The 571,076-nt window shown below is 38.5% G+C and overlaps 2 protein-coding genes and 1 long non-coding RNA gene across 6 annotated transcripts; 2 read left to right on the forward strand and 1 right to left on the reverse strand.

Moving 5' to 3' along the window:
• The first annotated feature begins 4,604 nt into the window (after nt 1-4,604).
• DSCAM (DS cell adhesion molecule) lies at nt 4,605-466,497 on the forward strand. Of its 4 annotated transcripts, none has more exons than XM_052674351.1 (33): nt 4,605-4,722; nt 88,917-89,234; nt 93,174-93,320; nt 291,640-291,786; nt 297,139-297,417; nt 299,741-300,016; nt 302,509-302,805; nt 303,602-303,877; nt 316,710-316,988; nt 324,870-324,989; nt 329,371-329,544; nt 362,917-363,113; nt 366,154-366,250; nt 367,719-367,847; nt 372,730-372,897; nt 376,775-376,845; nt 382,354-382,594; nt 384,268-384,414; nt 386,117-386,272; nt 394,616-394,749; nt 405,626-405,779; nt 413,168-413,285; nt 414,087-414,250; nt 418,724-418,822; nt 419,415-419,603; nt 422,489-422,779; nt 427,944-428,120; nt 434,161-434,191; nt 440,079-440,194; nt 443,361-443,510; nt 446,725-446,922; nt 450,308-450,610; nt 465,527-466,497. In XM_052674351.1, exons 1-33 carry the CDS (start codon nt 4,680-4,682, stop codon nt 465,865-465,867), a joined length of 6,027 nt encoding a protein of 2,008 aa, XP_052530311.1. In that variant the 5' UTR covers nt 4,605-4,679; the 3' UTR covers nt 465,868-466,497. The 4 variants fall into 4 exon arrangements, with proteins under 4 accessions (XP_052530311.1, XP_052530313.1, XP_052530314.1 ...); XM_052674352.1 differs by lacking the exon at nt 4,605-4,722 and adding an exon at nt 19,473-19,569; XM_052674353.1 differs by lacking the exons at nt 418,724-418,822; nt 419,415-419,603; nt 422,489-422,779; ... (5 more) ...; nt 450,308-450,610; nt 465,527-466,497 and having other exon boundaries at nt 414,083-414,199.
• A 26,803-nt stretch (nt 466,498-493,300) lies between these two features.
• LOC128076568 (uncharacterized) lies at nt 493,301-504,186 on the forward strand. Its single transcript, XR_008204447.1, has 3 exons — nt 493,301-493,353; nt 501,925-501,984; nt 503,947-504,186. It is a non-coding gene; the product is annotated as an uncharacterized LOC128076568 (long non-coding RNA).
• A 734-nt stretch (nt 504,187-504,920) lies between these two features.
• On the reverse strand, nt 504,921-556,542 carry PCP4 (Purkinje cell protein 4). The gene is made up of 3 exons (XM_052674363.1): nt 556,439-556,542; nt 536,605-536,656; nt 504,921-505,276 (listed from the first exon to the last, which is right to left on the reverse strand). The coding sequence occupies exons 1-3, from the start codon at nt 556,445-556,447 to the stop codon at nt 505,149-505,151; spliced, it is 189 nt and encodes a 62-aa protein (XP_052530323.1). The 5' UTR covers nt 556,448-556,542; the 3' UTR covers nt 504,921-505,148.
• Nucleotides 556,543-571,076: the final 14,534 nt, after the last annotated feature.

Consider the following 571,076-nt stretch of genomic DNA (forward strand, 5'->3'; position numbering starts at 1 on the left):
AAAACAGCTAATGCTGCCGGGGTTGAGATAACCTTTGCATGTCAGTGATGCCACGGCTCAAGACACTGGCTATTCTGGTTTCAGGCTGGAGTAAAGCCTCAAACTGAGCTATGTATATCAGCAAAGATCAGCAGGTACAGCTGACAGTGGAGAATTTTTGTTTGGCTTTGGGGCTTTCTTTAGACCTCTTGGCCTGGTTAGGTATAGCTGATGTGGCCTTTTCTATTATTATTATTTTTTACTTAAGAAGTGCTAGCAAAAATCACTCTGCTGTTTTTTGGTATCGCAGGGAACGATACGGCATAGTTGCTTACCTGCCCTGAGGCTCTGCTTGATGAGAATTCACAAGTCCGAAGCGATCCCTCCACTCCTCTTGTATGTTTAATGTGTATCTAAGGCAGCTAAGGAGCTGAATTGCTTTTTTTCCCTCTTTCTGTCTTGGATTTTTTTTCTTTTTTCTTTCTTTTTTTTTTTTTTTTAAAGGGCAAGTAGTGCTACCGTAAGCTTACTTACAACACCTAGCTCAGATGTTCATCTAATCCAGCTCCAATGCTTCGAATGAACAATTTGGTTGGAACCTAAGTGATGCTGGGGCTTGGATAAATGCCATCTTGCTGATCCTCTGTCTGATGAATACTGAAGAAAACAACTGGAAGACTTGGCAGAAATTACATCAGCATCCCTGATTGAGAGTGTGCACCTGCCACTTGCTGTTCAGGTCTATAACTCAGGTCTTTCTAAAATTCCACCTGCTCCTTTTGCATGGTTAGCTGTTCACAAGAGTGTGTTTTACTGTCTGTGCAGATATTTTTTTCTCTGAATATGGGACAAAAGGGCTCAACGTGAAAACTCTTTGGAGCTTCAGCTGGCATGAGCATGAGCAGAGCCTGGCATGACTTGCCACGTGCTCACATTTAACTAGACCCAGATGCTATGGAAAGAGGGGGGAAGATGACAGCCTTGCACATGAGCATGGATGCTGAAAATATTCTCATCTGGGGATAGGAAGGGCCTTGTTAGTTTACCGAAATAGCTTCTGTTCCAGCTGAAGCTGGAACAAGATATATAAGATCCAGATATTCCTATCCTTCTGAAGAGGATCTGAATTAGGAGCTATGGCAGAAGTGAGAAAGGATCCTGGGGAATACCTGTAAGCAGACAACTACAAGGTATTTTAATGCACACAGACGCTGGGAAGGAGTTAGCTTGGGATGGACTGTCTGTCCTTATCTAGTATCTTCTTTCATTCCCTCTTCTCTATTCCCCACGTTTCCTTCTTTTAACATATGTAGATTCACAATCATGAATACTTAAAATAACAGTATTACATGCTGTTCATTCTGACTGAAGAGAAGGCTGAGGTAATTTTAGGTAATTACAGAGGGCAAAACTGATCCCCAGTTGCCTTTGGTTAGGTATTAAAATAACTTTCACATGAAGATAAGATCTTTCATAAGATCCTTCATAATGTTATCTCTTAGAACTATCTCCTTAACAATATATATAGAATCAGAGAGGTATATATAGTTATACTTGCATTTGTAATGACTTAGGTACTTTCAGGAAAAGTGCTAGGAAAATGGTAGAACTGGAAAGCAAACTCAGGAGTATGATTTCATTAATTAAAATTGAAAATCATGTTTAAAAAAAATCTCAGGGAATGGAAGAGTCTCTATTGTCTAACTCAACAAACAAACAAACTCAAAAGAACTCCAAAACCCATCAGCAGAATGCCAATGTGGGACTACAGTGTGGGACTACACATGATTATGTTCATTCCTGGCTTTTTTTTGTTCCAGAGCATACATGAAGATGCTCAAGTATTAAGGATACTAGTAATGTGAAAGCCCTGACTCGTTCCTGGTCTAAAGTGATCTGGTGCACTCATGCTAACAGAAGTATTAGAACAGTATGGAGGAACTGTCCTTCCTCATGATAGTATGTCACCACGTACCCTAGTGCTTAGAGCACTAGCTTAATGGGAGATCCACGTTCTCTGCTTGCCTAGGAAAAAGACTCCAACTCTTGCCTCAGAGGAAGATAAGGTTACAATAGCACTGCATGACTCTTTTAAGTAGCCCTTGTCCTTGCTGTGTGAAGAGAGTATGGAAAAGTACTACTGTGAGAAAAAAAATAATAGTGATGTTTCAGTCAGCATAGGCAAGTGAAGAAGATAGAGTAGCAAGGGTCAAGGTTTTGTTTAATCTTTGTTAGAGAAGGATTTGAAGCCAAGTCTCTCACAACTGTTGGTTGTTGAATAGATGCAGAAGCCAATTGTGTCCACTTTGCATCTCCTGAGAGAGAATAGAATCAGGAATTTGACTATCTGATATTTTGTCCTCTGATGGTTTGCCAAGCCATTTTGATAGTGCCAAGTCAAGAATAGAATATTTGTCTCACTATGGATCATTATTTCATCTTCAGGAAAGCATATATAAAATTGCAAGGAAATATTTCTGGATAAAGGATTCCTGCTATAGATCCTATAAAAAGAAAATAGTACTGGTCTGTACAAACCTTGCTGTTATTTTTGTATATTTAATTTATGTAAAAGGCAAGAGGAAGCCAAGTCCATGTTTAGAATCTTACAAATAATTAATTCAGTGTTTCTACAATTAGTCTTAATTTGAAATTTTAGTTGTTTTTCCCTTTTCCCTTTCTTCTAATTCAAGCATCCATTTTGTAAGTAATATCAAGAATGAACTTTGTTTGCATGGCTAGTAATTCATTGTCTCAAGTAGTCTTGTCTCATAGAATTCCACTTAATTTATTGCCAATGAACATAAACTTTTAGTAACTGATTTAGGCATTAAGCAACAAAGAAGACAATCAATTATACAAACACCTAGGGAAACACCCTTGTTCCCCTTCACAAAGTTCATCTTTACTTCAGACAAGTATCTTCCCTCTTCCTCGACGTTGCTCTTCTTGTTTTGCTTGACATTACAGTCAATCCCTTCACTGATGTGATAGCACAGGAGGCCAGGATTAGCGTGATATGATGTTTTTGTTTTGTTTTGTTTTACTTTCTTTTGTGATAGTTCTGGTTTCCTACTCTTTTCTTTCATTGCTGCTTCCTTCTTACTCATTGCCAATGCTGTGTCATGGATTTATCCATAGGCTGCATTCTCGCAAAGAGTGCTCTTTTCCTGGTGTGACTTGCCCACCAACCTTCAAATACAGGCCTCCTCATGTCTCCCTTTGTGCATCGTCCTTCAGTGTATTTTGTGTGTGTGCTGTCCCCTAGCAGCTACTACCCCTTCTTAAACCTGAACAGCAGGACCAAATGCTCTACTCTGCACTGTGAGGCCTCACTTCCAGCACAAGATGTGGTCTGGTCACCACAATATAAGAAGGCCATAAAAGCTGTCAGAAAGCGTCCAAAGGAGGACTGCAAAGATGGGGAAGGCTCTGAGGGGAAAGGTGAGCGAGGAGCAGCTGAGGCACCTCGCTGTGCTCAGCACAGAGCAGAGGAGCTGAGAAGAGGCCTGATGGCGGCTGCAGCTCCTCACAGGGAGCGGAGGGGCAGCGCTGAGCTCTGCTCTGTGTGACAGCGACAGGGCCCGAGGGAACGGCATGGAGCTGCGTCAGGGGAGGGCAGCTGGGGGTCAGGGAAAGGGGCTGCACCACAGGGCGGTGGGCGGGGAACGGGCTGCCAGAGTTCAGGAGCCTTCAGGATCCGAGTCTGGAATCTGTGATCTAGATCTAAAGCCAAACAAGAGACATTACTTGTCTAGAAGAAAATATGACATTCTGGAGAGCTCCAAACACACTCTGTCTTGTATAAGTGGGAAATGAAGCTATTCCTCTCACTGAAAGATTTATGACTCGGCAAGGATATTGCAGGTAAAGAAGGTCGATATTTGGGATCCTTCTTTTGAAAATACGATTTTATATGACTGAACAAACGTCCTTAAAAACAAACACTTGTGCTACAAACAATCCAGTGTAATACCTTTATGTAGTGATCCCCACAGAGTTCCACCTATAACACCTTGATCACCATTAAGTACTCATTACCTGTGCATGTACAGTTGGCACCACTGATACCTTTATCTATTACAGCAAAACGGGTTGCACTTTTTTTTTTTTTTTGGTCAAGTGAGAGAGCTGCCTTAAGACGGCAGAGGGCAGGGAGCGAGCGGGGCTGGCTTTGCCACTGACGGGGAGCAGGGGAGCTTAGTAGCGAGGAGAGCGAAGCAGAGGAGAGGAGAGCACAGCAGAGCAGAGCACAGCAGAGGAGCGATGTGCCCGGCCACCCGCCCGCCTGCCGCCGGGCCGACGGGCGCTGCGTGAGGAGCCGGCCGGCCGCGGGCTCGGGGCTGGGGGCTCGGGGCCGGCCGCCGCCGGGGATGCTCCCGTGCCGGCGCCGGAGGAGCCGCTCACCTGTGGCCCTGCCTGCGCGGCCCCGCGGGCGTCTCCCCGCGCCGAGGACGCACCTGGGCGCCGCGCCCCCGCCGCTCGCCCCCGCCGCCGGCCGCCTCTTCCCCCGCCCGAGAGCCGGGCGGCGAGCGTCGGCGGAGCCGCGGGGCTGCAGGCGGGGCTGAGCGCTCGCTGCGCGGACCGGCGGCCCCGCAGGCTGCCAGCAGCCCCCGGCCCAGGCGGCCGGACCCGGTGCGCGCTGCCTGGCGGCTCCGGCCCGGCCGTGGGCGCGGCGGGCGAGGGGGAGCGGCGGGGGCATGTGGATGTTGGCCGTCGCCTTGCTCCACAGCATCTCGCACGGTGAGTGCTGTCGGCACCGCGGGGCTGCCCTCCGGTCGTCGTTCCGCCGCGGGAGAGGGGAGCGGGCGGCGGGCTGGATGCGGAGCGCTGGGCGTGTGTGACTGCCGGGAGCGGGGCGAGAACGCTCCGCCACCATTTGTTTAGCGAGGTGACATTCCCAGCGAAGTGACGTCCCGTAACTGTACCGGGCTGCTGCTAGCGGCGGAGTCACCTTCGCGGGGGGAGGCGCGAAGGAGTTGCCCCCGTCCCTTCTGCGTTCTGGAACAGCAGAAATAGCGAACTCTGCGCCGTTTGTCGCTCGGCGAAGGAGAGGGAGCTAACCTATGTGAAGCTCAGGTCTTCATTTAACGCTGTCTTAAAAAGGTTATATCTAATAGCAGTACGCGCTATTTCTGGTGGGCTGCATCTAACGGTTTCCTATTAATCCTTATGATGTAAAAATACATCTGCTAAGAAACCAAATTTAGAAGTGGCTTTTAAAAATATTTATCGCTTTTGCATAAGTATGTTTGCTAAAAGAAATAATTAGGCACAGAGGAAAATTCTGTTCTGGGGTTTAGAAGTATTCAGTCCTTGAGAATTCATTTCTTTATGGTAACTATTGAAGCAAATAAGATCTTCCTCTCCTCCTTCACCACCCCCCCCCTTTCCCCTTCCCCTCCCACTCTTCTATTTCTCCCTCTTCACCCCTGGTTATTTAATCTTGTTTGGGTGAATTTTTTTTCTTCTTTACATGAGAAGTTTGTAGCACTTCGGCTGGATGTATAAATGAAGGCATTTTGCCATTTCCCCACAAAGCTCTGCCAATACCTATCAGTCATGACCTGAAACAGCTGCTGATCACTTTTGAAAATTCCACTGAGTTTGGAGGTTTGTGATCTGAACTCAGAGATGAAAGCTTAGAAATCTGCCCTTGTCATGCTGAAGATATCCAATGAAGATCCCAGTGTGTTAATTAAGGTTGAGAATCGGAGTTTGAATTAATGGCAAATGTAATCATAGTGACTTTTCTTCTTTGTAAGTATCAGCCAATAGAAAGCTCAAAATTCATGTGCAAAGAGAAATTCATATTGTTGCAGTTTCCTCATTCTCAAGCAGTTGTTCTCTTATTGTAATTTGAAAAAAAAAAAAAAAAAAAAACTGAGCAAGACACTATCACTGAAATTTTAAACTTATACATCAGGGCTGTTCAAACATACTGAACAGTGATTTTTGAAAACTGAGTTACTATTATCAATTAACTCTTTGATTACCCTTAACCTAAATGTGAGTTAGTGAAGTTTAGTAAGTCAGCCTTGAAACACGTTGGCAGCAGTAACTGAAGTGGTGACTGGCAGACCAGGAAAGACCAAAATACTAAGAGTAAGAAGTCGTTCTCTCAACGCTGCTGTGTAAGAGAGGCAGGAGATGTTATGCAAGATGTGTGCACCTTTTAAAGTCTTCGGGCTTATTGCTCAGCTGAAAAATGGTTAGAGTTCATTGTATTATGGTTCTATCATTTCAAAGAAAGACATAATAAAATCGGGCAGGATTCAGATATATGTAATAGGAGCAGGAAGATACTGTGTGAGAGGAATTCAAGGTTGGGAGAAAATAGTATACTTAAGGAAGAGATGAATTGGCAAGGGCATGATAACAATGCGTGTACATGAATGTATAAAGTGGGCATCAGGAAATTGGGTGTTAAACATTGCTGTTCTGTGCCTTGTGTTAAACAGTCAAGTTCACCCCATCAGATGACTTCATCCTACACTGTTGCTTCTGTACCTCAAAGTGTGGGGTGCCAGGTGGGGATTTTGTATTTATTTACTGAAACTTTGGGAGGAAAAGCTTTTTCAGTTATTGTCTGCTAACCCGCAGTCCTTTCCAGGCAAGGTTGGCAAACTCTCTTTCTCTCTCTTTCTTTCTCTCTCTTTTTTTGTTCCCCCTACTGCAAAGGTGATATTTATGCTGTTTACTTAGTAGCAGTGACTTTATAAGCAATCTCAGAGGGAAAAACCCAGCTGTGGTAATTGTTGGTAAATGTAGTTGTGTACACCCATACCTAAAAATAAGCAGTAGTGGTGAAGAGGCCATTGCTGACAGGTGGATGCACTTAAAGCAACAAAACCACTTGTATGGGAACTGCTGAGTCACGGCCTGAACCTCTGATTGATCACCTGAGGCGAGCACTGAGTCAGCCAGGGGAGCACAGGTGAAGGCAATTCAGCTGTGCTGCTGGACGGGGTGGAGCCAGGCTGCACCTCTCCTAGACCCATTTAAGAGCTGGCTACCAGTGGGGAAGGATCTCTTCTGGAGATCTGCTCTGCTGGAGTTTTGTAAGTGAGCCCAGGATAGGGGTAAGCTTTCTATCTATTCTCTTCTTGTTATCATTATCTACTTTGCCTAACTCTCTTATTTGTTTTGTAATTATAACATCTTAATATTCATTGATTATACATCACTCAAGGAAAGCTAGGCAAAAGTAACATGGCACCAATGTGACTTGTACTTTTTTTTTTTTTTTAATCTCTGTGAAGAAAAATCAATCATCTTGCCATAGAATCCATGAGAGGCTCTGGGAAATGCTGTCCAACTTTCTCCCCAAAGCAGAATTACATGCCGACTGCAGGTTGCTTGGGACTGTGTCCCACCTGGCTTTCAACATCTGTGAGAAGGAAGGCTTTGCGGCTTCTCTAGCACTTGATTTTAGTGGTTGGCAACCCTGCTTATGTTGGGGGGGGGGAACGACACTGGAATCTGATCATACGGTTTATTCCAACCCAAACCATTATGTGATTCTCTGGGAAACCTGCTACAGTGTTAGACCACCCTCAGTGGTTTTTGTTCTGTTTTTAAGAAAACCAAACCAAACCCAAAGCTCTCATGTTTAGATGGAGTTTCTTGTTTTCTCTTTGTGTCTGTTGCCTTTTGGTTGCTCACTGAATGCTACTGAGATGAGTCTGACTGCATCTTCTTTTCACTCTCCCATCAGTACGTGTTCGCAAGATTGCCACCAGAGTCTGTTCTTCTCCAGGCTGAACTGTTGCAGATTTCTCTTTGACCTCTCTTCATACTTTTGACTGTTAAGTCCCTCGACCATCTTTGTGGCCCTTCACTCAGCTCTTTTCACTATCTCTGTCATTGTTAAATGGAAAAACCCAGAACTTGTACACAGTATTACAGCTGTGATGTTGCCAGTGATTATATGATAATCACGATTTTTTTTTCTCTTCCTCTGATAGCAGTCCAATGTATGGGACTTAAATTTTACTTTACAGGGGAGCACTTCAGTGGACAGGATGCTCCGTGCCTTCTCTATTTCATACTGCTTTCTTCTAGTGCTGAAGACCTTTATAGCAGTGTATTATCAAACTTCTGTCATGAAGTATGTGGAGTTGCTTTCACTCTCCAACCAGTTTCTGCTTGTTTGCCAGATTTTCAGGCAAGTGCTTGTTATAGAATCCTTAGAGTTGGACAGAACATCTGAAGGCCATCTAGTCCCACTCCTGCAATGAACAGAAACATCCACAGCTATATTGGCTTGCCCAGAGCCTTATCCAGCCTCTCCTTTGAAGTCTCCAGGGATGGGAGATCAACTGCATCTCTAAGCAACCTGTTCCAGAGCATCACCACCCTCACTGTAAAAGATCTTTTTCTTATATCTAACCTAAATTTACTCTGTTTGAGCTTGAAAACATTTCCCTTTGTTCTATCACAACAGACGCTTCTAAAGGCTCCATCCCCTTCTTTCCCGCTGCTCCCCTTCAGATACTGAAAGGTTGCTATCTGATCACCTTAGTGCCTTCTCTTCTCCAGGTAGAAAAGCCCCAGCTCTCTCAGCCTGTACTTGTAGGAGAAGTGTTCCATTCCATGGATCACTGTCATGGTTTTTATGATTTCTGTTACCAGCATTCCATGTCATAACGTCACGTAGTGCACTGGGAGTTAATGCTTCAATTCCAAGGATTGTTGATATTTCCGGTACCTGGCTCTCAGAGGAGGAGAACTACATCTCCCAGAAGACTTCACTATTCCATTTCTGTTTTCCATTGAGAGGGAAGGATAAAACTTCTTGCAAGACACAAGATTGTCCCTTTCTTTTTACTGCTTGTCTCTGCAGTGTGTGCTCCCTCGTCTCACCTTCAGCATTAGAGTAAGGCCTTTGGTTTTGGACTTTCTCATTTGTTTGCTTCAATTCCGATTATACTGTATTATCTTGCGTTCTGCCATCAATTTTATTAAATTAGTTTTCTCCCTTAGCTCATTGCCACTGTTTTGTTTTTAGGCTCCTCTCCCTTCCTTTTCCCATTTTTTTTCCCCTGCCCTTCTACCTCTATCAGGACATGGGTTCAGTGTGTCCCTGCACCTCATTAGTCATTAGGAATTGGGTGGAACCAGGCCAAAATGTGACAGTCATTTTTGTGGCCCTTCTCTGGATGCGCTCCAGTAGATAGATCTACATCTCTCCTGTACTGAGGACTCCCCATCTGGACACAGTACTCTAGGTGAGGTCTCACCAATGCAGAGCAGAGCGGCAGCATCACCTCACTTGCCCTCTGGTCACACTTCTTTGGATGCATGGTTGGCGTTCTGGGCTGTGAGGGTACAGTGCTGGCTTATGTCTGGCTTCCCATCCATCAGTACCCTCGGGTCTTTTCTGGCTCAATTCTTTCATCCCTCAGCTTGTATTGATAATGGGGGTTGCCTCAACCCAGGTGCAAGATCTTGTACTTAGATTTGTTGAACCTCATGAGGTTTGCCTGGGCCCACTGCTGCTCAAACCTGTCTAGGTTTCTCTGAAGGCATCCCATCCCTTGGTGTGTTGACTGCACCTCACAGCTTGGTGTCATCACTGAACTTGTTGAGGGCGCACTCTACCCCACTGTCAGTGTCACTGATGAAGATATTAAAGCATATCAGCCCCAGCACTGTTGGGAATACCACTTGTCATCGATCACCATCCGGACATTGAGCTATTGACCACCACTCTCTGGACTCAGTCCTGCAGTCAGTTCTTCATTCTTGAACAGTCCGTCTGTCAAATCCCCAGTTTTCCAATTTGGAGAGAAGGATGTTGTGGGCTACTGTGTCAAAGGCCTTACTGAAGTCACTTTTTTGCTCTTTTATAAGAATTTCTTGCCCAGAAGACAAATCTATGTCAGACTTCTTTAAATCCTTCTTGTGTGCTACTGTTACTTCAAAGCTCAGCAAAGCTTTGCTGCTTTGATCACTGCTCATCTTGCCTGATTTAAGGCATCAGTGGTGTGAGTGACTTTAGCTGCTTTCCGTAGTTAATGGAGAGAGACACAGACACACAAAAACTGCATGTATACAATTTCTTACTTTGGACAACCACTGTAAAATGAGAGAACTAATCTTAAATGTGCATACTCTGTTCAGACAACTTCATTGGACCTAGGCAAGTGGCTGAGATGGGCCTGGACTTGAAAGGTATGAAGGAAGTCTGTGTCTTTTTGCCTTATGGAAACATTTTCCATTAATGAAACTTATGTCTAGTATTCAAAAACAATGTAAATGCAATTTCCTCTGTAGATCTTGTTTTCTCATTCTATAAATGTAAGCAATGATAGATTTAGAACATGTATTATTGAGTCAAAATATTTGTACAGTGGTATATAAGAACGTCGTTCCGTAGTGGTCTGTCACAAAATTACAGAATCACTTGAGTTGGAAGGGACCCTTAAAGCCATCTGGTCCAACTCCCCTGCAGTGAACAGGGAAGCCTACAGCTACATCATGTTGCTCAGAGCCCCTTCCAACCTGACCTTGAATGTCTCCAGGAACGGGTCATCCACCAATATGTATAATAATGTCATAGAATGTATAAAGCATGGACAGGCATAAAAGAGTTAACAAACAAGGGGGGTCTCAGTTCATGTGACCACAGCTGGAAACAGCCAGGGAAGAGGCACAGACTTTGCATCTGGAATGTATTTGTAGAATTGGTAGAGTTGTGAAGAGCTGGCTTAGCAGTGGATCATCCTTGTTGAGAGAGACCTGGGATTCCTAAGGTCAGACTTTGTGGTTGCTTCTGCACTATGTGTGGTCTGGCTCCATGAGCTGTTGGGGTTCTTTATTTTTGTTTTCCGTCTCCTCTCTTAGATTGTCTCTCTTCACCAGAACACCTCCAGCCTAAAGCTTTCACGAAGACCTCCTCCAATATCATGTTATCAAATGTTTATGATCTGACAGTGAATAGTCTTTGTCATCAAATGGAAACAAGAACTTTTTATGGGGGGGAGGGGGAGAAAGACAGAAAGCTATTCAAAGGCGAGATTCACTTGTCATATAGAAAGACTGTATGGTGTGAAGGAAAAAAAGCTTCCATATGTTGTGTGCCTTTCTCTTGAAGGCAAATGATGGCATATCAGAAGGAACATCACCAACGCAGATGTGTGAATGGGGAAAGTCTGGTTTTACTTTGTGCTCCTTACTCATGGAGCAGGCCATCTGGAAAACCTATGGCAGTCTGCTTTTGTTCTTGCTGTATAATCTATGATAACAAGTTGGCAAAGAAAGTGTTCTTCACAGGCTTCCCTGATGTAACCTTCTCAAAGAGCAGCCTGGAACCTTTGATGCAAGAAACACTTGTGGCCAAACCGTTTTGTGACATCCACACCAATAACTCAATGGAAGCAGGAAGAAAAGCAGATGGAAGGGCTACCATTGCCCCACATGAGTAAATGCAATTTATATCTTGTTTCCTTTCCTCATTTTAACACCCTCCCCCAGCAGGCTGTTGCTTGGCAACCCTGCCTCCTTGCTCTACAGCTGCTCTGCATCTCTTCTCCCCCTGGCCTTCGGTCGCAGTGGGGCTGGGAGGAGGCATGTACAGTGGTTTGGGAGCAGAGATGCTGCCTCTTCATCAACACTTGGGTAGGAGGCACATAAGGAAGTTGGGAGAGCATAGCATTTTCTGAGGTATGGAAAGCTCTGCTCTTCCTGTTTCCTTCTGTGTGCTGACTCTCTGTCCAGAAGGGTATTGGCTCTCAATAATTCCATTCTTCTTTTGTTTGTGGTTGCTATTCTGTGTAAGCCAGTGGCATCTGGGGCAGGTAACAGAGGGCAGGGCCAGAGGTGGACTTCTTCTCACATAGTCACAGTCCTTCATGCATTGCATGGTGATTTTATTAGTACTAAAATCAGATCTGTAGAGATATGAAACTATTGTGGTTTTTTTGTCATCGTTGTTATTTTTCAAAAAGGCCTTATGGAAATTGCAGTACTTATATTTTCCTTCTCCCTGTCCCCTTCTTTTTTTTTTTTAATAAGAAGCATCTCTGTATATGTACATGCCCACATTTAAACTCAGAGTAGCCTATATTTCTTGGAAAATGCTATGACTCCTAATCCAAGTAATCAGGAATCAGATTTGAAGGTGAAATAGCACTTTTGACTCAGCCATTTCATGCTGGAACATTATGATATGTACTATATGGCATAGCTATGCCTATGATTTCAATATATGCAATTCATTCCATCGTATCTTGGCACTAAAATCATCTCATGCTTTGATCTTTAATGTCTTTTTGTTATACATACATCAGGAACGCAAAGGGTTTAACTTCAGTTCATCTTCAGACTTTTAAATGGCTATCAGCAGTGCCACATTTCTTGTATGTCATGTTAGACTACTTTCCCTTACGAGAACCAATTAGTACCAAAAGAAGCCTTTCTGCCCTTCTACAAGCCTCTTTTTTTCACCCTAGACTGTTTTCTGATATCTTGCATACTGTGTCCCTGGCTTTTATCTGTAGCAATCTTACATGTCCCTTATACCCCTTACCCCAGTCCTTTCTATCATAGGAACAAACTGGTCTGTATGAATATATAAATATTAAATAATTATTTTTCCTAGCTTCCCCCCTCTGTAAGAGAAAATTATTTTGGCTGTCAATTCTTTAAATGAGTAAAAATCTTACCTTCCTGATTGTTTGTAAGTGGAATGCAAAAAGAATTACAGAAAGCAAGAAAAAAAAAAAAAAAGAGAAAAAATATTGCCTTGTGTATTAATGTTGTTTTAAATAGAAAAGTCTGGTATCCTCTCTAGAAAACATGAATCACACATGCTGTGTTAAAATCCTTCCCACAGACTGGATTTTTCCATGCCTTGCCATAGCATGGTTTTCTAAGAAATATCTCTGTCAGGTCCTCTTCTCCTTCTCTCTAATAATATTTTGATCAATTTCAGTTTGAAAAACATAGTTATGTCACTGCATCTGTGTGTGTATTAATGTTTACCTGAGCAGAGAGGCTGACTCTAAGTTCCTGAAGGCAATGGAAAATAAATAGGCATCTGAAAATCCAAATGTTCAGAGAAAATTCTTTATTTTCCCCACCAATTCTGTGTTTGCAGCACCACTTTAGGGGTTGGCTTGCTTGTTCACATCTTCCAAATGTTGGAATGGGCTGCAGGAGAAAAGACTAGCTGCAAGCACCAAAAAAAAAAAAAATTTTTTTGTGTTTTCGAGCTTAGTAGGTAAAAAATGGTCTACACTGTTTTGTGAGCAGCTGCATACCAAGACTGAATGGTTAATTGTGTGCATGCTGTAAGGACAGGTCAGGCGAGAGAGCACATTTTTGCCAGTTAACTGTACTCTTGCATGTTATCACTCTAGAGTTGTTAGTGGCTTCTGATGAAACCTAGGAAGTAAGCTGTACTTACCCCTAATATTTTAAGGGGTGGACTAGATAGCATGTGTTAGTACTGGTGCCTCTCCAAAAAAAAAATGTATATGAACGTTCAGATTTCTTGGCCATCTTGAGTATCCCTAGCTTCATAGTAATAAACAACACTTCAGGGAGTGTTTTCATAATAGCACTTAAAGAAATAGAAATTGCTTTTAAATTCTTAGGAGTCTCAAGGAAAATATTTAATTTTTGCAGCTTGTTCTGATTAAAATGGCTGACTGTGAGCTTATAAGCATTAAGCTTGGTAGCCAGTGAACATCAGAAGGTTTAGCAATTGGTTTTGACAAGCATTCAACATTTATCTGAATCTTACTAGTATCAAATCGGGCATGAAGTCTTGTGAGGAAAACCTGTTCTCACAAGGCTTTTGATTCTTCTACTTGCAGACTGATGGAAATGACTGAAAGGGTTACCCACCCTTGATTTTCTTCTCCTCTTAACCCCTGGTCCCTTTACCACCCTTTGATTGCATCTTACTTCATAATGATTCTAGTAACAAAAAATCTGAATCACCAGAAAATTTGTAGAAGAGCTGTACAAGCTTGCATTCAGCTTTAGAATAGATTTGATTTAGAAAGAAGCTGAGAGCTGAATGCTTTGGAATGGTATTCATGAGGGCTGCTCTGAAAGTAATGCCTCCTATTTTTTATGATGTTGGTTCATGACATCTGAGGTGAATGTTGTGGTAGAGGCAGTAGAGGTTGAACCTTCCTGCCAGTATCCCATTACATTTTGTTGCCATGTGACAGATGGCAGCAGTGGGGCAGTCTGACCCAGTGGCATCTGCCATAGAAATGCAAATGAAGCAAAGGTGTGAATTCCTCCTGCAGGAAAAAAAATGGCGCTCATTGGCATTGATCAGTGCTTGTTGAACACTAATGCAGACAAAACAGTGGATGTGAACACAGTGAGGTGTGGCTGGTGTGTTTTAGCAGTGGTTCAACCAGGAGTTTGAAAGACAAGTATAAAAGTTTGTATAAAAGACCATATAAAAGTTTGCCAGAACCTGTTGAACAAATATGTGTCTGATGGTGATAGTTTCCTAGATCATGTCACTACCAGCGATGAGAAGTGGTATCACCACTATGGTCCAGTGACAAAACAGCAGTTCATGGTGTAGTGACATGTGAATTCCTTGTGGAAGAAGTTTAAGATGTAGCCCGTGGTAAGTGAAGTGATGTGCACAGTCTTTTGGAATATGAAAGAGGTGATCCTTCCGGGTACTCTGGAACCCCAACAATCCACAAAATCTAATGACTATACTTGAGCTGAAGGCTCAAACTTCCAGAGTCAGGGCAGAAAAGATAACATTTCTTGTAACTTGATAATGCCGGGTCCCGTAACCCTGTACAAGTTTGAAAACTGTAGAGCGCGTTGTCAGCCTTGGCTGGACTGTCCTACTACACCCATCATATAGTCCAGATTTGGCTCCTTCTGAAAAGACTTCCAACTGTTTGAGGTAATGAAAGATGCACTGTGTAGCTAACAGCGCTGACTATATTGGAAAACAGTGTTTAATATCTGAGAATTTACTCTATTAAATAGTGCTATTGTGTTTTTTTGTATCTGTTGTAGTTTCCATGGAAATGGATAGGAGGCATTACTTTCAGCACAACCTACGTATTTCGGACAAATATTTGCAAATCCTTTACATAGCTCCTCTTCACGTGCTTTCATTGAAAAGGGAAAAATAATTGCATACTAAAATGCTCCAGGCTTTGTTTCTTTACTATTGCCATCTCATGGTTAAGGTTTCTGCTCTGCTTTTTTTGCTTGTTTTAAGCTAACTGGGACTACAGCTCCCTTTTCAGTAGAAATAAACTGGAAATGATGTTATTGAAATTCAAATTTTAACTAAATTTAATAAAGTTGGTTTACTTGGATGACAGCCTCTATCAGTTATTTTTACCTGGTCTACAAAATAGAGACTATTTTCTTTCTGATAACTGTGCTAGAAGGATGTAGTCAAGAAGACTACAGTCAAAGAAAGGCATCATAAATGAGGAGGCGCAGAATGATTTAGAAACTGAGAGATGGGTGTGCCAGCACATCACCTCTTCTGGAAACTGGAGTCAACCAGTCATTTAGAATCTTGCTTCATGCATGTTCAATCTTTTTTTTTTTTTTTTTTCCCCCCCTCCAGGTCTTCTGACTGAGAACTTCCTCTCTCATCATGTTTTCCCTTCACTTCTTCTTTCCCTTCACTTCTCTCATCCCTCAGGTACTTCTTAAACTACTTTCGAAGCTGAAGTTGCAGATCAGTTTGTACATCCTGAGTGACAATAAGGGCCTCTGTTTTGATAGTTGAATGCTTCAATGGCAGACCAAGATCCCTAAAGCCCAAAGCCTATGGAACTATCCATGATCTAAATAGAACCAATTACTGCTGATGTCCAGCACAGTCTCTCCTTAGAATATTCCTCTGTTTTAAAAATCCGAATCAATAAGGGTTTACTGTATACAGGCCATTTTATATCTTTTCTTTGAAAAATGAATTTTCCTGCAAGACCAAATACAGAAGTTATGATCTTGATACTTCCTCTTCCAATGTTGAAATGTGAAATATTCATCTCTTTGGGGGGGAAAAAACAAAACAAAAAAAAAAAACCAACAAAGCACCACCAAGAAAAAAAATCCCAACACATAAAATTCCATAAATTTCCAACAAGAACTGTAGGGGCAATTAAACAATGGAGCAGGTTAACCTGTGAAGTCTCCTATGTTGGTTATATTCAGAAGCCACGATCGTGTCCAAACCTACTCTTGGTGGCCCTGCTTGAGCAGGGGGTTGGATCAGGTGACGTCCAGAGACCGTAATCATTTCTTTTATATCCTCTTGCTAAATATGAGTGTGTGATGTATATACATTCCAAAAGTAGTTTGCAGATCTTGCCATTTAGCGCTTTTCAGGTTTGCTTAACTGAAAGTTAATGGCTGGGCTGGTTAACATCAGAATGACCACACTAATGGTATTTCTCTAAATATTTGTGTTGGTGGCTGAGAACATAGCACATCGTGAATGTATATGGCCAGAACTGTTCCAAGTTATGTTGATGTTCTGGATGCTCCTTTGGAACCTGATGGCTGAGATGCACTGTTTTGTTCTGAGGTCCTAATATAGCAGTCTTCTGCTTGTGCTTTCTGCATTATAATGTGAAGTGTTCAAGTTACATTTGGCTGGTGTATACTGCTGACATGTCTTTGTTAATATCAAGAGGTCATCCTCAAAGAGTCTGTGTGGTAGCTGCAGAAAGCTTGAAAGTAAGGATGATCAACTTGATACAGTCAACCAGTACAAGAACTAAAGCTAGTTTAAGAGCTTAATTTAAGGTTGATGTAAGATTTTTGGTCCTTAATCGCAGTTACAGCTGTAATTGCATGGGATTATTATTATTTTCCCAGAGAAGATATAATTACATGCAAATTCTAAATGAGTTATCTTGCTGGAAAATTGTTTGAATTTGTTTTAGGAAGAACTCAGTAATTTCCATCCACCTAATCTGGATAATATCATATTTATTCATATAGAAAACCATAGAAAGGATTCTTTTGAGTTGATGACCCTGAATAACCCTGTTTGCAATTGATGCTGGGTCATCCTTGATTTTTTCAGACTTGAAAGATGATATTCTGACTGACTGCATGTACTCTGAGTGGAAGTTATCATATAGTCCCATTTCTCCACTTGGACAGATTGCTTAATTTTGTTTTGTTTTCTGTCAAGTTATTTGCTGAGCAGCAGAACCTAGTGAACCCTGCTTTCATGCCATAGTATGTCCAGCCTTCCCTTCCTTAAATCTAGCTCAGAGCTATGTATGAATATACTGTGTAGTTGACTGGTGGTTTTTTTAAAAAAAAAAAAAAAAAAAAAAAGAGTCCTATACCCACTGAAAGTTGGTTTCTTGCCTTTCAGAACCACGAAGAAATCAATTAGGCTTACTTTGTCTGCTGTTAGTGCTTTAAATATCTTGAAACTTAATGAAATTCACTTAGAATTCCTGAAATGAAACTGAAGTTAATCAAAGGCTTCCAGAGTTAGGCAGATGAGAAAAGGAGGTAGAAAGGTATAGGAAGGTATATTTATTCTGTGTGGTATAACACTGCATCTTTTAAGCCCAAAGCTTGTTGGGCTTCAAAATGGAAAACAAAGCAATTCTGAAAGAGCTGCAAGAACTTCTACAAAATACTCTCAGATGAATACTTAGGCATTTCTGCTTCTCACTAGCTCTCTTCTAAGCAAAGAGATTTAAAATAATTGTCATTTTTAACAGAGCTTCACTTCTGGTAAAAGTAAACTTTTTTCTTTTTTTTAATTTTCTCCTTTCCTCAGTACATTTGTACTTTATTTTTCTTTTATTTTTATGCATTTATTTAATGTTCTCCTATAAGTATCAGCTATTCTTTCTCACTGAATGACTTTCCTGGTTACGTTTTTGCCTTGAGGGCAACTATGAGCAGCTCTTCATGCCTGGTGATGGTCTCATCTCTCTGACTTTGGGGCTTCAGTGCCTTCTGGCTGACATCCCAGTCAAAATGTGGTGCAGGGCACATCCGTGATGGAGTTTGCCGTGTTTCAGTTCTAACTTTGGTTTTCTCAAGAATTAGAATGGAGGGCTTGTATGGGGCTTTGCAAGGTCATTTTGGTCAGTTCTATTATGTCTTTAGAAATGGCTTCAGACTGATTTTTCCTTCCTATCAGGCTGTCTTGCTGAACTCTCTGCTTATGTTCACCCAACGTGTTATGGAGGGGCATCCATTCTTGGGTTGCATTGTGGAGAAATAAGATTGAATTTCGTAAGGATGGCTACCTCTGCTTGTACATAATGTTTATTTATGTATTTTTAAATTAATGATGTTGACTCCATGGATTCTAGAGATCTGTTACTAACCCCTATACTGTGATGTCCTATAAAGGCCCCTAAATGGAAGGTTATTCTGCTTGGTACTGCATGGGGGTTCTGTGGGTTGAGATGCTTTAGGGCTTTACTGTGTATGCTTTTCATCTTATGGCTTTAGCTCAGAGTAGCCCTAATGCTGTTATGTATTTCAGTATATTGATCTATTTCCAGTTGTTTTCGTTTAATATATTTTCACTCTTCCCCCCCCCCCCTTATCCTTGTTAGACCAGCCTTCACATCATGAAAGAAAGAACAGATGCAGAAAATGCTTTGGGTAGAGAAAGAGTAAATTGCAGTCTCTCTACAGGGGGGAAGAATTTGTTACTACAGAAAAAGAAACACATGAATGGCTGAACTGTAAGCAGTGGGCAATGCCGATGTTCTTCCCCCTCTCGGTTTCGCAGACTCCCAGTCCATTCCCGGCTGCGCTCGCCTGTCAGGGCTGTGACCTTCCAGAAGGGCCCCGTCCTCCGGTCCCCCCCACCCGACGTGTCACCACATTAGTCACATACAACTCAGCTGATGGCAAACGGCCGCAGTTCAGCCAACTATTGAAAGGCAGGATCTTCCGCTGCGTTCTTCTATTGGTCTTGTTTTTTTTTTTTTTTTTTTCTTTTTTTTTTTCCGCCGCGGAGACTTGGTGCTGCTTTAAGACTGCAGAGGGCAGGGAGCGAGCGGGGCTGGCTTTGCCACTGAAGGGGAGCAGGGGAGCTTAGCAGCGAGGAGAGCGAAGCAGAGCAGAGGAGAGCACAGCAGAGGAGAGCAGAGCAGAGGAGCGATGTGCCCGGCCACCCGCCCGCCTGCCGCCGGGCCGACGGGCGCTGCGTGAGGAGCCGGCCGGCCGCGGGCTCGGGGCTGGGGGCTCGGGGCCGGCCGCCGCCGGGGATGCTCCCGTGCCGGCGCCGGAGGAGCCGCTCACCTGTGGCCCTGCCTGCGCGGCCCCGCGGGCGTCTCCCCGCGCCGAGGACGCACCTGGGCGCCGCGCCCCCGCCGCCCGCCCCCGCCGCCGGCCGCCTCTTCCCCCGCCCGAGAGCCGGGCGGCGAGCGTCGGCGGAGCCGCGGGGCTGCAGGCGGGGCTGAGCGCTCGCTGCGCGGACCGGCGGCCCCGCAGGCTGCCAGCAGCCCCCGGCCCAGGCGGCCGGACGCGGTGCGCGCTGCCTGGCGGCTCCGGCCCGGCCGTGGGCGCGGCGGGCGAGGGGGAGCGGCGGGGGCATGTGGATGTTGGCCGTCGCCTTGCTCCACAGCATCTCGCACGGTGAGCGCTGCCGGCACCGCGGGGCTCCCTGCCTTCCTGGCGGCCGGGGAGGGGAGCGGGTCGCGGTTACGCCTTTTGTGCTGTCCGTGCCGGCGGGAGGAGGGCGAAGCCGCGCGGCGGTCATTGAAAGTCGCTCACCTCGCGGAGGGGCAGCCCCGAGGCGACCCGCGCCGCCGCGCCTCCTCCTGCGGCACGAACCGGGGCTGTCGGGCGGGCACGGAGCGCTCGTGATGCCCTTCCTCCTGGAAAAGTGCGGAATTTCGCTAAGTGCCTCGTCAGTCCGTCCGAGTGCGCGGAGACCGGTGGGAGGAATCGCATCCTGAGCGTTCGCACCGAGAGATTTCTGCCTTTGACGTTCGGTGTTTCGTCCTTCCATGCTTTCGCCTGACCGTTTCTTTTTCTTCTTTATTTAAATTTGAGACTTCTGAATGATTTTCTTTTCAACGTTTCGCTACTTGCTCAGTGGTAGTTTTTTTTTTTTTTTTCTCTTTTTTTTTTTCTCCTTGTTCTCTTATGTAAAAATATGCACGGCTAAGCATGACATCATCTGCAAATGTTGAAGAGAGTCAATTATAAAGTTAGCGGGGGGAAATTGGAAGGGAGAAGTGAGAAGGGTAAACCTGACCTGTTTATTTTCTCTTCGTTCTGCAGGCTGCTTCACATACACTTTATGTAGCTCCTGGGTTTTTTCTTTTAAATAGCGGATGGGGGTCTTTTGGAACACTTGGGTATGTGTGCCTGAAAGCTGTTGTGGGAAAACGTGTTTAAATTGCGTAACTTTTATTAAGATCTATGTTAGCAGTGCAGTTTTAGGGACAGAAAACCAGTTATGTCATAGTGCGTGATTCCTGCTATTCCGTTCCATTGCCTACTTCTCAGATTTGAGCACATAGCATTGCCTGCAACACATAACATCCTGACAGTTAAAACAGAAAGATTAAACACACCGTTTCCAGGCAAAGCAGATGCGAGGGGAAAATGTTTCTTGTATTGAATGGATGGGAGAGAAGCACGGGGCAAAAGTATAAGGTTATTCTGGAAGGTACGAATAATTGAGCCTGTGGCAGAAGGTGAGGAATGGATGGTGGCTGAGGGTGCCTTCACATCTCCTTAAGTATACGCTGGATGAGAAAATGCATTGACAGGCATGGCCAGTCCAGCGCAGCTAGCTGGATAGGTCATAAATCAGGAGGTGAATCTTAAGCATGTGTTTGCAGCTATCGTAAAATATTCTCATGTTCCGAGTATTGCTGAATGAAGAATGATTGAAAATCCCCAAATTTTAAGCTTGAATTTTTTTTTTTTTTTTTTTTTTTTGGCATTTCATCTCATAGTGAGACAACTGCAACAAGTTCTGATGTTAAGGGGTTATTTATTTAATTGCAGTTATGTATTTGTTGTCATCAGGCAGCACTCCATCCTTTCTCTGTCCTTTTGAGACAGATGCCTCAGAGGGAGAGATCTGCTATTAGTGAGACAGAATCAGTCCAAAAGTGTGTTCTTTCACCAGTGCTATTCTGTTAAACCTCAATTTGCATAGAAAGGAACCCAGCGTCTGTCCAGAAATCTTACATTCTTCTTTTTCTTTTTTTTTCCTTTTTTTTTTCCTTTTTTTTTTTTTTTTTTTCCAGAAAGAAGAGGCATATGTTTTTATGTCTGCTGTACTGATGCTATAAATGACACAATCTAAGTTAGGCAGTCTCCCTCTCACCCAAAAGGTTTTGAAAATCAGAATGATTTTTGCTTTGTAAGGTTGAAGTGGTATGAAAATTGCTCTCTCTCCTAATTTATAAAGTCAATAGCTATTTCTCTTTCAGTATCCTTGTGTTTTTAGACCAAAGGCGGACACAAATTTGCATTCCAAGTATTTTTCTGTTTCCAGTAGTACAAAATGTAAATGATCCGTCCATCTGCGTAGATTCTGTAGTGGACATGGCAACGTTTACATGCTTGTGGACCCAGGTTACTGAAATAAAATCCCTGCTGTATGATTGCATTTTAAGCTAAAAACAGAATACTTAATGGATGGGTCAGTAATCCTTTGCAAACTTGAATGTTTCTGTTTTGACATCATTCCTGATGTCAAGATGTGTATGTATTCAGGACCTTTCTAAAGGCAAATTTTGAACATGGCGCCTACCTTCATGTTAAGTGCTGCTAATAAACAAAGCCAAGTGGTTCAAGTCTTATTTAATTTAAACTACCGGATCAGAGTCACGAGTCAGAGAGCAGTATTTTTAAAGGACTTCAGGTTTTAATGCAGTGTCATATCAGATATGTATCTTCTTGAAGGAAATGACTGCGTATATAAATAGAAATGTCACATATATATTTATTTTCATTATTCTATCTATATCGGTATCTGAACTCCATTGTGTGAGAGGCTGTGTTCTTTTATGACTGTATCTTAGTGTTGGGGGGGGAAGTACTATTGAAGCTTCTACCATTGCCTTTTCTGAACTCCTTAAAAAGCCATGCCATGTTAGCTTGAAGCACAGGAACATGTATGCTTGGTTTTCAACCATGTCATCTCATTCTGACTTTAATTTAAAAATGCTGTATTTTTCATGTTTGTATTCTGTTTTTCTTTTTTTTTTTTTTTTTTTTTTTTTCTTTTTCCTTCCCTTTCTGAGCTGGGAGATAGCTTAAAAAATAAATTCACACAATGTAGGTTTAACCCTGTAGTTGTCATCTTGGGCTGTATTTCCACTGAAGGTAATGGAAACTCTCTGAATAATAGCAAGCATGGCCCCCATATTTCCCTGCAGTCACTCAGCACAATGCATTTTGTCAAATTAGATATGAATGGTGTTACTGGGTAGGCTTCATGTCTGTAAAGCAGCTTCCTTCTGGGGACAATAAAACACTGACATGCTGTTACATACAATTAGTATTTCTGGAACCTGAGACAAAACCTTCCCAAATACCCTGTTAAAATTCTTCTATTTTATAAAGGCTTCAGACGGTCAGAGCTGTGAGTTTCTTAAAATATAGGTAAACAGGTACTGTTAACCAGAAATGCATTGCATCCTTGATGTGTGCATGGGGCGATACAGGCATCAGTGGGAGCTGTGCAGCTGAATTCACCACTTGGAAAACCTGAGTCATGCTCAGCTACAAGCCTGAGCAGTACCTGGAGTTACCTTCAGGATTGCTGTACCTGTGCTGCCTTCTGTTTCTGCACCTACGTGTTCCAGGGGCATGTGCATCCATTAAACAGCACTGGTGGAGAAGGTCTGCTGTAGCCTGGTCACAGCCAGGAAGAGGGCATTTCCTTGTCAGAGGAGAGAGCAGAATAGGAGAGCAGTCTCCTTCAAATCTCCTGACTGTAATTACTGTGATAAAGTTAGCTCAGAATTAGGGTGTCCTGCTCCAAAATGAGTATCATTCAGCAGGGTTTAATTCTTGGCACAGGTGTGCTGAACCTGTTTGCAGGCTTCTCTCTGGCTGTGTTTCTTATGTGCTGAGTGCCTGGTGCTGTTATGCCGAAATGAAGGGAGCATCAAGAGATGTTCGATGCAGTACAGATAGTACGAAAAATAAATTCCCCCTTAAGCAATTTTTTGTTTGAATCTTTAAGTCCAAAGCGTACCTGTCCCTTTTCCCCCACTATGCCCAGCCATACAGGCTTTCATAGTGCAGCAGAGCACAAAGAAAGGAGCTCGGCACAGAGCTGGGAGCAGGGGTTAGCTGGAGGAGGAGTGGGGAGGGCAGCGAGGTGCCAGTGGCACTCTCCAAAGAAAATGGTGACTCAGTGTCAGAAAAGAAATATTTAAGGAAGAGAGCAAATGGTCTCTCAAGTCCTTGTAGAAACATGCTGTGCTGTGTGCATAGCTTATGTAGAATCTCATAGCCAAACCCTCGCCTCATATGAGGAGAAATGTCACTGCAGGTGCAGACAGCACTGAGCTCACTGCGTATTCGTGGATGGCACAGCAAAGCCGATTGTGTTTGCAGTCCGGTGGAACCCTCGCTACGAACAGCTGTTAGTTCATCACCGATGCCAAACAGAGAAATTTGCGGTAGTTGAGAAAGCGGAGTGCATTGGAGATCTCTATTCAATTTCAAAATAAGCTTTTCCTCCCCTTCGGCCCAGGCTGTGCTCAGGGAGAGATGGAGTCGGGCTGTGGGGAGCGCTGTGCCGAGCGGTGCCAGCCGGCGCTAGTGAGCAGCCGCACAACACTAGTGGGCAGCAAACCACACGAGTCTGGCGGCGTTTCTGACAAGCGCTGCAAGTGCACCGTGCCCACAGGAGGGGTTTTGTCTGCATCGTTTTTTCTTTTTCTTTCTTTCTTTCTTTCTTTTTTTTTTCTTAAGTGGTCACCGATCTTTTAACTCGTGGATGCTGTGCCTTCTTTCCATAGGGACTGAATAGCAGATGTGTGTGACAGTGTAAGTATTCTTGGTAACAGTTTAAATTTATTTCTCCAAGTGATAAAACCATAAACCCCGTTAAACAACTCACAGCTCTGCACTGTTTTCCTTTCTTGCTGATTTCAGCGACATCGCTTCAATGGTGCTGCATCCAGAAAAGTTTGCAAACTGGTTTCAGTTTTTGTTTGTCCTCAAAAGTAAACTTTATCAAAAGTAAAATTTACCATTAAATGAGATTATCTTGTGGATTTTAATGAGCTGCTGATCCGGAAAGTTCCTCCAGCACATGAGTTTGTGCAAGGCTCTGATTACAGCAGCAGCTGTGCTCAGGTTGGACCTTAACTTTTTGTGTGTCTGCCTGGATCAGTGTCCTCATGAATATGCTGTTTTCTCAGGGGCAGCGATGGTTGGAGTGTGAAAATAATCTCCTTTACCTATTCAGTAAACACTGAAAAGATAACAAGCAAAAAGCTATGAAACTAAATGTCCTTGGGGGAGGGAGGGAGTTCGAGAACTGAATCGAGGAGCAAATTGGGTAGGTTAGAGCTATTTCCATTCCCTTCAGTTTCTTCTAGTGAATGTGTAGAATCAGGGCCTCTTCAGATGTACTGCTCATTTAGCCTCTGATTTCAATTGGAGCACACTATGGCTCAGTCTGTCTGCCTAGGGCTTTTTCAAATTTTACACCAGGGAATGCATGAATTCCAACTTTCACTTTAAGGACTAGAGATGGCAGAAAAAAAAATAATCGTTACATTCACCTTTATTATTCTAAGGTACAATTATTGGATTTTCTTTTTTTTTTTTTTTTTTTTTTTTTAATTCTTTTGAGTTACTGAAATGAAAAATATTTTTAAAAATCCATTTAAGCAGTGCAGGGCTTTAGATCAGAATACTCAATTATTTCAAGGTGAATGTGTAGGTGTATGCAGTTAAATTACTTGTTTCACAATATAGTTTGAGATATTTCACAATCCTTTTTAAGCAGCACTTCCTTTTCTTTTAACTTGTTGTGAAATCAATGAAATTAAAATTTCAAACAATTTTGTTATTATTCAGAAGAACCTTATCAGTCTTCATGTGCATTTCTTTAAACAACTACTATTAAAAACACAAACAACACAAAAGACATATTTTATAAAAACCTATCACAAGACAGTATTACAGAATGCTGAAGAGAACCTCTTTAAGAACAAACCATGGATTCAGGGTGAATACAAGGAAACATTTCTTCTTAGCAGTTTCTTCTGAGCAAGAGCGGTGCTGCAGTGGCACAGGCTGCCCAGGGAGGTGGTGCAGTCACCGTCCCTGGAGGTGTTCAGGAGCCGTGTGGATGTGGCACTGAGGGATGTGGGCATGGTGGGGGTGGGGGTGGGCTGACAGTTGGACCAGATGGTCTTAGTGTTCTTTTCCAATCTGGGTTTTAATCACTTTTTTTTTTTTTTTTGTACTGCTGTTGACTAATAAGTTTTTCTTATCTAATAAGGTTTGGTTTTTCTTTTTGGTCTGTTAAAATATTGGAATATTCATCGGAAAAAGAAAACCTAGAGTTCACTAATCTACATTTAACATAATGGAGTGGGCAACAGATGTGATGATATGATGATGTATATCGAGGAAGGGGAGAAAAGTAAATGAATGGACGGACAGGATGACAGAGATGAACAAGTCTTCCTGTTCAAGCTATTTTTACTTAGAAGGCAGGGAATAAGATTTAGGACTGAGCCAGCAATCTTATTTATAGAAAGAAATGTTACAATGCAAAGGCTTTGAGAGTCACCTCCATAGTAAACACCAGCCTCCCTGGAGCTCACTGGTAATTGAAGGAGGGAGCAGCCTGGTGACCCAAGCTGCTTTGCTGATGTGCTCCTACTGAAGCTTCCAGATGGATGGAACCTGTGTATGCCAATGCATGGCCCAAGAGCCTGTCCGAAAATAGCTTTCTGGTGCTTGTCAGTGCAGCAGATGCAAGGGCGTGGATGACGAAATGGAAGTGTCTCACCTGAGAAATTGTTTAACAGATTAATATTCAAAGCCTTTATGTGCATGCCATTGTAGAGCAAAATACCAGCCATTCTGCTCATGGGGATCTAAGTCTGGTATGTTGGGAATACAGTTCCTTCTGATATCTATATCTATACTCATATATTGTTTGTCATTGCTTAAAAGCTACTGCGTATGAAATTTCTGGCACTTGTTCTGCTGTCTAAGTATGTGGATGCTATTTTCTCCTAATTAATCACATGGTAATCACATGAAGATTTATGGCTTAAGATTTCTGTTTGTACTAGGCTAAAAAGTTATTCTCAGTAACCTCCTGTCATCTGAAGAAATTTTTTGAGAAAGTTTTGAGGAGCCCCTCCAATTTCTTAAGAATATCAGGAACATGATCCTGAAAGGACCACACATCTTTTAGTACAACTGGTATATAGTTATGTTGCACAGTGGCTTCAAATAGTCATTTATCTATGTAATCTGCTCACAGTGATCTTGTAGATAAGATCATTGGGCTGCTCTGTTTGTATAAAAATCTGTTTGCATGAAATTCTTGCATATGGTTTTGTCAGGCGGTCACTTATGCTAAAACTGTTTACCTCCTCCATTTTTGAGTGGTCCCACTTTATAGGTGCCACAGAATTAAATGATTTGCTGAAAGTTGTCTTGGAAGAAAGGGTTTACTTTTGCATATTTTCAGTTCTGCTCTTCAGAAACACTTTTGTGATGTGTTGTTCAGTCTCTTAGAGATTTAGTAGTATGGAGTTCAATTACTAAGTACAAGACTTTCACATACAGGTCTTGTTTAACCCGGCAGGGAAGGCTAGATGGGACAGTGAAATGCACAGGCTTGGAGGAAGCCAGATGTTGTTGTTAAAGTGTGTGCTGGACTGAAAGAATCGTGGTAGGATTTGAGTGCACTGAAATGCTGCTTGATCACTTGCTTTTTTTCCAGATCCCAGGAAGGAGATGACAGAATGCATGCTCTGGCTTTTGCTAAAACCACTTGCATGATTGTTTAGTTCACCAGAAATCTTTTTTTTTTTTTTTTTTTTTTTTTTTTTAAAGTGAAACTGAAAGCATAAAGGAAGTCCTTGGGATTTTCAGTGTAGCAGTTGATATTTGGGATTTTGGTCCTGATTTGGGTAAAAAAAACCTCCTGAATGCATAAAGTCAGTCTTGCAAAAACTAAAAGATGGATGTGTGGCAGACTGTTAGACTTCTGTCTTGACCTAAGGACAGGGGAAGTCCTTGACTTTTTTCTTATGAAAAGCTGATTCTGATTTCTCTGATTTGGTGGAAAAGGTGTCATTCACAAAAACAAGGCTCTAGACTTCAGTTCTAACAGAAAGGTTTAGTGTGGTTCATAATCTAGAACGTTTTACATGACAGCACATTCTACAGGTGACTCTACTCTTTTCCTCTCACTAGGTTGCTTTTCTGTGGAATAAAAACAGTTCATGCATTCTGGAAAAGAGAGTTGAACCACAGTTTAGATTGCAACTGCAGTTGAAAAGCATGCAGCCAGACATTACTATGTCATGGTATGAAGTAGTTAGCGTGTAAGACTATCACAGAAGTCCACGTTGCCTAGACATGTCGATAAAGCTTTTGGCATAATACAGTGATCCTAGAAGTCTGGAGTAATGATCTGCATTATACTAGTTCATGCTTTCAGCTGTACATATTTTGGAAGCTTCCTTTTGTACCTTTCTTCCTATTTTTGTTGTGTAACTCTCAAAGATTCCTCCTCAGCTCTGACAGTGTTTCTGACAACTGCTTTGTGTAGGCATTCTAGAGAGCAGATATTTACCATTGCAATGTGAAAAGGGAAGTGAAGAAAATAAGGCTCAATTCACTGTAGGACTTGGGTGATGAGAAGTGCTTGCTATGTTTTACTGTGACATCAGATGTGGCTGGAGCTTTTTTGTTTTGGCTTTGTATGTGTGTATACATATATAAATATAAAATGAAAAATGGATTCTTAAGGGGGAGGTAAGAAAAAGGGTCTGAACAGGATTTTTAGTGGATAGGATGAGAAAAGGAAAAAGGAGAGCTTTGGACTTCATAGAGATCTAGACAGCATTGAAAGAGGTATGATGAGAAGAGAAAAGGCACTCAAAGCCTGAACCCCTGAACAGCAGGAGAGCAGTGTCTACAAACCAACTCTGAACTGGGCTCCTTATTGTGAGTGGCTTTGAAGTCTCTGTGCTTCATGGTCTGCAGTGGGGAAGGCACACTGATCCTGCTCCCCTGCAAGCAAGAGCTGTGGGTATGGTACTCTACAGCTTGTGGCCTTTGGTCTCTCCAGTGCTGAACCCCATGATCCATCCTGTCTCCTGGTCTTTGCCAGGGAGGAAACAGGTGCTCCATATAGGTCTGCCTTTGTGACTGTCTTTGTGCCCTCCACCTACCTGTACTTAGGTTTTTCTACAGTTTGTATCTGCTCATGTTGTTTCAGCTGCGGTTTAGGCTTAATGTGAGGCCAACAGTCCTTTCTCCCTCATTATCTTTGTAGTTATTTGTATTTATTTGGATAGTGAAAATATTCCTCCTGTCCCTAAAAGTTTATCAAATGAGACAACAGATGGATTTGAAGAAGCGAGGGAGATCAAGGACAAAAAGCAATCCTGTGAATGTCAGTACAGCTGTAGGGCAGGAGGTGTGAGTCCCATCTGAGCAAAGGAGAGAGGAGCTGAGCTGCTTTATTGGGCAGGAGGGAGATAATTAATCCTCAAAAAAAGAAGCTGAGCTGTCAGACTTTCTGAAGAGCTCTGGCAGTTGTGATTTGCTGTTGCACTGGAGGAGGCTGCAAGCAGATTTAGCACAACGGGGACTGCTCATCATGTGTGCCCAAGCACAGACCCTGCTGCTTGGACCCTCGTAAGCTGCAGGGTCTTGGTGGTCACTGCATGCAGAGAACAACTTCACAGATATGGTGGGATCACAGCTTGAAGTAAGGAATGAGGATTTTTTGTTGGTTGTTTGCTTTCCTAAGGCCTTGTCTTTTAGCCTTTTGCCATCTATCCTAGTCTGTAGTAAAATACTGACCAAACTCATTTCTTTCTTCCCTGATTTTCACCTTCAATTTGTGTGATAATGTGGAGCAGTGCAACTTTGGAGAGATATGGTAAAGTGGTAAATGCATTGGTAAAGTGCCACATGCATTGAAGGTGAGTTTGCTTTTCTGATGACAGAGGGAGAGGCCTGTTTGTATGTCCTAGCTAGTGACCAATAGCTAACTCTCTGCTGTGCCCTTGTGTGGCTCATCTGGAATACTGAGTCCAGGCCTGTGTTCCCCAGTACGAGAAAGATCTGGAGCCATTGGAGTGAGTCCAGAGGAGGCCACAAAGATGCTCAGAGGGCTGGAGCACCTCTCCTAGGAAGAAAGGCTGAGAGAGCTGGGCTTGTTGAGCCTAGAAAAGAGAAGGCTCCAGGGAGACCTCATTGTAGCCTTCCAATATTTAAAGCGAGTTTATAAACAAGAGGGAAATCAACTTCTAACATGCGTAGATAGTGATAGGACAAGGGGAAATGATTTTAAACTAAAACAGGGGAGATTTAGATTAGATGTCAGGGGGAAATCTTTCACTGAGAAAGGGTGGTGAGGTGCTGGCACAGCTGCCCAGAGAAGCTGTGGTGCCCCATCCCTGAGGTGCTCAAGGCCAGGTTGGATGGAGTCCTGGGCAGCTGAGCTGGATGGGGGGCAGCCCTGCCCATGGCAGGGGTTTGGGGTGGGTGGGCTTTGAGGTCCCTTCCAACCTTAAGCCATTGTGTGATTTTATGATTCAAATGTGAAGGCAGTGCAGAGGAAAAGAGAGGCCCATCTGAAGGCACTGTAGCCATAGCAGTTCAGTGCACATTATGTTCAAAAGTTAGTCCTAGTGGATAAAAGTAATTACAGCATTCTTACTGCATTTCAAAATAGGTTTTTGTAGAACAGAAAAACACTGAGTTTTACTAATTACGAAGGGAGCTAATGAGTTTTTGAAAATATTTCTTTTCAGCTCCATAATAGTAGCTGTTCACTGTTTACTTTTGAGAAATTTTGAGAAGTTTGGATCATTACATAGTGCTTATATTTCAGCTGTGTTTAAAGACAACAAAATGACATGTTTTACCTCTATATAATGTAATTACTCTTTCCCCATATCATCCCCATTGCTTTCAGTCCTTGATCTGAACACATGTTGGAGAAGGGGATTAAAGTTGTCTGATTACCTAAGCTCTGGCATTTCTGAAGGCCAGTGCATTTGGCCTTGTGCTGAGAGAATTTCATTGAAGATAATTAGTACATATAAAATAGCTAGCTAGTGGAGATTGAAAGAATTATGACATGGCACCGAGCTGCTGCTCTCATAAGATGAGAAAATGGAAGAAATGGGGGGCTATTCTGCTGATATGATCGGAGGTTGCTGCCACTTGGCTCAGGACTGCTCTCCTTCCAGAGAGCAGCAGCGGGGAGAGGTTTAGAAAGGGGTTTGGTGGGATCACAAAATCATGTATGTTGGTGAGTTCATCAAGACTGTTACGTAGTCTACCTAGACTTCAGCAAAGCCTTTGATATTGTCTCCCATAGTATTCTAGAGAAGCTTGCAGACCATGCCTTGGACAGGTACACTCTGCTGGGTAAGGAACTGGCCTGAATGGCCTAGAGAGTGGTGGTAAGTGGAGTTAAATCCAACTGGTGACAGGTCATGAGTGGTGCTTCCATGGGGTCAGTACTGAGGCCTGTCCTGTTTAATATCTTTATTGATGGCCTGGATGAGGGCATTGAGAGCACCCTCAGTAAGTTTTCAGGCAACACTAAGTTGGCTGGAAGTGTTCATCCTCCAGGGGGTAGGAATGCCCTATAGAGACATTTGGACAGTCTGGATTGCTGGACTGAAGCCAATGGGATGAAGTTCAGCAAGATCAAGTGCCGGATCCTGCACTTTGGCCACAACAGGCCAAGGCTCCAGTCAGTACTTGGGGTAGAGTTGCTGGAAGTCTGTATAGAAAGAATGGATCTGGGGGTGTTGGCCAACGCTCTGCTGAACATGGGTCAGCAGTGTGTCAAGGTGGTGCAAGGAGGTGATCGTCCCCCTGTTGTCAGCACTGATGAGGCCACACCTCAAGTGCTGTGTTCAGTTTTGGGCTCCTCAATAAAAGAAAGACATTGAGGCCCTGGAGTGTGTCCAGAGAAGCAATGAAGCTGGTGAGGGGTCTAGAGCACAAGCCTGGATCTGAGGGAACTGGGATTGTTCAGTGTGGGGAAGAGGAGGCTCGAAGGAGAAGTTATTGGTGAGGTGGGGGTCAGCTTCTTCTCCTGCATAACTAGTGATAGAACAAGAGGAAATGGCCTCAAATTGCATCAGGAGAGATTCTTTTAGACATTAGGAAAAATTTCTTCTCTGAATCAGTGGTGAGGTATTGGAACAGGCTGCCACGTAGGTGGTGGTGTCACCATCCCTGAAGGTGTTCAAGAGGCATTTAGATGTTGTACTGAGGGATATGGTTTAGTGGGGAAATATTGGTGGGAGATACATGGTTGGACTGGATGATCTTGGAGGTCTTTTCCAACCATGGTGCTTCTATGATAAGACCAAGTATTTACTTACGCTAGAAGTCCAGTGCTAAACGATGTCCCTAGTATAGGTGGTGGTGGTTATCTCGTGTGCCATCCTGTCTCTGACCATGGCACCATCTCAGATTTGTGTGATTTGTGTTACTAGCTCTGTGTTGCTCTGCTGCCATTTCGTTACATTGCATGTTTTCGTGAGGTGAGGCAGAATCTCCCGGCTTTGTTTTTAAGTTATGGCTTAGAAAGAAACATGCTAGATAGTAGAACAGCTAAACAGTAGGAACAGTAGAACAGCTTAAGATATTTTAAAAATGATGAATTTTTTTATTTTTTAGTAAAATTACATTTTAATTAAATGGAGTCCATGTATGCTGGTATATGATCTCTTTCTTTGAGCTGGCAATGCTTGCAGGATGGTTATTCTACCTTTATGCTAGTGAGAAACTAATTTATTTCCTGTTATTAATTCATCTACCAGTCACATTTCTTATTAAAAGCATGACAGTGCCTTAAAGTGGTATACTGTTGATCTGTCACTTCACTTCTGGGTTGTTGTTTTTTTGGAAATGTCACCTGCAGTGGAAAGCTGCATACTACACTTGGGAGAGTTTCCAGGCTGTGCACACTGATTGCGGGTAACAAGGTGCCCGGTGCAGAGAAATCCTAGGTCAAACTGGCCCTGTGCCTTAATTGGTTACCTTGTGTTACTAATGTGCAGTCATTCCTAGAAGGCTGAAGGGTTATTAGTATAGCTTTGTAACAGCAGAATAATCAATTTAATTTAGCTCATATTTGAGCCTGTATGATCTGGCATTTTTAAAATGTAAGCTAGCAGCTCATCATTTTGATTTCTCGTATAATATTGAAGGAATTTTTGTCCAATTTCATCTGTAAACGTTGCAGTTCATCATGTTTAAATATTTTTAGCATCTGGAAGAGAAATCTATTTGAAAAGATAAAAGGTTATTTTAAAGAATGATTCAATTTATGTAGAAATTCAAACAAAAGACACCTCCTAAGATCTTTTCCCCCCACCATTCTGTTTCCTCCCTCCCTCCTTCACACACAATCTTCCTGGTTTCCCTCTGCCCATGCATCTCTTTTTCTGTTTAATCTCCAGACAGAAGCGTCATTTGATTGCTTTGATTGTTTGGGTACAGATCAGGATAATTTTCTGGTCTGCTCACATTTTTGTTTTTGAATGGCGATGTGATTTTACCAGGAAATCTAGACAATATTAGCCAGAACAGTTCTCTTAATATCTCTTTTTGTTCCTGTTCTTCCCTGCCCTAAGCCAAAAAGCCCAGTAGTGCTGGTTTAGACTAATTACTTCAAACATGGTTTGCAAAAGAACATTAATGCTTTGTCATATCTCTGAAGGTCATCTAAGTGACCTAAACATTAACGTGGGAAACTCTTGGGGGAGGCAGCAAGGGATGATTATAATGGAAACACTGTTGGCTAAAATGTGTGCTTATGCTCAAGTCTTCATCTGGCAAAGGACAGTGGAGCATTTTTGGTTGCATCTGAATAAGCTATAGCTTGCAGATTCATCTTTAGCATCTTCCATGCTGGAGAACTGTGTGTGATCCAGGAGTACTGAAACTGCTCCTTCAGCTCTGCAAACCACAATTTCCATTGCGTTTTACGAAGGAAAAAAATAAATCTGTGCATGATCTCTCATCATTAAAATGTGCTGGGTGCTCAAGGTGTTTCTTCGTCTGTTCCTCTAGCAGCTTTTCCCCTCAAGTGATTATGCTAATTAGTGTTTGATCAGATGATTAAATTATAATTCGATTAATCCTGTGCGCTAAACGCTCTGAATGCATTTCCATCGCCTGAATGCCTTGTGCTTAAGCGTTCATGTTTGCAGTGTGATATGAAGCTCTTGCCTTTTCCCGTACCTAATGGATTTTCTGTTTTAAATGCACAAAAGTTCCCTTTGACATTAGGAAACAGAGGAGTGGGCTGTTTGTTTCCTACTGAATAGGATGAGAAATATGTATGTTTCCTGCTTGATGTACTGAATATTTCTAAGGATTAAAAAAAAGAAAAAAAAAAAAAAAAGGATCCAAACTGTTTTTCTGTTAAAATATGCACCTCATGATTCATTCACAATTTTCCAAGGCAAAAACTGTGATATAGCTAAATCTTCTATCTTCTAATAATTCTCCCACTTTTAAAGCTGGAATATACATTGGTCCAGAAGTCCTTCTCTACTACAGAGCATATTGGAACGTGTGTGTTTGTGTGAGAGAGAGGGAGACTAGGAGAGAAGGTTGTTTTTCCTTCTGCAACTTACTTTCTCTTTCCTTTTCATCCAGGTTTATTTTTACGTGTCATCTGTACAAGACAATCTCCATCAGGAGTGTAGAACACAGAACACACAGAATTTATAACCTTGGTGCCTCTCCAAAGCAAATGCTTAGCAGCAACATTGCTTTCTTTGTCTTTGGGGTCCTGTGTTTTTAGGTTATTTCTCATGACTAGGAGAGGAGAAAAACAACAACTTTTGAAGCACAGGTATTTCACACAATCACAGAATCGGAATCACAGAATGGCCCTGGTTGCAAGGGACCTCAAGGATCATGAATCTCCAACATCCCTGCCAGAGGCAGGGCCACCAACCTCCCCATTTAATACTAGACTGGGCTGCCCAGGGCCCCATTCAACCTGGCCTTGAACACCTCCAGGGACGAGGCATCCACAGCCTCTCTGGGCAGTATTAAATATAAATAGGTATTATATATCTAGATGTGCTAACTGACCTCTCCATTTTTGCAGAGGTAGGATGCTGTCTGAAAAACAGTGGCTGAGTTTGGAAAAAGATGCTAAATTTAATATTTTATTTTATTTTATTTTATTTTATTTATTTTTATTCTTTTTTTTCCCATTCTACAGTAAAAAAACCCATCACCACCACCAAAAAGCAACAACAGCAAAAAAACAGCGTAGTGTATCCTCCCTCCCTCCCTTCCTTCCTCTCCTCAATTTTCCTCAGGGGAAGTATGAGACAGATTGAAAATAAGGTTGCCAAGACCAGTCTAGAGGGATTTGGCTTTGCTGTACCCCAGGTGTGGGAAGGTAGAGAAAGGGAATAGGGATGTAAAGGATGTTTTCACTCTTCCTCCCTTTGTTTGCCTTAAAAGCTGTCAGGGATTCATAGCAATCCTGTAACATCTTGTTTTACTTCTTTCAGCCTGTTTAGCAAACAGTTTCACCTGTGAGATGACTAACATGTTACACTGTGTTATCAACTATGAAACAAGATGGCATAAATGAGTATCCATAACAGGCGGTAAAGCAGCTTTGTATGGTCTTAAATGCACAGACGTGTAGCAGTGACTGAATATTGAGATCTTGTCAGGTTTATAGTTGAAGAATACCTATGTCTTGTCAATGAATTGATAATGTCAGCCTCATTCTTTGCGAGCAGTCCTACCCTGTTAATCTGTCTTTCTCCCTTGGCTTTCTGATGCATGATTTTGCTTTGGATAGTCAAATGTACATCTCAGGCAATTGTCCCACTTGCTTATGTTCCCCAACCAGACTGTGGGCAGATGTTCATGCTGTAAACATCTGTGCAGATTTAAGGAGTTGCAGCCTGTGGATGCCTACTGCTGCCTGGCTGGGAGGTGTAATAACCCCTGCAGGTTACCCCTAGAGTAGTGGTTTATATGAATGCTTCCCGTTCTATTTCAGTAACAGGCCAGATTAATGCAAACCTCGTGTTCTAAATTGCAGCTGATACAGTTGTCTGTAAGCAGAACCACACACATGAATCACTCTGCTGTCATAGCCATGTGGGGTTAGAAACCTCCATCTGGAAAGCAGTGATGAGTAGCTGGAGGCAGTAATGCCTTCAACCGATTCAGATAAATAGATCTGGAAGCGGGCTTGTGTCAACATACCCATTTTAGAACTGAAAGAATTAGGCTAAGCTGAATTAAGGCTCTAATTCTAAATGAAAGTGCTAGCTTAGGTTGCTGCTTAGCTCATTCTTCTTTAAAGTTTAATTTCAGATTCGTTTCCTGAGTTTCCCCATGTGGACAGGTCCTTGGACTCTGCCTAGCCTTGGGTAAGCTACTTAAGCTTGTGACCTGAGGATGTTACTGTAAAATAAGCTAAACTGTGTGCAAAGCAGACTAGGTATTCCATGTGAACTAGTTGTATGCCTACTCTTTCTTTATGGAAAATGCCCTTTGTGTGATCTTCCTTATCAGACAGACATCAACCTTGTAACAGTGATCTTAGATTAGGGCAAGAATATTCAGGCAAAATGGCTGTGGAGATTGAGGTGCTCCCAAATAGTCTGTACTTCATCTCCTTATCTGTGCGGTGGGAATACTTTCTGTGCCCAACTGGCAAACCTGCCTTTGGGTGACTAAATATTCTTAGCTCTTCTGAATTACAGATGCAGAGCAGTTCATATTCTGCAACATGCACATCCTGTTGAAAATGCCATCTCTGTGTGACTGAGTAGTCCTTACTTTCTTTCCCTGGCAAATTCACATGCTGATAATCTAGCAGTAGAGGTCAGTACTGATTTGCATTGGAGAAGCAAATCTAAGGTAACGAGGAAGAGGTAACTTCTCCTAACCTACAGAATACAAAAATACACTTTCTTCTTTGTTAATGGTACTCCCTGCTTAAATCATGTTTTCCCGTGATGCTTTCATATGAAAACTGATAGCAGTGAAAAGGATGGATCCTCAATAGCTGTTGCTGTTTTGGGCATATAATCTTTTCTTAAGTAAATGGAGCTCTGCTTTGAAAGTACCTGGGCAGTAGTTTGCCTGGTTTCCTACCTTCAAATAGTTAAAAATAATAAGTAGTGATAGGTTGTGGTTTTTTTTTTTTTTTTTTTTTTTTTTTTTTAAGGGATTAAGAAGGTGGATCTGTCTTGAGGAGCATTTAATTCTTACCTTGTTGGTTCTAAGTCTTGCACAGAAACTTGATTAACTTTCTTTTCCTTTTTAAACATGACATTGAATATTTCTATTCTTTGTTGCAGGGATATGCTGAAACAGCCTGTAGTACCAGCAAATTTGTCAGATTGTTGGTGTTCTGCCTGACATATGTATTGTCCTTTCTGGGAAACAGTCACGCTTCCTTGACTGCTTTTCTTTCATTCTCTCAGCTTTTCTTCCTGACCTTCTCAATGGATTCAGGTTGGCTGGTTTGTTTGATTAAAGCTCAGTGTGCTGATTTAATGCTAATATCAACTCAGTGTCTTCAGGTTAAGTTGCCCTTCCTATTTGCCAGTGCCATAATCTGGTGGTCAGAGGTGTGTACAGTTGCACCTGGAAGGGAGGAGGAGAAAGAGAGCAAGTCTGTGAGCAGGGGCAGCCTCTTCCTTGTCTTAGTGCTTGAAATCTCTGGGGAGAGGGACCACCACCCATAGATTTCTTCTTGGTACTCTGTTCCACTCACCAGCCTGCTTTTTTGCATTGGTGGCTGCTCAGAACTTACTCTTCAGAAACTGCTGCTCCCATATTGCACTCTGAGGTATGTGCTATGCTTGGGTGGTGGTATGCTTATTACCAGTTTGCCTCTTTATCTTGTTCTTTTTTGCAAATATATACAAGGAGTAGCTTCAGGCAAACTTGGTGAATGTTGATGTGACTAATGTTTAAATGGGCATATGTTGGCCTGAGTACAGTATGATGTGAGCTGCTGCCCTTTGGCCCACCCCACAGTGAGCTCTTTTGAGGACTCAAACCAACAATGAGGTAAGTTGTTCTTCTCTTGGCCCTAAAACAGTATACAGGCAAGATTTCTCATGTCACAGGCATCACCAGTCAACAGTGGTCTAGGGTGGCTGACTGCCCTCTTGCAGAGGGAAAGAAGCTGAGCAGAAGCTTATCAGAAGCCAATAAAGCTTTCAGCTACTTTCTTATGCAGTTTTGCTCTTAGCTTTTAGAACTTAATCTTGGAGTGTTCACTTTTTAAAAGCTAGATTGATTTATTCCAAGTATTTTTTTTCTGCCTGTGAAAACATTTTCTGTATAATTCTTAAATCATCAGAGATCTTTGTTTTCAACTTTTCTTCCTGCATTCCACTCCTGCAGATTCCTATTATGGAAGAAGTATGTGCTGTTAGAGTCCTGTCCAGTCTTATTGCCTGGACAATTCTCTTGCCTTGCAAGAGTCTCAGTTCTCTCTCTCTCTTTTTTATTTTTATTTTTTTTTGCAACACCTGTTCTTTATCTATTGAGAGAAAGTGAAGAATAAGTGCTGGAATCATAGAATCAGAAAATGGTTCTACGACACAAACCTGGATCCCATTTTCCTTTTCCTTTTTCCCTTTCCAAAAAAGCCTTCGTCAAAGTCTTGGAGTTGGGTCCATGAGCAGCTGACTGCATTTACCATGAATGGCAATTAGCAATGCTTAGAAACAGCAACTAAACAGAGCAGAAATAAGGCTACCTGGGGACAAGGAAAAAAAAAACCACAACAACCAAAACAAAAAAAGTGGATATCCCATATGCTATATTTTCAGAGGAGTTACTGAATGATTTCTATTTAGCTGTGTATAAATTTAAACATGGTGTACTGCATACACTTCAGCACTATATACTCATTCATATGGAAGCGATTTTCTTGGTTGAAGGGTGTTGTCATTTAGAATTTTGTGCTTTACCTTTCAACAGCTGTTTTGTACCTTAGAAGGAAAGTCAACCACCTTGGGCTGTCCTCCCCTCTCCGGCCCAGGATTATCTGGTGCCATCTCATAGCACTTGCCAGTCGCAACACGTTCATTTGAAAGCTAGGACAGCAATTCACTTGCACTTAAATTTATTTTTCTCCAATTGTTCTCCTTTCTCTACTTCCCTACTCACCAGGAGAGTAAATATTCAAAGATGATCCATCCTCAGAGATTATTAAAAGTGAATAAGAAATGTTACTTTCTCTCTGCCAGAGACAAGCTTGGATTCAAGCACCTGGAGTGACTTACTTATATTCCCTCTTGGAAAAACTAACTTAATCAAAATAAGCGTGCTTCCACAAAGTCAATATTTCTTTCAAGTTCTAAGGTGCTTTCATCAGGCTGTGTGTGTGTCTGTGTGTGTGTGGAGGATGGTTAGAAAGAATATTCAGAAAAATGCTTTCTGCCAAAGGAAGAGATCACAGATCAGATCAATGAAATTTCCACAGAAAAGAGAATTGGAGTGATTTAATTTTATCGGCCAGAAATCTTATATCTGGGAAGCGTTGCGCTTTACTGGCAGCCCCAGTGAATAAACTTATTTGAGAAAATAATAGAAAAATAATTTTGTAAAACCTTAAAAACAAAGACTGGCACGCGATTTCAAAATGAACACACGTATGTCAAAAATCCACTTATATGCATGACTTTTGATCGTGACAGGCTACCACAAATAGAAAGCTCCCAGCAAAGTGGTGGTTAATTTGTTGTGCTGTGGTCGCAGAGTGTTGTGTGATGATCACAGTGTGCAAATGTATGAGCAAATGTGTCCTTCTGCAACTGAAGTTCTCAAGGGACACATTATGTCAATAGCGTTGCATTAGCAAAATAGTGAAAATATGCCTTTTGTGCTCTTTTCTGTTTCCAGTGTACCCAAATCATTTTATTCCTCTTATTTATGAAACACTAACAAATTTATTAGGGTTGACTAAAAGCTGCTGTATTAGCCCTTAGACTCTTCCCAGTTTGATCTGAACCATGAGAAATCTGCTTCTAGAAGAGTCTTTTCAGCCTTTTGTTTTGTGCTCCATGTACCATCCTTGGTAGCCATTTGGGCTTGATACTGCTCCTTTGTATGAGCTGGATATGAGCTGTTGGTAGTGATCAGTATGCACCTTTTTATGTGTCTACCTGATCTTTTGGGATTTATTCCAGAATAGGATAAATATAGGCACAGTTAATGAGCTCATAGTACTGGGGCAAAATTGAGACTTTTGTCTTTGATGCTGTAGCAAATAGTAACACTTGAAGGAAGTGAGTTAGTGCTTCTGCAAAGAACCTCTACATGTGCATTTTGTTCTTTTTTAAATGAAGCAATACATGTAGCAGGAAATGCTTTCCAGGTCCTATTTGTATGTGAATTTTTGCTGATAAGCTGCCATAAGCCCAGATTTCTTCTGTGCAGAGTGAGTGATACATAATTTAGTTCTTATCATAAAAAAGCATGGTGAGGGACATAGAAAGCATGATGAAGCTGTGTTACAGCTTCTTGAGATCCTTGTAAGTAATGAACATTATTAGAGGTATTTGGTTTAGCAAAAAGCATCCTATATTCCCCACTACAGGTTGCAAGTAATTGCTTGATCTTGACTCTATCTTCTTGGTTTTGTTCTCACCACCAGTTGCATTTGCCAATACACAGGTGCTTTATTAATTAAGATATTGGTTGGAATATGAAACGCTGCATTATATAGTATCTGCTAAGGATTCCCGTTGCCAGCCTGCTCTTTTTTTGTTTTTCAGAAAAGAAAAAAAAAGAAGTGAGCTTTCATTTTGTTTAGCCAACAGAATACAAACAAGAAATGAACACAAAAATGTATGACCATTGTATGACCATTTAATAAAAATATTAGAGAAAAAGCATATAGGATTTAGCAGTTTTGTGTTCATAGTCTGCGATCTAATTTGTGTGGCTGAAGAAAAAAATATGCAGTCTATATATATGTCTATAAACTTCATAGGCTACTGATAGACTTTCAGACATACTGATTGACAAGTCATAAGTAGTGCTCCCAGCAACGTTTTAGTTCTGTGGATTTACAGCTCATTATCACTTGTACTATCTGGTAAGGATTTAAAAGTAGTACATTTTTAGAACCTGCAATAGTAAAAAATGTGACTAGAATAATTACCTCTGAAATGTGTATTGCTAGTGTTATCAAATCCTTATTTTAGCAGAAGTATGTATTAGTGTTTTAAAACTGAGTAGTGTTAGACATAAAGTTTCACTTTAAATATTTCTGCATTGATTTTGAAAGTGTGTTTGATCTTAATGGCTCCATCTGAGGCAGAAGAACAGTGCTATGGTGTCTAGGCATAAGAATTTGGAGAGACTTGAGCTCCAAACTGATTATTTGCTGCATGTCTTCAGATGCAATGCCAGGGAATTTGCTTGTCTTAAGAGTTCAGGTTCCTGATCAGCTAACAAGTGCTTTGCCCCAAAAGCACAGATATGATCAGGAACATAACACATGTGTATGTATCCACGTATAGCTGTTGCATGCTATACGGAAGTCCAAAAGAAAAAATAAGTTATTATTGTGTTAATCATTACTAAAGAAAGCAGGACACTGAAGTGCTTATTTTAAGCTATATGGCATTGTTCAATAGGCAGTCCAGAAACGTTTGATGTGAAGGAAGAAAATGATGCAAGGATGAAAGTAACAGTCTGAAAAACCTAGAACACCATAGCTGCATGCACTTCTAACTGTACTGTGCTTCGTGATTTGGAAGGAAATGTGTTATTCAGGTGAGAAATAAGCTCCCAGGTATCAATTTTATTTTTTCTTCCCTGGATCAAGGGAGCTCTTTCAAGATAATCTGATTTCAGCATTAACTGTGAATTCCTCTGGCTGCCTCTGGAAAGCAGTGCTCTTGGCGCCAGGCAGTAATTGCGTTAATCATCCATTTTTAAATAACCACATTTGAAGTTAAGTTGAGAATTGCTTTTCAGATCTTTAATTTGCTTTGGAAAACTGAAATAATTCCCACAAGGGCTGTGCTAATCAATATTCCAAAGGCAAGTAACCTTTGCTAATACTTGAGCATGGGATATTCAATATTGTTCTGCTTAAAGAATACTAAGGGAAAAAATATAGTCCAATTTCATCTGTGATTTGGCAGGTTAATAACTTTTCTGACTGCCAGGCATAGGGATTTTTAGTCAACAGGAGATTCATCAAGTGCTGAATTGCATTGTATTATCTCCTTTCCATTGTTGTTGTTTTTATTTCAAACCTTCTTTCTAGTATAAATGATGACAAATCGCATAGCTGTAAATTTGAATGTCCCTAAATGGCGTTTTTGTCAAAGCCTTTATGCTGAAATGCTTACTTGGAAAGATTTTAAACCTCAGGAGCCGGGGGAGGGGTTTTAATTATTATGCATCATGACACAATGCATTATGCATCATGGTTGTTTTTCTGCTTTTTAAACACTTGTTATGGATGACGAGGCTAATATAAATGGACATACAGTGAGAGCTGCTTCAAAACCTTCTTATGATGTCATATTCTGTTTCCAAGGAATTTTAGCCCCACTACACTTGGAAAACAGAGTAAACAAACTTAAACTGGCACTTGGAAGCACACTTAATCATTAGCTGCCAGGTAGTCATCAAGGCAAAGTCACCTTGTTTTCAAAGGTGCCCTCCTTGTAAACTGGATATCAAACCCATGTGTTAAAAACTAAACATGATGGAGTGAGAGTGCCGCTGTCTAAAACCTGGGCATATTTGACCCTGCCTCCTTGAAACCACCTGCAAATCGCTGCTGTGGTTTAACATTTGGTTCCTTTAACTTGATTTTCTCCACTCAGGCATGCGTGGTACTGAAAAATACATTGGCGGTGGGATTGATTAAAGAACTGATGGGATATGAAATACTCAGTGCTTTTCTTCTTCCCTGCTCTCCAGTTTCATCCCACCCCGAGTAAATGTTGACTTTCCCTTGGAACCAGTCTGATACTTAGGTTTTGCAGAGATGGAAGAGGAAAAAGGGGAAGAATTGTGCATTCATCTCTTTAATAAAACCTATTTTTAATAGTCACATAGAATGCCTGGGCTGCATTCTCTAGAGATTGAGGGAGAGAGAAGCTGGTTTGTCTGAATAGATATTTAAGGAGTCACAGCAGGCAGTGAATCTGAGAGAATGAAAAAAATTACTGTACTTCCCCAAAAGGCAAGTCGAATACAATATTTCTTATTTGAGGGTTGGAGAAATGAAATTTCAGTGTCATTGTGGACATTACAGACGAGATCACTCAGTGACCCATAGACAGTTGTCAACTGCATTTGTTCCTGAGACATTTATCAGGAAAATCTCAAATCCAGCACCTTCTTGCTCCCCATATAAGCAGAATTAATTGGGTTGTAGTTGCATGCACTTTTTTTTTTTTTTTTTTTTTTTTTTAACCTCCTCTAACGGGAAATAAAAAAACCCTTCTCTCTCTATGTATGCTGTTTTTATTAAAGACTGCTTTGGTGGTATATCTTCTGCTGCTAAGGGGAATGCATTACACTAGTGGAAGGATGGTGTCATCTTCACTGTCCAAGCCTGAGCTGTGAAGTTGTGTGCTGGTATCTGGGGAAGGGCTACAGCTTTGCCAGGGGCAGTGATGCCTCATGCTTTGCAGCTGGGAAGTGAGATCTGCCCCCAGGCTGAAGCTGGGGGTGCAGTGTGGGGCTCTGCCATGAGATGGGAGAACAAATTCGGTTTGTTTCTTTTTTATATTTTTTATATATTAACTATTCCTAAATTTGTTTTCACCTTCGTAGTCCCAGAAAGATAATTATTCCTCCTCCCCAATTTAATGTAAATGTAATATCTTTAGTTTTGACATTTTAATGTTGCTGCTCTGCTCTGCAGTAGATATCAAGTACAAAGTCTTAGCACTTGCTTACTCCCAGCAATCCTGTAACCTTCTATAGAGAAATAGAAAGAAATGCTCACCCTTCTTTTTGGTGCCAGGGCAGTGGTTAGAAGCCCATGCTCAGCAGTAGGATCTACGTGTGTTTGCATCTTATCTCACCTGTACTGGGCTAGCAAAATCCCAGCTCTTAAGATGCTATTGACAACTGCTTACAGATGTATTTACATTCTGCAAGAGCTCTGTTCTTTATCTGAGATGCTTAGAAGAGTCACTCTCATGTCAGTCTATGTGTTGAGCTCTTGGCAACTTCCACCTTGTTGCTGGGTCAGAAGGTACTTTCTTTCCATCTCCAGTTATTTTTCTTAATACAAGCCTTTAAAGCCTTCATTCACAACGCTTCTTTGTGTTCTTTCTACAGGATCTCTTCTTGGTTGTCCTTTTGAAGTTCTCTACCATGTCCTATAAATGCAGCTGCTTGCTCTGTCCTAACCTTTCTTTGTGCTTAAATGTCCTTTATTTAATATGCTTAAATGTCCTGATTTAATGTGCTTAAATCAAATAAGATCTTTATTTACATTTTTAATTGCTCTACAGGAACTCCTACATACTCAGGGAATCAGAAAGGAAATAGGAGTGGAGATTATGCAGTAAGCAACAGGATGAGGAAATATATTTTTGTTTTATTTAACTGTATTGCTCTGCATCCCTATCTCACACCAACCTCGCAGCCCTGGATGTCATAATGCCACAGTGTCTCAGAGAGATCTTCAAAGAGAATATAGGTTCACTGTTGAGGAGAAAAGATTGGCAACAAAATTTTTACTGTTATGTTCCTTCCAGTCACTCTTGCAGCATATCCTTGCTGTTCAAAACTAGCATGCTGCTAGATGACGTCGTAGTTCAGATTGTTCTAAAAATCCTCTTCTGTGCTAGGATGAACTGTCACTTTTGCCATAGTGAACTGTCGCCTGGTCAAGTCAAATAAGCATGCTGTGTTTAGCTAAAATGAATGCCACTTGCCCTCTCCTGGTGGATACACCCACTCAGGTAACCTTCCTTCAAAAGAAGGAGGGGCAAAAACATTTTTTTTCCCCAAAAAGACATTTTGTGAGACCCAAGAAGAGAGCATAAAGCCAGAATTACTTGACAGAGGCTAAGCAGAACTTGCTCTGCTTCTTCCTGAAGAGCTTGCTCTTCATTTGTGCATCCTTCCTTCCTATGGCCACTGATCTCCATGGCAGTGAAGTGCATGGAATATTTATTGGAATGAAGAGAAGACTACAGAGCTGAGCCAACTGCGCATCAGTGAAATCCATTACATTTCAGTTTCTCCTTAACTTTAATAAGCATGAGTTGTCCTGCTGCAGTCTGGCAGCCACTCAGTTCTTGCAGGGAGAGGGGTGATTGAAAGGCACTTGCTTGACTTAAGAAAGATAAAACCCTGGGCTTTCTATGTTTTCCTCTTCCTTGTAGGATCTGATAAAGAGATTTATTCTCCTTATTCCTCCTCTTTTTCACTTTCCCATCTCCCCATTCTGCAGTGTGGGTCCTGTTTTATTCCCTTTTCCCTACTAATAACAAAAAAGCTAAATTCAATTCAGTCACACTTTGTCTTGAGCTTTAATAGTAGACAGTTTTTCTGGCATAATCTGTACATTCAGCTCAAAACTTGTCTTTGAATGCAAATGCAGCAGTATTTATGGATGTGAAGTTTCTGCTGTTACTATAGTCTAAAATGTGTACTGTCATAGAGTGGATTCTCTGCCCCTCTTCCTTTTTACTATAGTGCTGGTTGTTACCTTTTTACATCTTCTGAGGTTTTTCAATGCATCCTTTGAAAACCTGAAATCTACATTGTTTTCAAGCTCAACCAGCCAAACCAATGGAGATGACAATGCTATGAAAATGCTGTGCCAATTTATGGGAAGACTCTTCCCACACCACTGTGCCCCTGCTCTTTAGAAGTGTTTTTTGTAGACTGTAAAGACATTTGAGAAGAAAGGACAATTAGGATGTGTTCAGCCGTGCTGTTTACTCAGATATGAGCATATTCAGCACGTGCTTTGTTGGTTTGGTCTTGGTCCCATTAAACTCACAAGCTGATTGTAGTAAATTGCTTTACAGAGAGCCATACTATTTTCTCCTTCCCTTCCTTCCCTCCTTTCTCTCCCTTCACTCCCTTCCCTCCCTACCGTTCCTTCTCTCCCACTTTATACATCATGGCTCTTTAAAATGTCGTAGTTTTGTATAATACACCTAAGTAAGGGTAAGCCTAACAAAAAACAGAAGAAGAGAGAAAATACATAATGAGGCACAGCAAGTTTCTAGTGCCTGGGTAACCTCTGTTATAAGACTCAGTAGAAATTATGCCAGAAAAAGCCTGTTCCATACCATTTAGATTGAATACTGACATGGAACTTTGTAGTTGTAACTATTACTTGTATTTAATACTGACTTTGTCAGGATAGAGGGCTGCAAGTTGTAGTCAAAGATTAAATGACAAATCAAGGCCTGATTCCATTTTTAAAGTCTTGTAACCTTCTCAACTTGGTCAATGAGTCTTTTCCATTGGGGAAAAAAAAAAAAAAAAAGAAAAAAAAAAAAGAAAAAAAGAAGTAAGACTTTTTGTGTTTTGTTGTAGATTGCTTATGAGTTGTCTATTCATATATGTATTTTTTTAATTTATCTTTTTATTTGCCTTTTTATTTTATTTAATTTTATTTTCAAGCCATCTAGGTTCTTCTTTCAGTGAGCTCTTGTTCCTTGTCTGCTTTATGATAAATGTATTTGTTTTAGAATTTGCTCATAATGAGCACGACATGAAAGCATGTGACTGGAAATGAGGATGAAAGAAAGATTTTTTTGATTAAATAAAAGTGTTCACAGAACTTGCATTTAAAAAAAAGAATGGAAAGAGAGAGGTAACTCATTTGGAAAATTTCAGGCACTTCAATATTTACTTTAATTAGAAAATTTATTTGGCATAAGCAAAATAAAGTTTCCAGTTGTTATTATTTCTTCAATGAGCATTCTTCCTAAAAGTTTTAGTCAGATGACAATGGTATACTGAGCATAAGCACTAAATAGTTTTTTTTACATAATTAAGAAATGAGCAGTAGGCTGTGACTTTGAACGTTTGCAGCACAGAATGATGATTCTTCCATTGCTGAGATTCTATTAAATTTGACAATGAAAGAATTCATGGTTGACTTGCTCTTGGTGGTCTGTCAAGTCTGAAGGCAATTCTGTTTATTGAGGTTTAAAATCTCTTTACAGAAGCTAGATTGTCCTTTGCAGACTTTTTTTTTTTTTTAATATGTATTAAAATTGACCCCTTTATCTGACTCATCACATATGCAGTTAAAGTGTATGTAGGGGAAATATTAATCCAGAAGCAAATGCTTGTGAGTGAAGTAGCTTCTGATGAATAAACTGTGAAGCTATGTTAAGATGTAATTGAAAAGACAGAAGACTTTGGGGCATGGAAAACCAGTACCTTTGCCAAACATACTTCATCATGTCCAGTTTGCCAAGTTGAGCAAATTTTTAACAGGAGGAAATAAAGGGTAGAAAGCTGCTTTTCAGAGTGTAAAATGTCTGAATGCTCCACTTACACAGACAAATGTGACAAGGTAGAGGAGAAATCTATATTTGGAGATTTCTGAATCTATTTATTGCTGGAACATTTTCTCCACAAAACCAGGCAAATCTTCATTTATTTACTTGAGGTATTCTGCACTGTATGCAAGGGCAATTTTATTCATTACTGATGAGTTTTACTTGTTTGTCTGTTGTTATAATTATTTAAGCTGACAGTCACTATTTAAAGCTTTAGTTTCAGGTGCATACATGCTTAATAAATAAATAATACAGCTATTAATTAATAAATAAAGCTATATAAAATAGCTTATATATATATATAAAAGCTATATAAATTAATAAATAATAAAGCTAACTTCTTATTCTTTAAAATACTGTTCTCATGAGTTTTACACTTTATCAAAAGAGCTAGGTCTCTCTTCTCCTTGCATTCTTTTTCTTTTGACCTCAAAACTCCCTGAGGTGGGGTTGGAAGGCAAAAGATCTTAAAGACCAAAGATGTGTTTATGTGGACTTCTGGCTAAGTAAGCTAAAAAGCAAACAAGATGAAAACAATAGATATAAAACAGTAGAAATGGGCAGAAGTTACCTTTAGAGTTGTGATCTTTAAGTACTTCTGAACTTCCAGAGGGTGAAAGATCAGTCTTAACAAGCACAGAACCATAGAGTAACATTGCTTAGAATGCTTAACTCCATCCTCTTCAACTACAACTGTATGATTGTATCATCAGTCTTGACCTGGAACCACAATATGACCTGCACTACATGCTTGTGATGTAAACAGCCAGTGCAGAACTGCCCCCCCTTAGCAGTTCTGGAAAGTGGCAGTCATGTGATCAACTGATCTGAGTGCTCTGATCAGGGTTACCAGAGATGTAGTCAGAGATGATCCAACCCAAACACACAGGGTGGTGCTTCTGAGAGGGGGGAAATGGGCTGCATCAGCCACTCTGCCGTCCTGAGATGCAGACTGCCATGGGACTGCACGTAGGATGTAGTGACTACGTCACTTACTGCAGCATCTCCCCAAGAAAGTTTTTTCATCTGCCCAGGATTAAAATGAATACATCAGAATAATTCTCCACATTTTAAAAATGCTTGAATTTATACCAGTAAAAATGCTTTGCATCTTCCCAGTCTCAAAATGTGACAAAAAGTTGTATGTGGTTTGCTGCAGAAAGAAGAGGGAAAAGGATTGAAGTAAAACTATACTTTTGAAAACAATCTGCTTTTTTATTGGATAATGCAAATTATATATGTTCTATAATTATGTTGCCTGGAGCTCTTGGTAATGTTGATGAACTAAATCTGTGAAAAAATAGACCTTGCTTTTTGCATCTTAATAGTTTAATGTTTTATAGGTACAGTTTTTGATTTTTTAAAGGCAGTATCATGTTAAAATGACAGGATGGATGAGAGATGGAATATTTTTCTGGAGCCTATAATATACTATGCAGTTATTTCTTTTAAAGAATAGCTCCTAGTGAACTGAAGCTAGTATTCTGTCACGAAAACTTGCTTCTCTTCATGTGTATGTGAGATCTTCACCAGCCTGTAGGTTGTGTGCTTTTGTGGGAGCATATGAAATAGTGCAACAAATGCTAAGTTGTCTGTGATTATTTAAAAACAAACAATCAAAAAACCACAAAAGCAGAATCACCTCTTTTTACTAAGCAATGTGGCTTTTAATTAGGTCAGGACATTTTAGAAAGCCTAAGTAGTCACAGTATGACTGCATTATAGGTACATGCAAATACATCATCTCTTCAAAGGAAACTACACGGATTCACGTTAACTGTTGATAGTCTTTAAAGCAATGCAGATTTTAACTCTGAAGTAGAACAAGAAGGACTGATTGGAGTGCCTGTGATATTTTGCACGTTAATTGCTTGGATGAGGATTTTAAGAAGTGAATTTTTCTTTGGGTTTCCTTCTTATCTTCCCTGATCCTTTTTTCTCTCTTTTCTTATAACTTGCCCCTCACTACAGGAAAGGCATTGAGGCCCTGGAACATGTCCAGAGAAGGGCAGTGAAACTGGTGAGGGGTCTGGAGCACAAGTCTTATGAGGAGCAGCTGAGGGAGCTGGGATTGTTTAGTCTGGAGGAGGCTCAGGGGAGACCTCATTGCACTCTACAGCTACCTGAAAGGAGGTTGTGGTGAAGAGGAGTTTGGCCTCTTCTCCCTCGCAGCGAACAGGACCCGGGAAAATGGCCACAAGTTGTACCAGAGGAGGTTTAGGTTGGACATGAGGAGAAACTTTTTCTCTCAGAGAGTGGTTCAGGCACTGGAATGGCTGCCCAGGGAGATGGTGGAGTTGCCGTCCCTGGCAGTGTTCAAGAGGCGCCTGGATGAGGAGCTGTGAGATATGGTTTTGTTTGTGGTAGCAGTGGTAATGAGAAGACAGTTGGACTAGATGATCTTACAGGTCATTTCCAACCTTGTGATTCTATGATTCTATGATTCTGTGCAGTAGCTGAGCTAGTATAAAAGATCTTTTCTTTTTCAGCAGTTGAAAATCAGTGATAAGACTTAAAAACTCCTCGTCATAGGCCCATCTCTATCTGTTTGGACTGCTGGTCAACTGTATGATCTAATTAAAAAAAAAAAAAAATTAAATGTCGTTGTCATTTTTTTCTGTAAGCAGAAAAGGTAATGATGATGATGTCTCTGTCTTCCCACAAAATGGACATTGACTTCCACCTCTGCCTTGATTCCCCTTAAAAAAGGGAAGATTAGTCTAACTTTTTTTCAGTGGGAGTTCTGTCTCTGTAGGAGTCTGAAGTGGTATTTCAGATGCAGTGACTCAATTTCAGAATGTCATTTTCCAGTCTTCTTTAAAAAAGCAACTCTCCAAGTGAAATAGTTGTTAGCTCTGTTATACATGAATTAAATTTTTATTTCTGGCATGTTTTAGACTGTTCTGTTAACTATTGCTGTTATCTGTTTCATTAGTCCTCATAAAATTGAACAGGAATGCAACAGCAATCCACTGGGCTAATTTTAGTCTTGGGTATTGCATCCTCTTGTTCCAGATGTTAATGTATGTTTTGCTTGGGTGTTTCCTAGGTTTCAAAGGTGCCTCCATTTATTTGGACACTGGAAGATCCAAGTATTTATGACATTTATTTCCTTTTGAGAATATCTTTTCAAGGAGAAGTGTAATGTATAAATTTAAGCTAGATATCAACATCAAAAGGCTTCTTTTCTTAAAAAAAAAAAATAAAATAATTATCTCCATTCTACCCTCTGTCATTTTTTAATTTCTTTTATGCAGCCCAACCATAAGTGGTTGATCACCTTGAATTGTCCCCCTGTAAGCAATGGGACTACAATTAGCATGTGCAAGTGGGTATAAAACCTTAATCCTGCTCTACAGGGCTACTTGCCAGGGAGCCACTGAGAGAGGGAGGTATAAATCCAACGCCGCTCCCAGAATGTGGTGCTCTTTAATGTTTCAGGGGAGCTCCTGCAGCTGCTAATAGAAGGTTGGTCTAGAATCAAACTCTGAATCTGTCACAATAAGAATACCTGCAAATGTTAGGAGAGCACTTGAAATCTCTCCAGCTCTGTACAGACTCAACAGGCACAGTGCCAAAACCGCAGCTTTTTAACTAAGCAAACAAACCAACAGAAGAAGCCCCTAGGCCATAGAACAAGGAAGTTTGTGCTTCTAACAAAGAAAAACAAAAATTGTTTTTTGGAAAAGCATGGTTTGTGTAACCAACCGAATTAAAACGTTTTAGTACCTGAGGGCATGGGAATCCCTATGGGCTGTGTGCTTCAAGCCTAATTTACACGAGAATCTGTAAAACTATTTTTGACCTACATAAAACAACAACGATAATAAGCCTTTATTTTAGGAAGAAGATTCAATGGGAGTTTGTCTGCTCTGAAAACATTTCTAATACTGTGAGGGAAACATCAAATGAGATTACATCAAATGGTGAAATAGAGCCCCCCTAAGGGGAAGAGCTGCGTGTAATTCTATACAGCTTTCACATTAGAAAATAAACAGTGTAGTATAACTTTGCATAGAAGGGCTGGAAATCATATTTATTTTTATGAAGATTGAATTAATTGTTCTAGCATATCAGATGAGACAGTGTGATATATCATTCATTTTGGGTTCAGATTTGCTCATGTATGACGGGAAGCTCATGTATTCTTGATTACCAAGAATTCTGAGTTAGCCGACAATAAAACATACCCTATAGAGGGCAGGGTCCCAAATCTGAAGTGACCTGTTGTCATTGTCCTTCATTTTGTCCTTGGCTTGACTATGGGCCTTTAGCGTCCCAATACTTGAGTAATTCACTCTGCTCACAGGATGCATTTGGGTGGTGATAGGTATATGGCTGCTCTTTCATTATTTTTTTTTGGGGGGGTAGGGGGAGGATGAAGTTTGAGTTTTCTCTGCATGTAAGATAAGGTGCGGCAAGTTGTTATGGGTGATGAGTCTCCAAAGGTCATGGGGACCCAGTAACTCCCAGTGCTGGGGAACTGTGAGCCCCTGTGGAGGGAACTTGTATGAGCTTCAGTACACCGAAGAGCTGTGGCTATGGTGGGGAGAGAGCAGGCAGCTAGAGAGGACGCTATGGGGGGGTTTGCTGTGAAGTGCTCCCTACTAGCTCAATTCCAGAAGCCACAGAGTTCTTGCAGGAATGGAGGAACTTCATCCCTCTCTTTTCTCATGATGATGCAGTCATTCTGCCGTGCACAGTCATGTTTGCTGGTGTGGCCGTACAGTCAGTGTGTCAGCCGAGCACTCGATTGTGTGCTTGTAGCAGAGGGTATTGCCCCTTCCATTACACCTTGTGCATTAATCTTGCATTAGTTCTACATGACAGGTGGATTTATGTCCTCAAAGCAGTAGCGTGCATGGTTGCCTCCTGGTGCAAAGAGGCACATGACAGCTCAATGGGCTCTTTGGGATGTGCATGGTTTCTCTGCCCCTTCCCATGTCATCTCCATTCAAACACTCTAGGAAGGGAATTCATTTACATGTGCCCTTATGGAAGATCAGCTCTGCAGTTATCAAAAAAGCGTACTGTAAAATACTGCATTTTTTTCACCAATTAAAATTTAATTGTGCAGATTCAAATACTACTTTGTATTATAATTCACATTAAAATGCTGGCTTTAGTGAATTGCAAAATGTGATGCAGTGGCATTATTACACCTGTCAGTCTTTGTTTAAAAAGAGAGGAATGTTTCTGATGCTTGAGACCAGGGACCAAAGCTTAAATCTCTTAATTTTAAGTATAAACATAATCATTATTTTTATTAAATTTAGGGTTTTAAGGCTAATCTTTATAGCTGGGGAATGATGTAAAGCTGAAAACTTTTTAAAATTCTTGATCTTTTTAAAAAGATACCCTTACTGAAATTAAGATTTTATTTTTTCCCCTTTTTATGCTGTCATTATCACGTGCTCAAGACCCTTCTTATTTCCTTGCAGCCAGGACAAACATGCCAGGGCAGCAAGCGTGGTAGCCAATGCTCAAGTGGGGCTGAAGCATATTGGTGTAGTGCAGTCTGGGCACCTGTGAGATGCTGCTCCTGGAGCACCTGATTGAATCCCCTCTGTGCCATGCAGAGAGGTTTTGGTACTTCTCATAGCACCTGGAGCGAACCCGGGTGCTGCATAGGGAGAAGAATGGCCTCTAAGTCCTTTATTCTATTTTCCTTCAAAAGTTTCTGCCTCCCAAGCTTTTTTTTTTTCCTTTTTTTTTTTTTAGGCAGTTCACCCTCTTTATTCTTGCTCTGTATGTGAAGAAATTTCTCACCAGAAGTGACCATGAGACTGTGCGCTGAGCGCAAATTTTACCGCTCCTCTTTCAGCAGAGAGGAGGAGGAAAGACTGTCTTTGCCTTCCTTGCTCCTACGCCTAGATCATCTTGTATACGTGCAGCCTGGCGCACAGCCCTGCCTGATGTTTCTCATAAAAAAACCCACATTTGTAACTATTGTTTGTGCCTTGAGTGGGTTAATATGTTAAAACCAACCAAGATGTGAATGGGAGTTGTCTGAATCTCTAGAGCAAACTAAAACAAGAATTACATGAGAAAAGCAGTCATCCATTGTTGCCTGATGATAGAGGTTTTAAAAATCAAACACTCCAGTATAGCCTGACTGTGCACAGAGAAAAACCTAATTAATTATAAATAAGATGAATAAATAATTTAATTGTATCATTTATTTCTCCTTTATAGTTTAACTCATGAAAAATCATTCCAATTAGAAATTTCAACTCAATCTGAAATGCAACGAGGCATGATGGTTCAAGATGGATATGAAGTCCTTTGTGATTTTCTTCCAAAAATGTGAGCTTGTATAACACTTAGTGATTAAAAAAGGGGAAAAAGAAAAGAAAAAGGTCTCTGAGAGACAAAAACAAGCAAAATTTCCTTTGATGGTGTAACAGAGTGTATTTTTAATGTATGAATTAATAAGCATATTATATGTGATGTCCAATTTGTCAAAAATATCTTGGTTCCCTTAGTATTCATGTTATATGCACAAAATAGATGCTGTTTTTATCATTAATTATAACATCCCATTTCCTCAAGAGTTCCTCTGCTCTGGCTGCAAGTGCCTCCTTGGTATTACCACTGAGTTTTTTTTCCCATTCATTTTCAACCTTGTGCAAGCATTTATGCTGCACATGGTCATGATGAATGCGGAGGGAAGCAGGCAGATTAAGTGAGAGAGTTGATCCATTGGGCTCATATCCCCTATCCTGCGTGACACTGGCTTGCATACAGCTCTTAATATTGAAACATACCCTGAAAAATGTCTGTTGTGTACAACTACGAAAATGTTTGTGATGGCAGTATCCCTGAATCTGATTTTTCTCTTCCCCTCTACTCTTATGACTTGCTTTTAATAATTTAAAGGATGCCACAGCTAGGACTGTGTTTATTCCTGCATGGATCTTTGTCATTATGCTTCACAGTTCGTTTTCCTCAAGTTTAAACAGGTTTGTCTGTGTCTGTTTGGGGATGATTCTCGGTGCAAAATATGGTCTAATTGCTGCAAATTACTGCTTTTCGTTTCAGTAAATCATCGCTTGTTTTGTTTGTTGTGTTTTTTTCTTTTTTTAGTTTCTGCTGTGCATTTCCCCATTCTCCAAGAATGATCACTGCAGAATACGCAAAACACGTATCTGCTTATATCTATGGACAGTTTCAACTGAATGTGTGTTAAAACAAAGATTTTATCAGAACACATTTGGAATAATGACAAGCCTAAGTTCAGTGTAGATGTTTCATTTAGGCAAACATCAACCTGCTGGTAAATATTCTCTGAAGTTTGATATCCCGCCATGTTCTATTTCTGATGCTTTTGAAATTCCAGAGAAATTGGGCTAATGTACGAAATAGTAAGTAAATTTTGACAGCTTAACATCTGACCTTTCAGCGTGTTCAGTGGATCTCCCCTTGCTTCGTGTGTGTTGTATATCAGCATTAGCTCCTGTTCTTTTTTAGATGGTATTGGCATAGCATAGGCAGTTTCTAGAAGAAGGAAAATAGTTGCACATTATACCAAAAACGTGTGACTGGCTAATCAGCTTGAGAGTCCCCAGGTATTAAGGGTTACAGAAAGGAAAGATTTAATGTGCAATGCAAATACGGTAATATGGGAAGAGATTTTAACAAACACCATAAAACTAATGTAGGAAATTGTGTGAAACAGGTAGGAGTCAGATCATTACAAATCTCAGAAAAAATGTTGTGAGCAGCATATAATAATTTTATGTCCATCCCTGGAGGCACTCAAGACCAGGCTGGATGGGGACCCTGCGCAGCCTGAGCTGGTGGGGGGGCAGCCCACATGGCAGAGGTTGGGGTGGCGTGGGCTGTGAGGTCCCTTCCAACCCAAACCATTCTCTGATATAACAATTATGGGAATACTGTGGGAATAACTGAGGAGGAGAACAGGAAAGGTAAAATTAGAAGAGACCCAAACTAGCAGAAATAGAGTCAGAGCAGCAAGGTAGCCATTACTGAATAAAAAGGAATGAGTACATATGACACTTAGGAAAGCAAAATGAAGTTACTTACTATATCTGCTTTAAGGGTAGTGAATGATTAATATACATACATATTCTTCAGATGAAATTTTTAGCACCAGAAAAATAGGCGTAATTTTTAATGTTCTTAGAGAACAGTATGACATTTCTTTCTACGGAGTTGTCTATAGAGTGTTTGGCAGGCAGGTGTTTTGCCATTTTGACCTATATCTTTTTTTTTTTTTTAAGATATTTTAGAAAATACATAAAAGATTCTTCAGATTATCTGATCTGTTGGTTTGATTAAATGTAATAATAGTTTGATTAAATGCAGTAATGAAGGAATGAGAGTTAATTTGAGATCAAATTAAAAGACATTTGTGTGCCTGTCTGTATATAATGATCCACTTGCTAGTGAGATATGTGACAAGCTCCAGTTGTAGTTTGTGGACTGCTAGCTATTGTAGCCAATGGGAACCAGAGAACTACCCAGCTCATCCTGAGGTGGACCTGAAGCTGGGGACTTGGTTGCCTAAGCCTACCTGGTTGGCATCATTTTGAGTTCTGTAACATATCACACCTGTCCAAAATCAGCTATTTTGAAGGGAGTGGGTCCTCCCTCAGGTGCATTCTGTGTTTTTGTCTTTTAGTGTGCCAGATAATGATCTTTAGACAACTGAGTTCTTTCCTCATTTCAATCTCTCCTCCTCCACTTTGAAGAGGTCAACTCCATCTCTTCCTGCACGCACTGGAGAGTTAAATTAGATAGTTGATAGGCTACGATTGGAGTTGGACTGTTTCTGGTCTTCTTAACCATGAATTGAAACCTATAAAGAATTACACAACTTTTTATGTAACTGAAGTCTTTCTCATACTAGCTTACCCAAGACGTATTTGTTTCCAGTCTGCTTTCAGGTGTTGATATCAATCTGAGGATACCAAGTTTTCCATAGATCTCCGGAGATCTTGCACTAACTGTGGTTATTGACATTCCAAGTAAACATTTGAGCTATGCATTCAGTGGTTCTGCAGATGTTTTGCCAGACTCATTGGTTTCTGGGCATGGCTGTTTAAGCAATGAAGAGTGCATACACTGTCTTCAGCCAGTGTTACTTCAGTTACTTCATTCCTATATGATCCTACAAAACAAGAGATTGAATTATGTTAAGAAGTTTCAGTATTCTTTTTCAGTATTCTTTTAAATGACTTTATGATCATTTTCCTATAACTCTTAGACACAAAAGACTTCATGCAAAATTTTAATATTCTCATTTCCTTTTGAATTAAGTCTTGTGCTGCCTCTTTGTTGTACATGGAATTCCTAATGCTCAGCAGGCCAGATGTGCACATCTATGTTTAATGATTTGATAAGCCTCTTCTACCTTTTTCTGTTCTGAGTTTCCCAAGAAAATCTCGTGAGCATGCATTTCTGATGAAGCATTTGATGGAAAAGCATTGTGTTGTGGTTTTTTTTTTTTTTTCCACCCTCCTCATTCAAGGCACATTTTTGCGCAGATCTGGAAAGCCTAATTTTCAGGTTATAAAAGAATCAGAATGGGGGTGGTTGTGCTGTGGGGAACAAGGTTTTAGAATTAAATTGAGGCTAAAGGTGTACTGGTGAAGAAGCTCTAAAAAGTAAAAGCTCTTTGCTCTTATTCCTTCAGCTCTTATCTGATCCTTAGGCTTTTAATTCCAAGCGTTTATTTTGTTGGAGGTCTGAGTCTTCAGCATTTCCCCAAGGATGTATCATGGACTCATGAATAACATATTAAGGCTGCAAATATTTTTGTGGATAATAAAAAAAATATTTTAAAAATAGTTTTGTGGATAATAAAGCAAATGTGAGTTATGGTAATTTATCCTCTATATTTATCTAGTTCAACAGCTGATTTAATGACCTCTAACCATCATATTAGGTCCTACTAGTAGCTTGTGCATGAAAACCTACAAAAGCTTCTCTTTAGATTCAGTTGTTTGTTCATGGGCTTGTGTATCAGCGGACTGCATAGTGATTCTGGTTTTATTATATGATAAACTAGTTGGGGAATAATTTTCCCCTCATGCAGTGATTTGGTTTGGATGATGGGAAGGGAGTTATTGTGTTGTATTTTATTTTCACAAATAAAAATACAGGAGAAAGATGGCTTCATTGAAGAAAAACCAATATAGGATACATAACCATGGAGTTGAACTGATTGTTCTGAATTTGAATGGGATTGCTTGAAGCCCTCATGAGTTCCCCAGTTACAGGGGCAATGTTATGTTCAGTAACTATTTTGGATTCGTTTTGTCTGTGTACAAAGTGAGGATGGAGAGACAAAAAATAATGTTGCACTGATGACAGTGTACAAATGTGACAGTGTACAACTGAACAGCGTAGGGCAGAATCTTTTCTATAAGAAACATTAAGTGGCATTCAGGTATTAACAGTGGATGAAGTTTTAACCAAATTAAAGCACTTGGAACAGGTATAAGTAGAATGTTGTGAAGATTCCAGATGTTCAGAATAAAAAAGACAACAGAAACATTTTATTTTTTTATTTTCTCACTTTATCTGTTTTGTGTAGATCAAGCATTCTGTAAAGAAAACTTTGAATGCCTGGAGATATTGAAGACCTTTGTTAAAGTTTATAACTGAGCTTCTAATTGCTGCTATAACTGCCATCCCCAGCATGTTTTGTGTTAAAACAGCATTCTATTTATGGAGGGGGAAGATGACCTCGCAGTACTAGAGTAATGTTGTACTGAATTGGACTTTTCCCTGTAGGGTGAAAATGAATGTTCTCTGTTATAGTCACAGCCACAGGAGCTGCTGAAACAACTGTGGGAGTTCACTGCTAATAGGAAGGCAGATAGTATTATTGCATAGGAAAAAAATTTAAAATGTAGTTGAGACTCCTACTTAATGCTCCACTGAAAAATAGATGCTTATCTGCTAAATAAGATGCTTATCTGCTTATCAACTACCCAACGTTAGTAAATTGATCCTTCTGTGTTTGACCTCTGGTCTTACAGCACCACAGCTTTGAGAGGCTGTTTTTGCTGTTCTGGTTTGTGGCTCTTCCATTGGCAGTGAATGGAGTGCCTAGTGCCGCCTGAATAATTCCGTTCACAGCTTTGATGTGAGGCTGTTTTATGTCAGGCACATTTAGAGCAAGTCATTGTGTAGATTGTAGCTTCATCCTAGGAGATCTCCATATATTAATTGCATACTCCGAAATAAATTCAGCATAGGCCGGGCCCTGTGAGCCTTCTGGAGTCTTGGAGGTGAAATGTATTTTTGGTCTGTTTCCTTTTGTTTGTTCGTTTTTTTCCTTCAGAGAAGTATGCTCCACGTTTCTGGTAGTGAAGTTTTGTCTGAATTTAGCTTAACGAGTACAGAGTTGTATGGACAATGTCCCTACTTCCAAGTATTTCCTCCTCGAGCTTAGTGAATTTAAGTAAGGTCCCATTAGTCAGAATTAATTGTAAAAGTAAATTGTTTGGCTTCCGTGTGATTGCCTCACTTGTAACTCCAGTGTCATATTCTGGTGCAGTATTTGTGAAAACATGAAACTGAAGAGAATTCCTGTTTCTTCAGTTCCAGCCCTCCGTGGCAACAGGCAACTGTACAGTCATTGCATGATCTACCCCTACAATGTACTGATTGAGTTGGTTGTCTCACTAATTTGTATTGGGAGAACTTGCTTTAGGTTTTAAAGCAATCCTCTGCAGCCACCTTTGTTCTACTGATGTCACATTTGAGCTTTAACACCCTCCTATTTTTCCAGCATACACCCCACTGAAATAATTATGCTTAGAGGAGGACAGTCTTTATATCTTTCTATTGACTTCTATGCATAAGGAATCAAATACCAACAAAGTTGATCAGAACCAGATGCATTTTCTTCCAAAGGAGCACGGTAAACCATGAACCATTTGTTCTAGTTCTGTGTGGGATTTGCCCAGCACCTTTAGACATTTAATTTGATTTTGTTATATACATTATCGAAATATAAATGGATTTTTTTTCATAAAATACCCATCTTTTTTTCTGCCTTTTTTCAATCTCACCTCTGTTTGTGTTTATAGCACTTAATATCCCATTTTATATACCCATTCCAAAATGCAAGGGAAAGGGTTTATTTCCTTTAGTGATGTGTACGTGTACGATTTGGGTTTACAGAGGAATCTGTCAATGCCCTTGTAATGATTCCAGCCCTTAACGTGGAATTGGGGCTCACCTTTGCAGTGCAGGAATGAAAGTATAATCTCAGGAAATAGGGTGGAAAATTTGTCTGTGTCACTGTCTTGTCTGACATTCAAATAATTTAAACAGTAGACCAGTGTGTGTTAAGGTAACAGCTGATTTTCACCCTAAATTGTTCCCAGTTTTACAGCTGCACTTGTTCCCTAATCAGCCCTGTTCCATTTTGTAGTTGCACTGACTCTGGTATATTCATTTGATGTACACTGGAAGAACTTGTGGCAGCCTCTGTCTGCATTCTCATTGCATAACATAAAGGGCACAAATGCTGTAAATGTCTGTGGAAATGTTCATGAAGACATAAAATTATGTCTTAAAACTGAGTCATAAAATTATCACTCAAAGGTGTCCTGTTAAGATCATTTTATATCTTGGAAATATGCCCTCATCCTTCTCCATCCTCCTGTGTCTCAACTTTGGTTTTAAAATAGCAGTAAACGTTATGCTAATACCTCCCTTAAAATCTATCCTTAATATATATGTATTCATCAGGGTAAAATGTGATATCCTAAAACATCATTAGCACTAAGCCTTAACATTGGGAAAAATGTGTATTTTCCACTTAAATATGAAAGCCTTTCATATTCTTAAGACACACCAGACTTGTATATTCTTTTCAGGTGCTTTGTATCTTGGGCAGTTTTTGTCCATATCCTGCATTGAATTTATAGGTAAATTTTTGATAAATGTTGCTGTTGATTCTGTTCTTCAAAGATTAGTGAAATGACGTTATTCAAAGCAATGGGCATTCTGAAGACTCTCTATTAGAATAGATACTTGCATCATAATATAACATGAATTTCACCTTCATAAATCAACATTACAGTAATAATTTTACAAACAATAGTAATGTATCTAACACCTCTACAAGCATCTGCATGTAGCCTGAATAATAACAGGGTGCGTCTTCTGTCGATACGAACATTTCTGATGGTGCCTGAGATGCTGTGTGACCTATATTTGTGTCCTTCTCCCAGGTAATCACTTTTCTTTCACTGTACATCAGCCCTGTTTGACCGTTGGCCTGTACTTTGCTAGGTTTGCCTGTGGAGTTTGAAGGCTCTAATCAAGCGTATATTATTAAGGCTGCCCATTGTTCTCTTTTAGATAGGCACGTAGGAATCCAGTCCCAACTCCCTCCCAGTGGCAGGAATTCATGTGGAATAAAAGATTTGGAATGAAAGCTTTGGAAATGAACATCTTTTAGTAATTTTCTGCTTCTAAATCTTCGTCTCTGCACTTGGAATAACCTAAAAGCATTTATTAATATTTGATGGAATGGTGAAAGCCCTAGGTATGTAGATCTGTGGAAGCTACAAATGTTTCATCTGAGCTTAAACATTCTTAGTCCCTATTCCTTAGCCAAAAGCAACTGTGTCTCTTAAAAAAGGAGCGCCTATAAGCGGACACAGTGTGGTGAGAATATACTCCATGGCATAATTACTCTGATAATTTGTGAATAATTTGTCAGTGACACCAATATGAAAGCCTTTGCATTCAATCAGTGAAAAAGATTTGGGGGTGGGAAGCTTTTTTGAAATACTGTTTGGCAAAACTTTATAAGATGTTGGCTCATTGTCTGAAACTACGAGGGCTGCTCTGAAAGGATTGCCTCCTATTTTATCACACTGGCTCACAATGTCGGAGGTGGATATTGGTAATACGGCTGTAGAGGTTGAACCTTCCTGCCCGTATTTGGTTACGTTTTGTTGCATCATGTCAGTGGTGTCTGACGTGGAAGTGTGTATAAAACAAAGGTGTGTCACTGAATTCCTCCATGTGCAATACATGGCACCCACTGACATTCATCGACTTTTGCTGCATGTTTATGGAGACCAAACTGGATGTGAGCACAGTGGGGTAGCGTGTGGTCTGTTTCAGCAATGGTGGCAGCAACAGTGGGTCACCTCCACTGGTGCAGATTTTTACGAGCACAGCATGCAGACTCTTATTCATCACTAGCAAAAATACAGAGCTAATGGTGGTGACTGAAAAAGAGTGTTTTCTAGCTGAGAATTGGCTCTATAAAATATTATAGAGTTATATTGTGTTGTTTGTATCTGTTACATTTTCTATGAAAATAAACAGGAGGCATTACTTTTGGAGCGGTCTGCACTTATGCTGAAAAAGGGCTTGCTAGGTTTTAACAGCTAACAGTATCCATTCGTATGTTTTGATGGGGATGCACTCTGATTTGCTAAGTTAATGATTTGTAAGAAATTAGATTTGGGATCTGGAAAATTTGGGTTAAGGAAAGGTCAAGGAATTAAAAGATTATTAGAGGCAATGAAAAACAGATGGAATACAACATTTTCAGTGAAGAGGAGTTTCTGCCGGGGCAGAAAACATGAAAGGCAAAGCACCCAGGGTAAAAGCAAATGTGAATTTGCCGGGACTGGCAAAACAACTGGCTTCCACATGAAGTGAGAATGAAGTACCTTCATTTTATTTCTGCTGTGTAGGTGCAATGACCAACCTCAGAGTGACGCCTGTAATATGTGTTCCTTGTTATGTTATGCTATGTTATGCTCTGGCCCCAGACGTACCACTTTCCTCCACTAATATCTTTCCATCCGGATGAACTGTTCATTTTAAATACATAAAAACGCAGCCGAGGCACTAACCTCTAGGGGAGGAAATGTGGTGAGGGACCCTGTGGGCCACTGCTCACATGCAGGCAACACCAATGAGCAGGCAGCCCAGAGATGGGCTCATTAATCTATTCAGCCTTGCTGCTCGTCAAAGGTGAAAGTCAAACTTGCTGTGCAAGTGCTGCCAGACTTGAGTCATCATCGCATGGGGCTTGCATTAGAGAAGATTGCTGCTGGTCCTGAGAAAATTAAGCAAAAGTGACAAAATCATATTTTTGTTCTGGCTGTGCTACACAAAATATTGCTATTACACATTCGTCCTGGTATTTAATTTGCTCTGATGATGAGATGATGTGTATTGCTCATTCTTAATGGGTACGTTTCCTTGGTGCTTCTGTAGGAAATTATCAGGCCAGTATTATGTAATTCTGGTTACTTCAACCTACGTGTGTGATCTTGCTATAATAAGACCAAGAATTAGAAGCAGTGTGTGCTCCAAGACAAACAGAACAAACACAAACTTTGGACTGACCAAGAAATAGTTTATTGTGACCTTATCCAGTGACAGGAAAATTTAGGTAAAGGTTAACCATGACTGATGTTAACTGTAATGTCTCTACGGACTTCTTACTTGCAGAGAGACTCTGTCCTATCAGGAAGAGGATAAACTCTTCATAGTTAAATCTCCTCTCTAAAGTGGAAAATCTATAGGCTAAAACAAAAATGTAACCAAATCATATCCCTGTTTATTTTAGTATAGAATCATAGAATGGCCTGGGTTGAAAAGGACCACAGTGATCATCCAGTTTCAACCCCTCTGCTGTGTGCAGGGTCGCCAACCAGCAGACCAGGCTGCCCAGAGCCACATCCAGCCTGGCCTTGAATGCCTCCAGGGATGGGGCATCCACAGCCTCCTTGGGCAACCTGTTCCAGTGCCTCACCACCCTCTGTGTGAAATGTTTCATTGCTCTTATTTTTATTTTTATTATTTTTTAATTCAGAATAAATGTGTTCTATATGATATTTGCTTGTGAGCAAAGTAATTTTTTGCTTTATACCCTCATTTTGGGAGAGGAAAAGATTATTTTTAACATTGTTAACCCCCTCCCTTCTATTAGTAGCTCTGAATTTTTTTCTCATTAACATTTTAAGTATTGTTTCCCCAGAACTTTTCCTGTTCCATACAGCTATTTCTTGGTTGTTAGTAGCTGAACATATGTATGCAGCCAATCTTGATTTAAAGACTTCAAGTGATTAACAGCTTAGTGACCTGTTTGTTGCATTGCCTCCATGGTTAATAATTCTGGTTTTTGTTTGTTTTGTAAACAGATCTTATTTCTTGCCTAAATTTTGCTGACCTCTGCTTTCAGTATTATGGCTGAAACAACTAACCATCTCCTTTGCTTGAAGTCCTACAGATAGAAAATGTACATTGAAGCAGCTAGTTCTTCATCACAGCTTAGTGTTGAATGTTTCCATGTTTATTGCTTGAACAGTCTCTTTTTGGATAAAATGTTAAGTCAAGAGAAAAAGGGAGATTGAAAAATATTTGTCATTCGTTTTCACAGCAAAGCACCAAGGACTTTTTGTTTTTCAGAAGGTGTCATTTTGAGGACAATCCAGTCCATGTTTGAGAAACAGCAGTATAACATGAAGTAAAGTTTTTGGATATGGTTCAACTGGCCTAAGTCTGAAATTCTGATATATTTTACAAGTAAAAACTGATAGAAATCTTTCACGCGCTCTTGTGACAGTTATTCTCTAGTCCTGTTTTCATTTGCACATTATTTTCCCCCCTACGCTCACTAGTTTATCATCCTGTTCTTTTTGTACCTTCCTGCCTTCCTCTCATCTCCTCACCCTCCCTGCATCTTCTCTTGCTAGCATCCCTTCTGCTTACATCCATCTCTGATGAAGTCACAATTGAGTAAAATTGAACGAATTATGAGTCCTTTATATCATAGTAAACTACATTTTACAAATGGAGGTGAAAATTTCTTTTTTTTTTTTTTTTTCTTTTTTTTTTTTTTTTTTTTTTTATGGATGAACTGAGTTAAGAAAAACAACGTGAAAATAATTTAGAGATGAAACATAAAAATAATATTTTATTTGGTTTGAATGCTATCTTCAGCTTGGATCCTAACACCTTGCATTTATGAGGGACAGTGAAAGGAGTGTAAAGTTACTTCTCTTTATTATTATTTTAAGATAAGAAATTAATGTTGTCTTAAATAATGAAGAATACTACTGTGAGATAAAAGCCACTGTTGTGTTCAGGAAATGTTGAAATAACCTTTCCAGAATTTTAGATTTAAAAAAAAAAAAGAAAAAACCATTATTTCAGTGTTTTAAAATATTTTCCTGTCTTTATCTCTTTTTTTCCCCACTCAGAGCTCTGCAATATTTGACCTGAGCTAGCAAATCCCTCCACCATTCTCTGAGCCCCCCAGAAGGATCCTGGCACTTTGCTATAAAGGCACTTGACAGTTTAGTTAGCAATACCAGCTTTTTCTGTAGAGGAGATGTGAACCTATGCATATAAGGTGCATGGCCGAGGTCAACCTGCTTTGCTGTCCCAGACTCCCTGAGACTTATACTGGCACAGCCTGGGTTGCCTGTGGAGAGCTGGCATCAGTGCTCAAAGATACAGTTACAAAAACCAGGATAACCTGGCATACCTTAGTGAATTTATTTTTCTGACTTGCCCCCAGAAAGATGTAGCAGAATGTAAGTATCTTCTCCGAGGAAATTCTAGATAATCTGGAGTTAAAACACCTGTTTATTTCAAAAGCTATACAGGAGCTCTGGCATAGTTTTTGTATGTGTGTATGATTTTGTATGTATGTTCCACTCTGTAGGTAGCTCTGTCGTATGCTGAACTGTAATGCATCAGAATGAGGCTGGAAAGGGATCTCTGGAGGTCCCCTGGCCCAACCCCACTCCAGCAGAGAGACACGGAGCAGGATGCCTGTGATCTCAGGCACCCTGAAGATTTCTAAGGAGGAGACATGACAGTCTCTCTGGGTAACCTGTGCCAGTACTCTGTTACTCTCACAGCACCTAAGTGCTTTCTTGTCAAACAAAGTCTCCTATGCCCATTTCTGCCCATTGTTTCTTTTCCTGGTGCTGAGCACCACTGGAAAAAAAAAAAAAAAAAAAAAAAAAAAAAGAAAAAGCCTGGCTCCATACTCTTTGTACATACTCTTCAAGTATTTGTGGACATTGATGAGATCACCCTGAGCCTTCTCTTCTCCAGACTGAGCAGCTCCACCTCTTTCATCCTCACCTCGTAAGAGAGGTCCTCCAGTCCCTCCATCATCTTTATTGGCCCTATGTGACTCTTTCTAGGATGTCCATGTAACTCTTGCACTGGGGAGCCCAGTGCAAGAACTGAACTCCGCACTCCAGGTGTTGCCTCATCATTGCTAAGTAGAGGGGAAGGTTCATTTCCCTTGACCTTTTGTCTATGCTCATTATGCAGCCAAAGTTACCATTGGTTGTTCTTGCTGCAAGGGGGTGTTAGTGACTCATGTTCCTCTTGTTGCTCACCAGGACTCTCAGGTCTGTTTGTGCCAGGTTGCTCTCCATCTGGATAGCCCCTAGCACCTACTGGTGCTTGGAATTTTTTCACCTCAGTTACATGACTTTGTCCTTCTGTTTACTAAACTTCATGAGCCTTCTGAGGTCCCTCTGGATAAGAGTATGACTATCTGGTGTACAGGCCACTTCTCTCAGATTTGTATTATCAGCTAGCTTGTTGAGGATACACTTTACCCCACCACCCAGACTGTTAATAAGAATGTTGAACAGGATTTGATCCACTACCAACCCTTGGGATATGTCATTAGTTTCTGGCCTCCAACTAGACTTTATACTGCCAATCACCACTCTCCAGGTTCAGCTGTTCAGCTAGTTTTCAATCCACCTCACTGTTTGCTCATCCAGCTCATACTTCATCAGTTTCTGAAAGATCTTCCAGGAGACAATGTCATAAGCCTTCCTAAAGTCAAGGCAGCCAATATCCACTACTCCTTCTATCATCTACTAAGTCAGTCACTTCATCGTAGGTTATTAAGTTGGTCAGGCATGACTTTCCCATACTGACCTCTCCTGATGACTTTTTTTGTTCTTCGTGTACCTGGAGTGTTTTCTAGGATTAGCTACTTCATCATATTCTCAGGGATGGAGGTGAGGCTGACTAGGTTGGTCCTTCTTCTTGCCCTTCTTGAAGATAGGAGTGACATTTGCTTTCTTCTAATCCTCAGTCACCTCTCTGTTACCATGATTCTTCAAAAGTTATAAAATATGGCCTTACAGTGTGTGGCCAGCCAGCTTTGACAGCACTCAAGCACTTCCATCAGGGCCCATAAATTTATGTATGTTCACTTAAGTATTCCCTGATCTGATCCTCTTCCACCAAGGGTACTACTACTTACTCCAGGCTTTCCTTCAGTCCCTGGGACCTGGGATTCCTAAAGACCAGTCTTGCTAGTTAAGACTGAGATAGAGAAATCTTTTAGAACCTCAGTCTTTACCAATGAAGGTGCCTAGAGATTTGACATCTTTTTTTCTGTAGGTATAAGACTTTCTGGTAAGAGTAAAGACATTTTGGCAAAGGATTTTTTTCTGGAAGAAACATCTGTATTTAAAGATTCTGCTGAGAAGAGGGCACAGCAAAGTGGTGGTTCTGGTGTCAAATTCTTTTTCTTGTGAGATAAGAGCATCTGCTCTTCTGTGTGTTCATTTTGGTTCCTTTTTTTTTTTTTTTTTTTTTCTTTCTTTCCCTTTTTCCTTTTTCTCATGCAGAATTTTATCATTTCTTAGGAAACTGCGTGGCATAACCAGATTTGATACCTCCCTGCCCCTTCTGCATTTTTCTCTACCAAGTTGAAAGTAGTGCTCTTCTCATTTTGCAGAGCTAAATATAGTGAAAATGAATCAATCTACTTGCAACTACTGGCACCCTCGCTAGTAAAATGAGGGTGCATATCCTAAAGGTCATTTTTGGCTAAAAGAGAAGTATAACTGTAACAACATGGCACTATTGTTCTACCGTGGTCTTCCTTTTTAATTAAACACATGTACATTGTTCTCTATTTCTTCTTGTCTATTTCCCACAAACCTATTTTCTGTGTAAAATCTCTACCTTTTACAACTTCTCTATATTGCCAAAAATCCAATTTTCTGTGGCATTTGGCCTTTAGATCAGTCCCGCTGTATTTTATGTTCATAATGAAAGGAGTTGATAACTTACACCTGTAAGTTACTGTGCTATAAATATGATCAATAGCTATTTGCATCCTATTATTTTTATCCTACTTATTTTCCTATGGGCAGGATGTAAGATTCATTGTAGTGTGTTGTGTTTAGTCAATACTACTACTACTACTAATAATAATAATACAGCTTTTTATCTTGATGGTAGCTTCGTGAAGGAATTTGGAAACCATTTGTTGTGTGAATAGTGATGTGAAACCTTAATATGAACACCAGTCAAGCTGCATGTTCCCTTCAATTTTTTTTTGCATTGAGTGTCACCTTCCATTATGCTTAAACATGTAATGCAGCTGTGCTTTGAAGTGCTTTACTTGCTTGTATGTTAAATAATATGAGGCAGATGGATGTTTTGGCTTTCCCATGCTGCCAATGGATCACAGGAAGAATCTAGCTTGGAGTTGTAGTCTAATTGCTACTTATTAAATATAATGAACTATCTTACCAGTTCTACTTTTCTGCTGCAGATTTAATTAGTGTTCACCTACCCCTCCCCACCTCCAACTCTTTTGCTAGGCTGACAGAGCTGAGAGGAGGGAAACCGAAGCAATTTGAAACCTTGTTAGAAATTTATGAAGTGCTAAAATGTTTTATTCCCAGAGGCTGGTTTGCCAGCTGTCACTGGTGAGCCATTCGCTGCCTGCCTCAGAGTGAGGATGTCTATGATAGCAGGGGGAGGCAGTAGGCCACAGCCAACATGAGCGTGTACATCGTTTGGCAGATTATACACTCTGTAATTAGCAGGAAGTAGAGTGAAACTAATTATTTTTCTCCTCAATTGGGCCAATGACATTTGAGAGGAGGATGGATGTAGAGCAGGATGGGGAAGATGCAGAGTGGCTGTGGTTTCTCTCCAGCTACCGCATTGGCACCCTCTGCGCTGGTGGGGATCCCACTGCCGGCTGTGACGTGGAGCAAGGAGAAGCACCTGTACATCTCCCACGTGCACAGTCTGCAGCCAGCATCTGGAAAGTTATGTATTTGCTCCCCAAACAGTTGGTGCTTGTTGTTTTTTGTTTTTTCTCTCCCTGTTGTGTATTATTAGCATCGGTCTGTGAACATAATCCCTTTTGACCACAGAAAAGTTGGATGTAGGCACTGCTGTAGGTGACTCCTTGAGCAATGCTATGTAGGAAGGGGTGCAGGCTTTAGGAGGGAAGGTGAATTTGCTGTCCTTTCAGTAAATGCACAGCATCTCTGCATGTTGATCTGTCAAAATGATTGATTTGGCTGAAAAGTAGACTTCCAGTTGATGATATAGGAAAATCTATTTTGGCAAAGGAGTAAAAGTCTATTAGAAGGTTTAGTGTAAATTTTATGTTTCTCTAACAAAAATGAAAGTCAGCCTGCTTCTATTTTATTGTTCTCCTTTGCAAGTAAAGCAGTCACCTCTTACCTGCACATATTGACTGCAGCTTGGACACCAGATATATTTATTTCCCTATAGGGCTGACCTTTAAAGTTCATTTCTATCTGTGCATTTCCAAGAGAAGACTTTTACAAGGTCAGCTCAAAGACCTTATTATTTACGTGGAGACACTTGAAGTACAGTTCATGAAAAACATACTGCTGGAAGATGAACCATTAGAAAATGCACTATGGGGTTCAGAAACACAGAAATAGCTGCTGCTTTCTATCTTTAGCACCAGGTGAGCATCAGTGTTTTTAAAAAGCAAGTTGTTTTTTGGCTTTATATTTGTTTCTAGTTAGATAAAAATGTTGCTTTATTTTTTTAGTTTCTGGGCCATTTAGATTCTGTTCCTCACCTCCTGGGCCATTTGGTCTGTCCTTTAATTAGAGTAAGAATTGTGATTTTTGTTTTGTGTTTGGGATTTTTGTTTCTTAATTTCTTTTCTGTTTTCCTCCATCCCTTCTTGTGCTAGTTCCTCAAATATTGTACAGATCATACTCTTAACACCTCTAATGACAGACCCTAAATTCTCTTCCTAAACAGACGACTTATTTGCCTAATTGCTGTTAAAGTTAGTAAAAGCAAAATGTGTGTAGCTTTATTATTTTATTCCCTCATTTAATTTCAAGGTGTTTTCTCCTCAGTATGCCAAATAGGCCTGAGGATACAAAGGCTGGGAAAAAGAAGTGTGTATTTATTTGCACTCAGAAAAGGAAGCCAGCAATAACAAGGCATTTAAGTGTTGGCTGTGTACAAATTGAACTGCATGCAGACAATACACATCCTTTAAGAATGATCTACTTGTAAAAATGCTTTAAAAATTTTTTTTATTTTTTATTTATTTATTTTTTTTTAAGAAATACCTTAAGAATTTAAAATAACAATTATTTTGTGTGGAGAGTTAGTTTGTGCTGATTCTACATCTGAGAAGCACAAAGGAACTTCTGAGGAATGAGTCTTGAATGTATAGTATTCAAAGAAATGCTGCATTTACATTATACTGATATTCACTGAGGTTTCAAAAACAGAAGTAGAGTATACTTAAAGACCTTTGACTTTCACCTCTTTACCTACCTACTGGTTCTTTGTATATCTGCAGATGGCTCTTATTTATGGAGTGCTCTTGCCTAGTTTTTAGCTACCAGTGTTTGTGTTGCAACATCTCAATGCAGAGGAACATTAACGTTCTTCACTGGTGTAGGCAAGAGTCAGATGCTTTAAGTCCTCTTCAGGTAGCAAAGTTCACTTTTGCATCATGGTCCCTGTCAGACATCCCTACATGGCTTATGCTGCATAGCCCATGTGACTTTCCTATTCTCTTATGGGCAGCTGTGATGTGCACTTCTTGTCTATGTTTGGCCCCACTACAGTCTGACTTCTTAATGTAGGGTAAAGCTGCCCAGAGAGATTGTGTAATCTCCTTCTCTTAGATATTCAGAACCTTCCTGGATGCTTTCCTGTGTAACCTAATGTGGGGAAAATACTTTAATGGTGGGGTTGGACTAGGCATCTCCAGTGTTTCATTCCAACCCTTTATGATTATGTGAAGGCCATACAGAATAGAGCTAGCCTCTCTTCCATTCTTTCTCCTCTCTCCTTCTTCCCTGCTAGCACATCCCTCTACCAGTGTTGACTCTTCTGCCAGCCATGGAAGGGTTGAGAAGTGATGACTAAGCAGAAGAGGGCACATGGTTTATGGGGCTCACATGGCTCCTTTATGAGCTCCTTTAAGGATAGTAGGAAGAAAGCAGACAGGCTGGGGAGGCTGTTTAAACCAGTGCTAGTCAGGCAAGGGAGCACTGCTCCAAAAGAGAGCACATCTTTATATCCTACTTAATGCCACTTATTAGCTTGTCCCTGTCTTTCTGGAAAACTGGCTGCTCTTCTTATGTCTGAAGCTTGCTTGGAGAATACATTGTCTTGGTACCTGCTGTCAGCACACTTCATACTACTGGAAGATCAGTGCAGCTTGAGGGGTAGGAAAACAGTGAAGGAGTCAAAACTGTTCTTCAGGGGATTGGGTGAGCAGAACAATGGAAAGAAAGGAAAGAAAGAAATTTATCTCAGTTTATTGAAAAAAGTAATAAATTATGGTTTGCACTTGTTTGAAGAAGATCTTTGGTCTTTAAATGAGTAAAAGCATGAGAAGTTCAGAAGTTTGCTCGTACTCAGCTTATATGGGAGATTTCTCCTAAAATGTGAGTCTGTGGGAAAGAAATACCAGCTTCACGTGTGATGCAAGTGTCCACAGAAGGTTTTCCCAAAGAAGCTGAGGAGTTAATCCTGAGTATGACAGACGAACTCCTGATGGCAGTCCAGGATGATACCTACAGGAAGTATAGAGAAATGTAGTCATTAACGTTGCTTCACTGAATGATGGAAATCAGTGCCTTTCTACTGAGGACTGCAGTCATTTGGAGCTTTTCCTTACCTCCAGCATCTCCCCTTATTCACTAGTGACTGTATGTCTCAAACATCTTACTAAAAATGACATTACATTACAGTCAGCTCACATCTTCACTCAGCATTGTAGGAAGCAGGACTGTTCAGAAACCCTCTTTAATTTGAATTTGTGTTGTGCCTCTGTTGATGTGTTCACCTTTGCATTTGTTTTCTATCTTCACCTGTTCTGAGCTTTCTGTTCACTAAATCAACGTTACCTGTGATGGCTTTTGCATAAAGCTTCGGTATAAAGATCTAAGAACTTCACAATGCAAATCTGTCTAGCTTTTAAAATTAAATGTCATTGATAAGTAAAACACTTAGCAATCAAAATTTATGAGAAGTTTTTGAAGTTCTGCAGCACCTCAGTTATAAATATAGACAGAATGATTTTCTTATTGGTGTAGAACAAGAATCAGTGTCTCCTTTCACCACTGGCTCAGCAAGACAGATCCCATATGAGTTGCCATGAGAAGGATAGTCCTGGTGACCACCAGGGGTGAGCTCACTGACACAACTGTACCCATGAATTTAATCATTGCAAAATAATCTTTACAGTAACTTACAGTGGTAACATAACAGCCATATCATTGTGGATCTCCAAACAGCCAAACCTACTTGATTGTCAAAATATGCCATAAATGTGGTTGCTCTGCAGCAAAAATGCTGTTTCTGAGTTGAAAAAAAAAACGAGTCTCATGCAGGCCTGTGCCAAAACTGTGGTTGAAGCAATGACTGCAGTGTAGGCAGACGGCTACTGTTGTGCTTCGCAAAGGCTGTTTGTAGCCCTGGTGTGGAGTGAAGGGAGTTATGCTTCTTTACTTCTTTGCATGACTAGTGTCAGGCTGGGCAGTGCCCACAGTTGGGTTTTCAGCTACCTCAGCCCTTCCCATAAGTCCTCAAGCAATTCATATAGTTTTTGCTCGTCTGCTGCCATTCCACTCCTTTTCATCAATTTTAGAATCTTTATGTAGACCTGAAATAGTGCTGCTTCTCAATTTTTCTTGCTTAGATTGTTGTTCTTGCACTGCTTCTTGCCTAAGAATTTCCGAATGTCTATCACAGAAAGATACCACGTCTGAGTAGATCTTTATCCTCCACAAGGAAGTGTCTTCTTTCATGGTTAAAGCAATGTGTTGCAACTGTAATAAATACAATGCTGTAACAAATTGTTGTGTAAAGATATATCCCTAACAAACCACCCGAATCTCTAGATGGAGACTTGCATATATTCCTTTATTCTTTTTCACTAGATTTAACATCAAATATGTTTTTATCCATTACATGCTTAACATTCATCCTACCATTCTACTGAAAGTTAACACACATGTTTTGCAGAAAGTCAGTGTAAAATTTTAGTTTTGGCATAATGAAATTGATCAATCTACCTTTATCTGTAACCTGAAATTCGTATGAGCCACTTTTGTATGCTCTTGCTTTCTTTTGATAATGTTACCTATGCTTGCTATGAGGAAAATCCCAAGTTTCAGCCCTATAAACAATATCAGTGGTAATTTCTGCATATTGCAAAACTGTTCTTCAGGTCATCAAAATTTGGATTACTTAGAGTTTTTCCTGCTTACTCAGGCCTCCCAGGAAAAACTAGGCTATTATCTTTCTGATCACTGATTTACTTTACTTAAATCTTTCTGATTTGCTTTGTTACATTTAAGACCTATTAGAGAATCATAGAATGGTTTGGGTTGGAAGGGAGCTCTAAGATCATCCAACCCCCTGCTATGGCAGGGACACCTCCCCGTAGACCAGGTTACTCAGAGCCTCATCCAGCCTGGCCTTGAGTGCTTCCAGGAAGGATACATCCACAACCTCACTGGGTAACCTGTTCCAGGGCAATGTTTTGGATGAATAAGAGATTCATGACAGCATCTGAGGAAAGGTTGCTTGAAGCTCCAAAATGGGGCTCACTATTGCCTCAAAAGTAATACTGGTAATCACACGCTATTTTATTTAGGTTTTTTTTGTCTGTAAGATAAACTGATTATGCTTTTAACAACAGCATTCACTTAAAATGCTTAATTTGGTACTAGTGATTGGTGTAAAATGATATATGTACCTTTTTCCCACTAGATCAATCACATTTGTTTATTAGTGAGATGTGTACATAAGAATAAAGATCCCAAGGGTTAGAATTCTGGAAGAAACAAATTATTTCCAAGCTTCCTGAGAGTAATACAGAAATTTAGATACTGTTGAAATCCCTGAGGAAACTGTCATATTATCCTCAGAATCATGAAAGCTTCAGGTTTCTATATATAATATATCTTCGTGGTACAATGCTTCTTACTGTTGTGTTGTTATTTAACGTGATCTGAAAAACTGTTCCTATATGTGTGTGTGTTCTTGGCTTTGGTGCTGATGGGGGTGGTGCTGTACTGGCAAATCGCTGTTTAGGGAAACAAGAAATGCCTGCTTGGTGCCATTGTTCAACCCTTCTGTTGTTTCTTATATTCTCAAATATTTATTCAGTTTTATACTGGATAAGAGAATTGTAAAGAAAATTGCATGCAAAGGTAATACCATTCCCAAGGGTGGCATTTTATTTGATTCTAATGTAGAGATGCTTTATTTCCCCACTCTCAGGGTTAGCGTTCTGGGAGGCTAAGAAGGACACGTAAGCTCATGAAAACTGATACAAAGGTCAATGTCTCCCCTTCCTCCCAGCTGAGTCCTTTATGTAATTAAATGCACAGTTCTTAAAGCCTACCCTACTTATTTGGGGTTTTTTTTTTGTTGTTGTTGTGTGGGTTTTTTTTGTTTTTTGTTTTTCTTTTTTTTGTCGTTGTGATTAAACATGACAACAGATCAATGGGGGAGTAAAAACAAACCATTAAAATTAGGCACAGGCTTAAGCTGAGTATTCATTTCATTGTGGAATAGCAAAGCAAACCAGAACGTTCAGAATTTTGCTGAAACTACCTGTTTGTATGCTATAATGACTGATGTACAAATGGGAATTTTTAATTGAATATTTTTAATTGCAAAAATTAAATGAACATGAAGTGTATGGGGAGTGGGGTGGATGTTTTGATTAGGTGGCTTTTATTCTTTTTTATTTATTGTTATTATTTTTTTCAAGTGGGAACATGAGAACAACCAGAGAGGGAGTAAAAATCTCTGCTGGAAGCAACAATGTACCAAGTTGTGGCTAATACAACCAAATAACAGAGGGAATAGAAACTTTCAATTGTGTTGTGCTGTAACTATAGAGAAGAAAATAGGGTGATGGCCTTTGCAGGGGGGTGATAATGGTGCACTTACTTGTGTGTGTGTTCATGTGCTGTCATCTCCAGTGTGAAGCAGTGCAAGTAGGCCATTAATTTGATCTAGTAAAATAATTATTATATTACCAAACATTGCATGCTTGGCCATTAATTTTCCTGTTTTAGTATACCAGCTGTTTAGTGTGTACACCTTTACAGATGATGAATTAAAAAATTCCAGACTTTTTCACGAGAAATAATGACTGTTTTTCATTTGTTTGCTTAACACTGCAACTATGGGAGAATAATATGATTTCTTCCTTTCTTATTTTACCAGTCAGCTGATCTTATTTATGCTTTCAGTTCATTTAAGGGAATGGTTTAAGGTGATCATAGCCAATCATGCCACATGCGTTTCTACCTTTCATGTTGCCATTCCCAGAACGGTAGAATAGAAATACTGATTTTCCATTTTGTTAAGCTTTAATGGGAGAAAAGAAAATTTCCAACTCCCTTTCTCATCCTCGCCAGCTCCAGATATTTAGGAAAGCAGAAAATTCTGAAAACGCTGGATGAAGAAAGAAAGGGAGAGGTGAGACAGGGAGGTTTAGTTTAGATATGAGAAGGAAGTTTTTCACACAGAGGGTGGTGAGGCACTGGAACAGGTTGCCCAAGGAGGCTGTGGATGCCCCATTGCTGGAGGCATTCAAGGCCAGGCTGGATGTGGCTCTGGGCAGCCTGGTCTGCTGGTTGGCGACCCTGCACATAACAGGGAGGTTGAAACTGGGTGATCACTGTGGTCCTTTTCAACCCAGGCCATTCTATGATCCTATGATTTGAAGTGAAATTATCTGTTTTGACCATCAGAGTTGAAGTGGCTGATGAGCATGCTCTTCATAAATCAAGACTTCTTTATTCATACATGAAAACACGACTTAGGGAGAACTGTGGTATTATTCTGTACCCTGACTTTACTGTTAAACAACAAGGATAAAGTTTCAAATAGTACTTGGTTGATTAAAAAATAATGATAATAAAAATATACCCTTTAACCTGAACATTGTGCCATGGGTGGCTCACTGCTCTCTGTAGTCATATGGAAGTTATGAATCAGAACTCAGCTAATGCTACTGTGCAGTCTGATATTTCTCATGATTAGTTAAGGTGGTTTTCGGTTTATATGCCCTTTTTGTTTGATCTGTGTGAGAGGTTTCCCGTTCACATAAAGTTTTGGGTGAAATGACAGTTAGGAGTCAGTACTTCTAGTCATTCAGATACTTAAGCCTTCTCTTTTATTATCCTCTTTCCTCTCATGCTGCTTTCTTGATGCTGAAGTGAAATAATAGCAATTCCATTTTCAGGACTGCATCGCAAGGGAAATGCTAGTGATATAGATACTGACTTTCAGGAGGCTCCTTCAAGTCAAAGAACTTATTGACAGTTGTAAACCTGCTGCCATGATGCTGAACAAAATGGATACATTTTTTGGTAATGCTTTGAAGTGGTCATCAAATAACATTTAAAAATATGCAAGGTCAAAAGCAACAAGAATTTCTCTTTGCTTTCTTCTACTCTGCCATAATTTGCCTTTCCTCTACAGATAGCATGGCTGGTGTACCTGCAGCTGAATGCACTTTCAGGAGCTGTTTTTAGGCAAGCAGGCATGTCTGCTTATAAGTCTATGAGAGAAAAGAAGTCTAATTTTCTGTTTCTCTACCTTCTGATTACTTCTAGTCAATGTTTGTGTATATGGTCTGTCACATCTACCTATGGATACCACATAAATTATCTGTGGATTTGTTTGTGTGATGGGAAAGCAGATTCTTATTGGGGCTTTCCTATATTAATTTTGTTAATTAAGATACAAGACACTTTAAAAGTATCTTGTACAAATTCCCAAATACAAATTGGGAAAAATATAAGTTAAAACAAATAAATACAATATATTAGACACTTTAACTTCTGTTCATATTCCTGTTCCAGCACAAAATGTCATTAGATTGTGATAGTGATTACACATAATGACTACTTGATGCTTAGATTTTGTTCAAAAGTTCTCTTTTATCTTGTCATTATTTACACTTTAAACTCTGCTTCAGATTGTATATTGCTGTCACTTTGTATGATGCAGACACTTAATTAGCACTGATTAGGAGCAGGAGTGTGTGTGGGAGAAGCTATTTTGCAAAACACAGTCATTTTATTAAGCCTTAAATATTATGATTTAATGTGGTTGATGAATGAAAAGATGCATTTTCAGCTTGTTAAGGCTAGCTAGGTCACACCAATTGGAACGCAGTCCATGAAGCTGATGGGTGAAAGGCACATGTTGTGGTTGGAAGCTTCAAGGGAAGGTGCATCCTCACTGCTTTTGCCTTAGTCTGACATAGCATATAGGAGCTGTCACTGAATTGATTTAAGAGGTACCAGTGACACAGAAAACAATAACAAAAGACTCATTAGAAGTAGATTGTATTAATAAAAAGCTAGACAGTAGGATCTCTCCACTAGCCTTTTCTTGAAGGCTCTTGTATTATCTGCCAGCCTTGGTGCATTGCTGAATAGAACGATAATGAAGGGAAGGAGTAAGATTTCTTCAGGGAAAAAGAATCCTCTAAAGGTAGGCTGAGGGGTGTCATGAGCCAAAAGATGAGGAAAATGTGATGATCTGAAACTTAAAGATGGACGGTGGAAGTTGACAAGTATGGAAGAACATACTGTTTGTGAAGACTTGTCTTCTGGAGCTGAAATCCTGAAGAATATTTTTGTTCAGTCCTTAGGTTCTCAACAAACGTGGTAAAGGCTAGGTGAAAACCAGTAAGAAACAATATAGAAAATTATGAAATTAAACAAATGTTTAGAAATGGCTGTCTGGGCCCAGATAACTCAAACCATAAGGAGCTGGTGCTAGAAAAATATTTTAAAATAATTCTTAGAACTTTTAGGCCAGACATTAAGTGTACTTTATCAAGAATGAGTGAATGTGGATAAGCAGGAGAGTACATAGGACATATTAAAATCATCCTTCATAATATGTATTGTTTCTCAAAATGGAAGAAAAAGAAGTTTTTCAACCTTACCGAGTGAAATACCTGTTTTATGATGAAGCAGATTTTGAGAAGCAGCTTGCCTAAGGCATGGAAGATCTGGTGAGGCTGGTGAAGGAGCAAAGGAAATGTCCAGGGATGCAGAGTTAGCTACCTGAATTTTCTGTGCTGACCTCCTGACTTTGTCAATCATGATACTTCCACCAGCAGAGATGTTTTAAGCCTGGATCTGTTGGTCGCTGGTTGGTCTGCGGTCCCATATAAAGTGTGCAGAAGATACAAAACTGGACATGTCAGACCTACTGCCCATGAATTGGATCTGTCTGCACTGGCAGTTTTCAATACCTGAGCCATGTGCACAGATGTAGGTTTCACAGGAGCAGCTTCTTAGTCCATTGTCAGGACAAGTGCGCTTAATTGCGCTGCACAGCTGAAGTAGAAAATTCGAGCAACTCTGTGCACTCTGTGTCTCAGTGCAGGGAGTAAGATAATCTCTTACTCATTCTCTTTGAAAGGCAGTGCTTAGGAATGATCCAAAAATGCAGTGCACGTGGAAGAAATTCTAGAAGAAACTCAATCATAGATGAGATTCTTTCAAGTGTTAATAAAATTAGTTATATAATTACCTGGAGAAATGATGACTACTGTAACCTTTTGCTTATGTTGACTTATACTTACACCTTTATTTGGAAATTTAATGTCAGAGCTTTTGTTATTTTAGAGGAGTATGGTGGAGGCTAGAAGGTCTTTTTTAATGTCAAACTAAGAATGAACAAAGTTATTAGAGCACATGGGTAAATTCAGTTTGCAAGGCAGGGAAGGAAGTCTGAAAGCCGTGCCTTTTTAAAATGCTTTCTCTCTTTTTTAATTTTTATGAAGAAGAATCAAAGGTGGACAGGGAGAATGCAGTCATTATAAAATAAGATCTTTAAAAAGAGTTCACTGAAGTGTCATGTGAAGAAGTATGAAATGAAGATGTCACAGGATGAGGGAGTCCTCATGAAGACAAAATGGTAGCATATAAAACAGATGACTTTCTTGCTGGAGAGAAGTCACTATGCAAGTGGTTCCAAGCTTGGTTTTGTGCAGAAATGAACTGAAGAGATCATAAATAATTAAGTGAAAAGATTTTCTGATGAAACACCTTTTAAGATAACCCAATAGCATGTAAGTGCTGTTCTCCATAATAGAGATCATTGGGAAATATAAAGGGAAGTGAGTGTTGAACATTACAAACAGAGAAAGTAATCCTGGTTAGTCATGTGATATTGAACTTCAAACTAGCAGTCACTATTAAGAAAGTATTATGAAAGACTCTTTCCTAAGCATCCTTTCCTAAGCATCCACTGTTGGATGTTGGATGATGAGTAAATAGACACTTGTACTCGCATTTTGTTCTGCTCTAACAAGAAGAGGCATGTGTTGTTTTTTTTTTTAAAAGAAATTTAAAGAAATTGAAAATGAAAGAATTTCTTTTCCTTTCACTAGGATAATTTTATCACAGAATCATTTGAGCTGGAAGGGTTCTTAAAGGTCACCTGCAATGAACAGGGACTCCCCTGTCATGATGATGGACACCTACAGCCAGAGCAAATTGCTCGGAGCCCCATCAACCTGACCTTGAAAATGTGTTGTTTTGGAGGAAGGCAAGGAGAAGTGTCTCATCTTCAAGATGATGCACCAGCACAGGGAGCAAATCTGGCAGTGTCATGCCTATACTTTTACAGCAGAATGGCATCTGCCCAGGGCAGTGGACTCAGCCCTTTTATCTTGGTTTGTGCTGTTGGTCAATGCATGCAGCTGTGCCACGAAGCCTGGATTGTCCAAAGTGCCTCGGCTGGATGGTGGCTGCTTTTTTTATGAGGTGCCAGCATGTCTTCACCATATTAGCTCATTAGGCTGCTAGGCTTGGGATATCCTTTTGACTTATCAAATATGTGGTAGAAACAAGGTACTGGGGGGGGAAGTCAAACAAGTGGAGTCCAAGTAGTTGTGCAGGTGTAAAACATTGTCATTCTGTTGCCAAAAATGATTTAATAAAATGATTTTGTGCAGTTATTCTTAAGGCGCGGTCTTTGTAAAGAATTCTGCCAGGGAAGCTAGAAGGGAACAGATTTCTTTAAACTGAACTTAAAACACTATAATAAGAAATACATCTTGTTTTTACTTCAGTTGTATAAGTTTTAAGGAATATTTCACTTAGGTTGGTCATTTACTGCAAGCTATTGATGCTATTTACTATACCTTTGGATACATTTATCAAAAAATCTTCTTTAGATCAACTGTTTTAGAGGATATAATTGGAAAGCAGAGACCACAGTATAAACATGATACTATGGTACTGGTAGATATTTGTATGTTCAGCTATGATGTATGTTACTTTATCTAGTGATGATGTAAAACCTATCTCATTCTAATTTTTTAGATATGTTTGATTTCTTCATCTTAAAACTCTTCCTCTCCAGCAAACCAACTCTCTGAAGCTTGCACCACTCACTCAATAAAAGAATAAAAGAAATGTAATGCTACACAAGGGAATAGATTGTTTATATTTTGAAATACTAATATTTTCTTTATTGGCCTTATTATTTGAATTGTACACTAAGCTCTTGACAAAGAGAACACTAGACTGCAGTTGTTTAAATACTGTGGATTCCAGAATTCATATCTTGGTTGTTTTTGTTAAGAAACAAAATTAAATCCCCCCAAATGTTTATGATCTGCTGTTTTCCTGGTATTTCTTTTTCTTTTTGGCCAAGTGGTAGGTAGAGTTAATGCCTAGTTTTGGTACTTACTTTGTTAAAATTGCAGTAATTTGTCATAGCTCTAATCTTCCAGAGTAGTAGCCGTGAAAACCAACACATTTTTCTTTCTTTTCATTTAGTGAGATCAAAACGAAAATTGGTACATCACGATGGTCTCAGAAGCAGTGTAGGAAAAATGAGAGCAATAACCAAATGCTAATGAGACTTCTTTTCTTCATTAAGCCTTGTTGTGTTGCACTACTTGAGCTCAGTGCCTACATAATTACTGGTTTTATTTGGGTGCTTACTAAAGCCAAATCACTTCAGGCATGTTTCAGATGTTTGATCATTAATATTATATACAACTTCAGTTTTTGTTGCAAAAGTGAGGCTGTCTACTTACACTTACTGCTTCTGGCTGTTTACACTGACCAAAAGTGATTGTTACATTGGGGGTATTTTTTCTTTTCTCTCACTCACCTTTATTTGAACTCAGCATTGCTTGAAAGCCATTCCTCAAGCAAGATGGGCAGCTGTGCCCCCTTCACTCCATGTTCAGGCAGTGCTGAGTGTGGTACCTGGGTAGGAAGCGCTGCTCCAGCTCTGTAGCTGGGATGCTCCTGTGACTCAGCCCACTTTTCAGAAAGGGTGGTCAGGCACTGGAATGGATGCCCAGGGAGGTGGTGGAGTCACCGAGCCTGGGGGTGTTCAAGGAAAGGCTGGATGTTGTGTTGAGGGACATGGTTTAGTGGGAGCTATTGGGAATAGGTGAACGGTTGGACTGGATGATCTTTTAGGCCTTTTCCAACCTTGGTGATTCTATGATTCTATGATTCTATGATCTATTCACTGTCTCCTCCCTTTATTAGTTTCCTTGAGAAATTTTATTTTACTCCCATCTTTGTGTGAAAGAGATCTTTAAGAAAATAAAAGGAAACAAACAAACAAACAAAAAGGAAAAGGAAACAACTCTGGGTTTTTCCTGCACAAGCTCAGTGAGAGGACTGCTGGTCTTTGTCTGCTGCTGTTTGGTTCTAAAGCTGTCATGTTAGGATGTGATGCACATGACCAGAAGGCGCTAGAAGAAAGCATTAGGTCAGTTGCAGTGTTTTTCTAGACAAGGCTCAGACTAAAATTCAATAGATCTCAGCCAGTGGTCCTTGTAAGTAGTTACTCTGTTTATAGAAAATGCGATAAATTTGTAAACCAAAATAAAAGCGATATGAATGTTGTATTTTTCAGAACTCTGTAATGTTACATTCCTGCTGCTCGTTTACAGATTTTTGAACCAGAAATATAAAACTGAGGGCCTTTTTTTCATTTCTGCACAGTTGCTTTTGTTGATCTTGCAGTTGAGAATTTCTCTATGAGAACAGAAAGTGGAGCTGAGGTTATGAGTGGGCTTCTCAAGAAGAAACAATGCGTATGTTTTCGCCCCAGACTGGCAACTATTTGTTTGCCTTTTATTTAGTTTATCTTTGTTCTTTTACACAGAATCACACAGAATTGTAGGGGTTGGAAGGGACCTCCAGGGATCATCGAGCCCAACCCCCCTGCCAAAGCAGGTTCCCTACAGCAGGTCTCATTTTAAATAAACAAGAGAAAAGAACCTACCTGTGTCTTAGTGTGGTAGTTTATAGTCCAGAAAAATGCAATTTTTTTTTTACCTATCACACACAGGTTGAATGAAAGGCTAGCTATTCATTATTGGCAATTAAAAGTAAGCATTTAAATCACAAGTGGGTTATTCCTTTTTAGCTGATTTTTAGCCGATTAAAGGTTCTTATGACATGTGTCTATTGCATTTGCTACTCATCATTAGCCTGTGTGCTCAAGTCTCTATAATGCAGTCTACTAGAACTCAATTTTCTTCCCCTTTTCAGAGATGTAACTCATTTGTGAGTTCTACTTCTTCTTATGGCTTGACCCAAGGACCTTTTCTATTAATTGTGGAGGACTACTTTGATTTAATGGGGGTTGCTGTCCTGTTGGACTGATAATATAAGACTGTGTTGTTTTTTTTTCTGTCGGTGTTTTTTGGCAGCAAAAAAAATATATATAATTGCATACTTAATTATCCTCATTAGTGTTTCTGATTTTGAAACTGATTCAAATGAATACTATTTTGGATTAAAAAGTTGAGCTCTGGCATATTGAAGTAGAGTACCAATTAGAAAAAGCATAGTCAATTTTTTGTTCCTTTTGGGCGTTGTGTAATTTTATACTGTTTAGCTCTATAAATACTGGCTACCATTACACAACACGTTACATAGGAAATAGTTCTGCATTTAGAGATCACATACTGTGGAAAGAATTTTGGCTTCCTAAATGTTACCAATTACATAATCACATACATTATAGAAGTAGAAAAACTAACTGGCTCATCTGTATGTGCTTAGATTACATCTTTTTATTATTTTTTCCCATCGCTTCATACTGCTTTAAGAATTGTAACAATCTACATTACTGCTTGAACCACAAAAAGTCAAACATTTAAGATACGCTTTCAACTTAAAAATTTTTGTTTTATCCTAGTAAACCATTCTCTGGGATGACTACTGAAACTGAGCAAGTGACATTAGTGAATAACTTGATAGTTTTTTTAGATAACAGCTTTGAAATGTTGCATTTTGCAAATTAATACTCCTCCAGTTCCCTTGGAGCCTTTCTTTAGTAGATATAAATAACTGATAACTGGTATGTCCTGTTCTTTAGGCTCTCTGTTCCTGCCTTTATTCCTTCATGGTTCTCCCTTTGGGAGGTGGGAGAAAGATGTTCTGGGGAACAGGGGAAGCTTTCCCCTGAAACTAATCTTCACCTCCTTGTTCCCCATGAAGTCTTCCCCATCTCCTAGAGCACCCTTTGTCATTATACCCTGACATCAAATCCGGGAGAAATCCCTAGCAGGGAGTGAACAGATTCATTTTGTCGTCTGGTTTCATCAGGGTCTCTGATAGCTGTCAGAAAGAGAAAGTAAGGAGCATTTTAGTTAGATGCAGAGATTTCAGGTTTCAAAGCACTATTCTGAGGTGCACTGGATCTCTGCACTTGCCCTCTGCTGATGCAGGTCTGTGCAGGTTGTAGGATTTGGCCTCAAGCCTATTGTCATGGTTTTAGGATTTTTGTTAACAGTATTCCACATCATAACATCATGTAGAGCACTGGGAGTTATAGAGTTAATGGTCTAGTTCCAAGTATACCTACCTGTCTCAGAAGGGAAGAACAACATATCCCAGAGGAATGTTCACTGTTCGGTTTCCCTACTGTGTTCAGAGGGAAAGATAAAACTGTTTGCAGGATACAAGATGTCCCTTTTCCTTTTCTGCTCGTCTCTGCAGTGTGTGTGCTCTCAAGCTGTCCGACCTTCAGCATTAGAGTAAGGCCATTGTGGTTTTTTTTTTTTTTTTTTTTTTTTTTTTGACACTCTCTCTCTCTCTCTCATTTTATTTGATTTATTATCTTCAATTCCAATTATATTGTATTATATTGCATTATCTTGCATGCTAAAAGAAAACTTACTTTCCTCCTCACGTCATTGCCACTGTTTTGTTTTCAGGCCCATTTCCCCACCCTTTCCCCTCTTCCCCTTTTCCAAAGGTATGGCTGCATGGATCCCCCCACCCCATTAGTCACATAACCAGGACAAACCAGCCCGTAAACCGCTGACAGCTATCAAGGTGACTTGTTGAGAACTACTAGTTCGCCTAGGTGCAGCTCTCATTTGGACAAGTTAGTGTTCTTTAATTGAAAAATTGATGGAGAAGATTGTTGTTCTTGCTTGTTCACAGTTTAGGAGGCCTTGGTAAGAGATATTGGTGAAACTTGTTTCGTCAGATGAGTGGGTGCTTCAGCGTTTGTTACTGGAAGATGTATTTTTTGGGGGGGAAATCTTTTCTTCCAACTGTTACCGGGAACACGTGTTGTCTGAGCACAAAAGTTATGTTCCGTTTTGTAGTTGATAATAACTTCAGGCAGTTTTTTTCCCCAGCTTTTTTTTGCCGTAGCTTGTGAGAATGTAGTATTGATCAAGGAGGTCAAAGTGGGTAAATATATTTTTTCCTTGACTCCATTAGTGGCTGAAAACTGTTGTGTAAGGTGGTATTTAGCTGGTGCTTTTGTATCAACTTGTCTGAATGTAGTAATTTAGCATAGTCACCTATTTGTTAATTATACTTGTAATGACATATCAGTTTGTGTGCTCTATTTCATATTTTTTTTCCCCATATTGAAGGTATTTTCACCATTCTCTCATTTTTTCCTCTAGTGTTGTCTTCAGTCCTTTTAGTTGTTTTTAGTAACATATTCTTTGGAGTCTGATCAGAGCATCTTCATCTAGTGCTGTTTTGCTGTACTGCGGGTGTGATGGCTGTATTGTTTCCTCTCGCATCTTAATCCTTGTATAAGTCTTACCTTTCATCCTCTCCAAAAAAAAAAGTTGTGAGGAGTGTTAAATTCTTCTTAGTTTACAGGAGCATATGAGGAGTCAGAATCTGAGCCAAAATTGCAAAAGGTTGTTCATTTTACTCTTGCTGTAATAAAATTTACAATATTTAGCTATCCTGTACTTCAGTCATTAGTTAAAACCCCTAGAGGGAGACATGATCACAGATGGATTATTGTAATTCCTCATTACTCTGATCTTTCCACGATAGCTGTATTTCTCTAGGTCACTTTGCATACCTGTTACTTGATAATTGAGTAGTGATAACAATGTTAGTGTTTGTAAGTGCCCAGTCTTTCCCCTTTTAAAATAAATCCATTTCTCTGTCTCTTCCTATTCAAAAACAGGTCAGTAATAGTGATACAGTAAAGCATCTTGAAAAAATTCATCCTGAATAGAAACACAGATCACTAGCGTGGCACTTTGCAACACATTCAGAGGATCTTTGGCTGAGCTTGCACCAAATAATCTTCATATTTGTGATTAATCAGAGATGGGGAGAAATAAATCTTCCTTTGTTTTTCAATTGCTATTAATTTAGGACCAGACTTTCCGCTTCCATAAACATCACAAGAATAGTATTTAGTTTATGAACGAGGCAGGGAAAACAATGTAAATGTAAGTATCAAATCATTGAGAGACTTTTTCCTAACATTTTTGACCGAAAAGTACCACAATTCCTTCACGGAGATAAAACTGGGGCTTTTAATAGTTATATATAATATATAGTTTCCATATCCATAACAGGATATGGAAAGAGGGCTGAGTAAAAATTTGAAGAATAAAGAGCTAGCCATGAGAATAACAAATATGTTATTTGAACTTCATAAAACTGGAAAGAATATGATGAAAAGAAAATGCACAATACCAAGGTGCTGTACTATATTCTGGCATCCAGTCGTGCAAATAGAAAATTTTCTTATGATACCTCCAATATCTGAGTAAGTTTTCACTTTTGAAGTTGTTAAGGTGGAGATTCTTAAATGTGACACAGTCTGGAGGAGGCAGACACAAAATAAGTGGGGAGGAAGGGAAGAGTATGATCTTCCTTGGACTGGTAGTTTCACAGTTTGCCTTAGCATGTCATCTTTCATCTCTGTTACAGCTGGTGCTGTTCCCTCCAGGGCACACAATCCTGCACAGAGCAAGCCCAAGCCTGACCCAGTATGATAGTTTATGTAGCATCTTCTCCTTCATATCTCAGTGACATATCCTTCAACTCACTAAAAAGGAAGATCATGAAGAAACAGTTTCAGCCTATTTTGTCTTGAGCAACTTATCACGAAACCTTGGCAAGCAATACCTTTGGAGGCAGAAATATCCAAAGTGCTGTGTGCTAGGATATTATGTAAGGCCTTCAAAAATATGCAGCATATGTATATGTAGGTGTTGCAGTGTCCTGGATGCCTAAGGAAAGATGCCTATCAGGTAAGAGTAAAGGTAACAAAAAGCCAATCCAGTCTCAGCCACTGAGCACTGAGGCACAGCAAACTCAAAGCCCAGCCTAGATGTTTATACCTATGTCTGTGTAGTCTGGTTATGTCCACTCAGACTAGCTGGCTGTACAGCACTCAAGCTTACTTTCTGAGTGTGATTGATTTGCAGTCCCACTGATAACCTTGCCTTGAAGTAAACCAGTTTACTTGACAAGAAACTTCTCAACTGCTAAAAGAAATTTTGTGTCCTGCTGATGTATTTAGAACTTTTCTGGCAGAGCATGGCAGTGTTGTCCTCCTTGAAAATGAAGAGAAATTTCCTTGGCTATTATACTCTGTCAGTTCACCTTATCACTTCAAGAGTTGAGTCTAAGGAATTTTGACTGAACTTGCAAAAAGTGCATCCTTTCTTCCTGTTCTTCTAGGAATAAGATTATGGTGTCTGTTTAACCTGAGATTCAAGTTTTTCTTACCCTTTGTCTATCAGATCAATAAGCTGTTTATGTGCACCTCCAACCACATGGATAAGGGCAAAGATCTTCACTTGATGGCCCTGAAATGCTTACAGGTGCAGACTGTTTATTACCTTGAGATTTCCATTGGGACATCCACTTGTTCTGCTGAAAATCAGAATTGCTGTTTCCATCAGCTGCTACTGGTTTCAGTAATACAAAGTCGTAGAATATCCCAAGTTGGAAGAGACCCATAAGGATCATCATTCAGAAGGAATCTCTGACATTCCTTCCCTTGACTACTAATTGATGTAATCTTTTCCAAAGTGCTGATGTTTCTTTGTCCAGGCCAAGTGTAATCAAATTCCACTGCAATTCATTTCCAGTCTGACTTAGTGGTGCTGTAGAGTCCATTCCTGCAGAGCAGACTTTAGGGAAAACCTATGCCTTTTTGCTTGGACCTTTGCCATTTTAGCCATTTCTCTGGAGACAAAGCACTTTAAAACCTTGTTTTTAGAGTAGTACTTAGGTAGTTACTAGAACCAGTCTGATATATTTTTCCCTTTCTATTCTTACGGTTCCTTTTGTCATCAGCTGTTTCTGCTTGCTCTTTTATAGCTCTTTCATCAGATTTCACCTGCCTACCTGTGCGACCTGCTGTAGGGAACCTGCTTTGGCAGGGGGGTTGGACTCGATGATCTCTGGAGGTCCCTTCCAACCCCTACAATTCTGTGATTCTGTGATTTCCCTGTCAATCTCCATTGCAACTTTTAGTTTTCACTTGCTGCTGTTTACTGTAAAATACAGTGTTTAATTGGATTGCATTTTAACGTTAATTAACATACAATTGCATACCATCTTTGACTTGTCTTGGTTTCAGTTAAGTTTTGATATATCACTTGTAGTTAGCTAAATAACCAAACTCTCTTCCTATGGAACACTGCTGAGAAATATCCTTAAAGGATTCTGAAATCTCATTTTTGTCATTGAATGTATCTAAGTAGCTTGTTTTTCACTACAAAATGCATCTGTATTGTCAGCACTGTGCGTGTATTATAGTGCTGCAATTATTTTCCAGGAATCTGAGTGTGTTTGTGACTGCCATTAAGATGAATGTGTACCAGATGCTTCTTTAAAATGAAGCACTATTGTATAGGCTGATGGATGGAAAGTTTGTCAAAAGTATTCAAAGCTTTTACTAGAGATACAAAACAGCTGGAAAAAATCATTGTTATGTGCTAGTAGCATGAGTCTCTAGTTCGGCTGTTCTGCATTTTGATTATAGTTAAATTCCATGGAAGTGTCAGTCATAGCTCCTGTTATTCTTTATTTTTATGGCATTTGGAATTTCATATATACGAATTTATTCTTAGCCAGAAAATCTATTTTTTTTAGTGTGAATGTCGCTTGAGAAGCAGCATGGCATAAAAGTTGGCCAATATGAACTATATTTATTACTTCTATGTAAACGCCTTTTTGGCCAATGGAAAATAGAATGCCCTGTTGATTATTTCCCTTGTATTTGGAAAGAATAGCTTGTACAGCAGATGAGCAATACCAATTTTATTTTTTTTACTTCTCTATTATGTTACCAACAATACTGTTCTCTGCCTCAGAGTACATCTATAATTAGCAGTGTATTAAGTAAAAGTGGCACCATCTTGTTCAGCTGTGCTTCCTCCTGTGCTTAGTCCTATTATGCCTTTTTTCTGCTTTCCAGAAACCCAAGTTTCTACTAGAGTTGAGCCAACTAGGAAGAACTTAATTATTCTGAGTTAGCACCTGTCTCATCTGTATGCAGGGACTTGTTGGCTCCAATGCATGAAATTTCTCCTTTCTAACTTTCCAAGTGCCTTTCAAAATGTTATATGATGTCCATTAATTCAGCTGTCTTTGTTACGCCAGATGTCTTTCTCTATTGCCCTAGGAAAGTCTCTCCTACTTCTTTCATTCTAGGGCTTCCCAGAGCCAGCCCAGCCTCTTCTTGGATGGATTCTTCTGTCTGTACCAGATGATCTCTTCCCACCTTTTATCTCCTTCCCTCTGAATGTCTGGAGAGAGAAGGAGAAAATAGTCCATTTTGTGCTTCAAGCTCACCATAAAACTAAGTGGCAGAGGCAGAAAGTTTACTTCGTGACTTCATGTTAAGATTGACAGTTATTTCTGGAGGACAGTAGGAGACTAACCCTGAAAACAGTCTCACTGGACTGATCCATTATAAACACGTTTTCAAAAACTTCTTACCAGACTTGCATGAGTAAATCATGTCAGTATTCACTATATTCAAGATATTGTGAAATATGTAAGTTTATCTGTGTATCTCAAGGAAAACTGATGGTTTTCAGTAGTTAGTTTTATATACAAATGGACGATAGGGTGGTATTGTTTGTAGTGTCACCCAGTGTTTATGGAAAAACAAAAACTTTGACTTATGCTGGTAGTCTCTCAAGCAGAAGAGCATTAGGGAAGTATTTCAGATGGAATGTTAGGGAAACTGGAATCTTCAAGCTATCTGGGTAATAGCTGAATAGCCTATTGAATAAGTTTCAGAAGAATGAGGGCTAACCTTGTGTTCTGGCCAATGCTAGCTACCACTGTGTGATAAAATCTTTTGTTTCTGGTTGGGAGGGGAACTACAGTTACACAAATGGCAGAATCACCATTACCAAAAAAAGCGTGTCTTTGCTTATTAGAGATACCTGACCAATTAGATAATGTGTCTATTAAATTGCACCTGTATTAGAAATATAGTACATGTTGTTATTAAGGAATGATGGTGAATTTTCACTGTTTGTGCAAAATTTGTGATTACTTCATATGTCATTTTGTCATGCAAATATGAATTTACAAATGCTAATAGAAATAGCTTGTGCTTCAGGTTTTCAAAATATCTCTTTTCCCCCCTTTTTTTGTCTTGCAGTTTTCAGTGAAGATCTACATGCCAGTCTATATTTTGTCAATGCATCTCTGCAAGAGGTAGTGTTTGCTAGCACCACAGGGACATTGGTACCCTGTCCAGCAGCAGGGATCCCCCCGGTGACGCTCAGATGGTACCTAGCAACGGGCGAGGAGATCTACGATGTCCCAGGGATCCGCCACGTCCACCCCAATGGCACTCTCCAAATTTTCCCCTTCCCTCCTTCAAGCTTTAATAACTTAATCCATGATAACACTTACTATTGCACAGCTGAAAATCCTTCAGGGAAAATCAGAAGTCAGGATGTTCACATTAAGGCCGGTGAGTACAGCCTTTTTCATGTCTCAAATGGGCTTGGGGAGCGGGGAAAGTTCGGTGTTTTGAAAAGTAGTAGCAATTGTAAATCAAAAGAGTTAAGGTGAGAAGAATAACCTCAGAAATCCTTACGATTATTATGTGAAATAGTGTATTCTTTTTCCTTTCTTCCTGATTCGTTTTTGCTTTGGTGGTGAAAAATTAGTTTGCCAAAGATCATGATCAGCTGAGCTGAGCAAAAATGAACCAGAAATGAAATTTTTAATCAGACCATGCTTACTGATTAAAAAGCTGTGAGAGATAAGGATGTAGTCTTTGGGTTTTTTGAAATAGTTGGGGAAAAAAAAAAAAGTAAAATGCTTGGCTGATCATGCCTCTTCTTAGGTGCTTGTGTTGAGTTGTGCCTTCTTTTGAGGAAGAAGCTTGTGTCCTTTATAATAACAGCAAAAGGTGTTGATGAAAAGTCAGCACTTGGTGTTTGAGCTAAAACATGCAAATTGGCATAATGATTTGTATCTGTTTTCCTGTGCTGACTGTATGCAGTCTGAGTGAATAAGCAGGGAAATACAGTGGGATCAAAATCAGGCCTTTTGCTGCAATATGTAAACATGATTGCATACTTTCTGAAGGTTTTGTCTCCCCACTTCAGTTAATTAAAATACTCAAACAAACAAAAGCTGCTTTGGAAGCTGACCCTTGCCTAATGCAAATCCTAATAGCCTTTGTTGGTGGTGGAACTATGAGTCTTTTCTCAGAAGTGTCTTTTCTTTTGAGATACGCCTTCACAGGATTCATGGAGGGATAACTGTGAACAGTTACTAAGTAGACTTGACTTCACTTCATCATCTTATGTGGGGATTTATTCTACTCTTTTTAACAATGAACTAACATTCAGATATTTGGAGTTTGTAGGAAATTGGAAGGTAAACTGAAAAAAGAGATTTTAAGAATTTCATTTATCTTATTCACACTAAATTTAGTGTGAAATAGCGCTCATTTTCTTTTACAAGAAATGACTATGATAACCAAGTTTGCATGTTACATGTATGTGGAATTCCTGTAATGACTTATGCTTTCCCTGAAAATACTTCGTTGTTCACAGACCAAGAAAGATTGAATTTTTTTTAGATGTTGTGATAACTTTGATGGATTTGCTAGCAATACATCTGGCAGAATTATATTTTATGAGAACATATTTTTGTCCTTTGCAGTTTGTTAGTTGGGATATCAGTTTTTCCCAATATATAGGAAAATATTTTGGCAGCTTTTTCTTTTTTGAAATGTTAGTTTCCAATATTTATATTTCTTAGATAAATAATTTTGTTAGCTGCTCATTTAGTGCTCATTCAGTTGGAGAAGCATACAGTATAGATGATAGGATATGGCTATATCTGTTGCACAGCTTTCAATTTTTTCATGGAACTCCAGAAGTCTTCCAATTCTGCTTGAGAAATGAACTTTACAAATGGAAGCAGGATGTGCAAAAAGGCTTTACAAGAAGTATGAGTTCTGCTCCAGAAGTAATGCCTCCTATTTTTATTACGTTGGCCCATTATGTCAGAGGTGGATATTGGTGATATGGAAATAGATGTTGAAACTTCCCACCAATATTTCATTGTGTTTTGTTGCTATGTGATAAATGGCAGCAGAGGGGCAATCTGACAAAATGAGATCTGACATGGGAGTATATGTGAAGCAAAGGCATGTCACTGTATATCTCATGCAGAAAAAATGGCACCCATTAGCACTCATTGATGGTTGCTGGACATCAGTGTGGACCAAATAGTGAATGTGAGCACTGTGAGGCAGTGGATGATGCAATCCAGCAGTAGCGACAACAGCAGTAAGTCACCTCCACCAATACAGATTTTTATGAGCATGGCATGGAGGCTCTTGTTCATTGCTGAATGAATGCAGAGCTAGTGGTGGTAACTAAGTTGACAAATAGTGTTTTGTAGCTGAGAATTTGCTCTATCAAATAGTGATATTGTGCTCTTCGTATCTGTTGTAGCTTCCACGAAAATAAGTAGGAAACATTGCTTTTGGAGCAATGTTCCTTGACTCACGTTTTTTAGCCCCCTTTCTTCTCCTTTTTGGCATCTTACCTTTGTTCCATTCATTTGAGACGCTGCTTCATGTGGATAGTGTGCAACTTAGGTAACAAATTAAACATGTTCCCTTCCTTCTTAAGAGCTAGTATTGTGCTCTAGAGCTCTCATTGGGCTTGATAGCAGATAATAGTTACTAGTGTGTCTTACCTTGAATAATTCTCTGTCACAGGAAGCCATAGGAAAATACAATTTTTGAGGAAATTTTCTATGCATATTAATAATTCATTCTCAGTCAGCTTGCAAAAGCCTGAAACTAACTTACTTCCTTAAGATAGAAGATGTAGAAGGTGGATTTGTCTTGATTTTATTTTAAGCGATATTTAGTTAATCATTAAATGCATTTACTTCTTTTTAGTGTTTCTAACTGCCCCATTGATACATCCTGTTTGGGATTGAGACTGGGATAGAGAGCTCCAGTCTTTCTTTCTGCAGTGGTTGCACTGGTCCTGAAAACTTGCTACTGTTTGCATTTGTGAAAAACAGTTACATTCTAGTATGCTGACTTCTTTTTTTCTTTAAAGACATTGAGTAGGAATGACCTTTAAAAATTCTAGTGCTCCTGGCGTGTATCTCTTCAGTCTAGAGTGAATGTGGTTAAATGTAATGGGTAGAGCATTGTATGTGATTGTGGGCAGGGTATATGGGCAGGAAATATCACTGTAATATGGCAATTTCACATTGCTAATTTGGTTATATTGCTGTGCTGGAGTTCTTGCCAATAATTTTTACTTTCAGACCTATACAAGCATTAAACACACATGTCATTTTACCTTGTTTTTTGCTGAAACTGTTCCTCACTCAACTACTGTCTCTAGCTCCTTAAGTACATTGGCTGTGGTAATTTATTTTCTTGCACCTTGGTCTTACAGTACTGTACAGATTTTACATTAATGCTTGTCCTTCATTTCTTACCCACTTAGATGCTATCCCTTACAAGCAGTACTACTTCTCTCCTCTGCCTTCTTCTCCGTTAACCACTGCTTACAGATTTTCACCACTCCTTCATTGTGTTGTTTCAATGTTAGAATTTTCCTTCTTTCCACTTATCTTACCAATGTAGTTTCATGTCTTTTGATTAATGCTAGTTTCACGTGAAGAATTTTTCCTGTTCCTTTTTCTTTTATTTGGCTATTAGCTTAATTTTCTGTTTGCTAGTCAAATCAGATCCTGGATCTTAATGCTTCCATATGTTTTTAAAACAACTCCCAGTCACAGCTACTGTTTTCTTATCACTGTCTTATTTCTCTCCATGCTGGCAATCAAATGCAGTTCTATCTTACCTGCTATAATTTCTCTGTGTTTCTGAAACATTGTTGTTGGTGGGTTTTTTTCTTTTTCTTTTTTTATTTTTATTTTTCTTCTGTCACCTTCATTGATTTTCTCCTTTGTTTTTCACTTCTTCAGAATCCTAAATGACACTGTCCTTCTCTTCTACCCTTTTGATGCCTTTTTTACCTACAGTAGTTGCATGTAATTTGTACTCCTGGATAGAGTAGGAAAACCATTTGTGATGATAAATATGGCACGAGAGACAAGAGAAGTAACAGAAGGTGTAACACAATTTACCCATAGAGTTTTGCAGTAACTGCTTATTTATTTCTCCTTGTTACCAGAATTAGGAGAGGAACACAGAAACATGACGAAATACAGATTCTTAGTAAATAGAAAGATCTGGGAATGCTTTTGTACTAATTCTCAAAACTATTAGTCTTGCAAAACCATCATTTAAACACATTAAAAAAATCACAACCTGAGGAATCTTGATGGGGGAATTTTGTATTAGATGGGATGTGTGATTATGACTTGCTAATGGAACCTACTCCTTTCTTCTCAGTTTTACGGGAACCCTATACAGTCCGTGTGGAGGACCAGAAAGCCATGAGAGGCAATGTAGCAGTGTTCAAGTGCATTATCCCCTCCTCTGTGGAGGCATACATCACTGTTGTCTCATGGGAGAAAGACACAGTCTCGCTTGTCTCAGGTAGGCTCTTATGATTTTCTTTCTCAATTGGCAATGGCAGAAGTGGTTGCTGTCTTTTCCCCAAAATACCTGCTGTTTACTTTGAGTCAGTTGTAGACTCGTATGTCACCCTTTCAGTAACATATTTCATATTAGTGTTGCTGCATCCTTATGACTGTATGTGACATGAAGGTTTTAGACAGGCTGGCTTTTTCTAACATGCTTGAGGGGATACTAACATGGTTTTTGTTTTATACTAGATATAAAATCAGCTTCCTGGTTGCTGTGACAATGGGCTTGTGGTTTAACTTTGATAAGAAACCCTTACATGCCAAATAAATTTGAGTGTCATAAAGCATGTGTTGAGTTGTACTTGTTTTTCAGTAATAGTGTTACTCATGGATTAGAAGAAATTCTGAGTCTAAAATTTGTTTGGTTATCTTTAAATATGCTGTGTAACTGGTATTCATGCCTTCATAGTATTTTTTTCTCTAATACCTTCATAGTTAACTCTAGAGGCTTAAGCACGCTGTGAGCAGTGCTACAAGGCAAAAAAATTCAAGTACAGCAACAAATTCTAAAAGATACATGCATCAATTGCCAATGTGAGGCAATGCTCAAGAAGTATAGGGATTTCATGCAAGGAATATCCAACATTATAAAGCTTATATGTTTTAAGAAATTCACAGGAGGCTGTATGTATGCATAAAAGTATTTTCACTGTGGTACATATCCAAATTATATATTACACTCAGCACTTTTGTTGTTACTCATACAAATGATTTAAATGCAGAAAGTTGAAGTATATTTTTTCAGGGCAGTGAACAATGGAAAAAGTAGTTTAAGTTGAATGTTGCTGCAGAGTGTATTTAAGAATGTGTTTGTGTTTATGATCCTACAATATTTAGAAACATTTTTGCACTTCTCAGTGCATTAATAATCTTTCCTTTCCTTTCTGACAAATGTGACATTGATGAAAATACGTTTCTTTATGACTCATGTTCTAGATTTTATTTCTCTATGTAGTTTATTGATTCCTTTGATTCCTTGTGTAAGCTTTTTTTTTTAAAAAAATAAAATTCTTTTGGGAGTTATATTCCATATAGTTCTCTAAAGATTTTGTAACTATTAAGTACCATTTAATTCATGATCACTTGTCCTACACTTGTGGCACACTGCTTAAGTTTGTCAAATCCGCTTTGTTGTGCTTCTGTATTTTGATCAGGCATATATTTTGCCCATTTGCCACTGGGCAAAATAAGCATTGCCACAAATAGGTTTGTTGTATCTGTATTGTTGGATTCACCAACAAACAACCAACACTGAAAGTTCATAGTTAATAGACAAGTAAGCTTTTCATTATTCTATTCGTAATGGTACAGAACTGTGATTAAGGTTATCTAATACAACAGTGGATGAATGTATTTATTTCCTTTTCTGACAGATGATGCGCATACATCTGCATGTGAAAGAAAAGAATGTGTATATGTACATGGTTAATTACCAAAATATTTTCTCAAGTTTATTCATTCTGTAATAAAATATGCCTGCTTTCTTTTCGGGGGTCAGGATAAGAAGACACAGGTCTATAGGGAGGAAAATCTCTGCAGACCATCGTGACTACTATGTTTAAAATAGTTTATTTCTGGTTAATCTATCTTGATTTTTATCCTTTAAACTTTTGGGGGATAAACATGCATAATGAAATCTAGGTCTATGTACTTGCATCTTTTTTTTCTTAGTGCCACTTCTGACTTCGGTTGACTAAGCTACAGACATTAAAAATCTATTAAAACACTTCGAACACTTAAAAAACAGTTTTAATTATCTCACAGTCCTGTGATTTGACAGTTATAAATCTAAATGGAGATAAAATAAAACTCATTAAAACCTGCTCTTAAAAATCTCTGTTTAATATATTGGATCACGTTACAGAAAAGATTTAGTTTTAGAGATGAAATCACAAGTTAGATTGATGCTACCTGATGTGCAAGGGCAAAAGTGAGATGGGAAAATATTTCTCTAGTGTAACCAGAATAGCTGCTAGATTAGTTTGTTCACCACTTAAATGCAGGTTGATAGTGAGCCTGCATGTGTTTCATAAAACCATTGCCTTGAGTTTTACCTATAATAAATTTTGCAATAATCTGGCCATGAACTCAAATGGTAGATATTGATCAAGCTTGTCTTCTTAGAATGCCAGTGCTGATGAATAGGGTACTAGACCTAACACAGCTATTGAGCTGTTTTCTACTAATGATCAATGTTCTGAGGAAGTGCATATCCCTGCTTATACAGTCATTATAAGTTAGGGCTTTTTGTTTCTTTTTTTTTTTTTTTCCAGTGGAGAAGCTTCATATGAAAGTAGTACACAGTCAAACTTCTGAAAGTCTTAAGTCCCAATGTAGTAATTCCAAGTATAAATTAAATATTTCATACATCTGTCTGTGTGTAGTCCAGTTCTGGCTACTAGAACAGTGAGATTTTTGAACCAGAATCTTTTCTTTCAACAGTTTCTTACTGTTTTAGATGTCATTTCTTTCTGTGGAAATCAAACATTTCAAATAAAAAGCAAATTTTTTAATATTTCTTTACAGCAGAAAAGCAATAATTAAAAAAACAAACAACAATAACAACAACAGAAAAAAACCACCCAAAAGAACTAGTTTTTAGAAAGTGGATTTAAGGGGCATATTCCTTATTTATTTTTTTTTAATTATTACTTATTTATTTATTTTGACGTGGCAGAATACAACTGCCTTTTTATTGTATGCTTAGTTTTCAGAGAGCGCAGTGAAATTCAGTAATTGAGGTATCTAATAAAAATGCCTGGGCAGCTGAACTGTATGTTCTGCCTCCAGGTTGTCGCAAATTGTGGGTTGAAACCTAGTAAGACATGAAGCTAGACTATTTCCAAGGGGTGTGATGATAGATCAGGCTTCTGCTCAATGAAGCGGAAGGTGGCAATGTGGTAAGCCAATAATATTGAAGTCCATGAAATATCCATGTTCAGAGACAGCTGTGGACTAAAAAAGTGTACATGTGTCTGTCTCCAGGGAAATGATCAGGTAGCTGAGATTTGAGGTAGCTGAGCTCCTACACTTTGTATTTCTATATGATAGTAAATCTGTGGCTAAAAAACATTTTCAGGATGTCTTCTTGGAGCAAAGGTAGTGTGGAAAAAGAATTTTAAATCAAGTCAAGAGCGATTGTTATGATGAATCTATTCTGGGGAAAAATGGAAAACATCAACTCAACAATAAAGAGACAAATAATTTCATGCTAGGAAGAACCATTTTGAATAATTTTTAGATTAATTATTCAACTATCTCTGCTAAACACAGCTGTGCTGCACTTTGTCATGATAGACACATAAGAACAGCAGCAGACATGCAGTTATGTCTATTAGAAATGCATGAAATGTATAACTGTCTCTGTGTCTCTTACTAAAATGAATCAGACATTTCAGTGGTGTGTGTCTTGCCTAACAATCTCTTAAGTCCCAGTAAAATAGAAAACCAACACTAATTTTGAGATGTCTTCGAGGGCTTAGAAAGTGCAAGTTATCACTGCGCAAAGATCTGCTGCCGTATCTTCAGAAGCCATTTTCAACTCTTGTCTAGAGAGTTCTATGTTGTCAGAAGACTTTAAACAGAGTCTGAAAGTCATGTGAATTATAAATAGTGTAATGATCTGCAGTTTTCTGTCCTGTATTTGCATCAGTCACCAGCTCTTATTCGTATTTGTTAGATGACACTAAATATAAAAGCTTAAATAATCCTCTAATGCTGTATGACTGATAGCTGCATACATGTTGTTTGTAGGTCAAGTTTCCTTCTCACTCCTCTCCTTTACATAGCATTCCCAAAGAAATAGTCTTCTTGAATCAGCATTGCTTTGATCTTGTAACCTCTGGAAACAGTACAGGTCCTGCAGGACCAAAGAATGCATCAAAGCATTTCTTGCATCCAACAGTCATAAAAACAAGGGGTATAGTATAGAAATGTGTCATGGTGCAGATTGTGCTCCTGCTGCTGTTGAGCAACTGTGAGGCAGATGGGAGACTGGCGCTTGACTTGTAGTAGTAGTTGTTCTTCACACACAAAACTGTGAAGCTGGGATGGAGAAGAAGGCAAAGACAAAATAACTGTTGATTCTGCTTTGTCTGAAAGGAAAGAGCAGAGTCTGTTCATGTGTTAATTAGCTCCAGAGAGCAAAGAATGAGTGTGGGTATAGAGGAAAGGAGAGCAGAAAGGGGTTATTAAAAATAAAGGTTGGTATAAAGGGATAGAAAAAAGGGAAAGGAAGAACAGACAGAAACAAAGGGAAAGACTGAAGAATAAATTTTGGTCTTTCATTGAATACTGTGATACTGTGTTTTCTATCTGGATGCCTCCTGTCTTGGTACTGGTAACTATGAGATGAGTTTTTCCATGTATCTGAATAGCTTCCTGCCAAGGGCAGGATCATGAATAGGTCATGCCCTGACCTTTCTGAATTCCCGTTTTCCTGTCTAATGACATACCTTGCAAGAATCTGTCCAATTTATACACAAAATACAACTGCTTAAAAAAGGCAAAAAAAAAAAAGAGAGAGTTGAATAGTAACGATAGGGCGCAATGGCATATTCAAATCTGCATAGAAAGAATAGCAGCTCAAGTGAAAGGTGTGTAAGCATGAATGGAACACAGCTCCCTGAAGGGTTATGACTGACGTGCAGATGACAGCCGATGAGCCTTTCAGTCAGCACCCTTTGAGTGGGCCAGAAATTAGACGCACTGGACGACGACTTGAAATGTCATTGTTGTACAGTGACCTCCATTTGATTTAATGTGTTACATTATTTATTTACACACCATTCCTCAAATCTTGTCTTAAAAGGCTCGTGGGCTGTTGGATCTCCTCCTGCACAGAGGGCTTTTCTGAACTGCTGTGGTTTGCAGCAAGCACCCGGTGTCTGCCAGAAGTTAGCTTGCGGTGGCATGAGCAAAATACAGTTATGGTTTCTGTTTACACTGGGGTTGGAGATTACAGTGGTGATTCTGTTTATACAGAGCCTTCATTCTTTTTCTTTTGTTTTTCAGCCATGCAGATGGTATGTAGTGAGAGGAAAAAAAAAGTCTCTATAGCGAGTGGCCCTGTGTGCAAAGTCCCACACTTAGAATTATTTGATTGATGATGATCATATGGATTTTTTTCAGCCATTTGCTTGAGACTGTGTCTAGGAGAGATGAGTTGTGGTCTTGATTTGGTTTGGTGTCTGGGCTTGCATAGGGTTGCTAATCATTCAGCAGGCATGTAACCTATTCCACTGACAACTCTAGATGTAAGCTCTTTTCTAAGTCTGAGTGCAGTTGTAAGCAGAGTGCAAGTTTTTTTACACTTTATCAATGTATATATAAGAAAAAAGCTCTGAGTGTGAACTATCTTCTAACAGAAATACGGCAGGTGACACAGAAAATTAAGCAGCCAGCCTCCTGCATCTGCTGAGCTTACTTGACACACTGGAGAGCTACTGTGTGTAGTTTTCAGAAATGTTCAAGTCAGACTATAGATATGTTCTTACAATAGCGTGGATTTTAAGCTTCCTGAGGATGTGTTAAGTGCAGATGCCTATCTCTAAAGAAAATATATAGCTTCTTTGCTTTCTTTTTCAACAAAGCTGTTTTCCTAAGAGACTTAGGAAAAAGTCATTTGCTACATTATTTAAGAAATGTCGTTACCTTATTTTTTCCGGAGAGCACTGTTCTTTTAAAGAGAGTATTTCATAATACTAGCAAGTGAAGACACTATAAACATAGCACTTTCAGGTTGTGCAAATATTTTGCACCCGCTATTTTGGCTTTTCAGGTTGTATATTAAGGAAATGTTCTCAGAAGCAGTTCTAAGGCAGTGGCACAGGATGCCCAGGGGAGTCCCCGTCCCTGGAGGTGTTCAGCAGCCGTGTGGACGTGGCACCGAGGGACGTGGGCAGTGGGCGTGGGGAGGGTGAGCTGGTGGTCGGACTGGGGGATCTCAGCTGTCTTTTCCAACCCTAATGATTCTGCAGTTCACTGTAAACCAAAATTTTAACTGAACAAAGTGATGTACTTCTACTGTTCCTTAGAAGACTTTTCTTTAGGCTTCTTTTCAGGCTACAGTCCATGTTTGTTTTCCACGATGTTGCACTTGGAGTATTTTGATCAGGCTAGTCATCTAAAATTAGTGCTGGTGGCTTGAATGCAAGGGTTTCCTTGGCTTTGTGAGGGCAGCTGTTTAGAGTGATGAAAATGGAAAGCGTCTGACCCACATGTCATAGAATTGTGTTTTGGTAGTACAGAGGAAGATAGGCAGACCGTATGCAGGGAAGCGTGCTGATCATTTAACCAGCACGGGGAAGCATGCATGTGAAACTGAGGTGCTAATGTTAGAGAGGCTATTGTTTCCCTATCGAAGGGATCTTTCTCATTGTGAATGAACATCGTGGCTGCTATGAGGGTGTAGAACATCAGTGGGTATTTGTGACAGAAAGGAGAAAAGCTTGTCTGAGTGGCAAAAAGACCCTTATGTTTTGCCTGAAGCAAAGCCAAAATGTGCTTAGGCTAGGGGTGAGATATGTTGTAATTTTTTTTCCCTCTGCTGCTCTGTTATGGATAGCTTCCTGCTACCATCAATTCAAAGCATCCTTTCCCTCTACTCAGTTTAACAACAAGCAAAGAAGCAAACAAACAAACAAAAAAAAAGTCACAAGAGCCCTTCAATCCTTTCTCTAATTTTTTTTTCCCCTCAATCCTTTTTTTTCCTTCTTTCTACTTACTCAATTAATGAGCATGAAATCATGATTGGATTCAGGCCCCCTTCAGAATTACTTCTTGTACTCTTAGGAATAAATTGAAAAGAGAGTGTAAGAGGGGGATTGCAGCTCTTCTTCCTGCTTTAGGGATTCAGCTACCTGGATGTTTTCCTTTGATATATGTGTCCCTGTTTCTTTCTTTTCCCCTCTGTATCAGTGAGTGTATGTGTGTGTGTATAAACACACATATACTTATCATGGCTATCTATAGGCCCAAGGATCTGTTGGACCATGCATAACATTATCAAATCTGATGCCCTAACTGTTCTGTTTTACCACCTTGTTATTGATGTCGCCAGTCATGAAGAAGTTTCTTTCAGCATGGTTGAATTCAGTGGCACATTTAGCCTCTCACTGGAAAATATCTGTCACATTATTGTCCCTCCGGATGTACTTGAAGTTTCTTTCATTTTCCTGGGGAGAATCTCATTTTTTTCGTCTGGCCAGATTTTCCTAGCCTCAATTCCTGCAATACTAATTCCCTTTGAGGTTTGTAAAACCTCTAAATAAATGCTGCCTACACTTTAATTACTGTGATGTTTACCAGATCTTTATTAAAGGCAAAATGAGAGCAGACTGACTGCTAACCTTCACAGGTATTTGCTAAGCAATTTTCGATTTCGTCTTTGCTCTTTGTTCACAATTCTTCAGGTTTTCCCTGAATTCCATATTTGAAGCGATATATATATATATCACCTTGGTCTAATATGCAGGATTTGTGTGTGTCTGTGATATTTAGATAGCAAGACCTAGTGCTGTCAGATTTGGTAGCAATGGTCTAGGAGCTTGAACATATGCAAGTGAGTCAGTGTGCTGATTTTTAGGTCTGATTCTGTTATTTCCTTTCAGTTTTATTTTTGAAATGGTGGTCATAGCATTTTTTTATACTCTGCTCTGCTAGAGGCATGTGACCTTGTCACCTTCTTGAGCAGTAATGGATAAATATATGACCAAATTAAGCATTGCATGCTCGGGATTTCCCAACAAAACCATGTCTAACTTGAGCAAACTGCCAATGAGCTCTGACAGTCTTGATGTGAGGGAGCAAAATCGATGCATGGGAGTCATTCTGATGAACGCACTCTTTGCTGCCCAGAGCTCATTATGCCATAAAACTTTTGCCTGTGTATGTAGCTTAATTGAATTAAAATGTCAAAACTATCACCAGCCATGTGATATTATTGTTGTTTTGAATACATCAGGGAGACTCCTGATAAGTGATAATGGAAGGAAAAGAGAAGTAGTGTGTTGTAGCAGCTCGCTGATTTCCAGTGAAACAACGTTGTACATTACAGTGCTATCGCTGTCGATAAATCTGCAAATTTTTGAAGGTAGATGGCCATACAGATGCTCATTTGCTTTGTCTTCCCTGTCGAGAGTCCAATTATAACTGGAAGGTTCATTAGAAGAATGACTCACTAGAAATAAGTGTAATGTCATTCTGGTAGATCTTGGATTAATTTCCTGTGACATCAGTGTCTTATCTCTGCTGCTTCACCTGCATTGCTAAACTAAAGAGACATATTTTAAGAGTGGTATGCATGATGTTTCATCAGAGGAAGTTTTAGTTGGAATTAAGGACATTTTTACCATCGGTGAGGTTGGGCTGTGCAGTTGTGCTGTGCTGGTAGATGAAATCTGTTGTGATGTAGAAAAGTGGAAGATACAATATCTAACTGTTTGTTGAAGTAAACAGTAGCTGATCCAGACTATTTGGTTATGCTAGACAAGTTAAAACTAGTGGATTTCTTACAGAAGTCAGAGTAAGAAAGATGAAAGATTGAACCGGTGAGAAGTTCATTTTTCCTACCAAAACTGAACTATTTTCACCAGGAAAAATTTCTGCAATTAAAATTGCAGTTCATGTTTGTGTGGTTTGAAATAAACTCTCCGTGTTTTCACCATTTGCTCAAATACTGCCTGTACTGCAGAAGTCGAAATGCTTAGTGAAGGCCGTGGAGACCAACGTGATGCCATGCTTTCAGCTGGCGGAGGAGTGTGATCCACAGACCTGTCAACAAAAGCAGGTCAGCGGGATTGAGCAAGGAAAAAAAAAATCAATAAATCTTTGAATTAATCATGCAACTGCCGGAGAGAATTATGGGTGCATGCAATGAAGGATGTAGGTATATATCTATGGCAGCTTATTCTTTCCTGCCTCATTGTGTCCTTTCCTATCTCTGCAAGTTTTCTCCCCTTCCCCCATCCGAATGTTCCCGTATTTATTCCAATGCCATCATGGAATAGTTGCTGCTTATTTTTAAGTGACTAATTCAATATGAATCAAAAGAAATCCCTCTTACAGTTCTCTCTCCACAACTGCCACTTTTCTCACTGACTTTCTGCGCACTCAGTATGAATTAATATAGGAATTTCACCTCTGCATAAAAATAAGATTGTACATCTTGTGCAGTGAACTGGACCATAAACAACTGCTGCTTCGGTGAACAGAGGAGTTAAAAATTCATGCCCATACTGCTGATGTCTCAGGTGAGTGGGCATCCTCCCTGAGCCCTTTTGCAGCAGCACGGAGGAGGGTAAAGCAATGACTGGGATGGGGCTCAGCCCCACTCCTGGGTCTGCCACTAGGGCAGATCCCCAGGACAACGTCCTACCCTGGCCTCACAAGCACCTGTGATCAGTAAACATCTTTACTAAGGGAACATCTTGAGCCCTGCTCTTCAAAGCTGGGCTGTGGTCAGATGCAGACACGAAGAACTAAAAAGGCAGCTCTGGAAGGAGAAATCTGACACCAGGGATATGCTTGAGAGGATTGTGAGGAATTCTGAATTAAAAAGACACGTCCTCTTGGTATAGCTTTGTTGCTTTGACTCTATGCGTGGGTTTCATTCTTTCCACTTTGAAGGATACAATTCATTGCAGTGTCCTGGAACTGGGCTCGATACAGCTTCCCCATGAAAAAAAATCGGTGTTCTACTGCTGCTCCACTTCTGGCTTTGGAATTGAGAAAAGCTGGTGAAATAAATGCTCCAGTGCTTTTAAATCCTCACCTTCTCAGAAGATGATGCTCTCCTGCCCCTCCTCTGTGCCCAGGCCAACTCTCCAGCTCTAGAACTTGGTCGTGCTTCACCACAAGGCTGTCTCATTGGCTCTCTGCCCGGGGATTCAATCTGGCTCTCTTCCAGCTGGGGAATAGCCCAGTACTGGGTGTTCACTTTGACTGCAATTTCATTTTCCTCTTTTATCCATTGCTTTCTTTTTGAATAGATGGTGATATTCATAAAATCCCTGAGAACAATTACCCCCCTCCTCGTACAGGGTCAGGGTGGCACTGTTCAGGGATTTCATATTCCTGCAGGGAAAAAAAGATCAAACATACAGCTCTCTTGTTTTTCAATTGCATACCTAGGGAATTTTTTTTTTCCCAAAATGTTTTTCGCCCTTCCTCATCAAAAGATAGCACCAAATTCGTGACACACTTGGAAAACACATTTGAGTTCAGCCATGTAGTAGTTATTTTTTAATGTCTGTAATAAGGAGAGAAATAGAATAGTCTTCCAGGGACAGATAATTTTTTTCTTCCCTCTCTTTATAAAATATCCTCGCTAACTGCCTCTAGTTCGATGCTGTTGTCTAGTAAAACACCTTTGATTTTGAAGTGGCATATCCCATACAGAAGAAATATTTTATTTCCTAACGCTATTTCTGTAAGTGATTCCCAGACACTGCCTGAGTGATAATAATGGAAAAAATCTTTCTCTGTGCTTTTTAGGTTTGCATTTGTTTTGTGCATGTGGTACCATTTTGTCTGCAGTTTGGTCTGAGAGTCCCTTCATGTACCGTATTTTCTCTTGATTTTTCACATCTTTCCTGACAGTTTTTCATTCAGCGTGTACAAGAAAAACATTTAATTAAAAAAAAAACCACCAACAACAACAATTCAAAAACTGAAATGCTGGAATTCATTTCTGGAAACATATAGCTATACTGTAAATAAAATGAAAGTGTATAAAACAGGTTTGAGGGTTTTTTGTTGTTGTTGTTGTTTTAATAGATTCTGTGTGAGGAAATACTGATTATAGTTACTGTATTCTGACAGCAAATTCTGTAAAATAAACTGTAATGTTGTATTTAAATGCAGACATCTTATGGAAGAATCTAGAAAAACAAGGAGATTAATGAGCGACACAATCTTTTTTTATTCACTTAAGTGTTTTTATTTTTATTTCATAAATACACTGGATATTTTGAAATCTTTCTTGCTGAAGATAAATTAAACATGAATTTTCTTGGAAAATCCACAGATTTTCCAATATCCATAGAGAAGGAGAAACAGAACTGTCCTTTCGAAAGTGGATGTTGTTACTTGCAAAAAAAAAAAAAAAAAAAGCAATTTCAGGGCTATGAAGCACAAGTGCACCCATAAACATGAAGTGTTTGGGTGATATGTGCTAAGCCATGGCATACATCTGGCGCTTCTATAGAATGAGGGAGAAGAAGGGAATCCCTCTAAATGTTATTGCTCCAAAAGTGTTTTATGAGATACTGTGTTTGCAGAAGGAATTTAAGAAAAAGTACTTCCTGAGTAGATTTTGCTCTCCTTCTCTTTTCTGTGTCATCTTCGTTATGTGAGCTGTGATTGAAAGTACTTTGCATCTCTGTGAGCAATTACTCACAGCAGCTTCTGGAGCTGACTTTTTTTTTTTAATTTTATATTTTATGTGTTTCAGAAATAATTTATGTGTTTCAGGTATCACAAGCTGTGTAGAAAATCAGAAAATACTGTATTCTGCACATTTTAAAACTTATTTTCCCTTATTACAAAATCCACTTGAGTTAATACAAATGTTTACCCTCATTTTACGTAGAAATGAAGGGAAAAAAAAAAAAAAAAAAGAAAACCAAAACCAACCAAACAAAAAAACTCAAACCAAAAACAAAGAATCTTGAAGATTTCCTGTTTCTTGTGGAGAGTATGGTGAATACTCTGGTAGAATCTCCTAAGCACTGTTCTTCACTTGGACCCATATTTTTTGTTTCTTCGCAAGTGCTTGAATAATGAAATACACAGAGAAAGCATGAAGGAGGTTCTTAGGAACCCTTGCTAGGTCAGTGTGAATGTTTTATTTTCCCATGAATAAATTGATACCACATATTCTCAGTGCTTCAGATTTATTGAGTTCTTATTGCCTTGGACTGGATCTGTCTGTGAATATTTGGTAGATGAGGTTTGGTGGGAGAGTTTGATTTCGAAAGCATTGCTCATAAGCATTGTCAGTTAAAAGGATTAAATATCTTGCCTTTGTCGTGTCATTTTCATTTAGATTTCTTTTCTTACTGTGTCTGTTATGCAAGGATAAATCCTTGCAAGGAAGCCATAGGACTATAAATGTAAATACCCTGAATTTGTTTTTTAAAAAAAAAGGTGCAATATTAATCAATGAAGATTAATTGCGTTTAGAATCAGAAATATCTTTCTCCTTTTTATCTTAAAGATTTCTTTCTTCCTTTCTTTCTTTCTTGTGGAATTTAAAGTCCATCTGAGTTGGCTCAGCATTTTCTCTGTCAATTATTTTGTAAGGAAAAATGTGTATTGGCATGGCTAAAAATGCTTTCCTGTAGAAAAATCATTCTTCAGGTGGAGTAAACAGAGAAAAAGAAGACTGCAAGGGGTGCAGAAAAAGCCATGCTTTTTTCATTTAAAATATTTTCAGAATCAGAAATCTTTCCTTTCCCATTTCCAAGTTAAAACTGCCTCTAAACTTCTGTATTTGTACAGGTGGAAAAAAAATCTTAGGACGAAAAGGTTGCATAATTCTTGATTAATTGCTTGGCTGGGTTGTCTATAATAGCACATCTTGTTTGTTTGCTTGTTTGTTTACTTTTGCTGTGTTGCTTATTTTTCATTGTTCCAAGACTTTCTGTTTTGGGAAAAGGAATAGTGAATATTTTGGGTTAATTTAAGTAAAATACAAATGCTAGCAAACTCCTCCAATAGCAGTCATGCAGGATACTTACTTTCTTTGAATCAAAATTGCCAGAAATATTTTTTGTGTGACCATTAAACCGCACCATTTATCTGAGCTCCTCTTCTTAAGTAAAATCAATGCTATTTTTTGCATTTTCCTAATGGGAATCTGTTAAGCTAAGTACACAGGCATTTTTAACCTCGGACTCATTGCAGGGGCAGGTCACTACTGGATTCAATCCAGCATAATAACAAGGAACATTGAAACGTACGCTCTTGCATCTGGGTATCTTGGCTACTGGGTTTAGAAGCACTTTGTTGATGTGCTGTATCACATCAAGATGCCAATCTCGAGAATAATTGAAACTCTTACTTCTCTAATACTCCAACAGGTATCTGTTTACTTGCTTAAATGCACCTTTTAATGCTTCTGTCCAGAATTTTTATCTTCTGGAGTTCACAGGTGGTCATAAAAAATAAATTCTGGATTGGAATTCACTCCACATGATTTTAACTTGAATGATGAATGATCTGTTAGGCCACTGAAAATTTACTGCCTTTAAAGTCAGTAGGGATGGGAGGGCAAAGCAGAAAGACTAGCTGTACAAATGATACCTTATGATCAGAGTGGAGAGGGAAGCTAGAAGAGCAGGGGAAGGAGAAGTGTTTTATGTTTATTCTGACTTGGGAAGAGTATTTTTTTGTTAGCTTTTTTTTAAGAACATATAAGAAATAGAACAACACAGTCTGGAATAAATAGTTACAAAAAGTGTAGGAGAGTGAAGAGCCAATAGACTGTAAGTAAAAATAAGGCATCTTTGTTCAACAGGCATCTCCGTCCCAATGGAGGATTGGAAAGTAACTGAAGAGAAGGGAATTAGGCCATCTCCTTATAACAGACTGCCTTTGACACTTAGTCCAAATGTGTCCCTCTGCTTCCAAGAGAGAATGTTTCGTTCTACTTCCAGAACATTAGAGGGAGTTCAAACCATGATTGCTGGGGGCTCAGAGGAGCTTAGAATTCGATCAGACTAGTTTATCAGTTGGAAAATTGCCATTGAAATCTTTCATATCTAACCTTTCACATTGTCTTTTTAATCTTTTTTTTTTTTTTTAAATCCTCATTTCCCTTTTCTCTCATCTCCATTTTCTCCTTGTTTTCTCCATTTCACCTTGTTTACAATAAATTGTGAATTTAAACAAAGGCTTTTTTGTAGAAACTCTCCCCAAAATGAAGCGAGTTTTAAGAAGGTACTTGACATCTCTAAATGGGAACAGAGGGTTTGAAAAGGAATAATGAGGAGAAGAAATTGTACATGAATTCTGCTGCACTCAGAACCTGAAAGTTGGTGGGGAAAGCTGGGATAAAATTAACAGCTCTCCATGAGGGCATGTGTCATGGCTGGGAGAGAGCCACAAGATGAGCCTAGGATTGGAAGCAATGCTAAATAGGGGCTGAGTACTCTATGCTGTTTCATTTATTTGTTTTTAGCTATATGGAAGATCTTTGACTTCTGATCCCTTTTGGTATTTACAGGTTGTAATATCTAATCAGTATTTTTTTTTTTTTTTGGACAACTTTTCATCTAGAATGACTTGTATGCCTTTATTTAAAAATTTCTACAATAATAAGACCCTCAATTTAAAAAAAAAAGCTGAAACAAATATATCTTCTCAAAAAACTGAGTAGTGAACTGTACTGTGCACTTTTAAAAGCTGATTCAAAGCCTTATTGCTTTCCATTCTGTTGAATCATCATGTTTCATCAGCAGGGCTTATACTGATAAAGTGTGTTGGCTTGATCTTCCTTTAGTCATCATGATTCCTATTACTTGGAGAGAGTTGGTAACACTGTTACTGCTATTCATAGAAGGGCACTGAAAATCACCATTTGCATTTAGGGGGAAAGGGAATAAACCTCATTAAGAAATATGCCAGATGCTCATGTGAAACCTTACTTGCTGATTGTTGTAAACCAATAACCATCATGGTGAGTTGTGAAGTAGGTTTCAATTATCGCTCCCCTTCTTCAAGCACTAGCACTCCCAGGCCCTTCAGAGAAACACAACAATGTGTCCAATGTTTTGTTTTCCTCAAAAAATGTTGCCTTCTGTCTCCTGGCAGCTTCTGGAAAAGAAAGAAAAATTAGCCTTCTGGATATGTTGGATTCCCAAACAGAAAATCCAGTCTTGTGTGGGCAAAAGAAATGCCAAAGACTTGTGCCCTGTGCAGAACTTCTTTCTATTTTCTCTTTGTTTAGTCAGTTCTCAAGAGGCAGCATGTTCTCAAAAGATTTATGATGTCTTTATAAGCCTAGCACATGATAAAATATGAAGTTTGTATTCAGATTTACCAACTTGGATGGTTTAACATCTGAGAGATGGTAACCTTGAATATGGGGATAATTCGTGGATAGTAATACGGTATTTATAATACAGCCTTGGAGTGGTGAGCCACCACTGGAGGACTGTTCAGCTGTGACACAGCCCTTCTAGAGCTCCTAAAACAATCTCAGGCAGGAAAAGGGGAGCAATGCTGTGTAAGTTCAACATGTGTTGTAGTTTGTTGCTTTCCTCCCACCATCCTGCCTTATAACTTTTTCTCACTGTAGTGTTAGATGGATTTACATCTGTAAATAGCAAATAAGTCATCTTGAAGAAACCATTTCATTGCTTGCTTGCTGATGAGTTCAGATGCAGCTTGCATGTCTGAACATCTGGCAAAACTTTGGGAAATGTCTTTGTGAGATGGAGAGCAAAGCAATGGAGTAAGTTTCAGTGAAGATGTTTGCCAGTGCTAATGGTAGAAGGGCCTGTTGGCTGAAGTCCTGCAGTGGAGTATCTGCAACTCAAAGCAAGCAGCAGCCATCATGGCCTTCAAGTGTTGACCAAAATGTCGATGTACCTCTGTCTAGTGGTGAGGTACATCAGCCCTGTTAGACATATTTGCCAAATGAGTTCCTATGTCTGCTTTTTTTGGGTTATTGTCAAGAAGGAGTCTACGGGACCACAAGCTCTGATGCTGGTTTCGTGTTACCCGAGCTGCCTCAGGTGCCTCCACTCTTTTGCCCCTGTCTAATAGCAATGAGCATGACTCAATTTTTCTAAAAAGCAGGTCTTTCTTCATTTGATTTCCTGAAATTAAGAAGGTGGCTGTGAAGTTATCTTAGAACATTTAAAAATAACAAAAAAACAGTCAGTTTCCTCCCTTCTCTCTCTAGGACACCAGCGCAGTGCAGGTAAATCCTTGGACGTATAAAACATTGATTTTGCAGAAACATGAAAATGCTGTTTTGATAAATCACAAGCATCTCTCAGTGGCTCAAAAGGCTATTAAAATGTCACAGTGAAACAAATCAGCATTGCCATTCTTTCCTTGCTTCTTTGAGGATATGGTTTGAAAACTGTGTAAGAAGCAGATAATTTTGTCTAGAAAATAGGGGAATAAGAATATTGCTGTACAGCAGTGAACAGTTAATGGTATTTCTCTTACATAAGGCTTTACACTTTTCCTATGTAAATCTCTTCCTACATAGTAAGTGGTAATTCAGTAAGTACTATTCTGTGTATTCAGTGCATGAACATGGGATAAAATCTAATGTCTCAAACTCTTTTCTAGATTTGAAGTTCTGTACTTCAACATCTTGGCCCTGCATTGTACATGCTTCAGACTACATTTTCATACTGTTTCCCTTAGTAAGTTTGTGGGTTTTTTGTTTAACTCCATAGAGTTCTTTTGATTTAAACACTTTGGGACTTTGTTGAGTACATTAAGACATGAAAAAGAAAGAAATAACACATTTATGTTCATACATATGTTCATTTGCTCTCCCCTATAAATTCTTATAATCTTAGACAATCTGCCTGAACATGGTAAAAATGCACTGCACGCAATGGAAGGAAGTATAAAAGATATAGTAGTGTTTGCCATTATTTATTTGAATTGAAAAATGTCAAATTATTTTTAAAGTATTTATGAACACTTGTGCCCTTTGAAGGAAGAATTAATTTACATTTTGTCAGAACTGTACTCTCTAAACATGGAGGCACTGGTTTCTGATAGCTCCTTTTGTCTGTAGCTCAAAGGTTTTTCTAGGAAGTTTGAGTAGGGTGGCAGAGAAAAACATGAAGACATGAAAAGAAGTATTTAAAATTGGAATTTTGGCAAGAAGTTCCTCCTTACACACTATTTTTAATATTCATAATTTCAAAAATAAACAAGAAAAATATTATTTTTAAAGGCGTAAGAGAATAACTTGAAATATAAGATACATACCTGAAAATGTGTATGACTGACTTTTTGAATTGATTCTGTAAGACTTAGAGAAGGAAGACCTGTGAAATCCCACAGACACTGAAATGACTCAGCTTTATGAAAGCAAACATTTTACCAGCTTGAAAGAACTGCAGCAGAAGGAGAAAGCTATGATTTCAACTTTTTGCAGGTTGGTAAACAATAAAGATTGGTGGCTTTTCTTTTTATAAATGCTGATGTTGTAGAAGGCACGAACAGTGGCACCCAGTTTAGTTGAAATTGTTAGACAGCAGTAAGCTAGTACCATAACAGCCTCTGTACTTGAACTATTACATTCCCTTCTAATGAAGGAGAAGTAAAAAGTATGGAGAGGATTGTCAGAGCAATCCAAGATAGGTGTAAAACTTGGAGAAGAACTTCAGACTACTCCAGCAGAGAAGGACTTGGGGGTTCTGGTGAATAGAAAGTTTTATACAAGCCAGCAGCATGTGTTTGCAACCTGGAAGGCCAGCAGTACCCTGCACTACATCACAAGAGGGGTGGTCAGCAGGGAAAGGGAGGGGATTGTCTCCTCCTGCTCTGCCCTCATGAGGCCTCAACTGGAGAGCTGTGTCCAGGTGTGGGGCCCTCCACACAGGAAAGATGTGGAGATGTTGGGAGAGTCCAGAGGAGAGCATGATGATCAGAGGGCTGGAGAGCCTCTCCTATGAAGGCAGGCTAAGACAGCTGGGCTTGTTCAGCTTGGGGAAGGCTTTGGGGAGATCTCATGGTGGCCTTCCAGTATTGTAAGGGAGCTTATAAACAGTAGGGAACAACTTTTTACATGGGTAGCTAGTGATAAAACAAGGGGGAATGTCTTTGAAGTAAAGAAGGGGAGATTTAGATTAGATGTCAGGGCATAATTTTTCCCTGAGAGGGTGGTGAAGTCCTAGCACAGGCTGCCCAGAGAAGCTGTGGTGCCCCATCCCTGGAGGTGCTCGAGGCCAGGTTGGATGGGGCCCTGGGCAGCTGAGCTGGTGGGGAGCAGCCCTGCCCATGGCAGGGATTGGGGCAACATCGGCTGTGAAGATAAATCAAGTGCCCTCAGTCTCTCTCTCTCCTCATAGGACGTGCATTCCAGCCTTTCTGTCAGCTTAGCTGCCCTCCTCTGGACGCATTCAAGTGCCTTAATGTCCTGTTTGTGTTGTAGATTCCATACTTGCATACATGGAATGCACCAGCTCTAAATATAGAGCCACCTCTTTTGATCTGCTGTCTGTTCTGTGTTTAATGATCCAAAATGTGGTTTGCCCTCTTGGCTTGGCTGCAGGGCACACTGCTAACTCATGTTGAGCCTGCTTTTGACCAACACCACAGGCCCCACATCTCTAGAGCTTTCTAGAGAAGGAAAACAGATAAAGGAGAGGGGCAAGTTCAGAGATGTGGGCCTTAACTAAGTGGTAGGTAGTTTATTCCTTAAGCAATGTTGCCAGTTCATGCACATAGGAAGTCATAAATGGCACCATGGTTACGTAACTCTAGGTTTTCTATTACCATTGTTTGGTAAAGCTTTTAAAGAAACTCTGCTGATGTCAGTTAGGGAAATTGACATTTTATGGTGTTTCTAATCTAGTAGATTTTGTTGTCTTGATTTCACAATTTCTGAGAATGTTGTGACTTGACAAGATCATAAAAAACACTGTAATATAATACCTGTTGCCAGAACTGGCTAAGTCTCTGAAAACAGTGGAAAGTAAGTACCTTAGTACATTTTAGAGGTCACTGAAAAAGCATATCCAGGGCTGCTGATGTAAAGCAGCTAGATGTCCTGCTATCTGTGGACGTTTTGAGGTGCAGGTTGTTCTTTTCATTGGACTGTCACCATTGAATGCTCTATTATGCATTCCATTATTATACATTTCAAGAAGTATAGCTTGTTCTGAAGAATGATAGTTAAAAAAATTTGAAACCACGAAAGTTTGGAAAAATGTTGTAACTGTTACACAATATGCTAGCTGACTTCCTATTATGAACCAAGGCTGCTATTGTAGAGTGCCTACTTTATGCAAAGGCATAGTTCTTTTGCCTCAAAGGATGTGTAATTTCTATTTTAAAGGGAAAGGATACACTTGACCTCCATAATTGTTTTCTCTTGGAAAGGCTGAATCACCTAGATTTAGGGCTGCTACTAGCACTTCCACAAATGCATGTGTTCCTTTCAACAGAATATGTTACATTGTGGATTGTGCATAACCAGGCCTCTTTTTGATAGGAAAATTTGCATTAGTTGTAGATAAGAGAGAAAAGGAGAGAAGACAGCACTAGGTTATGTATATTGAACATTTCATTGAGACATGACAGTGCCTGAATTGTCTGGGTACAAAGTCATAATAATATAACCTTTATGAACTCTGTGTAGTCTCTTTCTTAATACAAATGTTAAGTATTTTTTTCCTGTGAAAAAGTCAGGATAGTTATTTTTATTTTGTCCAATTTCATCCAAAAGAAGCATCATAAAAACTACATAGGTGCTTAGCAGTTGTTTTATTCTGTGGTTAGTGATTAGCCTAAACATTCATAATGACATCATTTTGCAAAGTTTCTCAATAATTTTGTTGTGCAAAGAAAAATAATTCCTAATTTTTTTCCCCTTGTAGTTAAACACAGGGATGTGCATTATTTTCCACTGCAGAACACTGAAGTAGACAAGTCACTCTTTAGGCTTCTGCAAATGAGACAGCTGCCTAGGGCAGAGTCAGCTAGAAGGAGCTGAATGTCCTTGGACACTATTTCCACTTTCGCACAGCATGGTAGAGTCCTCTGAGTGTCCACAACAGTTTATTTTCCACCATCACATCTACCACCATGTATCCACAATGCAAATTTTTTTTTTTTTTAATTATGTAACACAGAAGTGACTACTCCAGGTGCTGTTATATGATAGGATAGTCTTGATCCAGACCTTGAAATAAATTTCTCTGGACTACAGCAAAGTGTTATTTTTTGCACTTCTGGGAATTCTCTATTTTTTTGTCTTGCCTTTAAGGAGCAAATACAGTATGCTGCTGCATTTCTGAGCTCAGCAACTCTGCCCTTCAGGAAGGGAGCTATTGTATTGCTCTCTGCTGAGCAGACCTTGAGAAAAATCTTTTTGTCTTGTGGGACTACGGCCTATACATGTATATGTGTATAAACATATAGGTAGAAGGAAAGCAGAGGAGAGAGAGATGAATGAGTGCGCTTTCTTATTAATTGCTCCTGCTCCTCCTTGCTGAAAAATATCTACTTGGAGATATGCTCTAGCAATAGAATATGAATGGGGACAATATGGTCTTTATGCAGCCCTTTGTAAATGGATTATTGCCTCTGGCTGTAGTTTACTGTCACTAGCATGTTCCACTTGTAAGCAGAAGGTTGTGCCTTCCAAGTAGTTTTCTGAAAATGGAAAATCTCTCCTGTGCATGCATATTTAAAAGGCAAATACCTGATGTATTATACAGACAGAACACATGAAGGTAGATGGCAGCTTCACAAAATGCAGTTATCTTTGAATTTTGCTTTTATACAAAGCAAGCAGAGTTTGGAGCATATTTCTATGTGGAGGTTAGAGAAATGTGTGTCTCATCTAATGATAAGCAAAGGACATCTGGTTATACTATCCATCAGTCTATTGCCTAGAGCAACAGATATTCAAGTTTGACATCTCTCTCTTTTGGGAGGGGGAGAAAGGAGAGGGAGAGATAGTAGTGTGCTTTATGAAAATGCAGGAGCTGAAGTTGTTTTTTTTGTGCTGTTTTCGCAGAATAATTTCTAGTAGTATTTGCTATGTTTGTTTGTGAACACTAACTATGTAGATGATAGTGAAATACTTTCCCGAATATGAGATTAAAATTAAGATAGTTTGAACACTAAGAAGATTTGAATGTTATTTGTAAAAAAGTTTTCTGACTTTAGGTAGGAGAGCATTGGAGAACCTAAGTTCATTTTCATTAATTTTCCAAAAATACCATAAACAATAGAACTACTTTATTCACGCTGAATGATATCAATAATGCTCCTCTAAATTTTAGAACATCAGCCTGGCTTGTCTGTGATTTATAAATGCTACTATAATTGTTAAATAATTCACAATGTTCATGTAGTATTTCTATTGAAAATAAGAATCACTGATAATTAAAACTAATTTGTCGCTGCTTAAATAGTATTGCACTTCACCAAAATATATGATTTTCTAATTTTCTGTTCTTTGCCATACAAGTAGTTCATAAACATTTCCATTCCTTAAGGGAAAATGGATGTTGAGCTGTCTTTCCACCCCCTCATTTCTCCTATTCCTTCACAAAATGTTCAGGTAATGTTACATTGTGACAATTATTTCAAATTGTTGGCTACATGCATTTTAAGTCTTTTGTAACCAAGAAAATTGTTTGTTGTCTGGGTTGAGTTTTCTTCACTTTTCAAATGAAAGTCTTCTGAACAGACTTTCTGGTTTGCCGTGTAACTCTTTGAATGATTCTGATTTATTTTGTTGAGTTGTCAGTCACAGCAGGCTTTGTGTACCTCGTTTGAAAGCAACCTTTAAGGAAGAAAGTATTTTTAGGAAATGAAGAGCATCTGATACATTCATGTGATCTCTTTTTAAAATTAAAGGATTGGAATTGTCTATATGGTTGCTCTGGTGACTAGAGAGTTCATCAAATAATTGTGGTATGGTTATGAGTAACAGGAATTCAACAAACAAGAGTTGACGTAGTTGGAATTGTTAAACTCCTGTTTATTTTATTTCTTTCCAACTCTGATACATAATGAATATTTGTGAGAGGAGCATTTCACCTAAAGATACAACATCTTATATATTTTGAATGATTGAGCTTAAACTTTAGTTCTATATTTGAAATCTGAAAGAAGACTTTCAGGAAAATTAATGTAAATTTGCTGTTAAGATTAAAGGTTTGAAAAAGGAAAAATATATGAGGAGATATGTATGATTAACAGCAGGAAAAATCTAATGTTTTAAGAGAAGAAAGTGGGATGGTTTTTAATTTTTTAATTTTTTTTAAAATGAAATACATCATTTGTCAACTTCACGTGATTGTCATTGGAGACTCTGTCCGTTGTGGATTAGAGCTAGAGCAATTATTTTCTCTGTAACCCTGACATCTACGAGGGTCAGGGCCCAAAAGAGTAATGACTGCAGAGCTGGTGGGCAGCCATGTTGGCACTTGCTCCATTCACAGTTGCTGACTGGATTTCTTCACCCTGCAGTCTTTCGTCTGAGGTAAAATGAGACGGCTTTTCTCTTCAGAAAATTTCTGCCAGTCCAGTTATGCTAAGTGATAGAAAAAGACTTGAAAATCATCTTGTTGAAAAATAACTCATTTACTTCAGCTAAAATTTCTTTTCTATCTAACTATGTCATGGTGAAAAACTCAAGTACAAGTTTTCATATAGTAGAACTGACCATGGCAATGACTGATCTGGTACTTTAGTAATAGATATAATCAGTTTGTAATAGTAAGTTTTTAATGCAACTGCATAAATAATTAAATTTTGTTCAATTTGGCTACAAAAACAGATAAACATTTTTTTTTAAACAGTATGAATCAAAATTACATTTTTTTTCAATTTTTACTCTGTTTGGGAGACAAAAAAGACAGAATTCTTCTCTGAACAGCACAAAATATTTAATTCACATTGAAGCAAAACCTTTGTTTGCTCTGTGTCATCGTTAAAATAATAAACTACAAAGGAATAAATTTGAACACAACTGCTTGATCTTGTTAAGACACCAAATATGTAACTATTTATTACATCCTTCAGAATTCAAGTTCTTTTGCCTATTCTTCCCAAAGCTATTATCAGCAAATGTCTTTCATAGGCTCAGGCCAATTTCTAACCTAATGCTAATTTTGAGCCGTACATCTCAGTCTGGTTCCTGTGCAGTAAGTGGCAGTTTTCCTATACAAATTCAGTCAGTCTGTATTTTTATTTTTATTTTCTTTCTATTTGATAGAACCATTCATATGTTTCCATTTGTACTGTATTGAGCACATAGAAATTTCTGCTATGGGAATAGTTTTTTGATCATAAATATTAAGCTCTCCTATTTTGCAGATACAAAAATTATAATAAGTAAAGATGAGAGTAAGTCAGTTTTGTTTTTATTCAACATTTGCTGTGGCGACAGGGATTTATAAAATCCTCCCAGAAGATAAGTAACTTAATTTTTGGCCCTTCAGAGTTTAATTGCTGCAGTTTAAATGCAAATGTTATTATTTCTTTTATGTTTAAATTAAGATTAGCATTTCAATAATAGGTGCTGTTTCTTGCAAAACTGGGCTTTTTTCTGTTCCACTGTCGAAAGTTACAGAAATTAAATCTTGAAGGTCAGAAAGCAGTTATTGGAAAGCATCCAAAAACATTACTGCTTCATGTACATTATAAGTCTGGGACGGAGCTTTTCTGACTCAGATTTTGTGAAAGAATTGTTTTCATACACTTCGTTTTCAATTCAGTGTGTTTTAAAATGTATATAGTTCACATTTTCCCCCTCCTTCCATGTTTAAACAAATGAAAGTGCATCTTTTGTATTGTACTGAAATGCTACTGAACTTTTAAATAATTGGTGTTAAGTAGTGAAATACAGGTAATTGGGGGTTATTGGTATGTGATTTTGGGAGACTTTTTTAAAGCTTGATGCATTTATACTATAAAAACCCCTCCATCTAGAAGAAAAAGTGGAAAACACAGATATAAAGATATGCCACTCTAAGGGTCGTATGACTGTGTAGAGAGTTTAGGCTTCCGTAATATGTGAAGGAACAATTTAAATAAGTTAAAAACAAAATTCCACTTACAGCTTAGAAACCTGCAAACTGCAGGTCAGTTTAGGAAAGTTCTTTAGGTAGATATTAGAAGTTCGAGAGTTACTGAATAAACTAAAAATATCCATTTTCCAAGGACAGATATTTTTTCTGACTTGTGTTACTTGTTTAGTCGGTAAGTAGTATACAAGCTACTGTATAGCTAGCTACTCTTCAATGAATCTGCAAGTACCAATATCTAATAGGCTTATAATAAATAAGAAAAGCTTAGAGGTGCTTCATCTTTAAGTACTGCTGCTATGTTTTCGCTAATCCAGAGCTATTTTTACCACAGCAGTGGCAACTTAGGGTTTTATTTCAGTAGTAGAGGTAAAAGCTGGAATCTCCTGGACCCCCAAAGCATCTCTGAACTTAACAAGTCTCTTAGCTGGGGGGGTATATGCTTAGTATGCCAAAACAGTCCTGATTCTGTGAGAGGCTGTGCCCAGTGACACAGGCTTGGGGCAGTTACAGGGTAGGAAGTATGACCTTTCCTCAAACCATGCATCAGCTTCACTGTGTAAATCCACGATGAACTGATCAGGATAATCAGCCTCTTCTCCCAGCTACCAGTGTAGGACCAGAAGTAATGGCATTAAGTTGCATTTGGAGAGGTTCAGGTTGGATATTAGGAAAAACTTCTCAGAACGAGTGGTGAGGCATTGAAACAGGCTGTCCATGGAGGTGATGGAATCACTGTTCCTGGAGGTGTTCAAGAGCTGCATAGTTGTGGCACTGAGGGACGTGGGCAGTTGGCTTGATGGACATGAGTTGGCGGTAGGACTAGGTGATCTTAGTGGTCTTTTCCAACATTAATAATTCTATCCTGAGAGAGGGCAACAAGCAGCCCTCCAGTTAAAACAAAGTGAGCTCCCAGCATGCTCCAGCACAGGATGGTGCTAAGTTTGAAACATGGAAATGGCTTTTTAGCAGTTATTTTACTTTCAAGCTCAGTTCAGCATCTGACACGCAAGTCATCCATTGTCATGCTGCCAGTTAGAGTTTGGGGCTCACTCTCTTGTGGCAAAACACATTAAAAATCTCACAGCATGCATAAGTTAAAAGAAAGTAGGTGAAAAAGAAGTTAGACTATTTATATTTGCGTTTTTTGCTCGTTAGTTGTTATGGCTTTTTGTTTTTTGTTTTTTTAAATATGTGAGTTAAGACAAGAAATGGTGCAAACCATCCATTTTTTTAGTTATGATATTGTGAAACCTCTTGCTCTGCAAATTCACTCTGTCTGCCTTATGAGGAAGGATAAGCTGTTCTCAGAGTGCATGCAAAATATGCACTAACCTTGAATTCTTGAATATTCTTTTAGCACAATTAGAAAATAGTTTATTGCTCGAGATACTAGTATATTCTACAGTCTGTCTTCTCTAGCTTTGCAGAAATGTAAGGAACAGGCATGAGAGAAAGTTACCTTTAAAAATAGACTGAAAAGAGGAATGGGGAAAGGAAGGATGAAAAATGGAAAAGAGAGGAAGCCAGATAAAAGCATATTAGTACCGGTATTTCTTCTGTGGTACCTTCTGTCCCAGAGGATCTTAAAAAGCATTACAAAAATGCAAACTTCTCTGCTAACCTCTGTGTATGTATGTGCAAAGATCATCTACTGAAAGTCCTACAATCCATTTTGAGTCCTTACTGAGTGATAGATGTCCATGCAGAATTATCTTTTTCATCTACAATAATGACTGTTTTATTCAGACCTGTTTACCCAAAGGCTTCGTGCTGCTACTTGTTTGTAATTTGTATTCATAGACCATAGTTTTATCTTCCTAATTCTCTGAGTTCTAAACAAAATGCTTACATGGAGTTAGCAATCAAAGTGGATTACCTTATAAGTAATATTTTACAAATTTATATTTTGGAAAGCTTTGCTAATTTTGAGACTCTGAAGGATGTGTGGAAGCAGGGATTAGGTTAAAAAGGATTGCAGAGCCCAAGGGAGGACAACACACTTACAAGATGATCAATCATGGCATTTAACTCAGAGGTATCTGGCAAAGGAAAAAAAACAGGAAAATTAGTTCTCAGCTTTGGGCAAGGAGTGTTGCAGGATGATGATGAGAACAGGTTAGACTGAATACAAGGGGTGAAGGTAGGATAGAGGGAGTTTCTGGAATGGGTTGGTTGGGAAGAGGGAATCTCCAGCCATGAGGATCACTACTGTAAAAGAGTTATGCAAAGATTAATAATGTTGCTTTAAGACAGCCCTCTTTATAAAATGAAATGCTGATGCCAAAGATTACCAATTTGCTTTGCTTTGATAGAGACAGTGACAGAGATATGTAGGTACTGACTCTAGGGAGTTTGCCTACACACTTAAATTGGACAGACCTCCGTGACCACTGTTCCTGCATTGAAATTTGCATTCTCAGAAACATTCAGGAAAACAAATATTCCTGCCTTACGTTTGCTACTAAGTGCACATATTAACCAAGAAAGATAGCAGCATCTTTGAGCTTTCAAACCTTTGAATTTCCCGTGAAGCATCTTTGTGCCACCAAAGTTGTTGCATCTGGGAACTAATTTTGTTGTCGCTGTTGTGTGTATAGAAAAATTTAAAGGATCTGTATTTCATTAGGTAAAAACAAACAAATAAACAAACAAAAAAAAGGGTAAAAAACAATCACAACATACTTCATTGTAGAAAGCAAAATTTGCTAAACAGGTCAATGCTGCATAGTGAACTGAAGATTGAGACCTCTCTTTTTGCCCTATGGAGCTATTCTTCTACTCCTGTTAGAGCTAATTCTGAGAAGATGCTCATTATTTTTCTTCCATTAATCAATACTGTTGTATTTTAATAATTACTGGTAATGTGGTGCATGTTCTGTGTTTTAAACTTGTGGAACAAATAATCCCCAAGAGGTCACCTTGCTTCTGCTTTTATTTTTTTTTTCTTTTTCTTTTTCCCCCCCTGCACTTATCTACCATTTTCTTGTTTCTCTTGATGTGCTTTTAGGAATAGCAGAGTGTAAGGATGCATTTAGACACCTTGCCAGCAGCTGAATTTCACTGGTCTTAGTTCTAGTTCCTTCTGAAATTATAAGACTTCTGTCTAATTCTTGCAAGTCTGATATTTTTGTTGGTTTTTGTTGTTGTTCATTGAAAGATATGATCTGATAAATATTTTTTTAATCTGAAAATACATATCTATAATAATGTAAGGAATGGAGTATTATATATATTGTAAATGAGAAGGCCTGAGTAAGCAAGAGAAATCTTTGCTTGGAAAGGTGGGTGGAAATCTATTAACTTGAAGATGGAAATAGTTCCATAACCACAGAAATACAGATGCAAATTGTATGGTCCCTATCTCTTTCTAGGATCTGAAGAGCTGTGAAAAGATTACTTAGAAACTTGCTGCTTGAAAACTATTACAGTCAGAGAAGGTATGAGTCATGCAGCTGCAGTTATGTATGACAGATGTTTCTTCTGATTACTGTGAAGAAATTGAACCTGAATCTTTTGGACCAGAAGACAGCACTTGCACATAACTCTGCATCTTCTTCAAGATTTTTTCTTGAACTCATTCATCTAGTGGTGATGTTCTTCTGTTCCACCTGATAGTGGGTAATAGCAGGATAATCCTATTTCTTGGCATCCTCTGAGGACAGTATTTGGTTAAAGGAGGAGATGTCATGGACCTCTTTACTTCCTCCTATGCCTGCCTTCCCACAATTTTTCCTGTAACTGCTCTTCATGATATTTGTTATTAGTTTTTATTGATTGAAGTTTCTGTGGTTTACATATACCTATTCAAGTGCTCTTTGACACCACCAGTATTTGGCCACCTCTAGTCATACCAATTTGGCTCATGTTGCCATTTATCAGTCAACTGTCTGTTTCATTGTGTTTATTTACTTCAAGTTTGGTGTCTCAATCCTGAACTGAATTTTCTACCCCTCACGAATTCACATCTGGCTGTGTGTTACTCCAAAGCCTTTCTCTGGCTACACCTCGGTGTCTTTGTTTCCAAGGCCTTTAGAGGTAAATGAAAAGAATACCCTCTTTGCTCCCTTCTTCCTGTGATCTGTAGACTCACAGTGAGTGGTGCACCTTGTTTAATTGTTCTGTCTTCAGACTGAAATGATGCACCCAGTCCAGGACTTTCATACTATTCTTTTTCAGATTAATTCCTGTCTCATGGCCGACATTGACAGCCTCTACAGCAATGGCAAAAAACTGATGAATCTCCAGGAAGGACATAATGACATCTACTCTTATCCCTGTCAAAAGAGCTTGTATATTTTGACCCATCATTGTTTGTAATCTTTCTGTTTTGTGCTTTACTTTGTGAGTGTTTGGATTTTGTGCGTGTAGTTTTTTTTATAGATAGTAGATATCCCCTACAGTTTCCCCTACAATTGAGGCATACCTCTTATACCATACGTGCTTTTTTTAAAACTCTCTTAATTCCCAAAGGTATAATTTTTTTTTTCCTCCCTTGGCTGCTGCTCTGTTTCTTCCATGTGTAATATCTGTTGATCTTTTTTATTTTTTTTTGCTTACATTAGTGCCTCTGTGCATCTCACTGACGAATCTCCTGGGAAACATCTTCTCTTTGTTCATGTTTTAGTCTTAAAATCAGTACTTGAATATAGCTGTATTTTACAGATTGGCTATTTTGCCATAATTAAGCTTCATGAATATGAAGATTCATGTAGTATTCCCATGGTGTCCTACAGTTAGGTTTAGCAGTAAGATTTTATCTCATCTCACTGTAACCCATTATCATGTCACTTTTGCTAAATTGCAACATCATATTAATTCTCAAGAAGTGTGGAGTATATACTTCCTAATATTTTTATTTTTAAATGTACATAAATGGACTGAAATGGCTGCTTACTGGATAGTGGGAAGGGAGAAGGGTGGAATAAGAGTTGACCAAAACCTAAAAGCCGTTTTATTTACAATTTCAGTGTGATTTTGGAGTTTAATAAGACCTTTAGTAGTAGATAGTGCTGTCAACTGAACAAAGCCATTGACTAGAAATTTTTCAGCCCTGATTGTACTTTTAGGACTATTCCTGGCTTTCTCTATGTTTGATTTGGGCTGATGCCCTTTGCATCTCTGCCTTTGGCCTTGGTTCCATCTATCTCTCATAAGATATTCACAGCAGGTACTGCCTTTCATTACATGTGATACACCATCCAATGCAAGCAGCTCCAGTTTCAGGTGGGTTTCAGGCAGCAGTATCATGCAAATAGTGATAATACTGGAAAACTCAAAGCATATTTGTAAAAGTGATTGTATGCTTTCTGTATGGTGGAATTATTAGTCATTGGCTACTGCAGCAGATAAAATAGAAATATGTACATCACTCCAAAAGTAGTGCCTCCTATTTATTTCCATGGAAACTATTTAGAGCACAATAATGCTATTTGATAGAGCAAATTCTCAGCTACAAGTCAATGTTTTTGAGCACAGTCACCATTGTTAGTTGATTCGTGCAGATGAGCTGAGCAAGGCACTCTTGTTTCATGATGTAACAGCTGTGCATGGTCATCCAGAACATGGTTTGTCTTTCACACTGCTGTCACCACTGCTGAAATGCACCACCCGCCACCTCACTGTGCTCACATCCATTGTTTGGTCTCCATAAGTGTTCAACAAATGTCAATGAATGTCAATGGATGCCATTTTTTCCCTATAGAGGATTAATTTCCACACCTTTGCTTCATCTGCATTTCCATGTCAGATGCCATTTTGTCAGACTGTCCCTCTGCTGCCATCTGTCACACAACAACAAAATGTAACAGGATATTGGCAGGAAGGTTTTACTTCTAAAGCTATACCACTAACATCCACTTCTGACATTGAGGGCAAAACATAATTAAGTAACAGGATTATTTTTGAGCAGCCCTCATAACTCCTAAGTAAACTTTGACACAGTGTTTAGACAGTTGACTGAATACTCCTGAATTACAAAAAAAAATTTTCTGGGCTTTTATTAATGGTAAAATGTAAGATTATCTTTGTTCTTTTCTATATTCCTCTGCCTCCATAACTGCTTTGCAGTTTACCTGTAATGTATTAGTGATTATTATAAGCTCTGATTTGAAAATCAAAAGCTCTGCAATTCTCATTTCTTTGGAATTTTAGTCATATTAAATTTTGCTAAATGTGAATCATATATTAAGAGTTGTATTTAAGCTTAACAATTTGTGACCAAAGTTACATTTTATTTGTTCTGTTAAGAAAGCAATTCCAAATTTATTCAAGTTCTGGGACATTTCTGAATACCTGGAGCATAAATTCATCCTCTGCAGACCTCAAACAAAAGCTCACGTGGTATCATGTTGATATTGGTAGAAAGAAAATATCTTTTTTCCTAACTTTAAATGAAAATATAAAAATGAAGAAAAAGGTTGAGAAATAGGCTCAAAATACTGTATAACATAAAAAAGCAAGTGTTCCATTTTTTAAAATCAAGATATACAATAGCTATACGTAAATTCATAAAAGGTTACTGCATATTTTAAAATAGAATTGTAGAAGTCTTTTTATTCTGCTTTTTTATTTAGAATTATTGACTTCAAAATTTGACCTTCAGAAATTGCCTTCAACCTTCTAAATTTAACTAGCACAAGAACAAGGAATCCTCACCCTTTAAATATAAATTCTGACTCAAATAACTGCTGAAACTTGTTAAGAGATACTTATATATGTTTCAAGATTTACTGATCAGCTCTGGTTTATACTCCACATGAAGTTCTAGCTCTCAGCAATGTGCAATTGCAGTGTATGGTAGAGAGGTCTCATGCTAATCAGATATACTTATTCCCTCAAAATATGGTACGGAACATTAATTTCATGCTACTTCAAAATGTATTAGACAAGCACCAATTCCATTCAGAATCATGGAAAGCCTGATTTGGAAAAAAATAAAAAAATAAAAAAATAAATCCCTGAAAGATGGCAACATAATTTTAATTTTGGTGGAACTCAGGCTTGTCAGAAAACTCAATCTTGCTCTTGGATTCAAAAATATGCTAGACAAGTAGCAGTGATAATGGACTGTAACATCATGTAATTGACTGACTGTCATGAAAGTAATTAAAAACATTTATCAGCATAGAAAAACTACACTGAGCTTTCTAAAGTATTTTACAAAAACCACCCCAGGCCACATGATATGCCTCAAAATTAGTAAGTACCATGACTCACTTCTTGCCTAATGTCTGTCAATATATTTATTACCTGGAAAGAAACAGGAAATGGCTTATGGTAAATTGCACAGGCAACCCAAAGTCCTATACGCTGCTGATGAAGAAGGAATGTCTTGTGCTGATAGAGTGGCTTTTGAGAGCAGAGGACATGTTGTGCACAAGCATGACTTAGAACAAAGCAAGTACTGACTCCAAACTGGGCTCAAAAAGTGTTACAATATTCCTTCATTGTTTGTCAATTTCTGCATAGCCAAAAACAAGATTATAAGAACAACCTTACGGGTTGGATTGAGAAGGTAAAGGAAGAGTTTAGATATCTTTTTATTGCTCTTTGTTTTAGGAAAGCCCGAAAAAGAAGCTAATGAAGACTTACCATGCAATCAGCCATCAAACTAACAACATCTGGAACAAAAATGGTGTTACAAATTACACAGAACAACCATGTTTGTCTCTGTAAAATAGGCTTGGCTTCTTTGGATTCTGTGGTTGTTTAAACATAACTGAAAGCAAGATTATATTGTTAGGAGCAAAGAATATGTGTTAAGCACGTAGGCTGGAGTGGGGTCTCACAGGATGCTAGTTTAAGCTGATGTGTATGTAACTGGTGAAGTAGTAGTGGTGAAACAACTAAGCTGCTACAGTATCAAGTGAGTATGGAGCATGATTGAGGAGATCCTAATATTTTTGCATTTGGCTTTGGTGATGAATTCTATATTTTGGATGATGAAATGTTTGAGAGAGTTTAGTAAATCATTCTGAAAAACAGTCCCCAAAGGAGAGAGACTGAAGAAGCTTGCTCTTCAGCTTCTTACTATCTAGAAGCAAATTATTTATACACAGATGGTGTGTATTACCAACAGTTAGAAGGTAAAATGCAAAGACTGAAGCTAGTTAACCGTAGGAGTGAGAATAAAAGCAATGTTTTAACGATGACAACAGTCCTTTAACATTACCATTTATATCAAGGCAGAATGACTTGCAGAGAGATATGCTCTAGCACAACCAGAAATTATAAGCTAGAACAACGAGGGAAAACAATGAACTGTGCTGAGACAGATAATATTTCTATTCTTCAGATAAATTAATCTCTCTTAAATAATAGTAGTAGTAATAGTAATAGTAATAATAATAATAATAATAATAATAATGAAGTGTGCTGTCCAGGGTACTGAACATAAAAGCCATTTTTTTTTCATGCAGTAGGAAAGATCTGAAAAACTTAAGAGACAAGAAATAAATATAGAAATGCATACTAGAGTGGAAAAAAAAATAATCACCACTCTGTCATTCAGTATTTGCTTCTGTTAATGTTGTTTGTTGTTAGACATTCCTTCCACTCCCTCCTTTCTCCCCAACCTTCCTGCCCATCTCCATGGATGGGAATTTTTGTGTAATTGTTTGTCAGTTCATTGACCAAGCATTGCAAGATGCATAAATTCTGCAAAAACTTAATTTCAAAGTAATAGTCGTAGTTCTGTCGTTGAATGAACAGTTTCTTAAGGACTGACTTTGGTATGTTATCCATGTCAGCTGTAAAGAAAGCTCTGTAGAGAAGATGTTGTCCAATCTGCCATGCTATATTAAAAATAGGCTTTGTGTGTGTGTGTGTGTGTGTGTGTGATATGAACTGGTGTTCTGCAGGGTGGAGCTCATTCTGTTCCTCTCAAAGTAAACTCTAAATTGAATTTCAGAAGTGCTTCCTATTTCTGGGGAAAAAAAATAAAAATCGGACAGTAATTTCTGCATGTAATCCAGAACACTACATGAACTGTGCTGAATTTTACAGAATACTAGTTCTTTGCAGTCCATCACCTAATTTTTATACCTTCTTGGGAAAGTGATAATTTCATTCTCTTCAGAACAAAAGGTGTAAGAAAATGTTCTCTTGCTCAGTTGGGATCATACATCAAACATACTCCTTTATGCTTATATTTTCCTTTTAACTTTGTCATCTCCCCTTGTCTTGAGAAGCCACAATATCTCTGAGCTCAAAGAAGGTCACGCTCTGTACACTTGTCATTCTTGATTGTAATCCCATGCTTCATTTTCTTTTCCCTAAGGACAGACAGGCAGAAAGACCATATATAATATCACAATTATCTTTTCTGAAGCAATTATGCCAGAAGAAAGACGTAGACCATTGATGGTATAGACATTGTTAAAATAAACTGTCCTTTTCTCTCAAAATGCGTGTAGATTGCTGTAGGAATTGTTCAAGCCATCTTTTTGCTCTGAAGTACATAATAATGCAATTTAGTTCAATTTTGTCAGCTTGAGGAAATATTAAAAAAAAAAAAAATAATGCAGCTGCAGGTTGTTTGCCATCCCAGTGACTGTTAGGGTAAGTTACAGTAGCTTTTTGTTCAATGCACACCAGTAAGTGCCTAGAAATTTTGTGAAAATAGATGAAAAACAGTAGTATCAAGTGAGTTGGGGAACTGAAGGGAATGAGGGTGTCTCAGAGGTAAATTGGATAAGTAGCCTGTGAAACAATGAAAACAAAAGGAATTCAAACAAACAAAAGGAAACATTAAAAATTACAATTTCCTGCTTGGATATGATCAAGTTATTTTCTAGGGTTCATAACATGTCATGTTTTCCAGTTAGAATCCTTCAGCCATGTGGAATGAGAGAGAAGTATAATCTGGTTATACTTAAACATATTGAAGTTGGCTTTGTTTGAACATGACAGCATGAGAAGTGATGTAGTGGCCTAGTCTGACTGGTTTAGATAGTTAGCAGTTGAGGATGAAGTTCTGAATAACATTATTAGTTTATTTATTGGTGGGGGCTTAAAGAAAGCTGACATTTTATATGAAACAATAGGTAAATGGTTTTTAAAATGATTGTTATAAAGTTTCCAGTGCATACATTCTGACATTTATTTCAAATTATTTGTTTGCTTATGCTAAATTTCTAGGTCACCCAGGTAGTTTAGGTGAAGAATGTTCCTGGTTTCATGATGCTTATTAAATTCTGCATGCAAATGTGCACAAAGTTCTATTATAAGACTTGATATGGGAATGTGACAGTGTGTGTCACCTCAGATATATAAATGATGTTATTTTCCTTCTTTCTTGGGTGGAAGGGGCAAAGTTTAGTCACAGAGACCTGAATACATCCATCAAAACAGAAGGGTTTGAATGAGCAGGTTTCATATAGCTTGGCATTTCTGAAAATAAGGCTAAGACTGGGAAGGAGTAACTTAAAGACCAAAGGCAGATCTTATGCTTATGAAATATTCCAAATGAATTTGAAATCTGTGCAGATAGGACTTGATAACTTTGAGATGTTTTCCGATAATTCTTATCAGATAGGAAGAAGTAAATTTCCTTGTAGTTAATTCCTAATGGTACTTCCACTCTATCACATTCTCTACACCTTGGTATGGAATTTGATATTGAATAACTCTGATGATCTGGTTACAACCCTAACAAATCTCTGAAGTACACTGAAGAAAATTTTGCACTGCTAAATGTTACAAATGCGTAATTACTCCTGGAAGATCTACACAGGCTGCATTCTTAGTTCTTATACACTGTGCTAAGTCTTTTTGTTATTATATTAGAAATTAAATATGTGAGGTCAGTACAGTGATACAAGCTTTATATTCCCATGTATAACTGTATTTAAAATTTGTTTTTATCTGAATTGCATGCAGATGTTCTAAAATAATAGCTTAAATACAAATACAACATGTAAGCTGGATATTCATGTGACAAAGGGGTTTTAGTAGCATTTAATTGACAGGCTCGAATGACAGGTTTATTTTTTGTTCAAATGGCCACCACCAGAATTGTAACTGATTTGCATCAGATGTAACAGAATTGCATCTGATGTTTTATGATGCTCATGATAAGGCAGAATATTAATAGAAAAGACCTGACAGCCTTGAAAAAAAACTTTGTTTAAACAACTGCTTGAACAAAAAACCAATATTTTGAAGATGTAGCATCTGCCAGACAGGTGAAAAAGATTTGGTATTTATAAGTGCTTCAGACACACTACACTTTCCTTAGTCTTTATTACAGGGAATAAATGCCTGCTCCCTTCTAGAAACTACTGAACTATGCTGAGTTGTTAATACAAACAGCTTAAGAGTGGTTGTTTGACCTCTGTAAGTGGTATAAGGAACATGGGGGAAGGATGGTCCTGGAACGGGGGGCTGACTTTGGAGTGATGCAGTGTCATCATGCAGTGGGAAGGGAGTAACGTGCACTGAGTGGACACAGCTTGGGACTCTTGGGAAAATAATGTCAGGAGAATGCAGAGGGGGTTGAGTCTGTCAGATAAAATTTTGGAACATAGCTTATTAGAGGTATGCTGTTGGTCCTTCCTGCATTAGTTCTTCGTATTTTTCCTTTTCTTGAGCTTAGAATAATAGTTATCACAAATAGTCATTCCTGATGAGATATTAAAGTTAGCAGACTAGTTTAACAGATCTCCTTTTGGTACTTTACTTTTTCTAGGAAGACAACAAGATTCACTCTCACTGACAAATATCCACATAAATTCACTCATAAATCCACAACACACTTATTTTCTAGCATCAGCTCAGTCAGTGTGCATTATTTACCTGAGAGTCAACCCTCTTTTCCTCTGGTTAACCTTGTTTGTCATATTCAACTCTTTCCATATGAAGTATGTTTGAAATCTGATTTATTCTGTACTGGATAAGGAGTGCACGGAGGCTACAATTCTATGCATCATCCAGATTCTTTTTATTAAATCAGCCATGTACATCAATAATCAAAAGAAAGACAATTTTTTCCAATTCTATGGACTACTCAGCTGAATCCCCAGCTGCTTAACGCAGTCTCTGTGTTCAATTTCCCAGTCACCCACTACCTTTCAACTAAGAATACTTTCTCAATTTGACTTTTAATATTACCCATTTTACTTTTCCACAGCACTTTATAAGATACAGAATACACATTGCCCTTTGAAATAGACTTTGTTTAGCTTGGCTATAATTATGTTTCTTCAAGCACCTATTTGTATTTACCCCAATTAATTTATATGGCAGTGGCTCAGGCCCTGACGTGCCATATTTACCAGGGAGGGCCTTAACATTCCTGTTTTCAAGAGTTAGAAAACAATGCAAGTCAATGTGTGTGTCAGAGTGTGATATCTCACTTCTTTAATTACTTTAGACCTCTTCTGCACTGCCAAATTCTATTGCCTTTTTTTTTTCTTCACTGCAACCTTCCCATATTAATTGCAAGCAACACAACCCATGTAGAAACACCACCTACATTCTCTTCTTTCCTCCCTAGAAAAGCTCTCCTATGACAGTTAGGCAGTGGTAAGTTTTTGTATGGATGCCTTTTAGTAAGAAACCTTTGAAAACAGCCCAAATGCTATGGATGTGAACATTTGTAATGCACTCTTATCTAGGAGGATGCTTTGAATTGAAAGATTGCATCTTGATTTGTGAGTTGCTCTTGACTTTGCGTTCCAAATCTTTTGCACAAAAAGTGTAACTACGATTCTGTTTGTACTTGCAAGGAAATTTTATTTTCATCCAGTTATTCTGTTTTAACCTGAAAAGCAAATAATCCAAATATGTATTTTCATGAAAAATCTTTAGGAAAAAACCATCTGATGCTAATTTCTTTTTTTTTTCTGTTGTGAGGTTCATAATTCAGTCTTGATAGGCAGCAAGTGAGTCAGCAGAAACCTTCATCTTTTCCTGGAATAGATGCTGCACCTCTGACAAAGGACCTTATTTTATTTCATCAAGCTCTCTTCTCTGGCTGATTTTTGTACTCCAGGGAAAAAGAAGCTAGTTGTTTTTCTTCATCTAAGACCACTTCTGCTCATAATTCCTTAAAAAAGAATAAAAAACACTTTTAATACTCATCTCTATTTCATAGCAGTGAATAGTGTATAAGGCTGATCATGGGGAAAATAGTCATCATGTGGTTTAGAGCAACCCAGAAGATCTGAGCTTAGTTCCCTGCTTTCCCAATGGTCTTCTCCTTTAGATAGGCAGTTAAATAAATGGAACACAAGTGCCTGGCTGCCTTCAGCTATTATGGAAATCTTGCTGGTTGCCAACCTATATCTCCAGGGGCAAAATATGATCACATCTTTGAAAGTGTTGGCCACCATCATGTGACTGATCTCTCTTTGGAGCTTCTGGCTGTTCCTGTCATGAAAGCAGTAGCTACTAACAAGTGGAATGAAAAATGCCTCTGTTCTACATTTCCTATATCTAATTATTTCCTTTTCTTTTATGATAGCAGACAGGGGAATGAAATGATCTTGAGTGTGACAGTGGACTGGTTTATAATGAAGCAAGTTTTTCAAAATCCAAAGGATTTTGACATTTTTTTCTAGAGAATGGCATGTTAAAACGCTTCTAGCTGGCTGGAAAATGTAAGTACTGTATTTGTCAGAAATTTCTTCAAGGAACCTGACAGAACAATGGTACAATATATGACACAGTACAATTAATAACATCAATAACTTTATATTAACTGTTATTCTGGTGTCTGGCTTAGAGCAGCTATTACAAGAGTGAGTTGGCAAGGCACCATCTATTCCATTTAACTTTCGCCTTCATCCAAGTCATCTTGCTGGTAAAATTCTGTCTCTCTCACTCTTGTAGCATATTTTTTCTCTCCATTCTTTTTCTATGATGTCTATTAGTACAACCTGTACCTGTTGCAAAATTTACTTATGTGCTATTTTTTGTTTGCCAAAAAAGCAAACACATTAATTTCTTTGTACATTTTAGCACCTCTATGTTTTTCACTGTTAACAAAGCCAAAAGTGGAAGGAAAAAATGGAAGAAAATGTTACTGATAAGGGAAGCAAGCAAACTAATTATTTATAAAAGGGAGGCAAATAAGCAATCGGACTTGAAGGACGTTTTACATTTGTCAACTCTGATGAAGGCTTTTCTGATACTAAAAACTGTATTGTAATGAAGAAGGTAGCTTTCTTTTGCTAACCTTCCCTCTCTCCCAGTGGCAGCCTCTGTAAAACTTGGTATTTTGGTTCATTTTTTCTTCTAGCTTCGCTCTTCTCTGTGCAATTCTAAATATTCATTTTCTAAAGAAACTGCATGGATAGATATGATATTCCTTTGGCTTCTCTTAGAAATAAAAGCTGGAGCCTGCTGATGCAGCTGTGCTAAGTAATTAACCAGGACTCAGTGTAATTGATCAGATCGCAAGGTGGTGTCAGAAGTTAGAAGTAGACTCTCCTGCTGGAGTAAGGGTCTGGAATGATCAATGCTGAAGGAAAGAAACCGTGGGAACAGTCAAATCCTGAGTTTTCTCTACAATATAAAGAGAAAAATTGTGTGAGGAAGTATCAGGGAAAAGGAGTTCTTACAGCTCACTAGGGCACGTGGGTACTTTTTACATTCTGAGAGAGGAGGTGGTAGCTAGTTGTAAACATCCTTTTATTTAATAGGGGACATAATACCATCTTGTTTTTCTTAAGCATTGTAATTTGTAAGGAGAACACATACTCTTGAACCCTGAAAACTCTCTTGACCCTTAGTCTTAAGCACCTTAACTGAAATAAGTCATCTTACATTTAAAAAGGTGATATGTCTTTCTGGAGTGGCAAAAAGCGTTAGGTTCAACTGTCTTTCCTTGTCAGCTTCTAGAAAAAAACAAAGAGCTGAAAGCTATTGAAACCCTTTACAAATAATCTTTTTAATGCATGTTGAAATAATGGTATATGATGACAATAATTAATGGTAGCTAACCCATTTTGCCTGTGAAACAAAACTGAATAGCTTTTTGTAGCTTTCAATTACATACAGGTTCCAAGAAGAGAGACCCTTCTTTCCCATAATCCCTCAACATAAAACGGAAGAAACAAATATAAAGGAATGACAGATTCCTCAAGCAGTAAGTCATACCAGAGCAACTGCAAGAGATGTTCTGCTGGGCAGAAGCCAAGGGACTGGGGTTGAAGGTAAAAAACCCTACCGTGAGGAGTGAAACCGTAGTGTGGTAGTATGCATGCATTGACAGTGACTCCTAGCAGCCAGAGGTGACTTAGCACTTAGGAAAGCCATGAGGCAGAGTGAATGAGAACTGCTGAATGACGGCCTGAACCTCTGATCACCTGAGGCAAGCAAGTAGTCAGCCATGGGAGCACAGATGAAGGCAATTCTCCTGTGCTGCCAGAAGGGGTGGAGCCTGACTCCATCTCTCCTTGGCCCATTTAAGAGCTGGCTACCAGTGGGGAAGGATCTCTTCTGGAGATCCTCTCTTCTGGAGTATCATAGTAAGCCCAGGATACTGGTAAGCATTCTATCTGTTCTGTTTTGGTGTAATAACTGTGTAGCTAAACTCTGATATATTTCATAGCATCTGTACATTCATTGATTATATACAGGGTTGAGCTGGAACTCTCAGAAGTTTTTAGTGACTGTCTTCATATAACGTATGCATAAGTAACTAGGGTAGGCTTTCCTTCTTATCCACTTCATTTTAATTTTAAGAAGAAAACAAATACCCTTTAACTTAAATTCCCATAGGGTACCATCTTACTGGATGATGTTTAATAAGGAAAGCACATTAATAAAACAAACCTTAAGAGTGTTTCTTTGGATGAGTATTTGGAAGAAGTTGGCAGTGAAATTATATTGGTCGTCTATCTTTTTAGTCATTGGAAAAATTACTTTGCTCGTGGCTAAATCAGAATCAGGGAATATATGCTTAAATACTGAGAGAACAATTTGTTTAGTTTGGTCAGCAAAGAAGTTAATGTTCTGGCCCAGCCAACCAGTTCGTAAATACACTGAGGCCATCATGTGAGTTTTACTCAGATGAGTAAAGTAAAACTCAAGTGTGGTATGCTTCCATGGAAATAATACTTATTTGTACGTGCTGCTTGATTGGTAACCTCCTGTTTTTTCCTCCTAATAAATTGCAATTTATTCAAGTTTTCATATCATGTAAAACATCTTTTTTCACGTATTTGTGGCTAACCAGTCACGTTTTGACAGTCTGGTTTAGTCTGACTGGATTTATGCTTTACAGATTCTGAATCTGTATAAATGCCCCAATCAGAAAAGGCAAACTAAGTTACTCTAAAGTGTTCTGAAAATATGTTTATGTTACTGATACAGTAAACCACATTGTATTATAATACAGACAACTATATCAACATATATTGTATGTATGTGTATTAATCTTATACATTATATTAATATACAGACAATTACATTATATTAAAGGCAAGGGTTGTAATTGTATATTCCTATTCATGATTTATCCATGTATTAGCTCTGTTTTTCCTATTCACACACTTAAAATAATTTTCTTTGCATAATAATACAGAGTTTCAATGTGTGTGCTGTAACTTGCAGTCTATTTGCTATATAATCATTTTGTTTTCTCAAAGGTTGTTTAACTTGTAGTACAGCTTATAGTGGTGAGACTATAAAATGTGTGTATATAGATTCTGTAGTGGAAATGAGGGGATTTTTTTCTTCACTTTTGTAAGCCAAAATACATTGTTGAAATTCTTGCAAAGGAACCAGACGGTGGCTGCTTACTTCCCAGATGGTTTATTCATCAAACAGATTATGCTTTTTTGTGTGTTTTTTCTTTTTTTTTTTTTTTCTGCCTAGCCAATGGGATTTTGTGAGTGCTGCTGCACGTATTAGATAGGATAGAAGTTTAAAAGAAGGGGAAAAAAAAAAAAAAAAAAGGAATTTTAGTTACTCTTCTGCTTCAGAACATGCATAAAGTTATCTTTGTAAAAAGACAAAATGTTATTTGGTGAAGCCCAATGCTAAAACGTAAATTGCATTGTATCTCTTGCAACACAGATGCAAGAATCGGTCAGCACAAATCTTGTGCAACTCAAATGAGGTTCTTACTCTAGAATCAGTCTTGAATTTTCTTTTACATGGCACAGTGATATTACAGTGAAAGCTTTTTTTCACTACAGTTTTTTTGCTACTTTTGCATTATGTACATCAGCTGTTCAATCCAACCTTCGAAACAAAACATAAAATCTGGTCAAACCAGGTTACTTCTTATGGATAAATTCCAATGTATCCTCCTGGATATAAGTGGAATATTCTAAAAATTGCTCAGAAAGCCACTCAAGAGTACTATTCAAATGTTGTATAATATGTAATTAATGATACATGCTCTTGAGGAGTCAGTGATGGAGCACAATTCCATTCTTCTGAGCATCTCGTTCTGCAAAATTGCTACATATTGGAGAAGAACAGATGTAGTGTTATAATCCAAAAGTTTAGAGAAGAGAGGCTCTCTTTGAATCTCCCAGATAGGAAGCCTGTCATACTTACTTGAGAATTATTGAGTGCAGGGCTATTTTTATTAGAAAATAATGATTGAGTGAGAATGGAACTTCAAACATGGTCAAGTCGTTCTTGATGCCATCCTTGATGACTTGACCATTGGTTCTGATTGTACTTCAGGTACTATCAGAAGTTAAAGCAGGCTATTGAGAATATCATCCAAACACCTCTTGATCACTGACAGGCATGGAACATCAATGATCTTGGTAGGAGATCTTTGCAGTGTTTGACCATATCCATGGAAAAGAATTTTTTCCTAACATCCAGTCTGCCCCTCCCATAGTACAGCTTTGTATCACTCCCAGACATCTTGTCACTGATTAGCAGGGAGCAGAGCCTGGCACTTCCCTCTCTACTTCCCTTTTTCAGGAAGTTGCAGAGATCAATGAGGTCACTTCTCAGCTCTGTTTTTTCCAAACTGAGTAATTCAAGTGCACTCACATTCTCCTCATAGGAGATACCTACCAGCTCTCTTAACAGCGTAACATCCTTGTTATATTATGGAGCTCAGATATTAAATTAGCCCTGTGTAAATCCACTGAACAGCATCTGAAATCTGTTTCAACTTGAGCCTTCATCTAAAATCTAGTTAGAAAATCAAAACAAAACAACAACAACAAAAAAAACCCACCACCAAAACCAAACAAAAATCGACAAAAAACAACCCACAAACAAAGAAAAACCATGAAAAATTTGAAGCATACAGATACTTCAGACTGCTATATGTCAGTACCAAGGTTAAGCATCTTTCAAAGCCCTAGCTTTTGAAATTTTCTATGCTTATATGCACATTAATCATTTGACTAGGAAAATCCTTAGGAGCTGAAGATAGAAAGTGCCAGGTGTAATTAAATTTCATTGGAAGCCCAGCTTTACAACTAGACAGCAATTCTTTTTCTTCTGTTACAATGAAGAAAATTCATTTTTTTCCTCAGATTATTTTTGAAAATGGGAAAAGTGAAACAGCTAGCAGATTTATTTTATTCTTTGTGGAGCGTGGCTAGAGAAAAATATCACCTGCTTTTTTTGTCTGAATGTAATATATAAAAAAGTAGTGCCCTGACCTTGGTGCTATATATTATGGCTGGCAGAAAAGTGCTCCCAAGTGTTCAAGTTCCAATTGCTGTTTTCAGGGCAAAAGCTTAACTTGATTTAGTGGAACACACATTCTATCTGAAGAAATAAGGGATAGTTAGCTTTCAGTTCCCCACCTGGTGCAAATATATTTCCATCCTAACACTGAATAAATACAATCTTAATGCTACAACCTTCCGTTTATAAATTTCCATAGAGCAGCATACACTTGTGTAAATAAAGTACTTGTACCTTACAGTTATGTCATTGCTAAATTGTTGCGGTCCTAAATTATTGCACAGACTTAGCTCCTTCAGACATTCTCTTATGCTTTCCATTTCTTTGTCATTACTGTGTTGTTGCATTCTTTATCTTTACCTCACTTCAGTAGTGACAGTTCTGCTTGTCCATTGCCACAAGACTGCACAGAGTGCACTTCTGAAGCTGTTCTTCTCTGTTGGTGCAGCTGGAAGATGTACCTGGATGTGCTGGCAGCCCAGCATCTTCTGTTTACCTGCAGACCTTATAAAACCAATGCATTGATATTCTTGGCTTCAATGATAGCTTGAAATGGGACTGTGAGGTCATCTGTCTGTAAATTTCATAGCTGCTATTCCTCTCCTTATCTCTACTTCAGATATACAGATATTGTAGTCTCCATGATGACAATTTGTAAATATCTCAAGCCCGCTATTGTGCATGTGCTAACAATGTTCTTACAGATCTTGCCGTGTTGTCTTTCTACTTTTTTCCTCTTTATGATCTCTACCTTAAGAGTTTTTTAGAGGTCTTCCAGATGTCAATATGTAAGAAAGCAATTGTGGGAAATGGCTGTCTGATCTGGTGGGTAGCAGCCCTGCCACTGCAGTGGGTTGGAAGAGTGATCTTTTGAGGTACCTTTCAACCCAAGCCATTTTATATTTCTACATTTCTATGAAGTACCATGTGCTTTTTGTTATAGAGGAAGTATTGAAAATGAAACTAATACTCAGAAATGTTAAAATACCATATACAATCAAAACTAATTTTACCTTTTTGGGGGGAAGCTTGTCTCATGTGTTGTCTCCTATGTTTTAGACTTAGTAAATGCTGCTTCATGTGATGTGAGTGATGCTATATGCTACAGACTTTATATTCACTTTACTCCTATTGCGTGATAGAAAAACCATATCCTTTATGAGTTGCTGCGAAAACAACTGTTTCCGAACTGTGAAGGGAGCAGTTAGAAACAGTTTCTAGTAGGTTTCTACCAGACAAAAAGTCTAAGCAGTCGGAGAACATTCCAGCTGCAGTACTGTCCATGCCACCTGGCTAATATTTGATTTACTAGTAATGCTGAAAAATTGTTACTGCCATAAATGAGGAAACTTCTGTGAGACATTACGCATCTAAAGAAAATGGAAGATTATCCACTGCTGCTTCATGCACTGATAGTAGCTATTATTTATGATGAGACTACTTCTGGTATTATTTATGATGAGAGTAGGTTTTCTTAGGACTCTGTTAGCAACATATATCTTTTCAAATTGTTATGTGTGTCACTATCAGTGTCTTTATATCAATTACTGTTTAGTCTCATCCCCAAAATTCAAATCTCACATTAACTGCTGGGAAATTCATCAGTCTGTCAAATTTGTTTTACACATTATTTAGAGGAAAAAAAAAAAAGTAACGAGAGGTTGGTGAAGGAAATTCTACTGTAAAGAGTTGAAGGAAAGCAGAGGATGTCTTCACATAAAGTACTTCTTTGGACATTCAGACATATTAAATTAACCAATTGCATTCCTGAAGAAAAACAGATTTGTCTGCCTCATGCTTCCTAGCAACATTTTACAAGATGTGTTAAGTTTAGAATGTCAGAAGGATACTGGTACAGGGCAGTCCAGGAACCTGCAAGCATCTCAGTGGTGGAGCTGAGCGTTACTCTGCAGCTGGGACTTTGTGAAAGCAAACAAGCTGTGACCTGAATACTTTTGTCTGTTCTTCTATGTGCATTTCTGTTAAAATCCTTGAAAATCTTCTTGTGAATGGAGTTAAAATATGCGGTTGATATGAGGGATAACAATACTTATAAATCTCTTCAAGCACATGGTTTCTGCTCTGGGTATTTTACTCTACATTTCAGTCCATCCATAGGTAACAGTCATCCATCCTCTTCCTCAGTGTGATCCCTACAGTTTTGGAGTAAGGAAAGATTTGTACAACATAATGACTAAATAAAATCCAGGTTTAGATGGGAGGGAATGGGGAAGTAAACACCAATGACTTGGCATAAATAATGTTTTGCCTCCAGCCTCTTTAGTTTTCCATGCTTGTTTAACTGGGCTAACAGCACTGATGGTTCTTTGCAGCTCCTGCCCTGTGGGCTCTGATCCGGCTCAGATGCCTCTTGACTAAAGCCTTGTAGCTGCAATAAATATAAACCAATTTGTGCAATAGCTTAGCAATATGGAGCAGTGCCCATGAGGGAAGCTGCCTGTGAGTCGAACAGCGTTTGAGCCAGACTTTTTGGAGACGAGTAGCCTTTCCTGCGGCATCTCGCCTCCTTTTCACACCAAGCTCTAATATGCAGCCTGGTTTTAATGAGAGGGTATGATCATCTTGGAAAAGCTACAGGAGAAATCATTGTATTCCTTTAAAAACCATAAAAATGAAAAGCTGTTCATTTCTTTCATATTTTTCTTAGCCTGTAATTATTCCTAATCAAACTACAACAAACAGTAAACACTAAAAATGAAATAAATGCAGTGACAGTTTGCCAATAACGAGCAGAAAATGCTCCATCTGTCTAGCAGTGAGTAAAATGTGTGTAATTACTGCTCATTTTTCTTCTAATTGCTGAGTTATTAGTTTAAAGCTTACGCACAACTGGTGAACAGTGCCGACTACCCATTCTCTAATTACAGCCCCTGCTTTATTGTGCTTGAAATCAAGAAAAGTAAAAAGCACAGAATTTGCATTTTAAAAGAGTTGTAAGAATTAACCCCTCTGGTAAGAGCATCTTTTAAGTACTGACCTTGCAGTTCAGTTCCTTGGCTGACAGAAATCAGCATCTAGCTATACCAGCTGAAGATTTGTGTCTCAGTGGAATTATCACCTCTTTTTTCTCCCTAATTTTTTTCAAGTCTACATTTTAATTTCTAATTCAAAGAAGATAAAAGAATGCTCTAAAATAGATGGTAGATCAGGGAAAGTAATTCCAGTGAGGAAGAAAAAGTCATGGTAGCCATGAGTTAGTAATACTTGCTTCGTGTTGTGCTTTTTCTTTATCTGATTATCACAAAGTGGGTCAGATGACAGTATGTCTATGCTTCTGTCTGCACTGTAGCACCAGCATAGCTGAGCAGTCTTTATCTGCCTTCCCTAGACTAACTGATTTAAAGCTAGTGTGCGCCTGAGGTGGCTGATCTGTGGTCAAAAAATCATTGCCACCTTTGCCTCTATCAGGGTGTCAGACAGCATCTGTCCACAGGGGCTCTGAAGTTCACAAATGTTCTTACCTTTCTTTTTGTTGACAGCTTGGTGTGAGAGGTGAAGGACAGAAAATGGACCCGTTGCTTGTTTGTTTTTTCCTCTTTGCAAATCCTGGAGATGCTGTTATTACAAACAATAGAAATGATAAAAAATAACAGGGAGTAGAAAGAAGGTTGAGGAAGCTGAACAACAGAACTGTCAACTGAGCAGTTACTGGGACCGCAGTTAAAAGAGATGTGAGCAGAGCAGCAAGGCAGGCTTACTAGCTGGTAGTCTGAAATTTATATGGATCCACATTCATGTTGGTGAATATTTTAAAAAAAAGAAAAGATTGAAAAACAAGCATGCTACACTATGGTGGGAAGCCTATAAGCCAATTGCTAACTTGTTTAGCATTGTTATTGGAAAGCAGGATGAAACTATGGGTGTATATCATGGAATGATATTCATGAGAAATCAAAGTATAAGAGCAAGTAATTCATTTATGTGGGTGATCTTTGGGCTGGTATGGCGTAGATGGTGAAATCTCCCACTTCAGGTGGGAGAATGCCACTAGGTGCTGACAGCACCTAGTCCCATCTGTAGGGCATCTGAGTGAATTGCCCATAACTGTAGAGAGTTAAGTTATCCCTCGCCTCCTTGGACAGTGGTTATATCCTACTTGTGGCAGTGGCAAAACCCCTTTCAGAAGCTGAGTAGGTGTGTTGGCTTCTTGTTGTCTTGATCTGATTGTTACCAGCACAACAACCACTCTATTTAAAGCCTTCTGTTTGAATTTGCTAAAAAATAAAACAAGACTTTCCTTTTTCTAGGTGTATTATTGCTGGAGAAGAAGGTGTGAGGAAAATAGGTGAATCCAAACAGTATAAAATATGAAAAATATCCAGCCAGCACCTATGCCTCCACGCAAGGTTCCTTTCAGAGGTTTTGTCCCAGTCTTCTGAAGCAACATGTTTTTAAAAGCTGGGGTGAAGGAGGGGTGTACAACCCATGTCCATGTTCATTGCAGGTTTAAGATGGTGAAACAAAGTATTTAAGAGAAACTACTCAACAAAAAAATGATTGTTGATATTGATAAGACGTTATCCTAGCTGTGGTAATAGTATTTTAAGAATAGTTATAAATAGTGCAAAGTATTAATTAACTGTGATAAACAGCCAACAAAAAGCTAGCAGTGTTTTGTTTTTGCTTTAGATTTTAGAATAGCGTTTGTATGTTTGCTTGCCCATGAGGAAGTTAGAGGAGAAATGACTGACCTCTAGGATGGTGACAGATGTGGATACTCACTGACTTGCCTTCATGTGCCTGTGTAACTCTCACAATGATAGAATCATAGAATCAGCAAGATTGGAAGAGACCTCCGAGATGATCCAGTCCAACCATCAGCTCAGTGCCACATCCACGGCTCCTGAACACCTCCAGGGGCGGCGACTGCACCACCTCCCTGGGCAGCCTGTGCCACTGCATCACCACTCCTTCTGAGAAGAAATGTTTCCTGATATCCATACTGAACCTTACCTAGTGCAATTTAGGCCATTCCCTTTTGTCACTGTTACCATGGAGAAGAGGATGATTATAGAATCATAGAATGGTTTGGGTGAGAAGGGACCTTCAAGATCACCTATTTCCAACCCCCTGCTATAGGCAGGGACACCTTCCTCTAGACCAGGTTTTTCAGAGCACCATCCAGCCTGGCCTTGAATGCTTCCAGGGAGGGGGCATTCACAGCCTCACTGGGCAACATGTTCTATTGTCTCACCACCCTCACAGGAAGGTATTTCTTCCTAATATCTAGTCTAAATCTACCCTTTTCCAGTTTAAAGCCATTTCCTCTCATCCTTTTGCCACATGGCCTCATAAAAAGTCCCTCCCCAGCTTTCCTTGTAGATCCCCTTTAGGTACTTGAAAGCTGCTATGAGGCCTCCTCAGAGCCTTTTGTCCAGGCTGAAGAGCCCTACTGATCGTCAATGACAAATATTTATTTGAAAAGGAGGAAAGGAAATATTCTATACATTTATCTAGTTTTAGGAAACAAAAGGAACCACATCCAGGAACCACACAGAAAAAAGCTCTTTTAAGTATGAACTGTTTTGGCAGGGAGCAGAGTGGTTTTGGTCATGCTTTGACCTTGTCATGAGAACAGAAGTGCAGGTAGCAAGAGGTTGGGATTTGAGGAAAAGGATGGAAGAATCATTTTAAAAAAAAAAAAATTAAGCTTTTTTTGCATGTGACTAGGGAACTGAAGCTTTCCTACTGCTTTCCAGTTCTGAATAAATGTATTTTCTTCATGGTCTCACATGCACATTATGCATAATCCTTTAGATACGCTTGCCAGCTGTGTGGTAGAGATAGGGGCTGCTGGGACTTTGCTGCTTTAAAAATGGTAGGGATACTTCACCAAAAAAGGAGCAGAACTGAAATAATTATTTGCATAATCTTTCTAGAGTCACCTAGATTTCTTGAAAGCAGCTTAACACGTTTGAATAATCTATTAGAGAAATATTAAGGGAAAAATACTCCCTTCCCCTTCTGCCTGTGTGCGTTTTGATTTCTCTCTCTTGGTCTAACAGATTTAAACTGCTTTATACTCATTTTAAGAACATATTATTTCAGAATAGCTCCACTTTTAAAAAGAACTGTAGCTTCAATCTCCTCCTGTAGAACAACAGGAAAAGATTAAAGTTTTTTTTCTGCAAATTTAACTCACAGCTGTTTATTTTGCTATAGGTACTGTACTTCCAAATAGCGTCTCTTTTTGACTCAATACAGCCTTCTGTTCTTTGTTAAATTCTTTGGAAGCTACATTTCTTTGCAGAATCTCAAGGAAGACAGGACAACATGAGCACTATGCACACATGTAATCTCCACTGTGGATAGTTTGATTGCTTTCATAGCATAAGGACTCTTTGAGTGAAGGTCTTTATTTTACTCATCTATGTAATTTTTTTTCCTCCTTTCCCTCTTCCCCTTCTTAAAAATTAGGATGGAAATTAAGTCACAGAGAATTGGATATTTTTGAGATATTTAGATACTTGTGTAGTTTTGAGGAAGAGCTACGGTGAATGAAATCTAGCACTTTAAAGACCAGAAAAGGAAAAAGAAATATGTGATTTTAGGCTGTTTTTTCCTTGCAAAGTAGGTATCTGATATTTACAGCAAAAACTTCTAATATAGCAGTGTAAATATCCAATAAAAAAATCAGGATTTACTAACACAGCTGTTTCTTTAATAAAAAGGTGTTTGAATGCATTTTTTTGGTGCACTGGTATGACTGCATAATGGGTGAATATGAAGAAAATATTTTGCATGGCTTTCCATAGAAAGCCTCCATTTTAAACTGTGGTATACGTGGATATTGTGTTACTGTACATGTATATTCTCTTGAATATGTGTGTAAAAGTGGGTATTGGGTGCTTTTAATAATCTCTGTTCCAAATGCAACAGCTCTAATAACTATTGAATTCATTGCTCTAAAAACTACTACAAGCATCTAAAGCTGATTTGGTCATTCATAAAGTATCATTTGCCATCGGAATGGATCTCCTTTCAAACCACCCTACCTTAACAAATGTGTTTCATACCTCATGGTTCAACAACTACTATGCTGAAGCTTTGGAGAGCTAAAGGGAGAGCTGGTATAAATGGCACAGTGGCCTTTGTGCACAAAGAAGCAGGTCAAGCATTGCAAAGAAAGTACTTGAAAGCATGAAATAAATGCCTGATTCATTTCCATCAGAGGAGTAGGCCTTGGTTTCAGGCACTAGATCATAGGCTCCATAGCTTTCTTGCACCCGCGTAGTTTGCCAAGGTTAATCTGCTCATAGGCTATTTACACAAGTTGCATTTGTCTTAACATCAAGGATTTTTATGCCACTTGACCCATTTAAGTTCCAGATTAGCCTATTTTAGTTCTAACTTGAAGTTAGTCTTGATCACTTATACAAGCTGGTATCAATAATAAAAATGAAAAACAAACTTATAGCAGAATTCTGTGATAGTATCAACCACAAAGAAGGAAACCATATATACATTATTGGAGACTAAGAAAGACTGAAGAATTTAGAGAAAATGGGTATTTGCCAACTAAAGAAAAAGAAAAAGGGGAGGATTTACAAAGAAGAAATTAATTTCAGGATTGTGAAAAAGTATTATAAACTATACAATATTCAGAACAATAATAAAAGCTATAAAAATAGCTTTGTGTCCTCATAAAATTTTAAGAAAAATAAATTTAGGGGATAGTTAATGTCTTTTATAATAGATGATAACTATCAGTTTTATTGTAACTGTAACATATAAGGATGTTTGTTTAATTCTCCAGTTATCAGGCATGAGGTTGAAAGTTTTTAATAGCCTCTGGGTATCAAATCTATAGCCTCAGGCTGCTGTTTGTAATTTAATATGAGTAATTTATTATGAATAGAGAAAAAACATGAATTGCCCAGTAGCTATGAAAGCACATTTACATTATAATTATTAGGAACATAACAGCTAGAAAATAGATAAAAGGAATTTCAGAGTAACATTGGCAGCAGCAATAGTATCATCTGCTAAGATAAAGCAGCGAAATATTGCCCTGGAGAAATTATTGGTGAGGGGAGTGGTGGTGATAGTTGAAAGGTCATTCTCATTTCAGCTTCTGACTTGGTTGTAACATATACCACTCAGAAATTTGTGCTTGCAACAGAAACATCATCTTTATCTTCTATCTAAGGCTGTGTGGCAATAGCTACAGGCACAGCAGAAAGAGTGGTTCTCACAGGGCATGCGACAGTGGCATTGGGAAATCTATAGCTGACTTTTAATTTTGCTTTTTTTTTTTTTTGAATGACTTCAGAAAATTCAATTTCAGTAAATAACTAATATTGTGAAGTATGTAGTATTCCCCTTCTGAAAAGTAAACCCAGTGGACTAGGTTTCCTTGAGGAGCTTGGAACTGAAGAATGTTCCCCCAGGACCCAGGCAACATCACATTTTTTTCCAAATTGTCTGTGTTCACTGCTTTCAAGCAGGAGAGCAGTTGAAAATATTGCCTGTGTTATATAGTGGCTGAATTTCTGCTCTGACTGCTCCCAGAGAATTATGTTGGAATTTCCATTTATCTTCAACTTATTTAAATGACTCAATAACTAAAATAAAACCACCTAAATATTCAGGTATTTGTGTAGATGCCAAGTGCTTGCTTTTTGAGTGTGATGCAGATCTACCTCGCTGTTCATCTGGGTTCTTTTTAAGTAATTGTATTGCAGCCTAAGAGCTTCTGGGATTGTTGCTGGTGGTGATTTTTCTTCTTATCTCCTGTTTTTCTTTCCATTTCCCTCTGTTGTTTCTTGTTGGAACCAGTAATTTGGAAACAATGTCTCTATTTTTTTTTCCCCCATTTCCTTAGGGTAAGAAAAATGCCCTGAGTAGGATGTAGTTGTGCCAACAGGGGAGTTCCTGTCCAATTGTGAGACAGTTATGGAATCATAAATCATAGAATCCTTAGAGTTGGAAGTTACCTCCGAAGGCCATCTAGTCCAACTCTTCTGCAATGAATGGGGATGCCACAGCTACAGCAAGCTGCTCAGGGTCTCATCCAGCTTTGCTTTGAGAGTCTCCACGGATGGGGCATCAACCACATCACTGAGCATCCTGTGCCAGTGCCTCACCACTCTCACTGTAAAAGATATTTTCCTTTTATCTAACCTAAATCTACCCTCTTTAAGCTTGAAATCATTTCCCCTTGTTCTGTCACAATAGACCCTGCTAAACACTGTCCCCTTCTTTCCTGTAACTCTCCTTTAAATACTGAAAGGCCGCTATCAGGTCACCTCAGAGCCTTATCTCCTCCAGGCTGAACACCCCGATCTCTCTCAGCATGTCCTCATAGGAGAGGTGTTCCATTTGGTGGATCATTTTTGTGGTCCTTCTCTGGATGTATTATCCATTCCTTGTGCATTCTGCGGGGAAGACTGAGTTGTGCTTTAACCCAGCATGCGCCTAAGAATCATGCGACCGTGTTCCTTTTCAGGAAACATGGCCCTTACTGAGGGAACATTCACTATTTGACTAAAACAACCTTTGTGCTAAAATTCTGTTGTTGTTGTTGCTTTTTTCCCCTGTTGTTATGAGTACTGCAGTCTGCACGTATTTACTTATGTCAGAATCCTTCAAAGGTGAGTTGATAAGCTCTCAAGGTCTTCTCTGATTTCATGGTTTCTCAAGAATGTGGTACAAAGCAGTATATGTCTATCCATTACCTTGCTACAGTGGCAGCTAAGACTACTCCCTATCAAATAGGTTTATAAAGAAAGCATTATTTTTAAATCTGCAAGAGCTAGAGTGTGTCTGTTTTATTGCTGCAGTGAATCTGTCCTTATGCAACAACAACCTAAGAGAAAGCATATCCAACAAGGCAGTGAAATCCAAAAGTACACATCTGAGGATGGCAAAAGGACAGTAATGTTTAAAAAACAAAACAAACAAACAAACAACAAAAAAAAACAAACCACCACCACCAACAACAAAAACTCAAGCAAAGTAGGCAGAAAGATGTATGCAGTTAGAGTCCTCAATACGGGAGAGACATAGACCTGTTGGAGCATAGGTCCAACAGGTCTTCCTCATCCAGAAGAGTGATGCAAAAATGGTCGAAGAGATGGAACACCTCATCTATGGGGTCAGGTTGAGAGAGCTGGAGCTGTTCAACCTGGAGAAGGCTCCTGGGAGATCTGAGAATGGCCTTTCAGAATCTAAAGGGGAGTTATAAGAAAGAAGGGGACAGACCCTTTAGCAGGAATTGTGATAGGACAAGGGAAATGGTTTCAAAATGAAAGAGTGGAGATTTGGATTGGATAGGAGGAAGAAGTTTTCTACAGTAAGAATGGTGAGGCACTTGAACAGGTTGCCCAGAGATGCTCTGTCCCTGGAGACGTTTAAGGTTGGGCTGGATAGGGCTCTGAGCAACCAGGGGAGTTTGACTAGATGGCCTTTAAAGGTCTCTTCCAACTCAAATAACTCTATGATTCTGTGAGTTCAGAACAAGTGAGAACAATGAAACTACAAAGGGAAAAAGTTAGAAGAAAATAAGATTTATAAAAGATGCTTATCACAGAACCCTAATCAAGATAATGGAAGTACTAAGAAAACTCTTAAAATCATTCTCACAGATATTACACACCACTTGTCACATCATTAAATGCAATTTGGAAGTGGCAAAGAAAGCTGTCAGGTACGCATCTCTATTCTCTTTGTCTACGCAGACTACTCATAGACTTTCAGAAGAAAAAAATGCACTGTCTATTCAAGACATAGAATCTGATTAAGGCATGCAATCCTAACCACTGCAGACCATTCAACATATGCTTAAATTCCTTTCTCACTAGAGCCTTCATTTTTTTAATTCATTTCACTTTTATGAATGATTGTTCATATTTTCTTCTCTTCTGTGCCTTTAACAAGAAATGAGTAATAATGCATGCATATTTTGTCAAGAATTAAAAATGTTTGCTTCAGCTTCTTGTGGTTTAATGTTTTTCATGATGAAAATGAGCATCAAAGAAGCATTTTTCTTGAAGTTCTTTGTTTCCTCCAAGACGCACCATTCTTAAAATGCTAAGTCATTTTTGTGCCATACTAACCAGTTGCTAATAGGAACATGAACGTATCTTGGGTGAGACTTGGAAACAAAAGAATTTCATTTTGATGGGGTGCTTTTATTACTTAACCCCAAAGCAGTGAAGAAGATAAAACTCAGGCCATGGTGCAATGATTTGCTGAACAATAATTATACAATATGCCTTTCTGAATGAGAAGAAAATCATAAAAGAGAATCATAGAATCACAGAACATCCCAAGTTGGAAGGGACCCACAAAGGTTATTGAGTCCAACTCCTGTCTTCACAGAGCACCACCCGAAATTTAAACCCTAAAGAGAGAGAGCACTGTCCAAACACTTCCTGAACCCCAGCATTTGGAGCCGTGCCCACTGTCCTGGGCAGCCTGTTCTATGCCCACTGCCCTGTGTTGAAGAAGCTTTCTCTAACCCCCACCTGACTCCCCTGATGCAGCTCAACTCTGGCTGCCACGGTGAGCTGAAACCTCAGTGTGATAGTGCCCGCTGGCACCCCAGTAATAGCTGACTTCATGCTGAGCTGATTATTCTCAGAGTGTGGAGTTTCAAAACAGTAGGATAAAACATGTATCCTGGAGTTTCAGTAGCACATGGAAACTGAAGAGGTTTTGGTATCTGAGAATATATCAGCAGTGTACTTTCTGTTGTCCAAAATTTCTGTACGTTTGTTGTCATTACCATCTGAATTCCTGTTATGGTCTCAAACTCTGAATATACAGCATTTAGAAGTTGCCCTATTTGCTTCGGATATTTATCTCTGTCAGTGGAAAGAGACCGCTAAGTACTCATATTAATCTGATACAGCAGATTTTTATATTGCTTCAGAGTCTCAAGACCAACTGTTGACTAATGGATTTTGGTCGTTTGCTTGATAGTGGGAAAACCAATCAGGCATTTGTCTGTAAGATGCTGACCTTTTGTCCATGTATGTTGTGGAAGAGTCTGGAGTCACTGATGAAGGATTTGCTATATTAGATTTGCCTGCAAACATTTTCTGTGAGCCCTTTATTAACAGTACATAAGATTTTAGTTGGTGACTTGAACAAAGATCTAAGAAAGGTGGATGCTGGCAGTATGTCACACAGGAATTTGGTTGAGAAGTACCGGAAGAGGTGGAACTGTGTGCTTGTATGTGTGCCATGAAGGCAGCTTTTATGTCACTGGGTTCCATTGGCTTTTATTTGAATTATGGTGTGGGTCTGGGAGCATTTACTATATTGAGAAGGTCGCTCTGTTCTAACTGGACCTGCAGTACAAAGAACTGCAGCTTTTTAGAACTGGGGGACTGATATAAAGTCCCCTGTTTATCTTGCCTGCAACGGGAAGTTTGTGAATGCTGAATTAACTGTGCCCAGAAGCTTTAAAGTAAAACACCTGTAATGCCAGTCTGAGAAAACTTGAGACTATTCTGGGAAAGCAAATATGCTTAATTACCCAAACCTCAATTACAAATAAATAAATAAAGAGTCTGTGTATCCCCACCTCAAAAAAGCTTTAGTGATAATCAAATTGTCTGTGCAGTAGAAACTACTTCAAAAATGGGAAGATTTTCCTTTAATGTGAACAGCTATGAAAATAATTTTTCTGAACTAATCATTATAGGTCAGGATCAAAACGTGAGTGATACTTCAGACTATTAAAAAAATAGATTAAATTATTTAAAAAGGAATAATTTGCATAAGAGCAGCTTGGGACGGAGGAAGTTGACTAATGTAATGCCACAGAATTGCCATTATAGGATGATTGCTGTTAATTTCTTGATTACCCGGTAACGGAACAAGCAGTACAGTGATTAACTGTCTCATGGAAAGACAGGGAGTAGTTAATCTGAAGCAGTGCTGCCATAAAATCCAGAAAAAGTCTGAGCTGGATTGCTCCAGATAAGTAGCTGCTGCATAAGCATATAAACTAAGGAGTATCTTAGCAGCAAAATGAATGTAAGCCCAGCGGGGACTCAGAGCAAAAGAATAAAACGAATAGCACCGGGCCGTTATACTGTAGCATTTTGTCAGAGGTTTTAAAACAAGGGTGTAACAAGCATCTTTCTACGGTCTTCTGTGCCTACTGTTTTACTCTTTTTTTTTTTTTTACTGCAGAACCAAATGTTTGCATACACAGAGCTGATCCTTTTGAGTCTCTCTCTCTTGGATTTTTTGGTTTTTTTTAATGGTAGTCAGAAGTAGTGTGACAAAATCAGTAATTCCTGTCTGACTAGAGATTAATAAGCAAATAGGAAACAGAAAAGAAATGATGAGTGCTTAGGGTTCTTTTTATTTCCTTTTGATTGAAGAAAACAGTTCAACTTGTATTAAGTAAATTTTTTTTAAGTTCAAGAGATACACTTAGATGTTGTACTAAAGGACGTGGTTTAGTGGGGGAATATTGATGGTAGGTGGATGGTTGGACTTGATGATCTTGGAGATCTTTTCCAACCTTGACAATTTTATGGTTCTATGATTTTGAACGCCAAGTAGATTTCTTACTTTCTTCCACCACAAAGTATTGCTACTTGTATTTGAACTGAATGGCCATATACAGGTCATTGGAATGTAACTGAGAAAATAATATATCTCTTTGTAGCCAGAAGGGATCCATTGTATTGCCAGTGAAACATTCTTTGTGGATGTTGGTCTTGCTCAACTGTGGGGAGCATCAGTGGAAACTATGACCCTGCTTGATGCATCTTGTGCTGTTGTTATTCTGTCATAAGCAGAGGATGCTATTACCTTGCTCCCCATCCTACTCCTCACTGGAAGAGCTCTGACCAACATTCCTCCCTTTGCCACACATGATGAGGTAGTAAATCAGTCTGATCAAAGGTTATTAGAAGGGAGGACCCATTGTTGAAGACATAACAATCTCACACAGAAAAGTTGAGTTATGGGGGTATAGAAAGAATGTCAGGTGATTTTGGCACAATTATTGTGCAGTTATGGAACTTAATTGTCAGTGTCTGAATTCCACCCATTTCAGTGCCATGAACGTGCAGTAGCAAAGGGGATCTCTGTGACCTCCAGTGGACAGCAGTAGCCAGCAAAGATACAGATGGCACTTCAGGTGGTTTACTCACCTTATCGCATTCTAGCAGTCTTGCTTTATCAGCTGTGTGTCTTGGTGGGGAAACATACTTTTAAATGTCCCTTATACAACTATATATAATGCAAAAGTGTAATGAGGACTGCAGTGTTAGGCTTTGTTAGCCTCAGAGCTCAGTTATTGGCCAGTTAAGTGAATGATGAATGTTCAAAAAATAGCCTGTTTACAACCCAAGGTTGCTCTCGCTTGCACCTGTGTGTCTGTTCTATCAATCACTTATGCCTATATGCACTGGTGACAGAGTTTACTTGCACAAAACTCCTTTAGAAATAGTGAAGAGCACATATTTACCTCCTGTAACTTGGAGGTTAGTATGGAGTAAGGGAATGAACAGGTGTTGGTGAGAACAACTCCATTGAAGCATAAGTGAGAGCTTGGTTTGGAACAACTTGAAAGTACTTCGACATTCATTTTTTCATATTTTACAGTGTAGTATGAGAACAAAACTAAGTAACTTATGTTCTGGGAATGTAATTTTTATAGTGTGGCTTCAGAAGTTGGCATCTTTCTAAACTCTCAAATATCCTTGGAAGAAATGATTCATTTGCTGCAGATGAAGCCTCTATTATTTTTTTCTTTGTTCAAATCATATTGGCGGAAATTTGGAACATTCATTTTACTTCAGAACGATGCAAAGAATTATGAAATACATACAGTAAATAAACATTAACCTTTTTAAACTTCTCTAACTAGTAAATAAATGGAGAAGAAAATGCTGTCTTCTAGCAAATTCTTTAAAATATCAGTATCTGGCAACATTTCCTTCTAATTTATTTCCTCTAAATCTCTAGAAGGTCTCCCTTATTGAAAAAATGCACTCATTCATTATTTATTCTGATTAACTGTGAGTAAATTCAGCCAGAAACACCTTCAGGGACTGTTTTCTCATTTTTTGTCAGGTAAGATAGAAAATTAGTATAGTAAAGAGCAAATTTCAAATGTTAAGACAGAAGGTTATTTTGAGATACCAGTTCTCAGCATCACATTCAGCTTTTTATTTCAGTGAAAAAAGATCAAATTAGGAAGGGATTATATGTAGGCAGAAATGCCTTCGTCTTTCTGAACTGCAGTATTGTAATTGAGAATAATTGAGAGCCTTCCTTTTATCATTCAGAATCTGTGTTCTTTTTAATGTTGGGCTGAGATTCTGCCAACACTGAAAAGTGAAGTGAATCTCAGTGTATATTTCCTCATATCAGTTACTTTATTATAGTTACTCCAATTGGAAACATTTGAAATTGTCTTGTGTGTGCACCCTGCAAACATGTTAGGAAAATATGGCAGCATTCTGCTACTTCCCTATTCACTTACTGAAGTGATTTTGCTCATGTATTGATCAGTCCGTTGCACCATGAAGGAACAGATGCTTTTGTCCCACAGCTGCCAGTGCCATCCACATATGGGATAATCACAGAATTGTAGGGGTTGGAAGAGACCTCCAGAGATCATCGAGTCCAACCCCCCTGCCAAAGCAGGTTCCCTACACCAGGTCACACAGGTAGTGTGACCTGTAATAACACACAGATCCCAAAAGTGCATGCTAGCCACATGCGGATAAATACTTTTAGAGTGCACTTTAAGTGCTTTATTAAATAAGTGGAAAATGGTGATAGAATGAAAATGCATTAGAAAACTAGCACAGAAAACTTGGTGGCCTGGCAATTTTATACGAGGTTGACAAGGAGATTTTATAGAAAGAGTTGAATGTGCAGTTTGTATCAGACCAATTAGAGAGCCCTTGTTTTGCAGCTGCAGAGGAGGTGCACTCTCTACTGTGCTGATAAAATGTCACCTGTTGAGCTGTGTGCAAACTGACCTTTTTTGGATGGCCACATAGCAGCTGGGATGCCATCTGCATGAAGTGAGACTGCAGGTGATAGTGAGAGAAGAGCAAATACTCTTAGCAGCAACAGCTAGGACCTTTCAGTTCTGTTTGTTTTACTTGTCCCAGCATTTGTCAACAGCAGATGTGCCCATCAAGTTTTGATCTTGGAAACTCACTGGAAGAGATGAGACTCATTGTGTGATATTTGTAATATCGAATAAAAAAAGTCCATGCTGCAAAAACCAGCACAAGAAGAGAAAAGCCAGTCTGAGAATACTGTGTTCTTTTTTAGTGGTCTTTTCTTTCGTGCTGTTCTAATGCTTTTATGTAGAAGTAAGTCATTGCTTATTGCTTTGCCCTTCCAATTATTCTTATTCTGTATCTATATGTATCTATCTATATATCTATCTTATTCTGTATCTCATCTATAGCTTATTCTGTATATTGAGAATTCACTAAGAATGATCATTGTAAGTTATGTATTTTAACACATTCATACATTTTAGATTACTGAAGGAACAGAAAGCTCTATTGCTATCTAAACAAAAAATATTCATGCAGACTTCACCCTTGGAAAAATAGTATCAGCCAGCATTTTCACCTCAGAGAAACTTTCAGGGAAACTTGACAGTTTCCCATTTCCTTTTAATTATCATATAAATTAACTAAAGTTTCGGGAGGGGTGGTGTTTGGAGGGGACGGAAGGGTCAAATTCTAAAGGTTTTGGTCATTTCACTCAGTTATTAACATTTTAATATGAGCTACCATCTGTAGCAGAAAATGAGAGAGTAAATATTCATGTTGAGGTGTACTCAAATGCACCAATGACATGTTAGGAATAAAAATTGAACAGATCTTTAGCTGCTGCAAGACCATGCTATATAATATGTTGAAAGGTACAGCATTCTTTGCAGCAGGACAGAAGTAATATGAATGCCACAATTAAGAGTATAAAATATGAAAATGATAAAACCTCGTTCTTCAGTAGTTTGTTTTGCAAGTGAGGAGAATAGTTGAAATGTCATCGACTTTATGGAAAAGTTACAAGATGTTCAGGCTGCAGCAGTTAAAACCCAATTTTCAGTATTGATGTATAACTGCATTTAGGATAATCTGTCTTGGGGTTTTGGAACGAGAATGCATTCCTTTATCACCAGCTTCAAAAAAGAACTGAAGCATGGAAGGAGTATGCAGAAATAAAGTAGGGAAGGAAACTGTATCATCTTAATGATTGCTGCTCTGCTATTGCGTATTAGAAGTAAAAGCTTTTTGCCAAAGGATCTTTCCCTATTCCTTATCACCTGCAGCAAATTTCATGCACAATTTATGTCACAAAAGTTAGTTTTCTATTATGTATCACTGGAAACTTTCACTCATTTTCTTTGTTTTATTTTTACAGTATACAACTGGTTAAAGCAGCAGAGATGCTGCAGGCTTCTAGGAAAAGGGAAAATGAACACCTTGTGCATAAAACTGTTGCTTTATTCTTGTTCCTTTACCTCACTCCATGTTTTCATAGTGGTGTATTGCTTTCTTCCTCCAACATCCCCTGAAAACTCTCTTCAAGGTAAAAGAAGGCCTTGTAACATAAATTGTAATAGGAAAAAAGAAAGGGAGTGTGTAAGAAGGGTTTAATAGAGCTGATGAGAAAAAGAAATAAAGCCATAAGCTTGCAAAGTCAATGAAAGCATGAAGGTCAATTGTATTGAAGCAAAAAAATTATATTCAACTCCTGCTGGACGCTTGGCAGAGATGTGTACATGAGTGCAAACCCACACACATGCCATGTGAAGCAAAGTCAATCTGCAGAGAGACAGGAGAGGTAAAATTTAATAATTCCATAAAAATACCTCTATTTCCTTTTCCTTTTGAAGTTGTTGAATTCCACAGAACTGGTGTGCAGATGTTGTCACCAAAAAAATCAGCAATCTGCAAAGTAGGATAGTTCCTTAGACTGTCAGGGTGGGATTTAGCTTATCTCATATAAACATCGATGGTGTAAATGCTTCCTCTGAGCAAGTCATCTTATGTTCTTATTAAGATACCAGAGCAAGAGACATTTCTAGGGTGTGATTAATCTTTTCCTGAGGAAGGCATTTATGTCTGGTCAGAGAAATCATGCCCTAAAAGCATCTGTTTTTATCCATTTGCTATAAAACAAGCCTGGGCTGAAGAGCTTTAGGCATAGACATTAATAGAGAAGCTGTAACATTAGAGGCGATGAATCCTATGTTAGTGTTTAGTTCTGATTATCACATGAAGAAGGGATCATCTGACTCTCCTACAAGCACTGTGAAGGCAGATAATGGGACAAGAATTTCTGATTCTCTTTCTGGTCCCTATGGGAACCCTCCTGTGCACTACTGCCAAGAAGATTTATACAGCAAACTACGTTAGTACAGACGGGCTAAAGCACTAAGGAGAATGGAGGAACCTCAGCCTGCCTGGCCTTACATGAATAAGTTTGCTTTATCAGTACTCCTCTAACAAATGCCATGGAAAAATACATTCTCTCCCTTACACTGCATCCTTGGTTTCAGATGCGCGCAACTATCCTGACTGCACAGATTTTGGAAGTGGCTGTAGGTAATTTTAACTGATGGGGATTTAGGCAGGGATACTTTGTGAGCCAGCACTGTTGTTCATTTGACTGTGTAATCTGAAGATGTTCTGAGAACACTGAATTTCCTTGCTCCTTTGGAATGATCTATAGGGCACTGTGGTGGCCCCAAGCCACTCACTACCTTTTGCATAAAAAAACCCACAACAGCAACACAATGAAAAGAAATAATTCCTAGAGAAAGTGTAGTATATTGTAGTTACTCATAGCAGATGCTTATACCATCAGTGGTAATTGTTAGGACCCAGTTTTATTTGTAAGAGAATCTTTTGAGTAAAGGAGGGGAGGAAAAGGATGTGTTCTCTGTCGTAATCTATCGTTGCTGTCAGTTATTTCTGGGTCAAGCAACTAAATGCCTCCTGCAGAAACAACCCCTTCTGCTTCTTGCTCTCCTGCCCATTATTGTAGATGAAGCAGCACAAGGTCCACTTGTATAATTAGGGTCAGTACTTAGGTGGATGTTTTATAGTATAATTAGGGTCAGTACATCGGTGGTATTTTATTCTATTTGAGGATGTGATTTGCACCTTTTATTGTCTCTTAAATTCAAAATAAAGTCTTCTATTTTGAGTTTAGTGTCGTCTTCATTTGAAAATGCATTCAGCTCTAATACCACCGGGAACAGAACATTTTCCAAAGTGTGAGACTTGTGGATAACATCAGTAACTTCTCTAGGGCCAGCTGAAATCCTTTTCTGCCTTCAGCATTTATTTGAATCTGCTAAAGCCAGACAGAGTACGTTCCTCTTTTCTTACTCATCCTGTAGAGGCTATCACCAATGAGCTACAATTTTCCTTTCCCAATTAAAGGGTCCTGTGCTACAGGCCCCCTTCTCTCTATGTTTCGCTTCTTTTATGTAGGATTCCAATTCAAAGGAAGAGACTTCACATGCAGCAAAACATTTGTTTGCACAGAACAATTCCTCCCTGTTGTTTGCCACATATTTATTTTGTCTCAGCATTATAAAAAAAGAGTCTTGTTGCTGACTCAGAAGGAGCTCATTATGGAAAGACTTCACCTTTCAGTTGCAAACGATGTTTCCTTGAAATGATAATGTAATGACTGTTAGATCAGCGGTATGTAGCCGTTAGGCTATTCTTTTGATCGGTTGGAAATGCATTTGTTAAAAAGCTGCTTTATTGATTTCCTGGCTGGTTTTTGTACAGTTTGGATCATCTGTACACACACACACACACACACATCATGTTTTTACCACTTCAAAGTAGTTAATAAATTCACACTGCTCAGGAGATTGAACACGAAATGGAGTGAACCCTTTCTATACAGAATTCTGTTGTTCAACCTTTGATAGAAAGAGTCTTAACTGCACGCTGAGGGTCTCCTTTAAAATACTTTTAACACAATCTGCCACAAAGGGAACAGCTTACATTAAAGCTAAAGAATGTGGCTCCTTGGGAAATAAAGTGAGGGGTTGTGAGTAAGACGTCAGTAACAAAATTGGGTGAATTTATACCAGACTCCATACTAACCTACCCGTATTTAATTTGTTAGTGACTTTTTTGTGTTTATGATGTATTGACAGTATAAATTTGATACATGGTACTGTTAAAAATGAAACCTGTGCTTCTTCACATGCCCTGCATGTTGCAGGGGGGGTTGGAGATTGATGATCCTTGAGGTCCCTTCCAACCCTGGCCATTCTGTGATTCCTATAAATGGCTAAGAGCTATGTAAAATATTTGTGGTTTTGGGGGCTTTATTGGCCTTGTATCTGTCTTGGCTCACAGAATTTTTGATCTCTAAGCTCCTATGTGTTCATATCTCCCCAATTTTGACAACACCAAAGCAACTTATTTCACTGAAGTATAAATTAAAATTTGTTGTTGATAGAGTTTTAAGATGCAGCTTCTATTTTTCTTCTTGTTTTTCCTTTTTATTTTGTTTTGATGTACTAAACCACTAATATCTTTTTGGATCACAAACCTGAAGAGCCATCCTTGAATCATTTAAATGAATGGAAATCTTAAGGAATTGTGTTAACTACTGTATTGCAGTTCACCTTTGATCCCCCAGCTAAGGATCCCATTTGCAGTTTGTCTCTTGATCTTCTCCTTCCAAGAGGAGTTGCTAAACTATTTTTCATTGCAATGTGATGCTTGCATTAGCAGCCAGCTCTTACGCTCGTGTGAGATCCATGAAATATTATCCACACCTTGACAGCGTATTTAACAGGCTATTGAAACAATCATGCTGGTTATCTGAGTGTTTGGCTGTATTAATATTGAGGGTAGGATATCAAGTCAGAAACTGCTGCCTTAGCATGAGTTTGAATTATGTTCAGGTGGTTAAATTAAAATGCAAAACCTGGATCTTTCAAGAGTTGTGAAGTTACTGAAGTTATCAGATATAAAACTACAACAATGACACAATCAAGAGGGACTTCAGGATTATTTAATATTTTATGCATAACTGTCCATATAAATGCAAGGGACCTTGAATAAGAAAAATACAATTAAAAATATTTGACAGAAACCATTTACATTCCAGCACCTGAGTCCTCTATCTGTGAATAAGGATAATAGACTTTCCCACCTCTCAGGAGGATTGTGAGAATAAATACATTAAATATTGTAGTGTTATGGTAATTGATACCATGTGCCCAACTAAGATAGCAGGGAACAATTTCTGAAGAGACAGTTTTTATCCTGGAAACACAGAAGTGTTATGGTTGTTGGAGAACTTTGGAGATTATCTGATCCAACGCCTCACTCCTAAAACAATAAATAAATCTTTAGCCAGTTTAATTCTATGAATTGTAGGTATCTGACATTGGAAAAGATAAAGAGTCACTCTAAAAAGTACTGTTTAATGAACTTTAATTTTAGGTAATTGACAAAGTTTAAAGAAACCAGAAAATAAAGCATTGTTTTCAGTTCTTGAAAAAATATAGCAAGCAATACAGGATCAAATTGGTTGCTTTCTTTCTTTAATTTTTTAAAATATTAAGTACTACTCTTAAATTAACAATGAGTAGTTATTTTTTCTTTTACAGTGTTAAAACTCTCTTTCCTATTTATTCTTTAATTTGAAGAAACTGTAGCCTAGTGAATGCAATCTCAGAGCATTTTGGTGTCAAAGTTGAATATTTCCACTAAAACAGAAAAAATATTGCCAGTTTCTGTCCCTTTTTTCATTTTTTTAAAATTTTTCTTCTAAAGTAATTAAGGTCTATTTTCTTCTAGATCATTACTTCCTAAATACTTTTGGAAGTATATGAGGAACGAATTCTTTACTGCAAGGGTGGTGAGACATTGGAAGGAACAGGTTGTCCGGTGAGGTTGTAATGCCCCCTCCCTGGAAGCACTCAAGGCCAGGCTGGCTGGGACTTTGAGCAGCCTGGTGTAGAGGGAGGTGTCCCTGCCTATAGCAGGGGGTTGGAACTGGATGATCTTAAAGGTCCCTTCCAACCCAAACCATTCTATGATTCTATGATGAGTTTAGTGTGCAAACAGTGGTAAGGGCCTTAAACAGTTGCTATATTTGTCAGTAGATAAGAGGGAAATGTAAAAATATCAAATATGAAGTAGAGAACATTGGAACCAAACCTACATGTGCTTACTAGTAATTTAGTTCTAATAAACTGGCATTGATCTTGAAATAATTATTTAATACTTATTTATTCCTTAATAGCTTCCTTAATGTTTTAATGCAGTGATACTTTTTAGGTTTTATATAGCCTTTGTCAATTACTGAATGTAAATACTATCAAATTCTTGAAAATACCGTCAATTTTTTTATACTTTTGTGTCACCACCATCTATCTAATGTAACTTAGTGTATTACTCATTGTCTTTGATTAAAGTAGTTTCTAGGTTAGCTCTCACATTAAAACAAACAAACAAACAAACAAAAAGTAATTAAACAAGCAAACAAAAAAATCCCAAACATAACAGTGTTCAGTTTCAAGAAATATTTGCTTGATTTATATTCAGCAGGGATAGTAGATGATAAAATTATTTATCAATTGAGTGTACTTTTAAAAAATGCAGTCTACTTTGCATGTTTTGAAACATGCAAAACATGTTCTTTGTACACTTCTCGGACACTAAAAAATCACTTTTATCTACAGTGTTTTTATTAATTGATCACCTGTCAGTCTTATTTACCTGCATTTTATTTTAGATCATTGAGTCCTTTGAAAGCTTAGTGATCTGTACAGAGCTCCAGCTCCATATTGCAAGCTCTATTCTCAGTTGCTGGCTGCATAACAGTATATGAAATATATCAATATATATTAAAACATTTTAAAACATGCAGAGTATTCCCTGTACGACTTTTCCATATAAACAGTTGCTTTGCTTGCCAAGGTGTATCATAAGTCTAAGGCGAAGTTTCTGACCCTGAGGTGGGAGGAATGACCTAAGAGACAATCTCTCTCTCACTTGCATGCAATTCATGATATTCACACCAGGAAGAAGTTTTTGAACCAATACTTCAAAGGAAAGGGGTTCATTAGCTTTGGAAATCAAGACATCCGATGTATTATGAATGTCCAAACAGTGCTCATGATCTAGTTTTTTATTAATTCTTTTTAGGTTTTGCATTACTGTTACTTCATCATCTTGCTTATTCTCATCACTGTTCAAGCTATACAGGAAGTGCTGTGCATTTCCCATCAGAATTTGAGGTGGGATTAGGCCATGTCATCTTGTTCTTGACAAAACAACTGTTGTTTTCTGTTCTGACAACTAAAAATTGTGATATGTCTGATCATTTTACAAACACCAGGGACTGTTTATGAATGTTTCTGTGGCTTGGAAATACAGAGTGAATGCTAAGTAGAGTTTCAGATGTGTTTGTTAACCATTAGAGGGAGAGAGGAAAAGAATACTGGAGAGAAAAGTTGGCTCTGTTGACTGACGTGTAGTGACTACTGAGAAGCGGGAAGGCAGCACAAGCAGCAGTAAACCTCAGCTTACTTACTTACCCCAAAAGGGTCTGGACCTCAAAGGTTGCAAAGCTCTGAGTGCTCAGGAGGAGATGGAGAATCAAATAACACCAAGTGCACGGTGGTGGTTTAGCTGAGGACTTTACTGTCATTCTCAGACTTTGCAAGTCTCCCTACTGATTTGTTCTGCAAGTTGGTTTTCTCAATCTGCGCACCTGAGGCAGAAGGAATCGCTGTTATTTTTGAATTGTCTGCAGCGTGTAATGAACAGCAGAAGTCTGCAAGCAGCACTGCTGAGATCATGGCTGAAGTTGCATCTCACTCAGTCTCTATATTAAAAAGAATGTGGAAAATTAGAGCGGGGAAAAAAAAAAAAAGCTCTGCAATAACCTAGTGTGGTGGAAATGCTAAGTCACAGCCTGAAGCAGTGATTGATTGAGCACCTGTGGGAAGGCAGGGACAACTCCAGGGGAGCTCAGGTGCATTCAATGAATCTGAGTGACCAGAAAAGGTGGAGCCAGGATCCATCTCTTCCCAGGCCTCATTTAAGGGTTGGCAGTGGTGGCAAAGGTATCTCATTTGTGATCCCACATGATCGTGAGTGCTATTCCAAAGGTGAGCAGCTTGTTTACTTTATTTCTGTGCCCATGGTTGTTATATATGAGCAAATCCTTTCTTGCTGTAACTGAAGACTTTGCTGTCATTGCTGCACTTGCCATCATATTACGTCTAGTGTGATGAAAGCACGTCTTATTTTGTGTAAGTTAAAGAGCAAGATTTATTTTGTTTATTTTATTTATTTATATCAAAGATGGTGTTTGATTTTTCAATAATGGCTTCACCCTGATAGAAGGATATACTCAGGGAGAAACTACAATTTCGTGAACGTACAATAAAATCTGGAAGCTATGGGCTTGTTAGAATATACTTGTTAATTTTTAAGGTAGCTGTATTGTATCCATACTGCAAAGCATTGCAGTTGTTTACACAACATTTCATTTTTCAGTCCCCTCCTTATATAGCCTTCTAAAAGATATGTTTGGGATAACTAAGAGGTACTCAAAAGAGTGCAAAAATCACTGAGGCAACATTTCTGTGCTTTGTAATAGGAGGAATGAGGTGAAGTGTTAATGGTGTTCCTGCAAAATGCTCTTACAAGGATTAATTTCTCCCCTAAAACAGGAGTGACAATGTTCCTTACTACATCTGGCCTATTTCCAGTTTGTTTAAAGTAACCTGAGTTGCATGAAAGTGAGCAGAATGATTTGCAGCTACTGCAAATGGTTGTTAGATAGGGCTCAGTGGCCACATCTGTACTACTAAATAAAATAGCTGAGGTACCAGAATGTCCAGTGTTGATTGTGCAAATGCTACCTAGCTGTTAGCGGGGTCTTGGGCATGACTTTGCCTAGCACCAGCCAGACATTACAGTCTACAGAGCTGAGATTGCACTAGGTCCCCTTACCAAGTAGGCAGTGGGGACAATACTGAAGCTGGGATGAATCCTGCTGTCTTATTGTGTTCTGCCTCTCCATTCTAAAAGGTTTTGCAGTTTCAGACACTACCAAGTTGAATATCATGCAGCTCTACCTCTCAGTTTTGAAAATACAGCTGTGGTGAGCGGCAGGCAACCTTTGCACTGTGTCATGTATTTGAAGTGGGTAAATACCCGGTGGAACAGGAAAGTCATCAGCCATAGAAAAACCATGCAAGGCTTGGAGGGCATGGAGACCAAATCTTGCATAGCATGGATGCAATCGTGGATTTGATTGAGGAGTTTAAATATGAGGCCTTGCCCTTCTGTATTTATCAGCATAGATACGGTCAGCTGTGACCCTTTTGTGTCTGGATGGCTGCTTCTGCTGCTTCTTGACCATCAGTAGTGCTGCAGGGCTCCCTGCTTGTTCAGTTTGTCATTGTTTTTGTGCAGCTAGTGTCAGACTGGTCTTAACAAATATGTCTTGGGGTCAGGAGAACAACCTGATGACATAAATGAGTTACCTTCAGTCAGTTTAGTATGTTCTTTCACTGTAAAATGCTACTGAAATCTATCTTACAGCAGCTCAATTATTTTTACTCCTTGTACTCCTTGTCTGAGACTTTTTTTTCTATCTGAAGTGGGCTTTCTTGAAGTCAACACTAAAACAAAAAAGGCAAAATATCATTTCTGTATAGAGCACAGTGAGCAGAGAGGTTGCTCTTCTTTCATGACGAAAGTAACTTTAAAACCTTCAATTATACATCTGATTAAAATTTAAAGGCACATGAAGTCTTCCCTAAATTCCTGTTTTTTGGAAAGTGGTGAAGCTGAAGTAACTCGTATAAAATGTTCAAAATGTCTCCAAAGAAATTGCAGAAGAGGAAAATGTAACTCCAGGAATCTGGTAAAATATCATTATCCCATAAGAATGTTTATTGTTGAGGAAGTCACTGAATTGATGAATATGTAAAATCCCAGGACACTGATATTTTTAAAGTCCACTTTACATGTTCTTCTCATACATAAATATATCATATAATGTACACATTGTAGCAGTACACATCTGCTTTTCAAGTTCATAGGAAACATTTACTGAAAGTGAGCAATAGAACCCTAGGTCAGAAACCTCTTGGTATTATATTGAAATGTTTTGTTTTTCCTAGCTCTTTGTCTTCAAGAGAATATTTTCTCATCCAAGGTGATATTTTGGAAGTGGAATGTATATGCATGTGCTTGTGCAAATGATGAAGATCCTGTATTGAATTCCATTCTGTTAATATATTCCAAGCTGAAATGCACTGAATTAACAGTTGGAAAATTCACTGACCTGGAAATGGGGGGAGGGGAGGGAGAGAGGGGAGCAAAACAGTCAACCAGTGAGTCAGTGACAGTTGGTGAATCTGATGAACCTCTGAGCACTGTTAGCATGGATGGTACTCTCAGCTCGCAGGTTCAGCCTTAAGGATAACACCAGTAGGGAGACAAAATTGGAAAGAGAATGCTGTATCTTTGCCAGCTCTCTTCCCATGTCCTGCCATCAGTGGAAATGGATCTGGGTAAACAAAATTTCCAAGGCTAGTTTATCTGGCAGATTAGGTTTTTTAAAAGGAGTGGTTTCTGTGCCTAATACCTTGAAGGATATGTAAAATTAAATAGTATTCTCCTCTTGTTTTCCTTATTTTCTTTTTCCTGAGTTACCTTTTTATTTTTTGCCAAACAATGATTTGAGAGAGAATCTAGTACATACATCATAATGGTTTTAAACTGTAAGATCAATTTAGATTAGACCTTAGGAAAAAGTTCTTCCTGACGAGGGCAATGAGGAACTGGCGGAGGCTGCCCAGAGAAGTTGTAGATGCCTCATCCCTGGAAGTGCTCAAGGTTGGGTGGGACTTTGGGCAACATGGCTGGGGGGTGGGACTAGATGATCTTTAGTTGTCTCTTCTAATCCAAGCCGTTCTACAAAGTGGAAGATTCCTACATCATACAAACATTGGCATCTTTCTGAAAAGGTACCTGCTGTGAGTAGCATTTAAGTGAACAGTAATGCAGTTTTTCACAATTGTATGTTAAAGCATAGCTAGTGCCAGCAAGTCATCAGATAGTAGTGGGGAGGTTGAGAAACTGTGAATATTTAAATGACAAAGTTTGACAGTAAAAACAGCATGTAAATAATAACCAGCAAATGCAGCAAGTACTTCAGGTGGGAGAGAAGAAAATGATGTTTGCAAATTAACTAATATGAAAATAGTACACATTTGCAAAAGATCATATATGCATGAAGACAGCTATAAATTTTCATTTTTCCTTCACCAAGAAAGTAGAGGTTAACTGGCCATATTGTCCTGTCTAATAGCTGACATGTAAACCTCATGCATTTGCATGGAATATTTTTGCAATATCAGTGCCACTGACTTTTCTGGCTCTGAACTCTCATTGTTGCCTGTGAAGAGAGAATGAAGAGTTTCCTGTGTTGCTTAATTACTGATGTACTCCACATGCCTTTCCTTCATTTCTTTCCATTTACTGTCTTTGTGGTAAATTTTCAGATGGGTGCTTTTTCCTATGTTGAATTGATGTTAACACAAGATAAAAACAAAAAAAAACACTGGCAAAAAAAAAAAAAAAAAAGCTGGTTAACTTTGTAAATTCAGTGTGAAACTGTAACTGACTCCAGTATTGGTGAGAGCAAATAACAGTTCTCCCTTTCCTGAACTCAAAAACAGTGATTCTTTTGAAGAGCTGAGCTCATCTCTGGTATTTTTTAACTTTGAGCAAAAAAATAATTGAATGGATGCTAGTATAAATGTTTTCACATGAAGCAGTGTATGTGCATCTGCCGGGAAAAATGCATTAAGGACAGTAGGTGCCTGAATGCATCAAAGAAAATCTGGTTTGATGTACAGTGAATTATGTTAGCAATATGCTTGCTCCTTATACTGTGACTGAAAGGGGAAAAGATCTGTAAGTATGCAAATTGACCTCTTGCTAAACTAAGTATCTTCTGGTAGGCACAATTAAGCTGTGTATGAAGGCTGTGCTCTCATCCAGGTTCAAAGGGGTTTCTTTGAAGTACCGTGTATTCTGTGAACAGACACTACCATGGGTGAGTAGAAGGCAAACATCTGCTGGTGCTGAGCTACGAGGAAAGCAGCTATGCTGGTATATTTTATTAAGAAACAAATAACAGTAATTTCTGACCGAATGATCAGATGCTGGTAAACAGTGTTCTGATACATGTGTAGAGTGTGAAGAGACTAAACCAGGGATGTTGATGACTAGGGAGCAGTAGCAAAATGAGCAGTGCTGGAACAAGTAGTATCAGTAGCACCTTGGCCTGCATGGAAAGAGGAGTTCTCCATTCAGAAAGTGCTGCACAACTCTATTCTGGTTATTTGGACATCTGGGAAATCCTAAATGTACTTCCACTCCTTGAGTGGTTACTGTGCAGATGGAGTTTGTGGTAGAGTAGTACAAACTATTTCAAAGGAAACTGCAGAGGAACTAAGTAAAAGCAGCTTGTGCATCACTCTACGCACATCTTACAAACATAAGAGAAAACCAAAAATCGGATGGCTTTTTGGAGTTTCTCTGGACTCACTGATGAAGGAAGGCAGATACGGTATAGGCTTCTGGAGTCAGAGTATTTCAGTTTTGAGAGCCAAGGAAGTATTTCTTCTGAGTTGAAAGGAATCATACCAATCATACCAGACTAGCAGCTGGCTGGACAAATGAAACAGTCCACAGCCAGAGACCAAAACTCTGTTTAAATGAGTGGGTTTATTTTTGGATCTGTCAGGGTATCTGACTGTTCTTATGCTTTAATCTGCCTTAATGACAGTAGAGCAACGACTGAGTGTCCTCTATTCAGTTGTTTCAGCATGTAAGTATATGGCACAGAGGAATTTATATAGCTATGTGCTTAGACATAAGTTCACAGAATCGTTAAGGTTGGGAAAGACCCCCAAAATGACCCAGTCCAACCATCAGCCCACCCCCACCCACTGTCCATGTCTCTCAGTGCCACATCCACACAGCTCTTGTACACCTCCAGGGATGGGGACTGCACCACCTCCCTGGGCAGCCTGTGCCACTGCCTTGCTGCTCTTAGTGAAAAGTTTTTTTCTGATGTCCACCCTGAGTTCGTTACTCTTCTGTTTTCTTTTGGAGAAAAAAAAGGTGAGATAGCAGCATAATGTGGGTGGCATCAGCTTAATACAGTATTTTGCTGCTTCTTCTGGCCTACAATAATCTTAAGAGCAAGCGCTCATTTTGTGGGAAGAAAGGAGGATTGGCTTGTCCAGCTGTGATTTTGAGAAGCGACATCTTATGATGCCTAAGATGCTGTGGGGAGCAAACTTTTTGCAGTATCTGGTCAAGCACAAAGCAGAGACTCATTATCCCACTTAACTCCCTGCTCTGACAACCAAGCTTTCTATTCTAGTAATAGCAGTTTGTTTTTATGGTACATGCTTTGGGGAGGACTTACCAAACTAATTTAATTGCAGACTGTTATCTCAGTGTATGTCACATCCAGGTATGACATTTTATTTTTGATAAGTGTTCTGAGATAACTTTTTGCTTGCAAATAAGGTAATGTGGTGCATTATCTTTTAGTTATTTCTGGTGCGTTTGTCAGGGTTCATTTAAAAATTACTACAGTTCTAAGTCATAAGCCCTTTCCCTACTTTTTTTTTTTCCTCTCCAGAAATGGTTAAATGACTGCAGGTTGTGAGGATCTGAGGACTTGTGCCTCTTGTAATTCCATTGATCAGACACTCAGAGTTTTAGAATCTACCAGTGGCATCACAGGTTAAATACAGCTTTTGCTGGTTTGTTTAATCATTTTTTCGTATTGCTTGGTCTTACTGCACATTAAATGGTACTGGCAATGTGGAGCATTAGCTTTCATGCTTCGTGGATAGTATTGCCTGAATGACGTTTCATGATCCAAATCATACTGACAAGAGCATAATCAAGTGCCAACAGAATATAAACATTCAGTGACCATGAATTGAGTCTGCGTTATATATGACGTTGTGATGGAAGTGTTCTCTGTTGTTACAAGTGGTTTGCACACTTCAAGTTCTTTTGCCTAATGAGAAATATCTCATCTCTCATGCTTTAGGTCTAAGATCAGCAATCGTTTAAGAGACAGTTAATTAACAGGGTTTAAAAATGAACATAATGCACACCCTGGAATTCTTTTTTCTAGCATGGTTTAATATAGTTGGCCAAAATGCTTGCCGATTGCACAACACCAGGAAGGTGCTTTGCTCTTTTCGTGCTGTAAGTGAATCTTAAGCACAGTAAGGGCTTTAAGTAACTTAATTGACTTGTTTTCTAGACATCCCTAGAACTTGGGTATGTTCAAAATTAGAAAGGCTCTAGCTGTGGGGGAGAGTCAAAGTAAGAAGAGGGGGGTGGGGGGGTGGGGAGAGTAAGAAGAAGGGAATCCAGCTTGTCAAAATGGGGCCATATTTCCATGTTCTCTGAAGATCTGCCTCCTCATTTCCCTCCTGCATTGAGGCCCTTATGGAAAGGTGCTTCCCTGAAGACCATCGTAGGATCTGTCTTCTCTCATCCATAGCAATTTAATTATTGAGCCAGCTTTTTTCTTGAACATTGTACTTCAGAACTTGATCTCTTTATAAGGCAGGTGTGTGTGCATGCCTCTTCCTTTGGACTGTGCAAGTGGATATGCTTAGATTTTTGGTGTCTGAGAGCGATTTAAAGGTTTTTTTTTCCCTAAAATATAGGACTATAAAGTTTAAAAATGATCACTACCAAAAAAAAACAGTTTCATGTGCAGGAAGGTTATTTGTGTGTGCTAAATCCTGGGTATTTTGATATTTATTGCTTCATGTTCCTCCTTTCTCTCTTTATTTCTGGTTTCTTTGTGTTTACGGTCTCCCTGGCTTATTAACTCTGCAGTGCCATCTTACTTTGCTGGTGGTGACAGGCTGTCATACCACTGTAGATTTTCCCATTACAGAACCCCACTAGTGACAAACAGTGACTCATCACACAGCACTGGTCTGAAATGACAATTGGAAAAATCAGAAATGCAACCTCTGAAGCCTCCCTCTAAGGACTACCCTGAACTCCTACAGTTCTCATCCCCTCCTCCTGTCCCTTCTGCTCACTGCCACTGCCCTGACTGTGGCTCACAATGTGACTGGCTCACAGTCTCTGGGCTGCCACAATCATCCCTGTGTGCTGCACAGCTATGCTAAGCCACAGCAATGTGGCAAGCTGCTGTGGAAAAGCAGGGCAGCCATTCATGAGTGTTCATTTCATGTCCTTGTGCTTTTTCCTAGTTCTTCTTAATGCTTCTCTCCAAAGATGAGTTATTTTATAACACTATTTCCAGTATGTTACTGGTAATCCTGTTGGGTGCTAGGAGAAGGGAAGAAGAGAGTTGTGTGCTGGGAGCATCCCTAGGAAGTGTTGCAGACAAGGAAGTTATAGCTTGGTATGGTGAGGAATCAGCATTGGTGCAGACAGTAATGCAGTTTATAGTAGCTGAAGAAAATCCAAAACCATAAATACATTCCATGTCCCTATGACTGGGGAAAAAACAACAACAACAACAAAAAAACAACAAACCACACTTGTGTTATTTCTTGGGTGGTAGTCGTGGGTGGTAGTCATACCGTAGCAGAAAAAAGTCTATCAAGTTGATGGCATAAACCTAGAGGGGGTGAACAGTGTCACTTGCCAGGGGGACTAGTTCTGTCTTCTGAAGAGGGAGAGGAATGGGAAGGTCACCCAGTACTAAGGTGGGAAGAGACAGAAATTGCATTTTGCCAGTTAATTAATAACTAGCCAATCTATGGCCTGTAGCTTTCCTGCAGACCCGTAATTAAGAGCAGAGCCCATACACCCAGCCTTCTGACCTTCCAATGAGTGATGGAAGATACCAGTCTGTGACAAATCGTCAGTAGAGGACATCTGTGCTGTGATGCACAGTACCATTAGCTGATCAATTTAATTCCTTAATTATTGATAATTCTTGATAGTTCCATTGCTTTTTTTTTTTTTAAAACAATTTTAATTACTAGTGAAATTAAGTAGTTTATTTGAAAAAAGTGGGGTAAAAATAGTTTTCCTTAATTAAGTCATGTGTTCAGGCTCTTTGTGGGAAAGTATTTGAATGGGTATTTCAGGGGACTTAATTTAAAACAAGAAGAAAAAACACTCCACAAAACATTAAACTTATTATAAAAACAGAGGAAATGATGAAGAGCACTAAGAAAGAGAGGGAGGATGAATACAAGGGAAAGAGAATTTTAACAAAGGGATCTCTGCTCTCCAAAGAAGGACTGCTTCCTAACCTGCATCTGCAGGCAATGCTGACTGGGGAAATTAAATGACTTTTTTTTTTTTTTTCCCTTCCCCCTCTGACTGTATCCCTGAGGACTTAAAGATGTTTAATTTGGTATTCTTTTGAGTCCTCCCTCCCACCCTCTGAAATCTCCGGGGATATTTTATCATGCAACACTAAAATTTAGATGTTGTTAAGCTATTACTATGGCTGGGATTGTACTTCACAGCTTTCTTCATCAAAAGATAAAACAAGCAAAGGACTTGAAACATATACAGATAGTGTGTTGTTTTTTTTTTTTTTATAGGCAATCTGTGTAGGTTTCAGTAAGCAAAGCATTGCTGCAAACACCCATTCCTGCTTTTCCATGGATCAGTGGGTTAACTAAAGCCTATGAAAAGGCTCTCAGTTGTGTGATGGTTGTGACAGGTATTAGATTGGAGGCAAAAAGAGACAAAAAGGACTATCACTCAAAATGGCACAAGGCTGGAGCTTATAAAATACCAAAAAGAAAAAAAAAAAAAGCTCAGAAGAATTACCTATGGCTATTTTACAGTATCAGTAGGCACTAGTGAATGAATCGGATTCTCAGCTTTATTTCTTCTACTTTGTTTATTAATTCTTTATTTATTTTTTTTATTTTTATTTTTAAGCCTTTATTACCCCCCCCTCCTGAATGAGTGAAAGAGTTAAAGCTAGGAACAGTGAGACAGCCTCTTTGGGTGATCACAAAGACCTCCTGATGTTAATAACTTTTCAGAACACTTGATAATACCATGGGAAGCTCCAGTTTTGAAAGCTGGCAGAAACTGCCCTTGCTGCAGTGAAGACCTGCTTGGGCAGCTGTGGAATATCTGCTCCATTAGCTACTGTTCTTAATGCCTTTGTGTCCTGACAAGAAAGAAAGCTGTTTCTCTGGCACATGGTAATTATGGGAGCGAGCTGGACCTAAGGTTTGTGTAAAAATGTCTGTATCATATGGCTCCCAGCTGTGAAATTTTGCCTGCAGTTTATTTTACCTTGAATTAAATGGACGGTGCATGGAAATGGTGCAGGAAAGTGAACAGCAGCATCTTGCCTGCAGTCCCGTGAGGTACCCTCTATGTTCACTTGCAGCCTTTGTGCTTTGATTTCATCATTTTTAACTCTCAACACACTAATGATTTTTGTCTGCTCAGGATGCAGAGCTGACTCCTATTAAACCACAAAAGAAAACTGGAGATTGGGATGCTATGGCCTTGAGTAACAGTGAAGACCTGAATAAACATCTCACCTGTGCTTTTGTGAAAACAGTTTGTCATGCTTCAAAAAAGCTCCACTTAGCCATTATATTTGTTGTTTAGATTCTGCACCTCACTGAAGTGAATAAATACTCATATGGCTAGTCATATTAAAGTGATATAAATCTCAGAAGGCCAAGACCCATGTTAGCTTGTGGACTTTACAATTTCATTTCTATTTATTTTCTTTGTCTGTAATATTGTGGCATCACTTATTCTGCTGCAGGATCAGAAATGGCATTACCTGAGCTTATGCTCAGCTTTCATTTTTAAGGGTGTGTTTACAGTCTAGAAAATGATCGTGGAGCTGCAGAGGCAGTACTGCTGTAGAGGAAAGATTCGGCAGCAAATTCTGAAAGTGTGCAGTCAGAATATACAGCATTTTTTATCTTAAGTCTTTTTGGGGGGAAATAAAGAAGAGGAGACAGAGATGCATAGTTCAGAGACTTAAAAGAACTCCTTTGTTTGTCTTCTTTGCTTATGTGTTAAACCTGGGTGGATGCAGTGTTTTTTTTTTTTTTCTTTCCCTTTAATACTCAAATATTTAGAGTGTTTAATTGAATGAAGTAGTTGTTTGGGAAATAAGCAGTGCATGCACTGCAGGCAGTAACTGGGCTATGAGGGATGCAGAGAGAAAAACCTGTTTTTTAATTCTGTCTGTAGAGTCTGTTGCAAGTGAGTGGTTATTTCTTTTCCTCCTTTGGAACATTTCAGTAAAGATCCTATCTTTCTTTTGATAAGGTTGAGTGGAAAATGGATTCATTTGAAGAACTAAAAATAAATGAAATCTGTAAGGAATTTTCTTTTCTCGTAGGGTTAATTCCCCCACTCCTCCTTCCTACCCTCTTCATTTTTATGCTGTAATATCAACAAAGACTCTACTACAGTACCTGGGTGGGGAGAATAAAAGAAGACAAACAGAAGGTTATATTATTCCTGCACACATTTGGTTTCTCTCTCCTTATACTTCATATGTTTCTTAGAGGTTTCCATCAGGCAGTGTATTGTCTGATGCAGTGTCATTATATGGTAGGAATCGCAGTAGTTCTACAGCTTTCTAGATGTCATCATGCCAGATATGTGAGCCCACAGCAGTTTGCATTTGTTAGTCTTTCTGGTGTGCTCAAAATATCTTCTGGTATTCATGTACAGATATGAAAGGTTGCTTCACAGAGAGATGAATTGAACCAGCTTGTCATACCTATAAAAATTAATGCGTTTTTGGAAAGGGCAGACACACGAGGGATAAACCCAAATCTGGAGATTCTCAGCTTCGTATAGTTCTGTCAAAAGCCTGAATTATTACAACAGGAGTCATGGGTCTGAAAATGAGAGCATTCCATATAACCTGCATTTTGTTTGAAGGGGATCTCCAATTAGGAGAGGTGGAGTTTGTGATTCCACTGACAATGTCTACTTTTCACGTAAGCACTGCACTGTGTGCTTTGTTTCGTGACACATGGATGTGATTAATAACTGCTTTTCTCATGGCTCAAAAAAGAAATCAAATGCCTGAAAAATAAAAAGTGTTTTCCTCTTACTCTCTTTAGATCTTGCCGGAACATGCAAGTCTGCCATGTCTTTATCAGTACTGTTCTTCCTGTTACTTAATGTTGATGCTGTTTTACAGTAGTAGTGCATGTATGAGCTCTGCAGTACACATAGGTAAAGAAGCTCGTCTCCAGCATGCTCTGTTAGTGCTCCATAAAACTAGAAGCGAGTAGAGAAACAGGAAATAAAGAAAATAATGTATTTTACAAGAGGAAAGCAGTTTGTTGCAACAGATATATCCCATTAGTGTTGTGATGACATTACATGCCAGGATATTCCGTTTTAACTCAATCATAAATGACTTTGCCTAAAGGATTTATCATTGGTGACGTTTCTGTCCCAGTAGCTTCTTTATGGTTTGCAATCTGAACAGCAGTCTCCCTTTTAAGACATCTTTTATCAAGAAATTGGAACTATGTACCCTTGTAAATTAGGATTGGAATCCAAAGCTGAAATTTTGCTGCCTCCCTCCTGTTGACAAATGTTCTTTCTTTTCATCTAACTAGCAGACAAGAAAATGAATTAAACATCAGCTGAGTTGGTGAGCTAAATGTCAAAATCCTTTCAATATGAAGGGAGAAAGCATTTCACCTCACATGTGACTAGCAGCCCCTTGGTTAGTTAAGATTAAATTTGAATAGGATTGTTTTGTTTTATCAGAAATGAATGAAACCTACTTTTTTTTTTTTTTTTTCTTGATTACCTTTTCCTTAGCAAATGTTTCCTTTATAAAAAAAAAAACACCTTATTCTCCTTCAGCAACAACTAGGATCATCTTATCTCCTGAGGGGGAGGGGAGGGAAGCAGACAGACAAGAACTGCACCATACTTAATAATCACTTAATTTAAAGAGAAGGGATATGGTAGAATACTGGTTTTAGACATACCTCACTTTAACTACAGATAAAGCAGTAAAATATTTATCTTAATCCCTTGCTTATAGCTTAAATAACATGACTTAAATACTATTATTTATATGGTTTAAATGCACTCTTGCTTGTACAGCTGCCTGCCAATGTGGAATTGACATTAATTATGGGGGGCCTTCCTCTTGAGTGGGATTTCACAGTGCTTCTATAAATCAAATGTTTTCAGACAAGAGTAATTTCAGTAGACAGATATAAGTTGACCTGTACTAAAGTTGAATAAGTAGAGGAAGATAACATATCTAAATTACGGGTGCCTCCTCCCAAACCCACCTAATTGCCAAAGAACATTTCCACATTTCCCATACAGATGAGCATGGTTTAAATTTATTAGCAGCTTAATTACAATAAGGAAATGAATGAGTAAGTTGGAGGTGCTGAATTCAGAGTTAGGCCAAATGTTGCTATAAGTAGGACTGGATTCATTTCAGTATCATAGAACATAAATATATATATATGTGTGTGTGTGTAAGTGCAGTGACCATTTTCCCAGTGGATAAGTACTGGGCTTTTTCTTTTCCGTGTGAAGCCTTGCTCATGAGTTACTAGAAGCACATAGTTGCTCAATGGGATTCTTCTTGGTTTGGCTTATTCTCATTCCTTTGGTAGCTGTTGCAAGTCCTTTTACCCTGGAATATCCCTAGAAGATGGAAGTTGCACTGGGCTTCCCTTGGAATTCCCTTGTTAAAACAATCCCAGACAGCACAAAGGGAGCTGTTGGAAGCCCACCAGTGCATGAAGCTGTGTGCATTAGTGCTTTGCCACTCCCTTACAGGCATTGTCAGCTCTGCTAAGACCTATGGCACTATTTCTCCTTACAAAAAAGTGAATCAAAGTCTCACTTCTCCATGGGCATATGTGAAAGAAAGGTAGCCTCCAATTAAGATATCAGACAATATCTCAGAGAAAACAGTGATGTCTATACATAAGGGAGAGAGCTCTTGGCAGCTGAATAACAATACCTCCTCACTCCATTGCCTTTTGAAAAGGAAAGACAACTTCCCTTCTTATCCTTATCTGAACTGTGCTTATGAGACAAGAAACATCCTTTCTACTTTTATTTTCTCATGTACTCAGCATAATCTGATAAAAGTGAAAGAATCAAAATCCGCCACCTGATGTGGAGAAGTATCATTTACTGCCTTATTGAACTCTGTTTTGCAACTGCCTACACGGTCTTTTCCATAGGATTTTGTTTGCTTGAGCCTGGCTGGTCCTTTCATGTCTATCTGAGAAATGTCCCATGCTGGTTGTTGCAGAGGTGGTAATCTTCCAAGTTGTTGCCTTTATGTACATGGGCTGTTGTAAAAAACAAAGCAAAACAAGACAAACTGTTTTGTTCCTTTTGAGCATTTTCACAGGAATTAATTATTTTTCTAAAATACACTCAGCTGTGATCCCGTTGGCCCTGGAGAGTGCATGTATTGTGCTTAGCCATTTTAGTTGTCTGCTCCCAAGCTGTTGGTGGAGTAGGGCTTGGGTGAGAGGTAATGACAAGGTGAGGGCTATGTCTGTGTCTCTGAACATGAAATTTTTCATGTTATGAAAAAACAAAAGGATGAAAACATCCTTTTGTGTTTGAAGGGGCTGATGCACAAGGAGTGTGCCTAGAAATGTGATTGGCTCTGGGTCGGACAGTGTGTTGCATGATGACTGCAGCTACCTACTAGTGGGGTTTCCAGACTCTGGTATGAAAAACCATCTGCCGTTGCTTGTACTTGCTGTGTACCTTAGCACTGAATTGCTGCTGTTGGGCAACTATAAAGCTATAGTCTCTCCACAGTATTGATAAGCAAGCAAAACTTCATGTGGTAGCTCCTATTATAACCCTTGATGAGTGGCATTTCTGTCTTTTGGCATGCACTGTAGACTATATCTTCCATACGTAATGATAACCTTTGTGTAAAATACTTTGCCTAGAGAAAGATACAAAAACATTGTCTGTCTTCCCCTCAATCCTGCTGGTCCAGTACCATGTAGAACACATTTTTCATTCTGCCTCCTTGAAATAGCATTTTGATATGAGAACTTTCAGAATGATGGGCAGAAGTATACTTTGTGCTGAACTTTCTCGGCTGATCAGTGTTAAAGATGTTCATTATGTAAGATTGCTACAGTAGGTTTGCATTCTTTCTTCGCCAGTCTTTCTTGGCGAATGACTCCAATTCACATCGGGGTCCAAGAGGTTAATGTGCAACTGCGCTGTGAATGACTGTGTCTGTCGGTTAAGCAGAGGAAACTAAAAAAGGAAACACTGAAAAAGCATTTATTGGAGCCTGCTGGGTGATTAGGTGGACTGTAGACATGAATTAGATTTTAACTCATATTTTTAGAGCCTTGGATGTTTGAATCAAGCCTGCCATAGAGATAACACAGTGTATCTCCAGCAAGACAAATGCTTGCTGTAGAGGAGGGGATCATGGCAGTTCATCAGGGAGCTCTTTGCCAGTCTCTTAGGAGCAGTCAGCATTCAATTCAAAGACCAGCTAATCTACCTGATAACCAGAAATAAGCAGGACAGGAGAAAAAATAATAAAGCTTTTTGTTGAGACTGAGGTTTTAGTTGATATGTACTTAAACATGATGGGATTTTGTTTAGTTTCCAGAGTATCTGCACTGAAAACAACAAAAATGGCTGCATTCTGCTTCAGTTTGGCTCCTGCATTGGCTGAGGAGTTCCTTTCCCTATGTATTTGTACACTAACACTTTATTTAATCATCCACAGAACAAAATCCAGCTCTGGAAAATAAATGACAGATGACATTTTGGCTTTTCTTAGCTACAGTGCCTTGCATCTAAAAAAGATGGTAATATTGGAACAAAGAATGTTTGTTTTTGCTGTAGCTGTGCTATTGATAAATGTTCTGTCTTTTCATCTTGCTTCAGGAAGAAAATATGAATTAAACATTAATTGAACTGTATTGACTGCCAACATGTAGAAATCTTACTGTAGATGTTGAAGAGTGCAGAAGGCTGCAGGGCAGATTGCTGTTTCTTCATTGATTAGTTCAGTGGTAAAAAAGACTTGTTGACAGAGTGATTTTCTTATGAGAGTGATATTTACTTCCCATAATATTGCAACAGAGGAGATAAGTGTAGGAAAGACTGTAATATGTGTTCTATATGTGGGATAGGAAATGCTGATTTCTCTCACTTCTTTGCTTCTAACAGCATTAAGATTTTCAGCTTAAGAGAAAAATATTGTACAAAATTATATTCTACTGGTGGTTGTGTATTTTCTTTCCCTTTGCAATGTGATTTTTAAATAGTTGCTGGTGATGCTGCAGATTTATGTGCCTTTTCTTTCTTGTGGCTCTTCTCTGTGTACAGTAATAGGTTTTCCAGTACCCATAGTAACGCATATTGAAGGTGATGGGCAAAGAATTTGAAAGCTGAGATTCTTGGCCTAGGTGACTGCACTAGAATATAAACGAAACATACAGTAGCATCTTTAAGAGACCCCTTAAGTACTGAATCAGTGGATGAGCAGAGGACTTTAAAATACACTGTGGCTTGAACACGTCTCTATTATATCCATAGAAGGGGATCTTACTAAAGTGATGCTTTTGCTTTCAGAGATGGACAGCCAACATTTGCAAATAGCCCAAAAATAAATATGGCTATGAAAAACTGATGCTCAGAAGAGGTGGCCATATGCAGCATATTAAAAAAAAAAACCTGCACAAAATGAGTTTCCTGCATGGTTTAGTTGACTTTAGTTTACCTGTGAATACTGTAACTATTAATCCTGTATGATGCAGCAGCACACAATACACAGTCTTCATTGTTTCCTTCTGTAATGCAAGCCACTGTATAATCTTTTTGGTTTTTTTTTTTTTTATGTCTTCTTTTATAACATGTAAGCACAAAAGCTTGAAATTTTCAGGCAACTTTGTTCAGTGCCACCAAAATCACTTAACACATTTTTGTGTTGACAAATCCTTTGGAACCACAATAGGAACAAATTTATTTTTTCCCCATCCCTTTCATGCTCATCAACAACTTGCTTAAGCTGTAGCAATGGGTAGCAAGTGAGCAGTGCACCTTGTGTACCTCTATGTATTTTTCATAGTACTGAGACTGAGTTTATTTTGCTTATTTTGTTTTCTCTCCACCCTACCTTGCATTTTCAGATTAAATTCATTTCTTACTGTGTTGATGGAATACTCACTACAATACTAATTTGCTGTTTGTCTCAGGCCAAGGACAATGAATGAAGCAGTGGACTTAAATTTCCCTGCGTGTGTTATGAAATCAACTCTGAGTATAAGCAAACATCGGTAGGCATAAGAAAGAAAGATCACTTTCTACTCTTCATGTCTAAATTTAGAGAAGTCCATCTTCCAAGGCTGTCAGTAATGTTGATCACTGGTGAATTACTGATGTGGAAATTCAATAGTTTCATTTATCTGAACTGCGCTTGCTATATCTCTAATGCAGCTATATTTTATCCAAACTATAAGTACAATAACGTTTAATTGTACAAATGTATTTCTGCTGAGGTGAGATGGCCACGCATTTTCCCATCTCGTGTGGTACTTGATAGAAATAAGTTTTCAGATCTTATGCAAAGGTGAAATTGTCTTCAAAAATTATTTTCTTTCCTTCTGTTGTACGTTATCTCCTCCCCCCTCAGGATTTTAGGATCTAGACTTTAATAACAACAATGATAAGAAAGGGTGTGTGTTTGTGACCCAGGCTTTTTGCAGGATCTTCCGTGCCTCTTGCTGCATACTTCAGGTATCAGGTGCTGTAGCTGTAATGTGAGAACATATTCACTTTGCCTGCCTCATTTTGGGCAAACAGAGGGAATGCCATAGCGTAAAGTGTCAGAGCTAGTTAACTTTGTGCAGAGATGTGTATCTGGTTGTTCAAGTCAAATGGCCTCCTCCTGTGTCATTTCCTACTAGAGGAGAAAGTTCTGGCTCAGATCACAGGTACATTCAAACATACCTGATACAGACAACAGATTAACATCTGTTTCCAGCTCTGCTTAAATCATTCTGCAGTGTTCTGCCTCAGAACATAAATCACCTTAATAAGGCCTTTAGCGTGGATTAAAATCAAATGCATTCCAATGCTGGAAGTTTGAGAGATCTAGACCAAATCTGATTATTTACTTATGTCAGCTGTCTTATGGAAGTGGAGACACATTAGTGGACATGAATGTGTGTTAACTACAAGTTGCACTCTGACTCTGTGCCCTGAGATCAACCAGTCAACATTATGAACCCCAGGTGCTTGAGAGTAGGGGAGTTTTATGAAATACCTTTTTTGCTGTGTGTTTGTTTGTTTGTTTGTTTTTTAAAAAATGAGAAACTCTTACCCTTGGATAGCTGAAGATTTCTCTTTCTTCAAGACTTAATTTTCAGCTGAGTTGGGCTCTGAGCACATCCAAGGTCTGCAGGTGTCCAGCATTGCTCACTGCAAGATCCCTAGAGATATGGTTGCAGTGGGGGCAGCTCAGCTTGCAGCATGGTCAGTCCAATGTCTTATTACAGTGCCACACACGCCAGTTGTGTGCTTTTCTAATGTGTCCTCTTGATTGCATCATCTAAATAATTAAGCACAGCTGATGCTATCAGTAGTTCAAGACAGTGAGCCTTCAGGGGCCAGGTCTCCATGTGGGTCCAGTGACTCCATTACACACTTCTACCAGATATATGCAGACTAAAGCAGAAGAAATTTCCCAATATGTCATCACAGCTGCAGGTTTGGGACTAGCTCCTGCAAGTCTCTCTGTATTCAAGTTTGCCAGAAGAAGTGTGGGTTCCTTGGGAAGCCATGTGCTGTGCTTCAGTGGCTGCAAAACCCTCACCTCCCAGCTCAGCTGGGGCTGTGCCTGCTGGGGAGGGAGATGCAAACCACTCTGCACTGTTATCTTCTCTGTATCCTGCTGCGTGTGGCTTTTTGTTTAAAAAGGAAAATTTTCTGTGAATTGAAGATAATCACACCCCCCTCTGCTTCAAACTACCCACCTTATTTTAGCTTTTGTACTCGCGTCCTTGCCATTATTTAAATTAATGTCTGATAACTCTAAGGATTTTGCTCGCTCTAATTTGTAAAATGCCCAAGTTCATTCAATCAAACATTAATTCAGTTCTCAAAAGATATTTATGTTATGGATTGATAGTATAGTTTGCACTAAGCCAGCACACTGGTGTAACCCTGACTGCTAGAAGCAGCTGCTTTTAATTGTCTCCAATGGTGACCTGTCAAAAATTGATCCTCTTTCTTGGTCTGAAACCACAGTGACTACTTTCTAAGGTAATTATCTAGGTGACTCCAGGAAAGGAAGATAAATGCGTGATAACAAATTCTAGCATACAAAATCTGGTAATTACAAATCATAGCCACCTGTGCCTTTCTTTTTTTCCCCATATACTTATGATAGTGATTAGGATTACAAGACATACGCTAAAGTTTTTCTTTCTACATGAGTGAATGAGCAATAACGTCCTGTATAGCTTTGAAATGTGCAATATATAATGTGCTCAAATGAAAATATTAGGCCTTTTGAAAGCTGATTTTGCAGCATCAGGACTATAGTTATCAAGTAGAGATTTTTTTTCTGTTAACTGCGAAAGCCCTGCGTGAGGTTTAGAAGAGGTGATTTGAATGCAAAATCGCAGGTCTGGCTTCAGGTATGATGTGATTTTCTGTTTTCCCCAAATCAATAACTGTAGCTTACAAAGGGCTCTGGTAATGCTTGTGGATTTTGACTGCCACTAATTTTTAACTCAAAAAGTGTATTGAGCTGTGGTGCTAAGCACTTGTCTTTCTATTACTTTGAAGTCTATGCGTTGTGCTGTCTTAGTTGGAGGAAAAATATTTATTCTGTTCTGAAAATCTTTAATTAATCAAGATTAGTTTTTGTTGCCAGTGCAAGGAAGGATGGTAAAGAAACTTTATATCTGAGGGCAGAAAGATTTCTCTCTAACTGCAAAGCTGCGTCAGATCATTTTAAATATGGGTACATTAATAATGAAAAGCCAAATGATACTTCCTGTCATTTATTAAGCTTTGTTAATGGTTAATGTCTCTACATTTGCATTTGGACCTCTCTATGTGTACTTTTTTCTAAGACCTTTCAGTTGAATTATTCAAATATGAAAGCCTAGAAAATGCAGACATTTGCATTTGAGGAGGCCCTGGATGAGTTAGTGCTGGAACTGGATGCGGTTTTTCTTGTACAGGGCTGAATTCACTCCTATGCAATAACAGTTTTTAAATTTACTAATTAATTTAATAAGGCTCAAATACAGCATGTCAGCATAATGCAACGTATCTCTCACTTTTTGTGTTTCATGATGTGTGCCTTTTAAACTCCTGATGGATAGAAATTAAGTTGGTGCTCTTACCTTATTCTTTGTGTGAAGTCTACGTTCTATAAGTGCATGATTGCCATTATTTTTCTAACACCACACAAAAATTATAACCAGGTCCCTTCCTGCAAACCAAATGTTAATGGAGTTCATAATACAATAGAAAACATTTGATTCTATGATTCTATGATTTGGGTTTGTTGAAAATCTTTTTTCTTACTGTTACTAATTTTGTTAATCTAGTTAGCAATTAGAACGTGGCACGTTTCAGAAAGCCGTACAATGTGCATAAAATGTTCTTGTGTAAAGTAAACCTTCTTGTGATTGATGCTCTTTGGCTTTTAATATTTTGCATGTTTTTTTAAAAAAATAAAAAACAACAAAAATGCATCTCCGTTTCTTCCCCTCATTACGATTCAGGTTTTCTCTTCTTTTTTTTTTTGCATTTTGCTGGCATATTCATTGCAGTACCTCTGCTTCATTGAAATGTTTCAACAGTTTACTGTCTCATCTTTCCACTTATTTGAAAATAAAATTTGTGATCTAAAACTGCAGCATTCTTGAATTGGCTAAATGCGTTTAGTTCTTCTTTCCTGAAATGCTATTCTTTGCTTTCAGCATCAGATTCATGGCAGGTATCTGCTTCTGCCAGTGGCAGCTGATTTCTGATGGTTTTGCATTTGTTTTGTGTTCATTTATTTATTCTCAGCTAGCTTGTGGTATTAAACCTGTTTCTTCTTCCCTGGCAGCTTCAATTTGCAAAGGCTGAGCAGGTCAATCTATTGTCCTTGCTGGCGGCCTGAGATGCTGCTGGCCTCCTTCACAATAGGCAGCCTTTAGGGGTCAGAGTCTGCGTGTGGCTGATAACAGTGCTATTCTTGGCTGGAAAACACCATGATTAGTGAGCTTCAGTTTGCCTCAGCGTGGGACTGAAGCTCAGTGACAAATCCTAGAGATGTCACATTCAGGGATCTCATCTGTCCCGGCTTTTTCTTTAAGAATGGGAGCTGCAAATTCAAATCAAAACACTGCTGCTTTTCTTTTTGCTTCCTTGCTTTTTTTGTTGAAATTTAGTAAGAGTACGAAGGAGTATGGAGGGGGCAGGCATCAGACTTGCTGCCTCATCCCTATGCTGTGCGTATACAGTCTACAAGTCTCTGACAGACAGAAATTATGCTTCCTGATTTCTGCCCTCACAATCTCAACTTCTTTCCCCTGCCTCTGGGATAGTGTGAGCCCTGGTCAGGGCACAGGCTGGGGATGGCTTGGCTGGGGTGCAGCCTTGCAGGAAGGGTGCTGGGGTGCAGTGGGCAACAAGCAGGACAGGAGGCCTCAGTATGTCCTGGCAGCAGCCAGACCTGGGAGCAGGCTGCTTGTAAGTGTCTGGCAGGAGGATGAGGGATGAAAGTAATGAGAGCTGCAGACTGGACATAAAGAAAAACTTCCCCACTGAGGGCAACTGGGTAAGCTGCCCAGAGAGTTTGTGCCATCTCTTGAATGTTTTCAATACCTGACTGGAGCAAGTCTCAGAGTTAACCTTGCTTTTGAGCATGAAGTTGGACTAGGGACTACATGAGGTCCCAACCTAGCTGCATTATCTTGTGTTACTCTTATCTTTCTTCTTTGAGTACCTTTTGAAGAAATCACCTTGAGCCTAACTAGTGATAAAGGTACAGAAAGAAGTGTAAGTCAAAATGTAGGGCAGGACTTAATATGTCCGTAGGTTTAAAATTGAAGTAGACTTTAAAGTTCTCAAATTTGCTACGTGTAGGTGGAAACCATGGAAAAACTATGAAAAACCTTCAAAATGAAATTTATTATGCATGGATTCTGGTTGAATGGCTTAAATGGGTAAAATCAGATAACTTATTCAGGCCTAGAAAAGAGTTGCAATCGCGGACAGCGGAGATGGAACTATCTTCCATCTGCCAATTATTAATGCAAGATCTGGTTAAGAATGTAAAATTTTAATTATAGTAGTCCTAGGTTTATTAAATGCAGTGCTCTAGGCAAGACTGCTTACAGTATCAGTAGCACAGTACAATCTTTCAAGAATTCAAATAGGAATAAATGAATTAGTATATAGAACAGTGATGAAAAGATGGAAATAAATTACAGCAGCGTAGAGCACTCTTCAGTTACTGGTGTTACTACAAAAGAAGAAATCAAAGAACGGGAAGTAATGAAGTAACTTTAAAAAGTGTTGTTGTGAAATCAGGATAATGCAGGTAAGAAAGAAGGAAATGTGGTAAAAACAAAACAAGTGAGTGGATTTAAAGTCTTACATAGGAAAATGAAGTAAATAAGAATGACTTATACTGGTAGGGAAAAGATCAAAAGGAAAAAGCTACATCAAAGAAAAATCACCATATTTTAGAAACCTGTAAATACAGAAGTGTATCCTACAGATTAAAAATTAATCACATTGAATGCACAAGAAAAAACGTAGACTGAACTGATAGTTCCATTAATAAATGAAAGAGCTAAAAATGTAATGTTTTTAGATGTTGAATCCAGTGAGACACTTTTAGAAGTATCTTCACATGTGGTGTGGAGAACGTAAAAGTATGCATGAAGCGTATTCAACATTTTGGTGTGAGGTTTTACAAAACTGAGAAAGACAGTATCTCTCTTTAATAATGATATTGGGGCATCACTATTCTCTTCTTGACTTCTAGTGAAGTTAGGTAATAAAATGTCTTTGCAGGAATGCATTCTTAAGTCCTTGTTTTGCTATCATCTACCAATACACCATAAAGCCAAAGAATTAAAACTATGCTTCACTGGTCAAATAAACATGAAAGAGCAAAATTCACATTTGCTGCACTATTCTTACAAGTTGCACAGTACTTTGAAGACTTTCTTTTTTATAATGGGAAGCTTTATGTAATGTACAAGTTAGACAAAAAATACAGGATTATTGCACGCTACTCAAGATGCAGGGAAGTAGACTGGACAAAGCTTATAAAATAATAAAAGTTCTCAGCACTTCTTTACAGTGAGTAGAGCTGCAGACGTAGAGTCCAAAGGTGTTTGCTTCACAGAACCCCTTTTTTATTTTGATCTTTGATACACTTATTAAACATATTAATGTTGGGGGATTTAAGAGTTTAACAGCTTGTATTATTCCCACATGAGTAATGTACTACTCATCTGTAGACATCTTTTTAAGACATGCCTTTTTATTTAAAAAATGCTGATGACATGACATTTTTATAATGATCTGAAGTTGGTGAAGAAATGAGTAAATTAGTTTAGTTTCTTTGTACATCATGTGTACATGATCGTTATTATCAATAAGCAAATACAGAATATTTAAGAAGTTTTTTCAATGAACTTTCAAATAATTTTTAGACAACAGACTTTCCTTCGAGTAGGAAGGTCCCTACTATTAGTGACTAGGTTATTTCCCATCTTGAATAGCAAAACCTTTAACTTTTTCTAACTGAAATTTTGTACTCCTGATGTGTTGTAATACAGTGTCAACTTCCTGGTCAGATTTGATCACTTTGTACTGCCTGCCAAGATTTGTTAATGAATACTGAATCTAATGTTGTGCATGTTCTCACCATAAGCCTACTCACCGCATTCTCCTTTGTGTTTCCAAAACAAAATATCCACTGAAGACAGGAAAGTAAAGACGTATAAGAGAAGTACAAATCCTGTCAAAGGACTTCTCCAGAACTTTCAAGGAAAATCTTTCCTTGAAAGCTACTAGAAGTTTCTTGTCTAAACCAGTTAACCTGTGAGGGATTGTTGACTGGGGGAAGAAGGGAAGTGCATAATAATATTGATGTTTATCTACAGACTAATTTAATTAAACAGAAATAGAAATACTGAGTTAAGGGACCAGCCAGCTAAGCAGTATTCACATCCCTGGGAAACAAGGTCTAAGAGGGAAACAGCAGTAGCAAGGGAAATCTGTTCCAGTTAGAACAGAGTTCTCTGATCACCTATGATGAGGAATCTTACTACACTGAAAGGTATTTATGACAAAAAGGAAAAAAAAAATGAGGTGGCTTTTTCATTAGAGACGGGGAAAAAAAGCAATCAAATGTTCCCTTTACTGTGTCTAAGTAGAATCGGCATAAAATCTGCTTAAAGGACACTACTGAATAGTTATGAATAAAGTTTTTGGTTTTGATAAATAACCACCACTCAATAAACATCTCTAGCAGTGGTCTAATAGTAGAAGAATGAAAAGCAGAGACCATTTCACATGGCTTTCCACTTCAAATTTATTCTGAGTCAGATTCCACCTCATGCAATTTATTCTGAATAGCAAAATAATTTACAAAAAAAATTATTTGCTACACAGTGAAAGGCTGCTCAACCAAAGCAGGTTAATAAAGTAACAACAGAGAAGCTCCAGATGACCTTAGCTAATCAAATGCATCATGTCTGCTTAACAAATCATTTTGCGTTACAGTGAAGTTGAGGCCTTCAGTTGACAAGCAAGGGAGTTCAGACTGTAGATGTCTATTTAGGTTTGTGAGTTTTCTCTCCCACTGCGGCATTGTCTCAACTGTTCTGTACCATTGTACTAGCCTGTAAGTTGTAGCAGACTACAGTGGAACTAACCTGCAGTCTGATTAAGTGTACAAGAGTTGAGCACTGAGGCAAGAACTGGTCCTGCCTTCTGAAGTAACACATCACTGTTCATCACAGTCTGTTTTTTTCTGCACTTCTATGTAGTCTCTGATTGTATAAGAGGAGATCTGGAATCGGTATTTCCCATTCAGCCTTCTTTCTACACGACTTACCCCCTCTGCAGGAGGTTACCTACCACTTGTGTGATTGCTAAGATCTGAACAGCAAGATGACCAGTTGAAATGTCTAGAGCTGGGCTTCTAAATTAGGGCAGAAGATCACTCCTATGACTTTGCAGGTGAGCATGGCCAGCTTTATTATGTGTTCAGCTTTGTATTATGAGGCTCTCATTACAAGAAGTCTAATTTGTTAAGCATTAATGAACACTTGTTTGAGTTTTACTTTGCTTTGGAATGTGATATTCAACAGAATGCATTGTGTATGTGATAAGGAGACCATAAACCCTTCTCATAAGTAGGACCTCCTAAACTGGTTCTATCAGTTCTATCCTTCTACAGAAGGACTGTAGCATGCAAATTGAGTTTCATGCATTTGAGGGGACTCAGAGACAACATTTAGAGCTTCCCAGCTATCTTTTTTTTCTCTTATTGCTGTGGGTGAATTTGAGGTTTTTTTAAAAAATCTCTGTAAATTCCTTCTCTTTGCAAAGATGTTTTATAATATTCACCTTTTTTTTCCCTCTTTTCATGATATTTTTATAAAGCAATTATGGGGGGGAAAAAAAAACTTTCAACTAAGGCTGTTCATAAAGCAATACTTGTAAGAATGGTGTGAGTTAAGAGTGGGATTTTTTTTTTTTAACTAATCCATCAGATTCTGATGTCTCAAACTGCATTTGCAAGGCAAAACAAAGTCCATTAGCTGCTAGAAGCAACAGAAAAAAACCAGCCGTCTTTATTTAAACATTTAATAATAACACCTTTGAGACCATGCTAATTGGTCTCAGAAATGTGATTGAAGGAAAGTCATCAAGAAAGCATCCCTGACTCATGTCTTTTTTTTTTTTTTTTTTTTTTTTTTTTTTTTTTTTTTTTTTTTACATCTTAAGTATCTAAGTAGTTCTCATTTTTTATTTCACATAAAATATTTCTGGGGAGTCAAATTTGCCATTCTATGAAATATTAAAGCAAAACACCTGTTATATGTCATTTATTCCCTTACGTTTGAGTAAGAGAGCAAATCTGCATAAAAGCCACTAGAAACAAGCACAAAACTGCAGGCATAATTCTCATGTCTGAGGTGGTGGATTGCTTGTCATCTTGAGAAATGTAGTTGTCCTTTAATCCAAACACCAGTTTATGTACATAGTAAAAATGATTTCTACCCGGTAGTCACATCTAGCCGTTGGCTCATAAATTCTTACCAGCCCCATCTTGTTGTCCCTGATGAAGGACGTTCCATTACTTGAAGCCAAGAGTACTTCCAGCTAGCAATCATATGATGAGTTTTGAAATAAGCAACAGTAGGCATCAGAATTAACAGGAAATAGCTGCCTGGGAAAGTTAAAGCAAAATTAGATGAGTCTTGTCCTCTTCTCTGAAGTCTTCTGAAATAAAATATAAAATATTGTGTGTGCTTGTGTACATGAATATCTGCATGAACATGCAGTGCTTCTGCAGTTTTAAAAATTATTTTCACTGAGACAGAAAGATAAAAGTCTTCTGGCAATGTTGTTCATCCGTCAACTGTTACTAAATGGAGAGTGAAGTCAAGTTGTAGTAAATAATAATAATCATACTGTAGACTGATTACTAGACAACTACTCGATAAACCTGGTTTATTGCAGCTGAGAAACTGCTTTTCTGAAGCAGTTATGACCACCTCTAAATCAGCTTTTTTAGTAATGTGTTAATTCAGGTTCCATAAAGCCTGCATTGCTTTGATTGAGAACACAATTTTTTTTTAGGGATGCAGTTAAAACATGACCAGATAGGATTGAATCTCTATAGAAGCTCATTTTCTTACAGGATTCTCTGCAGTCAAAGTTGAGCCTAGGAATGCTGTGTTTGTCTTAAGTGCTGTTGCATTCAAACAGCGTATATGCCAATCATTAAGCAGAAATTCTCTCTTGAAATTCTCTCTTGAAACTCTTCTACTTGATGTGATATCCAGTAGAGAGCCAATTTAGAGAGTAAGAGGACAGGTACATTATGTCCAGGCTGTAGCTTCCTTCAGGCTGGTAGTTTTGTACCTAAGTTGATTGTGTTGTTTTAAGCCAGTCAGGAGATAATCATGACTTTTATAAATCTGAAACTTTTTTTTTTTTTTCCTGTAAGGACAGATGTGATACTAGAAAATGAGTCAGGAGTCATGAAAAAAAATATCCCAGAAAGTATTTAGGGAATGTCAACTGAGGTTAGGAGCTAATTACAGTGGCTAGGTGAGAGCTGATGTTTTCGTTGAAATAGTGGTATAAGCAGATGGTCAGAGTTGTTCTTTCTACTTGTTAAAAAGGTGGGTTACGTTTCTGATGACATGGTTTTAGGTTTTTGTGTTGTTTTTATTATTCTTTTGGGGGTGCTATTCTATTATATTTTCTGCCTTTAAGAAATTGAAAGAAATCGTTCATCTATTTATTTACGTATTTTTAAACATCAATTTAATTGATTTATTACATTGATTTCCAGAATCTTAGCAGTAGAGTTAGAAAGAATACAGTATAAGCATACTAATTGTTGCATTAGTATCCTAGTTACTATACCGTTCTTAAGGCATACCTCAAAAACTGTCATTGTTAGTTTAAATTTGTAACCAATTTTTCTTCAGTTTGTCTCATTCTTCAGTTTCATGAGATCTTAAGTTTTCTGTTCTGTTGGCTTTCCACACATAAATGTGTTATTATCTACTTAGATCTGCAAGATCAGTCATTTTATGACCTTGAATATTTGTGTGTCTTTGTATAGCAGTAAACAGAACAGGATCCCGCTGGCATACTTAGTAATTACAAAGATTATGAGATTAAGACAATATTTAGTTATTATAAGATCTAACTGTAACAGATTAACCCTTTCAAAGTTCCCCCTTAGTAGGACTGTGCTGTCTTTGTGGACCAGCTTTCTGCTCCAGGAGAGGCAGAGGCCAAAGGAAATGTAAGGCAAGAGGAAAACCCATAGCCATGAGTCAGCATGGCTCATTCTGTACCTTGACTGTAGGTCTTGACTTGGAAGGGAAACAAGAGAGTTGGCAAGCTCAAAACTGTATTTCTCAAAGGGAACTCGGACTATAGAGCTCAAATGAACCCTGTACAAAGCCTTGCTTTGACAAGTCTAAATAATTCAGTTGGCTTCGGTTTTTCTTCTGATGAAAGATGTGATCTTAGGGTCAAAATCTTTCATTTAGAAAAGTTCCAATGCATGAAAGGTTTTCATTTTTATTTATTTATCTTCCTGCCAGAAAGCCTTTATTTTTCAGTCTTTTATTTCTCAGTCTTTGATGATAAGCAAATGATTATCCGAATTTTTGAGGACCTTCAGCACTTCTGGAGTAACTTCTGCAGAATATATATATTTTTTCAAATAAGTAGCTGTGGCTAATATCTATATTGAGTAGGGGGGAAATTTTAGAAACTCTAAGTTCTCAGTTATTCCTGAAGTTCATTGAGAGACAAGGTCTTCCAGCCCCTCAGCCTTAAGGGGTTGGAAGCCAATCAGCATCGTGGCTCACTTTCTTTTCTTTTTCTTTTTTTTTTTTTTTATTTAATTTTCTGTCTATATTTTCTTTCCTATGTGTTACAATGATTTTGTTGACAGAAGTGCGGTATGCACATATGGGAACTATAACATTAACTCGTGATTGATGTAGAACATGCATAGCGTAAGGACAGGAGTGAAGCTGCTGAAATTGATTGGGTTTACATCAGCCATATGTATGTGTTAGCCGTGCTTTATTATACAGACATCAAAGTTTTTGATTTTTCTAAGCTTAATCAAATAGACAGTTAATTGTATAGACAGTCTCATATTTCTATATGGAAAAGAAATGCAAGAAAATGATGAAATAACTATATTTAGAAATAGATGAAGTATTTTCACAGAATCTTCATTGTCTAACTGAAAGCAGTTGGTTAAAGGTGTAGAGTTTAAGTAGATATTAACACTAAGGAAGTACTACATGAAATTAATTTGTAGTACTGTTTCTTTCAGTAATAATGTGTAATAGGCACTAAAAATGAAATGAATTATTATAAGAAATTTCCTAGGAGCATTGTAAGTCTTTTTTTTTTTTTTTTTTTTTTTCATCATAAAGAAACATTATTTCTTATGTGTTTTTTAAAAATATTTCTAGGCATGTAAGATTCAATTTCTGTATATATTGCAGAGTAGCGTCTGGTTTAAAAGAAAAGAAATAAAAATTCAGGATTGCAGTCACCTTAAAAATTACTGTGATTCCACTGTCCCATTCAGGAAGCTTAGTCTTGCGCAGGGAACATGGACAGAATCTACTTCCTAAAAACACAGAAACGCTAACTTGTCTTAAAAATGCAGTGTCTCAAAACAGTTGGGCATGTGCGTGTATATATATATATATATATGTGTGTGTGTGTGTGTGTGTATGTATGTACATGTGTGTGTGTGTGTGTATATATATATATATATAGCACATAATATTGGTACCAAACAACTTTGTTGGAAATAGAGGTTATAAATCTGCAGTTCTTCTACCCTGAGGATAATACTGCTTTTTAGATACTGGCTTCTTTAAAATTCAGTTTGAGAATCTAGCTAGGCCTATAAGTTGGGTAAGTTGACAGGGAAGTGTGCTTAAAGTGCTAAATCAGGGTCCTCGTTCTGGAAAAAATCCTCATTTCAGTACACAGAAAAATTATACAACTATATCTGAAACTGGAACACTGTAACATTTCCTCTTTATGACCTTTTCAAAGTAGAAATATATATATATATTTTATTTAAATTTAACCTTGTAGAGACAATTTGCTTAAAAAATAAGGTTTTTTTTCCCTATATTTTGAAACAATTTCTGTTTTATTGAAAGGCATCTACCTGAAATAAAAATAGAACTGTTACTAATAGCTGGTAATAAAAGTCCTTGAGGATGAGGGATAAGAGCTTTCTGTTTGGAGTATTTGTTTGGTTGGTTGGTTAGTTTGTTTTCTTAAAAAAAAATAAATAATAATAATAAAAAAATTCTACCAGTTGCTGAATTTCAAATCAAGGAATATTAAACATAATTCTTAACTGAGGAAAATTAGATGTGGTATTTCTTACTGTCTGTCCTATAAGATATTTGACTTTTTTTAAAAATTAAAAGTAACAAATCATCATACAAAAGAAAAACGTATTGAAAATGTATTGAACACAAATGTGTAATTTGGATTTAGCCAAATGTATGCAGGCTTGATAAGATTTGAAAACAATTAGAGTAGCCTGTATTCCAAGCAAAACATTATTTACTTTTACATTAATAAAAAAGTGCATCTTTAAGTAGTAGGTTATTTAGATGAAACATCTTACTCATCTTTAGGTATTTTACATTTTATGGTTATTCTTAAAGCAAATTCATTTCATTGGCTGTGTAAGACATCCCAGGAGGCATGTCACCTAAAGCTTTGTCAGAATTTTTGATGTGTCTTACAGATTGCCTCGTTTCCTTTTTTTTTTTTTTTTTTTTTTAAATGATATATATTCTTCCAAATAATGTTTTGTTTGAAACAGCTTTGAAAGAGTCTGTGAAGATCTTGATTCCTGCAGTACATTTCCTTCTCTCTCTTTCTCAAGTTCTACAGTTTCATTTTGTAAAAACTTTTCCATAGAGAATTCAAGATTGGATGGGGTGAAGCAGCATCATGGGTAATGAATACTGCAGCTGGTAGCTGAATCTGAAGTAGGAAAGGGGAGACACAAAAGGCGTAGAGATATAATAAAAGAATTAAAAGAGGAGCTTAAAGTTATGAGGAAAGAGCTCCAAAATGAGGTTGCTGTTGGTAGGAGTGCAAATTTTTCTCCACTGCACGTACAGTTTTACTTGGAGAATATGTCAAATGATGTTTTAATGAAGAGTACTATAGTTAGCAAGTAGGCAATCTGCTGACTTTGACTAGTGGTTATTAGTTTTTCATCTCATGTGAATTGTTATTTAATTGCACAATGTTACTTCCTATCCAGTGATTGAAACAAATAATGGCTAGTAAATAGAATAAATTAAAAAGAATGCAAGCGTAGCTGAATAGGCTTGACATTTGAAGAAGCTTTGTAGCTGCTTGGTATATTGCAGGCATTAATCAGGAACAAATCTACGCGATACTATTCATGCTCGAGAATCCATTCTTGGGTGGCCCATTTGCTGTCCACTTCTCCCCTTCCTCCCAACTGTAACCAAACCTCTGTTCCTCACAAGCGGAATTGTTTGTTGCGCTGTATTTGAAGCACAGTATTCACAATACCTCCCATCGTCCTCTCCTGGCCCATTTCTTTAGTTCTGGGAGTCAGTAGAGCACTGGAGGTCAGCAGTTGGTCGTCTTGCCCAGTGTGGACTTCAGGAGTAAATGTCAGCAAGCTCTTAAGCCAGCAGTGGATTTCTCATCAAAGTTTAAGATGTTGGTAAAGCTCCTAGTAATGCTGTGGCAATGATCAAGATGCAGTATGTATTTCCATTTTAGAGGATAAACACAGGGACTTGACTGAAATAAAACAACTCTACAAGAAGCGCTGTGATCTTAGCAGCCTTTAAGTTTCTTTAATATAAACTGTCCATAAGAAGCTTTGTACTCTTAATCCTTGCTGGTTTATAGACAATTTGTTGTCTTACAATTAAGTACAGATGGTTTGGAGCAGTAATGCTGATAAACAAAGATGCTTAGGATTGCTTCAATTTCCGGGTTGGATTTTAACCATAATCCATGTCTGAAACATAAGAAATCTGTTTTTGTCTGAACTTTAATGGTCGTTTACAGATAGCTGACATATTTTTGTGATTAAAGTATGTATGTAAGATAATTCCATAATTATATTTAGTGTAGAAGGAAATCTGTAAGAAGTCTGTATAATAGCTGTTCAATCTGTTCTACATGTGGTACAACTTGATGCTTTTTGTGGTCATGCAAGAAGGGTCTTCGGGGAGGTTTGATTTTGCAGATGCAATGCCACATTGGACGTCAATCCAACCAAGACAATTTTAAACAGCATATGCTGGAGAACTCCTGCTTCTTGGCCTCTCCTGGAAGCTTTCCACACCGGCAGGTGCTTCAAGTCCAGAAGTTTTCACTGCTGCTCTGCAGCGACAGTCATCCATTGTGACAGCCTGTGTGCTTCACTGTCCTTCCATTTTGGTTGGCTCAAGGTCTCTTGCTGACTGCCACACTGTTAGGGACATTCCTGCTAGCAGGACAAGCACATGCAAAGTGAGGAAAGTAACCTTTCCCTTCTTCATTGTTGCAGCAGTCCTCTCTCACTTTTCTCTGCAGAAGCAGATTCTGAGCACCTATTTACTTCTTACTTCCAGCATTTTTCCAGCCTTCCACGCTCACCTTGCTCCCTTGCAGGACCGCTATGGCAGGTTGTTTTTTTTTTTTTTCCCCGATACAGTAATTAAACTCTGCATGTTACAGAGGAAAAAAAATGGCCGATTTCCTTACCTGGCTATTGCAATCAGTATCGGCTGTCCTGTTCAAGAAAATTGCATTGGCAGCAGAATACCCATCATGACCCACCATTCTCCAAATCTGTTTAAGCCAGTGAAGTATCTTCTCTTGTGTGTGGCTAGAGTCTGTGTTTGGACCTGATTCCTGTACATTTCTAGTTGTTATTTATTTCTTCAGAATTGTGATTCAGAGTTAAGATGACCTATCACCATTTGTTCCATTGTAATTAATGTGAATGATTCCCTTTCAGCATCTAGAAGGAGGCTCTAAGAAGGAAGGGAGTAGGCCCTTTACCAGGGTCTGTTGTGATAGGGCAAGGGGAAATGGTTTCAAATTGAAAGAGGGAATATTTAGACTGGACAGGAGGAAGAAGTTTTTTTTTTTTTTTTACATTGAGGGTGGTGAGGCACTGGCATCCATCACTTTGCCCAGAGAAGTGATGGATGCCCCCCCCATCCCTGGAAACTTTTGAGGGGAAACTAAAGGTAATGCAGTTGCCTGGTTTTATTTTGCAACAGTGGCTAAATTATCGCTGCAACATGTACAGCAGCTGATAGGCAAAGGTATGTGTGCTTAGTTTTCCTTGAAGGTAACATTTAAAAAAAAAAAAAAAAGGTCGTATCTGTAAAACACTCAGATGCTCTGATGAGGAGCACAATAAAAAAAAGAGTTTAAAATTCAGAAGATCCCATTTACACGGGCTTACATCTTCAGAGAGCCAGTAACTGTTTTAACAACATTCCTGGGTTTTTGATTCTTAGTAGCTTTCCTTATAAATATAAATAATAGGAAATCAAAAAGAGAGGAAAATTAGCATTATAGCAAAACATTGCCAGAGGCATACTGCTATAATAACCACACATCCATAATTCATAGGGAGCCTGCAGGAAGCTTCTTTCTTCTGAAGAAGGTGAATTTGCTGTGAACTCCATTTATTTGGAAGCTTGCCTGTTTTTCCAACCTGATGCACAAACTAAACAGTAGTTTTCCCTTTCTGTTAAATGGGAGATGTTTTGTTTTATCTTAGAATATTGCAATTAGAGATTTGTGTATTCTGTAACACATCAGAAGGAAGTTATTCTTTACCACTGATTAAAAAAAGTTCTGCTTATATAATAATACACTGAATTTTTTCATTTTAAGTTCAGACTCATTCTTCTTCAAGGCACTCAGAGGTGGTAGCCAGGCACAAATCTTAGAGGGGCATTCACAGTACCTTCTGCAGTGTTTGCTGAACAGTCCAATAGAAACCACAACCAGTTGCTGGGCCTTACGAAGTAACAAAATGTTGCAATTACTATTCACATAGGATGTGCTAAATTATATTCTTTTCCCGTTAGCAGAAAAGTAAGGTGAAGCAAATCTCATGATGTGCTTGTTTTCAACTTAGTCATAGCTGCACAGACTGAAGTACAGTGAAAAGAGGGCAGGCCTCATGTCTCCTTCACAGTGTTTGCAACAGCTCCTTGATGTTTTACAGTCCATGTTCATTTGCTGCGTAACTGGCACTTGCAAGGCTAGCTGTTGGGTCCTGGATTACTGCTCATTAATCTCTTGTGGTTTCTTAGAGGATATATATACAGATATATAATTTTGGTATAGCATTCCAAGAATTAGGAAAGCTGATAATTTTTTTCTATCTGTAGCTGCTTTACTGTACTGTGCCACAAAATGGATAACTGGTTTTGCCAATTTTTGTTAATTATTTCTTTCTTCAAAAGAAAAAGCAGATTAAATTCCTGCTTGTGTAGACATTTCTGTATCTGTTAGCCTCTGTCTCTTACCCAGGACCTGAATTTGTTACAGTACTGTGGATTTCTAGCCCGATCATTTTTTGATTCTTGAGTATTTATTCATAGAATCACAAATTGTTTGAGTTGGAAGGGTCCCTTAAAAACTATCTGGCCCAATTCCTCTGCAGTGAACAGGGACACCTACAGCTAGACCAAGTTGCTCAGAGTCCCCTCCAGCCTGACCTTAGATGTCTCCAAGGACCAGGCATCCAGTGCCTCTCTGGGTGACCTGTGCTGGTGCCTCACCACCTTTGTTGGAAAGAAAAAAAAAAAAAAAAAAAAAAAAAGGTAAGGGGTTGGGGAATTACTTGTTTTATAATGCTTTTCTCATGAAAGTGGCAGAAAGAAATATGGTAAGGTGCTTCAGAGGAGTATTGCAGCCAATACAAGCTGGTTATAGTACTGAAGCTGTGTAAGGCACTTGCAGATGGTGTGTGTACAACAGACTCTTGATTCAGTGATTTATGTCTGCCTCCAGGTAATGATGTCAGACAATCGAGCACAAGAAAGAACGAAGGAAAAAAGTTTTTCTTCTTTTAAATCCCCTTTCTAATTCGTATCAGAGATGAGATGTGTAACTGAGATCTCAGTGTGGCTTGCTGCCAGTGAGATGCAAATTAGAGCTTGGCTTCTGCAGGCTTCAAAGGCGAGCAGAAAACAAGACGCTGCATCTTTAAGAAGTGCTTATTTGGCATTTACTTATTTAGTTAAAGATCATTGCCAAGCAGAACTCCCGTGGGAGGAGTGGATGGCTCATTGGGCCTCATGGGGAGGGCGGTAATTAAACTCTGAAGGCAAGCAATGATGTTAAGCTAAAAGCTCATCTTTAAATAGTAATACACTTGCAGTGTAAAGTGGAAGGCCCTCGGGTGCCTGTTGACATAGCGTTAGGAGCTGGCACTTTTTTATATAAAAGCTAAATTGAAGAAACTGTTATGAGCTCATCTGCATAAAGCAATATGATTCTGCCTGAGGGTGTGGGCAACAGGGAGTGATTAGCAAAACGTCTTTTTCCCTGCTACTCTGTTGCTCTGCTAACATGCCACTTGTCACTGAGAAATTTGAGATACCATATGCCAACCCGCGTCTACAGAGACCTCCTTGCTGACTGCACATTGAAGAATTCCTCTTCAACACATGAGGTGCTGTCAAAAGGCATTTTGGAGACCACACAAAGTGTGCTGGAAAGAAAAATCTTGCATTGCCTTCCTATTTCTTCCTCTTGTGTTACATCAAACCCTTCTTAGTTTTGATTTTAGACTATAGAAAAACAGAGGTAGAGAGGAAGAACTGGACATTCTTTGCTGACCTTCATCTCCTCCTCTTTGAGTGTGGGGTTGGAGTATGGATGAAAACTAACCTTCAGCAGGAGAATGCTTCAGTTCCTACAGCAAAGCCTGAGCCAGCTTGATTTCCATGCAGATCTGGATGGGGGCATTCGCCTTGCTTAGCAGCAGTTTGAATCCCGCATAGCTGTCACATGGGACAGGGAGGGGGCAACCAATAGAATGATATTCATGATGAAAAGAAGATGAACATCAAGAAATAATGATTTTCTGTCATACCAGTTGCAGAACTCAATTACTTAAAGAATACTGTACACCTGATTTCAAGTGACATTTCTTTGTTTGTTTGTTTCAAGGATTAGCTTTTTATGTCTTAACAAAATAACCCTGATTTTCTTTCTTAACACTTCTTAGCATTTTGATTTTCATATCTGATTTTGAGTGGAGGATCTAATTAGTATGTATAATATGTGCATGCAAGTACACGTTGAACTTTTTAGGAACATATTTTAATGTGACATTTCAATATCCTAGATAAGTATTCTATCTACATTTCAGAACTGAAAAAAATCCAAAATCCAAATGTCTTCATATTTAGGTTGTTTTGTTTTTCTTTGAAACCGAATGTACTGATATGGTAAAATGCAAGGCTGTCTGAAGTCTTCACTGAAGATACATGCTGGTGGTTATTCTAAAATTTGACTTGTGAAGTCAGGGAGGTATTTATAGAGGATTGTTGCTGATATTCTGAAATGTACCCTATGAAGTGACTTCAGTACTGTTTGTTTTTTTACGTATTTTGGTATAGACCTAAGCTATCCAAAAGTGAGCCTGCTAGATGACTCAGCCTAGATCCCGAGTTATGCTGGATGAATTCTAGGAAGGTTGTGCCAGTTGATGTGCTTCAAGAGCACCACTGTGCTTGTCTACTGTGAGAATGCTAAACTTGGTCACTTCCAGTATTGGACTTGCATTGAAGCACTACGTACACTGAAGCTTATTCCTTAAAAAGAGTTCTTGGACCTTTCGAAGACCCTGTTTCAATATATAAGCAAAAGTGCATGCTTCTTTGCATTTATATCCACATACTTGAAATTCCAAAGAAAGCATATTCAGTAGTGTAACAGTGATGGCTAGAGACATTCATGATTAACTCTCTGATTCTCATACAAGAATGACAGTGAGTGAACCATTTTCATCTGTTCAGTGTTAGGTGAGCTGACTAAAATGTTCACTTAGGTGGTGGAGGTCATGTTGATAACGACAGCATGTCTACGTCTCATGTCCACCTTGGATCAGGTTCTTCATGACTATTCCAATAATAAATCAAAATACTGTCAAAATAATGAAAGTTTTAATCTTTGGGAAGGTTGGTTCAAGTATTTAGCGGCAATTCATAAACTTGGGAGCATTAAGTCAGTCTGAAAGGAATATGAAAGAGGATCCCCTCATAAATAGGACTGAAGCATAATGACAAGTTAGATTTGGAAAGCTGGTGTAGCTATCACGCCAGTGCTGTTTCTAGTGTATGCGTAGAGGGTTTCAGTGCCTCAGGCTGCCTGTATGCTGAGTGTGAGAGGGAAAGCTTGTTTATTCTTCTTCCCCTGTCATGCCATTTACGACAAGAAGAGACATGAAAGGCTCAAGGGGCTAATGAGTTTTTAGGCACTGACCCACATTTTGAGTTAGCAGTAATTATGAAATACAGGAATTCTCATGTCTTATTATACCCCTTGAAAGGCAGTGATTCCACAACTGCTCCTGCATTAACTTTGTGTGAAAGAGAATTTAACCGGATGAAGTATCTCTTTGAGAAAAACTAAACTGTGGAAAGGACTGAAAATGAAATGCAGGTGGAATTGCAAGTGAAAAGGGTGTTTTTTTTTTCATCCCAAAGCTGTGCCAGAGACATTGGAGGCAGCAGGGAAAGTAAGAAAAGTGCACAGGCTGGGCACGAGCACTTAAAAAAAAAAAAAATAATAAAATAATAAGATCGAGTTGGTTTCAGCAATGGGTTGAACAGGCCTCATAACATGTTTTGTACTTGAAATTGTGAGAAACACCCACATGTCTTGACCTATAATGTTTTCATTAACACATCTGTTTCTAACAGTCTAAGCTGGAACAAGCAAACAAACAAAACTACATCTATTGCAACTATCAGTCAATGTGATTGCTGTAACTGCAACATTCCCCACTTAGGATATTTATGACATGCACGTGACTATAAAAAGGACAAAAACAAAAGCCGCATGGTTGTGTAGATTTATTTTCATTAAAAGGTTCTCTAATTATAGTTGTTTTTTTTTTTTTTTCTTCAGAGGTCTGGGATATGGGTTGAATAGTCCTGAAGCGAGAACCAAAAATGCTCTCAAAAAGGACAAGGAGATTGGTGCCTCACTTTATGCTATGGAACTGTTAATATCATGTTCAGGGGAACTCTGGGAACAGGCACTTCCCATGTGTGGTTTTTTGGGTGGTGGTTTTTTTTTTTTTTTTTTTTTTTATGCTTTTAGACATGATTTTAGAGCAGATTGAGAAAGGCATATGTTCACAGCACTTGTAAGTTTAGGACTTTATATTAGAAGAATAATACTCTTTAATGTATCATGAGACAAAGCTTAAAAAAATCCTGTTAGTGTCAGTGATGGTGCTTATTTCTCTTGTCCTCCCTCTTTCTGTTCTTCTTTTGCTCTAGCAGCTTGGACCATTGATGCTAATTAATACTGAAAAGGACATTTTTGGCAAGGCTTTTAAATACAGCTTTTATCTTCTCTAGCAACAAAGTTGCATTTAATGGTGTTTGACATCTGAGAGAGACTGCAAGGTCTTTTTTTTTTTTTTTAATATATATTTTTTTCCTAAAGGATCTGCTTGTTCTTCCAATTTATTAGGAAATCAAATGTACTTATATTTTTCACATACTACTTTGCCTTGCTGAGAACACAGTGTTTATATGAGCGTATGAGATTAAAAAAACAAATATGAATTATATCAGCGTGGTGTTGTGTTAAACATCAGATTTCCTTTTATCTTACTCTAAATATTCTTATGAGCTGCAACTTTGTTACTTTTTTTTTTTTTTTAATCTAGAAATAGAATATTCTCTTCTTTTAAGGTTTTTAGAATAACTCTCAGCATCCTCTAGTTATTGGCCTCTATACTTGGTATATAGTTGCAAAGCATCTCAGGAGAAATAGCTAATACTGACATTACTGTGGTGCTTTTGAATCACTGTTACTGTTTTATTTAAAGGGATATTTGGGAGTTCTGTGTGGATGTTGATTTTGGCCAATCGATATTGCCAGATGTGAATGTGCCAGTGTTAGATTATGAGTGCTGCCATTGCATGTAAATTCCTGGAAACAGAAGCAATAAAATAACTACAGCCTACAGCCTTCAGTAGACTGACTAGGCGTATAATGTGAATCCTGTTCTCAGCCAACTTTCTGGTGGCTGATTCTTCATCATGACAGGTATACCCACATCTAGTCAATCTACTTTTGCTACCCCAAGCCACTATTTTTTTCCTGGTTTTAATAATTTACTTTGTAAACTACTAGAACTAATCTGAGCGGAGTGTAGAATACGCACACGCGCGCACACACGCACACACACAATCTCTTATAAGACATCAGCCTTAGAGTTACTTTAGGTTGAATTAATGGATAGGTCTGGATATGGTAACTGAGTGTCAGTCATTAGTCTGCAGAAATTCATGCATTCTCCTTTGGCCATCTTTCTCTTTCACTGTTTCCTGTAATTCTGAGTTGCTAGAGCTCATTTTAAGACCATATTTTGGGAGGTGGAAAAAGTGCTTTGCATTTCTATTGCAGAAGGCAGCTCTGCAACATGGAACACTTTCAAATTACTTTCTAAAACTTTCACCTTCCATCTCTGCTATTTATCTGCTCAAATCAGAGCATGTGCCATCAGTGAAAACCCTCATGTGGACTTCTGTGAACTTTTGGCTAAGATTCTTGATCTCCCAGGAGCTTTAGCCATCTGCTATCGGAGGATGATCTTAGAGCAGCAAACTGGCCTAAGGAAAGCTTTCTCTCATGTTTGAATTTTTCAGCTGCGTGGCGTGCTCCATCACAGCCTAGAGCTACAGTTCTGGCACTGTTAGCGTAGATCATGGATACATTTATGAGTAAATCTTAGAATTTTTCCCTGACAGTTTTCTGTATGCTGGTTCTACTGAAGTAATTTCCAGTTAAATTCTGTTATTTCTCCCAGATATATTTTATTTCAAGCAGAAACTAGAAACACTGTTCCCTTCCTTTGTATTTCTTTACTGGCGTTACATATTGGATGCCTCTTCTAAAAAAACTGCAGAGATTTATTTTGGTCAGCTGTTTAGTCTGGTGTGGACTTGATGGACCCTGAATGGTTTACAGCAGATACAGTTGGATAAGAAAGCTTTGCACAGGCAATAATATTGTCACTCAGCTCTCAAATTTCAGTTCTGATTAGGCAACACATAGGCTGTGCTAGTGTGAAAAGAATTGTTCTTCCTGTCTGGACACAGTTTTTCTTTCACAGCGAGAATAATATAATAATTAGCATTTGCCAGTTAGACTCTCCCTATATTCTGGAGTTAAAGCTTGTAACAGTTAACGTTAACTGAGATGCTGAAATGAAGATTGGTTTGCTGCTTTTGGGAACAGCAAAACTTGGAACAGTACAGTCAGTAGAGTGAAATTCCACCATGAAAGACCGTTAAATTAAGCTTTCTGAGCCCAATCCAAAAATCTAATGGAGTCACTGAAAGTTTCTGATTGAGCTTGAATAGGTTTTGGACCATTAGCTTTCAGAGTAGCTGTTCAGCATCAGTGCTTCTCAGAGGTGTAGTAACTAAAAAATTCCTACTGTTAGTTTACAGAGCCATCTTTTCTCCTGGCTCTTAGTTGGGATCATATTTTCAAACAAGTGCCCAAGTTTTCCTGTAAATCAGAGTACAAAGGCATTTTATATGCCTATTGTAGGCACCTGTGTTTGAAAATTTGTTTCTCAGAGTAATTACTCTTTGATTTGTAATACCTTATATATACCAGATAATTTTTTTTTTTTTTTTTGGAGGCAGTTGTCTGCAGCATTGTGACATCTAGTCAGGAAAAATGGAAGGAGAAAAAAGGACAAGAATCTAAATGTCTTTCCACATCCTAATTCTGTTCTGTAAAGCCAAATATTCCTATCTAATACCATATACATATACAAATAATACCATATCCATATTTGAAGCTTTAGGAATGAAGAGACCTCTTCCTCTTCTAAATATCAGACTGCATTTTACTTGTAGGTTCTACTTGATTTCTTCTTCTTTATGTGCAGCAAATATAACTTCCTTTCAACACTTCTGACTTCCCAAGTAAAAGAATCTTGCTTTAGTAAGCACATAATGAGCCCCTTTGGTCTCGGGTGTATTTTGCAAGAATGAGACTACGTATGACTTTTTTCAACAGTCTTTGTGAGTAGATGGAATTTTACATCTTTGTATTTCTGACACTTACAGGTCTGCCACATCTTCAGTACTTTTATATCATGTTTATTCTCCTTGTTTGGGAAAAGTTCTTTTTAATGTATGAGCAAAACAAATATTGTTAAATCTAAATGGAATAGGGTGACTTTTGTCCTTTTCCCTAAATTTTGTTGATTTTTTAGATAAGTTTTCTTCCTGACATTTCTACAGTCTACATAGTAATGGTGTTTCAGCGTCTGCAGCAATAACATAGAACAAATCTTCCTTAGCAAGATGGCTCTCAGCGTTCCAAAGGGCTAATGAAATATGCCATGAATAGGATTTATATAGTTTTCTGCTACATTTCTGAGAGGGATAAGGAATTTTCCTGGTAAGTTTTCATACCTTGTGTTTTGGAAGCATTGTTTTGTTTCATTTAGAAAAAAATATTTGATGTTCAGAGCACATGCCTATATAGGCTACTGAAAAGAACAAATATCTCTTGGTCTTCAAAAAGATTGACTAAATGGTAAATGTTGATTATTTAAAAGAATGGAAATAAGTATTTCAGGATTCTCTCTGGAACACCTCAACACAGGATAAAATGAAATGCTAACAACTTTTTTTTATATATTGAAATAAGGCATATATTTTCTGCATCCATAGTCCAGCTTCTCCGAAGTATGCAATAGTTAAAGAATGCCACCAATAGTTACAGAAAATAGGTTGTGATAGAAAGCAATACATGTTATAGAGAAGAGCAGAGCTTTTATTTCTCTGTGAAATGTGATGTCTGGTGATTTCTTGCAAATCCAGTGAAGCATGCAGTTTGGTTACCTGCTTGTTTAGTATGTGTTGCTAACATAGAAACATTACAACATCTGGGATTTGTGATCCAGATTGATACAGTCTCTTAGAGTGGGTTGCAAGGTGTCCTAATTTCTGTTGTGTGTACAAAGATCTCAATTTGTTTAGAATATTCAGAATGTCTTCATGCTTACGACTCAGGCGGGGAAATAATCCTGAAGTGAGAGGATCCTCCTGATAACTAAATGAAAGTCTCTTCAGAATTGGTTCAGCTGTAATGGTGTGAAGCTCACCCTTTGCAGTAGATGTTGTGCTCCACAGATCTTATTAGATTCTTACTGCTAAGATAAAATAAGAAACTTCTGTTTGCACAGAGTACACCTCAGCTGCACTGAGCCTTTGCAGTGACACACACACCCTACAAACTGTGTTCTCTGGTCTTTCCCTGAAATTGTTAGAGGTGTTAGATAAAACCACTCATATAGTCATAAGGCAATTCCCCAAGTTTGTTAAAGATTGCCCCAGGCTTTTGCTTTTTGGTCATGTCTGGCCTTCCTACAATTTTGGCAATCATCCTTTTAAAGACGTATGTACCCTCTATTCCTTTCCATCTAATGCTTCCTTGGTCCAGTCATATCTGTCTGCGGTCTTGCCTAGAGCTGCAGGTGCCATTTCTGTTGTGCAGTGAAAAGGAAATTGCTTAAGGCAAAAACAGGATATGAGTGCAGCAGCATTTAAGTGGTGTTGAGAAGCTTGGAGAGATGAGGAAAAGGTAAAGAACCAGACCATGCCAACTATTTAATTTCAGGCATTGCCCAAATTTTCGCTTTTATAACCTAAGTAAAATGTCAATATGAATTTTTATATGCATCTTCCTACTAAAATTTTATTTAAATAAAATGAGTTAGTGTTAGAGTTTCGGTCATCTAGCTGCTCAGTAGCATTCTGATTGGAGGACTCATGCAGGAAGTGGTGGCAGCAAAGATGTGTTTTTCTTTATAGGAGTTCAGTGATCAGATGAGTATTTAAAAATATCTTAGTACCAATGATTATGGAGAGGAATTTCAGGAAACCTACAAGTTCTGGGAAGCACCTTTCTGGACTGATTACAGACCTTTTCCACCAGTTTTTATTCTGATTTTGATGCATTTTGACCTTTTTTCCTTTTTCGCCTGTGCCCTTTACATGATCTGCCCTCTAGGAGTTGTTCTCTTTTTCAGACCTGTATATCCAGGTCAGCTGTTTTTACTTTCATTTCCTCATTACCAGGATGGGAAACAGGGAGAAAGATTAGTTCTCTCTATCTGACCTACTGACACCATGCTTCCAAGGAGAAGCAGTTGCAGATCTGCCTTCAGATTGCAGAATGCTCAGTGCAGATTTGAGTACTGGAGGCACAAATGCCTATATTTTGATTTAAGTTAAAAATATACTCTTATATTCTCTTTGTTCATGCGTTCTGTTCTTGTTACTTATGTCATGCTGCTCTCATTTTCTTTAGTTGTCAGAGTAACTATAGTTTTGGGCCATCCAGTCATATTAAATAAATAATGATGTCAAGTTAAGGTGAGTTAAAGAAACTAGACAGGAGGGAGCATTAAAATGGCAAATGATTCATACCAGTAAATCTGTCATGTAAACTTTGATAATTAACTTGCACCATGGTTGAATTTTGTGCCTGGATCTCTGAGGTGCTTTTACTCGAGGACTCTAAATGGATGTCCTCACGTGCACAGGTTAGCTCTGGCTTTTGCTCTAGATATTATGTTCTCGTGGAAGACCAAACCAATAAATTTTGCTATAGGTTCTTTGTATGGGAACTGCTGAGTCACAGCCTGAACCTCTGACTGATCACCTGAGGCGAGCCATGAGTCAGCCAGAGGAGCACAGGTGAAGGCAATTCAGCTGTGCTGCCGGAAGGGGTGAAGCCAGGCTCCACCCCTCCTAGACCTATTTAAGAGCCGGCTACCAGAGGGGAAGGATCTCTTCTGGAGATCGCCCCTCTTGGTGTTTTGTGGTGAGCTCAGCCGAAGGGTAAGCTCTTCCATTTATTCTCCTTTTGTTATCGTTATCTCCTTTGCCTAACTCTCTTGATTATATTGTGATTATAATATCTTGATATCTATTGATTATACAATTATATTGTGATTATAACATCTTGATATCTATTGATTATACACTTGGCGAGCCAGGCAGGCCGAATATACTAAAATTATCATGTCTTTTCTTTGGAATTTCTATAAATGGGTCAAGGGGGAGTACAACACTCCTCTAGAGAAAATGATTCCAGGGCAGATCCCAGGATTTGAGGGATCTCCCTATTATGAGTTAGCTGTTATCATTGAAAAATGGGGTCCCTTACGCGTTATGGGCAATATCTCCCCATATCGTATGGCGGACTATTTTCAAGGACTTGGCAAGGATGTTCTCATTACTAAAGAAAGATAACTGGCTGCCTCCATGGTGGCATGGCCGCTATTAAACGCCTTAAATCATGCGGATATAAGAAATAATACTTTAGAAACTGAAAATCAGCTTTTGAAAGACCGCATTGAAAAGCTGGAGCACGAACTTGGTGTTTTAACAGGGAAGAAGCCAATTCTACATCTTCCCGTAGGCCAAATTCGTAACATTTCAATAAATGATGACCAGACTCCTGGATCAACAGACTTCGTTGATCAGGAGAACAAGAAATCCAAATCAGACCTTGAATGTCCAATTCTGACTGATCCACTGGAAGTCCGTCCTGTCATAACCCAGAAAACAAAAAAAGTACAGGACAGACCGGCAGGGGTGCCGCCTGATCAATGGCCCCCTGCCCAGACTCATTTACACGTAATGGCTCGACCATACATGGCAACAGAATTGATGGACTTAGTACAGCGATTTCGGCAGAAGCCTAGAGAAAGTGTGCCGGCTTGGTTATTGAGACTATGGGATTCTGGGGCAGAAAGTGTCTTGGTGAATGGCCCAGAAATAGCTAAGTTGGCCACTATGACTGTCCATCCTGCTCTCAGACAGAGGTTATACATAGGTAATCAATATCATGATGAAAACCATTCTATACTAGAATGGTTAATGGCAGTCTGCCGTATGGTATGGCCGAATAAATTGGACATACCTCTACATACAGGCATGTGGTCCTCCATGGAGGACCTTCAAAATTATATCCGTGAACTGGGTGTAAAAGAGGCTATCTATGAAGATACATTTGATGGCCCTGATATAGTTAAATTTTCAGCAGGGATGAGAGATTTAATTTTACAGCAACCTCCCTCCCATCTGTACGGCACCCTAGTCTTCATATTAAATCCCCTTGTAGCATCAGAAGCCGTAGTCCAGCAGGCTGCCCAGTTAGTTGCCGACTTAGGAGAAACAGAACGCCTGCAGACTAGGCGCAATATTCGGTTTTTGGAGGAAGCAGAGGTCCTGCCGGTAAATAAAACCAAAATGCCAGCTACTCGAGCTCCTCCATCGGGACCCATAAGGGTATCCCGAAAACAAATGTTTAATGATTTAATTCGGGCTGGGGTCCAATTTGCTAAGATCGACCGCCAGCCCAACCATGTCCTTCTCCAGCTCTGGAAACAACTAAAGGACAATCAAAAATTCCAGAGCTACCCTAAGAAATCAAGGGTAAGAGCTATAGAGAGGGTTCCAACAACAACATGGAACCTAGAAGATTTTATTGTTTCAAATAGGAAAAAAAAAGCCACCTCAGGTGTCTCGGGCCACAATGCCTGAGCCGTCGGAAGCAAAAGAATTGGTCCTAGCACAGTTCATGGAGTGACAAGGGATGTTAGTCCCTGTAGGGCCTCCAGACAGGACCGGAGGCCCTATGTAGAATTAACGATTTACTGGTCCCGAAAAAATATTCAGAGAGTTATGGCATTGGTAGATACAGGAGCAGAAACATCAATTATCTATGGAGATCCGGGGAAATTTGATGGCGACAGAGTGATGATTGGTGGTTTTGGGGGACAGACTATTCCTGTCACCCAAACATGGTTAAAACTGGGGGTTGGGTGTCTCCCACCCCGGGAGTACAAGGTGTCTATTGCCCCAGTCCAAGAATACATCCTGGGCATAGATATTCTATGGGGTCTGGCTCTCCAAACAACTGTGGGAGAGTTCAGACTTCAACAAATATGTATCAGTATCCGGGCAGTGCAGGCAATATTAAGAGGCTATGCGAAACATGAGCGTGTTTGCCTGCTGAAACCGTGCCAGATTACTAACGTTAGACAGTATAGACTCCCGGGTAGGCAAGATGAAATATCAAGAACGGTGCAGGAATTAGAAAAAGTGGGCATTATAAGACCTGCACACAGCCTGTATAACTCCCCCATATGGCCAGTGCGAAAGTCGGATGGCACATGGAGGATGACAGTAGATTACAGAGAACTAAATAAGGTCACGCTGCCTATTCATGCGGCCGTACCCAATATTGCCTCCCTAATGGACACATTGAATAGGGAGATAAAAACCTATCATTGTGTCCTAGATCTAGCAAATGCATTCTTCAGTATCCCAATTGCTGAGGAATCGCAAGATCAGTTTGCGTTTACGTGGGGAGGCAGGCAGTGGACCTTTCAGGTCCTGCCACAGGGGTACGTGCATTCACCAATGTATTGTCACAATCTAGTGGCGTGTGACCTGGCTGATTGGAGAAAACCTGATGATGTTAACCTATATCATTATGATGATCTCCTGTTGACATCCGACTTGCTGGAGGCAGTAGGACAGGCAGCAGATTCATTAACTGCCTATTTACAACAGAGGGGATGGGCTATAAATCCCCAAAAGGTGCAAGGTCCAGGCCTGTCCGTAAAATTCCTGGGGGTGGTTTGATCAGGAAAGATCTAAGTGCTACCCAGTGCTGTTATAGATAAGGTTCAGGCGTTCCCAGTCCCTACAACATCAAAGCAGCTGCAAGAGTTTCTAGGTATATGGGGTTGTTGGCGTTCCTTTATACCTCACCTAGCGCAGCTGCTAAGGCCACTATACAGACTCGCAAAAAAGGGGCAGCTATGGGACTGGGGGAAAACCCAACAGGATGCTTTCCAACAAGCAAAACTGGCAGTTAAACAAGCTCAGGCATTGGGTATATTTGATCCTACCCTCCCAGCCGAGTTGGACGTTCATGTTACTCAAGACAGCTTTGGTTGGGGCCTGTAGCAAGGCCAGAGCTCTGTTCGGACCCCCATTGGTTTCTGGTCTCAGGTTTGGCACGGAGCAGAAGAAAGATACAGTATGATTGAAAAACAGTTATTGGCTGCCTATTCGGCATTACAGGCAGTAGAGCCAATAACTCAAACAGTTGCAGTTATAGACAAGACCACTCTGCCAGTTCAGGGGTGGGTGAAAGATCTGACCCACCTTCCTAAGACAGGGGTGGCCCAAGCACAAACAGTGGCATGATGGGTCGCTTATCTCAGCCAAAGGAGCAGTCTGTCTTCATCACCCTTGAAAGAAGAACTCCAGAAGTTCCTAGGCCCAGTTACGTATCACAGTGATGCACCAAAAGAAATACTGGTTGCTCCACCAGAGAAGAGTCCCGTTCGGGAGGGAAAATATCCTATCCCTGAAGATGCCTGGTACACAGATGGGTCCAGCAAAGGCAACCCGAGCAAGTGGAGAGCAATAGCATACCATCCTTCCACCGAGACAATCTGGTTTGATGAGGGGGATGGTCAGAGCAGCCAATGGGCAGAACTGCGGGCTGAGTGGACGGTTATAACCAAGGAACCCGGTGATGGTATCCTGAACATCTGCACAGATAGTTGGGCTGTGTACCGGGGGCTCACTCTTTGGATTGCACAGTGGGCCAAGCAGGAATGGACTATCCACGCCCGACCGATCTGGGGCAAAGACATGTGGTTAGATATATGGAATATGGTCAAACACAGGACTGTACATGTCTACCATGTTTCTGGTCATCAGCCCCTACAGTCAACGGGAAACGATGAAGCCGACACACTGGCCTGAGTTCGATGGATTGAGAATTCACCATGTGAGAACACTGCCCGCTGGTTACATCAGAAACTACGGCATGCTGGACAAAAGACAATGTGGGCAGCTGCTAAAGCATGGGGACTACCCATACAACTATCTGATATCGTCCAGGCAGGCCAGGATTGCAACGCTTGCTCCAAGATGAGACCGAGATCGTTGCCCAAAACAACAGCGCATCTTGCTAGGGGACACAATCCTCTCCAGCGATGGCAGGTCGATTACATCGCGCCCCTTCCTCGTTCCGAAGGGGCAAGATATGCCCTGACCTGTGTAGATACTGCAAGTGGGCTACTGCAGGCCTATCCAGTACCAAAAGCAAACCAGGCATATACCATCAAGGCACTCACTAAACTGATGTCTGCCTACGGGACACCTGAAGTCATCGAGAGCAACCAAGGGACTCATTTTACTGGTGCAACGATACAGCGCTGGGCAGAAGAAAATAACATCGAATGGCGATTCCACCTGCCATATAATCCAACGGGGGCAGGCCTCATCAAACATTATAACGGTATTCTTAAGGCTGCCCTGAATACAGACTCGCAGTCCTTGCAGGGGTGGATGAAAAGACTGTATGAAACCCTGCGGGACCTGAATGAAAGACCTCGAGATGGCAGACCCAGTGCCCTGAGAATGTTGCAGTCGACATGGGCCACCCCGCTTAGGATCCAAATTACGGGCACTGATCATCAGGTAAGACCCCAGATTGGTAACGAAAATAATCTTCTGCTCCCTGCCCCTGAAAATTTAGAGCCGGGTACCCATAAAATAAAATGGCCCTGGAAGGTGCAGGTAGGACCCAAGTGGTGTGGCCTACTTGCACCTTGGGGGAGACTATTGGAGGTGGGAGGCTCAGTAATCCCTCCAGTAATAGGTACGTGGCCTACTGATATTGTGGCCAACACTCCAATCTTTATTGCCAAAGGGACCCCCATCGTGTCCCTGTGGCAGATCAGGACACCTCCTTTGGTGCCTGATATCGTTATGCAGCCGCAGATAACTGGCCAGAAGGTGTGGTACAGGCGGCCAGGACGTGCCCCAGTACAAGTGGAAGTGTTGACCCAAGATAGAAATACGGCCTGTATCTTGCCCTGGAGAGCAGACCTTCCCCTCCTGGTACTTGTGAAACATCTGTACATTACTCCCCGTGAGTCTGTGAGCCTTCAGGACCACCGGAAGGAACAAAATGCCATCAAGTGTTCCAGTGTTGCTGCCAGATCGCGTACAACACCCGGTGATGGTCTGCATGGGACTGATGGAACATAGAACGGACCTGCAGCTCAGGACCTCGTGCCTCCAGTCACATCATCAAGCACTGGCCCATACAGGAATATGGACATCCACTGATCATCACTCGTCTTGAATTGTACCAACACACGTCGCAATAAAATTGTATAAGCATCGCGATATACTGGATCTCTGTATTAGGGAAAGCTTACCCTTTTGTTAACCTGATCATTGGTTCACGCCGTGAAGGGGTGGAGTGTATGGGAACTGCTGAGTCACAGCCTGAACCTCTGCTTGACCACCTGAGGCGAGCCATGAGTCAGCCAGAGGAGCACAGGTGAAGGCAATTCAGCTGTGCTGCCGGAAGGGGTGAAGCCAGGCTCCACCCCTCCTAGACCTATTTAAGAGCTGGCTACCAGAGGGGAAGGATCTCTTCTGGAGATCACCTCTCTTGGTGTTTTGTGGTGAGCTCAGCCGAAGGGTAAGCTCTTCCATTTATTCTCTTTGTTATCGTCATCTACTTTGCCTAACTCTCTCGATTATATTGTGATTATAATATCTTGATATCTATTGATTATACAATTATATTGTGATTATAACATCTTGATATCTATTGATTATACAGTTCTTAAAATAAAACTTTCCATTTATTGAGAGACTCAAATGAGATCACCTGAATGAAATGAAACATCATCAGAATCCAAGAAAATTGTGATCAACTAAATGACTGAAATAATACTTCTCCTGAGTAATACTTACTCAGATGTATTCTCCTTCTGCCTAATACATACATAGATCCTAATCTTCCAAAGAGTTTAATAGGTGTTTGCATTTTGATTACCAATATTTTTTGTTTCCCTTTCACTTGCGACTGCATATAGTTTCAGAAAGTCAAGTTGTTCCTAAGCGACCTGCAAATGTGATGGCATTTTAGGACAAAAGTAATTTATTCCAGTGGAGGGAAACATTTCTCTTAGATCTGGTACAAGTAAACATGACTGGGAAAGAGGAAAAAAAAAAATAACTTGGTCAATTACTTATTAATTTCCTATGTTCCTATTCAGATTTCTTTATTTTTTTGTTCATTTATTTTAAGGCATAAACATAGTATTTTCATTATGTCCCTACTGGAAATGATAATGTTCACAACAGCTTTAAACTTAGAATCGAAGATTTTACATAGCAATCCAGAGCACATATTTTAAATGAGTAATATTTTATATTGGTTTGGAAATTGGGTTAGAGATGTCAAGTAGTCTATTCTTCAATATGCTTTGTAGCAATGTAATTTATATTGAAAGGGTTCTCCAGAAACTAATCCAACCCAGTGTTCTGCTCAAAACAAGGCTAATTAGATTATGTTTCTAGTACTAGCCATACTAGTCAAATGTTGGATAGCTTTGAGGTTTGGGGTTCCTCAACTTCTCTGGCCCCCTGTTCCAGTATTTAACCATGCTCTTGGTTAAACATTAATTTGTTCTCTAGCTCCACTGGGCTCTTTCAAGACAGTATCATGCTGGGAGCCCAGAGCTGGTACAGCTCTAGGAAGGGATTACTAAATTGAGCTTTTCTATCTCTAATGTCCTACTTCAGAAACTTTCTGTCTTATGCCCTAACATTTTAGTCACTTTTCTTGGCCTTAATTTGTTTGTTTGACCAACTTAAATGATCATTGAAGAAAAAGAAGCTTAAGGTATGTTGTATCCCAGCCTGTGGCTAGGAGTAATACCAGTTGCCACGGAAGAATATGCTGTGTGTGAGTGAAGTAAAGATTATTACGTGCTGGGAAAATTTCCATTAGAAGCTACCAAGTATATGGAATTTTGCTGCTTTATTGCCAAAAAACAAATAGCATCTCCTCCTCAGTGAAACTGATATCAGAAGTTTGAATTTAAGTGTAAAGAGCTGAATCAAAACTTTACTGCAGTTCAATTTTGAATAAGTTGATGGAAAATCATGCTTTTCAGCTTGCTAGGGAGCTGCCTCTGACTCCTGCTTCTTTGTTTTTCTACTCAGAGAGTACTGGAGGTGAGTGGTTCAGAGTTTTGCTGACACACCAATGCCTATAAAATAGTATGTTGTACTGATGCATGAAAAGCACTCAGCATTAAGTTTGTGAAATAATCAATTATTTAGCAGCTCATCACATTTACTGTCCACTGGAGGATCTTTATGGCAATAATGAGGTCACTGTGATCAGATTCTCTGCTTTTGGTGTTTCATCTACAAAGCCTGCACACAGAAAAAAACTTTCTATGGTCTGAAATCTAATTCAGTCTCAGCAAGATATGATTGCTTTTTAATTCTTTATAACTAGGCACCTATATATAATTCTTACTATCTAGAGCAATGAAATGCACAGGTAGGCGGAAGAGAGGATACACTGGTCATTACAACAGTAGCTGCATATTATCTTCACTGGCCTTGCATTGTACCCGTGGAATGGTGTTACACTTGTGTATTCAGTTTGGGATATTTTAAGTAGCTTTCCTAAAAAAACAAACAAAAGCAAAAAGAATATTCACACCCACAGAACAGCCTTTCGGTACTATGATATGTATGATATATCCTCCCTAAATTTAGAAATGGTTTGGAAAGAACAGCAGTCAAAAATGAATCTGCAACATTGTCATTTCCACTTATTTTCTGGTTTTTTTCTTTCTTTCTTTGCTTTAGCAAAAGGGACTCATTTTCAAGATGATATGGTTCACTATTTTTTATTTTGCTAGATTTCTTAAGGGGACTGCATTTACAGTTAGTGAGACAAAAACAGAAATACTATGTGGGATTGAAGAGTTATTCCCACAAAGGCAGATAAGAGATTATTTGCTATTAATTGTTAGATGAAGGCACATGAAAATGAGTTGCATTTGGGAAGGCTATTTCCTTTGTTGCTGTCTATTTTTTTGTTTGAACTTCTCTGGCAAGGGAAGTTTGCTCATGGTGATGTTTCATTTGCAAAATGTGCAGGTGCCTGCATGTACCCAGAGCTGTAGGAGAAATTGTTCTTCATTATGGAAGCATTACAGCATGCTTCTGCAGACCCACCATCATATGTAGCTGATCAAAATGTGACAGTGATTGGTAAGGGTATTTCAAGGAGATAAAAAACAGAGAACTATTGTAGTTTTTTCTTCAGCCCCTCTCCCCTCTTTCCTCCAAGACATATGAGTAAGGTATTAAACTTGGTTTACTCTAATTCAAGATAGTTCTTGTACTTTTCACAGGAGTTCAAGTATTTGACGTAGCATGATTAATGAATGCAGTACAATTAACAGTGAAATGTTGATAGAAGGATTTGTTAAATTGAGAGCTGAGAAATGAAGGCTTGCCTGGAGTTCCTGTTTAATTTGTATTTAGTATTAATGATTAATTGGTGCTTCAGAAACAAATAAATTGTAGAAGTTTTCAGAAACATCTAGAGCTTTCCACTGAAGTCCAAGCTAGAGTTTTCTGAGGTTAAAAAATGCATACAGAGGCAGATGTATTAACTTGTAGTCAGACAGACTGATAGATTGATGAAAGTATGTTGATCTATGGATACGGAGAGAATTTTGCATTGCGTGTCAACAGAGAAATATTTATTGGTACTACATTATATTTATGGATGCAATATCACAGCCTAAACATAGAGCCATCTTAAAATGCAATGCTAGAACTCATTAAATACAAGTAGGAAATTTGAAATACAGTTTTCTTTCAAAGGTGTCTTGCAATTCACTAGCACTTCATGTTAAAATCGTATTAAATCTGGTAGGTTGTATTCAAGTCCATCACTATAGAAGTCCACTGAGAGTGATGAATTTACCATAATAATTTGGCTCTGAATCGGTGGAAAGCAACAAAGGGTATTGGTGAATGTCAGCTCAAGTTCACTGGTCAACAGTTCTAGAGCTGAAATGAAAACAGTCATGCATATCAGGGAGAGTAACCTTGTAGACAATTAAGTCTGAGTTCATATGGATGTTGTCAAGACATGAAAGATTCTAAGTATTACACTGCTCTGATAAATACAGTTTCTTGTTATGCACAGCATGCTGCTATGGCCCAGGATCCTGGGGTGTATGATAAGCAGTGAGGTACAAATATGTTCCCTGGACTCTTCCAAAAGCAAAACCTCTTATTTGCATCATTAGATTAAACAAACAAACACAAAGCTGGTAGTTTTAAAAACGCAGCATTCATATTAAGATATGCAGATAGCTTGAATAGATTTGAAAACTAAACTGAGAATATCAATAGCTTTCATATATACCAGTGTATAGCTTCCAGATAGGCATAGCTCCAGCTCAATAAATGGACCGAATTTGTTTTAAATTAGAGGTGTACCAGAGCTAATTTCAGTCTGTCTTGCTTGAATGATAAGTGACAAAGCTTAGAATCTCAGGTAGTTTTGTTCAATCTCCCTTGGTTTTATGGATACCACTTTCCCTGCTAGACAGAATGCAGCAGCTTCCATTATACCTATGAGTGCTGCAGTCACACTTTAACTTGCACCTAGAGTCCAAGTGTGTGCAGTGCTGTCTTTATCCTTGATGAATCTGATAGAGAATTTATATTGAGAAAGCATGTTAGACTATGATTTCATCCTTTGCATTGAACATGTAGAAGAAAATTATGGAACTTAGCAAGTATACTCATTTGGGGGGAAAAAGTAAGCAAAACTAAAATCGGAATTAAATTCTGATCTTGCTGAAGACACCAGTAGCTTCAGTGTTGATTCCAGTGATGACAATCACAATCATAAATGAGTCCATACAAAATATTTGCAAAAAAAATCTTCTCCTAGTCTTTTAATATTTTCTGTCTCTTAAAGAAAGTCATACACAGTTGTAAAATCTATCCCATTAAACAAATGAGGTAAACATGGCTGTATAGAATCAGAGAATCACAGAGTGGCTGGGGTTGGAAGGGACCTTCAGGATCATGAATGTCCAACCCCCCTGCCACAGGCAGGGCCACCAACCTCTCCATTTAGTACTAGCAGGCTGCCCAGGGTCCCATCCAACCTGGCCTTGAACACCTCCAGGGACTGGGCATCCACAGCCTCTCTGGGCAGCCTGTTCTAAATGCATATATGAACAAAAAGATTTTTTCCCTATTTTTAAGCTGTTTCTTCAGATATCTGCATTAATCTTTAAGCTGAGGAGAGAGTAAATGGGAAGTGCTGGTGCATGTAGTTAAATATTTATTAAAGTAGATGTAGAACTAAATGAGGACAAGTGATGAAAATGCAAAGACCTGGAGGGGCAACAATGTTAGGATTTATCTTCCTAACCCTGAAAAAATATTTCAGCAACATGAATAAGCCTCATTTTCTTTCCTTGATCAGGTTGTAGCTGTTAAAACTCTGACAGCCAGGATATCGGAAGATCTTGCCTCTCCTCTGGGATTTCAGTGGGAGATAAAATAAATTCTGTAGGAAAAACAAGGGATTCAGCTCTACTCAGAGAAAAAAACAAAAAAAGTAAACAAGTTCCTCTTTATGGTGCCACCAAGTGTTTGTCAGTTTTTTAAGTTCTTTTAGGAAGAGCAAAAGCCCTACTGGCTTCTGTTAAGCCTTGTGCATCTAATCTGTTTAGATTCTAATCCCAACCTGTTGTGGATTTGTCTTCCACCACCACTCTCCACCTCCACACAACTGTCTATGGGCCATATTCCTCTTAGTGCAGAAGCCACTTGTACTTACTTAGTCCATGCATTCTTAACTTCTCATTGTAGTCTGCATATCCTATAAGCAAGGCGGGTTCTCAGCTTTAAATCAAACTGAGGTAAATTTTGAGGTTTACAGCTACTTTGCTGTACTCCTTATAGGAGTCGTACAGAAAATAAACATTACTAACAGCATCAACCATACATCCTTTTTCTGCAATCCTTCCTTAGCAAAAGCACGATTTGCCACATTTTCAATGACTTCATACTTAGATAATTCAAACAGTCCAAGGTTAATGTCTTGTCTGATAAAACAACAATGATTTTATGACTGTAAGGGAATGTCTCTGTGACTTTTTTTAAAGATGGAGACAGCCTGGGGCAGGGAGGTCTCCCATGGAACTGCACAACCTCAAGGGACATAAATTTCCTTTCTGAGACTACTGTTCTCATGCAGCTGGAGGTTCTGTCTTTTGCCTGTCTCCGTGGCTCTGAATCATGTGCAAAAGTGTAAATTCACTTCTTATAATTTTTAAATTATAAATTATATTATAAATTATAAATTAAATTATAAATTATAAACCTTCTGTGCCTTTGTTCTATTTCTTGTAATACAGCGTGCATTGAAGGAAGCAAACAAAGCTGTCCCTACTGCCTTTTTTTTTTATTTTTAATTTGATCAGTGTACAAAGCAATGGAGAATGTAGGACCAGTCAATAACAGAAAGAAGAAAATAAAAAAAAAAAAAAAAAAAAGATGAAACAAGGATTTCTATCTTTCACCTACTTCCCATATAGATAGAGAAACAAGTGGTTTGTTCACCAGTGACTATTTTCTGAAACAGGTTGCAAATGCAAATCATTTTTCATTTCTCTCAGAGAGGCCATCTTTTCTTTGATTCAGCTCTTGAAGAATATTCCTAATCTGATTTCTGTTCTAGAGTAAAGCCAAATATGCAAAGACGGAACAAAAAAAAGTTATTCTATTTCCATGGCAACATCAGTTCACATTCTGCAGGTACAACAGCTGCCAGTTAGTCCACTTGCTGAATGAAAGCTCCTGAAGGCTATTTATACTGCAACATTTGGCCAAAAATAACTTGGCATGCCACCGTTTTCCCACAAACCCACAGAAGAGTGAGATTAAACTGACTGGCAAGCAGACTGTCAACTCGTTTAGTGTCTTCATGCTAAGAGGAAGAAAACAGCCTCTCTAAACATTTGAGAGGAAAAAGGAATGTTTATGGCTGGCACGTTATTTTCACGGCCTGAAAGGTAAAATATTTATGCTGTTGAAAGGAATATGAAATATGTTCCTGTTCTGGTTCACCCCAAGGGCACCAGGTAATTTGTTTTCCAGTAGAAAACTATTAAAATTGCATACATTCTGATTCAGAGTTAATTAGCATTTTTGAAGTTACAATGATAATACTAGGCAGTTATTTGAAATGAATTTTAATGGAAATAAAACCGTTCCTCTTAGTCAAACTCGGACTTTCAAGTGGAATTTTCAGAGAGATGCATAAAATTTTTACCTTTCATAACCATTTCATGATAAAGTTCTATCAGTGATCAAATATTATCATATGACACTAAAACTGGTATCACAGTTACCTGTCTTGAGCAGATTTTAATGGGAAACAGGTGTTGTATGAGCGCTTCATAAGAGCATTCAATTCGATGCTGTAAGTAAAAAAATTATAAGGCTTTTTTTGGCAAGTGCATAGGTAGCGTTTAGACTTGTAATTATGTGTAATTAACTTAATTAAAACTGGGACAGACAATCCTGAGTTGATCTGTTGAAAATGTGCAAATAGGCCATCCTCATGAAGGAAATGGGGTGATGGTTTTTTTTTTTTTTTTTTTTTTTTTTTTTTAATTTATTGGTAGTTTTGCAATATTCAGACCACCAGCTCCTGCACGAGGAAAAAAGAGCATTTCACCACTTAAACCGGGACAGAAATAAAAGGTTTCCTTAACGCAAGGAGTTAAAAACTTTCTAATTCAGGTTTGTAAAGCAAATAATTTAATTATCATGCTTTCTTGAAAAATTTTGCCTTTGTTTAGGCAAAATTTGAGGTGCTGCAGATCTGCCAGCCTATTGAGTTTACTGAAGGGTTACTGCTCTGGGAGATAACTGGTCAGACTGCAAAATGACTTAGATTTGGATTTAAGCTATTTGCAGGCCCACATCACAAGGTACTTAGGATGCCAGAATTGCTAGTAGATTTATACTTCATTTTGAGTTACTGTTGTAAATTCTAAAGCCCACTCTGAACATGTTCTGGTAATTAAAAGGCTATGTTCAAACAATGACGTTTACTCCAGCTGCAGAAGAAAGGACTGTTTGCACAGATGCACAGTAATTGTAGTTGCATGTTATGTTTTTGTTTGTATGTATTCATCATTGCTGTTGGGTTATATTACAGTGTTGTACATTATTCTTAAACTTCTATGTTTTTCTAGCCAACAATATAGGCAATAGTAAGCTTCTCACTGTGATATTTTTAATATGCAGTGTGCTGATATCGACACCCCAGCTTAATCGTGTTTTCTGGAGATTCTTCTGTCCTGGAAGATGCTTCATTTTATGAATTGCTTTGGGTGTACTGCTTCTGAAACTCTTCTCACAGACGTGTATACATAATGGTAATACATCCAGGAATTTTAGCGTGCTTATTTTGTTTTAAAATATAACGCACATATAGAACATATTTCTGTCTTCTTCCTCTTCTTTTTCTTTGGTGGCCTATTTTATGGATGGCATACAACACATGCTTTGTCTGAACTGGACGCAACTCAGAAGCGCACATTAAGTGCAAGCCTTCTGGTGTGACACCTAGTGGGCAATCCACATAGATATACCCGAAGTGCTCTTCACATTAGGCAAGGATGATTAGTTTTTATCAAATCTACAAACATGGCATGTGAGAATAATATGCGAAGAAGGCATAAACATTTCCAGGGCATCCTTACTGATGCTCGTGTGTGTTATTTCCATGACCTGTAATGTACCACTTTGCTGTCATTTAAAGGAATATCAGGTACTTCCCATCTTGTTCACACCATTAGATGCTACCACAGGCCATTAGAAGGCACATCAGTGCAACATGGCTGCTTTTAATGGTATCTGTAAATACAGGAGAAAGTCAGACAAAGCAGTTCACATTTTGGTAATGCCCCATTAAAACACAGAAAAAAAAATAATGGTAAAAACAGTAGGGCTATTCACTCACCTCATTTTAATTAGGAATGAAACTGCTGTCTCTCTCATTGTTCTGTGAAAAACATCCTTGTCAAGTAAAGTGTTGGTATCTCATTCATTAAGTAAATGTAACTTGAATGCTACAGGGTACTTAGAAAGATTACAGCCTCTATTTTTGACTTTGGTAAGCCCAGAATCTTTGTATTTTTCAGCTTGTGTCTTTCCTGTTGTTTTCCGTAGTGGTTTTTTTGGATACTTTTTACCAATAGCATTTAATGGACTTTACTGTATTTCTTTTTTTTAATTGAGAACTACTATTTAGCCGTCTGTTTCTCTGAAAAGTGAACTGTCATAATTTGATAGATGTAGAATTGAGGTACAGAGGGAGGAAGGGTAAAAGAGTGAGCCTAGGTTGTAAGAATCTGAGCTCTTGATTCTCATTTCACCATACTAATGCCTGAATGTGCCCCTGTATGTCATTGTTTCCCACACTCCTGTTTTTAACATCTCTTCAATTACATCTACCTAATGAGAAACGTTGACAGTACTGTGCCACACACAGTCACATATCAATGCTGCAGACCCCTTTAGAAGCTGTCTTTTGAACTGTCTTCTATAGAGCTAGGAATAATCTAGCAGGATGATTATTGCTTTGTGCTAGCTCATTTCAAACTACTTCAGGTGTACTTTCCAACTGTCATCTGCAGTGATGGCCCAAAACTCAGAAAATCCTGCCTGTAGTAAGATCTAAGTAAGTAGGGTTATCAAATAATTTAATATGGAACAGCTTCATTGTGATAGTGTTTTGGCAGAATATGTATCTCAATAAAACTTTATGCTGTGTTGTGCACTCTTCAGAGAAGTGTATTTTGAAGGATACAGATGTCCTCTAGAGCAGGCTGTGCCAGGAGGCTAGGTTGCATTACTGAGTAAACCATGTCCACAGAGAGCTGTGGAGTCAGGACTGACAACTGCGGAAGTATGGAAGAAGTCATGAAGCAAGGTTAATATCCCAGCTCACTAAAAGGCATTCAGATCACAACTTCTTAAGTCTTTGATAGGATTTGTGAAACGTGGAAAACAATTAGATTTTTGTGCTGAAAAGGCCAGTGTTTCACTATCCTCTTACTGATGTTGAAGGGTCACCACTGGGAGACATCCTGCTGAGGAACGTATTTCTCTTAACCCACTGAACCTTTATGGTTCCCCTATTTCTTCTGATTCTTGAAAGTTTTCACAGAGAAGACTAAAACTGATGCGACTGGAACTGACTGACATTGTAATAGGGGGTGAACATTTTGAAACTAATATTTTTGAATGAAATTAAATGGTAAAGGAATTATCTTAAAAGCAAAGAGCAGAAATCTGTTGGTGACGCAGGGAAAAGGCAAATTCATGGATGGGTGCAAATAGAAAACTTATCCCAAAAGCCTGAACTTTTGAATTTAAGTCAACTGCAGACATTAAAATGCATACAAAAACAAAATGTGTATTTACCAGTGGGAGGAAGGAAAACCGTTCAGAGGGTGTTCGCATCTGAATTACTTGGAAGTGGAGAGCCTAGTGGAGATTTAGTCCCTAAAACTACCCCCACATCACCTTTTATCTCGTGTCACGTTTGAAAATCAAGCTAGTATCTTCTCCCTTCTCTCCCACATGAGCACCAAATATAGATTGCCACTACTGTTGAGCAGTTGGCAGTCTTAAGTGAGAGACTGACCTAGTTTTTCTTGAGGATCTTCTAGCATATCATGGCTTAAAGGCTATAACCTTATTCTCCCTCCTTAGGCTGCAGATCCTATCCTCCTTGAGGCTGAAAGTCTGTCTGAATTTCTCTAACGTTTAAATCACAAATTTTCAAATCTGTTTTTCTCTCCTTGTTTCTCTGCCACTATGCTGTTATACATCCTCCAAATAAAGACCGGAAAATAAATATCTCAAAACATTGTATTTTTAAACATACAAACTGTTTAATGGTATTCATGAATTAGAAACAAAACTCAAGTTCTCGGGTACATTTAGTGATAAATGAAAGTATTTTACGCCAGGCAGTGAGAAACTAGGCAGAAGAAGGAGATGGACGGATAGAAGAATCCGGTACGGGAAGAATAATTTTCTACAAACTGCTTCAGCTACTCCTAAATATTCTGCTCACTCAGCAAATGTATCATGGAATTAGGAAATACACCCAAGCAGTAGATTTAAGTATGTTAAATTTAAAAAATCCTAAAAGCAAATTTAGGTATCTCAGCTTTAGGATCACCAAATACCTGTTCTTCTATTGTCCCTTCTCTGCTAACACACCTACACACACGCACAAACACACACAATAATTTTGACTGTTATGTATCCAAAGTTGTATTTTTTTTCCAGATGTAGCCTTGTTTTTGTCAAATTTAAGTTTCACATTTCTCCCATGAAATCTTTTGAAATGATTGTAGCAAACTCATGATCATGTTCCCCAAAACAATTAAGAGCACAGTTTTATTTAAACATAGAAAGACTGATAATATGGAAAATAGGATAGAACACATTGAACTACAGCATTCAGTGTTACCAGAAATCAGATATCTGGGAAGTACTGAAGAAATGATTCCATACTGTATTTGTTTCATAAGAAATAAATGGTGCTGTGGGTTTGTTTGTTTGTTTTGCTATTAATTAAGTATTATTTTTATTTAATGAGTTTCCCGATGTGTAGTTATCATTTCCATAACAGGTTGAAATCAAAATTATTTGGCATTTCTATTTTCTGTTTTTGTTTTATTTTTACTGCAGGGAAAGTGAAAAGGTCACTTTTTGTTATAAAATACATGTCTACATGTCTCATTAGTTGATGTACTAAAATAATACAGCATGCTTTTCTTGGACTCAATTCCACAAATCCCTTAGGTGCTCAGGTAACAAGACTGTCATCAGGTTTATGCAATTTGGGCATGCATGCTACATTAAAATTTGTGCTATTAGGTGGCAATCTACAAGATGATGTTAATTTTTGCTCACTTTGAAGCGTAACTGGGCCTGTAGGGAAATTTTCTATTCTCTGAAGGTATCAGTTCCCTGCAGCCCTGGTGATGTAACAGAGATCTCAGTGAACATGCTTTCCATGTAGTCTATTTTGGTGTTTGACCATCACATCCTAAACACAAACATATGAATACAAGTACATAGAAGATCACATAAATTCAAGTATGATCTGTAAGACTTTTCTATTTTTTGCTGTTTTTAAAAGCCACTGCTTTAGGTGCACATTAATATGACCTGACCAAGCATCAAGCTGAAGATGACGGTCCAGGAATATGACCATTAAAATGTTTTCTGCAGAACAGTGCATTTCAAAGTTAATTATGGCTGAATTGTTCTTGACCTTCGACCTTTTCAGTTCTTGAAATTTGGATAGATTTGTTTCAGCTGAGAGAATGAGCTAAAGAAACTGGTAAAAAAAAGTCCCCAGTTGCAGCTGGTACTTTCAGTGACTCATTGGTGAAACCTACAGTACCAGCTCCTGGAAAATTAGATCAGCTGCCTAAATGGAGCAACTATAATTGCATGGAATACTCATTCTTTTATACCTTTACTCAAGAGCAAATGCAACATTGCTATTATTGTTTCAGTGCACAAGCACTGGGGGTAGAGATAAGTCTGTAACTAAGCTCTGACAGTAGTCATTGGTCTTGAAGATTAATGATGCAATTCAATACATTGGTAAGGTATTAATGAAATACGAGTGTGGTACATTGTAATGAATGTTTCTCCACTAGCCTGTAAAAGAGCCTTTGAAGCAGCGTAACTCTCTATTGAAAGTGCTTATTTACTTACACTGTGAGAAACTGTCACCACTACTATTTGTGGGACCTTCTGTCACTGTCTGTGCGAGTTAAATTGAAGTCAATAGTTTATTGTTTGCCCATGGTCATTAATTGCAAAGATGTATTAATTTCATAATTATCAATCCAGTGTGAGGCCAAAATATATTTCTTACTGGCCACTAAGAAACTGCAAACTATACTTACAGTGAGGGGATTTTTTCTTTTGTTTTTAATTGGAAGCATTGTTTGCCACTGTCCCTGAGCAGGCCTCAAGTGATCTTGTCTTGCAAGTGTAAGTCCCAGGGGAGTAGTTTAATTGGAGTACTCGAAACTGAAAGTTACTCTCTGCCCACCATCTGTACCTTATTAGTTTGGTCATTTATCAGCATAGGCTACTGCTGTAAATATAAGCAGGTATGAAATGCTATTATAAGTCAGTTTTTACAATTGTGAATTATGGCTTTGGTAAAAACGGTAGATGTTGCAATCAAGAAGACTTCTACATTTTCAAAATGATGGGAAAGCAATTAAGGTGAATTCCCTGTTTTCTGAAGATTGCAGATATTTGGTGTGAAATTCATTAACAGCTCTGTGAAAGAGCTACCACTTCTTTCAGCCCAAAGGATTTATATAAAGTGTTGTTACAGTAAACGACTTCCAAAAATCTAACTGTTGTTCACATGTTATCATATAGAAGAGGTGAAGTCTCCAGAATAGTGTGGGTCTTTTAATTGAAATTTATCTTTGTCCGTGATTTCTAAGGGATTCTAATTGCTGATGCCAGCCCAAATCCTTTACCTAATTTTAAAGATGAGATATGTGATGCCAGGGAAATAATAATTCTTTTTTCAAAGATGATGTTACTTTTTTTTTTATTAAGAGGAGAAGATCCTTTGGAAAAGAACGTTGAATGATTCAGTCACTAATGCTACCTACTCAAACTTGTTCTTTATCTCCAACGATTATTATTCTAAAATTGTATTTTTGAAATAATGAAAATATGAAAGCTGTAGCATCCTTCCAAATGTTCTCCTAGAGCAGACAAATGATATAAAAATATTCAGCCAGGCTTGTGGCTGTATCAACTCTAGTAACAACATTTTGGGGACTTGTGTGCACACAGATACTACTTGCTGTTATCACATTCATCATAGATGTGACAGAAAACAAGTTCTCTGTAATATGAAAAGACTTTTATTTTGTAGCTAGATGGAAAAGTCATCTTTTGGAAATTAGGGATGAAGAGATTTGAGAAAGACAGTGGAAGCTGGACAGACTGTCCCTGTGCTATTAAAAGGAAGCACATGCCTCCTTTCCCATAGCTAATCTAGGCATTCATCCAAAATGAGAAGGTCTTTGACTTCAGCAGAAAAAGCTAAACTGCTTAAAAGAAGGCACCTGTAATGCTAGCTATATACATAAACCTTGGGAAATACTGAGGTGTGTCACTTGATCTGGGCACTACGCAGTGGAGAAGTTCTACTCCTGATGTTGTCTTTACGTGAATTGTGATGCACCAAGCTTCCAACATTAGGTATAAGTACTATAGAAGAGGAGGTTCAGACAGACATCCTTGTATTACAGCTTTAACCTCCAAATGCCACTTGTGAAATGGCAGAACATCACAAGGTTATGAATGAAATCGGCTGTTTCTTTGCAAAAGTTTTCTAGATTTAGTTCCATGATTCTTGAGGTGTGTGACACAGAAAGTATCAAAATTGGGGTGAATAAAACTGAAGAAGTGAAAGCTCTGTGAGAAAATGAATGTTTGCTTACTTGCTTATTCTCGTTATTGCATGGCAGTGAGAAGAGAAAGTATTTTCATGCCATAAATTTATTAATAGGTTTCCTTTGGTAATCCAGAATGATTTATGACCAAAGTAACTGAGATTTCCCTGTCAAAGCTATAATCTTGACTAAAGCTGTTGTGCTTGCTGTAAAGCAAAGGTAGATCAAGTCAAAATAGCTTGCTGTAGTATTTCATGTTCTGGTGTGCTGATGTAAGGCTTCACAGGGAAAAAAGAAAAAGTGATCAGATATTATGATATGTTAGGTGAATTTATATATTCAGAAATAAAGGTAGAAGAAATAGATGATCATCTTGTTTGCTGCTATAGATTGCATGTATCATATAATTTAATGGAGGTCTTGATAACTCCAGTTTTAACTCAGAATTGAAATATGTTGCCTTGAAGCTATTGATGTTAAGATAATTATGTATCCTTTCATATTTCAGTGTAATTAACTTTTAATTTATATTTTCTAAGCCATTAAATCCGGAAATGCAAATATTCTGAAATTTAATTTACAGCAACAAGTAGTGGTCAACTGGAAAAACACTTAAATAAGGAAAATTTTTGGTGTTTCTCCTGTGAAAACTGCTGAAATGAGGATTAGGGAATAGTTGCTTCTTGGCCTGGCTCCAGATTTGTAAATGAAGAGGAAAAAAGCCAGTATAGTTCTAACAATACTTTCTTGCACCTCCCTCCACTCGCCATTGAAATAAAACACCGAAAATGGTCTGTTGGGCCCAGACCAGCATGCCAGACTTGGAATAGCAAGATATTTCCTCTTTCTTCTATCCTTTGAAGCATGGTATTATAAAGTGGGTCATGTTGGCATGTGTGTCAATAAAGCTTAGAGTTGACAGGTATCACAAAAGAAAATGAAATAAATAATACAGGTTGAAATCTCAGGATTGGACAGAAGCAGCAAAGGCTTCCCTGCTGCCTGTGCTGCCACAATTGATGAAATTGTGAAATTCACCAATTGATGAAAGCAAACCCAGAAGAAGACAGGTCAGTCTTACCTTGGACCTGAAGAGTCTGCAAGCACAGTTGTTATAGAATCATCACTCCCTCGCAATGGCTGTGTTGCACTTAGGCCTATAAGACCGCTTTTGCAAGAGTGATACAGGCCAACAGTCATTTTGCATGTGCTTGAAAGCAAAAAAAAAAAAAAAAAAGGAAGCTAAGAAAAAAAAAACAAAGGATATCTTTAAAAAAGGAAACTAAAAGGGACAGTTGAAAGCATGAAAGTTTTGCAGGTGGTATGCTGACTGCTGAAAGACAACATATTGCAGACAGTGTCATCTATTATAAAGGCTTTAGAAAAACTATCAAAAGCTGCAATGTTTAAACAAGAGGTTAGGGGAGGATGATAGAAGAAGGAAAGCATCCTTCAGAAATCTACTTACTGTTATGACCAAAAGAGGAAATAATACTGCTAGAGGTACAGGTTTTTTTCATAGAAACATAGTGTGTCAGGCTGCAAAGAGTTTTAGCAGCAACTTGAAAAGCTATCAAGAATAGAATAGGTCTACTTTTTGATCCAACAGAAACAGAAATTCTGCCAGAGTATGGAGAGAGCCAGTAGATTAGGAATGTGTGAAAAGACTGCTGAGAGAAGATGAGAGTAGGGGAAAAAAAAAGAAAAAAAAAAGAAAAAAAAAAAGATCAATTACCAAAGATGAGATCTATGGAAAATACAAACAATAACAATTAGAGAAAATGAATGGTACTGAATTATTGCTAGTTCCATGCACCTAGAAAACAAAACCACCAGCAATGAAATAAAGCACATAAGATTGGTGAGATAGTGTAAAAAGAACTAAAAATCATCCAGCTAAGGGGATAGTTCCTTGCAGATATAAAAACCCACCTAAAAATTAAAATGTAATTTTAAGAAACTTCTGTTAGGAAGTCACCACCAAAAGCGTGATAAGAAAAACTCTGTAATATAAATACAGAGTACTGTATGTATACATAGCCATGAGCTAATCATTAATGTTCAGTTGTCAGACCTTGAGGTTATGGTATTGTCAGCTGAGCATTCTTTCCTTCAGGTCAAGGACAAAATTTATTTTAGGGATTCAGAGAGGACTAGACTTCAAAGACTGTTACTGTGCTATTGTCTAAACCTGTGGTGTGTGTGCACATCAGTCCATGCTGCACCTGAATGCTGTGAGCAATTTTGTTCTCTACCACTTCAAGGCAGAAGCAAGAGAAGCAAAACAGATTTATGGGAAGGTGACAGATTTCGTTGGTATGGATCTGCTCATGCACACAGAGAAATATTTCAGATTGAGAAAAAGGCAGCTGGAGGGGGGTCACATGACAGAAGGCTGTAAAATCATTGAGGCCATAGAAGAGATGTGGTAGCAAGTGATTGTTCTCTTTCTCTCTACTTCCTCCTGCTTTCCCATAAGAACAACCCATCAGATTGCATTACCCGATGGTAGGTTTGAATGAGCAATGGGATATGCTTCCTTACACCATTTGTAATGCAGATGAGAATCTTATTGCACAGGACGACAAAGATACTATAAGTGTACATGGATTTAAAAAGTGGTTGGACAAATTGATGGCAAGAAACATCTTACTGTTAAATACAAAGATGCCATGAGAAGCTCCGTAAGCTATGGACTACTAGAAAGTTGTGCCCCTGAAATCATCCTAAATTATTTTGGAAACGGTCAGACCAGAAAACCATTCCCTCTCTTCTCTCCTCTTTGCTTCAGTTGCTCCTTAAATATTTTAAGATTGGTCTGAAGAAAGGGACACCTTATTTAAAAAAAAAAAAAAAAAAGGAAAAGGCAGTAATAGGATGCTTATTGCAAATGTGAAAGAATTATCACCTTCATTTAATCAGTTACACAAACTAGAAATAATCAAATCTGCTTACAGCATTTCTGTCAGGAATTCAAAGACAAAGTTTCAATTACTGTTCTGGCTTAGCTGTAACAACAACATGGAAAATTCCTTCAGCATCTAAAATTTTCAAAACTTTTTTTTTTTAAAAAAGGAGATTGTGTAGTTCTCAGAATTAAATGTCACGACTTTAACACTAATTCCATGGTTTGAATTTTGTCATCAGGTTGCTAAGTGGTTTTTGTATGCTTGTATATCATCAATGCAAGTTTTTATAACTTCATTTTCTTCAGATTGTGCCTTATGTTATCAAAATGCAAATGAAAGCAGAATTTGGCTTCACTTGAAAGACAACATAAATACAATTTTTGATGAACAAACCTCAACCTAATCAGGGATATTTGCCATGGCTTTATTTACTCTCCTGCGTTAGCCTGAACAAAATCTGTCAAAATCAGAATTATTTCCTGACAAATTAGGTTTGATATGACTGGAATCATACAATCACAAGGATCTGTCGTGAAAGGAGATATCACTTCTTTTTTATCTTCTGTGTACCAAACACAAAACATTTGCATTTGAGTATATTTTGTATGCTTCTTTGAAGCTGCTGAACTGAGGTGAACACTTTGTACAGAGCTGGTCACTGAAGTGCAAATGTGAAACTGTCATGTCAGGGTAGTTCCAAGGGTGGCTCTTGAGCCTTCTTAGAAGGTCCTTGTTAGTGACAACTCTTTTCTACAATGCAGCAGTTGTGATCTCTCTGCAGCATTTAAGGCACTTGGTGCATTGGTCCTATGGCACAACTCAGACCTCAGTAATAATCTTTCGTAGAAGTGAGAATAACTTCTTAACTAGTTCCTAGTACTGTGAGATGGTTGAGTGTTCTCAGGTGTCAGAGGTGCTCAGGTGTATGTATACACCCAGGTGGAGGAACGTTTTTACTCTCTTCTTCCAATATGTAAATGCATTGCTCTTGCTAATGTGAAGAAAGTTCCATGAAAGATTCACAAGCATTAATTTGCTAAATAATCTCACATTACCACAGCGCTTGAAGCCTTTTCAGCAAAGGAAGTCAATAAAAAGGGAAAAGCAGAGCTTTATTTGCACACATGAACAGGCACAAAGCAGGATTTTCAACTGGCACTGGAGTGATGAGAGCAATCCCCAAAGAACGCTTCCTCTGGACCAGTCCTTGAATATTTAATAATGGTGAATTACCAGAACCCTTCAACCATAATGAAGGAATAAGCAGGCAATTAGAGCAAATTCCAAATCCCTCACCCTAAAAACCCTCCAGCCTTTTAACTCTCTCGTCACAAATACCATTCCGTCTGATTTCTCTCACTTATTTAAAAATCACAGTGAGAAAACAATTTTTATCATCTCTTAGAAACCCTGCTCCATTGCAATCCTTCTCAGAAAAAAAAAAAAACAAAACAAACCCAAAAACCTGTATTGATATCTTATGTAGTAATATTCAAAGCCACTATTACTTACTGAAGTTTTACTGCAGCATCTTGAGCTGCTATCACAGCCATTCTCATATAAAATATGTGATATTCTTTGGAAACTCCCTTTCAGCTGTAGAAAATGAAATGTTTAATCCTTGCAGTGTACCAGAAAAGGGACTAATTGTCAGCACTGTCCTAGATCATGAGCAGCCTTGTGTGCTGGCCATCTTTCTGTTAGTATTAGAGAAATTAGTTGCAATTACAGCTTCACAATTGTTTTAAAATATTTCTGAGATCCTTATAAGTGAGGAATGGGTTGGAGAGATGAAAGAATGAGTGTTTAGACCTAATCTGAATGTAAGACAGAAGATTCAAATATATGGACTGCTATAATCATTAAATATAATTGAAATGAGTAATTATTCAGTGCATCTATTTCAGAACATTATTCTGTGGGATCTGTCCCTCTAGATTGGTTGAGGGACTTGCTGTCTTAAGATCCACTGATAAGTGGATGTAGAATGGAAAAAAAGCCCTCGTGGCCTCTGGATGTCAAATCTAAGTTAAACACAATTATGAGAAACTGCAGTCACATTGAAGTGGATTTGAATCATTTAGGTAACTGGCCAACAGACAGTAAACATAGAGTGGTATAGAAAAACAGAATAATTAGTTCAGGAAAAAGAAACCAATCATCCAGTACACTGGCGAGGAAATAAGTTGTTGATTATTATGGAAAAGTCAGGGAACTGAGACAGTGCACAGCAGTGTAGATCAACACAAACCAGTCATTAGGCTGATGCAGCAAGAGAGTAAAGAGAAAACAGGCGATCTAATTCCTATTTGTAACATGACTGTTATATATGGCCATAAAATTAGGAATAAAAACCAGTAAAGTGATGCTTAAGACTTCAACTTAATAGAGATGTATTTCATAATAAATATGCACTGTGAAGATGACGCATAATTGCATAAGAAGTTTTTCACTACCATCTAATATTTTGTATGTAACGTTGCTCTCTGGTTAATGGAAGCAATCTCATGGTCTGTGGGGTAGAAAGAATTTTTTTAACATTGTTCTCCTTTTAATGTGCATAGACATCCTCCAAACTATATCAGACTCTTCTTCAGCTTGATGAAAACACAGACAGATGGCCTTTGATTTACCTATAACCATCTGAAAAGTCATGTCCCCTGAGACGAAGGAAAGTGGCAAATGGCACAGAGAAAATGGAGGAGAGGAAACAAAGGCATGCTATTTTCACATGCTGTGGACATATGTAATAAGAACTGTTGGATGTATAACACGTCAGGCACATTTTAGAGTGAAAACTAATGACCAGCCATACAAAGGCCAATCAGTGATAAGGGTCCTAGTATGAGTCCGTGTTTCCAAATGAGAAAATAATCAGCTAAATTCAAAACACTACATTTCCTGGGTTACAGTGAAAGAGTAGGTGTCAAAATAGACATTATGTTTGTCAGGAGACACATAAGACTGTCAGACCTGTCTTATGAATTGCTGGCCTTGATTTTTATTCCCATATGCTCTGCATAATGTCTTTGAAATGAAGTGCTGTTCATTAGTAATACTCCAATACATTACTCTAATATGTTATTGAAATGATTAGCTCTATATCTGCATTGCATTCTCAAGGTGCTCAGATTTCTTAATTTAGAACATTTTGAGTTTTAATTCATTCTGAAAATCATATGCAACAGTTGGCCTAAGCAGAAGTTTCAGTAACTTCAAGTAATGCAAATAATTATCGATACAGGTTATTTTTCTAATGCATTACTTCATCTTCTCAAGCAAAGTAGAAAGGAAAGAAGTATGTTAGACTTTAATTTAGATGAACAGGAGAGTTGAAGCTGAAACTTCAGAAACTGAAGTGATACTATTTGTTATTTGGTTATCCCAAGGATTTTACAACATCTATTAGAAAATAATCATATTATTTTCATCATACATATGATGAAACATATGATGAATACATACGAGGAGTACACCACTCCTTATATTAAGAGTTTGGATTCATTATCTTTAATCAGAAAATATATATGTGAACCTCACGTACTACTTTGCACAAAATGAAGGGTTTTCACTCCCTGCTCATTCATTTGATCTGTGACAGAAAACCCTACTCTTAAAGCTATCGTTGCTGTCATAAACATGAATCTTTATGTTTGCGGTATTTTTTCTGGACAGCAGATAAAATTATTTTCCCCTTGTCAATTTATTAGTGTTTCCCTGTGTGTATTGCACAGTGTAATCTAAAACCACAGAGCTGACAGTGTTGTTACCTCTTATTTTATATAGAGCAAATTATATTTTATGATCCACACTTCCATCTTCTTCTTTAGATAAATAGTAAAATATGCTACAAGCAATTATTCTGAAGAAACATTTTTATTGCTGTTGAAAAGGATTTCTTGTTCCTCTCCTCTGTTCTGTCCTCAATTTAAATCATATTACAGTGGCTATTTCGACCTGTATTTGCAATAATATTTTGCCAGAAATTATATTCCCTCTAAAACTGGTTTGTTCAAGACTCTGAATCTCTCCTTTGACGATTATAGTAATAGAACAATAAACTCTTTTACACATTCCTGCAGCTTGTTTTCATGTTGCAATTGCAGTCAGCTTTCTTGCTTTACTGAAATATTTTGAGTGTTTCACTGTTTTGACCATTAGTTATTGAAGACAGAAATATTAACACTATTCTTCATTTATTTTTTTACCCCTTTTGTTCTTTTGTACCCTTCTTCAGAGCAGTTATGAATGTAGGCATAATGTGGAATAAGAAGATCATTAATGAGACTTTGTTAATGTTGGCAACAACTCCAAGAGACTCTTCTTACTATGTTAAAGAAATACACTTGTAAATCTGCATGAGAAGGTTAATGCTATTGTTCAGTATCTTAACACTTAGCTGCTCACTGCTTTTCCTGCTTCTTTGATAACTTGCCAGGCTGTATTCCAGGAATTAACCCTATGTTGCTATTTTCAGTGAGTTAGGAAGCTGTTTAGCAGTGTGCTTCTATGTACAGAATTGTAGGCTGTGTCTTAAAAAAATGTAGAAATTTTTGGTAGCACTCCCAATGATGGCTTAGTTGTGTCAAAACAGTGACTGGAGAGATGTGTGTGACCTTGGCAAAGTCATTTTCTATGTTTCTGTCCTTTTCCCTCTCTGTCTTTTCCTTTCAAGTTGCAAACTCTCTGAAGGAGATTCCATAACAGACTATTTATGTCTTTATACAGCATGAATGATAATGGTTATAATAATAATTTTATATAAATATATAAATATGTATGTGATAATTTATAATACAATATTAATAATTTTAAAAAATGAATGTAAGCTCGTTTCCTCCCCACAAAAAGACTAACATAATCTGCTACAGTGCAATTATGCTGAAGGAGAAAATTATTTTCATGAGACCTCAGTTTACTGGTGATGTTTAAGGCACTGGGTGAGAAAGAATGGCATGTGGTAGACTTTAAAGGGCATAACATGGTCTCTTGCATTATGTGCCCTTGTGGCCAAGAGGGCCAATGGCATCCTGGGATGCATTAAAAAGAGCGTGGCCAGCAGGTCGAGGGAGGTGATCCTCCCCCTCTACTCTGCCCTGGTAAGACCTCATCTGGAGTACTGCATCCAGTTCTGGGCTCCCCAGTACAAAAAAGACAGGGATCTCTTGGAAAGAGTCCAGCGGAGGGCCACAAAGATGGTGAAGGGCCTGGAACATCTCTCCTATGAAGAAAGGCTGAGTGGACTGGGTCTGTTCAGCTTTGAGAAAAGAAGGCTGAGAGGGGACCTGATCCAGGTCTATAAATATCTGAGGTGTGGGGGGCAGAATGGCGAGGATGGACTCTTTTCAGTGGTGAATGGAGACAGGACAAGGGGAAACGGCTGGAAACTGCAGCATAGGAAGTTCTGCACAAATGTGCAAAGGAACTTCTTTGCAGTGAGGTGACGGAGCACTGGAACAAGCAGAGCAGGGAGGTGGTGGAGTCTCCTTCTCTGGAGATGTTCAAGAGCTGCCTGGATGCCTACCTGTGCGACCTGCTGTAGGGAACCTGCTTTGGCAGGGGGGTTGGACTCCATGATCTCTGGAGGTCCCTTCCAACCCCTACAATTCTGTGATTCTGTGATTCTGTGTAATGCATATGTAGGTATATAAAAACCTAAGGCATAACACCTCCTGGCACACTGTTTAGCTTGATGCTCTGCTTGTCCTTGTCTCTTCATGTCCTAATTTATCTGCATTTTGAGATGATGAAATGCTGACTTCTTTGCTACAGGTAGCAAAGCTCCCTTGTTTAAGTTTCAGTTATGCTAGAGTGGTAACAACAGCTCACTCTTCAGAGGATGCTTGTAAGAGACGAGTATGTTATATGGTTTCATTAGTGAAAAAAATATGCTATGTATGCATTATCTTGCTTTCCTTTTACAATCAGAAATAAAAATAATCCCAGGTGTTCTAGCTAGGATATGTGGATATCTTGCTCTAACATATGTTCAAAATACGTTTAAATGTGGTTATGGTTATGTTTTTTGAAGTCTTTTTTGGAGGACGATGGTAGAATATTTGTCCAAAGGAAAGTTCTTGTTAAATTGATGTATGTGAACCAGAGAGACTCCTCCTTGAAAGGAATACTGCCAGAATATCCTTTTGCTAAGGAGGGAAGTGGCAATTGCTGATCTTCACTTGTCACTTAAAAAAGGGACCAAGCAGTATTTCAGAATTACCACTTCAGTAATAACTTTAAGACAAGTTGCTATAGTAATGATTGTAACACTGAATAAACAAACTGTTGTAGAGGCAGTCAAGTGCTGTTTCTCAGTCTTAATGATTAAGTAATATTTATTCACATTAATGAGAATGCTCCTGCCCAGTGCTTGATTGACAAGCCGCTGAGAAGTCTTACCTGAGAAACAAACTTGCAAATGTCAAAACCTAGAGTAAGAACTATGTTCATATACCATTTCTTCAGAGTTCTGCAGTATTGTGCTCTGTGTTGTCCCGTTTCATATGAAACCTTATTCCTTTGGTCAATAAAGTAGCACTGCAGTGTGTAACGTGATTGTGGTATTTACACTTCCTTTGATCAGGAATTACTTCCCTGCAGTCGGTGGAGTTGTAGCAGTACAAATGAGTAGTGAAAATGTTGGCTTCATTATTTAAAAGCAAAAATTTATGCTAAAACTGACAGTAGAGGATCTAAGTGCATTAAATTACAGAAAATTAGGGTTTTTTTTCCTTTTTTGATGAACAGTTTTCAAAATGGAGTGATGAAATTAGAGATGGAACTCTAATAAGAGGAAATAACATAGTGCAGAAGAAATTTTAAATCCAGCAGTACAAAATGTTACATTAATTTTATCTGCTGTAGGCTTCAGTGTTTATAAAATACAACCACTTCATATTTTTGACATGTTTGTTTGATACAAAAAAAAAAAAGTTATGATGGAGTAACAAAATATTTTGAGGAAAAGAATTAGCAAAACATGAGCAAAATCACTGTTAGCAGCAGATCATACAAAGCAATTACCTCAATATAACATTATTCTACAGGACATAATTTTTTTATTTTTATTTTTGTTAATGTAAATGCTCATGTCACTTGCATTATTTCTCTTCATTTGGGAAAGGAAAAAGGAGAAGAGAGACAGAAATATAAACAAGTGTGAAATATGCTTCTTTTCTTGTGGCATTCTCCTGAACCATTCAGGATTTAAAATTATCAGCAATACTTCTCAAGAAACGCTGTCACTCATGTTTTTTGCTATCTTGGCTATTTTCTATGCTGCAACAGGGCTTGAAGCCCCCTGGGGAATGTAGTTCTTCTCTTCCAGACAGGTACCCAGAACTTGAGTATTAACAGTGTTCTCAAAGACTTTTTCAGCTTGCTCTTTATGAAACTGAACTCACTTAAATTCCATAGTGAAAGACTATATTTCGCATATTTATATCAAGCTCAATGCCTTTGCAGGATTTTGATCATTCATAACAAGGAAGGAAATTTATAGTTCATTCTGTTCTATTTGTCTTTCTAAAAACAATCTTGTATAGCAATATAGGACAAATTATAACTGCAAATTACTTTTCTGCAAAATGATTCTTGAATATTGAGATTTTTTTATTTTAAAAAGAAATCCTAAAGGCATATAAAAAGCCATAATTCTGTTATTGTTCCTACAAATGATTCTAAGGACACTTCCAAAGAAATCGATCTACACATTGCTTATAATTGCATGTTGGGATTTCATAGCCTTCTTGGTCAACCTGATCCACTGCTGTGCTACTCTGTTACTGATTTTTTTTTTTCTTAAATGAGAAGAAACTTAACCAAAGTCAGTGGAGTCCTCTTCGTAGAAATGCCCATTGAACTGGCGCTATGCTTTTATAAGAGGGAAGTGTTTATGTTAATGTTAAAGGATCCAAGTTCATTAAACTGCCTAGCTGATAAAAAGGCCCTTAAGGTGGCAAAGGCAAGAAGCTGGATAGGAGGCCACTGCACAAAAAGAGGTCCAGCCGCACCCTGGGAAGCAAACAGGAACATCCAACACATGGAGGGAAGTGACTATTCCTCTCTACTCGGTGTTCATTAGACCTCATTTGGATAAATGACAGAAATTTAAGACATTACCTATCCTATTGCTTGAAAGGTAGTCACTAAGATGACGGGAAAAATTTTTCCCTCAGAGAAAAGACTCACAAGTTACAACTTGCACCATGGGTGATTTGTGTTGTACATGATGAGGAGGAAAAAAAAAAACCAACAAAAAAAGTAGTAGTGTGGGCAGAATCCTGAAGTTTGAGTAAATTCTTTCATGGATGTCAATGGTTTAAGGGCTGGTCTGGCCCAGTTCTGTGACTAGTGTGGTGAAGGGATCCACAGATACACGCCTCCAGAAAAGGGAAAACAGGACCCCAAATAGTTTAAAACAGAGGCAATGATCTGAGGAGAAACAATGTAATTTACTAAATATGGTATCAGAATGCAAAATAACACGCTCTGGTTTTCTACTCTAAAGCTTTATAACCTTGGAATATTTTCTAAAAGGAAAAATGTGAAAAAAATTCTTCCCTTGGAAAAAAAAACCATCTTGAACTCCAAATTGAACTTTCACTGTGAATAAATAAAATCAAACACTGAGCTATATTAGGAGGATCATAGAGTCATAGAATCACCAAGGTTGAACAAGATCTCCAAGATCATCTAGTCCAACTGTCCACCTACCAGCAGTGTCAACAGCAGAATGAGGAAAGTTTATCCTCTGGCTAGTTTTGGTGAGAATACAGCTTGAAAGCAGCTATGGAGATGTACATGGCAAAGCTGGAAAGGCTGCAGTGGAAGGAATGAGGATGGTCAGTATACCAGGCCATAGAACTCTTCAAAGTACTTAGAAGAAATACATTGGTTGGCCACATGGCACAGATTCCAATTAACATAATTGAGAGCTGTGAATGCATGCAGAGATTTCTCTCCTCCATTGCATTTTGTACACACTGTAACATCATTTATACATAAGATCCCTCTGGGGTTGCCTTGTGGATCGGAACATTCTTCCAGGTCAAATCCCAGTCAGCGCACTAAGATAGTGGAGCTCACAAGTAATACAAAGGAGTAGGGCAGGATGGTCTGCTACCATAGTAATATTGCCCCAAGCTGCCATTTGCTTGTTACTTAACAGTTGCTTGTCACACCAGACTGTGAATTAGTGATGAGAAGTCTTGCAGTTAGTATAGATGCTCCTCCACATAAAGATTTGCAGGATCAGGCTGTTAGTTCAGCTATGTTTGAATACTGAGGAATAGTAAGACAATAAAGTAATGAATGGATTATTTCAATAGGGACATATTTTTCCTTGCCTATACAAGTCACTAACAATACAAGCATATTCTGTTTGTATAACCTGTCTTACAGACAGAGAATGCCATAGAAAAACATAGGCTTCACATAACAAACAAAAAAAAAATTGTGTTTGGGCAAGTTATTCTTTGATATTCTTCATGTAACAATGAAAGAAAAAAGGGAAAAAAAATAAAAAAGAGAGATTGCAATTTCTCCATTACTTTATTTTGCATCTTTCATTTCCTTTTCCAAGTCCAGATTTATTTCCATCTCTCTAATTCTGTCTTTCCATTTTCTATCTGAAATGGTTGCCTGAGTGGTTGCCTGAGATAGACAGAATGTCTATATATATATGGAAAAACTATTTAAATTCGAGTTGATCATGAGAGATATTTTATCATGCATCTATCTTATGTAAGTGTTCTGCTTTTTTTAATGCCTTCTATGAAAAGGGCACTTGCAGACTGTACAGAAATGATTCCTTCCTTTCTTTTCCTGGATAAATTGAAGCACAACTGATCTCATTTGGAACAGGGAGGTAAAGTGGCAGAAACTGAATAGTTTATTTCTGAATATATATATATATACTGCATATTTATTCTTTCATTTTGATTTTTAAATTACAGTTTGATTTTACTTGGCTGGAGAGCATGCTTTTTGTTTTATTGTAAAACAATTTTTTTATTTTATTCTTTTTGTAAATGTGAGAGAAGTAAGCCCAGAAGCTTTGAGTTCCCCCCTTTCCTTTTGCTTAATCAGGTTATGACTGACTATATTCCTCAGCTCTTCAGGGATTAAAAAGAAATTACCTGCTATTAAAGCAACAGATGTCCTGGATTCTGTGATGCCCTCTGCTGTCAGATGTGTTTTAAGGTCTTTGTGAATCCACAAGCCTCTTTATGGCTTTGCAGTTTACCAGTGTCTTCTGGGAATTTCGATAATGTTTTATATTTTCAGCCATGTTTCTTGTCTGGAAAGCAAATGGATTGTGACTTTCTTCAACAAAGAAGTACTTTGAGGACAAACAGTCAGTATTTAGTTAAAACTGCAGAGTGTATTTCTTCATTACCTCATCTGTGGACCCAAGGAAAGATAACTGCTACTTTTTTTTTGCCCTGATACTCCATTTGTGACAGATGTCCTAAGACAGTGTTTAACAGAGAGTTTAGTCTGTTCACCCTCTCGTACTATTGGCAGAACAGACAGGAAACAGGAACTGTCCTCGGACGTTCAGAAGTTTCAACACGACTGATCTTTATTCAACAATTTTCAGTCCTTCCTGAACCCAGACATATCAAGCAAATTTCTGGAAGAAAGTTCTTTCTCACTGTCAGCTCTTAACATTTTACTCCTTCTGTAAGCACAAACATATGATCGACTTTGGTGGCATTTAACATGACCCAGTAGGAATGGAGCAAGTAGAGTTTAAAGGCCACGACAGCCAAATATGCATGTGCATATGTATATATATATGCATATAAATTCTTTTCATGACTTCAGCGAGTTAGAAAGAATTTAAATGCTTTTTAAAAGAAGAGAACGGACTGAGAGCAAATCCTCCCAGTTTTGTTTTTAGAAATAAGAACAAGTGAGCTAGAAAGGAGGAAAGCAAGTTAAAGAGATTTGGGGGAAAAGTAGATAGAGACATCATTCAGCTTTAAAGTGTACATGTTGAAAAAATGATGAGCAGAGTAAGAGCAAAATTCTTGTAAAATGGGCATCTGTAGACTTTTGTGATTTTTATTTAATTCTGCTGATGAAAACGGATTCTCTAAATAATAAGGAAAATCTGTTGTTGTTTCTGGAACTCATGAAACTTAATTTGTACAATATTTTCATGCTCAAAACCAGTCTTCAAATCACAGTCTCCTCAGAGGTCTCTTTACTGATGCTGAAGATGTTTCAACATAAAACGGCACTAAAATAAATTTGGGTGTACAGGTCTTACATGTAGTGTTGAAGGGGTGAGGAGAGGGCGACTGAGAAATGCTGCGTGAAAGCAGAACAATATTTGACAAGCTGAAAATGGAGGAAACCTTAGGCGGACGTACTTCTTAATGTGTTGGATCAGTTAATACAGAGCCAGGGAAAACAGAATCAAAGTAGCTTGTTGGGGTTGAAAATCTCCTGGTTAGCAGGCATGAATCCCACTGTTTGTGGGCTACCATCTCAAGCCTATGACTACTTATCTGGCCTACCTAAAATGTGATTTTTGTCCATTTCTCTCCTTGCCTACAAGTATGATGGGGTGCATTATAAAGACTGTGGCCAGCAGGTCGGGTGAGATAATTCTCCCCTTCTGCTCTGCTCTGGTGATCTGGAAGACTGTGTCCAGTTCTGGGCTGCACAGTTCAAAAAGACAGGATCTTCTAGAGAGTTCACTGGAGGGCGACAAAGATGATGCAGGGCCAGGAGCGTTTCTCATATGAGGAAAGGCTGAGTGACTTGGAACTCTTCAGCTTGGAAAAGAGGCAGCTGAAGGGGGGACCTTATCAATGCTTATAAATATCTAAAGGATGTATATCAAGTGGATGCAGCCAAGCTCTTTCCAGAATTGTGCTGAAGCAGGATAATAGGCAATGGGCACAAACTACAACACAGGAAGTGCCATATGAGCAAGAGGCAAATCTTTAGAGTGAGGGTTACAGAGCACTGGAACAGGCCACCCAAAAAGGTTGTGGAGTTTCCTTCTGTGGAGATATTCAACAACCTGTCAGTACGCCTACCTGTGTGACCTATTGTAGGGTACCTGCTTTAGCAGGAGGTTGGACTGGATAATCTCTTGATGTCCTGTCCAGTCTCTGTAATTCTTTGATTCTGTGACAGTAGTGTTTGCAGGGTCAAATTTCAGCCAAATGTTCTCTAGGAAAGATATTTTTTCCCAGTAGGTATATCTGTGACTGGAAGGAAAAAGAATAAAGATTGCATGTGAGAGGATTTAAAAAAACTGAATGACTATCTGAATGCTTCATAGATCACATACCATCTGCTGTTAATTTTTATTATTGCTTTGTACAGGGAAAAGAAGCTTTCCCTCCGCTGGGAAATTCTGCTTAATTTAAATTAGACAATAAGAGAATTCATGTTACCTGATAAGTAGTTGCATTTGGGATCATTTAAATCAGTCTGAGATCCTTTTATGAAGCCCCATTCTGTCTTTGGAGCCTTTGGCTACTACATGGAGATACTGCAAAGCAAACAGAACACCTCTGTTACAAGGTAATTGGCAGGCCTGAGTGTGGGTGCAGTTGTGCCATACCTCATGATTCTGCTTGCTCTCCATACTATTGGGTGCTAATCCATCCACAGAGCAATATCAACATGAACATACCTTTTTTAAAGTAGTAGACAGAGAAAACTGCACTGAGCTGAGCTGTAGTATGCTTGCTTTTCCACAACTTATCTGCCCATATGGCATGAGATTTTTGGACTTGTAGTAAGATATCAGCACACCTAGGCTCTCCTACTGCAGAGGCTTGTGGAATTCAATCTGTGCACTGTCCCTGCATGACATGTAAGTCTGTTTTTCAAAAAAAATCTTAAATCTGGGTTTAGCTGGTAGTCAGAATCTCCCAGAGCATGAATGTATTGAAGGGTTTAGACAGGGTGCAAAAATTCACTACATATGAATAAGGAAAATCAGCTGAGGGGAAGAAAAGGGTCATGCAAGAACTTGAGTCATGGTATAACAAATACATCTTGCACATTCCAACACTTTCTAAGGACAGATGCTGAGTTCCTTTAACATCATAGATATTAAAGTCACTGTGAAACAGAGACCAAGGCAGTAAATGGATATTGAGAAGAAAAAGGAGAATGTGCAAATGCTGAAATAGGAGTGTAAGATAGCATTAAGATGTATAAATGTAAGCAGATGAAAGATAAATCCTTTTTTTAAAAAGCTAAGAGTTTTTAAACAAAATGTTCTCAAAAATGAGTTCAGCTATGTGTTTCTCTTTCCACACTCATGACTTACGTTTGATCACTTTGAACATTTGGACATTGGGACTGGACTGGAAGGAGGAATAATAAACAATTCTTACAAACTATTTACATGTCCATATTAGGATTTCTTTAGATAAGCTGAACTTCTGTTCTAAATTACTAATCTAAGTTAGTAAGTAGCTTTTCACTGATGGTGGAAATGCTCAGTGCATATCCACTAATGCCAAATAGCATCTGGTGCTAGTTCTGGTTGAAAATATAACTCAATATGAAAGGGCTGAGAGCACCTTTAAAGCTGTCACAGCCACCTAAACTTATCTCGTTGTGTGTTTTGCAGTCTAGCACTCATAATGCACTCCAGAAGCATCTCAGGAATACTTTTTTTTTTTTTTTTTTTCCCCAAATCTGTTGGTACACTCTAAACCCAAAGCAATTGAGTGAAGTATTTTATGATTTACTAGGATCTAGACCTTTTAAAAGATCTAGATTATATTATATTGAAATGGCAGCTTGATCTAACACAGAAAGCAAGATATTCTTTTAATAATTATATCAGCATCACAGCAGCTCCACTTTAATTAAATCTTCACAATTAGTCAGGCTTGTTATTGTATGTCATTAGTCTTCTTAATTCCATTTTACCTATTATCACCTCATTTTCAAGAAGGCATCTGTCAGAGGGAAGCTGCTTTTCCACCTCACTTCATCGCTTACTGATTTACACCTAAAAGGCTTTAGGCAGTTATGTTAACAATTAGGAATTGTCTTGATGAAGGTCTAAGAAATAGAAAATAATATGCTGGCGCAATGAACTGAATATAAACATAAAGAACAGATTCTGGAATTCAGTAAGCTTTTTCCTTTTGGGGTTTGCATAGAAATTTGCTTTAATTCTTTCAGAAATGTTCATTCTAGGAGATATTTCAGCGCAAATTCTTCGCTCAGTTTGCTTTCTGAACACGAGGGATGCAGTGAAATTGTTATATTCATTGGCTAAAATGTTAGCTGAGCATCAGGGTTTTCTTGGTTTTACATGTCCAAAAGAACAGCTAAGATAATGATAACAATGATTAAAAATGTGTGGTACTTTGATTTTGAGCATTTCAAATATTACGCAACCTTCATTCATTCTCATGACTGACATTCAGCTTGTGCTCAGCTGTAAGATTTGTTTGTGGTGTGAAAGCTGAACAGAATTATTGTTCAGTCTGACCTTCTATCATTTGAGGTTTTATTATGGCTGAGAGAGAAGAGGAGGCTCAGAGGAGACCTTATTGCTCTCGACAACTACTTGAAAGGAGGTTGTTGCGAGGTGGGTATCAGCCTCTTCTTCCCCCTAAGTAGAGAAAGGACAAGAAGGAATGGCCTCAAGTTGCACCAGGGGAAATTCAGGTTGGTTGTTGGAAATTTTTTTTTCCGAAAGAATGGTCAGGTGCTAGAATGGGCTGCCCAGGGAGATGGTGGAGTCACCATCCCTGGAGATGTTCAATAAATATTTAGATACTGCACATGGTTTAGTGGGGAAATATTGGTGACAGGTGGACAGTTGGACTGGATTATCTTGGAGGTCTTTTCAACCTTGGTGATTCTATGCTTCTGGTAAAGTTCATGGCAAAACTGAAATGATGGATATGCTCTATTATTTTATTGCCAATGTTTGTCTTCAAAGAATGGAATAAAATATTATACAGAACCTGATAAGCAAAGTGCTGGTAACAGTTTTCCTGCTTGAAAATCTGTGGATTTTATTTCCCTTTGTGCAGGAAGAACTTTTGGTCTCTCTCTCCTCTTGCATATCATATGTGGATATACTTTGGCAGTTTTTTTTCTGATGGGGAAAAAAGCAACAATAGTACAATTGATGTGTTAATTTAAAGTTCTGTAGGAAGTATATGAGGAAGATTGGTGTAGACTTCAATAGAGTACTGAGAAATAACTGGCATTCAGAGGAGAAAAAAAATCAAAGGTATTTTTCATTTTTTACAGTAACTGCTCTGAAATTGCATATTCTGACTGACTTCCAGTCCAAAAGAACAAGTAGTGAGCCGCAGATGCAATATTAATTTCAGTCACCCACTAATGCCTCTTTATCTGTTAACCCATTGATAACTCACACATCTTCTAAGACAGTACATTTTGCGTGTCATAATAAATTGATTCTTGTCTGTAAAAAATGTTTTGCTGGTAACTCCATATACTAGAAGGGAATTCCCCTGCAGTCATTTCTCCTGTTTCATGCTCAAATCTTTTCTGGGATGAGCATTAACAGGAAATCTGGTCCGGGAACGCAAGAAATGCTGAAACTTCCCTGACCTCCTTTGTGGATAAGCTCTAATAGTAGTGTCCTACTGTCAGGGTCAAGATTAAACTGTCTATCAATGCTAATTTTATCCAGAAACTGAAAGTAACATGTGACTTTGAGCATCATAGGTGTCTCTGTAAATAATAATGTAAAACAACAGCTGTTAATTTATTGACCCCTCGCTCCCAAGTAGCATTTTCATCAGAAGCAAATTCACTATCTTTTTCCAGATATGATCACTCTTTTTTTAAAAAAAAGTTGTTTTTGTTTAATTTTATTGGGGGGGGGGGAGGGGTTGGGATTTTCAGTCTAAGGAAGATTCATTTGCTGCATATTCTTTTTACAGCTATAGTGGTGGTTTTCTCGCTCCAATTTATATGAGAGAGAAGAGGTTCTTTTAATATCTGTATACCAAGCGTGAGATTAAGAAACAACGGTTCAAATGTTGGTCCGACCAGTTTATTACAGATCTTAATCAGGGAGATGGGGAAGGGGAGGACGGACACTATTATGAATTAGGGTAATGGGGATGGGAAGGAGGCCAGTAGAAAAGATAGGAAATAAGAAGCAATGAGTCTTTATAGGAAGCAAGAGGGAGATAGTCACCACCATGGATACAGTGTGGTTTGTAGTTCAGTCATTGATCTTCAGTAGTGCTGGGTCGTTGGGCATTGTTGTTCTGTTGACGAGGATGGTGACCATGGCGATGATGGCCACTTTTCAATGGTAGTACCATTCAATGGTAGTACCAACTTATAAATAAGTCCAAAGTGGTCGAGTCAGCTCTCTTTGAAGTGACAGTTCTGGCTCTGGGATCTCAGCGGAAACTCCTTTATTCCTATCTTCCTGACCTTGCCAGCAGATAAGAGGGAGTAGAGAGGTGCCAGCTTGTATCTTGCCTTTACAGGATACAATGGTATCATCCCCCATCTCCCATAGAAGCAGGAGTTATTTGGTCACAGGCTAGATCTTCCACCAGTAAACAGTCCTGAGCACTATCTTCCGAAGGTAAACAGCTCCAAAGAAATGCTTTCAAATGTAAAATTGTCCACACAGTGATGTTGATTACCACACAGCAACACGCATCTCTCATCTCCTAGAGCATTATCACAAGAAATACCTCAGAAAGCAAGCTTTGAGCCAGAAAGCAGAGAAGGATTCATACAGTGATCTTTCATCTATTTAAATGTATCAGAGAGGCAATATTTGTAAAAGCAGAGGTTTTCCTTTAGGCTAAAAGAAGAAAAATGATAGATCTGAAGAAGTATTTGAAAGTTAGCCTGTTTCTTCCATTCTCTTCAATAGATTTAAAAAGATATTACCACATCTGGTTCTCTGAAGCTCTGCACAAACATACAGCAGAATAATGACTGGCCGGTGCTCTGAGCAACCTGATGTAGCTGTAGGTGTCCCTGTTCATTGCAGGAGAGTTTGACTAGGTGACCTTTAAGGGTCCCTTCCAATTCACATGTTTCTATGATAAGTCAAGGCAAAGCAGATGATTTCAAACCAATGCGGTGAACAAGGAAGCAGTGAGATAGTACTTGTCAACATGGTGCAATGTGTAGCAGAAACTGTTAAGTTTCCATAAGCATCAGAGAAGAAAAGCGTCTTACAAGGATGTGTAAAGGAATATGGTGTTTGGAGATGGCTGAGGAACTCCTTCCAAGCGTGAGTTTGTGGAAGGTGCAGGAAGTTGGGACTGCAGGGCAAGTGGATGCCAAATTACCCTTCCATGAGTGAGCAGAGATGAGGAACATGTGGGTAAGAAATAAAACACCTCAGTGAGAATGACAAGTAACTTTTGTTTGATGTGATTAATAAAGTGAAAACCAGTGGAGGGATGAAAAGAGAAAGGTTGTGTGGTGAGCAGCAGACATGGAAAAGATTTCTCTCAGAAGTACTCTGTTTTGATACGAGGAAAGCTACTAATGTTTTTTTTTTAAACTTATCGGAGTGAGGAATTCTTAAAAATTGATATAGAACTGTAAATCTTTTGCAGTAAAAGAGAATGGATGAGTTTGTTTTTTAAAATACTCATTACAAAACTGGGATTTGAATCACTTTCATTACATCATTTCATATATTCTTTTTTGCAGTTATTTTTCTTTGGCCTTGACAAATACAATTTGTCTTTCTCATACCTTACCTGAGTACTTCTAAGATAAAATTTTAAATCATGTGAGGTTAGACAACACAGCTTTATAGCCTCTGCTAGAGGAGTATTTTCTTCCTCTTGAACAAAGCTCTAAAGCCATTTTAACTGCTGTTGAGTATTGTCTTCTAAGAAATCTATACAATTTAAGCAGACATATTTCAGCAAGACTAATCTAAGCCCTTAAGAAAAGTCCTGATATGTCACCATCTGGAATCCCACATCAATAGTGAGCTCAGTAAACAAACACCATCTGTATATCAGTGCATCAGATTGGTAGCCTCTGCCTATAGAACGTAGTAGTGATCCAACACGTCTACACAACACCTAAGATGTCATTGCTAAGATTCCATTGTTTGGCACCCTGTCAACCCCATCAAAAACAACCAGAAATCTTTAAAATGTAAAAAGCTGATGGTACATAACCTGCAATGGCCCCCTATATGTGTTACAGTAAGTACAAGGAAAATCAAGAAAAATATGGGCTATTTCTGTTCTCCAGCAAAGCTTCCTCATGTTTGTTCCATGTCCCACCTATGCTACAGATTCTGGGTGTAGGTTAGGAACTATCATACGTTGAGAATGTCATTCTTTTTTAACAGATAAAGCTTAAATACAAGGGTAGTTGGCTGATGTGGCATCAACTGGAGCTTATGTTGTTTCAGAACAAATCTGGTGGCTCCCAGATGATTTTCAGAAATTATGGTTATTCATCAAAGGAAGGATCTGGGGTTGTCTGACACCTCTTTTACAGACTCCTTCTAAATTTGAAACAATACTAAAAATGCTGTGTTTCTTTTCCTATCTGATGTAGTATGAAGGGATAATGAAACCATTCACACATTAAATAAATCCCTCATAAAACAAACAAACAAATAAAAATACTAACCTCATTACAACTAAGAAAATTCTTAATTGCTGGGGAGAAATGAGAAAAGTGGAGAGAATGGTGAAGCTCTGTAGTGCTCCAGAGAGCTCCACAAACTCATTAACCTGCATAAACAGAAAAGAAAAAAAAAAGAAAAAAAAAAAAAAGAAAATATTTTTACTTTTAGTTGCAGACATCACAATTTGGCATTCATTTGCCAGCAGTAGTGAAAAATATGCTGGCATTCTAGTAGTCAGGTTGTCAAAGTGACCTTTTTTAATGTCACACGTCACAGAATTTCATGTCACACTAAGACAACATGACAGGACAGAGCCAATCTTTTCTAATTTTTCCCCTTCACCTTCTTAGAAGTGCTTTCATCCTAAAGAAGAAGGTATGTGCATTCCTTGATGATTCAGTGGTCACTTCAAAGAGAAAGGTCACATGGCTATGATTTTTTTTTTTTAAAGAAATACTGTAAAATTGAAATAAACTGGGAAAGTAGTTGTGGTGTTTAACATTAGATGACAAGAACAAACTTGAAATGTCAGAGCTGGTTTGGAATGTCACTTGGATTCTATATGCAGTCATCACCGTACAACTAACAAATGCAACCTAACTGAAAATGCTCAATTCCAGCTGCAGCTTACAGCTGGTGACTGAGAACACTGAAAGGCACGGTATGCGCAAATAACAGATCCATTTTCACAAATAGAGGGTATATCTAATTTTATCATTAAATGTAGAAATCAACTTTCATATCTCCTGTTATAGACAACAGATACAGGCAAATAGATTACAAGAATTTCCACTTTTTAGATTTTTTCAGATTTTTTCTGTATTTGACTTAAAACACTAGGAGTGCAATGATGAAACAAAGGAAATTCTTGATTTGGTACTTATTTTTTCATATTAATCACTTAATTGCAAATGCACCATGGAACATGGGTAAAATGTGTAAAATTATCACAGATTTTTTCCTGTTCCAGATGTAAAAAGCAGATGGTCATTTTTATCCATGATTACTATAGTGTATTTATGACCAGTTTTTCAGATAATAGAAATGTAGCTCATCATTCATGCACAAATGCATATTTTTCTTGTGTTGCCACCTGTCTGGATATGGTTAAGTACCACAGAGACTGCGTGTTTCATATGGTTTGTTACGATTTTCTACACTGAACTTGGACTATGAAATTAATTTCTTCCACCAAAGTGAAAGCTCAGCCCAACCTGTGTCAAAGGTAAAAGAATAATACTGACTTCTGAAGAAAACAACTTACCCAGTCTTGTTGCTGATTTCACCATCTCTTCCCATATCCTCCTTCCTAGCTCTTCCTTGCAGGAATGGAAAAGATGAGAGATTTCCAAGGATCTCTCTATGTGTGCAGTCATGTTGTTTTTCCTTCTCTAGGTCTTTGATTGAAATTGCTTTCTGTGTTCCCTGTTTTTGCTCTCACTTCCTTTCCTACGTGGCATTTTAGGATGTTTACAGATGCATAAACATTGCCAGAGCAGAAGCATGGAAATGTTTTAGATCATAACAACTGGCTTCCAGCTGATTTGCAAGGAGGGGTGCTTTCCTATATGTTTATCCTTATTCATCCTGTAATTATAGCAAACTGACGGTAGGAGCTTTAAAAAGCACCAAAAAGAACCATTTGCTTAAGTAACAAATCATTCCCAGGCTTTAAAAAGATCACATGTAATCATCACATGTAATGAAATTTGAACTTTGATATGGTGATTTACAATTAAAAACTCAAAATGTAGTGAATTTGTTTAGTTTTATGAGTTTAGTATTTGGCCTTATTTGAATTAAGCTGTGCTAGAAACAGTTTTTAAAAAGCATACCTTGTATTTCTGTGTTTTCATAGAATCATAGAATCCCAGACTGGCTTGGGTTGGAAGGGACCTCTTGGATTGTCAGATTCCAACCCCCCTACCATAGGCAGAGTTGCCAAGTACTAGATCAGATTGCCCAGGGCCTTATTCAACCTGACCTTAAACACCTCCAGGGACGGAGCATTCACAGCCTCTCTGGGCAGCCTGTTCCAGCACCGCACCACACTTAAATTTTCCCTTTTGTTTTTGCAGTTTGGTATGGATTCTGTCTTATTTGGAAATCATGATACACCCTGGGGAGGCAGAAGAGCCATAATGTCTTTAAAGCTTTGCACCAAACTGGAATTATTTGACAGCATATAGTTCAGTTAGAAGTTGCAGAAGATAGCTGGATCGCCTTTTAAAAATTAGGTTTTAGGAATGCGTGTGCCAGGATCCTGAAGGCAGATCTCCATGGACTGATTGTTCTCTGTTCATTGGATGCCACAATCTGAGCTGCAGATGAGAAAAGGCTGGTGATAGTGGCTGCCAGGAATTTCTGGTTTTATTTTTCCATCCTTTGCTGGCAAAAATGAACAGAAAAATCTAACAGAATTGAATAGCTTGAAAACATAGGTATGTTTTCACTGGTTTATTATGGTATTTCATGCCTGTCAGGACCATCAGTAAACTGTTCCAGAAATATTTATCACACCCTTTGCAGACGGTGATGCAGTGATTTTTAAAAACTAATATTTACATTAGTGCCTGTAACACATTCACACATTCAAGAAATGCCTCTTCTGGTTCATTTTCATCAGATTCTCACAGCAGATACTAAGGAAATCTTGTGTTTTCCATCACCGCTAACGCAGTGAAAATTTGCCATACTTGGGAGCCATTAACATGTAATCATTGTGACATCTGAGCAAGGGTGATCCTGAAGATGACCAGGCTGGCACTACAACAGACAACCTCAACAATCATAGCAACCAGAAACAGTATCTGAAAAGTTATTTGCACCCTTTCATGCAGAAGCATGACAACATTTCAAGTATTAGATTTGCAGCTTGAGGCTTAATTATAGCCTGGGCTGAAGAACTAGTTGCAGATGCAGAATGAACGGTGTTCTCACATCTGTGCCTGGTGAGAAAGGTCTGAGTTTCACGAACAGTTCAGCTTTTCTGTGGTCATCTAAATCTAAGCTGCCTCAAAACTTGGGTACTGTACTTTGTAAGTCTAGATATGGTCCTGGACACACTGCTCTAAGTGGCCCTGCTTGGGCAGAGGGCTGGAACATATGATCTCCAGAGATCTCTTCCAACCTATGCCATTCTGTGGTTTACTTGGAGCTGCCAACCTTGCAACTTGGCATCTAATATAGCTGCTGGAGGTGTAGCTACCTGCCAGCAAGTGATTTATTGACTGGGAAAAATGTGATGCAGCTCTCTAGGTTTTGTTAGAGCTGATTTGTTCCTTGATTGTGCTGTTTTTTATGTCACAGCTAAATTGTACATTTCTTGGCGGTACGAGGGGTTACTGCGCTCTCCTGGTGACACTGATATGCAAAGCTTCTGAATACAGAGATACAACTTTCTGGATATTATCAATGGATACTCATCAGCTTCCCTCACTGTCTGAAAATGTCAATTTTTGGCATTACAATTTTAAAACTCAGATTTTCCCTAGCAGATTTCTGAGTTTGGGCAAGGAAGAGCCAGAGACTCTGTTTGTGTTTAAGGTCAGGTTGAATAGTGTCAGTGAGTGTCTTACAGTAGGTAAGATTCTTTCTGAACTTGTAATACTTGTGGTAGACATCAAAATACAAAAGTGTAGTTTGTCTTTGCATAATGAATAATTTGAAATCTGTTTTTGGCCAATAATTTCACCAAAAAATCTCTGTAGAGCTAGTTATTTTTTAGCCACATGTGATAGGGTAATATTTTGACTACTACCTGACAAAAAATCTTTCTCTTACAAGTGTTAGAACTTCAGACATGAAACAATTCCTTCAGTACTGTGTAAACAGAGTTTTATGATATACATGTGTACTATTCAATTTCTCTGTAGTAAAAGCATTTTCCAAATAACAGTGATGTGCAAAGAAGAACATCAGTGCTTCTGCAGTGTTGTTTTGAGTAATGATATCCAGCAATTCCTTGGTGGTTGAGGCTTTGCTGCAGTCTTTTGTAAGCAAGTTTTATTTTCCACATTTGAGAATGACAACAAGGCAGCCAGACTCATAGGAAAAAGAGCTCAAAGCAGCACCTGCTTTGTGTATCAGCTTAGCTTGGAGGAAGCTTTCGGCATCACGTTAAAGCTGATAGAACCGAATTATGCTGCCCTAAAGAAGAGGGACCTGAATCACGATAGGTGACTAGTGATAGAAGGGAAGGACTGATGGCCTTTAAGTCCTTAAGAGGTCTTGCTGCAGCAAGGGAGGGGGCAGGAGGAGGAAAGTGGGTGCATTCTCATGCTTCCTCTGTAAGAGGTCTCCCTGTACATCCCATTGAGATGGGCTATACAGAGTGGTTACTCTTCAGCTAAGGTTATGAATGGTTGCTCCTTTAAACTGAGTTCAAAGGGGATCCAAAATATATGAATGTAATGGTCTCTGTCCCAAAGATCTGAAAATCTAAATAGGGCTTACTAATACTATTGTTCACTTATACAACTGTGGAGCATAGATGAGGACACTAATTTTAATTTTTCATGAAGCAAACCCAAATTTTGGGGAACAAATGTGTGTTTTTTCAATTCAGTATTTTAATTCTAAAGTGACATGAAAAAAAGCTCTCTTGTAATAATAACTTTCACTGTAAGAAATATGATAGTGGAATTGCACTGTAAATTGTAAGCACTATTGTAATCTTCATTTTCTTCAGAAAGTATTTGGATTCATCGTTTTCTTGTTTTGGCTTGTTGCTAGTTTACTAGAAAGAAAATATAATCTAACAAAATAACTTATATTTCTGCAAATCTCAAATTTTACAAGTGCTTTGACTGAGTTGACTCTTACTAAAAACAAAAAAAAAGTTTATTTACTCCATGCTTCTTATGTATGTATGTATATATGAATTTTTACTTAAGCATCTAAAGTGTAATGTACTTCATGTGCCCTTTCTCTTTCTTAAGCTCTTTCATTTGCTGCAATCCATGAGAGGCAGCATAATGTCATTATAAACACAGAACAATTTCCTCCCTACTGGAAAGAAACACATCATTCTCTCTCAGTGAAAGAAAATTGTAGCTTTCGGTGTTGCAAATAAAACAAAATACATTTAAGTTGCTATTTATCCTTAATTACTGTAGACTTCTGAGAAGCAAGCAAGAAACTGCATTTTGAAAGCGAATACCTTTTCTTAGTCCTTTTTCTATTAAGAATCGTGGTGGTGGTTTTGTTCCTCCCCACAGGGAGGGCTGTATTTGTTTGTGTGCAATGTTTATTTCTTTTGTGATCCACATTTTGTCAACATAGCACCTGGGGCCATTTTGGGTAACAGGATTTTGTGGGTCAAGTACTCTTAGAACCTGAGTAACTACCTGGGGTGACACACACTGTCTCATCAGCATTCAGATTCAGTGCTGAAGTGGGAAAGGAAAAGGGGTATGAGAGGAAAAACACTCCAAAATAAGACAAAATAAAAGGAACTTACTGAGAATAAAAGACAGCAGTTTTCTAATTGAGCTGGGGAGAAAATCACAATGGCCTGTGTTGTGCTCCCTCTGATCTATCCCTTCTTCACAAGAAGAGATGATGTTGTACCTGGTAAGTTGTCAGCCCTGTGATCAGAACAGTCACAGATGTCTTCTGTTGCAGGTGGTTAAAAAATTACTACCATCCTTCTTTGCAGCATTTGCTATTCAAGTGGCAGTGCTCAATAAGAAATTTGCACATAAGCTATGAAATTTCTATTTGAGAAGCCTAGTTCCTTCCTCAAAGTGGCTAGTGTTTACTTAGTGGGTACAGTCAGTATATTAAGTGGGAGGGCTTGCATTTTCTTTCTCGAAGAGGGCTTAGCTATGGATGTGGTGATATTATTTTGACTGTAATTCCCTTATCGTGGGGCTAAGTCTGTGGTTTCCTAATGGCAGCCTGAACCAGCTGAGAGTGTAGTAGTTCTCCATGGTCTTTGATGCCATCCCTACCAGAGCAAGTATCTTTCCATCCAGCTGTGTGGGAAGTTGCCACCATTCCTTGGTGAAGCCCTGCTTTAGCTCCTCCAGTTTACAACATTTTAACTATACTGTATTGAATTACTATATACTGCTTCAGGCATAAGTTCACTTCAGTCACTGAGAGGCTTTCTGCTGCTGTGAACATCAGTAGCCTCCCTCCTACACAAGGCAAGCTGTCACAGCTACAAACCATGTCTGCAAGAAAAGTTTTGATTTTTCTTCTTTTCTACATGGCATACATGCAATTAACCGATTTCTAGGTGGGTGATTGATCTAGTTTTGTTGCTTTTTGCTCTCCATCATCTTAAGAAGAGATTGGAGAGCTGGTGTGTGACTCCTCATTGCAGAATTAGTGTAACTGTTCTTTTCCTGTGAACCTGATTACTTGCTCTCTGGCTGCAAGGAGAGATCACCAAACTGAGAATACATGTTTTGTTGTGACTGAAATTCACTTAAGCTCCATATACAGTATCTGCATCTCTGTTGCTTTGTTATCTCACTTTTGGCTCTTCTAGGCTCTAGTGAACGCAGGGGTACCTATTGTTGTCTGGGGCAGATTAAGATCTTTCTGCTTGTCCAACATAATCATAAAATCATAATGCAGAAAGGTATGAATTGCAAGAGACCACAGATACAATCTGGTTCCAATCCACCAGCTATAGACAGGGACACCTCCCATTAGACCAAATTGCCTAGTGCCCCATCCAGTCCAACCTTGAACAGTGCTAGGGATGGGGCATCCACAGCTTCTCTGGACAGCCTATGCCAGTGCCTCACCTCGTAGTAGAGAATGTCTTCTTAATATATAATCTTCTTAGGTTAAAGCCATTCTCCCTTGTCATGTCACTGCACAGCCTTATAAAGAGTCCCTCCTCAGCTTTCCTGTAGGTTCCCTTTAGATACTGGAAAGCTGCTATAAGGTATCCCCCAAAACCTTCTGCTCCCTAGGCTGAACAATCCCAATAAGACTTTAAATTTGGAAAAAAGTGGGCATGAAAGCAGACTGGCTAAAAAGATATTTAGCAGACTGCCTAAAAAGGAAGAAATTAAGCATATTGTCTGCAAAAATAAAAAACGACTTTCAGTAAAGAACAATAGTGCTGAGCTTACTCTGAATTGTAAAAGCTATGGGAAAAATTGAGTAGGACCTCAATGGGAGATCTCAATCTCTTTTCTGATGGAGGCCATATTAACTACCTCTGTAACCTACTTTGGAAAAAGAAAATAGAACATGCTATATCTTAGCCATAACAACAGAGTGACTAGTTTTACATTGCTGACATGCAGTGTCAAATTAGCTGTAGTGAATCTGAATTTTACCTCTAGGGAAAATGTGCTGCAATTGCAAAGTAGCAGGGCACAGGTCATCTTGTGTGTATTCATAACTATGCAGTGCCGCCGTTCTGACAATGTAATGCAGTGTGCTCATATTTTTGTATTTGCTGTGAGATAGTAAGTTTACTGGATGTACAGGAATCTGACTTCAAGCAAAATAAATATCTTAGTTTGTCAAAAAGTTCAGAGTTGTAAAGCTGGTTGGGGTGTGGTTTATGATAGCAAAATTGAGATATGTGATAAAGAACAGGAAGTATTAAATACAAGAACACGTACTGACTTTTTACGTAGGCAGACACTGGTAAGAGAGAATGATTTTAAACTAAAAGAGAAGAGATTTGGATTAAATGTTAGTATGAAATTCTTTCCTCAGAGGGCAGTGAAGCCCTGGCACAGCTGCCCAGAGAAGCAGTGGTGCCCCATCCCTGGAGGTGCTTAAGTCCAGGTTGGATGGGGCCCTGGGCAGCCTGAGCTGGTGGGGGGCAGCCCTGCCCATGGCAGGAGGTGGAACTTCATGGTCTTTTTAGTCCCTTCCAACCCAGTCCATTGTATGATTCTCTGATCATTTTTTAGGCCACACAAATAAAAGACATGTGATGTAGTTTTCTTTCATAGATTAATAGAATCATAGAATCATTTGAGTTGGAAGGGACCCCTAGTCCAACTGCACTGCACTGAACAGAGACACCTATAGCTAGATCAGGTTGCTCAGAGCCCTGTCCAGTCTGATCTTGAACATCTTCAGGAATGGAATCTACCATAGTTCTGGGCATCCTCTTTCAGAGGATCACCACTCTTATTGTAAAAAATAGACAGCTTGATGATGATTGTGTGGCACTGATTAATTTCCATCACATTGTTTTTAAATTCTCCAAAATTTCTGTGGAATATAAGTCATTCTTTCTTTTTATTTTTATAGGAATTTATGTGTAGTTAAATGTTTTGCAAAACAATCTACTGAGATTTGTGCCAGTTTATCACAGTGTATTTAATATTTCTGTGTGAGTGTTTACAAGACAACACAATAGAATTAGCTGTTTAGATCAGACTCCTGTTTTACTCCTTTAGTACAGGTAAGAACTCATGACACAAACAACCAAGCCCACAAAAACATAACAAGACTAAATTTTCAATTTAAATGATGTGAACAGCTTTTAAATGTATTCTAGTGGGACTTTGGAAAAGCATTGTGAGGTAATTACAAGCTTAAAACTGTTCAAAATAGTTAATTAAATTTTTCTTCTTTTTCACTTTCTTCACTTTTTCACTTTTTTTCTCTTTTTTTTTTTTTTTTTTTTTTTTTTTAAGTTGTTCTTGTTTGATTGGTTGGTTTTTTGTTTTGGTTTTGTTGGTTTTCCTTTTGTCTTGGTCTTACAGCCCTTTTCCTGGGCTTAGCTCTTGCAACTTGGAAGAAACATAGGAGTCACCCTCCTCACCACACAATAGCTATCTCTTTTAACACCTCCACTTCCAGCTTAGTGTACCTGCAGCTACAGCATCACCTTCATGTCTGGGCAGGGGTTTATTCTATTTTTTTTCTGTGGGGAGTGAGAAGAAGAGAGAATAAACACTCTGTTTTATTATTGTCTCCAAATCAATTGCAGACCAGGCTTTATTAGGAAACAAGAAGCTTGAAAAGAGCTGGCTGCAGCAAGTTTCTTGTTGCCTAGTGACACCATTAGACCTATAAACTCAGGCTTAACTCCAATTCTCTTAACCCTCTAGAGCTCAGAGTCTGCATTTTATTACTGAGCAATTCTTATTTTGACCAGTAAGGAATCAGCATTTTTAATAAAAATAGTGCAGTACCACTAGATGCCAGTAAGAATCAGAGAGAGATGGTTGGAAAGCTTGTGAGGAATTTAAGAAAATGTTAGATCTTCAGTGTAAGGCAGATAATAGATAATGTCCTCTCCTGGCACAACTGAACCTGGAAATTTCGTACATATGTAACATGTAAATACAAATGCGAGGCTGTGTTTCGCAAACTACATCCTGTCAATAAGAGACAGGAGCATCATCTCCTGGGATCTGGGATAACTCCTAATAACTCTTAATACGTGTTCCTCTCTTCATCATGTATGTGACAGAATGCTTTCCGTTGTTTTGTTGCTTTGTCTTAACGTGCTCATTGCTGATAAGGGTAAAATTCCTTTGTTTGTTTGTTTGTTTTGTAATTAGCAATTGATGTGTCCATTTGCTGACCGTTGCCAGAGGAAGATTACAAGGCAGAGATGCTCTATATGTGCTTTGGAAAGTTATTAAAGAACAGCTACAGTTGCTAGTTGGGCTATAGAAGCTAATATTTTAAGACAACAATATTTATACAGAATGTGCTTTCATATCAGGATAGCTTTAATAATTTAAATTTTGGGATTTTTTCCTGTTACTTTCAGTTGTTCTACTAAGCTGTATTTTAAAACATTATAGGAAGCCTAGAATCCATAGAAACCCCTCAGAATCACCCAGAGGGATCCAGGTGTGTGGAGACACCACAAGCCCATAGGGACAACACCAAAAATCCCCAAAAGGAACCCAGGTGTGTTGAGATCCTCAATATCCATACAAATCTACAAAACAAAAAGTTTGTAGCTCGGCTGCTGTCTCTCCACAACTTAATATGATTGAAAGTGATTTTGGCAGTACCACTCATTACACCATTTAGATTTGGGAATCGTTTAAATTTGAAATCAACAGAGACACTGTTAGTGGGAGGGAGGTCTGTCAACTGATAGTGGCAGAAGCAGAGGGTCTCTGAAATGTCTCTTTTATAAAAACAGATACATACAACAAGTAAAACCATCAGTGTGAAGGCAGAGAATTGCATCAACTGGGATTCCCTCTTTCCAAGCTGTTCCTGTTTGGATTACCATGTTGTGTTTTGTTTTGGTTTGTTCTCCTGAAGACTTTCCCCTCGCATTACATGAGAAGAGAGGATTTTCCATTTTTACTGTAGCACAGTGAGGCAAGTTTATGGTTCCTGTCTTACTATACATAAATTGCATGGCTGTGTTACCCAAGTACCATGCCAGAGTTAAAAAAACAAAAACAAAAACAAACACACAAACCTCTGCTTTATCACGCTGACAGATGTGGATGGATCTGGTACGCCTGGGCAGGCAGACTGAGACAGCAAGCACAGGGGGAACACAGTTTTAGGTGACTCAAGATGGGAGTAAAGGGAATAGAAGTGTTTGAAACTACCCAAATCTAACTAGGAGCATGAAAATTCATGTATTTGGCCCATGCTTACTGTTAACTGAAATACTTCTCAGAATATTTTGTACGAAATTACCTGACCCAAGGGCTCTGATTCTTATATAACCTAGTGTATTATTTCACACAGACGCTGGTCAGATAGTAACTAATAGAAATTAAACATGGAAGAAGTGATAAACTGAAACTTCTGCTTCATCAATTTTATTTTCTGCTTTTGTAGCCTGTTCCTTTTTGGTGGCGTCTGGTTGGCAATTAAAATGTGATTAGCATGTAATGGTAACTGCTAATGTGGAAGAACAGAAATTCCTTGTCCTGATGATTGCTTTCTCATTAGCAGCAAGAATTATTGAGCGTTTTAACTGCTAGCCAAAACCAAGGAGCCAGCAAATGCTGAAGCTTCCTGTGAAATCATAGAAAGTGTTGATTTCTTTGTCACAGTCTCACAGTCTTTGGGCTTACAGAAGGAGTACAGCATGCTTTTCATTGAATACCAGGCATTCATCAGAGAACAGTGAGGATAATTTCCAGGCTTCTGATGGGAAAAGGGAATTTTATTCCATAAGGGATAATATTCCAGTAAAATGCAACTCCAGAAATCCCTTTGTTCCAACCTCTTCTTCCTAATTCTCTTAAATCAGATGTTATATATTTTGGTATATTAATTCTTTCTCCAGTAATATTGCTCTTGAATGTTCCTTATGGAATTATCTTTGCTTACACAGACAGCTATCACCTGTGGAGGACTTTAGCATGGCTAGCTCATAAAATAACATTAGGAGGCACTAGCCATTCTGAAATCAATCAGGGCATTATATAGGCAAAACTGGATCAAGAAGAGACAGAACTTGCAGAGAAAAGAGATGAATGATGTGATAGAAGAAAAGGAACAAAGTCATTTACATTGTAATTTCATTCTGGTGTGTTCCCACTCATTGAAAATATGAGGAATTCACAATTACAGTGGGATGTACAGTCAAATTGCAAATTAGCTATGAGCAAACAGTTCGGGTGAGACTATGGAAGAAGCAGATGTGATCCTTGTTGAGCAAAAATGAAGTAATGTCTAGTTCATTACACCTGCTCATCATGTCCTGGGTAGCCAATCTGCTTCTGCCTTCAATAGCTGTTGTGGTACCTCAAGTACCATTGGATTAGCTTTGTGATATATATCCATTGATCTATCATTGAACTTAGCAGTTCCATTGCTATAATTGAACCTATCAGCATGTGTTCTATTGACTACAAAGGTGTAATCTGGGTAGTCCTGCATGTGCACAGTCTTTTTATCTGTGAGGGATAGCTTGGATTGATAGATGTTCAGAAAGTCAGTAGGTCACCATCCAAAACACAGAGAGTAACTGGTAGATGTTGTATTTCAAAAAGAGATGGAAGCTGTAGGATTGTTATGTGAAGCAATATACAATTTAATTTGGTATATTGTGTTCAGGATTGGTCATGAACAGAGATGAATTCAAATAGAAATAAATGTAGAGAAGAACTACTGATGGGACTTAGGGATAAAGAACATTTATTAGGAAACTAATGTTTCCTAATGTTAAGAGTGGGGCTAATTTAATTTATTACAACAAATATTGCAGATGCAGGGGTAATACTGTTGTCTTCTCTAAACAGCAATGTGGTAGTGCCAGAAAGGGAGAAACACTTTTAAGCTAGAGGAAAACATCAGCATAAGTTGATCCCAAATGCATCAAGCCTGGAGAGGGAAGAAAGCTGACAGGTATTAAGCAGACATTAAGTTTTGAAAAAGCCTTTCAAGAGAAAGCAGTGCTGACACAAAAGAGTTCTGTATGGTATTTCCTTAGTCTGTGAATGAGATTATCTGATGTGTTTGCCTACTAGAGCAGAGGGAAATGGTGAATTGCGAAGGGAAGTTCCTTCAGATTTCTGCCTTCTTCTGCAAAATTATTAAAGAATTGTTGAGTGAAGAAAAAAAAAAAAAAGTGTACCATAATAACCAAAATGTATTTCAGGTTAAATAAGACATGTTCTTCATTTGAAATGCGAGAGAGAATATGGTATTTACCGTATATAAAAGAGATAAATGAATAGTGAAAATAATGGAAATAATAGGAAATATGATAAATGCAGATTATGTAATTATTTAATTAGTAAACTTCACAACTGTTCCAAATTAAGCTGTCATTTAAATGTTTCTTACATGAGGAGACTTCCTAAATGGCTTACAGACATGGAATATAACTTTGTATGCAAAAAAATACCCCACACCAAAACAAAACAGAACAACTTCTGCACACACACACATACACACCAGATAACTTCAGTATTTATGATTTTTCAATTGGATCTATGTTACTCTCTGTTGTTATCATTTTTCTGCTTTCTGTGGCTACATTAAACATTCATCTAAAATAGATTTTGGTAAGAAATATTTTTTATTTCCTAGAAAAATAACAATTGAAAGTTGTTTTTTTTCTCATCCTATAATGAGATATCTATAGGATATATGTCTAGGGCTGGACTAGGTGCATTAATCCATATCAAGCTTTCAACGTTTGTTTTACAAATTAAAATTCACTATTCCAGTGAAATAGCATTTTTCTCTGCACGGTTCCTAATCGTTTCTATTTGTATCTGTGAACAACTCACGTTCCTCAAATAATTCTGCTTTTTATTGTCTGGACCATCTGCTGTGCTGTGAGCAGCTACTATTTTGAGCCTTTTCCCTTCAAGTTTCAGATTAAATTAAGCCTTTGTAAAAGCTAAAATTATTGCCAAAGTATGTTTGTAAGTGTTGATGTCCTTTTGTGGTTCTTTTCTTCAGCCTTTTCAGAATTTCAGGCTCTAATGATAACACGTCCCTTCTAATGATAGTGGTATGAAGGATGGGATGATGTAATCATTCTTGAATTGTCTATGAGGATGCATTTTAATAAGTTGCTTACAATTAATTTGATAAAAGATGTTAGCCGAAAATCTTAACTCTTGAAAAAGTGTTGTGGTGAAAATCCATCAAGGATTCCAGCTGTTCGTGGCATCACTGTCATAACAAATAAGCAGAAAATTAAGGTGAGAGTAGCAGCTGTCATGTATGTATAATGGTATCCAGGTATTTGCAGGCCTGCACAGCTGGTAAATCATCCTACTAAATCTATCTGTTATGGATGTACTGATAGACACCTGAAGAACGAAGGTAGTCCAGTGCCGGCTTTCGGGATGATTTGCTACTTGTAAAGCTGATAAGATCCTGGCTTGTCAGGTTAAGTCTACACTGCCCAGTTCAGTAACATTTAGAGTTGAGTAACCTGGTCCAGATACTAGAAGCACTATAGCATTCTGAGCTTGGCATTTGGCCTGGGCTAATTTTTCATCCTTCTCTCAGTACTCTTTCCAACATCTGGATGAATTCAATTACAGAGCAGCACACAGTGCTGTGCAGACACACTCACAGTGACCAGGAAGTTGTTTTACCAAGTGTAAAGACCAGATAAAGGTGTGTTTTATAGGCACATTGACAGATTTACTGCAATGGGCCTACGTAAACAGAAGATGGAATAAAATAAAAGGAATTACAGAATTCAGGTCTCTGATATGAGAGTTTAGTTTCAGGTTTTATACGCTGTACTTTAGGTAAAAATTATTCAACTAGATTCAACTAGAATAATGTAGCATCATTGTTTAATTCCCACTACAGTAACTAGGCAAATTTCCTTATTACAAACTCATTCAACTGAATTGCGGTTGTTCAAGTAACACCATTGACTCTAGACAAGAACTGGGATTGAAAGTCCCTCATACCATCATTTTAGACTGCATCTTAGTCTAAAACATGAATTTTAAATTTCAGATGTTGTTCCACAGTTCAGGTATATAATTTAAAAACCTTCCTTCCCCTTCTAGTAGTTGTGTAGTTTCTGTGTGACATGCTTCAAATGAAGGATAACAGCCTGTGTTCTTCCATCTTCTTTTGTCCTCTAAAATTACTCTTCAAGGTAAAGGTTGGAAAACCTGTACATATATTCCAATAAATAACTGATATGGATCTGTTACTGTAAATAAAATTGTGTGAGGATATTGGTCTTAACTTGTGTAATTTTTTTTTTTTTGTCAGAAGATATGTTTTGATATGAATTTGAATGACAGATGAATATTCTCTTATTACTAATATTCTCTGTTAAGGGTACTGTGACATAAACAGTTGCTCTTAGCTTGAAACTAAGAACATACTACTGTCCATGGAAATATGTACTAGAGTACTATATGTACTAGAGTAAATATGTACTAAAGTACCTATGCCGACCTTGTAACCAGAACAATTATTGTAAATCACAATTATAGTTAATGTACAACCCAGGGGAAAAATGGTGCCAATGGAATTGCTTTAATGAAAAGCACTTTTTTTTTTCTGTGGGTTTTGTTTTACTGCAGATTCCTGTCAGATTTCTTCAGTATGTATAAATGTTGATTGTTTTCTATTTGATGCATTAATCTAAAGCTCAGAGATATACTGTGTGTAATTAGAGTACATCCAGCAGTTTTTTCCCTACTTGAAAGCTCAAAGATTAAAACTGTGAATTACCTAGACAGTATCAACTTCTTTAGGCTGCCTATGAGTGGTGAAACATGGTGTTAATTTATCCCTCAGTACTTGAAAATTTAGCTCATCATATTTTGATTTATTTGCCCCATTTGTGGAATTTTCATTGAATGTTTTGCAAATAAAATGCTCCATCACTGTGATTTCAATAACTTAGTGATGCACAAAAAAAAACATAATGTGAAGACATTTTATTACCTTTCTTGATAACAAAGCAAAAAAAAAAAAAAAAAAAAAAGCAACAAACAAAACAACAAAAACACCAAACCCAAAATCCCAAGTAAGCAAAGTATGCTACCTAATTTACTACTTAGTAAATCCACTTTTAATATCAGTATATGTAAAACTACTTCAGCATTTGTCAGGAATGTAGAGGAGATTAGTACACTAAATCCATAAGAATCAAAGTGTTGTTTGGATCTCATCTCTGCCAGTGCTGTTGTCTTGCTACTCATATCTAGCACTACTGTTTTTGGTACCACTTGCATGTAAGCAGTACACACTTGTTTCCAGCAACCTGTGTCTCTTCGTACTTCACATACCTCAAAACTTAAACAGACTCGGTGCATATCAGTACTTGAGTAGGTAGCTATAGAAGAAAATCAATACTACTGTTGGAATTGGAACAGCTGAATTTAGAGATTAGACGAACAGTTTTGGTTTTAGAATTCAGTTACAAAACCTTGGAGAAACAGTGCCTGATAAGAGCACAGCAGCTGCCTCCCCTCCTTTTGGCAGGTGTGGAGAGATAATTGGTGGTAGTGTTTGTGATAGTCACTTATCTTTTTAATTTTACATTTGTTCCATTTCTTCAGATTCTTCAGTATTTAACTGTAAAAGTATCTTGACAGAGGAAGTACTTATTCCACTTGACTACTTCAAGATCATGATAGAATTCATTGGCATTTTGATGTTTATGTGTAATGTAAGACACCACTAATACACCAGTTGGTTTTGGCAAGTTATGTTTGATCCCATCTCAATGCATTCATATTTTAGCAAGAGTTTAAGCACTTAAAAACCATATTATTAGATATTTTCTAAATATAATTTTGACTGTAACACTAGTAGGATGAGTATGTATGTTGAGGATGTACAACAGGACAAGGCAGTTCTTCACATTCCTCAGGTGACCTCTAAGTCTCTAAGTTTCCTTTCTGCTTGGTTATTGTTTTTGAGAAATAACAAACAGATTATATCTAAGTAAATAGCAATGAGTGGCCCTTGACAGCTTTATTATTGCTATTATGTTATGGTACATTAAGTTTTTAATGAAATAAAATATGGCAGATTGCCAAATTAAGTGATGATAATTTCAGGAAGCTGTAAACAGGTTACTCGGTAGTTTCTAATTGCTGCAGGTAATTTAACATTCAAGAAACTTCCACCCACTGATAGTAATTAAGATCGCATTTTGGCTCTGTGCATTGATAATGAGTGTCTGATCAAGGGAAGCTCTATTTTTCTGTCTTGTGGTTTTTCACACTGCTGGGAGTAACTCTCACCATTTTTTTTCACATTGTGGAAAGTGTCAGCGGAAGATATTGTTGCAGTATGTAACCTAACTGTGAATAATCTTACTGCATATGACTGGAATTTTACTGTTGGAAAGAACTGTGCTCGTGCTGGAGACGAAAGTTTCCTCTGTGGGCTGTCACATGAACAGGGGTCTTCTGGAAAGAACAACTTCTGGTTCCAGGCACATGAAAGGCTCTAATGCCACAGTCAGCGATGTCTGAAGGGTGCATCCCTGGTGATGCAGCCTCGAGATAGCTGGTAGGAATCCAGCATCAGTAGCATTAGATGTTCCCAACGAACCAAGCTGGGGAAGAGCTCAACTTGGTGACTGTGATGGCATGTTCTCAACTTTAGTAACTTACTGGAGCTCCACCTCATCGAAGGAGAAATGGCACTGCAATGTTACCGTGGCAACGGCAGGGGCCTGTCAACACCTCTCCAGCTAATAGTGACAAATGGCACTTATTACATCAGCACTAATTTCATCCGATCCCTTTCAGATGAAGATACTTAGTCCTCGCTGATCAAATTGTGTCACTGTAATTACTGAGAGCAGACCTTGTTAAATGACAGTGCTCCTTACTCATGGCCTCGTCTCGTGCTGAAGCTCAATACTTGCCCAGGTTCCCTGCTTTTGGGGGTCTGTGTGGCTTTCCTTGGGGCACATCCTACACCTGGAACAGTGCCAGTGTGTTTAGGTCCCACTAGGTGCATGTAATTGGTAATGTGTTGCATCTGATTCCTATGTGATGTTGTACTTTTGGAACAGATGAAGTGAAACTGTTGGCCCGCAGGCCAGTGTCATTGGTATGATTTTCCTCTACCAGCCAGTCTGCAAAAGCAGTGGAAAGTCCTGAAGGACACCCAGAAGCCCTGCTCACAAATCAGAACCCTCTCGTCATGAGCAAATTTGCCCCCACAGACTTTTCAGTTTAAATTGCTGTTATGGTTTTCTTGCTGGTTATAGAGGTGATGGTTGCAATTGTTTCTTGCTAAGTTTATTTTATTTCCCGTTGGGATGGCAGGTTGTAGTCTGATGCTCTTCTGTGTCAGAATAAACAAACAGTGAACAGAACACGCCTTCAGAAAATGTCTGCATTTGGTTGTGGATAAACAAACTGGAGAAAGAGGGAAATTTAGGAGCATCTGTGTTAGAGCTCAAATTCAGGTTCTGTTTTGAAAAAGATGAGGGAACAAAGTGAGCCAAGTTATACACCAGCTTACAAAGGAAAGAGAATTTAAAAGAAGAATGTACTTACTTTCTGTCATTGTTTCCATACAGCATGGTACTTCTGTTTTACAGATGTCATATTACAACATATGTGCAGCTAATATTTTCCATAATATTACTACCTCAATATTTTAATAAAATGTCAATGTTACTGTTAGTATTATGCTTTGGTCATCCCATAAAATGACAAAATCACACAAGGATTCTTTTTCTGTGTCCATGTACTTAAGCCCATATACTTCTGAGTATCTGTTTAAGGGATAATAACAGTAATTTTGTTATCATATAATAAATAACAGAGCCATTCAGATTATCATGAGAAAAACAGAGGAAGTCATAGATATAATGAAGGTAAATATAAAATCATGGCAAATAATTACAGCTGGGTCACAGCTAGCAAGAGATGGGAGATGATAAAAGAACTGCTCAGGATATAGATAAGTGCATCGTTACTCATTTCATCCTTTTTCAGAGGCATTTTAGCATAGTTTCAAACAATTGGGAAGTTGATCTGAGGATGATAAATCATCTGTGTCAGATTGCCATTTAAAGGTTAAAGTGTCACTAAAATCATCTTTATATATTTTTAAATATTTATACTATACTTTAATCATTTCATGGCCTTCTTCAAGTCTTCTTTTCTAGAATGAATTCTCATTTGTTATATAATACATTTATGGAAAACTTAAAAATTAAAAGATTTTGGAATTAGACTTACCAGCTTATATTTAGTCTTTGAATGTCTGAATTTTTTAATATTTTATTTTATTTTATTTTATTTTATTTTATTTTATTTTTTTTGAGATTCTGAGACATGTTTACTTTTGAAGCAAAATCAACATGGCTAACATGCTAAATTCCTTAAATACCAGTACAAAAAAAGAATGACAGAGATTATGTATTACTTTAATGGAAAATAAGGTAGAAAATGTCATCTTATAAATCTTACTAATGTAATATCTCTATTTTCTTTCACAGCAGAGTATGAAGTATATTTTAAAAACTCAGATAATAGAAGAGAAAAATTGCATTTTTTTAATAAAGTGAAAAATTTATCTGGAAAAAAATAGAATATGTCTCCTAAGATGATATAGTTTATTATAATTCAACAACATTTGAAAGATTTTCATTTGTTACCATAGTGTTGTTCGTGTTTAATTTTCTATAGAACTGTAAACCATCTATACTAAATTCTATTCACAGATATCTACTCACAGAGATCTATTCACAGTTCTTTCAAGGATTTTAGTATTTGCTTGTTTCTTTTAAATCTAGATAATTGGAACAGTTTTGAAATGTGAAAATGTTAAATTATTTAACATACTGATTTTGTTCTTTTGAGAGTGTTAACAAAATTACCCGAGCTATTTCAAACTTCAGTATAGCCAGTTGATAGTATACTTCGTAGCACCAATGAGGGCACTGTGAAGAGAATGTAGCTTGTATAAATTGCACAAAGACAACTAACAGTTTTTCTCCAGGAGTTAGCTTCAGCTCTGTTTCTCCCTATCTTAGCCAGTAAGCTCCACAAATGAAATATAGAAGAATTCCAGCATTCACAGTTATAAATCATTGATACTGAACCTCATTTTCTGTAGATCAGATACATTTTTTTGAGTTTCTCATTTATTTTGTTGTAGTTCTCTAAAGAAAGATTTGTCTAGATTCTCTAGCAGTATCTAATAATCAGTTCACAAATAGAAGGCTAATTTCTAGGCTCTTACATTAGAATTTGCTCTAATTTTCTTCAAAAGATTTATCTGTTCTTCAGATGTCATTTCTTTCCTTTGTTGCCTTTGAGCTTTATCGATTCCAAAAAATAAACACTTCTTTAACAATTATTCAGTGATTTCTCTTAATATTAACATCCTCTATTGATGTGATACTCACTAAACAAATGACTTAAGTTACTCAGAATTAATCTTTTTAGTCTTTTTTCCTTTTATTCTAAGGATGTTTGGTATGATGTCATATAATTATTTATTCAGCATATTTAAAGTCCGTTGAAGTCAAATACTATAATTCCTGTGGTTTCAGTGGATTTTGCATTAGGCTGGTGTAAATGCAGTAAGGGAGATAACTTGAGGTATTTTCAAGTGATTGGAAGATTAAAGCACCTGTATTTTTCATTAGGCTAAGAGCTGCAGAATTTTTATGTTGCACGTTTTCATGCATGTTAAGGAAATTCTCTTATAAGCCTACAATATTTCAGGTTGCCGATTAATGCACACATATTTCATGACTACCGTGGTTTTGTGGTTATTTTTAAATCCTCATTTAATTACTGGAACATAACAATACTATCTCAAGGCAGTGATGTTCAGTCAGTCCTATGGGAAAATACATCCACAAATCATTTCAACCCAAGAGTAGGTCAAATGGTAATAATTAAGTCATATTCATAACTCATTGGAAATAGACTATTCTGAAATTGCTACCTGGTACAGAACGAATGCCTCATTAATCAGAAATACATCAACATGAGAACACTAGTTATGTCAGCTAGAATTGTGAATGAGATCTCAGGGAATGCAGTGAGCAGCGTTACATTTAAGTAGATGAAGTCTACTGTAAGCCTTGTATATGCTTAGAAGACGTGTTTTAACATGGAAATATGGTACAAAGCTTCCATAAGTATGCAAAATATGTATATATATATTAGTTCTATGAGAAGCAATCTATATGATTTTACACACTGAAACCGAAATTTTATTAGATTAGTCTAATAAAGGAAACCTCTTTAGAATATCTCGCCACATGGTGATTAGCTTAATTTCATATCAATGAATCCCAAAGTCCTCTGTGTTAGACTGGAGAAAAGGCAGAGCTTAGCTTGGGCAGAAAGAATCTCAGGATTAGAGACTGAGACTATATATATACACTATATATATAGACTATAAATCTAGTGTAGGCCTATAATAAATATTGTGTGTATATATGTGTATAGATATACATATAGGTATATCTATAGATATATAGTGTGTATAGTGTGTATAGATATACCTATATGTATATCTATACACATATATATAGAGAACAGTTTAGGTAAATATGTAGTTTAGGAGAATATACTGACAGGCATGTAGTTGAGAGCTCACTTTTTCTCTGAACGGAATGCCCTAAAATCATGTATGTGTAAAGGCAAAAAAGCTCTTATGTATAAGCCAATCAATTGCTGTGTTTGCATAGTGTTGAGTCTAACCTGAGATCCTTAATCACTCTGCAAAACTTTGTATCCAAGCTCAGAAAAATCACATGGGAGCAGTGGAAGTTCATATATCTCAGATGATATGCAATGCTTTCTTCAGTGTTGTAATGTATTCAGTAATGTACCACATAGACAGACTGTGGGAATGATAGTCTTAAGATCATTAAGTTGTCTGGTGTTTCAGACCCACCTCTGAAATACATTCCTCATGTCCCTGAGATAGGAAATCTGCAATTTATACACGTGTACTTCACAGCACAAAGTTGCATTTTTAACAAGGCCTTAGACAAATAAGAAATGCAGCAAAACTGCAGTCCAGCTTTCTGTGGACATTTTGGTGACTGAAATAAAAATGGAACAATGTTTTCTTGATTGAGCCTATAGTTATGTTATATATGAAAGATACCTAAATTTTGACCTGCACAGATCTCCAAACATCCAAATTCATTTCTGTCACATGTCCAGAATTACCGTCCCTTTAATGTCAGTGACCAGTGTGGTTCCTATACTGCACCTGAGCTTGCCAGTATCTTCAGCTCCTGCTTTCCAGTCACTTCATTTTCTACATGTCTGTGTGCTAAATAGGACTGTCTCCACATGCTGATGGACTCTAATGAAAACTCTTGTATCTGGGTTTTACAAAGCACCTTCTGCATCTTAAATTCTTCTGACTTTTCTTTGTAATGTAAAAGCTGGGCTTAGAAAAAAATACCTAAGATGACAAAAATATTGAAAGATTAATGACTGAATAGGATTATCTAGAAATAAAGTGGTTCAGTAGTGATGAAAGTCTTTCTGAGCCCCTGTGTCCAGGTAAATAGCCTGGTGGCACTGACTCCAAATCATGCCCGTGTATTTTTTCACTTTGTTTTTCTTTGGTAGTGCATGTTGATTTAATATGTGCTTTGTTCATTTTCTCATCATGTGCAGCATTTCTGAGGAAAAGATGTTCTGTTCGGCAAAGATGTGTTTTGTAAAATATTGTAGCTTTGTATATGTAAGAGAAAAATGGAAACACTGAGAGGAGATTAAAAAAATGCGTAAGAGAACATTCAGAATATGCTGTCTGTTATCTGTAAAGACATGGTGGCTGAATACGTATGGTTTTATACCCTTCATATATATTGCAGAATGTCATGAATTTTACATGTCTTTCAATAAGTATTGTAATACCAAAGTCAAAATGTTGACAATAGTATTTTGTGCCACAGGCATGATGGAAGATATTCTATTGTTGAGGAACTCAAATTATTAATATTGCAACTACTTTTAATACTACTTCAGAAGAAATCACTGATTAAACATTTGCTAAAAATCATCTGTCTTCATCATTTTTTGCTGTGTAGTCCTGAGATTTTGAGAGTTGTATCCTTTTGTTTCAGGCTCTGCATTGCCTGATTTGTTCTACATGCCACTGTCCAGATGTGATAACTACTCATACAAAGGGATGTATATAAATAAGTGCATTCTTAAATACTTGTTGTTCATGCTGCCTTAATTAGGTGTTGTAACTACTGGGATGTAATTAAATTAGGTACTGACATTAAGCAGCTGAAGAATGTTACCAAGTCATGGCTGGTGAAACTCTCCGCAGTCAGCTGCAGAGAAGTGAGTCTGCTGTTTGACTGAGACACATGATGCACAGCCCAAATATGATGCTTTGTCCCAGAGTCAAAATAGCAATACTGAATGGCAGTACCTATGGTTAATGTCCACTGTCGTTCCAAAATGATACCCAAAATGATCCATGCTTACTTGCATAGTGCATTTTAGGAAAATGGGTTTCTTGAAGGCATTCCTTTGTGTGAGGAAAAGTTTACATGTGGAAGCAGCTATTATTCTCAGTTGAATAAAACTGACTTAATGTATTGAAAGTCTCTGATTTTCAACTTTGCATTAGATTGAAATTATTCCATCTGTGTTACTAAAAACTATGGGTGACACCTTTGACCATACTGGAAGATGGTTCTGCTTGTGGTCCCAAGCTGAATCTCAAACATCCCAAGAGACATCATGCCTGTACATAAATAAAAAGAGCTTGCTCACTGTTGCTCTGTAGGCAACTCACTCTGGACACAGCTACATAGGATGTGGTGTTTGGCAAAATATAAATTAGTGACTAGAGTGGAGGACAATGGAGAAAGGAATTTAAATTGAAAGTCAATAGAGAAGATACCCAATGACCAATATTTTTTCCATGCCTTAGAGATATGTGCTATCTAGAAAATTTACTTGCTTAAAATCACAGTGAAATGAATGTTAAATTACTTAGGATTACTAAAATATATCTCTTGGAGAAGCATCCTTTAAAAAATTCAGGGTAGAATAACTGTGCCACAGAATTACAATCTAGATAAGTTTTCAGCACTCTAAAGTTGTTCAGTCAAATAAAGTTGTTTAGTTTAAATCTAATTCTACATCATTTTCAAACCTGATAAAATCTTTTTGAAAAAGAAAAGAGAGAAACCTTTTCATCTTTAAAGGGGAAAAATCATGAATAATTTGAAGTGAAAAGTCGATTCTAGGAGTATCAGATCTTGCTAACGTATTGTGAGCAGGGAAAAAAAAAACAATGAAATTGGATAAATAAATGATTTGTTCTAAATTATTTGTGGGGAATGGTGCATTTTCTAGTCGCTCATCTAGCTGTCTTGCATTTATAATGATTTTTATGATTGTTGTTGCTACAAGACCTCTTCATTTTATGAGGATTTGTTCTGGTTTCTCAATCAGGTGATGATAAATACTCTTGGCATATTATGTTCCAATTATAAAATGAAAAACTAGATTAAAGACACTTCCTACACAAATGAAAAGTTGTTCATTTGTTCAGTTGTACAATAGGGGGAGATGGTAACTGGACTGAGAGCTGAATTTCTAGAAATACATTCATAAACTTTTCTGTTTCCTTTTTTAGTCTAGTGGAAACTAAGCAAGTGGGAGTTTTCTGATTTGTTCCTCTTCCATTTTGTGAATGGGTAATAGTGCATCTTGAACCTTGCAATCTCTGGATATTTCCCAGGTGTTGGGTTCTGATAAGGACTTACATATTTTCAATGGTAATTTTGATCTCTCAGCGCATTTACCTTGCTAAGTGTGAAATCCAAAAACACATTTGAGGTTTGCTGGCTAGTCCTGACTTCTTCAGCTCAGTACCTCTCAATGTTCCTTTCTGAGCTTTTTGTATTTGTAATTTTATGTGTGCTTGAAGTGAAGGCTGGGCGGGAAGGAGAGTCAACTTTTAGGTTCAATTATAATTATGTGCAGAAAACTGTATTCATGCAGAGTTTGATTTCCCAAAATCAATATGTGGCAAATATAAAGCATTTACTGCTTCTCTAAAAATAGTTAATCCAGTCTGAAGTGAATGTTGCTTAGGATTCATCTCATCCATGCCTGGTCAGATAAAGTATAGAAAAAGTCACAGTACACTCCCCAACAGCAACTTCTGTAGGTACTGATACATTATTGATAGGTGTGCATACTAGAAATATGTACATGTGAGCATATCTTTAAAAATGTTTCCTTAATGGTGGCTTTTGGAAAGTTATATTCTGTCTTGTCTTGGAGATTTAACATCACAAATGGTTTTCAAAAGTGTAATGAGTCACCACATAAACACAGAAGCACTGGTGTGGTAGATTTACATGCACTTGGGAAAAAGAGACACAGCTTTTCGATCAGACTAATGGCTTGGAAGTGGCTTCAGGAAGAATGCTGGTAATCACATTTGACGGTCTGAATTGATGGCTGATGGCTTGTAAAGGGCAAAGCACTGGAGTGATTTCAGGGAGCTTTTAATAATGCTTAGCAAATGATCAGGCTGCACAGTCAATCGCTTGGTAGATGCCAATATCTTTCTCCACCTCCCAGTAAGTTCAAAACAGTGAAAAGAATAAAACAAAAGGAATCAGAGAACTGCATGCTTAGTCAAGATAATCGTAACACCTAGAAGGAAAAAACAAATCAGATTAAAGGAATAAGCTTTATATAGAAAAGTAGTAACTGTAATTTTCCCCTAAGATTTGGATGCTATTTATGAATTCTAGTAGAATCCATTTTCTGTTTACAGTTGGTGTGATAAGACTCAAAACCTACCAAATCTGAATTCATAACCAATATTTAGGAATAAAACAGTGTTACCTAGCAAATGGGCTCTTAGGAGCAGACATGGATTTTTGCTTCCCTGAATATGGATGCAGTTTCCAAGATTTTTCATGTACTTCTCTTCTATTGCCAGATAGTAGACTTAGTGAATGGCCATAGTCTCTTAAAAGTAGAATCCTCACCTTTATTCCACCACAGGAGATCTGATAAGTGCTTTTTCTCTCTTTCCATTCACTTACATTCTCAGCGAAACTTCCTGGAGTATCTGAAAACCTAATACAAAGTCTTTGACTTTGTATTCCATGGTCAAGAATATTTAAAATAGTAATGATTTTTTAACACCTCTGCTTCAAGATAAGTTGTAATACTCAAAAAGGATCTTTAGAAAAGCAGAATACTCAACAGGTGATCAACTTAACTGTATGTATTATTTGCTATCATGCTTTGTTCTCAGTTTTAGCTTTCTAAATTCTCTGTTGCCAATAATACTATTAGAGGGACTGGTGAGTACTATATTACCTGTAGGAAATTGTTTGGGGAACAGTCCTGTAATACAAGCTAAGGTATTGCACACAGTATGTAATAATATTTTAATTTCTAATGTGTAGAAGATTTTTTTAAATGGCAACAATGAGCATGTTGGAGTATTGCCACTGAATGAAGCAGATTACTACCTGAGATTTTTGGATCCATTTCCTTTCTTCAAAAATCAGTACAAGACAGTCTAGCTTTGTGAGATCTTTCTGTCCCCAGCTTATTTAGATGATGGACTGCAGAGACATTACGTATTAATTTTGGTTAGCACCTCATAAGACTTAAATCTTCTAACAGTCATTCATTTTGCAAGATTTACAGCTTTGTTTTGCTGCTGATTGTGAGATTGACAGAATTTCTGCTTGCAGAGTAAAGTCTCTCAGTAAATTGCCTTTTTCTCAAAAGCTGAAGTTGGGAGGCTTCACTGTAGATTTCAGTTTTCAGGGAATGTATTGTGAATAATTTTGAGGGAGAGACAAAAACAACTATTGTTGTCCAAGAATCTCTTAGGAAACTTCAAGATTACTCCTGCCAACAATTTGTGCTATAAGCTTGAATGGATAAATATGGTAATTTACTGTATGTTTCTACACATGCTCTGTGTCTCTGCAACTCCAAGAAGAGCATCTGTTTTGTTTTATTTTCCTTAGATTCATGTTTATGGGTTGGTGAAAGGGTACGTACACTCTGACTTCTGTTTCATTAAATGTCCTCTAGACCAGGAGAAATTTAGATTGTGTATAAGAAATAAATACTTCTTGGGAATGGTGGTCAAGCACTGGAACAAGTTGCCTGGGGAGGAGTCCCCATCCTTATGTGAATATTTAAGAGATGTGTAGATGTGACACTAAGGGGTGTGGTTTGGTGATGGTACTCAGTAGATCAGGTTGGTGGTTGGACTTGATGATATTGAAGATCTTACCCAACCTAATTTTTTCTGTGATATCATGTTCACCTGCATTTCCAGCAGATGCAAAGACATTAGTTATTACTAACCAATAGTTGTTAATAGAAGGATGATAAACACACTGGAAATGTGTGAAGTTTCTCTGGTGATAAAACGGGTTGTTTTATATATATATATATGCGTATGTATGTGTGTATATATATATATACTGTCACTTTTATGTTGTATTAATTTCATGAAGATGTGACCATTCATATCAGTAGTTTGAGAGTTTGAGTACTAGTTTTTTGGCAAAATATTTTATAAAGAGTGAGCTTCAGTGAAAATCATAGAAGAACCTTTAGTACTCCTGTGGACTAAATGCATACAAATAACCCTTCACTACATTATTCTGTATTACTTTACAGGTGCATGTTCAGCCAGTCTAAGTTGCTCTTACACGACTGTGCCCTCAAATACCTGAAATATGTTACACTGTGCTTTTACCATCTCCTGGGAATATGGCTACTTCCCTACTTGCTCACCCCTCCAGAATTTTCCTTCTGCCCTGTAATACAAAATAAGTAGTAAATTATCTTCTTGTGTTTTCCACACTTCTTCACTGTAACAACCTCTTATAATGGCAAATCACCAGAACAGTGATTCAACAGATACAACATCCATTGTACATGATCTTCAAAGTCAGAAATCTTTCATGAGCTTGTTGGTCTTTGTTAGTGCTGCTGTTGGTAGATATAATGAAGTGGTAGTATTATACTCCAAATTTATATTTTTTGAAGAGTTTGGAGGCCAAACTGTTACTTTTATATATTTGCTATAGTTTTTCTTCCAGGACAGTTCTGCATCTTAGCCTCTCACATGTAAATCACTAACAGTATTTAAACTGATCCTTAAAGCTGTCTCTAAATTAAGACAACTGTGGTAAGAACAGTAAGCAGAATACTTGTCCATCCAAAATCTTCCAGTGGCTATTTTCACAAACACACTGTGGCATGAATAGCCACAGTATCCAAACTGTAAACTGGAACAGAGGCAAATGTTTTCACTGTGTATGGGCTCTTTTAGTGGCTCTGACTAACCCTGTAGTTTTGCAAAGAATGACACGGTGCATGAATAGTTATATTCATTATTATGTTCTATCCTTTGTAGACATATCTCAAAATATAGCAATCATGTTGTCTTATTTTCAAGAAATGATAGGTGGACTGATTTACTGCTGTCTGTTTCGCCTTTAACTGACTTCAAATAAGTGCAAGAAATATGTCAAATTAGACATTGAGACATTTTCTGCTAGGAAGTGAAGCTCAGATAAGTTCCATGGGCTGCAAAGTGTGCAGAGTTTGAAAGAAAACAAAAAACAATGACCAGGAAAAAAAAAAAAAAAAAAAAAGAGAGAGAGAAAGAGAAAGAAGATTTTTATTTTTTTTTTTCCAGCTAAGAAACTTTTTTCCATGGTCAGAAACTCAGAAACTCAGTTGAAAAGGGGATATAAAAGCAAAAAGTAACTATGGTTGCCATTATAATTTAGGAAAAAAATGACCTGGGTCATCAAGTTCTGTTGCAGGATCATAAATACATAATACTGAAAAGTTCACAGAACATCTATTCTTATTCCATCTCATCCCTCTCCCCACTCAAAAAAAAAAAAAAAAAAAAAAAAAAAAAGAAAAGAAAAATTCCCAGAAAGTGACCTTAAAACCATTGACGTACAGAATCTAAAATTATAAATATGTAAAAAAATCAATAATATGACACAGTGAAAAGCAGGGTTGAAAAAGCAATGTTCTCTAGCCCTCCAGTGTCAGGGTAGTTCTGTCATAAAAAACTTCCAAGTAATGCAGAGGAAAGTAGATCACCCATACACTTTTGCCAGTCTAGTTTGTATCATTATTCTGTATTGATCCCAAATCAGGAGACTTTCTGCAATCCTGAGCATGCAAACAACAGGTGCCAACGAAGCACTTCGAGTTTTCTAAGCACTTAAAATATTGTTTTCTGCCCAGTATCCCATCACTGTACTGTGTGATCAGAAGACAACAACTCATCACAGTACAGTCTGGAAGAACAAATACCCCCAAAGCCTACAGATAATTATTAGAAGATCTGATACATAGGATCAACAAAATGTGATTTAGTAGATGCTGAGAAAGATTAACAAATGCCAGTTTGCTTGCATTGAATGTTCAAAGCTTTTCTTCAGAAGCAATCCTTTCCAAAATCGCCGATTGTCTTAGTCGTTTCCATCTCCTTCTCAGGCTCCATATTAAAACAAGTTAAGTTTTCCCTGCTGCTCTGTTTGGGAGGTTCCAAATCTTTATCTAATCTTCTCCAAATGTCTAGACTCAGTTTTATTCATGACTAATTCAAAGCCATTAAATCTTATTCCAGTAATGCTCTTTAAATTCAGTAATTCTTCTCCTTCTTTCCCTGGTGTATACACTCCCAAACTTATGTATATATATTTATTTTACTATAAAATTGTTTTTTTCACATTTATTATTTCTTTTTATTTAGTAGTGTAAATAAAACAGCTTATTAAGTTCACTTCTAAAGCAATAGGTTCTCTATTTACCAAGGGATATATAGCTTTCTTGTTATTTTTATTTCAGACGTCCTTTGTGAACAAAATCAAGCTGAATTACAGATGATATTCTACAAGAACTCTTATCTACATCTTATTCAATTCTTCTTTTTGTCTATCAAAACTCTTTATCCGTTTAGTCTTAGAATCATAGAATAATGTGAAGAATATTAGGTTGTTTTCTGAGCAAATTATGACTTCTATGTTTACCTGAAAGTCAATTTGAAATTGAAAAAAAAGAAAATATGTTCTTTCATCATTCTCAAAGGATGAGGAATAGGAAATCCCAAGTATCTCTGCTAATTTTGTAACATAGATTTGGTCCTAATCCAGACTGTAACCAGAAACTAAAAAAATTAGAAGGAAGAGTATGAAGAAGATCTGGATCTAAAATTAATTCACCATCCTCAGCCCTGTTCCTCCAAGTCTGAGAAGAATTTTGCTTTATCTTTGAGCATGTTATGTTTGGATTAGCAGCTATTGAGACCAGTTCTTTCTCTGTGTGAGCTAATTTCCTGCTGTAAGTATTTTAAATATTTGCTCTGTTCATTTATTGACAGGCACTTTCAATACATCTTTCAAGCCCGTGCCTCATTGTTATAATATATAGTATTCTGATATTCTCCTGTGAATTCATTTTGATCTGGTCAAAAACCCAGAAGTAATGATAAAGTTAGATAAATGGCTGCCCATGTGTCCTGAGAGTTTCTTTGCTCAAAGAACTGGTACTATGAAAGGAGACAGATGTGAATGGCAATATTCAGAGAAATAATTTCATTATGAAGTTTTTTTTTAAGTCAAATTAATAATGAAAAGCACGTGTCTTCGAATAGTTAGCTGACGTCACATGCAGAAGTTTTCCTTTTTCCTTTTTTTTTTTTTTCCTTTTTTCCCTTTTTGTAGGTCTTTCCTGAATCCTGACAAATATTCAATATTATTTCAGTTTTGTGAAATTAAACTTTTAATATATTTTTTCCATTTCTTTATTTTTTTTCCCCCCCCAAAGTGGAGCACAGTAATTGCACAGGTCAGAGCTATTGTTTTGAACTTACATTTTATTCATATGGCAGCTCTTTCCTGCAGGCAGCAGGTCTTCAACAAGCTCTACCACAAGCTTCTTGTGGACCAGTGATTTTCTTGTCATTAGCTCTAGTTCATATATTATACATCTCATCTATAATTTACCATAAAGAAAGACCTTCTATTATTTATTACCTGCATGAAGATATTCATGTGCACACATGCATACATGTAATACTTTCTTACCTAAATACTTTTATTAATGTATAAATATTTAATAGAGGTTATAGTCTAAGCAAATAATGCCCTTTAAGGTTCTTTACCCCCCTAATTTATGTAATATGTACCACAAGGCATAATCGTGTAAGAAATAGGTGGTGCATCTCCACAAGGTAGTATTTTATATGTGGGAAAGAATTAAGATAATTTAAAATTTTATCATCTTAATAAAGGCAAGTTCTATTTCCAGATATTCCAAATTCTTGTCCAGAACATCTTTTAAGATATGCCATTGGGCTTAAAGTTATGTATTTTTAAAAGAGACAAGATTTTATTTATTTATTTAAGCATTAAGCACTGGAGTCTTATTGGATGGGGCTTTCAGCAACCTGGTCTAGAGGGAAGTGTACCTGCCTATAGAAGGGGGTGGAACTAGAGGCTCCATCCAACCCAAACCATTCTATGATTCTATGGCTTTATTTCAGTTATGTGCTATGATGCATTGTTAAGTCAGAACTAGAAAACAGATTACTATAGCAGTCCTGAACAATTGCATTATATTTCATGTAAGCACTGTCTGTCATTCAGAAGACAAGCTAGCAATGAACCTTTAAAATGTGTAGTATTCAACCAGTCTTTCCTGTGCAGAATAAAATTCAGTGTTAGTTTTGTCTGAATAAAGGGAAATATATGCTTGGGTCTTAAGAAAGCATCTTCTGAATTAAACACAATCCTGAGTTGCAGATTTCCATTTTTAATATCTTAGGTTCCTAAAAAAAGAAGGGCAGATGATATTTGAAATGAGATTAATCACATCACTTGTCCCAAATATTCAAATACTTGCATCTTCTATTTAAGTGGGAAATGTTTCTTGGAAATCTTAGATAAAAAATATCTCAGAAATTACATGAGAAAGGGTAGCTTTTTTTGAGTGGTTTTTCAAGGCAAGAAGATATTTGTTAGTGCATAGCTCAACTTCTGATAATGCGCTTTCTTTACTTGACTGTGTTTGGATGGCTGCATCTGCATAATAGAATTTGAAAGTAGATTTATAAACATTACGTAGGCCTATAATACAGAGTCCTTGTCACCAAGCAAAATCAGGTCTGGGCTTTTTTAGCTTGGAAAAGAGAAGGCTCCAGGGAGACCTCATTGCAGCCTTCCAGTACTTGAAGGGAGCCTATAAACAGGAGGGGGTATGACTGCTTACAGTTGGTAATGAGTTGATAATGATAGGACAAGGGGGAATGGTTTTAAAGTAAGACAGGGAAAATTTAGGTTAGATGTTAGGAGGAAGTTTTTCACACGGAGGGTGGTGACGCACTGGAACAGGTTGCCCAAGGAGGCTGTGGATGCCCCATCACTGCAGGCATTCAAGGCCAGGCTGGATGTGGCTCTGGGCAGCCTGGTCTGCTGGTTGGCGACCCTGCACACAGCAGTTGAAACTGATGATCTTTGTGGTCGTTTTCAAACCTGGCCATTCTGTGATTGTGTGATTCACTTTGTATTATCACATGAGATTAGTCTGCAGCTGTGCCACAGAAGAAGGTAGGTAATAGGTAGGTACTAACCTGGTAACTAGCCAGGTAATAGGAAAAAGTGTAGAACTGTTTCAGTTTTAATATCTCATTTTGAATGATCACATTGAAGGAAGTCAGTGTAACAGATTGTTCACAATCAGATCTCATTCAATCACTTACAATTAATTATTCAGGCCTTTCCTTGCGCTGTTGTCAATTTGAACTGAAAAGCTGTCAGCTGCCGAGTCTCTATTGAAGACCAGCCTTAAATCGTTATTATTGAACTGATCCTTACTAGACTCTTGGGCCAATGCTGCTGCCAGAAAGAGAAAAGAAATGAAGCACAGTATATTGACTTTTGAATCTTTGGGATATTATTTATTTGTTTATTATCCTATCATCTTCTACGCTCTCTGCTCTGCAAGTTGCTCTGCTTTTTACTGTGGCCCTCTTGCTCCAAAAGGAACACAAGTCAATGGGACTTAATTTACAGGGATTGCATGCATGTTACACTTTCTTAATGGCAGTGCTTAAGGGAGGAGATACCACATCTCAGCTGTGAGCATGGTGTGGAATGCAAACCCTAGGGTCAGTGATATAAACTGTTGGAGGTTTGTCTAAGAGAATTTAAATGAAGAAAAACTGACTTTCTCCTTGAAGATAAAGACTGTGAACTGTGAAAGTAATAATGCTGACCCAAATAACAGTTGCTCAAAAAATTGAACCAGTGCAGAATTTGCTTAGAATGAATGTCATGCAGCTGTCAGATTTTGCTACATTAATTTTCTCTTTATGAGATTCATTTATGGCTGTTCACATCTTTAAGCCATTGGCTGCATGAAAGACTATATCCAGATTATAGTTGAATATCAAGAAAAGAGAAGAAAAATAGGTTTAGTTCAGAGCTCTTTCATCGTTACTTTTTCACGGATTTTGAAAAACAGGGATAATTATTTTAAATATTCTCATTTCAGAGACACCAGCATTTTTCAAATGATCACTTAAAATGTCAAATCCACAAAACTGCAGTATGTGTTCTTGATACAAAGAAATGCATTGAAATAATATAGGTAAATACCTCTTTGTCCAGAATACCTTGTAAATACCTTTGTCCAAAAAAGAGTACTTACAGACCTTATGTGTGTAAACCACTGTGCACAGGTAAGAACAAACCACAGATTCATCACTTTAAATCACTTTTAAAGCCCTGTACTGATGACGCGAGTGTCACATAAACATGCTTCACAGTTTTTGTAATGCTTTGTTACACAAACCTATATTTTATCCAAATGAGCTAACCCTTCATAAAAAAAATTCCATGGATGCACTTGATCTTTATTGTTCTGTATGTAGAGTTGTGGAGCTGGTCATGGATGTGTCTGCATAATAGTTTGTGCACTCCAGCAGTTGTACTACATCAACCGCAAGTGCAAAGGATGCACTTTAGATTCTGCACATCTAGGACTGACTGAACATGCTGTACATTTGCAGGCATTTCTTTCAGGTCAGTTCTGTTCAAGCAGCTTCTCTGCTGTTCACGTGTTCTGAGAATGTGAGAAATATTAACCATACAGATCTTCATATATAAATGCTATTAACATGATCAAGGCCATGTGTGCTAATATAGTATGATGCACACAAGCAAGGCTACTCTGAATCAACATGTTTTTAATGGTCTGTGGAAATAACGAAAGAGAGAATAACTGCTCAAAAAGACTGCTTAGGGTCCAGGCAATGCTAATCTCCCTTTGGTTTGCTAATCTCCCTTTGGTTTCTTTTTTTTTTTTTTTGTAATACCATTTTAGAAGTCGAATAACATTGTATGCTATATATGACTCTTAGACAAGGTCTAATATTTAGGATATAAATGGTTTGTAGTAATTTGGTTGAAATGCCACTGCTTTCTTAATACTCACCATTTAAAAGATGCAAGTAATCTCATGACAGTGATTCCGGTTGTTTAATAAATGGTGACGTGCACTTGTAAACCAGAGCTTGAGTTAAAAAAAAATCATCATTTGTAGTACTAATTCTATCTTTAAGCTAAGGAAAAGCAGAAGAAGGTTTAATGCAAACTTGCTTGAAACAATAGTTTAGCAAAAGTCTAGATTTGAGAACTTTATATAAAAGGAACAGTAGCACAGACAAGAAGAGCACAGTGTGCTTGCAATTATCCTGACAACTGAGATAGCAGAACAGTAGTAATATTTAGCTCAAACATAGTTTTACGTGTTTAAGCTGGTATCCTTGTTACGTACCTACACAAAGGGTTAACAAGTATCTGGCAGTTTCTAGGGCAGAGCATGTAAAATCAGAAGTAAAAAAGGAGGCTTCAGTGCTCAGAGCTCAGTGTTGGTATGCAGCATTCCCAAATCTGCCACAAACTTTGAGCTTATTAATCAATTTTATTGTGTCTCCATTTCCCAATCAATTAAAAAATATGCAAATGATGAAAATTACCTGAGAAATGTGTTTAAGCATGTTTGGATAAAGATTCTGACACCTATAAAGGCTTCCAAGTCATGATTCTCTAAACAGGTAATAAAATGTAAAAGTAGTTAAAAACTCTCTACTATTTATTCTTCAGGAATGAGGTACGTTGCGCTTATAATGACATTTTTCTCTGTGATGCCAGTCTAAGGAAAGTAATAAAACAGAATCAAAGTATATCCTTCCTGTTTTTATCTTATACATATCTTTGAAATTAAGTTGGGTTGATACAGCACAGAAGTCTTGAGTTGATATTCAGCATAAGCCACACTGTGAATTTAATCCATACTGAAAATGTATGCCTTCAGACCCTTTTCTTGTTAAAAAGTTACTTTGCCAAAGATGTTAGCGAAGAGGCTAACCTGACAAAGATCAGAAAATAAACAGCATGATAACCCTACCTTCTTACATTAAAATTCACATTCAAAGTCTCTTTGATTATAGAAATGTTGTAAAAATCACAGAATTGCAGGGGTTGAAACGGACTTTAGGAGATCATTGAGTACAACCCCCCGTTAAAGCAAGTACCCTGAAATAGGTCACACAGGTGTCTATACAAGTCTTGAATATCTCCATAGAACGAGAGTCCACAACCTCTCTGGGCATCCATTTCCAGTTCCATCACCTTTACTGTTAAAGAAGTTCTTCCGCATGTTAGTATCAAACTTGCTATGCTTAAGTTTTAGGCCATTACTCCTTGTCCTATTGCTACACACCACTGAGAAGAGCCTGGCCTCATCCATTTTCCTCCCACCTCCCTTTATATATTTATGAACATTTATCAGGTCCCTTCTCAGTCATCTTCTCCCCAGGATCAACAGACCCAGGTTGCTCAGTCTTTCCTCATACAGAAGATGCTCCAGGCCCTTTATCATCTTTGTGGCTCTCCACTGGATGCTTTCCAGGAGATCCCTGTCTTTTTTGAACTGGAGAGCCCAGAACTGGACCTACTATTCTACATGTGACCTTGGCAGGGAACAGTAGGGGAGGAGGATCACCTCCCTCGACCTGCTGGCCACACTCATTTTAACAGCTTTGTAATCCACAAAAAGTAAGGGGTCAGTGCATACTAAGTCCCTGTACACTGATGTAATACAACCTGGAATCAAATTCTGTAGGAATTGTTTGCATTTATTTCAATACAAATTCAGTGGTAATTTTTTTTTCTCCCTTCCTATTGATTGTATGTGTAGTTTATCTAGCATAATACTTAGTTGCTGATTTTCTAATATTCCAATATGTGGTAATTTCATTGAATCACAGTCAGCAGAAGTCCTTTTCTTTCAGAATACAATATGGAACAGAATTTACATGCTTTTGCTGCTGTTATTGTGATCTTGGTTCTGTGCATCTTCTGCTTAAAACATTGCTTCACCAGGAATTAACGTGTTATGCTTTACAGGGACCCTGCAAATTTCCTGTATTGTTTTATACTGAGGAAAATGTATATCAAGTTCTAAAAGGTGGGACTAGCTTGACAGGAGACAATTTTAAAGATGCAAGCGTATCAGCAGTACTCAGAACTGGATGAAGTATGTAAATGAAATAAAGCTCTGTGCCTTGCCTGTGTAAGGATAAACCCATCACAGAATTGGGTTTCTCTCATATGCTGTGGCACAGTGTGCTCAGACTGAAAATCAATGTGAGAAGGGACAAGTTTCTAGAGAAATAATAGTATGCAGCCAATGGTAAGGGAATTAAAAAAAAAAACAGTAATAATTTTAAAGAGCTGTTGAAATGTATCTGTGTAGACTTAACTCTGGCATCTTGTTGAAAAACATAAAAATGTGCGTCCTTAATTGCTTTTTTCTTCCTTTTAAAAATGATTTACTGAACACTGGGCTGATGTCCCCAGGGAACTGACCAAGGGCCTCAGGAGGGAATTATTTAATTCAGATTGAATTCCTAGTGAAGTTACTTCCTCTCACAGCGAATATTTTCAATAATTTTTATCTGAAGGGCAACATGATTTTTCATTTTCAAATTGAGAAAGAAATAAAATAGCTCCTTCTAGCACAATTACCCTACAGGCAAATTGGGTTTCCCTAATTTTAAGTCATAGGGTAACAGTAAAACACTAGGACAGAAGCTTTATCTGTTAGTTACAGCAAACATCTTAAATAAAAATTCTCAGTACTCAGATGTGTGAATCTCTGAATAGAGTTTTTCAGGAAGGGAAGCCAGTACTGTTCTGACTTTCTCATAAAGCTGTTCCTTCAAGGTAAGATGCTTCATTACCTCCAGTTACCTGCAGAATAAAAGTGGTTAAATATGTGGAGCCAAAAAGCTGCAGCTGCTCTAACTAATGAAGCATAATATTGATTATTTGCAGTTAGTTAAAATAATTCTTCTGTTGGTGGTGACTGTAATTCTGAGCATGCAAGGCTGTGATTTATTCTGATCATATTGCCTATAGCAGTATGAATTCTGTGTGTACAATGACTTCAAAGCTATAAACTATTAAGGTGCACACTTGATGATGGTGACATAAACTAACTGCTGTTCAGACCATAGGAGACAAAGGTTCTCCTTTTATTTACAAAGCAAATTCTTAATTGTGTTCATATGTATGTGCAGCTAGAAGGTGAGATAGATTGTTTCTCGACGTTGAAAAGAGTAAAGCACATGTTTATCTGTGCTAAGCCTCTGGTCAGCTGCAGGCCAATGTTTATTTGGAATGCACCAGCAGAAAGCTGAGAGAAAAATTTTAATCTTCTAGACAACTCTATATATCACAAGCAAAATGGAATCCTCTTTAATCAGAGCCCTTAATGCTAGCTAGTGATTTAAAATTATCTGCTTTCTTTCTAGCTGAAATGAGAAAAGTAGCTTCTACAGCAATGTGTGCATAGACCCATATCACCTAAAACTGTGTTATTAAAGATTATGGCAGTTTTATTTAATATCCTGGAGAGCTGACAGTTAACAACAGTGGGCAGAGAACTGTAGCTTCTCATGCCTAATATATTCATAACAGATCAAGAAGGTGAACAATTAAGCATTATGTGATCAGTCACGCTTATTCTATGTAACCATCAAGTAGTAACAAGTAACAAAACATTGTGTATACAAAAATACTTTTGATTATATACCTGTATATACCTGTATACCTGTAAATACTTTTGCTTAATAGATTATGTTTATTTCTCGTTCATAAAACTTGAACACTGCGTACATATTATAAGTGAAATTGGTACTGACAGTTGGCATGAAATATGATTTTGGAGCCTCGGATACATGGAGGGAGCAATAAAATGATCCTCTCTGTGTTCTGATGTGTGTAATCTAAGAATTTGGTTTTCAGAATGGCCATTATGTGAACATCTAAACTTATTCAGAAAATGATACCATTGTGCATATAATAACACTAATGCTTATATGTCTTTCCTTGTTCTGTGGTTACAGAAACACAAATGAACTCATACTACAGTTGCATTTAAAGCAACAGAAACCATGAATAATGATACCAACAACTTTCAGAACCAGTTTCGATTTTTGAACATTGTGTTCAGGTTTCATCCTGTCTGAATTTGAATCCAAGTTGGGACCACAACCATGGTTCCTATGGCAGTTCTGTAATGGAGCCAGCAGATAAACCATCTCAGCTCAGTTTATAAATCCATAACTCCCTCTTTCTTCATCTCCTTTCCTCCATCCTTTTATTTCTTGCTTTATTTCTTCTGCTGCTTTCTTTATTTTTTTTTCTCAATCTCTCTCTTTCATTTAAATTTTATTTCACTTTATATTAAAGAAGTATGTAAGTTTATTGTCTTAGAATTGTAATGCTGCATGTAAAAGTTTAAGGGAGAGTAGAAAAATGCAGCTGTACCACAATCTCAAGTATAAGAGACAGTAAATCATTTTAGAATGGAGAAGTAAAAGCCATGATATCAAGATATGATTAAATCCATTTTCTTAAGAGATATGCAAAGATAGAATTTTGGTCCCTAATAGTCATGAAAAGTGTAGGTGCCAAAGTAATAATAATAACTTGCAGGTGCCAAAGTAATAACAATAACAAAGTAATAATAATAACTTAATACTAATAGTAATAATAATAACAAAGTAGATAATAATAACAAGCTTATAAAGATAATGCTATCTTTACCTCTTTTAGCTTTTTTACTTTCAGTATATAGTAGAAAATATTTTGTGACTTTGTTCCTTTTGTCTCCTGATATTTTAGAAAAATGGTGATGATGATGGTGTTAGACCTTCCATATTTTGAACATCTCTGGCCTCCACTGACTGAGGGGTGGGATGGCAGATCAGTAACTGATTTATTTGCATCTCCTGAGGTAGACTGAGCTGCCGATATAATAGAGGTTTCCTGAGTGGGGATCTGACTGAGGTAGAGGGCATGAGGGGGGTGAAAGGAAGTGTAAGAAAGCGATGGTGTAAGAAAAAAAACATATTTTTAAATAATTTCATTTTTCAAGCTACACGAATTTTGGAAAGTTAAGAATCAGACTGTCTTACAATTAGAACCACGTCAGCCATGATGTTGGAAACTTTCATAAATGTCCTCAACTTTTTGCGGAAAGATAGCCTCAGATATTTTTATTGAACACAAAAGCTTATTTGCCCACAAAAAAAGAGAAAATAATGACTCGTTTGAGGCGTCCAACTTACTTTATAAATACTTGAGTTTAATTTTGAGGGGGAAGGTTGGCATAAGGAAAAGGGGAGATGCTTACTGCTGTGGAAAGCTTCAGACCTACAAGCTCAGTCTAATGAGATGGATATATTTCCAAGAACTTTAAGGTGTCTGGAACAACAATTCAAATGTGCAATCAGACACTTCTCATGGCTTTTATGCTTTTTTTTTTCCTTGTGTCAGGATAAATTGGGGAATCAGTGACCTTAATTCCTTACGAGTGATGTCTCCCTCTGGTGGCACCTGAGAAACTTCATGAGTGATTTTTTTATCTGGAAAGCGAGTCACAGGGTCATGGTGGCATCTCCAGTTACTAAAATCCAGATCTGTGAGAGTTGAGAACTAGGCCGTGTAGTGCAAATAAGTATTTCTTAATTCAACAGGTATGCCTGCGGGGCAAAGGTGCTAACGCAAAGGAGGTTTAATGTCAATGTAATTTGTTAAGGAAGTTAATTGGCTGCAGGGCTATACTGCAGTTTCTCTCCTGCTCCAGTTCTACTGAAAGTTAACTGCAGACTGTGTCCATAATGGGGACTCTGTAGACCCCAGATCTGAGAGAATATGAGGAGACAGAAAAGTTAATTTTATTCTCTGTAATGTCTGCAAGTGGTGCCTGGAAGCTTGGCTACATCTCTAAAAGGGAAGGCTGTTCTGTACAGAGGAGCGTAGCCATGTTTGGACCATCTATACCACTTACTGTGAGCAATACTCCAGGTGTAGGCTGAAAACATTATGTGAGTGGTGCTTGGAAAACTGAAATCCTTACCTTCCTCCTTTCCTACACGTGTCTATTTCCTCATCTGAACTTTGGTTTGTTTATGTAAAGCGCTGGCAGGACTGTGACTTCAGCATACTGTTTCAGGATGGATGCTTCTAGCACGTTTTCCATGCCCAGAGCAGCAGACTGTTTTGTTTTGAGAATGATGTTGCAGCAGTACTATGAAACTGTGGTAGGTTACTCACTGTTTTGGCTCTGTGGGATGTTTCTTCCCTTGCTTGCACAGGTCATGCTAGGAACTTGCCAGCAGAAGTAGTTCTATCCAGTGGGGAAGAAAGGTACAGCTGATAAAAGTTTATTTATTCTATATTATCATTTTGCACACAATCAGAACAGCCATCTGTTCTGTTAATTTTTATCAACCTAATTTATACAGCAATAACATAATGCCATAAGATGTATTTCCAACAAAGGGAAAATCAAATATGATTTTTTAAACCATTTCGAGGATAACATTTCTTCTGTTTAAAGAGTACCAGCATGCTGAAGGGAAAAAAAAAAAAAAAAAAAAGCACGATAGAAGAATAATTAATGTTACAATTTTCAAAATATTCTCAATTTCATACAAGAATATTAGAATATTTTATACTCATTCTATGGGAAAGTGTTCACATTTTCTTATGAATTATACATGAGAACAATTTCACATAGAAAACCTAAACAGAATTATTTTAACTTATTGCTAAGACCTGTAAAATTTTGTTTTAATCTCTGATATCATACAGTTTAATGGAAGGCATTAAAACCTTACATAAGAGCAATTTCATAATTGTTAATGTGACTTCTTCTCACTTAGAGAAATGAATACATGATTTACGAATGCAACTAAATTTTAATGAAGTCACTAGGTTATTCAGAGTGCTAGTCAGCAGATAGTAAAATAAGAGGTATGCCTCTAAAATGTCATAGGATTTGGGGCCCTTGGTTGAGGTTGATCAATCCAAGATATGACCCAGTTTCCTTCTTTTCCCTCTTCAGAATTTTACTGCTTTGAAATATATATTTTCAAAACAAATTATCTTATAATATCTCAGATGAAATCATAAAATTTCATTTAATGAATGTAATTTAGAATCATAGAATCATCAAGATTGAAAAAGATGTCTAAGATCATCCAGTCCAACTGTCCACCTACCATTAATATTTCCCCACTAAACATGTCCCTTAATACAACATTTGAACATTTTTTGAACACTTACAGGGACAGGGACTCCACCACCTCTTTGGGCAGCCCATTCCAGCACCTAACCACTCCTTTGGAGAAGAAATTTTTCCTGATGTCCAACCTGAATCTCGCCTGGCACAATTTGAGGGCATTCTCTCTTGTCCTATTGCTAGTTACATGGGTGAAGAGGCTGATCTCTGGTCTCCCCTGAGCCTCCTCCAGACTAAACAATCCCAATTCCTTCAGCCACTCTCCACCAGACTTGTGCTCCAGACCTTTCACAGCTTTGTTGCCCTTCCCTGGACACGCTCCAGGTCCTTGATATCTTTCTTGTAGTGAGAGGCACAGCACTTGACTTGTGGCCTCACCAGAGCTGTGTACAAAGGTATGATCACTTCCCTGCTCCTGCTTGCAACGCTATTTCTGATACAAGCCAGGATGCAGTTGGCCTTCCTGGCCACCTGGACACACTGCTGGCTTGTGTTTAGCCGAACGTTGGCCAACATCCTCAGATCCATTTCTTCCACACAGTCTTTCAGCCACTCTGCCACAATCCTTTGAAGTTGCCTGGTGTTGTTGTGGCCAAACTGCAGGACCCAGCACTGGGTCTTGTTGAACTTCATCCCACTGCCTTAGTCCAGCTATCCATCCTGTCCATATTGCTCTGTAGGGCCTTCCTGCACCTAGGGAGATTGACACGTCCTCCCAGCTTGGTGTCATCTGTGAACTTACTGATGATGCACTCACTGCCCTTGTCCAGGTCTTCAGTAAAGAGACTGAACAGAACAGACCCACAACACCACCTGTGATCAGTTGCCAGCTGGATTTTACTCCATTCACCACCACTTTGTGCGCCTGGTCATCTAGCCAGTTCTTTACTCAGCAAAAAGTAAAGGAAATACTGTTTCCTGTTGGTAAAGTACACTAACTGCACAAATGTTTTTGTAATGTTAAATCAACGTATGGTTTATTGACTTATGTAGGAAGAACGGGTTGTATGATAAAGATGATAAAGATGACATTGCTTTCCATACAGTCAATACTAATATCAAGAAAGAAAGACGGTAGGTTGTATCTGCAGATTGGAGGAAATCTGTCTTGTAAGTCTGAAAAAAAAACAAGTTTTTGATAAATAATTCAAGCAAGTTAGCATCAATAAGAGGACCAACACAATTTCTGCATGCATAAATGGAAGGGAAATCTCTACGTAAAAGAACAGTGACATTTTGCATTCATTATTACCAGAACTGTTAATTAAGCTAATCCAAACTTGAAAGGAACATCAAAAACTTGTTAAGGTGCTGGTCAAAAACTGCAGGAATATTTCATTATATGAATTATTCACATTAAATGAGTGAGGAAGTTCAATCTATGTAACTAATTAAGGAAAAGTGTGGTATAAGATGTAATTTCCTCATATACTTAAATGGGCAGAAGATTTCTGACTGTAAAATCTTTAATGAAAACATGGTAAGATCCAATAGCTGGGGTCAAAGTCGAACAGACCACAAACAATACTCTAACTCTGAAAAATGAGAATAATTAACCACTGGAATAATTTACCCAGGAGTATATCACATGCTCTCCACTACAATAAGTCTTTAATCAAGACCAGTGTCTTATTAAAAAAGCTACAGCTTAACTTTCAGATATGGATTTGATGCAGGAGTTAATGGGTGAAGCATGAAAGGTGAGAATAAATGACTTTAATGGTTCTTTCTAGTCTTTGGATCTGTATATTTTTTTAGTCTCACAAGGCAACTTTATGTATTACTGACAGATGGGACCTTGAAGAAAGAATGATGGATTCCATCAATGTATTTATCTCAATAAGCTTCTTTGTAAAGCTTTCGAATTTTAAAAAATAATGTTTTACTATGCTTATCTAGGCAAGGCAAAAAGTCTTAAGGGCACTTAATGTTCTTTGAAGCCATTAAATGAAAGACATATTGCAGATATAGGGCCAGATCTTCAAAAACACCAAACAATGAAAACAAAAGAGATGCAAGCTCTCAGCACGTCTGGAAATCAGATTCTGAAATCATTATAATCAAGTTTTCAAAGCATTAATATAAACATTTATGAGAGAGAGTAATAAATGGGAATTATAAGATATATTTTGACACTGTTCGTTTTAGTTGTTCTGGAGGAGGCTTCTCTGTCTTCCTCCCTTGAAGTCTGCCTACAGCCAAACAAACGGAAAGTTCAGTTTATTTGAGAGGATGTTCCACTAAAAAAATACACCTTATTTGGCATATTAAGTAGGTAAGTAAAAAAAAAAATTAGACCTTGTTACAGCAAAGGGAGAGCGATTAAATTAAATGCGCTTCCAGAACAGAACACTCCCATAGATCAACAGGGTAATAAAAGCTTGTCGATCCCCATCCTGGTGCTTTTCTAAACACTTTTTGAAGTGCAGAACACAGAGCGCTCAGCACTTCAGCTTTGTCACAGTTGACAGCCTGTCGTTTTTAATGAAAATACTCTCCATTTAGAAGATGACAGAAATTACATGCATTTCTCCTTTTATTTTTCTGTCATCTTTTCTATCTAGCATTTTTACAGTAGCAGTTGGTTATTAAAGCATTACATAAGTATGCAAAATATATTAAGAAGAGAGGAAAAGAAAATGCTATAGCCCTGCAATTACGTATAATGTGTGTTTGTGAGAAATGTACACTGTAGGATAACATCTGGCATGTGGCAATAACTATTTATTTTCAGTTATCTTTAAAGAGGGTGAGGCAAATTCTCTAGCTAATGCATTAAGTGAAGGTTTTATTATACAATTGCCTGAGTAATTTCCAACAGAGAAAATGATCTAAGCAGTGTTAGATAGCTCAAGTACATTCCTAACTTCTCCAGAAAACACGGAAGGGTCACACTGAACAATTTGTTGGCTCTGCTTTGCTTTTACAAACCCCTTTTAATATGTGGTGAACTTTTAGTAAGTGTACCAGTACTGGTTGACCCAGAGAATCAGATATGTAATTGCACCGGAGGAAACTTGCCGCCTGGAAAGCTGCAAATGTGAGGCATTATTATGTGAGCTAGAGGTAGCCCACAGTTCTGTATATATATATATATATACACAATTCTGTATATAGCCTCCAGCATGGCGGTAGCCACTCTGTGTGTTTTCTTAGTTCAGATTCCAATGTAAGCATTAGTGAGAGCAATGCTTGCTGTGTTGAGGTACTGAGGAAGTGTACTTTTAGCACTTATAAGGGAAGCCATGGATTTGATCCTTAGTGAGAAGCTTATCCTAAGAGTTACTGGTGATAGCCTGTATAGGCTATATATAACTGAAAATTTTGCACGTTTTAGAAAAGCATGGAGAACGGAATGCATTTTTAAGCTTTGGACATGTTTGTGCAATCTTAAACTTGTGCTTACTAGGGACCTCCATTAGTGTAAACTGGAATTATGTTTATTTAGCAAAGCTGAAATTGGAGCCCAGGAAAAGAAAGTTGCGTGAAGCCATTTTACAATAGGCTCATTTCTACTTCTCAGCTGTTTTGGTTCCAGCTGCTTGATACAAATGCAAAATCTGTGCAGGTTTACTGGAGGGACCAGACATACTGCAATCATTTCACTAGCACCTTCTTAACTTACATGTATTCCTGGTCCTGTGATGTTAAATCACCTGAGCAGTCTCTCCACTCATATCCACCCCAGCTTAAAAAATCTGATCTGAGTCTTGATTGGGCTCCAGAGAATGTCTGCATCATATGTACAGCTCCTGTTCGGCAGCCCTGCCAGGCAAGTGGCATTGCTGTGGGCAAGCACACAGTTGACGTGGCTGTGCTGCCTGAAATACAGTGCTATGTAATGCTCACACAGCTGGAAGGAGAAGCAAGAAGAGGTTGCCTTTGCTGAATACCCAGCATTAACCCCCTAGTAAAGTCCCTAATTGTGATTCCTGTCTCCAGAAATTGTGATTTTATGCTGAATGTAGACCAAAGGGGACAACTATGTTTTAATTACCTTTAGTCCTTGTAATATGTTTCTTGGTAAAGGTAGATTTGCTTTTTGAATATTTTAGCTGTGCAGAATCTGTATGTGACACAAGAATCAAATAACCCAGGGTTTTCACACCATAGCTCCAAATATTGTTTCTTATATAGAAATAGTGGTGAACCTTGTAAAGGATACAGATGGAGGGTACGTATGTGATGAGGAGAAGAGGTGAAATAGGCTGAGTGATTATGTTTGAGTAATTGAAAACTAAAAAACGCTCTGCACAAGTTATGCTATGTTTAGAACTTGTACTGTGAGAATCACCAAAAATAAATGTATTCTCTGACCATCAGGTACTATTGCCTCTTTGTTAATTGACACAATGCTGCCCCCATAAGAGGAGGTAGAATTATCATCAGCTGTGGATTTGAAACTGGGCTATATGACTGATGGGGGCTAAAGAGCAGTTCCATGATGGCTGTGGGATGCACTAGCCAATTGCCTGCAATCTTGTGGTCCAGATGTTTTCTGGTTGCTAGTAGCTGTTAGCTGCCAGTCATTTGTAGAAAATGTGATTAATATTTTTGGTCAAGCCAAGCTATTTTTCAGACTGGAAAATAAACAACTTGTTAGTAATTCAGAAGCTTGGTGGAACGTTTTGTTGAATAAATCTATTAATGGTACATACTTTTTTCCTCAAAATATTAGAACAGAACATATTCTAAGATAAAATGCAGGATAGCTTTGCTTTTCTCTTGTAACCTCTACAATGCTGTACTTCAGACACCTGGCTGTAAAACAAAAAATATTACCTACTCACATGCATCTTCTACTATGCTCAACCAAACATTTATTTCCAAGTAATATGCTGAAACATAAGCTTTCCGTTTTGCTAGCACTCAAATTTTCAGGGCAAATAATATCAATATGGTCTGTATATAAGAGGGAACAATCTCCCAGTCAGTAACTCACTCCCCTAGGCAGGAATGCAGTATTACTATCCACTGACAGCTCATGGTTCGGGAAAGTGCTGTTGCCTTCGAGTTTTCCTTCAGGTCTGCTCTCACCCACCTCAGCCCCTTGGTAGTACTAAGTAGCTCAGCATCTTCATTCTGTCGTGCCATGGATTTGTTTTATTAATCCATTTCTTATTAATGGTACAGGCTGTTAGAACAAACCAGGTACTTTAAAAGAGTATGTGCAGCGTGGCATGTGCTTTTCCAAAGGTGTGACCTGACTGCTTCGATGCTTGTGCCTTGACTTTGAGGAGAACAGGATCAGCCAAGACAAGTCACAGGCATGGCTATTTTATAATTCAGTATGCATACAGTGAGAGAGGTGGGCTGAGGTTGCTTTATTCAGTATTCTGTGTTTTAAGGGTCAGTCTTGTCCTAAGGTGTTTTTTTCCTCTTCTTTTAGACTGTGATTTAAAGGAGATTGCTTTCCATAATGATGCCATTTCCTTTCTGTCTTTTATCTGCCAGATTACTTTCCCACTGATGCAATTGTCAGCAAGCACCTTGACTACACTCAATTATTAAGAAGTCACTGCTCAAATGGAGCACTGAAGAAAAAGAAATATTCCTTACTGCATATTACCGAATATGTGTTTCATCTTTGTGTATTCTCTCCCTTAGTTTGGGAGACAGATATTTTATAATAGCTATGTATGGGTATATATGTATTAACACCTATCAGATACTTAGAGAAAAAACTAAGATATTGTGATCTTTTCTTCCATGTTTCCCTTTTGTATATTTTCTTTAGTGTGAAAGTTTCAGAAAACCATACATAGCTTAGACTTCCATATTTTTTAAAAGAAGGAAGTGGTCAGTTGTGAGACTTAGGTTTGCAATGCATTCCAACCACATGATTTTCCACATGTCCTAGTATGGGAGAAGCTTTAGAGCAAATGTAGAGGTTGGCTTTTTTGTGTCCTTGACCTTAGAACAGGCATCTACAACAGAACAGATGTACCTGTGAAGCTGTCAAATGATCCAAACTGCAGGTGTGTACATATGTACCATGACATTTTCCACATGTTCTGGAGTCAATCATAAAAAATATGTATTTTGCTGAGAATTTCAGGTATGTTATTTTCGTTATGAATGAGCACTGGGAAAAATGCTGGCCCTGAACGTATCAGCCTTGTTCAATTTTAGGAGGCAACTGTCTTCCTGGACTTGTTTTTCTTCCCGAAATAAACCTCTCTGTGTAGGATTTAAACAAACAACAACAACAACAACAACAAAAGTAAAACAAACTCCTGGATTATTAGATTACACATTCCATTATTGTATGCTTTTTTAAAGCCCTTCTTTCAGATGCAGAGCCCCTATACCTGCTTACATGTGCTACTCTAATTACAGACTGCAATTCTTCTAATGTGTACATTTCTTATAGTACGTTACCATAGCACTCTACCGTGCAAATTAAGGTGGCTTCAATTTTTTACTCTGTATTCTATTTCAGATACCTCTTGGATGCTGTTTTGTAATTGTGATATGTACCAGAATACCCTTCTTTTTTTTTTCATTCCCCATGTTTTCCTTACAGATCCTTTTCTTTTTAGTAAGAAGTACGGGTATTCGTATCTCTATAAGCATTTGCAGTGAGCAGACCTAGTAGGCTTTTCTTGTTTCTAGACTCTGGCAACGAAATCTTCAGAACACTCTAGCCTGCATCTTCCCTCCTCCAGTGCGAGGAAGCAGAACACATTAACAACTTGTAGATATTTTAAGTGCTGCAAATTATTGTGTCTTTCAGGACCTAGATTTCTCATCACATCCACGGGAGCCTTGTATATTTTAGACGTACAGAATGAAGATGGACTGTACAACTACCGATGTATCACAAGGCACAGATACACTGGAGAAACACGACAAAGCAACAGTGCAAGACTTTTTGTATCAGGTACTGCCTTATAAATATTGTGTTGAAATAAGTACTGTATATGCCTATCAGTATGCTGAACTGACAAGGCATGATGTTGTGCCCATATCCATCAACAACCAAGTTTTCTGTCAAAAGGAAGGTAGAGTTGGACCACTGTGAGGTTATTGCTTCTCTCTGTTTTAAAATCCTTTTTTTTTTTTTCTGTTTTCCTACCATTAGTAGATATTTCCAAAGGGCAGATAGTGTACACCTTCGCTTTGGCACTTAGTACAGTGAGTTTTAGTAGGCTTAGAGTGCTTTGTGAAAGGCCTGTGGATGGGATTTATCCCATTAAAGGTAGACATTCAATGTGAAAGTATCTAGTCCCCTTAACCTCCCTTTTAAAACAGAAGGGGATGCAGACATGCAGACCCTTTAAGTGGTAATGTGTCTGGCCTGCTTCAACTGCCCATATTGGGGTGAGATGAATCGCCCCATGGTGCCTATTTCTCTCTGTTAATCACAGCAAGAGCTCAGGTCTTTTAGCTCAGCTGTAGGTATTTCTGCTGCAGGCATCTCAGGTTAGCTGAGGTGCATTTCAGCCTTCCTTTTCATTTCAAATGCTCCTTCCTCAGTGCAAATAGTGTTTTCTCCTGCTGCCAGGAATCTCCAGCCAGAACAGAAATGTGACTAGGCTCAGGACACTCAGGGTACTGCAGATAAACAGGAGGGCTGGTGGGAGGCTGTTATGGGCAAATGGCCTAATGCAACAGGAAAATTTGAAGGTAACTGAGGTGTTTTCACGTTTTCTTCTAAACTTAAATCATCTACTGATTGTCATGTGTGTGAAGAAGGATCACCCTGTCCCTCCCACAGCAAAACACTTGAGTTGTTAGTATGATATTTCTTCAATTTCCCCTTCTCATTTTTACTTAGTGAGAGAAGGTGCCTTTTGTAGATGAGGTGAGAAGGAGGAGCAGCCCCTAGGCATGAGTTTGCAACTTACTCTCAAATACATCTGTATACAAATAGCTCTTCTCCATCTTTCACATCTGCTAGATGCCTGTGACTGTATTTGCATGTGCACAAATCTGCAGTTTCATTCTCTGATCCACAAAGTCAGCTGACAGTAGACTGTCTCCTCTCTCTCTTCTATTACAGAAGACAAGTCCACCATCATGTTGAATTCCTCATAGAGGTTTTTTCTCCTTTTCACTATAACTAAATTCTACTGTTCCACCAGAGTATCACAGAATTGTAGGGATTGGAAGGGACCTCTGGAGATCACCAAAGCCAACCACCTGCTAAAGAAGGTTCCCTAAATTATCTTGCACTGGAAATTATCCAGGTGGTTTTTTAGAATCTCCAGAGAAGGAAACTCCACTGCCTCTCTGGGCAGCTTGTTCCAGCGCTCTGAGACCTTCAAAGTAAAGTTTTTTCTTTTCACAAGTTCAGATTGAACTTCCTGTGCTCCAGTTTGAGCCCACTGTCCTATCTCTGTCCACCAATTAAAAGAGCCTGGCCCCAGCCACTTGGCTCCCACCTATTAGATATTTACAAGCACTGATAAGATCCCATCAGCCCTCTCTTCCCTAGTCTGAACAGTCCCAGATCTCTCAGCCCACCCTCATAAGGGCCATGCTCCAGAACCCTAGTCGTATTTGTGGCCCTCCATTGGAGTTTCTCTAAGAGTTCCCTGTCTTTATGGAACTGAGGACCTTCATAACCTAACACTGTGGCATTCTCCTTTTGATGTTATCCTCTTCTTTTTTAGTCTTTTTATCAGAAAACAAACAAACCCAGTAATTAGGTCTCAACTCTTATCATCTACCTTGAGAGCCCTAAGGGAGTCAGAGGTGAGCACAAGGACTTGTATAAGTAATACACCTCCTGCCCTTCTCCAGTATGAACATTGCCGAAATATTTTGGAGTCTTCTGAACACATAAATTAGTACTTAAAGATGCTAATGCTAAAAATAGTGTGATTGAACAGGTTAGTATCACTTACCATTCAGATCCTTTCTTTCTTGATGTCTGTCTCCGGTGGCCAAAACTCTGGCTTTTCCTTTTCGCAGGCAGATAAAGAATTTTTTTTCTTCTGCAGAGCAATCTTCCTGCTTTGGTCTTGTCCTTCTAGCTGGCTCCATAATATGGTCTGCTTCTATATAAAATCATACTACGGATGAGCCAGTGGTAACGTAAATAAAATTAGGCTTGTACCTTGGTTACCATAGGAAAATTTTAGTTATTTCACTGAAAAAGTGGAAAGAACTGAAAGCTCAGTATTGTTTATAATTCATCATAAGCGCTCTAAAAGACTTGCCCTCTCCAGACTTGCCTCTTCTGGTCCCCTCAACAGACAAAAACAAAATAAGAAATGTTACCTGTGTACAATGACTGCCTTTTTGAATTCTGTGGGATTAATTGTTCTCTATTAGAGCTATGCTGAGCTCTGGATAGCAATTATGAGCAGAGTTTGACTCTTAATACTTCTCTAACAGGTTTGGTTTGGTTATCTTTAATGGAATTTATTATGTTGTAAAATAGTGAGTCCTTAAAGAATTGAGATCAAAGAATCCGTGAACATAGTGGACCTTGTGATTTTTTCCCTGCCTTTTACATTTCAAATGTAAATTTTTCCCTGCTTTTTACAGCCATAAATATTCTTAGCTTAATTGGAGATTAAATATTTTTGTGGATATTGATTTTATTCTTTTGACCATATTTTGTAGTGAAGTATTAAGCTTATTGACTGTTTGAAAGAGTGAAGAAGAGAATGTGTATATAAGAGAAAATGCACATCTGGATAATTAGTATGCCTATGTCTAAAGCAGAATTCTAAATTGCATTGGCAGTAAGAACACATCTTTGAAATCATGTGGCTTTCAAAATAAAACCCAAGACAAATAACGTGCTAAAGAATATTCCTCTAATGCCCATTATAGTGTGCATTTCCAAAAATAATCTTGTCCAGCCATGAAGCCTGAACTCTGGAACTCCTTCTAACCTTCCACCCTCAAAAAAAAAAAAAAAAAAAAAAAAAACCACTCAAAAACCAACCCCATGATATTGAAAGCATAATGAATTTCTTGCTTTATCCTTAAGAAAAGATGCAAAGGAGAACATTTTAGCATGTATAACAGTATTTTGCCTCATTTTTCTTCCCCCTTGTCCTTGCCAGAAGTTATTTGCTGCTGAGTGTTGAAGCACAGTAAAAAGAAATCATTCAAAACAGCCTATATCAGATATTGTAATTGGGATATATTACTTTGCCTTTGCCTCACTGGAGATAATTGTGAATCCTGGTATTTTTTTTTGTGCTTTTCTTTTCTTTTTATTTACTTAACTAGCATATATGTTATGTATGAGTTCTAACCAGAAGTCTCTTCCACGAACATCCTAAAGAGATGTTTTAATCATCTATTTAAGTATATAAGAAGACAGTGTAAGAAAGCAAGTCACCTGACTTATATTTTGTGCTTCCCTTAATATATTTGAAATATCTTCTCTATAAAATCCATCTCAAAGCTTTGAAAGAACATAGGCAAATCTCAGTTCAGCTTTTCTGCAGATGGAGGTTCTTGAGGATTTTGGGGGATTTTTGAAAAAAACAAATGATATTAATTTGGAAAAGATGACTTGAGGATGGGTGGGTTTCTCTTGAAAGGGAAGAAATGGTAGTTGCAGAGACAGGACATGCTTCCCATGGCAGCTACTGCCATTGTCCCCACCTCCTGAGGCAGCTTAGCTGGCCTTCCTGGCTTCTGCCTCGGTGTGGGAGCCAGGCATGCTGCTTTGCTGCCACCACCAGCTTCTCATTCAAGGTAAAGTCACACTTTACCTGGGCCTGGCATTGAAGCAAGTGTGGTTCTCTGCAGAAAACTGGGAAACTGTCAACACGTGGTGTTTGTTAGCCACATCTTTTCCTTAATGTTACCTTAGTTTTTCCCCTGGTGACCTCTACCCTGTTCTGAAGTCCGTGTGGTACTTCATATATTCATACTTAAGAAGTTGCAAATGGAACCACATATGTCCTCCACACAGTCTTTTGAAATTAAAAACATGTTGGGATAATACAACGATACTGGGAGTTTTGAGAAGTAATGTACAGGCAATAACTCTAAAAGTCAGTTTTACTTTTTCATTATTTAATTGTAATTTTCAACTAAAGAAGCTGTTTTTATGTAGATGCATTCTTGCTAACAGCCATAGCTGTAATTCCACACATACTTACATTTTTATGGAGTTAATTCCTCAGGCTACACAGAGAAATCTGTGCACAGAAAGCATAGATGCCTCATGATCCCAAAGGGGAAAAAGGAGCTGGCTAATCAATTAGTCAAATTGACATTGGCCTTTCCAATAGCATCTTGGCAGCATGTTCCTTCACTAAGCCAGACATAAACAGCATGGCAAGCTAAAAAGTAAATTCCTCCATGCCAAATATGAACCCAGTGGCTACTGATGCATGCAAATTCGTCTGTTTAACTACTGGCTGACATATTTGTGATGAGACAAGCAGTAAGTTACTGTAAACTGAATGTGCTGTTGCCCTTAACGACTCAACTACAGAACAGAATAAAATCTTTTGTTATTCTTTAATTGAACTCAGCATTTGGAATTTTACTTAGCTATCCACACAAAATTTACTTAGCCCATCCATTTAGCATCAAAATTTGAGTTTCTGGATTGACAGAATAACATGCATAGTGCCTCTAACTAATGCAGTATAGATATTTGGCTCTCAAGTGTATCCTCCCAGGTCTGTGGAAGATGCATACATGAGATGAGTTCATGTAGATACAGCTAAGATTTTAAACTACCTATCTTAGGCAGCAATTATACAGTATAGCTTGAATTTAGTACAGATTGCTCATTTAATCTCTTCATCTCCTGCTGCAGCTTCCTTGTGAGCAGTACCTGAGCCAGTTAAGTCAATGACTACTAAAAGGACAAACTGTAATCACGCATACATGTAGACAACTGTGCCTTTAATTTAAAGCCTTCAGACCACCGAGAAATACGGGGAGTGTTGGCTTCACTCTAATTGAGTAGTGGAGGGATAACTGTAGTAATTGGTCAGGCAACACATTTTTGGCTCTTCATTCTTCTCGTAGAGGATATGAAGGATGATCAGAGAAATGGTTGCCACCTGGAAAAAATCCAGTAGGAAGATTTCCTAGTAGTCTTAAGATGATTTAGTAGTATGTGCTTCTGGATCCCAGCCATCACCATTGAGATATTTCAGGTTGATGGCTGGGGCACAGTACCAAACTGTAGTACATAAAACACTGGGCTAGAGAGTCAAAAAGCCAGGAGAATAAATATTGACATACTACTTAGTAAATGCAATAATTCGAATGTTCGCCTTGAAAATCTCTGTTCTTTCAGATCCAGCGAATTCAGCTCCATCTATTCTAGATGGGTTTGACCACCGTAAAGCCATGGCAGGACAGCGAGTGGAGCTGCCTTGCAAAGCATCAGGGCACCCCACACCAAAGTATCGTTGGCTGAAGGACAACGTTCCCTGGGAGCCTGACAGCAGGTTTCGGCAGACAGTTACAGGTCTGCTGATAGAGAACACGCGTCCCTCAGACTCCGGCAACTATGTCTGCGAGGTGTGGAACAACTATGGTACTGCCGAGATGATAGGGCGACTACATGTAAAACGTAAGTTTTGTGACTGACTGAAGCTCTTGCACTGCTTCTTGCCTGGACGTTTGCATGTGGGAAGGTGCTGCTATATCTTTTTGTACCTTCCATTTTGTTATTTTACCTTAGCAATGCTTAAACTTCTCAGAATTTTGCAACGTTAGATATCAGACTCTGGGGAGATGAGTTAGTTGGACAATTGAGTGATCAGAAGTGCAAATAGATGCAATTCATAATGTAGCTATATAATTTATCACACAGAGGATATGTAATTTAGAATCTTCAATTGGATGCTTAAAAAGAAATTGCAAATGTTCTCATGAATAAAGCTACCAAACTCTTGTTGCCATGACTCATGCTGTTCAGTAATATTGAATACTCATACCTCCTCTTAGTTGAGTATTCATGTGTGAATATTCTGAATGTTTCACAAATTCTAGCAAAGATAATTATTACTCAGAAGCACTGCACTGGAAAAGTGTTATTCTTCTATTGTTAAAAAGAAATGATTTCCCGGAATAGAAATTACACTTTGTGAACTAACATTTCCACCTGTGTAGCACAACTAGCAAACGGGAAAGAAAGAACAGTTCAGACCATTAAAATGTCTTCACCAATAATTACCCATGATGGATTTGGGCAGAATAAAACAAAGATTAAAGATCAAAAATTTGTGAGTTATAACTAATGAGCTTATGCATTAAAATTCAGTTTGTCGTTGTGTCAGTATGACACAAAATTAAAACTTTCAGAAACACATTGTGATGGAGTTGCTGGTGGTACTGAAAGTATACCCAGATGCTAGTGATGTGTTTTACATATGGACTCAGTGGTCAGCAAGTAGATATCCTCTTGTAAGCTTGGCAGGAAGAAAGACTTGGGGAAAACAGTGTTATTCTTCTGTGTAACGGAAGATACTCATCACTTTCTTGAATCTGTAAGATGTTGGTGGTACTACTGGGCTGTTCACAGTTTTGAGCCTTTCTGACCTGCTTAGAGTAAATGTTCAGTGATTGGTAACACGCATGTGATCACAGATTAGTTATTGATCTGAACCCTTTTGGACAAAAAGGCTGTTACATAAGAGTCTATGATCTGGAAGGATGGAAGTCATTGGCACGTGTGTTTTTCCAGGCCTCTGTTCATAGCAGATAAGTAATTTTTGGCAATATATATTGGAGAAGCAGTAAAGATTTATTGCAACTTCTGTGTTATAAAATGTTCTGTAAAGTGAATGATTTGGTTGTGGATTTTTTTTATGTAGGAATACACATGCATGTGTGTATATGGAAGTTGGCAAAAAAAAAAAAGAAAAAAAAAGTAGAATAGTACATATTTATTATGAGAGATGACATCAGTGTTGATTATCCACAACTAAAAAAGGAAATATGTTACACATTTTTTTCTTAGTGGCAGAGGTAGTACTGAACCTACACAAGAAGCTAATATGAATATATATTTCACAAAAGTCCATTATCTTTATAAGGATGAACCAAAATACACAAAGCATGAGATAAACTCTGCATTCAGGAGTGTTGGTAATTATTAAAAATGGGATAAACATCACATGTACGTTTATGACTTTTGTTTCAAATCTTTTCATCCTATTTTGTTGCAATATAAAACACGTATTATTAACTAGGTTCTACTCCATTTTAAGACTGACTTGAAAATACTGCAGTCTTTCTGTGTTAAAGCAGAAAATTTAGTGAGCCCACACAAAGAGGCATTTACATGAGGATAGATCCCACACATGTTTATGACTGCATCTGTTGTTAACATTTCAGTAAGTACTTCCACTGTTAAAAACAAATCTGGTACTGTAATTGTCATTTACAACAATTGTTCACATTAGGTATTGTTAACTATGTTCCTTTTGGAGGAAATGAAACCAGAAGATGATCTTCAGAAATGTATCTAATACACCAGTACGAAAGTCCACACTGAACTAATCCAAAGTAATATCCTGCCCTTCCAAAAGATGTAGTATTATTGATTGCCACTTAGCAACAATGCTGTTACTCAGTAGATCTGTTCCTACCATTCATTTAGGCATAGTCTAGGGGGTTATATCATATGTTAAGTAGGTTAATCCTTATGTTTTGTGTCATGGATGTTCTTGGGGGAAATGCTTGTTCAGAGCAAGCACAATAATCTGTGGTGATTTTAAAAGTTTGTTTTATTGCTGCTTTTTTTTTTTTTTTTTCCAGAAGGATATGGATGTGATTTATGTTGTTTGTCTTATCTGAGGGTTAAGGTGTTACTCTCATGTAAATGTAGATGTATACTTAATGTTCTCTATTTCCCTTTCCCTCTCCATTGTTTTGGTTTAAATCTGCAGAACCACTAAAAGCCACAATCAGCCCACGGAAAGTAAAAAGCAGTGTTGGTAGTCAAGTGTCCTTGTCCTGCAGTGTGACAGGAACCGAGGACCAGGAGCTCTCATGGTACCGTAATGGTGAAATCATTAACCCTGGTAACAACGTTCGGATCACTGGGATCAACCGGGAGAACCTTATCATGGATGGCATGGCTAAGAGTGATGGTGGAGCATACCAGTGCTTTGTGCGCAAGGACAAGATGTCCGCTCAAGACTATGTTCAAGTAATATTAGAAGGTGAGTCACTACCTGTTTAGTGATTCTAATCTCCATGTTTTACACGTTGTCTTTGGCAACACTTTTGTAAAGTGAAGTACAGGAGGCTCTAAGCAAGAGAAGAGGGTACCTTTGAGCTGTTGGCAGATGTTATTGTGCCTCCCTACTCTGAAGAGAAGAAAACTGTTGGAAGGTATTGATTTGAAAAATATATCCCTCCTGAATAGTCTTCACTGTCCTTTTTTTTTAGAGATGATGGTGTTGATTTTTTTACACTACTTTTTCAACAAGACATGTGATAAGCGATCCTTATTCAGGACCAGACATTTCCTTCCTGGTATGGCATTTCTGGTTGGGCATATGGGCGGAAGATCTAGAGATCATTTTAAGTATTATATCATATTAAGTACCTGACACAGTGTTCCACATGATAATCAGGCAGTTTGTACAGAGCCAGTTCATTAATGAGAATGTAGTGCAGTTGTGGCATGGACACTATTTTTAGTCTTTACAGAAAAAAGAGGAGATTACCTGCCTGGACCAAGTTACCTCGGCAACCATCTCCTGTGACTAACAAAGCCTAAAGAGCGTATTGATAATCTATCACAATGTCGAGAGAGTGCAGGTTATCAGAGAGTAACAGCAGGAAGATTTCAAAGACACCCGGGTCTTGCTGGGAAAATACTGTCTGCTTTCATCTCCAAAAAAAGCCTGTCACTTGAATTAAAAAAAAAAAAAAAGAAGAAGCAGAGGGATGGCAGAGGTACATGGTATGCACACTCAAAGATTTATTGGTCTGGTGACAGTTTCCTTTCAGGATAAAAAGCTTTTTTCCTATTGGTGTTGTTTTGTTTTCTGAGGGATGACAGTATCTACTGCACAGCAAAGGAAAGGAAGAGAGTCAGAGATGGAAATAAATAAATAAATAAATAAAAACTCTTGTCACACAACTGATGGGACAGAAACAAGACAGGAAGAAAGAGGAGAAAATTATGAAATCAAACCAAACAAAATGCCCTCTTCCTATCTGAGGTCTTTCAGCAGTCTGAGAATGGCAGTACCTTATGATTTTCACTATTTGGAAAGCAAAGGAATACTTTGGCACTATTTTTAATTTTACTGTGACTCAGCATGTTTTGGGGCTGGCTTTATATCTATCATGCCTACTTTCTCAGAGTGATGTTGTACTGAAATTGCAATGTAAAAATTATGATTTCCAAGGGTATTATTGTGGTTTAACCCCTCAAACACGAGGGTAAGTACATAGCAGAGTGTTTGTAAGGAGGCAGTATATAGTACATAGTGCTCTCAAATAGAGCATGAGATTTGTTAATCCTATTCTGGCAACCTCTGGCCTGTATGAAACTGAAAGGAGTTGTCCATAAGGGGCTTCATATACAAGACGTATTTTCATGTTTCTTTGGACTCTCACTAGGTAATGAATAGCCTTTTCCTTCTGTTTCTTGCAGATGCTAACACTGTAGGACAATTAAGTTAGCTTACTTGCCTCTTGATTCTATAAAATCAGATAGTAGCTGGCAAAACTGCTGTCCAAACTTCTAGCATGCTTGCTGTGTTCTGCACACTGCTCTTGACATGTGGCCTCTTGTACTTTTGCCCCCAATTATATTGAAATCCCTTATAGATACAGCTTTGAAAGTATAATTTTCAAGGGAGAGCATGCAATATGTGATTTCAGAAGGAACTTTCTAACTAATAGCAGAGTGTCATCATTCCTAAGTGTTATTCCTCTGAGCTCTCTGGGCAGGTGGTTATTTAATCCTGCTTCCTACTTAAAACCTCAAAGTTTCTGTCTCCATGCATTCTCTTTATTCATTTGTCTGGTAGAGGATGAGTGCATTGTGACACGGATAACAAGAAAAATTATTTGAACATTCTCATCACATAAGGTTATTTATCTGCAACACAAAATGACCACAGAAAGAAATTGGCATCACTATTGTTACTTGCTGCCTCTATTCAGGAAAAGCTTAATTCAGTACTTTTCTAAATGCGATAATGTGGGTCAGGACTAAACTGAATTGACACAGCTGTGTGAAATTAGCCTATGCAAGTTATGCCTGGCTCATTGACAGAATTCATCTTTAGCTTTTAAAGGAGATGAAATGTACCAGGAAAGGAAAAATTCAAAGCATGTGAGGGGTTTGTTGCATGTCATTACTGGTGAACTGTGTATGACTGACACCTCTCTGCAAGAACCTGACAGTTCATATAGCCCTGCAGAGCCCCCATCCTTCCATTCAGGTGCTTTTTCCTGAGTGGAAGTCACTATCAAGTTTCTTAGCGACGATAAAGAAACTTTCAGTAAGGAAAGAATTGCGTAAGTAATCTACCAAAGTTTGTTTCCATCTCTCAATAATTGAACTTATGTCCAGGAATACAGTTATTTACATGTCTTCTAAAAAAGATTTTGTCTTGTGACAAGCTTCAGGATAGAGGGAACAGCTTTACAGCATGTAAGCATTCTTCTCTTCCTTTTCTTACTTTGGCAGATGGTACTCCCAAAATCATTTCTGCCTTCAGTGAGAAAGTGGTGAGTCCGGGCGAGCCAGTCTCCCTTATGTGCAATGTGAAGGGGACCCCCCTGCCTACCATCACTTGGACACTGGATGAAGATCCCATTGTGAAGGATGGCAGTCATCGTATCAGCCAGATTATCACCTCTGAAGGGAATGTGGTCAGTTACCTGAACATCTCTAACACTCAGGTTCGAGATGGTGGAGTTTATCGCTGTACTGCCAACAACTCTGCTGGAGTCGTCCTGTACCAGGCTCGAATAAACGTAAGAGGTGCTTGTCAAATCAGCTCCTCAAAAAAACACACATAACTCATTGTAGTGGAGAAAAAGATTGTTGCATGTGTTGAAAAGAGTCTTGGAATGCCTAAACCAACTTACTGTTTTCCCTCTCCTTTTCTTCCTCTTCTCTTTTTTTCCAACCTGCCTTCCCAGACCCAGAAAATGTATGATGCGGTTAAACTTTGGAAGATTTCTCTTTGTGTTCTGTAGTCTCTTTTTCGTGTACTCATCATTACTAATTCACATTTTCTTTACTTTAGTCCTGTTGTGCATGTTTTTTCTTTTCCTTTCCTCCTTTACTTGTCCAGCATTGATTGTAATTATTCATGTATACTATACTTTACCTTGCATTTCTAGCTTTACATGGCATAATACCCATCGTCATGGTATTATACTTCATATATATCAAAATAAATGCTAAGTTTGTCAGTGTTCTCATGTGTAACAGAATTTTAGCTTTGTATCAGTGCTAGTATTTCACATTGATTAAATCATCCTCAGACTTTTAATTTGTAATGCTGCAAAGATTTTATTAGACGAGTGTTGGATAATGCAAACATATACCCCCACATAATTAGTATGTATGCTGCAGGGTGAGGAAAAACTAGAGCACACAAAGATTAGGGAAACTGCTTAAATGGCTCTTAAAAGCAGAAACTGTCAAATACTAAGTGTTGTACAAGCCGCATTTGTAAATGTCATTAACATTGGTATATTCAGAAAAAAAAAACAGTCTATTTTCTCAAACAAACGTGCCTATATTCACGAGTTCCTTTTTACTTTCCCAGGGCCAGCAAGCATTCGACCAATGAAAAACATCACAGCAATAGCAGGGCGGGACACCTACATCCACTGCCGTGTAATAGGCTACCCGTATTACTCCATCAAGTGGTACAAGAACTCTAACCTGCTTCCCTTTAACCATCGTCAAGTGGCTTTTGAGAACAATGGGACATTGAAGCTTTCAGATGTGCAGAAGGAGGTAGATGAGGGTGAATACACATGTAATGTCCTTGTTCAGCCCCAGCTGTCCACCAGCCAGAGTGTTCACGTGACAGTGAAAGGTAAGGGTAACTTGGAGAACTCGAGCTGGGGTAATGGCTTGTAGTTTATAGAAATGCAAGACAGAGCATGTAAGATTATCTTGTCAGTTAGATAACGAATCCTTAAGATGATTAATCCAGATTTCTGTTCATTTTTAATGATGACGTAAATAATAATCAGGCACTATTTCTTGGTCTTCCTTGATTTTTACCCTCCTTTATTCAATTAAGAGATCATTGCTTATTAACAGGAGACTGCTTCTTAATGGGAAACAAGCTTTCTGTTGGCAGTTTTCGTGACAGCAATTTGGTCAGCGAATGAATACTTTGTGACCTAAATTTCACTGGTGACTCTTTTTTCTGCTAAGTGGCTGTCTACATTTTCATTAGTCAATAACTTTCTAATTTTAAACAAGATTAGAATTTTGAAGCATGTTTTTCCATCAATAAACAAGAGACAGGACCTACAGACATTAATTGTTATTAAGCAGGTTTTTCTGACTGTCCTTGATGCTGTAGAAAGTTAGTACTATAAATAAATTCTAACAGGATGTTTAAAATCTATTAACATAGTCCCAAATGAGGATAAGCTTAAGTACTTCAGAAATAAATGAGAACAGAAATTTTCCTAGCATTATGTTCAGGCTATTCTGATCTTGGTAATGGTCAGACCTATTCACAGGGACACAAAAGACATAAAACCTTAGTGCAGTTGCACTTGGTTTTGAGCAACAGGACCACTCTACAGTCCACCCATGAGAGCCTGTAGGATGAAGTGTAATTTCACTATTCTTGAGGTTCTTTGGAGCTTTTCCTTGGCTCTTTTTCTTTTGGTGGTAGAGAGGAGGGAAGAAGTCAATTTCTGCATCTGTTCTCAGATAAGAAACAGAGATCACAAGTAAAATTGCTTTGTTACAGACATCTGAGCCTTTATTTTCTTTCTCTTTGGTTTGTTTAGCTCTTTCTTGTTTTTAATCTGAACTGAAGTGATTGCTAATTATTTCAAGAGGTCAGGAGATTAGCCATAAGCTACTAGCAATTTGTTCTGTGAAAGACGTAACATCTTACACACCTGAGACCAACAGGACCACTGATCATATCATGTATCATGAAAAGCAAATGTAACCATTTATTTTAACGCATCTGGTGTCTTGCTTGATGTCACAAAAATATTGCAGATCTATTGAGGGAGCTGAAGAAATGTGTCCTGAGTTAGTTAATTGTGTTGCTATTGCACTGAGAGCTTAATGTGGTAAATCTGGCGAGGAATGCTGCCTCTTAAATGATACCTTTCTTCAAGTGATGGTAAAAATGAATATAGCCATGTAAAATAATCCAGTGGTCCATCCTTGGCTTGAGCAGTTATATAACATTACTAGTCACTGGGAATGTTAGGTGCAGTATTGTTGTTACTTCCATTAGTTACAGATTACAAATTTGACAATTCCACCTTAGAATGCAAATTGGTCAGTCCCATCAATGATTATCCCTCTATCAGTGATGTTGCATCCTACAGCTTGAAGATATTCTGCCTCAGTCTGAATATTCAACTGCCAGAGCTGTTGGCAGGTCATAAATCTGAAAGTGACTGTGTGTGGTCTGAGTAACTAATATAAAAATGTGATTCATTCAAAGAGTGGGTGAGATGCCACTGCACCTGTGATACGGGCTTCTCCTGCATGTGGTCTAAAGGCAGATGCAGTGGAACAGTGCAAGTTGCAATATGAATGGTGAATTGCAATGTGATTTGCACGTGCAAAACAGATGTGTTAGTGAGGATCATATGTATTCCTCTGGAGCTGCCAAAGTTGGCTGCAGAGACTGTGCTAGGCAGTCAGCAAGCCCTGTCTTGCCAAGACACTCTGTGAAGAGGTTACTTTCCTGACCTCATATGCTAAACCCAAAATATCAAAGCTTAGCTTCGTATTAATAAACCTCAAAAGTTCTCAAGGTTCTGTGGCTGGAGGTTAGTACTGTACAATGTTTACTGAAATAGATATTATTTTGTTCCATAACCACACTGTGATTTTATCCAACTTATTAGCAGATTGTAGAATCATGGAATCACCAAGGTTGGAAAAGAACTCTTAAGATCATCCAGTCCAACCATCCACCTATCACCAATATTTTCCACTAAACCATGTCCCTTAGTACAACATCGGAACGTTTCTTGAACACCTCCAGGGATGGTTAGTCATCCATGGCCTGCTTCAAAATATTGCTAATGTTTATGCTGTCATTTTCCTTTTAAGACTTCCTAAGGGAATGTGATGAGTTTTCAGACACTTACAGTTTATTCCAAGAAACAAGAACTATGGCTCTGCTTGCATTGTTTAGAAGAACTGTGAGATATGACATTGTAAGAGGAGTTAATGTCAGTGCCAAAATCTCCTTATTTTATCATTCAACTTCTTGTATTATCACTCCACTTATTTAATCTCCAGAGAAACAGAGGGAGGATTATTGCTTGTGTTCAACACTGTGGGTCCTTTGGTTTGTTCTTATTTCCGCTACCAGCTTACTGGGTGACCCCAGACCAGTGATTAAGAATAGGTGATACTTAATGAACTGTAACTTTGTATTTTGTTTCATTCATATTCTGTTACAAAGACATAATTACCAGTTTCCTCATGAGTTTTTCTGAACTGATCATCTGTGGCATCAGAGTACTTCAGAACTGAGTCCCTTTTCAAAACCCACCTGGGCGTTTAGGATCTCTTTGGAAAATGGCAGCTGTGGCACAAACTAAATCTTTATCTACATATTTTTTGTGTTCAATTTCAGAAGCTTATAGCTTGATTTTTATTATTTTTTTTTTTTTTGCAGTTTACTTGCTTTTGTAAAGCATTTGTGTGCACAGAGCGCAGCTCCAGTTGAAATATATATGCTTCTCCAAGTTCTTTGTCTTTCTTAAACAAGTCCCATTATGCAGACTGGTTACTCACTGGGAAAGACGGACTGAAGTCATTTAATTATCATAATCTCAGAGATCCATGACAAAGGTAGATACAGAATTTGGCTCTACAGGGAATCACTTTTCTGCATTATGTATACAAGTGGCCATTCTTGTCTGCTATGCTCTGCCTCATTTACACCCATTTTCCAAATTTTCTAGTATATAAAGCATCCTCTTTCTGTCTTGAATGAAGTTGCATCAAAAGCACCATTCAAATAAAGATATTCAACAGCATGAGCATGTAATTAAATACAAAAGGATTGCCCATTCTGTAGAGTATTTTGAGATATTTATAAGTATCCAAATGAAAGCAAATTCTTGAGGATATTCTTTAGAAATCACTGTAAGATCTCAGAGAGAACAGAAAGTTTCACAACAAACTTCTGAATGAAATCCTGACTGCCAGAGAACCAGAGTTTGCTCTGCACCTGGCAGGCTGTCAGGAAGCCAAAAGGCTGGGCCTATCATCTCCTTATTATTTGACCTTGAGGCAGGTACTTCTTTTCACTGTTGATCAGAGGAATCAATTCAAGATTACATTAAATCTGCTGCAGCATTTTTAGGAAGATCTGATATTCTTGACCACATGGGCACATACCCTAAAGGCCTGCATTGCCAAATGACTGGGCCAGAGGTAGGTGGCATGCCATTTTCTCCATCCCTTGCCTGTTGACGTGAAGAATCAAACTCTGTAACCAACCCAAGTAAGATTACAAAGCAGGTACGGTTTATTCAGTGCTGCACGTACACTGGGTGCAAGGGGGATAGATCCACCTAATTTGCACACTGTGTGGAGAAACCATGGTACAGATATAGGCAAAACTAATATATAATCAATAGTTTTCCCAGAATTCAGATGCATAATCATTACACCCCCGAGAGTTTGTTAGCATGCAGACCCTCCCCTCTTGTGCATGCATAGTGGGTCGTGGGATGAAGATTTGTTGTTTTTCTCGTGAAGGCTTCTGACCTTTCTCACTGTAAACTCCTGGCCTTTCAGGGGGCATCCCCCCAAACCAGTTTCTTCTTGCCCCATGGACATCTAATCACCTCCCTGCTGAATGTCCTTGGGCTGTTCTCAAACCCTTATCTTTATGGCCTTCATCCCCCTTACTATCCCAGTCACAGTGTCTGCCATCCCTTATTTTCTAACAAGCTCTACATTCTTGCTTCTATAAACTATCTCTAACTATTCCTCTTTACCCCCCTTATTCTCAGTCACTGTGAAGCCTTCTTGCCTTTTTACTTTCATTTGTGGGGCCTGTCTCACCTTTCACCTGTCCATTGTCTCTGGATCTGAATCTTGGAAGCTAGCAATCCTGTAAGATAACTGATGGAAATTTGACTGAATATGCTGGCAGGAAAATAAGCAGGTTTCTGCTTGGCAGACGCAGCACTGTTGGAACTGTGCCTGAGTCCTAGAGGAGCATTTTGGAAATCAAGCTATCTTGGCATTTATTTTTTTCGTTTAGACAAATGAATTGGCCAGCTCTGATTTCTGACAACAGTGATGAAATCTACCCACGATGTAATGCATACATAAATGGGTGAGGCTATGGCTCTACATTCATACTGAATTTCTGATATTTCTTACCTGTCAGATGCTTGTCTTTACAGCTGTAATCACCTTTCAGTATGTTTTACTTTGGCCTGTGTTAAATGCAGTTTCCTTTTAGCTTCTTTGTAGACTAAACTGAGCACCCTCTTCTTCTCCTTCTGTAAATGGAAACAGCATTTACTGACATCCTTAAAAGTACTCATCAAGACCAGCCTTGCTAAGGATACAGCATGGGTCCTTGCCAAAAACAAAATTATTCTTAGTAGCACTAGTTTCTCTGTCCTTATTTCACCCAGCTCTAGTGGTTTGCCAGTTCTTATACATCTGCTGACAGCAGAAGACTATTACAGGCTGATATCCTACATATAGGAGAAGAATATTCTGGAGAAGACATGGGCTTTTGATCAAAGTATGATCTGTCTCCAGCTCGTCTTAATCCTTACTCTTCTGCTCTGCATTCCAAAACCAGTCTGCCCTCCACATCTTTCTCATCTCAGCCTTCATTTTCCCAGTGCCTTGTTTCCATGACTCAGAAGTGGTCTTTACCTTCAGAGCTCCCTGCATTCCTCTCTGCCAGCCGTTAGACTCCCTGCTTTCTGCCAGTCTTCATTTTCTCTATCTCCACAGGCTTCTAGTCTCTCTCTCCTTTGTGTTGTCTTCTCTCATTGATAGTTCTCTATCCCACCAAACTGCTTTTTTATTCTAACCTCACATTTCCAGCCATTTTCCAACTTCAATTTACCAGCCTTCACGACCTCTTGAATCCCATCGCAACTTTTCCCAACTTTTGACTTTCTTCTGCTTCTCCTAAGTCCAATTCTGCAAGCCCCTTTTCTTATCCTGGGCAATGTTTTGAGTTTCTGCTCCATTGCTTGCTGCTGTTGTCTGCATGCCTAGTAAGAGAGGCTAGTTTTCCTTTCTGTTTTGTTGGCCCCATGATCTCCCCTATTCCTCTGTACATTCAAATTTGGGCACTCTTTTGATGACTTTCCATAGGAACAGCAAGAGCATTTGATGCTTGTGTCTTCACCCGCTGAACATGAAAGCCATGGTGAGGCTGCTCAGATTTTCACAACGGCTTTTTATTTATTTATTTATTTTCTTTTAAGGTATGATGAAAATGCAGTATATCCTTACATTTCAACTCTCTCTGCCTATTCTCGGAAGTGACCAGACAGTTGTAGCTGCAACCTTCCAGCTGAAATGACTCAGCCTGAGGCAGACACCTGGCATGGAAAAGTGCTATCCAAATAAAAGTCAAATTGCAAGCAAATAAAAGTAAAAATAAAAGTAGTCTTAAAATGGGAAGTGTTGTCAGACAAAATAAGAGGTTATATTACACACCCCATCTGTAAGTTTCATATTTCCACTGAGAAACAATCCTACTAGAGGCAAGGTGGTAAAATAATAATAGCAACATCAATTCTACAGGATTTGTTGGATCTGGAAACGTTTTAAAAGCAGGACTGAGTCATTATCTTTTGTTTTGTTTTGTAATTTATAGTTTTCTCGGCTATAGTAAAAGCCATCAGTATTAAGTGGTGATTTTCTTTTCATCTGTCTCATGAGACACTCTTCTCATATGAACCGCCCGCTGCTATTCACACTTCTCAGACACAAATTAATTGATAAAGAAGCCCCTGTGAGGAAGGATGTAGCATCCAAAAAAAAAAAAAAAAAAAAAAAAAGTGTGGTGCTCAAAAGTGCTTTTTCTGATCTTGCAGAGATTATGGTATGCCATTGATTTAGAAAGTATCTTCTTATCTGATGGTGAAGTGATAGCACTTCACCTGTTGTGAACTGCAAGAAATTGTATCAGCCTGTTTCTTTTTAGAAAACATGCAAACCTAACAGAGGATTTCTAAAAAAAACTTAATTTTTCAACTATTTGAATAGATTCTTTACATTTTTCCCAGGAAGTATCCATCTTTTCCTAATATGCAAAATGTTATTGGCGGATTTGAATTGCAGATCAGTTCTAAGTGGGCTCTTCTGAGTACTGAAAACTGCAGACACAGGAGGGGAAAATCTCCAAGAGGGAGCCTTTCATTGCTCCTTTGGACGATTGTGCACACTGTCATCAAACAGTCTGCTAATTTCTTTATGCTTCATGCAATCTACAGTGTGGATTAGATGAAGTGTGAATTCAGCTTTGTACATATATGTAAGATATAACTTCCCATGCATTATTGATTGAATGTTGCCAATGGTTTGAATGAAAAAAACTTCTGGTTTTGAGATCCTTCAGACACTTCTTTCATTATACTTCCTGCATTTCTTTCTCTCCAGTGCAATACCTTTTTGAATCCCTCCAAGCTTGTACACCCTTCAGGAAGAAATAATCAGATCTTCCAAAGTAACTGGAATTGTCATATGCGTAAATCAGAAAAGTGCTGTGTGATGAGAATGGGTGTCCAGTCACAGAAAAGATCCTGCAAAATCCACTTAAAAGTCCTCCTCAGAAAACAATGTGGAATGAGCCTTAATACTTGAATAAGAGTTCAAGACTTACCTGTATATTTAGACTTGGGTTCTTCCAAAGCTAATAGTCTTCTGTCTTAGAATGCAGCTGTCTTTAGTTTCTGTTTGGAAAAAGCCATGTCTTGCTCTTTTTGCATTCAGTTATGTTTGAAATACTTATATATACGTTTGTTAGAATTGTTCTTAAAAATGCTAATCACTTTATTTCTAGTTGGTTTGTGTAGCAATGTGTATAAGTCCAGATAGTAAGTGTGTATAGAAAGCAAGTGTGCACGAACACAAGAATGGAAGTATGGAGTATGCTGCCCTAACTTGAAATCAGATCATAGTACAAAGGATGCGTAGAAAAGAGGACACCAACAGTGTGGTAACAGAAGGGTGGTGTAAAATTAGCTCCTTGTGTGCAATCATAGAATACTGGTGAAGGAGAAGTTAGTATGAAGCCAGTCAAACTACTTATTGGAATAATTTTCAAAGCACAAAGTCCTTCTCTTTCAGAAGGTTTCAGAAGGTTGAAGTCCTCTCTCTTTCAAATCTGGAACTTTTGGTTCCAGTGATTTAGTTGTGTTCAGCTTTTCACAGTGTTACCTGAGGACAGAGATCACTTTAGATCACAGGGGCTAAATAAGAGCTATAGCTCAGGACAAAGTTCTAAAAGCGTATGAAAAGTAGTGGACTGGGTGAGTGCTTCTAGATAATGCACAGCCTGCAAGATGGGCTTTTTATCACAGGGCACTTTAACAATGAATGTAACAGCTTGTTGTATGTACTCTTGCATTTACCCTATGGCCACAACAAAAATGTTTCCTCTTTAAAAAATGCATAAGCAAATGCATCCCCTTGGGCAGAGAACGTACTGCCTTCATTCTAGGCTTACAGGGTGTGATCCCTTCCCCTCACAGTAGAGGCTAAAATAGGGTGATCTGATAGATAGGTGAAGCACTCTTGGCTTCTGCATAGCATTTTAACTGATCCTTTGTTTTGAGGGAGCTCTCAGAACAGTATTATATTGCAAAGAGGAGAAGTGGGGACTGAGGCTGGAGAAGGTGCACAGCAGCATTTGCTCTGTGATACAGTTGTGGTAAGATTTTGAAGAACTTTGGATATTTGGTCAGTTTTGGTAACTAATGAACCTACAAGCACATGGAAACATTGTGAACAGCAAAGACATTGTAGATGGTGATTTGGTTCTTTTATTTCCAATGCATACATTTAGGACTGTAGAATATAACAGTATTTTCAAGACAGGATGCATTAGCAGTCAACGAGGGAACACACTATGTGTCTCAGATCAGTAAATGCCATTGACAGTTCAGTGAATGACGTGCCCTACTGATAAAGCCCAATAAATAAAAGAGAGAAGCAGAAGAATCCCACAAGGGATGGAGATGTTTAGATGAAACAGTCAATGGCTGGCTAAACCATGACTAGGATCTGTGCAAATACAAAGCAGTTTTGGCTTTTGCAGTCCTAGTGCATGAAATCTTGGTTTACATGGCTTCTTTGAGATCTTCTATGAATGCTCTGAAAGTAATCCTTCCTATTTTACGATACTGGCCTACAGTGTCAGAGGCAGATTGTTAGTGGGATGGCAGTAAAGGCTGAACCTGCCATCAATATTCCATTACATTTTGTTATGGTGTGACTGATGGCAGCAAAAGGGCAGTCTGACACAATGGCATCTGAAGTGAATACTGTGTACGAAGCAAAGATGTGTCAGAAAGCGTGCAGAAAAATGACACCTATTGACATTCACTGACACCTGCTGAATGTTTATGGAGACCAAACAGTGGATGTGAGAGCAGTGAGGTGGTGAGTGATGCATTTCAGCAGTGGCAAAAGTGACAGTAGGTCTCCTCTGCTGATGCAGGTTGTTGTGAGTGTGGCATGCAGGCTCTTGTTCATCACTGGTGAAAATGCACAGCTAATGGTGCTGACTGTGCTGACAAATAGTGTTTTGAGGCTGAGAATTTACTCTATCAAAGTGTGTTATTGTGCTCTTTGTATGTGTTGTAGTTTCCACGGAAATAAATCAGAGGTGTTACGTTTGGAGTGACCTACATAGTTTGTAGCTATTACTTTGCATCAGCCACTGTTGTGTGTATTCATTGCTAAAGTTATGTCATAGTGTGGGCTCCTCCAACAGAGTTATTGCATGAAAATCATTCAGAGAGCAGTTTCTAGTGATAAACAGGAGAGCACAAGAGAGCAATGGTGTGTTCACAAAACTGCTGCAGAAAGCAAAGCATCTGCAGGATGTTTTGTTTTAGTGAATCATCTGAGCAGTTTCTTCCAACATAAATCCCACAGAACAGAGAGCAAGAAATTAAGGATGTTCCTTTCTCATGGAGAGCATCATGGAAGCCTTCTTTTATAATGATCTCCCAAAGGCACAGGAGATGTTGCTAGGGCACAAAAATATCATTTAAATCTTATACATTAACAGTAAAAAGACTGGCCCATAATCCTCTTTTTAAATAGACAATTAATTCAAGCACTCTTCAATAAAGCATCCCCAAGCCATTGCACTCAATTGCATAGAGCACAGATTGTCTTTTGACTGTTGTAAGGGAAGAAACATCCCTTTCAAATACACAACACATATGCACATACAACCCTTTCAGTATATGGGTAATATGTAACATGTTATATGAAGTAAAATAATTTAGCAAACAAAATCGAATAGAAACTCTGAAATATGGTGAAACAAAAGCTACACATAGAAAAGGAAAATACTGTGATACACCTTAAAGTATTTAAAATACATTTTAATATATCTATGTCCTATGGTAACTTTTCTCTAAGATTTGAAGTAGTGTACACCCATCCTGCTTTTTTGTGCTTTTTGTCAATGATACAATTTTTTTTACTATACAATTTTACCATAAATTCTCAAAGTATGCTGGTTAATTAAGCCAGATATTTCATATTGTTTGTCAGCTTTGTTTACTTCAGAAATACCTATGGCAACTTTTGATCTAAATGACTTCAAATGTGTTTTGTTCTCTTTCTATGCTTTTAATAAGTGATTTTTGGTGATTTTTCCCATCTTCAAATTAGCAAGAAGACCTGTGTTAGGTCACATTATCAACCCAAAACAGTAAATACTGTAGCTGAAAAGCATTATTCCGTACTTTGAAGTATGGAGATATCATACTTTGAAGAATAGCCCTTGACTATTCACTTTTTTAAAGTACTGATTTTAAATTACACAATGCTTTTCAAAATAACCTCCTTGTCAGGAGTGCGAGCTGCTGCAGGTTGAATATACATTATATATTACGAGGCAGAAATAAATGTTGGTATCTTCAGTATCTTAAAAACCTGGGCAGAGGGAAAATGTGCTGCCTATAAATATTTTAACCGGTATACGAAATGTTCTGCAGGCTGTTGCTTGAATTTTAGAGTCAGTAAGTGTAACCTTGCCAATCAATATTTTGTGGAAGAAAATACTTCAATGTGACTTAATGGTCTTGCTCGTGGATTTCTTCATTGAGGAGCTGGAGAGTCAAGATGCACTGAACAATCCTTGAGAAGTATGTTATCTTATTCCTGGTATATTTTTGTCTATGAAAGATAAGTTCAAGTCTGTTACATGCTCAGCAGAAAATATTGAAGCAGTTTGCTACTCTGTTCTGAATTTTAGCTTATCCTTGGTAATGATGCCTAGAGAGAAGAATTTAAGGGAACGTGCAGCAGAGATGTGCTGGCTAATACAGTCAGTGCAGGGGGTGCAGATAGCTGCATGTAGCAAGGGAAAATGTGTCAAAACCTCCTGAAAAATTCCTACTTACACTGTAAGCTCAGTGTTGCCCCTCTGCTCCCTGTGAGGAGCTGCAGCCGCCATCAGGCCTCCCTTCAGCTCCTCTGCTCAGGGGCCTCAGCCTCTCCTCACACACCTTGCCCTCAGAGCCTTCACCATATTTGGATGCTCTCCTTTAGACATTCTAACAGTTTCATGTCCTTCTTGTTACTGTGGTGTGCAAAATGATCTGTCAATGACTCAATGATCTGTCACATGAATGTCTTAGGTGCACTAAAGCAATTAGAAGAAGCAGGCAGATATTTTGTCACTCTGTGTAACACTGGGTCCCAAGAGAGAAAGAAAGAAGTGACAGAAAACCTATAAGAAGAAGCTATTATACTCTGCATCTATATATCTGAAGCCTGATTTAACCCCTTTGTGACAGACATGCACTGCCATAACATCTCCTCTTCAAATGGCATCGTGGCTTGTTCTGGAAACAGCAGAGTTAACATCCTCTTGCACTGTTACACTCACATACACCAGTGTATATCACTGAACAACGCCTTTGCCATTCAGAGGGATTGGTATCACTTTTTTCATGAATGGAAGAGCAGCCAACAGGTGCGATGATGAAAGCAACAGCATCAAACTACTGTAATAATGGTTACAAATATCAGTCCCTGTCATCCAGTAGGAAACTGACAGAGGAGTAAAAAAACTACTAAGAAAGTAAAAGAGGTGGCATGCATTGCAACCATTTTTGAGAGCTTTTCTGCTTCTTCTCTACTTCAGTTTCTGTAAAAACAAAGTTTTCATTTTGCTAAAGGGTGGTAGAACAAAAGACACACAAGTAAGCACAGAGCCACCAGCTCTATTTTCTTCTGAAGCTAGCTAATATACAGCAGTATAAATGTTTCTCTGTGGATGTCCTTTGAACTTTCTTGTTAAAGATGTTCAAGTGTAAAGATGTACACATGTATAAGGACTGTATACAAGTAATCTCTCGGTCAAGAACAGGAATTGCACTCCTATTTCTAAGATACATAACTTCTAAGAGCCTTCTCTTTTAATAAATGAGTATCTGAGTATTGACTGCAAAGCTGGTTTTATAGTTCCCTCAGGAGAGACCGATGGAAAACTGTCAGGTCAATCAATGCCCTGGTTGTTAGAGTGCTCCCCTGAGATTGGGAGAAGGTTCAGACTCCCACGGCTGGTTGTGTATTTGATTCCCAATATGCATGACTTTTGGCAAATATTTCAAACAGCTGGGAGAAAGCAGGACATCTCCATTACTTCCTGTTTGTTTATTAAATCCAACTCATTGCTTTATTTGTTTTTATTGGAAGTACCTGAGAACAAAATATTTTCATTAAAGATAAATTATTTCCTATGATGGAAAAATAAAGGGGTGCCTATTTTATGTTGTTTTTTTCAACCATAGAATAATGAGGAAAAAAAGTAAAAAACACCATCAAGCAAAATACAGTTAGCAGTATTAAATGCCAACTTGGAAGTTTAGAAATCAGTTTTAATTAAAGTTTACTGTTGTATCAATACTATTTGTACCTTTTACTGCGTAACTTCACACAGTCTTATTAAAAATTGTGCCTTGAATCAGAAAAAAAGTAAGTTCCAGGAAGAGTTTTAGAATCTTACACACCCTTTCATCACATTTCATAGGCAAACTGGAAATTCTTCTAGATCTATTCTGTGATCCTAAGCAAAGCCTTTTCCCCAGACTGTGAAAACTGGTGAGCTCCTCCTGGACTACCTCAGGCAACCCCACATCTGCAGAGTCATGACCTGTCAGTGGGATTTTTTTGAGGAAGGACTGATTGCTCTCACAGGATTCTGCCAATGGTGATCTTTTGTCTCTAAAAGCCAGGATCTCACTGATTCTCATTTCTGCTTAATGCATTTGATAGCCAAGAAAAAGCCCATTTCAGAAAGGTATCTGCAAAAGATGTAACTTTTATTAGTTAAACAATGCCCTATGGCTGTTGATGCTATCACATACTCAGTTTTGCACATACTAAATATCAGTTCCATTGCAGCTTTTTCAGAAGTGAGATCGTACCTGCAATAGCTCCTCTTTTCTCTTTTGTTTCAGTTCCTCCTTTTATCCAGCCTTTTGAGTTCCCAAGGTTCTCCATCGGGCAGCGGGTCTTCATTCCCTGTGTGGTTGTCTCTGGAGATCTGCCCATCACCATCACCTGGCAAAAGGACGGCAGGCCCATCCCAGCCAGCCTTGGGGTGACCATTGACAACATTGACTTCACGAGCTCCTTACGGATTTCTAATCTTTCGCTGATGCACAATGGGAATTATACCTGTATAGCTAGAAATGATGCGGCAGCTGTGGAGCACCAAAGCCAATTAATTGTGAGAGGTAAGTAGACATAATTGGTTTGAAGGGCACCAATTAAGTGGATTTCATCAGTATTTTATAATGACATCTGTTTGATGGGAAGTATAAAACGGGAAAATATGGTAATCCTTCTTATCATAAAAGACAACGCACAGAGAGGTGAAGCACAGAAATCAAAAAAAGATTTTTCTATCTAAAAGTAGTGAGTCTTGAAATTAATCAACAACCCTGAGTTGCAGAGTGTGAACAGGGTAGCCACAGCACTGACTTCCCAAACAACTTTGAGGAGCAAGCCCACTCCTTGGGATCAAGTGTTTCAAAGGATATCAAATTAATCTCTGTTATTTTTCTAGGCTGATTATCCTCATTTTTGATTTAGAGCTGCTTCTCATATAACATTACCTCAGTATAAAAGCAAAACATTTATAATGCCATTCTTTTTCTTGTTTGTGTTTATTACTCAAATAGCATGATCCACTTGCTCTTGCTCATTTCACAACATTTTTCCTTGAAATAAATGTGAATATAGAACTTCAGTAAGTAAATATTTTATATGAAGAAGATCTTTTAGAGAAATACTTCCCACATCTTACGCCTTTCAAGTCATACTTTGGCCAAGTTCCCTAGAGAATATAACTTTTGATATATTTTAAAAGTCAGTGTGCAAAATTTAGTATGCACACTTAAAAAAAAAAAATTAAAAAAAAAAAAAACCTACTTCTTTTTCTTTCTGAAAGCTTTACAAACTGTTTTTAATTTTTCACTTTTTAATAAAGTAAAGCTATTACTTTCTTCTCCCGCCACTATCTCCTTCCCACCAAGCCATTAGACTCATCAAAGTAAAGAGGCATACACTGTAATACTGTAAGTGCCCCTGTTTATTTCTGCCTGTTGAAGATCACGACATCTTATAAGTTTACCAATATATTTCTGGCAGTGGTGGTGTAGCTTTTCACCATGTGTTGCCCCGGAAAGGCTTTCTGGAGTAGCAGTGCTGAAGTTTACAAGGGCTACTCAATTTTTCCCCTCTTGCTTATCTTTCTACCTCAGCTAGTGCTCTGCGGCAACCTTCTTTAAGCCCTTCTCTCTCTGTCTATTTAAATGGTAATGGCTTAATCAGTTTTACTTATACATCTGGGATAATAATTCCCACTCGGAGGGGAAGAGGGAAATATAATATGACATTTGACCTGAATTTTCTGCCAGAACCCTGGACTGACCTCTTTCCCTCAGTATTGAACTGCTTCAGCTCTCTTGTTCCACAGAGGTCAGAATGTAGACATTAGAGGGCTAATTGTAATCACTACTAGTCCCCATCCAACCCAAACTGCACATATCTCAGTAAATACTTGATTTCCTTCTCTATTTCTCCTCCAAGTTTTCTGATCCCTCCTCATCTTTTTGTTCTTAGGTACAGTGTAAAGGAAAGTAGTAGCAGTATTTTTCTAAATCCATTGAGCAGTTTTTCTCTAAGTAAAGGAAGAAGAAATGGCATTTAAATTCCTCTTGTGGAATTTAAATGAAGAAAACAAAGGGAATATGAATGTTCCCCACAAAGTCCTTGTCACCATTTTCTTTTTAAAAGTACTCAAAATGAAGACTGACATGTTTTCAATATACGTGAGAGTCCGTATAATTCAACATACTACATAGAGAGACCCCGAAGTATCATCTAAATCCGATCCATTTCTAAGATGAATGGAGAAACCAAGCCAGCAGCTTGTTGCTACATTGTAACCATTAGTACATAAATTTTTGCAGAATCCATACAGCCATGTAAATACTTTGATGTTTTTCTCCCTAGTATTTTATCTCTCTGATCGTGTGTGTCCTGTTGCTTAGCATTCTTGTTTTCCTGTAGATTTCCTATGTTCTTCCTACAAATATTTTTGATATCTAAAGTGAACTACCATTTTGCTAGGAGTATTAAATGGCAAAAGATAATCACTGGTCTGTTCAAATTTGTGGGCACCTCATGGTTTGTCCTCACTGCTTCTGTTCCCATTAGTCGTTCCTGTTATTTTGTGTTGTTTAAAAAGAACTAAGCAACAGTAAGAAGACAGCAAGGCTGGATTTTTCCTGCCTTAACTATCAGAGTAGGTGAGTAGCTTCCACAGATTTTCCTTGCAGAGCATCATGTATTAAATGGAAGACAGTGAGAGAAATAAACTGAGGGTAGAAGGCTGTTGAGCAGATCTGCCACCCTGGATTAAGAAACAATCAGAGCAATCTCAGTTCTCTCTGCCGTGGGTTTCTTGTTGAGGAGCTGGAAATAAGTCTTAGCTACATGTTCTGGGCATGGGTCTTCCAGTACTTCTCCTTTCCAACAAGTTACTGGCCAATTTCAGACACATTTGAACAGGGGAAAATGCCTCCAGTGGAGCTGAAATTTTTATGAAATAAAAAGCAGTGAAAAATCTTCTGGTTGGAAACTGAAAAGAAAGAGCTCATAAATGTATTATAATTGCACAGGTGCTGCAAGAACAGAGAATTCAGTGATAGCAATGGGTGCAAAAACCATGATGTTAAAATTCCTGTTAATGAATAGATCATTAATTAAAACTGAGACAAGGTCTTTAAATATCTAATAATGCCCCTTAATACGTTTAGTACATTAAGCATAAATGTGTTTTCATTTTGTACATGCCAGAAATATTGCATATCATTATGTAGGTAAGCACCAAATGAGCAGTCCATGAGCCTTGAATATAGAAATTATCAGTCTGCTTTCTTATGGTTGGAGGTGGTGAGATGCAGCAAATGCAGCGATGGAAAAACAAGGAAAAGATTTATAGTTGCAGCTAGTATCAGAATTCCTTTACTTTCTTTGCTGCAGCTTTGCAGGTTACCCTTGGATGATTTTCTTTCTATGTAATGTTTTCATTAGACAAACCTAATCAATGCAAACCACTAGGCTTTTTTTTTTCTTTAACCGCATAGCAAATAGTTTCTCTAAACCAGCTAAATTGACCCCTTAGGTCCAATGACCAAATTTAATAACTGTTCGTTTTTCCTAAAGTACAGTGTTTAATGATCTCATTCATTAATACATCAGTCATTGCTTTGGCTAATTAAAATTCTTCCATCATTTTGACAGTATGATTTAAATGTAAAGTACAAATATTCCCTGTAAAAATGAAACACTGTATTCTAGGTAAACGGCATAGATTATTTCTTTGCTTACTTCAGTAGCCCACTGCAGGAGCTTATGTTAGGAGCCCTTCAGGATTGTACTCATCTGTGCTTGGGAGGCAAACACATTTCCAGGGATTGGAAGTCTATGAAGGAGAGTTTGAGTTTGTCATCTGAATCTCTGTCATAAAGATGAGCCATAAAAAATTTTTGGATTTACATGAAAAAAAAAATAAATTAGGAAATGTCAGCATACACAAATTAATTAAGTTACTAGCTAGTAATGTCCATCCTTTCAAACTGAAATGACATTAGTAAGTGGTGTCTTCTTAACATACCAACTCATATTTTCTCATCTTGTCAGGATTGTTTCAAACAAGTAGATAATTTAAATGTTTTCCTTCCTTTAATATGATAGTGTGGCATTTATGTTATTTTCAATATCCTTTTGTAATTTTTCTCATCCTTTGTTTTCCCTGTGTGAGAGCTTGAATTTGCTAATCATCATGTTGATGGAAAACATGGTTTTTAGATCCTTTGAGTTCAGCTATTAAATAGTTTACTTTTGCCAACTTATTGCTCTTACACTAAATGATTCAACAACTCGTTTTTCATCACAGATCCATGGACTGTATTAAATGAGAGATCCTAACAGAAACTCACTCTTAAAGCAATTTCAAATGCCCTCTTTATGGACTCAAGAGACTGGGGTGGTGAAACAAAGGAGATAGTAAAAGTAGAACTCTTCAGTCATATTCATAAGCTATTTCAGGTTCTTTTCTTTTATAAATGCGTAGAGGAAGCTCACGCTTCTATGACAAGAGAGAGAAGAAGGAATCTAATTGCTTTATTTCTCCATTAGCTCTACTTAAGCACATCAGACAAATGAACTTGGTTAAGTTTGTAATTAAGAAGTCTTCTTTAAGGGCTAATGAATTCCTTAAAGATAAAGAAATAGTGAATGTTGCTTTGTAATCTGATGCTAAGTATCCAAATCTTTACCAAGTAGTAAACTACTTCATCTTCCAAAATATGATAGCACATAGCACCGAAGAAGTTATTCATCTGAAATAACATTTAGAAAGAAACTATATAAGGGGAAGAAAACACAGAGATCTCCTTTTACTTCTTATTTCTATATGCAGAAAAATCCTGTGGTTTTACATGGATGGAAATAATTGAAAGGTCACTGAATGAGTAATTTGTTTTGCTGTAGCATCATTTATGATTTTTATTGGCAACATTAAAACTAAGGGTCGAGTACACCTGTCCTCAAAATCACAACAGCAGTTTACACTTCTGGAAGTAGTCCTAAAGTACTACCTAAAGGAAGACTGAAATTTCACTGAATATATGGAAATCGATGCTGTTTCCAGATGAAAGCACAGTTTTTGCCTAGGTTCATACATACTCTGTTTATGGAGCACTACAGAGAAACAGTATGACTGCTGATCATACGCCTAATTCTGAAGCTTATATGGCAAAATTCAATTTCCATAGTTGCCTTCCTGACATCACATTCTGTGTAAAAAATAATGGTTACAATTAATGATACCAAGAATGTGAGAGCAAGATCTTATGTTTTGTATATACATAATAATAATTTAAGCAAATAGTATTTTAAGGTCTGATTTCCTTTATTACATAAGGTGCATAATATACAATCTTTCTTTTTCAGAATTCAGAATTCTGCTTGTGCCCCTCCCCATTTAATATACTAATCAAATTATTTCCTGAAAAAAATGACAGTACATGTCATCAATGTCATCCAGAGTAGATGAGGAATATAAATAAGTAGTTTTTAAATGAGAAGGAAATAAAGAATTTACAAAAATTTTGTATTATAGGAGAAAATTTAGAACAATATTATGCAATTCACACTTTTCAGTGATAGAAGTGTCTGGTAATCATCAGTTATCTCGTTGCACTGATTTTAATCATTCACCTGTAAAACTGACACAACTGAGGTGAATTTTGGGGGACAGAGGAGATGGATGAAAAGTCTTTCAATTTCAGAGAAAGCACACCTTTTAATTCAATTCAAATAATCTTGTGAAGTCAAATGCTTTTAGTTACATTAACAATACATGAGTGATAGTCCTCTTTCCTTTGAATAATCTCAAGAGAAGAACCTGAATATATTGCCTTTAATTTTAATTTCTGAATATCCTTAGGCCCTTGAATTGACCCATTATTCACTACAATTCCACCTCAATTACCTTCTGTCTATTGGAATGCCACACACTTATATTCTCTCCTAGGTGATGTAATGAGAGGTAATTAGGTTTGTAAAATCAAGAAGGTGGTTGATAAGAGGGATATGGAATGATTCTTCATCAGGTCTTCCATTACTGAATGCAGGAGAAACACAGTAAAACTAAGTGGAGGTCTGGTTAAACCACAAAGGAAGGAATACTCCTTTTTACAGTGCATAATGAATTTTTCTAACTTTCTAGCTAAGGAAGTTGTGAAAATAATATTTGGCAAGTTTAAAAGGTGATTAGGCAAACCAACATGAAACAGATCTTTAAATGCATAATAGACATACAAGGGCATTTTTGGTCGCTGAGGAAATGCAAAGGGAATGAGCCATGCAATCTCCCTTGCATCTCCTCCCCAAATAACATGTCAGGGTCAGCTTCGCCGGGGTCAGCATGCTGGACTATATACATTTGTTATGTATATGCAGGTTTATCACCAGTTGGACTTCTGTGAATATAGTTTGTCCATACACTTTAAACTCCACTATCTTTACCTACACAATATCTTTTAATCAAAGTGGTGTGGAATTTGGGTTGGTGTTATTTGTTTTTTGGGGTTTTTTTGGTGGGTTGTTTGTTTTTTAATGAGTGGGTTTTTTTGTTTGTTTTTTTGCTTATTTGTTTGTTTTGCTTATGGTATTTTTTGATAAGCAGCTTGTAATCGATTTTTTATAAGCTAGGAGTAATAATTTATTTACAGTTCTTCAGGTGAAACAAGCTGATGCCTTCATACTTAGTATTAAATCAAATATATTTGTACAACTAATTATTCATTTTGTCTGCTTTGGAAAATAAGTACTTAGAACTCCTTTGTGTTAGATGATAAACTGAATATAGAACAGTGAGAACTGTTTGGAAAGCTGAAATATTTGACAGCAATAAATATAATAACAGTTTCCATTATGGAAAGAGGAGAAATAAGATCTCTCCTAGTACAAAGGTGGCTCTAGCCAACTGTTGTTTTTGGTTCCTTCTGTTACCTGCTAACACGTTCCAAGAAAGTGAACCTTCTTTTTGTTAGGCAGTAGGCAGCTTTTCACTGTATCTTAGGGATTCAGTAAGCAAATAGGACAGATTAAAGGATTATTTTCTCTCTAAAGAACTGTTCTCATCTTTTAAAAATCACTTGCAGCTATGAGGGTGGAAAGAGGAAATTTGGAGAGGAGCACTGCATTATGGAGGCATAGGAGGAAGGCTCAGGCCGTTGTGAGGAGAATTCTCTGCACTTGGGGAATATCTTTAGATGCCTCCAAGTTTTGGCACTCCTATCCGTACCCAACACTGACAGCTTAAGTTTCTCTTTAATTAAAACTTATGACTCTAGTTTAACAAGAGATGCTCTTTGTATATAAGAGTGTTTATAATAATAATTAAAAAGTCATTTATTATAGCATTGGTGGTTTTGCTGTGCTTCAGCCATATAATTTTTTTCTTGTGTAAGCAGTGTATAAGCAGTATTGTACTTATGGCCATTCCAAACTGTTTCTGGACCCTGAACAAATGTTCACTGTATTGATGATCCTTTTCTTTGCAGTCTTAAATCTCTTCATGTCACATCCCCCTCCCATACTTCCTTTATTAACATCTGCCGTTTTTGGGTAATGGAAATTTAGAAAGGTGGGATGGGCCAAAGCAAGAAAGGATGTCAGGGCTTTCTATTCTGCTTTCTGCAGTTTCCAGACAAACTCAGCCGTGGCTGGACCTTGGGAAGCTATGAAGTCATAACCATGCATGTGTCCCCATGTGCACATGCCCTAACTGTTAGTTGAAGCAATGAACTACTAGGATTTTTCCTTATGATGATAGATCTCAGCATGCTACTGTACTCAATTTGAGATGAAAAAAACTTTATCAAGCTCATTGACCTCGCTACATTTTCTCTGTACCATTCTAAGAAACAACAACAAAAAAAAAGAACTTGTGGAATAAGAACACAAATCATTTACTGTTTACTTCAGTGCATGTACTTCTTCATTTCAACTTAATCTAAATGTAATGTGTTGAACCTTTCTATGTCTCTTTGTTTGAAAAGAATTCAAAAATCCTCATTTTAATATGAAATGATCTGATTGTTATTAAAAGCAATTTACATCTTCAAGGTTATTTACACTATATAATATTTTAGTTCTTTTTCTGAAACCTGCCAGTTCACTGTTGTTAGGAAAAACAAACAAACAAACAAAAATAAAAACCAACCACAATAAACTTCAGTTGTTCTTTGACATCTGTCAGACCTCCCCATTTGTAAGAAAGTATTTCTTTTCTGCTTACGACATTTTGGTTTGTCTGTTACTCCACTTTGTAACCTCTCCTACAATGAGATTTTTATTCACTTATTTTTACACCCTATCAAAACTAGTGCTTTTGTTACCTTTGGCAAGAAATGCATAATTTTTTTGACAGTAAGTAAATAATTTCATAAAGCCAACTTACTGTGTCACTGGATCATCCAAAAGCTGCTTTTAAGTTTTGTGCAAATTCTCACCACTTCTTTTGCTTCTTCCTGCAGTGCCCCCTAGGTTTGTGGTTCAGCCAAGTGACCAGGATGGGATATATGGAAAAGCTGTAATTCTCAACTGCTCTGCAGAGGGTTATCCTGTTCCTACCATCGTCTGGAAGTACTCAAAAGGTATGTTTCTCTCTATGATCAATGGGAGCAAATTAATTCTATTTTAGTTTACTTGCTGCTAAGCTACTGGTTTAAACTTCATGTAGATGAAAGCAAGTGGAGTACAATAAGGGAAGTATTTGTTTTTACAGTTCCATCATATTCCAAAGCACACTGTGCTGGCCACTGTCACAGATGCAAGGCTGACCTCTATGGCCTTTTAGATTGCCGTAGAGAATTTCTGAGTTTGTGGATGAGCTTATGTGTTAGCTATGGTCTCAGCAGGAGAGCAGTGTAGTGGACAACTGAGAGGGAAGAGATGTGCCTTTAATTGAAACAACCTCAGAACAAGGTTCACAGACAGCATTTGGCTGACTATTTTTTTCCCCTTCAAAATTTGTGATAACATGGCCAATCATAGCTTCTTTGCAAAGAAGAAAGGTCAGGTAGCATTAGCATAAGCAGTAATTTGGTATGCACTTTACATAATGCTTTAACATTTTCTTCTCATGTAACAGAACGTTAAAACTGCCCCCACTTGACCCTAAGTAACCACAGGAAATTGACTACTTTTTAATTAAAATTTGCTGCCTGTTAGGTTTCATCCTCTTGCCTGTTGTCTTCTGGTTGGTTTTAATGAGAAAACAAACTCACCAAATTCTGTATCCCTTGTATGTGAGTTAAATCTTTAATGAACTTTAAACGTGCATCAAATGAAACACAGACAATCACTAAACTAGGTGCTATAAGGAAATCCTTATGCTCCATGCAATGTTTGGTTTCCTTCGGATTTAAATCTAAATTAAATTTAAAGAGAAAGCACAGGGGGAGATGAATGTTCATGTTAAAATCTAGTTTTGCTTATAATTCATAAATTCAGTTTTGTGGCAAGAAGGATACAGTTCAAAATCCCATTAATCATCATGTTTTAATTATGGATATAGGTCACAAAGAAGTAATTCGGTTTTGTGTTGTTTGTGCGTTGAAATAGAAGGCCAAGTCAAGCTAGCTGAGTTATAATTAACTGTGAAGAGATAAGCTGCCCATTTTAATAAAGGAGAAAGGGACAGTGATTTGATTTTAGTGATATTCTATCATCAAGAGACTGTTTTTAATGTTTTTGATTAACAGCTCTGAAGTAGTCAAGTCATTGAAAGTTTTAGTTAATACTTGATGTAGGCATAGCTATCAAATTGCAGTTTCAGTTTTTGGTTAAAGTAACTCTAGGTGAAAAGGTCAGTGTTTTTACTGAAGGCTTTATTTTTCCCAATATATGATTTCACTTTCAATACTTGGTCTGTACAGTTTCCTAGGCTGTCTGGCACATCTTGCCTTAAAATGACCCTTCATATAATTAGCTTATCAGCTATGTTTGTACAAAATTCTGAAATAATCAATCAAATAGTAGCTTATTTGTATGCTCCACAATAGAGCAGAACATGCAGATCATAGCTTATTTGTATGTTCCACAATAGAGAACAAAGGACATGTGTATGCCTGTAGGAAAGTTTGTGTCATTGGCCTTTTGTGCATGGAGAAAGAGAGCTCATTCTTTTTATATGCTGGGAAAGACAGGTAACTGATCCAAAGTTTCTGGAGCGTAACAGAGATCAGTGCAGACACTCCATAATTATCAAGAATATGTTAAGACTTAAAGAGCACAGAATGATAAATGGGAGACTTTCTGAACATTAAAAAACAGTTTTTACTGCAAAGGTGACAGAGCTGCCCAGTGGGCCTTTGGAGTCTCCTCCTTGGAGACCTTCAAAAGCCACCTGGATGTGGTCCTGGGTACCCTGCTCTGGGTGTCCTACTGGAGCTGGGTTTGGGCCACACAGCCTGAAGAGACCCTTCCAACCTCAGCCATTCTGCAATTCTTTGATTCATAACCATATAAGTCCTCTTGCAGATGCATGCAGTTGCATGTGATAAGCCACTGTCATTACTCAGGATATATTTTGGCTGTAATAGCAGAAATGCTGTGTGGGAAGAGTTGTAAGTCTTTGCAAATTGTTATGCAAAATGTTGTCCAGATGTAGATATCACTAGGACTAGCAGCTCTTTCCTTTCTACGAGCACCAAATTTTTACCTCAACTTTTTGTGTGAAGAGATAAAAGGAGTATTTGTATCTATCTGCTTGGGCATTGCAGACAGGTAGAATTAGTGAAGCACAGATGTTCCTTCCAGCTAATGATAGGAAAAATGGATAATTAAAGAAAAAGAAAAAAAAAAAAAGATTAAAAAGGGAAGGAAGAGGATAAGTATGTGACTGAAATAGTTGAAAAATCAACAGTGACAACTGTTTTTTTTTCTGAAAATATTGTCCCTTTAACACATCTACGTTCATAGTATCAGTCTCAGAAAGCTTCAGTGTAACTGTAGAAGTCCCCAGAGCAAACTTTTTTAGGACTAGAAGAAGTTTTAGTATACATGTGCTCTTTTTTAATATTCTAAACATTGTATTTGTGGGTCTGTGATAGCTTGCTATTTTGTATCAAAACAATCCCCATAGTGTTTATTCATTCTATTGCCTGCTGGACTGACTCAGCCCACTGCATATAGTAACTAATGCTGACAGATACCAACTTCATGTACAGAAAGTTGCATAGCAGAATTACATTGAAGAAGACTAGCTTGTGATTTCCCTGGAAAATCCGCCCTTCTGCTGCTAATGTAGGCTGCAAAGCTCTTGTTACAAGAACTGTATCTTAATACATACTGAATGAGTTCCTGATGCTGGTTAAACCTGAACTTGTGATGGACCTCTGAACATATGCCAGTACTGACAGTATAGTGGTGTCTTGTTCTCTGTTCCCTAAATCACCACTGTCTTGTTTCCATGGTAAAGTAGCTCCAACACAGCCAGCCAAGACTAGGATTTCAATCTTTGCTATTTATACTATGGTTAATACTCCAACTGTAACTAAAGAATCAGACACTCTGATCAGTAACTCTGCTAACATGTAATTCTCAGCTTGTTTTTCATGGTGGAAAGGAGTAGAGCATTCATCTGCAATATTGAAAGATGAAATAGATGTTCTTTTTATTTCTCTATCTTACCTTGTTTAAGGAGAACCATGAAGAAGTGAGAGAAAACATTCTCTAGGAAAAGACAAAGACATGATAGTTCATCAACTTGAAAAGTAATCATCTGAAAACACAAGAGAAAACATACGTGGGCCACGTCCACATGTATCCATGTGGATGTCCACATATCTTTCTCCAACCAGCTGCCACTTCTTATTATTAATTATTTATTATTTATCTTAATTATTTATCTTAAAGATAAGAATTTCGGTGCCTATCTGCATGTATACTTATTTCATAGCTTATAAAAGGTTTCTTTAATCTTAAAGTTGTATTAAGGTAGGTTTTGGGGTTTTTTTTTGGTTTTTTGTTTGTTTGTTTTCCATGAAATCTAAGTTAATATGAACATCTTTAGCTTCCTGTGTTTTTATGGATGTTCCATTATTGTGGTATTACCAAACATGGCACTCCATGCCTGATTAATGTTCTGAGCTCTCCTTCCTTCTTTCCTTCCTTCCTTCCTTCCTTCCTTCCTTCCTTCCTTCCTTCCTTCCTTCCTTCCTTCCTTCCTTCCTTCCTTCCTTCCTTCCTTCCTTCCTTCCTTCCTTCCTTCCTTCCTTCCTTCCTTCCTTCCTTCCTTCCTTCCTTCCTTCCTTCCTTCCTTCCTTCCTTCCTTCCTTCCTTCCTTCCTTCCTTCCTTCCTTCCTTCCTTCCTTCCTTCCTTTCTCTATCAATCTTTTTTCTTAATAAATCTGAATGAATATTGGCTCCAGACATGGCAGAATAGACATGTGATGTGTCATCAGTCAGCTATAGGAGGAAACAAGCAACACAGTCTTTGATGTGTTTTCCCATGTTACCCAGAGTTCAGCAAACAAGGTCCTAAAGGTCCCTTGAGTATTCCATGTTTACTACAACAAACATGCCTTTTAGTCATAAGAAATTAATCTGGTGTATGCATAAGGGATGCATATTTGTATGACTGTTCAGCTGTAATTGTCAATAATTTATTAGCCTCTAAATGTACAACAAATGTGCTTTTTTACCCATGAGCTGTCTGAAAATCTCTTTCATTTTCTCTCTCCCCCTTCCTGGTTCTTTCGCTCCTGCTTTCTGCTCTTTTTATTCCATTTAACATGAACAAATATTGTTACCCTTGTATTCCAAAAGCTTTTCTTCGTTCTATTTAATGAATTCAGTTTTGGCAAAGAAACAATCAGTTTCTTCCAGCGATACCAGAACTGTTTGTATTGTAATTGAATTGTGTCTCTAAGAACAGGAGGCAGTAGTTTCTTCCTTATTTCATGAAGAAAAAAAGAAACATGAAACCATTTCTTTCCTAGCTAATCTATTTTTGCATTGGTCCTGCTGTAGGTGCCGGGGTTCCTCAGTTCCAGCCAATTGCACTGAACGGTCGTATCCAGCTTCTCACAAATGGTTCCTTGCTGATTAAACATGTGCTAGAAGAAGACAGTGGATACTACCTCTGCAAGGTCAGCAATGATGTGGGAGCAGACGTCAGCAAGTCCATGTACCTCACTGTTAAAAGTAAGAACTAAAACACTTCTCTGTGATCCAGATATTACCATTAAGTGACAAGGGCTTGCATATTGCATCCTTAGGTTCGATGAGGGAAGTTGTTTTTGTTGTTTCTAATTTCTCACTGTTATTCATCTGCATGTGCTAGCACGTGGAAGATCAGTATGGTTAAGAAGACATATTACATACTAAAAGAACAAAAGGAGATTTAAAGGCATGAAGGGTTAACACATGGTTTTTAACCTTTCAGCTTGCCTGGGCTGCATTGAGCAAACAGGAATTGCAATGGGCCAGATATAAAATGTGTATTAAACCTATTGTAAATAAGTAACAAAACTTATTTTTTAATATATATTTTTATTAGAACATAAAAACAGAGCAACAAAAACATAAAACTAGTGGGATGTTTAAATTTAAAAAAAAATATATATATATATACTTTTTTTTATCAAAATGGAAAAAATGGCTGCATCTTTTTCACTGTTCGCAGGACTGATTTTTTCTATTATCAATCAAAATGCATGACGTTATTTGCCATGACTTGAGCTTACCATAATTTTAGTTTCATTTCAAATGCTGTTATGTCTGAAATATAGCGCAGATGAAGTGACTTTCATCTTGACGGCACATGTTTAACTCATTCAAATGAGCAGACAAATCCACCAAAAATACTAAATCTGTGAGCCATTTTTAATCTTCATGTTCTGGCACAAATTTTCTTTTTGATTCCATAAAGGACTTGATTTTACTTCGCAAAGCCTTTTTAGCATTTTACCCCAGCTTTGCCATCTTCCTTCAGAAAAGTAAACCACCTCATAATCAGCACCCATACCTTTTTTTTTTTTTACCAACCATTACCGGGGCACCATCAGTAGCTACATCAGATAAATTGACAAAAGTTAAAGAAAATCGCTTAAATGTATTGTTTTAGTGCTTCATACATATCAAGAGATTTAGTTGTGTCTTTCAGTAGCACCAAAGAAACCATTTCTTCAGTGATATTGTATTCTTTATTAGTACCTATAACAAAAATGGCAAGTTGTGCCATATCTGTAGCATCAGTTTTTTCATCTATTGCCAAAGCATAATATTTGAGATTAGCAACTTTACTCTCCAAAATGTTGTTGATAGATTTTCCTTTTTCTTCAGTTCACGTGCCTATAGAATAGTGAGACAAACTGATTTTAGAAAATTCTGTTTTCTTATTAGGACACATTATATCTGTTGTGCTTTCAATGCACTGCCTAACAAACTCACCATCACCATTTTGATTTTTTTGCACTCAGTATTTCTGCCACGTAACTAGCTTTTATAAGAGTCCATTTGAGTTTTAACTTTTTTAAAAAAATATTTTGTTGAGGTTACAGACTCCTTTCAGTTCAGCTATTTTGTCTTTATGAAGTCATTGATATGAATCAAATCTGGCAGTGTGTTTCTGAATACAGTGTCTTTTCAAATTGTAATATTTGATTTCCTTGCAAATTAACCACAGTGCCGTGTTATTTATCAGTACTGCACTGTGCCCTCTCCATGTCCCAGGGATAAGCTGGGCTGCCTGATGGGGCAAAGCTGCTGCCATGATGATGCAGCAGCGGGGGGTGTGGACCGCACTGCCAGCTGAGCTGAGTGCAGGTGGTCTGGAGGCCATGGGTTGGTTGGGCACGCCTGGGTCCACATCTCATTTCAAAAATTTATATCCTGTTTATTAGATACAGTTGAATAGTGAAGGAGAAGTTAAAAAAAAATTGATCAAAGGACAAAAAAAAAAAAAAATCTGAGAAACAGAAGAAATGCCGACAGCAACTCTTAAGAACCTTGTAAATAATAATAATAATAATAATAAAAGAGATTTTAAAAAAATCAATTCTCAAGATACAACACATAAATACAATTGGTACAGTTGGTACAGTTGCAGTAGATACCACAGTACAAGATATTATATATAATTTAACAGTACTCATTTTGACTCAATCATAAAAGCACTCAAGCATAAAAGACAAAAGAATCTAGTTTTTAGGTTCATGTTAGCTGTAACTCCAAGTGTGATCATGGCTTAGAATATAGAGGAAAGATTATGAGAAAAGAAAAGAAAATATAATTTCTTACTGAAGAGAAAAAGAACCCATTGGCACTCCAGTGCACCAGGTTCTTAGGTGACCTTTTTGAAAAGTGTTGAAGAAAACCCCCACGCCATTCACATTCATGCTTACAGGATACTTGAAGATTGACTGATTTCCTTGCAGTTCTGAGATGATAACTGGCTTGACAAAATTATTGCCCTTAGAAGTAATAATAAAGATATATTTCTGAAAGTAAAGAAAAGCCAACTTTTTCTCCATTGGAGAGCTATCTGTAAGACCACAAATGTTTAGAGGTGTTCATTTGTAATAGTGTCAGAGAATGATAGCTGAAGAAAGGAAGAGTATCAACCCTACTATATTTGCAGACCCCAGTACCTCCACTCTCATTTGTCAAACTGGCTGTGTTTTCTCGAGAAAAAAACCCACGATATTCCATGATATTCCAAATCTCTCAAGCAAGTACTTTAATTGCATATTTCTTCGGTGGGTCCATCGAAGTTCCAGCTTCTGTGGCTTCCCTAACTGGGCATTTCTGGGCCAATCTTCAGCTGTGGTAGTGATGCACTGCTGTAATATGCTATAGAAAAACAGCTTTCCTCTGGTTGGCAGCTATGCACACTGCCTGTCTGATCACTGCATGCAGTTTCATGTGTGATAAAAGAGCATCTCTTATCAAATAAGAGCAGGAGCTTCCCTGGAGAGTCAGTTGCTGTTTGAATCTAATGAAAAGCCCTCTGGCTCTGAGATAGCAGGCAATCACGTGTCTGTACACCCTCACACATCTACTAACACACGTACTGTTCCCAGCATGGCTATTAGAGCAGATGCTGTTAGTGTGTTGGTGCTGGCATAGAAGAAGCACAGCTCTAACTGTAATTAAACACACATTAAGAGCAAGCTGTGTTAGGAAGCGACTTCAGTGGAAATATGCCATGATGGACTTCAGGTATACTTGGATCCCCATTCCTGGTGACGTGATTATGGCGCAAAATCCTTGCACCAAATCATATAAAGAAACTCCAAAGCAGGAGGGAGGGAAAGCTATGCCTGCTTTTATTTTTGTATGTTTGTATCTTTTTTTTTTTTTTTTTTTTTTTTTTTTTCCCCCCTGATTATTCTGTCTTCCTTTCTCCCTTCCACAAAAGCTGGTATCTGGACCCAGAAAGGTTAGAGCTTCCTACATGAAATTCATAGTGTTCTTAACTAATTGATCCTGCATTATGTGCTACCTTGCTCCATAAGGTCACCCTAAATATTACCTTCACTCAGAGGCAGAAGGTGGTCAGACCTGTCCCAGGTAGTTGTTTCTGGATTAAAAAGTTGGTAAGAAGCAACTTTCCAAAATGTAAACAAAGATTAACAATAGTATATCTTGCTGTGGCTTCCTTCTGATAAAATGTCTTTCAGCCCTCCTTCAGTCTGTATGTGGGTTGTCCATGTGAAGCAGCTCCAGCCACCTGAGAAAAAAGTAATGGACTTAGCACTAGTTGTGGAACTGAGCTGCCTCTCAGAAAGACCTGACAGCAATCCTCTTACAACTACTTTTCTTTTGAACTGCTCCTTGTACAACTGATACCTTGTGTATACATATGCTAACCATGGATAGCATCCCTGTGAACTTAAAATCAAAACCCTATTTTACTCTTTCCCTCCACATTTAATGAAAGCTCTCACCCACTCTGGATAAACTAGTACCTTCTGCAATTCCTATGACACATCTTCTCTTAATGAGACTAGGTGCTTTACTCTTCCAGCACTTTCTGTGTCACCTATATGTAAACAGAAAAATATTGACATTTAATGTCAAAAGAGGGTAGATGAATTTTTGTTTTGGCAGTTCAGGGGTGGTCAGAATCAACAGTGACATAAATATACTTCCATGACTTGATACCTCTAAAATTGACAAATTTCTATTTGGTATAAAAACAGATTAAGCTTATTTAAATCAACTTAGCTTGCTTAGCAAGGCTCCTGAAGCTATGAATGAAATGTTAACAGTTCCAGATACACATTTATTTAGTACCTCAGTGTTTGCTGTGTGACACCTTCACCTTGAGAAGTAGGTCCAACTTATTGTCTGAGGGGAGTTCGTATGAGGAGGGAGTGCAAAGAAAAGAGACGAGAGGGAAAAAAAAAAAAAAAAAAAGCCTTAAGAAATAGTAAAAGAGATGTAAAAAGAAAGAGCTGCCAGAGTCACTGCACGATCAGGAACCACAGGGCTGGAATGGCAACTGTGAGAACAGAGAATCTTCACTTAGCAGTTATTATCTTCCCCCCTTCTTTTTATGGAATAAGCATAAAAATCATAATCAGACACTTTTTATTTTCTTCTGAATCAAAGATAAGCAGTTCTGAATAGTTATTCACTAAGACATACAGTATTAGAAAATTATGAGAGAGATCTGGAATAAGTAAACTCATGCTGTCTTGAGAAACTATTCCTGGAGCCTGGGACAAGACTTCTAAAGAATTACTAAACAAGATAATGAACCGTTAACATGAAGGGGAGAGCTAAAATTATTTAAAGGTTGCTTAGGAGTCACAAGGAAAGAGATGTCTGCTTAAAATGGACTGCCTGCCTTCATCTCAATAAATTTCTTAATTCCACTTTAGAAGCTATATATAATCTGATAGAAAAGCATTGTGGGGAAAAAAATACACCCTACTGGAAAACAAGCTGTTAGTATGGTATGTATATTTCTAACATATGTTTCTATGCAAATAATCCTGTTGGAGGTGTTCATCTTAATCCTGCCTCTTCCTAAATCCATCGTTTATTTCAATGTTATTATGGAGACTGAAGTTTTCATTTGATCACTAAAACATCTCCAACAAATCTCATCTGCAAATAAGTAGGAATTGTTTCATTCACTTTCCTCTCAAGTATGCTTCTTAACTATTTGTATTATGTGTTTAATACATCAACCTAAAGCTGTACACTTCAGTTAGACCCACACTTCCCCCTGCAGGAATACATTAATCCCTGCTAATACTTTGATGCTAAGTACCACCATTTAAACATTAAAAAAAAACCAAAAAAAACAGCAAAAAAAAAAACAGAATCAAACACTTTTTAATAAAATACTTTATACTTGACCGAAAAATGTTGTTTGGGAAAGGCTACCTGATGATGTCCTGTGTCTTGAATGCGGCAGTTCACCACAGAGGCTCTACTGCCTCTACCTTCCTTGATGCCTCTTCTCTATGGAGACCATTTCAGGTCTCAAGGAAGGAACTTTCCCTCCACCTTCACAAAACTCATGAAAGAAAGAAACTGTGATTGCATAACTAACTTCAGCTTCAAAAGAAATAAAAAATAATAGTAGTTATAAACACAAACAAACCTAAGATATGTTTGTGAAAGGAGATTCTGAGTCTAGTGAAGCTTTTTCACTGTACTGCTGACATGCTGCAGCATTTGGCTATTAAAATGTATAGAAATTTTCACCTGGCTGCCTCCATGAACTTGATCAGAGCAGGATAAATGTGCACTTCCCATGTGACCAGTCAAATGAGATTGCTTTGCAGCAATATCTGCAGTACAGTCAGCATGCTGTGACTGGAGAATTCACTGTGCTTTGCTCACTAGGGTTCTTCTAGATACTCATCTTACTCTTCAGGAATATAATTTTTTTTCTAGAATGTAGTGATATTGAGACCTGTCCAACCACTGTTTTTCTTTATGGAAGAAAATAATAGCATTTACATAGAGATTATAGTCTTTTGTCTATGTTGAATTTCTCATAAAAAATTCATATGCTTCACGAGAGTCTACTAAGGGTGGCATTGCCTGGTGTGCATTTCCAAAGTAAAATTATGCTGTAAACAGTGGTAAAAATCATCATCCCCAACACTTTTAAAAATATCTTAAGAGGAACAGCAATTATACTATGTCAAATTCACCTAAATCTAGCTATTCTGATATTTTACAATCTCTACTCCATTTTTCACTGTCTGATGGCTTTTTTTTTGTGGCAAAGCAAAACAAAGTCCTCTAGTCTGATAGCGTATATTACTTTTTTTCTCCTAGCACTGTCATCTTTGAGCACAAGGCTTTGCTATTCATTTGCCTCTTCAAAACTATTTTGCAGCTATCTCAGGTAGAATGTATTTTTGCCCAATGTACAAATTTGGCCTGAAATGGTAAAAATCTCTAGCTGGATTATTTGCATATCTCATCAGGGATAAAGGAATTGAAAACCAAAAACAAATTTAGTGAACTGGAGGTGCCTTTGTAGCCCCAAGAGTCCTTTCTCGTGATCTGGCCAGCAAGCTACCGTTACTTATCTTTGCCTTTCCCCTTATCTCAGATAGCAGTGATGTGAACAAACTACACTACAGCTCAGTTCTAATTTTCAAGTCAGTGGTGATGGATTATAATACTTTCTCTGTTTTAATTACTTATTTATTTTCATTAAATGCACGGTCTAAAAGGAAGCTGTAAGAAAGCTTCGGTAAATCATTGAAACATGAAAATTCTCTCTAGACACAAATACTTTCTCTTGCTATTAAAACAGCCCATTCTTTTCCTAATGAGGTCCTCCCACTAGCAGAAATGCACGAGGTCTGAATGCTGTTTTCTGCCTCTTCAGACCATTGGCACAGCTTTGATTTAAGGACTTGCACTTTAATCACCCATCATGTGTCATTACCCCGACAGGCGGCAGCAGCCGCAAGATACAAGCTCCAATAAATTGCACTGAAAATCGCTGAAGCGATCCTTTGTTGATTTTCCTTTACAGCTATTCAATGGCAGATCAGCTGTCATAACAGCACAGTGCCTGTGGCAACAGGGTGAAATTAAACGTGAAGTATGTTCAAGGTAGCTGGTAGAAAGCTGGAATATCCCTTTTCTTCTGTAAATTCAAATGCTTTCTACTTCTTTCCCTAATGCCAAGCCTGTGGCAATTGGCCAAAATGAATGCTTTCTCTTGTAAGATAATTGTCAGATGCGCTGCAGTACAAATACTCAAGTGCTTTTGTATGCTAATCTTTGCAATGCTGTTATTTTAGAACAGGACAGAGGCAAGGACTTCTCTCTTTAAAAATAAATAAATAAATCGTAAAATTGTGTCTAATTGGATTCAAGGAGAAAAAAACCAAACAAACAAGCAGGCCTTTTTTAATTTCTAGGAGACAGGCTGCGCAGCAGTGTTTCTAGCAGGTAGGTGACACATGAATTTCTGCCCAGATATCCAGTTAGCTGGAAAGCACACATAGGTCCTATTATATCTTTTGCATTTGTATCAAGAGTGTCTTTTTCATTGTGGTTTTTTTTTTTTTTTTTTTTTTTGGGGAGGGGGGTGTTTTTTTTTTCAGGATAGTTGTCCTTCAGTTTTATATTGCCCAAATTTCAGCATTCAGAATGAAGTCTGTGTGGGAGTTATTTTCAAAAAAATTATTTCTATTAAAAATTTCATATTTCATTTTTCTATTTTTGTTTTTCATTCTCTTAAAAAAATAACCCTGAAATAGCAATCTGTGCAAATGCATGTCTTAATGCAAATAGTGTTAAGACAATGTTCTGACAGGTTATTTCTTTTTTGCCTTCAGTCTGTGTGATAGAGGAAGAATGACTAAACAGTAACCATGCCCTTAAATCAGTAGTGATGTTTACTGGTCTATATGGAGTCAAGCGGATTTCAATGCAGCACATACATCTGTGCACAGCCTCTTTTTTCTTGAATATTTACCATTTAATGCTTAAGGTGAATATAGCTCCCTGGATTTCCATGCTTCTGTCTTATTGAACCAAGTGATTTTCCTGAGAAATGCTTTAAAATATTGATGCTTCTGTGAAAACAGAAATTTCAGCTTGGGGATGGGGGAGCTTTATGTGTGTGCTGGGTTTAATGTTGACTTCTAGTGAAGGAAGTGCATGCAGGATATATTGTCAGTTATTTTTATATTTGCAATGTCATTAGGAGTTTGGCCTATTTCACTAACAAAGGTTAGATAAATCTAAATCAGGAGAGCACTGTAAGGCAATAGTGGGATGTAAATTAATTTTGTGGGTATGTACTGTACACATGACTATTTCCACTTCAAGAGCTGGCTTTTATAAACTGTTTCTTATCCCTTTCCCTTCCCCTTTACTTACCCGTCTCTACTTCTATCCTGTCATTTCTTTCTCTGTGTATAGTCATGCTAATCTTAAGATACATTTCCTTTATGGTTGTAGCCAGGTTCCAGCAGGACAAAAACTCAGGCTCAAAAAGAGTATTCTCATGTCTCATGTCATTTTCTCTTCCCTTTCCTTTCTTCTGTCTATTCTCATCTAAACATTTTCTTCTCTTGTAGCAGAGTGGCTTTCTTTTCACAAATACTACCTGCAGAATGATTTTGGTTGTGTTCTTCTTCAAAATTCATCTGATGGAAAGGAAGCCAAAGTTCTACCCATTACGAGAAAAGAATGAAAATGGAATGGTGTCTGACTCAATATATTTAAGTATCATGTCCTTACAGCCTTTAAACAGGCAACCTGTAAAGGATGCTGTGACTCTTTTCCTCTTTTTCCCTTGACCTATTCCAACCTGGCTGTTGTTTACCACACTTTGCCAAAGGAACAGCTACTTGTTAAGGGCTGTGCATCCCAACTAGCTAACCCACACCTAGACAATGTTCAGAGTTCATCAAGGCATAGCAAGAGCGTAGCAGCAAGTTGCATGCCAGATTTTGCTGGGTTTTTTATTGTGGTGGTGGTGGTTTATGTTGTTTTTATTTAAAGGAGACTGTTCTTTTTTCTCAGACCATTTGGATTGCTTGATAGTTTTAGACACCACCTGTGTACCTATCCTTCCAGACCTTGCCCTACCTTACTACCTGTGAATGAGTTGTCTCATCCCTCTCCTACACATTTGCAGAGTTCATTCCCACTGGGGCTTCCTACATGTCATGGTCACCACCATTCCACATTCACTTATTCATCTATCCATTTCAGAGCTTCGCATTATTAATCCTATGTGAGTTGAGGATTTGAACATCAAAGAGCATGGACAATGTCTTAAATCATATTTCTTCTCATATATCGTTTGTTCTTCTGTACTTTGAATGAGATAACCACAATCTTTCTCAGCATAAAATCTATGTTTCAAAAGATTATTCGATGTTTTTGATTACTGCATGCTGCTGTGTGAGTCACATCATAACTCTTATAATTTGTTTGGGACTTATGGCTACTGAAACATTTTCATTCTATTCCCCGAAAAAGAATGGTGGTTTGCTCCTTTATTAGTATGTGTACTAAAGAATCTATCTTCCATGGTTGAATGTTTCTCCATAGTTTTAATTTGAGGTAAAAATTTACTTTTGCATAAAACTAGGAAAGGAAGAACAGTTGAATTACAACAACAAAAAATTACAAAAGATTCATAACATGTAAGCTGTAAACTGCATGTGAATATCAAGTGACAGAGACATCAAATCAATTGATACATTTCCCTTTACGATTCCTCTATAGGCAATCTCATACATCTTCTTCGACTAGTGAAATTCTAAACTTTTCTTAAAAGAAGAAATTTTATCTCCAAATTAAAGGAAAATGTCATTTTATATAGTAATTTCTTTTCACTTGAAAAACAGTTTTTTTCCTACTCTTCAAATAGACTTGTATGTTTGCTTTGTTCAGAGTTCTCTGTGGAAATCCTACCATAGCACGCAGTACAAATACATACAGATTCTATGATAATCAAATAAAAACAAAAATTTACATCTGTGAGGCATACAAAAGGCACAGAAAATACAAGGTAGGAAGACGAGCTGTCTTAAAAGCAGAAGGTGTTATATGCAAAGGAATTTAAGGCATTGTTTCCTAGACCCATTCCTGCTGTGCGTGTCAGGTACAATCAGAATGAAGGATTTGTAAATGCAGATTTTCTTTCAATAGTCCCAGTGTATTTTCCTTGCATGAAACAGGTTTCCTTCACTCTGAATTTTGTTCCCAGCCATTAAGATTCAACCTCTGCATCAGCATGCATGCTTGCCTCTACATTTTTTCAGATATTTGTTTGGTATGTGACACTTGAACATATCTTAGTCTGTTGTTTTATAGTCTTTGGGGATGAAAAAAAAGAATTGTGGAGAACTGAAAGAGCGTGGCTCCATTCTCAGATAAATCTTATTAGAATTCAGCAGGGTTAAGGAATTAATCGATTAGGTCCGTCAAACCAGGAGCTAATGAATGAATGAGCTTTTACTGTTGTCCTAATTATTTATGATTAATCCAACAAAATCTATATTTTTTTATCGGTTTCCATCAGGCCGCAGAATAATGAGTCTTCCGTTCACTTTTCTTTTTCTTCTCCATATTGAGTTATAATATTTGATCATGTGGGAATTGTGTTGTGCAGGCACTATATACATCTTGATGAAATTCATTTTGCCTTCTCTAGCATAATTTATTCAATGCTTAATTTCCATCTGGCAATCTCATAGTAGACATTGGAAAAGCTATTTTACATAACTCTGTGGATCTAGCTGAACATATGACCAGGGAAAAAAGAAAAATGGATCTTCGATGAAAAAATAAAATAATTTATTTTTTTCGATAAAAAAAAATAAAAAATATATAGCTTTTAATTGCTGCAGTAGTATTTTCCACTACAGTTGCTGTCTTGTGAAATACACAAGACTCCTGCTGACTTTGCAAAACAGTAAGTAATGGTATCCACAAAGTATTTAGATATTTATCAAAGATGCGCTCTGTACACCCTTAGCAGAGCGCTGAAATAAAACAGTTTGTACAGGTACCAGAAGGTCCAAGTAGAATTGCCAAGGTGAAATTGTTTTAGCTGTGGTGGCTGTAAGGCTTTATCATGACATACTGCTCATGCAAATACACGTGTTTTCAGGCAGTCCAGCAGTGTGCATGGACATGTGGGCACTTGCATAATTATGTTGAGTTTCAACCCCAAAAAAAAGAAAACAGAAAGTAACAGAAATATCTAGACACAATCAGATGGTGTAGGGATTTCCTGAATGTACTTGCATTGTTAATCCAGTTTGATGTGAATGTCCTTAAATTGTTAATCCCATCATTTCTCAGCTTTCAGAGAGATACCTAAAATGACTGATTTTTGACTGATTTGATTTCAAACCATTACAACAAAATAAAATTATGCATCTACAATTTTAGCAGAAAAAAAGTAAAGAGCTATGACGGAAATATTGCCTTTGTCAAACAGAATAATTATTCTTGTCTGTGGTGTTGCTGTTGATTTTTTGATGTTAAATTTATTCCCTAATACACATTCACCTAAAAATGCACTGTTATTATTATGTTGCTACAGCCACTAATTCGTTCTTAGAGTAGACCCCTGATTTATAAAAATGGTGCATATACAATGATTTTTCGTATCATCAGTGACATGCTGAAGAATACTTAGAAAAGCAGATTGATATTTAGCAATTTAAGCTTATGTTGCTATGAATTGCTTCTAGGTTTGCTTTCTGTTGGTGTTTAAAGCTTAACTTAAACTTTTAAGGACATCAGTGTATGTATCGTATGTCATACTTGCAAGGAATGTATAATCAAGCTCCAGAAATTGTTGTTATCTTTGGAAGTGAATGTGTCTGTTGACAACAGTAGTCTGGCTTTCAGTCAGCACCACAAGTTCTCTTAGTTGCAGCTTCCCATTCTGACATTTTGCCAGATCACCTAGAATACTTTCCCAAGTATTTGACCTAGCAAAAAGTTAGGTTTCTACTAACTAATGTGTCATGTTGAGCTACAAGTACCTTACAAACTATTGTGTTCTTCTCTTACTTTCATCTCTTTGCTCACTAAGGACAAAGATTTTCAAAAGATAAAATGTATTTTCTGAAAATGCGCTGATAGTGACCATGAAGTGGGAATGAGACTCCATTCTCAAAAAGAATTTTCCTTCAAAAAAAGGAATACCGCAGCAGAGCTCTTATGTAAATACATTTTGTTGTATGTGTTCAGACCAGTAGAAAGAATATCTATGATGAGATGGTTATTTTTACTTTTTTTTTTTTCTTTCTTTTAATTACTACTTGTTGATTTTGGTAATTGCACACATGTACTTAGGCTTCTTTTTCTGTGGTCTTATCTTAAAACTGGCTTTTTCAATGAGCGCCCATTGCTATAAGTGCTCCGCAAGAAAGCAATGCTCTGCTATTTTTGTCTGACTTTGTAATGCAGTGTAACTGTTGCATTTACCACTGGTACAAGCTGGCTCTTTGCCACGCACTTAGAGCCATAAACCCATACTTTCAGCAAGGAAAATCTGCTGCTATTAGATTTTGAGTGGTGACTTGCCAAGCTGAAATAAGGAAAACCAGACTTTTGTAAGTGGTTGCATATTGCTGTTGAAAATGAAATTAATGTTTGCTAAATGCCCATCTTTAAGATTTAAATAATACTTAGATGAAGTTCCTTGCTTTTAAGGAAAGTGGGTATGTACTTACATGCTGAGGAAAACCATTACAGGACTGCACAATGATCCAGGATGCCCTTAGGATTTTTCACTGGCACCACGAAGCGTTTCTGTATGTGTTTCCAGATATATTTCAAGGAATTTGCTAGTGGATAGGCTAATGTAATTAAGGAGTCCTGGTGTTTGTTTGCTTATGATATCCCTTTTCTTTCTGCATTGACTTCGTTTAGGCATTCCAAAACAAAGAACTCGCTGTGTAGAGGTGCTATTGCTCTCTCTTTTTGGTCTTAGAGCCTTTAAGGTGGATCCGGAGACCTTCCAAAGCAATGTAGGAGGTATTCAAACAACTAATGAAAGAGTATACCTGGCGAGGAGTATGTTCAATAGTACCCACTATATAGCTTCCCTAGGATGACTAGGGCTCCTTCTTCTGCTGCAGCCTACTTTTAAACACTGCTTACTAGTTGTGTCATCTGTTGAGGTACAGATAGCAGAATAAATCTCTCAAAGGAGGGGCTCAAATAAGACGTAAAATGAGCTACAGTGACCTAGTGGCTTGGCCTGTACTGAGCTGTGGTACCTATCCATATCTCCCTAGCATAGAAGAGATGCAAAGTAATTATTCAATAATTAAAGTGGCTGAATTTCTTCTGTTTGCTGCGGAGTAACCATATGAACCTGGGAAGTTACAGCAACTTTGCTAATAAACAGTAAATTCTTCAGATGCTGCAGATGTGTATCTATGTGCCTGTATATGCATATAGTAATACATATGCATGCTGGCTTCTGCAGTTCTCCTTAATCTGCAGTTCTCCTTAAGTTTATTAGCTCTTTCCATATTCAAGACTATTTCTGCTTTTCCTAAATATTGTAGTATGTTCTATTAGTAACATAACTTAGCTGTAGTGTGTCTCACATGAATACTTTTTCTGAAGTAAAAGTGACTTTTTGCAGCTTAGTTACAATTATTTCCAAAGAGAGGGGACTCATGAATGGACAGATGAAACCTGAAGCAATAGCTTGAAAAAAATTATGCTCCAGCTTCTGTATATGAATGAGCATGCTGTTTGTGTGAAGTATAGGAGCTTGAAGACAACAGAGATTTAACCCAGAGCCATCCAGGGATAGTTTTGGATAGCACACACAAGTCAAAACGCTTTTAGAGGTTACATTACGTAGCTTGCTGAGGGCAAGCCTTTCTATCCTGACTTGCAAGTATGTTAACCCTTTTCTCATGAAGGTACAATGTAAGCTAACCCAGTGAATTTCATGTCTATGCTGAAATGAAGTGAGAAGACATACATTGGAACGGTTATGCATTTCAGCTTTCTTCCTTTTACTTTGCATCAGAATAAATTATTCTCATGCTTTCATGCCCAGAAAAAAAAAGAATGTCATCATACTATGTGAAATGTTATAAAACATCTAAATTTCTCATGTCAGATGGGATCTGTGTACTTTCTCCCATAGACTTAGTGGAGCCCATTAGATACCTAAGCAGAACTGTGAGACAGTGCTGAAATGATGACACAGGGGAACAGAGGGGAGAATGTAGAACATGTATCCATTTAATATTCATTCAACAAGGCAGTAAGTGAGGAGCTTTCAGACCTTTTATGCAAATCATTTAATGGGTTTTATGTGTTGCTCTCTGCATCAAGAGAGGAATAGACTGTGAAGAACTGTCCCTGAAGAATGGCCATGAGCAAGTCAAAAGCTCATGACTGAGACTGAGGCAACAAAGGGAGCCTCTTGCTTGGTGTGTACTACAGACCACCAAATCAAGTAGATCCTGTTGATGAAGCCTTCTTCTTCCAGCTACAGGAGGCATCACAATCGCAGGATCTCATCCCACAGAAGGATTTCAAGTCCCCTGACATCTTCTGGAAAAGTATCACAGTGAGATGTAGGCAACACAGGAGACTCTTGGAATGTATCAAGGATAATTTGTCAAGGCAAGCAATAGACAACCCCACCAGGGGGAATGCAGTACTGGACCTGTTGCTCACCAACATGAGTGAACTGATTGGTGACAACAGGATGGAAGCTGCCTGGGCTGTAGTGTTAATGCTATGGCGGAGTTTATGGTCCTGAGAGATATGGGACAGGCAAAGGGTTAAATCAGGATGCTAAATTTTAGGAAAGCTCCTCAAGGAATTAGTCAACAAAATCCCCTGGGAATCTGTCCTCAAGGGCAAGGGAACAGAGCAGAGCTGGCAGATCTTTAGGGAAGCTTTCCTTAGGGCTCAAGAGCTCTCCATCCCCAGGTATAAGAAGTCTGGAAAGAAAGGCAAGAGACTAGCATGGCTGAACTGGGACCTGCTGATCAAACTGAAGAGCAAGAAGGAAAAATGCATAGGCAGTGAAAACAGGGATAGGTACTCTGGAAGGAGTATAGAGTTCTGGTAGGCTGTGTAGTGATAGGGACAGGAAGTCCAGGGCTCAGCTGAAAGTAGGCTTGGCAAAGGATGAAAAGAAAAATAAGAAAGGCATTCTACAGTTATGTAAACCAGAAAAGGAAAATATAGCCCAGAAAGCCAACCATATCTTGAGCTGCATCAAAGAAGCATAGCCAGCAGGGTGAGGGACGTGATGCTTTGCTCTGCATTGGTGAGACCTCAGCTGGAGCACTGTGTCCAGATGGGGAGTCCTCAGTACAGAAGAGATGTGGACCTGCTGGAGCATGTCCAGAGGGCCACAAAAATGATCCAAGGGATGGAACACCTCTCCTATGAGATCAGGCTGAGAGAGCTGGGGCTGTTCAGCATGGAGAAGGGAAGGCTCTGGGGAGAGCTTAGTCTTTCATTATTTAAAGGGCTCTATAAGAAGGAAGGGGATAGGCATTAACAGAGTTTGTTATGACAGGACAAGAGGAAATGGTTTTAAACTAAAAGAGGGGAGTTGTAGGTTGGCTATAAGGAAAAAATCTTTTGCAGTGAGGGTGGTGGGTTGCTGGCACAGGTTGCCCAGAGATATGATGGATGTCCCATCCCTGGAGACATTTAAGGTCAGGCTGGGCAGGGCTCTGAGCAAGCTGATCTAGCTGAATCTCCTTGTTAATTCATTGCAAAGGAATTGGACTAGATGGCCATTAAGGAGTCCTTCCAACTCTAACAATTCTCTGATTCTGTTCTATGAAACAGATAGACAGAAACAACTAAGGCAGTGGTATCTCTTGAAAAACAGTTTTGCTGATTTGGTTTGCAGGAATATATCCAACCATTCCTGTTCTGGAGTGTTTCATGCACCATTGAATTCAGTTCAAAACTTGTCCTTTGGAGGTTATGAGGCCCCCAAAAGCAGTAGCTCTGGCTGTAGTTCCCCATTTCCCTCCTCTCCTATCCCATCCCTGTGGATGACATGACTGATTGATTTACTTAAGGATGATTTCAAGGAGCATCTTTTGAACAGAAATGGAGGCAGGGACAGTAGGATAAACATGGAGTCAGATTTTCCTTTCATAGCTGTCCTTAACTATGTGGTGTGCTTAACTGCTATTTTCATCTGCTTGCAGAATACAGCATGATCCAGCCTTCATCAGCTTTAGCTTCTGCAAACATATTTTTTTTTCAAATATCTTCACAAGATTCTGGTCTCATTCCAGTCTCTTTAGACAAATCATAGGCAGTTTTCCTGAGGACTGTGACTGTGGCAGGTTGGCAATTTTGTTCACTCTCAGCTTTTCTTGTGTGTCTATTCCTAAATGCATATATCTGTCTGAAAATATTCTGTATGCCAAAGATAGCTTTCTGGAAATTCAAATAAAGCAAAATAGTCTGTTTGCTAGCCTGAAGGGAGGGAAGTGAAACATTGGGCTTGAAAACAAAATTGAGGGTATAAATATATCTGCTCTTTCAGTAAGCTGTAAGTGTTGAAAAGGATAATTGAATTGTAGTGAAAGTACAACATGCAGTATACTAAAACCATAATATGACTAACATCAGGATACTGGTCATATATGTTGGCAAAAATATGCCAACAAATATGTCAAAAAATAGATTGTATTTTACCTCATCAAGAGGATGCTCATTATAATAGTAAGAGATAGAAAGAATTAAGGTTTTGTAAGAAACCATCATGTTCCTGAGACCACATTTAAGACAATTTTCTTCTCTGCAGCATGCAGACATGGATGTAAGAAGTCTATTTTTCTGTCTTATGGTTTAGGGCAGAAAGACCCTATGCAGTGGGTCTGCTATCTACATGTCTTTGGCTTCATTAAGTCATCTATGTATACTGATGAAATATAATTATTTTCTGGATAACATTGATAGGAGATAGGTTGACAAAGGGTTTTTGAGCACTGCTAGGTTCCTGTTTCTCTCATTGATCTCTACAAGAACAATTATTATAATGATTCTAATCCAAGCTGCTATAATATAACAGGAATAAATGCTTCTTGGTTAATATGCCTCAATTAATGGGTCACCCAGTGTAGCTGCAGCAGGTTGTAAGTAAGTAGCTTTCAGGATGTGAGCCCAATTATAGGTTTTCTTTCCCTTTTTAGATGAAATGAATTCATAAGCCTTATTCAAATGAATCGCTCTCGTAGTCATTAATTATAGTATACACATGTTAATGACATCATTATCAGAAGATAACATAATGTCCCAAGGACCACGTGTCATGGTTGTCTCCTGTGCAAACAATTGTGCTTGATAACACAGCCTGTCACAAAACGTCAAAAGAAACCACATGGTGTCTTGAAATAATTGTGAAATTATCATGTATCACAGCTATGTATGTCATAAACAATACCATCATGACTAAATTTTTCATTAGAGTCTTGAGTACGGGATACTGAAGGGAAAAAAACAATTAACATTTTGAACATCTGAAATGCAGCGCATAATGCAGCAGTGAATTGTTTAAAGCACGCCCTGTGACTGAATCAAAATACATTAGTCATGAATTGAGGATATGCATAGTAATAGACCATATTAAGTAGCTTTGGAGACTTTTAGTGATTTTATTAAACATAGAAAGGAATATATATGTTTAATATTCTACTGTTTAGGTCTCATTTAATGCCTCATTGTAGCATGTATGAGGACTGAATAGTAAGATTGTAGAAGTTCTCAGTGTAACTTGTATTCTGCCAAGTGAAATCCAAGGGAAAAAAAAAAGAAAAAAAAAAAGTTCAGTGACAGAACTCCTCAGGACTTTTACTGCATCAGAATTTCACCCAAGTGGCTATCATTTCATTCTATAAAACTATAAGCAATCTCACTTATACCTCTGCAAAGAGATGCTGGTACAATAGCAACCATTTCAAATCTGTGGCTGGAATGTGGGTTTTCTGGCTGAAAGTCACAGGAACAGAGCTTTTGTCATTATCTGAGTCAGTTGGGTTAGTGTCATCCCACACTGCTAATCTGCCTTCTCCCGCAAGCCTGAAGGTGTTGAGATCCATCAGTGTTTCTGCAAAGCATGGGCTTATCTTCCTCAGGCTGATCAGCTTCAGCACAGCTTAAGTCTGGCTGCATTCAAACAATTTCCAGCAGATCTAGTAGGATGTCACCTGTCTCTTAGGAGACTGCAATTCTGCATTTTAGAGGCAGTGCTGGAGATGGGGCATTCACACCTCTCTTGACTTCAGAGGCTCACAGAAGTAGTGTTGTGGCATCGATGAGGAAATTACCTCTACCAGGGGCTAGTCTATGAACAGTACAACCAGAATTAACAAAACTAGCTGTGCTTTGATTTAGTCTCAATAGCTGTTAGGCTCTTCCTATGGTTAGAGGAGCTTCATTCTGTTTGAAAAAGGATCTTATTCAGATCAGATGAATTGCACAATGGTGGTGCCTACTTCTCCCTCTATACCTGCATCCGACACCTGTTCTGGTTTTGCCTCTCCACAGCCTAATGCAATAAGATTGAATACCTCCTTTATGTTACCTCTTTGTTAAGTGGAATCCACTGACAAACAACTTGGTTTTAAAGTTTCTCATGTTATCATCTTCCAGAGATGTTATTTTTTTAATCCTCAAGACTGTATAGACTCTCTGCTGATAGCAATAATATTGTTGCAGTCACACAGCAATTAGTTGTCAGTAGCAAGTCTTAGTCCCTCCATCTGCTTTCTCTATGCGGAGAGATTACTGTGTATGAAAGACATACATGAGTGAACCAGTCTTGCCAAAGCAAGTCCAAGACAGCTCATATGCAAATGTTTCAGAAAATTTAAACTTGACAAGGGTTCCTTCTTCTGCAGTGTATTTTTAAACATTGCTAGCTAGTTGTTTTATCTATTGAGGTACAGTAACAGGTTAATTCCCTTTTCTAGAAGGAGAGGCTTAAATATGCTATAATGTGAGCAACAATGACCTGATGTCTCTTTTCTTTCTGCACTGATTTTGTTTAGGCATTCCAAAACAAAAAACTCTCTGTGTGGAGGTGCTCGTGCTCTCCCTTTTTTATCTTAAAGCAACAGTTTAGTTTACATCTATATATTCTATGGTTCTAGGTAATTCCAAATAAGGAAGAGAACATTGTTTCACAGACTGCTTTTGAATTATGTATTTTCTTACCAGGAGTGATGATATGGCAGCTCTTGACATGATCTTTTTTTGCACTTCTTGAAATGTTTAATAAAATTAAAATAAGAATTCAGATTCCTCTCTGGTTTTCCATAAATTGGAGTACTAAATGTTCCAGTGTTTCTACTAAGCTAATTTTTCAAGTTTAGTCCAGCAGTTGCAAGCAAGCTCAGCCCTGATACATACAGTAAATTACCACTGACCCTTTTTTCACCTCTTTGCCTCTAAGTCTCATTCACTACAAGGGATGTCATCTAATTAAGAGCGCAACAGGGGCTTGTTCAGAAAGGAAAATAGACTTAGGGGGAAAAACATTGTATAACATTACTGGGATTTAGTCTAGCAAAATTTGAGGCAAGGAACATGAGGTCTGGATAGCAAAGTGTAAGAAACCAGTGAGATTTACAAGACTGGTAGGGCTGACAGTAGAAACTGGAGGAGTTTGCCAGAGCTGCCAACAGCTTTACAAGCTTGTGGAAAGAAAATCAAAGGATTATTATTTGTCAGTAGCAGCATTAAAAATGTATTTAGCTGACATGGGGCTGAGAAGATTTTGACTTTCTTAAGTACTTCAGAAATTACTGCATCTTTATTTTTTCCATAATTCACTAGAGTTCATCTCCCTAATGAGCTCTTCATTGTAGGACTGGCTCTGGGCGCTCAGTCTCTTATACAGAACAACTGAGTCAAGTATGCAAGATCAATATGGGAACATTTCAGAAGTTTCCAAATTATCCTTGGAAAGACTTTGTTTAATGTATTTTGATCTTTTCTTTTCAGCTTATGTAACTACCTCTAGAGATAGCAAATGTGCCCCGTGTTATCTGTAGATATACTTCATTTTCTAGACAATTAGGGCATATTTTTAGAAAGTCTTCAGGAATGTTAAGCAATTTTGTATAACTTGAACAGCTAAAAGTAAAGGAAGAAACATAGAAATGTCAAAGACTGTGGGAAGTCACCCTTTAGTAAACTGTAATTCTACCCTAGAAAATGAAATATAATGAAAATATCCCTTCTGGCATTCAGCAAGCCTAGCTGAAAGACAAGGTTGTTTATTTGTTTCATTTCTTGAAGTTTTTCACTACATTTTCTAACCAAGTGCGTAGCCAAAAACAAGGCAGGAATAGAAAAAGTTATGTAGTTCTCTAACTGCATAACCCTGATCACTGTGTACTTCCTGTAGTACTGAGATTGTCTTGTGAGAAAGCAATGATGGTGTAATTAAAATATGTATCATCAAACACGACCACAGCACAGTAGTAGACTGTAAGTTGCAGTTCTTCTGTATATCCTTGAACTGGCCATTTAAAATAAGTTTATTTCATAATCCATATCAGATGAATCCATGGAGGATTCCTTATTTTTCCGCTTATACTTTACTTCTTATATATATTTTATATAATTTTTTTCAAAGAACAAATGGATTTTCTATCAATTAACAGAGAGCAGTGAACTGCAAGTGACTCTCAAGATAAAATCTCAGAATGTTTTGATGGGATGTTAATAATCTGATTGTTAAAAGGGATTTAACCAGAAAAAAAACTAGGTTTGAGTAGTTATTTGCAAATGAGTAGTAGCATGGGTATTCAACATTAGATTGAGCCCTTTCCATCAATCACGCAGTCTGTTCTTAGCAAGAAGCCTAGAAGCAATCATCTGTGGAGAAAGAAATTAAAGTAGAAGCTGAACAGAAATTACTGAAAACTGCTTCATGGTAGAAAAGTGATTTTTGCCTCTGATTACACAATACCACAACTTTGTATGTTGTATTTTATTTCACAGAACAACTTTTTCAGTTCCTTGTGGAACAAATGAAAAAGTCAGACGTGTATTTTGGGAAAGTTAAGAACTGTAATACACATTTTTACTGATTTCACCATGTTATATAACCTCTAACTAAATCTCATCTGTCCAAAATACCAGGAGTAGATCAAGCAGCATACAGTCATGAAACAAATGGTACCATTTCTGTGCTTACGTCACAGTAGTCTTTATAAGACAAGCAACTCTGTTGTTTACTATAGTGTTTCCACAATTAAAAAAAAAAAAAAGTTGAAGTGCTTAAGCCACTTCATTGGCCTTATATCTTACCAGTCAGGTTATGAAAGGAGTTGTGTAGCCTGTGGAGGTGATAATGGAAAGCAATGCCTTTTGCCTGTTTGAACTCTCTCTGTATTCATGGTGAATGAAGTAGCATTACTATTCAGCAAGTGCTTGGTGCTATAAATGCAGTTTCATAACAGAGACAGATAAGCAAGAAGGGAAGCTTGCACAGCAGCTGATGGCTGTTGCACTTTTTAATAGGCAAAATAAACAGAAAATCTGTATGTCATAGACAAATGATAGCAGTTGCTTGCTAAAAATTATTACTTCAGTGATTTCTTTAATTTTAAATATGCTTGTGTATGGGAACTGCTGAGTCACGGCCTGAACCTCTGATTGATCACCTGAGGCGAGCACTGAGTCAGCCAGGGGAGCACAGGTGAAGGCAATTCAGCTGTGCTGCAGGAAGGGGTGGAGCCAGGCTGCACCTCTCCTAGACCCATTTAAGAGCTGGCTACCAGTAGGAAAGGATCTCATCTGGAGATCCCTCCTTCTGGTGTTTTGTGGTGAGCCCAGCATAAGGGTAAGCCTTCCATGTATTCTCTCTTGTTATCATGGTCCAATTCACCTTACTCCCTTGTTTATTTGTGATTGTAACATCTTGATATCCAATGATTATACAGCTTGTGAATGTAAAAAGAAAATGGTAGATATTTGCTCAGAGAATTAAAAGAAAGGCTCAGAAACATTTACAAAGTTTGATCAATTGACTTAACACCAGCAGATTTCATTTGTAAATTGATGCCCAATAACCAGGCACTGGTGGACCTGACTAGCCATGCCTAACCATGAATCTTCTGAAAGAAGGTGGTAATAATGACTGATTTGAGGGCTGTGGAGTTCAGAGGTTGGTGCCGCTCATAGTGTCAAGCCAGATTTAGGGACCTCACAGCACGATGGAATTTTCATTTCAGCCTGGGTTTTCTCCATTTTCAGATTATGTCTTGTAGAGCCAAGGAGAGGTAGGGCACTGTGGTATAGTCAGGGGCATAAGAAAACCTTTTCTTTCCATGTAGTCTTAAAAAGCAAGAGAATATTCCCAGAAAGTGATTAGATGCAGTTTTCAAAGCCTCACTTGGGTAATGTCACATCTTGATATCCTTACAACTAACTTATAGTTTGTATTTCTCACTGTCTGCTATGGGAAGTATTTTGTTTTGCATGTACAATCAAATGCTACTTGAATTACCTGAAGGTAATTAACTAACAGTTTTTTTCTGCCTTGTTTCACTTTGTTTATGTTATTGACTTTGTCTGAGTTTGCATAAACGGTTTGTCATGCTAGTAAAACAGAGAAAGGGGAGGGAGATACTGAGGCTTTTTGATTCAAGGTTGTATCCTGAAATAGGCTTGACTATACTGCTTACTCTGCCTGTTTGTAGCCTCTTTTTTCTTTTGTTATAAGCAACTGAATACTGAGCCAATAAACTATTTCAGCAGTTTCTCCAGAGAGCACACTGTTTTGGTTGGAAGAAATCAGCTCTTTACTGACAGATACATGATAGTCCAAAGTACCAACAGAACTGGTTCCAAAAACATTCCTTCTGACTTACAAGAAACTGTAAAATGTGTCATAGAATAAACAAGACCTGGAGGAAGACCTCCCTCTGTATGCGACTAATAAGGTTGTTATATATTGTATAGTCTCATGATATTCCATTGTACATGGAATTTTCCTTTTATAAAAGAATATAATATAAAAATCAAAAAATAAAAACAAATCCCCAGAAACTTGGTGTTTCTACACCAAGTTGGTTGTTCTGTACCAGCACTTAAAACTCCTGGATATCCTAGAGCCAAACTCCTTGTGAAGATATTTTAATAATTTACATAACAAAGTTAGATCTAAGTATTGACAGTGTGTATGTATTTTATGGATGTGATTAAAATAGAAATCTGTTTTAAACAGAAAACAGAATCTGGTTAAAATATATGTATATATATTTATGTTGACCATGTAACCAGCTGCTTCATTTATTATATTCAGTGTTCATTACATAGAATGTGAATCTGTGTTTAGCATCATTACTTCTTTCTTATTTTGCATTATCACTACTGCTAATTTGGCTTCTGCTGTATGTGAAAGAGGGAACAGAAAATCCTATTCACCTGAAATATGATGGAAAGGAAAAAATAAACCAAGTCCCTTACTACATTTGTGCTGTCAGAAGATACTGTGGAGGGAAGTGACCTGGAGCCCCCCCATGCCATGTGCTTTATTCAGGAAATGGATGGCTGTAATTTACTCCTGCCTGAAACACTAGAATTTATGATGCCTTCCCTTGGCCAAAGGATAAACATGGTCTCCAGAGAAATGGAGCTGCTTTTTTTTTTAAAGACAGTATTGAAAAAAGAAGTCCATAGAGCAGCTGAAGGTCAAAGGAAAGAGACAAAGATTGTTGCTTTTTCTTCATTTCTGGGTAATCAAAGTAACTCTGTTTTTGACTCTGTGAAAAACAGTCTTCATCTCATACATAGATGGATGTAAACATAAACCCCTTGATCCCAGAAGTACACCAGTCATATAGCAAGATATTTTGATGTTGGGAGCAGCAGCTTAAAATTAGGCTTCAAAAATCCTTTGCACCTGTTCTTTGATTCACAGCTGGATGAGCATATTGGTCCCTCTGAATAAGCCAGAATAACCATAACCCTAGTTCACATTAGGGTCTAAGACATTTGGGTACTGAAGCCAACTTGTCAGCTGCTGCCTTTGTCTGGAAGCTTTAATAATTGTTCAGTCTTGAAATCGTCAGTGTAAAGACAGCCTTTAGGTTTCAAAAATATTTTGAAGCACAAAAAATTCCACAAGTGGGGTCCTAACTTTAGAGTTAATTGAAACAAGTGAGATTTTACCTTTCTGATGTTCTGCTGTTAAGAATGACTGCTTGTTTATGGGTACATGTATCTCACAGAACTACTATATTATATATATTTACCCTATGAATACTGTGTTTATTTAAGCTCTCATAGGTCTTCAGTACTAGCAATTCCTTCTTTCCATAAGATATTTATTTTAAAAAAATCTTTAAGAAAGTTATCCATCATCTTTTTCCTGGACTGTTCTGCCTTTAAGGTGGTTTCCCTTTCTACTAAAATCTTTCTTCTTTTTTTGACCAGCTGAAGAGATCTGTTTTCTGTGTAGAAACTTCCAGCTAGTTGAGAAGCTAAAATAGGAAAAAAGACCTCACAGCAAAATGTAGAAGATAGACTAGATTGTGAATCAAGTTTGTGAGGTGTTTTTAAGCAACAAGTGGAGCTAATAGTCAGTATGTGATTTGACCATTCACAGATCATTCTCTGATCTCTGTGACAGAGAGCAAACATTGGAATTTTAACTGGAAAAAAAACAGATTAATATCCATTAAAATAAGTGCCTTCAGATCTTTTTATTAGTTTCTTCTTCTACCCAGTTGAATCTCCTTTCCCATCTTTCCTACAAAGAGCAGCATTTATTGGCATCCTAAGTAACCACCAGAAGTGAGGTTAGGATGAATGAAACTGCCTAATTCTGTGAACATACTCTAACTCCACACATACGTGAAAAATTTTGTGTATGTACACAAAAGCCATAACATCTTTCTGATGTTATGCAGCATATATATTTATTTTTATTTATATTTTATGTTAATGTATTTATGTAGTAAATGCCTACCTTAATATATAGAGTACCTTGCTGATTTTAATATCTTTTTTATTGTTTTATTTTGTAGAGTTTTTGTTTGTTTGTTTTAAGGCACAATATCACTGGAAAACATGAGCTTTGATCAGGATATATTTTATATAATTCTCATGAGCCTTTTAGGTGTTGGAGGCTGTGAAATGACATGTGTTCCTATCATTAGACTATTGGATGCTATTAGGATATCTGCAGCTATCTAGTCAGTAAAAACACAGTTCTTCCGGAAGGCCAAGCAAGACTAGTTCTACCAGAGCTCACTTTCTTATACATTAGCAGATAGTATTTCATGCCTTTTTAGCTCAGAATGGTGCTGTTATAGATCCAAGTCACCATGCTTACTTGCATGAATGAGCAGTGAATGAAAAACATTAATGTCCCAGCATGCACTGCTCACCAATACTCATTTTTGTTGTAGCCAGTGTTTCTTAGCATGTTTCTGCTTGATTTAAACCCATAAATACCTCAGTTATTGCTTGCTTCTCTTTCACTAAGAGGGACATTTACACAGGTCACTTTGCAGCCTCCAAAACTGAAAAGACTCATGAGAATTATATAAAATATATCCTGATCAAAGCTCATGTTTTCCAGTGATACTGTGCCTGAAAACGAAAACAAAAACAGCAACAAAGAAACTCTACAAAATAAAACAAATTAAAAAAACCTCAACAACAAAAATTGACCTCTAAACTGTTATTTTACGTGAAAGAGCACAAATTGGAAGTTTAAAAAAGAACAAATTCTAATAAAATGAACACTCCCCGGTGCCATTCTGCAGTCTCTGTTTTTTACTGATTTGTTTTTAAGAAGTCTCAAAAAACAAGACCACTGTACTTTACAATTGCAATAGCAATAATCCTCTCATTAACATTAAAACTTGATGATGCCTTTGTGTCAGACTGAATTCAATTTAAGATCAAAGCAATTGGAGAATGTATCTAGAATTATATATTGCTAGTTTTAACCATACTAACAGTTCTGCTCTTTACTATTTGACTTTTATACAGGATGAAGAAAGACAGTAATTGGTCTGGAACAGAAAGTTACCCTAGGAATGCATACTTAATGGATGCATATTTCTAATATAAATTTTTAGGCATCCATACTTTTCAGCAGTGATGATGGTGATAAGACTGTCCATTAATTTATTGTGGAAGGAGGTGATCTTAGTCATAAATATTTTCATAAATAATTATATACATGTTGAAGTATTTATATTTTTTTTTATAAATCTTTGATAACTTATTTTTCTTGACAATTAGACAACCTCCGAGAATACGGATTTTTTTTTTTTTTTTTTTTCTCTCCAGTGCTTCATGTGGATTACAATAATTTGTCACAAATTTCCAGAGGCTTTTACTATAACTGACTGCAGGGAACAAAGCTGTCAGCTTATCATTTTCCATTTTCTTTCTCCTGGTTTTTAGGAAGTACAGTTAGACAAAATGGGAATTGAAGCTGCATGACAATGAAAAAGAAAGTCACATTCATTTTGATACCATGTCACAGTCAAAGGAAAGACCAAAAAATAGAAGCAGCTGCTGGTCTCACGAGTATTATTTGCAGGCAGCAGTTTGCACTATACAAACATAAAACTAATGCAAGAAAAGATCTCAGGAAGAGGGCAGAATTGCCTCTGCGATTTGAGAGAAAAGGCCTTTTTATTTTATTAATGTGTCTTTTGGTTAAAATTCATAGTTGTCATGCAAAATAAATCAACTTCTTTTTCTATAATATGACCTGAAACTGCTTCTGAGTGAATAAGATATGAACCCTAAATGTTCACAGCCTTTACCTTGACATATTCAATCAGATAATCAGATCGTGAGGCGCTGGTGAAGCTGCCAAGTACTAGGGACATAATTGTCATTCTTATTAAAGCTTAGAATCAAACAAGGCCTGTTCTAGCTTCGAAATGCATGTTTGAATAATACTTATAATCAAAGTAACTTTGTTTGCATCAGTGGAATAGCTTGCTGAAATCATCTGTTAAAGTGAATAGAAGCCTTATTCATTCCCACGTGGTGATATGTTCTTTCAGATTATTTTTTTTTCAAGATTACCTTGTAGAGATACTTAATGTTCTGATAATGCAGTTTTTACACACTGCTGAATGTCATGTTTAGATACGGGATTTGTAATGCCAACTTAGATAGCTGGGACATGGGCTGATCATACTCATGTTTGCTTTTTCTCTATTATTTACATCTCCTAAATCTCATAGTTGTCACTACTCACTAAATATAAAATGGTAGTTTCTATGGAGCCCAGTCTCTTTTGCATAGCAAGTACTGTTTTTTCATACTGCATTTTCAAAAAGTTTGTTGTTGAACTGTTAATGAAGCTCTTGCCTATTTTCCAGAAATCTGTTCAGGTAAAAGATGCTAATGAAAAGTCAGCAGTACTCCTTGTAGGGCAGCTTGGGAGTAAGAAGTCCTTTCATTTGGTATACTTTATTAAAAATAAATAAATAGAAATATGTTCATCAACAAATTATCTGAATTTCTGTAATGTATTCTGTAGACTCCTGAAACTAACACTGAGTAAATAATTCAGCCCATCACATTAATTCTTCGTTTTTTTTCCTTTTCTACTAAAAATTGTCTGGTTTATATGTTTGAAACAATTTCTCCTAGTTTGAAACTTCAGCTGTAATTAATTTCTAAGGATATGCTATTTGATTTTGAAATGTATACTATACTGATTATTTAGTAACTGCTTGACTTAGCTAAGTAATATTTCTATTTGAGACTCGTATTGCTTACACAACAAATTCATTACTAATTCTAGGCAACAATAAAATATGCATTCAAAATTCACTTTCATGAAATATTTAGATATTTGAGATTGAATTTTTTAAAAAATATTTCTCCTAAAATAATATAATAAAATCTCTGAGAAGTTTCACAATAAAGGAACATGACTGGGTCACAGACATGAAATTCATGTTTAAAATGATTGATTATTGAAAGAAGACACATTTTTATTATTTGCTAATTTCCAATATTTCATTAATTAAAACAGAAGAAAGTAAGTTAACAGTGTACTCATTATTTTTGTGAAGTTAATTTACGTTCAAACAATTGGATGCTTACTTTTGTGTTAACGTTCTTTTACCCCTTGAGACAATGTGATGTTCTTTCATTTTGAGGATGAGGGCTAAGAGCAATATCTTCAACTGCTAGGGAAGTCACAGTTTTGCTAAGAAACAGTGTGCTTAAAGGACCATAAAGTGCCATTAAAGTACCATTAAGCACCCACTGATTTAAAATTTTCTGCTAGTTTCATTGTACCATTTGAATTCTGGAGAGATGCTACTTAAGTAAGCAAAAGTGTCACAACAGAAAAGGAAAGGTGAAGTTAAGAATTCAAGTTATTTGCTAATTGACTTGAAAAAGTAAATTATATTTGAAAATAAGATAATCAATAGAAAACAATTAATTATAGGGTGAGAACTTGACTCTTTTAATGTTAGTAATTCATTTTTATGAACTGTCTTTACCCAAGCAAAAGTAGGTTGGGGACTTAAATATTAAATTGGAATTGAAATTCTGTTTTTTCAATACAATTCAATTCAACTTTAGAGCAGCTTTCTATTACCCAAATTCCTTCCTCATCCATGATGCTATTTTTACCTGAGGTTGTTAAACCATTAGAGAGTATGGTTTCTCTATCTCTAGGTGTATGAGAAAAGCAGATGGAGTTCATCACTTTTGAGGACACAGGTCACCTGGTTAGATGAATACTGTTACAGAAATCTTTCTGTTGAGGCTAGATTGGCAGAGACGCTTGCGCGATGGATCCCACCACAGTGGTAGACATTTCCACTCTGTGGAGCTGGGAGCAGGGCTACTCTATGGATGGGTGACCTCAAATTGGCCATTTCAGGCTTGCTCCCGTGAAGAAGTAAAGTTCTGTGGGAGCTACGCTCAGTCAAGGCGGAAATCCTAAAACTAGGAGATGTGGAGAATAAGATTTGATATTAGAAAAAAAATTCTTCACTGAGAAAGTGATTGGGCACTGAAACAGGCTTACCATGGCAGTTGTCCCTATGTATGTCAGAGTTTAAGAAGTGTTTGGACAGTGCTCTCAGACAAAGAGTTTGATTTTTGGATGGTCCTCTGTAGAGTCAGGAGTTCGACTTCATGATGTTTGTGGATCACTTCCAACTTGGATTATCCTATGGTCCTATGGAGATATGGTGAGGCATATTAATGTGCCAGGAATTGCATCATGGGCAACAGTCAGGACATATCAATTATCAAGCACACTCAAAGACTAACTGTGTTCAGTTATGCCCATGCCCCTTTTTTCCTCTGCTGCTTCCTTTCCATTCTCAAAAGCATATTTAATCTTGATTAATGTTTGGATAAGAGCAGCAATCTTAACACTTAAAACAGCTCAAAATACATTGTACAGTGTCGCATGACATCTCCCATCAGTTGTATTGTTGTCTATGTGGTCTCATCACCACAGTGTTTCTTGAAAAATTATCCTTTGGAAACTACAGATAGCAGTAGTTCTTAAACACATGGAGAACTTCATTTGATCATAGAATCATTTAAGGATGCCGCTTGAAAATTTATTGTTTAATTACAAATTGAAAGTCTTGTCAAGATAATTGTTTTCTTTTTTATTTGCACTCACTGGTTCCTGGTAAACATTCAGCAATGGCAGAAAATAAAAAGGCAAATAAAGGAATTTTTACTGAATCTCAGGAAATGTCCAGATTTTATTTCATTTTAAAGTTAAATATGAGGTTTTTATTTTGTGTAAAACACTTTCATGAGTATTACGAGTAATCTCCACTCCTGAATTTTGCACTTTGATTTTTTGATAATGAAGTTGTTAATAGTGTGAAACAATTAGGTTACTCTGCACAAATTTGACACAAAGAAGGGGAAGGTAGTGGGTTGAACTGGGAAAATGAGTAGACAATTCAGCTTTCCATATGGAAAGCCATATTTAACTAAAGAGATCTGCTAGATTAATGCTGCCATCGCTGAAATGGAAATCACTATAGTCTGTAGACTGTGTATTCTAGTTTGTCCAATAGGCCACCTTTATTATGACTGGCCAGTTCCACCTGGCATGTTTCAGCTTCAGAGGAAGATGAGGAGAACTCCAGAGGAAAGAGACTTGGATTATTTTGTCTGATTGGAAAATCTATTTCAAAATTGTGGAACATGATACTTCCATATGCATGGCAGCATTATCTTTCCTTCCAAAATTCTCTTACATAAATGCATGTCAATGTACGTGTGTGTTTGAAAGAATATGAGAGGATCCACGTTTAGATGCCACATTTTATGACATCTAAATAATCTCAGTATACTTCTAAATGCATTCAGTCAAATTCTTTTAAAGGCATCCTAGGAGAATATCTCATACATATACTATATACCATAGTTTCAATTTGCTTGTTTACAGTTTTCTAAATTATTTTGTCAGTACAGAGGCAGTATATTTAACTCAGTTATTTGCATCAGTAATTTGATAAAAGATAGTTGGAGGATGAAGAAATACGTTGCCTAAAATATCTTTGAGAACATGGCTTTGTTACCAGAAATCTTTTGACGTAGAAGAAGATAAAAAAGAAGAGCTTATGATTTAGGACCATTGGAGATAAATTGCGAGGAGTGAAAAATTAGCTTTGAAAGAAGGGAAAAATATTTAGCTGTGAGGCATTGCTATGGTAATAAGGAATCAGTGTGGAAAATTATGTGACAGGAAAGGAAGGATAAGTAGGGATAAAGCTGAATCTGAAGAATGAAGTCATCTTTCTTTTTGCATTTTTATGCTGTTCTTATTAAGAAAGTTGGATGGAAAAGAAATTGAGCTTTGCTAGACAGCCTCTGTTTTTCAGAAAGGAAGCAAGATGGTCATTTCATTTGGTACTGTTACCCATGAGGGGACTCTTGGTAGACACTTATATAGGAGAGTGGTATGTGGAGAAGTCTCTGAGATAGACTCCTCAAGGTCCATGGAATTTAAATTCAGTTCCTGCATCCCATTTTTTTTTTTTTTTGGTGCGGCACACAATGTGTTGATACCTGAGAAGAAGGAGGAAGGTAAATCTGCCAGTATAAGGCTCAAAATGCTGAGAACTCCTGCCATGAGGCATGGGTACTCCAAGTGCTCAGGCACCTTATAGGGAGAAATGTTCAGAGTAGGCTAAGTACATGCTCCCTTCATCATTAGAGGGCAACAGGATGTTTGGAGTAGTAGATAAGTAGAGAGATATTGATAGGGAAGAAGACTGCAGTTTTAGACAAAGTATGCAATTTAGGGCACTTGGGATGTTGGAAAGATTTCATTAGGGAAGGAAAATGAAACTGGAAAAAGAAAACGTGTCTGTGGGGAGCCATGTGGGAATATGAAGAGGTTGCAGTAGGAAGAAGGCAGGGAGAACTGAAGGGAACATGAATTTATTCCACTGAGGGAAAATGAGAGAAAAGTGCAAAAGTGCTGTGAATTATGAACTAAGGAACACGTTGGAAGCCTGAGAGATTATGGAAGAAAGAAATGGGGTGACAAAAACTAATGATGGTAATGTGGATTCTTTAATAACCTGCCACTCATCTGAATTGTGTCTCTTACTGCATAAGGAAATATATTGGTCTAGTTTAAGTGTTGCAGATGAAGGCAGATATATTCAAGTGCACATACCTATGTATATGGGGCCCACAAATCAACAACTATTGAGATTTAGTAGTTTCTTTTTTCAGACACAAAAAGATGATGGCCCCAAAAAGTGCCATTCTGATAGCCTTGTTGCAAGTATCAGTGTCTGGAAAGAATCCTGGTAAAGCTGAAGCTATTTCCATTATCTAGAAGATTATATCAGACTTGTCCCGATTTTCTGTACTGATCATTCATCATCTTTTCTGATGCTTTTCTTTGACGAAACTAATTGGTATATAATAGCAACATAGTCAAACAAGACATACATTGTCACTAATTTACATCACTGCCTAAAGAGCCTCATGGCTTTCACAAGACTTTCCTAAGTATTTTTCCTGTAATTATATCCCACCTCATAATTCTAACCCACAACTCTGCAGCTCTGATAATTTTAAAATCGGTTTATTATGGTTCAGGAGACCTTTGTACAGAAATGGCTGCATCCTGACATATTGTCATATTCAAGCATCAATAGCTCTGACATCTGAAAAGGTCATGCCACCAAATATTAACATTTTAAAATAGAAATTATAATAATCCATTTAAATACAGAATTTTTATTTTTTTTTAATTTATTTAATTTCTATCTGGTAGTCATAGAAGCAATCTATGCAGAAGGAAGAACAGAGAAGGTCTCAGACCAGCTTCTCTGCCAGTGTCATCTTCTTAAAATTGATATCCAGAGAAGTTCGGATGGAGTAAGTTGTGATGAGGAGAGGCAAGTGTTCATGCATAAAAAAGAGTATGCATAGCATAGAAATGAGTATCATAGAGCTAAAGGCACCTCTGGAGTGCAAGGCCTTAGCAAATGGACTTTTTAAGTCCACCTCAAATATTTCAAAAGGAGTGGACTGATACATTTAGGGGAAGCAGCTCTGAATGTTATCAAGGGCTTTCTAGATTCTCCTAAGCAGATAAATGATCATAACTAGGAGACAGACTTCTGGACTTTTGTTTTGTTTTTTTTTTTTTCACACAAATGCCTAACTTCTATTAATTGGTAGACAAATTATATGGTAAGAAAAAGACAGTTGAGGACATTAAAGAGAGCATCTTGTTTAAAAAAATGAATTATCATTCCAAAATATGAAAATACTTAAATTTTAAGTCCTTTCTTGTTAGGCAAGAGAGTACTTTAAAACTTAAAAAATTTTAGATTTCTGAATGATTAATGAGATTGACAATTATGTCTCAACTGTTCTGCAGATTCTGCAACTAACTTTCAGATGTATTAAGCACAAATCAAAATAGGTTTGTTTTCAGTTTAATTATACTTGCAGTTCAGTACAGTTTAGTTATGTGCTCAGCACACACATGGACTGTAAGTCCTTTGGTGAGGTCTCTTTTCATTTTGTACATCTCCTTGTTTAATGGAGCCCTCATTTTGACAGGCCATTAATGTCATATGCAAGAATATAGCATATATCTGTCAGCAAATAAAACAAGTAAATGTACTTTCTATTAGCTTTGTGCACATTTGTGATGAATGTATAATAATATGACTGCCTCTCCAGAAGGAATAAGAAATTTATATCAGTTCTTTATTGGCCCCATTTCTGAATGCTTATTATTTACAATAGTTTTATGTGCTGTGCATATTTTAATCATGGTACAAATTGTCCTGTGGGCAAATTTAATGGAGGCAGGTTTTGTTTGTATGTTCATCTTCTGTCTCTGTAGCCACACTGGCCAATCCTAGGTCCTCTCTGCTAAGTTCCCTTTGAAGCTCATCTTCACTCTTAAGAATTTCTCACATAAAAGTAAAATTAAAATCCTTTCTCACATTTTCAACCATCTGGTCAAGTATGAACAGACTGAATGAGACCTGAATGGCAGACCAACACTGTCAGGATATCTCACTGAAATGCCATCTTTGTTGCTTTGTCTCATTTCAGTTCCGGCTATGATAACTTCCTATCCAAATACAACCCTGGCAACACAAGGTCAAAAGAAGGAGATGAGCTGCACAGCACATGGAGAGAAACCCATCATAGTCCGCTGGGAGAAAGAGGACCGAATCATTAACCCTGAAATGTCCCGTTACCTTGTTTCCACCAAGGAAGTTGGAGACGAAGTGATCTCTACTCTACAGGTAAGCAAATAAAGTGACACGACTCATTTACATGTGCGAGATTGCTGGCTGGTTTGATTCTGATGGGAATGCACAGCTACTTTTGTCCTAGGACAGAGCCCCATCCATGGCACAGCCTTGAAGAGCTAGGCCACTAAAAGGAGGTACAGGAAATGTCTGCATCCCACCTCCAGGGAAAATCACTCCCCATCTCCATCTTCTCATGCTCAGAGCCAATAAGAGAACAAGCCTGACTCACAGCCCCTACCATCTTTTGTCTCAGGAAGCAACACAGAATAGTGCTTTGGCTTGTCCTTCCTAAGAGTGTCATGGCTCAATTTTGACTACACTGCCAATAAGCACTGAATGATTATCTGACAGCTAGTCCAAGGTGCATCAGGCTTATCTTCACCAAAATCATTAAGCTGTTCTGATATAAAAATGCTGTCTTCTAAGGTACTTCTATTTTCTTCCTCTGTTTCACTTCATGGGGCTTGTGAGCTACCATTTTATAAAGTCAGGCTAGTCATCAGATTCAAAGTGAGATAGAAGGAAAAGACACATAGATAAGTAAGTAGTAAGTAATCTATGTACAAATACCAGTAGTATTTAATACTCATCATACACAGTAGCAGAAATGACCAAGCCACCTAGCAAATGGTCATAATCTGCATCTTCACTTCTACTTCTCTCACAGGCAGGTCTTTGGTGATGTGGCAAGCATGCATCTTGACTTGACTGATAAATCTGTATGTGGGGCTCTATGAATGCCTAAGTGGTTGATGTAGGTTACTTTGAGGACCTGCATGAGTAGCACTGCTGATCTACGGAGTTAATCTCCCCCCTAAGTGCTGTGGATGCAAAGGAAACTCTTGCTGTTCTGGTGTCACTTACAGTGGGTGGGGTTATGATGTTGCCCTCACTTTACCAGGATACAACTTTTTTCACTCATATTTGAACTTTGCCAGCACAAGCAAGTTTCCAGTCCATTGCTTTATATTTTTACATGTGCTTTAGAAAATGAAAAATAAATTGCTTATATATATATATATATATATAGTTGACCAAGGACATATATGTCTTGATTTCCATTTGTCAGCCATATTCCTAAAAGCATTTTCACAAGAATAATTCTCTAGCTTTCTGATGGTTCCATCTATATTCTGTTGTAACTCTTAAGATGTATGTCTTTCTTTGCTAATCAAAAATTGTATTGGATGATATCCAGTAAAGTTTTGATTTTGTTCTCTGTGAGGGAGCTCTGTCATGGATTTTTATGAGGGACGATAAGAGTGAACTTGTATATACCAGTATAATTGAACTGTGTGCACTACTTAATTACAGAATGCACCTATAGACATTTCTGCCTTCATTCTGTCTTTACTGTAATAGGATAGTGCCTGGTTGCAAAACAGTATTTATTTTGGGAAGGCTGGAGACCTGCTTGGTGAATTCTCTTCTGAAGCAGTTATATGTAGTTGTGGCATCCTACATCCTTATCTTTATTACATACAAAAAACTGAATTTTGGGAGAGAATATGCTCTTGAATAAGAAAATGCTAGGATTAAGATTGTCTTCAAAGCCTTTAATTCAGTGGTTTTTTTTGCGTGCATGATGATGTGATCTTTAGTTGTATACTCAGCTTTTATTTTTTCTGCAGGACCCCTGCCTCAGTCAGGCATGACTTGGATTTTCTCTGGAGTTGAATTAGGGTTGAGTAATGAAAGACACTGTGTGATGCAAGGCTGATCATTGAAACCAAACTTTTCACAGGTGGCCAATAATTGTGTGTTCTTTGTTTTCTAGGTACTTGCCTTGAGCCCTTGGGGTCTGATTTGCAGAAGTACTAAGCCCTCATAGCTGCAGCTTAACTGAAAGGAAGCTGTTAAGAACGCATGAAATGCTATTTATTGCTAAGTCTCTGAGAGGGAAAAGAAGGCCCTAGATGTATCAAATTGGGCTCTGAAATTTTTTGTTTTTCTAGCTTAAAACTCAGCCACATGTGCAACTTACCTGAGCAGTCACCACATCTCAGATGGTAACTCTCCAATATCCTTATAGCAAGAGGGAAATAAATCCCTTTGTTTTAGCCAGTGGTAAATAAGGGTTGCACTCAGATTACCTTGGCTTTGCTGAGGAATAAAGAGCATAAGGAGTTACGATGGCTGAGCTAATAAGTAGCAACTTGTCAAGCAGCCCCAAACATTATCATATGTCTGGTTCCTTAATTCCCCATACAAAATGGTGGTATAATACTCTTCATGATGTCAGGGTTTATGAAAATACATTCCCTCATGTTTCTGAAATGAGTATTGCACAGAAAATACTTTGAGAGAATGAATAAGTCTATCTTGAGGGCACAGTTTGAACTGTGTGCAGTAAATAAAGTGTGGAGAGCACATTGAATGATAAGAAAATGGCATTCAGAATATCTGTTCATTTATAGAATCTTCTCTCTCCTGTACTTTGAATGATGCAGTGGTCCTGTAGAAAAATACCATTATGATCACGTATGTAAAGAAAATACAATTTTCTATGTTGTTAAATAACAAATTGAAGAGAAAGACCACCCAAATTTTATTATGAGGCATCAAGCTGAATACTGCAGGGTTCACCAGCAGTGTTTGAACCTTTATTTCCTCCACACAGACTTCAGCCACTTGAATTATTTTCAGAAGTAACTGGAAAATTTTGGAGGCAGCAGGAGGCACCATTTTGTATGGAAAATTTCAGCCAACTGTTAAATGCTTGGCAAACTTACGAGTGACTGGAAACAAGGCTCCTAATGAGAAGCAACAGGAATAGGTGATGCTCCAACTCCTCTCTACACATGCAGAGCTGATAGCCTGCTTCCCCAACCTAAGTGTTGCTAGTTTGATAAGTCTTACTATTTTGGATGCTTTACTGTGCATATGTATGCTAGAGTATAACATACAATATCTATTTACTACTGTCAAGTAAAACAGTTTGTACAATTTTTCTTGCACCACGCAGAAAAGCTGTTGGTTTATTTTCTCTGCATGTTGTTCAATCAATCACTTCTTTTCAAACCACCTATAGATTTTGCCAACTGTGCGTGAAGATTCTGGCTTCTTTTCCTGCCATGCCATCAATTCTTATGGGGAGGATCGTGGAATAATTCAGCTCACTGTGCAAGGTAGGAAGAGGACAACATAAGGAAAAATACACAGCTATTGTAGTACAGTAAGTGTATGCCATGCTCAGAAATCTGCTGGGGGAGGGAGGCCCCGGTTCCTAATTGAGCGTATTCCTCATTGTCAAAGAAATGAGGAGCTGCATTAAGATTCTCAGTCTCTCATTTTCATCTCAGCATTACAAATTAAATCAAAACAAAGGATAAGCTCCAGAGTCTTTCTAGATCTGTATAAATTAATAAGCAGAGCTTTTTCTTAAATACACTAGCTGATTATCTATTAAAGATATTTAAAACTAACATATTCAGTAGGAAGAGCGGGTAAGAGAGGGTTACTTTTGGGGGAAGGGATAGAAGGTTGCATTGTTTTCAAAAGAACAAATGTGCTTAAAACCCCACTAAAGCAAAAACAATCTGATTTTATTAAACCTACTGTGTTTTGACAAACAAAATATTTCAAGTTTAATCAGTCAAAATAAATTTTAATCAGTCTGTACAGCACAAGCTCTAAGAACCTGTATTGCCTGGGGCTGGGTTTCCCCTCCTGCAGGATTTCACTCAGGCAAACAGCAAATTCTGAAGCAGCTAAGATGCAGAGCAGAGGCAGGATTTGGCCATTGGCCACCGCTTACTTCTGTGATGCTTGTTCCTGCAGTTGTATGCCTTTGAGCATGAACACAGCCACTCTCCAGAACTTGCAAATTTCTTTTCCCTCACTCCAGAGTTCGTGTATCTGCAGATTTCACTGAATGTTTAATCACAGGATCACAGAATATCGTGAGTTAAAAAGTACCCACAAGGGTCATCCAGTCTACTCCTGAAGCAGTCCTATCACTAAATTCAGGTGGAATTTGGGTCAGGCTCTCAATTGCACCTGAGCTCCTTTACACTGCCTTGACAATTTAAAAGCGCACTCGATTCAGTGCAAATGCTGGTTATTTACGTCCTTAATGCTGTAGAGGTAGAAAGAGATTATAGTGTAGTTCAGGCTTTTAAATGCTCATAAAATTGATTGTTAATAAATTAAGTCTTTAAACATACTCAAAGAGGCAGAATTCTTCCTCCCTTCCCCTACCAAATTTAGTAGTTTAATATTAATATTTCTATCACCAGCTTTTATGTAGAAACCGTAGAAGTATCTGTAAAACACAGTGTTCAAGGCAAAAATATTTCCCAGTCCAATCTGCAGCGCTTTTAAGGAAATGCAGCTACATGTTGCATATTAGAAGGTTAAACAGAAGTTAGTATTCAGTATTACATCAGTGAGTCTTAGTTGAAAAGAGCCTTCTCGTTCCTCTCTTGGGTATTCTTCAGTGAGTGATTAACTGGCTTGGGGTACTAATGAGTGACTGGAGAATTCAACATGAAAGCTTACCTCCAGTAAGCCATGTCAGTGCCACGCTCATTAGTGTTATCTTGTTACTGACATGAACTTTCCTCTGACTGAAACTCTGTATGTGTGTTTACTCAGAACCCCCTGACCCTCCTGAGATAGAAATCCGAGAGGTGAGAGCACGCAGCATTGCCCTCAGATGGACCATGGGATTTGATGGAAACAGCCCTATCACTGGCTATGATATTGAATGCAAGAACAAGTCAGGTAAGAAATAATCTTCCTCTGAAGTAATCCCTGTCACTCTCTTCATCATTGCACTTGTATTGTAAAAGGTAATCCATAAATTGAAAATGCCTGTTGGAGAATTTTACTGTGGTTTATTTAGTCTTTCACAGTCAAATTTATCATCATTTGTTGTCTTTTTTGGAAGTAACGGCATTATGTGTTACAACTGCTGCTTTTTTCATTTACTTGAGAAAGAGACAAGTAGGAAGGGAAAATTCTGTTATTGAAAAAAAAGACATACTAAGTGATAGCTGGTAATGGTGATTTTACTAGCTGATTCTTGATCCCTATCTTTTCTCCATTTGAATTATCATTTTCTGTTTCACTCAATAGAAAAATACCTGCCTTTGTAAATCATCTTCTATTTTCTATCAATATGTGAATACATAGCATCTTACATGGAAGGTTAGCAGTGAACATGGGTACTTATGATAATTTCTAGTTGAAAAAAATTGTGTGGTTGTTTGCTAAAGCACCATGCTGAGTTTTCAGTAATTTGTAAGAAATACTGTAAAGGATAAGAGCAGGGCAAGCATAGACCTTTCTGCTAGGTCACCCTATAGTCATATCAGTGAATATCTAAGAAGATGAGTGAGATTACCGTGGGAAAAAAAAAAAATACAACTTCTCAATTTGGAGAAATATTCCTGTTTGGGTCGATGTTTTAAAATCAGCTTTTTCTTAAGCCCAAAAATGTTCGTTGTCTGTTGAAATCTAAAAAATATTCAAGATATGTTGGAAACATATTTGTGATGTGAGATCATTTAAGCACAATGATAAGCACTGTCCTGGAGTCGTACTTTGAGAATGGAGATTGCAATGGAAGTGCACTGTCATATTCTAAGTATGATTAAAAAGACTCTGACTAGTTATATTACACTGCCGTTTGTTGCATTATTTTTAAAGGGACATAGGAATTCTGATGGGAGGCTTAAGTGAAATTTATGTACTCTCAGTTTATGTAAGAAGCTGTAGTGTTTTTATAGCCTTCTCTTTTTATTTCTGAGACATAAAAATGTTCATAAAATTCTGAAATTTAAAAACTAAAAACATATTCTACTAACCATCTTTATTATCCTTAATTCGTCTACATTGTGTATTTCCTTTCTGCTTTACTTTGTTAAGTAAAAGTCTTAAATCATCAATCACCATTTTAGCATTGCTTTCTAAATGAAATTGATAGTATTCAGGTGAACATGGCAACTGAGAGGTTACATGTAGAAACTCTCCTCTGAGTCTGTGGTTAGGAGTTGAAGCTTTGGAAATACAAACCAGGCAAGGATGCCTTAAAGGAACATGCTTGAAAGTTCCCAAGCTTTGTTTTCTCTTAGTTTCTTTTCCTTTCTTTCCACCCAAGCCCTTTTCCCAGAGCAATCTTTGGAATTCATGCTTTGTTCCATGTGTATGAAGGTAAATGCTTGAGGACGTATCCTGTAAAAAGCAGATTGTCTCACTACAAATAACTGAAACATTACTTTATTAAGTCTGGGGCTGAATGTTTGGAGAAACTAAGATCAATTTTTTGAATTCTTGCTCACAATTTTTTTCGTAATTATTAAGAAGATAAAACACTGAAATGGTTACTTAAAACTTCTTCTGGTTTAAAAAATTATATTCGTAACGTGGGACATCAAACAAGATATGAAATTGTCAGTCTTCATGGCTCCTCCGACAAAATGTCTTTTGCTAGTTGTTTCTTTTCAGTCCTACTATCTGATGAGAGGCCTTTGTACATCAATCTGACTAACTGACTGGACTGTGCCAAAGCCAGGGGAGAACATGAGGAGAGGCATGGCCAAAATAGCATTTTGAGAATTAACATGACAAGCAGTATTTAGTGATTACATTTGAAAAAAATCTACTCAGTCATAGCTCACTCTACATTGTTGACTTTTGTGTGGGTTTGTTTGTTTGTTTGTTTTTCAATGTGTGTTGATCACTCTGAGGACTCAGAAATGGTTGTATAGCAGGATGCATCTCTAGATTTTTCAAGAAGGAAAATTGCAAAACTTTTCTGTTTCAGAGAATGTTTAGGTGACCACATATCATGCGTGGACTTTGCTACATGGTACTAAACTCACATATCCTATCTACCCCTGACATACTAGCTAGTAATGAAGACCAATTATGTACAAAAACTAGAAGGAATGTGGAATTGCCCTTTGTATATGTAGATGTGTATTTATGGTCTAGTTGCAGTGCAGGTGCCATGTGAATAGTGGAAGTGTAATATTTCAGGCCATTTCAGTACTTAGACACAGTACCCATACAGAAACGTGCCTGTGGCACTCAGACCTGACCCTTCATTGATACCACTGATGAGTAGCTACCTGATCTTTCCATCTGAAGTGTACAAATATATTGAAGATGAGAACTGGTATGTTGGTGTTTCTTTATGCCTGCCTCCTCACCCTTTTTATTTTTGACGCCACTATGGAAAACTGAGGTGCAGACTGAACATCAGTTCAGTTTAGGACGCAGTTTGGAGGCAGAGGACGGTAGTTTGTGCTTCTTTGTGCTCGCTTCTCCCTCAGGATGGTTTTGCAGCCAGGTGCAGTGCAGGGCTGTGTCACTAGATGGCAGCGAACGCAAAGACACCTCCTCACCCAGCGTGGGAAGAGGCACTCATTTTCCTGAAATTAGAATTTAAAGAGCAAACAGATGTATTAGTCTTCTGAAGAGTGATCCCAAAGCTTCAACTTTTATTTTAGGAACGGGTGAGAAGCTGCTGGTCTTCATAAAATGATAAGTTTTTCATAAATCATTGTGTCAGTGTGCATTCTATGTAACACTGAGAAATGCCTGCAAGTGACATTTTAGAGACGGATAAAAATTAAGGATTCCAGGCTTACTTTTATCTCTTCTTGGTTTGCTTGTTTTTGTTAGCCTGTTGCAATTTGTTTTCTGTGCATTTTCAATCTTTTAATTGAGTAGATTTTAAAGCAACTGAAAAAAAAGGTAAACAACTAATAGTCAATTATAATACCTCATGGAGTACCTGAAAGCAAGAAAATATTTTTAGGCTTTGCCAAAGAAAAAATAAGCTAACAGACTGAGTCAGTTGGGAGTGATTGCTTTTCTTGATTTGTTTTCCCTTTCAAAAAGAGGATGTATGCATCAAAATATAGTCCTGGAATCTATGTCTTAGTCATAAATAAACACTAGGAGCCTACATTTAGCAGTACAGAAGACTGAGTTTTAGTCTCTTTTTTTTTCATGCTGTGCCATTACTTAATCTACAAAAAATCACAAAAATTTCCAAATCTGTGTCTCCGATTTCAACAGTTTATATATACTATAGAAGTTTACCACTCAGAGGTCAGTGTTTCAAACAAACAGTAGAAAACCTGAGCAATTTATTAATATATGGACAATATTAAAAGAGTGTATCATCCACATGAAGGGGAACTTAACAAATTCTTCAAAACAGAAGTGTTTATTTCTTCTTTTCCTTCTCGATTCCTTTCCTGTTGACATGGTGCTCTGAAACAAAGTTTCCTTCTGTGCTTGTAGAACTTCAGACATAACTGATTTTTGAGGGATACTGAAATAACCTGTGCAGTGCATAACTGTGCGCTGTGCAGTTCAGCACAGATTTCCCCTTACAGCTCACAAGCTTCAAAGCTGCCCAGATTTTGCCATGACCTCTTGCAAATTCCTGATTGCCATGCTAACCAGGTCTAGGATTCTCTTAGTAGCTGAAGATAGCACCTGGGTGTCACCATACCACACTCTAGATCACCTCGTCATCTCTCCTGTTTTCTAGGATCTACAAAGACATAATGTTCATTAGCCATATCTATAGAAAGCCTCTCACTTCTAGCTAATTCTTAACCAAATAGTGTCTGAAATCTTCTAATTTTTGTACATTATGGGAGCCTTCCACTCTCCTGTGAAGCATTTGGTTTGAGGAGCTTCAGGTGTGAGCAACTGGTTACTGTGGCACTTGATAAGTGACATATTTTAGGTGAGAGTATCAAGCTTTACAACTTACAGTGCAGGACATTGGCAACACTTGATTAGTAGTGTATTCAGGAAATTCTGTGAAGTTTAAGATAATAAACTCAAAGAACGTTTTAGCAGTGTTCCCTGCAAGTAACTCCTTTACAGCTTCCAAAGGTATTCTACAGAGGAAGTTTTGGAAATCTCAGTTACCATGTGAAAGTAAATTCAAGTGTATTTGATTAGCATTTAAAAGTCTGATTCCTAAATGTTTTCTGCGTAAAATGTATACTCATAAGAGATATGAGGGTGTTTTAAAAAGGTTCTGTTTTTCTTCCTGCAGAAAGAATGTGCATAGCTGAAATGGAGGGGTTACTGTGTTTAGCCAATTTCTATCCTTTTCCCTATTATATGTCTGGAGAACTTATAAAAAAGTGTAAGAAACAAATGAGTGGTAGCAATGAATATAAACAATACTATCCTTCTTTTACAGATACATACAAACAAATAAGAAGGTTTTTAATCCCCCTTGTGTTAAAGTGTTCTTGTGTTCTAACAAGTAAGGAAAATAGCATCAGTTCTGGAGAGTGCTGAGCTCCATGTCTAGTGCTGCTCTGACCATCTCTCAAAATAAATGAACAAACAAGCAAATGAAAAGGAAGCAGAGCAGCTATTCTCTCAGATTTGTTGGTGCTCCCTGGGCTGAGATCCCATTCTTCACAGCACCTCACTGGAAGGACTTGGGAGAGCTGTGAAGAAATGTAATCACTTGGTTTTTGTTTGTAGCACTGGGAATTTTCTAGGTTAATTCATCAGGGGCAATATCCTGCTCTATGAGATAGCTTAACTGCAGAATTGTGTCAATAACGTTAATGTTATATTTTATTTGTCTGTTTTGTTTTAATCTCTTATTAAATAGACTCTTGGGATTCTGTTCAGAGAACCAAAGATGTTTCTCCTCAGCTAAACCAAGCTACTATCATTGATCTCCACCCTTCCTCAACTTACAACATCCGCATGTATGCCAAGAATCGCATTGGCAAGAGTGAGGCCAGCAATGAGCTCACCATCACGACAGATGAAGCAGGTACTCTCTGGCTTTGTAGCATCTGAATCATACTGAAAATTATTGTTCTTTGATGAGAGGATTCTTTATTTGAAGTGCTGCTTATGCTGCTCTTGCTGCATCAGAAGAAATACTGAGTTTTTCCCATAAAACTCACTTCATCATTAGGGTTTATAATTAAAGCTTCTTAGTGGCATCTAGTGGCCAGAAGACATTATGCTCCAAATTTTCAACTTCTGGAAAAGGCAAGTGTATTTACAGTTAGGCACCTCAGTCAACATTATACTTCTAGTGGTGGCCCACCCCTATGCATTTTTTCCTTAGGTGACCGGATAATACAGACAGGTAACTAATTTAGTATACATTTAGTATAGATAACTAATTTAAGTTACCTCCTTTTGAAAACATTAATCCCCATGAATTTTTTTTTTCTTTGTCTATTACATCCCTGAAAGCCCCCATCATGTAGTTTTGTGATTACTCTGCAAGTCAGTCATCTTTCATTAGTTAGCACCATTCCCCTTGTTCTTTGTTTCCGTGTATTCTTCTACATCATTACAGGTTTCTGTAGCAGGAGAACCATGCCTTCATTTTCATTTCAATATCTGGAGCCTCTCATTTCTGTACTCTAGAACTGCCATCTTGTAAAACTGTTTTTTTCTCAAGGCTAGGAGAAGTGGCAGCATGGTAAGGGCAGTGGAGCCTTGTGCCTGCTCATACGTCACAAGTCCTGAATGTTACAGATAAGTGGATAAGACTTATGGATGAGAAGAAGAGGGCTACAGATCTCTACTGTAGTAATTAGAAATTCAAATTTTGTATGGATGTAAATACTTCTGCCAGATATATACTATTGTATGAGATGTACAAAGTGTGCTGGTGAAAGCGGCTAAGCAGGTTCAACACAACCCATTGAAACTAGGTAAAGTTACTCTGAAAAGTCTGGACCAGATCAAAACTTGATCATTTGCATTTGAAAACGTTTTTATCATGCTAACTTCAGCTTTTCTTCTATTTTATGTAAAGTCTAAAATGCTTTTTTCACTAGAGATTTTGAGAGGAAAAATATAGTGCAGATATGTGGGTGACAGTTCCCTGGTAGTGAAAAACCCTATTTATTTTTGAAGCTTCCTGTTGGCCCAGACTTTAAACACTTGGTGATAGATTTTTCAGTCCAGTTCGTATGAATACAACTCAGTAATTTCCCCCAATTTTCACTGTTGGTGAAACTACCCAAAATATACCCTGTGTGAGGAGAACGTGGTCTTCGTTCCAAGGGACTTTTTGAATAAGAATAGGACACCTGGGCTTTCAGTGCAAAGCCCAGTAAACAGGAGGCAACACAAGCTGCATCTGTTCTTTCATCAAGTGTCATTTTTTGTCCTAATAGAAGAAAAAGAATGAAGAGCATTCCCATATTTACAAGCTTTCAGTATGCAGCTTTATTAAAGGTGAACAGTTTGCAACATAATTCTCATTTCATTGTGGTTTTTCTCTTCCTTTGTTCAATGAAAATATGAAATCACTGTAGAAAGCAGATTATCTATTCTTCCATCCTGTATGATCTGTATCCACAAAATGCCCATCTTTCTTTGTCTGTAAACATCAGAGTGTTGGATGTTGGGTCTACTCTCTCATTCTCTGTTGTTCACCCGTTCTCAAAATACTTTTTACTTGCTGAGTTTTTCCCAATGGACAATTAAATTGTGAGGATCACTAGCTGACCTTGAAATGAAAAAGCAGCTTCCTCTTGAGCTAAGGTTCCACCCTGCATCACATTTTATTCAGTTCTCTGTAACTAAGCTTCAGAATAATTGATCCTTTTGTCACTATCTTTAAAGGAGCTGTCCATAAGGAGAGAAAGACCAGCAGTGTGGAACTGTATTCAAAAGTTACTGATCTACCTAGGGAACAATTGAGGGAGGGAGGGTCAGGCCTAGGCAAAGCATGTGTGCAGGTGGTGTGCAGTGTACAGGATTATCATTTTTTGATCACTGTTTACCTCTGTTCTCTGCTTTTATAATAGCAAATGGAAAACAGTATGAGCACAGGGAATAAGGGAGAGAAGGTAATGAGAAGAGAGCAAAATAAAGGGAGAGGAAAGGCAGCAGAAAAACTGAACAACTCAAACCATGCCGTTGGCAAGGGTTCAGATTATTTATCACATATTACTGTAACCTGAGGTCTCTGCAGCAAAACGATAACTGAGCACATAGTTTTGTACTTTTCCACAGCTACTCGTGATTCCAAAGCTTATAGACCACACCTTTTCCTCCATACAACTACAATTAGTTCCTGTGTTGGAAAATACACTGCAGCTATATACATGCATGTGCTTGTCAGAAAACAAAACCTTTTAAACTCTTGTTTAATAGTAAAGTCAGTAGAGGAAGCTGAGGTATCTGGCTTATGTCTTTGTCACAAGCTCTGTATAGAGCTAAGTATGTAAAACAAATGACTTCTTATTTAACATTAACGTTTCACCACGTGTGCTAGGAACTGTTAACTACTCAGGTCTGTATGAACTTCTAGGGTCTTTCAAGGAAAAGTTTCTAGGAGTGCATTTTAAAACCCATTTTCAGAATTGAATACTTTGCTCTGATTTCACTGTATCATAACATTCCCAGAGAAATGGTATTTGTGTTGGACAGAATCAAAGACAACATTCAAAAATTCACAGAGGCCTCGTTTTGTGTCATTGAATTTTTTCTCCTCTAGTTCTTGTTCATGATTGTAAGGGGAATAGGAATAAAGTTCTTTCGATCTGTGAATATTACTTCTGTAAAGGACAGTCAAAAAAGGTTCAGAATAAGGCATATTTAATAACTTAAATATATTATAAGCTGCATTCTGAGTCTCTCTACTCTCATCAGTTAAAGCAAAATGTTCTGGTTACTATCAGTGTAACTGTCATATACTGCTGCTCCACCTCTAACAGCCACCTCTCACCCTTTTTATTGCTTTACATCCCTTGTCATTATATTAAACTTAATTTAATACCTTTTATTGAGGCCACACTTCATCCAAGGAACTCTAGAGGAACAGCTTGAGATTACTTCATTTCTTTCTTCAGTTCTTTCTTTTGCAATGATTTATCTTCCTGAGCAAATAATTTTTTTCACACCTCTCCATTCAAACCTAACCAACTCTTCATCTGCTTTGTAGCTGTCCAGCTGACAGGCAGGTCTCAGGCTTTTCTTTAAAGCATCACACATACCCTTGGCAGCTTATCAATAGTAGATGAAGCTTCTCTTTATTTAGCAGGAGCTTTTTCCATCCAATAGTTATTTTTTGTCTGTTTTCCAGACTGGAATATCTACATTGGTCAAGAGGAGGGGGGCACAGTAAATTGTTAGGTTTTCATGTATAAAATGTGTAGTATTTGACTATATGTGCTCAATCTGTAGTGAACGGGGAGGAAGGGGGGGGGGGGGGAGGGGGCAGGAGGTGGCAGGATCCTTTGAAAATTGTGAAATAATGAAGGCTGACTGACAAGTTCCTATCTCACCTGCTTTTAAATAGGTTCTGTTGCCTTGCTATCACCTACAGCATTCTGACTCACGAGAATGTGTCTTGCTTACCTACAAAATGGAAGTAGAATCATGAACATGTCACTAGAAAAGAAAAGTCATTGTGTTTCACTCTTAATTTTTTTCCAGGTTGCTCCATTTTAGTACGTGTTGTATTTTACAGTTGTTTGGAGATGGCCCCTAAATGACTAAGATGCTAAGATCTGGTTTTCTTTGATCGAAGCAGCAGCTTCAGTTTTTTTGTATGATACTGTCACAGTACAAATCTTTGTGATACTACTGTGTTAATACGGTAACGTAGCACGTGAAGTGCAGAATTCTGTGTGCTATGAAGGCAATCTTGATGAATCTCTCTTCTTTCCTTCTAGCTCCTGATGGTCCACCCCAGGATGTTCAGCTTGAGCCGATATCTTCACAAAGCATTAGGGTCACCTGGAAGGTAAATATAAACAACCAAGAATGTAATCTCTGACATTATTTTTGTGTTTTCTAGCAAAACAAAGGCTTCTGATCACTAGGCACAGGGTTACTTGATGAGTGAGGGGATACATAATAATTTACTTTAAAAAGGTATAAATAAAACAACAATTTAAAGTTCAATGCTGTCAGCAGAGCAGAAGGATACTGAAGTAGTGCAGAATGTACAGTGATTTTCAACAACCAAAATAAATGTTTAATGGGTTCTTGCCTTTTTAAAGCATTCAGGAAACATGAGTGCCATCAGATCTAGCCAACTATAACACCCAAGTTTCTATACATGAACTTGTTTTATTGTTTTCCCCTCCTTTTATGGTTGTGTGGGTAGGCAGATTGAAAAATTTTGCTTGCTTCTTTACTTTTCACTTTGGAAGAGATTTTCAAAAGAAATGACAAAAGATAGGCAACACTGGTTTACTACTGCAATTTATAGATGTCCTTTGTGATTCTGAAAATTTACCATTACACTTTATAGATGGAGATATGTGTAGACAGCCACAGGACAAGCAACATTTTCACATCTAATGGTTCAATTTCTTACTTCCACACCACTTCAGCTACAATCTAATGCCCTGATCTCTTGGTGTTTTCTGGAAAGCAGAATCATATGAAAAGAGAAGCTAGAGTTTAATTTATGTGTAAACAATTCTCAGGATCGTGTTTGGAAATAGATGAATTTGTAAATGTCAGGTGTCTGATACAACAAAATAACCACAGAAATGAGCTCTATATTGAATATATATACTCCATTGCCCCAACAAGTCTCATGAGCTGAGTGTAGAGAGGGATTTACATAACTGAAGATGTGAGTTGCTTGTTGCTGGCTAGTACCCCTGCAACACATATCCACATCGGGAAAGGGGAGTCCATGCTCCCAGAACTTTGATCCCATGTGAATATAGTACCATGCACTGTTCAGGTGCTGGCTAGACATTTGGCATTTGCTATAGACAGTGCTATGAGACTGCACACACAGAATGCAAAGAGCACATAGTCTCTTGTGAATCTTGAAGGTCTTATTCCCATAAACCCAGTCTGTGTTAAATCTGACTTCGCAAAATTCTGCTGTCTGCCTCTTGTTCTGCCACAGCCAGGGCTGTGCATTGGCAGCACCACAATGTTTGTACATGTGCCAAATGAACAAGACGGCAGGTCTTTCATTCATTGACTGTCAGTGAATGGTGTATGATCAAGTAGCACGAGAGGTGCTTTGACAGTGAGCTGCTCTTGGTGTAAGTCCTCTAGCCAGGGGAATCCTATAGTCTCATGGTCCCACAGAACCCCACTGGGTGCTGTTTTCCAAGCAGCAGAAACTCTGGAGGTCTGATTATGAAAGGATGAACAGAAAAAGGCAACGTTGTGTCTGCACTGAAATTCTGTCCATTGTATTCTTTGTACTCTCAAGCCTGTGCTTGCTCAGCTTGAAAGCTCTTTGTCTTGATTTACAATCATTACTTTATCTGGTCATAGGACAGCTCATCAGATGAGTGCTATGTTTCTCTGTGGTACAGGAGGCAAATTCTAATTCTTTTCCTTGACCTGGAAGCTCTTTAGAGAAAAAAAAGTGAAATTACTGAGCTACCTTCCTGAAGGATTAGTGCTCACTTAGTCCCACCTTACTGGAAGAATTATTTCCTGAGTGACAGGTTGTAACAGCTGTCCCCTAATTAAGAAACGAGAAGCCAGGAATAAGCCATTCACTTTCCCCAAATTTTTGCTATTCTGTCCTGTGCAGCTCACTTCTCTGGGACTGTGTTAAGTAATGGATCAGAAGTCCTATAGTTCTGCTGAATCCTGGCTTTTTTAGTAGGTCTTCATGATGCAGTAATTAATAGCCTGGTCATATTTGTTTGCAAGTTTGTGAGGCTTTGTGAACCGTGCATATGCTTAAAGCTGACAAACCTTATCTAAATGCAGATGGTGTTAGTAACAGCAAAAGAAGAGAATAATAGATCAATTACATTTTGTCCTGTCCTAAATTCTATTTCTGCAGTTTACTTCCATTGTTAATCTTCTGCTAATGTTTCTTTTAGTCCACCTTCTAGAAAATTCCGGTTAAACAAGCTTTCATAGGTCTCTTTAATCCCATCTATTTAATCCTTTCTCCCTCGTAACCAGTGAACACAAGCACACAGCACAGAGCCACACCAGGGAAAGTTCAGAGTGGGAATCAGAAAAAATTTATTTACTCTGAGAGTAGTCAAATATTGGTACAGGTTTCCTAGAGAGGTGTTTGATGCCCCATGCCTGTCAATTTTCAGAAGTCATTTGGACAAATAGTGTGCTTTAACTTTTGGGTAGCCCTGAAGTAGTCAGGCAGTTGGATTTGATGTTCTCTGTAATGCCCTTCCAACTGAACTTTTCTATTCTATTCCACTTCTGTGTGTCTTTATACGATGTTGTAAATCACTGAATTTTTTAACCCTCAGTATTTTTGGAGTTCAAAAGGTTGCAGACAAAATGAGAATAAAACAGGAACTCTCGTTTAGGAAAAAGTATGAAAATAGTCATTATTTTTCCTTGTAATACTTTATTAAGTAAAAGAAACCATTCAGTTTAGGTGTGTGAAATACCATTCTCTTCTTTATTCATATACACATGTTTACATTTACAGAATGTCGTACTTAACAGAAGTCATTGGTATTTAATTTAAAATATATTGCATTTTATGGAATCAACATCTGAAATTTTTTCATAATATTCTATGACTACTGATAAAGTTAACAATATTTTTCCCCATGAACAATTTTCAATGAACAAATGTTGTTTCACTGATGTTTTTACTAAAAATGGGCATATAAACAAGAAGATGTAGATATCAAGCGTGATTTATTTGTGCAGAGAGTAAATCCAAAATGAACTATTTTTTACTTATTACTTAGATAGTAATTAAAGGGAGCATTTGATTTTTTTTTTTGTGGAGCAGAACATTTCAATACTCTGAAGTGACTGAGCTTTTTTTTGCACTGTATAATGTTTCGAAGAGAAAAAAGTAGTTTATATTTTATTTAAAGAAAAAGCCTCTGATCTAAAACAATTATAAAGATGTTTCATAAAAAATTCAAAATTCACTGTTTTATTCCAATTCAAAATGAGAAAGTATATAATTACAGAATTCCCACTGAAAAGGCTATTCTGGCTCTAGTCCTGCTCTGAGAACATTTCAATGCAGAGTAAATATATGGTTCAATTTTATCATTATGTTCCATCTGTTTTACAGTATGATATGTGCATATGTGTTGTGTAGTTCTTTATTTTATTGTGTAAAAGATGCACATTTACTTTTCTTGGTATACAATGCAAGCCTTACAGTATATAGTGTGTGAATACATGGTATCTTAATGTGTACTGTAAGTGGCAATAAGTAGGGGATGACATTCATAGCATAAATATTCCTCATGATACAGTGCGTATTTTTATATATGTTGCTTGAAAGTTCAGTGTGTTTGTGGCAATGGCTTTTGTTCAAAAATCTCCTATGGTAATGCATGAGAGTGTTCCATTTATGGCCTTTAGCTCTGAGATGCTTTACCTCGAGACCACAATGGGCTACTGCTAATACTAGAGACAAGAAATTCTTTGCAAGCTGTTGAGAATTTGCCAAGGTATGGTGGAATCCAACATTAATGGAGAGAAGTGATGTCCTGGAATAATTGAAGTGGCATCTCCTGAGTTTTGCACATTCAGAAAAGAGACAGTTACCTGCAACATTGTCTAAAAGCTCTTTTACCTCTGACATTCAAGTTGTTCACTACCTTGTCCAAGCTGATTGTCCTTTAGTCAATTTGGAATGTTTAGATTATGTTAGCTCAGCCTTTTTGCCTCTTCTTTTCAAGACTGACAGTGCACTGACATCTTTGTAAAGAAGTTTTTTGTTTACAACAAAACAGAAATGTTCTAACGTGGAACAGTTATTCTGTTAGATTCTGAGAAAGCAATTCTAATCCTTATTGTGCTCCTTAGAAGGGATTCAAGTCCTGAAACTCAGTTTTCTGCAAGCTGAATGCTAATTTGGTCACCTATGGCTGAGCAGACAGCGCCGTGTATGCAGAGAGCTTATCAGTAACAGAAGAACTAAAATAACATGGGAAATTCTGAAGGCAGCAGGAAGGAAGAATGTAAAGCGTCTGGAAAGATAATACAGTCAGATCCATCCAGTGATAGCTTTTAAATATGAGGAAGGTGCTGATTTTTGCAGAGCGATGATTTGTCTGTAGTGGATAAAATTTAAATTCTGTGCTGGCTTTATTAGCTCAAGTGAGACTTTGCTCCAGTGGATGAGGAACATGCTGAAGCAGACAAGTCCTGTGGCAGAAAGAAGCAGTCATGAGAGTTTCTCAGTACATTTAGTTGGATATAGTAACAAGAGAAATTGCTGCCTATGCCAGTGAAACTCATCTAAAGTTTCCCTCTGATAAGCTGCATCACCATGACCTTTCATATAGGTCAGTGGAACAGATGAGCTTGGTGGTATCTGGTGTGAATTTGGAAGAAAGCTGATGGATTTAAAAGAGCTTTTTGTCCATGGATTATAAACTGTGCCTTAAAATGTTTGTACTAATTACATCTAATATTCATTGGAATATCAGGCAGGAACATAATCGCATACTGAAATTAGTCCACTACTAATTAAATAAAATCATAAAAGGTGTTTCTGATAGTAAAGGTCTTTTTCCCTGAGTTGCCAAGCCTTATTTTACTGACAACAATTTTTGCTGCAGAATGCAGATTGTTTCCACTAGTTAAGATACAAGGAATCTTCTACTTTGACTGAAAACTACCATCTATAATTATGGCTAACAATTTTTGTACTGACCATATTTTTGAAAGCCAGATATCTTACTCCTTGTCTTCCTAGCTATTCATTATGCAAATCCCTACTTTCCAATTCATTATTGCTTTCAGCACTCATTATCTAGTCATCTTTCTACAATACACCCTGAATGAACACAAGCATATTTCAAAGCACAGCATAAAAATTTCCCAGTACTGACTCAATAAACTACACCTAACTGCTTTCAACAGATCAATAAATGTGCTACTAAAGATTTAGTGAGTGAATGGTAGGGGCTTCTGGCAAAAACACTATTAGTAGGAAATGGTATGCCTTTAATGCAAATATACTGTTAGCAAGTCAACTTTGATTCATCTGATAGGAGAACAAAACATTACACACTTAAACTTCATTCAAGAAATATTTCTTTCTCAGATTTGTCCTTGTATGACCATTTAATGGTCTTAATTTCAGCTCAGGAATGCACTATTAAAGCAACCTATGTTCAAATTTATATATAATTGTATAAAGCTTTGATTTCATGCGCAAGGTGGATTTTTGAATTTTTGCTTAGAAAGAGACCTGCTTGCAATAGGAGAAAAAAAAAAAAAGTTCTTGTGAATTCCAAAGTTTTTAAGGGACCAACTTGACTTTGGAGATATGTATTTAAAGTGTATTTTTTCATATCCTGTTTAGGCTCCAAAGAAGCACTTGCAAAATGGAATTATTCGTGGATACCAGATAGGTTATCGGGAATACAGTGCAGGTGGCAATTTCCAGTTCAACATCATCAGTATTGATACCACAGGGGACAGTGAAGTTTATACCCTGAATAACCTGAAGAAATTCACACAATATGGCATGGTAGTTCAAGCTTGTAACCGGGCTGGAATAGGACCTTCTTCTCAGGAAATCATCACCACTACTCTTGAGGATGGTAGGTCTTGGGAAACAGCTGTTGTGAGTCACATTATGATTTCTTTATTTCTTTTTACCTTGTATATTTGCTGCTCAATTAGTGATTGTTGTAGACAGAATAATGTAAGATCAGGCTTTGCACTTGCTAAATATAGTGAACAACTGGGAAGGTGGATAGGAGGAGGCTAGCCTCTGGCTATGTACAATTATCACTGCAACTGATCCAGAATCACGCAGGTAAATAAATGCTAACTGTACTGATGGGATATATCCTGTTGTGAATAATATTGACTAAGACCATAACTTTCATTAAGAAGCTGATTACTCTGGTGTTTACATACTTGCAAATTTTGTGATCTCATTGTAGCTTCATTATGCACTTTGAGATTCTAACTATACCTCAGAAAGGGGAAGTAATACTGTTAGTTTTGTTGGCTTTATTTTGTTTCCAAATCAAACTGCTGGGAAACCAGGAGGGCTTGTATTACATAATCTCTTGTCACCCTAAACAGAGATGTGTTTTCAAGGATAAATAAAGTCATTATTTCAGCCAAAATGTAAGCTTTCTAATCTAAGAAACAATTTAGATATGTTTTTCAAGCTGTGTAAAATGCACTTCTCAAACAATGAAAGGGAGTCCTCTAGTGGAAAAAGAGAATGTTTTCATATCCAAAAAGAGGCTCAGTATTTTAGGGGAGTACAAATGCAAACTCTACATAATCCTAATAGATGGCATAGGCCAGATTTTCAGTGTATTGAAGTCGGTGCCAGCTAAGAATCTGACTTTTTGTATGTGGGAAATTGAGAAAATTCTTGACAGCTACAGACTTTGAGGCATATGCTTCCTGGAAGGATGGTGATTTTCATTTTCTCTGAATGTTTCTAGGCCCAGACACATTAATGCAAGATGCCAGAAAGCAGTATACTTACACTTACATATTTTGAATTATAATGTGTAATATTTTTATCTTCAGAATCTGTTTTTCTTAATATTATTTTTTTGTCCTTGTTCAGTTTTGGCTCACCCTCAAAATTAAAGATGAGCTTTTAAAGCAGCATCAAAAACTAATACTGGAGTTATTGCTGTAAAGCTAAACAGCGAACAGAAAATATTAAATATCTTGCTGATTTTTTTTTTTCCTTCTAAATGTTAGTGAAAATATTCCATTGATATTTTCCCCAATACTTTTTCAAGCAGCTGCTTCCTTTCCCTGCTCTATACTGATTTGAGGAGACAGTTAGGATTTTTCAGAAAGATGGCAATTTGAGACAGAGCTTAGAAAAAAATTTAAAATCATTTGTAAAGTATGTTCTGTATTTTTCATCACTAGGACACATTTCAATTAACACAAAAACATAAAAAAAAATAATAGCAAAAAGCAAACTGCTGTTGAAAGACAAGTCAGCGAGGATGGTATATATCAAAAGTCATTCCAGGGACATCAGCTACACTTGCAGAAATATGTGGATTCTAGCAAGACTTAAGGCTTAGCACTTTTAATTATATGTAACTGACAAATAATGGGTGGTGGGACAGCAATGCAGATTTCCCCTTTGGTGTAGCCAAAGGGAAGTCTTCTAACAAGTATGGAAGAGTGCTCTTTTGTATACGTTTCTTCAAACTAGATACATGCATGTGGTAAACGTTGAGTTGTATTCATCAAGTTAAAGATAGTGAATATTTTATTTCAGTGCCCAGCTGCCCTCCAGGGAATGTGCAAGCCACTGCCACGTCACCAGAAACCATTTCTATTTCTTGGTCAACGCTGGCAAAAGAAACTCTGAATGGGATTCTGCAAGGATTCAGGGTTATCTACTGGGCCAATCTCTTGGATGGAGGTAATAGAATTGTAACAATCACTAAGAAGTAGGCCATATATAGCAATTATGTCATTTATTATCTGTTGTGAAAGCATTGTACTTCCTTTACTCTTTGGTTGGGAGAAAGCATCATCTACCTGTGAAAGGAAGCTATCTTCTATAGAGCTTTAACACAGTAGCAGGCATTGCAGAGCTGACTGGAGAGGCCTTTGGGAAGGCTTCCATAATGGGACTGCAACATTCCATAGACCTGAAAAGTACCCAAAACGACTCAACAAATTTCATCTCATTTACATAGTCAAGCGGGTCTTTATTAAAGAATGATAATATAAACTTCGAAAACACCTGCCTAACCTGGTACTTTGTTTTAGTTCACTTTGTAATCTAGTTAACCAGTTATTGACTTTTTTGGGCCAATACATTTTAACACCACAGTAACACCACAGTTGAAGACAAAAGAAGGAAATATTTTGGAAAAAGGCTTATTATTTTCATACCAGCTTCTTCTGTTCGGCTTATATTTTGTACTCTTAGCATTATTAGCATATTAGCATAATAAGTAAACCACTGAGTGGAAAATGAGTGAAATGACCAAAAAAGAACAAAGATGCCCTATTAATCTGCAATTTTATCACATGATGGCAATAATTCTACATGTGGCCCTTTCTTGTATAATAGGTTTGAGTTGCACATGCCTTTATTCCTATTAGCTCTGTTGAATTTTTGCAGCTCTAGGGCAATGACCTGTCTTCCTTCTTTTGTGTTCATCCATCAGAGTCACAGTTCATTCTAATATACAGTCATCTTGTAAATCCTGACCTCTGTTAGTATGACAAGGGAAACTCAGAGTGGAAGTATAACTCTAGGGCCCATCCCTACTTCTGGCAACATCAGAAATAAGCTACCAATGCCTTTGTTTATTTAAAGTTAAAAATGAAAAATACGTTAAAATCATGCATAAAAATGTAGATGTGACTGACTTAAAACTAACTGTTCAGTGATGACTGTAGTATTTGGATCAGTTCCTATGTGAATATTATCAGTGCATGTCTAAGCTCCTACGTGATGTCTTACAGCATGATGAAAAAAAGATGATGTTCATGCAGTGCTTAAAACTGAATTTTCATCTTTTTTTTTTTTTCTCAGCTTTATTTTCTGCCCTAAATATGTCCCAAGCTTTTTTTTCCATATGGATTATAGTTCTTAGCTTGTTGAAAAAACAATACATATAAAGTGCATCATCTTTCTAGAAGTAAATCTGGTTTTACTATGTTTAAACCTATTGCTAGCTGGTATTACTGCCATCAAGTGCTTTGCAGAAGCACTTGATTCATATTTTAAAATGAAGAGGCTTTTTTTTTGTCTGTTTTTTTCAAAAATGGAAACCCTTTATAAAATAATTGGCTTGTTTTTGCTTTAGATCGTATTTTAAAATAATTTATTCTCATATGTTCTGTCTGAAATATTTTATAATTAGAAATATTAAATTCTATTCTCTATATTTAAAAAAAAATGAAATGAGTTTGAAGCCAAAAACGGGTCTGCTTTGAACTGTAATAAATCCAAATATAAAGGAATTTAGTTTAATTTCTTATAATCCATTGCTATTTTGTAATAATAAAGAATTACATTTTTTAATCTTCAAGATATTCACAGTAGATATCAATAGCTTAGAAAAGACTGACCTTGCCAATAACTGTATTTCCTTCTTATTCTATAGAGCTAGGAGAAATAAGGAATGTCACAACTACACAGCCATCTCTGGAGCTTGATGGTCTGGAAAAATACACCAACTACAGCATTCAGGTGCTGGCTTTCACGCGAGCTGGAGATGGAGTGAGAAGTGAACAAATTTTCACCCGCACTAAAGAAGATGGTAAGGAGTAAAGCATTTCCATTCCTGCTTCCACAAGAGGCTTGTATGCCTCAAGCTTTTAAAGTAGTGCAAATATTGTATACAAACAGTCAGAGTGAGATTTCTGTCTGAAAATCTTGAGTTAGAAACACACAGAGAGCAGTGTGCACCCACATCTTTGAAAACAGTCTGAGATTTTCCAGGACGCCAGTTCAGATTAGCCAGGAGTTTGTAGGTAATTCTCATGATCTAAATAGATTTATCATTACTTTTGTTTTCAAATACCTCAGGATCTAACAGGAGAATTTTGAGTGCTTTTGAGTTAATTCAAAATGATTGAAAAGGGGGAAAGAGGAAATGACTATTCTGGGGTGTTCTTATATAACTGAGGTGCCTCTAAAAAGGTTGTCTTTGATGTAAGGCAAAAACTTCCTCCAAACACCTCTTCTTTCAGAAGCAAAATGGAGAATAAAAATCTCCTGCCTTTTTTATTGATTAGAGCATGGAAAATTTAAGTCCTAATGCTGAAATTTTAAGTTTTCTCTCTATCCAGTTTAGATGCTTTGAAAAATCTTTGAGATGGATGAATACTTCTGTGAAGACTTCTGAACATCTGGATACTATTAGATAAGAATATTTTGGCAGGAATAAACATTGGCACTGTCCTAGCATTGAAATTAACTAAACAGGTTTGATTGGAAAATTCTGTGAATTTTTTCTAGGAAACTAATCAATGGATTTTCCTTGTTACTCATCCAGTTTATTGAATATATTTGACTTTTTTTATTATTGTTATTTTTAATAAGATCTACAAAAGTGCCAGTGAAAGTGAGAGTAGGTTCAGTGATTAACTGACTGGGTGAATACTAAGAAATTTTTCCAACAAATACTAAGGGACTCATTCTAAAACTTACATCCATTGGAAGGCCATGTGGCTGTACCTATAGATGTATCGAGGGACTGTAGTGTAAAAATTTGGACTTCTGAACTTTTTTTATCATGCTATGAATTTGCTTATTTTCTCCTTGTTCTATTTCAACATACTTACTACAATCCATTATTTTGATCAAGGTTGTGTTATCATTAATAAAAGTGAATGCTTTATCGCTGAGAAATGTGAGGAAATTTAGGCCTCCACCTTTGAACAGCATTGCAGCTTGCTGCTTTATGTGTTGAACTGACCTGCTGGTCCTGTTGCCTTACATCTCAAACTGACCAGAGAGACGTACTTCCAGAAATCCTTGAAAAGCCCAGCAGTAGAAATGACCTCTGGCCCTTGGATTGGCATTTCATATTAAATACAAGGGAAGTCATAAGGCCCCTGTATTAGTTCCTTTTGAGTTAAAAAAAAAATAATAATAATAATAATAAAAAATTAAGGGGACCTATTAGCCACCAAAACTTGCTTGAATGTGGATAACATCTGGGCTCTGTATGAAGTTCTTCCAGCTCTAGAAAACTGAACAGATGACAGAATCGGTGCCTGCAGTATCTCTGTCTCTTATCTGGAACAACAGTAGAGTGTTTTAATGTTCCTGAAATTTTTCTGCCATTGAGCCGAGACCACCCCCTGCAAGAAAGAGCATTGCAGCCATCATAGTTTACTAAGCTTGTCTCGAAAAATAACAGTGATGGTGACAGTTTTAGAGGGGAAGATGTATGACTAGTGGCTGAAGTCCACAGCAGAGGAGGCTGAGGTCATGGTGGCCTACAGCTCTTCAATACTGCACAGCACCAGCGCCCAAGGGAACGGCATGGAGCTGCGTCAGGGGAGGGCAGCTGGGGGTCAGGGGAAGGGGCTGCACCACAGGGCGGTGGGTGTGGAATGAGCTGCACGGGGCTGTGGGCACGGCCACCAGTGCCGGAATTCAGGGAACATCTGCACAGTGCTCTCATACATAGGGTTCAGACATAGGGTTTGATGTTGGGTGGTCCCATGTGGAGTAAGGAGCTGGACTTCTTGATCCTTGTGGGTCCCTTCCAACTTGGGTTATTCTATGATAATACAATCTCCACTGCTAAATGTGTGTTGAAAACTTCCATCTCCTTTTCTGGCCAGGGAGACCAATGGATGACTTCCTGCTTTATAAAAGTATTTTTTATTGGAAGGATTGCTGTGGCTGTTGTTCCCTGACCTTTTCCATCCTATCTGTTTCCAGTTTAAAACAGTCCTGAAATAGAAGATCCACATTTTTTATTTTTGTTTTTTATTTTTCTTAACTCTCTTCTGTCTAGTTTGCTTTTCCCTAAATCTTGGTGGCTCTTTTGCTCTCTCTGTTTCTGAGATCAGACAGGCCCTGAGATCTGGGAAACACATGTCATCTGCCTATGTTTGGCTGCTGTGCAATGGCTCATATCTTATCTTTAATCCCTCTGGCGATGAAACCACAGGGCTGTTCAGCAATAATTCACCCTGAGGCGGTATGCTAAACTTTTCTGATGTTTTGTGTTGCCTCACGGTGATTCCACTCATTAAATCTTTTGTCCAGAACAACTAAACTGAAAGGCGTTGCTAAAAAATGCAGTCATTTCATGTTTTGCTTCAGCTTGACAATTTTTTTATTAAAGAGCAATAAAAGTCTAAAGTGGAATACACGAGGGGCTGCCATGAAAATTAAGCTCAAACTCAAGTACCACTTTTAAGCATCCTTAAGATTATGGAAGTTAAATGGAAAAAGAGCATTCATATTGCCATCTGTAAGTATCCAGTAGATGTCTTGTTCCTCAGGAATTTCTTCTGTAGTATTCTAAAGAAAAGAAACTCCTGTTAAAGAGTAGGGCTAATTTCAGCGCATCCAAAAGATTCTACTCTGAAGTTATTTTTGAGCATAATCTTAGCAGGACGAATACAAATCATTGCAATCTTAACAGAGCTTAGATCTAGAAATATTATATTTCTACTTCCAGTCCTTCTTTTGTTGAAATTGTGACCTAAGATATTCCATTGTCCTCTAATAAAAATCTGTAATTCTGAGATATTTTTAAGTGGCTGCCAAGCCTTCCATATCGTTATTACTGCAAGACCTTATCACACCATTGATTTATTTTCCTTTTTTCATTTCTTTTGGATTAGAGGACACTTTTCTTTGCAAAATCGATGGTGCAGCATGATCCCTTGCTGCTTTTGAAAGGCAGATTGTAGCCTCCTGTCACTTCTCTGCTGCTGTTTGGTTTAGAGACATCAGGCCGGAATTTCTTTAGCAGTTCTGAAATCTCCAGTGTGGCAAAATAAGAGTACCCAGGGAGTAAAGCAGTCAGCCTGAATGAAATGAATTGAAGCTTCGGTTTCTTGTAACATTTTGTACTTATTTTAGACACCAGGGGTCAGACACTACTGCTGATCAGCTTATGAAATGGGAATAGTTCTAGCAAATAGTAGGGAATGAACTATCCTCTCAATGTGATCATATTTGGCTTTTGTCTCATTTTCAGTCGTGATGGTGTTGTCATTTCTCTTGAAGTTCCCCTTGCCAGAAATAGAAGTGAAGCAGAAATGACTATTTTTTTAAGAACTAATTGTGTTTTTGTCCCTTGCCCTTTTTACTTTGCACAGAGTTTTAAACAAGCTGGTTCTCTTCTTCACCCAAGGACTCATTTTATTATGTCATTTAAAATTGAAGTTTCTTCAAATTCTCTTCCTCACACTGTATAAAGTATGGCCTCAAAAGCTCCCCTACTCAGTAGCAATGGGGAACAATGAATTTTCTTTCTGTGTTGCAAATATGAAGTTAGAAAACCATATTCAAGAAAATGTGTTTGTTCCCCTTATAAGCTGGATGCGCCATGTAGCACCTCAGCAAACTGAAGCATCTCCAACCTTAGGCAGAAGGGATGAACACAGGACACAGCTCTCAGGGGAAGCTTCCTATAGTTGGCAATTAGGAGTGGAATGGCTGATTGTCATTTGGTGCCCAGGAGACGTTGCTTCTGGGGTTTATGTGATCAGGAATCATTGAATATCTTGCGTTGGAATGGACGCAGAAGGATCATCAAATCCAACTCCCAGCTCCACATAGGACCACCCAAAAAATCACACTATATGTCTGAGAGCGTTGTCCAGATGCTTCTTGAACTCTGTCAGCTTGGGGCCATAGTCACTGCTCCTCTGGGGGAGCCTGTTCCACAGGGAGGAGTAACACTAAATCCCTTCATGTAATCGAGGCTCAATTCTGCCTGAATCCAATGAGATTTCCCCCCTCTCCTCTCTCTCTCTGGACATTATATTCTTGGTGATTGGTGTGACGGGGTGGATGTACAGATGCCATCTGATGAAGCTCCATATTTTTTCTTAATGGAATGAGCATAAATCCAATCAAAGCAGGCTCATTGCTCAATTCTGCATAGGTTCTACCCGCTGGTGATAGGGGTGGCTGTGTAATTCACCTCTGTCCTGAAGAGGCTTATATGGCTTAAGTCTGGACACTGTGTTGTAAATTTGCCAATAATGTACCCGTAATACATTATTTTATTTAGTATTTCAGTTAGCATAAATTGAAATTTTAGATGTAATATGTGCATTAACATAGGACTACTGGAAGTAATGAGGCTTTTATTTAGTTTTGTTTTTCATAAATGTAGCAGTTCTTAGGGCAGTCTTGTGCGGTGTGGAATTAGAAATCTCTTAGGGATCCATGTTCTTTTTTCTGATATAATGGTTATATTACTCCTAAATGCACAGCACTTGCCTCCCTGCTATTCAATACTGTGAAGAAAAATGGTGATAATTTAACTGCTTATGAAAAAGGGAATGAGAAAGTTCCTGGAGCTCCTCCCCATTATCCTGCACATCTAAATGCAGTTCCCTGGACTAGTCATGTCAGAATAATTGCTTTCTCTGTGTTTGCATTTCACTTGCAGTGTCAAGAATACAAAGTGTTCTTGTCTACATGAAAGCTGCATGCTATTTCTGTGACTCTGAAAGCCTTGTTAGCTGGAGCATGAGGCTATCTTTGATTTTAAATCAAATGCCAAATCTACTCTCTCGAAGCTGGCAAAGTTGGCTGGAAGCAGTTCTCTGCTTCCCTATGCTCTACCTTGTTTTTTCTTCAGCCTCTTACCACCTGGTTTTAAACCTAGTGACCACAGGAAGAAGAATCTGTGCTATAGCACACGTTTAGCTTGTCTGTGTTGGGATGTATGGGAATCAGTGTTCCAAATAAACATCCATGGACATCTCTTTGTGCTGGTGTCTCAGCATGTCTGAAGGTAACAAAGCTACAGGATGCAATACCAACAAGAGAAATACCTCAAGTTAGTATAACAAGATGTATCTTTCCTCACCAAGATGGAGTAGGTACCACATTCCTCCTGCACATCTTCAGATGTGAAAGGAACCCATGTTTAGAAACTAGTGTTTCAGCTAGTGCCACATTAACTCATAATAATCTTGTTTAGTCTAGTGAATGAGCAGGAAAATGACTTTACTCTCTGGACAGAGGTCAGTGGGGATCTTTAAAGTATCATAGAATGGCTTATGTTAGAAAGGACCTGAATCAAATGATACCCTGCAAGATTCTTGATAAGGAAATGTGTTACACTATCATTTCCATGCATACAACCTGGCAAAGTTAAGCAGTGTAACAAGAAGAGGATTAATAATTGAACATTTCGAGTAATTTTGGAAACACTGCCAAAACTGTTACCCGATTCCAGCCTCTGATCCAAGAAGGTGGAAGGGTTCTTAGATTAGAAGAAGTTCAGAAATTTGACTATATAACTTCCTGAGTTCTTTCTAACATCCCCTTCTACTGGTCTGTATACCAAAAAGAAATACTGTCTAGTGTCAAGTCATGTTTTCCATGTGTGCCCAATGACTAGAAAATGTGAGATGAATTCCAAACAGTTGACAGCTATGACCAATTACCATCTGAATGTGTCCCTATAGATCACACCCTAGTTTAACAATAAATTACTTGAACCTCATACATCTATTTGCAGTGATTTCCAGAAAACATTACTAACTGTAAAGGAATCCCCCTGTGGGTTAATTAATTACCCTGGAGAGCTAACTTTCATTCTTCAGCAGCAGGAGCAAATAGCATTTCTAATGAGCTGGGTACAAATAGCAGTTGAATGCTGTCAAGCATCAATATTTACTCTGCATTGGATAGAGCTGCGAGCCGAATTAGCCCCTTTGCAGCAAGTGGCTGGGTTTGCATGCAATTATAATCACGACATTTTCACTTGATGCCTTATTAGCTTTTTCAAAACATTATAAGTAGAAAGGGCATATTCAGAAATGTTGCACTGAGTGATGCTTATCTATCAGTTTTGCTGCGTCTTCCATTTGTATGTATATAGACATAAAATTGAAGGTTTCTTTATATGCTTTTTAAAATCCAAAGCAGTTATCTAAACAGCTAAGGTCTCGGGCAGTCAGACTTTTCTTTATGAGCAAATTTTTATATTCATTTAAACTTAGCCAAGGTTAAGGGTCTACCTATGAAAATCTGCTTGCTGGGTAAGATTTTGTCCATCTGTAATACACAACAAATGTTTTCTGTTAATATAAAGAAAGCTGATCAAGCTCTGAAGCATTTTTTTTACTGGAAATTCTAATATTTTGGTAGTTTTACTTGAAATTAGACAAAAAATGTGAAATACCTCACAAAAAAATTCAGCAGAAGACAAAATCCATACAGATGTGTTGTTTCATCTTTAATAACCCATGCAGTTATTTCCAATATAACATACCTATTTTAATAATTTAATATGAATATTCTGCACATGCAATATTAAAAATATCTTGTAAATTATTTATTTTGATGGATTTAATGCTATTTTTAAATATTTTCCTGTTCAAACTTCTTTTTCCTGTAGCCTTGTTACCTTCAGACATGCTGAGACACCAGCACAAACTTTATTCTACTCTTACTGCTTTGATTAAGTACAAGATTACATATATGCGATACTTAATGGATATTCTAGCATGCAGGAGGTTTATTTTCACATTATTATAGGAGCAAATCTAGAGAATGTGACATGAGCTTGAAAATGAACATGCACATAAATTTGAAATCTTTCTCAAAGTAAAAGTATGCAAAGAGTCAATATGTTGTATCAAGATTTTTTCATTTGCTAGCCTGAGTGTTTTCCATTCAATTTGAGAGAAGCATTTTTTCCTCTTTTTTTCTTTAACAGTTTTCAATAGCCCACACAGATAGCTAATTAGAAGAATAAATGTGTACGTGTAGTGCAGTGCCAGATACAGGTCAGAGCTGCTGAGGGCAAGTCTAGGGATAGGAGGCTGCTGACACATCATATGCCTGGGTCTCATCAGGCAGTGCTAATTGCACAGCACCAGAGCTCGTTTGCTCTCCACTTCATTAAATTCACAGCTCTACTGTGTGTAGCCATTAAAGTGTTCAAATACATATTATTTATACAGTGAATAATCATTTGGCATGATTTACATCTTCAAAACTGAGCTAACATTTACATTAATACATGATTTGGCAGTTTTCACTGGCTGCAGCCAAGGTAGTTATTAAAGAATCATAGAATGGTTGAGGTTGGAAGGAGCCTCAAAGCCCACCCACCCCATGGGCAGGGCTGCCCCCCCCCCTCCCCCAAGCTCAGACTGCCAGGGCCTCATCCAACCTGGCTTTGAGCAGCTCCGGGGATGGGGCACCACAGCTTCTCTGGGCAGCTGTGCCAGAGCTTCACTGCCCTCTGGATGAAGAATTTTCCCAACACCTAACCTAAATCTCTCCGCTTTTAGTATAAAGCCATTTCCCCTTATAAAGCCATTTCCCTTTTAACTATTGCTATCTGCCTGTGTAAAAAATTGGTCTCCATTCTGATTGTAAGCTCCCCTCAAGCAGTGGAAAGCCACAGTGAGGTCTCCCCAGAGCCCTCTCTTCTCCAGGCTGCACAAGCCCAGCTGCCTCAGCCTTTCTACGTAGGAGAGATGCTCCAGCCCTCTGATTGTTATTGTAGCCTCCTCTGGACCCATTCCAACAGCTGCAGTCCTTCTTGTGCTGGGGACCCCAGGGATGGACTCAATACTCCATATGAGGCCTCATAAGGGCAGAGCAGAGGGGGACAATGACCTCCCTCTCCCTGCTGGCCACCCCTCTTCTGATGCAGGATGCCACTGTTGGCCTTCCAGGCTGCAAGCACGCAAAGTTTCATGTATGCAGGCTGGGAATGGTTCTTCACAGAAGTTTAACCAGCAGTGGCAGTGTTACTTTGGGTCCCTCTGAAATTCGTTGAGGCTTCCCTCCCTAGTGATGGTGAACACACCTTCAAACCCTCTCCCCCAGCATGCAGGCTAATACAGGGTGTCCACATTGGTCCACAGGATCATGGATATCAAAGTGACACGCCTTACTGGGCCGCCCTTAACACAGCTTTTCTCTCCAGTTCCAGGCCCTCCTGCTGGTGTTAAAGCAGCTGCATCTTCAGCCTCCACCGTCTTCGTGTCCTGGCTCCCTCCCCTCAAGCTCAATGGCATCATCCGGAAATACACCGTGTTCTGCTCACACCCCTACCCCACGGTGAGTCCCACAGCACAACCATAGAAGGGCTATACTCACCTGCAGAACTAAAAACGTGTGTTGGCTCAGTGCTGCTCTTAATTTGTTTTGTTTCCTTCAACAAAGATTAAAAGGGGATTCTGGGGCTAAGGGAGTGATTGAGGGCTGGTTATGTTTTTTCCCACATACTGACCTTTGGTAGTACACAAAATATAGTGCAGAACAGTGACTGAGAAAATGTTTCAAACATACGATCAGCCCTATTATAGCTGGAAATGTGTATTTATTTACCTAATTGCCTAATCTGAGTTGTGTTTTCATGTTACTTCCCTTTTTGGCTTGCGTATTCTTGTGTGGAAGAGCATAATGGCTTGTGAACAACATATTCGCTTGTGAGTGAGCTGATTTGTGCCCAGGAGTATTTGCTTATTCTGGGTTTACATGCTATTACTTTCTGAGAATGCAATGAGAAAAACGGAATTATTATCAGGTATTTTTTTCTCTTTACGAGTCACAAAAGAACCCAGTTATCTTTAAGTAAAGGGAAGAATTGTTCCTTTTAACTAGCAAGTGAACTAATTTTGCAGTTACTTGAGGAGAGATGGGACAAAACTACGTGTCCACTGATGACTACGCTGGAACTTTCACATCCTGCTGTGAGCGGGTCTTATTAGCCACTTCAGAACCTAAGGGCTGGAGACTGTTGCTTCATTCATGCTTTAGGACTGCTGGTTCCTAACTCTTTATTTAATAACTGTAGCCATGCAAACAAATATCTCTTGACTATGCACTTTAAGTGTAAAGTGGCCACGAATTTTTCCATCATGCTGGGATCTGATCAGAGCAGGGAGCAAACACTTCTCAGGGGATGGGATGAACACCAGGTGGTGCTGCTGGCTTTGCTAGCCGCTTACAAGACAACGCTGCAGCGTTTCTTCCCGAGGCTTCTTTGCTAGCAGTATTTTTTTGTATGTTTACATCATCAGGAAAATAAGCATCCACTACTACGCATTTTTTATCCAGTTTTGTGCTGTCTTCTACGGAATTACCTTTTCATGATTGTTTATTTTATGAGTAATTTTAGAGTACCTCAGAACAAAATAATTTTATGAATGATGACAAGAATACTTCCTTTTTTTTGCTGGTCTTAGCTTTTACTGAATTTTACTTTTATCTTTGTGATATTGATTATAGGTGATGAAGGCATCAGAGTATACTGTAGTTCACAATAGAAGTGATAGTCGGTTTTCATTAATTACTGATAGGTAAATATAATTATCCTATCTCTGAGCATAAAGGGTTGTGTGTGCATGTGTATGTACATACAATTATATATCTATGGAGGCAGTCCCCTGTTTCACTTATTTACTTATTATTGATCTTATTGACTTATTATTCACTTATTATTAATCTGTTTTGTAGATCAATATAAATGATGGCTTACAGAGCTCATCTTCTGTATCAGTTCTGTGTTTTGAGCAAGGCAATGATCGTATGCTGTTTGTTTCTGAAGCCAGGTTGGACATTTCTAAATAAGTGCAAGACTGCAGAACACATTTAATATAAGACATGACAGCTTCATTTCTAACAAAGTGCTTGGCTATCTTACACCTAATAAATGATTGTTATTTTTTTAAATTATTATTTAAAACTAGCTTTGAAGTGGAACAAGCCTGCTGCAGAGGTGTTTAAATGCTAGCACTCCTTGGCTGGTGTGGTCTGTATATGCCAAGGAAGATCGTATATGATTCATTGTTGATGGAGACAAGTAGTTGACAGAGGAAACAGTCTTACATAAAGTTGTGGAGGGGAATAAATAGAAAACCTCTTTCTTTATCAGTTCTTCTGCCACCATAAGCTGTAAGTGCTGTAGTGGATGTATAAAGCTGTTTTTCCTTAAAAGACTTCTTCAGTTGCAAAATAATTTTGCTAAATATCTGCCATTTAAAGAGAAAGGCAAACAGTTTTTAAGTAGAAGTGAAGTGAAACAGCAACAGCAAAGGGAAGTTAGCAGAGTGCATTTTATGAACAGTTTGTGGATACTGAGATTTCAATACAGTACACTTCAGACAAAGTTTTTAGACTAACAGAATGGTTGAAATTCCTTTACATAATGCTGCTTTGATATTTAAGTCACCAAAAGGAAAGTTAACCAAAAGTTTACTGTGTTGGTCATACTGTGCACATTTTTACTACAAAGCACTACCTTCATAGGATGCTGAGTTACTCACAGATGAAGATTTGCAGACTCTTGCACAGTTCAGTTTGGTTTGTAAGAGCAGAAGCTGCTAAAACTGATGCCTCTGCACAGAAGGATGCAGACATTTTCTGTTTAATTATTTTGAATCCCAATTACTGTATTTGCCTGGGAGGGTTCAAACAGCAAATATGACTAATGTGTGAAAATTAGAAATTATTCTCTGCTGCAATCTACTCTTTAGGCAAGATAAAGGGCAAACAGGGATCCAATGTCATACTGTTTAATTATGTTGTCTATATTATTGTAGAACTATATCATGCAGAACTTTTTTATTTTGGAAATATATAAAAATACAAATATATGAGCACTTACACATTCATTTACAAGTTGACAGCTAGCCCTAAGTGCTAATTGAGTTAGATTTCTATTTCAAGCCCTGGCCTGAACAGAGTGACTTAATAGGTTTTTCATTCTTCACATTTAACAAAACATACCAGAATTTAGGTTGAAAATGTTATCCTCTGTGCCAACTCTTAGCCCACTTTCCTGCAGTACTTTTAACTCACTTCTTCCAAAGTCTATGTTCAGCTCCTCTCAGGAGCTGTCTTCTCATGGTACCATGTTGGCCACATTCCCTGCAGTGGTGCTTGTCCTGGGTGTCCCCATATCACTGTGATCAGGCCTGATGTAGTACACTATATAAGGAGAAATTAGTGGAATTAGATTAAATAAAATTTAGAAGACAGAAAAGTTTTAGAGAAGATTGCTGTGACACAAAGCATCCAATGGCTTGCTAGCCTGGAAACTGCATGTTAGTAGAACTGCACTACAGAAGAGTAATAAATGGAGACTTTTTCCCTCCCAATGATTTTCTTTTTCAGGGTGCTGTCTTCCATTCATATTAAGATACAGAGTAAGATGACCTTGCAGTCGCTGTCTGATTTCCTGATAGTAAAAGCTAAAGGCAGAGCTTGTTTAGACAACCATGCACAGAAAGTGTTTAGATATGAAAGACATACAATCTACCGATGACTTAAAATGCCACAGGAGTTTTATTGGAGTCTTTCTTGCTGTATGAGAAAACATCTTGGTGATGTTTTAATGTGTTTCTTATTCTCAGAACTGCACACTGCCTATGTCAGCATTTGGTTTCAGTTGCTTTGTTATATGTATTTTCTATGGAACTGGATAGCCATTTTTAAATTTTCTTAGAATAGTAGAATAATTTTGACTGGAAGATACTACTGTGGTTCACCTATTCCAACTCTCTTCTCAAAGCAAGTTTAATCACATCAGGCTGCTCAGAGGCCTTACTCATGTTGAAATTGCTTCAAGAATGGCTTGGCTCTAGCATCTAATCAGGTACATGTAGAGAGCAGTAAGTCTCTCCCTGATCTTTCTCTTCTTAAGGCTGACAGACCCAGCTGGCACAGCTTGTCACTGTATTTCTTTACTGTGCTCGAGACTCCTGACTGTTCCATGACAACCCTGTTTTGTGCTTTCTCCATTATGTTCGTGTATTTTTTTTTCCTGGAGACCCAAAACAGGGCGCAGTACTTAGATGCAGTCTCAAAAGTGTAAAGTATAGAGTGGAGGGGAAGGATCACTGACCTGAATCAACTTACCTATACTCTTATAAAAGCAGAGTTGCTAACAGCAGACCACCTTTTATGCAGAGCTTTTCCTTTTCTAACCTTATCCCTACAAACTTAGACAGTGTTTATCTTCCTCCCAAGTAGCCTGTCCCAGCATTCACCTTCTTGCGTGATCATTTTTGTGTTTGAGCTCAATGTGATTGTGTGGCCTTCTGCCAATCTTACTTGACTTCTCATACTTTGCAAAAGACCATTCTTGCATTCTGAGTAGGTTGTATGTGGAGATTAGCCAGATGTCCTGAGTCCCTTTATTCTCGAGGACATCTGAGAGGATCATTCCTCTCAGAATCTTAAAATCTAGCCTCTTGATTGCCTCAGGCAAAGTGATTGTAGATCTTCACATCTTCAGTCAGTTCTTCCTTATCTGTCGGCAACAAGTTTTGTAAAGTATCTCCACCAGTCAGCTTGCAAATCATCTTCAAAAGAAAAGGTCTTCAGTACTCTCCAGAAATCTCTGGTTATTTGCTTCTAATTGTATTGCCCATCGAGCAGGCTATTGTCCCCCACTCCTATTCCCATCTGGAATACTGCACCCAGGTCTGGAGCCCCCAGCACAAGTAGGATGCAAAGCTGTTGAGATGGTTTCTCTTCATTTTTAAAGATTTGAATAAAGCTCATGTAAAGCAGTGCAAAAATAATTATAAGCAGGAAATGATCTGTTACTCCATAAAGTCTTCGGTAGTTAAATGTATGCTGGAAGTCTCTAAAAGAGAGGGAAAGGTTACTCTCAGAAGAGGGCTAAGCAGATAGAGTTACTTTGAATTGAAGTTTATTTAGAGTTAGAATCTGTGAGGTTGAATTTAAAATGCATGTTCATTGATTTATATTCTACCAATAGTATTTATCACCGTGCCTGTACAGTACTTTTCACAGCATGAAGATATTTATGCTTATTAATTCTTGTTCTTTATATAGCATAGAGCTATTCTATATTTTGTGGAGTTATTTTGAAAAATCTACTTGGAATAGTATTTGAAATATGTCTTTTTTAATATACCACATGTACTGTTTACAGCTTTTTCATAGTTATTTCACAGATTTGTTACCACTTCCCAAATATAGCACATTCATTCTTTTAACTGCTTTGCCAACTTCACATTTTATGCCATGGAGCAGAACTCAAGAGAGACATGACTGAGTATAAATTAATTCTGCTGCTGTGCTGCTTGATGCAATTTTTTAAAGGTCTCCTTGCAAATCCCTACTAAAACAAATTTGATATTGATCTTTTTCATAAAACTCTGGTTTGGTCTCACTACCTAGGCTCACCTACACGTATGTCAATATAGTCCAACAGTTAAGCCTTGGCATCAGTTGCTACTTATTTCAGCAGGTGTGGATTCATCATATTCCCTTCTGTATTGTACAACAGACAAAGGACCTGTGACCAAAAGGCACAACACAATTGGTGATTTGATTGAAATGCTCTGGACAAACTTAGTGACCATCAAAAGAAGCAGTAACACACAGCTAGCAGCCCAGCAGTCAGTCTCCCGCCCTTACTGTGGTCACCTGCTTGTGACAACACATCCTCCTTCCCTGATCATGACCTGGGGGAGGCAGATGGACTCACGGGCTCCTGTGGATTGCTGCAAAGGGACAAGCATGTGATGTACCTCTGTTGTTCCTAAGCAATAGAACTCCTGATATGAGCTACCTGAAGGTCTGGGCGGTGGGCTGTCTTACAGGCCTAGCTCCTTTGCTGTTACCAAAATCTCTGTCCTGCATTTTCCAATGTTTCAGTTCAGAATTTAAGAAAAGAAACAAAAATACTTAAACGGAAGCTGTATTCTTTTTTGCACACAGCTTTTGTTAACAACAGTTAGTTTCAGTAACATTGAGTGAGGAACAGATGTCATGTTTCATGTTTCAAAACATGAGCCAAATAGCAAAAACCAAGGAGAAACTATTACATGGCCTAAATGGTGCCCAGTCTAACTGAAATTGTGGACTTGGCTGTTGCTGGCAGCTCTGACAATCTGTCCATCTGTGAAAGGAAGCAAGGCAAAAGTCAGCAAATTTGTTGTCATAACCCCAAGAAAAAAGTCTGCATGCAGAGTTTCACATTTTTAGGGAGTTCATCAAGGGCACACTCACAAGTCACCTTTGTTCAGAGACACAGAACCTGAATCTTTATATATACGGTAATGTATGGATTTTATATTAAACCAATTCACCTCTAGTTAGAAACCGTTTGTTTTGACCCCCTTTACTAGACTTATCAATCAAAGAGACTCTAAAACATTGTTTCCAGGAGCAATGAACGTATGAGGTAGAGCAGGGTGGTCAGTTCCATGATATTGTTGTGCAAGATAGAAGTCTCTGTATTTTGACCTTGAAGAACTAAAAATCTAATTACAGCAGTGATTCCATTACCAGAGGTCAGGTTGAAAAGCAGTGTGGACTCCTGGGGTTAAGGCGCTCAAAACACTTCCTGGCTCTCTCCCATTTGGCAATGAAGATAAGTCTATGGGGAGCATATTTCTTGAAATAAAACTGATCAGGCAATTGCAGTTTCAGAGACAGATAAAGATAGAAATAAAACTGATCAGTGCACTATGAGAGGTAATGAAACCAGTTTTTCCGTACTGAAGGCAAGAAAGAGCAGTGCAGATATCTTTCAAATCCAATTAATTCAGTGATTTTGTTAGTAATCCAGATAATGAAATGTTGAGTGTTCCTATAAAATTTGCAGAACTTTAAAGACTGGGAGGGATTTCAGGTGCACAAAAGGCAGAAGTAGATTCAAAATATCTTGATAAATAGGAAAATTGGTCTGGGAAAAAAAAAAACAACAGATAAAATATAGTGTAGGTAGTAGTACAAATAAGTGAGTGCTATGAATAACCAAATAAAATGATCATGGGCAGAAATCAATTTGTTAGATTCTTCACGAGAAGATTTGAGGTAATTTCATATCACAGAATGAACTTTAGCTAGCATTGATTCTGTGATTCTGTAATTATATTCCTGTTGTGAAAAGCCAAATGCCAACTCTGGGATTGTTGAGTATGCTACTTGAGAAGGCTGTGGACCAATGGTAGACAGTACAAATTATAATGACATGTTATTAGCAAAAAATTTGATTTCTTGGAAACGTTGAAAACACTGGTGTTATTAAGCCATAAAAAGATAAGTATACTGGTGAGGAAAACAGTGACAAATCTTTGTGCAGATTAAAGACTGATGAAAGAATGAAGGTTATAAACTATTTTGTGTCCCTAATAGACTGGAAAAGATAGAGGCTTATACTGCAGCAGAAAACTCAAACTAGATTTTAAGAAAGCTTTCTAATAAGTTAAGGACTAAGACAACTCATGCAGTTTAGGGAGTTGCAAAGTCTCCACTTGTAGGTCTTCATAATCAGGTTGAACGAACACTTGTCTAACACTGCTCAGGTATAGTAAAATTTGGCTTAGAGAAGGAGCATAGACTTGGGTGAAATCTGAAGGTCCTTCCAGGCATGATTCTATATTCTTATTTTATACCCAAATTTGTAGAGAAAGCACACAGGCCATTCTAGGTAGTAGAATTTTCATGATGAGGCAGCTTATGTGCTCTCTTGCTTCACAAATCAAATTACTTATCTGCTTTTCTTGCTTTTCACTCTCGTCTCCACATGGCTTTCACAGATCACTTCCAAGTTTCCTCACAACTTGGAAAGAGCAGAGATCTTAAGTGCATCTATCTTGCATCAGAAATTGCACAGACATAGTTATAAACAAGATACAGCCTTTCTTTGCCCGAAAAATCTTTCAGTGCACAGTAAATTTTGCCTGCTACCTTTATTCCTTCATGTCTCTCTTGAGTTCTGCTCTATGGCATGAAACATAAAGCTGGCAAAGGAAAATCCCTCTTTTCTTGAAAACTGTTGAAAAATGTACTTTTCTAGCACACAGTTTTGAAGATTTTCCAGCCTGAGATAAAAAGTACAGACAAAAAGTCTGATTTTAGGCACATTGCTTATTTATTTGCTTTCTAAAGGAGTAAGAAATGCCAGGAGATGGCATACTGTTTCAAAGCATGCGAAGCATTGAACAGGAATACCAGTGATATTGCATCAGAATGAAACAGTGCTACCTGCAGTGTCTGTTTCTCAGAAACGCTTACTGTTTCCTGGTCTGAGAAACAGATTTACTGCAATCTGATAAAGGACTTTGATTTCATTCTATTTTGCACAGCCTTTGCTGGACTTTTAGAGTTTGTGCCTTCTTGGTGCTTCTTAGACAATGAACTGAAGCCATAGGAAAAGAAAAATCACCCTACTATAAATTAAATTTTAAAAAAGCAGCTGAAAAAAATCCCTTGAGCAAGCATGTTATTGCTTTTGGAATAATGCAGCAGTAAATGCTAGACACTGGCACATACAAAGGTCAATATATGACAAGGTGACATTCCTTTAAAAAATTTCTTACTTCAATTGTTTAATCTTCTCTTTGCTGACAAAGCTCCAATTTTTTTTTTTTTTTTTTTTTTTTTTTGTGTGTGTGTGTGTGTGTGTGTAATGAAAGTCTCTGGCATGCTAATCTAATTGAAATGACAGGCAAAAGTTAAAAGTATAATTGATTTTTTTTGTCACCGGAGCATCTCCAAGTACTTAACCAGGAATGTTAGCTGAGGAAACAGAAGGTGTATGTTAATCAATTAGAAACCAAAATCTTTTGCATTAGCAGTTTGTTTTAAGAAAATAAGAATTACTTATTTAGTGAAAATTTATTTTCTAGATTCAATTAATAAATTAGTTCCATGAATAATTGAATTCATATTTGAAAGAGCTGCAGTTGCAAATGTATGAATGATGCTGAGTTTGTGGAGGAGAAAGAAAGGAATTGAAGACAAGGTATAAAAAAATGCAATAGAGAAGCTAATTCTATGATTCTTGTGCTTTTGGAGCTCCAGGGAAAGTGAACTCCTCTGCTTTGAGACAATTCTACCTTTTCTCCTAGCTATCCACATTATAAAGACATTGGTTGTTTATTCAGCTTTTGCTGTTACTTCAAGTCTCAGAGCAGAGCTTAGTCACAGTGCTATAGTTTCAAGGTTTTCCTTTTCCACTTACCATCTCTCATTATTCCTTACCTAAAATCTCAAACCACTCTGCTCCAAGCTGTATTTAGCAACTGTATACCAGGTACATGTATGATGTCCTAGCTTCTACCATGACAGAGAAGAGCTTGACAGTGAGGCATTTCAAGCAAGAAATCTGCAGTATTAGTACTGGCTTGCTAAGTCAACAATATGCCTTTCATAAATCATGGGTGTCAAGGAAAAGACAATGTAAATTTAACTGAACTGATGCTCATTATAACGAAATTTTGGCAATAAGGAAGTCTTTAATGGTTTGCCGTTCCTAACTGCTGTATTCATGTTTCATCTTACTAGTATTTTAGGAGTAGCTTTTGCTCAATGACTGCATTAATGAGTGGACTTAGCCTAGCGTGTTTGACTTTCAAATTAATCCTAGGAAATGCTGCCTCATGAATATTAAAACTCAGCCTCCTGTGCCATGATCAATACATTAACTTTTATGTATGACCTCATGAAGATCCAAGTTGCCAAGCCACAGGCATTTGTCCAATATTCTCATGTAAATGTCAAGACAGATGATTTTCAAAACCTGCTGTAATATTTCACATAATAATAGAAGTGTCTGCCTGCACTGACCTCTTCATATCAGAAGTGGAAACCCAAGCAAATGCTTACTAAATGGAACAAACTGACTTGGCATTTTGACAGGAGAAATCAGATCGGGTAGAAAGTATGGTGAGGTCCTTATTTGGACTTCTGTTGAAGATAGGTAACTGTGAGTCTGAGCAAACCAATTTCCCCAGAAAAGTTAGCTTCTGTGGAAGAAACATAGTGTTGCAGAAACAGAGGTACACATTTGTGTGAAAGCCAGTATGTTAAGCATTCCAACAGTCAGTCACATTATCTCTATGGAGTGTTTTTCATCTTACTTTAGTTGTGTTCAACACAGACAGCTGTCCCCAAGCTAGCTATGTTTACACTTCTAGAGTTGATGGGAAAAAATAGGTGTGTCTAGGTCATGATTCATCCCACTGCAATGTGTCCCAAATAAGCTAGAAGAACTCTGACTTAGAAGTACAAGTTCTTTTGCGTGGTCTCTGAAGGGAGAAGATTTAGGCTAGCATAAATCACTACGGATTTCAAAAGGAAATCAGATGAATTCCACCCTCCCCTGGCCTAAGGAGATGCCAGCTCAAGAACATGATGACCTTTTCATTAGCTGAAACTGGCAACAATTTCATATTGGAGAGGTGTTTGACAAAATCTCAGAAAAATATTTTATTTCTTTAGAATTCACTTTGAAGGACTATGTATTCCAGTGCTTTCAGGTCAAACTACTTTTTGAAATGCTAATCAGCTGAAATTAGCCTTTACCACCGGCAGATATTTGTATATCAAAGACATTCTGTGCACACCTTCTGTCAGTCTGAATCAAGTTTAGATTATGCCAGTGCATTATTTCTAATGCAGATTCCTAGTGAAAATTTTCTTTTCCTTGTCATTAACACTCTAATTATTTTTAGCCTGGTGTTGTATAGCTATTGTCATGGCATAGGAAAGTGAATCTTTTTTCACTTAATCTTCTACTGGCTAGTAACCACTCTGTTTTCTCAAACAAGAATCACAAAACCCATGTCAGAAATAAAAATGGCTAGAGTGATGCAATGCTGCTCAGGGTAGATAAAGTTACCTTTCTTTTCTTCTAAAGAAGTAGAGTAACCTGTGGAGCATAGGTTGAGGTGTACAAACTCTATATCCCATTGAGAAATCTATACAAATCCCAACCTAAATAACTGTAATTTGAAAATACAATATGGGCCCAAATTCCCTGAATATAAATTGATTGCAGCGACTTATTGTGTCTTCCCTGTTTATTGCCATCTGCCATCTGCTTCAAGCAATTGATAGTCATTCCAATTACCACGGAGTAACAGGATTTGTAGCACTCAGCTCAGCGGACTTTCACCAAATATCGTTTATTTTAGTTTGGAAACATTTATCTCTTCCATCACAGGTAATCAGCGAGTTTGAAGCCTCTCCCGACTCATTTTCCTACAGAATCCCCAACCTGAGTCGGAATCGCCAGTACAGCGTCTGGGTGGTAGCAGTGACAGCTGCAGGAAGAGGCAACAGCAGCGAGATTATCACCGTAGAGCCACTAGCAAAAGGTATGATGACAGTGCTTTTTAAACCAATCCGGAACTTTCCAATGCTAATTACTGCTGTATTGACACGTGGCTTCTGTATGTCTCATTGCTTACTAAGAGTGGGATTTGTGAGGAGTAACTTCAGGTTTTTTGCAGTTTTTTCCAAAAGTTAGGTGATAACTCTCAGCTAATTACCCAAGGTTTTGCTGTAGTCAGCAGAGAGAGGAAGAATGATGTGCTCCTCTAGGGAGTAATTTATCCCACCTACCTTAGAAGGAAATAAATTGCATTTTGAAGCAATGCTTTTATACTTTTGTTGAGTACAGAGAGTTTGAAGAGTTTTCTCTCCACTTTCAGAATGTGTCTCTTTTTTTTTTTGTCACATAAGGTAAACTCCTTATAATCCTTCTCCTTACTAATCTCTTGTGTACTCTACAGATACTGTCTTGTGTGTCAAGTGGCCTGATTAACATACCTAAATTCTAAACAATTGTTTTCAACTTGCATTAGCTTTGATTTTTGCTGCTTCTATTTCAGATTTAAAGAGGGGACAACATGCCTCAATTATTGCATATTTTTTCCAGCTGTATTAGTTGTTCTAAAAAAAGATATTACTTGGGCTCATGTAGTCTGCCTTACCTGTACTGTGAAGCATGATGCATGCAACACTCAAGCACCTTAGCTTAGAAATAGAAACCTAAATTTTTACATAGCAAGGTGAGAAGAGTCAGATCAACAGTCAGTCTCCACCTGGGATCTTCAGACTGGTCTTCTATTTTTTTCCCATTCAAATTAATAATTTGACAGTATCTACCAGTATCAACAGTGTAGTGCACAGATCTGTAGCGCTTCAAAAGTATATGCATCAATTTTAGAGTTTTGCAAGACTGCTAATGTTTCGGTCATATAGCTAATGATGTAATAACGTAAAATAAGATGTCTAGTGCTTTATGAAGATACCTACCTACATAACAGAACTTCAAACAAATGCCACCAACATGAAAGTAGTTTCTGCCTGGAAAAGAATGTTCTATTAGCATAGGGAAAATTGCTGTTTCTACCCACGCAAGTGGTAGTTAACCAATTTGATGATGGCAAATTAACTATCAGAACAATTGTCATGAATATCAGTAATAGCGGTTGGACAGTGTTATTTTAACACATGACATAGTACTGAGTACACAGAAGTCACAGAGTTCCTCAGACTTGTGATGGGAACTCACGTGTCCTCTGCCAATTCGCTAGGCCAAAGTTTTTATTGTATTGGATGGACATTTTTCTCAACTGTAGTAACTACAGAGTTTCTACTGTAGAAACAGTGAAAGATTAATCAGTGGTAATGTGGGGAGTGTCTAGCAGGGTAGACAGGTAAGATTTGGAACAAACAGGTAAATGTTTGCTCCCTAGGCCATTGCTGACCGGTTATTTTTGTCAGCTGCAAACTCACTTCTACTTCCTGCTTCTTTTGACATCCAACAGTTTTTGTATCTTCTTTCAGAAAATCTTTTCTGAGAAGAAGCTATGCAGTGTTAAGGGTCCTGTTGCATGGCTGAAGGCTATGAAAAGTCCAGGAGATCTGAAAAAATTTGGAGGTTTTCCTTGTAACACAATTGCATACAGCATACTGAACACTTGGGAGATCGCAGCTGAAATCTTAAGTGGTGGAACATAAAGAACATCAGATGAACACCTCAGAGAAATGGGCAAAGGTTTCAACATGTTCCTCCTTTGAGGTCATCTGTTACTAGGCAGTAATGAATGTGTAATGCTGAATAAATAGTCAACAAAAATAGAAGTAAAACATTAAAGCCTGAATAAGAGCAAAGCCGATTAACTAATACCGTACAATACTACTATAATAGGGCACAGACAAACCTGGAACTTTTCAAGGAACTCTGCATATAATGCACTGCAAGTTTTGTATTTCGATTTCTGTTTAAAAGAGGAGGAGGCATTCAGACAAGATAAATGCAAAACACTGCAGATTTTGTAGGTACCAAGATGAGCTGATCTGGTTATGATGAAATGTAGCATGTGACAGTTCTTGGTTTGCTAAAAATAGATGCACTACAAACTGATCTGCATGTATCTAACCTAATCAGGCAGTTATAGCCTGATTTTGCTAAAAGGAGTGCAAAGGGTTGCTATACAGCATGAACATCTGACAGGTCTTTATTGTGAAGTTGTTAGCTTTGTTTTTTCCCAGCTTATTTCACATTAACCATCCAAGTAATTATACCATCATGACAGCTCATGAGAGTTTACCTGGAATTGAATCATGTCAGCTTAATTATAACCCCCTTTAAGAGCCCCTCTGAGAACAATGAGAAAGTCTTGTTAGGGGATTGATGTGAAATGGCTAGTCCAATTTAAGTGAAAGTTTAATTCATGTCAACAATTCTTCCTTTTATGTCTCCATATCTCAGAACAGATTGTTATTCTCTGTAATTAACTGACAAAAGTAAGCACAACCAACCCCAACAAACGAAAAGTGACCATAGAGATGAAAATTCAGTCTCCTAAACTGACCATGTCCCATGACCATGTCCCTCCAAATTATTCTTCCTTCCTGACTTGCAAGTTGCATTTTTAGTCCATTAAATGTATCTGTAAGAAGGAAAACCTTGCAAGTGCTCGTTCCTCTTGTTTCCTGACCATGTCTGATGGAGAGTGGCATTTGCCAGCAACATGATAATAACAGAACCAGACCTATGTCAATCTGAACCTTTGGGGAGAACTCTGTCTTCAGTGTTGAATTTCATCTGTTCTTGCAGGCTGAGTATTAGCATTGAACAGACTTACCTCCTAGTCTGTGTTGCATTCTGTATTCAATATTTTTAAAGTACATCTGGGGCTGACATAGAATCACAGAACCACGGAATCATGAAGGTTGGAAAAGACAACTAAGCTTATTTAGTCCAACCATTAACTCATAACAGAATCACTGAATCACAGAATCACCTCAATGCCCACTAACATCGTCATAGAGCCATAGAATAATTGAGTTTGGAAAAGACCTGTAAGATCATCGAGTTCAACCCCAACCCACCCCCACCATGCCCACTGCCCACGTCCCTCAGTGCCACATCCACACGGTTCTTGAACAGTTCTGGGGATGGTGACTGCACCACCTCCCTGGACAGCCTGTGCCACTGCATCACCACTCTTTCTAAAGAGAATTTTTTCTAATATACAACCAGAAATGATACTACATAAACGTTATCACTCTGTTTCTTTAAAGATTCGGCATACTGGAGCATGCAGTATATTCTTCTGTGAGAAAGTAAAAGAAATTCCTGACCCATGCATTCGCTGACTGCTCTTTTATTTGGATGAAGCTGAGCCACAGTGACCTTCCATAACTTGTTTCCCCATGCAGTTTACCTTTAAAACTGTGTTTTGTTCTCCAGAGAAAAAAATAAAATGTAATAAAATAAAGAACACTAGGGCCTCTTGCAAAAAAATTCTGGCTGTTTCTTTTTCCATGACGATAAATGTAGGTAATTGGACTCATAATTTAAACAAATAAACACAGAGAAAACCTCATTAGCATGAAAGAGTGCAGTGTTCAGTGAAGGTACGTCTTTATCTTCAATTAATGACTGGCTAATTTGCAATAAATAGGAACAGACATGGTCCTAATCCAGTGCCATGCCATCTACTGTGATGCTGGTAGGCATTTGAGTTTTTTTGTTAAAAATGAGACAAGTCCAGCAGCTGAATTGCCTGCACACTATGTAAAGCTCTCTTAGCTCAAAACAGAAAGGTCTCTGAGAGTCAAGGTATTTTAACCTCATGAATACCTCTTAGCATTTCAAACCTATTGCTGCCAGATGAACTTCACTAGACATGTATGTTGTTTCTAGTTCTGTGTTTTTGTGAACCTGTTAGCAGTCTCAGAACATTATTAGAAGTTAAGCTATAAAGAAAATTGGAGTTAAGAATTTTCATGCTGTTTTGCCACCTCATTAAAAGTACTCAGTGTATGAAAGAAATGGATAATACATAAGAAACTGTGGATACTTTCACATAAATAGTCCTGTGTGCTTTTGAGTTATGGTCTGTGATCCTACTGCCGAGCTGTGCTGTGAAGTTTGTGTTGCTTGTTCACATCACAGTACAATGAAACACACAAGATACAAAAAGCAGGAATTGCAACATAAATGGGAGATGTGGTACAAAACCTATGATTTTATGAAGTGTTCACTGTTAAGATAACTTAAAAATTAATGAATATCACCACAAGTTTGGTAATAATGTGTCAAACCATGCTGAAGGCTTCAGTAGGATTTCTGTGTTATAAATGCTTTGTCCTAAAGTAACTGGCAGCAGTTGGAAATAAGTGTGTATTTTAAGAAACACTAGAGAGGTGGGAAAGACAGGGAGAAAAGGATTAATTGTTCATTTTAAATGAGAGTTCAGATTTCATGGTGCAGAGAGAATGTTTGCATGGAACAGGAATTCGAGTTTCTGACCACCATTTTTCTGAAAGCTGCTAGAAACAGATCAGATGTTTATAGATGTATTTTGTAGACAGTCACAGCTGACAGCATCTTCTGCTGCTTTTTAAAGATGACAGGAGTACTACTAGACATCTCCTGCAATACAAACCTGGGTCAATGAAGACAAACAAGTGTTCTAGCACTAATTTCAGCATTTCTCAATGTATCTGCAGTCTCTGGGTGGACTGAGCATTTTTTAGTTTCAATAACTAGTTAATTAGCCCATGGCTTGTGGCAGTATAGGCCTTCTTTTCTAAAAGAAAAAGCCTAAGGAGGACCACAGGAGAAAACATGTCTGTACCATCAGACTTAATGACTATCTACAACCTTAGCATTACTCTGGTGTGCTTCCACCTCATGGCAACAACTCCTTCCTGCAGAGGTCAACCACAAACTGCCAGGAGGGAGCCAGGGCTGTTCAGCTGCTGTTTTGACAGGCGTGATCATGTCAGTGTTTGGGAAAGTGTCATTGTGCCATTATATATCTTGGACTTCATTATCTTAAATCTTCAAAAGAGCTGCTTCTTACTGTTTCAGTTAAAATTGTGACCAGAGAAAAATCTCATGGAAAATTGAAGAGAACATAGGCAAAATCATCCGAATTGGTCATATAAATCATTTTTCATGAATGAAATTTTTCATTATGAAATCACTGAGTATCTCAAATCCCACTGCATACCACTGAAGTAATTTCCTTTCACTCTTCAAGGCCTGTTCTTTTATGCATGATTTTTAAACATATATATGTATAATTAGTAGAGATCAAATGTCCCAATTTTATTTGATCATGGCTCTCATTTTCATGTTTTTCTAATTGGTGCAAAATGGATTATGAAATGCAAGTTCTGATCAGTGTGCATGATTGAAGTAGATCAGGATTAAAAATACAGTATTTCATTTATGCATGTTCAGTATATGTCTTTAAATGTATATTTAAAGACCAAAAAGCAATTTATTTCTATCAAGAGTCATTCTAATGTAATAAAGCACACTGAAACTAACACAACTCTAGCATTTCTGTATATTATGCAGAAGTGACATATTGATGATATATTTAGTTAAATATGGCATGAATAGAACTGACTTAAGAGTCTGTTCACGTTTATGGACTTCAGATAGACTCGTTGCAGTGTACTAATATGTTACTACATAAAATTTGTTTTGCTTAATTTCATAGCTCTTGTAACAAGCCTACCCTCTTAAAGTTCATGAGAAAATTTCATCCTTAAAAAAAATAGCTTTGAATTCTCTAGCCCAAGGGGAACGCGTTAAAATAGAATTTTCACTAGGATTTGTTATTTAAAAAGAAATCGAGTGTTCACAATAAATAGAAAGGAAGAAGTACTTCCAGGCACTTCAGTAGAATCTCTGCTTTCTCAGAAAGCAAAAGAGATAACTTTCTATGTGTTGACATGTTGACATGTGTTGAACTCCTTCAGTCTGAAGGTCTTAAGCTAAAAATACACAATTAGCTCCACATTTTTCCATGAGTTCTTCTACAGAACATTTTCTTAGGAGAAGCTACTCTTCTGCATTTGAAGTTCAATGTTCTTTCATAGCATAGCTTCTACTGAGATGCCTGACAGATAATATGCATAAATGTTAATTTGGGGTTCTCTTTTAAGTCCAGTGTAAACTTACTAGACTCCAATTTTTGTTTGTTTGTTTGCTTGCTTTTAAAACAACAACAGAGAGTATGGTTGTTGATATTGTTCTGAAATCATTTCTACACACTTGAATAATTTTTTTAAAGCCATCTGAAGCTTCTCTATGCATTCAATCTGGTATTTTGCAGCAATATATAAGCTGCTCTGCAGTCAGTCTCGTTCACTTCTCGTAATTCCTATCTGCAAGAATGGTTCCAATTTGTCATTGCAAAAAAGGCTGAGCGCTCCTTGCTGGCTCCACTCCCTGACCAAAGTGATGGCAATGAGCCATCTTACCTTTAACTGACCTGGAAAAAAACACCAGTGCAATCTGAATCCTTTCTATAGAATCACATTTATACCACCCCACTGAACAGTGTGATTGCCATGCTCTCCCAGTTTATAGCTGGAAAGTGAAATTATCTGTACTTTTAGTCTCAGATGTTTACCAACACCACCCTGTGCCCATGCATAATATGTACTAGACTGTAAGATTACATAAATCGCCTCACCTAGGATGGTGTATTGGTGTAAGTACCAATTTGGCCTGGAAACAGCAGAGTGCACTGCTGGAGAGCCTCACAATACTCCATGATTTATGTAGAGTTAAGAGAAGTATGCTTACAGTAGGTAACCAGAATCACCAAAATAAACCAGGAAAGATAACAAGAAAATTGTGATCACAAGAACTCCTTAGAAATTACCTGTTTTAAGTGAAAAACAAGTTAAAGCAAGTTAAAACAAAGATAATTCCTGAGCCAATGAAAGCACAGATTAGAAATTTAGGACTAATTCCAATAACCTAAACCTGGCTGAAAAACTGAGACTACCTGCACTGTTATCCTCAAGTGTATAAGCATTAGTTTTCTAGTAATTTAAGTGACATCAAGACTTATTATAACAAAAGTTATGTATTACTCATTTAGCTTTTGTAAGATAGCTGTCTATTGTGGACACTTTTTCTGGAAGTTTCTGGAGAGAAGTATGTCTTTCACATAATTTTCATCCATAACATTGACAGTGAAACACGTAAGGATGATGGTTTTACTCTTTTCACTCCGCCAGGATTCTTTCACTCTTCATCTCTCTGCTAGTTGTTTGTCTTTTTACTTGTTCTGGGATAGCTGATATGAGTTAAATGGAGTTAGGTTCCTAAAAACTTTGAAAGAGATTGGTTTGTTTTCCAGTGTTTAGTTCTGGATATTTGTTTCCCTTCAGAAGCTGTATCTCATTTCAGTCTTTCTCACTCTCTCGTACTCAGCTCCTGCCAGGATTTTGACGTTCAGTGGCACAGTGACGACACCCTGGATGAAGGATATTGTCCTCCCTTGCAAAGCTGTTGGAGACCCAGCTCCAACAGTCAAATGGATGAAGGATAGGTAACCAGCAACTAAATGTATAGCTCAAGTAAATCCCATTTCCTTAAAATCCAGATGATGGTGAAGATGGTGATCTTCAATGACTGCATTAGGAAGAAAAAGGAGGTCATTTGTGGGTACCACATGAGAGCAGCAGAGGAAGAATTTAAAAATTCCATGAACTAGAGCTAATTGCCTGTGGTAATTAGAAAGCATTAAAAAGGAAGAAAAGTAAATATCCAAAATGTTAAATTGCAGAGACCTTTCTGTCTGAACTTCAGGGCTACAGAATTAATCTGAAAAAGCAAAATGTTTGATGTATTTAAATAACCTTTTGGAGTGCAGTCTGTAAGCATGTGTCTCATGAATACACCTTGTTTTCCCTTAGTCTGTTTTGATCTGTAGTTTCACAGTCTGATAGAGTCTCACATGGAAAAAGACATGGACACTATTATTTTCATCTAAGCACTGTGTAAGCAGTGATAATGTAGTGCTATGAGGCTGTTGATTGATACATGTAATTATTATTTTGTAAGGATAGACTTTGTAGGAAGGAATTTGCATTTTTATGAAAGAGTTGATAGTTAAGGAGTGATTTCTCAGTTTCACTCAAGCTTGGGCCAGGATATGTGTGTTCTTCAAATGGCAGGTGTTTCCCCGCAAAAAATATTTCTTTACTGTCTTTAATAAAGAGCACCGCTTCCCCACCCCCACACTCCATTTTCTTTCTTTCCATTCTTAGCTTCTTAAAAAAAAAATCCAATTCTGAGTATCTTTGATTGTAACTTCTTTAATGTATGCACTTTGCTTCCTGTGAGGTAGTAACGGGACACCCAGTCTAGTGATGATTGATGGGCGAAGAAGCATCTTTAGCAACGGCAGTTTTGTCATTCGGACTGTGAAAGCAGAAGACTCTGGATACTACAGCTGCGTGGCCAGTAACAACTGGGGATCAGATGAAATAATTTTGAACTTGCAGGTACAAGGTAAGAATTCATGTCAGAATTATTATACAGCTATTAATTGTTATGTGATGGTAGTGCATTGATATGCGTGTTTTGTAATACTAACATATTAGTATTTAATGTGCATTAATAAAAATGTTGTCCTTCCAAATTAATTAATTATATGATATACGTATTATACAATTATGAATTATGTTATATAGTATTCTGCAGATCATTCTGACTCAGCTACCAGCATTTTCTGCTATGGTAGATGTTTTGCTTTGGATGAAACAATTAACACGCTTGCAGTTAAATCTGCCTGCAAGCTTCTGTCAGATTGACAATTGAGTGTTTGCATTCAGTTATTTTCTCATTCTTCACAAGAATTGCCTTATGCTTTATTCCTATAAAAGTACATGCATTCATTTAAATATTGCAAATTTCAGAAAGAGCTGAAGGCCTTTTCTTTAGCTTCTAAGAAGCTATCAACAGAAATTTGCTCTGTACTGACACCTTGGCCAAAAAACTTCATTACTCTTGAGCAGAGTTTTATTGATGGAGAATGTGAGGAACCATTTAAAATGAAATGTCAGTATAAGGTCAACTAGCATGTAATGCCAACTATTCTATATGCCTGCTAAAATATATATAACTATTAGAATATATTAAAGTAGTTCAGTTAGAAGGGACATTCAGAGATTATGTAGTCCAACTACCTGAGCTCTTCAGGGCTAACCAAAAATTAAAGCATATTAATGAGGTTATTATTCAATTGCCTCTTGAACACTGACAAGCTTGGGCCATCAGCCTTCTCTCTAGGAAGCCTATTCAGATGTTTGACCACCCTCACAGTACAGAAATTTTTCCTAAAGAATTTTTTCCTAACAGTGTTGGCATGTATAAAAGTAATGACAATACAGGACTACACATTGACAGTAATATCAAATAGAGTACGTATATTCATATATCAAGAATTCACTGCTAAGGATATTTTTTTCCTCACTTACACCAAAGCAAAATTTGAAGAAATGCTCAGATGCTTAGTGTGCTTTAATTGGCTGCAATTGTCATACTACAGGTACAGGTACAACCACTAAGCTGGGAATTTTGGCTATACTGCAGCCAGTTATTCTAGTCTAAGCTTCTAGAGCAGATATATGGGAAGAGAGAAAGATTCTCTCAGCCACAGTGCAACTCTCTGCATAAACATGTCCACTAAGCCATGAAACAAATGCCATAGTATGTATTAACTTACCTACAATCCAAGAGAGGCTGAAGATGTTCTTTTGCAATGTTTGAAACATGACAGGGAATGGAAATGGAAAGCTTAAATTTATATTTCACTAACTATTTTTGAAATTGCATATCCTCGCTTTTATTGAACTGCAGTAACTAAAAGCAAATCAATATTACTTCCCAGAAGGGCAGAACAGAATGGCATTTAATATGTGAGACCACCATCTTTCATAGATAGAGTGAAGCTATGATGAAAGTTTTTACAATAAATCTTCCACAATGTAATGTGTGCAGTCCCTCTCCCTGGAATAAGCCAAGTCAGTCAGAATAATGGAACAAATCCGTCTAATGTAGGGAATTTTCCTTTAGAATATGAATTGTCCTTTTTGTTTCCGTCAGCATTGTTTAAGCCTGTAAAGGCAGTAAAGTGCAACTTCTTTTTAAGCTAGGCAATAGCTGTAAACCAACAGCCTCCAATTGATGTCAGCACTCATTGTTTTGCAATTTTATTACTTGACAAGGCACTGAAGTGAGAGTGCTTCTTGGAGTTTTACTTTGCTGGTCGAGGTAGAGGCGAAGTAAGGAATATGCTCTGGGAACAGACTGCTAGACATGACAGAGGCATCACACATTTGTGACATCCAGTCTGCCTTGCTCATTGAACAGTGGCTGGCAAGCAGGAACCATGGCGGTGAAACTGCCTTGACAAAACTGGTCACCAGCATCAACACCCCTTTCCCACTCTTGCAGTGACAGTGATCGTAAACTTCTTTGATGTCTCTTCTTCTGTGCTTTCCATCTCAACTAAACCATATCTCGTAGCTCCTCATCCAGGCGCCTCTTGAACACTGCCAGGGACGGTGACTCCACCACCTCCCTGGGCAGCCATTCCAGTGCCTGACCACTCTCTGAGAGAAGAAGTTTTTCCTCATGTCCAACCTAAACCTCCTCTGGTACAACTTGCAGCCATTTGCCCAGGTTCTGTTCGTTGCCTGGGAGAAAAGGCCAAACCCCTCTTCACCAGAACCTCCTTTCAGGAAGTTGTACAGTACAATGAGGTCTCCCCTGAGCCTCCTCTTCTCCAGACTGAACAATCCCAACTCCCTCAGCCGGTCCTCATAAGACTTGTGCTCCAGACCCCTCACCAGTTTTGTTGCCCTTCTCTGGACACGCTCCAGGACCTCAATGTCTTTCTTGTAGTGAGGGGCCCAAAACTGAACACAATACTCGAGGTGCGGCCTCACCAGTGCTGAGTACAGAGATGGATGATCACCTTTCTGCTCCTGCTGGCCACACTATTTCTAATGCAGGCCAGGATGCCGTTGGCCCTCTTGGCCACCTGGGCACACTGTTGGCTCATGTTCAGCCGAGCATCAACCAACACCCCCAGGTCCCTTTCTTCTTCACACTCATCCAGCCACTCATCCCCAAGCCTACAGCGCTGCTTGGAGTTGTTGCGGCCAAAATGCAGGACCCGACACTTGGCCTTGTTGAACCTCATCCCATCACCTCAGCCCAGTGATCCAGCTTATCTAGATCCCTTTGAAGGGCTCTCTACCCTCAGGCAGATCGACAGCACCTCCCAACTTGGTGTCATCTGCTATCTTACTGAAGGTACACTCAATCCTCTCATCTAGGTCATCAGTAAAGGTATTAAACAATACCAACCCCTGGGGGACACCACTTGTAACGGGTCGCCAGCTGGACTTTTCTCCATTCACCGCTGCCTACTGGGCACAGCCCTCTAGCCAGTTCCTTACCCAAAGAAGGGTATACCTGTCCAGGCCAGGGGCAGCCAGTTTCCCCAGGAGAACACAGTGAGAGATCATGTCAAAGGCTTTGCTGAAGTCTAGGTAGATTACATCAACACCTTTCCCTCGTCTACCAGTCTGGTCACCCAGTCATAGAAGGAGATGAGGTTGGTCAAGTACGACCTATCTTTCATGAACCCATGCTGGCTGGGCCTGATCCCCTGGACACCACGCACATGCTGTGTGATCTCACCCAAGATGATTTGCTCCATGACTTTCTCTGGTACTGAGGTCAGGCTGACAGGCCTGTAGTTCCCTGGATCCTCCTTACAGTCCTTCTTGTAGATGGGAGTCACATCAGCAAGCCTCCAACCTTCTGGGACCTCTCCAGATAACCAGGAGCACTGATAGATGGCTGAGAGCGGCTCAGCAGTCATCCCCGCCAGCTCCCTCAGCACCCAAGGGTGTAGGCTGTCCGGTCCTATGGACTTGTGACAGTCCAGATGAAGGAGGATCTCTCTGACTGTCTCCACCTGAATCGCTGGGGGTATATTCTGAGCAGCATCGCAGACTTCCAGGAATACCTAAATGATTCAGGCAGAAGACAAGAGTCAGCTTTCCAGGTTGTAACTGGGACATTAGTAAACACCTTTTACATGACAGACTCATGATAGTTTTGTAAGACTGGAAAGAAAGCTTGCTTCATTGTTTTCTGTCCTGGAGTGTTGAGCTCTGGAAACCCACCCACTTATCTTGATGGTCAATTGGATAATCAATCAGAGGTCTTTTAGGGTAAGCCTAAACTGTCTAATTTCCCTGATCCAGTCTCTGTCCCAACATACAATTTCACTTCTCCCTAGACTGAGTGCCTTGCTGGGATACAGCATGGCTCTTTATTTGAACTTTCACATTGAGTTCTACTCTGTGCTGAGGATGGAAGGTAATATCTGTCTTACTGCTGCGCCTTGTCAGCAGCTGGTTCTGGGAATCATGAGGATCTTAGTTGACACACCGCCATAATGTTTATGAGGAGCAACAGAACTGAAATGTTTACAGATTTGTTCAGCTTCACATCTACACCTGCAAAAACTCTTGCTAGGCAATTTTTCTTTTGCCCATAATTGCTTGCAAAGGCAATCATGAATGTGGTACAATTTGCGAGTGGACACCTATTTCCTACTGCTAAGAATTCAGCTTCTCCATAAAACAGATATGAGTAATAATGGGGAAAAAAATGGTTGAGTAGTTCATAGCACTTAAAAGGATGTTTGATAAGCCAGGTAAGTAGGAGAAAATCAAGAGTTAAGAACTGAAAGACAAAACTGTGTAGAATTTTAAATACAAAAAATGAGAACTTGTCTGCTCTGTCTTAACCAAGGATCTCATTTAAACAGACACTTTGACAGAAATCATGTACATTTTTTCTCAACTCAAAACAGTTATTTGATAAATGACTGTCAGATGGGATTAAGATCACATCTAATAACCTGAATCTGTTTTCTGTTTTTAAATATTTCCCATTTAGTTCCACCAGACCAGCCAAGACTTACTGTTTCCAAAACTACATCTTCCTCTATCACTCTTTCCTGGATACCTGGAGACAATGGTGGCAGTTCCATCCGAGGTAATATAATTCAGGTTAATTGTAGCTTCTTCCTAAATTGTCAGATGTTAATAGGATAAGCATAGAGTTATGAATGGCCACAAAAACAAACAAACAAACAACAGCAAAACAAAAAAAAGCAACCAATGATCAGTATTGCTGTCATCATTTAATTTGCACTATTGTAGTGATAAAAGCTTTCAGTAAGTAGCAGTTTCTCTTTGTGCTGGTATAGTCACAGCTTTAATCACTTTCTTCCAGTGTATCCTCATCTGTTATGACAGTTACTCTCTCTGATTTTCCAGACATGTAATCTCTAACCATTCATTTTTGAGGGTCCAGGTTTATCATCTGGTCTTTGACGCTCATTGAAGGGTATTTAGAAATGTCTATCCTTTTCCCTTTGAAGCTATCATAAAAATGGTATTTAAGTAGTTATAAGAGTAGGCAGTATGTATATTGCTTGATGTCTCTTAGTCAGGGAAGAACTGTATGTCTTCCTGTGCTCAGGAGTTTTCTAGTTTTATGAGGTCTTTAAAATGACTTGTCGTATTTCCTGTGGAATTTGTGATTCGTGTCTGGCTTATCGTTGCTATTTGTGCTTTGCCTGTAGGCTATATTTTGCAGTATTCGGAAGATAACAGTGAGCAGTGGGGCAGTTTTCCCATTAGTCCTAGTGAGAGGTCCTACCGCTTAGAAACATTGAAATGTGGCACTTGGTACAAGTTTACTTTAACTGCACAGAATGGAGTGGGACCAGGACGCATCAGTGAGATCATTGAGGCCAAAACACTTGGAAAAGGTATGTTGATTTGCATCCCATTTGCTTACCTAAAGCTCCTGCCTCCTGCTATAGATCTTGGTTTGATTAGATGACAGGTTTGAATTTTTAAATACTGGCTTTGGAAACATTTCCACTGTGTCCATGTTTTGATAGAACAGGCTGTCACTGCAGAACTTGAATTGCGTATTAGCTGGTCTTCTTTCCTTGTATCATAAATAATTTTGTTCTAAAATGGATTGCTAGATATTTGGGAAGCCAGTGTCTCTCTTATCACAGGCTATAGCAATTCCAACTATTCCTATTCCCAAGAGGAACTTTTACACTACTTCAAGAGTTTATTTGTCTGAGTGCTGAAGGAAGATGGGAGGTACATTTATGAGGTGTATATTAAAGCAATCTCATTTCTTCTCCAAGCTGGTATTACAAGAGTCATCCAGTTGAACAGAATAAGCGTAAAAAATACAGAAGTTTGCATAAAATACTGTAAGGCTAAATAGCCAAAATGTATGGAGTAACTCAGTAACTTAAGTAACTTAAGTAACTCAGAAGTGGGTGTCATGGTCATTGTTGCTGAGGGTAGTTCCGCATGAATGTGCATCACATTATGAACAGATTTGGCAACAGACTCAGTTAGAGCTGTGCTGTTTCCACAGAGTGGAGTAGCTTTGCACATTGCCCTAAAGATCAGCTCATCTTGCATCTCTTCACATCAGTTGTAAGAAATATTCTGATGTGGTTTACCATGAAAGGTGTGTCTATGCTCTATGCTGTTCATCATCTCACCTGTGCAGTTGCAGATCTCCAAGGTGTCACAGCAAGGTGGAAATTTTTCTCAACACCCCCTGGCATAAGGAAGAGCAAATATACAGCAAATACAGTTGGTGTGATTTGCTGAATCTCAGAAGAGACAGCAGATCACTTCTGTACATGCTGAGATTATCATTAGTCAGGGAGAATGATCCACTGACACACAGAGAAGTAGTTCGACGTTCCAGATTTTTTTTACCTGAAATGTAAGAGTAAGGGGAGGTTTATGTTTCAGATTACAATAGTTCATAAAAAAACAAATTTCTCAGCCTTTTGATTTTTTCTGGAATTAGATATAAACACCCATGTTACATCTAGAGATTAAATGGAGTATTATGATTTCGAATGTTGAAATTATCATTATACATGTGATTGCTGTAGAAGCAGCTCTAAACTAAACTATTAACAGAACCAAATAAAATAGTTCATATTACACAGCAGTTGATTCTTGTAGAAATTATGAATAAGTATACATTTTGATACAGCTCATCAAGGCACAGCAGTAGCCTCATTAGCAGAATCATATTATATCATGGGCAGTGTTGGTATCCACACAGTCAGGCTGCCCAGGATGCCATCCAAGCTGACCTTGAACTCCTTCAGAGATGGGGCATCCACAGCTTCTCTGGGCAGCCTGTGCCAGCACCTCCCATCCTCTTGGTAAAAAATTTCTTCCTGATTTATTTAACATAAATCTTTTTTAGTTTAAAGCCATTCCCCCTTGTCATATCACTGTCAGATCATGTTCAAAGTTGTTCCCAGCAGTGTGCTGTTATGCTGGGGGCACCAGACCTGGATGCAGTAGTCTGGATAGGGCCTCATGAGGGCAGAGAAGAGGTGACAGTCACCTCTTCCTGCTGGACACTGCTCTTTTGATGCAGCCCAGAATACAGTTGGCATTCTGGGCTGCAAGCGCATATTGCTGGCTCATGTCCAGCTTCTTATCCACCAGGACCCCCAGGTCATTCTCTGCAGGGCTGCTTTCAAGGAGTTCTCCCAGTCTGTACGCGTTTCTGGGATTGCCTTGACCCAAGTGCAACACCTTGCTCATGGCCTTGTTTAAACCTCATTAGATTCTCAAGTGCCCACTATCTGAGCTGTCCAGGTCCCTCTGGATAGCATCTCTTCCTTCTACTGTGTCAACTGCATCACTGAGCTTAGTGTCATCAGCAAACTTGTTCAGGGTACACTCAATCCCAGTGTCTGTGTTGTTAATGAAGATGATGAAGAGCAACGGTCCCAAGATGAACCCCTGGGAGACAACACTCATAACCAGCCTCCACCTGCACGTAGAGTTGTTGACAACAACCCTCAGACTACGCCCATTCAACCAATTATTTATTTACCTAATAGACCAGCGTTGTGCTTCTACTATATAGAATAAAATAGAATCTTATCATTTTCATTACATTAATTGTAATATCCAATGGTAATTTTTTTTTTCTGCTAAGCAGTTAGCAGAATAATACTTCTACATACTTTACGATTTTGAATAAATACATTTTAAATAAATAACATTTGTTGGTGATTTGTCTTGTCCACCTACTGCTATTATATTTGTTCAGAGGTGCCACTTTTACTGTCTGTATAACTTTCTTACATTGAATTGACTAAGAACTTTAATTTATATAGCAACTGAAAGTAAGGTTTTTTCCCAAAGCAAGAACAGTAAGTAGAAATGACAATCCTCTTCTGAATGGAAATATCTTAAATTGTAAATACAAAACTAAAAGTGTATATTATTTTCAAATACATGTGCAAAGTCAACATATCAAGATTTAAAAAAATATATACATTTACTTTTATATTCTCAAAATTGACATTTTCTGCAAATGAAAACCTGTGTAATTTCCCAGAATCTACCCAATTCCCTTCCTCTTCTGTAATGCAGTGAGCAGAGGTATTTAATGAGAAGTTTTTACCCTCGTTTTATAAGTTGACTCTTGCCAATCTGTGCAAACAGGAGGAGAATGTATAGATATTGAGTTTAAGATGAAGTTAGGGTTTTCCCAGAAATTATTCTCTTAATATTACGTTTTTGAGAGCCCTGTAACTGTAATACTTAAGTTTCGTTTGAAATATATCATTGCTACCAGAGCCACAGTTTTCAAAGGAACAAGAGCTCTTTGCAAGCATCAACACCACGCGAGTGAGGCTGAACCTGATTGGTTGGAATGATGGTGGCTGCCCCATCACTTCTTTCACCCTGGAGTACCGGCCCTTTGGGACAACAGTCTGGACAACTGCTCAGCGAACATCTCTGTCTAAGTCCTACATACTATATGACCTCCAGGAGGCAACTTGGTATGAATTGCAAATGAGGGTTTGCAACAGCGCTGGCTGTGCAGAGAAACAAGCCAAATTTGCAACTCTCAATTATGATGGCAGTAAGTATATCTTTTTAGTAACAAGTCTAAGGCATTGTTTTTATTCTAACTTCTTATGTGATGTTTTTCCTTATGTCTTCCTGTCTGCTAATCCTTTTTAAATCTGGTTAGCCATGCTGACAGAGGAGTGACAGTCTCAAAGATGTAAAATGCCTATAGATTTCATGACAATAGGCTGACAGACAGAAAAGAGGGATTGTTTATTTGTCCTTGCTGAGAAAATGTTCCAGTACCAAAGTCAGTTGACTATGAGACACGTCACCCTAAGACTGCAGGTGTCAGTAGTTCCAGTGCTCACAGAGGCATGTATTTCATGCATCTGTTCCATGAAGTTTTTTTTTTTTCCATACAGTTAGTTCCTACAGTCATTCACTATGGTGACCAGCTGCATCGCTATTCCATACAGTATACCCATTATGTGACACAACGGTGTGGCTAACTAGCTTGTCTTCCAGAAAAGCTTCCAGACAGCATTCTCCAAGGGCAAAGCAATGGCAATGCTGTTATCCCTATTTACAGACAAGGGGGAGTGAAGCTAATGGCTGTGGCAGATGGCTCTGTCATGCCCAGCAATCGGGCACAGGGAATGAAGGAACTGTTGCATCCTGCCTTTCTGCCAGGGGTTACTGCCTGCCCCTGCGAAGCCGGAATGAGAAAGTGAGAGCAAATACTCCAATTTGTCAGTCACTCCAGCTCATATCCTGGCATATTTATTGGAAATGATGGTGGCACATGTGTGCTTCTGCTGATTCTATAGTAAGGAATGGCCATATTTCTGGCAAAAAGGCTGTACAGATGGCTCCAGATGGCAATCTTTTGAATTACTTTAGTGTGAACTGCCAGAGCTTTTCTGGAATGTCCAACATTGCTGTGTTGCCAGGGATATTGTGCTGCACTGTGCAGTCACTTGGCTACATCAGTACTGTTAAATTAAACAAGGCTAGTGAGCAAGTTCAAACAAGAGCTGGTAGCTGTCCAGCTACAGCACCCCAATTCTAACCATTCATAAATCTGTAGTATTAACCTGTCTTCAGTCACAGTTCTGGCCCACACTGAGCAGCACTGTCTGGGTCAATAACCTGGTATGGCTCTGGGAAGAACAGGCAATTCCCAGACAGAAGCAGCACATGAGATGAAGGAATTGTCATATCTTGCTTTTCTGCCTGGGTTACTGCTCACCTCTGTAAAAGCCACAAAAAAAGGGCAAAAGCAAACACATCCATTTGCCAGTCACTCCACCTCTGGCTGTGAATCAAGCAGGGCTTAAATCTCTGCATCTTACATATGCTATAATGCTACCACAGCCATTGCAGCAGCAACAGGGTCCTCACACTATTTCAGAGAAAGAATAATTTTGTCCTAGCACTGAAGGCCTGAAAGTAACTAAGGTCCAAGTACTTCTTGTACAAATGCTGATAGATCTTGCCAGGTAGACCTAGGACCTGTTTTATTATGTGGTAATGATGCTGTCAATAATAAGTCATTCAAATATTATGGGCTAACTTCTTTCACTTTACTAAGCTTACCCTCTGTCCTTTCCAGTATTTTTATACTAGTGACATCTAATCATTTATTTTCTACAATAATTGTCACATGTATATGTCTTGGGCAGTCTTAAGCCGTAACTTAGAACGGAATAATCTGCAAATGCAGGTCTGGAATATTAAGCTTTTACTGAAAGCACTGAAATCAAACTTTCCTTAAAGTGCATTGATCTAAAAAGTGCATTGGTCTGTTTTTTCCTTAGGTGATGAGACAAAATTTGGTTTCACATATTGTGACCTACGTGGCATTTAATCTTGAGTTACTGTATGGCATCCTTAAAAGTGAGAAAATGAAACAATAAAAATGGTTGCAGCATTAAGTTCCCTGGGCCACTGCTTTTTGTCAGCTTGAAAATCTCTTATTTATGGCATCAGTGGTTTTGTTTGTCAAGCATGACTTGTCAAGACTATATTGTTCCATAGAGAGGCAGTATGATCTCAAATAATGACCACAAGGTTGAGAGGAGAAAACATGAGTGGAAAAGCAAATTCCAGTTTCCAAGTGTTCCAAATTTGTTAGGTTTGATGCAGAACTGAAATGATAAGTTCATCCATAATTACCATATTATTATGTGTATTCCCACATAAAGAATTTTATGGAAGAGCTATTTCAGTGCTTCTAAAATAAAAGATATCTCTACAGAGTCCCAGCTTACTATTCATTCATTCTTGATACACTGTGTAGGCTTAAAGGAGCTTCAAAGCTGGAAAATAGTGTCCGATTAGAAATAAACATTTTCTGCAAGTAATTCCTGCAGAATCTTTGCTTTCATAGAGTGAATTTTTCTTTCCTGAAAACCACAAGTGGAAACCTTTTGGCCAACACTTGCTTCTTTGGCCAACCTTACTTCTACCACTGATTTCTCTTGTGATGTGAGCTTAGCCCCTTCCAGCTTCTAGGGGTCACTGCTGCCCTTAAGGTAAAGCACATAGAAGAATAGGTCTTTGAAGATTAGATAATGCTCCTGTGGATGCTTGAGGGTACAAAATGCTAAGAACAAGTCAGGAACATTAGCAGTCTTAGGTAAAGCCTTCACAAACTCTGTAGAAATCCTTGAGTTACATCCTCTTTCAGTCAATCTGTTTGAACTGCAGTAGCTGGCTATTATCTGCACTAGAGCTCCTGAGAAATATCGTGGCTGTGTATTGTTAGCCTGAAATCTCTTCATGGAGAACTGGGTCAAAAGGTTAATGACAGATCTATGTGCAGATCTTTGCTTTCTGTTCATAGATACTTCAGCTAACCACTTTCAGCTTGCAGAATATTGTGACCTCCTTGCCCTTTGTTTTTCAGAACATTTGCACTGAACACTTAAGGAGATATTTTTAGCACTCTGCAACTGTAGTATATGGCACTGCAAAGCAGCTTCCTGACTCAGAGATCAGCTACTCAGTAGCCTGACATTAAATCAGATCAGCTTGGTAGCTGCTCTAAGCTATGCTAATTGATTCTCACTCACCAGGGGACTTCCTAGTGTGAAGAACAGTCAGGACACTGGAAAACTCATGACAGATCTAAAGTCACATGAAGCAGTGGGAGCAAATTGGGTCAGTAACATTCATATTTCAACTCCTATGAAGCACCAGTTGGGCAGACTAACAAAGGCTGATGATTAATTGACCTGAAATTAAAAATAAATGCATAAATGAATGAATGAGTAAACAAATAAATAATCCCAATTTGTTTGAGACTTTTTTTCTGGGAAAACCTTTCATTTTTCTACTCCTACCATAAAGTAGGAGGACAGACAACAAATATCGAAATGGTGCTTTCTGTGTGGATGGTAGTTTTAGGTTATGGTAATTGTTAATTCAGTTGCTGTTCATCTGCACGTGAATAATGTGAAGGATACATAAACTTGAAGTTTTTTCTTTCTATTAAGTTGTAAGTAGTGGTATAAGGTTTACTTTATTTAGAAGATCTATGAAAAATGATATTCACTTGCCTAAATACTTAAGGTTTAGCTGAAATTGAAGCCACTGGATTGAATCAAAGTGTTAGGAAGATCAAGACACAATTTTAGGTAATACTGAACCCAGCAGTCTTTAGTCAACTGTCTGTGTGACTATAATTCAGTACAATTTGGCCCTTTAATATTCAAGGAGATTTAGGGAAAGTTATTGCTTTTCATTCAGGAGTTCATTGTTCTTTCATTTCTCCATCTAATCCCTTTCTTTGCTTTTAGAGTAGTGCCAAAATGGTTTCTCAGTTAAGAAGAAAAAATCCTACTGTTTGTTTATTCCAAACCATGGAAAATTAGAAAAATATTCAAATTGTAACTGTAAGAAAATGTTTTCTTTGGAAGTACCTGGTATGGATGGTTGTAGCTTTTCTTTTTATCTCCATCTCTTGAGGGAACTACTCTTCTCACTATATGCAACTCAAACAGTTCTTCTTTAAAAGAAAAAAGCAAACAAAACCAAAACAAAACAAAACAACAAAAAAAAAAAGCAAAAGAATTCATATTTCCATTGTACTGCTTTGTTTCCTCTCCTCCCCTCCCCTCCCCTCCCCTCCCCTCCCCTCTCCTCTCCTTTTCCTACTGTATGGTCCATAATGGGATATAGCTATGCTACACAATACAGCAATTAAAATGTAAAAAAGGATGTGTCTGTTTTTCTATCTCATCTTCCTATCCTTTTAGGAAGCGAGTAGCCAATTTTATGTTTCAGTAGCTGGTTAAAATTTAATAGCTTCCATCGACAGTCATCACAGTTCACAATACTTGTGTATTTCTATCCATTTCAGAGAAATCTGCATTTTATAGCCTCATTTGTAGTTGCATGCAGCAGTTTAGTACTAATCAGGAAATGGGCAAGAAACCTTCCATAACTAAACAGCCTTCCAAAGAAAGTGCTGTATTCTTCTCACGTCCTTTAGAAATAAAGGAAAAAATAGGAAAGTTCAGGTATTACGTATCACTAGGAAGCCAGGTATACTCAAAATGCAAATAAGTCCCAAAATGAAAAAGTGAGCTGCCTGCCAATGGAAGTACTTTGTAGATTCATTTCCCTCATTTCAGTCTCAAAATTTGCACATTCCTATCCAGTTTTGGTCTTCTGTTTTATTGATGAATGTAACATCAGACACTCTGTAATGAATTAGCATCAGATTGCCCATCTGAATCTAAGATCAGTAGTGCTGCTGAAACCCTAAGATGTGATGATAAAGGAATATTTCTGGGTAGAGGATTCATGTGATGCCTTTAGCACAAAGTGTGTGTTGTCATACATGTCCCTTACAAAGAAAAGCCAAGCAGAGAGCATAAATCTCTTACAGCAATGCTATTCTGTTCTAAGAAGTAATATAGGCAGGTACCAATTCTGAGATCTCTTACAACTTTGTAGTGATATAATGTTACTTAAAAATTGATTGCAATATTGTCTGTGCAACAAACATGGACTTCTGATAATCAATCTGCAGTCAATGGCGCACACACCTGCAAGACCGATTATGCATGCATGACCACTACACATACAAGCATTAGCATCCATCTTGAATATGATAAGTCCTTCTTAATGCTTTGCATGTGGTGAAAGCATATAGCATGCTATATTTCCTGAGAACTCAATATTTTGTCTTCATTAATAAGCATCTAATGTCATGACACTGTTTCCAGGTACAATCCCTCCACTTATTAAGTCAGTTGTGCAAAGTGAGGAGGGACTGGCAACCAACGAAGGGCTAAAGATGCTGGTGACCATTTCCTGTATCTTGGTTGGGGTCTTACTGCTTTTTGTGATGCTGCTGATTGTGCGGAGAAGGAGGAGGGAGCAGAGGCTAAAGAGGCTGCGAGGTAAGATGAGCACTGTGTCACTTTCTTCCTATGTGTGCATACTCACCAAACATGAAAGTACAGGTGGCACTGCATGTTACCAAATGGTATCCCCAATGAGCAGTATTTTCCTGTAAAGCGTATTTTTTTAATATATATTCCATCTATTTTTCTGTATTCCATATATTTTTTTAAATATATTTTCCATCTTTTTTATTTTATACTCTGGTTGGAAAAAAAAAAAAAAGACTCCTGTGTCCATTGGTATTATTTTGCATGAAGGAAGGGAAAGTAGTTCTCACTGCTGATGTTCTCTCCCCTCCCCTCCCCTCCCCTCCCCTCCCCTCCCCTCCCTCCCTCTTTTCCCTTTGAGTGTTCTAAATAAACTAAAATCATATTTTTGAAGTGTAAAATCAGGTGTTCTGAAGATGAAGGGATTTCAGATTTATACCAGATAGTATCAGTGATTCCAGAATTACAAAATTAAAGTAGGGTAGAAAGCACGTCCCTATTCTATTATATTATCCTGTATTTTTCTCTATGATGTATTATACTAAAACTATTGCAACTTTTTAGTGTTCATTGACCTGTCATTGTCACTGACGTTATTTTCTCTAATCTTTATTCAAAATCATTTTTCTTGTGTAAATAACCCTTAGATATGTAATTCACTCCTCTGTGTTGATCTTGTAGTAAATGCTGCCAGTTGAGCCCAGTGAGGTGTTTGGAGCTTGTACTCTGTCAATTCTGTTATTGGTCATTTCAGTTTTGCAGTAGCACACGATAATAAACATTACACTGAAAATATCTGGAAAAAAAGCCACCCAAATCACAAACTGAATAAATAGCAACATCATTAATCATCCACAAACATAATTCTGAGTATCCAAGAACCACCAAAATGCTTAGTTATTCATATTTTAACCAAAATATGCTTATGATATTAAAACCAGAGTCAATCCTGGGTATTCCTTCTCACCTTAGCATCTGTTCTTCTCTCTTTTGGGTCTCATTTGTCTCTTGTAATAGTATTTTGGATATTTTTGCAACAAGGACAGAGACACAGAGCCCCCTAGGCATGGATAAATTCGTAGATCAAAGAGGACAACTAGCCTTATAGTTCAGATACTGCTCTGGAAATTAGGGCATTTTGATTCTTTAGCTTGTTGTATAATAACTTTCTCATTTGAAATCTTTTAAGTCATGTACCTCTGAGCAATACTTTTTCATTAAATAAGTGGTGGGGTAGCGGTGATGAAAATGCTATTATCTTATCTTCTCAGAAATATTGTGTAATTCCATCCAGTAATGAGCAGGATATTTTCAGCAATTTGGCTCCAGGAAATCATGGTTCTGCACATGTGCTTTTTTTCTTAAATTCTTGAGTTACAGTCCCTTAAGGAAGGCTGATGATCACTGGCCAGTATGGCTTTGCATAACTTATCTGAATGATTTCCTTTCTGAATATAGGAATTTAGAAAAATAAATTCTGTTAAACATAGGCAATAACAAAAAAATCCTTGCTACTTTCATCGGTAATTAATTACCATTTCTGTAAAGCTACATCTCAGTTCTTATCTGAATTTTTCAAGCTATGGCTCAAAATTGCAACCATTTCATTCCATTATACTTCTGTCTGTCAGATAGGGACAGAAGTTCTTTTGTGTCTCATTTTAGATCTTTAGTGATATTCTTTTTATACAGTAGTGATCAAGTGATTTCTTAATATTTTCAATGGAAAGCTAAACAGATGTTGAATTTTTCTCTGTAACTATCCCATCATGTATTCACTTTGTGGATTTTCCCTGGTTCTGCTGTAATCTCCTAGTAATTTTCCTCTTCTGTATATGCTAGAAATGAACTTAGTATTGTAGAAACAGACAATCAGCACCAAATAAGGAGGAAAAGTCTTTCTTCTTTTACCTTATGTTCATCTCTACGTTTAACTTCTGATCCATTAAGATCATCCTTCAGTTCTCTAATTACAGTACAAAAGGATAACATTCCCCATCATATAGCTAAGGCTTGTATTTTTGATATATATCACCACATACTAATACAGCCAAGTCACTAGCCTACCTGATGGTTTAGATTAGTGACTTGTTATCTTCATTGTATTCTAGCAAACTTGTTTGTGTCATTTTTTAACATTTATCAGACATTATCTTACTTACTTCCAGACTGAGGAAAGTACCAACAATGTCCTATGATATATGAGAAAAATATACACTCTGCTTAAAATTATATTTTGATATTTATCAATCTGTGTGTTGGAAATCATATACGATGGGTAATTTTTTGCATCATGCATTCTTAGTAAAATCACAGAATCATAAAGTACTTTGAGGTACCAAAACTTTAATATGCAGAAAAATAAATATAATATTTAGAAGTTATCTAATCCCATTTCAGCAGGGGTATTTTCAATATTATTAAATGTTGAGAATTTTATTATCATAAAAATACAGTCTTATCTTGACATGCTATATTCATTGATCTTAATTATTCAGACTACTTTCATCGATTCTAACAAGCTTCATATCAATTTTTTCCGTCAGTTTATCCACTCGTAAGATCAGATTGATAATAATTGTTTGTTGGTTTGTTGTTTTGTTGTTGTTGTTGTTGTTGTTGTTGTTTTGAAGAACTTATTATTAACCATATTTTGCTGTTCTGGAGAATATTTCATGTTCTAAAAGTCCTAATCACAATCAAGATGGCTGTTTCAGAGAACCCCTTATTAGGTTATCTAAAAGCTCTTGTTTGTGTGTTTTCCTGACCTCCTAGCTATTAAAAAAAAAGCTTTACTACAGTAGTTCTCGTGTTCAACTTCCTTCTGAATTGGTTTTTGAATGGAAAATATCTTGTTATTATCACTCCATATGAAACACCCGGTGGTGTTTCTTGAGGCACAGGGCTAATTTTTCCTAAATCATGATATTAAATCCATCAGTTGCTTTCCTTCAGTCTACATCGGAAATAACAATTTAAACCATGGGTTTTTATAAAAGATATTATACAAGTTACAAATGTAATTCTTACAATTGTAGCTCTGAGAGATGTGTTTTCTTTGAATGTGCTTGACAGAAGGAGCGGGAATTGCAGATTTATTTTCTGTACATTCTTCATTCAGACTTGCAGATCTGTTCTTTCAGCCGAGGGTCATGGTTTCAGTTTCTGTGGTGTAAATGTAACACAAGAGCAGTAGTCTTTCCATTTTTAATCTTTTTGTTTCTTGTTTTAGCACACTGGAACAAATAAATCTTTGTCCTCCTCCTGTGCCACATCTAGTAGGACTTATTTGTCCAGGAGCACTCATTTCAGAAGGAAAATCTAGTTTTCAGCAAAGCCCTTATTTTTTACCCAATTCAGTAGTTCCACAAGACAAGGCACAAGAATATCAATTGACTGCTGGAGTTCATGAAACAGTGGAGCAGATCAATTAGAACAGATAAACCCCATGACTTACTCTCCAGTATTGACCTCTGAAATAGTTTTCCTGTTGTCATTACTCTCATCTTAATCCAAGCAGAAAGTGTCAGTGCAGGGTGGCAGTTCAAAAGTGGCAGCATGCAATTGGAAACTGTATTGTGGACCCTGGTTTCTCTCCCAAATGGCAAACCAAACGTGTTGAGCATTTTAAAGAAGTGAATGGAAGTGAGGGCTGTTGTCTGGTCTGTGTCCAGTAAAGGCACTGTTATCTTTACTAATGCTGCTGTCCACTGTAACAACTTGCTTAGAAAGATAAACTCTGCTGAATTCAGTATTTTATTTTCTGCAGTACTTTTACATTCAGATATTGACATGTAACATAGTCTTTCATGACGCCTCATTATTTTGGTTGGTGATGCACAGCCAATATCCTTTGCACTTCCTTGAGAAGGAATATGTGTAAATGTGCATTTGAATATTAGTCACGTGTAAGTGATAGCTTGACATCTTTCCCAGATACAGCATGGATCATAGCTGTATGCTGTGTGGCTTCTGAGAATGTACAAGGGAAGTTGTTTCAATCATAGGGAAGAAGCACAAGAGTGAATGTACCTGTGCAGATCCTCGGGAAGTTTTCACCAAAGTGAGCGTTTTCTTCTGTGCTGGTCACCCAAAGCATTCTGACAATCTAGTCAGTACAGCTGAAGAACTGCATTACACACTTCAGAGCTCTGGAATTCTTACATTTTTATACCATTTATGGTTGGAATAAAAAAGAAAAAAAAAAAAAGAAAAAAAAGAACAACTTGGACCTGGACTTTTTATTTATTTGTTTATTCTTTGACAGATCTAACTCCACTTCTGGATCCTTTGAAGTCAGTAGCCAAATTGTCTCGGATGTTATTTGGGAGCAGCAGCATGCTGGTAGCTTGGTTTATGACTGATGATAAAGATGTTGTCATCTTGGTATCATACTACTTAGTACCACTTAGAAGAGTGTTCACAGAAAAAGCCAATCCCAAACAGTATGAAAAACAGAAAGTCTGTATGCCTAAATGGAGTACTGTTTGGATAAGATCAGACAACATAAAGAGTCCTTCCCTTCAGTAGGAATTTTCCATTCTTTGTGCTAAAAAGGGATAAGGGAAGATTAAAAAGAAAGGAATGAAATAAGCAGTCATAGAAGGAACACAGAATTTCAGCTGCTACATTAATAGGTGAGCTATAAAACCTAAGACTGGCAGGCTGGCACAGCATCAGAGCAGAATACAGAACGTTATTAGAAGATATTTTGTTACAAATGAAAAGAGCCTTTTGTTCATTCCTTTTAAGAATTAATATAAATGTAGTCAGAGTGATACATTAAGATGGTGACTTGTTTTTGCCTGCAATCTCTGAATTTTAAAGGCGAGATACTTAATGATATTACTAGTAAGGAAATTGCAGTAGGTGTAGGAGACCCAAGAAGTAATTAATGAATAAAAAGAGTTTCAGAAGTGAGAGCAAGAAGACAAAGACAAATTCAGTAAATGTCTTTGAAGATGCAGGTAGATTTACAAGCAGGAATTAAGAGAAGTTGTTCAAAGTTTCAAGTAACTGTAGAGTTCCTTCAAGATTTGGGACTTGAATGGTTTTCTTCTCAGATTTGCTTCACTTGGTTGCACAGAAGGCTGCTTTGTTACTGTGTGATACTGTTACTTAAGGACTCTGAACTCAGCAGTTTTAAATGAGTTTGTGTAGTTGCAGACTGTAGGAGAGCAAAGTATAGCTCTCTTTTTGCCAATTAATATCACAGCAATCATTACTTGTGTTTGATGAAATTTCACAGGAAGTTACTCAAGGAATACTGGGTGAACCAACTTTCAGCTGTGTCCTTTGATCTGATATTCACCGGAATATTGATATCCCCACAGGTTTTTATGTTAATAACAGCAGCAATGACAACAACAGGAATATTTCTCCTTCAGCAATGCCTCATTCTGCAGTGCTGTTCCATGTGGGAATAAGCTATCTCCTGTTCAGTGTACAGTCTTCTGGTGACCCAGAAGTTGTTTTGAATTATTACTCATGGAAAAGCATTCATACCTGAGAGCAACCAAACAAGCTGACTCCTTGGAGACCTCCCTTGCTTAAACCTCCATCCAGTCGGGTTTGGTTTTAAAATGGCAGACTGGCAATTGCTCATCCAGATCGGCTTCTGCTCCAGCCCAGTGATGGACATCAGCATTTTGTCTTCTTCACTCACTCACTTGCTAACCATGGCATGAAGAAACAGTCTTGTTAGTTGTTCAGCTGCCTGCCTCCACTTCTAAAGAGTATCTGCAGTTTTTTCTTTTTTATTCTATGCTTGCTTCAAGTACAGCAGGTGTTAGCACATCTCTGAGCATTTTCAGTGCAGTTGGGGAATTAAACAGGACTCTTTTGGGGCAAAAAGTTATAATGTACTGAAATGCAGTTTCAAAAAGAAATAGGATTTTTTAGAGACATTTATCTTTGTTACTGATCTGAGAATTGACAGTATTTTTATACATGGCTGATTCAAGTAACTCCTAGTAATCTGTCTATCAAATAGATTTTCATTTGTGATGTAGATTGATGTCAGCCTGACATCTCTTCTGTTTTCTTCTAGATGCAAAGAGTTTGGCTGAAATGCTCATGAGGTAAGAACAAATTTAAAGTTTTTAAGTTGGAAAATATCTGTCAGCTCTGGCACTGTATTTAAACATTATTTAGAGTCCAAAGAAGTAAATCTTCTATTGCTAAAACCTTTCTCAAAACACACAATTTGGCTGTTTGCTAAGAACTAAGACACACTGATAGTTAGAAATAGAGGAAAAACAATAGTGGACAGTATCTGTGAATGTGAATGCATCAGTAAAAAAAAATGAGAACTATAGTATTAGTAGATTAAATTACAGAATATATGCAGGTCCATTTAGACATTTTTTCCTGTTCAGAAAAACATCTTCATAATATGTGCCAAACTAATTGCTCTTAAGAATCACAGAATCACAGAAACACCAAGGCTGGAAAAGACCTACAAGATCACCCAGCCCAACCATCCACCCATCACAAGTACTTCTCACTAAACCATGTCTCTCAACACAAAATCCAAACGTTCCTTGAACACCTCCAAGGTCGGTGACTCTACCGTCTCCCTGGGCAGCCCATTCCAGTGCCTGACCACCCTTTCAGAGAAGTATTATTTCCTAACGTCCAGCCTAAATCTCCCCTGGGGCAGCTTAAAGCCATTCCCCCTGGTCCTATCACCAGTTACACGAGAGAAGAGGCTGACCCCCAGTTCACTACAACCTCCCTTCAGATAGTTATAGAGAGCAATAAAGTCTCCCCTGAGCCTCCTCTTTCCAGACTCTTTCCAGCTCCTTCAGCCACTCCTCATAAGGCCTGTGCTCAGGATGTGAAACTATCCAAACTTTTCAGTTATAGTTATCTAATATTTCAGTTATATTATATAGCTGCTTATACCCTAAGGTATATAAGAGCAGAAAATCCACTTATTTTTCAATTCTGTTCCATCAGTTCAGGAACCAGAAATCTAATTCAGTTGTGGAATTGCAGCAGAATGACTGTTCTAGCATCTCAGTTTCTTTAGAGATGGAAATTTCATATCTTCAGTGTTTACTGTTTTGTCTGGGGAAAACACTGAGCATTTAAAACTGATGCATGTATTTGAAAATGAGATCAACAAGGGTTTCTAAGTTCAAGAGATCTTTGGTTGCTAGAAAATCTTTTTACTTTTAAGCAACACATTGAGAATGTCACAGATATTTTGTCAAATGAACTGTACTAACCTATGACAAATTTCATCTTCTACTGTAAGAATACACTTGCCCAAGATATGGTGATAGATGGTTTTAGTGTGAATTCAGCTCTGTGCCATCAGTCTGTAGATACACGTGCATAGTCCCATTGATTTTAACAAGACCGGTTGTGAAGGTCAAGTCATGCTGTTCCTATTTGCAAGTTAGAAACCTGCTAGCAGTAGATTGCACATTTAAACAACTTCAAGAAGATGTGCTGTGATATATTTTCATGCCCTCCCAAAAAAGCACAGTTTAGCATATGCATTGTGTCTGTTCCCTAAAGAAACCTTGTATGGTCTGGTAATAGAACTACTGGATGAAGATATTCAGTCCCAGTGACAACTACACATAATATCTCTGCAATACTGGTAAACCTCTGCCTTAGCCCTGCTTAGCCCTACCAGTCTTACCATCTCTTCTGGAAAGCCATTTCAGAGTCTCATTCCTCTGATGCTTGGAAAACTATTAAACTTCCAGCCTAAATGGCCCATTTTCCCTCTGCCAGTGCTACCGTGAACTTATAGAGCTTTTTACCCTCACCGCCTGATACACTAGGAGAGCAGTTGGATCCTTTCCCAGTCTTAGGCTGAGAGCTGTCCTTCTGCATAATCGTCTACCTCAAATCTTGGATCTTTCAAAGTGATGCTGTTCTGGGGAGCTTTCCACAGGCTACATTCTCAGTTGATTCTGATACAGCTATGAAATAACTATAACCCAAACCTGAGCCACCAGCCATCATTAGATCATGGAATTTACGGAACTGTGAGGGCTGGAAGGGACCTCTAGAGATCATCGAGTCCAACCTCCCTGCAAAGCAGGCCCCCTACCACAGGCTGCACAGGTAGGCGTGTTCCTGACGATTCAGTGTATTTACAGTCAAAGGGTAATAAAGCTCCAAAGCACTTGTGACCTATTTTAAATCTCCTTATGACTTGTATCTTTTAGATTTCAACAAGATCTGCTGTGGTACACTTATCAAGAAAGAGGGTTGTGCCTTGTTCCTTGAGTATTGGACACAACGCATTCCTGCTTGCTAGGAAGGGCTGAGGGATAGGGAGATCTGTGTTCACCTTGCCCTTTGAGGAGATTTTTATGAGTGTGTGTAAAGCAGATTAAGAACGGAGCTTTAGTCTTTGCTTTGAAAGTTGCCAGCTTTGGCTGTTTAAGTCAAATCTCTGGGGAGCAGGGTAAGCTCCAGCAGTTAGCAGTTTAACTGGAGCTGCACAACTTGTTGGCTGAGACGATACCTTAAACAAGCAAATAAAAATCCCTGCTTCTGCAAAATCATGGCTTTTTGATTATTCTTTGCAGTGAAAAGATAGATACAGACAAGTTCTTTGTAGTAGTTCTCTGTGAATTAGTATAGAAATTGATTGAGCATTCTAATTTTGAACACAGGGTGAAGAATATTTTCTACCTGAATATCTTTTTGTCTGTTTGTTTACATGATTTAGTTTTACGTATATTTTTACAACCACCAATGTAGATATTAAGAAGCAGTGAGGTGTTTAACTCTGCCAGCATGGAGAATGACTTTATGTAGTGCCACATTTAATCCCTTTACATATCTGGTGTGTTCTAAAACTCCACTGTGCATACAGACACTTTCAGTCACTCAGATCAGTATTTTTTTTTATTACAGATTTAGAAAGATTGTTTAATGAGGGGTTATTCTTTTAACACTCTTTTAAAATACATCACACACTGTATTGCTCTGGAAAAGGGCTTGTTTATCCACAGACCATACATAAAAGCTGTACCCTATCAGACCCAAGGGAATAGGTGTTTCCAAATACCTGTCTATAATAGTGACCAAAAGCAGACTCTTCAGTAGAGTAAAAGACAGCAGCAAGTAAATACTGACTCATTTCCTAGACAAAGTTCCAATCCCCAACAATTTGGAGCTCAGAGATTCATGGAAATATAGAGAATGAGCTGTATTACACACAGAGTCTGACAGGTGAAGAATAGCTGTAGCACATTTTTAAGTTTTAGAATTCTGTATCTGTAAGTGAATGAAAACACAGTTAGATGTGGTTCCTCCCTTCAAAGAATTAGGTGTTAGACTCCACATCCACCAGACTGTTAAAAGTTTTAGATGACTGGATTTTCCTAGGTTAGAAAATACTTGGGCACCAAACTTATATTGCAATCCTAAAAATCTCTGCGTTGCTGCCAAGTCCTGGAGGCACTTAATTGCTGTTGGCACTTCAGTTTGTTTTTTTTTCTAAGCTGAAAGTTGAGCTATTATGGTCTACAGATAATCATTTAAAATTCATCGACTAGAAAGAGATAGCATGCTAATCAGCAGTAATTCCTCTTGCCACTGCCAATTGCCCGTCCTGTGTTTGGACACTCCATACAGCAGTGCTTCTACATAGAGGAGAATTAATTAGACCAACAAGAAAGAGAGGAGAGATCACCCACAATGAGGCAAAACTCAAGATTAGAGAGAATTCTCCTGAGTGTAAAAAGGCCTGGATTTCACTTCAGACTTGAAAGATTTTCCTTGCATTTTGTACTAAACTCTCCCTGGTACCAAGAATGAATTCAGAGTTCCCTCTGGACAGGTGAGCAGTACACCTGCAAAGATGTGGAAATGTCCTCCCGCCCTCTGTGGTCCGAACACTCATTTGTGAATGGTCGAATACTTTGCAATAGTGAGGGTGCAGAGTTTCTGCACTGCAGAAAAGCTTCTAGCTCTAACAACAATCCCAAAGTCTGCATCCTCTGAGGAAAATATGTCATTTAATCACTTTGCCTCCTATGTCTCTGGTGGGCAGACAAAGGGTGCAATGCATCTACTGGATTTGATTTTATACTGCATTAATTGTGTATGTATCTGATATATGTATCCAATAATTATTGGATCATTGATTATTGTTTGAAATTGAATCTCATAAGTTCAGTTTTCTACTTGGTCACAGTTTTGCTGTATGATTTTGGACAAGCCCAATGTAGCCTGACTTTTGAAGGGCAGCATATTTGGTATGCAGATAACGTAGGAGTTTCTGATTCTCTTAATATTTCTGTAGGTTGAGTGAAAACAAGTAGGAGAGTGGCACCTAATCCATGCAGAGACTTTGCAGAGTCTTCGAGAATATCAGCATGGAGTTTATCTGCATTTAAGAATCCTAAATGTCTGTGAAAATTTATGTGCTTAATAAGACACTGTGACTACTATTCTCCACTGATTATATATAGAGACAAGTCTGGCAGCCCTGGGTAGCTCGCCTGATATTTTGCTTCCAGAGTGATTAAATGAGGCACCAGTTGTAGGCTGAATGCATTTCAACCATCCATCTGTAATCATGGCAATGGTGCTGCCTGATCTCTGAAAGATAGGGACATTAAAGTCCGTGAGATGCCATAGATAATGATTGTGTTGGGGAGCACAAGAGCAGTGTAACACAGAAGGTGAGAATCAGCCAGAGATAAGCACTTGCATGCCTTGAAGATCCTCGATGTGTGTGTCACAATTTCTGACCATTGAGTGATGAGGAAATTCCTTATAAGAAGGACCTAGGGGAACCTCCCAAACCTGGAATAGTTAGGTGGAGACAGAGCAGGAAGCTCAGGCAAATTATGTAGTAATGTGGGCTCATCCAGCGTACATCAAAGTACACTAAACTGCAGTATGGAGGCCCTTACTCAAGAAAGAAGTGAGCTTATCATCAAGCAGCTTAATAGTCCTCTGAAGACTCCATTTATAACAATAATTCATTGCCAAAGGGGAATTAAACTAAGTGATTTACAGCTTCTTTACACCAGAAAATGAGCCTCACTTGAATTTTAAAGCTCTTTGATATGTGAGTACTTGGATCATACCATTAGCTCATTTAGCTCAACTTTCCTCAGCCACCCTACCTAACGAAGTATTTGGAAGTATTTCTTCTCAAAGGAGTAATTACATCTGACAGGGCAAAAAGTTCCTGGGTTTTTAGTGCAATCTGAAAATTTCCTGGTGCAAGCTCTGTACTGGAAATGATTATAGCATTCCATTTTACTATGCAGTTTCATTTGCTTTTAGAAGACAGCTTATTTAAGAAGTCATTTTCTGGTACACAAACTTCAAAATGAAATTGTTTCAATTTGCACAACGATAAAGCAATTGGTTTATATTCTTTTGTAGAATATTGCATCAATCAATTAGAAATAATCCATGAATGCAAGCAAGATTTGCAGTTTTACTTTCTCAACATCAATATACTGAAAGCCTTTATTTATTTTATGTAATTTCTTAGTATTAATGGAATCCCTAGCAATTTATTTGCTTTTTCATTTATCAATTCTAGTCATATTTGGAATTAATCTACTGAAAAATAATGAAAATTTGAAAAATAATTAGAAATTACAGTACATCATTTTCCTATCAACCTGTTCAATCAGCTACATATTTCACTGCTCACATTTGTGAGGAATGAAAGAAAAGGTCAATTCTACAAACTTCTAATTAATTTCTTTATATTGCAATACTTGAAGAAAACGGCATGAAATTTTCAGATCACTGCTGAAACAAATAGACCAAATCTTTGTGCATTAATCTACCATAAATTAATACCATATATTTGTTCTGAAGTGGGAAAAATAAGATGTATTATTATTTTGCTGATTATTATTCCATTATTTTTAGTTTAAGCTGGACATATTTCTATTTAGGAAGTCTTCAAGTATCTTTTCAGTCAGGCTAACTCTTAATATGTTTACCTTTCTTCTGTTTCAGCAAGAATACCAGGACATCAGACACACTTAACAAGCAACAGCAAACACTGAGGATGCACATAGACATTCCCAGAGCACAGCTTCTGATTGAGGAGAGGGACACGATGGAGACCATTGGTAAACTCTTGTTGGGTTTATTTTTACTGGTTAATGTAACAGGCACTTTAGATAGACATCCTTTACCTCACACATTTCCTCTCTCTGCACACATCAAGAAAGAAGAGCTGCAGAGTAATTTGGCACATTTGAAAAATTGTTTTTCTCTCCTCTTTGAATTATCTTCTGCTTTATGTGCTCTCAGTACTATATTTAAAATAATTCAGGACATCAGGAAATTGAAACTAGTGGAAAGAACAGCTTGAAGAAAATGGAGACTGGCAGTTTAATTATTTTCATTTTAATTTCTTTTTTGGCCATGACTAGATGGCAGAATCATAGGCATTACACAAAAGGAAAATGAAATTCAGAAACTACAACGCTGGCATTCAAAGGTTTTGAACAATCATCTTCTTAAGCTTACATACTGCATATTGTATCCACCTTCTTGTATCAAATCATACGATCAATATTTTGATTTGTTTTCAACTTCTGTGTATCTATGCAAAATTCAAGTCAGAATGTTTCAGTTGTCAGAAGACAGTATTTCTCATGTGGCTGTCAAATAGCTGAAGTCCCACGTAAACAGATTCATTTGCTTTTTTCAAACAGTCAAAACACAGCATGTTCCTCATCTCATGGCTTTATGGGTACACACTGGAAAGACCCTCCAGAATGACTGATCTTACTGAATTTCCAACTTTTGGGGATCAAAATCTATGCAGAAAAAGAAAATTGATGGTTAAGAATATAACAGTATCCTAGGGACTGTGTAGCTGGAGAAGCCACCATGAACTGGAAGCAGCATCTCTCCATCTCCTACTCATACTCGTACTAGGGGAGGGGAAACTTCTTCAGTACTGTATCCTGTCATACCTGAGGTAGTCTAGCATGGTGGGCAGTTAACAGTGCAGTGGATTTGAAGAAGAGGAGACTTACGCTCAAACTGAGAAACAGTTTTTTTTTTAAGTTTTAATTTAAGTTTACCTATGTTTGCTGTTTTGATGCAGTATATTGTGCCAGACTTAATCCTGAAGACAGTTTTTACTTTTGATTTACAATTTATTGCGAAGCAATACATGGTTGTGGTAGAAAACCATTAGTGCCTTAATTACAGATGTGCAATTTGTGCCTTAGAAATAGCCAGCTCTGCTCAATGTACTCAGGATAAGCAGTCACTTTGGCAGGCTTTGACATAGTTTACTGTGAAGAGGCTTTATTTTCAACCTGAACAAGAGCTCATCTTCTGCCAGACAGAATAATTTGATTTCATAATGTTCTTTCTATTTATGGCCTTCTTTGGGTAAAAAATGCTAGATATGTTTTTGTGCAGAATTGCTGACATTAATAGTGTCTTCTCAATTTAAAACAAAATAAAAAACTTTCAAAAAAGACACCACCAACAACAACAAAAAAAAAAAACAAAACAGAACACAGGAATGTTTAGAAGTGCATCAACCTCTGCTCAACTGCAAATGCATAGAAGCCCTGTTGCTGCCATTGCCTCTAGAAATGCAATATAAAACAACATAGCATAGCATAGCAATAACTTTTTGCGGATTCTATTACTGCTACAAATGGCTAAGAAGATAAAGAATGCAAAAGAAAATATGATAGCATGTATATAATTGTGCTGTGAGCACAAATTCAGTGGGAATATTATCACTGTAAAGCCTTCTGCAATCAAGAGGATCAAATCTCACTCTGAAGCAAAAGAAATACATTTGGTGGTCACAACTGAGAAGAAAAGTAAGTGCAGTATAGCACTGGCTTTCTGCAGACAGCATGATCTGTGTAGAAATTCGATGAACATATTTTTCTCCACAGAGAGGCAATAAGCAGCCATATACAGCAGTTGATATGAAGGTTGATACTCAGTCATTCTTTCTAGTCCTTCCTAAGGTCGAGCTTCATCTCACACCCTTTATTTCAGCTGGCAGGAAAGCTCACAGTCAGCTGGACTGACTATATTGTGAAAAAATTATATGATTTGCACAAAGCTCCCAGAGTTTTTTTTTCAGACCTATGGTAAGTAGTGAGTTTTGTTGCAGGCAGGACTCTGGTTCAGAGAAAGATGGTAGAACTAAGTCTTCATCTTCCAGAAGAGCAAAACACTGGACTTAAGGATGCTTAGCTGCCTTGCAATAGTATTTCCATTGTCTTTAGTGGGGTACTAAGTTACTTAAATCTAGGAAAATCCCTGAGACAAGTCTTGGGTCATGGTTACCCCTCTGCGATATTCCGTTTGTGGAGAAAAGGCTGACATGCAGAGGATTAGTTAGCAACATTATGTGAAGACCTCTTTTTGGAAAGACATGGGTGATTACACTGGGGACATAAGTAATTATGCTAATGAAAATAAATGAACTGAATATAAGCCTTATGAGGAATGGCTGTGGGAGCTGGCATTGCTCAGTTTGGAGAAGAGGAAGCTCAGGGGTGATCTTATCGCTATCTTCAGCTACCTGAAGGGAAGTTGTGGTGAAGTGGGAGTTGGCCTCTTCTTCCAAGCAAGTAGCAATAGCACAAGAGGGAATGGCCCCAAGTTGCGCAAGGGGAGATTCAGGTTGGACATTAGGAACTACCTGTATTCCAAGAGAGTGGTGAGGCAGTGGCACAGGCTGCTCAGGGAGGTGGTGGAATCACTGTCCTTGAAGGTGTTCAAGAAACATGTAGATGTTGAACTGAGGGACATGGTTTAGTGGGAAACATTGGTGGTAGGTGAATGGTTGGACTGGATGATCTTAGAGGTCATTTCCGACCTTGACGATTCTATGATTCTATGAACATATTGCTGAAGGTATCAGCTGAGCCCTCCAAAAATGAAGAGCAAGAGGGCAGCATTCAAAAGATGGAAGAGAAGGAATTATGGCCAAAAATATTTATACAAAATTGAGCTTTAGAAGAATGCTTAATGGCCTGTCTTGGTTGCACAACTCCAAGATTAAATAAAACGAGGAAAAATACACTCATTCTTTATTTTTTTGCGAACTTTGAAATTTAATCTAGAAGCTCCCAAGCTGCTGTGCACACTTCAAAACCATCTTCAGCCCTGAGCAGAGGTGAGAGCTTCCACTGTCTTTGGTGAAGCCCAGCTGAAAATAAGTTTGGGAACTTGCACTAAAGCTATTATGTGAACAAAAATGAAATACATTTTTCAAAATCTGATGGGTACTTTTGCTTGCAGATGACAGATCCACGGTTCTACTAACTGATGCTGACTTTGGAGAGACATCTAAGCAAAAATCACTGACTGTCACCCACACTGTACATTACCAGTCTGTGTCACAAGCTACAGGACCACTGGTGGATGTTTCTGATGCCCGGCCAGGAACAAGTAAGTGTATAAGAGAGTATGTTATCTGGGGAGTAGAAGGTGGTAAGAAAATGAATATGGTGCTCCTGCCTCTTCATGGGGTTTTCTCTGAAAGCTGAGAGAAGTCTATTTAGGTTAGGAGAGAACATTTCTTATACAATTGAATTTAATGATTTAATATGGTAAAAATTGTGTATGTATCTGAAATGCAGGTGTAATTTGAAATAGTTCATACTTGGTTTTAATAAAACCAAATGCATGGTATATTTTAATTTCTAAAATGGATTGAGTAAATTAACTTAATGGCTTTTAATGCCTAATTTATATATTTTTTTAGTGAACAATCTATATTGTATTTCAAAATAAGTCCTCTTTCCTTACCTCTCTGTCAGGGAAGAAATGAATTTCTCATTATTGCTTTTCTGAAAAAGTCATATTTCCAGTTTTAGTTATTATAGTGAATTATTTTTTCCCAGATATCTTCATGCTGAGGTATTCTTACAGTGATTAAAAGCTATAATAAATTAATACACTTCTGAAAATCCTCCTTCTTAATTTTTCTCATGAATGTATTCCATATCTATGCAAATGGAAAAGAAATTGACCAGATTGATGGAATGTATATAAACTATGAACATTACAGAAATACAGTTCTCTAGCAGCATGTGATCTCTGAAATCTCTTGGATTATTTTCATCCCCTGACAGTTTCAGAATTTGTTTACTTGGTGAGTCCAGTGAACATAAATGCTGAAAATTAATTTGTGCCTTACTTAAAATGAAGACTATTTAAGAAATCTCCATGTAGTCTTTATTACCACACTAGTCTTTATAGATGACAGCTGTTGTAGTCCTGACCTTGCTGATTTTCTAATTCTGTTAGTTTTAAGATATGGTTCATTTTTTCTTGAGAATTAGATTAGTACCATCATGTAGAATTCCTTCTTTGTTTATGGAGAGTTATGACATTTGCATTAGGAAACTCAAGATACCTTTATTTTTCTTCTGGAACCAATCTCTTTTCTCCCTCCTTTGGTTCATGTACACTGTGGCAAACCTACCCAGTAAGAGCAAAAAAAATCATCCAGATTTCTGTCAAATGGATTGATCAAATTTGGATGAGTAACCAATTTGCAGGTCCTTTCTTTTTCTTGTCTTTTCTAATAAGGAAAAATGTATCATCCCAAAATTACCTGCCTGTCCCATGGCACAGCAGTCTATAGCACTGGCTTCTTCTTTATGTGCAGTTATGTGCTTCAGTCCACTGGATACAGGGAGAAACTTCCTTCAAATTGAACTGGTGCTTAACTCATAAGTAGGAGCATTATCGGTGTTCAGCCCAGCAAGAGTAATTCATCAACACTTTTGTTATTTGGTAAAGACCTGTTTGCAGTGCACAGAGCTGGACTTGAGACGTTAATGTAGCTTTGGGAGAAACTACTACAATATTTGTAAAGCTGCTTGTGCAGGAACACATGGCTCAGGTTGCAAACGTGCCTATCTGAGCACACTCACGTCCAGTGGTTGCCAAATTTTCCCTTACAGCTATTTCCACATTGATGTGCAGCTCTTTTATGCTTATGAACCTTTTTGTTTCATGAACCTTTTTGTTGCTCACCTCAGCATTCTGCACTTTGTTTCAGTATGTGACAGCAGTGGTATCTTAACAGCTGGGGCACCAGATGCCTTCTGTTTTCCATCACACAGGCAGTGGAGCTTGCTGAGTCCTGACTACAAAGTCCCTTCTTCAGACACGCTGCTCGGCACATGCTCAGCAGAACTAGTGCTGACCTCCTGCATGGCAGCAGCAAGCTCTCCCACCCTCCTCCATAGGTGAAGTCCTAATGAGTTAGAGCATCAGAGAATGGTTCAGGTTGGATGGGAGTTCTGGAAGAACCCCAGCTCCAGCAGGGACAGTCAGACCAGGGTGCCCATGACTATGTGCAGGCGGCTTCTGAAGATCTCCAAGCAGAAAATTCCACAGTTTCTGGTCAGACAATGCCAGTGCTCGGGTACCCTCACAGCACAGAAGTGCTTTCTAATGGTCAGACACAACCTCTTTTGCTCCAGTTTGATCCCATTGCCTATTGTCTTGACACTGGGCACTACTGGAAAGAGCCTGGCTTTGTTTTGTCTATGCCTCTGACAATATATTGATGATAACCCTCCCCACCATGCCTTCTCTGCCCCAAATGGAACAGTCCCAGCACCATCCTCTGTGCTTTCCCATCAGCACTCTCCTGTCCTTTGTGACTTCCCTTGCTTCTGGCCATGCAGCAGCCACATGCCAACTTTCCACAGCTACTACTACCAATGTTTCATACTGACAGACTACACTGGGCGTGTTGTGCCAAGTGTGCTTTTGGATGCTATCCATGTGAAGCTGTTATGTGCTGCAGAACCATCAGGATCAATTATCAATGGTGCTAAGTTCTTATTTTTCCACTGCTGCTGGGGGAGGAAGATGTGAAATGTGAAACAGAACAAACCATAAATGGTCTGTTACTTCTTTACATATTCTTACTGGGAATCCTTAGGCAGAAGAAATTTTCAGAGTCATTATCTGGGTCTTGTTGGTTTTATTTTTTTTAAATTGCTTCTGCTAAAGTCTGTTACCTCAAAGACTGACAAGTGCACCATTTGAATGTCAAAGAACATTTGCATAGATTTGAATTTTTCATTTCTAATATCTTTTCTCTCTACTGTTAGTAATATCACTTCAAAAGCTGGTAAAGAGAATTTTTTGTTCAGTGCTGATTTAGTAACTTTCTTTTTGCTTAATAATGTTTTTTCTATTCCACTTGCTTTCTTAGGTACCAGAATCACTTTTACAGAAGAATTATTTGTTAACAAAGTCGTAGAGGTTGATTTTGGTTAATAATTCATTTTCACTCTGTTGGTCACCAGATTTTCTCTTGGGCAATAGATAGATAGATAGATGGATAGATAGATAGATGGATAGATAGATGGATGGATGGATAGATAGATAGATAGATAGATAGATAGATAGATAGATAGATAGATATTGCTGAGCTTACATATGTAGCAGTAATGATAATGAACTTGATAATGAACAATTATTTCAAATTGAATGAATTAAATTAATGAATTAATTCATTTTCTACAAAGAGTGTTACATATGCTTTATTAACCAACATGAATCGCCAGTTCCTTCTGAGAGGAATTGTTTCCTTTTCTATTCAATAACAAAGACCTTTTTCTGTTACCTATTGCAGATCCTACCACAAGGAGGAGTGCCAAAACAGGACCCACAGCTCGCAACCGCTATGCTAGTCAGTGGACCCTCAACAGACCTCACCCCACCATATCAGCTCATACCCTCACCACAGACTGGAGGCTGCCCACTCCCAGGCCAACAGGATCTGTGGACAAGGAAAGCGATAGCTACAGTGTCAGCCCCTCACAGGACACAGGTATGGGGCTAGCTGCAATAGCGTTCTTGGTCCACTATACATTTCATTTGGTGCTTAGGTAGTGTTATTTATTCCTTGTTAGGGAATTGTCCTACTGTCCTACTGTCCCTTGTTAGGGAGTTGTCCTACTGTTTTTTTCAGTAGGACAACTCCATATAGTCCTAGTGAAAACAAATATTGTTACTTTAGTTTCTCATGCTACATGCATAATAGAATTCTTTGAAAGTGATGGTAGTAATTCTTCTGGTTGCCAAAGCTCTGTATTTCCCGTGTCTGAAGGAAAAAGTAGAACTTGCTGCATGAAATGGCATTGACCAGGAAGGGACAGTATTAGCAAGCAACAGTACAAATTGGTCAAAGGTGGAGATATTTTAAGACTTGAGCTACACCCCACAAGGTAAGGTGTTTTTTTCTGGTTTTTTTTTTTTTTCTTTTTTTTTTTCCCAGCCATGTAATAGGATTGTAAGGATAAGCTGAAAATAAAAGGAGAGAGGAGCATCTGCAATTTGAGTCCAAACCAAAACCCTTACATAACACTAAATATTGTAGCATCTAGCTCTGAGTTTCCTGAGAAACAACATAGTTTTTGTTCCTCTAGATGTAAGTGGGGAGAAACTTAATACACATTATGCCCGTCTTCATTTCCTCTTGAGGTATTGACATTATAAATTGAATTTTAATGGAAAATAAAGCTATCTCCTTCTGCTTTACTCTGAACCAATCACAAAATTACAGGGAAAATGAATGAATAAATGATCATACAGAAGAATAGTTAGGAAGCAAATCTAATAAAGATTACATTTGAAAAAAAAGTAAAATATTTTTCAAATGTAGACCTGACAGAAATGAATCTGGGCATGTTCTGGCCTCCTCAGAAGAATTGCCTATCTCCTCTCCTGATTTGGGAGAAAAAATGTGGGTCATGTAACAGAACTGTGTATTAGAGAGAGAAAGAACTATATGCAACTGGCCTTTCACCATTAAAAAAACAAAAAACAAAAAAAACACCAATATTACCTCTATAAGAACAGGGATCTGATTTCTCTTACATCCAGTAGGTTGAAATTCTCATCTCTTCAGAATTCATTAAACTTCACAGAGTAATGGCACTCAGCAGATATCTCCAGCCAACTAACAGACTTCTCATTGATTTCTTCAGGTAGAAGGATTCTGAGTCTTTAAAAATTGGTTCTAACAGCTTTATATAATAATAATATAAATAATAATAATATAAAAAGCAGGTGTTGTCTCAGAAACTCTTACTATAGACAGTCTAGATTTCAGGTGTGCTTGCCTTTTGTCACCCACAGTTATTTTCCAATGAGCATGACCAAGGCAGGAAATTCAATTTGCTGTCCAGTTTAATTGACAAACTACATGCAATTCTGTAAACAGACTTCATAGCCTATGTTTTAGCATCACTACTTTCCTACTCCTTGTCTGCCCTTGAATGCACAGTGATTTATGTAATTGATCTTGAGCTTTAGATCATGTTCAAGAAAGGATTCCTTGCGGCAAAATGTAGCTGTACTATGCTTCTTCATCTCTAGGGAAAGAAGAGAATCAGTGCAACATAAGTACTTCAGATGTTTAAAATTACTGAGTAAACCCAAGTAAACCACATGATATATGTAGCCAAATCATGTTTTCAGTAATCAATTGAACTAATATACATCTTTGATCACTTTTCCAATGCTGTGTTCAGATTTTTTGAATCCAGTTGATGTCATTGACATTTGGCAGAATTTATCATTTCATGTCAAAATGATTCCAGCTTTACGAAGTAGTAGTTTTCAATCTTTGTAGAAATGTCTTGCAGCAATTCATACCTGTAACTAATTTCAGGTATTCTAATTAGGGGCCGTTATATATTTTCTGATGGAATTAAACTTCTTATTCACCCTGGGCTTGGATGAACTTTCATCATATCTAAAGTAGATGTAAAGTAAATGTTCAAGCAAGCCTTCCTGGAATATCTGCCCCAGGGTTTGGAATATGAGAGTCTGTGAGTCCTAAACCTCATGGATCAAACTGGGAGCACTGCATGTAAATAACACCAGCATCTTTAGAGATACTGCTTCAGACCACTGGGAAACAGCAACCTTCCAGGAGTTTGCAGTTGAGAAATTTGAAAAGACATTGTTTAGGTCTGATTTACAAAACAAATGTGAAAAATAGAATGATGTTTCTGGGTAAGGGAGTGGGAAGTGAATTTAAAAAGAAAAGCTTTATTGAAGTTCTGGCCAGCTCAAAATCTTAAGCAAGTTACAGCATATTGTTGAAACGCTTGTCATTTTAATTAGTGCATGGTCTTGTTTGTAAGTAGCAGGACTGTTCTTTTTGTGCAGTGAAAAACTGATGCAAGGACTCTAGCATACAATAAAAAGATGAAGATCTGCAGTAACAATACAATCCTCTAGCTGCTATAGGATTCCCATTTCTATGAATTAGCTATTACATTAAGCCTGTTTATTGAACATCACCAATAATGTCTGGAACTGTACAGATCTTCTAAGAAAACATGACCTCTGCCCAAGGAGTTTTTGAAAGTTCTCTTCTAGCCTACAGAAATAGAAGTATGATGGTTGCAGCTGACCAGAGATTTGACCCCACAATGAAGCAGAAATAGCAGAACATGGCAGTGCTATGTTTCCAGAATGTCAGAACAGGTTCTAGGTCACAACAGGTCATGTGTCAAATATGAAGTCCCCATTAACTTCAGCAACACTGAAAAAAGTATTTGAATGACTGCAGGTTGATAGCTACTGAAGAGTATTGCTTTCTTAAGACCATTTCTTCTGTATGAAAGGAGTCAGTATTTCACCAGGTGTCTAAACTGAACATAGGTGTCTCAGAGTCACTGTCTTTATATTTGGCCTTTGTTCTCAGGGATTTTTCAAAAAATAGTATAAGCATGAAACAGATGTAGAAAGACTCTTTTCTCCCTCAGATGTCAGCCCTCAGAAATATCTCAGATTCATTAAAAGGATAATGTTAAGAGACTACTAGTTTCGCTAAATCTGTTCTCTGAGTTTCTAACATTTTTCAAGGCATTTAACTTTTAGAGAAATTATTTTTATACGTAGATATTAAAAAAAAACCTTTCCCATGCTTTAAAGGTTATTTCTTCTAAACTACCAAGTTGGTACTAAATCACATAAGGCTGCTAGCAGAGTAAGACTTCACTTTATATTTTCTGTAGCTATCAAGCTACTGACTAAAAATTGTGCAGACATTTACAGTGAAGCGAACTAATTCAAATCACCTTGATCATTTCAAAGGTTCTGCCTTTTATTAAGAAGCACTGTTGTGCTCTTCTCTTTTATTTGAAAAAGGACTTTGCAGGTGTTTTCTTTCTCTCATTATTCATGTTTCTGGTGTACAGATCGAGCAAGAAGCAGCATGGTCTCCACAGAAAGTGCCTCCTCAACATATGAAGAGCTAGCAAGAGCATATGAGCATGCAAAAATGGAAGAGCAGCTGAGACATGCCAAGTTCACCATTACAGAATGCTTCATATCAGACACATCGTCAGAGCAGCTCACGGCAGGGACTAATGACTACACAGACAGTCTGACCTCAAGCACGCCGTCAGAGTCGGGGATTTGCAGGTTTACCGCATCCCCTCCCAAACCTCAGGATGGAGGGCGAGTGATGAACATGGCCGTTCCAAAGGCGCATCGGCCAGGTGAGATGGTAGAGGTAACATTTCAGTTCTTGAGGCGAGCATTTCACTCTGTGCCTAGGCTGGTTAACAGCACAGGTACTTCACAGGAAAGAAAGAAGGCTCACAATATATCCTGTAAGTATGTAGAGATAATTGCTTTTTATTCCAGTTAATATAACATTTGAGTAAAATCTGTTCTCTCATATGCTTGTAGTAAAAGGAGCTTGGAAATTTAGGAATAGAGAGACACAGTCTAGGCCATTAAATTCACTCCCCTACAGCTGCAGCCATCAGGCAAATAAACCCTTCTGGGCGAAAAAATACCATATGCCCATCTCCAACTCAAGCCACCCACTAATAAAACATGTCTTACAGTGATAATTTCTGTGTGCGAGCAAAATTTGCTATCACAACAATTCAGGAAGACAGATTGTAGAAGATGCACTATCCCTGCTGCCCTGTTGCTTGTTGAGGATGTAATATCCCTTTGGTAATGCTATTGAGCTGTTATGCTCTCTTTGACATTTCCAAATATCAAGTTAGGATTATCTAAAGGGGGGAAAATAAAAACAAACGAAAAAAATAAATACAGTGCAAGAGCTCAAGGGATATAGAACTTCATACCTTCAGACAAATTTAAACCCCACTCCAGCTTCTTACTGACAGAAGGTACCTTAGAGACATCTGTTTATAAGGCTCAATCATATTTCCACTTCAAAAAGAATGCTGCTTCCAGTGATAATCTAGTGCCCAACAGCATAGGTAGATTATTTGTGATACTGTGAGATCAAGTATGTTATTAAATCCTCTCAGAAAATATGTGACTTTCTGTTGTAGAATATATTATGTGACCTTGGGAAGAAGGATTCTAACTGGGAAAACCACAGTTCTATTTTTGTGCTTACTGAAAACATTATCTATTTTATTTTATTTATTATTGCATATACATTTGCCACTGTGGGTGAAGCTACTTATATGCACAGAAAGTAAGCAATAGTTCTGATACATGTGAAAAAGAATAGTGAGTAGATTGTGATCTTTTGCTTAATGTACAAATGAAAGCAGTTGTTCTGGCGACAGAGGAATGGAAGACAGACAGTAGCACCAGCACCAGGAAGGTCATTCAAAAGCAGAACCTGACACTGGTAAAAGAGCATTAAGGATTTTGAAAGGGAAGGCTAAAAGTAGAACATGGGAAGAATAAAACCAAGCAGAAGGTAGGAAGTTATAATAGACAAGGCAGGAAATTACTGTATCGTACAGACAGATAAGAGGGAAAATAAGTAGGAAATAATATAGTGAGAGAAATGGCTGATTTCTCTGTAGTCACAGAGCAGAACTGCAAACCTGGGAGCTGAAAAAATAGATAAAGATAGAAATAATTTTCATTTCTTTCTATTAAAAAGAAAAGAATTTGTACTTACTCTGCTGAAGGGAACCATCTACATTCGCAACATCACAATTCTCTCCTCTCAGTTAGTCAGCAAACATTCTTATAATTATTTAACAAATTTACTTTCTTCCTTTTCTGTTCCATATGCATTATTTATGTATACTTAGTATTTGGAATTATTCAAATATATTCACATAAAGAACATTTTTTAAGGGTATACAGCACTAAAATTCAGTCCCTGGACTTGAGTAAAAAGCTTCTGTGCTTGAAAAATAATCATAGGCCCTCTAGTGAACTACAGACCTGTATAATCTTTGAGTTGAAATGGTTTGAATTTGAACCTCTTTCACCTGTTTGGCTTTATGCGTTACTTTGCAGTAAGAAAATGATATATACTGTGGACTGAATTATTAGTTGCGAAATCTTGAAAATAAATTGAATGTTCCAGTGGAGCAACTTAAATATTGGCCCATAAATATAAGCTATTAAAGGATACTTTATGAAGAACTTTAAATAAAACATGTAAGTAAAGAGAATTTTTAGTAGTAATACAAACGAATATGTTTAGTGCTAAAACCAGTCAGGGAAAACTTATGAAATATATTTATTCTTTCAGTCACCATTTCAGAAATTCTGCATAAGTTCTTACTAATATAACTATAATTAATCGAAGAAACCTGTATGTTTGCAAACCATTTTCATTTAGAAATTGAATCAAAATATTTGTCTTCATTCACTCCATTATCTTGAATTAGATTTGATAGTTCATCAAATGTCTAGGCAAGCATAATAATTGATCATTTCTAGAACTATAACTATGACTTACAACTGTCTTTTCAGAACTTCTACACAGCTACTCTATTTCCACAATTAGTAATGCATAATGTTTGGCTGCCTCATGTTCTAGCTCACTTTAAGTCTTCTGATAGACCTTTTCCCTTCCAGTCAGCAGGTAATGCAGATACACACTCAGGTTAGCAATCAGAACCACTTCCAACTTCTGTATTTCTGCTCCTCTTTCCTGACATTTAATTTACAGAAACAAGAGTCAGTTTCATGAAGTCAGCTCAGACATGGGAGCTAAAAATACCATAATTTGCCACAAAAAAGTAATCATACGTTTATTAAAAAAAATAGAGTAATATGGCTACTGTTGTGTTAACTGACCAAAAATGGAACTATTTTGTTATACTGAATTGGAGACATGCACCAGGACTTCAGAAGGATCTGAATATTTGGCATGGTTATTCTTTTATAATTCAGACAGCCAAACATATTGTGCTGTAGTCCATGTCCTTGTGTATCAGCAAAACTTACTGCACCACAAAATCACAAAATGTCTGGAGGTCATCTTGTCCAACCCCATGCTCAAACATGGCACATTTGGGCCACTTGTTGAGAACCATTTCCAGGCAGCTTCTGAAGGTCTCCAAGGAGGAGACTCCACAGCTTCTGGACAGCCTGTGCTGGTGCTCCATTAACTGCACAGTAAAGACATGCTTACTAGTGTTTGGTCAGTCCTCAAGAAACTGGCACTCTGGGCAGTGATCTTAACATTATGCTATGCTAGATCCTTCCAGATCAAGATTGAGGCACCCTGTCATATTAATAGTCAGAGGTTTCAACAGCTGTTCTCCTAAGTTTACCTGGGAGGTTAACAAATGAGTCAGTCCTTTGTCCTCCAAAGTTGTCATTCAAACATTGCATTCAGAAACTGGGTGGGACAGAAATTAGAAAGAAATTTACACTGTTCCTTCCCTCCCACTGTGCCAAAGCCTGTAATGTAAAAAGGTGGAAGATAATTGTAGAGGTTGAAAAAGGTTTCTAATATTGTTTTTCCTTTCTATTTCAAACAATATTAACCACAAATCGAGTTATCAAGACAGTTATTATTAAATGTAATAAAGACAGCAGTAGTAATGTTTATTAAAAATATATTTCTTTTATATCTTTAAATCTTGGTAATAGCCTCAGACAATAAGCTTTTTTTTTTTTTTTTCCTTTTACAATTAAATTATTGGACTTACTAACTGGGAGATCTTTTGATATGTCTGTGCTTTCCCAGTTCTATGAATACCTCTTTGTAGTCAGATCACTTGCTTACATCCTCTGGTAATGGAATTCATTCTTAGAAGAAATAATTGCTGACCAGTGCTTGAACAGATGTTTAGAAAATTTCAAGTCTCTTGATGAAAGTTGTCTACCATCACAAAATAAACAGAAGCTCATTTAGACAGTCTTTCTTCCCTTCCTGTTCGGACATCCTCTTTATTTATGAACCTTGAAGGACAAACAACATCTCAGATGTGCATTTAGAGAGAAGATTTCATTCACTGGGTATATCAGACCAGAAGATTTTAAAATCCATTTAAAGGACCTCAAGAATAAACTCTCAGACCCTCCTCTACAAATGGCAGAAGGGAGTCAGTTGGGAAAGAAACCTACATGGGGGTGTGGAAAGCAGAAAACAGAAAAATAAAAATTGAAATGATTCCACAGACATGAAGATGGCAAGAAAAATATTACTTCATGGGAAAGCTGAATGCTTTAATGTGTCCCAGGAACTGCACAAAGCAGGAACACAAGTTTGCTAAGCCCTCACTTGAAGGAAAGTATGTTCCTCTTGCGGTCCAAATTTCTTCAGCTGAGCATCTAAGTCAAGCAGCATGAGTACAGCCCTAGGCTTGCTGCACATTTACTAGAAAAGGCATGAACACTGAAGTTCTTTCAGTGTTTAAGATACTTTAAGATACCTTAATTAGCGTTGTTGGTCCAATTAACAAATTTCTTGCTGCTCTGACTAATCCTGCAGACTTTAATGGCAACACCTTAGCTTAGAGACAATCGTTAGGCTACAGAATGAAAATACTTTATTGAATAATTGTCTAAAGGCATCCCTTAAATAGAGACTGGACTTCATCCACATTGCATAAATGCAGTTTTAAACAACTCAGAGCAAGGTAAACTTTATGGACAAGACACAAATCTTCTTTTCTAGTACTCAATCACTACAGCTAAAATAAGCTGCTTAGCATAGTAAGGAAAATATGAAGTATGCAACAACAGAACAGTGTATTTCCAATGTAAACCTTGTAATCCAAGATAAAAAGATGTGAACTTTTTTCCACTGATCTATGAGTTGAAGGGTGAAGGAGTTATTTCCTTCTTCCACATGATGAATACAAGCATAACATAGCTAGAGAATCTATTTAGAGACTTGCTTTCTATGGAAAAGATGCTGACAACGCTCTGTGAGCCGCAGCAGTAACTGAATTTGATACAAATTAAATTGGGGATTCATTAATGGTTGGAACTCTTGACTTCAGGCCTCCAGCTTACCTTTTGCCTTCTTTTCCCATGCACATCATATTTTTCTGGATTGACTGGAAATATCGTTGTACAGTTCCATAGTTTACAGATCCCAAACTGTATTTTTTGAAGATACGGGAGAATCTACATTTGACATTTTTGTGTAGGAATTCTGAAGCAAATTATGAAAAGTATTACATATGAGTTCTTTCCTTTTTCGTTCCACCCTTGCACTTCCAAATGCAATAGAATATTGCATATACATATATACATATATATATAATACATATATAATACATATATATATAAATGCATATGTGCACACCATACATAGTGTTTATACAGAATGAAGAAATCATCAGTATGACTCTGCAGTGGGAGATTAAGGTCCAGTTCTGAGGAAATGACATAAGGAGACAAATTAATAAAGGCAAGTGGCAACGCAGCAAGATAGGCAGAGATGTTGAGTGAGAAAATTAATTCCATGCCTATATTTATAACTGTAGAAAATAGAATCATAGAATCGTTAAGGGTAGAAAAAGCCTCTAAAATCATCTGGTCCAGCACTCAACCTGCTGCCAACACTGCCTGCCATGTCCCTCAGTACTACACCTCCAGTAACGGTGACTTCACCACCTCAAAGGGCAGCCTGTTCCAATGCCTAACCATTCTTTCAGAGAATAAATGTTTCCAAACATCCAACCCAAACCTCTGCTGGCACAACGTGAGGGCATTGCCTCTTGTCCTTTTGCTGTTGCATGGGAGAAGAAGCAGACCCCCACCTCTCCACCGCCTTCTTTCAGGTGGTTGTGGGGTGCGATAAGATCTCTCCTGAGCTTCCTATCTCCAGATTGAACTAGCCCAGTTTCCTTAGCTGCTTCCCATCAGACTTGTGCTGTAGACACTTCACAGCTCCATTCCCCTTCTCTGAACACACTCCAGAGCCTCAATGTCTTTCTTGTAGTGAAGGGTCCAAAAGATCCTTTTCTTCTGTGCAGCTTTCCAGCCACTCTGCCCCAAGCCTGTAGGGTTGCATGGGGTTTTAACATGCGCATAAACTTTTGTGTATGCTTACTTACACGTATATTAAATGCTCTGAAATTATTCCCCTAGATGTGCATCTCTAATGTTATCATCTTACTAGATTCTTTTGTAACTGGAACACCTTTTTATTTCCTATTACACTGTAGGAAAACTAGGAATGTGTCACAAAAAGACAGACTGTGCTGTTTGCTCCTTATCATGGAAATGGCACTTCGAGGATGAGTCTAAATTGCTTTTATCCTCTCTCAGCTTTTATTTCTGCAGAACATCAGGAGCTTTTTCTCCTTCTGCTGTGAAAACTGAATGTTCTGCTGAGATGAAACCTATTTAATTCCACATTTAATTTGACAGGAATACATACTTGAAATCAATTCATTGCATTATTCTTCTGGTGGATTTGCAGAGGAAGGTTCACACTACAAGTTTTTTAACCATGCTTGTATAATGAAAAAGAAACCTAAACAGGATCAGATAAGAAGTTAAAGTGCTGTGAGATCAAAAGGGAAAATTGTATTGGTGTGTTCAAGACTTTAAATAGGTCAGCTGTTCACTTCCAAAGTTTCTGTGCAATTCTAATGTGAAAATTCCATTTTAGGTAGCACACAAGATGTCTGAAAGCTAAACTCAATCCTGTGACAATAGAAGTAATTTGAATTATTTTTACAACACTCATCTATGAATCAGTGATAATGTTGTTAGGAAGATTTATTTTTTTCTTAGAGGAAAGGAACAACTGGTATTGGGTCCTCAGGAAATTTACTAGGGGTGTTTCACAGCACAGTTATCTTTTCCTACTGCTCTGTAATTGATTTGTTGTTTTAATTTGAAAATTATCAATGCCTATAGAAAAATATGGTATCCCAAACTGTGCTGGTTTGTAACACTACTGGTTGGACTCTTTTTCGGCTTTCTTCTCAGTTAAAAGCTGCTTACTGAGGGAAAACTCTTTTCCAGAATGCCCATCTTTTTATTAGGAACGAGATCTTTCTTAATAAAAAAGAGTAGTTGGGATTTTTCCATTATTTCAATTTAATTTTTCTAAAGCTGATTATTTGTGATCCTTTTCTGTCCTCAGCTGCAAGTAACAAAATAGGCTACTCATGTTTTCTGTACGTTTGGAGGCATTGGATTCAACTCCAGTTAATGAAGAATGTTATGCCTAAAGCAAGGATTACATTTATCATTAAATTTTCATATACTTTCATGTTCTTACAGTCATAACTGCAATGTTAAATTTCTGGAACTACCAGGAAATTTACAAAATTGAACAAAAGATGCTGCATCCTCTTCAATTAAAATAATACATTTTTAAAGCAATTCTAAGTCTGCATCTTAAACCTCACTTTATTAAAAAAAAAAAAAAAGAAAAAGAAAAAGAAAGAAACAAAACCCACTATAACTGGATATGGCTTGTTCATACCATTTTAGTTTGGAGAATGTCAAAGTGATGAAAATCAACAGCGTTGAGATAGACAGTGTGTGCCTCAGTCAGCCCAAGTGTGTGCCATAGAACACTATTGTAGTTTTAGATTTGTAAGAGGTTATGGCTTATGAAAATGTAAATCAAGCCTTACCTGTAACAAAATATACTTGCATTATTTATTTAAACTAATTAGAGAACTGATATAACTAGGGAAATATGTATGTCCATATATTCTTAATCAAACTTTGTCATCAGTGTAAAAGCTTATTCAACATACTTGCCTTTAAAACACAGTTGTACATATACATGGGCATATTTCAGTATAGTTCACCTTTTTGTACCAGCACCCTTAAGAGTGAGAGCTGGGCTTCTTATCCTACCAGATTAATTTAAAAAAAAAAATGCAGCGATCTGCCTTGTCAGCAACACTTGAGTGATTCAAACTGATGGACCCAAGGAGACAAGGCTACAGCAATCCGTCCATTAATAGATGCATGGACAGACTACAGAAGAGCAGCTGGGTAGGGCTAACAGTGGTTTTATTGCTGCAGCCTGACCTCTCTGTAACTACTAATGGAGCCTCATGGCTGCCCATCACCCAAGCAAAGTCAGGTTTAGCTGAGAGTTGATGGGCACAGTGCAAAGCACGTTGAGGTCAACAGAGTGGCTCCCACTGACTCCAATGAACCGTAAGTACAGTTCAAATTTTTTACCCTTCCATCCTCAGTGGTGGGTGAATCTGCACTCCCAAGATATCCCAGGAATAAATTTGTGATGAAAACCCTTTTCCGTGGAGCCACAATTGATTTAACCCTCAGCTGAAGCGATGCATAATTAAACGGTTTCCATTCACTGCACCCAGGATCAGCAAACTAGTCTTGAAACTGCAGTGATGCTAACTTCAGGCACCTGAGCACAGGCTGCAGCACAGTTCTCTTGAGCTCAGCCAGCAGGCAGGAGAGCGCTGGCTCAGAACATCCTTAAAAATGCATGAAGCGGCTTGCGTGACAAGGCGAAGATGGAAACAGAGGAATGTGCTTTTCTATCACAGTTTCATTATTTATTGACAATTTGCCTAACTTTCACTTTTGGAGTACGTATTGATTTATATGGTGAGGTCCATTTTACAAGTTTTTTTTTAAGTATAGATGTTGCATTAAGTTGAAAAAGAACAGACCCATTTCTGCAGGAGCACTGGTCTTCTGAGACTGAACATCCACAGGAGTACTTCATAGGTCTAAATCCATCTGGCCCCTGGAGTTAATCAGTTCTTCCTGTTACATCCCCAGCGCAACAGTGGGGAAGCCCTTGACAATAACACAGTTTACCGTAAACACTGGAGTTATTCTGAAAGGGACAAAACCTATTGACAGGTTTTTTAAAAGTGCAGTATGTAAGACCAAAGTTCTGCTTCTACAAATACAAAGCAAAAATGTAGTGCTTCAGTTCCTGTTTCATTACACATTTCAAGACAAGGCAACAATATCATAATCAGATCTCCTGTCACCCTGCTAGACAGATGCACAGTGTGTTATGCTGATGTATTATAGATGTATGATCTCAGTTTAACTATACGAGCCATACTTCTGCTCTAAAACACATTGATTTAGGACTTTTTCTTGGAAATAGAAGGCTTAAATCTAAACAACAAAATGAATCATCTTTAAAAAAATGATCCACATTAGGTGGAATTCTCATTTTCAGTCACTTAAACCTGATCTCCAGTAAGTATAAATCAATTTACAGTCTTGCTGAAATCAATATTGCTACTCTGATTTATACTGGCAGAAAATTTGGCTCCTGAACTACGGTTTTATTCATACCCTGATGTCTCTTAAGAGGTAACTCCAGTGACTGCAGTCAACAACATTTGGAGTGGAGTTATTATGGAGGAATTAAAATGAAACTTGCCAGATGTAAAATACAGCCTCAAAGATGTGATAGGGAATTCTGATTTCTCAATCTAGAAATGGGAAAGTTGGTGTTTTTCTGAAGAACTTTGTCTGTTTCCTGTGTGATCACAAACACGATTTTATTTCATCTGCCAAAACATTGTGAGAAGCATGAGATGTTTAATGGGATGAGTCTCAAAGGCATGGAGCACGGAGCTATCTTGTTTGCCTCTGTGGACAAGGGAATCTGGCAGGCTGCAGGTTAGGGACTGAAATGCATCAAGATGCTTTGCTGGCCTCATCCAGCAAGGACAAATCATTATGCATTCAGTCGGTATAAAAGCTGGACCCAAATGCTCCATCATTTTCTTGGGCAGTTGAGCAGGATCTGAAAACAAAAGAAATGAAGATTTTGCGCACCTGCTCTCACTGCAGCTTCTCCACTAACAAGCTGGGCATGCCTCCTGCTTCCTCCCTTTCCTTTCTCCTACCTGGCTCTTCACTGAAGCTGTGATTTAAGGGAGCGCTTGGAACTTCTACCTTTTATTCTAGAACGCCTTAGGCTGCAGAGCTATTGAGGGACCTCCTGAACTTGCCAGTGGTGCACTCCATGCACTGAGGAGGAGCTGAGGTGGCCTTCTGTATGAGCAGTCAGTAATCTGTGTGGGCGAATGTCACCAATACCGATCCATACAGACTCCAGAGAGTGGAGCTCTGTCATTTAAAATATCTTTCTGAATTATTTTTTTTTTTTTCTGTTTGATTGTTCCATTTTGCTGCCACCTTCCTAAGAAAGTGATTATTAAATAAAGAGCACTGGGAAGGTGGTGCTACACTCAGAGTACTGTGTGCAAGTTTGGGTGTCACAATACAAAAAGGACATAAAGCTGTTAGAAAGCGTCCAAAGGAAGGCTGCAAAGATGGGGAAGGCTCGGAGGGCAAGGTGTGCGAGGAGCAGCTGAGGCGAGAAGCTGAGGAGAGGCCTGATGGCGGCTGCAGCTCCTCACAGGGAGCGGAGGGGCAGCGCTGAGCTCTGCTCTGTGTGACAGCGACAGGGCCCGAGGGAACGGCATGGAGCTGCGTCAGGGGAGGGCAGCTGGGGGTCAGGGAAAGGGGCTGCACCAACGGGCTGCACAGGGCTGTGGGCACGGCCACCAGTGCTGGAGTTCAAGGAGCATCTGGACAGTGCTCTCAGGCATAGGGTCTGATTTTTGAGTGGTTCTGCATGAAGCCTGAAGTTGGACTCAGTGATCCTTGTCAGTTCATCCACATTTTTCTGGCTGATTTTATGTCATGCCTGTCTTCTTGCCGTGGCAGCGCTGGTGGTGCAGTGTGGGCTGCTCTGTGCTGGACACACTGACAGGAGGTGAAGGGCAAGAGGGCATGAACCTGCTTCACACACCAACAGCACCAATTGTGTGAATTTGATTGCTGCTGTCAATCCAGCTGCAGCTGTTTAAGGAAGCTCTGCTTGCTGGCTTTAATGGTGTGCCAGGTTTTGAAATGGCAAAGCCTCCAAACATAGCTTGTGCTATTTCTCTTCATAAAGCCTCTCACCTTTGTCTAGCAAACTTTCCAGTCTCTCCTCATTTACAGTATGCACTTTTCCTAAGGGCAATCTTTTCCTGAAAAACAGCCTCTGAGCATCAGCAGCCAGCTTGTGAGCATCAGCAAAGGCTTCACTGATTTATTTGCTGTGCTGGAGAGCTGGGAAGCCCCCTCGACGTTTTAATCAGCATAAACCTGAACTTAGAGCGAGCTGTCAGCAGCTCTGTCTCCTTTGCTTCCTTTCACATGAGAACACAATAATCCCATCAGCTCTTTCTTACAAACACAGGGCAAGGCAAACAATGCCCAGCACTTCAGCTCTTCACACACTCCTACAGGATTGCACAATGGAAGGAAGCCTCCCAAGTCAAAATAACTGCATTAGTGAGGTGGTTTTTCCCTGCTGACTGAGGTACACAGGTTCAGTTCTGGCATACCCTCTGATCCTATGAGATCTGTAAGAGCTTTTGTACCCACTCCCTTCTTCAAATAAGAGTCAGTGAGCACCCTGTTCACCTGGCCTTATTCTTACCTTTGTTGTCTAAAATATCCTGTCACAGTTAGCTGTCATTATACATTATACATTATAAACTTTCCTAAAATAATTTGCAAGTGAGGTGGAATTTCTTTCACATGGCAATCAAATCTTGAAACTCGTCAGTCATCAGCACTGAAGAGATTTGTGCTGTGGCATTGTGAAGAAAAATTGCTTTTGCTTTAGTAGAAGTTATGATTCATGATCAAATGCATATAACTATCACATGATAGCTTGTTAAGAGTATATTTTTTACACTCTGTGATGATCTCTGGATCCAATATAGCATAGTTCTTTAGATTTTTCTGGAGCAGATGAAAGCAAAAATACATGCAAATTCTCTGGCATTTGAAAGAATGAGGTAAATCTTCAGGGAGAAAAGAGCGCATGGCTTGTTCTGTGAACAAGAAAGCTATCTTGAATAAAATCACAGGAAAGATAAGCAGTGGTATTTTTTGTTCATGTGAAATTCAACCTAAGCCTCCCATACCTGATGCTGACCTCTAGAACAGGATAAAAATACATATTGTGTGGGTTTTTTTCCAAACTTCTTGTATCAGCTTTGTTGTACTGAAATAAAAGTACACTGTTTTTGCTCAATGCTCCATTAAATGAGAAACTACTCCCTTTCTGGTAAATTCAGTTGTTTCTGCTATATGTGGTAGGGGATTTTTGATATTTATTTACAAATGTTTATTGAAGGTAACATTTTCTTCAATGTACTGTACTAAATAATTCATTAGAGGGCTGACCAAAAAAAAAAAAAACAAAAAAAAAAACCACACGGAGGTAGCTTTGGTTTAAGTTGCCACATTTGGATTTGATTGGATGCTTGTTATTTGTGTACAAACTCTTGAGTTTCTAAATATAGCAAACTTCCCTTTTCTAAAAAATGCATCTTAAAACTATGGGTTTTGAATGACTTTTGTGCTAATTAAGCCAAAGTGCATGAATTATTAAACACGCTCATTTGTAGTGCTCACGCACTTGAAAGGTTTGCTTTCATTACTAATAAGGCGCACACACCGCTGAGAAGAGGTAATTAGAGCATCAAAGGCAGTGAACCATCCTGAAACTTCATAATGTTTTGCCTGAAAAAATGTATCATTCAGCTGATTAGTAAGAAACCAAAAATGTCTATAGAAGGACAACAACCAAAATCTCTCCAAGTAAACCCGTACGGCAAGTGTCTTTTAATCTTCTTTAAAATACCTTCTGAATTGATGTAGGAATGCCAAAAGTGTGGTTGTAGTTCAAAGACAATGTTTTGAAGTCAGAAATATGCTAGTTCTTATAAATCAAAGGCTGGTTTCATACTGTGATACCCTTTCAATCCTAGGAAAAGAAGTTACATTATCTTTTTTTTTTTTCTTTTGCAGTGGTTTTTTAAGATTTATTGTGTAGGAAGTTGCAGGGAAAGATGTTTCTTGCAGATTCTGAAGAGCACTTCTTATGATATAAAAAAGTGTACAGCACATCAAATAATTAGTGCACAGTTTAAGCAAGTGTTGGATATTGTGCACTGCATTTCTAGCTCCGTAGAAGAAGTTCCGCTCTCCAGTTCTCATTACTACGGTCCTGTTGAAACTTTGCCACAAGTCATTTAAAAAAATCACAGAAAAGTGACTGCATATTGTTTACAAAGATTATTGATTATGTCTTCTTGTGTGGATTTATGGAGGGGAAAGTAAAAAAGGTCTTTTTTATATAACCCAAGGCTCTCGACTTCATGTGAGAAATGTCTAGACAGCAGCTTGAAAACCAGCCTTCATCTCTGTAAGGTTCAACACTCATCCCTTTTGATAGTCTGTGCCTACCCACTGCTTTCAAGAAACAGTGATATGTTAAGCTACAGAAATGGCTGTCCATGTCCTGACGTAGTTCACCTCAGAGTCAGGCACACTGCTGTCTCAGCTGAACCAGCTCTCATATGCCTGATTTGTTTGGCGTGGGAGGTACTATGAGAAAATAAGGCAAACGAGTAAAGCTAATTAACTCTGCCACAGTCCATTTTTCAAGTGGTAATATGTGTGATGATGTGTACAAGCCTCTCCTTTCTCTCCAACCTTACATAAATGTTGCTGTTGTCAGCCTAACCTTGAGATATGCGTATGTTTGTAGGGGTTAAACACTACACCACCGCAGATGCACCCTGTGCGTCTGTGCGGGAGGTGCAACTAGAACAAAGCATATGGTGTCAGACAGTGCCTGGGGCATTTCTATAGGAATATAGAGTGGTTCTGTCCAAATGTAGCTTCTCAGCAATTCTTGGTCTGTGACCTGAAATCTTGGGTTGAACAGACGCTGTTAGTCTTTCGGGTACGAATTGCAGTAAAGGACTTGTTTTATTTTAGAGCGCTGAGCAGCTTTTACCTTTGTTAGGAAAAATGAAATTTTTATAGCTTGTTTTATTACGAATAAGTGCTTCTCTGGTCTACTGTTTATGCCACTGGCACAGGTCAGCCTTGATTTCTATGGCCGTAAATAGCTCATGTAGACAAAGAAGTGGTAGGACCAAGAGACTTCTGCTTTAAACATTCAGGCTGCATCCCGTCTGTGGATAATATGGTGTTGATACCAGCCATAAGAAGGAAGAGATATACCTGCAGAGGTCTGTAAAGAAGCGAAAATGCTGTTTTTGACTTTGTCTGTAACAGCACTTTTTTTATACAAACATGTGAGGTTACACCATCAAATATTTTTAGAAGTTAATGTCGTTATATATCTGATTGCCCCTCATTTCCTTGAAGCAATTTCATGAATACCTAACAGGCAAAGGGAGAATAAATAAGTCAATCTGATTTCTGTAGCAGGTCACGTAGATGTACAGATAAATGGAAGGTAGTGCTTACGCCTGCTTAATTCCAGATAGCAGGGCCAAGGCACCTACTGAAACTCAGCAGCTTTGCAAAGGCAGATCCTCTGGACTGAGCCATCAACACACACAAATAGAAATGCTCATGAATCAGGGAAAACAATAAACAAGGAGTACTGAAAAGGCTATTTCCTGCATGTATTTCATGCCAACACAAGTATGTCCATGTGAGTATTGTCAAGACTTTACTTGGCAAAAGGGAACAGAAAGGAAGAAGGGTAATACCAGAGCGAGGATGCCAGTTGCGGTGCATTTTGTTGCCACAGAACAGCAGCATATTGCTGGCCACGGGACTGTTAATGGTGGAAAATCATTGTGGCTTAAAAACGATGATGGATGGCAGGAAATTATTGTTATATTAGGACAGGAGTACTTTTATTCAGAATTATCTATAAATCTGTAACCTTAACTTTCTTGCATTGATTTTAAATGATTCTAGATTGGAAGTCATTGATTCTAATCATGGAGGTTTCCATTCAAAATGAAAAATAAGGCATGGAACTCTCCCAGCCATTCACATTATTCAGGTTTTGACAAGTGAAGACTGAGATCTTTTGTTTTAGGATTTTGAGAAAAACAACTGGCTTTTTTCGATTTATCTTCTTCGTGCCTTGAGAGTACATAAAATACATTGCGCTTCTCACTACAGTCATTATTTCAAGATAAGAAATATGAGCTAAACATTCTGAGGGTGCTGCCCAAGTAGCTAGTTGGTCCATTACCATTGACTGCGTAAGAACACAACATAGTTACATCTGAGAAATGTATCTGAGATGGTGTATTATTATTATAATCGTCAGTGCTGCAGCCGGGTCGGTTACAGATTCTCTGCTGAGTTGACCAAACCCACCCACCTGAAACCCCCAGCCAGGGCATGGGCTGTAAGTAAGCATGTATTTCTCCTTTTTGCCTCCCCAGGTGATCTTGTGCATTTGCCACCGTACCTTCGGATGGACTTTTTATTGAACCGCGGTGTGCAAGGCGCAAACAGAGACCTGGGTTTGGGGCAAGCCTGCTTGGAGCCACAGAAAAGCCGTACCTTGAAGCGCCCCACTGTCCTGGAGCCAATCCCCATGGAGGCGTCCTCCACGAGAGAAGCTCAGTCATGGCAACCCGGTGCTGTGGCAACTTTACCTCAGCGAGAAGGAGCTGAGCTCGGACAGGCTGCCAAAATGAGCAGCTCTCAAGAATCCCTGCTGGACTCCCGGGGCCACTTGAAAGGAAACAACCCCTACGCAAAATCGTACACCCTGGTATAACAAAAAGAGCATGGCTGGACAGTGGCTGTAAATATTTACAATGAAAAAAAAAATCCAATGAAAGCTACCTTTTTTTTATCGAATTCCAATATTTATAATTAAAGAAGAAGATTGCCAAAATATTTGACAAAAAAAGAAAAAAAAATTAGTAATATGAGCGACAGACAGTGCAAAGACTCTCTTGCTTTTTTTCTGTCTGAGTGTGACCTTCATCTGACTGGGCATCTGAATTTTTGGGTAAAAGAGTCCAGTTTTCTGATCTTCACAAGCATTTGTGTTTTTACTGATTTTCTACGAAGTGCATGGAGACTTAACTTAAACATTTTAACTGGAAGTTCCATCGAACAAGATTAAAAAGGGAAAAAAAATATCACTAAAAAAAAAAATCACCCTATTTGTGAATTCAGCAGGAGCATTGATTTGGGAAAACAAAAAGTCTTTTGTCATGTTTTGCACTTTTTTTTAATTAGAAAATGGGTCCTTGATTGTTCTTTTTTTTGTTGTTAATTAGGATGAGTGATGTCTGTGGAGTGAGGGGACTGGTTTTGTTTTGCTTTTTTTTTTAATATTAATTTAATGAGACACTCTTTGCATTTTGTCTATGCGAAATAAAAGGGTCTTCTGCCTTTATTTGTGACGTCTGCTTCCATTGCCTTCTGCTATACTTGTGTTTCCTAAGCGTTGGTTTTCCCTAAGCATTTCATTACTGTCTTCTAAAATATGTATTCTTGTACTTTGGTCAGAAAAGAAAAGTGGAGTAATGCCTTTCAGAAAAAAAGTAATTGGATTCACTCTCCTAAAGCTTTTTTGCTAACAGGGCAGAGAGCCAGGATAGGGCCAGTGCAACTTCTTCCCCATCAGACTTACCTAGATGCTGAATTGCCTTTATCTGAAGCCAGAAGGCTTTTGTTGGGTTTCACTGTATTCTGGATGAGAAGAAATGTGTTGCTGTTACTTGACTTATTCCCCAGGGTTGGTTCTTTAGTTCATTTGGGAGCAGTGCAAACAGAAGTGAGTTGCTTACGTAAAGACTGGCAAAAATTTGCGGCTTTTCCGGTAATAGGAGAAAATGGAGGAAAATGTTATTCCAGTTCGAAGACCAACATGCCTTTCTCTAGAGGAAGAAAATTGTTTTATGGTGAAGCTGTCAGCTCATATTACTTTATTGCGTCTTTTGATTACATGAGAAGCAATTCTACATAGTACGTATAAATGATTGAATATTCATTTTAACACAGTGTTGGAGCTGTCTTGCTAAGTGCCTCCTTGAGTGTGTTCTGGCTACCTTTTTGTGTCCTGATCAAGAAAACATGGTGTAGGGCATCCCCAATTAGTGATCCTTCATGCTCACACTGCTCAGTGCTGGTTGGAAATATTAACCACGATCTGAAAGCAGTAAAACTCATTTAGCTTGAGCATTAGCTTGAGCATGCTGAGAAACTCATGCAATTTCCCAGGCTGCTGACAGTGTGGGCACCGCTAATTCAAACATTTCTGCACCATGCTCCTTTCAAGTTGTTTTAAAATAGAAAAATGCAGTTATGTATAATTGTTTCATTGCTATTATTATTGCAATTATGTTGCTATAATGGCACTAACTTAGCAGAGTTCTTAAGTGTCTTGAAATGAATCAAGTTGCATTTCCATCCTTAGCTCTGTCAAGCCTAAGCACTAAATTTCTGGAAAGTTCTACAGGAGAAGCCATATGAAGATGTCCTTGAGGTATGTACTTATTGTAGACTACCGAGAAGAGCTGAGATCTCGCTCAACTAAATAAGCATTTCCCTTCTGGTCTATTTTACCAATATGTTGTTAAAACACATTTTTAAAAAATAATAAAAAAGAACAATAACAACAACAACCAAACCACCCACTTTTGCTTCTGTAAAGAATGATTTTAAAGATGCAAAGATTGGCCACAGAGTATTTACAGATAGTATGAAAAAAATACGTGTTTAAAAAAGATGAACTTACTTATTAGCTTTGCTGATTTTTTTTTTCATAGAGAAAAGTTTTCTTAATAAGAACCTAATTTAGGCATACAGAGATACATTTATTTTATTATATCCAGTAGAAAATTTCACAAAAAAAAACCTTTCTTTCATTGGAGATGTGATTTTTAGTCAATCCAACTCTTTTTAATTCCCACAACGGTATTTCCAGTGTACTCAGCTTGAGCTGACTGGGGCATCACTACTGCATTTACATACAAAAGCTGATTTTCTTTGTACTGTTCAGGATTTGCATCTCAGGACATTTTCACCTTCCATTCCAGGATCCTTCTTGCCCCCCAGTATTCCCTTAAATTTACATTTAAGTGCTAGCTTGCTTTGTTTTAACAAGGCTTTCTCCTCATTTGTGTGAAAGATGCCAGCTATGCAGTGAAAGCACTTTTGGGGGCCCCATATTGAAAGAATTTGATGGCAGGTCCACAACTGGTTAAAATTGGTTAAACACACACATGGTCCCCTTGGATTTGGGGCTTTATTGGCTCTTAATTTGCAAAAGAGTGCTGGAGCTGTAGAGCTAGTTAAATGTGTAACAGGAGCTTGAAAGGAATGCCTGTCCTGCTCTCATCAAGGCAGGGTTTGGAGGTAGGAGAAATCTGTCATCCCAGATCAATATAGCTGGGAACAGTCCCCTCTTTGCAGTATGTGTTGTTTTATTGGGACAAGATAAGAGAAAATGCACTGATGCTCCTCTGCCAGTACCATTTTAAAGACTTGTCTGTAACATAACAATCAAAATCCACAGATCTTATATGTCTACATCCCATCATATATAACACACATCTGTCACATTAAATGCCCTCTTGGAAAATATATGTGGAAATGGGAAAGAAAACAGCAGCAACAACAACAAACACATTTTGCAAGAGCTTGAGATCTCAAAAGACAAGCACTAATGTACAAGACCATCAAGGAAAGCACATCCTGCATATAACTGTGATCCTCTCTTAGTCCTGAGGGTGAGAGGAGACCTGCAAACTACTTCAAAGGATGAAATTAAGAGCTAAAATTCTTCCCTGCCTTCTGTCTACTAAAAATCACACCTCCTTAGAGAGACCAACTCTTTTTTACGTTATACTTTTCCCTGTGTCTCAACCTTGGCTAACCCTTCAGTGATTCACAGATACTAATTAACTTGTCCTTTTTGTCTCAAATGAATTAGCAACTCCCTCACTCTTGCCTTTTCTAAGAACCCTTTTATTCCTCTTTATTCCCTTAACTGTTTAACTTCAATTTTCTCATTAACACAATTACATTAAACCCAGTGCATTTTATTCCCTCTCCTTGTTTTTAGGTATGAGCTTGTTTTTTCTATTCCCAACCAAAGACAGTAGTGAACATTTAAAAGTTTGTCTTTTGATAGTTTATTTTTTTAACCAGGTGAGATCTATAGCAGGGTTACTGTAGGTAGCTAAGAGGAGTTAGGATTTATAGGCAAGTTGAGGTATAATTAAACCGAGTACTATCAAAAACCAGCCATGGACACTAGCTGGGACAACTGGAGAGTGAAGAGGAGGTTTGTGCAAGTAGGTTTCCCACTTTCCCAGTCAGGTTCCAGATGATGTCCAGCTCCAGCTCACAGCTGGTAAATGACAATAAGAAGTTTGTGCTTAGTTCTTTGGTTTAAGTAAGCAGGGATAAATACAAAAAACCTAGGAGGTGATCCAAGACAGCCAGCATGGCTTCATGAAGTACAGATCATACCTGACCAATCTGGTGGCCTTTTATGATGGAGTGATAGCATTGGTGGGCAAAGGAAGGGCAACCATGTCATCTACCTGGAGCTGTGCAAGGCCTTTGACATGGCGGATACCCCATCCCTGGGGGCATTCAAGATCAGGTTGGATGGAGCCCGAACAACATGATCTAGTGTGTGAGGAACTGGGTGATCTTTACAAACCCTTCTATTCCAAGCCATTCTATGAATCTGTGATTCCGTTAGATATTTTCAATTCTGAAATCTCAAAAGACTTTTTCCTGCGCAGCTGGATATATATGGAGGGATTTTTTGATTGGCTGATTGGTTGGCTGAGTTTGGTTTTTGTTGTTGTTGTTTTTCTTATGGTATGGACATTGAACAGGTGGAATAAAGGGGACATCTGGAAAGGCAAACTCCTCCAGCATGTTATTAACCTATCTTGGCTGAAAAGTGTGGGCACTTGTCTTCCTCCAGGTGAGAGTCATAGCAGTGTGTGCAGACACCTTGCTTCTTCCTATGGATGGCAGGGGGGGCTATAGGGCAAGCAGCTCTTTGCTAGCACCAGCAGATAAATGCTTCTAGTGGGAAGCAGAGGTGCTTGGCTAGCTTGCTGAACAGCCTGTTCCAGTCTCTCAACACCCTCACAGGAGAAAATTTCTTCCTAGACTGAAACCACCCTGTGTCAGTTCAAAACCATTTCCCCTCGTCCTGTCACTACATGCCCTTATAAAAAGTCCTTCCCCAGCTTTCCTGTAGGCACCTTCAGGTACTGGAAGGCTGCGATAATCTCTCTCCGGAGCCTTCCCTTCTCCAGGATAAGAGCCCCAGCTCTCTCAGCCTGTCCTTGTAGGGGAGATGCTCCAGTCCTCGATCATGTTCATGGCCTTCATCTGGACCTGCTCCAACAGCTCCATGTCCTTCTAGTGCTGGGGGCTCCAAATCTGAATGCAGTAATTCAGGTAGGGTCTCATGAGAGCTGAAACAAAGCTTGTTCATAAATGCTCACCTAGATGCTCAGCTGCCTAAAATGCTAACCCAGCTACTCAGGCTTTAAAATGAATGGAGCTAAGAATATTAGCAGGGGAAGTAATGGAGTTCTCGTAAAATAAAGATAAATAAATAAATAAATGGAAAGAGCAAAATAAACATACAGTTCGGACACCTCCTTCGTGCTCTTAGTGTTAGTCAGGTTATTTTATGTCACAGCAGCTGCCTAATGGGCTCTCGTGGTCAGCCACAGGGATGCAACAGGGAAAAGAGTGTTTTGCACCATTAACTTTCTCTGGGCTTTCATGAGCATTCCAAGGGCAAGGGGATCTCAATTCCTGTCCAGGTATAAATATAAATATCAATGTAGATTCACCAGCAAGAATTCACATCTAGAACCAACCTGACACAGTCACACCAAGAGGTGGCAGCTTCTTCTCCAGTGACAGTAGTTGGGATTTAAATGCATACTTGTCTCTGTAGGATGTGCTTTCTATGGTTTTCAGTAGGAAGGATGTGACAGGTACTTGTTCTGGCATTGCTGGACTGGAAACAAATGGAACTTCTAGGGAAATATTGACAGAAGTTAAGATTTTGAAATCTCTGGGACTGAGCTTGAAAGAGAACGATCCCTAACCTCACTCATGAAAGTGTTGTACCAAAGACAATTTCTTTGAGTATGGAAATAAATAATTTTACTTTGAGATAAATTCTGGAACTTACAGGTTTTAATCTGAATCTGTCAGATTTTCATTATCTGAGTCTCAGTGAGAAAATATAAAGAAAATACAATGCGGTTCAGACCTTTAGACTCTCAACTGAAAACAGGTAAGATAGATGTCTCATAAAAGGACATCACACAATGGTGAGAGAGCAGGGAAATCCACAACACAACACAGAAACAAGATTAAAAACAAAGAAATTCAGTCATTAAAGAAACACATCACCAAAACTGATACAGTAACATCATTAGGGAATAGTGCTCAAATTCCATTAAACTATCTCTAAAATTCTTCCAGTATGATTTTTTAACAGTGCCAGTCATTGTGAGATGACAAAATTCACTTGATTCAACAGTGTAATAGGAAATTTGGTTCTGGTGCTATTTTTAGTGCAGTGGAGGCTTTTGGGGGAGTAGGGAGTGAAGGCAGCGTTGCATCTGGGGACTTGGAAATACAAAGCATGCATTGACCCATGTGTTGTGACAGATCTTCCATCATCCAAAGCCTTACTGTGGATGGTCCTAATGATGCAGCATTCCCTAAAGCGAGCACGTCAGGTGAATGGAGAGCTTAAAAATAGTCTCTCAATGCAGTTTCATTCACATTAGGGATATTTTTCCCCTTCCTTTAATCCCTGCTGCCTAGCAGCACCTCCCACCCATGGGTGCAAGAGCCGATCCGTGCCCTCGCACATCACTATGCTGATGAACAACATCAAACTGCTACCTCCCATGCATCTGGAAACCAGAGACATGCAGGAAACCAGGAGCTCACTGGGACTGTTTTGGAGGTGAATTATTCTATCCCCAAAGCACCTGACAGTGATACTTTTTTTGTGAAGGAAAGTATTTGAGAGCTGTAAGGCTCTGCTCTGTGTCAGCTTCTTCACCTCTGGGTAATTGCTCCGACATTAGTAATAGTAAAATTATATGCCTCCATGAGAAAATTTTAATTGAATGTAACCTAAATCAATTTGAACATTAAAACACTGAGCTCATACCAGTCTTACCTATAGAACAAATTACATTTAAGCCCCAAGGTCAGGAGAAAAGAGAAAGCTTAATTACAGTTTGGTGGCAGAGTACATAATCACACCTGAACCTACATACAAACAGATTAAGCACCAAAAGCTGTTTATTTTATTGCAGTATCCTTGTCTGGACTCTAATAAGTTTTGTTTGTTTTTTTTTTCTTTTTAAACGTTAACAGCTTCAGCTGTGTGTCATCATATGCCTAAAGAAATGAATGGCTGCACTGGCAAGTTGCTCTCCACTGAGCAGAAAAGCTCCTCCATTAGTCTCTGACACACTGGGCCATAGCTCTTTGCACTTCTAATTAAATCATCATCCTTGAAGGTGAACCCTTTCCAGTACTTCTAAGCAGCATCACTGCGGGTGGAGCAGCCCAGCATTAGCAGAATGCAGCTGATGAGACCTGTTAAAAATAATTCTGAGGCTTTCCCATTACTTCAAAGACAGCCAAGATACAACTTGAAGGAGGGGTGAAACTCCTTTCAGGGCAGCCTGGACATGTGGGAGACTAGGAATTTAGTTGCTGGAGCAAAACTAGTGAGCAAGGGATTGCTCACACAACTAGCAGAGTGCAGGGCAGGGCCTCTCTTGGCTCTTCCTGGGGCATGTGTGTATTGCCAACCCAAACAGGGGCATTGGAGAAGGGTTGAGGGTCCTTTCTGGTCAATCTGGCATTTCAGAGCCAGCTGTCATCGGTGTTGTAAGAGGATTTCCCTGCACACCTCTCAACAGTGCAAGCCACCACTTTCCAGACAGTCCTACAACCAGGAGATGCCTAGGAAGTGTATTTACTGCATCATCCTAAAAGGTGTTACTGTGGTGCCCATACCTGGAGGTGCTCAAGGCCAGGTCAGATGGGGCCCTGTGCAGCCTGAGCTGGTGGGGCCCATGGCAGCGGGTTGGGGCTGGGTGGGCTTTGAGATCCTTTCCAACCTAATCCATTCTGCACTTCTATGATTCTGAGATTCTATGATTCAGCTTCTAGGTAGGAGCTTCAGAAGGCTCCTCCCAGACACCAGAACAGATCCTCACCCTTTAGGTGACGTTGGTAGTCTTCCTCATTTGTCAGGAAGCAGTTGATACCACCCTCTACCTCAAAACAGGCTGGAAACAGAAAGAACGTATTTGCACTGTTCTTTTTTTTCCTTCATAAAATAGGAAAAGTCAAGTTTCAGACTTTCTGTTGTCTTGGTAAGCTGCACGTTTCTCTTTTTTTGCCCTGGGAGCAAAATAATGGCATTTTCAACATTCTGCCATTATCTGAATACACAAAGAATTCTGGGTCACATCCAAGGATTATCATGCTTTATCCATGCTGCACTTTCTGAAGAAGGGAGCAGCTGGACAGACATTGAGACTCAATACTGAGCTCAGGATTAAAATCCCATACCTAGCACTTTGGCTTGTGTCCCTGCGTAGCACTTGTGTATCTCTGCATGCTGGGCCTGAAGGAGGCTGGGAATTTTATCCTCTAGGTTAATGAGAAACCAGCTGATGCTGATGGGCCTGAACTTGTCAGCAAGCTCAGGGTGTGTGGAAAGCATGATATAGTCTACCACTGGGAGAGGGTTAGGCTAAGAGAAGCAGGCAAATAAGCTTGTAATAAAGAAAGCAAATGGCAGCATTTTTCAGGGATGAAAAATGGCAAAGAACAAGAGCTAACACCTTGGCAAAAATTGCCACAATTTGAAATTCATCAGGTCTTGCCTTGTAGACATGCTATGTGCTGCTGATGCATCAAGATGATGCTTGACAGCACAGTTCTTTTTGCAGCTTTAATCAAAATTGAAAACTTCAGCATTTAGAAACAGTGGCAGTGTCAAATATTATTGTGGCTCTGATGGGGACATGATGTCACCTCAAAGATGGCAAAGCATTATGTTCAGATGTCTGTGAACTCTTCATTTAATTTTATACCTAGAAAATAGGACTCTCGTCTCTAAATAGAGTACAGCAACATTTCTGACACTAGGCAACTAGGAACTGTATGTCTTATAAGGAGAAATCTGCTGGTATAGTTTTTCATTGGCACATCTACAGCATACATCAGGAGTGTAACCAAATGCCTCTGAAGCTTGATTGCTTTATCCCCCCCACACTATATCTATGAGGAAGGAAAGGCTTCAGAGATCACGTATTTTCTTCAAGGTCACTCAGTGTTTTAATTCAGGGCTTTGTTCATCTCCACCAAGCTTGGTGGCAGGTTGCCCAGAGAGGCGATGGGGTTTCCATCCCTGGAGGTACTCCAAATTCAAGAGGGCAAGCCCTGAGACATCTGAGCTTGGCCCCACTCTGAGCAGGTGCAGGATAACTCCCCAAATCTAAATTGTTCTGTGATTTACTGGGGAGAAGAACTGCACATGGAGAGCTTGAGTGCAAGGACCAGATTTCTTCTTTATTAGTAGTAGCAGAGCACCAATCCTGAACCTCAGGAAAAAGATGAATACTTCCACATTTGGAAGTAGAAGAAGAAGAAATCTTATTTCTCTGGTTCCTCATTTGCACATCTTATCAGGCATTGAGGGGAAGCTTCTAGCTTTAGGTTCTCCAAATTTGTTCATATGTGGGCTCTGAAAAATCAGTTGAAAGCTTGGCCTTCGTCTTCCTTTGCTGTGATAAAGGGTTTGGGTAATTGCTACTTCATCTCACCATACTCTCATGCAAAGAAACTCGGAGATGTCTGGGGGGGTGCTTGGACACTGATGATAGCATTCGTGAAGTCAAATGAAAACCACGAAACCTCTATGGTTTTACATTCAGTTTGGACATGGAGCAGTGAATTCTGCATGAAACATAGGTGCTATAAATGAAAACAGGAAGTAATTTTCCATTCATGGAAGTAGGATTGAGTTGAAGAGGTGAAGGATATAGCCTCAAGAAATCGAAACCTATGTCATAATGCATTTAATCATAGAAGAGTAAGTGCCAACAGTACTGCAAGGGTGTCTAATTCTGGCATTTCCCAGCTTCATTAGATTGGCTTTGCAACCTAGTTATTCCAGATGTGCAGAAATCTTCTGATGTTTTGCTACCCAATGACTGTGTTTGAAAAGAGCATCTATGATATTCTAATGACTTCCAGATAACTTTTATATCTAATGTTTGCAACCAGCAGCATTCTCTTGGGCCCAAACCTAAATATACACTGCCTGAAGAAGTGTCAATTTTAAATTAAAAAAGAATTCCTTTGCAGTTTTACAATGAAGGATGTCAATTACATCTCAGAATACTTCAGAATTTTTGAAAACATCTACTGAACCAATGCATGCACGTGTATATACAAAAATATGTTTGTTAAAAAGAAAGAAAGAAAATTCTGAAGAAAATAGTTATAACAAAGTATGTTACTGTAGAGAAAAACCTGCAAAGTTGATGGATTTTTTTTTAAATTGAAATCTTTCCTATACTTCTGGAAGATGTATCCTTCCTTTTCTACTCAAGAATTTACTGCATGATTTCTAAAGGCATTGTATTCCATATGTTGGCAGGTCTGTGCGTTTTTACCCTCAGATGCTTTTATTCCAAACTTCTTTATTTTCAGAACAGCACTCCTAAGCAGAGATAGAAGACATTCCAGTATTTTCATAAACTAAATGCAATGGCTATATCTGACAACTTCAGATATAACAGTAATCCCTCCAACAGCTGAACAACCACCTGAAAAGAAGATCCTAAAGGAGAAACACATGTACTTTTCTGTCATGTGCTGTCAAAATGCTTTCCACTCTCAAGGGCGAAACTGTGTTTATGCATCCTGTGTTCCATGCTCATAGATGGTGTTGAGGGCAGCCAAGCAAATCTGCTCCTGGTGGCCCCCGGGGTCCCTCTGGGGACCAGCAGCAGCAGCAGTGACTGCCGGCTGCCCTGCCAGTGATGGGTCCCAAGGTCAGGTACCACTATAGCACAGCAGAGCTGCAGGCTGCTGTGGTGAAGTCATCTTTCCAAAGGCAAAGAACACTGCTACAGGCTGGTGCATACATATTAGACGTTTTTTGGTGTTTTGTTTTTTGCTTTCCATAAATGCTCATACATATTAAAGGTCACAACCTTTTCTGACATTTCCATTTCTCTTTTCCTGCTGGTGCAGCTTACAAGTTGAAGCCAAAGTGTAATCCAAATAAGTGTTTATTGAAGCCCTCTGTTTTCTCGGCTACTTCTGAGCCCTAGGTAGTGTTCATGTGACTGCTCTCCGACAACTCTCTCTCTTACCCCAGCCAACCCAAAGAGCATCTGTCAGAGGGCAAAAAGCTCCTGTTTGACAGACAAAAGAGCAGTGGGATTATAAAAATAAGGATGTTGCGTAAAGTTTTAAAGCCATTTGAACATATAAGAGAATATCCCATGTGACTAACCCAAATTTACTCCAATTTTCATGTTTTATGATTCTTTTTTAATTGCCACAACACTTTTGAGGGACAGATAGCAGCTTTCCTGTCCTGGAGTTACATTGCAAAGAAGCAATGACTTCTGCAACTGGGTTCCTCCGCCAAAAAGTTTCTGTAGAGAGACCTCCCTGCCTTTCTTCCCTGGCCCTCGGGGAAGCTGCTGCACAACTTGAACCCATGCTAGCTCCACAACCCCAGATAGAAAAAATGAACACCATTTCTTTTCCAGGTGATGCTGATATATCAATGCATATTATCAAATCCCTCTTCTTGGTTTTGATTTTGTGCACTTTGAATAAAGCCCACTGTGTGTCCATGGAAAACCATTGTTAATTCTCTCTCTTGTATTTGGGTTGCTTTGCCACATTTTACTCATCAACATTAGCAAATTTGAATTTTTTCCACTCAACACATGGAAAATCCATTTGTCCTAGGCAGTCCCAAACACTGCAATGCGTAGCACAGCTACTCTGTTCAGTGACCACATGGGGTCCTGAGATCACCTGGCAGCAGCAGTGACCAAGGAAAGAAGGCTTAGTTAATCCTGTCCATCAGAAGGTGAAGAGCTTTCCTTTTCTTATTGGGAAAATGCACAGGTAATTGTCTTTTCGATTTATCACTGCCTGTATCAGGGCTGCTGACATAAGGTGTGCAGATATTTTGCTTTGGCTTTCTAGAAGAAAAGAGAGGAAGATGTGGAGGATTTTCTGTAGCGGTTCAGTTTGGAGGAGCATCTGGACAGCAGCCTGGGAGCAATTCATCAGCTCTGCAAGATGAAGCACAGAAGCCAAAAACCTTTTTTCTTCTGTAAGAGCTAGCTAAAAGTAAACCAGATTCTGCTGGGATGAATTATTAAAAGGAGTTCATTTAACATCACTGTGATCTGGCTTACGTAAAGACGGGTCAAAGTGGTTTCCCCAGTCTTATTGACTTCCCTAAGTGTTCTATTATATACTTAGAGGACAAAAAAAAAAGTGTTTGTCAGCAGAAATATCTGTTAGAGAAAACCTAACACAAAACAAAATAACCTCTGGAGAAGGAAAGCAGTTAAATGCAAGCTCCTAGTGAAAAAAAAAAAAACAAAAAAAAACCAAAAAAACAAACAAACCAAAAAAGTAATGGTTTAGTTTTATTTTAAGTGGTTAAGAAAAAATGTGCCCTGATGGCTCTCTGATACACAAATGCCTGGGATGCACAAAGGTTTGCACCTGGGATTATGGATATTTTCTGTGTGTTGAAAATGCACATTCATAACAATACAGAGAGAAATATATATATATAGCCAACCATATAGATTGTCTCTGCTCTTGAGGATCAGAAGTGATTCACTCTCCTTTGCCCCTGTCCTGCCTGGGGCCAGCACTCAATGAGTCAGCACTGCATTGTCACTGTGCAAGAGCAATCACAATGGCCTGCATCCAGCAGCTGGAAAGCATCAGGCACAAAGTTTGGACTCTCTTTGGAGATTTCAGGGTGAATAGATTCGGTAAAACAGGGATTTTGAGAGTTCAGCAATTTCTTCATCAAAAACTACAGAGGAAATACTTAGAATACTGTTGCTTCTTTAGTACATAGCAAGCTAAAAATGAAGTAGATTAAACTATGAGAAGAAAGATGGCAAATGTTAACATACCAGTCCTACTAATGTTACATACATTTTTCCATTTCTTCCAGCAGAATTTTTATTTTCTTCAATTGTTCCTCTGTGCAACGCTGTGCAACTCAATTTCTCAGTTTTTCCAGTCTGGATGTGGCTCTGGACAGCCTGGTCTGGTGTTTGGCAACCCTGCACATAGAGGGATTGAAATTAGATGATCCTTTTCAGCTCAGGCCATTCTATGATTCTATGATTCTATGACCCAGACTGAGGTCCCATGCACACATGAAGTGAAGGCTGCTGCCAAGAAAAATGTGGAGACTCAAATAGAAGTCCAACAACGTGCTGTGCACAGGTCTCTTGCTGTAGTAGGTGCCAGAGGCTGGCCTTTGCAATGCAAGGTGATGGAGATGACGGAGACAACACTTAATGTTTGTCAGTGATGGATGGCTACTGACTTTTCAAAAGAGATAGGCAAGCCAGGAAAGATGGTGGTGTAGCCCTCTGCGTTAAGAAAGGATGCAATTCTATAGATAGAAATGAATGAATGATGAGGACTGAGAGTTGATGGATCAGAATAAAAGCAAAGGCCAATAAGACTGACATTATCATGCGAGTTTGCTACAGGCCACCCAACCAGGATGACAATAAGACAACTTTGTAGACAGTCGGGTGAGGTCTCAAGGTCTCTACCCCTTTTTCTTGTGGGGGACTTCAACTTCCCAGACATCTGCTGGAATTATAATACAGAACAAAGAGAACAGTCCCAGAGGTTCCTAGAGTGTGTGGGAGATAACTTCCTGAAGCAACTGGTGAAGGAGCAAACAAGGGGAAGCAAAATCCTGAACCTGCTATTTGTTAACAGAGAAGGTCTTGTGGTGGATGTAAAGGTTAGAGGCTGTCTGGGGCAAAGTGATCACATGATGCCAGATTTTTCAATCCTCGTTGAACCACAGAGGGGAGTCAGCAGAACTGCTGCATTGGACTTACAGAGAGCAGACTTTTGCCTGTTTCGGATTATATTTGAGAGAGTCCATTGCGAGGCAGTTCTGGAGGGCACAGGAGCCTAGGAAGGCTGGGAATATTTTAAGGAAGTTATTTTAAAAGTGCAGGAGCTAGCTATCCCCAAATCACAGAAGCTGAGCCACTGGGCAAGGAGGCTAGTCTGACTGAAAAGAGACTTTTGGCTGGAACTCAGAAATAAAAGGAAAGTTTACGGTCTTTGAAAGAGCAGGCAAGGAACTTGTGATGATTACAAGTATGTAATGAAGCTGTGTAGGGAGAAAATGAGAAAAACCAAAGCCCAGCTAGAACTGAATTTGGTCACTGAGGTGAAGGACAACAGTAAACATTTCTATAAATACATCAACAGGAGGAAGGGGGCTAGGGAGAATCTCCATCCCTTGTTGGATGCTGAGGGCAACACAGTGACCAAGGATTACGATAAGGCTGAGGTACTTAATGCCTTCTTTGCCTCAATCATTAATAGTAAAACTTGTTACTCCCTGGGCATACAGCCTCTTGTGCTGATAGATAAGGATGGGGAACAGAATAGGCCAAGTATAATCCATGATGAGATCATTTTGGAACTGCTCCAAAAGCTGGATGCTCATAAGTCCATGGGGCTGGATGGATTGCAGACTAAAGCGCTAAGGGAGTTGACAAATATGGTTGCCAAACCACACTCCATTATCCTTTGACAATTCTGGCTAACTGGGGATGTCCTGGCGGATTGGAGACTGGCAGATGTGATGCCCATCTTCAAAAAGGGCCAGACAGATGATCCTGGTAGCTACAGGACTATCAGCCTCACTGCAGTGCCAGGGAAGTTCATAGGTAAGAAAATCTTGGGAACCATCATGGATCAATCAAAGGTAAGCCAGGAGATCAGGCCCATGTCAGCATGGGTTTATGAATGGTAGATCCTATTTGACAAACCTGATTTTGTTCTATAACAAGGTGACGTGATTAGTGGATGAAGGTAAGGCTGTCAGTGTGGTCTACCTGGACTTCAGTAAAGCGTTTGACACTGTCCCCCACAACATCCTCACGGAGAGACTGGCTGTGCTTGGTTTGTATGGGGAAGTGCTCCACTGAGTGAAACGCTGGCTGGATGGCTAGGCCCAAAGAGCTGTGGTCAGTAGAGTTAAATCCAGCTGGCGGCCAGTCGTGAGCGGTGTTCCCCAGGGCTTGGTACTGGGGCCGCTTCTATTTAACATCTTTATTAATGACCTTGATGAGGGGATTGAGTGCACCCCCAGTAAGTTTGCAGATGACACCAAGTTGGGAGAGAGTGTTGATCTGCCAGAGGGCAGAAAGGCACTACAGAGGGACTTGGATAGACTGGATTGATGGGCCAAGGTTAACTGTATGAGTTTCAATAGGGCCAAGTGTCAGGTCCTACATTTTGGTCACAACAACCCCAGGCAACCCTACAGGCTTGGCAAGGAGTGGCTGGAAAGCTGCCTGACAGAGAGGGATCTTGGTGTACTGATGGACAGTTGGCTGAATACAAGCCAGCAGTATGCCCAGGTGGCCAAGAAGGCCAATGGCATCCTGGCTTGTATCAGGAATGGTGTGGTGAGCAGGACTAGGGAAGTCATCCTGCCCGTGTACTCGGCACTGGTGAGGCTCCACCATGAGTACTGTGTTCAGTTTTGGGCACCTTGGTACAGAAGGGACATTGAGGTGCTGGAGCAGGTCCGAAGAAAGGCAACAAGGCTTGTGAAGGGCTTGGAGAAAATGTCCTATGAGGAGAGACTGAAGGAACTGGGGCTGTTTAATCTGGGGAAGAGGATGCTGAGGGAAGACATTATTGCTCTCTTCCAAAACCTTCAGGAGATTGCAGCAAGAGAGGGGTTGGTCTCTTCTCACTGGTGACAGGTGACAGGACGAGGAGAAATGGCTTCAAGTTGTGCCAGGGAAGTTTTAGGTTGGATATGAGGAAAAACTCATATCCAACGGGTATGGTGGTTAAAAACTGGAAAAAAAAAAGGGTGGTTAAACACTGGAATAGGTACCACAGGGAGGTGGTTGAGTGTTTAAAAACTATTTGGGTGTGATGCTCAGGGACATGATTTAGCAGAGGGTTGTTAGAATTAGGGTAGATGGTTAGATTGCGGTTGGACTTGATCTTTAAGGTCTTTTCCAACCTGATCTACTCTATGATTCTATGATTCTAAGTGACCAGATAAAAGAACATCTGTAAATGCATTTAATAATTGAGCTGTTTAGTAGACAATATTTAGAAACAGAGTACTTAAGACAGTTCCATTATGTTGTGTTATTGATAGTACAATGTCCAAAGAGATATTATCCATGACTAACGATTGAAAGAGATCCCAAAACTCTCAGTGTGAAATAGTCACAGTGCACTCATGTTGATAAGTATATCCATGAAGAAATATTTGGCTAATGTGCACAGCTGTCTTCACTAAGTCCCAACCATCTTCATGACTTGGAGGGAAAAGCCAGTGCCCAGAGCAGAAAGATGCAGGTCTACAGACCATCTGCCACAGTGTAGTGTTTGGGCTGCACTCTGCCATGGATTAAGCTGGCTTCATATGATGGAATTCAGTGACACACCTCTGCTTCACACTCATTTCCACGTGAGATCCCATTGTGTCAGATGGCTCCTCTGCTGCCATCTATCAAACAGCAACAAAACGTAGCAGAGTATTTGTGGGAAGGTTCAGCCTCTACTGCAATCCCAACAACGTCCTCCTCTGATGTCATGGGCCATTGCCATAAATCAGGAGACATTACTTTTGGGGCAGCTTTCATAGCATTTTGTAAAGCATTTAGTACTATGAATTTTTAGTATTTATAACTATGAATATCTTTGAAATTATCTGCTTTCTGTACGGCAGTCAAGACATGTAAACATATGGTCTTTTTAGTTTCCCTAATGAACATGGCAATTTCTTCCGACTCACACAGAATCAGCGTATATGAGTTTTCTAAAAGATTTGTGTTTTGCAGGTAATCAGAGTGATTGGTTATGACACAATTATTTCCTAATGGAAAATGCACATTACAATGAATGTTCACATAACAGTGTGAGACATTAAAGACCCCTCTGATCTACAAATGTAACAGTGCTAACTTTTTGAATAAGTTCTTCCTGAAAGTTCTTTTTTTACAGGTGAGAGAGACCAGAAATTATATATATACTTAAACATGTTATACATACTCATACACATACACACTCACACACACACAAATCATAGAACCATAGAATGGCCTGGTTGAAAAGGACCACAATGATCACCCAGTTTCAACCCCCCTGCTGTGTGCAGGGTCGCCAACCAGCAGACCAGGCTGCCCAGAGCCACATCCAGCCTGGCCTTGAATGCCTGCAGGGATGGGGCATCCACAGCCTCCTTGGGCAACCTGTTCCAGTGCATCACCACCCTCTGTGTGAAAAACTTCCTCCTAATATCTAACCTGAATCTCCTCTGTCTCATTTTAAAACCATTACCCCTTGTCCTATCACTCATGACCTTGTTGGAGAGCAGTCTTTGCTACCATGGAGGACAGCAAGGAAACAGAACCATGAGATCAAAATAATTTTCTGCCTGGATTTTCAGGATTGCCATTCTCTACCATTTTGAAAAGAATAATCAAATCCCAGAATGAACTTGAATAAAGTCACTTGTTCTTTTCAGCTTGATGGGCTAGTTATTTTTAGTTAGGTTTAGTCATTGGAAACAAGCTCTTTTTTTTTGAGGATAGGGTTTGCACAGATCTTAAGGGTTTCTATACTACTTTAGAAGCATAGAAAACCACTCTACAGCACTTTCTGATGCTTTTATGGTATTTTAAATGCTCTAACAAAAAGCTCAGAAAGCCTCTCCAAAAAATGATGTTCTATCTGTAAGAATACTAACACTTCTGCCTTAGCAATGTTACTGATTTTTTCGCTGTTTTTATCCAAAATCTAGTACTTTCATGCCCTGCAAGGCAGACTGGTTAATTGCATGCCAGTAGCTACCAAATTTAGCATATGTAAGAACTCTTGGAAATGTTTTAGGCTTTGGGGTGTTTGGGGATTTGAAGTTTTTGTTGTTTTTATTTGTTTATTTTCTAATAAGGCTTTTTATGTCTAATAATTTTCCCGATAGCTTTTCACCTTTTGTGGAAAGCTAATTCCCTTCAGTATTGGGGTGCAAAAAGAAAGCAAAGAAGTATATTACTCACTAAGTGAATTTGTATATAGGACAGACTCTCCATCACTGCTAATACGTTCAGGTCTAGGAGGTCAGTCCGCAAGGAAACTGATCACACATCTGGGAGCACGCCCAGTGATCAAACGCCACCATTTTTCTCCCCAGTGAAGTCAGTGAAGTTATAAGAAATACCGTGCTAATGCAACTGATGCAGAATCTGATCCCCTTTCAGCCTTATTTTTGCACTATTTAAGAACTGAACCATGAGATTGTGTTCCTCACCTGCTGTTCAGGAAGCAGCGTTTTTGAGGGTTGTGTATATACATACAGATGTGTATCTCAGTATATGTATATACGTGTGTATATATATACATGTATGTTTGTACTCTAATATATAAACACACTTTTAAAGAAGGGAAGAAAGAGGAGGAGCAGGCCATACTGATCAGGGTAGTTCACAGTGCTGGAGGCTGGAAAAATGAGCCGTTTGGGCTGACAATTCACACATCAAACAGTATTACGTATGCGGCCTAATGCTGTAAGTTGGGGGGGTTTCTAATCTGCCACTCACTACAAATACACATTGCACAGAATTCTTTTATATCCTGCCCTGCATATTTTCTTTCTTCTTTCATATTTTATTTCACCTAGAAAATTTACTTACAAAGGCTTAAGCACCACCACCTGAGGTCTGCTCTGCCTTTCACAGAGGCGGGCTGAAAGTGCATGTTTTCTCTCGTTATATGGCTTTTATGAGTTAGAAAATGGATATTGCATTCTCAATATGCAATTGATGCATGGTGCACAGATGCAGTGCCTTGGAAAACATTTGCATTGACTATCATGATGCTTTCCTAATTAGATGAGCCTGAATTCAGATCTATTTCCAGCATGGTTTTACATCGAACTGCACAACAAATCCAGTTCAACTGGCAGTTTAGCTTACCCAAATGCCATCAACAGAAGTTAGCTGAAATAAATTAAAGAGGCAGTAATGTGCTTGTAGCATTAACATTAGCATTTCATGGCCTTTAGCTAACTCAGGCAATAAACAAACTTGAATAGTGAAAAGTTTCCTGCTTATGCAGATGGAAAGATGTCTGATCACTGAAGGCTGACGGCTGCATCTCATCAGGCACCAGCACTTGTCTTTTTTGATGGGGTTTGACCATGTCCACAAAGTACCTTTCTCTTCAAGAGAGGGTTAAAGGTGAGAAGGAAAGCAAAGAAAGATGAAATGGAGGATGGACATCAAAGAAACTCTGCTTTCCAATAAGCTGTTTGAATGAGTAGTTCAGTAGCCATCGCCATTACAGCGTTCCTTCCTAAATTACTGATTGGAGTGATAGAGGCTTGCTGACAGATAACTAGCTGGCACAGTCTGTGATTAAAGGTTTTTTCCTCCAGTCACCTTCAGCAGAGAGCTCATGTGAAACAGAGGCTGCAGAGAGAATGAGAAGATATCTGTTAGGATTGCTGGATAAATTCAGAAGTACTTACGTTTTCTCATATCATCCTACTCTTTTCATCTCTGCTGGAAGCAAAAATGCTTTTAAGTGCCTGAAGTTGCATATATAAGATGCAGCATAATTTTAACTGCTACCTCAAACTAGTTTCCTAGAGCCACAGACGGGCATGGAGGTTAAATCGTTACACCATCAGAAGAGCTGAGCACTCAGCAGCCTGCCTTGTTGAAGACTAGCTAGTGCTGATTGAAAGCAGCTCCTCTAAAAATGATCCATCATGGAAAGAATGATTTTACCCAGTGATTAACGCTGTGGCTTTATCAAGTAGCCAAGCAGAAAGGAAAGGGAGAGATAGAAGGCACAGAAGTGATAAGGGAACGCAGTGGTAGAACAAAATGTTGCCAACAGCTTAGCTGAGATAGGGTCAGCTGGGGGAATAAAAGAAGGGGTTAAAGAGAAAAATCTTACCTTTGCAGAAGTACAATCTGAACTGAAGTGCTCTGTTACATTCTATTATTTTTTCTTTGAAGAATGTGGATTGTTTCAAGTATTTGGACTGAAGAGGAATTTTAGAACAATAAAGGCTCAAATGGAGTTGTTTAAATGGGTGCATTTTATGCCCTCTGAGCAACCACTTATTGGAGCCCTTCGCAAAGGTTAAGGAAAGAAGAGAGCTGCTTTTTGCTAGGTTGAAGCAGATTCCCTTCCCCAAATTTGATTTCAAGTGAATAGGGAATAGGTTTGCCTCAGACAAAAAGCCTCCAGCAGAAGGGAACAGGTGGCAGCGGATGTGAGTTTTATGGCACTCTGTTGCCTGTGGGTTGCAATTACAAAAAAAAAATAAAAAAAAAATAAAAAAAAATTCAAAATCTGGAAAATCACTTCTAGTCAATAAAAGCTCCTGGAAGACAAAATAAAATTACACTTTTAAATTCTGAATCCTTCCCAGGAGCACTGTATGGAAGAGTAACTACACTGCCTCGAAGGACCAACTTTATTTTGATTACTTGCTACCTGAGCAAGGAGAAGGACAAACAATGCTGCTCATTCTACACTATATGCCAAAAGCTGGCCTTCCATTTCGATATTATATTTTTGGTGGGCCCTACAGTAAAAATGGAGCACTGAGCTTTGTAGGCTGTCATCCAGGCTCTTCCAACTTAAAGAGACAAGCACAAGCTGGGGAAGGTCTGCCCTACCGTGCTGCTGAGGGCACGGCTGGAGGGGATCACAACCAGACAGTGGTTCTGGAAAGAGAGGTGGGATCCTTTGGGACCAAGCACAGCAGGAATTGTGTGACAACTGCAGGGAATAAGTGCCCTCCACACACCATGGATGGGAAGTACCTTCAGCTGTGCTGATGACTTCAAAACCTGCCAGAGATGTGCAGAGACCTGGGACACCAGAGAAAAAGCGTGAGAGCTACCACTACCTCCTGAATCTCTGAGCTGGCTGTTGCACTCTGCTTCTTTCCCCTAAGCCACACAATTGTTTGAGAGTAAATCCTGACACGCTAACATGAAAAAATGTATTTATGTGCATCTTTACCACCGAAAGGTCTTCAGGTTTTGCTGTTTTATATTATTTTTCCTGTTTGTATTTTGGTGCCTTGAGCCATCAAAAAAATCACAATTATAAAGTAAAAAAAAAAAAAAAAAAGAAATTATGTTCCAGAATATAGCAGATTATATAAACACCTGCTAACTTTACCCTGGCAGGCTGGACTAGGTTTGCTCTGCTATTTTACTGTAGCTTAGTGTTTGATGATCAGTTTATTCCATGAATATTTTCCAGGCAATAAATACAAGCTGTAAGTGGCAAAGCATCTGGAGTCATTTGTTAGTCCAACACACAAAGGAAGCAAAACAGTCAGCATGACCATAGACTAATTTTGAGGCGAGGTTTGATTTATGTCAGCTGGCAAAACTACATCTGACTGTAAAAGTAACTGCAGTTGTAATGATCCATCAATGAGTCAAACTGCATCTCCAAAAAGAAGCAGCAGCATTGCATTTTTGCAGTGAGTACATAAATAATATTGCATGGCTGAGGAGAGAATGGCCATGAGCTTCAGCAGAAGCCATTTCCAGTTCCCTTGACACAGTAGTGAACTGCAGGGGCTGTTTGCAGAGCAGCCTGCAGAGCAGTTTACAGTATTTGATCCAATACAACTTGTGAGAATAACAGTGTAAAGCTATTTTTTTAGCTTAGAAATGTGGAGATACAGAAGAGAATGTGACTGCCACAGCATAAAAATATAGCATGGAATAGTCCATGCTTGCCCTCATCAATGATTAGATAATGACTGAAGATTGTTTTCCACGATTTTTCACACCTTGAAAAGGTAAATCTTGATAGCAAGTACTTTTCCTGTATTATAAGCTCCATTTTCAGCTGAAGTAGCAAAGACCAGTTCTGAAGAGTGAAGTTTGTTTTTCTCTGACCATTCAATCTAAAACAATATCAAACTGTTTCTGAACTGTGTCTCATGGTATGCAATCAGTTGAAAGAGGAATAGGTTTTCAAAAGTCTATCCAAAGTGAATCATTAGTAGTGATAGATACGATAGAACACAAAAAACTGCCTAAAGCTTGACGTTATATCATGATGTCCAGCTGGTAACACTGAAAATAACTTTGGAAGCATCCATTCTGCTTTCAACCTAGTAGGAAGGGCAATTAACGAGTGCTTGTTTAGCTCATATATTGCAGCAATAGCAAAGCATGCTCTCACTAAGGCATCAGTTAAACTGTAAAGCCTGTAGGATAGGAGGGTTCAGTCACATTTCCCTATCTACCAGCAGACTGATCATGTCAGCCCTGACCACAGGGAATTTTTGAGAATACTCAGTTCTGTATGTGAAAGCATGAAGAAACCTAAAATGTTTACAGATATTACGAATTACATTTCTGTATTCATTTATATTTGCTGTCATAATTCTTAAGCCTCCTGAAGGTGGTGAAGTTGCAGTGAAATCTGCTTTTTTGAATACAGTATCGCTAAAAACTATGGCAGTCTTAAAACTACAACAGTCTCATCATTCCTGTCATGAGTTTTGACATTATGCATTAGCTGAAGTATAAATTATAACAGAGAGCCTATGACAGCTTACTTGCTCATAAAAGTAACTGTTCCCTTAAAAAATAGAGAAATACCAAATTTGCTGTTGTACATTTGTTGTCAAGTAGTTGCATTCACATTTTAATTTTTGAGAATAAAATTTTTATTCATTGATGACTGACCTACATTTTCTGAAGAAAAAGATAATTTTGGACAGATGAAAAAGAGGGAATCCTGACTGATTCATGTTTGTACAATGTGTGATGTGAACTGAAATATTAAGTAAAACATATATGTTTGGTGGGGAGAGCATCAGAAATCCTGTATTATAAATAGTCCTGTTCTGTTTTTATATATTTTTAATTTTCAAAATTCTAGCCTTTTCTTGCACTTAATTGTCATGGTATTCATTGTATAAATTCCTAACTCAAATGCATTAGCAGAAAGGCAACCTTGCCAGATTGCAGAAATATGCTAAGTATTAAATCCCTTAAGGCTTAGGCTTCAGTCACACATGCAAAGAAGTTTTAAATGATTATGAAATACAAAAATGCGTTACAATTTTATTGAACTTACATAATATTTAAAAAAAATGATTTAAGGTTTATAAAAGCTGTGAGTTTTAGAGACATAGAAAATTTCAGAAGAAAAAAATCCCAGGATGCTGATGGAAGCATTTCTCTCTGAAAGGTCCCTTGTTTTTCACGTTGTCCCTTTTTTGTTGTTTCCCTGAGGAAACTGTGATAATAGCAGCATCCAAACCTGCACCCAGCACTGGAAGTGAGGCCAGCACAGAGAGAACAGCTCCTACCCTCACCTCACTGGGCCTGGGACATCCCCAGGTATGGTTGGCCCTTTGGGCTCCAGGGCACACTGCTGGCTCAGATGCAACTTAGATAGCACACATTCAAGTCCTGCATCCTGCATTTATCAAAACATTGAAGAGAACTGGCCCTAAAATAAAGCACTGTAGAATACCATTAGTGACCGGCCACCAGGTTGGTGAAACCCCATTTACTAGAAGTCTTTGAGGTTGACCCTTCAGTCAATTGTTCGACCTTAGCATTATACATAGGTTGCACTGAAAATAATCCCTGAAAATAATAAGAAAATAGGGATTGTTTTATAGTTCCATGGAAACTATAGCTGACACAAAGAACAGAATAACACTATTTGATTGAGTAGATTCTCATATATAGAACTGTATTTATCAACACAATCACCACCATTCTCTGCTCTGTATTTTTGACAGCTATGAACAAGAGCCTGCATGCCACACTTGTAAATATCTGCACCGGAGGAAGTGAGCCACTGTCATTGTCACCACAGCTGGGATGCATCACCTATGGCCCCACTGTGCTCACATCCACTGTTTGGTCTCCATAAACATTCAACAAATGTCAATGAATGTCAGTTGGTGCTATTTTTTAATGTTTTAATAAATGAATAATGACATAGAAGAGCTGTAGGACACCTCTTTCCTTTCTCTCTTTCTCTCTCTTCTTGTGTTCTATGATTTATATGACAGCAAATAATAGCTATCTCCAAAACAAGTGACTGGACAATACAACATCTGTAAGTGCAGTTAATAACTGAGCTGTTTAATAGACAGAATTTGCAAACACATTACTTAAATACAGTTTCATTATGTTGTGTTATTGATAGTCCACCCCTGACTACTGTACTTTAGATATTATAAACATTGATGAGATCCCTCTGTCAGCATTCCCTTCTCCAAACTGACCAGCCCCAGGTCTCAGCCTTTATATGAGACATGCTCCAGGTCTCTCATCATCTTTATTCCCCTTCACTGAGTACTATTTAAAAGATCCCTGGCTTTTTTTTGAACTGGACATGATATTCCAGATGTGGCCTCACCAGGGCAGAGTAGAGGGGGAGGATCACCACCCTCAACCTGCTGATTATACTCTTTTTAACACACCCCACTATTCTTTTGACCCTCTTAGCCACAAGGGCACACTGCTGGCTCGTGGCCAACCTGTCGCCCACCAGGACACTCAGGTCCTTCTCCTCAGAGCTATTTCCAGTAGGTCAGCCCCTAATCTGTTACTGATGCATGTGGTATAGGACTCCCCAGATGCGGGACCCTATACTTGCACTTTTGGAATCTCATCAAGTCCCTCTCCACCCAACTCTCCAGTTTGTCCAGATCTTGTTGAATGGCATCACAGCTTTCTGGTGTTTCAGCCACTCCTCCCAGCTTCTTATCATCAGCAACCTTGCTGAGTGCGAACTCCATTTGTTCACCCAGACTGTTCATGAAATTTTTGAATAAGTCTAGACCCAGTACCAATCCCTGGGGAGTGCCTCTAGTTACACCTCTCCTACTGGATTCTGCACTACTGATCACAACCTTATGAGCTCTGCCTCTCAGTTCTCAGTTCACCTCACTGTCCATTTGTAAATTTCACACTTCCTAAGCTTTATTACAAGGATGCTGTGGGAGACAGTGTAAAATGCCTTGCTGAAGTCAAAGTAGACAACATTCACTGCTCTCTCCCCACTTACCCAGCCATTGATGACATGATAGAAAGCTGCCAAGTTGGTCAAGTATGATTTCCCCTTGGTGAAGCCACGTTGACTACTCCTAATGACCTTCTTCTCTTTAAACTGATATCTCCTCTTTGTATTTCTGAGACTAATCCTATCAAATGTGTTGTTGAAAAGGTTAAGGTAGTTTTCTGAAATAATAACAGCAGTAATTGTTATACAGTTTTGGTTTTTTGCATTTCTCATTTCAAGAAAGTTCCTACACATGAACAGGAACAGTTGGTAGACTCAAATAATTGCCTTGTTTTTTAAGGAAAAATCATCTGACACTGTACAGCTCTATGCTGACTTGTGCAGTCGTTCTCTGAGGATGGAAGGTGAGTTGGTATTTGATTTACAGAAAAAGCCTGAATGTTTAAACTTTGAATGTTCTCCTTATTTGTTTGGATTCATATGAAAAATTGTACACAAATGCTTTAGATGTGTGATGAATGTGACTTTCTTTTTTCTTTTTTCTATCACATGGATTCAAACATAGCAGATTAACTCAGGTGTATGACGTATAGTAAGATATAGAGGTGCACAGGAGAAAAAATGCACAGCATTTACATAAGAAGCTTCTTAGGACTGCAAAGAGCATCAGCATGTATTCTTTCACTCCCACTTTTGCTTTATGTAATCCCAAATGCCTTAGCCAGATGCCAAGGCAAACAGATCAGCCACCAATTCCTCTCACTATTCCTTTCCAGGAATTCAATTAGAGAAAAAGACTGCCTAGTGAATATACTTCCCATTAGTTTCCCCTGGACCTTGGAGCTCAAATTCATTTGTAAAGCAGAAATAACCCACGTAGGAGGGTTCTTAAAAGAGTAATTTCTTTTAAAGGTCACACGTGCACTTTTGAAAGAATTGAACACCTGTGCAGAAGAAATTGTCAGAGCTCTTACATGAAATACAGGGTTTATAGACATCAGAATATCAAACCTAAATGCTTTTGTCTTTCAGAATTTTTAAGTGTACATTTTTGTACCTACATTACTTATAGCTAAACATGGCAGTTGTATTTGATGGCTGGAAACTACCCTCAGACTTAATTAACCCCTATCCAGCATCTTTATAAATTGGTCATTTAAAAGAGAGCTGAAAATAACATCATCTCTAATTCACAGTTCAGTTAATATCTTACACAGACACTCCTGGAAGGTCTGAAGTTAAAGGCCACAGTTAAGGAAATGCATTACCCCTGATTTCTTCCTAACTCAACTTCACTAAATGCAACAATTCCAAGACAAAAGACGACAGCTAGAGCCCAGCACCCAGAAGAAATCCTAGCTGCTTTGGTTTGTTTATTACTGAAGCACAAGGACAATCATCTATCAGCTTCCAATAGAATTTGAAAAGGTTACTCTTCTAAGCAGTACGCCTTTTTTTTTTTTTTTACAAAAAACTGTAAAAACAACAAAACACACAAAAAAAAGCCCAGAGACCAAGGCTAGCATCTTATATGAGCAATGCAACTGTTACCCAAGTAAGAAGCAATACACTTTTTGAAACTTCAGCAGAATGGAAAGTCTCTCATGTTGCAGTGAATGGGAAAATAATACAATTATTTTGCTGAAGAGGGTTTTTAGAAAGAAATCTTGATTAGATCAATTAGTTTGATTTTATGTAAATGAGAAAGAGATTTCTTTCAAGTATTGGTCACAGAAGCAAAATGTTAAGCTGTAGCATTCTTTCCTTCTTTTCATGCTGGAGGAAAAATAATATGTGAGAATAAACCATTTCCCAAGATTTCTAACTGATATTTCACTCTACAACAACTATCTTTAAATTGCTATGAAATGAAGTCTTAAAATTCCTGGGTTATACAACAACAGCCTCATCTTCTCACTAAAAGTAATACCTTTAGTATCATTCTCTGGTATCTCTTTTTTTTCCAAGTTAGGTGAAAACCAAACAGCCCTTGCTGTCTACCTCCACTGCCTGGCCTCTGTTACTAAGGGATTTATTAGATGCATTTCCAAGTCTGCATTAACAGTTACTAAGTTTATTAACTATTTACATCTGGTATCACATGAGCACGTGTAACATAAGCACTGCTGGAGTAAATGTATGTGCTATATAAATAATGAAGGAATAATGGATTGGATCAGCTCCATCTGGAAATGGGATAAACTTTGATATCTCAGGCAGGAGCTCTTTCTAAAGAATCAAGCTAATGTGAGTTTCTCACTGGAGAAAGTGGCTGGATACTTTCAAAGCTGTGTTGGAAGGCAGATGACTGCAGCCTCTGAAGCATGCAGCAGGTCCTTAATAGGCAATGGGTGAGCGTGCTTTGCCCTCCAGAAACAGGAATTTCAGTACCAGAAGAAGGTGGGTTTGACTGAGCAGATGCATCCTATTCAACCCAGAAGCTCAGAAGGACCTATTTTTTTCTGAGACCTGCCGTGGGGCTGGATCCAGTTATCACAGAAAGTCACGGCACGGGGTTCTCTTTAGCACCCCTGTTTTGGCTATTACAGCAGGGCAAAGAGCACATTCCTTCACAGAAAAAAAAAAAAAAAAAAGGAGAGGGAGAGTGGGAGAAGGAGAGAAGGAAAGACTAGTTGCATGTATCTATATACATATATACATATATATTTATGTATGTTGCAGTGCAAATGCTAAGTCATGGTCTGAACCAGTGACTGAGCACCTGGTAGGAAGGCAGGGCCAACTCAGGGGAGCTCAGGTGCATGCAATGAGTGATTGGGAGGGATAGATCCACCCCTTCTCAAACCTCATTTAAGGGTTGGCAGTGGAGGTGTGGATGTCCTGCTGGAGATCCCTGCCTACCTGAGGCTTTCTAAGGGTAAGTGGCTTTTCTTCCATTGTTTCTGAGGCCACTGCATTTGGGTTTGTTTTCATTTGCTGTAGCCTAGGATTGTGCCACTGCTATTATTGCTGTACTTTCCATCATGTTACAGTGCTACAGCATTACATATGTATATGTAAATATTTGGAAGTACTATTTCATTACTATTATGTTATGTTTAATGACATCAACAAAGAAGAATCTAAAGCAGGCTAATTTCCAGATAGACAGTGAAAATTTAACTAACAAACAAACGTCATGGGCAGAATGAATTGGGGGAGGTGATGACCCATACATGGTTAACCACATTTGGCTTAGAGCTTTTTACTCATCAGTACTGGAGGAGCCATTTCAAACACAGCAGAGACAGCAGCAAGGAGATGAGAGGAGCACACTTATACAGGCATGAGGATTACCAGGCTGCACTCTTTTCCTGATAAATGGAGACATCTCATATTCTTCTTGTGCTTTGCGATCCCAGCAAGAAGTGTTTTGTAGCTGTACCTCAGCAATGCTATTTGCAGCTGCCAGGGATTACAGGCACCGTTGCTTTGGTTGCACTCCATTCGCATTTTCAGAATTTCTTTGAAACTGTTTGAACTGGAAAACGAAGGTTCTTTCTGTGACTGTATAATTTCTGGAGCTAAGCTTCTTGTCCTGGACAGAATACATTGAACCATGCTTCAAATAATGTGGTGGAGACCTGCCTGGTCTCACAAGTTGGGAGATCTCAAGGGAAAGAGCAGATCTGAGATTAATTCCAACAGCGGTGAGCAAAATATCTGATCTACAGTATTAGTTCTTTCTCCAGTGTGTACTTGCAGGTACATCTTACACAAATGCTAGTAGGTGCGGGTATACAGCAAGAGAAAAATGATTCTCATTTTTGATGCAACTGAGGTATCATGAAAGCAATCAGATGGCACTGCAGTCAGGCTTATAAATGGGTGGCTAATAACTGGGAACTGATACAAATTAAATCAGATTGATTTTGCTCTAGTTGAGAGCTTAGTAATAACATTGAAATGCAGTGCGAAGAGAGCTGGTGTTCAGCCTCCCTGCTTGACAGAAACTTCATCCATCACAAAATTGTTGCAACTGAATATAGCACACTTATACAGTCTGCAAAAGATCTTCAAAAGCACCCAGGAGATTAAAGTGCATAAGAGCCAGTGACTTCAAATGGTACTTGCTTTTGTAAATGTCAACCCCTGAAACTACAGTAAACTTAAAAACATAAAAAATAATACTGTTTGAATTCCTACCTAGTTTTACATAAGCTTGACAGGCCTTGCTTTCATTTTAATCTGACATACTGTAAGGAGAAAACAAACAAACAATAACAACAAAAAAAAGCTGTTTTTTTCAGCTATTATCAAACTGGAAAATAACATTTAGAATAATATTTGTCTTATGGTCAATAATGCAGGTGCCCATAGCTGCTAAGAGCAGACAACAGGTGTAAATCAACAAGTAAGTTTATGTCTGAGAAGAGGCAAATGAAGGGAGTTAATTTACCTGGACTAATCATCTCATGTAGCAAATATTACTGCTGACGGAGCACAGGAAAATGGATTCACAAGAGGGAATAGCATAGCCTAAAGCATGCAAACAAAAGTAAACACTGATTTGCATCAGAGTCCTCAGCCTATTTTCTAAAAATAATAATGTTGTTTCCAGCAACCCGAGCACGCCTTATGGGTAGTGTATCAAGGGAAGAGCTGTTCATCTGAGAATATTTTAGCAAGAAATAGCATGAAAATCTAAAGGGAATGAAATTTAGTGGCTAGGGCAAAGGAAAAGCAATACAAAAAATGCATTCCTGTATGAGCCACAATGGTTCTGGCACTCCCCAAAAGTTTTGCAATAGCTGAGAAATCAAACTTCTGTGTAACTGTGTCTCCCTTGACTATGTGATTTTTATATTCTCAAGATATAAAGCATTTTCTTTTCAGTGGCATTCTGCAAGCATTAAATCCATCACCTATGTATTGTCAGCTATTTCCAAGGCAGAGAATTAGGACTTGCCAGAATTGGTAAGCGGGCTGCTGCTCTGGGAATTGCAAAGGATGTTGAGTGATATCTTCAAGGTTTTCTGATGAATATCTGTTTCAGTGAAGCAATCCATTCCCCACACGCACATTTTGTGATCTGTTTTGTTATCAATCAAGCCTTGCTGGATGGGAACACCTCACCAAAGCTGCTTCTCAAGGGAGGATGAGGAGCCCTTGTGCAGATGGGCACCATCAGCCATGGGCTGTCCAGCTTGCTGTTGTATCCAAGAGCAAGAAGGGACTATTGGTAGGCTCTGTATTGGCTGATCCAACACTTCTATCTCGTATCCTCCCTTATACTGTAACCCTCAGCCCACCTCCCTGCTCCAGACTGGGTGTGCAGCATGGTGGCTCACAGTGCAAATGCAACTCGAGGGCAGACATGGTGTAAGTGCAGGTCACGCAGTGGAGGTCAGGGCTGTTCTCCAGTTTTCCTACTTTCCTGTATACCAGCTGCACACTTCTGGAATGTTTGAGCTGGAGCTCTGACTGTGCACTGGCACTGAAGAAATGCTGTGCATATGAAAAAGTGACATTCAGTACTTTGTGTGTGTTTCATCAAAGTCTGCCTCTACGCAGGCAAAAATGTTACTCAAGAGAATTCTTCTGACTGGATGCTTTCAGGATTTCCCTTATTCTTTTGCACTTTCCTTTGTTTCTAGCCTTAACCTTGAAGCCTTGGAGCTATAAATACTATTGAATATTGCTTATTTAATTTAGTCTTATTGACAGCAGAGCCTGCAGAGTTTCAATCGCAATGCACAGCACAGATTCAGGATAATGGACATTTAATTCATATAAAAGGCTCTAAATCATGTACATACATAACAATGAAAAACGTGCAGGTACCTCTGTCATGCTAAGAGAACAGTAACCTCTATGGGAAAGTGTTTATTTAACTATAAAAATAGCTTTTACTACTTCTGTATAAAAGTATATAGAATACGGTGCTTAATGAATGTTTTCTCCTTGTGTGCATCCACATAAACAGAGGAGCTGATCATCTTTTTGCTATGCAGCAGATGTCTACAAGCTGGAGTTTGTGTTCTGTCCCAGCATCCCAAGCAATAATGTGTCTTTCAATAAGACAGGTCTAATATCCATTGAGATGAGAGTTAATGCTGAGAGGAAAGTGACTTCTGTGTTTACTTACCTCCAAATTGTGCTTTATCCCTTTCCATTTGCCAGATAAAAACAATTGATTGCCTTGCCCTATCCGTTGCAGAATAAAAACCTCTATCATCAGGGGAATATTGGCAACAGAAGAATTCTGGTGAGGAAAAAGAGTTACCTTTCCCTCTTAAACAACGATTTTAATTTCTTCAAATACAATGTCTCTCAATTACCTTTTAAATCCTAGGTGCAAGAGATGTTTCACAGATTCTCCTGGGACTGTATGTACCATATGTCAGAGGAAAGTTTGGAGGGCAAACTGCAGGATGGCTGATCAAACACTGATGTTTTTATTTTTAACTCTAAGACAGAATTTATTCAGCACAGCTGTGATTCCTATAAGCCTGCCAATTGCCTTGCATAACTTGAAACACGTTGCAATGCCTCAGCGTCAATGCTCAGGTATCCCCCGAAGACAACACTACACCCTTTAGTTTTACATAACTGAATAGGAAATATCAAAGTAATTCGTTATATGAGCAAAAGAGTGAGTGGGGAATGAAATACTCCAGCTCTTCAACATCAAGCAGCTTGCTCCCTTCCCTGCCACTTTTCCCCCTCCACCTACCCTTCTTATCTAATTCTCTACCCACACTCTCTACCTCTTCCTTACTGCGTTGTCGTTATTTATGTTCCCTTCACCTTTCCCATATTCCTTTCCACTATAAAACCCTCCTCCTCTCAGCCTTGTCACCATGCTTTGCTACTGTCTCCCACCACTGCATCCAATTCTTTCTCTTCTTCAATCACTGTAGCTCAAGAAGGGTTGATTGCTGTTGGAACCATTCAAGGCTTTAAGGAGGTGTATTGGTTCCACCACCCAGTGGCTGCTCAAACAAAAGGTCTAGTGGTGGTACTTGTTTCTGAGCTGCCTGTTGTTTTAGCAGTAAGGTTTGCCTGCTTGGTTTAGGCACCTTTCCAGCCAGGCAAGCAGATGTGTGCTAGTCAGGTCTCAAATTATCCTTCAAGCTAGTCCTACCTCAAGACTGAACAGGATTGTGAGAAGTTTCATGTAATTATTTGAAAATCTCAGATAAAACAACAAAAAATTTTGTATTCCTACAAAGCTGACCCTATACCTCCGAATGATATTTAAGTGGACACCAAACACATTTCCCTTGTCTGGTTCTATGGGAGCCAGTGCTCTTCAGCACATGACCACCAAGGCCCCTGGTGCCAAAAGCAGCCAGCTTAATGCCATCACCACAACTGGGCTTGGCTACGCCCAGAGAAGGACTATAGGTAAGCCTATGCTGCACAAAGCGTGTGTGCATGGTATGAGCCATTTTAATGCCTTTAGGTGAAATGTCACAGTGTTAAGCAACATGCCCCTGTTTCCTGTGCTGTAATTATTATTACCATTGCAATGTTTCGTTATTGCCACTATACTGCAGGTTATTTTTGTGTCACTCAGTATGTATTAAGTGTGGATGTGGCTCCCAAGAAGAAAAAGGGTGATATCACTTTGCTGAAAGTTGCAGACTAAGTTCAGAAAGTGACTGTGCTTTGTGTTCTTGATGAGGCAAAGTGTCATTTCCTCATGCTCCCTCCCTCTGTCACATTAGTCCTGAAATCTTCAGTGGGAGTATTTATGGTGGAAGCTACTACCAAATGTGAGTAATAGCATCAGTTTAACTTTGCATTAAAACATAATGCACTGAGAAGGGGCAAGAGTCCTCAGGCTTATTTCAAGGCCTATTTTTAGATAAGATATGCAGACTTTTCTTATCAAATAATTGGACATTGCAAGTAAAGGCAAGCTAACTTTTTAGAATAAAGTAGGAATTCATTTAAACCTTTTCTAAGCTTCCAATAAAAGGTAGATTTAGAGATTATTGAAGCCTTTGCACCTGATTGTAATAATTTATTAATGGGAAATGGAGAAGCACAAAAAAGTCTGAACCAGTTACAGTTCCTGCCCAATTTGCATAAGGACATCTACATGAGTTTCTGTATTGTTCTCATATTGCAGAGGTACAGTGAGGCCATAAACTTAAAGGTGTTTTACAGTCAGTATAGTCTCTTTAAAAAATGGGATATTCATATAAGGGAAGGGAAAGACTGGACAGAGAGATCACAGAGAGGCTCCAGATTCCTAGGAAATGATGTTTTGGTTCTAAGCCAACAAAATAATGCTGTCACAGGAAATGCCAAGAGCTGTCTAGATTTGTGGTGGGGGGGACTGTCGCTTATAAGATAGTCAAGATAATTATTCTGCTGTGCTTGACACTGGTGAAGTCTAATTTGGATGGCTGCGTTTCAGTTCAGGTATACAGATAAATTGGCAGAGTTCAAAGGAGAATAACAAAAAATGGTTTAAAAGTTTTAAAAAAAGGAGGCCTACAAGTGGGTATAGGTGTTCTGGAATAACTGAAGTGGTAGGAGGGGAGATTTGGGTTAAATATAAACAAAACTCAAAAGCTTTAAGAAAAGTTCAGCCACAGAACAAGCTGTCAAGGAAGGTTTTAGAATCTCCATTGCTACAGATACTGAAAGGCAGGAGACCATCTGTAAGGGAGAGTTCAGGGATAATTAAAAAAAAGTGCTATCACAATTTAGGAGTTGGACTAAATAATCCATTCATGACTAGATCTTAACAGATTGGAAGTGGCATGGCTACTCTTTTTTACCTTTTCACTGTGAAGATGGTCTTTATTGTAAAAAACAACATGACAATTTTGTTTGCATGATGGGGATTGTAGATAGGGAAGGATATATGTTTGAATATTTATAGTGAATAGGTATCTAATATTATTTTACCACAGTAAGAATGCTTTATCCTGGTTTTTTTCTCCATCATGCTTTGAATGTATGTATAGTGTGCAGCTTACAGCTGATATAGAAACAAAAAGCATTTAGATTAGTCCATTTGTCGTATCCCTTACTGAGGCAACTAAATAATGGTCCATTCCAGACCTCTCCTGGGACTTGTGATTACCACATTCAAAGAGATTTTAGATCAGGTGATAGAATCATGGAATGGTGTGCACTGCATGATTTTCATCAAGGGTCATCAAGCTCCAACCCCCCTGCCATAGGCAAGGCTGGCAACCTCCCCATTTAATACTAGACCAGGCTGCCCAGGGTCCCATCCAACCTGGCCTTGAACACCTCCAGGGACAGGGCATCCACAATCTCTCTGGGCAGCCTCAACACTCTCACAGTAAAAAATTTTAAAGGTCCTTAAAGGAAGCTTAAGGGGTTCTTCAGGGAAACTTAAGGGAACTTAAAATGGTTCAAATTTTTGAGTGGTAAATTGTTGATAATGGATATAGAGGAATGACTGCATCGTCTTATGGCGCTGAGATGACACTGGAGCCTAAATATCTTTTAGATTTCACTGTTGACTTTCAGCAGACACCTTAGTGAGCTTCTCCTTGCTGCAAAGCATCTGCTCGCTTATGGGTTTTAAGGAAATATCAAGCAACCTATTTTAAGTAGTCTTCAGTGGTGATACAGCTGTACTGACTTTATTCCAGAAATTTCCACAGACAATTGCCAGCTCTAAAATGGGATCTGGCAGGTAATAACTGAGGGCAGCAGAGTGTACCTAAGATACCTCCTCAGATGCAGAGACCTCAGGTTCTGCATCACCTAGGACAAGATAGCCATGTCCCCCCTATGGGCCATTATATGGTGTAGCTGAGTACCATTTCCTCCCTCTTCCACACATACCCCCCTCAAGCTTTGGCTTTCATGACCAATGAATTGTGACGTGCTCCAGCTGGTTTTCTGAGGAGCCGAGCAGGGACCATGATTGTGCATGGTGTGTGACCATGACCAAGATTCAATGGAGTGCATACATACCTTTCCATGGCAACTTTGCTTTGAAGAGGCTTTGCTTCTTTACAGTGTTATCCCTGGAATAAAAACAAATGTGAGGGTTCACTGTGAGGGACGTGGACATGGAGTCTGTTCAGTGGCCCCCAAACTCCTGATTTTGAGGGTAGTTGGATTCCATTGCCCCATCACACTAGCTCTGCAGTCAGTGCTAAGTGCAGTGACATGGCTGTGACAGAATGTGTGATGCACTGGGGAGAAGTTGGCAGAAAGCAGGCTGCAGATAAGAATGAAACAACAAAAAATTACCTGAGCTGAATAGAAAGCACCTTCAGATGACTCAGGGGGTTTCAGCAGAGATGTCTTTTATTCTTTTTTCCCAAACACGCTCCCCTTTTGCTCCAGTCACTCCCTGTCACCCTTCCTTCTCTTTTTCATACTGCTGTAAATGCTTTTACTTGCACATTTGCACAGCTGCGTATTGGCTACTATGCTTTAGAACAATTTCCAGAAGGCTGTTGTACAAGCTGAGTTATTGCTTGTTGGCTGAAACAGATTTCTCACTGCTGCTAACACCCAACAAGGGGGCTTGGTGGAAATTCCTCATTGTCCTACCCAGTAAGGAACTCATACTCTGCCCAGACCTGCTTGGAGTGATCTTTGCAATCACTAAGGCATAAGATACAGCACCCACAACTCGGCAGGGTCATACCATCTCCAGAGAGGTGGCTGCTTCATGGGGACTCCTCTGCCTACTGTACAGCTGCAAAGGCTGCCCCAGGCTTGTTTTGATCTGCATTGTACACCACTTGGGTAACAGAGGGCACAAAACCAGCAGGATGGAAGTGCGCTTATTTCCACAGCGTCTGTGACCTTCTGGTGGGCCAAGGGCTCCTGGCAGGTCTGCAAGGAGCCGGAGTCCACTCCTGCTGTGGCCTCACGGAGGCAAGCGTTAGTGTATTAAGGTTGCATGAGGGCACACCACAGTTTCTCTACGCTTACCTGTAAAGACAGTCTTTGTAAAATCCCCAAACCTTCCTAGAAGGTTCCCTTCTAAAATCTGTTGTTAATTTGCCACAGCTTATTTCCCAGCGTGAGGCAAAGGTTACCCAAAACAGCTGCTCTTTATGAGTTCCTCTAGAAGATGCAGGTGAATCTCACCCATTCCCCAGCAGTCTGTTATTATTCATTTTGTCAGTTTACTACAAGCTCTGTCCTCCTAAGGTTTTAGTTTGACAATGAATTCCTCAGGTTGATACATTCTTTAAGAGAAAAAAAGAAAAAACCCTGTTGTGGGAGCTTCTGCTGCAAGTGTCAATGCAAGATGAATTTCTACTTTCTGCAAGACCTCAGGTTCCCCACATCCCCATAGTCCTCCAGTAGTCTAGTAGTCTGAGAAGAGTTCAAAAAAAGTTATAGCTGCAAGATGCAGGCTGGTTTTTGGCTCGTCTTTCTGTATTTAATTTGATAGAATTCGTGTCCTTTATTTTTTTTTAATGTCACCATTCTTGTTCCTTCCGATGGTGTTTCTCTGCTTCTAATAGACTCCTTTGTTGTTCAGCTTTATAGGTTGCTTTCACGGTCCAGGCAATGATGTGAACAGGAGCTATCGAATGCTTGGGTAATTGTTCTGATTATTCAAGCATAGGTTATTTTCTTTTGGGACAATCTGATACGCAATTTGGAGCAGAAACAGATGTGTGTGGGCAGGGCGTGGGTGTACGTGTTGAGAGTCATAACCCTGTTTCCTTAATACATGCTGTTCTGAATGATCTTTCGTGTTACCTACAGGAAGTGGTGGGATTTCAGCACAGATATCCACCTAACTTAAATCTTGCTGTTCATGACTTGGTAACTCCCAACTACGTAGTGCCAGTGAACTAGAAAGCTTGGTTAATGTCTGGAAGTTAAAGACTCAAATTAATACCTGCAATGTGTAAATGTTCTCTTTTTCCTATCTTAGTGAAACTCTTGGTTGGAACAAACTCCTTCCCTCATATCCCTAATACCCAGGTAGATCTTAGAAAAGTATGAGTGATAAGAAAGGAAATTTAAAATTGCCATCTTGGCTATACACAAAGGATGAAAAGAAAGACTTGAGAGCGAGAAAGCTTTCTTCTTTTGGGAATCTGAACTGAATGTGTGATGCAAGGAGTCTCATAAAAAGGACACTGTCTGACAAGGGCAGCCACCATTAAAGCCAATATTGTATGAGCTCACTATTTCCTCATTACATTTCGCTGTATATTAAGACTGTATTTATAAGATGCACTCTAAACTTTGCATTAAAGAATAGCCCTGCTACTGAAAGAGACATAATTCATTTACTAACAGCCCTCGTTGCTGTGCTCCAATATAGTAATTGCTTTCACTGTGTCCCACCCATATGATTATTCCTGTTGTGTAGGAAATTTAAGTCCAAGGAATGTCAGATCAAATATAAAAGCCTAGTGCTTACCCAGAGTTTTTATTCAATTAAATAGCTATTACAGAGCTCATGCTATTTCACATGACATAATGCGGAACGCAAACGTAGTCCCTTATTACAGACATATGTTCATCTAAACAAAATGACACCAACGCAATCCAAACCCAGTAAAATTTTTCAATTATTATACTAAGGTGATTATTAGATGATGAGCAGTCTCTGGGAATGATAAGGGGGGGGATATGCAGCCTCCATAAGTTACACTTCAAGCACAGCAGCAATGTTGTCTGATAAACCTCATTTATCCTTGAAATTCCTAAATAGAGAGAATAGATGCTTCTCCTGGAGTGGAGCACTCAGCTGTGGCTCAAAGAACTCTGACTTTACTAGTGATGTGCAGTAGTATGTCATGCACACAGCCGGGGCCTGACAAAGGTGCCTAAGGCAGCATCTAGGCAGCATTTAGGGGCTTATCTCTGAATTAAGATCTAAAAACATCCTGTCATTTCCTGACCAGTCTTGCTGTGTTTATTGAACACCTCACACACTCTCTCTGCACATCACTTCTGCACTGCACACAGGATCCATAAGACTTTCTCTACCCAATATCTCTGAGGGCTCTTCCTAATAAGCATGGTACCAGAGTTTCTACTGCCTGCTATCACATTTTAGCTTCTCACTAAATTGGCTGCCCAGTGCTTTAAGTGCCTTAATCCATCTAAGTCTGCAGTCTTGCAGCCTGACTTTCACTCAAAGCTTTGAACCTTTTCAGTATCACTGCTCCAAGGTGTGACTGCTCCACGTCCCACATATGGGATGTGATTGCCACAGCATAAGATCTTCACTTTCCCTCCATTCCTATCCCTCTGTGGTAGCTTCCAGTTTATGTGAGAAGCCTGACGCTCTGTCGTCTGTCATGTCCTGGCAGGTGGGAGAGTAGACAGCAAATGCCACTACACAGAGCTGGAAATTAAACCTAAATCTCTCACACCTGAAGCAGTTTCAGTTCCAGGCTGTTTAGCTAAGAGTAGGCAGACTGCCACCTCTCAGCTCACCTATCTCTGTCAGACTGGAGGTGAGGATCATGCTGCTTTCTTGGAGAATTGCTGCAAACACCAATCCTTCTGAAAACACTTCTGTCTCTAATTTCCCCAGGGATGAAGATGCCTACTGGGACCCTTACACCTGCTTCTGAAACTGAGAAGAGAGTGGGATTTTGGCCATGTCTCTGTGTAGTGAATACCCTGTTTGCTCCATCTAAATAGCTCACTTTTCTGTCTGCAAGAAACCACGAAGACCACTTCTGAACATTCCCTGTGCCTTATATAGGCTGCTAATTTCTGATCAAGTGTGAATCCAGGCAAGATTTTTACTCGGGTTTAGCCTGGAGTTGTTCTGCTGCCCTTTTACAGTAGAGAGAAAATAAATGTCCCGATGTAAGAAACATCACTGTGGCTGTTTTCTATTAATAAAAAACTGGACTAATACAGTGATACAGGGTTTCATGCAAAATTGCTTTAAATTACAAATAGTGTAGATGGAGACAGGGAGTCTGTTATGATTTACTCATCAAACACTACAAACAATAGGAAATAAGAGAAATGGCATAGAAATTGTTACTGACTAGATGGAGAGTGAACAGAGTACAGAGGGTCAGCTTCTATTTTTAGAAATTTAAAAAAAAACAACTTCCAAAGACATCTGAACTTGGATTTTCCTTTTTTTCCTCCGTAACAGTCAATGTAGTCCAAGCTGGATTTTATCATTCAAACAGGAAGGACAATGACAATTTCCCCACTTAAGCCACTTTACTGGCATAATTGCAAGACACAAATGTCTGTGGTTTCCTACAGCTCTTATCCTCCTGTCAGCTTCTGTCTGCAACTTTTTACTTTAAGCTTATTATGAGAAAAGGATTTTATTGTTACATTTGGTTGGCAGCTGGAATTCTCCGAATGAGGCAAACAGGGCTGAGGCACATGCTTTCATCCCTCAGCAAAATCCTTGTAACATACGGTGCTGTGATGTCTCCAAGCTTTAAGTGAAGAGGAAAATAGGCATCTGGGCTGGGTTCATTTGTAACGCTGCGCTTGCTAGATTTATATGAAACGACAGATGAAGGCAGACACTTTAATTACTTCACCCTAACTTTTTATTACAACATCAAGTAAAATGGTGAGTTACAGAGGATAATGGGTGTGAAACACCTGGGATGAAGTCACACAAGAGCTTATGGTTTATTATCTGCCAATGGGGCTTTAAATATTGATCATTTCTGTACATGCATCTTTGTGATATTTCTCATTTTCTTGATAAAGCATTTCAGGGTTACTTTGCTTTCAGCTATAAGGTAGCTGCTAGGACTGGGACCCCGCTTTTTTCTTCTGGAATTTCCTGAACTGGGACTGTATTGCCACCGCCGCCCGCTCTGTCTCTGGTGCATCCATGTCTATGTCAAATTCCTCTTGAACTTTCTTTTGTCCATCTGCCAAAGAAAGCAAAACAAAATATCAGTACATTTTTCACATAGACACAATCATTGGACAGCACACATGGAACACCATGTCCCTCTCTCCTGCACAAACACAGCCACAATGATGTGGAGCATATTAAAAAAAAATCTCTGTGACCAGTTTTGGCTAATACAGCTGATCAAACCCAACCCTCCCCCAAAACAGCAGCAGCTCTGATAACCTGTTTATAGCTAAGTCATTGACAAGTGACATCCAAGAGGTGCTCAGAATTCATTACACAATAACCTGACACATGACGAAGTCCTCTTCTGCCTGAGAAATAAACAGTGAGGGGCTGGGGGATGCTCCTGTGCTTCCATGAGGCAGAAGTTACATCCTCATGTTTACTTCAGGACGATGGCACCTTAAAACATTTTAAAATAGGAACAGGATCTTTATTCCTATCCCATCACCGGTGTTAACAGGAAGAGATATTACTTCCTAAGTCTAATTTCCCTCCTTTTCACTTGTTTCCTGCCTCATCCCTTCCAGCACATACTGCTCTTCCCTACTGAATCATTTATGTTCAATCTCTTTTTTTGCCACTGTCACTCTTCACAGGCTCAGTTATTGCCTTTCAGCCCCGATCTTTGGCTCCTTGCCTTCCTTTATGCCCATTCTTCAGCTTCAGTTCAATTACATTAGGTCTCCACACAGACACAGTCCAGCTGACTTCGCTGAATTTTGTTTTATCCACTCACAGCTTAAAAGTGCAGCAGTAGGAAAACTTCTGCCCTCTTTGCAATGATAGCTCTAATCTGCCTGGACTAACAAAGTGAGAACACATACCCACTCCACCAGCCTCAACATACCACTGAGATTCTCTGCTCTATGAAGTTAGTTATTTGCTCAACTCACATTGTTGTGTCTCAGTCCCACTGTGACCTTGTGAAATCAGCAATAAGAAAATGAAAACTGATTTACTCGTCCTTACGTCAAAATGTATCCTCCATTAGTAGGATCCTGTTAACGTTATTGTGAGGAGGATATCACTTACAGAGAAATATTCTTGATATGTTTTAGCAAAAATTTTACACTAGTAATGAAATAAATTGTTAATCAGCTCTGAAACCAATGAAACTAAATGCTGTTGCTGTCGAAGAGAGCAGACCTCAGTGCTGCCCCTCCACTCCCTGTGAGGAGCTGCAGCTGCCATGAAGCCTCCCCTTCAATTTAGTGACATTTGCAAAATTATTTAATATACCTTCCAGACCAGTACCCAAGTTATTAATGAAGACATTGAAGAGAACTTGTCCTAAGATGGAGCCCTACAAAATACCCATGGTGACTGGCTGCCAGCTCATTTACTATAACCCTCTGCGCCCAAACCATCAGTGAATTGCTCATCCATTACATTATAGTTTTGTCTGGCTGTATGCTGGGACATGTTGTCCAGAAGGATACTCTAAGAAACAGTATCAAAATCTTGGCTGAAATCCAAAAAGATAACATCAACTGGCTTCTGTTGGTCAACTAGATGGGTAGCCTTGCAGCACAAGGAAATTAAGTTTGTTGAACAGTACTTTCCCCTGGTGAACCCATGTTAGCTGTTACCTGTGACTGCACTGTCTTTCAAGTGCTTTTCCGTAATTCCCAGAATAATCTCCACAATATAACCAGGCACTGAAATGAGACTAATGGGCCTGTAATTACCAGAATCTTCTTTCCAGCCCTTCTTGAAAACTCAACGTTTGCCAGCTACCAGTTAACTGGGAGCTCTCCAGATTCCCAAGACCACTGGAAAATAATTGAGAGAGGTCTCACAATGACATTAGTCAGCTTTTTTTGCTCCCTGGGATGAATCCCATTGAGCAACATGAACTACTGTGCATTCATCTGGAGCAACAAATCCTGCACAGGTTCAGGGTTGACTGGGAGTTCTGTGTCATTACTGCAGTGATGGTCCTCCAACTCTGTGACCCCCAGAGACCATCATCAGCATTGAAGACAGGCAAAGAAGGCATCAAATATCTCTGCTTTATCTATGTCCTTTTCTGTGAGACAACCATCCTCATCAAGTAACAAACCAGTGTTACCTTTGATCCTCCATCTGCAGCAAACATACTTTAAAATGCCCTTTTTAGTGTCCCCCACAGTGGCCAGCTTCAACTCTAATTGAGCTTTGGCCATACAATTTTTTTTCTCTTCAATGGTGAACAGCATTTCTGTAGTCCTGCCAGGTAGCCTGACTTCACTTCTAATGGATGAATTGACACCCTTGGTAACACTTGATGAAATCTGGCTTGTATAATTTATGTCCTGCAACAATCTTAAAAGGATGTTAGTTTGCAGTAGTGACTCAGCAATCTTAGTAATACTTATAGTCTCAGAAAAAAAAAAAAAGGCTTTATTCACTAGAATTTTTAATTAATCTTGCCTGGTATGAATTATTATTACTGCATTAAAATCAACTGTGCTACAACAATTCAGCATACCTGAAGATCCATTTTACTTCTATTTTTGGATCCATTCTTGTTGAAATGAAAACCAAAATTCCTAATGAATTCTTTCTGCACCTCTATTTTTCAATCAATAGAAACGTATGGACCATCTGTTTTCAGCCATGATTTAGACTTGAAAATCAGAAGCATTCAAAATAAAAGATATTTTAAAGCGTAACTAAGACTTCCATTGCTTGCTTACAAATGGTACAGAAATACACAAATGATTAATGTATATTATAACGAAGCATGTGTATTATCTACATATAATGCATATGACATACCTGTGTTTTCTTTCTTCCCATATCCATCCTCATCTTTCTATTTTTCATGTATGTGTATACCCACATTTGAATTCATAGAGAGTATACATAAATATATATAGAAATACACAGACATTTCTTTAAAGAATTGTAAGTCTTGTGTTAAACTGAAAAGAGCTAAATGGGGTATTCCATAAAAGCTGGGAATTAGATTGTCTTGCAGTTCTCCCCCAAACAGTTTCTACTGATGCCTGTCAAAACACAGACACTGTAACAGATGGATAGTTGATCTGGAGGAGAATGTAATGGTGTACCTCCTTCAGCTTTGTCTACGTAAAGGAAAAATATTTTTTTAGATTTTTGTATGTTGCTTTACTAAAAGTAGCCTAATGATTGGAAAAATATCACACCCCACTATGACCACTGCTTTTGTTTTACCGGTTAGCTAATGTTAAAAATACGAGTTAAAAACAGACCCACTTAATCACAATGAAAATCCAACCTATACACAGGTCTTGCATAAATTAGACATGACCTTACAGCACCAGTAAGAATGACAAAGCTTTTTTGTACCCTTTCTACAATGTATGTACCTAAGCCATGCTAGCTTTATCCATTAATTCTGCTCACATATTTCAAACATGCAGGTTAATAAGCTTGAATGCTCAGATTAAATTGCTCAAAGTAAATTGAATGCAAGTCCATGCAAATGTCCTTCTTTTGTTCACTGACTCCCATGCCTAGCTTTTCTTTCATAAGTAATAACTAGCTTGGAAGTGATCTGCAAACACAGACAATTTTCCCTGTCAGCAGGCCTGCAAGCTCTTGCATAGTTTACAGCCAGACTTTGAGTCTAGTTCTGAATTCTCTTCCTTCTTTGTCACACACACAATTTTGCTGGTATCTACACTTTTTAGACTAATTTGGGTGCATGGTTTTCCACACAGATATCAAATATCTCTGGTCTTCTTTCACAGGCCAACAAGAGGAGTCTGTGTCAGTAGACTTCAAAATCCAAAAAGGACTCATGATTTTGAGGGGTTTGGAAATCGAAATCGGTAGAGTCACCAAGAGTGCCAGCTTGTATCAACAGCTAGGATCAACACCAACAGGGGAGGTGGAAAAAGCCAACCATAGCTATGTATCATCTCAGGGAAATCTGAGATGTGACAGAATGAACTCCATGGAGCACAACACTGACTTCTTGTTGAGTCCCATCATCATCATGCCCATGACCAGTTGGCACTACAGACTAATTTCATGGTCCTAAAGACTGAGACAACTTGCACAGTCCAAACTTCACTTCCGTATATCAATAGTCATCCCAGCAGGAGAGCCTGAAACTGCATCTAATTAGCTGTTTTCCAAATCCAAAATCCTGAAAGCTCATTTCACATTGCTGCAATTGAAAAAGTTTACTTATTCAATTTCCAGATGAAACATTAGAAAGTCATCTCTGTAATCTGCTGCAGTGCCTCATGAGCCATTGCAAACACTGGATGGATAATGAAACTGTCTGAAACAAGGAAAACAATAAAATTTTACACGTTCAAATCTACCCAGCAGACAACTCTAGAGAAATGCAGTGCAAGTGTAATTATTCACAAATATGCCTTCAGCAATTTCTTTCATTTACTTTTTTCGTATAAAGAAAAATTGAATTACAACAACACTGGAAAATGAGATCACTGTTCATTCACTATAGGCCAAAAAGCTAAAAAGAAATTTTCTGTGGCCTTGAACAAAGAGGTAATAGACCAATGTTTCTTAGATGTGTTCACTGACAGACAAAAGCTGATTAGCTGGATTTGGAGGAAAAGACGACTCACTCTTCATCATCAGAATTTCTCCATTCACCAGACGAAGTAGAGTCACTTCTACTTCTTTTGCTTGTCACTGACTGGAAAAATACACAGCATGAAAAATTGTATGGGCTGGAGACTCTAAGTGTCATTTCATGTCTTTAAGTGCTATCCTCCATCTCTGCTCACCCAGCCCACATTCAATAGGAATTATGGGACTATACTAAAGATGGAATGTACTCAGGAAAATACTGCATTTTTTCAGGGAGTAAACTGCAGCATTTAGAAAAAGGCTAAATGAAATGTGGGACAGAATCACAGTGCCCCACAACATGCTGGAAGCAGTGCTTTGCCTTAGGCAGGATCATTACCTCCTACTGTTCAAAAGATTGTTCAAGCTGTGACAGTGTTTATGCCACCCTGATCTCAAGCTATTACACCAGTCTGTCCAATGAGGCAGAACAGTCTCTAATTAAGGAGGACAAAAATGGGCAGAAATCTCACAGATGTTGACGTTCATGTGGAGCATTACCTTTATCTTTATGTTATAAGAAGTTATTTTTTTTTTTCTGACTAGGCTGCACAAAGCAAACAGACAGAGAAAACACATGGGTGCTTAGGTGTAAAGACAGCCACATTTTAGTCCATATAACTGCCAATTTAAAAGCCAAGAGATGACAACCATTCTTTCTTCTCTGTATTCAGTTGAGGGTTGAGGAAGTGAAAGACAAGGTCTTGCCTTCTTGAGGAAGGACAAAAAGGAGGAAGAGCTAGGGGACTCACCCTTGTCTTTTCTTCCTCTGCAAGATGAGGAAAAATAACACCCAAACTGATCTGATGACTGATAAAAGGAAACAATCTATTTCTCAACACTAAAATATCTCCATCCAGTTACCGAGGCCACGTAACCCTGCAGTTGGCTCTGAGCCTTTGTTTTGGTCACCCAGCTGCTCCTAAGGAGGCTCTCACTTCACAAGGCATGTGAACAGATGGGAATGCTGGAAGGGTGGATGTTGCCCAAGCCCAAGGAGAAGAAAGGAAGGTAGCTGATATTGCCTCATTCTACTTATTTATTTTCTAACCTGTTCTTTTGCTGAATAAAAAGTCAAATAATCAACAGCGCACTGCTAACTGATTCACAGAGATAATCCAACCCAAAGGTTCAGATACTGTACCTATTATGGACAGAAATTAGCTTAAGAATAACACAATACTTTTCCTTCCTACTTTCTAAAAATGCTGCAGGGTGATCCACGCATTTTGTGACAAGGAATGCATCATTACATTTGTTCCTGTTTCTGCATTTCATAGCAAACTCAGACATTCAAGGACCACTTTCCAAAGTCAAAAGCTGCCTGCTCTGTCTGTATCAGCAAAGAGGCATTCAACGGTGGGTGCAGTTATGGGCTTATACAAAGGTGTTAATTTTCCATGGCCAGTTATATGAAGATGGGAGGTGCTGGAGAAGTGCAGTGTCCACACAGCAATAATTTCTGAAACTGAAGAACAACCCTTGGACCACAGTAAGCTCCTGTGACTTCAGAAGCATGGTGTGAAGTAAAATAAAGGTTATCAGTAGTGATCAGATTAAATGTAGCAGCTATTTTTATCTGAACCACGCTAGCCATCCCCTTGATATTACTCAAAACATGCTAGAAAAGAATTAACATCTTCCTACTACACTATAAATTACAATCTGTTATTAAGAAGATGACCTCATCAGAGAATCAAAATCTTTTCTTGGTTAAATTGACCTCTGCTTTCATAATGCAGCGTTGTTAGCTCTAATTCAAAAAACTAGTTTTGCTGTACAAAATAGTTGTTGTTCTCCTATGAATTTGAAAATATTTGTTTAGTATGAGTCTGATTAATCTTTTTTTCCTAGTTGTAACAACGTGGAAGAGCAGATATATTTTTTCTGTTATTCCATGAAGTAGGACAAAACTATACACACATCAGGGTAAAATATAATGAAGTCAAAACAAACTGTAATAAAATTCAACTTACAAAAATTGTATTTTCAACTAATTCATAGCCAAATTCAGGTAGACCGATTTCGCTCAACAAGTAACACAGAAATAAATATTGTTTTTCTTTAAATGCAAATATTATTTAAGCAATCATTCCTCATTTCCAGAAAAAATGTATGTATCAATTAAAGACCTTTCAAATGCATAACTGGTGCATAGATATGTATGTATGTGTTAATGGGGATCTACAAGCTATTCTGGCTAAGAAACTACAAGGTATAATTCATATCTCCATGGGGAGACTAAACTGTGGAAGTTTAACTATGTAAATAGCAAATGAAAATGGCCATTTCAGCTGTATAATTTCAACTCCTGCTAGCTAAACCTGCACCTGAGGAACACTAGACTGACTTCCAAAGCCAACAGAAGTCTCTGGCATTTGAAAGGAAATGGTGCTGGGGACAAAGAGAGGGCACAGACATGACCGTATATCGCTGCAGAATGATGCCCTATCAGCAGGGATCCCTGCCATCCACCCAAAGTACCACCCTTAAGAATGCGAGCCATGACCCTCCTCACAATCTCAGTCCAAAGTCATGCGAGTGTCTGCATGAATGCAATCCCCAATGTTCCAGCCAAGTTTTAAATGGGAATTGTTGTGATGTGTTTTTAATTTCCTGTGCAATTTCCAATTCTCCTATCTTTGCTAACACTGTGCCTTTAAACAGCTTTGCTGTGGAAAGAACTGCATTTCAGCAGTGCGTGAAGCAAACCACCCTCTTGCCTCTCTAGTCAACCGCTTGATTAATATATGATTGGTTACTTTCCTATTATGGTAGCATTCAGGCACTCCAAGTCATAGATGGGAACCCTAATGTGGTAGGCACTTACGAATGCAGAATAATAAATTCTCTCCTCTCCACCACTCCTCAGTTCTATGACCTTTGCAAAAGTGTTCTCAGCTGCAAACGTTTAAAATAAAGGCTGGAGAACAGCCTGAAGGCTGTGGCTGCACCAGCAAAATTCACAGGGCCACAGTAGGGCTTAGTCACTGTTCACAGCTTCTCTACAGCATGAAATAGTGGCACAACTGTCATGGCTGGGGTTGTGCCAAATGGCCCTCTGCCAGGTATTGCCTGGCTACTGTGGTCAGATGGCATGGCCAGCAGCTCTTTCCTGTGGGCAGGGGAGATGTTAACACCCAGGTTTTTTCGCAGGATGGAAAGTTTAGCCCTACTGATGCAAGCCATGCTATGCCACTTTGCATCCAAGTCAGAGAAAAGACACTATCCCATTTTATACTCTAATAGAGATGTAGCCTCCAGCCCTTCAAAATGCTTTGTAACTCTAGACCACTGGGAACAAATTCAAAATGAGTTGGCAGATGCTATTAATTATATGAATACCAACTGTACCTGAGAGCCCTTGCAAAGAAAATGAAAAAAAAGGCTATTCATCCTCGAATGTAATATTGCTTCCCTTGTGTTGCACAGCAGTGGCACTTTCCAGGAATGCTATTCTTTACCATTTCTCTCTCTTTGCAGTTTATAAGGTTAGCTAAGGATTAAGCTCACAGAAATTGCAGTGATCACAATATGCCACACAGAAGTAGCAAAAATGGGGCTCAAGTTCATATACTGCCAAAGTAAGATGGGGAAGCTGGGGAAGATGGCAGAGGTTACAGAAGAAAACCTGTCAATCAGAAAGAGGAGAAGAATCAATCAAAAGAACCATGATACAGAGTGAGAACATGTTTCTCTTCACACACACACACACACAAAGAAAAAAAAAAAAAAAAAGGAAGAGGCCAATTTTGCTCTGCTCATCTTCAAAGCAAAATTGGGGCAATTTCTAGGTATCATGTACACCAGCAGAACTTTGTTAGCAACTAATGAGAGCTCTATTTTAATTTTTCAGGGCAACTTTTATGAAAACAGGCTGCCCAGAGAAGCTGTGGTGCCCCATCCCTGGAGGTGCTCAAGGCCAGGTTGGATGGGGCCCTGGGCAGCCTGAGCTGGTGGGGGGCTCAGGGGTTGGGGTGAGCTTTGAGCTCCCTTTCAACCCAAACCCTTCTGTGATTCTATGAAAACCATTACGTGAGAGCTTGGAAAATCATGATAAAGAAAAGGTTCACCTCTTGTAAAATCCATCACCACGTTTACAATATCTTTAACTGCACACTCAGCAGTGGACAGCGTAAGGTATAAGAAGCTTTGCCATGCATCATTGTACAGTTAAGGAGTCATTTCAGTACCTCCATATCCCATCTTATCACAAGGTATCTATAAATGCCTTGTAAATTAGACTGTCCGTAAAAAGCATTTACTTTACTGCATAAGTTAAATGCAAAAGAAATAAATTATGTCCAAACATAGCAACTTCTATTTGGATAAATACAGGCACTTCTGTGTGTTGGTAACAGGATAACCACTTTGGTAGAGCCCTGCTATGAAAAAGCCACCGATTTAATAATCCACACGCTATTAACATTCTGCTTTACATGTCAGCTTGGGACATGTCTGAGGAATCAGCTGGACCACTCTCAAAGTCCTGCAGCTACCTGGTCATAAAAATGACCAAGCAGGCAGCGGATATCCTTTGAAGACAGAACAAAATGGATCTTGGGATACCTGATCCAGCCCTCAGACAGAGCTGAACGATCTTACTCAGGTTTTTTTAGGAATGTATTTGGCAAAAGAATTTGTCACTCCTCCATAAAACCAAACATATCTCATCAGAAGACCCCCAGAGATGCGATTGATGTAAACCCTAATGTCCTGGAGAAGCTCCAAGGTCACAGTCTGAGCAAAAAGCACAGTATACCCTGATAGACACCAATTCATCACAGAACTTGCACTTCTGCTGACTTTCACCATTACCCACCAGTAGATCTTGAACACTCCTGCATCACTTGGATTTGTAACTTCAGTTCCAGCATCCACAAGTGCAACCACTATAGTACTGAACTGACGCAGTCCAGCCCCAAGTAGTCTTTTGCTGAACGTGCCACATAGTAAAAGTCTCTCATTAAATGTACAGAATTTAAATTTCTCTGACTCCTGAAAGCCTCTGCTCTCAGATGTAGTTTTCCAAGACAAAGCAAAGTAATTCTATTGCAGGAGTGTACTAGGAAATTTCCACTGTTTGCTTTTGCTTGGGCTGTTATCTGAACAGAATAGTTAATTTCAGTTTACTACGTCTCCACTGAACACAGAAAACCGCATTATATGTTTATTTCCCCTGCAGGTTGGTCTGCCTACATTTCAGAAGAGGGGCACCTCAAGAGAATGTAAAACAGAAATAGTAAGTATCTCAGTTTGTTTCCCCTGTGGCAATATGGCTCTGAAAGGATCAGAAGGAATTATATGCTGCAGGGTGTTGTCAGTGTATTATGGGCTGTCTTGCCCAATAGCCGTTTGGAAAGCTTTGTTACACATCATGAAGAAATTCATTAGGCTGAACGGTTGCAGAATGGATTCTAGATAAAAAACTCTCTCCAATTCCTGAGCACAATGCAGCTAACCTGAGTTGTAGTTGCTTACATCAGAACTTAACAGAAACTCGCCTTACAAAGAAACCCACTGCCCAGTGGAGAAAAACAAGCACTGAGGGTGCCATCCTTCTGACCTACTTCAGGAATCCCATTTATGGTAACATCAATCTCATCTTCAATTTCCATTCTTATATTATCTGGTTCTCTAGCAAGGGGAATTCATGATGATGAGCTCAAATGTCAATATTGATGCTTAATCTAATGGATCATATTCCCCGACTCTGAGAGACACCTGAACTACAGTGAGGAGTTTCATATGGACAAACTTATTTGCTACTTCATGTGAAATTTCTTCTCATCACATAAATTATGTAAACTGAACAAATGGTACTGTGCTGACACTCCAGCAGCTGAGAAATCTAATTTGCTTCAGGAAGGAAGACAAAAGGAGAAGTAGTGCGTGCCTTCTCATACTACTCCATCTGTGTGCTTCCATCCCATTGCTAGTGAGGAAGAGAACAGCTCACCTTCAACAAAGGGTCAAAATGAACATTTGTTCCTTCTGCTGAGATTGCCAGTGAAGCTGCCAGTTGTGCAGCTGATCTGGATCCTCTTATGTTCCCTCAGGAGCTGACTGAACAGTCTGCATACATTTCTCAAGATAAACAGTTGAAGGGACAAAAAAAACATATCAGCACCTCTTTCCGTAATTTCCATTTATTTCAAGGATAGTAAATTTTTGTGTATGCACATATTTCTGCATGCTAAGGAGAAACTGTTTCATTTATATAAACCTTCTTTTGAGCATACCTCAGTAAGACTTCTGTTTCCCTAAAAGGAATTACAGTTAACACCACAACAAGCAATATTGAATACTTCATTTGAATAAGCAGACAAACGACAGTTACTGTGAGAACTATAATTGAATTTGCAAACTACTGCAAACACCAAATCTGTGCTGTGCCATTTAGCCAATAATGAGACAGGTGATGGCTGTGACTGTTCTGCTGAAAAGTGGAGATACTCAAAAGGAACTTTGTTGTACTTATCAGGAGTCAAAGGCAGCCATCACTTGACTTCTTGACTGATATGACAAAAAGGAAAAATAAAATGGCTGGGAAAGACAAGTAACTTCTTGAAGGCATTACAAGTGGTGCTTCTCACTGCTGATCTGAGCCGAGGTACCATTGTCTTCAGCGACAAGGGACTGTAAGCTCTTGAAGCAAACATAAAACATACTAAATAACTCTCAGTACAGTTCCCAAGCACAAATCCTCTCTCCTATGTGTTCCTAGGTCTCATGCAGCACCTATGGGTGAGGAGGTGGCATGGCTTCAGCACTGAAGTCCTGGCTGATTCAGCTGAGAAATTGGATTTTACAGAAGGATACACTTCTGTTCTTTAAATGCTAAATAACACAAATTAGTGTTTCATCACTCCTTAATGGAAAAAATACACAAATATCACACATTGTAGTCTTTTTTTCCTGCTGTAGAAACTGATGCTAAGGTTAATGATAAGTCTATTTGCTCTGAGACAGAACATGAATGTAGCTCAGCTCTCCCACAAATTTCCTCTCATAGAGTAATAGAGAAGCCCTTATTGGCACATAGGACAATTTATTGTTTGGCATAACAGAGTGAAAAATGGCAATGAATAGATTTTCTGAAAGAGTCGGGAACACATCCAGAAGGGCAAGTTGCCCTTCTCAGCAGCTTGCTCATTACTTATAGGCAGTTACTGTACTGCAAGGCTGAAGCCTGGAATTCTAACAAGTCAATACCAAAGCTCTGTGGGATTTCTCGTTCCTGACTTTACTGCCTGTATTTATTGAGTGAGGACTGATGGCAGAGAGTAATGTAATTTTCCAAGCTTTTTCAAAGTAGCAGAGATTTAACGATCAAGGTCAGGCACCAGAGAGTACTTCAGACCCTGCTTGAACTATTTTTCCTTTGACCATCTCATGAAAAAGTGATATTCCAAACCTCCTAGGTTCTAGGCACTGAGTCAGCAACACTATTTGGTAACCAGATCTTATTTCAGAAAAAAAGGGTAGAGGGACTGTTCTCCCATGAGAATGCAGTTATAGGCTCTGACAAGCACCTGACTACAGTGTAGATCATTAAGTCTAGGTTGCAGCAGGCTTATTCTCTGGTGTGTAGCAATGTCCACCTTCTGCAGACCATGTATAAGAATCATCTTTTTTCTTTTTCCTTCGGATATTGGCAGAAGCAAGCAAGGTTTTCCAATTAAAAAAAAAAAAACAACAGGAAAGTTAAGCCTGTACTGCTAACATTTTGTATATATCAGGAGATTGTGAAATAGAGAGGAGAAAATGGTCTCATTTTCCTGACAGATGGTACACTTTGCAAACCAATACAGTACATCAAGGACACAAAGAAAGGTTGTACGTGCATTCCTGAGCTGCCAATAAAGTGGTGGCAAGGAAGTATCATCCCACAACTGAGGCTGCTTTTCAGCCTTCAGAGCTATAGAACAAGACTTCTGTCCCCTGAAATACTCCCCATTCTGGTTCAGCAGCACCTCATTTTCCTCAGAACTCCCAGCAAATACATTCAAGCACAACCACCCTACTAGCATACCCTTAGCATTGCCCTTTTCACCTTTATGGAATATATATATATACACGGCCTCAGAACATAGTCAAAGACACAGGGAGATGTGATTCCTGTCTTTGTTCCATACGCAGATAGATCTCTGCCTTGTGCTGAAAAGACTTACAGTGAGACAAAAGGGAGAAAGGGCATTAGTCTGCACAGAGATTTTGGGATGTGGTTACTACATTTGTTCATTCATTTGAGGAGAACATTGTGACTGTGTTATTTTTTTCCTTTTTTAATAAAAATATTTACATATTGGATGGGTGCAACCCCGTATCTCAAGCATAATTTAAAAAGAAAAACTTCCAGGCACCAAACTGAGAAGTGCTAGAGAGTAAGCTTCATCAAGGTTCAAAAAGACATTCTTTGCTGCAAACGTATGCTACATGTTTCATACCTTTGTGGATTCACAAGGCACCCCTGCAATCTGGAAAATGATGGAGGAGTTTGCTATTGACTATAAAACCTTGCAAATTAAAAGGAAAACGCAAAAAGAATTTTAAAAGCTGACAGATGTTACTGAGGTGAGATTAGAAGCCATGAAGGCTTCCTATTCCAGCTACCTTTCTTTTTACCTCAATAAGTTTTCACCTGAGGCATCTTAACAACTGCTACTTAAAAACAGTTTTATCAGGAAGGGTGGTCATTGATTTAGCAAAGTGCTGCAATTGCAATTAGAGAGTTATTAAACCCACTGCCAGATAGTCTAATTGACATGAAAATCTAACTGAGGCCAGGGAATAAAGGTTTCCCTCCTGCTTAAGTTGCATGTTTATCGCACACATAGCACTATCTTGAAAAGATATTAACATTGCAAAGTTAAGCACAAAAAAGTCACTTAATGACAAAGTACAGTGCAATTAATCTGCTAAGTTTGCGCAGACAACTTTAATTCCAGAAAATTCTGTTTCAAATTCTTGACTTTGCAACCTTTGTAGTCTTAGCAGCATGCTGTGTTTCCTAGATTTAAATAAAATATATATATATATATATTCTGCTGCAACATGTGGACACCCACATGGCTCTTCAGCACAACTATTTGAAACTGCTAGATCCACCACACAGACCTCTTGGTTAAATAACTGATAGCAGTAGCAGGCTGTTGTAGGAAATGAGATGAGCTACATATTTTGCTCGTGGGTTTTACCTGGCTGACAGAAAAGGAACAATTAAAAGATGGAAGGTGTGGGCATCAGGGGCTGGGACTTCATTGCTCATTCATGTCTTCAGATGTAGTTGCCTTTTCTGTTCTACCTTTTCTGTAGAACTCTGGCCTAACCTCATCTCTTCCTCAGCTGAGATCCTCATCATACCCAGTAGATGAGGTTTCCCAGTAGACCTCAATGCTGTTTTTTTTTTTGTTGTTTTTTTTTTTTTTTTTTTGTTTTTTAAATCTGATTAGTCCTAGTCCACAAAATCGTACCAGGGTATCCCCTAACCTCAGAACTCCATTCAACCCTTTCCCACACTAACTGGCTCTTGGTCTCTTCCAGTTACGACACGCCTTTTCCGCATTCCTCCCTTCTAAACCCAGTTTCCATTCACAACTACTAATCCTTCTCTAAATATTCTGAGGCTGTAGTTTCCAGACAGGAATTAGTGAACTCCAACATTCCATCCTTTGACCTCAGAGTTGTACTTTCTGTCCCCTCTGGATTCAAGGCAGAAGGTACACTTTCTCCTAAGTAACTGTGTTGCCTTGGTAATACCAAAGGCTACACCATGCTCACAGCTCCATTTCCTGGCCAAAATGTAGCAAGCAGAAGCAATTAGAAAAAAACGAAGTTCCCCAAGCCCCACAAAGACAGCATTGGTTTATTTGTCTTGGTGCCTGCTACTTTGCTCAGTGATTTAAAAAAATTAACTGCTTCACTGAATGCACACACATGTAAGGCTCATCTTTCCAAACATTTACAACTTGGCAATGTTTGAATATAGAAAAAGCCACATATTAAATGGTAAATCTGAAGCTCCTGTTCAAAATGATAACAGTTCAGACCAATCTGAATAGAGGCATCCAGAAATTGTTTTTAAATGGTAGACATGCTGGTATTTTGTTCAAGACTCATTTTTGGAAACAACTGGGATGACTTTGCCGAACCCTTCCAAAATAAATTCTGCTTGACAGCAAGCAACTAACATGGCAAACTGTAGCTGAAGCAGTAGAATTTTGGCAAAGCTGTACACAGCTGAAAAGGGATTTGATAACCAGCAGAATTCTGTAGCTCAGTGATTCAGCCTTGCCACCAATCCGGACAATAGCAAACAAAATAAGTATACATAATGTGAGTAAAGACTGCAAATAAATGAAGTAAAGATACAGATAGACAAAATCTCAAAGAGGGTCAAAAAGGGAATGTGGATATTCTTGTGTCAGCGTTTTGAGGGTTGCCAATGATTCCTCAAAGTTTTAGGCTCAAAAATTTTTTTTTGTTTGTTATTTGTAATGATTACACAGAACACAGAAACTAATCAAAGCTCTCCATCACATGTTCTGTGATTGAGGATTTATCTCACGCTTAATTCTGTTGCTTATTTGAAACATATAAAAAAACATTTTCCCTTACCTGAATTTAAGCTTTGACAGACACTCTGAGTTCTGCTTGGATTTACGGACATGTCAGATTGTCAATAAAACCAATCTGAAACACCATCTTAGCTGACACACACAATTGACCAACCTCAGATCATTACTCCAGCCCATATTTTTCTAATCTATATAGGCTTTTTTCCTTCCTCTGTTTCTGAGGATTACAAGAATGTGAGCTTAACAATATTAACATCTAAAAGAATGACAAAATTTCATGTCTTTCCTCTGCATCAGAGAACACAAGCTGGGTTAATGCAGTAACAGATTTAAGTTAGGACATAAGTCACTGGCTGAAACTACAAGTGTTGACACATGCAGAATGCACAATACACAATATACAGTACACCCCCAAACCTGTCTCCTTTCTTCCTAACTAAAATCCACCTCATTTTCTTTACTGCTTGAATTTCAGACCTGAATGTAAAGATAACAAATATTTTTATTCCCTTTTCCTCAGGAAACTCAGTGTTTACTCCCTCTCTCATTCCCAAGCTGACAAGGAGAGAAAAAAAAAAATTAAAAAATAAAAGACAATTGAAAGTGCTCATTTCCAATCACACTATTTTAAAGATCGCTTTATCTTTTTAAATGTGGTGCTCTTCTTTCCAGTATTTCTTTGCTGTCTACTCACCTGAGCTCCAGTCAAATCTAGTTTGGAAACTGTTTTTGAGACCATGCAGAAACTAGAGACTTCAGCTGAGGTTAATCATGACTCCAAAAATCAGAGCATTAGTCAGTTACCCTCTTCTGATGAACATATATTCTTGAACATAGGTGCAAACAAAGTTTGCCTGAGAAAATAAGTGGAGGCAGTTAGAGGAAGAAGTAGTGCTTGACCTATCTGTCCTGAGGAGACATTAAATTCTCTGGGGAGGAGAAAGAATTAGCAACAAGACAGAAACACAGCATGAAAGAGACAGTAAGAAAGCCCACCAGAAAAGAAACAGCTCACAGAAGAGATGAAAGGGAAACTTCAGCTTTTATGGAGATGGAAAGAAAGTAAGGAGCAAGTAACTTGACCTATCATAGCAGTATGACTTGCCTGGCAGGAGGGCCAATAGCTTGGAATTGCACCAGGGCATTCCACTGCATTGCATTCTTTACCCCAATCTCATGGACACATTCATGTCATCCATGAGAATAAGGAGAATGAGAGGTCACGCTGGCAGAAAACTACCTACTGTCATCAGACAGGGATTGGTAAAAAGTTTCAGGACAGTAAAAGCCTCTAGGGCCTTGTAAGCACTGAAGACAACACAGCTATGGCAATTTGCAACAGCTGAAGGTCTGATTCTCTATTTTCTGTTGCCTACCTCAATCTATACACACTCTTCTAGAAATTACCAGTGGTTTTTTTGTTGTGGGTTTTTGTTGTGTTTTTTTGTGTTTTGTGTTGTTGTTTTTTTTTTTTTTTTTCCCCCCCCAAAATCAATCAATCTTTCCTCTCAAGCAAGCCATTAATGAGGGAGAAACAAAACCTCTTTTCTTGAACTGTCTGAATGGAAAAATCTACACTGTTTTTCATTGTTCTACTTTCTAGCATGCATGGTCATGTTTATCAGTTCCTTTGTCACATCCAAGCAGCATAACATACAACAACAAAAGGTATGGCCAACACCTGAAAAGGAGGCTGACAACGAGCTGATCACTCTCTAACTCAGTAATTACACTGAAATGTTAAGCTGTGCTGAACAAAAGTAGAAGCTGTACTCTGCCTCTTGCTGCTTGGCCAAGAACCTCACAAACACAAAGCAGAGTAGAAGCAGCTGCTCTATCTCAGCTCAAGTTAATTACTTCAAAGTTTACATCCAGAAAGTTCAGTCAAGAGATATGCCCCTAAATATGCTTCATGGTAGTATTTCCTGGGAAAACTACTTACAGGCGTAGGAAATTACTATGATCTCCTAAGAAGTGTGTGAAGTCACAATTCCAGTAGTTATAAAATGCTTTCATATCAAGTTTAGAGTAAATTCGAATCTATTTATGCTTTGTAGAGTAAAATAGCTTCTCAATGACCTTGCACGGTGCACACTCCAGAAATAACAGTAGTTATGGATGTCCTTACACTTCAGTTCATTAAAAACTGAAACTTAGAACCAAAGGCAGTAGGAGATAGAAGCTCACAGAAATATTTATAGAGGAAAATCTACAAAGAAGCACTAGAAACAACTTGATGTAGCTATCTTAATTGGCTGGGCGTGCAGCCCTTTCTATTGGAGAAAAAGAGTGAAGGAAAAAGTTTGCTCATTCTAACTCATTCTGCTTTTCAACCAGTCCACCCTGTAATAATGAAAAAGCTAGTGTTAGCATAAATCATCTTAAAAAGATGAACATAGACCAAAATTCTACACTAGTTTTGCCTCATCTGAGAACAGCCTCTAGATTGCATTATTTGCAATGTCTACCTGTGGCATGGCAGGTATGGAGAAAATAGTCATAAACACAGCTTCTTTTTGAGGCTCTTCCGTAATGGGATGGCTTTTAGCTCAAAGACCCCAGTGGACTCCATCTTACGAATCTATCTCTTGCTTTTTATTTATATGCTCCCTCATTCAAAAACCATAAATGCTTCAAAAACAGTTGTGATGCTTTTCTATGGCATTGGGTGTGGGTCACAGTTTGAAAGAGGTCCAATAATCAAGGCAGGCAAGGTGCATCAGACTTCTACACACAGGAAGAACTGCTCTAAGCCATGTACCTGGTTCCACTGGGTTTATCTACTGTTGTGCTGCAGATATGCAATACTGTCCATAGATCCTTTATCTCCAGAGATCTTTGCACTGGAGTCTAGAAGAGCTATTTCTTTCTCCTGGTTTTTAAAGAAAAAAAAAATAAATTTAAACCTAAGTCTTAAGTTTGTGTGAGATGGGACAAAATGGTGCCTATTGACAGAATGATGGCTTATGACTGATTGGCAAAGCCCATGTCTGTGCCCTCCATTGACAGCATCTCATCTGTCACTCACAGACAAAGAGGCCCCAAATCACACATCTTCCATCTGCCTTCCTGCCCTCTCGAATAGCAGAAGATATGATTGTTGTTTTTTTCCAACTTCTAGGCAGCAGAACACATCTTTGTCTCCTAAAGTCAGACCTCACAAAAGATTTCAAGGTTTTGTTAAGAATAGATTCTTTGGTCACAAAGGTCACAAAGAAATTTTTGCTAGTGAAAAATACTGCTATCTGCTTTATGAACAAAATCATTAGATGAGATCATACTCTACCCGTGCTTCGTGCTGTCTGCCAGCAATTAGCCTGCTGACTGCTAGACCAAGAGGTAGCTGCTTTGACATGCCAAACAGCCTTGAATGCAGCTGCCTCATTATCTGTCTCAACTTCCTTCTCTTTGTGGGCTCAGGCTGCTGGTTATCAGAGGGGCAAATGGGATATTTGGATCTGAATATCAGGTTCTCATCTTTGCTGTATAAACCAGTATGGGGATAAATGCACCCCCATCACGCTGCCCAAACATAACGGATCTCTGCTATTACACAGGAGCAGCAACATCACCATCTTTTCTCAAAGGTACCACACCTGATATTCTACACTACCCTGAGCATTAATCCAGTGAAACCTAAGGCCAGAAGACTAAACCTATCTTCAGCCTGCATTTAACCTCTCCCCTCCCATTCTTCTGCTTAGTTGTACTGCATCTGCTACAAATCAGAGAACTCAGCGGGGAATTGTCATCATTCTTACTTTTTACTTCCCTTTTTAAATGTAGCCAGAAATTCTGCAGCATCTATAGCTGCAGAGCTGTATCAGACATTCCTTCACCTGAACACAATGGAAAGTACAAGTTTCAGAAGCTCTGTCATTTGGTTTGAAAATAAAATATTGAAATTAAGTCACTTCCTACATACTGTGGTGATATTGTGCAGGCAGAGAAGTGAAGGGTGCAATCTCCAGGTCATGTATTGCCCAGCCCTATGCCCTCACACTGAAATGGAGAAAGACTGGTGTATTTGCAATAGATACAAGTGATCCTTCCTCTCCAATTTGCCTCCCACTCTATAAGAGGGATATGATAAAATTAGCAGCTTATGGACTGTCACTAAAGCAAGGCATGTACTGCAGTGTATGGTAGAAAGAATGGAGGGGTGAGGGGAATGGACTTAATGCCCTCTTTGTATCTAGCACCCTTTGGTCTGAATTGTACATTTACAATTTCTAAATTGATAAAGTCAGAAAAATAATAATGCCAATTTTTCACTGCCAATTTTAATGAGAATTAAATTATTTTAAGAATACTGAAAAGGACACAGCAGTGCTGTCTGGCTGGAGAAAGAAGTGCAGAGTAAAATAGGTGGAATGAACAGAACAAATGCTTTTAAAAAAAAAAAAAAAAAAAAACAAAAACAACTACAAAAGAAAAAGAACTGATTGAGGCTAACCTAAACTGTGAACTACAGAAGAAAAAAGTCACACTGCATCAGAAGTTAATGCATCACCACAGCGCAATCAAACTAAAGATGTTCATTCAGGCAAGGGACACTATCCTACTCTTTGTGTCTGAAAGAGTTGCTGCAATATATTCTCAGGAAGGAGCACCTCTGAAATAGCCATGAAATTAGAAGTAGAGTTAAAAAGTCATAAGCAATCCAAAAGGCTAACTCTTGTCCATTGGTTGGGTTCTTGGCATGAGATTTCCAGGACTAGAAACTGTGGAGCCAGGACAGTTAGTGTTAGATTAATACTGAAAATGAATTCAAAAATCTTACAATAAAGTATTCTTTTTCTGGCTATTAGCCTGCATTTTAATTAGTTTGTGCTAATGAATACATTTGTACACGTCCATTCTTTATTGGCAGCATTTAGAGGAGCTGGTAAATTGGTCACTGTGGAGTGACAGTGTTTCACTAATACCTAACAAATAATTAATGTTTTTCTACCTAGAGTCAACCAGCAGTCTCAGGGTTTTTTCAGTATAAATTTGAATGAAAAATGATATACTCAAAATACAGTGAGAATACTCATTCATCAACTGCTGCTGAATGATACTGCTATGAGACCCTAGAAGTGCTGAGAGCAGAGTTCCAGTCTCTGCAATACTGAAAGTATCTCCCAAAAGTTGCCAAAACACCCTGTCCTATTTTCCACTGTGATTCTTGAAATGCTTTTTCCATATCATGACATTATTTAAGTTTCTTCTTTTCTTGAAAATTCCTCTTTGGAAGACATCTATTTTTCTCAGTCCTTCCTATTCCTAACCAGCGCAGATTGAGAAAAAAATGAACTGAGTATGCTTGACCAAAGCAAATGTTTTCAAATCCAGTATCCTATCTAACGAAGACCTCCTCAAGCCAGAAAATAAGTGGATGCTAGACTTCCATACAGAAAATGGCTGGAAGAAGTTGCACAAAGAAGCTAAGTTTGGCCAGATGTAAATAAGAACAGAGTTGTTTGAGATGGAATTGAGGAGAAATTAGATACCTACATCCAAAGCTGATATACTGAAAAATCCGATGGAGTATCTATTTGATTTCAGAGACACACAGGCTCTGTAATATTACCCCCTGTAACGCTATAATGTGATGGAAAACACAGCAAAGACAGCAGGGTAGCAGGGCTTCAGGCTGCAGCAAGAGAGGATAAGCCCAAGTGCAGCAGCCATGGATGCAGAAACAAAGGATAATAGCTGCTCACCTTCAGAAGGCCATAAGCAGAGATCTCCAGGGAGATGGTCTCACCTTCACTGCCAACTGTTAAAAGAGGTATGAGAGGGGATGGATGCTGGCTCCAACCCTTCCAGTCACTCATGCTCATGCACCTGAGCTCCCCGGGGTTGTCCCTGCCTTCCTATCAGGTTCTCAATCACTGCTTCGAGCTGTTACTTAGCATTTCCATTACACCCACAGATTCCTCAGCCTTGACAGGATTGAGCAAGTCAGAAGCTATTTTACTGCTAAATCAGATTGAGATCTCCAAACACATAGCTCTCCAGAGAAGCTCATTCTAATAAGCATCATCGCATGGCTTAGGTTGGAAGAGACCTTACAGATCATCTAGTTCAAACTTCCCTGCCACGGGCAGGGCCACCAGCCACCAGATCAGGCTGCCCAGGAACTGGAGAGATGCTTCCCTTTCTCCAGTCACCAGAGACTTCTCCTGTCAGCTATGACTTTTCAAATACGATGGAGTGGCTCATCAACCACATCAGCCAGTTTCTTCAGGACCCTGGGATGCATGTCATTTGGTCCCATAGACTTGTACACAACCAGCCTCATAAGGTAGTCTCAGACTTGCTCTGCTCTTACAGTGGGGGGGATTTTGCCCACTTAATCCCCACCTAGAGATTCAGGCACATGGGAGAAGTGGGAAGCCTGACTGCCAGTGAAGACAGATGTAAAGAATTTATTGAGTACCTCAACCTCCTCCCTGTCTGTTGAAGCCAATATTCTCTTCTTATTTATCTTGTCTCTTCTGCCCAGTGTATCCAAATAATCCCTTCTATTATTTTTTCACATTCCTTGCCAATTTTAATTCTATCTGCACCTTGGTTTTTCTGAATCCCACCTCTGCATGTCCTATCATGTTACAGAAGAATTGTCAATAGAGAGATAAATAGAGCGTTAGGTGTCTCACACATACACATTTACCACCAGAAAAGAGGATTTCCACCCCAAACTTCTAAAGAGGAGCAGAATTTACTGTCATTGATTTTAATGTCTCCTGTTCAGCCTAGGAACCCAAGATATAATTGGATGAGAAATCTTCTCTTGCAATGTATGTGGAGCCTAGGCACTTTATATAATGTCCTAGAATCCAATTCTGAATGTCAAGACTGGAGGTGCACTGATTTACATTGAAGCATCCAGTTTCTTTCTGCAGACTTAACTACCTTGATCCCATAAGGATGCTCAGCTAAGGACCAAACTTTAATCATGTCTGTAACACTCCTGCTGTTCTAAATGCTAGTTGTTTGCAGAAGGTAGCCTGATAATACCAAATTGCAAGCTGATTTTGGAGTATCAAGCTAAGTATATTAAGGGCTCTGAGCTACAAATTGAAAGCTTGAAAACCATCAGAAAAAAAAAAAAGATTTTTTAGTGACTTACTAATGGACAAAAAATTCGTAAGTGGAAAAGATTTTTCATTTCATCTAGAAAACCAAGTCTTCTGGAAAAGAAAAACAGAACAAAAGCCTATATATGAAGTAAAGCAGTTAAAGTGTAGTTAAAGCGATGTTTCTGTAACAGTAAACTCTGGTAACCTCTGTTGCGCATTGACTGTGCTTCGCTTTCATTTTTCACTTCCACTAAATTAGAAAAATCATGCTGCTAAGCTACATCCACCTCTTGTGGCCTTTTAATCACCTGTTGTTAGAGTCTGTGGACATGGAAAGAGACATCTGTAATTTGTGTCAGTCTAGCTCCAAGGACTTCCAGTGTCAATACACCACTTCTTGCACCATTGATTCTAATGCTTATATACTATTGGCAAACTATCCATGATGATACATGGACAGATTCATTTCCGAGGTACCATTATTAGTTTTACTAGTCCTATCCAGAAACTAGCTGACCTGTGTTCTTCATTTGGGTTCCTATCAGCAGCGCAGCAGAACAGAATGTTCTTCTCAGAGTAGCGATGACAGCATTGTTTCAGATGAGTACACATTCGTGGAAGCAAGCCTGCACGTGTCAGCCACATACCAGTCATGGAAAGAGGTCTTGTTTACCCTGGTGCATAGGCAGGCAGAGTACTGATAATTACAAACTGATCTCCAGAAGAAATATGGTCAAAGGCATAATTTCTGTTCTGTCTTTCCTCATCATAGAATCACAAGGTTGGAAACGACCTGCAACATCATCTAGTCCAACCACCCTCCCATTCCCAGTACCATAAGCTACTAAACCATATAAACCAACTTGATAGGAATTCCAGCATATTTGTGAGTCACGTGAATGGCAATACCTATCAGCACCACCAGATCAGCATTTGTTTCCTTAATTTACAACTGCTTCCCCCACCCCTAATCTTTACACACAGGCTTCTCAGAAAGGATGAGAGATTGTACCACCTTCCAGGTGCCCAAATGTTCACTGAAATGAAAAAAAAATTGAACACCTCCCAAATGCCTGGATCCAAAATGCTGTAATATCAAAGCCACATAGTCATCATGATCAGAGGGCTGGAGTACCTCTCCTACAAGAACAGGCTGAGAGAGCTGGGGATCTTCAGCCTAGAGAAGAGAAGGCTCTGAGGAGATCTCGTAGCAGCCTTCAATACCTGAAGGCAGCCTTCAGGAAAGGCGGGGAGGGATTTTTCATAAGGGAGGGCAGTGACAGGACACTAGTAGATTTAGATGAGATATTAGGAAGAATTTATTTCCTGTGAGGGTGGTGGGACACAGGAACAGGTTGCCCAGTGAGGTTGTGAATGCCCCCTCCCTGGAAGGCCAGGCTTTGAGAAACCTGATCTAGGGGAAGATATCCCTGCCTATTAAAGGAGGCTAGAACTAGATGATCGTAAAGGTTGCTTCCAACCCAAACCATTCTATGATTCTCTGATCATTGCTACAGCAAAGCAGCTGATACAAAACCTTACATAAGAGGAAAGTTGTGGCCATCAGCAAAGGGAAGAAACTAGAAGTCAGAAAAAAAAATAATAAAACAGAACAAATTAAAAGACAAGGGCACAGTCAGTGCAAATATCCTCCTACCAAACAAAGAAACAAACAAAAAACACGCCCACAAATTAAAAAAAAAAGAATCAAAAAACACCAAAAGACAAATGACTATGCCAATAACCTTGCAGGGATCTTGTAGAGGCTCAGGTCTGGGATTTAACAGTTCTGTTATGGCTCCTTTCTTTTAGGTAATTTCACTACTCCTCTATGTCCGAATTGAGCTTGATTTATTGACAGTATAAGCTTTCCTGAAGTATATGCATGACAAGTCATGCAACAGGACAAAGACCATCTATTAACAACTGAAACTGAATCATCATTAAGCATAATTCATAATTATTTCCTTGGGCTATTTCTAATCGCAGTAGTGCAGGATGGCTGCAGCTGTACTAATTGCTACCTCCTGCAAAACTGTGCAAAAGAGCAGTCCATATTAGTGACCATAGGTAAGTATGTACACTTACATACATGTGTTCACTTCTTTATGTTTGAAAATACCACATGTAAGCAAGCATATACACACACGTATCCCAGCTTGTATGCAGGCACTGTGTATACAACAAAGATCTCATAAATTAATCAAGTTATTCTTGTAGCAAGCTGGAAAGAAAGAGATGAAATGAGGCAGGGATTGTTATTGCTATCTCTATTTTTAAATACTTGGAAAGCATTCAGTTACTACAGTGGTGAGGACCATATAAGTACCTAGACAGATTCATTTGTGGGAGGAACACTAAGTGTGAGGGCTTTTCCAACTCAAAGGTGCCAGCTAGCTGGGGATTTAAGGGACCTCTAAGGGGGAAAAAAAAAAGAAAAAAAAAAAAGGAGAAAAATATTTTGAAGTCATATTTTTCAGTCCTTTAAAGGACTTCAGAAAGTTGAAACAGTTCCTTATAGTTGTGCTGTTTTGATTTGTTTTTTGTTTTGTTTTGTTTTCCCCTGGGAACTTCTGCATATGATTTGCTTTCCTGGTACTCTTTTATCAGACAGGAAACCATTGTTTTCCTCTTAACTGCTGTTATTTTAAGAAGAAAAAAAAAAAACAACAAACAAACAACAACAAAATGACACACCAAAAAAGCTGCATAACTAACATTAGAAATCAACACACACATGGAAACACTGCATGTGCATAATGTAGTATTCTTTGCGTCTAGGAATAGGCTTATTTGGAAGTCATGAGGGTAGTTGCAAACAATACACAAAACAAAAACTTCCAGGAAGTCTGAAGACAGGACATTGGCCAGGACCACGTGAGCACTGCTGGCTCTGTTCATCACTGAAACTTTTAATAAGATGCTTTAAGACGATTCTGACTAAACATTTTAAAATGAAAGGTCTTCCTCACCAGGTGAAATCCAGAAGTAATACACAACATCACACCAGGTGTGTCCGATAACAGAAGAATACAAACAGCATTTGGGCTCTCAAAACTATTATTTAAAGTTTCAGTCAGGTATATTCTCTCCTTTAAACTCTAACAGACATCTTTCTCCAGAAACCAGATGGCCACTGTGTGTGTGTGCAGACATGGGGGTAGACGAAACTTCAGTAAAGAAGGTGTTCAGTTTATCACAAACATGTAAGTTGTTGCTTTGAAAGTTTTTGTGTCAGAAGTTGCTGATAAGAAATTTTTTTGTGAACTATCCTTGTTAGCACTCTTCTAAATAAATAAGCACACCGCATTTCTCCAGAGAGAACTTAAACTTATCCCTGGCCTCAAGAAATGGAAATTCACCTAGGAGAGGAAATGAAGTTCATGTATAATTCCCCTTTCTTCCTTTCAGCATCCTCTCTAGGGAAGATCTGTGAACAATATGAGAGCCTTATTATTAAAGGCTAGATCTGTCTTCAGCTGAGACATGCTGGCATTCTGAGGAGACTGCTGGAGTCCTTGATACACAGATCAGGAAGGCGAAGAAAAAGATACAGGCCAGAAGAGGACCTGGAACATGTTTGGTTTGGTTCTGGCTAAACTTTTTTTGTGTGGGTGTCCCCAGGAAAGTGACTAAAATTCAGTGGATTAGGTTGCCTGTACGGTTTTTATCATGAAACCCATCTCAACTGCATAGCTACTCATCCAGAATTACTTGCTTTCTCCCAGCTGTCATTTGAAATGCTCTCAGCTGCAGATTACAGCACTGAGTTCACACAGGATTTTTACACCCTTGTCTGAGCCTGAGCAATCTGTACATGATAAAATACAACTTACGTAACTATGCAAAGGGTTCAAACACTTTTGTATTTAGGTTTTATGAAGGTGTTACATTATTTGATGGGAGCACAGACATCTAGGAATGTTACTGAAACACAGACTTTCTATTCTGAGATTTGGGGGCTGACGTACAGCAAATAATTCTCACTTCACACTCACCATAGGATGGTTTGGGTTGGAAGGGACCTTTAATATCACCTAGTTCCAACCCCCCTGCTATAGGCAGGGACACCCCCTCTACTCAGGTTGCTCCAAGCTCCATCCAGCCTTGCCTTGAGTGCTTCCAGGGAAGGGGCATCCACAGCTTCGCTCAGCAACCTGTTCCAGTGTCTCACCACCTTCTCAATAAAGAATTTCTTCCTAATTTCTAGTCTAAATCTACCCTCAGCCAGTTTAAAACCATTTCCCCTTGCCCTGCCACTACCTGCCCTTACAAAAAAGCTCACAAAAGCTGAGTATAACCAAGGGTATGGTTGGCCTTCTGGGCTGCAAACGCACATTGCCAGCTCGTGTTGAATCTTTCACATCTTAAATCCCCACCAGAATCAGGTGGGTTTTATGAGATGGAACAAAAATTGGTTCTGGGCATAGATTAAATGAAATGGGGAAGGGAGACATTTCCTGACTAGGAGATCATCTTCTGTGAGGCTCTGCTTTCAAGGGACAAGAGTATTTTAGCAGAATACCATAGTGAGGAAAGTTAAGGTGGCAAGACCATTTCCTCCCAACACTCTATAGAATACCCAAGAAAATTCAGTATTACACATAGTTCCAGACAATGGTACACTTCTCATCTTCTGATTAGTGCTGTGAGGATGAAATATCAAAGAGAGAGAGACCTGCTTCATCTTTTGCCTCACAAGCTCTGTTCCGTGGGAAAAACAAGATGCACAAGGCATTACAACACTACAGCTCAATCACTGTCCTCCCACTGTCCTCAGTGAAGAACGTGACCTCTGGATCTGGGCGGACATGGCAAACCCACATTCCATGAGCGTATTTAAATATTTACACAAATCAGCCTTATGTTTTTCCCTTCTTTTTTGAAATCTTTCTCCACAAGTTCACTTGTTGGGCTGTTCCCAAAACCAGTATATTTTTAAATAGTCATTGGAGAATATTAGTGGAAAATTAATTTTGAGTTCTCAAACAAATATTTATATTAAAGTCTACTATAATAACGATCCTGAATTCTAGCCAGGAAATAATGCACTGTTGATCCAAGCACTCCTCATGAAGATGATTATTTACTATGAAGATGATTATTTACCCTGCTGGACCTAGCATTCTCCTCTGAATGCAGCAGGCACAGAGTGTGTAATTTACCTATTTCCTTGAGCAGCTGAAATTGGTGAACGTACAATTGACCACATTACAAATTGCAAAAAAAGGAAAACTTAGTAGCAGGAGCTCCATCCTAGCATATACAAGTTAGTTACAGTTATTGTTATTTTTTTTTTCTAGAAGTATTCAGATTTAAGTCAGTTCAGATGCCTCCATTTTAGATAAGCTCCTATGCTGAGCCAACCCATTGTGTACACAAAAAAGATGAAGAAACCCAGAGTCTTTATCCATTTACAGTTTTCTAACCACCCAAAGCAAATATCTCTCAGGATAAATGCTTGAGAACAGAATAGAAACTGAAAAAGAATGGATTCAGTTTCTCAGTACAACTATCTTCTCCTTACTGCATAGGCTGACTCTACGATGACATGCAACTTAATTCAAAAGTGTTCATTTTCTTTTTACTTAGAGCTGGGCACTTATAGAATTCATCATGCAATCATAATATCCTGAGATAATGATTACAAATATCAACTGAAAATCACATGCATTAGGTACAGAAGAGAGAATTAGATCTATTAATAGGAAAAAGGAGTAATCTAAAGAAAATAATAGTTGGTTCTGATGTAGCTGCTACTCTGTTAAATGTGCTAGTCCTGTAAAGAGTAGATTGCATGGTACCACCTTGCAACATTCAGTGCCCACTGAAGTTGTCAGGTACTCTTACAATGACTTCACTAGCCTTTTCCAAGCCACTGATATTCCATGATAAAACACTGTAATGCAATAGTTGTTATTCTTTAGGAAGAGATGAATTGTTATCTGCCCTTTTACCGGTCATGATCAAGACCAAACTACAACTTGTTGAAAAGGTCAAGCCAGATAAATGTCATCCTGTGTGGTCACTGAGAGTTTTGCTGTTAACCTTCAACATCAGTAGAACTTGTTCCAACCCAAGCAATTATTCAGTATTTATACTACAGATACACCTTCAAGAATTACTGGCTTGTTGCTGCATAAAGCAAGGAGGTTATAGTGGTGTATACTATACTAATATAGTGGAAGTCTGCTAATGTCCAGTACTCTGAAAGTGAAAAAGGACACTAACACTTAGCAGTCTGTTAGAAAATTCAAGGCAGTTGCAGGAAGATACTGCTGATAAATGAAGGTCCCATATAGGTACACTCCATTTATCAACATAACCAGTACAGTTTGGATACAAGATTTTCTTCTCTCATTATCACAAGCTCTAACACACTGTCACACATCACTGCTCTACACAGTTTTTCTGAAGCTGTCTTTCCCACTGCACATCCCTATGTACCAGTGAGTAAGGCTGCTAGAACAAGGCCGCATCAATTCAGTGGAGGATGGGACTGCACATGTATTTTGTGTTTTATTGTAAATACCTCCAGCAGAGGTTTTTAACAAGACTAAGAGAAGCTGTTGCTGGGGTGACTAAATATGACTAAGTATATGGTATCACTGCCCAAAGATCAAACAACACACATTCATTAACAACTACCAAACCTACCTCTACTATAAAAGGAGTCTTCAGATATTTAGTTTCCTTAAATGCGACAGTGAGAGCAACCCCATATACATCTTCAAAGAGGGAGAGTACTATTGTCATAGACATTGACTTTAGTTTCTCCAGTTTTGATTCAGCCTAGAGATGGACCCAAAATTCACTCTCTACAGACAAGTTTACCCACAGCAGTTTCTCCATTATGTGAATCAAAACTGTAACAAGATCTGAGCATCATTGTTAGTTGTCAGGGCTAGTTCTCAGCCTTTTTTCCTGGATTTGCAATCAAGAGCAAGGTGACCAGGCCAGTTCAATTTCTCAAACAGTTTTCATAGTATGACTCTGTATTTTACACTAAAATGAAAGGCAGTTTTGTTTCTTCCTCTCTACTTCCGGTTTCCAACAAGAGGGAAAGTTATCTTGACAGGGAGATGACCATCTGAAGAAGTGGCTGATAAGAACAGCCACAGTACAAATTTAAGACATGCACATTTTGGAGACTTCTGCAATACACAGTATATTACATTTTTGTAAGTAGGTTTTACAGCACACCTGGTGTCCAGAAGAATAAGTCACTTTTGCTCAAATTCTAACTACACACAGCTAATAAAATGCAGACAGACAGACTTTTTCTACTTCTTTGATTTAGAATTCAGTCTCAGGTTGAAAGTTCTAATTCTACTTCATTGCAAGTATGTGGATTTGGGAAAAAAAAAAAAAAAGGGACTGTGTTCTATCTTCTCTGCTGCTGCTCTCTTTTATGTAGGTGACAAGTTTTTTTAGTTATAATTTCACTACAAAAATAATTGACGTTATCTAATAAGATGCAGTAAGCATTTGCCTGTTTATACCACGTATAAAACTACACTACAACTAAGCAGAATTGTAAATTTGAATTAATAACGCAAGCCAGTCAAAATTCTCCTCGAGGAGAAAATTTGCCCCTAAAAAAGCCGCAGAATAAGTAAATCTCAGCTGAATTTGGCAGCAGGACGATCTTATTTGTAAAGAAATTCATAGTAAATGAGCTCAGTTCATAATGTGCTTTAACAGTAAAGAGAAAAACATGCTTTCCATGCTGCCTGAATGGTTGGCATAATTTTGCTTGCCTTCCTTTCCTGTTAACTTCAGGATGAAAATGGCTTTGCTGTCAGAGTACATTTGTTCCCACTAATTCAACAGTATAACAAGCTAAAATATTTATTTCTTTTTTCCATCCTTTAATTTGTGTTTTATCATATTGGGAACATCATCTACTGATTTCATTTACTGTAGCATTATGCAAACAACTCTTATGGGAAAGTCAGCTCACTGTAATATGAAAACTAAGCAGAAAGAGGACTCAGTGTTTTAGGATATATTGCCTCAGAGGGCCCCACGTTTCTGGGCAGACCAACACAAAGGCCAGAATGCACATCTAAAATCACTGCTCAAATATCTCATCCCAATAAAACCCTCAACTTTTCAAAGAAGACACTTACATTCTTATTGCTTCTCATGGAGAAGATGAACTACCAGAACATTTTTTGATTAGAGCTAAATGATCAAACAGAGCAAACAGTGTTATATTTTTTTTTAGCTCAATCACTCCCCTGTTCATGAAAGTCTACAAAATGATGTTGTCTTATATTCGGGTGAGTCTATAATTAAAGATGATCAAAATGTTTTCCTCTGAAAAATGTTGCTGATGGTAACAGGATTTTAATTGCATGATTGCTGGTATGCAATGTGCTTCTGCCTCCTATAGGAAATAAAATCAGTTCTCAACTAAATACAAATGTTTTTACTGAAAATTCAGCTGGTTTTCTTCTTTTTTTAAAAGCAAACAACAAGAAAACATTTTCTGGATAGAATCTTTTGCACAATTTGTGGAGTAGGAATTGGCTTCTGCTTGCCCCTTTGTTAGGGGCCAAAAACACAACTTGCCCCCTTGAACAGTGCAGCATGCGTTTGCCCATTCACATCCTCTCTCCATCAACTCTCAGATGAGCTCTGTGCAAGTGGCTTCTAACTTTAGTACCTCAGTTATCAGCCTAAAGTTAGGTGGAATTAATCAGACCACAAAAATTATGTTTATGGACAAAGTCTTTGTAATTATTTACTTTTGTATACCTTATTCATGTAGCAACTACTTATAATGTTTAATCTTCTCTCTTCTGTTCTTTTCTCACATACCAAACACTGTCTTGTCCTTGCCTCATTTGCATCTGTGATGATTTCTAATATTTGATTTAAGTAGTGTGAACTCAGGAGCAAATCTTTACTTAAATACATGGTTTGAATATACAAAGGACACAATGACACAATCCCATGAAGCCCTTAGAGTTTTTCAAAAATGTGCAAAAGGTCAGAGGAAAAAAAAAAACAAGACTGATGCTGTCTGACATCTGTCATTACAGTAAATATCAATATCTATTTAATTGGCTCTATATTCTCCATGAAGAAATATAGCTTACACTTACCATTCTCACCAGATGTCTTATCTTTTCCATTTGTAGCTCCGGTTCCTTGTCTCTGGTAGAAGAGGGAAAGAAAAAGCAGTTAGAACAAACTTGGATTGTCACCTTGGAACTGCTAGCAGTTACAGATAGATTTCCCTTCAATCTCTTGGATAGTCACTCACCCTCTTACGATGCTGTTTAGAAAAAACAGCAGTCAAAATAGTAACACTTGGTACCATCTAGGCACAGCTATGTAAATATGTGTGTAATTGTACACTGTTATCACCTGCTAGTGATGGGCTATGTGTAGTCAGGTTAAAACAGTGCAAAGGTATGAGCCACAGTAGAACATTCCCTCGGGTCTCTGCCATGCCTCCATTTGTGGGATTCTTTTGACATTGGTCAGACTTCCCATTTTGTCCTCAAACACAGATGGAACTTCCCTCTTCAACTCAGACTAAAGAACACCTTCATGACATTCCATGCGAAATACTGTGAATAAACACTAAGTGACTTATAGCAAATGCCAGTGCAGCCCAAGCAGATATTCACCATGGCAAAGCTGTATTAGCGTGGTTGCACTTATATAATTTACTAGCTTAGGAATGGCTACTCAAGAAAAAAAACAAACAACTCTATACTGCATCCTTCAGAGGGAGCATCTCACAGGTAGAATTAAGGTGCTTAATACACTTGTTTGGTAAAATTTGCATTCCTTACGCAAAATTATTTATACTTATAAATATTACTGAAACAGATTAAAAAAATCCATCCTCTAGGGCTGTCCATGTGAAAAACCAGGAATATGAAGTTTACAGTGAATAAATCTAGTTGCATTCAGGGGTAACATATCTTCACGCATCAGGAAAGTTAACAACTGCAGCAGCATTGCAAACCACTTGGTTTGCACTAAAAAATGGACAATCATACTCATCCTGTTATGAAAAATCATACAGGCATACTTATCCTCAGGTATTTACTGCAGAGCAGTATTAAAATTAAAATCAGGACTGCTGATTAAAAACTCCTCTAGTGTCTGTCTTTCATTTCCCACTGTGTTTGTCTTCTCAGAGTATTCATGATGTAAGTACAAAACCTTCATGTTTACTCTTAACTCTCATTATATAAAGCCAGAGGGAGAAAGAAGTTCTTCAAACCCCTCAGGAGGACAGCAAAAAGCTACATATGGTCTATCGTGCATCCACATGCCCATGGTGAGGTTTCTCATCTTCCTCCCTGTGGCAGACTTCAGTGCATGGCTCTGTTCCACTGCCTTTGCCTCATCTCACACTGTGCAATGAGACAGAATCCCTACAGAAAACAACTTTGAGTCCATAGCTACCATCCCATGCAATGGAAATATATTTTTGTTTCTCCCTGGAGCTTCACAGTCTACAACAGGAAAGAAAACTTTAGGCTAATAATGCAAAAAAAAAAAGAAAAAAAAAGATCCTAAAGGGCATTTTATTTTATTTTTTTTTGAATGTGAAAGTATAACTTCACAATAGCCATAAGTCACTAAATCCACCCAGAAGCCAGTTTTGCTGAAGACATTAACATTTATGCCTTTAAATTAAGCTTTGTTAATACATCAATATTTCAATTTCAATCCCTATTTGAAACAAGATTTCAGTGTAAATTTATCGGGACCTCCCAAAAAATAAAATACCAATTTCTAGAAGGTAAAAATCCAGTAACTATATTACTTTTTCTAAAAATTTACTTTTAAATGCCTTTTTTTTTTAGATGTTCTTTCTGAGTATTTCAGACTGCTGCCTAGCTGTTATGAAGAGTTCTCTTTCCTCCCCAGGCTATACCTGTCAGGTTTGGTCTGCTGCTGATGCAGTGCTGGAATAGGGAAGCACGCATTTCATGTCTCAGGATTTCCCCTTTGGGAGAGGGGAAAGTTCTGATAAAGAAAATGAATGAAATCTCAGCTTCAGTTACTGAAGATATTTTCTGTTCATGAGGTCAAAATTGTTTTCTAAGTTAAAATCAGACTAAATACATAAAGCTTGTTTGGGGACCATTAGACATAGAATAAAGCTTCAAAGTCTCTTAAACAAGCTTCTGTTAGTACTTCCTTCTGTGCTGCATACGTAATTTCATCTACAAGCACTGTGCTGTATTCCAAAAAAGACCAATGGATTTGAGAAAGAGAATCAGTTTCTTGTTAACAAGGCATTGCAACTGTGTTGGAAAAAGCCATATACAACATATTCATCCACTTGCAAACCCCTCAGTATTTTACTTCAATACATTCACTGGCCCTATTAAAAACAGACAAACAAACAAACAGAAAAAAACCAACACATTTTCAAGATGCTGATACTATTAGCATTAGCCTCTTGCTTCCTTCTTCACCTTTCATGATGCTACCACAGGTAGCAAACAAGGCTTAGGTTTCCAATATCATTCCAAACAAAGGACTGAACATGAGGAGGAGTATCTTCAAGAAGCAATGGATTAAAGCCCTTCAAAAGCTGGTGTAATAGATACTGTCCTCAAAGCCAACAAATGAAATCAATAACATCGAAATAGGAAAAAAAATAGTACTAATTTCTGAGCTTTGTTTTTAAACAAGCAATCCCCAAGTTGCTGACCATCTTTTAAAAGCTAAAAGTAGTCTAATCCTTTTGCTTCCTGTAACTCATAGCCATCTTCCATCACTCAAAGCTTCTGAAGTTCCCCAGATTCTGTAAGGCAAGGACTAGGATAGAAGCACTGAACAAACTGTCCATTGGGTATTGAAGAGGAAACATCTGAGCCAAAATGAACATGAGTCTAAAGCCATAACGATCATCCAGTAAAACAGGATAAACAGTTTTGTTGCTACGTTGCGTAGGAGGAAACATAGTTTATGACTGCTTGGGGCTATATTAATTTTTAACTCAGTGGTTTTGCTGAACATCAAAGGCACATCATTAAAAATGTCTCCAAAAATCAAAGTCACTCCCAGTTTGTCAGAAGATGAAGGAAAAAGGGCTACTGCCAGGAACCACAGTAGGAGAAGAATAGGTTTACTTTCCTGTTAAATTCTTAGTGCCATACAGTGCAGCTCGCTAATGTAGTGTAAAATCTACAGAATTAGTCCCCAGGTGTACAAACTAAGGGCAAAAAGTGAGCTTTCAGCCAGAAGGATTTCTCAATAAGAACATTAAATTACTGCAGTGAGGTTTTCTATTCATTCTCCTAACCTATCCTGCAATCCCAAACATTGTTGCATTCTCTCTTGTATTCAGATTTCTGGACCCTTTCAACAACACTTGCACCTCAGCATTAGGGACTGTATCCAGGCATTGGTTATGAAGTTTCTTGAGGCAGAGGAATGACTTTTGAGGAGCTATGGAAAGCCCAATATCAGGAGATGAGACTGTCAGGAAGCTCTGACAAATAGGTCAAATGGTTTTATCCTTCATTTGATTGCAGGGCCCACATGATATAGCATGCTGCATCCCAGTGAAGCAGGGGTTGCAGTTGTTTAAAAGTATATTGTTTCTACATAAAGGAAAAAGGGGAAAAAAAAAAAAAAAAAAAAAGGAAAAAGGGAAAAAAAACTCAAGAATAAAAGAAAAAAATAGAAACAATGGAAAGTTTCTGTAAAATTATTATCAGAAATGGCGGGTGTGGCCTTGAATCAGGTTTTTTTTTTGTTGGTTTTTTTTTTTTTTTAAACACAATTATTTCATTGACACATTTTGTATATTACTAATATGCTCTGTTCTCATCGACTGGATAACAGCAGGGAAATCTGCACAAATCCTGGGTGTTTCTTAACCCTCATTTTGCTACCAGGTCTGCTCTAATAGAAAAGGCACAGGTGTGACAGAAGGAAATACACGTTGGTACAATGCAACATAAAACACATCTGGTCAGCCAGCTGTATGCCAAGAGAGACTTTAATTTGTGCTGCTATCATTGGTATCTGTTCTCTATACAGAATTTTCTGTTAAGTGTATAAGATGTATCCAAATATTTTATCGGTGTTTTTTTCACAGCTTTCTGCTTTAATTAACAAAAACAGCTGCTTAAGCACTAGAATGAGAACAGTAGTGAAAAATATATTTTAGTAACTTACAAGTTTATAACTTTTCTTCAAATAAAAACAATGTAAGTATTCACTTAAGGACTTCCCAAGTTTTCCAGGTACAGCTTGTAGTTTTCCTACTTCGCAGCAGAACAACCTGGAAATGCACTGAGCTGATGCCCACTGATTACAGGACTAGGTATCTCCTATTGAGTACTTCAGATCTGTGCAGTCAGTGTGGACTTCATCCAGGAACAAAAAAAGAAACAAAGTTCTAGGCTGATTTTTATTTAGTGTCGGTTGATCTCTAGAGATACCAGAGAAGTTTGGACTAATGAAATAAGCCACAAGTGAACTCACTTTGCTTATAGGTGCAGGAAGATCCCAAAGCACACTTACATCGCCATTACTGCATAGTTACTTCATAGTGCTTTTTCTCTTTTTTCCCTAGGTGGGATTTTGAGGACATTACAATTGCATGCCCACTCCTACACACTAAAGGTGATAAATTAGATATAAATAAAGACAGAAAGCACACAAAGCTACATCCTTCAATTAGCCTCACCTTCCATATACTTCTAGTCCAAGTGCACTACATGCAATTCCTGATTATGAGAAAATGATGTTTTCCATGCTCTTTTATACTGGGTATGAATTTGCTATTGAAAACAAAGATCAAATATTCAATTAAAAAAAAAACAAAAAAAAACAGGTATTGGGCACTGAGGAAACCATTTGCTGTTGCTGGTTAATCACTATATTACACATGCATGGCACAGGAAAACAGTTCTTTGATGAAGTGACATCTGGAACTAACTGAAATCAATGGGCATTGTGCAACTGCTCCTCTTTCAAGCTCTAGCAAAAATTTAATATAGGTCAGAAACTAGATGAAGAGCCAAAATTTAAGTAGGGGCAAAAAGCAAATGGCTATGACCTGGAATAAGTGGATATACTCTGTCAAATTTGGAATTTCAGTGTAAGTTGGTGAAATTCTTCTTTGCTGGAGATTCCTGGGAATTGTATATCAAAATGCATGAAGATGAATGGGGAACAATAGAATGTGTCTTGGTACATGACAGGAGAGCCATGCACAAGCTGTCACACATTAACTCCAATTTTAAGTTTCCAACACCAGTCTGTGATATAGATTGATGTTAAACCCCACTAATTACATAAAGAACGCTTACAGTCAGAACTGAAGAGTCCCAGAGAAGCTTGAATATCACTATGAAAACTCTGTTGGAAGTAAACTCTTCTCATTGGTTTATCTTGCCAGCTTTACAAGTTTCTCCACTTTTTTCCCCACACCACAGACTGAATATTTATGAGATAAAATTGTCCTTCGAAGCCCGCATTTAAGGTAACAGCAACAAACACAGAGCATCTAGCCAATACTTTATCTGAATGTACCAGTGAGTCTGATGAACCTGCTGACTTCTTGCACATCTTTGCATGAAATTGCAGATTATATCTTTTGAGTGCTCAACAGGAATGAAAAACATTTATCAATGTATACTTCAGTACAAAACAGTCATTTATACAACTAACAGTTTCTGGTAGAAGTGACTTTTTGGAGACTACCACTTTTTCCTGCCTGCTCTCACCCTGGGATCTCAGATCTTTGTGATAGAGTAGAAACCTAAGTAGCACCCTCTTCATGTCCCTTTGCACAGTGGGAATTTTCTATTCTCTGGCCGTCCTGTGTTGCCAGAGCAGCATAATATTGCCAGAGCAAGAGTGCCAGGATTCATCTTTCAATACCGGCTGTCAAAATTAAACAATCCCTGGCACTCTGACTATTTTTGTAATTATCTTCATGGGTCAAGCAGTGTTGCACTTGACTAGATATTGATTGTCCTTAATTTTAAGGATCACCTATGGCTATTTTTATACATTAAAATCCCAGAACTGGGCTGAGATGAACAGATGTGATTCAAATTTCAGGATTGTTCTGTTCTCCCCCCATTTGCCCAGAGGCAAGCCTAGCTTCAAAAGGCAAGAAGTCACAGCTTGGTAGAACCAAGTTACTGAAATATAGCATCTCCAGAAACATCTACCTGTGCAATTTCCTTACATCTTTCTATAAATGATATAACTTGAACCTCAGCATTCACATCCTTGCACCTTTTAGTCATTTAAACTACTTAAGAATAAGTCTACATAAAATACTTAGTTCACCCAATGGACAGAGTGCCTTAAGCATGGGGGTGTTCGCAGAGTTCAGGCATTTGCCTCAATCAGCAAAGTGCAGCTAGTTCACTTTTTACCAGACAGAGCTTTTAGGTTTGAGGTGAGTCCTCAGCACTAGCACCCAGTATGATTCCAGGCTGAAGAAGGAGGCAGCTAATAAGAAGGAGCAGAGAGAATCACTGTCAGAGACGCAGAAACCCACTTACAGTGCTGTATTTATAGATTCTAATAGCACAGAGGAGAACTATGCCCCACTTTCACCAAAGCAGTGCTGCAATTTATAAATCAACGCACTGAAAACCTGCTGATTTTGTATTCAAATTCAATGCAGTATTCTAAACAGTATATTTACACCAACGCCAAACATAATCAACATAATTAGCACAAACGGTATCTTCCTTAATATTTAGGTTATTAGCATATTCTGAATTAAAACATTAAGTAGATATTTCTCCGAAGACATTTGTAATCACTTTCTTTTTTTTTCTGAGGCAGGGATTAATGGAATCTTTGAAGTTAATTTTGAAAGCAGCTGCAAGAATGTATTTCCCAAATCCTGTTAATTACCGTGCCAGCCTTGAGAAGTAATCCTTTTTTTTTTTTTCCTGCAGGAAACAGGGCTTGATCCTGCAAGGCTTATTTACAGGAGAACTCGCATGTGAACAAGTACTTGTGTTTACTTCAGCAGCATTAGTTGCTTGAGTGAGAGTTGGAATCTTACTGCGGTACTGTAAGATCTCTAAACTGCACATTAAGTTCTGTTAAGCACAAGATAAACAGGGTAAAATTAACTATGGAATAAGCCTTCAAACACCAACTAACAAAAAAATACCTCAGCTCTCATTTGGACAAGGATGGTAATGCCTGTATCCACAAATTACACTGCAAATTGATAAATAGGAAATACCAAGGTGACCCAAGAGGAGTATTTCAATTACATAAAAATAGATTAAACTGTGAAGTATAAACAAAAAATGACTGGAATTCTTCAGATTGTTTCTTCCTTTTTTAATCCTATCAGTTCTTATCGACTGGTAGCATTAAATTTGGCACCACAGTTCCAAAAAGGAAGTTTGAGACAGGAAACCAGCCTTCAGAACTCCCCTTCCCAATATGATCCAGTCCAAGTTGTGGATGCCCCATCCCTGGAGGCATTCAAGGCCAGGCTGAATGTCGTTCTGGGCAGCCTGGTCTAGTGGTAGGCAACTCTGCCCACGGGCAGGGTGTTTGAAACTAGATAATCTTTCAGGTCCTTTTCAACCCAGGCCATTCTATGACGATTCTTTGTTGATAATGATGATTCTCTCCATCCTCAAGGCCTCATTTGTCCAAATGAAATTGCTTGCAAAGCCATACAGAAAATAGCATCACTAAGATTATTCCAGATAATAGTAATCTTTCTGCAGAGCTGTCTTGAAATGAATCACTAGAAGGAATCATCCAGCTTAAGAAGAGTAAGAAGAGTTTAATTGTTTGTATCAGTCCAACAGAACAGGCAATAGGCTGTGAAGTGGGGAGGAAGAACCACAATTCGATTCTGGGAACTGAGTACCAAAACATAACTTGCTTTGAAACATTCAAGTCTCCTTTTTTTTTTTTTTTTTTTTTTCCTCCTTAATTCCTCTGGACACAGTGGGAATTGCAATGATCTCAGGAGATTGTTCCATAGGAAAGCAAAGATGCTCAAAAAAGCCCTAGCTCAAAAATGAGGGGGTACAGATGGAAGGATGCAGAATTTCAACAATAGTACCAAGGCAGCATTGGCTGGAAGAGACCTCTGGAAGTCTCTGGTCCTACAAATACCCTGAAGGAGAACATTGTCAATTCTTTGCCAAGTCAGGTCTCACAAGTCCCAAGGGCAGAGAATCCACACTCTCTCTGGGTGATCTGTTCCAGCACTGCTGCACGACACTCCTAAGAAGAAAGATCTCCTTGCAATCCCTAATGATTTCAGCAGCTAATTTTATTCTGAGCTGGCTTTCTCCTAAAAAGCTGAAACTGCAGATGGACCAAAAGTTCTTGATAAAAAGAATCTGGAAGCCGTGGTGTTCTGAAAAGAAGTTATTTGGAATTATTACATTTTTTAAATTTTAAAGTAAATACTCTAGTGCCCCTGATTCGAAATACTATTTGCTAAATAGATCTCAAAACATTTAATCAGTTACCAGTTCAACATGGATCTGTATCTCCTGGTGATGCTGCACAACCTCAAAGAAACACCAGGCAGCCAGGCACTACTAAAGCAGCTCAGTGACAGGGAGGTCTAGCCACACACAGACAGTATACCTCCATTACAAGCCCTAACCAGCTATGTAGGCACAGTTAATGGCAGCTGACTGTAGCAATTGACGAGGAGTTAATCAGAATCTTGGGGACCTGGGCAAAGTGCTGAATTCAGAGGGCATCATGGGTACCCTTTAATATTTCCAGTCTCGGGTGGGAAGAATGCACTAAGCCAATTAAGGGGTCAGGCTCTTTGCTCAGGCATGATATAGCTGATTATGGATGGTGTTGGTTTTCTAAAACAAATATTTACTTTATATGTAATTCCTCCAAACTCTGCTGAAATTGAGGGTAATTTAATTTGCCAAGATACAAACCCAGCTGTAATTGAGTTAGAGGCTGTCTTCAAGGGACAACTTGGTTATTGATGGCAGAAGTCTGCACTGACAAATTGCTTCATATCTGATCATATCAACTTTATCATTATTAAAACAGACTGCGCATCTTCCCAGACTGCAGAAGTTTGGGTGTTTTTTCTGTTAGCATTTTTTTTTTTCCAGCTGTACAATTCAAACAAAATTCCTTCTCACTTTCTTCCCATATCCTTACTTATTTCTGGGGTAAACAGATGTTACCACAACCTTCTAGAACTGCCCAGCCAGGTTTTGAGAAGTTATTGATTACAGCAGTTTCAAATTGCTATACAAAGCAACTTCCTGCCTCCACCATAGGGAAAAGCCTTCTGATTTTCAAGACAACAGCATGAGGAAGCAACATGGATGTTGACGCATCACTTTGCTCCTCAACCCTCCAGGCAGGCCTTGTGGTCACAGACAGTGACTGCAAGCAGCCCGAGAGCCATTTGCAGTTTTGACAGCAGCTTCTGTGGGGCTGTTCCAGCAGCAGGGGAAACCACTGGACTGAGAGCACATTGCAGCCTTGGCAGCACACCCTACCCAGGGGCTGCGCAAAGAGATGACGCATACCCGTTATCTTTGGCTCTGTGCCACCAGGACATCCCTACGCAGGGATTGGCAGCTGTAGCTGCCTTGAAATTGGGCTGTACTTGACAGAAATTTGTCCCTTATTGTTCAGATATGCATTGAAAGCTACCCACTGAGACTTTGGGGGAACAGCTTTGTTTCCAGTGCGATGCAGTTCCTAACAAAGCTGCCTTGGCACTGTGCGTCCAAGCAGCAGCCAAGTGATTAGAAATAACCCCACAACACTAAGAAGGAAAATGGATGGGGTGATGCACAAGGTCACACCGATTGCCAAGCTTCAGGGACAGCACTCATACATGCTCACATAGAACGCAGAGGAAAAAAAAAGAAGATAGATCACTAGCTTCATCTAAGAGCTGGCTGAAAAACACGGATTTCCACAAATCAGAAGCTCTCTGGACCCTGCAGCTGCTCAGTGAAATTAACGCTACTATCAGCTTTGATGTCAATAGTGGCAGAGAAATTAGGAAAGCAATTTCCAGTGTAGCTGTAGGTAGTTCCCAGCATCCCTGACTCCAAGGACAGACTCACCAGATTGGTTTGGGATTGTACAGACCTTAAAGACAATCTAGTTCCAACCTCCTTGCCATGATCAGGGACACCTCCCACCGGGCCAGACTGTCCAGGGTTCTGTCTCCCCCAGGGATGGGACCTCCACAGCTTCTCTGGATAGCCCGTGCCAGTGCCTCACCACACTTTACAGTAAAGAACTTCTTCCCATTGTCTGATACACATCTCCCTTCCTTTTGTTCAAAGCCATTTCACCTTGTCTTACCACTACACTCCCTGGAAGAGAGTCTCTCCTGATCTTTCCTGTAGTCAGGAAAGACTTAAAGAGAGAACAAGTCAGAAGGATCATGAGGCCCCGCTTTCACGGTCTGTATTAGTACTGAAAATCAAGATCAAGCGAGCTTTTGCCTTTCTGCTCCACAGGAGGTCATTAAAGTCATTAAAAAAGGACATGAATATGTTCCTCCAGAAAATAAAGCCACATATTCATTTTGTTAATATCCCAACAGACCTAAGTTTCACACAGAAAGCAGATTACAGCATTCACTTAGATCCAGCTGTGCACTGTCTGATGTTGCAGTCTGATGAAAACATCTATTAATTTTAAAGGCTTATATGATATGACCACAAGAGATATTGTTAGAATTTGGATTTGTAACTCTCATTTTTTTTCCCACAATTTACAAGAGTAATGCTAGATCCTTAGCCAATTGTTTCTGCATATGCAGATCCATCCCTTTAACCAGCTCCAGGGTGAAAATACACCAAGCTTCTACTCAAAGCAAGGAATAGAAGGCAGAACTCAGAACAAAATCCTTGTGAAACAAGTTGAGGGTCTCCTGCAGCCTTTCTGTAGAGACGCATTCAGCTTGGCTTGGGTGCTAATGCTGTGCCATAGCTTGGGAAATAAGCTGAAGTGATAGCTAGCCAAGTCTGACTGGCCAATTAAAATTGGCATGAAGTCAGCCTGCCTTAGGCATTTGGCTGGCCTGCTTAAACTGCAGCACACGTGTGCTGGCACATGTAGTTTAAATGTGTGCCAAGCCAACAATGTGCTTGTTCTCTCTTTAAGTGATGAGTATGCATCTGTCAGATCTAAGTGGAGCAGTGATACGTACAAAGCAGCTACGAAACCTCACATCTTATTTTTCCACCACGTAATCTGCAGAAACCTGTTTGCCCAGCTACCTCCATTTGCCTAGTCTGCTTTTCCTCCTCCTTCCAATCAAGTTGATGCTTTATTTTGCAGCAGTTTCCATCTTCCGTATTCCTTCACCTCACATTCCACTAAAATATGTTTGGAACTTTAGGAATTGGTTTTCAGTGCTGCTCAGATTTCATTCCAGAACACCACAAGGTATCTCTCAAGTTCCAATAAAAGATATTGTTCATGGTATTTCAAACTAGTTTTGAAACTGTGCTTAGAAATTCAACAACCAAAATACTTAGTATTTAGTCCTTGAGATTTGAAAAAGCTTATTTTTTATAAAGAAAAAAAGACAGCATGGAACACAGGAACTAGAGACTAAAAAGCACTAGAAATCAAATGAAAGACATACTTGTGATTTTTAAATTTGGATTATTTTTCTGCCTATGCACCTCTCCCTACTGCCTCACCCAAGACTTGGGATTTGAGCACTTCAAATGTTTTCATTTTTAGCTACATGCTTTGGTTCATTTCAGGCCAGCTACTCTCCATTACCAACTACTACACTGCAGTTACATTAGGACCTGCGTTCACCTGTACGATGCATTGTTTAGACCCTTTTGAAGGGAAGTCTATCTTGCACATTCAAAACCCAGTTCCCCTGCTCTCTCATAGAAGAGGGCACTCTTTCCTCTCACTAATCCAACTTAATCCTAGTGCCTATTCAGGGCTATGCTGAAATGCACACAGGCTCTTCGTGGAGACATAAAGGCAAAGCAGCCTGTCAAGTTGTTTGACTTGCCAGACATGACTCAGTTGAATGAGTCTGGCTCAGAAACACTAAAGCCAACCTTTTTTTTTTTGTGGGAGAGTATAACTGTATCAATAAAAACACACTCATAAAGCACTGTTCTTCCTTAATATCTTGCATGCTAATAGGTTCAGCTTGGAAAGAGCCACCAATTTGCATGGAAAGAGCCTACTAACTCTTGACAAGATTAAAAACCTGTAGCATAATGTTACACTGAGAGTTGTCCTACTTCCGAGGATATAAGCCTGATCAGTGCTTGCTTGGGCATTTCTGAACTGCGTCTTTTCTGGGGATGACATAACACACAATGATGACATAATTCCCACAAATACTTCTACACCAGAGCAAAACAACCAGCCAGGCTTCCTGCAGCTCTTCACTCTTCCCCATTTTTAGTGTAGTCATTTTGTGCTGTGAACCAAGACACAATCTTCCCCAATCAGGTGCAGCAGCATACAGCCTTTGAGTTTAAATCATTAGAACTTGAACACTTGGTTCCCATTGTTGTGGTTTAAATCAGTAGGTGGCTAAGCACCACACAGCCATTCACTTAGTCCCCCAGCCCTCAAGTAAAATGGGGGAGAAATTCAGAAAAAAAATTGTAAAACTCATACAAGTTGAGATAAAGGTTATTAAATAAGACAGAAAATGAAGAGAAATAATTGTGATTATATCTCATAAAATATGTATTTCTTTTAAACAGAATAAGCAATGCACAACACAATCACTCACCACCCACTGAGTAATGCCCAGTCAGTCCCTGAGCAGAAACAGCCCACCCAGCCAACTTCCCAGTTTTACAGTTTTGCATGATGATATAAGAAAAGGCTGCAGAGTGACCTCATTGCAGCCTGCCAGTACCTGAAGGGAGCCTACAAACAGGAGGGGAGTCAACTCTTTACAAGGGTAGATAACAGCAGCACAAGGGGAAATGGTTTTAAGTTGAGTAGAGAAGATTTAGATTGGATGTCAGGGGGAAGTTCTTTACTGTGAGTAGTGAGGTGCTGGCAGAGGCTGCCCAGAGAGGCTGTAGATGCCCCGTCCCTGGAGGTGGGTAAGGCCAGGTTGCATGGGGCACTAGGCAGCCTGGTCTAGTATTAAATGGGAAGGTTGGTGGCCCTGGATGTGGCGGGGGGGAGGGAAGGTGGACCTTGATGATCCTTGAGGTCCCTTTCAACCCAAGCCATTCTCTGATCCTATGAGACAGAATATCCCTTAAGCCAGTTCCAGACATCTGTCCTGGTTCTGTCTCTTCCCAGCTCCTTGTGCAGCTGTTGGTTCCATACAGCACTGCTCAGCAAGACCTAAAACACTGGTGTATTATCAACACTGCTTTTCTCCTATAGCCAAAACATAGCATCATACTAGACACAATGAAGAAAATAGACTCTGTTCCAACTAAAACCAGGACACCCATTTATCTGGTTATTCTACACTGGCTTCCCTAGTCCTGCTGGCTCTATTGAGTAACTGGAATCAAATGAGCTAACTAAAGAGCAGCAAATAAAGCTGCTCATACCTCCTGCCAGGCCATTAGACACCAAGACCCTGCTTGTGACACTAAATAAACATTACCACACATCCTGCCATAGCTAGCACTCCCTCTCCACACTTTAGGGAATCACAGAATTACCAAGGTTGGAAAAGACCTCCAAGATCATCTAGTCCAACCATCCATATATCACACATCCACATATCATCCATACAAACCATGTCCCTCAGTACGGCATCTAAATGCTTCTTGAACACCTTCAGGGCTGGTGACATCACCACCTCCCTAGGGAGTCTGTTCCAGTGCCTAACCACTCTTTCAGAGATTTCAGAGAAGACATTTTTCCCTAGCATTCAACCTGAATTTCCCTGAGACAACCTAATTCCCTCTAGCTAGTTACATGGTAGAAGACCATTATTCTTATCTTGCTATACCCTCCCTTCAGGAAGTCATAGAAAGCAATAATGTCTCCCTTGAACCTCCTCTTCTCCAGACTAAACAACCCCAGTTCCCTCAGCCACTCCCCATAAGACTTGTGCTCCAGATTCCTCACAGCTTCACTGAGGCCCTGGAATGTGTCCAGGAAAGGGCAATGTCTTTCTTGTAGTGAGGGGCACAAAACTGAACACAGCACTCGAGGTGCAGCCTCACAGAACTGAGTACAGTTCTGAGGGACAATCACCTTCCTGCTCCTGTTGACCACACTATTGCTGCTACAAGCCAGGATGCCATTGGCCTTCCTGGTCACCTGGGCACACTGCTGGCTCATGTTCAGCCAAGTATCAACCAATGAACCTGCAGATTTAACACAATGATCAAGTACAAGATTCAGCAGTCTCTAATCTGGTCATCTTTACAGTTTGAAGTCAGAAGGATACCACCTTCAATAGCTTCCCTCCCCCACCTCCATCCCCCATCCCTTTTTTGGGTTTTACTATCACTTCAACAAAAGCATTCTATCATCATTCAGTCTATCTTCACCATCCTCACAGTATAAGGTACACCTCCATTCTGGGTCATGTTTCATGCTCTGCATACTAAGGTGATAAGGTAGCAAAAGTCAATGTCTGCAAAATAATACTTTTCTCTTTAAGAGGAGAGACAGCTCAGCTGTAAATAATATTCAAGGCATGTAGGCAATTTTCACTTCTGACTGAACTTGTGCTTCTTCCTCCAAGTTTCATGTTGCTCATAAATAAGGGTATGTATCACTTGACATGAATTGATCAGGTGAGAAAATAACAGCTGAAGGACTGGCCAATGCAACACTTATTCCATACACTTTTACATGGAAGGTGGGAAGAAAAATGGAGAGCAAGGATAAATTGAGTTATTTCTCCCCAGCCCTGTCGTTAAAGCAAGTTTCACAATTACAACTCTTCTGCAGTTGCTTGCTCTGAGCCCATTCCAAAGACTGTCATTTCTTTTCTTGAGAAGAGACAAGTAGTCTACCTGATCTGTCTCCTCCATTTGTTTCCATAAGAGAAATAAAGAATGATTGCCATTATTAAAAGTAGATGGAAAAGTAAAGGGACAAAGAATGTTAGTTATGATTTCACCTAGTTTCTATTTATTTGGCATGTCTATTTTTGTTAAACTAGTGTCTAAACAACTGAGAAAAAAAGAAACAGAACACCTTTTCTTAGAAAAAGAGAGGCTGTTATTCATCTTTATTAAAGGATCCTATGCCTCACAGAGAATAAAGTGTTGCATGGCCCTGTGATTTTAAAGCTCCACTGCAACTGACAGGATAAAGAAAGGCATAGCTTTCCTCTGATGCCCACAGCCTTCTCTCAGCCCTCTTCAACCAAGCAGTGAGCATCACATGATTTACACACCCAATGTCTAGGACTAGCCACTCTATTATAAGTTATTTTGTACTGTTATTACAGAAAAAGAAAACAAACACTGACATACTTTTTATTTCATACACTTGGAAAATAAGACAAATAACAGCAGACATTGACCATATACCTTATTTCATCACAAGCCTGACCAAGTCAGTATAGAAATGGTGGAAAGACAATCCTTGTAAGCTTGATGATACATTAGAATTGTAGGGACATATTAATATGTTACATGCCTTTGGAGCCTGAAATTATACTCTTAATTTTCCTATTGAAGTGGTGGATGCAGTTCAAATGAAAACCTCTGTATTTGTAAAACAGGAGAAGTTACTCTTTAACAAAGAAATAATATCTCGAAGCACACTTCTGAAGCCAACTGTCCCCTATAAGAGCATTCTTTTAATCTGTTAGCATTGTACACACTGGAAAAAAAACAAGCTTCTTTCTGACCTGTACCACCTTCACCAAACTAAGATTAGCTTTCAACTTCATTCATAAGTGCTGTTTGAGAAGATGCCTGATTCCACTGAAAGCACATCAGGGGAAGAGCAGGCAAAGTGATAAATTAAAAAAAAAAAAAAAAAAACTTGTTCTCCTTCCTCCTCTTTTGAGAAGTAATTTACTACACAGCTAGTAAGCAAATTTGAGATAAAAAAGTGTTCACACACCTTCAGTCCCATCCCTATCCTACAACAGCTGCACAATTTCTTCCCTCCAGCCTGCCACATTCTAGCTGCACTTTAGATCTATGCAGCTGTGCACCTATTGTGGGTACAACCTCAGCGAAACTGATAGTTCAGAAGTAGAGGATCACTGCAGTATCTGAACAAAAAGGCACTGTCATCATCATCACATCCCCACCCCCTCGTCCTTTTGCAAAAGGTCTGCTTGCTAAGACACCAGCCCCCTCCACAACCTAGATTGCAATAACCACATAAGAGTACGGTAGCTCCCTTGAGCAAACATGGCATATTTTCCCCCCAATAAAAAACATCTCTCTGATTTATTCCCATCAGGATTATTGATGTTGGAAACACCACTTCAGTGCTTAAATACAACTAGTTCCGAGACTCAAGGTATCAACAGTTTAGCCCAGTTTCTATGGAATATTGAACTGAATTTGGGAAAGCAATACATGAACCAGTTTCAGCTTTCCCACTTAACTACCTGAAACAGTTACAGTTTCAGGCAGAAACCAGCACTTATGCCAGAAGTTCCATTCTTGGCTACATTACTCTCCTTCTGTAACAGCCTCCTGGCTAGGGTACTTGACTGAAGTGATGGAAAGGCATCCCAGAGCCTTTTTCAACCTATAAGGAAGCAGACATCCCATGTTGCTCTAGCAGACTGGAAACATACCCACACCATGAGGTTAGTGGCCTTGGTTATAAGGCATCTCCTCTCACTCCAAGGACTGATGAAGTTCAAGTTTCAGGACAAGCCTTTGACCTCCGTGTTAGGCATATCATATTTCTAGTGAAGTCAACATCTTCCCAACGCAACTGTTGCATAACTATCTGAAGGTAATCTGAGCTCCAAATTATACAGATTAAGTACTCTGGGCTGTAGCTGGAAGCTGCTTGGCATTCCCCACAAGATTTGAGCTGATGAGCCAGAAATACCCAGCACATCCCCTTTACAGGTAACACAATCATGTACCCTTCATATTCTCCCAGAGGTGGGCACAAGATAGCAGTTGGTGCCAAATTAAAGAGCCATAAGACAACAGGAATGAGCTTGCTGCAGCTCCAGAGAGAAACAACAGCTGGAATTCTTTGTATTCCAAGCCCAGCTAAGAGACCTAAGCACTCTACAGTCAAACTCTAAGATTAAGACTGATCCCTAAAAACCAGAGCCATTCAACACAGAAGGAAAGAGTGGCAGTGACTGCTGTAAAAATATTTGTATGAAGTTAAAAAAGCTTCTTGCAAGCCTTCACACCATAGGAATACTGCCTGCATGGCCTGACAAACTCAGCATGTCAGATAGTTACTCCACTGATAAGCTGACAGACTCTTTGAGGTGAGGTTTAAGCTTAAAGGCTCACTAGCAAGTGTATATAGCTATTTGGCATTCTTCTGTGAACCAACACCCAAGATGACTTCCCCCAGTTCATCCTAGGTGACCAGAGATCTTTAATGGAAGAACAGTTGCATCTGTCTCATAGATGCTGTATGGCAGCAGCCAAATCTGAACAGCTTGCCCATTCTCTCCAAGCTCATTGAAGTTGAAGGAATAAATCTACTATAGATCTAGAGGAAAGGCTCCTCAATTACTCGGGAATAGATTTGCAAAGTTACTTCAACACCTAAAAACACATTTCAGTACATAATGAACTATCTCCTGCTAAAACCAAAAAGCATCCAGCAAGAAATACATTTGGACACTTCCATGATCCAACCGGGCAAACCCTTATACCTTAAGTTCCCTGGAGTTACAACGCCAGATCTTTGCCCAGCAATCAGAATACATTTTAAATTAAATACATTTTTTTTTTTGACTAATTGCAGATCAAGATTTTCCTGCAGAGTTCTTTTCTCACTGAAAAAAAAGTTAGCTGCTAGAAAATAAAGGAATACTACAGTCAGATTAATGGCTGCTTCCTCCATCACGATGAAGCTTTCCCCATCAGGAGAGTGGTAATCACATAAACAGGAACTAAGTTAATTTTGCTTGATGCAGTAAAATAAGAAGCCACGTAAAAAAAACCTCAAGAAATAACTTCCAAAGGATCTGAAAGCTTTCTTCAGAATTTGCTACCACTGCATTTTAAGCTCCACTCAAATACTACCAATTACAAACATAAGCTTTCAGCCATCTCAACACCACTTTGAAATAATCTTTTCGGGGCTCAAGATGAACCTTTTTTAATCACTGTCCTCAGATTCTCTGTCAGATTAGGACAAAGAAAATAAAAAAAAATTCAGTTACAGCATTACAACTGAAATCCAGCAAGACCCCCATCCAAACAGATGTTTAAAGAGCTTGCTTTCTAATCTTTTTTTTGCCTCTGCTTTTAAGCAGCCTTCTGAACTGGGGTGGTTTGGGCTGGTCCAGTTGTTCCTATCTGTCTTTTGGAAAAAGAATATTCTTTTGACTGTTGGCTTTCATTCAGTATAGCTGTGGGTGATAAATGCTCCAGTATTATCTGTTGAGTGACAGTAGGACTGAAGATATTGATTGCACTTAAGAATCATAGAAAGATAACATTTCTAGCTTTGAAGGTGTGCTAGAAATACTGCTCTGTGAGGCACCAGGAAACTTAATATGAATAAAGAACCCCTATGGTGGCATTAAGAGTGATCTTAATGTTCATCAGGACACACTTTGTACAAAGCAAGCAATAATACTTCAAACTATGAAAGGGAAATTACTGAACAAGTACATCCTAGCACATGAATATAACGTAAGAGTGCCTTGCACAGTTGCAGTCAGTATAGCAGGATCATTCAACCATTCCTCTTCACCAGAGAATTTCTCCCCAAACATCACCTTAAAGGAGCAGCCAGTGTGTGTGGCAAACATGTAGTTACTTTAAAAGGCTACAGCATGGACTCAACCCAGTGAATTCAAATGCAGGCAGCGATAGGGAGAGGTCACAGAAAGCATGGTGCAAGTACTCTTGGGCTGTCAGATCCCTGCAAGCAGCAGGAAAGCACAATGAGGTTTCTCTCTGCTTTTCCCACTTGCCTGACCAGCAAGCTAAAATGTTTCTCCTCATAACTATCTCTCAGGTCCTCACCTCAAGTCTTTTACCTAAGAGAGCACCAAAGTATTATAGCTGCACATCAGCTAGTCAGAAACTAATTCGGTGCTCCTTTTTGCTTTACTTGTGTTGCTAGGACAGGAATAGCCAATTGTTAGAGAAGCGGCAGGTATTTTGTAACAGGAAATAGCCTCCAGAAACAGGCGCTTGGGTGAGGTGTAATTACAGATATCACTACTCATCCCCAAGGGAAAGTGCAATGGAGAATTTGGGATGCTGCAAGCTGACTCTGGCTGGCACTTGACTGACTGGTTTGCCCCCAGAATATTTCTCCTAAAACAGCTTATTTACTTACAAACAGGCAGCAACCTTCCCAGGCTATAAAAGTATCTACATTCTTTTCCTTAATTATCCTTCCCAGGTCAGATTTTATGAAGTTCACATTAGCATCAGACTACAGAGATGTCATTTTTTCCATGAGCTCCCACATCTGGCTCCCGCACAATTTGTTCTATGATGATTCCACACAGGGAAAAGCACTGCAAACACCTTTAAACTCTGGTTTACAAATTCTCCACCAGAGCACACAGTCCTTCAAAGCACAAAACAAGGCAACACCTCTCGCTTTGAAGGCACACACACACACCTGTAGAGACTCATTAAATACAGCTTTACAGAAGCTACGAGCTCCAGACCCCGCACACAGCCAACAAACACCTCTCAGCTCAGCCGCAACAGAAGCACCCTGCCCTCCCCACCTGACCTTAGGAAAGTACTAACGCTCAACGCCTCCCGCACCCGCAGACCCCCCGTCCCACCCTCCCTCCCACTTCCTAAGAGCAGCAGGGCTCCCCTTTACCCTCCCAATGCCCGCGCCCAGCGGCCGCTCACCCACCTCGCTCATCTCGCCCGGCAGCCCCGCACGCACACACCCGCCCGCACCCCTAAACGGCAGCACCCGCCCGGCACCGCACACCCGCCGCCCCGCGCAGCCCTTTAAGAAGCGGCGCCCCGCGCCCGGCCCGCCCAGCCGCAGCCAATGAGTGCCTTCGGCCGCGCCGAGCCCCCGCACCCCTCATCCGAGGAGCCGCGGCTCCCCCTGGCGGGCGGTTGCGGAGCTACGGGCAAAAGGGGGAAAATGGCGGAGGGCGGAGAACGCGCTGAGAGGGAGTTGAACGTGGACGCTCGTCCGCGGCAAACGGGGGATCTGCGTCCCTTTGCCTCATCCTGTGGTCGCGCATTTGGGAGGCAGATCTTTCAGCCCAGGGTCTGAGAGTGGATTTCTCCACCCATTTCTGCCACCTTTCAGGTGTGTGCTGGAGGTGCTGAAAATGTGGGATCCCGTGCTCAGTCCCAATGGGACACCGAAGTGTCATGGCCACTGTGTCCCCCACCTAACTCCATCCCTATGGCAGACTTCAGACAGTCACAACATGAATCGTGCTGCCTTTTCTCTTAAAACATACAGTGTGTCTTTGTCAGACAGCCTTCCTGGAGGGATGGAAAAGAGTGTTCTCTGTCATTTGCTTGACAAAAATGAAAAGATAATAAAACAAAACTTTGGAAATTATGCAGTTATCCTCCAGCATCCATCTTCTGATGTAGCACAATGCCTATATTTGGCAATACACGTTCAGATGCTCTGACTCATGTATCTGTGAAGAAATATAGATTCAATTTGCTTCGAGAATGCATTTAAATCCCTCAAATTTCTCTTAAATGGATTTAAAAAAAAAAAAAAAAAAAAGTTAAAGTAGCACTTTGAAGAGCCCAAGAAGATTGTCAGCCTTTCCACAGCCTACCAACAGCTTCTGTGTCAAAATCCACATCCAGGGCTCATCTGGATGGAGGCAGTGGAAGAGATTTTGCAATGCCTTTATGGAAGGCCCCTTTGCCTTGCCTCACTGCAACCTTCCAGAACTCAAGGGAAACCTATAAGCAGGAGGGGGAGTAACATTTTACTGAGGTAGATAGTCATAGGATGAGGGGGAGTGTCTTTAAACTAAAAGAAGGGAGATTTAGGCTAGATGTTAGGAAGAAATCCTTTCCTTGGAGGCAGTGAGGCGCTGGCACAGCTGCCCAGAGAAGCTGTGGTGCCCCGTGCCTGGAAGTGCTCAAGGCCAGGTCGGATGGGGCCCTGGGCAGCCTGAGCTGGTGCGTGGAACTGGGTGGGCTTTGAGGTCCCCTTCAACCTAAGCCATTCTATGATTCTATGATTTACAACTAGGGATCAAAATGTTGCAGGATTTTTTAATTTTTTAAAATTATTTTATTTTTTTTTTTTAATAGGTTTTTCCTGTTATTTTCTATAGCAAATGAGGGGAAAGACCCTATTTTAAAATACTGTCTTCACCTCCCCTGACATCTGGCATTTTACAGAACTCAGGTAAATTATCCCAGGTCTTGTTGTGAGCATACCAAGTGGGCAATAAGCAAGGTGGGAGTTTATTGCATGAATAGCAGCTTGTTCTGCTGCTTCAGAAGTGTCACTATGGTGTGAGTATCCAGAGTAAAAATGGAGAAGCCCCAAAAGCAGCTTTGAGTTATGTGACAACATTTTCCAAGAAAGGCAGTCATTGGTGCATTGCATTAGTATCCATATTCTGACAAGAATACCATTGGTATTCTTGTGTGCTCAAGGGGTTATTTCTGACCAGCGGGCTCACAAACACTCAGTAGGTGACAGAGACAGCTAAAAGAAAACATTTTCAGCTTCCACTGACATTGCTAAGAGCCCTGCTGTTTAGAGGAGAATAAGGCTGGATCTGAAATTCTCTTGCTGCTTACCTCGGTGGGGAAACAAACATCCTGGGAGTGTGGCACAGTCTCTGCTTGTATCATGCCCAAACAGGATCAGCTACCTTTCCTTCTGTATATTTGCTCATTCAGTCCTGTGAGAGCCCAGCAAAGAGCAGTACGACAGTGAGGTGGGCCATACTTATACACCAGCACATGTCCTCCCCAGGTATGGCCACTGCCAGCAGCAGTTGCCAGTTAGCCGTCTGGGTGGCAAGCAGTATATGCTTATTTTGTAACTGCATGAAGAACGTGTGCTGGTGAGGTATGACATAACAATGGATTTCTGTCTGAGAGCTGGTCTCTCTCATCATCAAAATATACATGTCGTATCCAAGCAGAAAATCTCACTGCTGTAATTCAGGCTGTACTCCACAGTGCACACAGAAGCATGTGAACAGAGAAGGCTCTTTGCACTAGACTCGGTGGGGAAACATAAAATGTTTTTATTTTCTGGCCTGCCTTGAGGAGTTTATAGCCTCCAAGAGGGATCCTCTGCAGAGCACACTGAGCTGCACCCAAGGAAGCCCAGAGGCACAATGGGCCTCAGCACCCAGACAGTGGAGGATGTCCTGCAGTCCCAGTTCAAGACCTGGGAGCAGGGGCAATGAGAGCTGGTATTTTGAGGAATTAGCTGCTGACATTAGCTAGAAGAGACACAGTTCATAGAATCAGAGTATCTTGAGTTGGAAGCAAATCTCGAGGATCATTGAGTCCAACCACACAGAACCACCCAAAATTCACACCCTGTGTCTGAGAGCACTGTCCCAACGCTCTGTGAGCTCCATCACTGGTGGCCGTGTCCACAGCCCTGTGCATCCCATTCCACGCCCACTGCCCTGTGGTGCAGACCCTTTCCCTGACCCCCAGCTGCCCTCCCCTGACACAGCTCCATGCTGTTCCCTCAGCTTGTCTGCTCTGGGCTGAGCACAGCGAGGGGCCTCAGCTGATCCTTACATACCTTGCCCCCATACCTTTCCCCTCTTCATGGTAGAAAACACGGAGGAGAATGGAAGTCTCTCGCTTCTCAGGGCGCTGTGTTAAATGGCAGTTCCTAACCTGGTGCTGAGTTTATTTTCTTCAAATAGAGCATTCTTCTAGAGCAATGATGCTGATGGTGATGGCAGTGCCCTGCATGCAGTATCCCCTTTACTTGCGTGTACTCCAGCATGCAGTTGCAGTACTAGCTGCACAAGATGCTATCAGCAGGTTCTTGGTGGGCAGAGGACTCCCTTCTCCCAGCTGACCCAAGCTTTCTTCACCGCCTTCCAGATTTGTTTATCATACCCTGGAGAAAATTTCCACAGACAGTTAAAGCAACCCAGAGATAAACGAAGGGTTGAAATGCTACATGCCTCACCTTGTTTTTAGTGTAGATCTTCTGAACTTCATAGCCCTTGAGCCTACACACACAGACACACAGATCCGTTCTAATCCTGGGTGCGGACTGAGTTCTGACATGATAATATATGAGCCAGCTTAGTTTAACATTCCTTGTGTTCTGGCAATGCAGTAGCAAGCTGAACGTCTCAGGAGGAGCTTTGAATAAAGATACCTCTAGTATTCCTGTTCTGTCATTTATCTTATGTGATGGCACCAGGTTTTGATTTTGAGTTACCCCTTAGCTGAAAGTCTTTCCAGCCTCTGGTAATACTTTACCTTAAAGGTACACCACAGCTCAGTTTTTATTTAAGTGAACAGCTAAGCAGTGACACTTCTAAATAGAGAAAATGTTCTAAGCTATTCTATTTTCAAGAGTTGTTATATTCTGAAAATTGACTATTAAAACACCACCTTCTTGTTCATCATGTCTGCACTTGCTATGCATTCAATCTTGTCTGCTGGCATATGACTACAATTTCACTGTTTCTTACTCCCACTTACCTGAAAGAATTAACATGGAGAAGAGCATCTGAACTGGCTTCTGAAGCAGAACTGCTCACATACTTCCAAGGAGTTTCACCTGTGCAAGAAGACCAATAGCAGCTCTTCCCCACTAGTGTGATCGAAGCCTAATTGAAGATTCATATGTTGCAAATGCATGACAAAAAAAACTAATTGTACTCTCAATCTTGATCACTAGCGGTAACAGTAATTGCAAAGTCTTGCTTCACTTTAAAACCCCACTATTGGAAGTGTGTAGGAAATTGGGAGGTTTTATTAAAGTATGGCTAGCTGCAGGATTGTTCCAGAAGACATAGAAACAGAAAGTGCAGGGAAAGATAACTTCTTAGGCTGACATATTTTCACTCAAAATTTGATCCAAATCAAATCAAAGCCCCCCAAAAAATGAAAATGAACATATGACTGTGCCTTGAAAGGTGTTCTATATTCCATTGGTGCCAGAATAGATTTGCATTTTGATTCTGACTGCAGAAATTGAAGTTTCCAAGAACTTGAGATCAGTACACTGATGTGAAGCCTGTGCCTCTTTTTTATTCTTTGAATTTCTAAAGAGATAGAACAATTTTACACAAACTTTTTGACAAAGAAGCTTGTGTTGCAACTGAAATGAAGGATGCTGATTTCAAATTGGAAGGTTTTGTTTCAGAAAGATGTGTATATTTGAATATGGAAAATGGAATGGGATCTAGAACATGACCTTCATTACAGAGAACATGCTGTAATTATAGGCTTTGGTCTTCTTGATAGCAATAGATCTAACAAGCATAGATCTGCACTGTGACTGGCCACTCATACAGATCAGCTAATTTGCCCAACTAAATAATTGAAAAAGTAGGGAAAAAAAAGCAGTTTCCACAGCCTTAACTCCCATTAGTATGTATTTTTACCTTGTAATTAAGAAGCTAATGGCTGTGTGTATTTCAGGGACAAAGCAGCTCTGAAAATCTGTGCCCTAAGGCCTGTGTTACAGTCTAATTTGTGTTCCCATACAAGAGCTAGGAGCCAGTGGTTTCAAAAAAACTTTACCATGATCCATGTCACAAAAATATATCAAGTATTGTTTTGAAAATTTGAGACTTTTATCCACAGATCTGCATGATATGACTTACTCCACAGCGTGAGTGATCTTCTGTCCTAAAAAACAAAGTACCACTAAAACAGACATTAAAAAAAAAAAAATACCCAAATGTAAGTGTGAATTTTTCAGTCAAGCCAAAGAATTTTGAGGGATGTAATTCATAGATGTGTCCTGAGCTTTGGTGCAAAGAAAGCTTGTCTCAGTGTAAGTTAAATTCTCTAAATGTTTCAAAGCCCAAGGAGTGCTTGTGGGTTTTTACTTTTAGATTGGCTTTTGATTTGCAGAGAGGATATGAAAATGTGTAGTACTCAGGTATTATTTGGCACTTAACCACAGCAGTTAACTTTTTAATTAAATGCTAAAAAGACATATTAATTATCAGCTAACAATTTTCAATCTCTGTGCAGACAAAGGAATTAACGTGATTAAAAAGATCCACAACAATTACAGCTTGCAGTGTGGAGAGAGAAAGGAGTTTAAATGTACTCCTTCCTTCACTTCAGTGACTTTGGAGAAATTAAGGTTAAGGACAAACTCCATTCTCATTATCTTTTCGGTGCCCTTTAGATTAAACATGCAAAGCAAAGAAAAAATCAAATCCTCCCCCCAAAAATTCTCAGTGGTGTCTTACAGAAGCGAAGAATTTAATTCCAGTACAAGCCGAGATCATTTGGTGCTGCATACATATATATGCACATATAGCACATATTCACGTAGGTGTGTATATAAATATACGTACATGCATGTATTTATACAGCATGTGTCAGGATTAAGATATCTAGGAGAGTTGCATTGGCTCTTGACTGTTGCACAGGACCCAGAGTTCAGGATCCTTTTCCCCTGTGTACTCCCTATGTCCTTATTCTGCTTAGACAATGGATCTAGAAGGCTACCAGCTTCAGAGAAGCTGAAGTACATTGCAAAGATAACATGACTGCTAGTACTTAATGCTGCTTGAAGCTCAGTGATCCTAGTCTTCTCTCCTACTTCAGGTGCATAAAGCTAGTTAGACCAAAAATGAAAGATACTGCTGTCAGAACCCTTCCTCTGTGCACCACCCAGCACTGCTACAGTGACTGCTGAATCTACTGGATTTCTTGTTCTCTGCAGAAGCATAGTGCTGAAGTTCAGAAGGATTTTTGTCCTGTTTGCTTTTCTTCTTCAGACAGAGCAAAGGCTTCAAAACAACCTCTGATCTTTGTGCTGTAGCACTCCCAAGTTTTGTCAAACACTTTGCAGGAAATAGTAAAAAGTCGAGGCATCCAAATCCTTCCTTTCCATTTGCCCTAGAAACCTTTTAGTGTTGTACTGCTAGTAAATACAAGTAACATATTCCAGTAAAAGCAAGTTAAGGTCACCATGTCAAGTAATATGTAATTGGCAGCTGCCAGAATAAAGATTCCAATGTAAATGTATTCCAACTCTGATCTCACCTCATACAAATATACAGAGGTTCTTAATTTTTTCAGAAGGCAGTAGCCTGCCTCTGCTGTGCAGGATGGATGCAATTAAAGTGTGAATCAAGACTACGTAGTCATCTGTAGAAGGAAAAGCTTACTGATATCCAAATTCACAGAAAGGAAGGCCAATAAAAGGAAGAAGAATTTGTCCCCATTGCATCTTTATTGATATAACAACATTCTCCATAACATCTTTATTGATATATTTAGGACCAACACCTGAAGTTTTGAGGTTCTCAACCTCAGTTTTTGGGGCTTCCAACCCCTATGTACCTGATTTAGAAATTGAGCAAGTTAAAATTAACATTATCTAAAAGGTTGGCTGGAGGTAGGAAGCTGGATATGGACTTGATTAAGAATTCTCTCCTCAGCATATTTCCTACTCTCTGCTTATTCATGAAATGAGATCCATTCCACATATCAAGGTAAGAATATTTAGTTACCATTCAGAAACCAGGCTAGTCAAATGAAAAAGCAAGGTTGGCAGTTTTTGACTTCTGAGCTGTGACAGTAGACCAGATTGTGCTGGCTTCTAGAAATTTAGTAATGGGCATACTCAGAGATCCAAAGCCAGGAATTTTAACATAGCCTGCTCTGTGCCACCTAGTTAAATCTCTCCTTACAGAAAAGATTAGCTTGCTGAGTATGAAACATTGAAAGGAAAGATGACATAACCTATGAAGGAAGAAAGCAGCTGCGTCTGTTCACTATGTAAAGATCTAACCTCATATGTAGATACAGCTAACTTGACTGAAACTTCTAAAATAAAACTACTTGGGGATTTTGATCATTTGTTTGTTGGTTGGTTGCTGCCACTGTTCGCTTGGAAATGGAGATGGCAATCAAAGCAACCACCAGCTGACTATTGGGAATGAATGCTTCTCATGAAAAGCATCTCACTTTTAAAAGTGAAGAAATGTTTAGACCTGCTTCCTTCATCTTTTTTCTATACAGCCTTTGTTACCAATAATAATGCGCAATTCAGCTGTTTCCTATGGGCTAATGGTGACATTTCAGTTGAATGGCTGATGACTTTTCTGAAGGCCTTGTCCACCCGCTATTCTTGCTAGAAAGTGCTCTCTCTGACCCAGTATCTCTAATTGAGGTGTTATTATTTAAAGGTTCTTGTAAAGGTCAACATAACTCTAAAATAGATCCGTGAATACAAAAGATAAGTGGTTCTCTGTCTTGACTCACTGCAGTGCTTTTTTATGCAGCACAGAGTTTTCCTCGGTGGCATTTCCAAAGCACAGTAAGAGGAACAAAATTAAGCTTGGAGCGGCTGCTCTCTCGAGTATCTCTATGTGAACTCTGAAATGACAACTTTCCCTGAAGGTATCTCAGGACACCAGTGGACACCTTGGTTTGCGTCCCAGAAGAACATCTATGTTTTTCTCCTCCTCCTTTAAATTTCTAGTTTGCTGGGGGAAAAGAAGGTACCCACTATTACGCTTTGCCATTGTGCCTATCCCCTTAGGTAGAAACTAGTACAGTAACTCCTCCTTAAAAAGATGACAAGCTTCTATGGATGGCAATGGGAGAGAGTCAAAGCCAGCCCGTGGGACCTCCATTTTCAGCTTTGTGGACTGGCTAACTAGCAGGGTGCAGCTTCTACACATTTTGTTTCTTATCCTCCCTCTTTAAAATGCAAGGTAGGTCACATGTAGCTTGTTCAAGACTTGCTGCTGCACAGAAATTAAAAATAGCTGCCTCGTGTTACTTAGTACTAGTAAAAAGCACCCTGAGATTTAATGCATTCTTTTGTAGTTGGTCCCTGTGCAGCTCTAGTGCAATGAAGCTTAGAAAGATCTGGCATTTACCTGGGGACACTATGATTTGACTAAAATAAAATTACAGTGCCTGGTCATCCCCAAACAACCAGAAAAAATGATGCTTTAAGACAATTTGAATCAGTTTGGTAGACTTTGCAGAGTGAAAGAGTGCTGGCTGTGGCCCATGAAGACTAGCGCTGATCCCAGCTGTAAAATTCAATAATAGTGCTGTGTTTACATTCTTTTCAGGCATTTTGTTTCTATGAATAATTAGTAGGTTCATTTATATAAATTACCAGAAGGAGCTTGTGAAGGTCAGTGGAATCTAAACACGGGATCTCTTAAATATTTAGTTTATCATCTCTGTATTTAAAGCTTCAGAAGCTGAAACTTTAATGATGTTATGCAACCGTAAGCAATGAGATCACCTGATATTGAGGAAGGGCATAAAATAACATCCCTCTTCTCTAGGAAAGGCCAAAAACAGCTTGCTAAAACTGCTTTACAGAGGGCATTACCATTTTGATGAGCGTGAATCTACCTTGCTTTTTCCTTCAAAGGGATTCATGGATGTGTCTCTCAAAGGTGTTCCCCTAGAGGCCACAGCACTTTTTGGGTTTTAACATATGCCCAAGTTGTCTGAGAGGCAGAAAACCTTCAAATCCAGGCCCCAAGTACAAGGCCTCATACTGAGCATATCTTAGTTGGTGGGAAAACCCTGCCAGTCCTGTTAAGCTTGTAGGTTGACTCAGTGTCTTTAATGAACCGTGAAGCCTCACCTCGTAATGGAGTTTCTTGTTCATTCTTGAGAGCTCAGCTTGGTGAGACACTGATCAGGACAAGGCGTGAGAAGCAAGAGAAAGCATATTTTATACATATCCCCAAGGTCTTGAGTGATACCCACTAATATCTCATTCAGCAGGATGTTTAATTGCGTTCTTGGTTCTGCATCTGTAAACAGTTTGCTACTTATCTGCTTAGACCACATTTAAATCCTGTATTAAAAAGCAGTGATAAACACTGTTGTTATCCTATGCACCATATATCAGCAATATATGGGTTTCAGTTATGATTCATAGAACTAGAAAACTAGTTCTGCATGACCGACCCCAGGGAAAGTTGTTAGTAGAATACACCAGGATCTTGTCTCAGTCACTCCAGAGGATCTTTGGTCTTAGTGTGAGCAAAATGGTTTCAAATGAGTGAGGTTGGCTTGATTTACAACAGCAAAGATATGGGAGTCAGCTTCTGTCTCCTTTCTGCTGTTGAAATGTGTATCCGCCCCCTTTCCCCCCTTTCCCTGTTCACCTTCTTCCTGCAGTCCTGACAAGAGTGGGAAGTGTTTGGGGCTGTCACCAGAACCTTGGGCAGAATGTGCTTCTTGTTAGTTTCAATTAACAGCATGCAAAAAAAAAAAAAAAAAAAAAAAAAAAAAAACAGAAACAAAAACAAAACAAAACAAAAAAAAAGATGAGCAATTAAATAAATATCCCAAGTTGAGCCCATTTCCATATTAGGTATTTATTCCCCTTGCTCCATTTTAGACATTTCTAATTTAAAGAAGTGCACAATTGATGCCTAGAGAACAAAGTAACCATTATGTCCTTTTTGGTTTTGTATTATAAATTGTCTTGGCCATAAAGTGCATTCAGAAATATACCTGACTGATGAGAACGGCTGTGATCTGTGCACTGAGATGCCAGTTCTAACCCAGGAGGAAGAATCTTGAATTGAGCTGATGAAATTGAAAGCATACTACTGGATTTATTACTGAAATTGTTGATTACGCTAATTCACACTTTTGTAAGATCTCTAAGCAGTCATGAAGTCCTCTTTCTCCTTTACAGGATAAAAAAAAGCAACCCTCTGTTAGCAATTATATTCATTTGATAACTGTAGGAGAAGAAGAAAACGCAGCAAGAGGAGCAAACAGTGCATTGAACTCTTACCTATGCGGTCTCTGGCATAACATCAGCTCAGGCTCTAAAAGCTGAATGCTCTGCACTCTGCATCTATAGTAGGGAAAATCGCGTAGCTGCAGCCCAGCACTTGCATGTAAATAGCTGCAATTATAGGCTATTTAGATGTTGTTTAGAACTGATGTAGTCAATGGCCCATGAGCATGTCTGGGAGCAGCGCTCCCCTGGCAGACTGAACACAGGGCTTGGGAGGTGGCATGCGCTGTCACTCCCTGCCCGCTGTCACTTTGGCCAGTAAGCAGGCACAAAGGGCACAAAGGACGGAAGTGTCTGCGCAGCATATCTGAGCCAGCTGCAAAGTTATCCTTTAGGAGCAGAGTGACCTTAGTCACATACCATCAGTAACCATAGCTCATGGCTCTTCTTTCTGTTTCCATTGTGCATCATCTTCATAATCACCCGCCTGACTTTGATTGTTTCTACCTCTGCCCTGTTAAAGGTGTTGAAATGAAGGAAACTAAGGCTTTGTAACCAATTAACTATGAAGGTGCTCAGTGTAGCAAGAGAAGAAAGGAATCCTCCTTGAGTATGCTGAATGATTTTCCCAATATTCATTAGAAAGTCTTCATCAATTATTGTTGATTGGGTTCATTGCAATAATTGAAGAGCACCTGCAATGCAGGGCAAAATCTGTCAGCAGTTTGACTGCTGATGCTAAGGGGATACAGATGTCTGTCTCTGTTGTTCCTACGGTGCCATGTGGCTTTCGCAGTACTTCGCAGCCAGCTGGAGAACATGGGCACCCACTCCAAGGCATGGGACTCCCAGTTAAACACGTAACTCCCTGAGAGGTGACACCAAACCAAGGGCAGAGACAGAGAAAAGAAAATTCTGCAAATAAGGAGGGGGAGAAGACTTTTCTGGAGGGAAATAAATTGTAATTTGCAGTGGTACAGCTTACATATGGATCACCACAGGTGACATCACTGTGGCAACTGAGCAGGAGAGACTGCACTGGAGAGGTTTCCGACAGGAACAATTTTCTTCAGGCATCTGTTTAGAGGCATCATCATGGCATGTCGGGAGTGAGTGGCTGTACTGACATGCACAGACTGCTCAGTGAGCACAGATTAATGCAGACAAATATCCTGACTCCATGAGCATGTGGCAGACTGTTTGTGCACAGTGTGAGACAGTGAGAAACTGCCCAGCTTCTCCATTTGGAGAAACCCATAAGGCTGATTTGGATATGGCCTTGGGCAGCCTGATCCAGAGCCTGATTTAGTGGTTGGCTGCCATGCCCACAGCAAGGAGTTGGAAATGGATTATTTTTGAGGTCACTTCCTACCCAAGCCATTCTATGATTCCAAGCAGGAGCTGCTGCTCCACCACCCTTTCAGTTCAGTTGGGCTAACCTCATGAAGACTGCTGGCTTCAGCAGTCGTACCCGGCTGAGAGGACACTAGAACTGAGGAGATCAATAGTACAGAGGATCTGGCACAAGGTCAGAGCAGCCACTGGGCCTTTCATGAGGAGAAGCTAATGAGATGGAGGCAGAGCAAATATAGATCTGGTTGGCTTCTCTAATTAAAACATCTCTGTATTGTTTTCCCTGGATTTTGGCATTCCTTCCCCAAAACAAAAACAGAGTGTTTTGCTGGAACATGATTTGAGAAAAGCACTTAATGTAATCTCTTATTTGGGAGAGTAATCATATCACAGTAGCAAATAAACAATATAAATATAATCTGTGTGACGTGAGTTCTGCTGTGAGAGCTAATGCCGAAAGCCTCTCTGAACTGAAAATGAATATTCTATTATATAGCCTTTGTGCCTGCAGGTATCCACTCTCATTTAAATGAATATTAGTACTGATCTAGTGTCATGATCAGTATGTCACTAGATGTCAAACAGTCAAATGATCAGTGGTTTTTCAGATCACATAATGGCGCTGTTAGCAACCCACATCTCCCAAAGAACAGAGAGCAGGGGAGGGAGGGCTATGGGAAATCTCCAGTTCTGTTTGGAGTTGCAGACTGCCACAGTGCACAGCATTCCTATCACATTCAATCTTTACAACAGTGTGGCTAATTTTCCGTCATCATGAAGTTTGATGCAGACATGCTAGTGTGGGCCTGGCTTAGTTTCTCTTTCCATCAGTAACATTTTGTTTAATTTCCTCTTTATTGACAAGTTTTGTTTCCAAGATGGGTTAGTATTCATAGAATGGTTTGGTTTGGAAGAGAGCTCAAAGCCCACCCACCCCAACCCCTGCCATGGGCAGGGCTGCCCCCCACCAGCTCAGGCTGCCCAGGGCCCCATCTAACCTGGCCTTGAGCGCCTCCAGGGTTGGGGCACCACAGCTTCTCTTTGCCAGCGCCTCACCGCCCTCTCAGTGAAATTACTGTGTTCTTTCTCTATGGGGTTACATGTAAATACCTTGTGTTTGAAGGGGCTAAGTATGTGGGAAGCCAGCTCAGACTCTTCTATGTTGAAAACATAGTTTTTTCCATCACCTTGGTGAGTTTAAGAGATGAGCGACTTCCTGTCCTTTACTGTCAAGGTGAAAATCATCCCCTTAGTTACATCTTCGTTTTTTCCCAATAGCAATTTAGATAGGTCAGCTTAAATTTGCATAGTGTCCTCCTGACGTCCCAGTGAGTGGGATGACTGAAGTAGACAAGCGTCAATATGAGTGCGTGGGCAGGTCAAAGTGTGCAGGTAGAGGTTGTGTGCTTTATTGGATCAGCTGGCATTGCTGGAAATGTTAGACAAATTTTCTGACACGCAAGCCCTTCCTCAGGTCTGAAATAGAAGCAGCAATTTGCAAAGCTAAATACAAGCTGAGAACAAATGCTCAGATGTTAATTGGATATGTATCAATTAGCCCTTTGTTTAAAGAAAAGATATTCCATAATAGAAAAAAAATAAGGATGGTAAAAAGAGAGGAAAGAGAGAGACAAAGGAAGTTTAAAAAGTTAAACAGAGCTACTTATCACACAGGGGGAAAACAGACAGCTAGTTCATAGCCTGGGGAACAAGAGTGGTTCATGGTGAGTAGGAGGAGAGATTAATCATGACAGTCACATCTACTGAGAGCATGCACCTCCGTATCAGGGGCTTTATGAATTCCTGGTCTCGGCCTGTTCTTTAGCAGAGGTTTTTTGGAGTCTGATCTGGTAAAGAGTACTAAGATACAAAGGTATTCCCATTTTGGCAGCCGGGGTTCTCTTCCAGTTACAGGCTGACCATATGGGACCATTCAGGAGCATAGAGATAGCTTAATTTTATTTGTGTAGCTACTATGAGGCCACTGGATTAATTTTACTATGTTTTGGAGAATACAGATGTGGGGTTTTGAGAAATTCTGGGAGGGAGAATTAGTGTGCGGGCCCACTTTGGATGGACAGGGGAATAAGATTTCTGCAACACTTCCAGGGGACCATGCTCTGGTTTCAGAGGAGCTTCTGCTGAGGAATCTTGTCGGAAGCTGCGTCCTTCCTGCCTCATGGAGGATACTTTTGAAGAAAGACATATTGAGGCTGGTTGACTGGTCAGCAATGAGTACCCTCCTCTGCCATTAGGAATGCCCACACACACTGAAAGTGGTCTACTGTAGGTTAGTAACAGTACATATTAGCTATACCACCAAGAAAATATCAAAAACAGCAATTCTATTCAATTCGATCAGTATGAAACCAAATGTTTAGCCAACACTGTGAGTACCCTTTGCTAAGAGCATATCTGTTGAGTCTGCTTAGCCCACATGAGGTGCTTTTCTGTTAGAAAAAGAAAGCTTCACATGGAGTCAGTGTTATTTTTAGATGGCCTTCTCTTCAGGTAGCCTGAGTTCTCTCTGAAATATAAAACTGTATAGGTACAACTTTAGGAAACCTTACAGAATGAAGTACTGGATATCTCCAGTGTATTTTTTCCCACATACACATGTATGGAATTCCAATCAGAACACTATGTAAGAGAACATGGAAGGGTTGCATATAATCAAACAGCACAGTCTGTAAGCAATAAAAAAAATAAGATACTTCTAGATTACTAAAATGTCCCCCAAGTCATAATTATAAATCAACACGCAAGTGTACAAAAGATTGGTGCCTCCATAAACTGTCTGAAATTCAATATTTTTATCCTACTCTGTCTTCTGAAAGTGCCTGCATATTTTATTTTCCCTGAGTGCTAAAAATTGTCTCTATTTTATGCATTGTTTTTTGCAGAGCTCTATTTGCAAACATAACTAACAGCTACTACTGGAGATGATATACAGGCTGTATAACATGCCTGAAGAAAACAAATCTGTAAGCATACAAATGCACCCAACTATAAATTTCAGGGACACTATAAGAATTTTAACCTGATGGTAATTCTGCAAAAAATAAACCACAACCACATGGGATGCATTCTTGTAGCTGTCAGGAAGGAAAATTGCTCCAGACTCTGGTTACCAGGCATGTTTCCATGGATGTGGCACATTTTTGTGCAAAAATCCCTTTGCTCACTCTGGTCATAGGCTTGTGCAGTCAGCGCAGGAAATTTGGCCCAACCACAGCCTAACAATCAATTTGGGTAGCGCTGCTGGTATCATCTG

The sequence above is a fragment of the Tympanuchus pallidicinctus genome, unplaced genomic scaffold, assembly GCF_026119805.1.
Source record: "Tympanuchus pallidicinctus isolate F22 unplaced genomic scaffold, pur_lepc_1.0 scaffold14, whole genome shotgun sequence".
NCBI classification, from domain to species: domain Eukaryota; kingdom Metazoa; phylum Chordata; class Aves; order Galliformes; family Phasianidae; genus Tympanuchus; species Tympanuchus pallidicinctus.

Bases quoted from the DNA above. Each gene is read 5' to 3' on its own strand.
- DSCAM (XM_052674351.1), top strand. From the start codon at position 4,680: ATGTGGATGTTGGCCGTCGCCTTGCTCCACAGCATCTCGCACG. The intron at 367,848-372,729 runs GTAAGAAATAAT...CTTATTAAATAG, and splicing joins TGAATGCAAGAACAAGTCAG to ACTCTTGGGATTCTGTTCAG. The intron at 418,823-419,414 runs GTAATATAATTC...CTTTGCCTGTAG, and splicing joins TGGTGGCAGTTCCATCCGAG to GCTATATTTTGCAGTATTCG.
- PCP4 (XM_052674363.1), bottom strand. The intron at 505,277-536,604 runs GTAAGTGTAAGC...TTTCTTTGGCAG, and splicing joins TAAGACATCTGGTGAGAATG to ATGGACAAAAGAAAGTTCAA.